This window comes from Bos indicus x Bos taurus, chromosome 5 (genome assembly GCF_003369695.1).
Source record: "Bos indicus x Bos taurus breed Angus x Brahman F1 hybrid chromosome 5, Bos_hybrid_MaternalHap_v2.0, whole genome shotgun sequence".
NCBI classification, from domain to species: Eukaryota; Metazoa; Chordata; class Mammalia; order Artiodactyla; family Bovidae; genus Bos; species Bos indicus x Bos taurus.
This window is the reverse complement of record NC_040080.1, coordinates 8,027,943-8,604,658: the sequence shown is the minus strand read 5'-3', so window position 1 is coordinate 8,604,658 and position 576,716 is coordinate 8,027,943. Positions and strand designations below refer to the sequence as shown.

Genomic DNA, 576,716 nt, shown 5'->3' with positions numbered 1-576,716 from the left:
TCTTATGTCTCCTGCATTGGCAGTCTGATTCTTTACCACTGAGCTACCAGGGAAGCCCAACTTTCCCTTTCATTGCGCATTGTTTTCTCCTTGATTGATAAGCGCTTCGACCATGGAGTCAAGGAGATTAGTATATTGGATGAGAATTAATGGGAAGGGAGATTGAACATAAGCAATGTAGCAGATTGTAGCATCACAAAGGAATGACACTTGAAGAGCAGGTTTGGAGAAGACCATTTCTTTTTGGATAGGTTAGGTTGGGGGTTGGAGGGACCTTGTGATAGAAATTCTTATTAGGTTCCCAAATTCTCTCCTCATCTTGGCCCATTCCTTTCTCTCTGTTTCTTTCCAAACCACTAATTCTCAAAAATTTAGCCTCCATCAGAATCACATGGAGGGCTCTTTAAAAAGCACAGATTGCTGGCCCTGCCTACAGAGTTTCTGATTCAATAGGTCTGAGTAAAGCCTTAGAAATTACATTTCTGTCCATTCCCTGGTGATGCTGCTGCTGCTGCTGAACTGGGGGACTTTACTTTGAGAACTACTGCTTAAGACCGAGCCCTCTTCCTTTCCATCTAGATTATTCTAAACAGCCTCTAGTTTTGGCTTCTTTTCCCAATTTTCCTGTCCTTTGACACCTCCTGATACAAATTAGGATTATAGTGGAGGGAGTAGACATGGAAAGAAAGGAATTAACCTGAACCACATTGCAGAAGAAAGATGAATGGCCTTAGGGGACTGAATAGATATGAGAGACAAAGCAGCAGGAAGCACAAGAGACGTCTTCTAAACCTTGCTACCAGATTTACTCTTAAAAACCCTCTTTCATCTTGTTATTTCCCTATTCAAGAATCTGCAGCATGATACATCTAAAATGAGATTTAAATAAAGTACGACTTACACTTGACACCTAACCAGTGTGATTTCTCCTGTTGTGTCTAAGTCAGATCTCTTCATGACAAGTGACTTTGCGAGTAAATTTCTGTATTACCAAATACTTTCAGGCCCATGCCAGTGACCTACTTTAAGCAATATCCAATTTAATGATTCCAGTTCAGCAAACTAATTTGGATACATTTTAGGACTTGCATAGAATTCAGTCTGAAGTACACTTGTATAAAGACTATCGATTTCTAAGGGTTAGTTTATACCCTATTTAGAAATCCTATTTATTGTATGTATATTATTATTTTTATCTCATTATACACTGTGCTTTCCATATTTACCTTTTTCTTATGCTTGCTGTTTGGCCATTAAAAAAGGGGAGGCATTATGCCAAATATTTATATTTGCAATTATAAATGCAATTGAGGCCAGAGTGTGTGTTTGTATGTACAGGTGGGATGAAATAAATAAATGATAGTGAAAGCCTGTATATCAAGATCACTGTGTTGATCCTGGATTTGAAAATAAGTATAGAGATGATGCTTTAGGTTTTTAAGATATTTAGTACGTGAAATATTTTTATTTTTTAATTTTTAAAAGCTGACTTTTCTTGTTATTTCTCTGTTATTTCTCCCGTGTGTAGGTGAGATTTTAAATATGTGGGAATTCTGTTGTTTGTTGTTCAGTCGCTCTGTCGTGTCTGACTCTTTGGGACCCAGTGGACTGCAGCACTTGAGGCATCTCTGTCCTCCACTGTATCCTGGGGTTTGCTCACATTCATGGACATGAGTCGGTGATGCTATCTAACCATCTCATTCTCTGCCACCCCCTTCTCCTTTTGCCTTCGGTCTTTCCCAAAATGGGGTCTTTTCCAATGGGTTGGCTGTTTGCATCAGGTGGCCAGAGTGCTTGAGCTTCATTTTCAGTATTAGTCCTTCCAGTGGATATTCAGGGTTGATTTCCTTTAGGATTGACTGGTTTGAGGACTTCTGGAATGAGGATTCTGGCTAGCTGTAAAAGAATGTCAAATATTTGTGTGGTTTTTTTTTTTTAATCTTTATTGTGGCATAATTTACATAACTATAAATTCTCCCATTTTAGGTATAAAATTGAGACAGTGCTTCCAGTTTGTATTGTTCATACAGAGTAGAGGGGCACTGAAGGAGCACTCTTATGTGGATAGAGATGCATGTTTGGAGCCTTTGTAGCTTATTCATTCCACAGATTGAGCATCTACTACGTATCAGGCACTGTGCTATATATTGGGGAATGAAGCATGAACGACTTAGTTTCTGCTCTCAAGGAAGTAGTTAACCATAAGGGCTATATAAAGGAAAACAAGCTATAATCCTGGGCCATGGGAACCCAGAAGAAGAGTAGCTAATCTGGAGGGGCTTTGGGGGATGGGGCATTATCAGAGTATATTGATTTACTAGTAATTGTTGTTGTTCAGTTGCCAAGTCATGTCTGACTGTGCGACCCCATGGACTGCAGCATGCCAGGCTCCCCTGTCCTCCACTATCTCCTGGAATTTGCTCAGATTCATGTTCATTGAGTTGGTGTTGCTATCTAACCATCTGATCCTTTGCCGCCCCCTTCTCCTTTTGCCTTCAATCTTTCCCAGCATCAGGGTCTTTTCCAGTGAGTCGACTCACTCATCAGCTGGCCAAAGTATTGGAACTTCAGCTTCAGCATCAGTGCTTCTAAATATTCAGGGTTGATTTCCTTTAGAATTGACTGGTTTGATCTCCTTGCAGTCCAAGGGACTCTTGTCAAGAGTCTTCTCCAGTACCACAATTCAAAAGCATTAATTCTTCAGCACTCAGCCTGCTGCTGCTGCTGCTGCTGCTGCTAAGTCGCTTCACTTGTGTCCAACTCTGTGCGACCCCATAGACGGCAGCACACCAGGCTTCCCTGTCCCTGGGATTCTCCAGGCAAGAACACTGGAGTGGGTTGCCATTTCCTTCTCCAATGCATGAAAGTGAAAAGTGAAAGTGAAGTCGCTCAGCCATGTCCTACTCTAGCGACCCCATGGACTGCAGCCTACCAGGCTCCTCCATCCATGGGATTTTCCAGGCAAAAGTACTGGAGTGGGGTGCCATTGCCTTCTCCGACTCAGCCTGCTAATACCTAGTTAATAATAATACTTGATAATAATAGCTAGATAATAATAATAGCTAATACCCAGTGTTTGTTCTCTCCCAGGCCTGTTCCAGACGCTTTGCATATATTTACTCATTGAATCATTACAAAAACCTAGTGAGGCAGGTTGTATTTTCAACTCATTTTTATAGATGAAGAATCTACAAGATTATTGTTGATAAATTGACCAAGGTCACCCTGCCCAGTAAATGGCTGATCTGGAATTTGAACCAGTCGGTGTGGCCCTAGAATCTGTGTCTCCTGAAAAGCTTTCTCACTGGAGATGACATCCAGGCTGTGTCTTGAATGTTTGTACTTAGTCTGACAGAATGATGATTGGGTTTTGTCTCCATGGTCTTCTAGACAGATATCAGAAGTGAAGGTAAAGAAAGCTCAGGGTTGAGCACGAGTGTGACAGACTCCTTGTACTACCTGTGAAGAAGGTGGGTGGCAAGAGATGAGACTAGGAAGGCAGGACTGGATAATGAAGGGATGCCAGCTAAGGAATTTGGGTTCTGTCATCTAATTTGTAAAGTTATAGCAAAGATACCACTTTTTCCTTTGTATGTATTTGATCTTTGTTTTGCTTTCATTGTTTTTTATTGTGAAATATATCGCACAACCAGAGACGTGTGTAAAATACAAATGTAAAACTTAGTTATTTTAAAATAACCAGTTCTGAGATCAAAGAATAGGACATTACAGGAACCAGCAGCCCTTAGTGAGCTTTCTAGAGACACCCCGACTTCCACCTGCAGGTAACCACTCTTCTGATTTCTTTTCTTTCCTTTCTCCTTTTATCACCCACGCATGTCTAAACATTATAAGTTTGGCTGATTTTGAACAGAGTCACACACTATATATTCTTTTATTATGTGGTCATTATGTTTTTGAAATCCATCCATGTTCTGTGTGGTTGTTATTTCCTGATTTTAATTGCTGTATGGTATTCCATTTTATGAATATGCTATTCTACTGTTGAGAATATCTGGGTTGTTCCCAGCTGGGGGCTCTTATAATAGTGCTGCTTTGAAAATTTTTGTGTATCTTTCGGTGCCCCTGTGCATGAATTCTTTGGGGTATATACCTGGGAGTGGAATTGCTGGATCGTGAAGTATGTCTCTTTTCCACTTGAGAAGAATAATGCCAGACTATATTCCAAAGTGGATATAGCAGTTTGTTTATACATTCACACAAGTAGTACATGGTTATTCCCATTGTTCCATACCCTTGGCCACACTTGTTATTATCAGACTTTAAAAATTTTAATTGTTCTGGTATACAAAGTTATATCGCTGTGATTTTCTTTTTCTTTTTTTCCATCATGGTTTTGATGGAAGTATTTTTCTTACTTATTATTGAGGTTCGACAACTTTTTATTTGTTTTTGTGGTTTGTTTGTTTATTTGGTGATGTGCCTCACCTAGCCTCTTGCCCATTTTCCTATTGTTATCTTTCGTTTCTTGTCAGAACTCCTTTTTATTTTGAATATGAGTCCTTTATTGGTTTTATATGACCCACTTTTTCCTTTTTCTGAGGATGTCTTTTGGTGAACAAAAACTGAATTTTGGTATCATTATCTTTTATCTGTCTTTTGTCCATGGTTACTCTTGTTTTCTGTTTAAGAGCTCCTTCCCAGTGCCTCGGTGATGGTAACATCCCACATTGTTTTCCGGAAGCTTTACTACTTATCTTTCACATTTAGATACATAGTTCACTTGAAATTGATTTTTATGCATGGTAATTCTTAATTGACTTATTAGTGCCTTGAAGATTATTTTTAATATTTTGTCCAGATTTTCTAGGCTATTCTTAGCAGGATAAGCTTGTTGGTCTGAATTATCTAGTTTAGCATTCCCAGAAGCAGAAATCTCTTTTTAAAGTTTCAGTTTCACTTTGGCTTCAAAATGACCTATCCTCTTCTGTAAAGGGGCCTTAATAAATATGTTTACTAAAAAATAGCATAAAAAAGACTGAAAAACTATATAGATTCATGATTGCTTTTATTATATAATTTTTTTATTTAAAAGACTAAAAAAGAAGTTTCTGTTTCATCTGTGCTTCTCTCAGCTATAAAACAACTGTTAGGCAACTTAAAGCTTGCTGCATGAAAAGAACAACTGTACTTATTGCAGGATAATTTTAGAATGTTTCATTTCCATTTAGAATTTTGCCATAGCTATACACTATCCAACGTTGATTGATCAAACAGTTTAATGATGGTGATGGCCACCCCCTTTCTCCCATCTATCCATATATTTAAGCCTCTTTTTTGGCCAGAGATGGACTGTATGCAAACCACATCCAGCATGCTTTTAGTTTGTGCCACAAAATATGAAGAAAATGTTTTCAGTTTGTGGCAACTAGATCCATGACATATGATGCTCCGGGAACTGTTTTTACAGTCGCAAGATGCACGAGAACGGAATAGCAAACTCCCATGGTTATTGGCAAGGAAAAACTGGCTACGTGGCTGATGTTAAATGTGTTTCTTTAAGACAGCCAGATCAAGAAATGTCTGAAGAATCTGAGACTGTGGCAGAGAGATGATTTTGCAGTTAGTAAACACAGCCTTGGGAAGCCCCGGCAAGGCAGTTTCTTGTGAGCCATTTACAGCTTCTGGGAGGAGAGCGCAGTGGAGGTGCCAGCGAGCAAGGGCTGACGTGGCCTCCGGGGAATGTTACAGGGGCTGCAGAGCCTCCTCTGTGGGCACAGAGCACCACGGGGTTAGAGGAGGCTTCTGGTCCCCACTTTGCCTGGCCATTTCGGTCTCTCAGTCTCACGATGAAGGTGAGCCTGGTTGTAGCCAAGAGTTTACAGGGAAGCATTGCGTACTTAGAAATTATGGCTCTCCAGCCACATATTTCCTTCCTGCCCAGCCCTTGCATATAGCATTTTCTTTCTCTTTTAAAATTAACGATTCCCCAAAGTGTGGTCCACGGATCCCCCGCACTCCCCCAGGTCTAGATCCTTCCAGGGGGTCCATGAAATCACAACTCTTTAATAACATTAAGATGTTATATGCCTTTTAAACTCATTCCTGAGTGTACAGTGGAGTTTTCCAGAGGCTACATGGCATGCAATACTGCAAAAGATTGAATGCAAAAGCAGATATTAGGATATAGCTGTTGTCTGATACTTGCAAAATATCAAAGATACTTAGAAAAGTGTAAAAAAGTGGCACTGTTCTCTAAACTTTTAGCCTTTAAAATATTTTTAATTTAAAAATGTTAACGTGTAATCATTTATTACTTATATATTTAAATATTTATGAGTGAATATTTTAAATTTTTCATAGTTTTCATTTTTAATGTGTTTGTTGTGGTTTAGTTGTTAAGTCGTATCCAACTCTTTTGTGACTCCACAGATCATAGCCTGCCAGGCTCCTCTCTCCATGGGATTTCCCAGGCAAGAATACTGGAGTGAGTTGCCATATCCTTCTCTAGGGGATCCTTCCTGACTCGGGGATTGAACCCATGTCTCCTGCATTGGCAGGCGGATTCTTTACCACTGAGGCACCTGTAAATATTGTTAACTACAACCCACATAAACAAAAGCTTTTGCAGATCCTTAATAATTTTTAGGGACGTAAAGAGACCCTGCAATGAAAAAGTTTTACAATCACTGCTTTAGATCCCATCAGTTCCAGCCGGGATCTTGGTTTCTCCCTGAAGGCTGCACAGGTTGTCCAGCCCACCATTTTTTCTGCATCCTCGAAACTTCTGTGCCGCACAGCTTACTGCTTAGTTTTTGTGGAACTGCTTGGTGTGCTAATTTTCTTCTCCTTATCAATAATGTAAGACCTTTAAGGATAGGGAAAGTGTTTGTTGCTTAGTCATGTCCGACTCTTTGCAACCCCGTGGACTGTAGCCCACCAGGCTCCTCTGTCTGTTGGATTCTCCAGGCAAGAATACTGGAGTGGGTTGCCATTCCCTTCTCCAGGGATCTTCCTGACCTAGAGACTGAACCTGGGTCTTCGGCATTGCAGGCAGGTTCTTTACCATCTCAGCCACCAGGGAAGCTCTAAGGATAGGGATCATATCTTAAATGAGATGTCCATGATGTATATTGCTGAACACAGCATAAATAGTTTCATATTATTATCTTCAATATCAATATTAAATTTTCCCTTATTGTTTGAGTGGAGAACCAATATGCATTTGAAATTTTGTAGACAACCTTCATAGAAATACCTATTTGATTTTTTTTAACTACATAAATTGAATACACAACATGGAAAAAGAATACTTTTTGATTACAGATCATCAATATATTGAATGCAAAAGCTGAGCATCTTAGTCTGTTTAATTATTTTCCTTTTCTTTAATATTTCTTTATTTGCCTGCACGAGTCTTATTTGAAGCATGATAAATCTTCCATCTTTGTTGTGACATATGGGCTCTTTAGTTGTGGCAGGTTGAGCTCTTATTTATGGCATGTGGGATCTAGTTCCCTGACCAGGGATTGAACCCTGGCCCCCTGTGTTGGGAGCACGGAGTCTTAGCCACTGGACCACCAGGGAAGCCCCCTGCTACCGCTACTGCTGCTAAGTCACTTCAGTCGTATCCGACTCTGTGCGACCCCAAAGACGGCAGCCCACCAGGCTCCCCCATCCCTGGGATTCTCCAGGCAAGAATACTGGAGTGGGTTGCCATATCCTTCTCCAATGCATGAAAGTGAAAAGTGAAAGTGAAGTTGCTCAGTCGTGTCTGACTCTTCGCGACTGCATGGACTGCAGCCCACCAGGCTCCTCCATCCATGGGATTTTCCAGGCAAGAGTACTGGAGTGGGGTACCATTGCCTTCTCCAGGGAAGCCCCCTAATCTCTTTAATTCTTTGTGGCCAATGATTGCAGTTAAACCTAGTCAGAGGCCCTTGTTCTGAAACCAGCGAGCATAGTGCTAGGTGTTTCGTAAGCCTCAGGAAAGCTGGTTGAGTTGAATCTGCTGTTCAGTAGCTGCCTCTGCTGTTCTTATAGCTGGCAGTCATTATTCCCCACCGTCCCGCCCCCACCTTCATGTGACTGGCAGTTTGTGTAGGTCTTAGAGGGTAGCTTTACTTTCTGAAGCCCTTTGTGTTAAAGAATTGACAAGTTGTCCTGGACTAAGCCAGAGGGCATTAGTTCCATTTGACCAAACTGGATTAGTAGTTGAAGGTGAGGCATGTGCCTTTTTCTTCATCGCTGCTTCAGCTTATTTATTAGGCAACTCTTCCCTGACTTAAAAGTTACAAGAATAAATTTAACATCTTTATGCCAGGGTCCTGTTCTCAGTCCCAGAGTTTCTTCACAGCTTCTCCGTGGCAATCTGTGGGTTCATGCGGGTAGCACAGTGCCCTGAGAGCCTAGCATGACTTCAACATGGTATTTCTAGAACAGACATGAAACCTGGCAGGTGGCTCATTCACTGAGTGAATGATTGGAATCAGTACTGTGGCCCTGGATGTACTCTTATAAGCGATGAACAGCATCCTTATTTCAGTAAACAAAGAATATTATATTGAGTTGACTTTATAGTTCCCCCCTCCAAATGCATGTTTTTGTTTCAGGAGAATTTATTGGAATATCCTTTGCACTGGCACTGTTTTACGTGATGGTGATACAGTGATAAAAAGACTTAGCCCTTCCTGTCTTCAGAAAACTTACAACCTTGTAGTCTATACAGCATAAACAAGCCTAGTGGAAATATATACCGAGTATAGTTGCTAACCCAGAGGAAGGACCCATCCAGAGCACCTGGAGCAAAAGAGAAGAATCAAGACAAACTTGATAGGAAAGGTTTCCCTTTTCTTGCATCATCAAAATTGAAATTTGCCCTGTGAGAGAAGGAGTCCAGTTGACACAACATGTACAAAATCACAGACACGTGAAACCCTGTGGTGCTTAAGAGAAACTGAAAGCAGAGTGGTTTTGTGAGATGAAGGTGAGAGCTGAATGGATCCTGGGCCTTGTATACCACGCGGTGGAATTGGATTTCATCTTGAAGATGGATGAAAGGCATTGCAAAGGCCCTGTGGTTTTGCCCTTTATAACGGTAATTCTAATGGCAGTGGGGGTGGGGTGGGTCTTAAGGGTAAGAAAACCAGTTTAAAAAACAAGTGGATAAATCAGTGGAGATTATGCCAGAACTAAGGCAGAGATGATAGGAATAGGGAAGAAAGTACCTGTTGAAATATTGGAGGATTAGAGCTGACAGCAGAGAAAGCAATGGCACCCCACTCCAGTACTCTTGCCTGGAAAATCCCATGGATGGAGGAGCCTGGTAGGCTGCAGTCCATGGGGTCGCAAAGAGTTGGAGACGACTGAGCGACTTCACTTTCACTTTTCACTTTCATGCATTGGAGAAGGAAATGGCAACCCACTCCAGTGTTCTTGCCTGGAGAATCCCAGGGACGGGGGAGCCTGGTGGGCTGCCGTCTATGAGGTCGGTCACACAAGAGTCAGACACGACTGAAGCGACTTAGCAGCAGCAGCAGAGCTGACAGTTTGGTGAGAGGAAAATGGAGGTGATGGTTCCAGATTTTTGAGTGGGATGCTAGTATTCCCAAGACAGGCAGATTATTTTAAGGGGAGTGTTATTTTGTTTCATTATATTGTGTTTTAGGGACCTGCGGAACATGAGGTAGAGAAGTCTATTGACATTAGGAAGTTATACAGATGGCTTTGAAGGTTGTAAGAAAGGTCAGCCCTAGAGAGAGATCTGGGAGTCATTGAGATAATGTTGTTCAGTCACTCAGTTGTGTCCGACTCTTTGCCACCCCATGGACTGTAGCCTGCCAGACTCCTTTGTCCATGGGATTCTCCAAGCAAGAATATTGGAGTGGGTTGCCATGCCCTTCACCAGGGGATCTTCCCGACCCAGGGATTGAACCTGGGTCTGCTGCATTGCAGGCAGATTCTCTACTGTCTGAGCCACCAGGGAAACCCCTTCTGTGGGATAAAGGGACTAAATATGTTCCATGTCAGTTTGAGCATCAGAACTATGCTCAAATCCTTAAAACCAGGAGTTGAGTTGAATTTCTTCACCATGACCTTTGTTCCCCAGTCCTCCATGCGCAGAAGCAGCTGCTTCTCACCCAGCAACCCCCTGCCCATCATGGGAATCTGAAAACCAACAGTATTGACAAGGGCCTTGGACTGGCTGCAAGCCTAGGGCGACAGGGAGATCCAGACTCAGCCAAGGACCAGGAACTAAAGCAAAGTGCCCCTGGCCTAGTGATGAGATCTCACGTCCTTAACATCAGGATGGAAAGGGGCTTCCAAATGACACATATTTCAGATCCTTCTAATTTTTAGAAGCCAAAGAAAGGTTACAGCGAATAATTCAATGATAGCCATTGTATTTGACAACTGGGAGTGATAGGGAGAGAAACCAAATGTTGATGATGATTAAGTCCATGAGAGATTAGGACACTGAGACCACAAATAAAACTTCTTTTTAAAGAGCTTTGGACTTGCCTGGTGGTCCAGTGGCTAAGACTGGGCTCCCAATGCAGGGATCCTAGGTTCGATCCCTGGTCAGAAAACTAGATCCCACATGTCATGACTAAAGATCTTACATGCCACAACTAAGACCTGGTGCAGCCAAATAAATAAATATATATACATATTTAAGGGATATTCCCTAATGGCTCAGACAGGACATAATCCGCCTACAATGCAGGAGACCCAGGTTCGATCCCTCGGTAGGGAAGATCCCCTGGAAATAGAGCTTGACTAGAGGGGAGGAAGGGCACACCATCTGCAGGAGATTTTAGGATTAAAGGGGGTGATTTTAGGAATGGGCAGACTTGAACATTTTTACAGAATTTCCAAAGTGTTGAACTGAAGTAGACGTGACCTAAAACTGCAAGTAGCATTTCCAGATCTTGGAACAATGGTAACCCTTGGGTATTGGTAGCTAAATAAACCCATCTTCCTGTAGTAGTACTACCTTTATCTGCACCCCTTAGGCTCTGACTTTATTATTGGTGTTACTTAATTCAACAGGTTCCTTTTTGCCCTCTTGGGCTGTGTGCCCCGCATATAGAGCTGGATTCGTAGTCCCCTCCTGTCTGCCCCTAGTCTCCTGGTCTGTGCTCGCCTCCCAGGAAAACCTCCCTGGCCTCATTGCTGGTGTTTTGCTCCACCCCCATGTCTGCTGTTCTTCCAGACATCTTGCTTGAAGTTAGGCCAGTCGCCAACAATGTAGACAGTCTGGGTTTTCCGTGTTATTTATGACTCAGAAGTTTACAGTGTATTCTTAATAATCTGCATCTGGAGAATTATGCTGATTATCAAACATAGCAGTAGTGGTGAGTCCTGGGAGGACCAGGGCAGGGAGGGAGGGCAGTGGTCAAGGACTTTATCTATATTGCTTGAAGTTTTTGAAATGAGAATTAAAATTATATTTAGAAGAATCATGCTGAACAATCAAGTCTCAAAATTAAAATTCCATCATATCAGAGACATTATTAGTAAATATAGTTTATTGGATATGTACTTCTTTTCATATTCTTTGTAAAGGATTCAGTTCTAATTCCACCTGGTGAGTTTAGTTCTGTACTTGGCTGTGGAGAAACTCTTTAAGCCTACTTGAAGTTTTGTAGGGCCTGGATATTGATGTAGTCCAAGATCCACTGAACCTTCCCACCCCACTGTGTGAATTTCAAGACCAATTTGGTTACTCTGTGAGAGACTAGAGAAAACTAGAGCAGTTCAAGTAGCTTACTGCCATGGCTACGCATGATCAGATGGAAGGATTATAGGGCAGCTCTGAACATTTCAGATGGTGTTTGCGAGGAATTTGCCATTACTCATACCTTAGAAGGAAAACAGTGCTGTAGATAACTTCAATTAGATAATTTTCAGTGTTGATTTTAGAATTAAATTTTCTGTGTACCTTGAATAGGAGTGCATCTGATACGGAGGTTCACGGCCCTGCAGAGAAAGTAATGAAGCTGTTCTGTAAAAACTGGTTTCCAGAGTACTTGGAAAACTGCCCAGTTTCCCCCGCTGGCAACTCCTCTGCTTTAACTCCTTTTCCGTCACTGACCGCCAGCAAGTGTCTGGGACCAACTGCCAAACAGGCAAAGGACCGATCTGGCCACGGTGTCTTAAGCTTGTCTGTTAGCAAGATTTGTAATAATGGGCCCCTGTATGAAATTGGTACAGAATTTAGTGTTTACCCTGAGAAGGATGTTTAAGCCTGGGCAGAAACTAATCACAATAGAGAACCAAAAATTAAGTCTTTTACCTTGCTAGTCTGTGGTTGAGAAAAAGTTCAAGAATCCCATCTTTCTCTGAGGTGCTGAGCATCACACATAACCACAGAGTTTACATCCTTGTGAGGGCCAGGCTCATCTTGGAAGCTGTGCCTGGCTTCTTCAGCCTTCCCCGGTGCCATTTAATGGGGACGCTTCCACACTGCAGTACTGTTATTGGGGTCACATCAACATTCAGTTCAGTCTGTGTTTATTGAGCTCCATCTGATACCAAGTTCAAAGGTAATGTAAGACGTAGGTAGTCCTTGTTGTCAAGGAGTTCTGTTGCATGAATAAAACAGATCCATGGATATTACCGATATTGTATGGTCTCAGAAGAGGAACACTTCAGCCAAGAAGGGTACAGAAAACTGTGAGGAGCTAACGCCTGAGGCACATCTTAAAAGAGGAGTAGAAGGGAGTGAGGCAGCGGGCTCCCAGGGATGCAAGTGCACGTCATGAGCAAGGCTGCCCTGTGCCAACCATGCGACCAGGATGTGATATGATGACAGGACTGGAGGGATTTTGAATTTTACCCTAATGACAATGGGTAGTTACTGACTAGATTTTGCCAGTGATGTACCCAAAGGTCAAATTGGCTTTTTAGAAAGGAAGATTGTTGGGATAACAGTGTGTATAATAGGAGGGTAAAGCTAATAATTAAAATGTTACTGACACTCATCATATAGGACTTCCCAGGTGGCTTAGAGATAAGGAATCTGTTGCAATGCAGGAGATACAGGTTCGATCCCTGGGTCAGGAAGATCCTCTAGAGAAGGAAATGGCAACCCATTCCAGTATCCTTGCCTGGGAAATCCCAAGGACAGAGGAGCCTGGTGGGCTACAGTCTATGAGGTCACAAGAGTCAGACACGACTTAGCAACTAAATAGCAACAATAAATACTCATCATAGTACCATTCCATCTGAGATTTATTTTTTCAAACACTGAAAATAAGCTAAGGTGGAGATGATGGTAGATAAGAGGGCATTAAGATACCTTTGAGATTGAGTAAAACATCACCTCAAATGCTGTGACCTAAGGTAGTTCTGAACCTGTAATTTATAATCTGTAGCCATGGGAAGTGGAATGTGCTTTCTTGGACAGAAATGTTAACTTGATTGTGAAACTAGGTGGCCAACTTCCAAACAGTGACGGGCTTTCTGACAGCAGTGTTGATGCTAATCACAGATACATTTCTGCCGCATTTGTCCCCACGTTGAGCAGAATATCCTTCTGGCATTTGTTTCTGCCGTTGTAAAATGAAAGAACTGGCCTGGGATCTTTAACTATCTAATAATACATGGCTGTCATTTCATGTGTGTGTGTGTATATATATTTCACATATATATAAAGAGAGAAGACATTCCTTCACGAAATAACATTTTCACTGCACTTATTAGCAGCTTGCTGTCATTTGCTTTGATTCTTAAGAGGCCATTCCAGCAATTAATTAGAAATGGCTTGGGGAGGAGTGGGAGTAGGCCCAAGAAAACGAGCTAAGAGGCCTCCACAAGTAGGAAATGATGCTAGCAATGAAAATGAAGAATTATGGGTAGCTCTAAGATACGTATTTTGAAAGCAGGAATGATAGGGTTTGCTGACTGGCTGTAAGAGGACTGGGGTGGGGTGAGAAATCCAGGATGAATCTGAAGTTCTGACCCCAGAACCTGAGTGGAGGATGACACCCTTGATTGAGACAGTGGAGACTGGAGAATGGAGTCTGGGGGCGGGGCGGGGTGGGGGTGGGAGATGAAGAGTGCGGTTTGGGATGCATTAGTTCTAAAGTGATGATGAGACATCCTCATGTCAAATGGAGAAAATAAAGCAGTTTGGTATTTTTCTGGTAGAACAAACAAGGTTAAATAAATAATAAAGGTTTAATATCAGTTGTAATGTTTTTTTCCAGAAAATATTTCAGTTCACATTCTTAATATCCACTCACCTTTATCCAGCATGTGGCTGGTCCCCTGCCCTGTGCTAAAAGTGTTTTTACAAGTATTTCATCTAAACTTTCAGAGAACCCTATGAGGAAGACAGTGTTGTTGCTCCCGGTGTTGAATGAGGAAGCTGAGGCTTGAGCCGTTAGGCCACTGGCCTAAGAGTCAGTAGCTGGTAGACAGAGAAGCCCGGGTTTATACATGACTGCTGCTCACCACGGTGTCTTGCTGTGAGCATGAGGCTCATTGGGATTTTCTTCTCTTTTCAGGGTTTTGGTTTTTGCACTGAATGTAGTCTAGACTCATCCTCACGGGCTTGTGTTGCCCCAGGATACTGTCAAAGGTAAGTTTTAAAAATGAATATCCACCAGGTACGGGCAATGAAATGAGAGTGTCTTCACGTTTAAAAAAAAGAAAAGTACATTCTGATATTAATGCTTCTTTCCAGAGTTCTTACAGAAGGGAACTTAAAGTGGCCATCACTCCTGATCCTTTGAATTTCCACTTCACTAGGTCCCTTTAAAAACACCTGTATTTAGTTTGATACTGACACTTGGTGTCCCATCCTTTTATGGAACTAGATTTGTTATTAGATTTAGCAGTTTCGCAGTGTTACATGCGCATATCCTAGCTCCTCTGCCTCCGGTGCCTCCCCACTCCAGTGTGTCGTCCACACACTGCCTGACTCAGCGTCTAGCCATAGATTTGCTCACATTGCCCCTTTGCCTAAACAGCTCTTACGGCTCCCAGTCACTGCAGATGTCATCCTACAAACCCCTCCAAGACCTAATTCCAAACAACATTTCTGGCTTCTTTTGTAGTATACCCTTATCTGTAAGAGGCTTCTCTGGTGGCTCAGATGGTAAAGAACCCATCTGCCAATGCAGGAGATACAATAGATGCCTGGGTTCAATCCCTGGGTCAGGAAGATCCCCTGGCATAAGAAAATGGCACCCCACTCCAGTATTCTTGCCTGGAAAATTCCATGGGCAGAGGAGCCTGGCATGCTACAGTCCATGGAGCCACAAAGAGTCAGACACGACTGAGTGACTGAGCACCACTGAGTATCTGTAAACCTTACCAGACTGTGTGAAGTTATTTTTCACAACTTTATGCCTTGATGGATTCTTTTTTCTTTGCTTAGATTTTGGAAGAGGGGACAAGAATGCCACTATTTACTTTCCTGCTTATATCTTTCCTCTTGTCCCCTCATCCCAGGCTCTTCTGGCAGAATTTCCTTTTTATCTGTGTTCCAGGGGCACCTGTTGTTGATACAGCAATAAAACAACATTATTTATATTAAGAATTACTTATTTTTTTTGTCTGCTTTGCTGGTCTGTAAACCCTCCGAGACTTCTTGGGAAGGAACTAACTGTTTTTGTAGTGCCTGTTTGCTGCACCTGGACACCTTGCAGGAGTAATACCTCCCCCCGATCAGTTTTGTAGATGAAAATAATGCAGATTATAATGTTAGGTAAGTTGCTCAAGATTACACAGCTAAGAAATGACAAAGAATAATTGTTCCGCTCCTTCAAAGCCAAAGCTCATTCTCCTATACTAGTCAAGCACCATCTGGCATGTGGTGGGGACCCGGTGAACTGCAATTTTAAGTAAAAAAGACTTAGTTGGTTAATTCAGTCATTCTTACAATGGAATTTATTGGATACTTATTAAATGCCAGGTGCACAGTTTTAAGTAATCTGGGCATGCAGAGATTGAAAAACAATGTCTGGTATCAAAGCATTGATAATCTAATAGGTGAGGCATCAGTGTAAGAAAATAAATCCTATGCAGTGTTACAGATCCGCTAATAAGTTTCTCACAAGATCCCTTGCAGACACTGGGAAAGGAGTCATCAGTTCTGCCTAGAGATGGGACAGCAATTACTTTATAAAAGCTGAATGTTGAATGAGGAGCAGGGAAGAGAAAGGCAGAGGGAGTGATATGAACAAAAGCATGGAAACGGGAAACAATCTGGTGTATTTGGGAAGCTGTAAGTAGTTCACTGTTGGAGGAGGAAATGGCAACCCGCTCCAGTATTCTTGCCTGGGAAATCCCACGGACAGAGGAGTCTGGTGGGCTACAGCCATGGGGTCGCAGAGAGTCGGACACGACTGAGCGCGGCGCACAAGTAGTTCACTGTGGCTAGATAGGAGGGACCAAAGAGGCCTCGGCCGATGACACTGGAGAGGCAGGCGAGGTCTGGATCTTGGAGGGCTTTGAGATATGAGCGTGTTGGTCAACTTTTAGAGAAGACCCAGCACAGAGCCTGCAGGACATTCCTCATGTTTGCTCACTAACATCTGCTGAGGCCTGCAATGCACCAGGTAAAGACTATCAGTCACCTACTTTATTCCCCTGTCTTTTCCTCAGAAGGGCAGGAAAACTGACTTAGACCCTGAGGCACAGGTATGAGCCATGTCTTCAATAAGAATGGCATCGAGGCTTTCTCAAAAACTCGTTGAAAAACATTAAAAAGAGTAAAAAGTCACCCGCCCAACACAATGAAGGCTAATTAAATAAAGGACATCAACCTGACATTTAATGAGAAACCTCTCAATTGCCCTTCTCCCTTTGAATTGCCTATATAAACTTAGCAAAAAGAATTTAAACATAGAACTTCACTGGTTTGATGGTGCTTGTGCTGTTTGAAATTCAGCTGCCTTGTAGCTTATCCATAGCAAATAACTGTTGCCCTCACTAGGTATCTACAAGGCCTGTAGGAAGAATGTCTCTTTTCCCTAAAGCCTAATCATTGCCTCAGCTATGCCTGCTTAGGAAAAGCTGTGCCTGCATAATTCAAGGTCAGGCAGCAGCCTTCTGTACTCTGGAGCCACCCAAGCCTGCTAATGCCCTCTTCCCTTTGCTGAGGCCAGCACAGCTGGCATTTGCTTGCTAGGCCAGAGTGGCCATTGTATGCTGGGGCCACTTGCACAGCTGACATTAGGTGAGCTTTCAGGACCCCACCATCACTGCCACTGCCAACTGTGCCTTGTTGCTTCACTGAGGTCAGCAAAGCCCCCGAGCCTTGCTCAATCTTCTGTGCCCAGTGCCTACAACCTTGTCTCTATAGAAACAGCCACATACCTGAAGACAGAGTTGCACTAAGGTTAAAATGCAGGGTGGCCTATGCTTTATAAACTTCAGTTTGGCCTCAATAGTTAAAAGCTAGTATATAACTGTAAAAACTCATGTGGCCTAATGTAAACCTCTATAAGATCAAAGTGCTATGCCCCCTCACAAAAGAACCAAGGCCCAAAGTCCTGGCCCTAACAAAAGCCTCAGAAATTTGACATGTATCTTTCTCCTCAAATTTTCCTTGGTGTCTATTAATCAAGACACTGGTCTCAGGCATCAGATTTAAGTCTTTGAGAGACCTAATAAATAGTATTTTTTCTCTTGACTGAGTTCTCTACCAATTGAGAAATTTATTTCTCAAAGAGGAGGGGATTTGGGAGACCAAAAAACCATCTTTACACTAATAAAGCTGTGTTGGAGAGCTTCCCTGGTGGCCCAGTGGTTAAGAATCCGCCTTTTAATGCAAGGGACACTGATTCAATCTCTGGAGCAGGAAGATCCCATATGCCACAGAGCAAGACTCTCTAAGCCTGAGAGTCACAACTGCTGAGCCCACTGGCCCCAAAGACTGAAGCCCAAGCACCCTAGAGCCTACATTTTGCAGCAAAAGGAGCCACTGCAATGAGAAGCCTGTGCACCTCAATGGCTGTGAAGACCCAGCACAGCCATAAATAAATAAATTTTTTAAAAAAAGCTGTATTGGAGAATGCAGCTTACATCTACGGGAGGAAACAGAGTCTTAACAGTGAAGCTCAGAATTCAACAGTCTTACCTGTCACAGGTAGCCATGAGGGACCTGTGTTAATGGGTCTGAGAGCTGAGCACAGTGAGTGCTCCTGAGGGACAGGCAGCTTCAAAAGGGAGGAGACAGGAGGGGCCGAGCTCACATAGCTTGTTTCTCCTTCTCAACTCTCCATTCATATAAGATCCTGTCCCTCCACTAGGGTGGAGTGTGTGGATGGAGAGGAGCCAAGCGGGAAACCTCAGGAGAGGGAAGCTCGTTCAAATGGAAATGGCACAGAGATAATGGAGATGCCTTTCCTGGTCTGCTGTGGCTATAATGTATCATCTATGAAATACAATCTCTGTTCCAGTAAAGTAGAATGGGAACTTAAAAGACATTTGTGAAGCAGTTTGTATACCACATCTTTCTAGTTATGTTACCGAGTTTTTCCAGGGCTGTCAGTTTAGTCTTCATAGAAAGGGTAATTCTGCTTTGGCACAACTGTCACAAATAGGTGTGAGGTACAAAACCACCTAGAGAACGCCTGTTTCACTTTCTGCGTGTTTTGCAGAGGGAATGGATGGTGTTGGTTTGTGTGGAGTGAGTGAGTGGGGTGGGGGTGGTCAAGGGACTTCCAGTGTACCAATTTCACATTTTACGTTATATATATATATAAACACTGGTTCCCAACAGACGTTATTAGACGAGCACAGTGGGTGTTTTTATGTCCTTTCCCACCCACCAGGTGAAGAAACAGATTCTCAGAAATACCTTTTGGTCTCAGACCTTGTGAATGGTTATTGAGAAGCCTGTGCCAGAACCAGATTGGCACATCTCCTATCTGCTGTATTCGTAAAGATTTCTCTCATGCCAGAAAGGTACACTGTCAAGCATCATTTTAGCTTTCCTATTTTGTAGCTTTGAGCCCTTTGAAGAATTTGAAAAAAATATTCATACCTGTATTACAATGGAGATTTGTTTGTGTCAGTTTGAGTACTTCAGTCACTCAGTTGTGTCCAACTCTTTGCAAACCCCATGGACTGCAGCACGCCAGGCTTCCCTGTCCATCACCAACTCCCAGACTTGCTCAAACTCATGTCCATTAAGTCGGTGATGCCATCCAACCATCTCATCCTCTGTTGTCCCCTTCTTCTCCTGCCTTCAGTCTTTCCCAGCATCAGGGTCTTTTCCAATAAGTCAGTTCTTCGCATCAAGTGGCCAAAGTATTGGAGCTTCAGCTTTAGCATCAGTCCTTCCAGTGAATATTCAGGGTTGATTTCCTTTAGAATTGACTGGTTTGATTTCTGGCAGTCCAAGGGACTGTCAAGAGTCTTCTCCAAAAGCATCAGTTCTTCAGCACTCAGCTGTCTTTATGGTTCCTATTCCTTAATAATTACATATTTAATGAATTAATTTGAAGGTTGCATAAACTTTTAGTAGTTTCTTTTGGGTTCATTTTAATTCATAAAATTTTAATATACTTTTATTTGACTCATTTTATTCTTAGAAGAAAAATTGCTACTTTTTATTGTCTTGCCCTATAGGCCTGTTATCATAAAAAAATAAATAAACTGAAATTTATTGAGCAGGTTTTCTTAAAATAGAAAGGTAGGATCAACCATTAGAGTATACCTGAATTTCAGTTATAAAATACCATAAATATTGAACGTAAATTATAAACCTAAGAAACCCAGCCACTTGCAGTAGCCTAGCCTGATAGTTAGACTATATGCCCTGCTACAGCATAACAAGTGGCCCCCTACTTTTCTCAGGTGGGCCACTTTTCCAACAGGTCAGTGTTTGTACTGTATGAATCGCTAAAGATTTTTACTCTTAACCTCTGCCACAAGTCAAATAAAAAGAGGAAAGAAATCTAGAACAGTTTACTAATCCAGTGTCTTCAGCCTTTCCTAATTATGCTCTCATAAGGTGGGGAAAACTCTCTCCCTGCCTCTCTCCCTGGGATATTTGTGTATGTATGCTACACACACACACACACACACACACACACACACACACATGTGCATGTGTACACACACATTACTCAAGGTCATCGCTTCATACTATTTTTAGTCTTGGTGACAGAATTTCAATGTAATCTGAGAAAGCAAATATGCACACTGATTCCTTATGTGTGTTTTTTTTCTCTTCTTACCTCTTTTAGGCAGTATTTGTGTGTTTCTGCAGAGTTTTGCACAGAGTCTGTTCCCATGCAGACCAATGAGGGAGAAGTATCGGAAGAAAGCAGTTCCAAGGTCAGTGAATTACTAAAGGTGCAAACAGTCTGAGCAGAAATTAAACAACAGGGACAGTGAGTGAGGAGAGTGGGTGTTGTGTTTTAGGTGAATTTAGACATCTGATTGATTTAAATTAAACCTCACCTAAGATTGAAAGGATTTTTTTCCTTCTCAGTATCCACTTTTGTTACATTCCGTGACAAATTTAAAACAAATTTCACTGAGCTCATAGAAAAATTTATGATTCACTTGTAGACTACTAGCACTTTATCTTTTAAGGTTTTATTATGCAAGTTGTATGTACTTATTTTAAAAATTAAAGCAAATCAGAAGTGTATAAGGTAAAAAATAAAAAAGCCTATGCCTTATTCCTGCTACACAGAGGTATCACTGATCATTTTTAGACATTTTTGGTTATAAATTTATAAATGGCATTTGGTTTGGTTTTTCAGGCTAAAGCTTAAATGAATACTTCGTTGTCACCTGTGTAGAAGTGGTTACGTTTGTGTTGAGACCTGTCTATATCTAGCTCCATGTCCTGAGTCTCCTTGGCTTTTTCTCTTCTTGGTCATATAAAACCCTCAGTATCACCTTCACGTCCCTTTTTCTCCTGTCAAAATCACTTCTAATCCTTGCTGGGAGCTCCAAGCGTATCCCACACTGTGTTCTGAACAGTTCCCCGCACCTGTAGGGCTGTCTGCCCTGAACCGTCCTGAAGGAAGTCCTTTGCTGTTGCCACTGCTGCTTATACTCTCTTGGGAAGGTTTATTCTTTCTCCACATCCATGGGGTCAGACACCACTGAGCAACTGAACAACAACAACAAATTCTTTCCCCAGAGCAAAAGTGAAGAGGGGTCAGATGTCACCAGATGAAACTCCAAAACATCGTGCTAATTGGAAGAAGCCTGGCACAAAAGGTCACATATGATTCCATTTATATGTAATATGTAGAATAGATAATTACATAGAACACAGGCTGGTGGTTGCCAGAGATTGGTTGGGGGAAGCGGAATGAGGAATGACTACTTAATGGGTACGTGGGCTGGGCTACAGAGAAGCACAGTTTGTGCCCCGAGCCCCAGAGCTCCTTGTGAAAGATGCTCTTCAGCTTCTCTGAATCTCCCCTCATTACAGTCCATGTGTTAGGTAGAAGGACAGGTTCATCCTCTCCCCTTGTTTGTTTTTCCCCCCGTATCACCAGATCCCTTCCTTCTTTCTGCCAAAGTAGAATCCAATAGACTTTTATCAGACTCATCTAGATCCCGGCATCCCTGGTAATTCAGATGGAAAAGAATCTGCCTGTAATGCAGGAGACATTGGGAAGATCCCCTGGAGAAGGGAATGGCAACCCGCTCCAGTATTCTTGCCTGGAGAAGCCCATGGACAGAGGAGCATGGCAGGCTACAGTCCATGGGGTTGCAAAGAGTCAGACACGACTGAGCACTTTGATCTAGTTCCTAACATGTTCACTTTCATCTAGATCCCTAAACCTGGTTTAAGGAGAGTCAGAATAAGTGAGAGATGCACACACTCTAAGAATGTCCCCCAAATACTCACACACCGAGACATGTACACCGAGGCCAGCCACCAAAAATATACAGACCCCAGGATTTCTACAGTACACACAGACCCTTCCCCAAGACCCTAATTAATTAGTTTATAATAAACCACAATGTTAAGGAAGACTAGATTCTTGGATCCTCTGACTAGTACATTCTCTTCCTGGAAAGCTAGGTTGAAATTGGAAGATTGCTTGGCAAGTATGTAACTAGATCGACATAGAATGCTTAGTTGTACCAGAAGCTCAGTTTCCACCTCCTTTCTGGGGAAGGAAGGAGGACTGCATTTCTTGATTTTTCAATTATTGAATATTTCATCAGTTCAGAATCAATTAGGCTAAAGAGTAAAAGAATATTTTTTGGGGGGGGACTTCCTTAGTGGCCCAGTGGCTAAGACTCCACACTCCCAGTGCAGGGGGCTGGGGTCCAATCCCTGGTCAGGGAACTAGATCCCACGTGCTACAATTCAGAGTTTGCATGCCACAGCCAAAGATCCTGTGTGTCACAACTAAGACTTGGCACAGCCAAATAAATAACAGGTTTTAAAAAAAAAAGAATATTCTTTTTATACTTGCAATAAGTAGATGCTTCTGCTATTAAAATTAAATTATAACTTTGTTTTCACTAGTCTTCATTTACGTTACATTTTATGACTTTTTTCTTATGCTTCTCTTTGTTTAAAATCTTGAAATGATTTGATGTTAATGCAGGAATTTATCCTAGTACTATGGTAACATAATTTGTGGTTTTCTGTTAATAGAAATAAGTTAGGAAAGGTAAATGGTGTTGAGAAAAAGTGGGGACTTTTCTGCAAAACAATGACTTTGAATTAAATCATTAAAAAAAAATAATTCTTGAGCATATGTTATTAGTGGATACACTACAACAAAGAAAAAAGACATGGTTCTTACTCTCAAGGTGGTTACATTTTAGTGGGAGAAACAAACATAAATAAAGATAGTGATTCTGAATTATGATCAATACTATGAAGAAAATAAAATAATACAATACAGGGTGACCGGAAGGACAAGCTTAGGCTAGTCAAGCAAGCCCTCTGTGAACATGTGGCATTTCAGCTGAACAGTAAAGACTGTTGAGACTCTAAAAGAGTAAAGAACAGTAAAGACTCTTTACACAGTTGGAGGGAGCCAACTGTGTAAAGAGCTAGAAGAACAGTACACCAGACAGAAGAAACAACTTCAGAAGCCCTTGGCCTCTTCCAAGAACTGACAGAAGTCCTGTGCCACTGAGTGGTGATAGGAAGTTACAGAGAGAGACTGAGACCTTGCAAGAACTTGACAGTCCTGGCATAGAATGTGGTTTCTGTCAAGTGGGAAGAATTTCTGTCAACTGGGAAGCCATTAAAGGCAGTTAAAGTAGAGAGTCATGTGATATGATTCCGTTTTAAAAAAATTTATTATTTATTTGGCTGTACCAGGTCTTAGAATATGTGGGATCTATAATTTCAGCATGTAAACTCTTGGTTGCAGCATGAGGGCTCTAGTTCCCTGACCTGGGATCGAACCTCGGCCCTCTGCATTGAGCGTGCAGTCTTGGCCACTGGACCACCAGGAAAGTCCCCATGATTTCATTTTTTAAAAATCACTCTGGCTTCTATGTGAGGAATGGATTGGACTGCAGCAGGAGTGGGAGCAAGAAGACCGGTGAGAAAGAAGACAGTCCTAGTCAGTCACGTGGGTGAGAGAGAAAGTGGATTTGCATACTGCACTGAAGTGGAGGAAGACAGACTGGAAATATACTGGAGGTAAAGCCGACGTGGGCACCCCATTCCAGCACTCTTTCCTGGAAAATCCCATAGACGGAGGAGCCTGGTGGGCTGCAGTCCATGGGGTCGCTAAGAGTTGGAAACGACTGAGCGACTTCACTTTCACTTTTCACTTTCATGCATTGGAGAAGGAAATGGCAGCCCACTCCAGTGTTCTTGCCTGGAGAATCCCAGGGATAGGGGAGCCTGGTGAGTCTATGGCAGTTGCACAGAGTCGGACACAACTGAATCGACTTAGCAGCAGCAGCAGCAACAAAGCTGACGTGAGGATGAACTGGAATACTTTTGCTTCCTAGAAACCAAGAGGTACATTTCAAGAAAAAAGGTAGAATCAATACTGTCAGATGCTGCTGAGAAGCCAAGGAGGTTGGTAATTTAGAAAATGTAGCTGGATTTATTTTTTGAAGAATTAATTAAAGAAAAGGTACACAAAATTTTCTGGAGAGGTGGAGGTATTCTGTGTCCGAGAGGAGTATGGATCACACGGGTGTATATCCATTTGTTAAAAGTATACTTCTAGAATTTGCAATTAAAAAGTACAACTTTTCAGGTACACTTTACCTGTGAAAACTGTAAAATAATAGTAATTGAATAGGGATGGAGAACGGATGGAAGTATGGATGAAACAAGAATGACAGAATGTTCACAGCTATTGAAGCTTGGTGATGAATACATAAGGATTCATTTGTATTCACTTTGTATATGCTTGACATTTTCCATAATAATGCTTTTAAAAGAAATTTATTAGTGGTCTTCAAGACGAAGAGGATGAGAAACCAATTTTATGGGTTCAAAGGAAATGAAATGATAAAAACATAAAGAGTGGTGGCTGTAGTCTACTATCCAGTTGTGAAATCTACAAGTAAATGAAGAGAGCAGAGCGCCGAGTAGTGTGTGTGCTGTGTGCTCAGCCACGGCCAACTCTTTATGACCCCATGGACTGCAATCCACCAGTCTCCGTGGCCTGTGGGATTCTCCAAACAAGAATACTGGAGTGGATTGCCATTTCCTGCTCCAGGGGAGCTTTCCGACTCAGGGATCAAACCTGAGTCTGCTGCATCTCCTGCATTTGCAGGCAGATTATTTACCATTGAACCACCTAGTTCCCTGACCAGAAGGAGGTATTGGTTCAAGTGAAAGGAGTTTTTTAAGATTAAAAAAAAATTGTGTTTATTTATTTGGCTGTGTCGGTCTTAGTGGCAGCATGCAGGATCCTCGTTGCAGCATGCAGGATCTTTCACTGTGGCACACAGATTCTCTAGTTGTGGCACATGGACTCCAGAGCCCCTGGGCATAGTTGCTCCACAGCCTGTGGGATCTTAGTTGCCTGACCAGGGATAGAACCACATCTCCTTCATTGTAGGACGAATTCTTAACCACTGTACCACGAGGAAAGTCCTGTGAAAGATTTTTTTAAATGGAGGAGGCCCAGGCATGTTTGAGTAAAGAGTGAAGAAATGAGTGGAGGAAGGCTGAGTGTGTTTATGGAAGCGGTTCACCAGGTTTGTGAGTTTGAAGGAGCCTGGGGATCAGTGAGGCTGGCCCCTGCTGCTGTGGTGGTACCGGGGCTCAGGCCAGAACCCTGCTCTTCTGACTCTTGTCTGGTGGTGACTGATATTTGGAGGAGGAAAGAAAGAAAGTGGGGTCCAGCTTAATGTTCCCTCTGAAATAGAAATCATTGTTAAATTGAAGAGTTTAGCTTGCATGATTGAAATGACGAGTTTAGATTTCCTTTTAAGGAGGACAGTTTTGGAATGGCATTGGTAGAGAAGGTGCTAAGAATAGCTAATAAGTGAATGAAAGGGTCAGTGCAGTTTTTAAAAATACCCATGTACATATTGTACTGACAGAAATCAGGTATGCCTTATGGTTGGACAGGATTGACAAAGGACATCTTCTTGGAGACTGTTGATGTTCTTTTTGAAGAAATATTCCCTGAAATCATCGTGCAGTATCTTCCAGAGGCTTTTTTTTCTTTTTTTTGGAGAGATGTTTAAATTCAGAGATGGGATTATATATTCTTGAGAGTTAGGATGTGTACACTTCAGTCTGTTGAGTTTAGAAGACTCTGTCTCTGCTAGAAAGATAAAAAGCAGAGGATGGCTTCTAGAAGTTGGCTGTTGGGACTTCACTGGTGGTCCAGTGGCTGTGCTCTCAGTGCACGGGCATCAGCTTCGATCCCTGGTCAGGGAACTAGATCCTAACATTCCACAACTGAGTTTCCATGCTGCAACTTAAAGATCTTCCATGCCACAGCTAAAGATGGTGCATGCCACAATGAAGATCAAAGACCCTACGTGCCACAACTAGACCCGGCACAGCCAAATAAACAAGTAAATACTAAAATTCATTGATGTCTACACTGTCTACACTTAGTTCAGTTCAGTTCAGTCGCTCAGTCGTGTCCGACTCTTTGCGACCCCATGAACTGCAGCATGCCAGGCCTCCCTGTCCATCACCAACTCCCAGAGTTCACTCAGACTCACGTCCATTGAGTCAGTGATGCCATCCAGCCATCTCATCCTCTGTTGTCGCCCTCTCCTCCTGCCCTCAATCTGTCCCAGCATCAGAGTCTTTTCCAATGAATCAACTCTTCGCATGAGGTGGCCAAAGTACTGGAGTTTCAGCTTCAGCATCAGTCCTTCCAAAGAACACCCAGGACCAGTCTCCTTTAGAATGGACTGGTTGGATCTCCTTGCAGTCCAAGGGACTCTCAAGAGTCTTCTCCAACACCACAGTTCAAAAGCATCAATTCTTCAGTGCTTCGCTTTCTTCACAGTCCAACTCTCACATCCATACATGACCACTGGAAAAACCATAGCCTTGACTAGATGGACCTTTGATGGCAAAGTAATGTCTCTGCTTTTGAATATGTTATCCAGATTGGTCATGACTTTCCTTCCAAGGAGTAAGCGTCTTTTAATTTCATGGCTGCAGTCACCATCTGCAGTGATTTTGGAGCCCAAAAACATAAAGTCTAACACTGTTTCCACTGTTTCCCCATCTATTTGCCTTGAAGTGATGGGACCAGATGCCATGATCTTAGTTTTCTGAATGTTGAGCTTTAAGCCAACTTTTTCACTCTCCTCTTTCACTTTCATCAAGAGGCTTTTTAGGTTCTCTTCACTTTCTGCCATAAGGGTGGTGTCATCTGCATATCTGAGGTTATTGATATTTCTCCCGGCAATCTTGATTACAGCTTGTGTTTCTTCCAGCCCAGCGTTTCTCATGATGTACTCTGCATATAAGTTAAATAAACAGGGTGACAATATACAGGCTTGACGTACTCCTTTTCCTATTTGGAACTAGTCTGTTGTTCCATGTCCAGATCTAACTGTTGCTTCCTGACCTGCATATAGGTTTCTCAAGAGACAGGTCAGGTGGTCTGGTATTCCCATCTCTCCAGAATTTTCCACAGTTTATTGTGATCCACACAGTCAAAGGCTTTGGCATAGTCCATAAAACAGAAATAGATGTTTTTCTGGAACTCTCTTGCTTTTTTGATGATCCAGCGGATGTTGGCAATTTGATCTCTGGTTCCTCTGCCTTTTCTAAAACCAGCTTGAACATCTGGAAGTTCACGGTTCACATATTGCTGAAGCCTGGCTTGGAGAATTTTGAGCATTACTTTACTAGCGTATGAGATGAGTGCAATTGTGCGGTAGTTTAAGCATTCTTTGGCATTGCCTTTCTTTGAGATTGGAATGAAAACTGACCTTTTCCAGTCCTGTGGCCACTGCTGAGTTTTCCAAATTTGCTGGCATATTGAGTGCAGCACTTTCACAGCATCATCTTGCAGGATTTGAAATTGCTCAACTGGAATTCCATCACCTCCACTAGCTTTATTCATAGTGATGCTTTCTAAGGCCCACTTGACTTCACATTTCAGGATGTCTGGTTCTAGGTGAGTGATCACACCATCGTGATTATCTGGGTCATGAAGATCTTTTTTGTACAGTTCTTCTGTGTATTCTTACCACCTCTTCTTAATATCTTCTGCTTCTGTTAGGTCCATACCATTTCTGTCCTTTATCGAGCCCATCTTTGCATGAAATGTTCCCTTGGTATCTCTAATTTTCTTGAAGAGATCTCTAGTCTTTCCCATTCTGTTGTTTTCCTCTATTTCTTTGCATTGATCGGTGAGGAAGGCTTTCTTATCTTTTCTTGCTATTCTTTGGAATTCTGCATTCAGATGCTTATATCTTTCCTTTTCTCCTTTGCTTTTCATTTCTCTTCTTTTCACAGCTATTTGTAAGGCCTCCCCAGACAGCCATTTTGCTTTTTTGCATTTCTTTTTCATGGGGATGGTCTTGATCCCTGTCTCCTGTACAGTGTCACAAACCTCCGTCCATAGTTCATCAGGCACTTTATCAGATCTAGTCTCTTAAATCTATTTCTCACTTCCACTATATAATCATAAGGGATTTGATTTAGGTCATACCTGAATGGTCTAGTGGTTTTCCCTACTTTCTTCAATTTAAGTCTGAATTTGGCAATAAGGAGTTCATGATCTGAGCCACAGTCAGCTCCCGGTCTTGTTTTTGCTGACTGTATAGAGCTTCTCCATGTTTGACTGCAAAGAATATAATCAGTGTGATTTTGGTATTGACCATCTGGTGATGTCCATGTGTGGAGTCTTCTCTTGTGTTGTTGGAAGAGGGTGTTTGCTATGACCAGCGTGTTCTATTGGCAAAACTCTATTAGCCTTTGCCCTGTTTCATTCTGTATTCCAAGGCCAAATTTGCCTGTTACTCCAGGTGTTTCTTGACTTTCTTCTTTTGCATTCCAGTCCCGTATAATGAAAAGGACATCTTTTTTGGGTGTTAGTTCTACACTTAAGGTTTGTATATTTTTCTGTTAGTAAATGATGTTCAATAAGGACAAAAAACAATTTGGGAATTTCTGTCCTTTGGTTGGCTAAACTCATTTTGAATATTGATTCTGTTATGCAGAGTATTAGCTGTCCTTCTCAGCTTCTTATTTCAGCAAATATATATATTTCCTTTTTAAACCACTTATGGTACCTGGAATGGAGTGGGTGGTTAGAAAGGTGTAACATTTATAAAGTGGATGGAATTTAGCAATTGATGTGAGAGAAAAGGAAAAGGAGAAACCAAAAGTAATGTCAAGGTTTCAAGCAAAATGACTGGGAGGAAGGGGATGCCCTTGCCAAATAGGAAACATAATAAAGAAAACAGTTTTGGGAGGGAATGAGATTAATTCTGTATCAAACATACAGAGTTTGAGAGGCCGGCAAACTGTCAGCCAGGTGAAAATGCAGGACTGGAGGCAGGATATGTGGGGACTGGAAATACAGGATTGGGAATCACTCAAATTTAATAGTTGAGGGACTTTACTGGTGGTACAGTGGATAGGAATCCACCTGCCAACGCAAGGGACACAGGTTTGATCCATAGTTGAGGAAGATTCTACATATTGTGGTGCAGCTGAGTCCATGTGCCACAGCTGCTGAGCCCGAGTGCTGCAACTACTGAAGCCGGTGTGCTTGAGAGCCTGAGAGCCACAACTGCTGAGCCTGTGTCCTGCAGCTTCTGAAACCCATGTGCCCAGAGCCCGTGCTCCACAAGAGAAGCCATCTCAGTAAGCCCACACGCTGCAACTAGAGAGTAGTCCCCGCTCTGCACAAGCAGAGAAAGCCCATGCGCAGCAACAAAGACCCAGTGCAACCAAAAATAAAATTGATTAATTTTTAAAAATTTACTAGTTGCAACTGTGAGATTAGATGAAACTGCTGTGAAGAATGTGAAGAGAGAGGTCCAAGGACAGAAGCTGGAGAAATAAACGTTTAGAGAGTAGAAGAAGGAAAAGCAGAGATTAGCAGATTAGAGAGTCAGCAAGTTTATGATGAATAAGACATTGGTTTATGATAGTTTATGATGAATAAGACATTCATCATAAGGAGTTTGCATTCTTGCAGACAACAAAACACATAAATAGGTAATCCCTTCAGATAGTGACGTGCATTATGCTAGAGAGTGGCTGAGTGTGGAAGCTCTTTCAGTTGGGTGGTTAGGATTCATCCATCACTTCAAAGACATGGCACTTGAGCTGATGCCTAAATGATGAGGGGGAAGCTTCCATGTAACACTATGAGAGAAGAGCTTTGTAAGTCAAGAAATTCAGAGGCGAGATGGGCAAGATATGGAGTATCAGAAATAGGATTTACCCTCCCACTGGAAATAACAACTTTACAAATACACAAATGTGTTTGAAACAACAGTTTTTCAAGGCACTGGACATCAGATAGTGAAGGACAGTGATAAGTGAGAAATGGAAAACAAGATGAGTCCTCTGACAACCCCTGTGTCCTGGCTTGAGGGAACCTCCGGGCCACAGTGTGGGAAATGGGGAGCCCAGGCAAAGCCCAGTGGACCCTCTCAGTTGAGGAAACACTGCTGAGAGTCTGGGGAGAATGAGGGAGCCGAAGTTTGTAGGACAGAGTATTGGAGAGGAGAGAGCAGCTAAGAGGGAGAAGTCTGGAGATTTGTGGAGGGTTCCCCTAAGTATTGAGCAGAGTGCTTTTTGGCATATGTACGTGACTGGTCAAGACTGAGGCAGGAGGGGGTCCCCACCCCGGAGGATTGGAAGTAACAGTGTCTGTCTAGCACTCAAACACTGTCAGTAATGGTGCCTGTTTCTGTGGACTAGAAACTTTCATAATTCATGGATCATTATCAGCATACTGAGCATTAGTACTAGTAGAGTTCTTACCTCAGGAGTAGGGAATAATTAGCCCTACCTAATTATGAAGTCTGACTTGAGAATCCTAAAAGCAGAACCTGAAAGGAACAAACTATTTCAAAATAATTTAGCTGCATCTCAGAATGACGCTCAAAAATATTTATAGGAATTCGAAAGTATTCAGGATCCAGCAAAAATTCTGTGTCTGTTATTCAAAGTAGAGATTTTTCAGGCATGTAAAAACCAGAAAATACAAGCATAGTGAAGAGAAAAGTCAATTGAAACCAACTCATAGTTGACCAAGATGTTAGAATTAGCAGACAAGGATATTAAAACACCTATTATAACTATGTTTCAGATAGTTCAAAAGGTCAAGCAGAGACATGGAAAATATATATTTTTAAAAGCCCCAAGTCAGATTTCTAGAACTGAAAACTATAATGTTTGAGATGAAAAATATACTGGATGGAATTGTGGCAGATTCGATACTGTAGAATGAAAGATTAATTTAAAGAACAGAAGGCAATGGCACCCCACTCCAGTACTCTTGCCTGGAAAATCCCATGGATGGAGGAGCCTGGTGGGCTGCAGTCCATGGGGTCAATGAGGGTCGGAAATGACTGAGTGACTTCCCTTTCACTTTTCACTTTCATGCATTGGAGAAGGAAATGGCAGCCCACTCCAGTGTTCTTGCCTGGAGAATCCCAGGGACGGGGGAGCCTGGTGGGCTTCCGTCTATGGGTCGCACAGAGTCTGACACGACTGAAGCGACTTAGCAGCAGCAGCAGCAGAAACTATCCAATGTGAAACACAAAGAGAAAAAGAGTAAAAATCCAAAAAGTGAAGAGTATCAGTGTGTTGTGGACAACTTCAGTCACCCCCAATGTCCCTGTAATTGGAGTCTCTAAAGAAGGCACGTGCTGTTCTGTGCTTAGCTGCTCAGTCGTGTCCGACTCTTTGCGACCCCATGGACTCTAGCCTGCCAGGCTCCTCTGTCCATGGGATTCTCCAGGCAAGAATACTAGAGTGGGTTGCCATGACCTCCTCCAGGGGATCTTCCCAACCCAGGGATCGAACCCAGGAATCCCACATTGCAGGCGGATTCTTTACAGTCTGAGCCACCAGGGAATCCCAAAGAAGGCATGTTGGGGCAGAAAAAAATAGCTAAGAAATAATGGCCTCAAATTTTCCAAATTTGATAATAATTGTAGACCGATAAATCCAAAAAGCTCAGTGTGCTTGAAGCACAAGAAATGAAGAAAACCACATCAAAGCCCATCGTTAAACAAATTACTCAAAGCCAGTGGTCAAGAAAACCTTAAAACCAGAGGAAAGAAGACACACTACTAAGAGAGGAACAAAGAATTTCTCATTGGAAGCAATGCAAGCAAGAAGGCAGTAGAGCAACATCTTGAAAGCACTGAAAGAGAAATTAACCTTGAATTCTATAACCAGTGAAAATTTCCTTCAAAATTGAAGGCTAAATAAAGACTGTTTCAGATATACTAATACAAAAACTGAAATAATTTATCTGTATCTTACTATAAGTAATGTTAAGGGAGGAAAGAAAAAGATGCCAGATGGAAATATTAATCTACACAAAGGAATAAAGAGCTCAGAAAATGAAAACTACATAGGTTAAATATGTCAGACGTTTTTTCCTGTTACTCACATCTCTAAAAGAGAATTGATTGATTGAACAACAATAATACAGATGCATTATGGGTTTATAACATTTGTATCTGTGAACTGTACAATAAGGGTGGCGTAAAGACCTAAAGAGGGAAAATGGTAGAATACTGTTATAAGGTTCTTATATGTGAATTAGTATAATTTCACTTGAAGCAAAGAGAATACAGTTGACCCTTGAACAATGGAGGGATTAGGGTCACTGACCCTCTGGACAGTCGAAAATCCAAATATAACTTACATTCAGCTGTTCCTATACTCGGTTGTCATATCTGGGGTTCTTCCACACCCTCTTATTCAACCAACTGGAGATTGTGTGAGAGTACAGTATTTACAATTGAAGAAAAAAATCGACATATAAGTGTACTTGCACAGTTGAAGCCCATGTTGTTCAAGGGTCATCTGTACTCAACTCATTCTGTGAGGCCAGCATTACTCTGATAACAAAACTAGATAAAAACATTGCAAGAAAAGAAAATTACAGATCAGTATCTCTCATGAACATAAATGCAAAAATTCTAAGCCTGCTGCTGCTGCTCCTGCTAAGTCGCTTCAGTTGTGTCCAACTCCATGCTACCCCATAGACGGCAGCCCACCAGGCTCCCCCGTCCCTGGGATTCTCCAGGCAAGAACACTGGAGTAGGTGGCCATTTCCTTCTCCAATGCATGAAAGTGAAAAGTGGAAGTGAAGTCACTCAGTCATGTCCGACTCTTGGCGACCCCATGGACTGCAGCGCATCAGGCTCCTCCATCCATGGGATTTTCCAGGCAAGAGTACTGGAGTATGGTGCCATTGCCTTCTTCGATTCTAAGCCTAATTTTAGCATATTGAATCTAATAATCTGTAAATGGATCATATGTGAACAAGTAGGGTTTACCCAGGATGGTAGGGTTGGTTTAACATTAAAAATCAATGTAATACACCATATTAACAAAGTGAAAAAGAAAAATCCTATGATCAAGAGATGCAGACAAAGCATTTAACAGACGTCATATCTATTCCTGATGAAAACGCTCAGCAAAATAATAGAAAGGAACTATTCAACTTGATAAAGGACTTTTATGAAAATTTGACAGTTAACATTGAGCTCAATGTTGAATGACTGAATGCTTTACTCCTACAGTGAACAACAAAAACAACAAAAAAGAACAGGCTGTCTGGTACTACGTTTCTCTTCAACGCCGTACTGGAATTTCTAGCCAGGGCAAAAAGACATAAACGAGAGGAGAGAGAAGTGAGAGGAGAGGAGGAGAGGGAGCCAAAATAGTACATACTGTGTGATTCAGTGCCTGTGAACTCTGGAAGATGCAAACTAACTTATGCTGACAGAAAGCACGTTAGTGGTGGCATAGGGAGGGAGAGCAGGAGGGAAGGATTAAAACTGGGACAAGATGGGGGACTTCCCATCATGCAAGAATTCTCCGGGCAATGCAGGGGACTCAGGTTTGATCCCTGGTTGGATCTGTACCAGCTCACTAAATGAAAAAAGGACCATACTTAGTGGTTTGCATGTTTAGAAAGCTGTGACAAACCTGAAGAGTGTATTAAAAAGCAGAGACATCACTTTGCCAACAAAAGTCCCAAAGCTGTGGTTTTTCCACTAGTCATGTATGGATGTGAGAGTTGGACCATAAAGAAGGCTGAGTGCAGAAGAACTGCTCCTTTCAAATTGTGGTGCTGGAGAAGACTCTTGAGAGTCCCTTGAACAGCACGGAGATTAAACCAGTCAATCCTAAAGGAAATCAACCCTGAATATTCATTGAAAGGACTGACGTGAAGCTCCAGTACTTTGGCCACTTTATGCAAAGAGCCGACTCATTGGAAAAGACCCTGATGCTGGGAAAGATTGAACGCAGGAGGAGAAGGGGTCAGCAGAGGATGATATGGTTAGATAGCCTCACCGACTGAATGGCCACGAATTTGAGCAAGCTCCAGGAGACAGTGGAGGACAGAGGAGCCTTACTACAATCCATGAGCTTACAAAGAGTCAGACACAACTTAGTGACTGAACAACAACAACAAATTTTTAGAAAGCTGAGGAAAAAGAAAGGATCCTAAATGTTTCCAAAGAAGTATCAGGTCATATCCAAAACATTAGGATTTATAATATTGAATTTCTATATAGCAACTCTGGGGTGCTAGAAGACAATGGATCATGGCCTTCATATTTTTGGAAGAAAGGTTTACCAACTTGAACTTCTGTATCTGACTGTGTGTGTGGATAAAAATATTCCATATGTTAAATATATGGATAAAATTAGGACATTTCAGTCATTCAAAATGTCAAATTCACTTCCTGTATACCTCTTATTAGGAAATAACTGGAGTCTGTGCTCCAGGAATAAACCATAAAAGAGGAGCACAAAAGGTCTAGGAAACATGCTCCAGTGACGGGGAGAGAGTGAGGAATCCCAGAGATGAAGGGAGAGAGGCATCCCTGGCAAAGTGTCTGCTATTTAGTGGTCTGGAGAGCAGACAATCTCAGCTGGCACAGAAGAAAACCCCCAAGGGATGTATTCAAGACTGCAGTGAAATTGACAGATTACCTGAAGTGTTTGAACTTATTAAGAGGAGACTCACCACTCTGTTGGAGGGTTTGCGGGTGAATTAGTGAAAACACATAATAAATACCAAGTTAAAAAAATTTGATAGAAAGTATAAGACGAAGTAGTAATTTTTAGTTCCAGGGAAAAGAAAAAATATCCAAGAAAGGAAACTTATTCCTTATGATTCAGCTGTATATGTTATTTACTGAGTAATAGCATTGTTAGAACTGAATATTAATTTGAACAAAAATTGTGATTTATATTGGGAGGATGGGAGAAGGGAGGTACGTTTGTGTTGTGGGGTGGCAGCAGAAGAGCATGCTCAGTGGTGAGAACATGGAAGTGATGGGGTGTGGTTTATTCTTTTAAGAATTTGGATAGTAAAGGGAAGGGGAAAAATAGGAGGATATCTGGAGAGGTTATAAGGCCAAAAATAACTTTTTCAGAATAGAAGAGATTGGGCTTCCCTGGTGGCTCAGTGGTAAAGAATCCACCTGCCAGTGCCAGAGACACAGGTTCGATCCCTAATCTGGGGAGACCCCACATGCCAAGAAGCAGCTAAACCTGTGTGCCACAACTATTGAGCCTGTGCTCTATAGTCCAGGAATCACAACTACTGAGCCAATGTGCCGCAACTAGTGAAGTCCATGTGCCCTGGAGCGTCTGCTCCACAGCAAGAGAAGTCACCGCAATGAGAAGCCCACGTGCCTCAGCTAGAGAGTAGCCCCTGCTTGCTGCAGCTGGAGAAAAAGCCCACACAGCAATGAAGACCCAACAGAGCCACAAATAAATACATAAATAAAATTATAGATAGAGATTATGAAGTATTTGTAGGTTGAGGAGATGGGTTTACTAGAAAGGGAGAAAGAAGGGTTCCTTAGATAATAAGATCCCAGAGGAGGCAGTATGGTGTAGGTCATGAGTTTAGCAACAAGTGGTGAGGTTAACCTTGCAGAGCAGTCGAGGGAGGAAATGGGTGAAGATGCAGAGGTTTAAGGTATAATCCCCAGAGAAAAAATAAGGGGCTTTTGGAACTTTGTATTGGATAGGCTCACAAGATATTCGTAGGCATTGTCATCTTCAGAAAGGATGGACTTAGGGAGAATGCCTAGTGGGTGGATTTGATGTCTTTGAAGAGAGCAGAAAAGGTACAGGATAGATGAGTGAAGGATGTGGTACAGTAGGTCAGTCATTCAGCCCAGTCCTGGCACCTAGAAGGCATTGGGAAGTTTTGTTGAAAGAACGAATGATGGACCAGAAGGCCTGTGTTAGAGTCTGGGAAGGATCCACTGACAGAAGTTACATTGTTTCCCTCCTGGGCTCAACAGCAGGGGGCCAGCAGGTGAGCCAAGGATCACAGCTGCTTGCCAGGCCTTTCCGGAGCTACTGGGAAGGAGCACGGGGAAAGGGAGGAAGAGGAAGTGCTGGGAGATAGCAGAAAACACTTCCTAAAACAAGTAACTTTGCAACCAGGGTTTGAAGGTTAAGTGGAAGTTCACCAGAAAGACGGGATGAGGACAGGCTGTCCAGGCAGAGGTGCTGAATGTCAGCCCTGAGTGCAAGTTAATTGGTATGATTTGTAAAGGAACCAGTTTTGTAACTTCCTCCAGCTCTGCACTCCAGAAGCTGAAGGGGAAAAGGAGAAGGATTTGGCAAGACAGGGATGTCCTAAGGACAAGTTGGTGGTGAGCGAATTTAGGACATTGCCGAGAAAAGTCACCAAGATGCCTGTCGGCTAGAGCTCTGAATACACAGTGAGGGAAGAGGAAAACCACAGAACTAGATGGGACAATGAAGACTCCTTACAGATTCAAGTGGAGGGGAGGAGTGGAAGAGGTTCTTGTGGTCAGAGGCGGATCTCAGAGTTCATGGACCTCAGTGTGGAGAGGTCCGGATGGATGGCAAGACCCAGCCTCGAGTCCTGCCCACCTCCTCATTAAAGCAGGAAGGAGATGAAGCTGCCTAGGATGGGTCTAGAGTAATCTGATGCCTGTAGACTGAGTTTAGTGCCCTTCCTTCCTTAAGTTGTTCAATTGCATTCTCTGGCTGTTTTGTAATTGACTGGTTTGTCTTTCCCACCAATCTGCAAGTTTCAAGGGGGTGGGGCAAAAACTGTCTTCTTTACCACAGCACCTAGCATGTAATATGTACCCAACAAATACTTGTTAAACAGATGAATGGAAGTGAGAGAAAGGCGAGAATATGGTGTAAGTTTTCTTTTTGTTTTGTTTTGTTTTTTATTTATTTTTAACTGGGGCACAATTGCTTTACTATGTTATGTTGGTTTCTGCCATATATCAGCATGAATCAGCCATAAGTATACGTTTGTCCCTTCTCTCTTGAGTCTCCTTCCTATCTCCCACCCCATCCCACCCCTCTAGGTTGTCACAGAGCACAGAGTTCGAGCTCCGTGCATCATACAGCAAGTATCCACTGCCTGTCTAATTTTGCATATGGTAATGTGTATGTTTCAATGCTACTCTCTCAATTTGTCCCACCCTCTCCCTCCCCATGGTGTAAGTTTTATGAATGAAAATATTTAAGCTTCTGAAGATGAGGTCAAGGGAGAGGAATGGTGGAGATCATCAAATTAAGTCCCAAAGTGTTCAAGACATTTGTAGAAAAGAAATAAAGATGGGAAGAGACAAGAAATAAAGAGGTGGAAGAGAATAAAGAAGGAAATGGTCTTGAGAAAAACAGGAATTGGCAGTAAGGAGCAGTGATCTTTCTGGACCATTTTTGTTGCCTTCTGAGATGCTGGACAGTGAGAAAAGGTAAGAACCCTGGTGAAGGAGATACTGTCTTCTGGGGAAAAGCATTTTAATTGGTACTTGAAAGAATGAGCAGGAATGTGAAGTGAACGTGAGGCAGAAGACCAGGGCTTCTAGGCAAAAAGAGACATTATATGTAAAGGCACAAAGGGCCGAGAAGTTGGTGTGTGCTCCACCAGGCGTTCAGAATGGGTGAGTGAGGCAGGGGCGATAAAAAAGCTTACTTAGGCAAATGAACTGAACTTTTATCCCTCAAGAGAGGTGATAAGAGTGAAGAATTTCAAGGAGAGTGATGTGATCTTGTTTGCATTTTACAGTTTGCATTTGATGGAAGTGATTTGGAGGATGGATTGAAATAAGATGGGACCCGAAGGACAAAGACTAGTGAGAAGGCTTTTGTAGTAGTGAGATTTAGAGAAGCTGTCTTTACCTATGGCAGTTAAAGAGGATAAAGAACGGGTGATGAGTGTGTGTAAGAGATAGAAGCCACTGTACTTAGTGATTAATAAGGAAGTTAAGGGGTTAAGGAGGGGAGGTGGAGGGCCTGTAACCTCGATTATCAGTTTCCTGTTTGAGGATCTTGGTGAATGATAGTACCATTTACAGACATAGCAGATATAAAAAAGAGAGGAAATCTAAGGACAAAGATGGTGTTTCCTTTTGGACCTATTGGACCATCCAAGTGGAGACTAATAAAATATGGGGGCTTCCCTGGTGGCTCAGATGGTAAACAATCTGCCTGCAATGCAGAAGACATGGGTTGTCTCGGAGTCAGGAAGATCCTTTGGAGAAGGGAATGACAACCCACTCCAGTATTCTTGTCTGGAGAATTCCAGGGACCGAGGAGCCCAGCAGGCTACAATCCCTGGGGTCACAAAGAGTCAGACATGGCTGAGCAGCTTTCATGCACTTTATGGGGGCTGCAGTTAAAGATTTGAAAGTCATTATAGGGGAGCTTGTTGAAACTGTGGGCTTTTTGATTATTGCTTCTTGTCATTATTGTGGTTATTAAAAATTGGTTATAGATAAGCCTTTAAAAAACATCTAAGCAGAGGCCGAGTCCACAATGTAGCGGTCTTTAATTGGAAAGGATTTTTAGAGATGAAAGATTGAGAAAATTTCATAGTATATAGAAAATAGTCGTTCTTTGAGAAAATTATTGCAAGAAACTTTAAAGAGTTTGCCATCTGTTTTTCCTAATTGAGGCATAACATTTATTTGTAAAGTTCAGAAAATGCACAGTTCATTGATTTTTTTCACATATGTGTACTTTCATGTAACCAAGACCTAGACAAAGATCATCTCTACGTCCTCATAAAGTTCCCTTTGCAACATTGTAACCATGTTTTTTTCTTCTAGAGGTTTAGATCACTGTAAATTTAGAATGGGAGAATCCTGTCTCTCCATAGCAAAGCCTGGTGGGCTCCAGGATCAGGAAGTCCACAGAAAAGAATAGAAGTCGAAACCTGGTTTGAATTTCGCAGTGTGCGTCTTTTATTATTCTTACTTACAATTCCTCCAGTTTTTCCTTTTAATGGAAAGGAGATTTTTTCCATTAAAAATCTCAATTTTTCTGTTCTTTCTGAAACTTAGCCTCTTAATACTCTTCCATCTTCTCCAGTATTTCTGAGAAATGAAGGCTGCAGAGGGAGGGTTGCAGAACTGGAAAGCCTTTTGTTTTATTTGGGTGTCATTATGGTGTGTGTCTGTATTATTGTTGTCTATCTTCCAGATTACTAGTTTCTGTTAAAAGAAATAGCACAGGGAACTCTACTTAATGTGATGACCTGAATGGGAAGAAGGCCCAAAAGGGAGGAGATATAAGTACATGTATGGCTGATTCACTTTGCTGTGCAGTAGAAACTAACACATTGTAAAGCAACTATGCTCCAATAAAAATGAATTAACCTTGATTGCTGGGAAAGATTGAGGGCAGGAGGAGGAGAAGGGGGCGACAGAGAATGAAATGGTTGGATGGCATCACCGACTCAATGGACACGAGTTTGAGCAAGCTTCGGGAGATGGTGAAGGACCGGGAAGCCCAGCGTGCTGCCTTCCATTGGGTCGCAAAGATTCGGACACGACTGAACAACAGCAACAGTGGGTAGTATTTTTCTAAGTAGGGAATAATCCTTGAATACGTCTGTTGAGATCTCTCTCCTTGAATACTTTTGTTTGACTTTTTAAAAATTATGCCTTTGGGGGAAGTTTTCATAGGACTAATCGTCTCAGTTTGTGGAGGTAGCTCTGTCTTTGCCACTTAGTTTCCTTTATTGAGCAATAAACCATCTGGAATAATAGAATGCTTTGTTTCTTCTTTTGAAAATTGTATTCAGAAATAAACCATACTTATGAAAGAGAAAAGAAAAACACACAGTTACAAAAATAATTATAAAATAAACACCCATATACCTACTACATAGGCCAAGAAATAGAATCTATACCCTAGAAACCATGTGCCCCTTCCTGATTGAATCCTCCCGATTCCCTAAGATACTAATTAGCCTAAATTTTGTAATAGTTATTCCCTTTTCTTTATAGTTTTATAAACTATAAATATACATATGTGTCTTTATATATACATATGTGTGATTTTAAAATTTATATACTTGAATTTATGTTAATAGATTTATACTGGATTTGTATTCTTCTGTGACTTGCTTCTTTCACCTCGTATTGTGTTTTTTAACTCATCCAGGTTGAGGCGTGTTGCTGTAGTTCATTCATTTTCATGCAGTATTATATTTTATTGTCTTAAAACACCATTGCTTATTTGTCTACTTTTAGTGTTGATGAAAGTTTATTTTTTTCCTGTTAAAAATAGTGCTGCTAAAAATACTTTCGTATTTATGCACAAACGTTTCTTTAGGGTATATATCTAGAAGCGTGGTCACTGGTTTGTACAGTAAGCATGTAATCACGTGTAGTAGATAATGGCAGACTACTTAAAAACAGCGGCACCAGTTCCCCTCCCGCTGGAATGGGCGAGAGCTGCTGTTGCTCTGCACCCTTGGCAACACTTGGTATTGCCCAACTTTTACACTTCAGCCAGCCTGGTGGTGGTGAAATGGTATCTCTCTGTGGTTTTAATTTGCATTTTCCTGATTGACAGGAGACTGAACATCTTTTCATTTATTTAGGGCCATGTATGCATCCTCTTAAGTGAAATTCATACTCAGTTATTTTGTAGAGTTTTCTGGTAGGCTCTTTTTCTTACTGTTTCATAGCATTTTTTTTTTAAATTATATTCTGGATGCTGACCTTTTGTCACAGTTATGAATTGCAAATCAACATGCTTCCTTTTTTTATTCTGCAAATCTGGTCACGCAAGGAGAGATGCCATATACAAACATGGAGAAGGAAACCTTTGACTGGGGCTCATGTTCTAGTTAGGCATGTAGTGGAATGCCATGTGGTTCTGTAAGCACAGGCCCTGCACTTGGAAGTGACTGCATCTTGGTTCCTGACTGCTGCTGACCTGTGGTGCTTGACTTTGCAGGTGGAACAGGAGGATTTTGTAATGGAAGGGCATGGCAAGACTCCACCTCCTGGTGAAGAAAGCAAACAGTGAGTCACGGTTTATTTAAGAAGGGTCTTATTACAGATCTTCAGAAGTACTTTGGTTAAACCTGCTGAGAGCATGTTTGCAAGGGGTGTATATGTTGGGTACATGGTGAAACTCCTCCCCAGTTGCTTTGGTGGCTGTTAATGCATTGCTTCTGTTTATAGACAGACTAACTGGAGGGGCAAGAAAGTTGGCTTTGTAGTTTTTCACACTTGACTAATTAAAATTTATGTTACGCTTTAGCAAAGGCTTTAAGGCTTAGGATGTTTCAAATTGAACTAACTCAGTCTGGTTGATTTCCAAAGATAGTGTAAAATGGTATATCCTTTTCTTAGCATTGTCTTTATGAAGTGAACTGAATTAATAGACTGTTTCCCTGCATTCTAAGTGTGAATTTATTTAAATAGTACTTCCTGAAATTCTGTTCCATTTAGTTATTTATACTTCTGATCTTTGTTGAAATAACAAATTGTTTCCCCAGAGGAACAGGAATTATAAATAATATGACTTAGCCAACATTCTAAATAATTCAGGATCTCTCCTCTAACTTCTTAAGGAGTGATAAGTTCTAAATCTGAAATTGAGAGTCCTCTGGGTAGCTTTCTGGTGGCAGTGAGTAGATTTTTTCCTCCCTCTGTCACAGAACTTGAAAAATTATGTTGCAGAGCAGACTGGTGTTTCATATGCCCTTTTAAAGGAAAAACAGTTAAGACTGGCTTCAAGTACTGACATAACTACCATTTTTTATTCAGACAGTAGTCTTCTAAGTTATTGGGACAGTGACTTGTGGAATTCACTGAAAATCTGTAGAGAGAAACTCTTTTCTCTCATCTTTTTTTTTTTTTCCCTCGAAAATAGTTTTGGTCCGTCCTATGAAAATTTTGTCTCCGAAACCCTTTGGAATGAATTATGCAGAATATGCTATGCTGCCACAAGGCCAGGTTCATTAAAGGAGAATGCTTGTCTTGTATTTGTTGTGAATGGAAACCAGGATATTTTCACAGCTGGTTTAATTTGCTAACCAGGCAGTTTTAAAAATAGCTTACAATATAAATCCTAACTTTGCTGTATTCTGTCAAATGCACTTATATTCTGCATGGGTGGATGGAATCAATTCATCTTTAGCAAATTAGAAAGCCTAACATCTAGTCCCAGTAGAATTACAGGAGCACTTCAGGTGCCCTGCCCGCTATTCACTCTCCACTCCTACACTTAGGTCAAAGGTCTTATAATAGAAAAATCCTTGCTCCCATTTGACAAGAGTTTTCTGTGCACAAGAACTTTGCTTAGACACTGCCGGTGTTTTTTCCACCCTTCACAGCGTCTCCACTTCAGATACTGGAGTGGGTAACTTGCCTGCGATAATGCACCTTGAAACAGAAGTTAGGATCTGAATTGAATCTTTCTGACTTTAAAGTGTTTTATGATATCTCTTGAACTCAGATTCTTTGCCAACGTCGGGAACTATGTTCCTGAAAAGTATTGTGGCCAGCAAAACTGCAGTTGTCAAGATCAAAGTCTCATGGCTAAGAGTGAGTTGGGGGAAACAAGGAAAATGGCACAAAGCCTATTTTTAAAACACAGGTGAAGTTCCTATTCTCTGAAGGGTATCCATTTCCCAAACAAACCAGTCTTTATCTTCAAAAACCTGCTCCAGTAACCCCTATCCTGAATCAGCCCCTTTAGGTATTCAGGAAACATTGCTGGGGCAGATTCTCCCACAAGTTTTACATTATACAAACTATACTTCTTTTAGAGAGCTTCAGATGGCTCCAGCAGACTGAAACATCATGGGTTGTATACTTAACCATTCTCCCTTGATAGTTTTGTTTTCACAAGTCTCTGCCTTTTCACAGATCAATCTTGTTTAATTTTGTTTTGTGAGTTTTTTTTTCCTGGGCTTGGTCAGCTATCATATATTGAAATGATAAAGCAGAAATGAATATTCTTGCTGGGTCTTCCTCCCATACACCTGCCCACTTCTTTTGTGGGAGTTGGGAGCAAAGTGGCTGTGTTGTTTTGTTTGAGGCAACAGAAATAAACAGATTGAAAAATTTTATTTTTTGTGTCTCAGAACTGCAGTTAGCAAAGGATCATTCCATCCGGATAGTAGGATCTAGGAACTGAATACTACATTCTGGATGCTGTGAGTGACATATTGCTGAATGACTTACGAAATTCCCATCTGTTCTTTTATTTTTTTAATTATAAAAGTAATATTTGGTCATCATAAAACATTCAAACAGTAAGCGTGAATTTAGAATTATTCGCTTCTTCTACCCTACCTTTCTTCTTCATCTTCTGAAACTTTTTCTGTGTATTTAGAAAAACAACTAAACAGATTTTTTTTCTAACATTCTTTGAGACTTACTTTTTTCATTTGACATCTTTTGCAGTCTATTTCATTCCTTTAAACATCTGCAGAAGTACATTCTGTTATAATCATTCTCTAATAAATATTTTGGTGACTTGCACTTCTTTGATTATTAAAAATATTAATACTTTTTTTAACATCTTTATTATTATATCTTTATACACAAATGTATTTCTGTAGAATAAATTTCTAGATATGGAGCTGTTTGGCTCATGGGCTGTGTTTTTTTACAAGGAGGTAGCTGCTATCAAATTACTGTTCAAAAGAACTCGATCAATGTTCATTTCCATCTGCAGTGAGAGTACCCGTTCCTCCACACTGTTAATGACAGTAAAATTATTTATCTCCGAATTTTTGCCACTCTAATATTTTATGGCTTTAATTTGCACTTTTATTCTTACTAATAAGATGGAATATCTTGTTAGTCTCTTGGCTGTTGATTTTTATATCTTATACCACCTGTTTACATATGATTCCCACTTTTCTTTTGGAATGTTTGTTTTGATAGCTTTGTAGGAACCCTTTACAAAGTGTAGATATTAACCTTTGTCTTTTAAGATGTTTAAATATTTTCTCCCAGGCCTTATTGTTCAACATTGAGGCATCTTTCATACTAATAGACCACTTAAATTTTTATGTAGTAAAATCAGCCTTTATGGTTTCTGTGTTTCATGCTTGTCTAGAGAAGTCCCTTCTACTCTAACATGATAAAATGTCCTGAGTATTTCTACTGTATTTTTCACATTTAGACCTTTAACTGAACTGGTACTCGTTTTTGTCTTTGGTGAGAGGCAGAGATCTAACTTAATTTTTTTCTAAATGGGTTTTCCAAATGGCTGCCATTCATTGGTATTAGCGTGTATAGATAGCCTGTTTCACGTATGGAGGCAGGTGGAGCACAGGGATTATATAACTCGCAGGTCACAGAGTAAATTCTAGTAAGGATTAGGTCTCAAATTATTTGTTAGCTGATCTGTGCCACTTTCCTTCTTCATCTAACATTTTTACCATAGGTTCTGGAAGTCTTGAAGAAATTTTATTTCTGTGACGTTTATTTCAATGGTATAAGTTCTGTCAACAGGCAGTGTAAGGCAGCTAAGCATGTAGAAAGCTTTCTTGAAAAAATAATTGACTTCTGATATTGAAAATGTTTGTGCTAAATTGTTAACGTTTGGATCAGTTGTGCTGATTGCTGGTGTACATGTGAATAAGATTTAGCAGAGTATACAACTTTAAACATTTGTTTATTTATATAGTCTGAATATATTTGCTTTTTAATGAGGTTTATTTACTATTAATGTTATCTATAATCATTTTTTTGAGTATATTCACTTATGAGCTATTGGAGAAAATCAGACAAACCGAGTTTATTGCCACATAATATTGATCACATGACATGTTTAACACTGGGTTAAATATAAAACTAGACAGCATATTAAAAAGCAGAGACATTACTTTGCCAACAAAGGTCCATCTAGTCAAGGCTGTAGTTTTTCCAGTGGTCATGTATGGATGTGAGAGTTGGACTATAAAGAAAGCTGAGGGCAGAAGAATTGATGCTTTTGAAGTGTGGTGTTGAAGAAGACTCTTGAGAGTCCCTTGGACTGCAAGGAGATCCAAAAGGAGATCAGTCCTGGGTGTTCATCAGAGGGACTGATATTGAAACTGAAACTCCAATACTTTGGCCACCTGATGCAGAGAGCTGACTCATTTGAAAAGACCCTGATGCTGGGAAAGATTGAGGACAGGAGGAGAAGGGGACGACAGAGGATGAGATGGTTGGATGGCATCACCGACTCAATGGACATGGTTTGGGTGGACTCCGGAAGTTGGTGATGGACAGGGAGGCCTGGCGTGCTACAGTTCATGGGGTCACAAAGAGTTGGACACGACTGAGAGACTGAACTGAACTGAACTGAAATATAAAACTATTACAACTTTTTAAAACTCAGCACGAGCAGATACTTGTTTATAGGTTGTGTCTGATCATCCTTATTTAAAAGCTATTTCAGATAAAATAGCAGGGCTTCCCTGGTAGCTCAGAGGGTAAAGCATCTGCCTGCAGTGCAGGAGACCCAGGGTCAATCCCTGGGTCGGGAAGAGTCCCTGGAGAAGGAAGTGGCAACCCACTCCAGTATTCTTGCCTGGGGAATCCCGTGGACGGAGGAGCCTGGTGGGCTACAGTCCACAGTGTCGCAAAGAGTAGGACATGACTGAGCGACTTCACTTTCCTTTCTCAGATAAAATATTTCTACACAGGCAGGATTTTGATTTGGTTTTACTTCTGATACAAGTAATGATCTAGATATCTGTGGGTATATCATTTCTTATAAATTATTTTGGAGTTAGATGTTAGTTTTGATGTATTAATGAGTTTGTTCTCTTTTTCATTTCTTCCTTAAAATTTTAATATAACTTAAAAACAAATCTAAGCTTTAAATCTCCATGTTGAAATTCAGTCATATTCTCAAGAGATACTTGTCTTTCACCTACTAAAAAAACTCAATTTTTCTAGTAAATTTTTATTGATTTAATTTTCTTAATTATTTTGGTTCGTTTTATGAAAGGTTATTGTTTAAAAACAAATCTCTCAGAGATATTTACACATTCATATTTATTGCAGCATTATTCATAATAGTCAAAAGGTGTAACAACCCAGATTCCATTAACAGGTGCATGGATAAAGAAAATGTGGTATATACATAGAGTGGACTATTATGAAGCCTTAAAAAGAAGGAAATCTTGTCACATGCTACAATGTGCATGAACTTTAAGGATGTTGTGCCAAGCAAAACAAGCCAGTCACAAAGGACCGGTACTGTATGCCACCCATACGGGGTGTCTAACGTAGTCATAGAAACAGAAGGTAGAAGGTGGTAGTTGTCAAGTCCTAGGGGGAGAAAGGAGAAAGAATTAGTATTTAATGGGTATAGAGTTCAAAATGAGAAAGTTCTAGTGATCTGTTGCAAAACAAAGCAGATACACTTAACACCACTGAACTTTACACTTAAAAATAGTGAAGATGTAAAATTTATTTTTTTTAACCACAATAAAGAAAATTAGCGACCAGATTGAGAAGTTTAAATGTAAAATGTAGCCTGGATTTCAAAGACTTAGTACAAAAAAAGAATGCGAAATTAATGACTTTTATATTGTTTTATTTATTCATAGTACTCAAAAGCAATTAGGCCATTTGTTGGTATTTAGGAGAGCATTCCTTTAAATAAGAGAAAGGACTCTGAACAGAAAAATCTCATCCTTTTATGAAAACATGAGACCAAATTCTCAATCATCTGTATTCTGCTTAATCATGAAAAAGAGCAAGAATTCAAGTTATAAAATAAATTAAACCAAACTGCCTTGTTACAAAAGAAATGAAGCTCAGGTTGCCCTTGGCTCCAAAGTCCTTATTTTCACACTACAGTGTTTTGAGTGAAAGTGAAAAGGTGTTAAAGTTGCTCAGTCCGTCAGTTCAGTCGCTCAGTCATGTCCAGTTCTTTGCTACCCCATGGACTGCAGCACACCAGGCCTCTGTCCCTCACCATCTCCTAAAGTTTGCTTAAGTTCACGTCCATTGCATCTGTGACACCATCCAGCCTTCTCATCCTCTGACGCCCTCTTCTTCTTCTGCCCTCAATCTTTCCCAGCATCAGGTACATTTCCAGTTAGTCAGCTGTTCATATCAGGTGACTAAAATACTGGAGCTTCAGCTTCAGCATCAGTCCTTCCAGCGAGTATACAGGGTTGATTTCCCTTAAGATTGACTGGTTTGATCTTGCTGTCCAAGGGACTTTCAGGAGTCATCTCTAGTTAAAAGGCATCAATTCTTTGGTGTTCTGCCTTCTTTATGGTCCAGCTCTCACAATTATATGTGACCACTGGGAAGACCATAGCTTTGACTATACGGACCTTTGTCGGCAGAGTAATTTCTCTGTTTTCAACACACTGTTTAGGTCTGTCATAGCTTTCCTGCCAAGAGGCAATCGTCTTCTGATTTCATGGCTGCAGTCACCATTTGCAGTGATTTTAGAGCCCAAGAAGAGGAAATCTGTCCCTACTTCCACGTTTCCCTTCTATTTGCCATGAAGTAATGGGGCCAGATGCCATGGTCTTAGATTTTTAATACTTAGTTTTAAGCTGGTTCTTTCATTCTCCTCCTTCACCCTCAAGAGGCTCTTTAGTTCATGTTCACTTTCAGCCATTAGAGTGGTATCATCCGTATATCTGAGGTTGTTGATGTTTCTCCCACCTATCTTGATTCCAGCTTGAAACTTATCCTGCCTGGCATTTCTCATGATGTGCTCAGCGTATAGGTTAAACGAACAGGGTGACAGCAGACAGCCCTGTTGTACTCCTTTCTCAATCTTGAACCAACAAGTTGTTCTATACAGTGTTCTAACTGTTGCTTCTTGATCCGCATACATGTTTCTCAGGAGTCAGGTAAGACGGTCTGGTATTCCCATCTCTTTAAGAACTTTCCACAGTTTATTTTGATCCACACAGTCAAAGGCTTTAATGTAGTCAATGAAACAGAGGTAGATGTTTTCTGAAATTCCCTAGCTTTCTCTATGATCCAGCAAATATTGGCAATTTGATCTCTGGTTCCTCTTCCTTTTTTAAACCCAGCTTGGGTATCTGGAAGTTCTTGGTTTGCATGATGCTGAAGCCTAGCATGCAAAATTTTATGCATGACCTTGCTATCGTGGGAGATAAGTGCAATTGTCCAACGGTTAGCACATTCTTTAGTACTGCCCTTCTTGGGAATTAGGATGAGGATTGACCTTTTCCAGTCCTGTGGCCATGGCTGAGTCTTCCGTATTTGCAGATATATTGAGTGCAACACTTTGATGGCATCATCCTTTAAGGTTTTGAATAGTTCTACTGGAATTCCATCACATCCACTAGCTTTATTAACAGCAGTGCTTCCTAAGGCCCATTTGACCTTGCTCTCCAGAATGTCTGGTTCTGGGTGACTGACCACACCATCATGGTAATCTGGTTCATGAAAATCTTTTTTGTATAGTTCTTCTGGGTATTCTTTCCATCTCTTACTGATCTCTTCCGCGTCTACTAGGTCTCTACTGTTTCTGTCCTATATTGTGCCCACCTTTGGGTGAAATGTTCCCTTGATATCTCCAATTTTCCTGAAGAGATCTCTAGTATTTCCCCTTCTATTGTGTTTTCTTGTAGTTTTAGGCACTGTTCGTTGAAGAAGGCCTCCTTACCCCTCTCTGTGCTGTTCTTTGGCACTCTGCATTTAGTTGGATATAACTTTCCCTTTCTCTCTTGCTTTTTGCTTTCTCTTCTTTCTTTCAGTTCAGTTCAGTTCAGTCACTCAGTCGTGTCTGACTCTTTGCAACCCCATGAATCGCAGCACACCAGGCCTCCCTGTCTATCACCAACTCCTGGAGTTCACTCAAACTCGCGTCCATCGAGTCGGTGATACCATAGCTATTTGTAAAGCCTCCTCAGATAACCACTTTACCTTCTTGCTTTTCTTTTTCTTTGGGATGATTTTGTTTGCTGCCTCCTATACAATATTACAGACTTCTGTCCATAGTTCTTCAGGCACGCTGTTTTCTGGGTGTAATCCCTTGATTCTATTCATTACCTCCTCTGCATATTCATAGGGAATTTAAGTCATACCTGGCTGGCCTACTGGTTTCCCCCGATTTCTTTAGTTTTAAGCCTGAATTTTGCTATGAGAAGCTGATGATCTGAGCCACAGTCAGCTCCAAGTCTTGTTTTTGCTGACTTTACAGCTTGTCTATCTTTGACTACAAAAGTGAAAGTAAAAGTCACTCAGTTGGACAATTTTATTTTTGATATTGGCCATTTGGTGATGTCCATGTGTAAAGTCATCTCTTGTGTTGTTGAAAAAGGGTATTGCTATGATCAGTGCATTCTTTTGGCAGAATTCAGTTAGCCTTTGCCCAGCTTCATTTTGTTATTCAAAGCCAAACTTGCCTGATACTCCAGGTATCGCTTGACTTCCTACTTTTGCATTAAAATCCCCAGTGATGAATAGAACATCTTTTTTTGGTGTTAGTTCTAGGAGGTCTTTTAGGTCTTCATAGAACTGATCAACTTCAGCTTCTTCAGCATCGGTGGTAGGGGCATAGACTTGGATTACTGTGATGTTGAATGGCTTGCCTTGGAAATGAACTGAGATCATTTTGTCGTTTGCATTTTGGACTCTTTTTGTTTATTGTGAGCACTACTCCATTTTTTCTGTGGGATTCTTGCCCACAGTAGTCGATACAATGATCATCCGAATTAAATTCACCCATTCTGGTCCATTTAATCGGTCCATTTCTGGTTCACTGATTCCTAAGATGTCAATATTTATTTTTATCGTCTCCTGCTTGACCATGTCCAATTTACCTTGATTCACGGACCTAACGTTCCAGGTTCCTACACAATACTGCTCTTGGCAGGATTGGATTTTACTTTCATCACCAGACACATCCACAACTGAGCATCGTTTACACTTGGCCTAGACACTTCATTCTTTCTGGGGCTATTACTAGTTCTCCTCCACTGTTCCTCAGTAGCATATTGGACACCTTCAGACCTGGGGGACTCATCTTTCAGTGTCATATCTTTTTGTCCTTTTATGCAGTTCGTGAGATTCTCATGGCAAGTACACTGGGGTGGGTTACCGTCCCCTCCTCCAGTGGACCACATTTTGTCAGAACTCTCTGATAACCCATCTGTCTTGGGTGGCCCTGCACGGCATGGCTCATAGCTTCATTGAGTTATACAAGCCCCTTCACCACAACAAGGCAGTGATCTGTGATGGGACAATGCAGGAGACCCAGGTTCAATCCCTGGGTTGGGAAGATCCCCTCTAAGGAAGTGGCAACCCACTCCAGTATTCTTGCCTGGAGAATCCTATGGACAGAGGAGCCTGGTGGGCTATAGTCCACTGGGTCACAAAGAGTTGGACACAACTGAGTAACTTAAACACTTGCACTTTTTTTATCCCCTTTTTATGTGTTGGTGATATGATTAATTATATCAGTTTGTGTATTTCAACTCTTCTTAGGGTACTATCTTTTTTGTCTCTTTCTAAGAGAGAATCTATTCTTGCAAGGAAGACCTGTAAGGAAATTAAATGTTGAAGACAGTTTTATGTTGATTGAGAGAGAGGAATGTAATTTGGAGAGTCAACACTACCTTTTATGCCCCAGTGTGATATAGTATCCTTTCTGCTTGAGGTTCTGTTTTTTAAATGTCTTAACTCCAGTGTCTTGATTAGATTCTCTTCTAACTAATTACATTCTTTGCAACTTAAATGTCTAGTTATAAAATGTCCTTTTAATTTTTCTGAATTATTATTAGACCTTTTATGAATTCTGATAGCTAGTCCTTACCTTTATTTCTGCTCGTACTCTTAACTCCTCCTTCTACAGTTCTCTCTTCACATTCATCTTATGCTGCGGTGCAGCTTTTAAAAGTTTAGTTTTTGCAGATCTCTACAGTTGATAGTCCTTGTTTTATATCTGACTACCAAATTTAACACTGAACTCTTAGAGAACCGTTTGTTTGGAGCTTACTTAAAGGCTTTAGAAGTACTTCTCTGTTGGTCCAGTGCTTAAGAATTCACCTGCCAATGCAGGCAGTGCAGGTTTGATCCCTGTTTGGGGAAGAAGGCCCGCATACCACGCAAAGACCCAGCATAGCCAAAAATAAATAATAAAGGCTTTGGGAAGCTTTGTAGCATTTCCTAAATACAGAGGAAATGAAAGTATTTCCACATTACTCACTTTATAGATAATTATCTTCAAAACGCAGACCTTGGTATTTGGCCGTAGGAAAGGGTTTTTTGGCGGTTTAATGTTTTATTTTCTGTTTTCTACCATCAGTTTTCATTAGCTTTCCCCCTGCCTTTGGACCATTAAAATATGTACATGGTGAAATAAACTTACTAAGAACAAATTGAAACCTTCTGTAATTTCAGTCATAAATTGGGCATCAGAGAAATGGTTGGGTTTCTCTCTTCATATTGTTTTTGGGAGAAAAGAAGTGAGTGTTATTTTCAAGTTGATTGGTATTTTGAAAATGCCACAAAGAGGTTCAATAGATAGTTATTTATGCTCATGGAATTTTTGCTGCTGAAAGTTTTAGTATAACCATAAACATTTTGTACTAGGTCTTTGGGAAACTTTCACTTGCTAATAAATTTTCTAGTTTGCACAGAAGTCACTTAAATTAATTGTTTGAAAATGTCTTTAAGTTCTAAGCTGTATTTTATGAGGTTTTCCCTGTGTTTCCTAATTGCAAATGACTGTACACTGTGTGGATTGCTGGTCTTTATAGGCAAAGGTGCCGACTTTAAACACAGTGAATAGGGTAGCACATGTGTCTCTCAGAAAACTACAATTCACTTACTAAAAGTCTTATTTATTTAGCTTATATTTTACTTATGGACAGATAATATGCCTTTATGGAAAAGCATTACTTGAAAGGCAAGATGTATTTGCCCAATTCCTTGAAATTGGTGTTTTAAGGCTGCCTTTTTCGAGATGTTACTCTTATCATGTAGTTGTGAAATGTTTTGAACATAGGATTATGTAAGTATAGACAAAAGAAGCGCATGTTCAGTTGCAGGAATTTTCAGTGGTATCATGAAGAGAGGGTAATGTTTGTTTCCCGAAAGTTTTATGTTCGCTAGAGGGTCTGGACACACGTTCTTCCCTAAGCACCACACCTTTCCCCTTTCCGCCGGAGTCTCTGTGAGCTGCGGTTTGGGCAGAAGTACTGGGGCAGCAGTGGGTGGAGGCTGGGGGGTGATGAGGGAGAGATTGTAGTAAAGAGGAGGCACAGCGTGAAGGCAGGTGGCGGAAGGTGAAAGGTCAGGCTAGGGGTTTATGCTCTGTCTTCAGCTCTACAAGAACAGACTTTTGCCAACATGGTCACTGCTGTTGGCACCAGAAAGCATCAATAAATGTATATTAAATAAATGAGGACATCAGTAAGTTTCCACAGACTAGTAAGAATCCCTGTTCTATACACTCACTTTGAAAATCTGAGGTGGGGTGACTAAAAATCCTAACTCCAGAATACTGTATTCATTATCAGCAGAAGAAAAGTAAAGCGATAACCTGCCATGTTTGACTTTATATTCAGTACTTTCTTAAGTATATCCCAACAGACCCAATTTTGTCACAGTTCTCTCTTAAGTGTCCCTACCTGTAAAACAGTTGATTGTGCTTATTTTGAAATGAAAAAAAAAAAGAAAAGATTTTCTATCCAAGCCTGAAGTCTTTCTTTGCTTCTGAGGGCCTCCATAGGATGCCTTTAGCCTACTTATACATATTTCTTCTACTGTTTAAAAGATCTTCCTGCTCCTGCCCAGTGTCTCTCCATAAGATCTTCCATGTATATCTGGTTTCCTTACCCCTTACATGCCTTTGTTCAAGCAAAGAGACCCTTCTGTCTGACCAGGAACAAATCTAGGTTTTGTGGGAATGCTCTTTAAGAAAAAGAAAATTAGATAACCAACAGGGACCTATAGTTCGAGAGTGGGAACTCTACTCAGTGTTCTGTTGTAATGTGTATGAGAAAAGAATCTAAAAAGGAATGAACATATGTATATGTATATGTATAACTGAATCACTTTGCCGTATACCTGAAACTAACACATTGTAAATTAACTATACTCCCGATAAAATTTTTAAAAAAGAAAAAAATTAATTTCATTTACATAATTAGAGGTGCATGTGTGCTAAGTCGCTTCAGTTGTGTCTGACTCTTTGTGGGACTATGGACTGTAGCTTGCCAGGCTCCTCTGTCCATGGGATTCCCTGGGCAAGAGTACAGGAGTGAGTTGCCATGCCCTCCTCCGGGGATCTTCCTGACCCGGCGATCGAACCTGTGTCTCAGGGATTGAACCTGCATCTCTTATGTCTCCTGCATTGGCAGGCGGATTCTTTACCACTAATGCCACCTGGGAAGTCCTAATTAGAGGTACAGAAGTGAATATTTATTTACAATGAGGAAAGAAATCACAAAAATGGCAACTCAAGAATTGACAAATACAAAATTCAGAAAATAACATAATTTTATATTCATTTGTATTAATATTTCCCTAACATGTTGCTGTGAAATTTTTTTCCAACATTTTTTGGCTGCTTCCACTTTGATTACCTCTTCATATTACAATTCTGTGACATTTTCTAAAAAGAGATAAAAAGATAATTCAATGTCTTCTATAACATGGTTGACCAAAGTATGCTTTTTGTTATTGATAGATTTTAAACGTTCCTTTCAGCTTCACAACTACTGCTGCTATTGTTCAGTTGCCCAGTTGTGTCTGACTCTTTGTGACCCCATGGACTGCAGCACTCCAGTCTTCGCTGTCCTTCACCGTCTCCCAGAGTTTGCTCAAACTCATGTTCATTGAGTTGTTGATGCCATCTAACCATCTCATCCTCTGTTGCCCTCTTCTCCTCTTGCCTTCAGTCTTTCCCAGCATCAGGGTCTTCTATAATGAATTAGCTCTTTGCATCAGGGGGCCAAAGTATTGGAGTTTCAGCATCAGTCCTTTGAATGAATATTCATGATTAATTTCCTCAAGTATTGACTGGTTTGATCTCCTTGCAGTCCAAGGGACTCTCAAGAGTCTTCTCTAACACCACAGTTCAAAAGCATCAATTCTTCGATGCTCAGCCTTCTTTATGGTCCAACTCTCACATCCATACGTGACTACTGGAAAAACCATAACTTTGACTATGCGGACCTTGTTCAGCAAAGTAAGGTTGACAGCTGCTATTGGTGACATGATATAAACTTGTAAGATTGTTATCAACTTTGGGAGAACTCTAGCAAATATTGTTCATATATGGCCTGTAGGATTGCAAGGCTACATTTTTTCTTGTGTACTGACTACCCTGAAATACTCTTTGAATTGACACATTTATATCATGGTATGATCTACCCTGCACATTTCTGTCAGCATGCTCAGTGGTCCAGCAACATCTTTGTACACAGGACAGTTAATTTAACTCAGCCACACATGGAAGTGACTGAGGACCACATAAATATTTACCATTAAACCTAAAATCAATATATCATCAGTTTGGCTTTCCATTTAGGAATCCCCCAAGTGCCTACAGCTACTAATTCGACCGACAGGGGGAGATCATGGTGAAAAGAGGTAAAATGAAAAGAAGTTGTGGTTAACGATCTATGTTAAGTTTGTGAGGAAAAACATATTGTCTTTGCACATTTTATAAAAATAATTGGTTATTAGTAACAGAGTTGGAGAATTCACATTCCTAATTTCAAAATATATTACAAAGCTACAGTAATCAAAAAGAGTGTGGTACTGGCATTAAGACAGACAAATAGACCAATGGAATAGATAGAAACCCCAGAAATAAACCCTTTTATATAATGTTGAATAATCTTTGACATGAGTGCCAAGATCATTCAATGGGGGAAACAGACAGTCTTTTCAACATATGGTGTTGGGGATTTTGGGTATCTATTTGCAAAAGGATCAAGTTAGACCCTTATCTTACACCATATACAAAAAATTGTCATAGTGGATTAAAGATGTAAGCTTAAGACCTAAGACTTTGAAACTCCTGAAAGAAAACACGATAAAAGCTTCATGACATTGGCCTTGCAATGGTTTTTTGGATAGGACACCAAAAACATAGGCAAAAAAGCAAAAATAGACAAATGGAACCACATCAAACTTAAAAATTTTTGAAAATTGTGTGCATCAAAGAACAATCATAGAGTGAAAAGGTGTCCTACAGAATGGGAGAAAGTATTTGCAAATCATGTATCTAATAAGAGATTAATATCCAGAATATGTAAAGAACTACAACTCAACAACAACAAGAATCAAATAACATACTTTAAAAATATCCAAAGGGCTTGAATAGACATTTCTCCAAGATGCTAACATAAGTGGCCAGTAAGCACATGTAAAGACACTCAGCACCACTAGTCAGCAAGGAAGTATAAATCAGAACCACAGTGAGGCGTCACTTCACACCCGTCAGGAGACAACTATCAAAAAAAATCAAAACCAAATAACATGCTGGCAAGGATGTGGATAAATTGGAACCTTTGTGCTCTATTGGTGGGATTATAAGATGGCATAACTTCTTTGGAGAACAGTATTAAGTTTCTCCAAAACTATGTTTTCTACATGACAAATTCCAACTCATTCTTTGAGACTCAGTTTAAAATCTTACCTCCTCTATGAAACCTTTTCTGACTTAACAGCAGTTCTTTGTATTCCTAGAGCATAACTCTCTTATATCTTTATTTGTATTTTAATTATGGCACTCATTATGCCATATTTTAATTATGAATTTGAACATCTCTGTCCTTCAGGGTGTTAAAATCCTCTTTGTACCCTCCTGGGCTTGGTTCTAGTATAGTACCTAAAACATAGTACATCCTAAAAAATGGTTCTTGACTGTATGAATGAATGGTGACTTCAGAGTTTGGAGATTTTTTTGTCTTTGTTTTTGTCTCTGCCATCTGGCTTACAGGATCTTAGTTCCCCAACCAGAGATTGAATCTGGGGCCACAGCAGTGAAAGCGCTGGGTCCTAACCCTGGACTTGGAGGCGAGAACCTGGACTCTTATTTTTAAAAGGGTTAATTGGCCTTATTATACTTTGTGGTCACAGATTGCATTCTTATTAACAGCAGTAGCCAGTTACTTTATGATAGAAGCTCTTCTACTTTTTAATACGTTGCATGTTCTTTGTACCTCTACTACCTCCATCTGATCCAGGCTATCTTCCCTCACCTAGAAGGCCATGGTTGCCTTCCAACTTGTCTCTACTTCTCCTCATGGTCCTCAGTAGCATATTTTCTATAGGGAAGCCAGGATCAGCTTTTGAACATGTAACTCTGATCTGTCTAGAGTGGTTGTAAGACCGGCGTGGGTCCTTGGAATGCTTACTTTGGGAAGTTTTACAGACTTTTGTCCCACTTTATAGGAAACAATTTAAAAGCTATCCACATCCCGTATTAAATATGTGGTTTTATTTATTTATGTGGTTTTATTTATTTATTTTTCTATCATAGATTAAAAGAATTTTAATTGTTTTGCTTCTGACATTCTCTGGCTACAAATAACTGACTTAATTTGTAATTACCCTAAGATTTTTTAGTGATTAACATAGCATTTTTTGCAAAGTGAGAATTGTTTTCAAATGTAGTGAAAACTTAAGGAATGCTTACCGTAATGAATTGTGTTGCTTGGTGTTATAGTCTGAGGACACTTAAGCATTTATTAATTTTTATGATTATAATTTTCTTTCTGTATTTTGGACTTGTAAATATATTTTTTCAGATCCCAAACATTTGCCTAGACCCTTGAAATTTTCAGCTTGTAGATCCTAGGTATTAAGTGGAGAGTGAATAATGGATAAAATGGCACCGTTCACTCTCCTTTAATATTCTTCTGTGACTTTCCATTCTTCTTAAAATAAAATCCTTTCCTTTCTGTGACCTTCAAGACCCAGTTTGATCTACCTTCTCCTACCTTCATCTCTCACCTCTCTCCCCTGGGCACCTGGCCTAGCCTCCTTCCTGATCATCCTTCTTGTTCTTTAAATACTCAAGCAGTTGCTTTTCTTTTTCTAACATTTATTATTTTTTTTAATTTCCTTTTGGCTCTGCTGGGTCTTTGCTGTTGCACAGGCTTTTCTCTAGTTGTGGTGCATGAGCTTCTCATTGTGGTGGCTTCTCTTGTTTTGGAGCACAGGCTTTAAAGTTGTGGCTTGTGGACTCAGTAGTCGTGGCTCGCAGGCTCTGGAGCACAAGCTTAGTAGTTGTGGTGCACAAGCTTAGTTGCCCCACGGCATGTGGGATCTTCCCGGATCAGGGATCGAACACGTGTCTTCCTCATTGGCAGGCAGATTCTTTACCACTGAGTCACTATGGAAGTCCAAGCAGTTGCTTTTCAACTCAGCTTAAATGCCCCTTCTGAGAAAAGCCTTCCTTAGCTACCTGATCTAAAGTGAGTCTCCCTTGGTTTTACCATAGTCTCCCAGGTAGCTCAAGTGGTAAAGAATCCACCTGCAATGAGGGAGACCTGGGTTCAGTCTCTGGGTTGGGAAGATCCTCTGGAGAAGGGAATGGCAACCCACTCCAGTATTCTTTCCTGGAGAATTCCATGGACAGAGGAGCCCAGTGGGCTACAGTTCATGGGGTTGCAAAGAGTTGGACATCACTGACCGACTTTCACTTTCACCAACTCTTTAATTCCTTCTGAGTGAGTTTCTTTCTCCCATGAGGATATTGCTCCATGGGGGAATGAACCTACCTTATTTGGTACTGCTGTATCCCCAGCACCTAGCATAGAGTCAGACACATATAAGGCAGTTAGAATATACTTGTTGAACAAATAAAGAGTTATGTTAATAAATTTTGTAGTTTAACAGTTCTTGTATTGTTGGTGTAAACTTTTCATGGTCATAATAAATTATGCTCTAATCCGCTAAGTTCTATTTACTGATACTTTACTTGGGATTTTTGTGTCCATCTTCACAGGTGAAGATTGATCTATAGTTTTATTTTTTTGTATCATGTCTTAGTTCAGATGGGTATTAAGAATATGCTAGCTTCATAGAATGAATTAAGAAAGATTTCTTTCTATTCTGTAAATTTGAGAACAGTATGGATAATGTAGAGATTATCTGTTTAGTAGAAGAAAACCACTTGTGCCTGATATTTCAGTGGCTAGTTCTTTGAATATCTTACACATTTCTGCTATGGGTTTTTGTTATTTTCATAACTTTCTTGAGCTGCCCTTCAGTTCAGTTCAGTCACTCAGTCGTATCCAACTCTTTGCGACCCCATGAACTGCAGCACACCAGGCTTCCTTGTCCATCACCAACTCCCAGAACTTACTCAAATTCACGTCCATCAAGTCAGTGATGCCATCCAGCTATCTCATCCTCTGTCATCCCCTTCTTCTCCTGCCTTCAATCTTTCCCAGCATCAGGGTCTTTTCCAGTGAGTCAGTTCTTTGTGTCAGGTGGCCAAAGTATTGGAGCTTCAGCTTCAGCATCAGTCTTTCCAGTGAATATTCAGGGTTGATTTCCTTTAGGATTGACTGGTTTGATCTCCTTGCAATCCAAGGGACTCTCAAAAGTCTTCTCCAACACCACAGTTCAAAAGCAGTAATTCTTTGATGCTCAGTTTTCTTTATGATTCAGCTCTCCATACATGACATACAATATCAATACATGACTACTGGAAAAACCAAAGCTTTGACTATACAGACCTTTGTCAGTAGAGTAATGTCTGCTTTTTATTATGCTGTCTAGGTTTGTCATAACTTTTCTTCCAAGGAACAAGCATCTTTTAATTTCATGGCTGCAGTCACCATCTGCAGCAATTTTGGAGCCCAAGAAAATAAAGTCTGTCACTGTTTCCATTGTTTCCCCATCTGTTTGCCATGAAGTGATGGGACTGAATGCCATGATCTTAGTTTTCTGAATGTTGAATTTTAAGCCAGCTTTTTTACTCTCATCTTTCACTTTTATCTAGAGGCTCTTTAGTTCCTCTTCACTTTCTGCCATAAGGGTGATGTCATCTGCACATATCTGAGGTTATTGATATTTCTCCCTACAATCTTGATTCCAGCTTGTGTTTCATTCAGTCCAGCATTTCGCATGATGTACTCTGCATATAAGTTAAATAAACAAGGTGACAATATTCAGCCTTGACATACTCCTTTCCCAATTTGGAACCAGTCCATTGTTCCAGTTCTAACTGTTGCTTCTTGACCTGCATATAGATTTCTCAGGAGGCAGGTAAGGTAGTCTGGTGTTACCATCTCTTCAAGCATTTTCAACAGTTTGTTGTGATCCACACAGTCAAAGGCTTTAGCATAGTCAATGAAGCAAATGTAGATGTTTTTATGAAATTCTCTTGCTTTTTTGTGAGCCAGTGGATGTTGGCAATTCTATCTCTGGTTCCTCTGCCTTTTCTAAATCTAACTTGAACATCTGGAAGTTCGTGGTTCACATATTGTTGAAGCCTCGCTTGGAGAATTTTGAGCATTACCTTGCTAGCGTGTGAGATGAGTACAATTGTGCATTAGTTTGAACATTCTTTGGCATTGCCTTTCTTTGTGATTGGAATGAAAGCTGACCTTTTCCAGTCCTGTGGCCAGGGGACCTTCCCAACCCAGGGATCGAGCCCAGGTATCCTACATTGCAGGTGAATTCTTTACCATCTGAGCCAGCTGGAAAGCCCAAGAATACTGGAGTGGGTAGCCTATCCCTTTTCCAGGGGATCTTCCCAATCCAGGAATCAAATCAGGGTCTCCTGCATTGCAGATGGATTCCTTATCAGCTGAGCTATCAGGGAAGCCCTTTGAGTTGACGTTGAAATTCCTATTTTCTTTGACTATAATCCATTTTATTTAATCTTCAGGTTTATTGACATTAAGTTATATGTAATTCTCTCATAATTAAAAATAAATCTCTCCAGATCTATAGTTATAATGTGTCTGTTCTTAGCCCTAATGTTAATCATAACTTTTATCTTATTTTTAGTTGATGAGACCTTCCAAAGGATTATCCGCTTTTGTTAGTTTTTATTTTTTATTAATCTTTAAAACTTAATTTAAAAATGTATTGTTTTTTATTGAAGTATAGCTAATTTATCATATTGTGTTAGTTTCAGGTGTGCAGCATAATGATTCAGTTTTACATATATTTTATATATTCAGTTATATATATATATATATTTATAGGCTTCCTATAGGCTTCCCAAGTGGCTCACTGGTAAAGAATCCACCTGGCAATGCAGGAGACATGGGCTCAATCCCTGGGTCAGGAAGATCCCCTGGGGGAAGAAATGGCAGTCCACTTTCAGTATTCTTGTGGGAATAATCCCATGAACATAACAGCCTGGCGGTGACTGAGCACATACATTATATGTATATCCAGTAATATATACGTGTGTGTGTGTGTATACAGATATAGATATTCCTTTTCAGATTCTTTTCTCCATATAGGTTATTACAAAATATTGAGTATAGTTCCCTGTGCTATACAGTAGATCCTTATTGGTTATCTATTTTATATATAGTATTTTATATGGAGAAGGCAATGGCAACCCACTCCAGTACTCTTGCCTGGAAAATCCCGTGGACGGAGGAGCTTGGTAGGCTGCAGTCCATGGGGTCGCTAAGAGTCAGACACGACTGAGCGACTTCACTTTCACTTTTCACTTTCATGCATTGGAGAAGGAAATGGCAACCCACTCCAGTGTTCTTGCCTTGAGAATCCCAGGGACGGGGGAGCCTGGTGGGCTGCTGTCTGTGGGGTCACACAGAGTCTGACACGACTGAATCGACTTAGCAGCAGCAGCAGTATATTATATATGTGTGTATCTGCTAATCCCAACCTCCTAATTTACCCGCACCCCCCCTCCTCAATCCCCTTTCACCTTTGGTACAAATAGCTGTGAAAAGAAGAGAAGCGAAAAGCGAAGGAGAAAGGAAAGATATAAACATCTGAATGCAGAGTTCCGAAGAATAGCAAGGAGAGATGAGAAAGCCTTCTTCAGTGATCAGTGCAAAGAAATAGAGAAAAACAACAGAATGGGAAAGACTAGGGATCTCTTCAAGAAAATCAGAGATACAAAGGAACATTTCATGCAAAGATGAGCTCGATAAAGGACAGAAATGGTATGGACCTAACAGAAGCAGAAGATATTAAGAAGAGATGGCAAGAATACACAGAAGAACTGTACAAAAAAGATCTTCACAACCCAGATAATCACAATGGTGTGATCACTGACCTAGAGCCAGACGTCCTGGAGTGTGAAGTCAAGTGGGCCTTAGAAGGCATCACTATGAACAAAGCTAGTGGAGGTGATGGAATTCCAGTTGAACTATTCCAAATCCTGCAAGATGATGCTGTGAAAGTGCTGCACTCAATATGCCAGCAAATTTGGAAAACTCAGCAGTGGCCACAGGACTGGAAAAGGTCAGTTTTCATTCCAGTCCCAAAGAAAGGCAATGCCAAAGAATGCTCAAACTACCGCACAATTGCACTCATCTCACACGCTAGTAAAGTAATGCTCAAAATTCTCCAAGCCAGGCTTCAGCAATATGTGAACCGTGAACTTCCAGATGTTCAAGCTGGTTTTAGAAAAGGCAGAGGAACCAGAGATCAAATTGCCAACATCCGCTGGATCATGGAAAAAGCAAGAGAGTTCCAGAAAAGCATCTATTTCTGCTTTATTGACTATGCCAAAGCCTTTGACTGTGTGGATCACAATAAACTGTGGAAAATTCTGAGAGAGATGGGAATACCAGACCACCTGATCCGCCTCTTGAGAAATTTGTATGCAGGTCAGGAAGCAACAGTTAGAACTGGATATGGAACAACAGACTGGTTCCAAATAGGAAAAGGAGTTCGTCAAGGCTGTATATTGTCACCCTGTTTATTTAACTTATATGCAGAGTACATCATGAGAAACGCTGGACTGGAAGAAACACAAGTTGGAATCAAGATTGCCGGGAGAAATATCAATAACCTCAGATATGCAGATGACACCACCCTTATGGCAGAAAGTGAAGAGGAACTCAAAAGCCTCTTGATGAAAGTGAAAGAGGAGAGTGAAAAAGTTGGCTTAAAGCTCAACATTCAGAAAACGAAGATCATGGCATCCGGTCCCACCACTTCATGGGAAATAGATGGGGAAACAGTGGAAACAGTGTCAGACTTTATTTTTCTAGGCTCCAAAATCACTGCAGATTGTGACTGCAGCCATGAAATTAAAAGACGCTTACTCCTTGGAAGGAAAGTTATGACCAACTTACATAGCATATTCAAAAGCAGAGACATTACTTTGCCAACAAAGGTCCGTCTAGTCAAGGCTATGGTTTTTCCTGTGGTCATGTATGGATGTGAGAGTTGGACTGTGAAGAAGGCTGAGCGCCGAAGAATTGATGCTTTTGAAGTGTGGTGTTGGAGAAGACTCTTGAGAGTCCCTTGGACTGCAAGGAGATCCAACCAGTCCATTCTGAAGGAGATCAGCCCTGGGATTTCTTTGGAAGGAATGATGCTAGAGCTGAAACTCCAGTACTTTGGCCACCTCATGCGAAGAGTTGATTCACTGGAAAAGACTCTGATGCTGCGAGGGATTGAGGGCAGGAGGAGAAGGGGATGACAGAGGATGAGATGGCTGGATGGCATCGCTGACTTGATGGATGTGAGTCTGAGTGAACTCCGGGAGTTGGTGATGGACAGGGAGGCCTGGCGTGCTGTGATTCATGGGGTTGCAAAGAGTCGGACACGACTGAGCGACTGATCTGATCTGAACCATAAATTTGTTTTCTGTGTCTGTGTCTTTCTGTTTCATTAATAAGTTCATTTATATCATTTTTTTAGATCCCAAATATAAACAATATCACATTACAGGTGACTTCCTCTATATGGCTTACTCCAGTTAGTATGATCATCTCTAGGTCCATCCATGTTGCTGCCAATGGCATTATTTCACTTTTGTGGCTGAGTAACATTCTTACATATATATATGCCAGTTCTCATTTTCAGAAAGGGTGCTGTACTTCTGGAACAATGAATATATTCTTAGTTTGAGGAGAATATTGATAAAATTCTGCCAATTATGTTTGGCAGTTTTTACAAAATCTCCAAAGAACACTGGAATCCGTAAGTGTCTTTTATGATGATTGTGTCATTTTTCTTTTTCTAACGTCTTTGTCATTTGATCTCATAACCCATACATAGGAAACCTATACAGATTTGAAACTCCCAAGATTAACATCACATGGTTCTATTCTGCAGTGAGTTTTATGAAGTTGTACATATATGTGGGTCTGTGTGTTTGTTTGTTTGTTTGTAGCAGAGAAAGGTTTATTGCAGGGCCAAATGAAAAGAATGGGGTGGCTTATCCTTAAAAACTCTGAACTCCTGCATGTTCTTAATTTCAGTTTAGAATTGCAAATCTAGGGATTGTCTGGTATGACATTCTGCCAGTATCCAGGCTCACATCTCAGCTGGCTTAGCCCAGGGAGAAGCGTCAGTGCTCAGGGTCATGTCAGTGATGTTTAGATTGCGTATGTTCTAAATTCTGTAACATCCTTATCCTGTTGTCTACTTTTCTTCTTACAAGTCATAGTAATTGCATCTTTTTCAGCTGCTTTTAATGCTGTTATTCAGGATTTGTGATAGTAGACTCTAGAGTAGTCCCTGTGTTCCCTCATAGCTCAGTTGGTAAAGAATCTGCCTGCAGTGCAGGAGACCTACATTCGATTCCTGGGTCGGGAAGATTCCCTGGAGAAGGAAATGGCAACCCACTCCAGTACTCTTGCCTGGAGAATCCCATGGACAGAGGAGCCTGGCAGGCTACAGTCCATGGGGTCGCAAGAGTCGGACACGACCTGGTGACTAAATCGTCATCATCATATATGCCACATGTTCTTTACCTCATTCATCTATTGATGGACATTAGGTTGCTTCCATGTCTTGACTGTTGTAAATAGTGCTTAAGTTGAATATTGGGGTGCATATCTCTTGGTTTTCTCTGGGTATATGCCCAGTTATTTATTTTTTTAAGACAAAGTTTTTAACACAAAGTTTTTAACTTAGGTATAGTTGATCTACTACTACTACTAAGTCACTTCAGTCGTGTCTGACTCTGTGTGACCCCATCGACCACAGCCCACGAGGCTCCCCCGTCCCTGGGATTCTCCAGGCAAGAACACTGGAGTTGGTTGCCATTTCCTTCTCCAATGCATGAAAGTGAAAAGTGAAAGTGAAGTCGCTCAGTCGTGTCCGACTCTTTTCGACCCCATGGACTGCAGCCCACCAGGCTCCTCCGTCCATGGGATTTTCCAGGCAAGAGTGCTGGAGTGGAGTGCCATAGTTGATCTACAGTAGGTTAATTTCTGCTGTATGGCAAAGTGATTCAGTTATACACACATTTTTTTACATGCTTTTTCATTATGGATTATCTTAGGATATGGAATATAGTTCCCTGTTATATAGTTGGACTTGTTTTTTATCCATTCTATATATAATAGTTTGCATCTGGTAACCCTGAATTCCCAGTCCATCACCCCCATATCTCCTTCCCCCTTGGCAACCACAAGTCTGTTCTCCGTGAGTCTTTTTGTTTCATAGATAGATTCATTTTAAAACAAACAAAAATTTTTTGAGTCAATAAAGATTCAGTCTACTCTTCTTTTGACTTTTACTATATGTTTATAATTTGGTCTTTATTTTCTTTTTTGAGTTTGTTATTCATTTTCTAGATTTTGGGGTTAAATGTTCAGTTTGTCATTTTCAATCCTGTTTCCTCATAGAAATATTTTAGTAGTTGTTACATAATCACCAAAGATGGCAACATTGAAAGAGAACACTCATTTGAGTATGTAAATTGTAAAAGTAAGCTCATTTTTTGTTATATTGTATCCTCACCTTGTAATATAATTTAAAAACACTTATTGCTGATATAAAAAAGTAAAATAAATATAAATAGGAAGTCCAAAATGTCTGGAAATATAGGAAAAATATGCCTTTATTACACTTCTTTCTTTTAGTGAACAATTGAATTAATTGCTTTAAGCTTAGCGATAACTCACCAACAGAAAAATTCCCTGGAGGTTGGAGAAAATTAGCAATCATATTATATGAAAATAGAACTAATACTTTGCTTTAAAATTTGTCTCTGTTTCTGGACTTCTTGTGCAGCGTGTTATTTAATAGAAAGGAATACATATACATTTTTATACAATAATATCTGCATTGAGGAGTGGAGACTTAGCAATATTCAGTCTTCTAAAGAAATTCTGTCCATCACAAATTAAACCAAGGCAGCCATACAGTCTCCATGCATTCTAACGTGTTGAGTATGCTCCACATAAGTAAGCTTTCCGTAACTCATCTGGAAGGTATTGGAAGGATAAAAATAGACTAAATGTTCAAAATTTCCATCCTAGGAGTTTCCTGCTTTTGCCTACATCTCAATTGTCAGTCCAGGTCCTGGCTCCTACTCCACTCTGGTCTGTGCAAAGACAGTGGAAGCGTTTACGCCATAAATATTCAGGCTGCCAGATTGTCTGGGCATTGGCCTCTGCCTGCCCTGAAACAGCTCCTTTCCTGCTCTTCTGTCAGAGTGGAAAAAGTGAAGGAGGGAGACTGTACAAAGACCCAGAAGCCAGGATGACAAGCATGTGGGATTTAAAAGGGTTCATAGGTTTGTTTTCAAGGAATATGGAGCTTACAGAATCCATCCGTTCTCTGCTGGCTGGCATGTCAGATTACGCTCTGTCAGCCCAGTTTGTTTAGGGGAGTCCCACTGTGGAATCCGACCCTTTCTGGTTCATAGAGATAGATGGAGTCTGATGGTCACAGGGCACTTTTGCCCGCTTTCTGTCATTTTAGTTATTTTGCTTCCTTAAGCAGTTCTTAGATAGATAGAGATGAGTTTCTGAAAACTAGAGAAGGCAGTGGCACCCCACTCCAGTACTTTTGCCTGGAAAATCCCATGGATGGAGGAGCCTGGTAGGCTGCAGTCCATGGGGTCGCTAAGAGTCAGACACGACTGAGCGACTTCGCTTTCACTTTTCACTTTCATGCATTGGAGAAGGAAATGGCAACCCTCTCCAGTGTTCTTGCCTGGAGAATCCCAGGGATGGGGGAGCCTGGTGGCTGCCATCTATGGGATCACACAGAGTCGGACACGACTGAAGCGACTTAGCATAGCATAGCATAGCATGTGACTTTTATTCCTTGTCTTTGGATGGCACATTTCCTCAGATCAGCCCAGCACTTCTGAATGGAAGTCTAAGTCATTCGTTCATTCATTTCCCTACTATGCAGGCTAGGTAGGTGTCAGGCCCCACACAGCAGTGAAGGAAGATGTAGTGTGTCCTTATACATACTGGGAATGACCAGCTGCAAGCAAGTGCTTTGACAATTAATAAATTGCAGTTACGACCAGTGCTATGAAGAAGTAGTAAAGGAATTATGGGAGTGTTAAACCGGAAGGCCTGGTCTAGACGGGAAGGGTCAAGAAAAACTTTCCTGGGGTAATGACTTGAGATGGCAAGGATAAGATGAAACAGAACTGCTAAAAAGAAAGAAACAGAGAGTACGGTTTTTAGGGCTGCAAGGAACCAAAGATACCATCTACTGATGGCCGATCCTTACATTCCACAAATGGGAAAACTGAGGCCCAGGAGGTGAAGGGAGTTGCCTGACTACAGTTACACAGCTTGTTAGCCCCAGGGCTAGAGATGCAAACCCAGCGTGGTTTTCTTAGGTGGGTAGAAAGCAAGATGCACTGAGTCGGAAGGGACTTAGGCTTGGGGGAAGCCAGGTAGGTTTTAAATTTAACGCTGCCTCCAGGTCAGCTGAAGAGCTACTTCTTCAGGTTGGGGAGGGCATTAAAAGTGACTCATCTGACAGTTTGCTGTAGCATAGTTTGGGGTGGGGGGAGGAGATACCAAACATACATACACCTGAAACAGTAAATATGGTGATCCAGTAGTTAAGACTCTGTGCTTCCAGTGCAGGGGGCACAGGTTCGATCCCTGGTCAGGGAACTTGAGATCCTGCATGCCGTGCAGCATGGCCAAAAAATAAATAAATAAATAAATAAAACAATTAAAATAATAAAATGATTTTTAAAGTATAAATGTGGAGTTCAGTTGGGAGACTACTCACTGGTCTACAGCTGTCTAGCTGTGTGGAGAGAAGTCACATAACCTCTCTGAATTGGCATACAGAGCTTATACTTTGGTATATTTCCTTTCAGTCTTTTCCTGTGCATTTTAGGAGCTTGTTAGAGATCAGTTGTGTCCTATATTTCACCTCAGTCTTTGAAGACTAAAGTCTCCTGTTTGGGTAAAATATTGTTTAAGTCCCCCTTTAAAGAGCAGTTTGCCAGCCTGTGCTTGCCCAAGCATCCAGAGAATAACTGTAGCAAGTGAGCCAAGCTCCAGGATCTGTAAGAATCGTTAGCAACTGAGCATATTTCTGTAAAGCAATAAAGGTTTCTCTGTTTTGTTCATCTGTTACCCTTCTGCTGTTGCCACTTCCACATTCAGTGTGTGTAGGTGGAGAGTATGAGATAACACCGTTTCACAAATGAAAGTGAGTGGAAAAGGGCCGCTTTCCCTTTAAGGCAGTTTCAGCCCAAGCTCCCGCCCCTTTCCTGATTGACAAACCTGCCCAAAGTCACATGATCCGCCTCTATTTGAAGGTCACAAAAAGCTGCTTCCTTTAGAGACAGAGGGGGAGAGAGAGAGCAAGAGGGAGAGTGAGTGTGAGAGTTAGTTCAAGCCAAAATGGCCGACAGAGTCTCTGCTGGTTTCTGAATATTTAAAATACAAAAAAACAGATAGACAAAAAGAAATCATTTTTTGGACCTTTTTTCATTTCCATTTCTACCTTGTATGCCTCAATTTGCTGGATTTAAGCACTGCTGCACTTTATGAGGTTGGTAAATATTTTCAATTTTTTAAAACCAATTGATTTATATGGATCTTGTCTAACCGTTTTCACTAGTGGTGTTGCAAATCGACATTTGTCTAGCATGGAGACTGGCTTCAGACATTTCGTGAATCTGTAAATCAGACCCGTGATGTACTTTTGGTTCGGCATTTTAGAAATGGAAAAGCCTTGGTAAAATATTTAATTTTGAAGTGATTTAATTGCACTTTTAATTTATATGCAGATTTTCATCCTCGTCTGTGTCTTGCAAATAAATGAAGCTGTGAGTAATTGAAAATTTGATATTTAGAAAGAGGTTTTTTAAAAAAAAAAAAAACAACACAGACCTCTCCCTACCCCCTTAAATCTGCTGCAAAAATTTGCATAAATATAAATGGGTTTGCATTCTTTCGGCTGCTAAGGCCGACAAAGGATCTGGGAGGGCAAGCACTACCACGGGAAAGCCTTTTTCTTTTTTTCTTAAAGCTTGGCCATCCTTCCTAGAGAGATGTAAAACCTAAAATAAGACCTGATACATTTTAAACATCAGGCTGGGGGCGAGTGAACACCAGGAGGTTTGGGGTTTGTAGATTCCCCGGCTTGAAAACCTCCCAAGCAGTGTGTGGATCACCCCTCTCCTCTCGGCGCGCGCTCATTTGCGCTGGGTCTCTGTGTGTGTGCTCAAATGTGCAGCCAGATGCGCTTTTATTTTGATCGTGGTTTGAACCAAATGGTGGGAGTATCTTGTAAACATGGTGTTCGAAAGATAGAACAGCTCATCACCCCGATTAGGAATTATTTTTCTCTCAGTTTCTCCCTGTGGGTTGGCCTTCTCTGTTTCTCATGGCTTACAGTTTCTGTTTAATTTTATATGGATGAACTGGGCTTTTCAGCACAAATTCAGCTTCTGTATATCTAGTTGTCTGTTTCAGCCACGTATCCATTGTGAAATGGTCGTATTTGGTCACCTAAATAAGTAGGTGTACCTGTATGTCTGTTGGTTACCCTCGAAACTGTGCAGTGAGTGCCCTGAAGTTAAATTCCATTACTCCTAATGCAGGATTCTAGAAAGCCTGGGGATGGGGAGGGAAGAGGACTGAAAACTTGCCTTCTCAGAGCCACCTCCCCCGATCGTTGTGAGAGTGTGATGTAATGCTCTCGGTCTGGTGGGCTGAAAGGATTGTAGTTTGTGATGTGGCGGGGAAATATCCCCCACCCCTGGGGAAACTACCCCACCCCCCTCAGCATATCCCTGGCTCGCAGAGGCCTTGTTTTCTTTTCTTTTCTTTTTTTTCCTCCTAATTTGTATCCTCCTGATTTATGCCTTAGCATATTGGCATGAGAAAGAGACTGTTCTAAAGCTGTTACAAAGTATAGTTTAGAAAGGCCATTTAAAATATGCAAATTGAATTGTCATATCCCCATCATTAAATATGTAGACTTGGATTAAAGGTAATTAAGCATAAATGGAATAATTTTGATCAGAAGGGAGCAGTGGGGCTTTTTTTTGTTTGTTTCCTTTTTAATCTAATTATAAGATGCTTGCTGGGCCTGAGAGTGTTAAAAAAAAATGGAAAAAATGCTGGACCATTTTGAAAATTTGACAGTCTGCAAGAGGGTGTGTAATGCTTTCAAAAGCTTTATTCACTGTTAAAATGGATTGGCCTCTTGTGCTGAAAATGGCCTGTTTCTTTGGGCCAATTGTTTGTAGATGAAGGGACTTTCACGCTAATTTAACAAAAAGACGTTCCATTTGAATTCATAAAGATAATTAAAGTCCTCTGTCTCTAAAGAGCAAGTATTTTATTATTTTTCTAAAATTAATGTTGTTAGTAGCAGTGGAAATGAGTGGGGAAGTGACGGTTTAAATTCAGTGTAAATTTTTTTGGTGGTAGAAGTTCAGCTTTTGTGTAAGATTGGAAACATTACATTCAAAAGGTAATCTGGAACAAATTTGTCTCTTAGAAAATTTTTTTACAGCTTGAATTTGAAGGAAAAGACGTAGAAGTTACCATAGTAATAGAGAGTGTTGCTTTGTGGTAGACCTGAGGAAAATTAGAGTTCTGATTTTTGTTGTTGTTTTTTTCTGAAAATGAAAGCGCTTATTTGGGGCTTTACTTGTTAGATGATTCATTTTGTGCCCATTTCCTAAATTGGCCTTACAGAAGAAGAATGAGATGAACCTCAGCTTTCCACATTTTGTCATTAGCTTGTTTTTCTGGACTGTGTAAACATGTGAATAGCAGGTTAATTCAGTTTGCAGAGCGGAGGGACCAGAAGCAGGGTGCCTGCTTTCTTAGGCAAGAAGAAGAATGATATAATGAACATTTAACAGAACGCCATCTGATTCTTTGAAATGTTTTGGTAAATATTCTTCTCTCTAGACAGGTTGAGAAGTGTGATAAATAAGACCTGGTTTCACGTATGTTAAGCGTTATGGCTCTGGTGAGTTTCAGAAGCTCAGCTGCCATTTTGGATCTAAGTTCCTGCAGAGCCCATCCTTATGGCACACCAAACTCTGGTAATTCAGGAGCAAATAAAAATGAGTTATACATCAAGCGTGCAGGTGGATAGTCCTTAATTTGTGCCTTTTGTTGAAGTTTTCTTTCTGTTGGCAGTGTGAAATGAATCTTTAAAAACTTGAGAGATGTGGCTGATGTTATGAAGAGCAAAACGCAGAAATACTAGAACTTGCACGTTGTGGTTTTTAAAAATGAGGCAGTGTATGCAGAGGAAGTTTCTATCTGGAGAAAAAATAATATAATCGTCACTAAAGTCTCCCCACCCCCAATGCCTATTTCCTTTTGCTGGGTCTACTTGTGATATTATAGTAATGTTACTATTTACAATGCTACTGTGTTGCAGAAAGAAATGTCACAGATTCATTATTAAGATTTTACTGAAACCTCACAAAAATTGATAGCACCGTTTAATCAGAAGTGGTATCTTATTTTTAAATTGTTTTTCAGTCCTTTTATCTGCATACCAGAAAGAAAGTGTTGGCATCTTTGGTATACAGCGCAAACTCAACTCCGTTGTTCAGCTTTGAATGGCCATTTGTTATTCTTTTTCGCCACTGGGACAAGTCATTTAGAAATCAGCTTCTAAAAATTGAAGCAGAGACTTGTAAGGCTTTTCCAGCTCTTAATCCTATAAGAGACACGGAAGGAATGATCTGTGATGATGAGACCTTCAGGTTCTGCAGAGTAGGCCCCAGCAAGTAACAGTAGTAAGGGGTTAGGCCTCACCCTACCCAGCTGCCCCAGGACTGAAAAGTTTGCAAGAGATTTAATTTTTACAGCTCAGTATATTCATTGACCTGTCGGTTAAACTGGACAAGACCCTGAGACAACACAGATGAATGTACTTTGTCCCAACCCTAAGGAGTACCACACTGGCGAGGGAGATGCTCCGTGAAAGGACCAGAGGCCTTACCTTGGTGCTCTGTGAGAGATAGAGCAAGTCCCTGGCGCATAAGTAGCCTGAGTATCTGTGTGAGGAGAACCTTTGTTTAAAGAAGCCAAATAATTACTCCTCATTAATTTCTGGTTGTCATTTGGCTGTTAGATTTTCTTTAAGTGGACCTTGTGATTTAAAGGTGGGGTTTCTGACCATTGGCTGGGGAGTAGGGCAGCCTAGGCTAATTGTTTCCTAGTACAGTATTGTTCAAGGATTTATACTAATCCGACTTCCCTCACCTGCTTCTTACGATTAGAACTGGGGGTGGGGTGGGGTGGGGTGAGGTGGGGTGAATTGAAGCCACTTGGCCTGAAAAGGGATTTAACCCATAATGGTGACATTTTAACATGTTTTCCTTTCTTCCTTCAAATACTCAGCCATCATTTATGGCAGATGCTGGTGTTGTAGGTGCTTTGAGAGCTAAGAATTAATTTGGTCTGCGCAGGGCCCCCAGGAACCACTGGTTCATGTGGAAATGTTTGCCATCTGATGACCATCTAACCTACTGCTTTGGGTTACAATTAGGGTAATTCTATAATTCCTTTCACCTGATGGTCGCCTCACTGATAATCAGGGAATGAATGGTAATTTTTGCTTCTGGTTGTGCTGCTGCTGCTAAGTCGCTTCAGTCATGTCCGACTCTGTGCGACCCCAGAGATGGCAGCTCACCAGGCTCCCCCGTCCCTGGGAATCTCCAGGCAAGAATACTGGAGTGGGTTGCCATTTCCTTCTCCAATGCATGGTTGTGCTAGAGACTTCCATTTAAGGTTTGACGAGGTAGTCATTTTATCCATTATTGTTTTCTTTAGCTGTGCGAAATTACCTTTTAAATTATTTGAGAACCCTGTGTGATCAGTTGCCTCCCTAGTTACTCTAGCACATCCCTCAGTTTTCCTCTTTTAATACCCTTCAGTTGTATCACTTGGTCTTCCCTGGTGGCTCAGTGCAGGAGACCCAGGTTCGATCCCTGGGTCAGGAAGATCCCCTGGAGAAGGAAATGGCAACCCACTCCAGTGTGCTTGCCTGGGAAATCCCATGGACAGAGGAGCCTGGCGGGCTACAGTCCACGGGGTCGCAAGAGTCAGACACAACTGAGCGACTAAACCACCACCAGTTGTATCAGTGTCTGAAATCACATTATTTGTGTGTGGCACCTCACTCCCCACTACCCAGAGCAGACTTGAGTGTTGTGCATGTTGCTCAGTCTTCAGTGTCTAGAATAGGGTTTAGCACAAGTGAGTACTCATAGAAATGTTTTTGAAGTAGACCTGAGTATAAGGTCACCAGGACCAAAATTAGCCCCTGTTTCTTCATCGGTAAAATGGGCACAGTGCTTTGTTGTGAAGCATAAAGGAAATGCTGGAACGAAAAGACCAGCACCTAGTCTTGTTGCTTAGTAAGTGTTTCCTTCCCCTTTGCTCTCCCTCTTTCTGTCTTTGTTCAATAAACCAGAAAGGCTGTAATGGCCCCACAGAAGCCTCGGTCCTCTGATGGCTCCCAGGATCAGGACGCCGGGGCACTGATTGCGCGGAGCCTCCGCCTGGATGAGGACAGGAGCCGCTCTGAGCCCTTTCTTTTATTCAAGTCCCTACATTCCTATGGTCTGATGTCGTCTCTTCATGCGCTCCAGTTTCCTTCATGCTCTGCCCCTGTGGTGTATCCACATTTGCTTGGCTGCTTTTCATACATTCTGTGTTTTGCATCAAAAGGTTCTCAGCAATTTCAAATGAATTGGTCTTAGAGTTTACAAGGAAAAGGAGAACAGAAAATGCAGTGGTTTTTTCCTTCATTTTTATTATTCTGAGCCTGCACATATAAACTCTTATTTATTTAACCAAACTGCTAATAGTTTTGACTCAGAAGACAGATAAAATTAAAATTTAGGTCAATTACCCACTTGATACAATGCTTTTGAATTAATAAAGATGACACATAACATTCATTCATTGACCTTGGATTGGAATTTATTTCAAAGAAAGCCATTTTTATCTGTTAATTCATTTCAGCAAATAATTATTGAATACCTATTACCTGCCAGGCATTGGAATAAGTGCTAGCATAGGAGTTTTATAGTAGGGAGATTTTTTTCCAGGTACCATTATGAAGTTATATAAATGCAGGGAGCCTGGTCAGTCCTCAGGGTGTTGGACGATTACGAAAGAGGGACACGCAACCCACATAGAAGGACCAGCTTATGCAAGGGCCCTGAGGCAAGAGAGGACTTCAGCATATTTGGAGACCTGTATGTAGAGTACTTGGACATGGTTGGAGCGTGATGTGTGTAAGAGAAAAGATAATCTGGGAAATGAAAGGTGAATCTGGAAAGGTAAACACTGGTGAGATGTGGGAGAGTCTATCAGTCATGTTTGGAAGTCTTTATCTTGAGAACAGTTAAAGAGTTCTCAGCAGGAATTTCACCTGTTCAAGTTGAGTTGTTGAAAGATATGCTCTAGTCACCCTGTAGAAAGTGGCTGGAGGATTGAGTCTAAGACCGGATCGTATTGCAGTAACCCTAGGTAGTGGTGGCCTGGACTGACAGCGAGTTGGGAAGAAATGGATAAATCCAGAGACGTTTAGGAAGAAGATGTCACAGAACCTGATCATTGAGGGTCAGGATTGGGGAGATAAAAGATCACACCTCTGTCTCTGGCCTGGGCTGCTGATGAGATGGTTGTACCATTCACGGATTTAGGGTCCCTTTAGACAAGAGACAGATGTGGGATCGAGAAAATGAGTTCAGTTTTGGAGTAATTGGATCTTGGGACATCTAAGTGAAGGTCAGGGCTTCACACGTGGTGCTAGTGGTAAAGAACCGGCCTGCCAGTGCAAGAGTCGTAAGAGACACAGGTTCAGTCCCTGGGTCGGGAAGATCCCTGGAGGAGTAATTAGACACCTGGCTGGAGATAAAAATTTGAGAATCATCAGTGGTCCCAACTTTACCAAGATTTTCCTTTTTAAGTTGATTTCTTTGGTAAAATGTCCACAAATGGCAGTGTGTTGTGCAAGTGCTGTTAGGTACTGTCGGAAGGACTCTTTCATAAAGAGAATAAGGCCGCAGATGCACTCCCGTTACTACTGTGGTTGCCGTTAGAAGTACGGAAGGAGTTTCAGGGAGGAGAAAGGCTAATTTCAGCTCGGTTAATGAGAGAAGGCTTTATAAGGACCTTTTATTTGAGCTGAACTTTAAAGATCGGGCTTCCCTTGTGGCTCAGCTGGTAAAGAATCTGCCTGCAATGCAGGAGACCTGGGTTCAGTCGCTGGGTTGGAAAGACACACTGGTGAAGGGAAAGGCTACCCACTCCAGTATTCCGGCTTAGAGAATTCTATGGACTGGAAAGTCCATGGAGTCATGAAGAGTTGGACACGACTGCTCAACTTTCACTTTCTTTAAAGATTGGGCAGAAGAGCAGACTTGAGGGCAGAGCATTGCAGCTGGAGAAGGGCTGATTGTGTTCAGAGGGGACTGAAGGGTGGTTGGTTGTCTGTAGGAGAGCTGGGATGCCCGCCGAGTAGTTTGGATTGCTGCGGCAGATAGTGGGGATCTGTTGAAAGTCTGATAGCAATGTGATCTAAGTGGTATTTTGAGAAAACTAGTATGGCAGTGGGGCAGAGGAGGACGAGTGTGGTGGGGTTGGAAGCGGGGAGGGCTGAGGGGATAATTGAGACAGGCAGGCCAGGTAGGAGGCTGTGGCGAAGAGGACTGTTCGTTCCGAAAGGGCCTGCTGTAAGACTGTGGGGCTAGAGGAGCTACCAGGGACCCCACGTGTTCAAGGTGAATGATGAGAATCTCCAGCAAAAGATGCGGCATTCCAGGTCAGACATACCAAGTTTAAGAAGTTGATAGGCCTTCCAGATGGACCTGGTTGGCAGGCAGCTGACAATGTGGAACTGTTGCTTGAGAAAGAGTTCATAAGCAGAGACAAAGAATTGGAAGTCCTCCATGTAGAAGTGATAATTGAAGCTGAGAGGGGATGAGGTCACCATGGAAGTGCAGAGAATGGAAAAGAGAACTGAGAATGGGGCCTTGGGGACAGGAAGAGAAAGTAGACCTGGGAGAGGATTAAAGAAAGGTGCTTGTGCAGGACAGTCAGTCAGAGTCAGAGAGGAGAAGGGAAGGATGTCAGATGTGGTCAGCAGGTTTTGGGGTCACACAGGAAGAACAGTGTTTGGTTATGGCAGCCTCCCAGAACCTACTCATGGAAGGCATTCTTGGTGAGAAAGGGTTGGGAATCATTAGGTTATGCCAGCACCATTCAGTGGAAATAGAATGTGAGTCATGTGTTATTTTACATTTTCCAAGAGTCGCATTAAAAAAAAAGGCAGGAATTCCCTGGCAGTCCAGTGGTTAGGCCTCTGTGCTTTCACTGCCAAGGGCCCAGGTTCTATCCCTGGTTGGGGAACTAAGATCCTGCAAGCCACGTGGTCAAAAGAGACACAGGTGAGATTAATTTTAATAATATCTACTTTATTTAGATATTTAGATGTGCAAAATAATGTCAGTTCAACATGTAATATATTTAAAAATATTAATGGGGTATTTGATATTCTTTTTTTAATATTCAGTTTTTCCAAATCTGGTGTTTGTTTTGTCCTTACAGTGCATTTCAGTTTGAACATAAAATTTTATTAGAAATGCTTGATCTGTATTTAGATTTGATAAAACTTGTAGTTGAAAAAGTCGGGGCTTCTCAGGTGGCGCAGCAATAAAGAATCTGCTTATCAATACAGGAGACGCAGGTTTGATCCCAGTGTCGGGAAGATCCCCTGGGGTAGGGAATGGCAACCCACTCCAGTGTTCTTGCCTGGAAAATCCTGTGGACAGAAGAGCCTGACAGGCTATAGTCCATGGGGTCACAGATTTGGATACAGCTGAGCACAGACACATACATAGTTGAAAAAGTATATTCACATACCCAGGTTTTTCCAAACATTTAAAAGTTTCGTAATAATGGAAGTAAATTACCAATTAAAAAAAAATCTTTTTTTTTTTTTTTTGGCTGTTGCAATGCAGTTTATGAGATCTCAGTTTCCTAAAAAGGGATTGAACCCAGGCCATGGATGTAAAATCCTAGAATTCTAACCACCAGGCAACTAGGGAACACCCTTAAAATTTAAGTTAAAATTCACTTGAAAATTCAGTTTCTCTGTCACAGTTCAGTTCAGTTCAGTCTCTCAGTCGTGTCTGACTCTTTGCAACCCCATGAATCACAGCACGCCAGGCCTCCTTGTCCATCACCAACTCCTGGAGTTCACCCAGACTCTCGTCCATCGAGTCAGTGATGCCATCCAGCCATCTCATCCTCTGTCATCCCCTTCTCCTCCTGCCCCCAATCCCTCCCAGCATCAGAGTCTTTTCCAGTGAATCAACTCTTTGCATGAGGTGGCCAAAGTACTGGAGTTTCAGCTTCAGCATCATTCCCTCCAAAGAAATCCCAGGGCTGATCTCCTTCAGAATGGACTGGTTGGATCTCCTTGCAGTCCAAGGGACTCTCAAGAGTCTTCTCCAACACCACACTTCAAAAGCATCAATTCTTCAGTGCTCAGCTTTCTTCACAGTCCAACTCTCACATCCATACATGACCACTGGAAAAACCATAGCCTTGACTAGACGAACCTTTGTTGGCAAAGTAATGAGTGCACATTAGCTGTGTGTGGCTACGAATTTAGACAGGGAGCATTTATGCAAAGTAAGACAGGTACTTGCAGGTAATGTGCATTTTTGGAAATAGCCAGATCATCACTAAACATTCTTCCCATGGCAAAGCATTTCATAGGATTGATGTTACTTGGAACACATGTGGGCTTACGCTTATGAAATTTTTAGGATTGGAGGGGTCAAATCCTAAGTTTACTTGTGAGAAGATGAACTTTTTTTTTTTAATGTGTAGGTTCTAAAATTTAAAACAAGGAATTGAAAAAAACTGTTCAGGTCTGCAGGATGGTACATCCGTAAAAGTTTTAAAATATAACCAATTTGTGTCCTGTTAGAAATGATAGGTACAGAGGTTTACATCTAAGGAAGGGATAGGGAGATTAGGATGGACATGTACACACTGCTGTATTTCAAATCGATAACCAACAAAGACCTACTGTGCAGCACAGGGAACTGTGCTCAGTGTTATGTGGCAGCGTGGGTGGGAGGGGAGTTCGGGGGACACTGGATACATACGTACATATGGCTGAGTCCCTTCGCTGTTCACCTGAGACTTTCACAGCATTGTTCATTGGTTATACCCTAAGACAAAGTGAAAAGCTTTTAAAAAGTAATTAAAAGCAGGTTTAGCTGGAGGGGTAGAAGCACTGCTGCCCCCTTTTTCAACTGTGGAGCCAGTGAGATGAGTGGTTTAGGTGGGAGGTGACATCAGGATTCCACGGTTCTCAGAAGCTTTCAGTCCTCTGTCCCAGTCTTCCAGTGTGCATAGAGGTGCATGAGGGGGAAGGTGCCAAAGGCTAATTATCTTGGGCTTGAATCTCACTTCTCTTTGGCAGGCTGTTTGGCCATAGACTATTACATTCATTTTGTATTTCTTGACATCTGGGCCAGTATAATATTTACTAGATATGAGTGGTTTATAAAAAAGCAGGCTCAGAGATTTTTATTATATTTAGTGATCTCACTGATTTATACTGCTAGGTAGTCGCTAACTAGAACTTCTAAATAATAACCTGTAAAGATTAGGAAATGAACCCTAAATTCATTTCCAATTCAGAAATGATCCTGAATTGTGCTTGTAACCAAACCTTGTTCACACTGGAAAGTCAGGCGTTGGTTTTGGGTTGGTGCACAATTCCATCTTGGTGGGCATAGAGGACCTTATTTTTCCGTGAAATTTTCTTAAATTTCATATTTCCATGAAATTTAAGAATTTGAAGTGTCAGCTATTCTGTGAAGTCCTGTTTTTAAAATCAATATGAAAATTAATTCCTTACCTTTTTGTTTTCCTTTAGAAGTACATTTTGGTTATCCATGCCTTGGTTAAAAACAACTATACTGTGTAGTAGTGGGCTTACGTGATGTCCTTCATTTATTTTTTGATATTTGGGTGTGCTGGGACCTAGTTCTGGCACTGGGGATCCTCAGTGTACCTTGCAGCATTTAAGGTCTTTAGTTGGGGCATGTGGGATCTATTTTTCAAACCTGGGGCCCCTGCATTGAGAGCTTGAAGTCTTAGCCACTGGACTACCAGGGAAGGTCCTGCATGTGGTCATTTAATGGCTTAATAAGACCATAGTCCTAGGACAGGATCTCTTGTCCCCTTCTCAGGAACCCAAAGCAGTGAGTCTTGTACCTCTAGATGCCATTGTTTGTGGGGTTTTTTTACCCTTTGCTTGCAGAAAATAATTGCCGCTCTTTTATGCCAAGAAGTTGCTATTTTTAAGCTGAAGTTAGATAGCTAATTGGGTAGTTTAGAACAGTGGCTTCCAAACTTTTTGATTGGGTCAACACTGAGAAATATAATTTGCATTGAGATAAAGTATTGTTGTTTAGTCGCTAAATCGTCTCCAACTCTTATTGTGACCTCATGGATTATAGCCCTCCAGGCTCCTCTGTCCATGGGATTTCCCAGGCAAGAATGCTAGGGTGGATGACCAGTTCCTTCTCCAGGGGATCTTCCCAAACCAGGGATGGAACCCCAGTCTCCTGAGTCTCCTGCACTGGCAGCTTGAAGATTCTTTGCCATTGTACAACCTGGGAAGTGAAGTGAAGTTGCTCAGTCATGTCCGACTCTTTGCGACCCCATGGACTGTATCCTCGGTCCGTGGGATTTTCCAGGCAAGAGTACTGGAGTGGGGTGCCATTTCGAAGCCCCATACGTAAAGTATGCACTAAAGCAAAAATATTTTCTACGTGATCTATTCTATCCTGATACGTTCCACTCAAGTCCATTTTTTAAAACAAAACCCCAAATAAGCTGATCTCAACCACTGAAATGGCTTAATGACCCACTCTGTGTTGTCTCACTGAAGTTTAAAGAAATTTTAAGGAACCACTCAGGAGTTGGCCATATTCCCAGACATGGTCCCCACTTTGGTTGGTTTTGAGAATCAGATTTGTCAGTCTGCTCAGTTGTCACACCAACCAGATTCATAAGTGATTTTTAGAAGTGTTCATTTGCTACTTGAGCATGTAGAAGATAGGTATTTTTGATGACCAGAATGTTGTCCTTCCTATCCAGAGCATTCTGTCTGGATCACGAGGAGTTGACCATCCATATTGAGGAATGGAGAGATTTACATATGTCCCCCCTCCCCAAATTTTAGAGAAGCTTAAGTAGAAAAACCAGACTACCAGATAATATATTTTCTCTTGAAAAAGCCCCACAGAAAACAATCATACTCTGTTTTGGGAGGGGTGATTCCCGGCCCTCTTTCCAGGTTTCAGGAAGACACATTTCCACTAATTAACACATTCTGTTTTCAGATACACTTCAGTAGGTTTGATTAGTTCAGCATTTCCCACTGTCAGGGTACTAATAGGTTTGTCTGGGAAAAAAAGAGAAAAAAAAGGTTCCTTTCCTGAATTAAACTGATCTTGCTTACTACAAGGACTTAGAGTCTTTACGATGCTAATATGTATTGAGAATCTTAAAAGTGTTGTGTATATATAAAATCGTACCAGATTTTTATTTTTGTTTTTAGGCACAGTTTGGAGTAATGCATGGTGTGCTTTCCATTTTGATTACTCCTTTCTAAAGCTACATTCTAGGCAAGCAAGCCAGGCTTGGCTGTTGCCCAAGCCTCTTCAGACACTTTAACGTGGTGGTCCCAGATGTAGTCTCAGGGACTGTAGCGCTGCACAAGCAACATTAGGGCCCACGTGAGTTAACTGGTTTTAAATTTGCCATGTAACAGCATTTAGGGAAAAAAAAAGGCAACCCTATTTATTACCACTATTTCAAAGAAAAGGCATTTTGACAAAAGAGTAGAATGGACAGTCTCAGAATAAGAAACATTTTACTAAGTTGAATGTAGCTTTATGAAGACTATTACATGGGGAATGCAGATCAGCACAGATACAGGAGTTCAGCGTTAGGGAACCACCCTAATTATAGACCATCTCTTAGCATGTATTACAATTAACTATGTGCTCGCTGGTTTTATTAGCCTCACTCATAGAAATACAAGTTCTGAGACTGCCTTCCTTCATTCTTATTTATTGACTGATGATGGTTACTGTGTCACAGGAACTCACACTTAAAAAAAAAAATTACTCCCTCTGAATATACTGTAACCAGATGACCATTCTACTTTAACATAAGAAGAAAAAAAAGCCAAGTCCATTAGGTGCTAAGCAGTTGTAGAATCTAGAAGATTCTATTCTAGTTGTAGAATTTAGAACATTCTGTTCTATTCAGAGCCTGTTCCAAAGTTGATCTAATTTAATGAGGTATACAGCTGACCCTTGAACAATGCTGGGGTTAGGGACGACAGTCCCCTCTGGTTGAAAACCCGCATGTGAATTTACAGTCAGCCCTTCGTATCCGCAGTCCTGCATCTACGGATTCAACTGTCAAGTGTTTACTCTTGAAAAAAAATCCACGTGTTAGTGCACACGCACAGTACAAACACTGGTTGTTCAAGGGTCAGCTGTATAGTCTTGGTGATTTTGTGAAAGAGGCCATTAGATCACGAAACTAAATAATATTATGTACATTTCTGCCAGTCTGTTGGCTCTTGTTGACTTGTAAATAATGTCCATAGCTGATTTTCTGTCATACTACATATTATTTTTATGTCCACCCTCCCACTCTCACATCTTAAACGACAGAGACATTAAATCTGGCAGCCACACATCAAATGTCCCCTCTGTCCATCTTCAGCGAGAGAAAGTGCTTTTCCAATGCACTTTACTCCTGTAATCAAGGGGCGCATGGCCAGCGGCTCACTGGTCTGCCCTGCTGTGATAATGCTATCAGCTGGCTGTGGGAGTGGCCGTCCCCATGAGGGCTTTGACTTCTCCTCATCAGAGTCCTCTGGCCAACAGAGGAAGAGGGGAGAGTTTGGGGTTAGCAGTGTAGGTAGGGTGTTTAGAAGCAGTATCGTGCTGGTAGACGGGTGAGCAGGGTATACTCTGCGTCCTGTGTACTTGAAAAAAATTACTACCTAAGTATTTGTTCATCAGGCACTGTAGGTTGATGGGAATAGTATAAAGATAAAGACCTGGTTTTTCTTTTTGGAACACAACCAGTAATATGAGCCTGCCTGTAATAAAAACAGGCATGATGCCAAGAGATCCTGGAGGTTGGAGGCAGAGCCTAGGGCGCTTAGGGAAGATTCCACCAAAGAGGAAGCATTTGACCTGAGTCATCATTGGTGTTTATTTTTTTTTAATATTTATTTAGCTGTGCTGGGTCTTAGTTGCAGCATGCAGACTCTTCGATCTTTGTTGCGGAACTTGTACTCTTAGTTACAGCATGTGAGCTTTAGTTCCCTGACCAGGAATCAGATCCGGGTCCCCTGCATTGGGAGTGCCGAGTCTTAGCCTCTGGACTACCAGTGAAGTCCTTGAACTGAGTCTTTAAGGGAAGTTAGGAGTTGCTTGAGGAAGGCTAAGAACTGAGGTTCTGAAGTCAGGACTGATGTATGGTTAGGTCAACCCACTGTTGGGCAAGTAATATCTGTGTGCCTCAGCTTTTTCACTTGTGAAATGGGAGGTAATAGCAGTACCTGGAGTCAGTGTTAGCTACTGTTCTCATACATTCTATTGCTAGGCAGAGGAAGTGGCTTGAAGAGAGGCGAGGACTTGGGGGTGGGGGGAGTATGAGAAATGGTGAGATGTTCGAGTAGGCTGCCTGGAGGAGAGGGGAAGAAGGGTTGGTTGGATTTTGTGTTCTAAGGAATCTGAATTTTATCCCATAGAAAGCAGTTTTAAAACCTCAACTTGCCAGGGCTTCCCTGGTGGCCCAGTGGTTAAGAATCCACCTGTCAATTCAGGGGACACAGGTTTGATCGCTGGTCCAGGAAATTTCCACACGCCTAGGAGCAGCTAAGCCCGTGGGCCACAGCTGCTTAGCCGGTGCCCTAGAGCTCGTGCTCCGCAAGAAAAGAAGCGCTCTTAGTTAGAGCCACCGCGATGAGAAGCCCGCACACTGCAACTAGAGAAATTTCTCACACATTAGCAAAGACCCAGCGCAGCCAAAAATAAACAAACAAACAACTGTTCTCAATGTAAAAAAAAATCTCAACTTGCTTCTGTTGATCTCTGTGTTGGGATCTGATACAGGAGGAAGCATTGGGGGCAGTCAAAGCAAGAGGAGAGATTGGAAAATGTAAATTAAGTGAGTGACGGTACAGATGGCAAGAACTAGATTTTAGAAACAATTTGGTATTTCTAAATGGTGAAGTCCACTGGATGTGAGAAAGAGGGAGGAATTGTGCACAGGCCCCAGGCAGAGTGGAATGGGTGATGCCAGGAGTGGGAATGGGCATTCATTGGGTGGGGCAGAGGTGTTGAATTTGTAAAAGGGTGACGGTGGGGCTGACAGGCTTGTGTGTGCTTTGGACATGTTTGAGATCTTTGCTGGACATTTAGTATAACTTGCCTGGCATGCTGCGGTCCATGAGGTCGCAAAGAGTCGGACACGAGTGAGCGACAACTGAACTGAACTGACAAGTGAAAAGAACCATCTGGAGCTCGAGAGAAGTTGGGAGCCATCCATTTACATCTGGAGATGGTCTTCTAGGTCATGGTTGTGACAGCACTCTCTTAGCAGATGATCAGAGGAGTGGGATGAAAACAGGAAAAAGGTGGTGCAAGAGGAGCCCAGGCAGGAAGGCGTTTAGGGAAGTAAAGGAGAGTTATCAGGGCTGGGACCTCGGGTCAGCCGAGATAAACCCTAGATGTGGGGGCAGTTAGGTTTGGCCTTTAGGAGCTCGGTGCAACAGGTTCAGGGCTCCATTGAGGTCCAGCATTCATTCTGCTTGCCGCTGTCTGTCACATTGGGAAGTCTGCCTGTGGGTTTTCGGTTTCTCTGTCACTACGGTGAGCAGCTCTAGGACAGGAGCCAGTTATGCTCACTTCTGTAACCCTAGCACCACACACACAACACACACACACCCCTTGGTGGTGTTATTACTGTTGTGTCAGTTGCTCAGTTGTGTTTGACTGTGCAGCCGCATGGACTGTAGCCCACCAGGCTCCTCTGCCCACGGGGTTTTCCAGGCAAGAACGCTGGAGTGGGTTGCCATTTCCTACTCCAGAAGATATTCCCGACCCAAGGATTGAAGCCGCCTCCCTTTTGTCTCCTTCATTGTCAGGGGAATTCTTTACCGCTAGCGCCACCTGGGAAGCCCTCTCCAGAGATAAAGCTGGGAGAAAAGAGATGAGAATCCTTATCTTTGTAGGGCTTATGTTCTAAAGCATGAAGCTGAAGGCTCAGTGGAAAGAACAAGTCCAGAGGTAACCAGTGAAGATACTGGGATGAACTCTAACTTCATCATCCATGAACTGAGCCTGGTAACCAGGATGAATTTGCTACAGCTAGTAGGCTAGAACAGAGGAGAGGGTCTGAAAAGACAACAGAGCTGTGGGAAGAGATTTGCTGCATAGATGACAGGCTAGTCTTGGAGAGGGAAAAGTAAATTTGGAAATGGACAGAAGGATATTTGAGGGAGTTCCCCCTGAGGGACATTCACCTCTGAATAGGAGGCATTCCTCGCTGTTAAACACGAGATGGAATCTGAGTGGAGAAGGGCTACAGGAAGAGCCGTCTACCAGCTCTGTGGGCTTATAGCTGAGAAGACGTCCTTTATTTGTAATTGCAGCGCTCTGCAGCCATGCAGGCTCCTTCCAGCAAGGCAAGGTGAAGAACACAGAGAGTTGGGGTTCGTCTGAGGCTGAGTGAGGACTGACTTGGGTCGGTAGTGTGGAGTAGCCAGGGCACGAAGTCTTCAGGGAATCCTGGTGAATGTTCATGAGAGTTCGGGCTGGGCTGTGAATCAGATAGGACCAGGGTCAGGCAAATGACCTGAAAAGGAAAGAAAGGTCTGGGTTGGAGGAGGTGAGAAAATTATGCTGTAGAAGGGAAAGATAATACTTTCTTTGTGCTTTGAAGTGCTTTATATACATTAGCATTTAATTTTCATGACCATGCTAGAGCTAACTACAGAGATGTTAAGTATCGTGCCCAAAGCTGCACAGGTGGGAAGGGATCCTGACAGCCTTGGCTGCTGAGTTTGTGTGCTTGAGCGCTAACCCTGACTGCCTTGGGGGGAAACCAGACGTGACCACTTCTCCCAGGCCAAATGGCTTCACGGAAGTTTCCTGAAGTTGCTGAACCATCCTGCCTGGCCTTCTAGCAGGATTCTTTTGAAGTGGCATGAAAGGGACCTATGAACTGTTCCCTGCCTTTTAAGTACCTTTTACCCAACATTATATTTTATATAGAACTCTATATTTTTCCCACCTGCCTTGCTCATGCCTAAACATCTTTGAATAGGAAAAAAAAGACTATTTCACTGAGAAGACTTTAAATGCAGATCAGTCTCGAGTTCTTTGGGCTGTAGCACCTTCTCGATTTACCTGTCCTCCCCCCACCAAACTGAGAAGAAGAGCCCGAGCAGCTGGCACTTCCACCCATTTGAAGGGCGGAGAGACTGAAGTGAAGCTTGGCTGAAAGGAGGGGGATCTGGCTGTATTGCCTGTTGCAGCTTTTACAGTGGTTGGGGGGGGATCATATTTCCGAGTTTGACAAACGAGAATGCGTTCTCTTCCTGGGGCGAGTCCCCGTGTGTTTTCAGTGACATGGGTTCTTCTGGAGAGCGAGTTGGACTTCTGTTGGGTAAGGAGTTAGGCCCCTGGCCCTGTGCCCTCTGCCTGTGTCTGAGGCTGTGACAGGTGACTCAGAGTTAGGCTCTCTGCAGACCTGGGGTTGGGAGAGACATTTTGACCTTTGCTTGGAAGCCATTTGGAAGCAGAGAAGCTTTGCAAATGAAACCTGTAGATAACTTTATCCTCTTGTATGAAGAATCATTTGTAGAGATAGCAGTGTATATTCATGGTACCTTAGCATTTTGTTTGCATTTTTTTAACATCTTGGTTAAAAGATGTTAACTTTGTTCTCAAAGCAGTTTGGAAGGAAGGTCACTATATCCTCCATCCCTTCATGGTAAACAAATTTTCATGATTAAAAAACAAAAACAAAACACCAAAACCACAACTCTTACATGCCAGAAAAGCTTCAGTTCAGTTCAGTCGCTCAGTCATGTCTGACTCTTCGCGACCCCATGAATCGCAGCACGCCAGGCCTCCCTGTCCATCACCAACTCCCGGAATTCACTCCGACTCACGTCCATCGAGTCAGTGATGCCATCCAGCCATCTCATCCTCTGTCATCCCCTTCTCCTCCTGCCCCCAATCCCTCCCAGTATCAGAGTCTTTTCCAATGAGTCAACTCTTCACATGAGGTGGCCAAAGTACTGGAGTTTCAGCTTCAGCATCATTCCCTCCAAAGAAATCCCAGGGCTGATCTCTTTCAGAATGGACTGGTTGGATCTCCTTGCAGTCCAAGGGACTCTCAAGAGTCTTCTCCAACACCACACTTCAAAAGCATCAGTTCTTCGGCGCTCAGCCTTCTTCACAGTCCAACTCTCACATCCATACATGACCACAGGAAAAACCATAGCCTTGACTAGACGGACCTTTGTTGGCAAAGTAATGTCTCTGCTTTTCAACATGCTATCTAGGTTGGTCATAACTTTCCTTCCAAGGAGTAAGCGTCTTTTAATTTCATGGCTGATATTTTAAATATCAAATGCATAGGACAGATACATCTGGCACTGTTAGCTGACAGTATTCAGTTCAGTCGCTCAGTCGTGTCCGACTCTTTGTGACCCCAGACAATATTTAGGTTCACTCCTTATCTTGGTATTTTCTACGGAGGTCATGTGTTAACTTGCAGGGACTTCTGTACTTCTGCTCGGTTCACTGTTTGAGGCAAGCATTTTTGTCCTTTTTTTTCCCCCCCAACACTGCTAGAATGCCCATACTGCATCACATTATTAACACCTTTGGTTTTTAAAACTGCTTACTTCTGTACTTCCCTGGTAGTCCAGTGGTTAAGAACCTACCTGTCAGTGCAAGGGACACAGGTTCAGTCCCTGATCTGGGAAGATCCAACATTCTGCGGAGCAACTGAGCCCATATGTGCCACAGCTTCTAAGCTTGTGTTCTAGAGCCCATGCTCCGCGACAAGAGAAGCCAACCCAATGAGAAGCCCAAGCGCCGCAACTAGAGTAGCCCCCGCACACAGCAGTGAAGACCCAGTGTGCTGCTAAATCGCTTCAGTCGTGTCCAACCCTGTGCGACCCCATAGGTGGAAGCCCACCAGGCTCCCCCGTCCCTGGGATTCTCCAGGCAAGAACACTGGAGTGGGTTGCCATTTCCTTCTCCAATGCGTGAAAGTGAAAAGTGAAAGGGAAGTCGCTCAGTCGTGTCCGACTCTTTGCGACCCCATGGACTGCAGCCTACCAGGCTCCTCCATCCATGGGACTTTCCAGGCAAGAGTACTGGAGTGGGGTGCCATTGCCTTGTCCGAAGACCCAGTGTAGGCAAACATAAAAATAGATACATAAAATTAAAAAAGAGAACCAAACTGCTTACCTCCACTTCATTTTAGTGATGTAATCTTCTCTCATCAGATGTTAAATTCTAATATTTAGTCACTGGTACTTGGCAGAGCTGGTTAGGCAGAACAAACAAATAAATAAATAACCTATCCCTGAGATAGTGGCCCCAGTGCCCTCAGGCCAGGATTAGTTGGGGTTTCTAAGACTAATTGGCAGCTTTATTTGGAAGTCAAAAGTAGAAAACATAGCCTATTTATTTCTCATGTCTTCTCCCTCTGAATATTGATACTATTCTCATGGGTGAAGGATAGGTCATTGCTTGTTTTTAAATCATGGAATTCTTGCTGTTTTTTTCATGTTTCTTTATTTTGGTCAGGGGCAGTGATAGGCAGACACACGGTAAACCAGTGCTTGGGACCCGTGTTGTTTTGTAGATTCTCTCTGAGGTTTGTGTGACCAAACTGGAAAACACTGGTCTGAATCATACTGAGTTTTTCCAGGAGTCTCTTGTGGGGTCCTCACATTCAATAAGTACCTATTATATAGCAAGCACTTCTCATGATCCCATTGAGTCCTCAGCACAACCTGAAGAAGTGGAGTTCGATCTTCATAAGAAAGATGTGGGCACGAAGCTTAGTGTCTGATCTGAGACTGCTAAACAAGGAAGTGGAGGAGCTAGGGCTCTGATTCAGAATGTACTCTCTCCCCAAGCCTTCTCAGTAGCAGCACAGAATAATTTGTTAATTGATGGTAAACCTCGGTTTTATAAAGCGAAGTATCTTAAAATACGAACTCAAATGATGGAAACTGGTGGCTTTATGAGAATCCTCAGCACTGCATTGATAAATAATGACGAGGACAGAGAGGCCAGTACTGATGGCATGCGAGGCAGGAGGTCTTCGGGGGACCAGTCCCGGATGGCCACTGAAAGGCATTTTTCTGTTTGAGCAGCGTGATACATTAACTGGAAAGAGAAATTACTGAGTAGTTAAAAACTTTATCTCAAATGATTAATTGAAAAGCCAAATTGATTAATAAAGAGACATTTTTAAAAGGATCTTAACTGTATTGAACTTAAGTAGTAATTCTTAAAGTGTAATCAAATAGAGGACTTATCAAAGCTATAATGAAGAAAATAGAAATCATTTGTAATTAGACAGTAATTAAAAGCAAGTACATGCCCAGTGATTTTAGAGTGCTTGAAAACAATTACTTTTCTTAAGTAGGTTAAACATCTGGGTTACAAGCTTGTTTACACTATTAATTTACTTAACAAACCTGTTCTTCAGAGATGATGTAAAAGTGAACTTGAACTTGCCCGTCTGAATTATTATAAGTACCAACTCAATGGGTACTTTTTTTAAGAAATATTTTTTTACACTGAATTTTTAAAAGTATTTTTCTTCTTATCCTTCTTGAACAATTCAGTCCTAAAGCCTCTTAGGTAAACAGAGAAGATAGCTGACCTGGTCAGGGTGTCAGAGCCCAAGTAGGATGCAGAGGCTTTCACAAGCAGGGAGGGTCTGGTGTGGTGTGTTGGACCTGAAGAGAGGTGAGAAGGGCATGCAGTGAGGTTGGGGTGGCAGCACTGGGAGACTGGTTAAATATACGGGGGGAGGATGGATCAGCTGCAGATGTATGTTAAGTATAATGGGAGCTAGCAACTCTGTTGGAGAAGGGAGTTACAAATATTGAAAGGGAGAAAACTGGAATGAATCTTGTGAAGTTAAGATTGGAAGTATTAATGTGAACTCATGAATTTTAAAAAATATTGATACATATATAGAGAGAGATATTACAGGTGTAAAATTCATGCATGTGTATTTATATGCATACTTATGTGCCTACGTTTCTTTGTCCATAAAGAGGGTGAGGGTGCCTGGGAGCAGCAATACCTCAGAGGCAATGAATTCATCACAGGCTTAGATCTTGGCTTCTTAATACGATTTTCAACTACAAGAAACCCCAGCTTCTTGGACAAATGGCTGATTATAGGATTAGAGCAGAGAAGTTTGAAATGAACCTGGAATATCTTGTGCAAAGAAGTCTTCAAGGATGCTGCAGGTATTTCAGTAGGACACGAATGCCAGTTTGAAGGAGCTCCCACTGGCCAAATGTGGGGTAAATTTATCATCAGAATTTCTGAAGTGATAGTTATTAGTTAAAACCTATTGAATAAAAGAGAGAACTGAAGGTTCTTACAATTTCGCATACTTTGCAATAAAACCTGTGTATGGACTAATGAATAAATTCAAAATGGCTCATTTAAATTTTAAAGTGCCTCCCCTCAAAATACTGAAAACAAAGGGGAGAAAAGAGTAACTTTACAGTGAAGAAGCATGGCAGATATTGCCTTAACCAAGTGACCTGAGTGAACATGACCAGCAGTAGGACAAATAGAGATTGTGTCGCCTGATAGGATGCGATATTGCATTGGTGATACTTGTGCCAAGATGGATAGCCTGAATCTAATCATGAGGAAACATTGGATAGGCCCAGTTTGAGAGACAGTCCATAAAATGAGTGGACTGTGATCATCTTTAAAAGTTCAAGGTCCATGAAAGTCAAAGCAAGGTGACAAGGAACTATTTCAAACTGAAGGAGACTAAAAAGCTGATTTGAACCTTTTATTTTAAAAGATCGTTGCTGGGATAAAGCATTAATTTCCTGATTGATAGCTGTATTTTAGTTACATAAGAGATTTTATTTTATTAAGAAAAACACATGAAGTATTAGAAGTGAGGAAGCATGAGATTGACAACTTACTCTCAATGGTTCTGGGAGAATGAGCTCTTTGTACGATACATGCAACTTTTCTGTCCATTTGACATTGTTTTAAAATTTTAAAAGAACTTTAAAAATAATATTCTTAGAAGTATGTAATTTTATGTATTTCTCTCTTAAATTGTTAGAAGTACATAGAATTAGAAGTCCCCCATTTCTCATTTTAAACACTGCTGCTCCCCAGTCGGGCTTCCCAGGTGGTAAAGAACCTTCCTGCCAATGCAAAAGACAGAGACCTGGGTTCAATCCCTGGGTCCAGAAGATCCCCTGGAGGAGGGCATGGTAACCCACTCCAGTATTCTTGCCTGGAGAATCCCATGGACAGAGGAGCCTGGCAGGCTACAGTCCATGGGGTCACAAGGAGTTGGACATGACTGAAACGACTTAGCTCCCATGTACCCACCTCCCCAATCCAATTCCCTGGAGATACCACTGTTAACAACTAATGCATATTCTTCCAGGCATTTTATTTATGTATGAATGAATGTATTTATCATACATAGTAGATTATATTGAATGTATATATGGTATGCTGGCCACATTGCATTCCTAGCAATCAAAAGGCATAGTCCTTGCCCCGCCTGTAGTAGCTGTGTGGTGTTATAGATGAGGTTTTGAAAACTTTGCCTTATGAATTTTGAAAGTCAGAGAATTGCTGTTTGCTCTAGTTAAAGTAGTTTAATCTGATGTTTATATTTCTCTATACTCTGCTTCAAGCGATGCTTTAAAAACTAGAATAGGCTTTTAAAACTTACTAAATGACTCCCTCCACCCTTTTTTTGTTTTTGTTTTTCTTTTTGCCTCTGGCAGACGTATTTGCAAATGACCAACTTTCTGTTACGAGTTTTAACAAGAATGTTTTCGCTTGTCACTTTTCGCGTTTGAAAGAATCAAATAATTTATTTTTAGGATATTATAATTGTGAATAGATTGCGATTTTCCTCTACTCCATGAAGGAATGTAAGTAAACCATTGCTCCTGATGAGTATTCATAAACTCATATAGGATGGGAGATATGCTTGAAAACTGAAACAGAAGAGAGTGTGTCTTTCAAAAGGAGACAAACCCATTTCTTAAAGATGAATCTGATTTATGTAGTGCTTCAATAGCAAATGACTTATTTCTCAGTTTGGAGATGCAGAGCCCACAGGGCCAGATAGTCACCCTGTTAGCTTTGCAAAGACCAAAATCTTTCCTCTGTGTCACTGGCCCATACAGATCTCAAGTTCTCGCAGATGTGTTAAAGGGGCCCGTATGCAGAATGCCTGCTGGAATCAGAACAGGAGTGGACTCACTGAGTAGAGGGGATAATTGCAGGGCCAGGGGACCGGGGGGAGGAGGACATCCTGTCTTTCCTCACACTCTTACTGTCTTTTCTTACTAACCTCTCCTTGCCCAGGTTTTCACTGATATTTTGATCTAAAATACTTCTGAATTTAGTGAGGAGGACATCAGAGCCTATTGCCTTGGACTTTGATGAGGCCAAGGTCTGTGTTGAATGGGTTTCAGTTTTGAAGGTTCATGTTAGCTTAGCAACAGGTTCCCCAAAATGCTGACCACTGATTATCAACCTGTCTTGTTGAATGTTTTCAGTTCAGTTCAGTCACTCAGTTGTGTCTGACTCTTTGCGATCCCATGGACTGCAGCACACCAGGCTTCCCTGTCCATCACCAGCTCCCGGAGCATGCTCAAACTCAACGTCCATCGAGTCAGTGATGCCATCCAACCATCTCATCCTCTGTCGTCCACTTCTCCTCCTGTCTTTTCTAAGGAGTCAGTTTAGAGAGAACTGATTCATGGTGTTCACAGTGTTACTGAGCACACTTCACAGATAGTTCAAACAAAACACATTCATGGTCCTAAGCATTGGTATTTCCCAGCCCCATGTCAAGACACTTTAGTGCATCACAAAGACCTCACATGTCACAACATGCTAAGTTTTCCCCACTGCCCAGGGTCTGACTCGCCCCCTTACTGGATTCCCATCAGCCTTGCTTCTGACTGTATGCCCCACCTTCCTCTTTCCATTGATCCAAGTCCCACCACTTGGCTTCCATAGCAGAAGTCAGCTACATGAGAGTACTCTTTGCTTCTACTTTAACCTCTTCAGGTACGTCATAAGGATGCAAAAATGTAATAGAACAGACTTGGGGAAATCACCCAGTAAACTCTTTTTTTCCTCAGTATTTTTTTATCGAAGTACAGTTGATCTACAGTGTTGTGTTAATCTTTGCTGTACAGCAGCGTGATTTGGTTATACAGGTATATAACATTTTTGTTTTCTATTCTTTTCCATTCTGGTTTATCATAGGGTATTGAATACAGTTATCTGTGCTGTAGAGTAGGATCTTGTTGTTTACCCGTTCTGTGTATAAAAGCTTACATCCGCCAGCCCCAGCCTCCCACCCCAAGCCCTGCCTCTGGGCAGGCCCCTCCCGTTTGGCCGCCACCAGTCTGTTCTCTGTGCCCGTGATTCTGTTTCATAGATAGGTTCATTTGTTGCTGCAGGTGGCGTTATTTCGTTCCTTTTTATGGTTGAGTAATATTCTGCTGTGATACCACATCTCTATCCATTCATCTTTATCCATCTGTTGATGGACATTCAGTTGTTTCCATGTCTTGACTGTTGTGAATAGTGCTGCTATGAACATAGGGGTACTTGTGTCTTTTTGAATTCTAGTCTTGTCTGGATATATGTCCAGGAGTGGGATCGCTGGATTGTACTGTTTTGAGTAACTTTCATACTGTTTTCCACAGTCCAAGAAACTCTTTAATAATTACTTTGATAAATGCCACTTATGGAAGAGCTTAAAATTACAAAAAATTCTACATTTAAGATGAAAATCTGAGAGCTTATATCCTCTTCCTTTCTTGATACAAGTCTTGAGTTTAGTCATCAGGACAGTCTCGTGCAGTTGAGGCCTTCAGCTTTTGCAGCTTTATCTTTTGTTTCCATTTCTTCAGAGCCCATTGCCATGTGCAGCTGAGAAGTACCTTCAGAAATCACTGAAAATTCTGCCCCCATCATTCTGCAGGGTGCCATGACCTAGAATCCAGAAGAGCTGTTAGTTGCAGGGTTGGAAGTCTAGTGGCCAGCCTCGACTTGGACCTGTATCTTGTCTCTTCTTAAAGTGTCTGTCTCATGTTTCCTTCCCTTCCCCACTTTTCCTTCTTGTCCTCCTTCCATCCAACTAGCATCGCCTTCTTTAGCCTTTTATTTCTCACGCCTACCAGCCCCTCAATAAATGAAAGAGAATCGAGAAAGAAAAGAGAAGAAAGGAAGAGTCATTATAATGCAAAGTTTTGAGCAAAATACTTAACCCTGTATCTTTATGTTTGTCACATCTCTTTAAAGTTTTAGAGGATATAAATATTTTGTCTTTCTTATTTCCTTACAGAGCATCTATACTCTATTTAGAGTCTGTGAGTTCTTTATTGTTTCATTATAAGAGAAGAAGTTACGGGGCAGGACCTTTTTCATGAGCTTGCAAATTTCAATCAATCCTGTATTTAGTCATGAGTCGGAAGGTAAACTTGGCATGCAGGTTCAATTCTTTTCCTCTTTGTGGGTTTGCTATGCCCAGTGTCCGGGGCCAGTCATTCCAGGTTCGCCTACTACCACTTTGGATTCCCCTGGACAAGCAGAGCTGAAGCAGTGTATGTTTTTCCTGGCTGTTGACCTGCCCTTCTGCTGCTTCTGCCCCACTGCATTCAGAAAACTACCAAGTTACTAAGTAGATTACTTCTAGGTGTTGCAAAGCAGTTCCTGGAGCTTGGGTTTTAATGCCTGCACCATTGTTTGGAAGCAGGTTAAATCTCTGAATGGTAACATGTGTAACTGACCAGGGGGCTGCTGGGCCTCATGGATGCTCTTCTGTGAGAGAAATTGACTCTGGTAACTGCCCAGCTGCCTGCGGCTCTCAGGGAGCTCTGCTATATTTGTACCACCTGCTATTGTTCTCGGCAGCCACTGCTGCTGCTTTTTTTCTATTTTTAATAAGTTGCCAGTTGTTTTTGTCGGGATACCAATAATTCACCGAAATGGGCATAGCAAAAATGTAATTGCTTTCTAATTTTTATTTTCATTTATCCAGTGAAATTATTGATATTAGGAAGACTCTTGGCAGTTGTTATTTTGAAAATATGGGTGCATTTCTGTCTTTTTTTTTTTTTTTTCTCCCTCCCCCTGCCCCTTCCCCCCACCACCTCCCCCATTTCTGTCTTAAAAAGCAGCACTGTTCAGTTTTTCCATTCTGAAAATGGTGGACAAGCAGGTAGCAGAGGGCACTTTCCCCAGCACAGGTTAATTTTGACGATGATATTAATTTCAGGTGTATCCCACAGATGTGATTTAGTAGTCTGATTAGCTGTTCCTAGCCACTCCTGAGCCACAGGGGAGTGTGCTAAGCCCAGTTCTGTTGGTTGGCTTGTTCGCACAGGGGAAATTGTCAGTATTTCTTGTCTGTTTTGTTCAATGATGGTCCCAAGTGCTTGATAGAATAATGAATAATATTTGTAGCATTATAGTAGGCAGACAAGTGTAAATAAATAGGTACCATTCACAGATTATTTGTTAATATTGGGTGAGATCATGTTTTTACGCACCAGTACTGCCTAGGATTCTTTGGTGTCGACTAGAGGCCAGAAGTTTACTGGTACTCTAGATATGCTGATTCTGTGACGTATATATTAAGAGAGCATTTACACACACTGTATTAACGGGATTGCTAAAATCGCAAGATTAGTTGTGTTGGTTTGCCCACAGTAATGGTCACCAGCCTAGAAGCTTGAGGATCCTAGTGAGGTTCATTACTGAATCTTTATAGTGACTCATTAGTGTGACAATTGACATTAAAGCATTGAGAATTGTTTTTAAAGTAATTGAATAATTATTTGAAACTTACCATTGTTAACAAACAGAAATACTAGCTTTTGTGACAGTCTCAGTTTACCAATTATCTATTTGTTTTTTAAATATAATTATCTTAAATGGTTAGAAATGTATCCTCTATAGGATTTTCTTCTAAATCAGAAAAGTGGTTTTGAACCTATAATAGTGTCAACACTGTTCTGATTTAGAGAGCTCATCAAGTGAATTTGGGCAGCCTCATGGGACTTTGATTATTAGGAAGTAATAATTCCTTTTGTATTCTGACATTAAGTTGGATTTTATTCTTCTCATCTATTACAATACATAGGGACAGTACAGTAGTATTTAAGAGATTTTGCAGTGGAACCAAATACTGGTTTCTGGTTACAAAGTACCTCCTTGGGTCCTTGCCACTTTAAACCAGTTTCGTCAAGTGTAGGATGAGGTTAACAGAATTTACCTCAGAGGTGTGATGGTTACATATTTAGGGCAGTGTCAACACATACTGAGCACTGAAATATTAGATATTACTGTGGTAATCAAGGGGCTCCCAGGTGGCACAGTGGTAAAGAACCCACCTGCCAATACAGGAGATACAGGTTCCATCCCTGGGTCATGAAGATTCCTTGGAGTAGGAAGTGGCAACCTGCTTCGGGATTCTTGCCTGGAAAGTTCCATGGACAGAGGAGCCTGGAGGGTTACAGTTCATGGGGTCACAGAGAGTTAGACACGACTGAGTGACTGAGTACACACACATGGTTATTAAAATGTCCGACTTTGGTATGAGATGCTCATTCAAGAAGTTACTGGGCATTAGAACCATTTTGAAAGATGAGCAGTTTTATCTCTTTTAAGTGACTCCTTGTTTGAGAATATAATCCTTGAAAGTATTACTACAATAGCAACAGAAAATATAAGAAATTTGGAGCTAAACTTCACAAGATCTCTATGCAAGAAAATGTATATTTGTATTAGATATGAAGATATAAATAAGCACAGAGCTCTGTCATGATCATTGGGTGAGAAGGCTCAGTAATTTAAAGATGTCATTTCTCTGCAAATTAGCATTTAAATCCAAAGCAATTCCAATAAAAATCCCAGTAATTTTTCTAAAAGTCGATAAACCAATTTTGAAATTTATATGGGAGAAAGGACAGGAATAACATGTAGAAAGTGAAAGTGAAAGGCGCTTAGTCGTGTCCAGGTCTTTGTGATGATGAAGTCCATGGAATTTTCCAGACCAGAATATTGGAGTGGGTAGCCTTTCTCTTCTCCAGGGGATCTTCCCAACCCAGGGATCAAACCCAGGTGTCCCGCATTGCAGGCAGATTCTTTGCCAACTGATCTATCAGGGGAGCCCCAACATGTAGAAAGACTCCCCCAATTAGATAGCAGGACTTCCAGTGAGCCTGTAGTAATGAATGCAGCCTTGAAGAGATGCAGGGTTAGAGATGGATCAGTGGATCAGAGTGGAAATGGAAAGCCTAGACTCAGACCGCCATGCGTGTGTGGAATCTATGATAGAACTGGCCTCACCAGTCGGGGGAGAGGTGACATTAACACGGCACATTAGCAGGAAAGGATGGACTTTTCAACAAATGGTGCTAGGACGCTCTATGTGATTATTAGTCTCCGAGGCTGCCTTAACAACATACCACAATCTGTGTGATTTATAACATCAGAAATTTATACTCCTACAGCCCTAGAAGCTAGAAACCCAAAGCCAAGGTTTTGGCAGGGCCAGGCTTACTCTAGGCTCTGTGTGTGTGTTCAGTTGTATCCAACAGAACTGTGGAATTCCACAGTCTTCTTTGCCTGTGGAAATTTCCATTCAAGAATATTGGGGTGGGATGCCATTTCGTACTCTAGGGAATCTTCCCAACTTAGGGATCGAATCCTCATCTCCTGCATTGGCAGATGGATTCTTTACCACCACCACAACCACCTGGGAAGCCTGTACTAGGCTCTGAAAAGTGACAGTGTTAGTTGCTCAGTCGTGTCTGACTCTATGCGACCCCATGGACTGTATGTAGCCTGCCAGGCTCTGTCCATGGAATTTTTCAGGCAAGAATACTAGAGTGGGTTACCATGCCCTTCTCCAGAGGATCTTCCCAACCCAGAGATTGAACATGGGATCCCCTGCATTGCAGGCGGATTCTTTACCATTTGAGCCACCAAGGAAGCTCGCTCTAGGCTCCCTGTAAAAGGCACTTGGGACAAGTCTTTTCTGAGCTTCTGGTATTGCCTGGCAATCCTTGGCATTTCTAGGCTTATAGGTGCGTCATTCCCATCACTCCGTCCACCTTCACATCACCCTCTTCCCCGTGTGTTTAAGAATCAAGTCAGACACTATATACAAAAATAAATACCAAATGGATTCAGTTAAATATAAAAAGATTTGATACATCTAGAAACAAATATTTCTGACCTTAGGACCAGGGATGTTTTAATCACAATGCTAAAAGCAAAAATTATGAATGAAAAAAGTTGATACATTCATGTTAATCGTAATTAAGACCTTACATTCATCAAATGACATTATAGTGAAAGTAAGAGACAAACTAGGAGAAAATATCTTCAGCACATATGATCAGCAAAGGATTGAGTCCAGAATACATAAAGAACTTCTACAAACCAATAAGACCTAGTAGAAAAAAAAGAATTTCACAATAGAGAACAATGCAAATGTACCATAGATATAGGGGAAAGTTCAACTTAGTAATCAAGGAAATGGAAGTTAAACCACAAGGTGATAAGATTTTGTACTTATCCAATTAGCAAAAATTAAGATTTTAAAACCCCACAACTGGTGAGGATGTGGGACAATGACAGTTTTTTATATTGTCCTGGTATGAGTATAAGTTTCAGTAACTACTTTGGAAGCAGTGTAGCAGTATCCAGTGAAGATGGAAAACCTGGACGCCCTGTGAGCCCGCACTGCAGTGTGTGGACAGGAACCTCTGCCCACTGAAGAACTCTTGCATATGCTTGTATAGGAGGCATGTTGCAGCAGGATGTTTATGGCAGCATTGTGTGCAATAGTGAAAGCTGGAAAACTGAAATGTCAGAAGGGGAACAGATAATACATTAAAAAAAACAAACCACATTGTGGTGTATTAACAGGGGAATTCTGTACAACACTTACATGAATGAACTGTAACACAGTGTAACAAATATATTAGTGTATTTCAGGAATATAGTGTTGAATGGGAAAAGCAAGTCCCCAAAAGAATAAAGTGGTACGATTCCACTTATAAAATTGACAGTGTATATAGTGCAGAGTACATCGTGAGAAACGCTGGGCTGGAGGAAGCACAAGCTGGAATCAAGATTGCTGGGAGAAATATCAATAACCTCAGATGTGCAGATGACACCACCCTTATGGCAGAAAGTGAAGAACAACTAAAGATCCTCTTGATGAAAGTGAAAGAGGAGAGTGAAAAAGTTGGCTTAGAGCTCAACATTCAGAAAACGAAGACCATGGCATCTGGTCCCATCACTTCATGGCAAATAGATGGGGAAACAGTGGGTGAGTTTCTGGCCTCCAAAATCAATGCAGATGGTGATTGCAGCCATGAAATTAAAAGACGCTTACTCCTCGCAAGGAAAGTTATGACCAACATAGACCGCATATTAAAAAGCAGAGACGTTACTTTGTCAACAAGGTCCGTCTAGTCAAGGCTCTGGTTTTTCCAGTGGTCATGTATGGATGTGAGAGTTGGACTATAAAGAAAGCTGAGCGCCGAAGAATTGATGCTTTTGAACTGTGGTGTTGGAGAAGACTCTTGAGAGTCCCTTGGACTGCAAGGAGATCCAACCAGTCCATCCTAAAGGAGATCAGTCCTGGGTGTTCATTGGAAGGACTGATGCTGAAACTGAAGATTCGAAGAGCTGACTCATTTGAAAAGACCCTGATGCTGGGAAAGATTGAGGGCAGGAGGAGAAGGGGACGACAGAGGATGAGATGGTTGGATGGCATCACTGACTCGATGGACATGGGTTTGGGTGGACTCCAGGAGTTGGTGATGGACAGGGAGGCCTGGAGTGCTGCGATTCATGGGATTGCAAAGAATCGGACATGACTGAGTGACTGAACTGAACTGAAATTCAAATATATTTATTAGGTTATTGTTTAGGCATTATGTGGTATAGGAAGGGGGTGGTAAACATCCACTGAGGGATAGTTACCTCTTAGGATGGGAAAAGGTGAGGTCACAGAGGGTACCAGGGACTCTAGTCTTCAGCTAAGTACTGGGTATGTAGATATTCTTTTGTGTGTACTAAATGTTTAATAGTAAAAAATTTAAAAACTTTTAAAAAGTTACTCTCAGAAGTTTTCTCGTTTTTAAGAGTAGAAAAAGATGTCAAGTCTCTATCCAAAAAGTAACTCAAGCACCAAATACTTATTTTTGCACGTTTTGAATTCTTTGTAGCTTAGAGATGCTGGAAACGGAGAAGGGAAAGGCAGGCCCAGTGATCCTTGTCTGTCTTATGTCTCTGGCAGTGAGGAGGCTCCTGCCACTGCAGACGTGACATTGTGTCTCAAGACTCTGCTGAAGGGGTTTTTATGGGCATGTGAAAGCATATTCACATTTTTAACAAAGTAACAGTATGCCCATCTCCTTCATTTCATTTTTTCCTGGCATGTGAGTAACTGAGCCAGATGGAAAATGTTTCCCACATTAGGTTCTCTTTCAACATGTCAGCCATTTAATTTTATTGTCCCTAATCTCCTGTTGATAAGACTTCAGAATGTGAGTGGTTGACTAGGAGAGTCCGATTTATTCTAGTCAAGGTTGATGGCAGCCTGTTCTTGGGGCAGCCTTCCTTCGGAACATTTACTTCCCCACCAAGTTCTCCGGCACAGAAGCTTTTAAAGAGCTTGCACCTGCCCCTTTCCATTCAAACCATATACTGAACAGAGAGTAAGCACACTAAAGAAAACCAGCTTTCGTTCCTCCAGCCCCTCAGGACATGTAGTCATCTGTCTGGCAAGAAAAACCCAGATCTTCGTCTCACCAAAGTAATAGGGAAAATTCAGTATTTAGCAAAAGAAAAAGTTTAAGAACGAGGGCTTGGCATCAGGCCTCAGATCTGCCTCTTGTGTGTAAAAACTTTGTCATTTACTTAAAGTCGCTGAGTTTCAGTTTTCTCACATAGCTCCAATCCCATAGTTTTAAGGGTTAAAGGACTGATAGATGTTAAACACGTGGTTTTGGACCAGCCCTGACTTTCATACAAAAAGCAGACACAGGTTGGGGCCTTTGGTCAGACATCTCTCCTGCCTCCCGCCCCTCAGGTTTCACAGGACACGTCATCTCTCCTTGCCATTTAACTAGTTGTTTGAGCCTGGGCTGGTCACATAAAATCTTTGAAAAGGCTTCTTCGACTATAAAACAGAGATTGCAATATCTGTGTCACGTTTTTGTGGCTCAGATCAAATCAAGTGAGATGAGACAGCAGACATGGAAATGCTATGTCCTCTGTGAGTATGGACAGTGTGGGAACCTGTCCATCTCACCCCCACCCCCTTCCAGGCGAGCAGGTTAATGTTTGTTGAATGTACAGCGTTTTATCTTTGTAAAATAGCTTTGAAGGTACATGGCTTGGACAGGCTTTGCTTAAAATTGATAAGGGAGTTTGTGAATCGATTTCTGCTTGCAGACTCATTCAGAACTATTTGATACTTTGGTCAAAATTATTTTCTCCCATTTTTTATGCTGTGCTTTCGGTGGTTAAAATGAATAGGTGAGTCTAGAGTCTGACCACTTCTTAAATATTCCTCTTCATTGCAGGGAAGGCAGTGTTAGAATCTTAAATAAAGGCGAGGATAGAAACTATAATTGAACACACTCTTGGTAACATTCTTCGATTACTCATCTTTCCTAGACCTTAAATCAATTAAATAGTAAAGAAGAGAAAGTATTGGGGTGGCCAGAAAGGTCATTTGGGTTTTCCCATAAGATGTCATGAGAAACCTGAACAACCTTCTTGGCCAAGCTAATAGTTTTCTAATAAGCCCTGGTTTGCGAAGACTTCAATGGTCATTAGGTTTGTTTCTTGCCATCCTCTCTTCCCGCTCACTGGAGAGACTCATGACTCCCGGGACTCAGGCTCCTGTGCCCTGTAAAACTCCTGTTCCTTGTCACCAGCTCCGCTGTCGCTCTGATAAGTTTCCAAGCCCTAGCTCAACATCTTTATCTGGATGCGCCTGGGCTGCCATATCCAAAACTGGACTCGTTATCTCTTGCCTCCCGCCCCCAGCCCAACATCCACAGTCTTCCTCCTGCGTGTTCTCTCTTGATTGATAGCCCATTTTCTACCAGTTACCCTAGTCTAGGAATCTGAAAATTTCCCTCAACCAGAGTTCCTAAACCTCAAAACTCTTTGGGTGGGGGGTCTGTCCTGTGCATTGTAGAGTGTTTAGCAGTGTTTGCGGCCTCAACTCACTCGATGCCACTAGGGCCCTGGCCCCCTTAGTGATGACAGTCAAATGTGTCTCTACACACCGCCATATGTTGCCAGGGGAGCAAAATCAGCCTTGTTGGAAATGACTGTCTTGCACTTTTTTTCTTACCTCCCACATTGAGTCGGCTACCAAACCCTGTTGATACTGTGTCCTGAGTATCTTTCTGAGACTTTTAGTTCAGGTTCTTTTCTTCTGCCTGAACTATTTCAGTCGTCCTAAGAACACCACCTGTGTTGGGCACCTCACATGCTTTACGTGGATTTACATGTAATCCTCACCGCAAAACTTGCTGTCGGTCTCTGAGTTTGCAAACAACCTAAATCTAGCTCAGACCTTTAAACCAAAAGGGGAACTTCAGGGCCTGTGTCACTAGGAAGCCCAGGACTGCACCCTCCTCTGGGCCGCTGGGCTGTGTTGCCTGTGCCGTGCCTCAGTGTGACAGGCTGTCCCCGTGGGGCAGCCCGAGACCCTAGCAGCTCCTCACCTGCGCGGTCCTGACCGCCCCCCACCCAGAGAGGACAGCGGAACAGGGTCACCAGAACTCCGGCAGCAGTGCGCAGAGGCCAGTTCCTCGCCTGCCATAAAACACTGTAGGGAGATGTCTCCTCTCCCCAGCCCACCTTCCCACTCGCCGCCAGCTGAGATGTAAGGAAGCTGAGGCTTTGGGAGGGGCACCCTGTTGGGGGTGGCGCTGTGTGGGGTTTGACCCCCGCAGCCTTACTCTCCATCCTAACTCATCTGTCCTTTGGTCTGTCTCTTCCCCTTCCTTCTTTTCAAAGGTCAGCTTTCTAAAACAACAATTTGGTTATTTAAAACTCCATTTACTTTGCTTAGTAGACTCCAGTGGTCCCTCAACAAGTGCAAATTTAGCCTGAAAGACGAAGGCCTTTGTACTGGCCCCTGTTGACCCTAGAACTAGCTCCTGTCCTTTCCCTGGGTGCTTAAGGCCCCAGCCACCCACGGCTTTGAAGTTGCCTGCCTCTGCAGTTCCTGCAGTCTCACAGAGTAGTCAAGCTCACTGGGAAATATACAGACCTGTGTTGGAATTGTGATACCGCCCCAGTACCTGTGACCTTGAGCCCTGGCTGGACTGCCCTGCCCACCGTGTCCCCGAGCTGAGGTCTGTCTGTAGGACTGTGAACGTGGCCCTTGCTGAAGAGGCCTGGGCGGCCCCTCAGTACCTCTCCTCGCTTCACCTTCCGTTCTCGGCCTCTGCACCTACTGCTGTTAGCACTTTCATTAGTATCCTTATTGCCAGCATTGGTTATTTTTTAAAAGCGCACCTTTGGGAACAGATTAGCTTGGAGTTTTTGTGGCCTTTGAGTGTGGACACAGGCCAGGCTTGTGGCCTCTGTGTACTGGGTTTCTGCATGCTTCCCGCATGTGTCAGCTTTCCTTGTAGCTGCGGCTTTGCTCCTTCCTGGGTGCCTTGCCTTTCCAGTGGGGTGTTTCTGATTTCTTTTTCAAGTTGTATGAAGCAGTACTGTCCAGGAGAACTTCCCGTGATGATAGAAGTGTACTTACACTTAAGCTATCCATCAGGTAGCCAGGAGCCACACGTAGCTCTTGAACATTTGAGATGGGACTGAGGAACGAATTTTAAAATGGTATTTTAATTTTCGTTAATTTATTGTGTCTCGTAGCCACAATATGGGACAACTCTGGTCTTGACTTTTAGTAATTACTTAACCCTTACTATTACATGAGACTTTACGTCTTCTCATAATTTGTAACTTCTGATCTCCTTCTGCTCTTTGTTGGAAAATTGTTATATACTTCAGTGCCTGATGCGCCTAGAGTAGTAAATTTGCATTAAAATTGAATAAAGTACTTAATGTCTCTGAACTGTGTACCTCAAAATGGTGAATTTTATGTTATGTGTGTTTTACTACCAAAAAAAAAAGATTGCCCACATGGTGAAGGGTTGTAAAATCTATAGTGAAGAGCCATCAGCGAGGTTTTTGCCGAGGAGAGACCACCCAGAGTGGCTCAGAGAAGAGTGGCGACAAGTGGCTTCCTGCCCTGGGCCTGGAGAGGCTGGTTAGCAAGTGTGTACCAGGCCTTGAAGAGCCCTGAGTGGCAGGCTAAGGAGATGAGGCCCGGTCCCGAAAGCCATGGAGGGATTGTGAGCAAGCAGATGACATGTCTGCATTTATTTTTATAGGGATCACTCTGGCTGCTCTATGGGAAATGTTTCAGAGGGTGGCGAAACTGGACCATGGGAGACATAATCAGGCCGCTGACGATCACAGTGATAGTAACAGAAGCTAGCATTCGACTCTGCGGTGATTCAGGAGATGATGAGAGCCTGAGAGTGTGTGACCGGATCAGGAAAGATCTCTTATTTGAAAAACAAGATGTCCATAATTGAAGATTTCTTTATCTACTTTGCATTGTACTGCTGCATAGGAAGAGCTCATCCAAACCATCGTGTTCTTTAATCACTCTTGAAAAATGGAAAAAAACTCTCAATTAATATGACAAATGATAGAATAACTTATAAGGTCTTTTTCTTTCAAAATAATGTAAATAGGTGTTGGTCGGGGCAGGAGATGGCTGTGCCTGTAAAAGGGTAACCCAAGGGATTCCTGTAATGGAACTGTTCTATTATCTTGACTATGATGTGTTGATGGTGGTTCGAATTCACACATGACAGATTGCACAGAACACACACAAATGAGTACATTATAAAGCTGGTGAAATCTTAATAAGGTAGGTGGGTCTTAACAGTGTCAGTTTCCTGGTTGTGATATTGTGCCACAGTTACCTAAGATTTACCTTCGGAGGAGACTGAGAGAAGCGTATACAGGATCTGTGTTATTTCTTACTGCATGTGAATCTCCCAATTACCTCAAAATAAAAAGTTAGACACAAAAGAACTGAAAAGGCAGATTCCTTTGAAAGCTGCTGGTTTTCTATATTTTCCTTTTATTTGGATGTTTCTTCAGTAATAATTTTCTGGAGAAGTGACTTGTTTTGATTACATTTGACACATTGCTGAAGAATATTTAGCTGTTTTGTCAATTCTGATAGGCATTTTTTCTTTACCTTTTAACGTCTTTGAAATATGGATGCATCTTACAATTCATGGAGATTTGGCATCGTCAGTTTCACCAGAGTGGTACCTACAGCATTGGTGTGTCTTACAATCACTGGTGTCCTAGGTTTGATATTTGATTCCTGAGTCATTTGGCCATGTTGGAAAAGAACAGAAGCTGGTGAAAGTTTTGCTTGACCCTTGTGTGTGTGTGTGTAATTTTTTTTTTAATATTAAGATTCTGTTTCTCAGCTCCAGGCCCACTCTTCTGTATTCTGTTTTGTGATGTAAAAGCTGGGATTCTACCAGCCTCATGTCTGCTTGCCACATTGGCCTTTGGGAGGCTGTGCCAACAGGAGTGTGAGAGGCTGCCTACAGGGCCAGAGGCGGAAGGAGGAACTTGATTCTTCCTGTCTGCTTCCTCTTCCCAGGAGGCTCACTTGAGCTCTGCCCCAGCGATGGCAGCAGGGCCTTCCTGTAGCAGCAGCTGAATCCACTCTCCAGTTTTTCCAACAATTGCAGGACCAGCTTCCTTGCACTGCCCCCCTCCCCGCCAGGCCTTGGCATGCACTCAGAGCCCCCTGCCCAGAGCCTCTTCCCTTCTTCCCCAGCCCCAGGGCCATTGCTGTCTCTGTGATAGCGCTCACTCTCTCTCTCTCCGTTTCACTTTTCAGTGACTAGTTAATATCTCTGTACCTAGTTAATGATTCTTTTCATTAAAGCCTGTCTGTGTCCTGCGGGGACTGTGACCCATCCTGGGGAGGCCGGCAGAACCAGCAGGATGTGCGGGGCCTGTGTCCTAGCTCCTCTCACGCACACATGCTTCCTCCCCTGTAGCCAGGGCCTGCTGTGAAACAGAAATCTGATCTCAGCAGTGGATTCCCATGCTCCCAGGGAAAAAGAAAATCGTTCACTTGGCCTGCAGGGCCTGTGGACCAGCTCAGTCTCACCTCACACTCCACTTCCTCTACCTTCATGACCCGGCCACACTGGTCTTATTTCAGTTCCTCAACAGCCAGGTTTCTTCTTCCTGCGCAGCCGTGGCCGGGGCTACGCCCTCTGCTTGGACACCTCTTTTATCCCCAGTTTGCTCTTTCTTCCATTACTCTCAGGTTGTTTTTTTTAAATAGATGCTTCATGTTTTTTTGAGTTTTAAAAAACACTTATTTGACTGCGCCAGATCTGAGTTCTAGCACCTGCGATCTTTAGTTGCAGGATGTGGGATCCAGTTCCCCGACTGGGGATCAAACCCAGGCCCCCTGTGTTGGGAGTGCAGAGGCCTAGCCACTGGACCACCAGAGAGGCCCCTCGTCTCAGTTTAATTGTAACTTCCTAGGGAGCGTCCTCCTCCCCTGGTCTCCCCGCCCCTCATTTGCGCCCATTCCAGGTGCGCTCATGGTATCTGAGTCCCTTTCGGCGCTTATCGCAGCCTCAGTGGACATTTATGTGTCTCTTTTAATGGTCGTGTCTTTCCCCAGCTGCACCGTTAGCGTCTCATGAAGGGCAGGACTAAGTCAGTGTTTTTTGTTTGTTTCTTTTTTTTATTGCTGTACCACCAGTGCCTGACACGTTTATGTGCTCAAATATTTGTTGAATGAACAGGGATATTGTAAGATAAATATTTATTAAAACTAGGAAGGGACCATTTGGTGATATCTTGATAGTAGATTAATTTTTATTATAAGCTAAAAAAAATTTGGGGAAGAAAGTCTCTCATGCTGTGAGTTAAAATACTTCAGTAAAAATACAGACAAGGAGCCAAACCACAAGAAAAAATCACTTATTAAACTGGAGTTCTTGGTGTATTATTAGATTGCTGCCTTCTGAGATACTCAGATGAAAAGACAGTATGAAAACCTGCGTACCCCGCTGAAGCCTAGCTGTGCATTACCACCTCCTCCTCAAAAGACTGAAGTACAAGTTATCCTGCTTGCTTTCTTTGAGTTGCTGTTAGTCTCAAGTTGGAGATTCTGGCACAACATGAACCCACACTGTATGGATTTCTGCACTTCTAAAACTACTTCTCCTAATTCAGTTTGGTGCCCAGTGTTTAACCTTGCCTCCTTTCCTCTGACGTCTCAAGGTCTTGGTCACATGGGCGAAGCCTTGCAAGCTGGGTATGTCCTACACATACCCCTTCTGAGCCCATTACCATACTCTGGAAACTCCTTCTGACATCGGAAGCACTTCCTTCACTGTTTTTTGTCTTCCATCATAGCATTATTGGCATCAGCCTTTCAGTAACAATGAAAAGGTAGAAGCTGTTTCTTCATACCTGTCCCCCATAGTCATTCCCAGATTATTTGATTGAAATTGGATTTTTACTAATTCTCTCTAAAAGCACCATAAAATATTAGGGCTGAAAGGAGCCTTTCATCATCCCGCCCAGATTCCTTCTCTCATCTGTGTGACCCAGAGTTGGTGAGTGTTGGAGGCAGAGCCAGAGCTCCAGACCCCCTGCCTCATGTGTTCAGTGACAGAGCTGCAGACCTGCTGTGTGCAAGGCAGTGTCAGGAAAGAACCTACAGTGTGACTTTGTAGTTTTTTTCTAAGCCAGTCCTCTAGAATTCACACATCCAGGTTAGCATTGCTTTCAGAAAGTTGGCAGTGCAGATATTGAAAACAGTGCCTTAGCACTGGTACAGTCTGAAAGAGAAGTTCCCAAACTATTTGAGCCAAGAAAGTGTTAGTGGAATAAGCATGCGTGCATGCTTGGGCTTCCCAGGTGGCTCAGCGGTAAAGAATCCGCCTGCCAATGCAGGAGACACAGGTTCGATCCTTGGGTCTGGAAGAGGCCCTGGGTAATGGCAACCCACTCCAGTACTTTTGCCTGGGAAATCCCATGGACAGAGGAACCTGGTGGGCTATAGTCCATGGGGTCACAAGAGAGTTGGATACCACTGAGCTGCTGAGTGTGCGTGCAAACTATTTGAGCCAAGAAAATTGTTACTGGAATAAGCACATAACCCTTCAAGATAACTGCTTTGAAGAAGACAAAAGTTATTTGTCACAGTAAATCCTGGTTTATGATTGTTACATTCTCTGACTTATTTCTTTATAATAGTTTATAGAGTTAGGGCTACTATTTTCAGGGTGCTTATATTCTTGGGGTTCCTCTTGTGGCTCAAACGGTAAAGAATCTGCTTGTAGTGTGGGAAACTCGGGTTTGATCCCTGGGTCAGGAAGATCCCCTGGAGAAGGGCATGGCAACCCACTCCAGTATTCTTGCCTGGAGAATCCCATGGACAGAGGGAGCCTGATGAGGGAGTCCATGGGGTCACAAAGAGTCAGACATGACTGAGCTTCTAATACTTTGTTTATAATATTCTTAAAAACAATGACTTAACTTCATAATACTAAAAATAACTGTGAAATCCTATAACGTGGTAGCGTATTGATGACTAGTTGATAATGAAGACTAGGACTTCTGGGCAGGGTGGGAAAGTGCAGTCTGAATGGCTTCTGTAGGAGAGAGACTCCAGCCAGCCCAGGGATAGTTGGACATCCTCTTTTATTTCTTTGTATTCACAGTCATTTATAAAGGGCCTTTCATGTACCAGAGAAAAGACAGGAGGTGACAGTGGGTTCTGGTAACAGGAAGTGAAGGTTTGAGGAGGCATGGTAGAGGAGATGGAGAAGTAAATTGAAGCCCCGGGCAGGGCAGGCTCTAAGAGCCAGGCTCAGAAGTGGAGGTTTGATCCTGATGGGTAGGATGAGTTTAGTGTCCAAATCAGGACGCTTTTGAGGAGCAACAGACTTAAACCAAACTTCCTGGGTATTCTGGGAAGCAAGGTCACTGGGCTCTTGTGTTTTCAGGCTGATCTGGACAGATGACATCACCCACAAAAGACTCAAATTGTTGTCAGAGGCAGTTATCAAAGTCATATGAACCTTTATTATCCCGTTACCCGATTGTGTATAAACTGTTGACCAGTTCCTCCCCCAGGAGACCAGGTAGACCAGTGTCTGGTTCAGCCTCTGTATCCCGGGGCCAGAATAATACTGGGCACTTAGAAGGTGGACTGTCAGTATTTGCTTAGAAAAGTGAGTAAGTGCTCCAGGCTGATAGGAATCCCTGCGTTGGATCTAACAGGAAGACAGGGAGGTGGTGAGCCCCAAGTGGGGGGCTTCAGCTAGATGGAAGGCACACACTGCGGGCCCTCCATGTCCGCGGGTTCCCTGTCCCAGGTTGGTTGAGTTCACGGGTGCGGAACCCGCGGATACGGAGGGCCGACTGGACTCCATCGTTTTGTATAAAGGAATTGAACTTCAAAAGGTTTGAACTTTCAAAAGGTTTGGTATCCATGGGTGGGGGGCCAGGGGCACGTCCTGGAACCAGTCATCTGCAGATAAGGAGGGCCAGCTGTTTGAAGGAGCAAGAGTCATTTCTGGAGGCGGATGTCACCTTAGCCAGGGTCCAGGCTTGGGAATGTGGTCTGGAAGAGGCCGGGCAGGAGTCTGGAGGTCCTTTGATTGCAGCAGGAGGACAAGTCGTTCCTGCACGTGATGGCTGGTGCTGTTGGGTGTTCACCTTGAACCCTGCTCCCCGCCCCCATGCCAGCCTCTGACTGCCATTTACCCTGTAGACTTCGGTTAAGTGCTTTGGTGTCAACAGTGGCCACACAGGTCTTACTGTGCCTTTCACATAACAAGGTGGTTTCCCCCGTTCCTTTTAGACTGGTTCTTCCCTCTCTCTAGAATATTCTATCCCCACGTGGTTCTTTTTCAACAGTCAGTGCTCAAATATTGCCTCCTTTCCTTGGAAGCCTTGCTCATCTTCTGTGGAAGAACCCATTCTCCGATGTCTCTGTTGCCATTACCCTACCTGGTTTATTTTCTTCACTGGTCACTAAAATCATGTTACTCGTTTCTTAGTTGGCTTACTACCTGTTTTACTGGAATGTAAGCACCGTTTCTGTCTTTCTCTCCTCTATCCTGAATACCTACCCGGCACAAGGCGTGGCCTGTAGGGGGCACTAAATGATTGTGTGGGGGAAGAAAACGTTACACAGGATTACACAGGAAAGCCCTTCGTTCTGGGGGAAAAAAAATCATTAGAAAACACAGGAACTTTATTAGCAACAGATTATGATAGAGCTCACAGCTGGTCTTGCTGAGTACTGCTCTTATTGTAGGGTAGGGGTGGAGCTTGGAGCATTTTAGCACATCCTAGCCTGGATGCTCTGGCCTCCTGAACCCTGGGTTTGGTAAGTGTAGTGGGGAAGTCTTGCTGAAGGATTCTCTTTTTTTTTTTAAACCTGTTTTTTCGGACACCACGCAGCATGTGGAATCTTAATTCCCCAGCCTGGGATTGAACCTATGCCCCCTGAAGTGGAAGCATGTTATCTTAACCACTGGACCACCAGGAAGTCCCAAGGATCCCCAGGTTCTTTTTGTTTTTCCTTCCGGTTCTGTTGAGATGTAACTGACATATGGCACTACTTAAGTTTAAAAGTGAAGTTGCTCAGTCGTGTCCAACTCTTTGCGACCCCATGGATGGAGTAGCCCGCACCAGGCTACTCCATCCATGGGATTTTCTAGGCAAGAGTACTGGAGTGGGTTGCCATTTCCTTCTCCAGGGAATCTTCCCGACCCAGGGATCAAACCCAAGTCTCCCGCATTGTAGACAGACGCTTTACCATCTGAGCCACCAGGGAAGCCTACTTAAGTTTAAGGTGTACAGTATGATGATTTAACTTACATTATGAAGTGATTACCACAATAGGTTTAGTGACGATCCATCACCTCATGGACACATTTTTTTATTTTTTAAAGAAAAAAAATACGTTTTTCTTGTGTTTAGAACTCTTAGGATTTACTATCTCAAGAACTTTCGTATATAACATACAGCAGTGTTAATTATATTAATCCCCAGATTCTTGTTGACCATGGACAAGCCACCGTGTTCCTGGAGCCGGAACCCCCAGGACGACCAGGCGCGGGATGGAGGGCAGGGTGGTGTGAGTGCCCAGGTGCAGTCTCCTCTCCCTTGGAGAGGGGTGGTGGTTGAGCCCCCTTCCCTCCCAGCTTCCGGGGAACCTTTGTCCCTCTGTCCAAGTTAGAGTGGCTCAGAAGAGGGAGGGGCTGTTTAAATCCTCCCTGTTGGAGGCAGCAAACAGTCTGCATGTGTGCTCACTGTTGTTCAAGTGTTTGCTTAAATCATTTTATCTTCTAGGAAATATTTCTGCCTTTTGGTTAGCACCTCTGTGGTTCAGTTTTGGTACATAGTGTTTCATTTCCCTTCTTGTTTCATCCTTTTTTTTTTTTTTTAAAAGCAAAAGCTGTACATACAAGAGTGGAAAGCTTAACTGGAAACCCCAACTTGGCCAGAAAAATTGGCAGGAACGCATTCTCTTTCTTCACTTTCCTTTCCCTTTTAAAGCCTTTGTTTTAGAAAAAAGGAAATTGGTGTGTTTGGAAAGCAGTTGTTAGCTTTTCAAGACTGGGCTCGTTGATCTAATTTGGTAAGGGCCCAGAGCATGTCAGATAAAATGAGTGAAAAAAGTAAAGCTAAAGCGGGCATGTAAGGGGAAAGCACACAACTATAGATTTTAACCCCAGAGCCCCACCTAACACGCTTTTAGTGAGAAGGCTTGGCTGTTTTGGGGAAGCGTCGGGTTTCCTGATGGTGATGGAATCCCTGTGAGGCAGCCCATCTCTCGCCCGTCCCAGCTCGCTCTCCCTTCCCTCCCCACCCCAAGCCAATTCTGTCGATACCTGTAGTGGTCTGTCTTCTGTCTAGACACTTAGGCCCCGCCAGCATGTTGCAGGTTCCAGTTCTTCCACTGCAACACAGCACAGCGTGCATTTGCTTTTTGTTGGGACAATGGCTTCCTTCTTTTAGGTGAATGAATTGTTCACAGTAGTGCTTACCTGTTGTGTTCCTAAGACAGCTCTGGGTGTCCAGCTGATGTTTCACGGGCCATGGTCTTACACCAGTTGAGTGCTCAGGAAAGATGGAAAGGCGGATTTGTTTGGATGCTAGTTTTCTGTTACTGCTTACTTACTACTTAAGTAGTCACTCAGTCGTGTCCGACTCTGTGCGACCCCATGGACTGTAGCCTACCAGGCTCCTCTGTTAATGGGATTTTCCAGGCAAGAGTACTGGAATGGGTTGCCATTTCCTTCTCCCTTTCTCTTAGGTGAAGATTATAGGCTCCCTTCTCACCCCCTTTATTGACTCCTGTCTCCCTTCTTGCTGCCCTGGCTCCAGGGCTCCCACTGGACATTCTGTCCCAGCCTGTCCTTGTTCCAGGTGACCTGTGTTTTAGAGTTCGACGGTTGCTTGGTGAGCCTGGAGTCTATATAAGGGCGATCTAACTGAAGGAGTATAATGGCTGCTATCCTGAAGGTAAGGTGTCCTGGCCCATCCATCTCTTTTTCCATTTTAAGGTGTAGCCAGGAAGCAGGATGATGACTCATATGTAATAATGGGGGCACTTTCAACTCAAGGCACAGTGGAGACAACAGCAAATTCTTGTTCTTTGGAGTCTCCCCTGACCTCCTCTCTCTTCACAACATCTCATGGAGGTAAAAGTCGGAAGTCCCTGAAAGTTTTTAATTGTCCGTTTGCAGCTTATTGCTTGAGGAAGTTTTTGTTCTCTCATGGCTGATCCGGGCAGCCCGTAGCTTCATGTTTGTGGCCTGCACAGTTCCCTCTGTGAACCACTGTACAAAATGCTGAGGGGATGGGGAGAAGACCAAGGGGAAATGTCTTGGCTATTGGAAGGCCTTAGGTGCATGTGTGCTAAGTCGCTTCAGTCGTGTCCAACTCTTTGCAACCCTATGGACTGTAGTCTGCCAGGATCCTCTGTCCATGGGATTCTCCAGGCAAGAATATACTGGAGTGGGTTGCCATTCCCTTCTCCAGAAGATCTTCCTGACCCAGGGATCGAATTGGAGTCTCCTGCGGCTCCTGCATCTCAGGTGGATTCTTTACCGCTGAGCCACTTGGGGAGGATTGGAAGGCCTTAATTGGAACCAAAAGTTTGCATTCCAAGAGCATGGACCCGACAGGAATGGGGTTTGTCTGGGGAATGGAGGGTGCTCTTAGTGGAATCCAGACTCCTGTGCGAGAGCTCAACAGTGATCTTTCTTCTGTACTCAGGATAGCATCACTGCTTTGGTTGCCCATTAGACTTCCAGACCCATGATATATTGCTTACTCAAATAAAACAAAAAATTTTTTTAATTTAAACTTTATTTTGAGATAATTATAGATTCACCTGCAGTTGTAAGAAATAACAGTGGTTTTTTTAAAAATATATTTTTTTAGGAAATAATCTTTACCTAGAATAGTCAAACTCATAGAATCAGAAAATACATTGGTAGATACCCTGAACTGGGGGTTGGTGGGGTAGGGAGGGGGGATGGAGAATCAGTGTTTAATGGGGCCAAGTTTCAGATTAGGAAGCTGGAGCATTCGGGAGATGGATGATGGTGAGGGCTGTACAACAGTGGGAATGCACTTAGTGCCACTGAACTGTACAGTTACGGTTAAAATAGTATGTTTTAAGACTTAACCACAAATTAAAAATTATTAAAAAAAAAAAAGAATCTTGTGTACTCTCTACTGTTTCCCTCAGTGGTAGCATCTTGCTATTTTTTTTTTTTTTTAATGACTCTATATCTCCTATGCTGTGCATTTGATCCCATGACTCATTTATGTTGTAACTGGAAGTTTATGTTTCTTAATCCTTTACGTGTTTCACTCATCTCCCACCCACCCCCTCCCTTCTCTGGCAACCACCTGTTTGTTCTCTGTGAGTCTGTTCTGTTTTCTATTTGTTCTGTTTTTGTTTTTTGGTGGGTTTTTTTTTTGTTTTTTTTTTTTTTTTTTAGATTTCACATGTAAGTGAAATTGTACGATATTTGTCTTTGACTTAGCATAATATGGAGGTTTCTTTCTTTTTTATGGTCAAGTAATATTCCTATATATAGATAGATACACACATACATATATACACATACGGAATCTTCTTTATCCATTTATCTGTCAGTGGACACTTAGGTGGCTTCCATATCTTGGCTGTTGTAAACAGTGCTGCAGTGAACATAGAGGTACATGTATCTTTTCCAATTAGTGTTTTTGTTTTCTTCAGAAAAATACCCAGAAGTTGAATTGCTGGATTGTATGGCAACTATTTCTCATTTTTTGAAAAACTTCCATACTGTTTCCCATAGTTACTACATCAGTTTACATTCCCACCAACAGTGTTCCAGGGTTTCATTTTCTCCACTTCCTTACCAACATTTACTTGTTCTTTTGATAATAGCCATTCTGATAAATATGGGCTGATACGTGTCATTGTACTTTTGATTTTCATTTCCCTGGTGACTACTGATGTTGACCATCTTTTCAGGTGCCTATTGGCCATCTATATGTCTTTGGGAAAATGTCTAATCAGGTCCTCTGCCCATTTTTTTAAGTTTTTGGGTTTTTTTTTTTGATGTTGAGTTATATGAGTTCTTTGTATACTTTGGATATTAACCCCTTATCAGATATATCATTTGCAAGTATCTTCTTTAAAACTGAATTTATTTGGTTGAAAAAAGTACACAGTTGTCTAACCACCACCCAGCTTTTCCTTTTCAATGCAATAGTATTACTGGTTTTTTTAAATGTTTTCTTCCAAGGAGTCTCTATTCATATATAAAGAGCTACACATAAGCCCTCTTTTTCTTATGTACCTGATAATTAAAGTACACTTGTTTGCATCTTGCTTTTAAATTTAACAATATATCTTGAAGATCTATTTTCATTAGTACGTAAAGAGCTTCCTTTCATAATTACATAGTATTTCCTTGTGTGGATAAGCTATAATTTCTATAAGCAGCTTCCTACTTGATGGACTGTTTCCAGTCTTCTGCCATTATAAACATGATGCGGTCATGTTCTTTAGGTCTGTCATCTCCCACGTGTATAATTATTTTCCTGCGATAATGTTCCTAAAAGTGAGATAGCTAAGTCCAAGACTGTGTACACTTTAACTTTGGTAGAAAACGTTTAAATTGTCCTCTATAGAGATTTTACTAGTTTATATTCTCACCAGCAACATATATGAATGCCTTTCCCCTGGCACCTTTGACAGCATTGTAGTTTTACAAATTTTGTCCTTGACAGTTTGGTAAGTGAGAAGTGGTATTCCAGGACAGTTTTAATAATGCTATTCTCTTACAGGGAATGCAGTAGATTATCTTCTCAGATGTTTTAGATGTGAACTATGAACAATGAGTTCATTTCCTTCACCTACTTTTCTATTGGATTGTTGACCTTTTCCTTACTGATTTGTGGGAGCTCTTTATGTATCACGGAACCCAACTCTTTGTGATGTGAATTGCTAATATATTTTTCCCAGCAAACACTGGTTGTGTTCCTGGTGGGTTTTATCATAATAATGGTTTTAAAGTTTATAAATATCTGTATTTTATATAGATACAGCAATCATTTGTTTATGAGATCTGAGTTTGTATCATAGTTAGAAATTAGAAAGTCTTTGTTTACTCTGTAATTATGAAAAGAGAAATCAGCCAGCTTCTTCAGTGCTTTAGTGAAGAATATGCACTTCCTTCTTTCCTTTATATTGAACTTTTCCCTTCATCTAGAGTTTATTTTCACGTGAGGTGTGCGGTATGGGTCTAATTGAGTAGAGTCATGGTGGCTCTTCAGTATGTCTCAGAAATGTTGTGTCTCATACCTCCTTGTGTCTTACCCAAGCCCTTCCTCTGGGGTTTATGCATCATAGATGCTTGATAGGGAGGAGAAGGCTGAGGGAACTGCTGCCAGAAGAGAAGCAGAAGCTGCAGCCCATGGACTGGCTATTGTAAGATGCTTTGATTCACTGTCTCCAGTCAGCACAGCCACTCTTCATGACAACCAGCATAATCCGCATTTTATAGATGCAGAAACTGAAACCTAGAAGCCAGATAATTTGCCCAAGTTCCTGCCATGAGTAGAAACTGAGGCTGGAGATGCAGGTAATTTGGTCTTAAAACTGTCAGACTTCAAAGCTTGTGTTTTCTCTTTGCCTGACCTTGGTAGAGGGCTCTGTTTGTTGTAATTGATTGTACTTGGATATGGGGTTGTGGGAGATGGAATCAAAAAAACTTTGAAGATGTTGGAAACTGAGTCCTGAAACACACACACAAAAATAGAGAAACACTGCAGGCGTTTGTTGCGAATCTCTAGACTCAGAGATTATACAGATTTTATACAGGAAGCAAGATTCTTAACTACCAGGGGAAAAAAAGACCTTGATCTCTTGTTTAAGAGAAACTTAAGTGTTCTTTCAGAAAACCATGATATTTACACTTGGCTATTACTGAGATTGTTAAAAGCATACATTTGCAATTCCCTAGATTTGAATAATGTTATTAAAGGTTACAATGGTAGATTACTCTCTAAAAATTTTCCTCAGATGACCTAAGTAGAAATTAGGTACAAAATTGTGTATATAGAGCCATAAAATATAATCTAGAATTAGGCATCCTGTATGTGGTCTTGAAGCATCAAACACAGTTACATGTTGGCTTAGTTGTTACCAAAAGGCTGTGTATAAATGGCATTTTAAATTTTGAGTCATCTTCCCACCTGTGTATAATTTTAGATGAACAACTGGGTCATGTAAGTTCAGGAGTTATCCATACTCTGTAGCTGGTTACTTATTAACATCAAACATGCTTATCTTTTAGAAATGTACATTTCCCTCAAGGTAATTCAATTTTTATCATTCAACTTGCTAAATTTAAACGACAACTGGCATACAAAAACAGGACTTTGCATTTTTACTATTCTGAAAATAGAGCACAAATTAAAAGCATTGAGAAGTAGGGTGCGACTGTCAACCTGTGGATCCTGAATTCAGAGTTGATTTCCTTCTCTGCTCATTTTTCAATACCAAGATAAGTGTCACAAATAGCACCCTTTCTCAGAGGATTTCCAGAATTAGAATAACAGGCATAGACTTAGTACAGTGGTAGTGGTGCCTATAACCAGGAAGCTGCACCCTGCCTGTCTCACTCACTGTTGGCAGTAAGGTCCTATGTGATCTCTGAGGTAAGGCCCCAAGTCTCCTCCTCTTAATTTCTGAGTAAAATGCTTGGCTTTCTCTTAAGGCACAGATCTAGAAAGACGTGCAAAAGTCACTTTCCCTGGTGGCCTGTGATAGGACAAGACCCTTCCCACCTTGGTCAGAGGAGAACCATGATTCGTTGTTTGAATTCCATTCTTTTCTCCCCTTTAGATCTGAGTCATGCTTTTAAAGGTTTTCATGCCCACTATTTAGCTCTGTTTCTTATGTGTGCCCGGGCAGCCCTGAGAAAGTGGCTTGGTCAGTGAAAGAGGAGACTCCAGAGCCTGAGTGAGGATAATGGCCCACACTCCCTTCTCCTGTGTAGGGAGGCAACAGACCACTAAGAATCTCTCCAACCTTCCGGACACCCCACCACCCCCCCCAACCCCGGCCCCTGGGAGTGCACTCACAGGAGTCTGAACTCAGCCCAAGCCTGCTGAGTGAGCATCTGAAGAGACCAGGCCCTGCTGGGGTAGACATGTGCACTTGAAGCATTTTGATGTCCTAGCCACCAAGTCCTCCTGGATGAACGTGGAGAGTACATAATCTTAAGAGTTGTTTGTTGTGCTTTTATTGCTTTAAAATTGCCTTCTAAAGGGGTTTTTAACTTACTGTGATTGAGTTGCAAACAGTCTATTGGATTTCTAAGGTCAGTTGTTGTTATTACGTCTCTTGATGTATAATTGTGTTGGCCCATACATGGAAGCAGGCAAAGAAGGGTGGGAAAACAGTATAAAAACAAAAGCTTCTAAGTGTTTCGTGAAAGCAGCCCCACTGTCTACTGGTCTTAGTTGTTGATTGCTCTCTAAATGACATGTGCCTCACACTTTGGGTTCTCATTGATAAGCTGTTTTCTTTTCTGCTGAGAAACCATACTTTGCTATTCTGTTGTGGCTTCCAGAACCCTGGCCTGGACTCCTATAGCTTGTTTCTTTTCGCTTTCTCTACTGTTGAATACTAAGGGTAGAGTGCTTCTCTGGCTTTGTGTGTTTGGCCCTTAGGGTTTAAACATAGTCTTTAGTGGTTCCAGGATATACATATTAAAAGCCCTCCTCAGGATGTTGCTTCTTAGTCTATTGAGTATTTGTAAACTACTCCTAGTTTCAGGCTGTCTTTTGGAGCCTTAGCAAGTACTTTCAGGAGTAAAATGTAAGATGGTGTTAACAAAGATTTATTCACCAGATCTTAGGTCTTGAAAACCTCAGGGATCTTTTGAGCTTGAAGAACCTTAGTTTGAGGCAAGCAAAACCAAAAGAATAGTTGAAAAATTAGAAGATTTGATTCAGAGTTGCACTATAAACACATCATAAAGGTATGAGGCTTCCCTAGTGGCTCAGTTGTAGTGAATCTGCCTGCCAGTGCAGGACATGTGGGTTCAGTCCCTGAGTTGGGTAGATTCCCCGGAGAAGGAAATAGCTACCCACTCCAGTATTTTTGCCTGGGAAATCCCATGGACAGAGGAGCCTGGCGTGCTACAGTCCGTGGGGTTGAAAAGAGTCAGACTCGGCTTAGCAACTAAACAACAACAACAGTATAGGTGTTACCAGCTGAAAGGAAACATCAGGAGAAAATCCCAGTAAACAGGCTGGCAATTTATAGCAATCTAGAGAGTTAAAGCTCTTGCCTGGAAAATCCCACGGACAGAGGAGCCTGGTGGGCTGCAGTCCGTGGGGTCGCTAAGAGTCGGACATGACTGAGTGACTTCACTTTCACTTTTCAGTTTCATGCATTGGAGGAGGAAATGGCAACCCACTCCAGTGTTCTTGCCTGGAGAATCCCAGGGACGGGGGAGCCTGGTGGGCTGCCATCTCTGGAGTCGCACAGAGTCAGACACGACTGAAGTGACTTAGCAGCAGCAGCAGCAGAGAGTTAAAGCAGTGAAATGTAATGGTTTAAAAGTTCAGACATTTACCTTATTAAGATTTCTTTTACAGGAGGCTTCATTGCATTTAAAAATGGTACTTTACACTCACAGGAATGTTATCAATGCAGAAGCTCCGATTTAAAGATTTGGCATCTTAGACTGTCCAACCTGGATGAAATTTCAACTGTTAGAGCTCACAGGTACCAGTGCACAGTCAGGGTTCTGCCAGGAAAATAGAGGCCATTCCAGGTATTCCATGGAGGAAAGAGTTGCTTCTCTTTTTCATTTTTATTTTCAGCCCCTTTTTGAGGTGTAACTGAAATACTAAATTAGAATTGAAGTGCTTAGATTTGAAGTGTTCAGAATACATGCAGTTTTGAACTGTGTATGCTTACAATGAAAAGTATATCCGTTATCTCCCAAAGTCTCCATCTGTGTATGTGTGTATGTCTGTTTGGCTGAGCTGGGGCTTAGTTGTGGCATGTGAACTCTTAGTTGTGGCATGGGATCTGGTTCCCTATCTAGAGATTGAACCTGGCCCCCTGCATTGGGAGTGTAGCGTCTTCGCCACTGGACCACCAGGGAAGTCCCCACAGTCTCTTAGTGCCCACTTGTCCGTCTTCCTTTTGGCCCTGCCCTGTCCCTTCCCAGCCCCCAGGTAACTGCTGATCTGCTTTCTGCCCTTACAGATTAGTTTGTGTTTTCTAGAATATTATACAAATGGACCATACAGTTCTCTTCTGGCTTCTTTCATTCAACATAATTACTTTGAGTTTTATCCATGCTTTGTGTTACCGTTCCCTTATTGCTGAGAACTGTTTGATTGTATGCCCTACCACAATTTGTTGATCCATTTACCAACTGATGCACAATTGAGTCGTTTACAGTTTTCAGCTCTTAAAATCAAGCTGCTACAAAGTTTGCCCATTTGAAAAATAGGGTTTTTAAAATATATTATTAGATTTCCAGGGTTCTTTATCTATCTGGAGATGCATTCTTTATCAGATAGGTGATTTGCGAATATTTTCTCCCAGTCTGCTGCTCTTTTTCTCTTAACGGCATCTTTTGGACAGTAGAGGTTCTTAATTCTGAAGAATCAAATGTATTGTGTTTTTTTTTTTTTTTTTTTTTTTTCTTTTGTGGATCATCCTTTTGTCGTTAGGGCTAAGAAATAATCTTCCTAACCCAAGTTCACAAAGATTTTCTTTTCCTTATTTTCTTTTAGTTTTATGTTCAGGTCTGTGGTCCATTTGAGTTGATTTTTGTATGTAGTGTAAGGTCTGGGTTGAGGGTTTTTTTTTTTAAACATATGGCTGTTCAGCTGCTTCCCCACCGTTTGTAGAGAACAGACTATTCTTTCTCTGCTGAATTACCTTTGTACCTTTTTGAAAATCAGTTGTCCATTTCTGTATTGATCTACCTCTGGAATCTGATTCATCCTACTGAACTTTTTGTCTTTGTCGATGGCAATACTGCACTGCCTTGATTACTATATCTTTATAATAAGTCTGCGTGTCAGGTGCTGTGAGCCCTCCAGCTGTTCTTTTTGAAACTTGTTGCCTATTCTGGGTCCTTAGGAATTTTTAAAAGAGCTTGTCAGTTTCTACTTAAAAGTCCTGCCAAGATTTTGATAGGGATTGTGTCAAATCTGTAAATCAATTTTGGGAGAACTGACATATAAACAGTGCTGTCTTCCAGTCTGTGAACACAGTGTATCTCTCCACTTCTTTAGGTTTAAAAATTTTTCTCTTATCAGCATTTTACAGTTTTCAGTGTACAAGGATAGGACTTTATCATCAGGTTTACCTCTAAATACTTCGTAGGTTTCAATGCTACTATAAGTAGGATTTCTAAAAATTTCAGTTTTTGATTGTTGTTAGTATACAGAAATAGAATTGGTTTTATGTATTGATCTTATATCCTGTAACCTTGCTAAAGTCATTTATTAATTCTGGTAACTTTTGGGGGTAGAATCGATTGTATTTTCCAAAAAGAAAAGGCTTTTCTATAGGGAATTAAAAGCTCACACAACCATTAGAGAGTCGGGGGTGGGCGGGAGTAGAATGCACGAGACCATTGTTGTTGATGAAATTAGAATGCCAGGTTCCTAGGGAAGCATGGTCTCAGCGGTCGTCTGCAGCTCCAGTATGGCTCCAGTTCATCTGGAAGCTGCTGTGAAAGTGGAAAGTCCTGTCTGCCGCTGCCTGTGTGTCTGCTTCCAGCTATTTTCAGAGAATACTGACTTCTGTCTATACTAGAGCAGGAGCTTCTCATTGGCCATATCTAACTTAAAACAGACAGAGAATGGGATTCTGGGAAATGTTGTGCCAGGCTTCCCCTGCCAGCTGTAGGGGGTGGCAATGCTAGGCTGACAGTCAGGCACAGAAGGCATTGGGAGAGATACATGTAAGACCCTCTACTCAATCACGGAGCAGTAACTTAGCAACACTGTGAAAAATAGGGGTGAGAAGTGGCTGTAACTCAGAAAGATGTGATTGCTGGGGAAGGCAGATGGGCTCTGCGACCGAACTGACAGTGGGGTATTATCTGTATGAGGAAGTGGCAGGCCTGCTCTGTTTGGTCCTGCCTTACCCAGCAATTGGATGCTCGTCGACACAGTGAATATGCCTAGGGGATGGTGGTGAGGGGCTAGAAAACCAGGTCACAGGTGAACTGTTTGAAGACTGTGAGGAAGCCTCTGGGATACATGATGGGTGGCTACAAATAGGGATTTAGAAGACTTCTGTGCAGTCTGGAAAGGAAAGCTTAGGACCGGTGGGCGGAAGCTATAAGGAGATAATTCCCAAAGCAATATAAGGAACTTCCTACACAGCTGCACTAGGACTGAATAAAGATCTTTGTTAGATCTTTGTTAGAGACTGCTGGGCTGCGAGGCAAGAGTATATAAAGTATAAGAAGAGTCATTTCAAATGAGCTGTTTCTCAATCACCATTCTAACCCTGAAGGGTTTTGCAAGGGAAAACCTCCCCTATCACTCGTTATAACTTTTGCCACGTGGAATTTTTGAAAGTGAAAACAAGTTCTTGTAAATGTTTTTTCTTCCTTTTTCTGATTTGAGTAATTCCAAATAAACCTATTCCTTGTGTGTACCTTAGTTGTGGGATGTGGAGAGATTTGTGAGACACTTGGAGTCAGAGGTTATGTTCACAGAAGTATTGTTGCCGTATTTCACTGATTCTGAAATGCAGATTCTTTTTGTGCTTGACATACTTGAAATCTGCATTCCCCTACAGCTGATGGCCCCCTTTGACTATTGATACCTACATTTGCTGTCATCATGGTTTGTTTGCCTGCACAGATGTGGTCCTAGCTATTCCTCATGTCATTTCAATTAAATTTCATGCGTATTTGATATTACACAAGTTGTCTAATTGACTTTTAATATATCTTTATAAAGATTACACTGTCATTTGGCACTGAAACACAGATAGGAATAACGGGGCATAAGCTTGATGTTAATGAGGTTAATATTTATCCTTGAAGAAATAGTACAATTTCATATTTTCCTAGAAAGAACAGCCAAGTGCATTGTTTCTGTACTATTCAAAGTAAGGTCCAGGGACCAGCAGCTTGTTAGAAAAGGAGAATTGTAGGTCCCCATCAAACCTACTAAATAAGAGTCTGCATTTTAACAAGATTCCCATTAAAGATTGAGAAGCATCGCTTTACACAACCACACGTAGGAAGGTAACTCATATGTAGAAGGAGCAGTGTTAATTTTGTTGTTATTGTACCGTCGCAAAATCTTGTCCAACTCTTTGCGACCCCACGGACTGCAGCATGACAGGCCCCCGCGTCCTTCACTATCTCCAGAAGTTTGCTCACGTTCCATCCTCTGTCTCCCACTTCTCCTTTTGCCTTCAGTCTTCCCCAGCACGAGGGTCTTTTCCAAAGAGTCAGCTCTTCGCATCAGGTGGCCAAAGTATTGGAGCTTCAGTATCAGTCCTTCCTATGAATATTCAAGGTTGATTTCCTTCAGGATTGACTGGTTTGATCTCCTTGCAGCCAGAGAAACTCTCAAGCCGCCGTACAAAAGAATTGCCTGTCACGTATTACATGATGCAACTCAGGGCAGGAGAAATTTCTGCATCCCTCTAAATTAATAAAAAATGTATTTACCTTTATTTTGCTTAGTTTAATGTTACTATTTTCTTCCCATGAGCCACTCAATGTTAAAATGATTTTGATGCTTCAGTGTTGTTTGGCCTTGACTACTAATTTAATATCATGTGCAAATTACATTAGCATCCCATTAAATTCCCTCAGTCAGATCCAGCAAATGAAAAAACGTTAAGAATAAATCCAACACAGATCTTTGGAGTACCCTACTATGTAATTTCCTCTGCCGAAATGGATTTATTCCAGCATGCTCTCTTTCTGTGTGCATTTTTAATTAAAAACACTCTAAATGGATACTTCGAGCACTTTGCTTAACTCTTGTCATTGCACTCCTTTTGTTAATTGTCCTCACTCCAAATATGTGTGTGGTATCATTAATCCTTAATTGGTTATGACTGTTAATGGTTTTGTGTCTAGTTATTTTCTTACATTTTATAAATTGCCAGGATTACCATTTGTCTTTTAAGGAAGTAACTGTCTGTACAAGTCACGTATATTAGCTGTGCTTTAGTAAGCTTATGTAAATCTGTGTTGGACAGAGTTCTTAGTGTCAGACAGTGGAACTTTGACTGCTGCCAACGGTTTATTAAGTGTGATGCTGTCTCATAGATCCTTGGGAATCACACCACTGGGGGCCCCACGGGAACTTTTTCCTCTTCCTGTACATTCAGGAAACCGCTGTTAGAGGTTTCGGCTCCAGGACCACATCATGTCTGCTCCCTGAGAAGAGGGGTGCCCTGCACCCTGTCAGTTCCCTAGTAAAGTCACGCACACGTGCAACTTATTGGCAGAACATAAGTCACATTTCAATCTCTAGTTAAAAGGAGTTCTGGGAAATAGGCCAGAAGGGGCTTGGAGTTGATGTTGGCTTAGTTGACGTACTCTTCCACCGCAAAGTGAAATAATAGCTTTTATTACTGGTACAGTACTAACATCCTCAGTAAAAGGATGATGCTGTGGATCACGTGGTAGAGGAACATTTTAAACACCCTGTGGTGTCATATTTACCACATACCTAATGTATGGAAGACAAAGGAACCTCGACTGATAAAACTGTAACAGTTAATTTGGACATATTGGGGAGAAGTGTAGATTTTAGCCTATTTGGGGGAATACATTTTTTGAACGTCAGGACCACAGTGATTTCTAAAGTTCTTTTTGACTGTTCTGTGACTTTCATAAAGAGCTGTTAAAATATTTGTTTGAAATAGAAGTCCTTAAACGCTTTAAGAAGATAACTAAAAGATGAATCAGTATTTGAGGCTCTTTTTTTTTTTTCCCCATTAAAATTGTTATTGAGATAATTGTAGATTCACATGTGGTTGTAAGAAATAACATATTGAGATTCCAGGCACCTTTTACCCAGTTTGTGCCAGTGGTTTCTTCTGGTGGAACTATAGTATAGTATCACAGCCAAGAGACTGATTGATACAACTCACTGATCTTGTTTAATTTCCCCACTTTTACTTGTGTTTATTTGTGTGTGTGTATGTGTTTAGTTTTATAGTTGTATTACATGTAGCTTCCCTTATCTACCACCACTGTCATCAACAGGCAGAAGTCTCATCACCTTTAGGACCACTGGTGTCACCCTTTTTTTATAATCACCCTGCCTCAGCCCCTAGCAACCCCTGACAACTGCTTGTCATTTCAGAGTGTTCTATAAATAGATTCATACAGTATGTAACCTTTGGGATTGGCTTTTGTCACTTACCATAATCCCTGGTGATTCATCGACGTCGTTGATAGCTTGTTCTTTTACAGTGTTGGTTTGCTTCTGGCACATTTCATCTGTTGGGTGGATCTGTTGTATCCATTTGGATCTGCCTGCCTTAATTATTGGAGAAGGGAATGGCACCCCACTCCAGTACTCTTGCCTGGAAAATCCCATGGACGGAGGAGCCTGGTAGGCTGCAGTCCATGGGGTCGCTAAGAGTCGGACAAGACAGAGCGACTTCACTCTCACTTTTCACTTTCACGCATTGGAGAAGGAAATGGCAACCCACTCCAGTATTCTTGCCTGGAGAATCCCAGTGATGGGGGAGCCTGGTGGGCTGCCATCTATGGGGTCGCACAGAGTTGGACACGACTGCAGCGACTTGGAGGCAGCGGCGGCCTTGATTATATTATATATGGTTATGATCTGGAACCAGAGGTGCTGCGATACGTACCGACCAGAAAGTCGTCAGATGTTGACGGTGTTGTAGCCGGTTATTCATACCTGGCAGATACTCTTTTCTCTTGGGTCAGTATATTGGTGACTGCTGCTTTCAAAGTATGAAGTTGTCAGCCCTGCCTCTGCTTGATACTTGAGGCTCAGTGGGCTTGAGCACATTAATTCAGGAACCATTTGCTGTGATTCCAGTTTTTGGAAAGAGGTTGATATCTTAACCTGGCTTATCACAAGCCGTGAATTCACCTGTCCAAGGTTCTGGTACTTTCAAAACACCAAAGGCACCCCAGTGTCCTGGAAATCACCGACTCAATGGACATGAGTTTGAACAAACTCGGGGAGATAGCAAACAACAGAGAAACCTGGCGTACTGCAGTCTGTGAGGTCGTAAAGAGTCAGATATGTCTTAGGAACTGAACAACAGCAACAACAGCAAAATACTGGTAAAGAACAGCAAAATACTGGTAAAGACGGAGGGCAGAGTTGTGAGGCGAGATACAGCTGTTCAGAAATTTAAGCTGAGGGGCACTTCTTGGTGGGCCAGTGGCCAAGACTTCACACTCCCAATGTGGGAGGCCTGGGTTCCATCCCTGGTCAGGGAACTGGATCCCACATGCCACAAGTAAGACCAGGCGCAGCCGCAATAAAATCTGAACGGAGAGCGCCAGGAAGGCAAGCAGCACTGCGTGTGGAGTTGTTGGCCTCCAGCACAGAGCTTGGCAAGTAGGCACTGAAATAGGAAGAAGGAAAGAGGAAAGGAACAGAATGGGGGAAGCTCTTAAGAAATGGAACGCCTAGTTTTTTTTGGTGTGAGTGAGGACTGTTAGAAAATAAGCACAGAAAACTCTGACGCCTGTGTGTGAGTTTTTGCTGTGGGGGAGGGGGCGGTGGGAGGAGGGAGGAAGAATATCCCTCCCCCCAAAAAATAAAAGCCCAAATTCATACCGAGCACCCTCCCATCCCAGGATCTTTGAACTTACTGTTCTCTCTGCCTGGTCGGTCACTCTTCTCCCAGGTAATTTCCTTCATTCCAATCTCTCACAGTCTCAGAGAGGCCTTCCATGAATGCACATCTTGTGTAAAGTACCCTGTCATCTTCCCTGCCCCTTCCCTCTTGGTCGCACTCTAGCTCCTTTCTCAGCTTTATTTTCTTGGTGATGTTGTGTGTGTACATTTGTCTGTCTGTCTCGGTCTAGACCATCAGCCCCCAAGGCCACTGTTACATCCCTAATGCCTAGATCAGTGCCTGGCACATACTAGTAACTCAGTGTCTGTCTGCTGAGTGATTTAACTAGTTAAATTTAATTGAGGCTTTTTCTTTCGAACCATGTCCCATTGAAAAGATAGAAAAGCGTCTCTCGCTCTATCATCATGCAGTTGGTAACATCCAGTGGAGGACCTCGTGTGTCCTAGGATTTGTGCTGGGTGGTAAGAAGAGGAAGGGCAGCAGTGGACTTCACTGTAGCAAACGCAGGCCTACTCAGCTTCCCCTTCTGCCCTGAGCGGGGCGGGCCAGCTCCTGTGAAGACAGGAGCAGCAGCTCTGAAAGCGGGAGGGGGAAAATGGGCTTTTCATGACAGAATTAGAGGTGGAGGAAGTGTCGGTTTGTGTGTGTACACCAGTCCCAGTTTGATCCCTTATTCAGTTCCCAGATGTGTCCCCTTGAATTTGAGAAGTGCGGTGACGTTCAGCAGGGCCCGGCTACCCCTCTGATCTCATCCACCGCCTTCTCCCTTATTCGCTTGACTCCAGCCTCCTTGCCAAACACACCAGTGTCATTCCTTTCTGCTGCTGTCCCTCTGCCTGGAATCCGCTGGCGCAGACAGCCGCATCTCCCTCACCTCAGTGGGTCTCCATGCTTCGGCCCCCTTATCAGAAAGGCCTTTTCTAACCATGTGTAAGGTGGAACCCTCTTCCCTGCCTGTCCTTCTCAGGGCCAGACAAGAGGCAGGGCAGAGATGGTGAGATGTACAGAGGAGGGTGAGTTTCTTATGGGTTGAAGTTGTCAGGGAAGGCTTCACTGAAGCAGACAGCTACTGAGCCAGGACTTGACAACACGGTAAGGTGTGACTGAGCACCAAAAAGGAGGACGGTTTTTGCATCAGGTATGCACAGTAGGTGAGGGTAGTGTAGAAATAGGACCTGCACTGTGACTGGCCTTCGATGTCAGCTCTAGGGAATTGGCATCTAGATATCCAGCTCTGGACCTCCCCACGTGGTCTTGGAGGTTTTGGATGTGTGAAACAGCCAGTTTCTAGGAATGCCAGCATTGTCACTCTTTAATGTCCTGAACTTGCAGACAGAAGTCTTGCTCTGCTTCAGCTCTGATGAGTATTGAGAGTCTCCCCTTTTATTCAAATACGGCCTTTCTCAAAAACAAGTCCCTTGCACATACTTCTTGAAACCAGTAGTTGTTTATTTAAAAAAAAAAAGAAAAGGAGAAAGAAAACACTCGTATTTTCTTCACCTTAGACATTTTAAGAGTAGTTTTGGCTTTTTACCATTCTTGATTTATTCTAGATTACGGTGTTTACACTTGCATCTGGCTAATGGTAAGCTTAACACGAGAATTTAGAGTAGTCATTTTCAATTCCAACTACATGTTAGAACCACTTGGGGTGGGGGCTTTGGAAAAAAACCCATAGATTCCTATGTGATTGATCTGGAATGTTGCCTCTGGGAGTGGTTTACTACCATTTACTCTGGCCCCTACCTCAGTGTGACCTTTGTAACAGAAGGATCACACTTTGCTTTTGGTGGTTGTATCCCTTTAGTCCCCTTCCATTTGGAACAGTTCCCCCATCTTCCCTTGGTGTTCGTGACCTAGAAATTTTTGAAGATTTTAAACCCATGATATTCTAAAATGTCTCCCAATTTGGGACTGTTTTGATGTTTCTTTATGATGATATTCAGGCTATGCATATCGTAGGATTATTGCTGTGTTCTCAGAGTCTCCTGTCAGGTTACTCAAAATTTCAGTGTGTCCCATCATTGATGATCTTCATGTGGATTACTTAACTAAGGTGCTAGCCACCCGGCTTCTCCTCTGTATAATTATTGTTTTCTCCTTTGTAGTTAATAAGTGTTTCGTGATGTGGTGCTTTAAAATTATGTGAATATTACATTCCTTGGTGTTTCAAGGTATTCACTGATTTCTTTCTGTATGGACTCACGTTTTCCTATCTTATACAATGGCTTATAATCTGTTGCTATCATTACTTATTTTGAGTGTCATATTGTCCCAGATTTAGCTTGTAAGACCCTCTTCAGGCTTCTGTGACCATTTGACATGTCCCTTCATTTGTCAAAGATTTTCTTGCTTGTTGGAAAACAAGCATTTCAGCTCATTTTGTGCTTTTCATCATCAAGCTCCCAAATTAGTTCTTTCTCAAAAAAAAAAAACAACTGTGATTCTCTTAGTGAAGGATGGTATTTAGAAGCCATAATCTGGGTTCGAAGTATGTTCATAGCTACTATATTTGGATGTTGCTTGTTCCCAAGTCCTCTCAGTGATAGAGCTAGGGAATAAGTATGTGTATTTGCATACATGAAGGAATATAAAATTGCATCTACTTTTTTTTGTTATGTCTGGCCCTGTGTATTAAAAATCATGAGTTCATGCCAATAACTAATACTGATCCAACTCCATGGGGTTCATTTGAGTTTTCTTTTTCCATTTTGGTAACTCCTTTTTTCAATACTGAGAAACGTGACTGTTGTCATCCTTAATGTTATTATTGGTCAGTCCCCCACGTAACTGATCTCCCATCACTACCACCATAGATGGGTGGATGCTCTCTTCACCCCTGCTGGGCTCTGGCACAGCATAGAGATATTTCAGAGTTCTGCAAATGGTTCTAAGGTGCAGCCAGCATACGGCACAACTGAAACAGAAGAAGGTGAGCCCCACACTTTCTAATTGATTATTAAGTGAATGATGAGGTGAAGTCAGGTTTGGTTTGGGAAAATGAATTCTTCCTAAGAAAGTGAGATTTAAAGAGAAGACTCGATTCTACCAACACACAGTAAAAGATCAGGGTGAAAGCACAGTCTGTCTCCTGGAAAGCTTCAAAAAATATTTGTTTTGGAAATAAATCTGCTTGTAGTGAACATAAGTTTCAATCCCTTCCCCTGAATTACCTGTTTATAGGAAAAAATATTTGAAAAGGTTAGTTGTTTTTTTGAGAATGTGTCTCATTAATGACTAACTGCTTTTCTTTGTTTTACCTTGCCTTTTAAAAATAAACTTTAACAACATTATGCTTTTTAGAGCATTGAATATTCAAACAGATACTCATTCAGGCTATGGTTGCTCTTTTTCTGTAGTCAGTTGTACTTTAAAATATGGAAATCAAGTTACAGTAACTGGGTCACGAGGAACCCCATCTTCTCCTTCCATTTGCAGCCAGAGGAAGCAAGAGGTTCTAAGAGCCAAATATAACAGGATCTGCAGCCAGCCTCCCTTAGATGGTCAGCATCTATCTTGCCAATTTTCATAAATCCATTTTCTTAAAGTAGTACACGACTGCAAGTAGATTTTCACCAGGAACTTCACACTTAGGCTGATGTACACCATAATCCAGCTCCAAAGAAAACAGCCTTAAGCCTAAGGAAATTATAATAAAATCTCTTCTTTGGTTGTAGTTTTTAAGTTGTCATGGATGTTCGGCTTCCCGGTTGACTCAGTGGTAAAGAATCCGCCTGCAATTCAGGAGTTGCAGGTTCGATCCTTGGGTTGGGAAGATCCCCAGGAGCAGGAAATGGCAACCCACTCCAGTATTCTTGCCTGGGAAACCCCATGGACAAGAGGAGTCTGGTGGGCTACAGTCCATCGGGCTGCAAAACAGCTGGACACGACTTAGCAACTAAACAAGGTGGACAGCAACAACATGGCGTTGTGTTGGAATGTGAATTGTGCACTTTAGGCTTTTGTGTATTTATGCCCAGAAGTATAGGAGACAGGGCAGCATCTGTGAATGTAGAAAGAGCCACTGAAAACGTGACGTATAGGTAAAACACTTCGTTTGCGTGTTCAGTTCTTACTTTCTGTAAATGAAGTGTCACTGCCTGTTCATGGGAGTGTGCCTCAGTGCTGGCCCTTGGTTCCTTCTGGGTAGGTTGAGGGAGTTTCAGTCCCCAAACTTGAGTCCTTCAGGAACCATCATTGGGGTTTTTGCCATGTCTGCAGACATTTAACGCTTTTCTTTGTTTGACTTTCAACTTAGCCTTTATCTAAGTGATAATCTATGAAACCATGGATTTGCTGTCGGACCCCCTAAAACCACAAGTATTGCAGATGGCATCTCGTCAGTTGTTGGGAACTGAGAGCTTGATTTCTAACTCTCTTTTCCAGCTCTGAAATTCAATAAGCTTGGCATCTGGGGTTTCCAGCTGTGAGTTTTGAAGTAAGCGCCAGTGGTTGTTTATGTGTTTTTCCCAGTTGATACATAGAAGTAGAAGTCGTCAACTTTCTACATATATTAGAATATTAGATTGTATGTAAGAATATTTTAGGTAATACGGTAAGTATGGCATTTTGCAGTTATTTTTCAAATGTGAGGGATAAATTACATGATCTTAGTTTCTTGTACATATTTCTCCAACTAGAATGCTTATTTTTATTTTTAATTGAGGAGAGCAAAACCTGGTGATCCTAACTGTGAAATCACCCAATAGGGAATACATGGATTTAAAGGACCTTCAATACAGCCTTAAAAACACAAGTAGAAAACATGTAAAACATACAGTGTTAATAATGTAGAAGAAAAATACAGAATTTAGAACATAGGGTTTTATATTCACTGCTCTGAAGATGTCATGGGAAAATACCTAAATTATGATAAATACCTGTATACTGTAACTGAAGTCATATATTCTGCATTATTTGTGAGGAGTATTGTCAGAAGCCAACACAATGTTGTCATATATTCAAATTAGGTTCTTTGCTGAGTGGAAATACAATAACCATGTGTGTGTGTTTAGAAAGATATTATAAAAACTCACTTTACTGGACTTCTTTAAAACCAAACTTAATATCATGTTGCAAAAGGGGTTACAGACCAAAATAAGGAGGATAAGTAAATACGCTAGGTTTTATGTATCCTGCTAGCTTAAACGGAGTACTGTGCTCTGCTCGGTCAGAGATGAAATGTTTGTCGCCTTGCACACCATCTGTAAGCATTTAATTTGCTACACAAACAGACTGTGGGTATAGGTGTATAACCTTGTGGCATGGCATTACTTTAACAGAGAGAAGGAGCACGAAAGGGAAGAACAGTTAATGGAAGACAAGAAAAGGAAGAAAGAGGATAAAAAGAAAAAAGAAGCCACTCAGAAGGTGGGTTTAATCAGTTATGTCTGTCTTTACATCCGCCGAAAATCTAGAATGAGTTGCCTTGTCTTGGATGCCTGACATCTTAATAATGCTACTTGAGGGATTAGTTTCCTTGAGAGCTTTAAGATTTGAAAGTGGGAGAAAGTTAAAGACCTGCACTGGTTATCGTGAAGTAGATGTTAAATTAATGCTGCAGCCGATTTTATTGAAAACAACAGTGAGTAATATCAAGAAAAGCAGGAGAGTTACCAACAGTTAAATGCTTGTTGTGTTTCCTTGTCTGTATCGTAATTAATCTCCATTTTCTTAAGCAAGTTTATGGAATGATTTTTCAAAGCTTGCTAGAGTTTGCCTTGATATTGTCCTTCTGGTCCACCTACATTGTCATTTTATATGAGTCTGCTTTTTTGATAATTCCATTAAAAAAAATCTCCCTCAAAATCCATAAAGAATCCTCCCTCAAAGAGGATCTGGTGGGGGAGGGGGAGCGCAACTTCCCTGGTGGTTCAGTGGCTAAGACTCTGTGCTTCGAATGCAAAGGCCTGGGTTCGATCCCTGGTCAGGGAACTCGGTCCCACATGCCACAAACAGGAGTTTGCATGCCACAACTAAAAATCCCACCTATTGCAGCTAAGACCTGGCACAGCCAAAGAAATAAATAAATATATATGATTTTTAATTAAAAGACGGTCTGGTGGGCCTGCTTAGTGCTCTGAAGGAGATAGTATTTCATGGCTTTGAGGCATTTGCTTAGGGAAAAAGAGATGCTAAAAGGAAAAAAGACATAGAACCGACCGATGTCAGCTGTCAGGGCTGTGGGGAACAGAGAGTGGCTAGACCTCCCTGCCCTGTCCCCTCTGCCCTGGCCACAGTCTGAGCTGACTGCCCGCCCTCACTGCTCTTTTAGCTTCAAGAGCTTCACCTGATGGGCTCTGGTTCGGCAGCGGTGCTTTGCCGCCTTTGCAAAGTGCCTGGCAGAGTTGCTCTGCCTCCAGTTCTTGTTACCACTGTCTGACACACTTGGGAAGCAGACCCTCACCATGAGGCAGGTTTGAGGGTCCCTGCTATGGAGCCAGGTTATTGAAGCTAGGTTTAGGGAGGGGGGCAACTGTTAACAGGGTTCAGAGGGAACTCTAGATTTAGAACAGACTCAAGGCATTCAAACTCAAGGGACACTGCAAGTTTGCCCTGCGTCGTTAGATAGCATTTCCCTTAATTCTGTTCTCTGAATTATTGAAATCACGTAGGAGTGCCAGCATAAGACACAATACTGGAAATATTTTCTGGCTTAGATTGCATGTGACCCTGCTGCATTAAACATGTGAAATGTAATTTATCTTCAAGGCTTAATTAAAAGGAATATTCATTATTGTTTGGTGCCGTAGTAGACTACTTTACTCTTTAAGGTTTTGTCTGCTTTTAATTGTGTTTCTGGCTTTATTAATAGTGGCGGGCTCACCATCGCATCTTCATGCTGTTAGGATACCTGCTTCTAATCTGAGCTTGTTGAAACTGTCTAAAATGACGGGACAGATTCTGAATTAAAATGTCAGATGACAACCCAGAGGCTTGTTTTATACTTGGTGGACACAGCCACCTTCCATGTCACTGAAGTTGTTACCTGTGGGGCCACCATCTCTGGGTTGTCAGAGGCGCTGCCCCTGTAGCCACACATACTGACTGTCCTATGGGAGTGATGGGAGAGTGAAGCTCAGTGAGGCTTTCTTTCCTTAGGGCATTCCCATTTCATCCACTAAATTGGTACAAGAAATGGATTTTGCAGTCTGTGGGACTGCATGGTTATAAGCTCTCCACTGGGGAACTTGAACAAAGGCTGATAACAGGAAAATGCCAAATAGAGTGAGTGTTTTGGGCCTTGTGGACAGTTCATCTTTGTTTTTCACATAGGTAACAGTGTCTTTTAACCTGAAATATCAATGCTAGAAGTGATTACTAATAATGTGCATCTGTAAACTTTTGTTGTGGATCCCCCTAATAGAAAAATGATTTAAAATAAAAGATGGTGTGGGTTCCTTCAAGAGTGAATGGGGATTATTTGTGCAGAGAATTTCGTATGTACAGCTGGACTGTCTACCCTGTGTGCTTGGTCTGCATTAAGAACTGGTTTAAAAATTATGGCCAAGAGAAGTATCACTGTAAATGAATTTTCACATGGTTAATTAAGAACAATAAAAATTTGGTCACGTTTGTTCAAAAATGTTCTAAATTGACTGGGACAGGGTCTAAGCTTGACACATGGTCTTTGATATTGTTTTACCATCCTGAACCATTGTATAATTTCAGAATTAGATTCTGATTTAGCACTTTAAGGAGCAAGCACAAAGCTCAGCATGTGACTGTCTTAGTGGTTTTTAACCTCACTGTAGAGACAGCATCTCAACTAAGAGGCTTAAAATGTGCTATGATGCAAAGAATTGTAGAGAATGTGCCAGTGGCCCTGTAATGGGGTCACACACTCGTTCAGTCAGAGTGTGTGGTGCCTCTTCTTAGTGCTTCCACATCTTGCTCGCGGCCTACCCCATTGCTTTATAATCATCTCTTCGTGTCTGTCTTCCCCATTAGCCTGGCTGTAAGTTTCTCGAGGTTTTATTCATATTTATATTTCCAGTAACTAGGACAGTGCCCAGGACAAAAGCATTACTCAAAAAAATGTTTGTTTAGTAAGTAAATGGTCAAGAATGAATGCTAGCAACACAGTGTTCATGAAGAACTGACTTTTATTTAGCTAAATTAAATTATTTATACATAGAAATTAAATTTATACATAGAAATTAAAATGAGCTGCTTTCCCATTGTTCTCAGTGGTTATGGCGGTTTGCTCTTTCTAAAACCATCCCTGAGTAAACGGTGTTAGATTTCCAGTTATGAGGGAGGTGTCTGAGAAGTATTCGCCTCGCATTCATTAGGCTGATGCTGCTCAAGGATCATTGTTTAGTGTTAGCAGAACCCATGCTTTAATTATCCAGCTTTTCACCGTCTTGGGGGACAACACTTTTAAAAGAACCCACATTTTAAGACACATTTGACATTAGTTGGATTTGTTGCTTACAGCTAGGGAAGACATTGACTTCCTGTAATAACTGATCTTCCAGATGGCATTCTAAGAAGTATTTATTTACTGTGGTATAAATTGCCGTAAGGAATTGATATGTGGTTGCAAATCAGTTCATTCTTGGATAGGTGGGGTTACAGAAAAATTATACAGTAGAACTGAGCTGTGTAACAGTTAGTACTGGGAAACATTCATTTTAAGAGGCTGCTTAGCACAAATTCAGTACAGCTGAATTAGCTTGCTTTTAATGGAAGAATGTAAGAAATACTCCAGGAGGTCGTCCAAATGGATTGTTTAATTCAGTGGTGTGCTGGAATCCATTTTGAAGCGGGCTGGTTAGCCACAGGACAGACCTTCCGAAGATGAGCATGTTTTCATGAACGTCCAGAGCGGTAACTTAGTATGATTACCAGCCACAAATAATCAGAGCTCTTCTTTTCTATAGGAATATTTTGGTTACAGAAGTTGGAGGACCAATACAAAAAAATTTTTTTGAAGATTAGCAATTGGGAACAAGGGGTCAAAATAACCCATGATCTCAATAATGTGATTTAACCCCTGTTGGAATTCTGGTACATTTCCTTTGGAATGTTTTCTTATTCATGACCTTTTGTGGTTTTGTTTAAATATTACAGGGCATGGATAATTAGATGCCCTCCTTTATTTTCCCCTCTTAATAGCAGAAGAGTTTTCCATGTGGCTCCTAGTCATCATTTCCAAACTCTCAAAACCCATTATTATATTTAGGATGGCCAACCTTTTAGGCTAATCACTTCCAGAAATGTATTAGTTACTATATAAAGAAATACTTTCAACAAAGTAGTCTGTATTTGTTCAAATTTATGTTTGTCTGTATGCTCAGTCACTCAGTCATGTCCGACCCTTTGCAACCCCATGGACTGTAGCCCGCCAGGCTCCTCTGACCCTGGGATTTCCCAGTCAGGAAAACTGGAGTGGGTTACCACTTCCTTCTCCAGGGGCTCTTCCCATTCTAGGGATCAAACCCACGTCTTTTATGTCTCCTGCATTGGCAGGCGGGTTCGTTATCACTGCTCTACCTGGGAAGCCACATTATGATTTCAATCTTATTTCACATTAAATTTTCTATAAACTTTGATAATTATAATAGCAAACAGTTATTGAGCATTGCTATAGGTTATCTGGCTTAATCTTTACAGCAGTCCTTTGCAGAGAGATAACTGTTATTATCTTCATTCAACAGATAAACAGAAAACTGAGATCACACAGACAGGAGGTGGCAGAGCTTGGTTTTGAATCCAACTTTCCTACTGTGATCTCTGATGCCTCTGAGCGTGGGCCCTTAAACTTTGCTTTCTAGATTTGAAGTCAGGTGTCTGGGTCCATACTCACAGGGAAATCTTTTTGTATCTGTGGTTAATTTTGTTCCTGGGCCTTACATCCATTTCCTTTTCTGGATGTCAGAATGGGAAACATTATCCCCAGTGCAGGGACCTCATTATTTATCAAGAGTGAATGCTTTTTGTCTTAATTTTTGGACTCTTTCATAATGACGGTCATGTAAGTTACAGCCAGACATATGGCCATTGTCTTTAGAGGGATGTCTGAGCTGACTTTTTCTGAATTTTAGCTCTGCCTATGTATCTGACAGCTTGAATTATTTGAGGTTTCAGAATTACAGTAATCTTATATGCTGGTTTAGAAAGCAAGTCTCATTTACCTGTATCTGTTTATTTTGTAGGTCACGGAACAAAAAACCAAAGGTAAGATTTTCTTTTTCTTTCTTTTTCGATTTGTGCTCTTTTGTGTTTAGATTTACACTTGCTGACTCAGCCTCCAATCCACTTGATGCGTGAGGGTGGGTGTAGAGTACGGTTGGTTGTCTGCAGTCACTGAAGAGCAGTAATGACAGACTAAAAGTACTTATACTAGTGTTTCTAGTTGGCCTTATGTTTCTTCAGGAGGCAGGAGAGTAGATAGAGTAATTCCCCATTTTAAAAGTAAGGAGGTCATGATTTTGAACAGAACCTTTTCAGAATTTTTCTTAGAACGATAACAAAAGCAGCACACTTGCCCCTACTTTACAGATCGCAGCTGCAGAGAGTTGTTAGCCATCTTGATCCGTGACAGGCATTGAGTATGAAAACGAGTGTTATATTTAGGATGGTCCCACTGTCTTCTGAGCTAGAGCCTGGAATATGCTTTTTGAAAAGATAATGTACTTTACCTCTTACAAAATACTGATATGTGGTAAACAGAAGCAGATATCCCTGAGGTCATTCTTAACCTCTAATGGTCTGTGTGTTTTCACTTCTTTCTCCTCTGTTACTTTTGACTATGCGGTCTTGTCTGGTGATGGTCCTGCTTTTGGTGAATCCCGTTAAGGACGGGAGACATCATTCCTTGAGACCAGTGTTGTAGCCTCTATCCTCGCCCATTTGAATATGATGTTCTCTCCTAGCATATGCACTCGAATTATCTGCATAGAGCTGTCAAAACACCCAAGCCTGTTCTCTTCCCACACCTTCATGGTCCCAAGCCACAGCCATAACAGGTGTACTTAGGGAAGTTCTGTAGATGACCACAGTGTGTCCCAGATTGAGAACCACTGTCCTAGATGAAGGGAATTGTGATAACCTGGGGGAAGATAGGGTCATAGAGAAGCCACGGCTTGATGAGAGCTTCACTGAGGACTGGTTTCTTCATTGTTCTGTTTTGTTGGACTAAGCATGTCACACAGTGACGGAAGACTAATAAAGGCAGTACTAGTTTCTTACGAAACTTAGTTCAGGAAAACAGATTCTCAGATGAGTAGACATTACTGCCATATATTTCTAATCGAAAGGCATTTCAGGGAATTCCCTGGTGGTCCAGTGGTTAGGACTCCATGCTTCCACTGTAGGGGACAGAGGTTTGATCCCTGGTCGGAGAACTAAGATTATGCATACCTCATGGTGCTGCCAAAAAAAGAAAAAAGGGAAAGAAAGGCATTTCAAAGGAGAAAACAGTCTAGAATTTTGTACTGATTTATAAAATGAGCAAAACTTACTAGTTGTAATTATTTTAATTAGTTAAATAGCGTTCTCCCTTTGTACTTTGTCAATTCCTAACCTGGAAATAGGCATTATTTTGAAAGTATCTCTGTAAATTACTTGTTTGAAATATAAATTATACTTTACTAGAGAAATAGAGTTATTGATCATGAAACAGTGTCCATAGTTTCTAAACCAACATACTATCTAGGAAAGGACTTTGGCATTTAAGTGTTTTTATAGGACTTTTTGATGACTTATGGGGACAACAGATGAGAAAATTGGCATTTTCCTAAAAAAATCCAGACTCTGTGGTTACTGGAACACAGTGGTTGGGTTCCTGGGCCTGGCCACAATTTTTAATACTTGTGAAGCCAAGGACCAGTTGAGCTGTTGAAACAAGCTGCTCTGTATGTTAAGTGGTGTTTCTATTGGAAAACTGAAAATCCGCTAGATTTTTCTTTCTTTTTTTATTTGTACCAGGTCTGTTCTTAGAATCACATTCCTCTTTCCTCTGCCAAAGCCTTAAAAGTTAAATTTTCTTTTTTACTTCTACCAAAGTTTCCCTCTGTTTAGGGTTTTTCTTATACCTACCATAAAATGGAGTACAGTTTCACAGTTTCCATATTCCCTTCAAAAATTAAAGTAAAATAATTCTGAAGTGAGCCGAGAGCCTGTTTTGAGTCTCACAATGGATTTAATTGTTAAAACCAGAGAATAAAAATAAAAATTATCCCTGAGATATGTTAGACCATAAGAAAACGGAGGCCCTGATCTTTTTACCTTTTTTTATCCTATTTTACAGCCATATCTTCATCTTTGTTCCCAGGAGTCTGCCCGAATCCCACTCCTCTTCCCTCAGCTGATGTTTCTGGGTCCTGTTCCTCTTCCCAAAGATGATGCCTGCCTTGGGCAGCCTCCCCTGAATTCTGAATCCACCTCTCTTTCCCCAGCAGATCCTATGAGAAAAAAAGAAAAGACTGTGTTGGTGTCAAGGCTCTGGTTGTACAGAGAGAACTGAAGTAAGATTTGTCCATATTTTGGAGGAAAAGTAGATTCAGTGTATACTTTTTATCCTCCATCATTTTTTTTTAAAGGGTGAGGATTTTTGGAGAGAACAGAACGGGGCTTTCAAGTGGGGGTGATGGGCATGGGCTGGAACTGGGCCTGCTACTCAGGTAACAGATGCTGAAAGGTACTTAGGTAGCAACTGATCTTGTTTGTTGGGTGTTGGTCTTGGAATTGGACACGTTTGTAGGATTGATGTAATAGACCAGATTTAACAGGGATGAAGGATACAATTAGGATTAAAGAGGTAGACTGTGTAATGGAAGGGTTTGGACTTAACCATCTAGTGTTGTTGCGAAGGTACTAGGTTTTAGGGTGACAGTTGGCTTAATGGAAGTTACTAATATGAAATAATTGATTTATAGAAACACAACTTTAAGCTACATTACTAGAAATACAGTATCTTGGCAGGGATTTGCAGTTCCTATACTGGGCACCACTCTATGGAAAGAAACAGAGATCAACCTCTATTGGATGGACCTTGAGAAGTTTGGGTCAGACCAATCAAGGAATTGAAACTTTTGTCCCCTCTGGGAGGACTAGACACTGGAAGGGGGGAGGGAATGTTTAACCCCCAAGGAAAGGCTTCTCACATGGGGAGGCTCTGATAACTTCAAAGATCTGAAGGACTTTGGTGCCTGACACTTAGCATTCCCTTGGTAAATGTCTGTTGGTGAGTCAAACAGGGAAAAACTTCTGGCTCAGTATAAATTAAAATTTTTAGATATTGTTGTCCAAAGCAAATTCATAATCTTTACCCACCTGGGACACAACGAAAAAACAATGTTTTCCCATCATCATGTCTGGGATGATGGACCATTTTATTCCACTGGCCAAAACGCTTATCTTTGAGTCTATTCCAGAAATCCTATTACAGCCACTACATGGTGCTCATCGTAATAACCTTCAGTTCAGTTCAGTCACATCCGACTCTTGGCAGCCCCATGAACCACAGCACGCCAGGCTTCCCTGTCCATCACCAACTCCTGGAGCTTACTCAGATTCATGTCTATCAAGTCACTTATGCCATCCAACCATCTCATCCTCTGTCGTCCCCTTCTCCTCCTGCCTTCAATCTTTCTCAGCATCACGGTCTTTTCCAGTGAGTCAGTTTTTCGCATCAGATGGCCAGACTATTGGAGTTTCCGCTTCAGCATCAGTCCTTCCAATGAATATTCAGGACTGATTTCCTTTAAAATGGATTGGTTGGATATCCTTGCAGTCCAAGGGCCTCTCAAGAGTCCTCTCCAACACCACAGTTCAAAAGCATCGATTCTTCGGCACTCAGCTTTCTTTATGATCCAACTCTCACATCCATACATGACCACTGGAAAAACCATAGCTTTGACTAGACGGACCTTTATTGGCAAAGTAATATCTCTGGTTTTGAATATGCTGTCTAGGTTGGTCATAGCTTTTCTTCCAAGGAGCAAGAGTCTTTTAATTTCATGGCTGCATGTACTAACCTTGGGTCTACTCTAATTTGAGCTTCCCTGGTGGCTCAGTGGTAAAGAATCTGCTTGCCAGTGCAGGAGATGGGGGTTCAGTCTTTGGGTCGGAAAGACCTCCTAGAGAAGGAATTGGCAACCCAGCCCAGTATTTTTGCCTGGGAAATTCCATGGACAGAGGAGTTGGACATGACTTAGCGACTAAAACAACAAACAACAACTAGTCTAATTTATTAATATTTAAGGCAGGCTCCACCCCCACCCCCGAGGTTCAACCAGTTCCCATTAAACTGGGAACAAAATCACTAATGATTTAATGAGGAGAGAAGCTTCCAGTGAGATGATTTGGGGGAAAGCCAGTGTGCATTGAGTTTGGGGAATGAGTGGAAGGTAAAGAAACAGAGACAGTGCTTAGAGGTTGCTGAACAGTGTTGAGCTTGCATCGGCCACTCTATGTGTCATCAGTCTTTAAGATTTTTTTGTATTGCACTAATTATTATTCACCAAGAAATTCTTCAGTCTAAAATAATGTCTTTTGTAGAACATGTTTGTATTTTAACTATTACTTTTAAAAGATTACTGGAAGATTTTTTTTTTGGTTTTGTTTTTTAATGTTTGATACCATCAAGGTATTTAAAGAAAATAGTTTATTGGTCCTGCCCATCTCAGAATTTTCTTAAGAAAACTCTTATCTGAAAAAGCATCTTATTGAAGTTTTTCAGAAGTAGAGGCAATTAGAAGTTCAGACTATAAGATGAGATGAGATTGGTATAAAATAATGGCAACAGAGAAGGGGAGAAGATTGAATCATTAGAGGAAGTAAATGGTTTTTGGAAGTAAATGAATGGAAATTAGAAAGTAGGATACCCAGTTTTTTCCACACTGTCTTTATTCCCCCTTTGAAGCAGAGATCAGGTTTAAGCCACAGACCTTTTCTCTGGAAAATAAGAAACTATGCCTTTATTTTGAGCAGCTCATCTTCAGAAATATTTGTACCACAAGCTGCAAACCATTAAGATTCAGAGAGAAAAGAGACGACCTGAAGAGTAATTCAGACTTAATCATAGTTTCCCTCTCCTCAGTTATCCCTGATGTTCTGGAGTATGACATGATACCTGCAGGGATTCTGATGTCTCTAGTTGGACTTCAGGATGCAGGTTGGCTTGGACATCCTGCCTAACTTCTGCATTGCTCTCCAGTTAGTGCTTAGAGTGTAAAAACTCATTCAAGCTCTGAAACAGTTCGCTCTTAACATGTACTGCAGGCAGGCTTTTTCTGACAGTATCCTAGAGTTTTGAATGATTGATCTCCTAGGAGGGAGCACTGTGTTGGAAGGATAGTCAAGGGGTAGCCCCGTTTTAATATGACTTTATTGCTTATGGACCATTGTTCCTCTAATGTGATGGTGGGGAAATGCCCTGGGAGCTTTGCAGGGAATCTTATACAGTGTAGGATGTCTACCAGATTTCTTCCACTGTGCTATGAGTGATTCAGAGTTGGGGCAACTGATGTTCAGATCTCAGCTCTATAGGCTCTTCTTACCATGTCTGATTCTATTCTAGGGAAATGAGTGACAAACCTGGTTACTTTAAAGTGGAGATTCTAGTCTTTTTATAGAAGGGTGGCCCTGTAGAAACATAATTCCTTCTGGCCTAAAAGCTAGTTGGGAAGAATTTTCCCCAGCCTTCATCAGCTTCTTGTTTATTCTCATAGTAAGAGGAGAGGAGATTGGGAATGCCGTGTGCTATGGAATCTTCCAGACACAGATAGAAAATGAATCATTAAATAATTCATCTGTATTCATCCATTTGTCAGTCATTTATACATTGGTCTTTATAAGTCATGCAAAGTCCACTACATTAATAATACTGGGTTAGCCAGAAGTTAGTTCAGGTTTTTCTGTAAGATGTTATGGAAAAACCCAAATGAACTTTTGGGTCAACACAATATTAGGCAATGGCCTATTTATTTTCTTGAGAAATATATTTATTTATTTATCCATTCATCCTCTCACCTCCCTTCCTTCCTGGGAGGCACAGTACTGCTTCATGGTTGGCTAAGGTTAGACCAGGGGTTTAAGCCTTGAAGTTATTTCAGGCTCTTACTCTTTTTTCTTCTTGTTACTCATAATGTTCCCCAGTGTTCAGCGGGTGTAGATTGGGCCCCCTGATTTCTGATGATGTATCTCTCTCATAACGGAGCCAGTTCAGTGAACAACCTGCTGACCCAGCATCATTTTAGCAGTCAGAACAATACTGCCACCACGGCTGGCCCTCGCATGACTCTGGGGGTCAGGGATTCTGGCCTCAGAGTCGTTGGAATTACCAGGCTGATGGTTTCTGTATTGCTGCCAGAGTGTGCTGCCAGGTAGATTTTCCTGGAAAGGGTGGAGTCTTTTGGTAGGATGAAGTGAGGGATTTGCCAGTCCAGAAGAACTTTCTCCACTGGGTGAAAGGGAAGCCAGAGGGTCCAGCAGAGCTTCATAGTCATCTCACATATTCCTCCCATCCTTCTTGTTTGCCATTTTACAAGGGAGGGAAACCTTAAATATTTAAACAGGAAAAATATCTACATTTTGAAATTTTTCGTTTAAATGAATAGTTGAAAAAAATACACATAAGGTCCACTTAATTTTTTTTTTAATAAAAGCAAAGAGATTTATAACATTTCTAATATTTACACAGAATGCCAAGCAAGTGTCTTTAAGTTCAGCTGGCTGTAGAAACCAAAACCACGTTGATCTTGAGATTCTGTAAGCCTGGTTTCCCCTTAGGGGATATATTTTGTGCCGGGCCCTAAGGAAAAAAGGTGAAAGATGGGTTCTTGGCCATTGAGGATCTTCTGACCTGGTGAGGAGAAGGATCTACAAATGGATAATCTCCATATAAACAGTTTTTTCAGTGGCACAGAGATGGACAACATGGTCCAGGAATACACATGAAGGGGGCTGAGCATACCTAGTCCAGGGACTTTGGGTAAAGTTTCTTTAAGGATGTGGATGGAGAGAAAGGGCTGTTGGGCTGAGAGCCTTGAACCTTTCCCCAGGGATTTTGCCTGGGGTCTGTGTGCACCTGACCTGCTAGGCAGCCCTTCAGAGGGCTCCACTATTGATTTAGGGGAGTGAATGGTGCTTCTTTCCTTCTCCTCCTTAGTTAACGGAATGTCATTCTGTGATAGCGCAGTGTTTGAATCCTTGTCACCGTCACTCTCCACCCTTAGCTCTCTCCAGTAAACTGAAGGTGCTGAAGGATCTGGAAACATCATGTCCCTCAGAGTAGGATGAAAGGAGCATTGTCTTATTGGAACCTATCTCATGGACACTTTCTTGAAAAAATAATCTTCATAAAAATACACTGGATTTCAAAGGCTGTTTCCTCATCTCTCTCTTTCAGTGCCCGAAGTGACGAAACCAAGTTTAAGCCAACCAGCGGCCGCCAGCCCAATTGGCAGCTCTCCATCGCCACCAGTCAATGGTGGCAACAATGCCAAAAGGGTGGCAGTGCCGAACGGACAACCGCCAAGCGCCGCCCGCTACATGCCTCGGGAGGTGCCGCCGCGATTCCGTTGCCAGCAGGACCACAAAGTGTTACTAAAACGTGGGCAGCCCCCTCCACCGTCCTGCATGCTCCTCGGGGGCGGGGCAGGGCCTCCTCCCTCGGCGCCCGGAGCAAACCCCAACAACGCACAAGTGACAGGAGCGCTGCTGCAGAGCGAGGGTGGGACCGCGCCAGGTGAGCGCGCCTCGGCAGGCGGACGGGGCGAGGGGGCCCGGGGCGGCTGCAGGGGGCCAGCACGCCACTCTGTGTTGCCTGTCTACTGTCCACAAGAAGCGTTGATTATGCAGACTTAGTTAGTGTTAGACACTGGGTCATGTCCGACTCTTTGCGACCCCATGGGCTGTAACCTGTCAGGATCCTCTGTCCGTGGGATTCCCTAGGCAAGAACACTGGAGTGGGTGACTATTCCTGTAGACTCTTGGGGTTATTCAGAAGATGGAGGAGGAGCCCAGTGTGAGATGTGTACCAGCATTTCTCTCCTGAAACTGGATTTCAGGGTCTGGTGAGTGTGCTCTTGGCCTGCTGCTCTTTGTCCACATTCTTTGGCTCCTTTTTTCCCTTCTTAGACGAGAGCATTACAATTCAAGCCCCCATAGCTCCAGGTGCCTCTTCAGGTGTGAACTGGGGCGACTAGAAATGAGACTAGTGTAGAGGCTGGTTCTGAATCTCAAGACGTGCATGTTTATGTTCCTGGAGCTCTGAGAACAGAGAGAGAATGGTCTCTTAGATTATAATGGAGAACTTAGGGGGAATTCCACATAATGCCATCCTTTTACCAGATTTCTAAGATCAATGTTTCTTTATAGAGAGCCCTGGATTTTGAGCTCTGTTAAAAACGGTATGTAGGTATAAGGAATCTTTACCTGAAGGGCTCTGCTGGAAGTTTTGAGAGTTTTTTAATAGATGAATACTTAACAGCCAACAGCCAAGAACTTCCAAATATCATCCCCCATTTTTTAAAAAATTGTCAAAAGATTTCCACTTATTCTTACAAATGTTTTTTTGAGACTACATTAAAATTCAGAGCTTGAAGACCATCAAGCATTGGCAAGGACAATGAATTGGTGGTTGTTAATGGTAGGATGCTTTATTCTAGTTCTAATTTGGACATACAATTGCCTAGAGAATTTTCTTTTACCAGCTTATGTGCAAAGTAAAGATGGAGAGAAAGCTGGCAGTGACACAGGCCTTCATATAGAGACAAGCCCTGTTCATGAGGCTTCCTTTGGTAGCCGTCAGGACAGGCCCAGCCCAGACAGAGAAAGGCCTCCTGGCCCTTCCTTCCTGGCCCCTCGTCACCAGCTGCAAAGGGAAGTGTGAGGGGGTGTTTGTGTCGGGCACTTCAGCAGCTGAGTCTCGCCAGGCCTGGACGTAGACGTGGGTCCAGCATGAGTCACTCTTCTGTTTACATTCTTAAAACCGAGGAGGCCCCTGATCTCAGGAGTTTGAGATTCCCCGCTTCCTTCCTTTATATGGCGCTTTTTTTTTTTTTTGAACTTCATATTGATTTAAAGCTGTTTGGTTAAAAAGAACTGAAATAAGTTTAGAGGAAATTATTGGTCTTAAAAACAGGTCATTCCCCCTCCCTCCCGCACCAATCAAATATGCTCTGAGCCAGACTCTTTTTATCAAGTTCCTTGGGCATACAGACTGATTCATGCTTGTCTGCCCCGGCATCTAGCTGGGTGGGCATTCATCATTCAGCAGCTGCTTACTGAGCAGCAGTGCCCTGGCTGCCACATGGAATTCAAACGTTAGCAAGATAGGTCTCTGCCTGGAGGGCATTCATGTGAGGGAAGGAAGAGGTAAATGCAATACACGGAGCAAAACAGCTCCAGACAGAGAGAGGCTGTTTTCAGGTGGCGAGCTCAAAAAAACTTCATAGAGGTGGCACTTGAACTAGGCCCAGAAAGATGGATAGATTTCAGTATGTGAATTCCCAAGGAAAGACAATAGAGGCCCATGGGGAATGGAGCCGGGGTGAGAAGGTGCAGTTTGTAGAGTGTGGGCATCATCAGAGAAAGCAGGGAAAGAGGAAAATGGAAAAGTCAGTGGGTCCCAGGTTGTGGAGCATCTAGGTCAGACCTCAGGCCCAAGAGTTTAGCTTTATTCTTACGCACTACGAAACTCTCCAGTGTTCTCCATAGAGCAGTGATTTAATCAAAGGTGTGCTTTATTAATACTAGGGGTGTTTAGAGTGGGTTGTAGCTGTAAAGCAAGGATAGGCTATTTACTGCATTGTCTCAAGATACGGGAAGCTCCTTCTCTGTCCCTGGAAGTAGCACGAGGGTAGCTTTGAGAGGCCCTGGGGGTTGGAGTTAGCAAATACACCAGCCAGGCAAGACAGAAGCGTCTTCTCAGACAGGCATGACACGGTTAAGCAAGGCAGGCAGTGGGCAGAGAACTAGTTTGTGGGGAAGTGACGAGCTCACTTTTGGGGCAGTTTGAGCTCGAGGTGTTGAGATGATGCACGTGCCACTGTGATTAATGACACCATCTCTTTCTCAGAGTCAACCCTTGGAGGTGCTGCTGCTTCAAATTATGCAAATTCCACTTGGGGCCCGGGAGCCTCCTCCAACAGCGGCGCCTCCCCCAACCCCATTCACATCTGGGACAAGGTGATTGTAGACGGGTCTGACATGGAAGAGTGGCCTTGCATTGCCAGCAAAGACACTGAGTCTTCTTCCGAAAACACCACCGATAACAACAGTGCCTCAAACCCTGGCTCTGAGAAGAGCACTCTGCCAGGAAGCACCACTAGTAACAAAGGAAAAGGGAGCCAGTGCCAGTCTGCAAGTTCCGGGAACGAATGTAATCTGGGGGTCTGGAAATCTGACCCTAAGGCTAAATCTGTTCAATCTTCCAACTCTACCACGGAGAGCAACAGTGGACTAGGAAACTGGAGGAATGTGAGTGGTCAGGAGAGGATTGGACCTGGCTCTGGCTTCAGCAACTTTAACCCAAATAGCAACCCATCTGCCTGGCCAGCGCTGGTCCAAGAAGGAAATTCTAGGAAGGGGGCATTGGAAACGGAGACGAGTAATTCCAGTGCACAGGTTAGCACAGTGGGTCAGGCATCCAGGGAACAGCAGTCAAAGATGGAAAATGCGGGTGTTAATTTTGTTGTCTCTGGCAGAGAGCAGGCTCAAATTCATAACACTGATGGACCAAAAAATGGAAACACTAACTCCTTGAACTCAAGTTCACCAAACCCCATGGAGAATAAGGGAATGCCCTTTGGGATGGGCTTGGGGAACGCCTCCAGGAGCACTGATGCCCCTTCACAAAGCACTGGAGATCGAAAGACTGGGAGTGTTGGATCTTGGGGTGCAGCTAGGGGGCCTTCTGGAACTGACACAGCCTCTGGACAAAGCAATTCTGGAAACAATGGGAACAATGGAAAGGAGAGAGAGGACTCCTGGAAAGGAGCTCCTGTTCAGAAATCAACTGGGTCAAAAAGTGACTCTTGGGACAACAATAACAGGTCTACGGGTGGGTCCTGGAACTTTGGCCCTCAGGACTCTAATGACAACAAATGGGGTGAAGGGAACAAAATGACATCCGGGGTCTCTCAGGGAGAATGGAAACAGCCGACTGGGTCTGACGAGTTGAAAATTGGAGAATGGAGTGGTCCAAACCAACCAAATTCTAGCACTGGAGCATGGGACAATCAGAAGGGCCACCCCCTCCCTGAAAACCAAGGCAATGCCCAGGCTCCCTGTTGGGGAAGATCTTCCAGCTCCACGGGAAGTGAAGTTGGAGGTCAAAGCACTGGAAGCAACCACAAAGCAGGAAGTAGTGACAGTCACAATTCTGGCCGTCGGTCGTACCGGCCCACACATCCTGATTGTCAGGCTGTCTTGCAGACTCTTTTGAGCCGAACTGATTTGGACCCCAGGGTGCTCTCAAACACTGGCTGGGGCCAAACTCAAATTAAGCAGGACACAGTGTGGGACGTTGAAGAGGTGCCAAGGCCCGAGGGGAAATCTGACAAAGGAACTGAGGGGTGGGAGAGCGCTGCCACACAGACCAAGAGCTCAGGGGGCTGGGGAGACGCACCCAGCCAAAGCAATCAAATGAAGTCTGGATGGGGAGAGCTCTCAGCCTCTACAGAGTGGAAAGACCCCAAGAACACAGGAGGCTGGAATGACTATAAGAACAACAACTCTTCCAACTGGGGAGGAGGACGACCGGACGAGAAGACATCTTCCTCTTGGAATGAGAATTCCAGCAAGGATCAGGGGTGGGGAGGTGGACGCCAGCCCAACCAAGGATGGACTTCTGGAAAGAATGGTTGGGGAGAGGAGGTAGATCAGGCGAAAACCAGCAATTGGGAAAATGCTGCAAGTAAACCTGTGTCCGGGTGGGGCGAAGGTGGGCAGAGTGAAATCGGGACTTGGGGGAGTGGTGGGAACGCGAGCCTGGCTTCCAAAGGCGGGTGGGAAGACTGCAAAAGGTCTCCGGCATGGACGGAGACAGGCAGACAGCCCAGTTCCTGGAACAAACAGCACCAACAGCAGCCGCCGCCACAGCAGCTACCACCACCACAACCCGAGGCCTCTGGCTCCTGGGGAGGCCCAGCCCCACCACCTCCAGGCAACGGACGACCTTCCAATTCCAACTGGAGCAGCGGGCCGCAGCCAGTAACCCCCAAGGATGAGGAACCCAGCGGTTGGGAAGAGCCATCCCCACAGTCGATCAGTCGGAAGATGGACATTGACGATGGCACTTCCGCGTGGGGAGACCCCAACAGTTATAACTACAAGAATGTGAATCTGTGGGATAAGAATTCCCAAGGGGGCCCAGCACCTCGAGAAGCAAACCTGCCTACCCCGATGACCGGCAAATCAGCATCAGGTAGGCGATGGCTTTTTCTTACAGGTTTTGTTGAAGAAAATCAATCCTAAACCAAGGCATTTTTATTAAGAGGTATTTATTGAACTTAGCTTCATTCTGAGACTCTTTCCTGCTTTAACTGTAGGCTGTTGTCAACAAAAGCTCTCTTTACATCAAACGTTGGTGACGACAGATGCTGGTGGTACATGGTAATGCTCTTTCTTGGCAGAAGGGAAAGGTGGCTTCCCTGGGTTAGTCTCCCCCCTATTTTATTTTTTATTTTTTTGGTAATTGTATCGGTCTGCAGAATCGAAAACATTTAGATTTTGCCAAACAAACTCTGCTCTAGATTTAAAAATAAAGAATTAAAATAGGAGCAGAAATAGACCTCATTTCCGTTCCTGTTCTGCCTGTGGACATATCCTCTGTGCTGCTCTTTCCCCAGCACTGGGAAGCCGTCTGTGTCTCTTCTTGCAGAGGCCATCAGAAAACAGAGCCAAGCTGCGATCTGGAAGGTTTCCATCACTTTCCAGATGATTTGTAACAGTTAACCTCTGGAAGTGGCAAACTTTGTTATGTGGAGATTGTTGTTGTTGTTCAGTCACTTTTGTCTGACTCTTTGCGACCCCATGGACCTCAGCACGCCAGGCTTCCCTGTCTTTCACTCTCTCTCGAAGTCTGCTCAGATTCATGTCCATGAGTCAGTGATGCTATCCAGCCATTTCATCCTCTGTCGCCCCCTTCTCCTTTTGCCCTCAGTCTTTCCCGGCATCAGGGTCTTTTCCAGTGAGTCAGCTCTTCACATCAGGTGGCCAAAGTATTCCATCACTTTCCAGATGATTTCTAACAGTTAACCTTTGGAAGTGAAACACTTAGTCATGTGGAGATTATCTCATGATAATCAGTTGTTCAGAATTAAACTTTCTTCCCTCCTTCTTTGGATAAGAAACTGCTGCTGCTGCTGGTCGCTTCAGTCGTGTCCGACTCTGTGCGACCCCATAGACGGCAGCCCACCAGGATCCCCCGTCCCTGGGATTCTCCAGGCAAGAACACTGGATTGGGTTGCCATTTCCATCTCCAATGCATGAAAGTGAAAAGTGAAAGTGAAGTTGCTCAGTCGTGTCCGACTCAGCGACTCCATGGACTGCAGCCAACCAGGCTCCTCCATCCATGGGATTTTCCAAGCAAGAGTACTGGAGTGGGATGCCATTGCCTTCTCCGTAAGAAACATCATGCCTAGTAAATTAAAAGTAGTGTTGATAAAAACTTATAAAGGGAGGCGATTTTAAACAGTTTTTAAAAATATAGTGCCCGGTGATGGTTCTTAGTTTGGCATTGGCAACTTGAATGCCCTCATGTAAATCAGCAAATTAAAGGGATGCACCTTGCAGCCATGAAATTAAAAGACGCTTACTCCTTGGAAGGAAAGTTATGACCAACCTAGATAGCATATTCAAAAGCAGAGACATTACTTTGCCAACAAAGGTCCATCTAGTCAAAGCTATGGTTTTTCCAGTGGTCATGTATGGATGTGAGAGTTGGACTGTAAAGAAAGCTGAGTGCCGAAGAATTGATGCTTTTGAACTGTGGTGTTGGAAAAGACTCTTGAGAGTCCCTTGGAGTGCAAGGAGGTCCAACCAGTCCATCCTAAAGGAGATCAGTCCTGGGTGTTCTTTGGAAGGACTGATGCTGAAGCTGAAACTCCAATACTTTGGCCACATGATGTGAAGAGCTGACTCATTAGAAAAGACTCTGATGCTGGGAGGGATTGGGGGCAGGAGGAGAAGGGGACGACAGAGGATGAGATGGCTGAATGGCATCACCGACTCCATGGACATGAGTTTGAGTAGACTCCATGAGTTGGTGATGGACAGGGAGGCCTGGCGTGCTGCGATTCATGGGGTCACAAAGAGTCGGACACGACTGAGCGACTGAACTGAACCCTTAATTTGTTTGCATTATTTGAGTTAAAATTAATCATAATACTTAATTTTCCACTCTCCAAAGTAAGTCTAATGTTCAGTGAATCCAATTATGAAATGATTACTTTTAACTAGTTCTGGATTTTTAATATATATTGAAAAGAAAACAAAAGGAAATGAACATTTGCTCATTAATTCCCTATCTAGAACATGTAAAAAAATTTCTTCATATAGTAAAAACCTTCAAACTATAGAGAAAAGCAAAAAGTAATAAATAAAAGAATCTTAACCTTTAGGGTCTCTCCTTGCAGGTTTTAGAACTTTGTGTGCCAATCAGAAATTCTGTTCATACCTATAGCAAAATAGGTATATTTTGGGACAGTAGGGGAAATTGTGCTATATACACTGTTCTTCACCACGCTGTTGTCATTATTCTTCAAAACTTTTCATGTTAACACATTTCTGTCTTTTCAGTGCTTCGTTCGTATATAGTATTCACTTGATGGGCAATTCACGATTGGTCTGACTGGTCCCCGTTTCATAGATATTTAGGTTGCTTCCAAATATTTTCTGACAGTGATGCCATGAGCATTGTTGTACATGTAATTTCATCTACTTTTGCAAGTACATGTATGGTATAATATCCTGGCGCTGGAGTTACTAGACCAGAAGTTGAAGTGCCAGTGCCAGGTGTCCTCCATGTAGGTGGTGTCCACATTTCTATTTCCACCCATAGAATTCAGGAGGTCCTGTTCCTCCTCCCTTCACCCCTGCTGGATACTGCAGCGTTCATAAATCATTCTTTGAGATGCATCTCCTTTCTTTACAGTCTGGAGCAAAAGCACACCATCTGCTCCAGATAATGGTACTTCAGCTTGGGGTGAGCCAAACGAAAGCAGTCCTGGGTGGGGCGAGATGGATGACACGGGAGCGTCGACAACAGGCTGGGGGACTGCACCCTCCAATGCTCCAAATGCCATGAAACCTAGTAAGTACACGGCATTCTTTTTGAGGGAGTCTCTGTTAATTAGGAGAGTCACACATTTGGGGGAGGGCTGTTGTTACATTATCAGTTCAACGAGGTTCAGGGCCTTGCATCTTTAGTAAATGGTTAGCAGCAAATGATGGAGACTTGGCTTGGCATATGTAAAAATGCTTACAGTGAACTGAAAGTCATAAGTTAGTATTATTGATTTCATTTTTAAAAAATATTTACTCTCTCAGCTATGGTGGGTCTTAGTTGTGGCACGAATGCTCTTCCTTGTGGCACGTGGAATCTTAGTTACCCAGCCAGGGATCAAACCAGAGCCCCCCTGTATTGGGAGCATGGAGTCTTAGCCACTGGACCACCAGGGAAATCCCTCCTTTTAACTTAAGTTTAATGTCTGGCCAGAACTGAAATTTTGATGTGCCTTTTCTCCCATAGTAAGTTAAACATTGCTCACTATATCTATTTTGCATTTCTACTCTCATGTTGGTATAAGTTAAAAAAAATAATAATTCCTGGCATTTAACATGGAACAAGGTCTCTGCTGCCCAGTGACTTCATCCTTCTGCTCCTTTCTTTCCCCTTTGTCTCTCTTCTCATAGTCCCACCCACACAGGGACATTTAAGGTTTCTTGAACCCAAAAAAGATTTCTTCATTTCAATTTTTTAAACAAAGCACGTCACACTTATTCATATTCACTGACAATCTAAGCTATACTTGATCCAGCTGGCAATGTGTACTCAGAGTAATTTGCAAAACTTCGTAAATGGATGCTGCAGGACTTCCCACTGGATGATCCTCAGTTGAAAAATTTAATTTCAAGTGCCTGTTGTCACTTTTTTGTAGTTTTCTTAAGAAGTATTCCAACGTCTCTTTTCTACCGTATTGCAGAGTTACAGGATTGTCTTTTGATTAAAAAAAGTGGTCAGACTGAATTCTCTGAATTGGAACAAGAATAAATTCCATTGTCAAGTTTATTTTATAATGTTTATGATTCTGACCATACCACAGAATGGAGTATCATCTTAGCTCTCTGTATTCTGGAAACTCACTCTTGTGCCTGTGTAACTTGACTGCATTTTGAAAATGACAAATCTCCTTCACTTCATAGAAACAGCTTGATAAAGAATTTGATCTTGTCTTGAATTTCATTGTAAAATTGGTTCTATCATCATGGGAAATACCATTCTGTAGACTTGGAATAGATCCACAATGCTGTGGAAAGGCATAAACCAGACCCTTGGCACAAGGAGGCGCTTTAACAATACTTTGAAGATTTTTATGTGTCTTTCCCAACTTCGGGATCATCTTTCTTCCATCACAGAAATCACTTTTCTCCAGATTAAAAAAGGCTTCTACTCACTGGGATCATCTATATCTATAGCTAAAGCTGTAGTTACCTTTCCCCCTCCTCTGGGTAATTTGAACGTGTAATAGTCAGGGGAAGGGGCTAGATAGTCACAGCCTACTAATCAGTGCTTATGGTAATTTAACCTGTGATCTTGTCTAGACTATAGATGTCTTAAATCTGGTGTGGACTCCATGACTTCAGTATTGGAGCTCTCTATTTTTTTAATCTGTCTACAAGAAATTGTTTGTTAAAAGTGCAGCTCCTTTTTCTCGAAGAAGGGTTACATGGATGTCTTTCTTCTTTAAAAGGGTCAATATGTCACTTATGTTAGGTCTTTAATTCCTGTTGCTTGTCAGAGGATGTATAAAACCTATGCTTACGTAATAGTGGGTAACCTCCTGTGCAGGAGAAATGGTCCTTGTTATCCAGAAGCGGGGAGAACAGCCCTCAGGCCCTGCCTCTTGCCGCTCAGTCACAGAGCCCCTGCAAAGGGGGACACTTAGTGAACCCCATAGAGGGTTCATCCCAAGGTTCACTTGGGCGTTGCTGGGAGATGATGCCACCGTCTGAGGAAATTGACTACCTAGCTGTCTGCCTACTTGATTGATGCCTGGATGGCATCATAGGCCTGGTCCCAGAGCCTGGCAGCAGAAAGACCTGGTAAAGCCACTTTTCTGGCTCTAGATTCTTCGTGTGAAGCCATCTGAATCAAATAACTCCCTCCATAAACGTCTTGTCATTTTGTTAATTGAAGGTGTGGATGGAGCTTCTGGGCTTCTCAGAATCTGGCAAAGAATCTGCCTGTAGTGTGGGAGACCTAGGTTCAATCCCTGTGTTGGGAAGATCCCCTGGAGAAGGGAATGGCTACCCACTCCAGTAATCTTGCCTGGAGAATCCCATGGAGAGTGGAGCCCAGCCTATTACAGTCCATGGGGTTGCACACGGACTGAGTGACTAACGCTTTCATACCTTTTCATGGAGCTTCTAGGTGGGATAGTTTATTTCCTTTCTTCTGTCATTACCAGAAAGTGTATCCATACAGAATTTTCAGAAGGAGATTAAGGATCTATCCCAATCTCCAAATTCAAGATCTTTGTTTAAGGGGAAATGTTGGTGGAATTGACTGTGGAGCCTGATGATGACCTAGTTCCTTGAACAGTTGAGCACTGGTTTCCCTGTCTTTGTTCTCCCTTCCATGTTCTGTCTCCTACATTTCCTCCTCCTGTCTTTTATTTTATTTATTTATTGACTATTTATTTATTTAGCTGGACCAGGTCTTAGTTACAGAATGTGAACTCTTATTTGTGGCATGTGGGATTTAATTCCCCAATCAGGGATCAAACCCAAGCCCCCTCCATTGGAAGCATGGAGTCTAGCCACTGAACCACCAAGGAAATCCCTCCTCTGCCCGTCTTTAAAAGCCATTGCTTATACATTGTCTTTGCCTAGGATCTTTTTAGTATCCGGTACATTTCAAGTGTGTAAATCTAGTAACTTTCAAATTTTCATGGCTATTTCTGAATTTCTCTTCTTTCACTGTAATTTTGATATTCAAAATCTAGTACAGTTTTCTTTTTTCTGTCCATCTTTCGTGTTCTTTTCTTTACCCCAAATAAGGTTGACAGTTGTTTTTTATCCTGCCTCATATTTGTAAAATCCGTTACAAAGTACACCATGTATTTCCTTTCAGGAGGGTAAAACTAAGAAGTGCAGTACAACATTCTCATTAAGAGTAACAGATTTCTTTTAATTTAAGTGTGAAATTTCTTGTAAGTAGTGATAGGTTCTTTTCGGTTGGGGGATTTCTGTCAACACTGTGTAAGGGGAAAAATCATTGAACTAGAAGCCAGGAAATCTTGATTTGTGGTTTATGAACTTACTGTGTATGTTTGACCCTTTTGGAGTTTCCATTCTGCTCTCTCAAGTTGGGAGAATATTTGCCTCGCCATACAGACAGATACTGGATACAATTACAAATACACTAAAATGCTGCATTTATAAGGAATGATCATTGTGGGTTTTGTTATATATAGCCATTGCATACAGTTGGCTCTTTCTTTTCTTAAAGATTCCAAATCTATGCAAGATGGCTGGGGGGAGAATGACGGGCCAGTGGCAGGAACTCGCCATCCCAGCTGGGAAGAGGAGGATGATGGAGGAGTCTGGAACACTGCCGGCTCTCAGGGAAGCGCTTCCTCCCACAACTCAGCAAGCTGGGGACAAGGAGGAAAGAAACAAATGAAGGTAGGCCACGTTAGAGGTGCCTGAACTTGTGTATTCATTCTTAGAAGGCAGAACTGAGAGTGTTTTAGTGGAAGAAGCCACGGAGCTGAAGACCTTGCCGTCCTCAGTGATGGAGAAAATACTTCAGAACACGTAACTGCTTCCTCTTTACCCCTCATCTTCCCTACCTTGACGTCTCTAACTACAAAATCCTCGCTGTGGATAAAATGGAATTTTCAGAGAAACAAGATTTGTCTTCTTACTTCATTTTCCAGACTTTCAGGACACCCTTTATAAATGTTTTACGCTTTTGTGTTCTAAAGCCTGATCAGTCCTTAGAGTAGGTCTCCCTGAATATGTAGAAGGGAAACCACAGTAATACAGTTCCTCCAGCAACAATCAGCGTGACTCATTTTTGTCTGATTTGGGAAATTCCAAGGCCCAAAATCCTTTCTTAACAAAATGAGGTGCCAGTGCATAACCCTGCATTAGCAGCTAGGTGACTTATCTCCATCCTGTACCAGTTGTGTCCTACACTTTTTATTTTCTGGATTGTAGAGCGACTTAGTTTCTCTTTTGATTTTCATAGTTTAATGACTTTGGTTTTCAATCTAGAACCTGAATGACTCTCAGTAGAAGCCCTCTTTTTTCATTCCAGCTTCTCATTCTACAAATACATTAAGGGGAAAAAAGTTGGGCAGCCACGTATGTTATTTCAGCACGGGAGCCTTGCTGCTCTAAGAAACACTTCTTAACTAAAACTCCTGGTTTTCAGGTACTGGACGCCATTTTAGAAGGTCCTCAGTTGACCAGGGGCTGTACCTTCATCCCCTTCACTTATGGGATTTTGTTCTGAATACAATTACTTTCTTTTATAGCCTGAGAATGCAGGTTGTTTCTGTTAGAAACATTTTGTTTAAGCTGTCATTTACAGTTTTCCCCCATAAAGGACTTTTATTTTCTTACTTCAGTCACAAAAGAAATTATTCCGTGAACTTTCTAACATTTTTAGTACATTTGCATTGTCTAGTCTACTGTGGCTTTCTTTTTATTATTTACAAATTAATAAAGAGACCAGATCCTAGGAAGACTGCTGAGGAAGCAACCAAGTGAAAGGTACTAGCCCCTCAGGGAACGGCCAAGATTCAGGGAGTCTAACTAGGAATTAACTGTTTCTGTTCCATGACTGATGATTCTGACGTTTCTTATTGTGTGTGTGTGTGCATGGGCACCTGCGTATATTCCAGTACAGCTGACGTAAAACTGACTATCTTAACCAATCATAAGTGTACAGTTCAGCAGCATTAAGTGCATTCACATGGTGGTGCTGTCATCACTGACATCTGTCCACAAAGCCCTTCTCATCTTGCCAGCTGAAACTTTGTACCCATTAAACAGTAACTACCACTCCTCCCTCCAGGGAGGGCTTTTTTGACCTTTAAACCTATAGAGGTACCTTAACACTTTTAAAAATAAAATTGACATGAGCCGTAGCATCAGAACACACAGAGAATTTTTACCTGGAGAATGCACACGTGCACAAAGCCCCATCATCTCCAGCCCCTACCAGGTCCCCATCATAGTTCCACTCACCTTCTCCATAGAAATAAAACTGGAGCTGATGTTCAGCAGAGAAATTAGTTTGTCCCCTGAAGAAACAAACAAAAACCCGCCCCTGCCTGCCTTTGCCGTAAACTTGGTGATGGTGTCTTCTGCTGACTTCTTTCCACTTTCCACAGAACCCCGTGTCGTTAACACTCTGAAACAAGCAGATGAAAGTGCAGTGTGGATGAGCTCCTCCTTGTATCCACACAGAGAGTAATGACCAGTTTAATAGGCTCCTTTCCAAATAACATGCACTGGCATCAAACTTTTTCTTGACTCCTAATAGAAACCAGCTTGGGTTACAAGGAGAAACTGAGAGGGAAAGTACTAGCTTGCAAGCGTTATATTTTACAAAATCTGATGTTGATCCTTTATAGGGTGAAAGCCCTAGCTGACCATTTATTTTTCTAGTTACTTCTAAATCAGTGCAGTGAATAATAGAACAAGAATGAAAACATTAATGTAACTAAGGCCTATTACTTTTTTATACTAACAGATCTATCAAAATAACTATAGTTAAAGAGAAATAGTTATGGTTGAAGAAGGTAAACTCTTGGTTTTACATTTTTAGTCATTACTTTTGCAACCCAGGAAGTTGAAATCAATTATTTGATTCTGAGGTTACATATTTCATTTCTGTAGTGCTCACTCAAAGGAGGAAACAGTGATTCATGGATGAATCCTCTTGCCAAACAGTTTTCAAATATGGGATTGCTGGTAAGTTTTATTTTTTCATAGGTGTACTATATCCCAGCTTTTACATTTAGTACAAATTTTAAGACCACTGCCATACATAGGACAAAATTACAGATTTAGAAACTGGTTATGCAACATTCCTGATCTGGATGAGGCAATGTTTCTTCTCTGTTCCTTTTTTCTTAATGAAGTGCTCCAGTATTTAAAGGTTACAGCTTTTAAACGTGTAGCCTTTGTATTCTTTCCTTAGAAGGTTAGGGAAGAAAGAGCCAAGGACTTAAAATGTGTATAACTTTTGCTGACTACTGTACCATCTTTAATATTTTATTTAAAAAAAAACTAGCCATAGTAGAATGACTAGGGAAACTATTTGTGATTAATTATATAGACAGTTTTTGTAGAGCTTCTAGTTTTTTGGTCTTCGGGGAGTAATATGGGTCACCGTGTCCCTGGTTGCCAAAAGACAGATGACTTGGCTGCACATTGCAAGATTTGATGACTTGACAAGTCACGAGAAGAAGTTGTCATCATTTGGCTGCCACTCATGAAATTTGATCCCGAGCCGGCTGGAACTTGAGGACAGGGGTGTATTTCTCCAAGCAGCTGTTTAGCTATCACTCTGTCCATAGATTTACTGAAGCTAATCTGATGTGAAAACTGAATTTAGGAATAGAGGCACTGCTGCTGCTACTAAGTCATGTCAGTCGTGTCCGACTCTGTGTGACCCCATAGACAGCAGCCCACCAGGCTCCGCCATCCCTGGGATTCTCCAGGCTAGAACACTGGAGTGGGTGGCCATTTCCTTCTCCAGTGCGTGAAAGTGAAAAGTGAAAGTGAAGTCGCTCAGTCTTGGCTGAATCTTAGAGACCCCATGGACTGCAGCCTACCAGGCTCCTCTGTCCATGGGATTTTATAGGCAAGAGTACTGGAGTGGGGTGCCATCGCCTTCTCCATAGAGGCACTAGCAGCAGTGAAAATTACTCATATGAAAAATGTTACTGTCTTCGTTCCAGTTGAAGATACATTTCCAAGGACCTGGTATAGTCCTAGATGTAAAGTAAGAGTAAGCTGTGGTTCGTTCATGAATAATGCTGTTTCTTCTCTGATTTAAGTGTTTAATTCCAGACTTTAATCTTCCCTCCCTGTTTGTTTTTTTTTTCAGAGTCAAACTGAAGATAACCCAAGTAGCAAAATGGATTTGTCTGTAGGTGTGTATCCTTCCACTAAACGAGTGAAATATGTTGTTATTTGTGATCCTTTGTTGGGATCCCTGCTCACTTTGAGTTGGGATGGGTGCAGTTCCTAGACTCATATTCCAACTTGCTCTACGGAAGGTACCATGCTCGACACTAGGTAGGGATTGAAAACTAATGACGACAAGAACCAAGAAGTGTAAATGAGTGTAAATGAGCGGTGTGTGCCAGGTGTGAACAGTTGAAAAGCCACTGGTTCACCGTGGAGAGCCTGTGTACCACATAAAGGAGTCAGCCTTTGCTCGGCCATTGGCACTTGTTGGCATGGACGAGTGTGTGCTCAGCTTTGCCAGATCCTCCATGTTCTCAAGAGAGGCCAGAAATTCTTCTATGGTTTTAGTTTTAAATATTGAGAACTAATCCAGATTTAAAAATAAAAAACAAAATGTTGTGGCCAAACACAAGCTGTCTGTGACCCTGCCAGAGTCATTCTCAGGTGGCCAGGCCTGTCTGCACCGAGGTGTCATCAGTTCAGTCACTTCAGCTCAGTCATGTCCGACTCTGTGACCCCATGGACTGCAGCACGCCAGGCTTCCCTGGCCATCACCAACTCCCAGAGTTTACTCAAACTCAGGTCCATCAAGTCAGTGATGCCATCCAACCATCTCATTCTCTGTCGTCCCCTTCTCCTCCTACCTTCAGTCTTTCTCAGCATCAGTGTCTTTTCCATTGAATCAGTTCTTCACATCAAGTGGCCAAAGTATTGGAGTTTCTGCTTCAGCATCAGTCCTTCCAATGAATATTCAGGACTGATTTCCTTTAGGATGGACTGGTTGGATCTTCTTGCAGTCCAAGGGACTCTCCAAGAGTCTTCTCCAACACCACAATTCAAAAGCATCAGTTCTTTGGCACTCAGCTTTCTTTATAGTCCAACTCTCACATCCATACGTGACTACTGAAAAAACCATAGCTTTGACTAGATGGACCTTTGCTGGCAAAGTAATGTCTCTGCTTTTTAATATACTATCTAGGTTGGTCATTACTTTTCTTCCAAGGATCCAGAGTCTTTTAATTTCATGGCTGCAGTCACCATCAGCACTGATTCTGGAGCCCCAAAATAGAAAGTCTGCACTGTTTGCATTGTTTCCCCATCTATTTGCCGTGGCGTGATGGGACCTGACACCATGATGTTAGTTTTCTGAACGTTGAGTTTTAAACCAACTTCTTCACTCTCCTCTTTCACTTTCATCAAGAGGCTCTTCAGTTCTTTTTCGCTTTCTTCCATAAAGGTGGTGTCATCTGCATATCTGAGGTTGTTGATATTTCTCTCAGCAATCTTGATTCCAGCTTGTGCTTCATCTAGCCCAGCGTTTCTCATGATGTACTCTGCATATAAGTTAAATAAGCAAGGTGACACTATACAGCCATGACATAATCCTTTCCCGATTTGGAACCAGTCTGTTCCATGTCCAGTTCTAACTGGTACTTCTTGACCTGCATACAGATTTCTCAGGAGGCAGGTCAGGTCGTCTGGTATTCCCATCTCTTTAACAATGTTCCACACTCTGTTGTGATCCACACAGTCAGAGGCTTTGGTGTAGTCAGTAAAGCAGAAGTAGATGTTTTTCTGGAACTCTCTTGCTTTTTCAGTGATCCAGCGGATGTTGGCAATTCTGCCTTTTCTAAATCTAGCTTGAACATCTGAAAGTTCACGGTTCATGTATTGTTGAAGCCTGGCTTGAAGAAATTTGAGCATTACTTTGCTAGCATGTGAAAATGAAAGTTACTCAATTGTGTCCGACTCTTTGCAACCCTGTGGACTGTACCGTCCATGGAATTCTCCAGGCTAGAATACTGGAGTGGGTAGCCTTTCCCTTCACCAGGGGATCTTCCCAACCCAGGGATTGGACCCAGGTGTCCCACATTGCAGGCAGTTTCTTTACCAGCTGAGCCACAAGGGAAGCCTTTGCTAGCGTGTGAGATGAGTGCAATTGTGCCGTAGTTTGAACATTTTTTGACATTGCCTTTCTTTGGGATTAGAATGAAAACGGACCTTTTCCAGTCCTGTGGTCACTGATGAGTTTTCTAAATTTGCTGGCATATTGAGTCATATTAGGGACCAACTGCCCTTTGCAGGTAGAGCAGGTGCAGCATCAGCCCTTCAACTGGGGGCTCTTCACAGTGATGCTGTTGCTCACCTGGAGGAACTTAAGAAAGAATCAAATCTGGAAGAAAAGAAAACAGTCCTGGGAGATAAAAGAAACAGCCTGTGATCTGTGATACTCTTAAATAGGAGAATAACTTAAAAACGAGTTTCATGACAGTGTACAACAGCAAATTCATAGACGTGGAAGAAAGTGGAATAGTCATTGCATCTGGGAGATGGCATTGTACCAGTAACCATCACCCGTGTTCAACCCAAGAGTTATCAATTTTAGGGCAACAACCATGCCTCTTTGCTGTTTGTAGTCCTAATAATTTCATTTCACAACTGGAACTATTTGTCTTGCAGATGCTAAAAAAGGAGCAAGATGCACATCTTCTCACTGAGGACATTTGAATATAAAAGCAAGATATAGTCATCAAACATGTCAATAACTAGTTTAAGTATTTTTTTAGTTAGATTTTGACTAGATTAGCCCTAAGATTCTTTCAGTCTTCCACAGAAAACCAGCTTCAGCTGATATATGTTGAAGGTTTTAGAGAGATTGTTTTGTTTTGTTTTTAAAGCATCCATGTATGCTTCCATGGGCTTCCCTGGTGGCTCAGAGGGTAAAACAACTGCCTACAATGTGGGAGACCTGGGTTCGATCCCTGGGTCAGGAAGATCCCTGGAGAAGGAAATGGCAACGCACTCCAGTACTCTTGCCTAAAAAATTCCATGGATGGAGAAGCCTGGTAGGCTATAGTCCATAGGGTAGCAAAGAGTTGGACACGACTGAGCAACTTCACTTTATGTTTCAGGGAGGACCACAGCAGCCTGAACAGTGAGAACTCTTCTGGTCTATACCTGCACGCCACAGAGGTTGTTGGGACAGGTCACTCTTGGTCATGAGGGAGACATTGAGGGTTAACATGTTCATTCTTTCTGTGTTACTTTTCAGGGAGCCTTCCAGATAAAAAATTTGATGTGGACAAGCGAGCAATGAATCTCGGGGATTTTAATGATATCATGAGGAAGGATCGATCTGGGTTCCGTCCACCTAATTCCAAAGACATGGGAACCACAGATAGTGGGCCTTATTTTGAGAAGGTGAGTTGACTCCTTGGTTTAAGATAATAATTCATGAGAACCACTTTGGTTCCCATTTGTCTTTTGATAGTTCATTCCAGAAGGAAGCATAGAATTACTGAACCAAATGGGAAAAAAAAACTCAAGCATCACCTGCATTTGAACGGTGACATGAAAACAGTTGATGTTGATGGGTGATTAGGCAGCAGCTAGAACCACCTGTCTTTAGAATGCGAGCATTGTGAACAAGGTCTAAGTTTTGGGGAATTTATGAAGTTTGAGGGGGGTGTGGTCTGATATAGTGGGGGAGATGCACGCTGGGAACATACAGAAGAAATTCTAGAGACAGAGTTATCCTGAATTCTTTTTTCTGCTACTGTTTAATTACAAATTAAATTTTGAATCTTGTGCAGAAACTCTATGTCTCCTAAGGCCTTGCCTTTTAGCTTTGTCAAGATGACCCAAAACTTTCTCCGTTGCTATTCCTAAAAAAAAACTCTGTTGTCTTCTTTCTCCATTTCCTTAATGACCTGTTTTTAGTTATGATGATATCCTGTTCAAATTCTCAACTACCTGCTTTAAACAAGTCATTTATACCTATCTGTTGGAATTTTTAACATTTCTATTGGAGGAGGTTGTTACTTGTTTCAGAATACCAACTTGGAATATTCCTGGTCTTCAGAAGGCAGTTAAAACCGAAGTTTGTAGATTTGGCACGTTTTTGACACCACTGATGCTGGTCCAGACAGCAAACATATTCACAAGAAGATGACTTTGGCTTCTGTTTCAGCAGCCACATAGTTAGAGTCATCAATATTAGATCCCTGAAACTAAAGTGTCTGGTAATTTTTATCATAGTGCAATGGACAGAATGTGTTACTTAGAGGATACGAATCTATAGCAGAGAGGATGACAGATGGTGTCTTTTGGGCAAAGTATGATGGTGATGATCAGATCCAAATTCTATCCTCGTTTACTGCTAATACACTCTAACTTTTTTTGTTCCTGGTGTCTCTCTTTTCCCTTCTTGCATTCTGTTGCTTCACTAACCAACACTCATTGCGATTGGCTAACTGCTACTACTTTTCAGCTGACTTTGCCTTTCTCCAATCAAGATGGGTGCCTTGGGGATGAGGCTCCCTGCTCTCCTTTCTCCCCTTCTCCCAGCTACAAGCTGTCTCCCTCTGGTTCCACACTACCCAACGTCAGCCTTGGAGCAATCGGCACAGGGCTCAACCCCCAAAACTTCGCTGCTAGACAAGTAAGGAGGCCTCTCAAATTTATAACTGCTTGGCTGTGGCCTCGCCTTGGCCCTGGTCTGCAGTTTATTGCATCATTTGTCTGTCTTGGGAAATTTGTTGATTACTGAATGCACAGAATGATATTAAGTCTAGGCTTTTTATTTAGCTCTTTCAGCCCATAGAACCCATCTCTCTTCATGTTTCTCAACATGGATTTTATTTTAAATCTGTTTCTTTTGTCTTCCCATTTTTGGTCATAAGTTTACGCTTCATAAGTTAGTGAGTTGCTGGCTTAGGAAGATGTTAAAGAGGCTGTACAGGTACCTTCTATCTAATTTAGTGACATATTTGCCATTTTGAACATTAGATTGAATGGCAAGTACTACCTTTGATGTCTTTTCAATCTAATGTAATTGCTAATTAAAAAATAGCACCAAAACTAATAAGATTAAATATTTGAGGGTTATGGCAGCTTAGAAATCTAATGTCTTCAGGTATAAAATTGCTCAGGCAAAGGTAATTTATATCTCACATAATGAAGCTTTAAGAAGCCCACATGCTGCCCAGCATTTGATTCAGGCTAGAGTAGCACCTTTCCTAGAGATGGATCTGCCAGTCCTCCAAGGAAGGGCTGTGCGGTAGAAACAGGCCTGTCGGGGCCGGCGTAGTAATGCCTCTTTGCTTTTGCAGGCTTGAGCGGATGCAGCCAGCCTCTCTCTGTCACCTTGCAGTAGCTCTGTTGTAGTTTTTGTGGAGAAAACCAGAAATCTGGGGACAATTCTTTTGCGACAGTGGCTCCAGCAGTGTTTTCCTAGCCTTATTTCCATGACTACTTACTTGCCCTTCTGGCCTTCACCTCTGGATATCATGGAAAGACATTTAATTATCAGTTGTAGCCATTCTGTTTTCCCATGATGACTTTCATATATAGATGAAAAGTTGGTATAAAACACTTCTTATTCCATAGTCCTCAGACTGCATGTAGATCTTTCATACGCTGATTGCTGCCTTAGCACATTTTAAAAAATGGATCATACTATGTCCATGTGTACAAATTGGTTAACTCTGGGTTGGGAGTTACAGGTAATTTTTGTTTTCTTCCTTTATATTTCACTCTTTTTCTTAACATTTCCACAGAGGACGTGGTGGTTCTGTATTGCTTATCTAAACAGAGAGGAACAGTTGGCATCAGTTTTGGTGGGGAGGAGGGCTCTTTGGGTTGAGTTATAGAAAATATAACATAGTCTTCACACTCTTGGTGAATGGTGATAATAAATACACTCCCAGGACCACCTGATTATCAGATACTTTTAGTATATAAACTTTAATGTAAGTGACCAAACTCGCTGTGCACTGGACTCTTAAAAAAAGTCGTTCCTCTTCAGTTTTTTATCTGTGGATTGCTACAAAGTCCATTGTAAACCAAGTTGACATACACATGTTCTATCCAAATAAGGTTATGTTTTTTTCATACTCTTTTCATGAAGAGTTAATATACTGCATAATTTGAAATTTAAGAGTTTTGTTCAAATCACAGAAGATTTTGATCAGCTTAATAACCTTGTTTTTAATTTATATACCTTTCTAAGTTAAACACTGTAGTTGGGGCAAATATCACCAATAATTATTAGGTTCAGGTCATCATAAAAGTCTCACACACAGCAGTGAAATTTTATAAATATATATATATAAAGCTTTTGGTGCCAGTTTTCCTAATCTCAAAATATAGTTTTTAAAAAGATTAAATTTGTATGATTACCATTCTGTACATTACTGTGCAGAATAGCTACTTCTGAGCCAAGAAGATGACCAACTTATGATGCCAAGGTTCCATATTAAAAAATGGTCCCCGTACTTCACTTTGTGCAGAAACATGGGCCTCATGTTGCCAGACTTTGTTTCTTTTCAAGAGGTACTGGAAATAAATAACATTAAAAAGAGAGAGAGGGTGGGAGTTTCCTGGTTGCCTAGTGGTTAGAATTCAGGGCTTTCACGATCGAGGCCCAGGTTCAATCCCTGATTAGGGAACTGAGATCACACAAGCCGTGTGGCAGCCCTCCCCCCAAAAAGGAAGATTTAACAGTTAATAATGAATAAAAATGATCTAAAAAGGGTTTTGTTTTTAAAAAGAGAGAGAAAGTATTTTTTTGTATAAACTTAAGTTGACTCACCTTCATTATTATCCATCAGAGTGCTTGGTGTGGTTTATGAGACACTTGATCATGAAAACCTAAAACCTTCGGTGGGAGTAGAATGGGCTCTTTCTACTAGGAATAGGAAAGTAGGAATTGATTTTACAAAAACTAAAAAAAATTTTTTAACTAATACCTCTTACCAGAAAGAGAGGTTGAGATTTCAAATGACCCCTACAAAGCAGGTTGGGAGCCTTACAAAACATAGGTCTAGGGTTTAGCTGTCAGAAACCCCACCATCCAAAGACCCTCCCCTCCATGAATAATTGACATCTATTAACTAGGTCATTATTTGATAGTAAAGTGTAAGAACTATCTTAGCAGAATAGTCTTAGCAAAATAAGTGTTTCCTATTTTCATTATAGGAGCTAAGCTCCTGACTACTAGGGTCTCAGAAAAGTTAGAGCTGAGCCATTTCACCTCAGAGTGACAAATTTGATTGGTAAGACAGGAGAGGTGCAGATATTGAAGTTTCTAGAACTAAAGGTCTTTTCATGTTTAAACAGTCCTTTGGGAGATTAAATATTCATGGTGAATCTTCAAATTTCTTTTATGAGATATACATAGATTTTAATTGCCATTTCTACTTTATGTTCACAGTCATTTTTATTTTCAATGCTTTTAAGTTCATTAATTTCCCTGAAGCAATCCCTTAATCTGTTTTGAATCATTAAGCCATCAATGATGCCATTATAAAATTCTTCTGTAAAATTACCTAAATCCCCACAAGTCCAGGGATAAGAATGGTGGTGGCAACCTCAGCCCAGAGCCCGCAGACTGGGTATAAGCAGTGGTGTAGCCGTCTTCACCAGTGGTGTTCAGTGGGATGTTCGTTTTCAAGTGTGTAAAATTGGTGGGTCGTGGATGTTTGCAAATGATGCGCTCATCCTACAGACCAGGGCTTGATTGAGTTTCTGGGAATACAAAGAGGGAAATTTGAAGCTGGTGGTGGAAAGACAGGGTGGAAGATAACTGTAATATGATTTGATGGTGGAGCCTGTCAAAGAGATTTCAAGTGTTTTGAAAACATAGAGGTAGGCTCAATGAACTTGAATGTAAAATGAGGGAAAAGGTCAGGGGGAAGGTATCCTTGATGAGGATGACCTCTGAGCTGGCACTTGCAGAGGCCGAGTGAAGATAGTGTAGAAAACTACATCATACGGGGCAACACAGCATCAAGTCTAATTGAATATGATTTCAAGGGCCATCGTATATAGCCCCGCTTTCTATAGCTCTCTGATGGGAACAGTCTTAGAAGTGCCTCATCAAGTTGATCCTCCAGAAATCAGGGAACTAAGCTTGTTTTTTTGTTTTTGTTTTTTACGGGGTTAAAACATTTTTTATATACCCCTTCTTGTTTTCTTTAATGTTAGCTTTCAGAGATCAGGAAACTAAATATACTTCTGTCCCATTATTTCAATAGCCACATAATAGTCCATCTAATGAATGGCTGTTATTTTTGACTAGACTGATAGTTATACATTTGAATGAGAAGTTACAGGTGAGTAATGCTTTGTGTGTCCCTGGAATGATTTTTCACTTTTCCCCTTTCTTCCTCGTTTATCTCACTCTTGGATTAATTTACATTTCCTCCTTTAGCAAAGAAGGGACCAAGGAGACCCAAGATAGGGAAGGGCGTTCAGATTGGGAGTAGGGTCCTCAGGGAGCCAGGCTCACAGTTGAGTGGCACTGATTCTGTGATCAAATCAGCCAATTTAGAGAAGTTATATCATGGTTTTACAGCTGATATTATTCACAGTCCTGCATTTTTTACTCAAGTGCCTTTCAAAATGGGTCTCAGATTATATAGTTTGAGAATAAATTCTGTAAACCCAGTCTTAAAGAAGTAGTTGTATAAATGTTACACTGCCTTTACCTTTCAATAACAACAAATTAGTGCTTTTTCTAACATTTGACTAAGTTTAACCCTTTTGGTTTGTATCAGACTGCAGGGTGGTGATGATATGCCCATGATTGAATTTGAATACGTATTCCAAGGTCAGGAACTTTTTTCAGTTACAATGCTCTGTGATTCCATGGAACACAGGATGCTTCTTCTGAGGGATAGGAAACCTGAACTGTTTCTTACATGCATTTCCTCGTGTTAACAAAGGCCTCACTGTCACTGTTCTGTTCACAGGGTGGCAATCATGGTTTGTTTGGAAATAGCACAGCACAATCGAGAGGCGTGCACACCCCCGTGCAGCCACTGAACTCTTCTCCTAATCTCCGGGCGCAAGTGCCTCCCCAGTTCATTTCCCCCCAGGTAAGTAACTTCATGGATCCACAATTCAGAAGTAAAGTCCGATGGTTACCAGTTGTCAGCTGACTGGTTTTGTGGCATAAAAAGAATAACAGTTACCCGTCTAAAGTGAAAAATCTAGATGCCAAGGATCAAGATTTTTAAAACAGGATGGCATATCTTGTTTTTTGTCGTTGTTTTATCATGCATACAAAGTAGATGTTTTTGCATGAAAAACATTATAATTATAATGCCTTTTAGATCACCTGTATGTTTTTCCAATACTATATTGATTTTTTAAATTGTATATAATTAAAACTACTCTATAAATTCTAATGCCTCAATACTCAAAATTTGGTTGCCCTCAAGGATTCAGGGAAGCTCCAGGTTCTGGGTTATTCTTAAAATTTTTGAGGAGATACATACTAAAATACTAACTGGGTGATCTTGGGGGGTTTAGAACTGGTGAGGTGGCAGAAACTCATTCACAGAGCAACTTTGCATAGGACAGAGTCCTTTGGGTACCATGGGAACCCTTTAGGGCCCTCCATTAGCAAGAGATGGTCATTGAGTTGTTTGGGGGTTTATAGATGAGAGAATTGTGCCAGTCTACCACATACTGCCCCTCATACCCTTTGTGAGAAAAATAAAAGCTGAGAAGCTGGAGTAAGGATTTAGTATGTGAATCAAGATTTAGAGCTTTGGGTCTGTCCCCTCGTATAAAAGGGGTTAAGGTACTTACTAGATCCAGCCAACACATTGTGAAGGATAAGGTTCTGTTTGGGGTTTTTTTTTTTTTTTGATACATCTTTTGAGAAAGAAGTTAAAAATATTTATTTGGAACCATAATTTGTAGATTTCAGATGTTGCTTGTAATATTGAGTCTCTGTCCATCTTAGTAGAGAAGGAATGTTGATTGTGCCCCCTGTTCCTGTCTGGGAGTCCATTTAGGTCCCTCTTCTTCCCCTTCCCTCTCTCTGAGTTCCATCCATCCTTCAAGTCCCCAGTAGACAGAGCTGTTTTTGAGTTTCCCAGCACTTTACAGCAGCAGCATCTTGACTCTTAGAGCACTTGCCAGCGTGCCTGGGTGTCAGGCCAGCAGTCGTCCATGGTGATCCGATGTCAGTTGCCTGTTGGCAGCGCCGAGATGAAGAAGAGGCCATCTGTACCATGGCAGCCTCCTGGAGTTGGTGGCGATGGTGGCAGAATAGTTGGCAGATGATGTGCTAATGTTGTATGGAAATGCTTAACAGGGTCGGGGAGCTGGGTGGGGCCTCACGCTGGTAGTGGCGTTGAAGCATGAGTCAGTTCCCTGGGCACAGCTGGAGAAAAGGTGCCTTCCAGGAGACAGGAGTAGTCTATGTAGGGATAGTAACATCTGAAAGAACACGGCCGGTGTGGGGAAGCACGGTTATTAGTTTGAGCTTGTGTAAGCAGAGGTGTGCTGCCTAGAGGGGAACAGGAAGGAGCTTGTCAGAAAGTTTGGGACTACATTTGGAAGTTTTGTTTGCCTTGCTAAGGAGTTTGGACTTTGTCCTTTGGTCACCATGGTTGGTAACCATTATCTTGGCTGCTGTTTAAAAATACAGTTTCTGGGTCTTCCTCCATCTACTGAGACACTGTGTCTTGGGACCTCATTACCCCCAGGTGATTTTTACCTGTTCTCTAGAGTTCGGCTGCTCTTGCCAAAGACGATAAAGTATTAGGCAGGATAGCACGGTGGTACAGAAGACATGTGTGAAGGACAGAATCACTAACGCAGAGGAGCTCAGTCACGAAGCTAGTACAGGAACCCAGGCACGACTGTGGCTGTGGGGATCCAAACCTTCTTGTGAAGGTCACCGGTGATCTCTGTGTTGTGGATTCCGGTGGTCTCTTCCCCAGGCTTTTTACTCATGTATCAGCATTTCACCCAGTTGATCACGTCCTCCTTTTTGAGACTCTTCATTTGGCTTTCAGACACCCTCTGTATTAGTTCTCCATCTACCTTTTCTTCTCTGTCTGCTTTACAAGTTCTTCCCCACTTCCCCCATATTTAAACATCAGAGTACCCCAGTCTCAATATTTGAACCTCTTCTCACCACCTACAGCTACTGCTAGGTGATCTCACCCAGTGGAATGATTTTAGAATACTGACAGTTCCAAAATTGTGGCTTCAGCCTGGTTCTATCTTCACAACTCCACAGACTTCTGGCATCTTCACTAGGATGCCTATAGGCATCTGAAGTGAACATGCCTGAAACAGAACTTCAGCTTCATCCCACTCTCCCCTCAAGACATCCTCTTCTTCCAGGAACATGGCACTCTCATCTTCAGGTGCTCTGGCCAAAGACCTCACAGCCCACAACCAGTCCAGCAACAAATCTTCCCTTCAAAACGTCATCCAGCGTCCAACCATTCCCTCCCATGGCCACAGTCTCCTGACTGGTCCCACCCTGCTTCATCCCCCACTTGGTGCCTCGAGTCTGTTTTCCACCCAGAGTTCAGACTGATGCTCTAAAACTGCACTGTCCAGGGTAGCCATTAGCCATGTGAGAGCTTGAAATGCAACTCATGGAATGGAAGAACTGAATTTTTAGTTTTAATAGATATAAATTTAAATAGGCACACCAGGTTAACAACTACTGTATGGACAGTGCAGATGTAGAACATTTCTGTTAGCACAGAAGGTTAAGGTCACTGCTCTCCTGGCTCCCTCTCTCAGAGATTACAAAGCCAACTCTTCACTGTGATCTTTGAGGCTCTTGGTTACCTCCCTGCCTCCCACACCTGCTCTCCTGTTGGTTCAGGCCTCTCCAGCCAACTGGCCCCTAGTGTAGTACATGCTTCTAGAATGCTCTTCTCCCAGACTGCCACATGGCTCCTTCTCTATTTCCTTCAGAGTTCTGCCTCAGCCCCACCTTATCAGGCAGGCTATCCCAGGCTGTGTACATTACATGACCACTGTTAACCCCTCACCTCCCACCCCGACCCCAGGAGTGAAGTAAGCTTCAGAGTAGCAGGATCTGTGTCTGCTCTGTTCACTACTGCATCCTAAAGATCCTGCAGAGTGTGTATTTTGAGTTCAGTAAGCATATGCCTGTTGGGCTGCCGTCTATGGGGTCGCACAGAGTCGGACACGACTGAAGAGACTTAGCAGCAGTAGCAGCAGTAAGCATATATCAAGTCACGGGAAGATGCATTTCAGAATGATCTAGAAAGTGGAATTGTTAGACAAGCACAGTTAACTTAGTCTAAAAGACTTGGGGGCTGCAAATCTCTTGATGACCAAAGTTATCTGCTCTATTTGGAAAAGAAAAGTACTTGTGTTCTCCTACATTTTTGAAATGTGTTTATTTAGCAAAACGTGGTTAGCTTTTATTTAATGCATAAGAAGGGCAAAATATTAAACAATGGAATCTTCAGGTTTTTTCCTGACATTTACATATTTTAAAAGACAAAACAGTTGGGTAGGTTTAAAAAAAAAATTCAAGTAAAGAGAATATAATAACCACACTGAAAGTTTGGATTATGCAGAAAAAATTCTTCCCGCAACTACCCTCCCACCCCACTGGAAGCAATGACAAGAGTTATATTTACACAATCCCCAGATCAGACTTTGTTCATATTCAGGCGCACTTTTCACATAGTTGTATTCATGGTCACGATAGCCTGTTATTTTTGTTAACATTGAGTCATAATATTTTCTCATCCCTAAGACAATCTTTGGGTCGATCATTCTTAATGAAGAAGGCAAATGTTCTTTCAGGTAAGCTTGCTTTGGTTTGCCTTTCCCCGCTATTGGGTGTTAAATTATTTCTAATTTTTTCACTGTTGTAAGTTAATGCTATGGAAAAATCCTTATACATTATCTTTGCCCACATTATTTTTAAATTTAGTTGCCCAGAATGAAATTCTGGGTCAAAGCACACAAACATTTAAAATTGATGAATATTATCAAATTTCACATCCATTCTAACCGATTTCTAGGGACAGTCAATAAATAATGTAGATGTGGGAAGCAAACATCGAAACTCATCTTTGAGATTTTTTACAAGTGTTCCAGACCATAGATTTTTCTCCCTTGTCTTATTCTTTCCCCTTTTCAAATGTTCTGAAAGTAACCTGTTCTAGAGGTTTTTACCTTGCTGTCTTTTTGCACCTGTAATTCTTTGTTTAATGCCATATTGACTCCAACTCAAGCTTCACTTTCTCCAACCCAGCTGGAGATTGAAGGGCTTTTAAGCCAGAATAATTAATTCCCTGCTATGGAAATGTGCAGACCTGCACTTTAATTACTCTGCAACCCAGGCATGAATAGCCACTTGCCCAGGAACCAGTTAAGCATCTGTCTAGTCCTTTTATATTCACTGGAGGAGGACAGTACTGTGAATCTGAAGAGAGAAGCTGAGCAAGGCTAGACAGGAAGTCCTCGAAGGGCAACCTTGATAGTCTTTTCTTAAAAATTACAAATGAAAAGAAAAAATTATGAACAATGTATCTTTTACTTTTTAAATTTTTATTTATTGTTTTATTTTTTGTTTATAAATTTTATTTTAATTTATTAAAATAATTCATTAATAAATTTAAGTTTATTTATAATTTTTACTTATTTATTATTATGTTGCTTTGTTGTCGCGCGTGGGCGCTCTCTAGTTGTGGTGAGCAGCAGGCTTCTCACTGCAGTGGCTTCTCTCTCTCTGGAGCACGAGCTCTAGGGTGCGAGGTTTCAGTACTTGTGGCACATGGGCTCAGTAGTTGCCCTGCAGCATATGGAGCCTTCCTGGACCAGGGATCAAACCTGTGTCCCCCACATTGGCAGGCGGATTCCTAACCACTGGATCACTGGGGAAGTCCCTTGATAGTCTTTATGACTGTCAACGTGTAGAACATATGAGATGCTAGCATTTAAAGTACAGTATAAAAATGCTTTGCGTTAGCATTTCTTTACTTTTCTTTATAGTCTTTTTGTGCCTGTCTTTATATTGTTTCATGTTCCCTTTTTTGAACTTTATGTAATAAACTTATACAGAATGTAACCTCTGATTTTTTAACTTCATATTGCTTCTAAGATTTTGATTTGGGCAATTGCGGTTCATATTGCATTCTACTGTATGAATACCATCGTTCATTTACCTATCGAGTGGTTTCCAGATTTTTGCTATTTTGAGCATTGCTTCTGCAAGTATTCCTCTGTTTATCTCCTCAGATGAGTTTCTCTGGGGTATTTATGGGTCATGGGCATGTTTTACTTTGAGTGGTGGTTTCTTTAGCTAATTGTGAGTAGTAGGAATGGTAAGATGGCTGGGGGAATCATAGGCTCCTGGTTAGGGATGTCAGCTATTCTCAAGACTGAAGAGAGATGGTGATCAAGAGACCAGCCAATTTATCCGATAGATCTTTTAAAACTGAAAGAAGGGAGGAGAAATGACAATTCAGACAATGGCTCTTTATTTTGGAAGCCAGTAGGTTGGGAAACAAAATAAGCAAAGGAGATTTCCCCATGAATCATAGAGGAAAGCTTTGAAAAGGAAGTTAGAAACAATGGTCATCAGTGCAGACAGCCTGGAGCAGCACATCCAGTGGAAATGTAACAGGAGCCACATAATGGAATTTAAAGCTACATTTAAAAAATAAGAAACTGGTAACATTAATTTAACAATATATATTCTTTAGTCCAGTATATCTAAATTATTATCATTTCAACCTGTAATGAACACTTTACATTAAAATTTTTACTTTCTTTTTTTAAAGCCTTTAGACTTTCAAAGTTGCATCTTTGAAATCTGGTATGTATCTTATACCTAAAACACATCTTGGGAATTCCCTGGCAGCCCAGTGGTTAGGACTGTGTACTTTCACTGCCAGGGCCTGAGTTTGATCCCTGGTCAGGGAACTAGGATCCCACAAGTCATGCTATGCAGCCAAATGTTTTTAAAAAATTTACAAAGTCTAAAACATATCTCAACTTAGGTAAGCCATGTTTTTCAAGTGCTCAAATAGCTACACAAGACAAATGGTTAACTTACCAAATGGCACGGGCCTACCAGCAGAATTACTGTATTCATTTCTTTCCTAGAAACTGCTGCAGCAAATGCCTGGGTGGCTTAAAACAACACACATTTATTCTGTCCCAAGTTCAGGAGGCTAGGCATCTGAAGTCAGGGTGTCATCAGATGATGATGGCTACTGGTGGCTCCAGAGGAGAGTCTATTCCATGCCCTCGGCTGCTGGTGGCTGCTGGCAGGGCTTGGTGTTTTTGACTTGTAAATGGATTGCTCCCATCTCTGCCTCGTTCATGTGGCATTCTTCCCTATGTGTCTCTAGACTTTCTCTTCTCCATCTCTGTCTTTTCCTCTTCTTCTAAGGACACCAGTCATTGGGTTAGGGCCTCTTGCAATCCAGTATGTCATCACCTGAAACGTGATTTTGTCTACAAAGATTCTACTTCTGAATAAGGCCACATTCTCAGATCACAATTGCACGTGAATTTTAGGGGAACATGATTCAGCCCAATATATTTGCTAAACCAAATGAATTTAAGATAAACACTGAAGGTAGTAAATACGATTTCATGAGTCACAGAGGTATAGTAGTCTAAGACTCTGGTTTAGAATATGGTATAGTAGTGTAGGCCATATCTCCACTCATAGTCTCCTTACCTGCCCCTGACCTCCCCCTCCCCCTGAGAGAAGGAAAAACCCTATTAATACAGTAAGCTTAGAGCCACTGTATCAGAGACAGTAAGTTAAGTCACACTAGTGCCCATTTGCCATGGCACCCCACTCCAATACTCTTGCCTGGAAAATCCCATGGACGGAGGAGCCTGGTAGGCTGCAGTCCATGGGGTCGAGAAGAGTCGGGCACGACTGAGCGACTTCACTTTCACTTTTCACTTTCATGCATTGGAGAAGGAAATGGCAACCCACTCCAGTGTTCTTGCCTGGAGAATCCCAGGGACGGGGGAGCCTGGTGGGCTGCCGTCTGTGGGGCCGCACAGTCAGACACGACTGAAGCGACTTAGCAGCAGCAGCAGCAGTGCCCATTTAGGTGAACTCAAAGGAGAGATGAAGAAGAATTATTACTTGAGGGGAGTTGTGGAGGATCCCTCATGTTGGCCGTTAAGCTGGTGCTGAGGCAGAGTGCACAGTCATGGTATGCTTGCTTTGAGCTCCTATCTGCCAGGGATCTAACTGTTAAAATAGAAAATCAAATAAAGAGTTTCCCCCCCCTCCCCAGTCTTTTTTTAATTGAAATATTGTTTATTTACACTGTTGTGTTAGTTTCAGATAATATAGCAAAGTGGTTCTGTTTTCTATATCTACATACCTGTCCTGTTCTCAGATTTTTTTTCCACTATAGATTATTACAAAGTATTGAAGGTAGTTCCCCCTGCTATACAGTAGGTCCTTGTTGTTTATCTTCTTTTACATATAGTAGTGTCAAGGTTTTGGTAACACTCAGCATCTCATAGAGAATGGAGAGGAAGCATCTGGGAGAACCATTACTTTAAATCAAAATACTTTCCAAAGTGAGAGAATTGATAGTTGAAGTGAAAGTGCTGAGATCTTGGAAGGAAAACAAGTTGGTGAGCCAAGTATAGAAAATTTGAACTTGGATGTTTTTAGACTGGAAAGTGTCAAAGAAAAGATACGCAGGTATTCTTGAGAATGTAGCAGAGACCAGTGACTCAAAAGTATTAGGAAGCAGAAGAATTTGGATCTGACTGTGATGCTAAAGAAAGATAAGATGGGAACACCCCATGGGTCTTCTGATGACTCCGTTTTTATAGGGGCATTTTTAAAAGACAGAAAGTAAGGGTGTGCAAGCAGGGGTGAATGTGTGTGAGTGTCACGCTGGGGGGTTAAAACACAAAATAAGCTGAGGCTTGCAAAAAAGTAGGCAGGTCGAAAGTGTCTCAGAGCTTGGTTTGGTGCAATGTGATGACTGGGAAAGGAATCATTGCTTTGGACTCTTTGTATAAGGCTGACTAAGTGGGAATAAAAATTTTACTGCTTATGTCTTTTCTATTAAGAATAAGGGTTAAGATGAATTAAATCCTTCAACGGAGAAAGAATTTGTGAAAAGAATTGCAAAACCCTGTCTGTGATCTTTGAAGAATGCTGGGGGTCTTCAAGGAGGCGGGTTTAAATAATGACACCTCCCTCTTTTCTGCCCAAATTCTGAATTTTGTGTGTGTGTGTGTGTGTGTGTAATAAAGTTTTATTAAACTATAATGGAGACAGAGAAAGCTTCTGACATAGGCCTCAGAAGGGGGCAGAAAGAGTACCCCCCTGGCTAGTCTTCAGCTGGATGTTATATGGTCACTGCTGCTGCTAAGTCGCTTCAGTTGTGTCCGACTCTGTGCGACCCCAGAGACTGCAGCCCAACAGGCTCCCCCATCCCTGGGATTCTCCAAGCAAGAACACTGGAGTGGGTTGCCATTTCCTTCTCCCAAATTCTGAATTTTTAAGACAAAAGGGGAAAGGCCTCCAGGGGCCTGAATGTCCACTATGCTGCCGAGAAAGCTGATATTAGAGAATACGAGCTTCCTAATACTGAATTCCATACATACCCCTTAGTAACTGAAATAGGGCAGTCCTCCTTGGGGGCTTCCTACCAAGAAGTAAGGGAAAGAGGCCCCAGAGTGCTGTGATAAAGGTGGATGCCCCTTTGTTTGGAGTTTCAGATCAGAAACAGGAAAGAACTATCCCTCCCCTGCAAGGAAGGAAGAAGAATGGAGCAATTTCTTTGTAATTTTTTTTTTGAAAGAACAAGGAAAGTGGCTTAAAGACTGATGAACTTGGTGCCGATTCTGAGCAAGATTCTAGACAAAATGATAAAAAATGTGATTTCTGAGCACATGTACTAAATCAAGAGTCATAGTTTGCTAACATGTTTGAACATAACCCACTTTCTTCACTGGTCAAAAAACGTTGGATTATAGGGATGATAAAGTTGTTGTGTCTCTGTTTTGACAAGTCACTTGACAAGCTGTCTCTTTGTTTTAGATAAGATGAAAAAATATAGGCTAAGTGCTAAAACATGTGTGTTGATTAGAAATGATTGACTGTTCCTGGACTGATCAGTTTCAGATTGGAAGGACGTTTTTAGTAGCATGCTACTAGATTATCTTCAGCTCTGTTCAGCGTTCCCATCAGTGACCAGATGGGAAACACAAACTGACAATAAGCAAAATAACAGGTAGAAAATAACTTGATGAAGTGACCATTAATAAGTTAAAATATAAGAGAGGTTCATTCATCTCGTAGGTTTTATCAAGCATCTACTATGTTCCAGGCATATAAAGATAAATGTAAGGTCCTAAGGCTGAGACATAATAGTTTATAAACCCAGCTGCTTAAAAATTACACGGGAGAGTAAAACATATTTTAATATTGTAGATTTTAATGGACTGTGTGAATTGGGAGATAATTCGATACGATCAGAGAAGCTGAGATCTTAGGAACTGTTGAGAGCGTGGCTTTTAAAAGATGAGTTAGTGATGGCGAGATCTACCCAGTATTAGAAAACTTCAGAAAATGGCTTCTCTGTAAATGAGAAATGAATGGGTTGAGAAATTGAACGATATACAGGTGAGAGAACTGACCCCAGTTAGCCTGGAGATGAGATGAAGGGGTAGGTGTAATCATTGTTTGTGGACACCTGAAGAACCACACTGTGGAATAATAGCAACATGTATGGAGTGCATTTCTATGCATTTGACATGAACTAACTCATAAAATCCTCAGACAGCCACTGAAGTTAGTTTTATTCTTACTCAGATTTTGCAGATAAGGAAAGTAAGGCTCAGAAAAGTTAAATAAGTCTCTTGCTCTGAGTCATACTGCTTAGAAATGGCAGGCCCATGCAGTCTGCCTGTAGGACTAAATTTTTGACCAGAATGCTATTGATATTAAGGGACTAAGTTTGTTCTCCATGGCACTCACTGATTCATTGGGTTCAGTGAATGTTTTGGGGGTTTGTTTGTTTGTTTTATTTTTATTTTAATTGGAGGCTAATTACTTTACAATATTGTGGTGCATTTTGCCAAACATTCACATGAATCAGCCATGGGTGTGCATGTGTTCCCCATCCTGAACCCACCTCCCTCCTCAGTGGATTTTTTTATAGCACATTTCCAATAATAACCTCTAAGACGAAAGTTATGTTGTCATTCATTTTTTTCATGCAGATATTTTCCTGATTGTAAAATTCATAATTTTCATTGTAGAAAAGTTGAAATGCCTAAAAAGAGAATGCAAAAGCTCCTATAACCTTCACCACTCAAAAGATAACCACTGTTAATGCTTTGGTATATTTCTCCTAATTGTTTAATGTTTTTCATAAATATTTTTCAAGGAAAATGTTGATAGTGCTTGCTTTAGCTTTATTGAGATTCTTTTCACACAACACACAAACTTTTTTTATTTTGATAAATTCTCAAGTTCCTTTTCTTGGCTAGGTTTCTGCCTCAATGCTTAAGCAGTTTCCCAACAGTGGCCTGAATCCAGGTCTTTTCAACGTGGGGCCCCAGTTATCTCCTCAACAAATTGCCATGCTGAGCCAGCTTCCACAGATTCCCCAGTTTCAGTTGGTAAGTAGCAGATTTTCCTCCTATAGCCAAAAGGTTTTATTATTATTATTATTTTTTATTATTACTACTACTGCTTGCTTCATTTCATGTGTTTAAGGGTTGATACGTCAGCTCAAGTCTTAAGCACACTCAGTTTGACTGGTAGGCCAGGATCTTGGTGGTACTTGCCTCATGGACACTGATTCGGCTCACAAACCCTTGCAGTTTTCCTAGTAAATCCGCCTTAGGAAACTTGGGTCCTCTCTTTCTCCCTTATTTTGTAGGCATGTCAGCTTCTCCTGCAGCAGCAGCAACAGCAGCAGTTGTTACAAAACCAGAGGAAGCTTTCTCAAGCTGTTCGCCAGCAGCAGGAGCAGCAGGTATGTGGCCTTGGAAGGGCCCCCTAGTGCTGCATGTGGGAATACGTCTCTGCTTAACCTCTGATGGCGGAAATGGATGTTGGCTTATCATGTGTTTGTTTTCCCTTGGGCCTCCTCACCTCCAGCTGGCTCGGATGGTGAGCGCCCTCCAGCAGCAGCAGCAGCAACAGCAGCAGCAGCAGCAGAGGCAGCCCAGCATGAAGCATTCGCCATCTCACCCCGTTGGGCCCAAGCCACATCTGGACAACATGGTACCCAACGCTCTGAATGTGGGGCTCCCAGACCTTCAAACCAAAGGGCCAATACCTGGATATGGTTCTGGTAAGCTGTTAGTATGCAAACTGCTTGTTGAAAAATCTGCCAGTCACACTCTCAGCCTAAGGGTTAGACCTCCATTACACTATTTTCACAGTAGCCATGCTGGGTCAGTAAATATTCTTATTCCTCTCTTGCAAGTGAGATACCTGATTTGCTGATATGTTTCCTGAAGCTCATCACACAATTAGCAGACAGCAGAGACAAGCTTCCACTTTCTCTGGGTCCAAAAGAAGTCTTTTATTACTTGTGAGTGGCAATCAGCTCTCCTACCACCAGGAACTTTTTAAAGCCCATTTGTACCTGCTGTGAGTGCTGCACTAGTCTGACGTTATAATCGAGCAAATTACGTACAAGTTGAGAGGCATTTAGCTCTATGGATAAAATTACCTTGAAAAAAAATGAGGAATTAAAATTATCAGGCAAACCAATAAAATTCTGATGTTAGTTTTTCATCTGATTTAAATAGAATTAGCACAAGTAAGGTTATACCTTTGACATTCATCAGGAATTTGTTGGCAGGCGAGTTGTAGCTCTTTCAGAACTGGGGAACATGTTGTAAGCAGAATCCAACCAGCGAGGCAACGGTGATTTAAAAATAAAATACAAAAGTTAAAAAAGTACCACCCACCACAGTGGGTCTCCTCTCAGATTGACAACATTTAGATTTTCTTTTGGTAAGGACTTTACTGTTCTCTGCCATCTCAAAAACAAGGGTTAAGGGAGACTTGAAAGCTGCACTCAAGTGACAAAGTGACCTTGGACAAATGGCCTTGGTGTCTGTGCTCTGTGAGGTGCCTGCTGGGGTGAGATGTCCACTGCCCACCGGGGAGGCCAGGACCTGATCCTGGATAGTTTTAAGGGAATTAATTTCTAGATCCTTAAGTTCTACAAACTGTACTTTTTCTTTAAAGAAAAGAAAATTGCACATTTATTTATTTGTTTTGTTTTTTACTGTGGGGGGTCTTCACTGCTGCTGCGTGGGCTTTCTCTAGTTGCAGCGAGCGGGGGCTACTCTCTGTCGCAGTGTGTGGGCCTCTGATTGCAGTGGCTTCTCGTTGCAGAGCAAGGCCTCTAGGGCTTCAGTAGTTGTGGCTCGTGGGCTCTAGAGCGGACTCAATAGTTGTGGCACACAGGCTTAGTTGCTCTGTGTCATGTGGGATCTTCCTGGAACAGAGATCAAACCAGTGTCCCTTGCATTGTAAGGTGGATTCTTAACCCCCTGGACCACCAGGGTAGCCTCTGTACTTTTTCTTAAAAATGATTTGCATGAGAACTGACTTTTAAATTCCATTTGACATAAAAGAAAGTCAGACGCTCCACCATCCCGCTCCACCATCCCGTATCCTATCAGAGCATGGTTCTCTGGAGCTCCAGACAAAGAGGAAGCCTCCGTGATGACTATCAATGGTGCCCTTATCCCTGGGTTTCCAGTCCTCACCTGCCGAATCATGTGTCCTCTTAGGGATGAAGCCTGACATAAGAGCCCGCATGTGCTGGTGTGTGTTCAGTTGTTCTGAATTTAGACAGTGTGCATGAGTGACGTGGGGGCAGCAGTGCTTCTCTTCATCCCCTTTTGTCAAAGGATGTGTAGTTCTTGAAGTGGAATCCAGTCGTATAGAGCGAAGAGAACATCAGGAAGCCACAAGTGGCTTTTCCACGTATTTCAGGAACACAGTTCTTTTCAGACCTTCTCATTGCTCACCCTGAGGGCTTGTCTTAGCTGGAAAGAAAAGCACCTAGGATCAGCCCAAGCAGTATAGGTTAGTGAGACTGACTCTTTGAAACAGGTGTTTTCATGGCAAATAGGTAAAACCTGTGGATTTCCTTTAGAACGGGGTATGTACCAGTCAGTCAGTTGTTAAAAACCTAGAATCATAATGTATTTATTTCACTGACAGTCTTTATAACATCTTTACTATTTTCTACCCACCTATTAAAAAGTAAAATTATGTGTTGGCTGTAAATCTGTTCATTTTTAGCAGTGTATGTATACTTCTCTTGTTTATTGAATATATAGAAAAATTTTATCATGATGTCTTATTAGATTAATCATATTGTTTGTGATTATTATACTTAACTATTCCTAATGACTAAAGGATCAGAGTTCAGTATTTATACATATGTACATTTACTGGATACATTTCATGGTTTTTTAATATCATATTCCTGTTTCATAAGTAACTTAAAAATTTAGTTATGCTTTATTATCCAAATTAAGGAAAAAGAACATACTGACTTACTAACATTTTCATGTGATAACTTAGTAAACAATGGATACATTAGTTTTATTAGGTCTATATTAATTGTGATATGACCACTTATAATCACGATGCATTTTGCAGTTTATTTCAATTACAATTTTCCTTAATTCATATTATCAATTTATTGGAATTGAAAAACTGAGACTGAAAACAAGTCTGATTTGGCTGCCTATTTTGAATAAACTAAACCTATAGCTGTAAGGTTTTGATGAAAATATAGGTAAAGCATTTATACAGATTAAAGTTTTTTCGAAAAAGATGTAATACAATGAATGTATATATTATGAATATAAATAGTGCCTAGTATAGCAGAGTAAAAAAGAAAAAAGATAACCTGTAGGCTAAAGACTAGCAAGAATAATTAAAAATTTCATAGTATGTTTTTTTCTTAGTACATTTTGATAAAGCCTCTACTGATATATTTTCTCAGAATTAAAGAGTTGAATGACTTTCATGACTGCTTAACTAACCCTTAGCTGATTGTTTTTTGTAAAATATTTTCTGCTTTTAACAAAATGGAAAATATACCTAATTGAATTGTCAAGTGATAATGACCTATCTAAAAATTATGTTTTAGTAATAAATACTAAAACATAATTTTTAGATATCTTATTGAGCTGGGAGAAGGAAATATATCCAAAAAGTAATATAAAGAAATAACTGATGTGATTACAAGGCTCCTACTTTTCTCATCTACTTATTTGTGTAAACTTTCTTAGTGCTTTAAAAAGTCTATAAAAATTTTAAAAATAGGAATAGAATAGTGTGAACTAGATCAAGTCATAATCACTAATATCTGAATAATCTAGATACAAAGTCATTCATCTTGTTAGAAAGTGTACTTCCAATAAAATTTTACATTTTATCTTTAAACTTTATCAAAATATGTAATATTTCTGTGTGTGGTATATCCAGTGAAAAGTAGAGATATGAATAATAGAGATTATTAAAATAGCAGAAGAATAACCGTATCCTTCCTGGGATTATGATGTGTCAGTAACACATGGGCATGTGGACATGGATTAGAACAGCTGTGTTAAAGAGGTGACTGTGGATGATTTCTTTTATAATTTATTGCTTATTATAATGATTATGAAACCAGGAATTTGTTTTTCATCTACAACAAAAAAAGTAGTGGAAAATATAGAACTGTAGACAAAGAGAGCATAGGAGTGATAAATTAAGGACAAGTTAATTTGAGAGTTTCCTCAGGGAGGTTAAGCCAAGCCCTGAGCCAAGTGGTAGTGATGAATAGACAACAAATTAGTGTGTGTGGCCAAAAAAGTCATTCTGACAAGGACAGATAAGGTGGTCAAGGGCTTGTATATGTAGCAATGATGAGGTAGATAAAAGGCATGTCCTGGTGAAATGAGGCCCTGGGAAAGCCAGGGGCATGTCTTATCTCTGATTGTACCTCAGCTCCTGACACAGAGCCTGGCACAAATTAGGCTCTCCATAAATACTTATTGGACTGAATGAAATGGCTTGTTTAATTAGAAGTTCTGTGTCGGGGAGCTGGTACATGGAGGCCACTTGATGAACTGAGAAAGTATGTGCTTAGTTGCTCAGTCATGTCTGACTCTTTGTGACCCCATGGACTGTAGCCCACCAGGCTCCTCTGTCCATGAGGATCTCTAGGCAAGAATACTAGAGTGGGTTGCCATGCCCTCCTCCAGGGGATCTTCCCAACCCACAAATTGAACCCAGGTCTCCCACATTGCAGGCGGATTCTTTACTGTCTGAGCCACCAGGGAAGTCCATTGATGAAATAGCAAGGTCAAGTCTGTATCTTCCTGGATCTGGAGGTGTGATAGCTCATGAGCCACACAAAGGTCACGAGTGGAGTGCTATCTACAATAGCCTCTAGAGCCCAGAATTCCGTTCATCCAGATTTGTTGAGCACATTTCCATCCTCATGTGAGGCCAGTCACTATGTGACATCGAAGAGAGACACAGAGTTACATAAAACCTTGTATTGATTTTCCTCTCATAGTTTTGGGTTTGTAGATTGAATCTTTCAAGGTACTTTTATCTCCTTTTTGCCTTCTTTATCTTTAATTCCTTTTCCCTTGCCAGACCTTATTGTTTAATTGTGGTGCTGCCATGTCTGGGTGGCATCAGATCTCCAAGTTTCTAATGAGAAAAATGCCCGCTTTATCCAGGGTTCCAACAAGACAGCCTCAGACGGTACGAGAGTTAAAGTGGGTGCCATGTGGAGTCTGGGCTGGTTGGAGCCACATGTCCGCTAGGGAGAGGGAACTTCCACAGGACACCTCTGCTGAGGCATGGTGGGAGCCCTGCTGATCTTCTTGGGTGCCAGTGCTTGCCTGTTATTGCTACACTAACTGTGGCTCATTCTCCTTTTTCTTTCTTTTTAAAATGCATTTATTTATTTATTTGGCTATGCCAGGTTTTAGTTGTAGCATATGGAATCTTTTGGTTGCAGTGTGTGGGATCTGGTTCCCTGACGGGGGACCAAACCTAGGCCCCCTGCATTGGGAACATGGAGTTCTCCACGTTCCCAATGGACCACCAGGGAAGTCCCCCACTTTTCTGTTTTTGATTAATTATTCTTCCCCTCTCAGTTTCAGCTGTTTATTTTAGTCCTTTATTTTACTTTTTTGAGCATAAGTTTAAAAAATATTTAATACATTCTAACCTAAAACCAGTGGTGCACCTTGTGAGGCTCCATCAACAAGCCTCTCCGGTGTGGCTTTAACCTGTCCAGCCCTCTGCAGTGGGAAAATCTTAACTGCCAGAGCCCTTGCTAACAGCCTAACACTTGAGGGCACACTCTGAATCTCTCACCAGTTGCTTGTTCAAGCTTTGGGGTCTTCGCCATTGTATAAAAACTTTCAAATTGATCTCCTGTAGTCTATCCCATTCTCAGACTGTCAGTTCTCTTTGTAAAATATAAACTTAGTTCTGTCTCTCACTTGCTAAAAATTCTTTTTATCTCCTATCTTTGGGGGGCAAAAAAGTTCTAGACTTCTCGGCCTGACATATGTGAGACCCTACAAGCTATGACTCTTCATCTCTCCCCATCTCACTGCATCCATAGTCAGCCAGGCGTTGGAGTTACATTGGGCTCCTCGTCATTCCCTAAGCACCTGTGATTGTCACCAGTTAGAGCTTCACACTTGGTTTTCTTGACTTACTCACCCTCCTGCCCTAGGCCCTAGATCAGCTGTCCTTCTGCAAAGCCTTTCCTCCCATAGAGACCTTACCATAACTTCAGGGCTGCTGTTGCATCGTGTTGGTTTGTAGTGTGGACATCTATCTCAGCTGGAGAACTGCTGGTCCCACATTCTGTTTGACACAAACCTGAGCTAAATAGATAACGTGAGTGCACATGTGCCATGAGATGTTCATCAGATGACATCATACGTGTTTTCATACCTGAACAGAGTCGTCCCTTTTGTAGCAGGCAGGAGCCCAGACCAACATTTTGAATCAAAACACTTGTTTCTGAGTGAAGAAAACTTCATGTGAATTAGTCTTTTAGGGACAAATGAAGCCATTTGTGGATTCTGCCTCAGACCTCTTGGTTATTGATACTAGAAACTGATTAAAAAAAAAAAAAAAAGACCTAAAATGTGCTTCTCCATTTCAGGCTTCAGCTCCGGCGGCATGGACTACGGCATGGTTGGTGGGAAGGAGGCTGGAACAGAGTCTCGCTTTAAACAGTGGACCTCCATGATGGAGGTGCCCTCTGTAGCCACACAGGAAGCCAATATGCACAAAAATGGTAAGACACACAGAGCCTCATGACCTGAAGCTCTTTTGATCCTCAGAGGCCTTTACACAGGGTCCTATAAGCTTGTTCTGAAGCACAGACCTTCAGCTTTTTCTTAAACAGTCTTGATTCCATCCCCCACCCCCACCCCTGCCATGATCACCTATGAGAGCAAGATTGGGGTTTTGTGTATTTCAAACTGTAAGAAACTTAAAGTGCTAGTTGTACTTAAGGAAATCAAAATTTCCCACCTGTGGTTGGATCAAGAGCAGTAGCAGTGAACTTGAGCTCCCCTTAGGGTAAAACCCTAATAAATTGCTTGAGAGAACAGAATCTGTTTTGGGAGCTGCGAGAGAGATCACAGTAAATATGTATCATGTTGACTGTTTCAACTCTTTGATCTCTAGAAGATGACTAATCGATCAGCACATGAGGTCTGGACTTTGCACCAAGCTTTCGTGTTCTTTATGAATTACAGTGTCTGCAAGAAAGCAGTCGAAGGTCTTGCAGGCTTTGGTCATGAAAGTGGGTCAGCTCTTCATCTCTCTCAGTTCTCTGTAAGAGCATCTCCATTTCCCTGTGAAACGGATGAAAGGTCTTGGGACCTTCCTTCAGCCATTGCGTCAGTGTTTGTTTCACTTGTCAGTAATTTACTTGGACTCGCCTGTTTCCATGAGAACCAAGTGTAAATAGGTGTCGGAGTGGCTCCTGCAGCAGCTTCGTGGAGCCTTAGCCCCATTAGCCTGGAGCCTTTCAGGGTTCTTTCTAAACCTGCTCTTTCACGTGCACTTCTGGAGGCTGGTGAAGTGGCCCCGTGGAGCTGTCCGCCTGCTATCTCTAAGTATCGTCATTTGATTTCATATTACAGAACCAGGAATGGTTTATTGAAATGTCCAGTCTGTTTCTGAACTGAATAATCCAAGCTCTGCATCTCTAGCGTTGGGCCCTCTGGCTGCTTCCTTAGGCTTACGATTCATCAGGACCCTTGTCCCTGAAGACATGATAGGTGTGTGATTATAAATGCACGTGAGAAGTGGTCTTGAAGGTAAAATACTCGCTTGCCATTTGAGAACTTACAGGTCACGTTTTCCCTATTTCCTGAGCCAGTCCCCAAGGTAACTGAGTTTTTCATTTTCTGCTTCTTCACTGTAATGTGCCTTTGAGTCAGATTCCTACCAGTGGCTTCAGAAAAGCAGATGAGTTCTTAGTGGAGCATGGAGATGGTTTTGAGAATACTTGTGCTAGGCCAAACCAAGCAGATTACTTTAATCAATAGCAAACACAGAAAAAGACTTTTGTTTTTTGTTTTTGGCCATGCCATGTAGAGTTCAGGATCTCAGTTCCCCAACCAGGGATTGAACTCATGCCCCCTGCAGTGGAAGCATAGGGTCTTAACCACTGAACCTTTTAATACCTTACCCTGGAAGTAATTTTATCTGTTCATAAGCTGCATCCTTAGAGTACATCAGGCAACACAATATGGCATGTAAAATTCATTCGAGAAATAAGTAGAATATTAGAGGCTACAATTTTCATTTAAAGCTCATTTATTATTAGTTTAAGGGAATTGCTAAGCTTTTAATTATTTTTTCTTGCCTCCCAGCACATAAGATGCATAGAGGGGACACCAGCAAAACCCCTGAAACGCTCTGAGGAGAGCAGTTTTACAAAGGATTTGCTGTTCTTCATGTGTGGAGCCCAGGAGCTCAGCGCTGCAGAGTTCACGGCTGGTCTTGTGCTGGCAGAGACCGTCGGCAGGAACGCCGGCTCACTGCTCTGGAATTTAAAGCAATTGCAGATGCTTTTCTCTCCAGCAATCTCCCTCTGTTTACTCTGCTTCTCCCACTAAGCTAGGCCTCGTCGTCACTTAAGGACTTGAGTGGGTTGGTGTCAGTAGAAATGTAGTTAAAAACCCTTTCATGTGCCGCAGATTGTTTAGTGTTTTTCCCATTCCTCATTCTTGAGTCATTAGTGTAAAGATGGTGGGGATGATGGTATGATTCATAGTTTATGGAAGTTTCTCAAGTTAATTTCATAAGACCATGAAGTTTTAAACTGAAAGGGGCATTCAGAAATGAGAACAGTGCTGTGTGCAGAAGTGCAGACTGAGAAGCTCGAAAGGTGAGATGAATTGTCATGGTCATCCTACTTCCTAATTATGCACTGCCTCTCAAGTGTGAACACCTCATTCCAGAACCAGATCCTGGAGACTGAGTTCCTCTGAATGAAAGCTCAGCAAGTTCTGTTCATAGGAGTCCTTTCTGCTGTGAGCTCATCACCTCTCTTTTTTCTCAGGCGCTATTGTGGCCCCTGGTAAGACCCGAGGAGGGTCACCATACAACCAGTTTGACATCATCCCAGGTGACACACTGGGTGGCCATACGGGTCCTGCTGGTGATAGCTGGTTACCTGCCAAATCTCCACCAACAAATAAAATCGGAAGTAAATCTAGCAATGCCAGTTGGCCTCCAGGTATTACCGTCCAGAAGATGGTGGTTTTGTTTCTGGGGTATCATTTTGTTTTGTAATCGTTAATTTCAGGTTCTGAACAGATTGCCTTTTGCCACCCCCTTTGGTTTTTTTCATCTAGTTAATTTTTTCTGCTTTTCTTTGGAAAAATAGCAGATTTTCATGGGGTTGTGGGAGGTGGTCTTCGCTCTGTAGGGTTCAGTCAGGAAGACAAGGTGGATGCTGATCACCTGCAAAACAAGTTACTGAGTGGTAAATACAGCATGGGCACAGATGGGTCAAAGAAGTTAGCGGAGTACAGTCTGAGGATGAAAGAAGGTGACTTTGGAGCCAGGACTTGGCATTCATCTGTGCAAAGGATGCCTTGTAACCTGGCTTCTTCTGAAATGTCCAGTGAATTGATTTGTTTTTCATTCACCAAGTATTTATTGCCAGGTTCTAGGGATGTGTAGTAGACTAGTAGAGCAGTGAGAGTATTTGCTGTTTTTCCTCTTATATTCTGATACATGTAATCTGTTTTCATTGTAGAAAAGTCTAAAATTTTTACTAAAGCAAAAATAAAAATGAGTTTTAGTCTGTGTCCTAAACCTTTTTCTATATAGTATATTTGTGCTACGAATACATATAGTCTCTATTAATGCATATTATCCATATATACTACCATTGTATATATGTATGTAGTATATATATATACCATTCATATATATACACCATTCTTCCTCCTCATGATTTGGAACATAAAAGTTTATTAATTCTGTCATATGATTTAAATATGATATAAAGGTATATATGATATATAAAATATCATATAAAGCTTTAAATATGATATAAAGAAATTGTGAACACATATATTCTAGGCCTTCTGATGATAAGCCAAACGATTCCTGTCGGTTTTCCCTGGTCCTTCCAGGAGCAGTGATCATCTGTGTCTTCTTTTGTGCATCTGAGCCAATTTCCCAGTGAGATAAAGCAGAAGTATCTCCTCTCCAGCTCAGATGTTCTCCCAGTTTTCACCTTGATGTCCCCCCAGTTGTCCTGAGCACCACACTACTCAGTCCTGCCTCCCTGCCTTCGGGCCTGCGTTGGCCTGGGAGCCAGAAGGGCAGGAGCAGGGTCTGCCACTGTCTCTGGCATCAAGTTCACAGGCACAGAGAGGAAGTGGGTGAACATGTGGTGACAGCACAGGAGAGCTGCTGGCAAAGCATGTGTTCAGGCTGACTTTTTTTTTTATGATGAAAATCTGAGCTAAAATACCTTCAGAATTTAGACTTTTCATAGACTGATTTCTTGTATCAAAAAATTACTTGACCATATTTTGAACAATTTCCTACCTCAATCTAATATTTGTTCTCCTTGTCTCAGAATTCCAACCAGGAGTGCCATGGAAAGGTATCCAAAACATTGACCCTGAATCTGACCCCTATGTCACCCCAGGAAGTGTGCTGGGGGGTACAGCCACATCTCCCATTGTAGATACTGACCACCAACTTCTGCGGGATAACACCACAGGTAAATAAGTGAAACCCCTCATGTTTATCCAGCACCCAATATTTTCCTGTTTGGCAGTCTCTGGCTTCATTTGCATTCTCTGGTGTCTAGTAATTACACCAGGAAATGCAGGACTAGGTAGCTTTGTTTTTCACGCTTATTTTTTAGATTGTCCTTCCTTTTATCAAAGGTCAAATAAAATACTTCAAGATTTGACTAGTTTCACTGATACTTACCTGCAGTTTTTTCATCTCGTTCTTCATTTGTCATCCAAAGGGTCTAATTCTTCCCTCAACACCTCGCTGCCTTCACCTGGTGCCTGGCCCTACAGTGCCTCTGACAACTCCTTTACCAACGTTCATAGCACTTCAGGTAGGTGTGTGACCCATTTCTTCCCCTCTGGCTAGCACTTTCCTATCAGGTTGCATTGTACAAAGGAAATTGGCATTTATTTCTTAAGGAATAAATTATAGCAGCTGAACAACACAGGTCAGCATGGATGGAGAGACACCTCTCATATAGGCCGCGTCCCTGGGGAACTTGCAGGCTCACAGAGGCAGGATGAGACAAATACCATTTAGGACCGAGGCAGATGGTGACATCATTGCAAGGAGCTGTGGGTGTTGTGAGGACAGAGGTTATATCCTGATGACACAAGTGCTTTTCTTTTAACCGGTCTGCCAAGAAAATCAGGGGCCATGGGAAGAACCAGTTAAGTTTAGCTTGTTATTTCTAAGGCAGCCAATTAGAGCTTGCTTTTCTCTAAAAATTCTTCCACTTACAGACAAAGGCTAAGGGCAGATGGCCAAGGGGGAAAAAAGAGGACCTTGGTTAATTCTACAACATTTGCTGAGTTCCTTGTGTGTGTGTTTGTGTGTGTGTTTTGTTTTGTTTTTAAAGACAGTTGGGAATGGAAAACTTAATGGATATAAAAAAGCCTTTGAAGTCACTTACTTAGCACAACACCTTACAGGTTCGTAAACCAGTCATTAGTAATTGGCGCGTTGGTCTTGCAAAAGTTGGACCTTAAGCCATTGAAGTCATTAAGGCTTCTGCTCTTTGTCCAAGTAAATGCAAGTAAAACAAATTCTTAGCTACCTACCAAGACACTGCAGGTTAATGACCTTACAGATCACCTTCTTTTTGTTTCCACTTCTGCGTCGTGCCGACAGTACAGTAGCCTCATTTATCGAATGCTCCTGCAGACCATGCAGCATGCTAAGCCTTGAGCATAAATTCTTATCTTACCTTCACCAAAATCTGTGGGGAAGTTCCTGCTATTATCCCATTTTGTAGATGAAGAAACTGAGACTCAAAGAGCTGATAGAGTTTGTTGCAGGTCTGAGTGAGTGTGTAAAGGAGCCAGCTCCATGTTCCATGTTTCTGCACACCACCCTCCATCATTCTTTCATAGGACTTCGACCAGAGTGGTGCATTTGTCACAGTTGATGAACCTACAGTGACACCTTATTCACCCAGAGTTCATAGTTTTGTTTTTGCATTTTTCTTTTTGACTGTACCATGTGGCTTGAGAGATCTTAGTTCCCTTAAGTGAAAGCTCAGTGTCTTAACCACTGGACTGCCAGGGAAGCCCCCTGTGTCCGATTTTTAAGAGGTACCAATGTAGGACTGAAGGCCTAGGACTTCTGCCTTTACATGTAAAAATTCGTTTTCACCTCTTATTCCTGTAACTGCCCATACCCCTTTTTTACAAGCAGATGATCCCCTGAGAGGTAACCCCACGCATCACCTGGACTTGTTTAAAACTGAACATATACCTCCTCCCCACCCCCAAATTGTCTTTCTTTCATAACTAAACTCTAACTGCTTAGTGGTGCTGTCGTGCATCCCTTAGTTGCAGCATCTCTTCCCTTTAGCCTCCTCCTTACTCTTTCCCATCTCCCCTGCTCGCAGGACTCAGGCACTGATAACGCCTCCCAAGTGCTTTCTTCTCTCTCACATCCATTTCTGCTCTTCCATTCTTTGTGCTGTCGCCCAGGTTCTGACCCTCGTTTGAATACTACCTACTAAATCTGCTGCAAAACAGATGGTATCTAAAACTTGGGTCAGCCCCCGGTTGTCCTGTATGGCCTCCTGTACCTCTCTGCCCCGGGAATTGTTCGGCCACAATTGCAGGGAAATGTATTTGGTCCAGAGAGAGTTCAAGTTGAACCTTGGTTTGTATTTTCCTGTTTTGCTGAGCCCATCCATTTATATCAATCCTTCAAGACTTATCTTGGCACAGTCTTTGCTGAGAGCCCAGCATTGTTTTTCTCCTCCACGTATTGAGCAGATATGTTCCCTGGGGTTACAACTCTGTGTTCATCTGTTCCATCTTCCCATCTGAACTTGAAGTTCTTGAGAATAACTGTTTATATTACCCATAGCACTGATTTAGGGCCTTAAAGTAAACTAAGCGCTTAGTGAATATTTGTTGATTGTAATTTTAAAATCCATTTGAATGTTGCTGTCTACTATTCTGGATCAAGAAAAGTATAATTTTTAGTGTAGTTTCCAATCAATAAGTATTTATAGGATAAATACTTTAGTTCTTCCAGGGTTCACATTCTTTGATATCTGTAAGACTAATGGCTTTAAGGGTGATATCCTTGAATTTATCTTCCTTTTCAGATTGTATTTAGTTAAGAAGCGGTAGAGAGTTCGGAGAAGGCAATGGCAACCCACTCCAGTACTCTTGCCTGGAAAATCCCGTGGGCGGAGGAGCCTGGTAGGCTGCAGTCCATGGAGTCGTGAAGAGTCAGACACGACTGAGCGACTTCACTTTCACTTTGCACTTTCACGCATTGGAGAAGGAAATGGCAACCCACTCCAGTGTTCTTGCCTGGAGAATCCCAGGGACAGGGGAGCCTGGTGGGCTGCTGTCTGTGGGGTCGAAGAGTCGGACATGACTGAAGCGGCTTAGCAGCAGTAGCAGTTAGTTATCTTATTAACTCTTTGGGCTTCCCTGGTGGCTCAGACAGTAAGGAGTCTGCCTGCAATGCAGGAGACCCAGGTTCGATCCCTGGGTTGGGAAGATCCCCCTGGAGGAGGAAGGAAATGGCAACCCACTCCAGTATATTTGCCAGGAAAATCCCATGGACAGAGGAGCCTAGCAATCCATGGGGTCGCAAAGAGTCGGACAAGACTAAGTGTCTGAGAGTTAATTCTTTAGTTCATGTGTTAATATGTCAATTCAGAGTAATAGTCACTGAGAATTTATGTTAGATAAACTCAGAGAACAATGTTATTTTGTTATTCTTCAAACATCTACTTAGACTGTAAAACTGTATTTATCTGTGTGTATATGTAAAATATACACGTGTTTGTTGGCAAAACGGATGTATCTAACCTTATTTCCTCCTTCTTTTTCTCTTCTTTCAGCAAAGTTTCCTGATTACAAATCAACATGGTCCCCAGATCCCATAGGACACAACCCCACTCATCTCTCCAACAAGATGTGGAAAAACCATATTTCCTCAAGGAACACTACAGCGCTGCCCCGCCCGCCTCCCGGTCTGACCAACCCCAAACCATCATCTCCCTGGAGCAGCACAGCACCCCGCTCAGTCAGGGGGTGGGGGACACAGGACTCACGGCTCGCCTCCGGTGAGGAGCTGCCCGAGGGAGCATCATTGTTCCAACACAAGAGACTCATGCTCACACACAGTTGAAGACATGACGTCTTCACAGGAGAGGAAATCATGGTTGTTGGGTAGAGGAAAAAGTACCTCTTGAGTAGAAAATTGAAGTCAGCCTATAAAGGCACAGGGACCTGAGAACTCCCAAGGTCTTGATGGAGTAAAGATGAGAACCTTGGGAGCCAAATGTTGTCTTGCAAATAAGGCATAAGAGTGTGTAGGATCACAGTCTAGGAGAAGAGAACTGGCTGTTGAGTGACAGGATAAAGAAGGTCAGAGTGAAGCAGAAAGGAGAAGATTTTAAAAAAATATATATTTACTTTTTTGGCTGCATCAGGTCTTAGTTGCGTCATTCGGGGTCTTTCCTTGCGGTGTATGGGCTCATGTAGTAGTTGGACATGCGGGCTTTTTCTAGTTGTAGCACAAGGGCGTAGTTGCCCCAGGACATGTGGTGTCTTAGTTCCCATACCAGGGATCAAACCCTGCGTGGATTCTTAACCACTGAACCGCCAGGGAAGTTCCAGAAGATGATTTATAAAAGGAGGGAAGAAACGTGTGTGGGCTCTGTGAAAATGTTTCTCACATGTGGCCGCCTTAATTTTTTTGTTCGTTCTTCCTGATCCTTCTTTCTGGTTGCTTCCAGCCTCTACCTGGAGTGATGGTGGTTCAGTTCGTCCTAGTTACTGGCTGGTTCTTCACAATCTCACTCCACAGGTAATCATGCTTTCTTGGGATTTTCTGGCTGGGACTTGATTGTATTAAGAGAGAGACACTCAGAGATGTGGGGGTTTAGCAGATGGGAGAGTTCATTTACTTCCTGGTGAGTCTCCCCAACCAATGCCCAAAGCCTACTTCTGAGCCGGGGTGGGGAAGAGACGGTGTTGGCCACTCGGCTTCACGCCTGCCTCCATGGGATGTTAACACATCTAATTTATAAATAGTGAGTGTAGGGTGGTATTATCTGATGAGTTCTGCTTAGCAGAGATAACTTGCTTTGTGGATCTGCCTTGTCAGAATCTGGAACCAAGCAAAAAAAGTTACCTGTTTCTGTGTTGCTCATTCAACAGGACTTCAGGCTCCCTGTCAACCATTTCTGTGCTTCATTCATACACGACTCACCATAAAGCTCTGCATAGGAGTGTGTGGATTTCGTGACTGAAATGCCACACGTGTGCTCTTGTTCTTCCATCCATTGTCCTCTTCTGTGTAGATGGCATTACTGATTCTCTCTCACCAGGATATGCTCTCTGGGTTGTTGTCACAGTGGTGGGGTTTCATTTGCACCAGATCACCCTCTCTTTCACTTGAGTTGCCTGATAACTGACACGTTTGTAGCAACAGATGTTGAGTACTCAGTGAAGTGAAGTGAACCCATGGAAATTGAGCCCGTGGTCTTCATTTGGACTTGACAGCACAACCTTTTAACAGCACCTTGTTAAAAAGAAGTCAATTAGACCTCCCTCCCCTTGACACATTGAGTGAATTGTCTGACATTTAATTCATAAATGGATTCATTCACACCTTACTAAGCCAGCATTTTCCAGACTGTTCCCATAGGATAATAATAGGTCTCTGGCCTAATATGTTTGAAATATATACTTGATTAGACAAAATGAAGCAGATACCTTCACTGTAAGACTTCTTAGACCCTTTAATATGCTAACATGCATTATGACCCTCTGTGGGGAAATGCAGATTCTCCTCTGTGTTTGCCCAGTGCACCTATTTGTGGGGAGTAAGTCCAGGGCTCGTATTTTAAGATTCACATTGAGATAGACAGTTTTCTAAATACAGTTAACATGAGAAACTGTCTGGATTAATTTCCATATCTAATCAGCTCAGCTGAAGTTCCTGGGTTATTTATTTAGCTAAGAGTTGACTGAAGTATGAACATTTTATATAACCATCTCAGAGCTATATATGCCTCATTATTTCTAAGTCGTCACAGTGTGGTGGGTGTGATATGGTTAGGATGATAGAAGCAGTGTTGAAAGGAGCCTGTATTATGAAAAATAGTAAGTACAGACTACTATGTATAAAAGAAATAAGCTGCAGGGATATATTGTACAACACAGGGAATATAGCCAATATTTTATAAGTGGAGGGTGATCTATAAAAATTGTGAATCACTATTATACACTTAAAACTAATATAATACTGTAAATCAACTAGACCAATTGATTAAAATAATTAAAATTAAATTTTAATTTAAAAATAAAATTTGAAAAGAAGAATGGTACTTAATATTTGTATATAAATGAATATAGGGTTTGACTGAGTTTGTATTAGAATTGAGTCATTTTAAAAATCAGAAAGACCTAATAGCACATTAATCTCAACCATAGCTTAAAAGAAAGTTACAGGGTCACATCTTTGGGGACCAGGATAAATTTACTTGTCATCACCTACAGTTTATTGAGAGGACATCTATCCTGAGAAATCACTTGTGACACATACTGACATGCTGATATAGTCAATTGTCATTTTTAAATGCTGAGAGCTTTTCTTAATTATTTTCTATTAAGAATTATGGTGAGACTGGCAGTTTTCATCCTGCAGGATTTCCATGGTAAAACCACAGAATGTTTCCACCACTGCTGCCAGGAACACAACTTTTTAAGGCTGTTTTGGTAGTAATTTGTTTCCCTTCCCCCAAAATGAACCAAAAGGTTGGACTGAGCATCTCAAGTAAACCTAGTGAAGATCTGAATACAAATGCATCGACCAGAGTGAATCAACAATTTTGTTCTCTTAAGTCATAGATGAGGAAGGGCAGTTGTCCCAAATCGCTGAACATCCTCATGCTGAGTCTGATAGGGTGAGTGCCTGTAACCTTTGGTCACCTTGGCCATGGGCAGCAGAGAGCACAGAGAAGTAGGCAGAAGTGGAGTCTGTCCTTGGGATGGCCAGAGTAGGAAGAAGGAAGGCATCAGAGTTGTCTGAGTGAGGGCATCCATCAGCATTCTGTGTCGTCAGATGGTTAGCAGTGCCTTCCTTGTTTGTGTCTTTCTCTTCAGCTTTTTGTGAGATTGGAGGAAGAATACTACATTAATAATGTTGCTCAGAACCTTGCATGTTTTCTTAAATTCTTATTTGGTTAACCATTTTATTTCTGTGTTTTAAGGCTCTACCAAACAACACAGGTTCACTCATTTACCTCTTAAGGAAAATAGACTACAGGTTGAATGAATCGTATGCTTTTTGTTTTGAGCTGTATTTATACAGACATTTTTTATCTGCAAAATGGGCACAGGAGATCTGAACCCAGTGCTTTGACTGTCTTGAGATTTGCTTTGAAGACCCTGTATTCAGCGCACTGTATTCAGGGGAGTCCAGTGCAACTCCCCTGTCTCCAGTTCTTCAGTCATCTCTCCAAAACTGATTTAGTACTGAGGCTGTTAGTTACGAACCGGAACCCCTCCTCACTCACAAAAATACAAGAAAGGTCCCCTGACTTCCTTTCCCACCCCACTCCAGTTTTTATCTCATGACTGTCATTACTCTTTAGATTGATGGGTCAACCTTGAGAACCATCTGCATGCAGCATGGCCCACTGCTGACATTCCATCTGAACCTAACCCAGGGCACTGCCCTGATCCGATACAGCACCAAACAGGAGGCGGCCAAGGCCCAAACTGCACTGCACATGTGAGTACCCATCCTGCCTTCCCTGAGACAGACACGCATGAGGAGGCTCACGTGAGTACCCAGGCATGTGCTTGATGAAACAGGGATGCACAGGACGTGCACACAGGCAGCGTCATCACGTGACCAGCTGCCTGCATACTGAGGTGGCTGATCTCATCTGCCTACGTAAGCGTGGGTGTCATATGTACCCGAGAATCAGAATTCCAAAAGTAACGGATTTGTACATTTTAATACCGTAAAACTAAGCCACTATTTAGAAATGAGACACTGTAAGTGCTGTCCCTTTTCATAATAGAATCTCGCTGCTTGCTTTGGCCTCTTCGTGAGTGGTGATGAAATATTGTGGTCTTAGTTCTGCCTACAGTAGGTGGGGCTGGATCAGACTCTGACCATCCTCCTTCCCGCCGCCGTCAAGGTGGTGAACAGGGAGGAGCTGACTCCCCGTGGCTGCAAGTGCCACGATAGAAAGGTCACACAGAACAAGCGAGCGATGGCAGGCTTAGACAGTGAGCCCACCCTGCGGTGAAGCAGCGCCTCCGATTTCTGGAGCTGGGTCACCTTGATGCTTTGGGCTGTGATCTTTTACCTCCAAGGGAAAAAAGAGGCCCAATATTCACTTGACAAGCAGATTCTCTATCCCGAGGGATATTGCTACGTCGTGTCATCCAGTAGTCTTTGGGTATCTTGAGATCGAGTGATACTTCATTGCTCTAAATCAGTACTTCTCAGTCACCTGGTGGTCTGGTTAAAAGACACGCTCCAACGCTGGGGATGTGGAAGCTGCCGGTGACAGACGCGTTTCTTTGAGTAGCGAGGACTCGGGATACTCCGTCTCCGTGCCTGCTTCAAGACCTTCCTCAGATGCATAGCTTTCTTCCTCCCCTTTCTTCCAGGTGTGTGTTGGGAAACACTACCATCCTGGCTGAGTTTGCCACTGATGACGAAGTCAGCCGCTTTCTGGCACAAGCTCAGCCCCCTACACCTGCGGCAACCCCGAGCGCGCCCGCCGCGGGCTGGCAGTCCCTGGAGACCGGCCAGACCCAGTCAGAGCCCGTCGGACCTGCTCTGAATCTTTTCGGTGGGTCCACGGGGCTCGGGCAGTGGAGCAGCAGTGCTGGTGGCAGCAGCGGGGCCGATCTTGCCGGCGCTTCATTGTGGGGCCCCCCCAACTACTCTTCTAGCTTGTGGGGAGTCCCGACCGTGGAAGACCCTCATAGGATGGGCAGCCCTGCTCCTTTACTACCTGGTGACCTTCTGGGAGGAGGGTCGGATTCAATCTGAACTTAGAACTTTCAACTCTGACCTCGTGACCTTTTTTGGAACAGCAGCAGCACTAACTTGACCTTTTCGTTTTTTTTTTCAACTTGCAATAAATACATTTTTAAAAGGAAAAAAGAAAACGGAGAGAGAAAAAAAAAGGTGGGTCATCGACAGACTGTCTGAGCACATAGTTGCCTCCCTCTGACTTCAGTTTTTCGTTTGGAATATGAATCCAAAAAGAGAACATATCACTCTTGAAATACTTGAATCATGAACGCCAACCTAGAAAGACAATGTGAAGCGAGTACACATACCATTTAAATCTAAACACAAAAAATTAAAAAAATTAGTTTCTAGTTTTTCACTTTTTTCATGTTATATGGAAGTTGTTGCTAAGAAACATATATACTGAAAAAAAAATAGCTTTTTAACTTTGTTTGCACTGGGTGTGTTTCCGTCCTTAGGTCTACCATGTTTGGGAGGGAGGGGAATTCAAAAGCATTGTTGGGGTGGGGGAGGGAAGACTTGACGGAGCCTCACTTTAAAAACAAAAACATAAAAAACCTAAAAAAAAAAAAAAAAAGGAAAAAATTTGTGATTGGCTGGTTGATAAATACCAGTGTGTTCTGGCACATGTAACTGCCCAGGCATGCTCGTTCTGGTATGTGTGTGCACGTGTGTTCATGTGCATTCGCGTGCATCCTTCTTTCTGTCTCTGTGTGTGTGTTGTGTGCCTGTGTCCTCCTCTTCCTCCTCACCCCCGATTTCTCAGAAAGCTGCATTGCTGACAGTCCGCAGGCTGGCTGGCCGGCCATCTGCTTTTTATTTTTATTTTATTTTGTTTTTTAACTATGAGAACACAGGAGCACGAGCACCTCGGGGATCCGCTGCTGCTGAAGCCACCCCGTTGGGCTGTATTGAGATGAACAGAGTGCTTTTTTAATGAAGAAAGCAGGGAGTTCCTTTACATCTGCGAAGTAGCCCGAGTGAGTTTTCTGTAGCTTTTCTTTTGACCTAGCAGTAGAGTGGAGCACTGCCAAGTCCCCAAAGCCAGGAGAACAGGAGGTACCTCTTGGAGCAACTGTGTGTTTATTTCTGTTTTGGGAAGTAAGTGGCCATTGGGCACATCTGAATATCCATTCAATTTCATGCTGCCTTTTTGTTAGTCTGAATGGGAACAGAAGATAAGACAGTTTTTAGTGCTGTGATGTCTCAAATGCAAAAAAAAAAAACTTATTTCCCCTTTCTTGTGTAATCAGGAATGAGAAGTTGGTTGGAAAGTCAGGTAATGCTGAATTTAAAATTTCTCTTGGTTCTCTATTATTTTATGAAAACAAACAAACAAAAGGTTGTGAGCAGCCTCCTGCAAGCATCTGCAGCTCCTCCTCTCTGCTCCCTTCTTGCTGAGCGTTACCTGTGCCAGGCCGCGGCGTGTTACAGCACCGGGCCATCACTGACAGAAACGTTTACTTAAACGAATGTTCTTAAACCAGTGTGTACTTCAAGCGTTTCCTTTTGTTTCTCTGTGTTGTGTATTTCCTGTGTATGTGGTTTTGCTTAGGCAGGTATAACTTAGCAAAGACTTTTTAAGTATTGCACCTTTTTTTGGTTTTGACCTCTTTTTTTTTTTTTTTTTCCTTGTAATGTTGCTTTTTTTATTTCGGTATTTAAAGACTTTTTTTTTTTTTTAAGCATCAATGTAGTAGTACTCTGGGCTGAATAGGGGGCAACTTTTAATCCACAGTTATCACCAACATGTATGTACTTATGTTGGAATCAAAATGTATCAAACTGCTTTTTGTGAAGAGTTACAGCAGACCTGAAGGGGTACCCCTTTATACAAAGCAGATGGCTGGCGGGGCGGGGGGAGGGGGACGTGTGCCGGTGACGTGCTAGCACTTGTGTGGACACCCCAGTCTGCATTATACTGTTTAACATAAAGTGCCGACATTCTGTACCAGCAAATACCTGCCCATTCCAACCCTTGGTGGGAGCAGACCTCTACTGTCCTCCATAACTTGCTGCTAGTGAGGACAAGGGAGTTTTTCTTTCTTTAGCATCTTTAGTGAAGGATACAACAATGCCTAATAATGTATTTGACTTATAGCTTGGGTCTGTGGGTGGGTGGGTGGGTGGGTGTGTATAGGAAAAGGCAAAAGCTAATTATTTGCATTTAAGTGGTTTTGTGAGACAAAGAATGGGAATTCTGTAGTCCTCTCGGCTTACTCTGTTGATAAACCTAGCCTCGAAAGAGATTGACACACGTAACTCAAGTGAGCGTTGGCTCACTCAAGTCTTTCTGAGCCCTTCGTGGGTGGGTGGTCAGACTCGAGTTCCCAGTGTTGGTTTGGTCCCATTGGATGCCTTGTAGAAAACTAACTGTGCCCTCCGGTTCCATCGCCACCACGCCCCTTCCACTCTGCCCACGCACAAAACGTCTCCTTCCAGCCCCCGCCGACCGCTCTCTTCGTGGGGGAGGGCAAAACCCTGCCATGCGTGGTGACCTCCAGCTGAAGAGCAGCTGTGTTCAGACATCCGCAGAAGGCTAGCTCTGAATGTCCCTGGCCGGCTGTGTGTCTTGGGCTCACACGAGCTTGTGGTGACTGTCCACTGCTGCTCGTGGCCCCTGCCGTGTCCTGCCCCACCCTCCTCTCTTCCTGCCTGTTGGTTCCTTGACCTGCACTATGGGTTAGTTGAGTTCCTTACGATACTACGGTGAAAGCCGGGTGCTAGAGCCCCTCTTGTTTACAAGACATAATGAGGGATTTGAAATATGTAAAAAAAAATAAAATAAACATGAGAAGCTAAAATGTTCTTCCATCATAAGCTTAAAGGGAAAAAAACTAAAAACTTAAAAAAAGACCAAAAAGTGCGTATATATATACATATAAATATATATTTTAGATGAAGACTAACTCTGGGAGCATTTAACAGTGTTTTTTGTTTTTGTTTTTAACATTTATTTTCCTGCTTTAAAATTTGCAAGCATTCTCAGGAATTCTAGGGTAGGAAGCCAGTTTTTGGAAGATGGTTTATTTAACCGTATCTTATCCTAGATAGACGGCCGTTTCTTTCCTGTTAATAAACTTTTACAAGTTCCTGAAACTTCAGAAAGTTTAAACAATTTTTACTTAAAAAAATGTAAAAAGTAAAGATTCCAAAAGTTATTGTCATACTGGGTGATCATACATTTTAAAACACATAGAAAGAAATATTTTTTAAAAATTATCAATTTAGCAGCAACAAGTAAATTGACTATCTTAAAAAATATGGGAGAAGGATTAAACTTTATAAGAGCTCTATCATGGATTCATTTCAAATTATGTATAATTTAAGGGGAGAGTGTTTGGTGTATATAAATGGGACTGCCATCACTTTATTTCTTTCCATTTAAGACTGAGCTAAAGTCTCCCCGAGGAATTTTTATTTTTATTCAAAGGAACCTTTCTCCCTGTCTCCCCAACCCCAGCAACAAAAGAAAGGAAGAAAGAAACAACAGCTTAAAAAAAAAAAATAGTAGCTCTAATCTGTAAAATATTACGGTTGGATTGCTGAGAATCTATGTAAAGAGTTAGGAAATATAGGTTAATAATTTTTGGAACAAATTTTAAATGTAGGCATTACTAGAAGAAAAATATCTATGGACTGTTCTATTAATGAAGAATGTGTGTCTTACCTCCGTTTGCTATGGGAGGAGGAGAAAATAGTAGAAGAATCTAATAAGGAACAAGTGATTTTACTTTTTTTAGCTCCCAGCTACTGTTATGCTCATTTTAATTGCTGTTTTGAAGATCTGCTGCTTAATTATCCCCATCCCTCAGCCGGAGATGTGGAGTATTTCCTGTCAGTTTTTGGTGATGTTGAATTCTCCTTTTGTATTCCCTCCTGGGGCCAGGGGTTAGAATTCCCAAGCATGACCACAGCTGCTTTTAAACATCTAAGCTTCCCGGTGGGGAAAGAAACTCCAGCTCAACAGGTAAAGGGAGTGGGTGGGGTTGCTGCCTGCAATTTCTCTAAAACCGCTTTAGTGCCTTCGTACATACACTCAGACATCCTGAGCAGGGGGAACGCGTGTGTATGTGCATGTGGTCTCGTCCCTCCAGACGGTGAGATGCCCACCCGTTACAGAAATCGGAGTGGTTCTGGACAGGCCCCAGAGGCAGTGGGCTAAATGCAAAGTCATTAAACAAATCAAGGAAATGAAAAGTACGCTTTTATGTCTCGATTATGTGGGATGCCAAGGGCCTTCCTGGCTCTGTGCATCAGCTTCTCGAGTGACAGCTGCAGTGACTTGGAACGTCTCTTTGTGTCAGGCCAGTAGGAAGGGGTTCCTATTTTTCTGCTCTTGTCCTGTGTCTCTTCCCTTTCCCGTCAAGCCCCCTTTTCCTTATCACGTTGCTGGAAGCTTTGTTTTACTGGTTGGCAGTGACCTAAGAACAGGATATTGTGAGGATACAATGGAAGAGAAAAACTTTTCTTTTCCACCATATTCCTTGGCAAGAGCCATCTCTGCTGGGAGGTCAGATGGCTTCAGGACACTTAGATATGCGATGGAAGCATCTTTTCTTCCACCACATTCTGGCATGGGTTCAGGGGCTTGCTGGTCACCTCACATTACACAGATTTACTTTATGAACATTTTGATCATGTACATTTGTGCTTTCCAGTTTTTACCAGGTTCCTGTCATTTTTTAAGACACTTGATTACTAGTGGCCAGAGGTGTCCAGCTCTCAAATATCATGAACTTGGTTTCTGTTGACCACATGAGTGGCCAAAAGGAAGGAAGCACTAGAAGGGGAAGGGAAGTCTTCCGTCAGACTCGGGACCTCCCCAGGCAATTGAGATCCAGTGCCATGACCTAATTTTAGGTGTTTAAGAAAAAAAAAAGTACAGATCTCCGAGATACTGTGATGAAATGGATGGTCCATGTGGCATCTCAGATTCTCCAGTCCCCAGCCCTCGATCTCTCTCATTTACAGCATTCACAGATGTTAACTTAGCAGTGCTGCAAGTTAAAGTTCCAAAGCACAGTCTTCCATCAGTGTCCCCCAGTCAGTCAACATTACGCCTCAGTTGCCATTCAGTCTGTTTTAGCATCTTGATTTGTGATTGCTATGACTCCTTTTCTAAGAACTTACCCACCTCTTCTGACGTGAATGTAGCATAAGTTAGCAATGGGTTCTTCCAAGTTCCTGTGGGTTGAATGTGGTGTGTAAGGATATGCAGAAAGAAAAAAAAGAGAAATCTCTTTAAGAATTTGGAAGAGAGCTGTTGTTAATATAGCTAGCAGAAGCTAAAATTCCACAGACTATTAACTAATGACAAGGATTCACTCACCACTTTTGTGGGGGGAGGGGGCAGTTTTTGTAAGGTTAACAGCCAGATTCCATATTGACCTCTGATGCTGTGTACTTTTTCATTCTGTTTTTTCCTCTCTTCTGCCATCTTGACTCTTAAACAGAATGAATATGTCGTGTGTGCTGAGCAGAACGTTTAGGCCTAGCCTTTTCTCTGCCATGTAAACAGGATGTTTTCAGCAGATTTGGCTATAATAGTCATCTCTCAGATTCGGGAACAATTGAGTCTTTATGCAGAAAAGGTCCCCTTCGCCCCCATCCTCAGAGTTCAAATGCAACATGCAACACTCTAGGTCATTGTTCTGAGTTTGGGTTTTTTTCTCTGCTTTTACTTATCTATTACATCTTTAGGAATAGAGATCCATTTTTAGCTGGTATAAAAAAAAAAACCTTTCTTCCAGTGTTTTGCCATACTTCATGTATATGCATTAACTACACTTCTTAGTGTTACTACAGAGAGAAATCTTGGTTCCCCCCCCTCCTCGAGTGTACAAATAAGGTTATGTGCGATAGTGCAGATGTAAATAGCCTCGCCCATGTGTATAAATGAACTGTCAATCTCTAGACCTCAGCAGTTAATCAGAAAACGGGCTGCCCTCCCCCTGGGCTGCAGACTGTGCCACAGCCTCTCTGCTTTCTTATCCCCAAGTACAGGGTATCCACACAGTCTAGAAACAGGCAAGTATATAAGCTGTCATCAAGGTCATCATCAGTCTGTTACAAAACATAGAATATTACCTCTATTTCCAGAGTTTGTGCACACCGTGTGATAAGGCCTGTAGGTTTATGGCCAGTGCCAAAGGTGTGTGTATTTTCAGAGATGGTCCCCGTTTGTTAATGATGGCATTGTTTTCTTGACCTGAAATTTGACAAAGGAGGTACTGGCAACACATTCTTTATTTGGAGTAATTATTGACTTCACGAATCTCTGAACATAGTAGTAACATAATTAAAATAGAACAGTGAAATGACCCTGCTCGCTCCAGCAGAAGAAGAGGCCTTGGACACCCACAGGATGGTAAAGGGAACACCGGTCAGGAAACAGCCCTACTCCCCACCAACTGGGTCTCCATGCCATTCTCATATATACGGTCACTTGGTCTAGATCTGGAGTAATTCCCAAGTATTTGATCCTTTGAGTGGTTTTTAAACTGGCAATCTCTTGTAATAACCTCCAGCCACCACCAAAATAGCAAAAGCGATAGAAATTGCCAGTGTTTGCCTCACAGAGTTTAAATAGTTTCCTCTTCAGCTAGCTGGGCATCTGAATTTAACAACTCTGCACGCCAGGAAAAATGGTACTGCCCTGAGCAAAAAGTCTCTACAGAATTCAGCTGTTGTTTCTTCTTTGTGACAAATGCTTGACTTGTTCACAGAAGGAGAAAGGTCAGAAAGAGGCAAGTGTTCTGTTTTAAATTGAAAAGAAAAAGTGTTTCCCTAAAGTACTTTGTGTCTCCCTTTCATTTTCAAACTATAAATCATTGCTTGGAAAGTAAATTCCCAATTGGAATTGATCCCTTTTGAGCCAATATTAACAAGCTGGGATTGTGTCGTCGTCGTCCCCCCCCCCCCCGCCCCCAAAAGTAGAATTCCTTCACTGCTGCTGGTGAGCAGCTAAAGAGTAACTGTGGAGCGGCTTCTAGTGTGATTGTGGAGCCGAGTGCCTGCCTTCCCTTTCAGCCCCCCACTTCCCTGGACCTCTTACTGCATCTGGAGGGCCTTCTCCTTGGGCTCCCTAAAGGCATGCACAGTCCTGGGTGTGGGCGGCGGCAGCTGGCTCGTGGGAGGTGATGGGAGGCAAGCCGCCACCTCGCTGCAGGACCAGCTTGACAGCTGAGCTTTAAGGAGAGGAAGACAATGTATCTTGTGTGTGTCCACCAAAAATGCAAAAGGAGGGTAGGGTATTTATATAAAACAGCAAAAAAACCTTTGGAACCCTTAAAGAAATCACATACCTTTTAAAGGTAGCAGAGTTTTCACCAAGTGATGCATTCAGCTATGGCACGTCTCGCCAGAAATCTTGGGCTGAGTTAAAAGATAATGTGTTTAAAACACCACCTCCTTTTAAAATTTTGCCCAAGGAGTTAATTTCCTAAGTGTAGTATTTCTGAATGTGCCTTTGTGAGTTCAGAGACCGTCTGTTTTAGGAAGAACCTACCCATCGGGATAAAACAGACGGTCCCCTTAGTCTGTAGGAAAGTCAGCATTTCTCTGGGCCGCTGCCATGGCAGCCGTGGGTTTTCAGTTGCCTCAGTGTTGCATACTGCAGTCACGGGGAAGAAGTTCGGGGACTTGGGACAGGGAACGAGGAGGTGATGGTGCACAGATGACAGACACTGGCTTAGTCCAGGAGTGCAAGTTGAACGTCTCTCAGCATTGCCTAGTCTTCTCCGTGTATATGTGCGTGCGTGGCTGTGGCTGTCTTAGTTTTTGTTTTTCTGTAAGCACTGGAGAATTGAAATCTGGTAACACGGATTTGTGACACATCTGTGCACGTCGAGCAGGCATTTTCTTGCTCCTGCCGCGCACAGAGCAGGCAGTGCGTGGCCACCCTTTGAGTCTGTGTCCTGAGAAGGCAATTCTTTTCCCAAATGGAAGTCACATAATGTTGCTGTTTGTGCGAACAGGGTATATTACACACAAGGAAAAGGCTTTTGAAAGGATGAGTTGGACATGTTTGAGAAAGAAAAGCGAAAAATCAGAAACCATGTTTTATTTCTTCAGAACCATTGTAGTTCAACATTAGAAATCCGCAGTGTCTCCTCCTTTGTTTCACGTTTGTTTTAAACGATTCCGCCTCTTCTCCCCACTCCCTCCTAAAGAGATATCAAGTGAATGCTAAGGGCCATTTCCATAATTCCTCAGAACTCCCCAAAGGGGAAAGCAATCCCTCGCAAGATTCCTCCAGCTTCATTCAGGAAGACCTGGGGCGATGCTTCTGTGCTAGCTCCGTCCTCTCTCATGGCCTTGAAATGTATTATTATGCAAATGTGAATTTTGATACTGAATTTAAGAAGAGGTTGTTGGATTTTTTTTTTCTTTTCAAAAAAAAGAAGGGGGTCCGATATGTGGTCATCATTGCTTATTTTGTAACGTGAATTGTAACTATGCATTCTGCAAAGGGAGGGTGGGGGAGAGGGCAGAAAGGGGACGGAAGTAGCTTTGCATCCTTGTTCTACGGTTTCTGTGTCCATGGTGTGCCCCCCATGCTGGCAGGGAAGGGGAGTGAGAGCGAGAAGCCAAGCCGTAAGGTCCGCACAGTGAGGTATACAGAGCCCTGTGAGCCTCGGCCCGGCACTTCCTGGGGTTGGGAGTTGGGGGGCGCCATTCCTACCAACCGTTGTGGTCCAGGATCTCCATCCTAGCTGTGCAGTGTTAGTTAGCCTGGTGCAGCATGAGGCCCCTGAAGGCCCCCCCACCCTGCCCCACTGCTCTTTTCTCTGGAAAAAAGTTCTCACCCTTTGCTGAATTCAGAACCCTTGCAAGCTCAGGAAACCATGCCTCACTTGTGCTGACCTTAATCTTTATGTCAATTTCAGAAACCTCCTCCTCCTCGCTCCGTTTTAATTTTTCTTCTTTGATGTTTTTAAGTGAATTTAATTGTAAGGCAACTCTCTGGAGAAGAGGACGGTTGCTTGACAGGCCAACGGGGCTTCTCTTTCCCACCCCTCCTGCTCCGCCATATTGACATTTCTGCCGCCCTTGCAGTTGTTATACTGTGTGTAGCTAGTGAGCAGGGAGGTGTTTGAAAGCCTGCAGCCTCCTTTTGGTCCTGACAGCATCCCTCCGTCGATCTTGCCTGCAGTGAGTCGTGGCCTCTGCATTGCTCTGGTGTAGGCATTTTTGGCAACACACAGTGTCCTAATAAAGCAAGCAACAGTGTTTCCATGCAGCGCTTTTGCTGTCAACATTCACAGTACTGTAACAAGTAACAGACTTGATCAGTCTCCTCGTGCCCCTGCGAGCCTGCACAGGCACGGTCTTATCAGGGTTCCAATCTATTAGATTGCCTTTAGACAAAAAAACAAACACACACAAAAAGCAGAATTCTGATGTTTCAGCTAACACAAAACAATACCTCCAGGTCCACTTCCCCTGCAGCGTAGACCTTTTAACTCCCCTTCTTTTCTGGCCACCAATGGGTTATCCTTGGAAAAATATGAACGTGTAAATAGGAGGATAACTTTTGCAATGTTTTCTTTGCTGTGAAAGTAACCCTAAAATATGATATTTTCCACATTTTTTTTTTAAGCCATAGGAAGTTTCAGCTCTTTTTCTTTCACGTTTAAGAAGAGCAGAACAGGTCAGGGGAGTGGACTTGGCGTTTGTGGGGTGGTGGTCTCTCTATCACCTTCCACACACAATGACGGCAGACCAGTGTTTAAACCCTGTTTGAAATAGAGGCCATCTATTTCAGCTCTGGGTCCAGGGTGGGGAGTGTCTGGATTGCTCTCTTCTGGAAGATCTGTCACCTCCAGGGACTCCAGAACATTTTCTCCCTGAGACCTTGAGCTCTCAACCTTCCTTGGTTCAAACACACACATACACACTTTGAGTAACTGTAGATCATAAAGAGAATCAGTCCCTGGCATTTCAGTTTTGTGCTGTAGAATTCATAGCCTTGTCACTGTGATGCTCTGGAAATTAGTTGATTTCTTATTTGGAAAGAAACTCCTCTGAGACATGCGGACAGCCTTCCTGAAAGGCGCTCGCACCCTCAGATTGTTCTCTCTCCACAAGGCTTGAAGCTGATATTAGGTGGAGGGAAACAAGTTTAAACAAGGGCTGCTTTTAAGGATCTGTCAGCTACTGCGCTTCTAGATTTGGCCGCTCACGAGGCAGGATCAGAATAGATCGTTAGAGATAGCTTCTTCACAGCCTCCCTAGCTTCCCCCATCTTAAACATAAACCCTGTATCTGTCAAGAAGCCCGTTGTAGGTTGGGCTCCCTGATCTTTGTCTAGTGACGACTTCCTTTGAGGGGAAGAAACTTGATAATAAATGCACACATATTCACCACCCACCTTCTGATTTGGGCGCTGTCAACTTGCGGATTTTATTTCTCTGTGTGATGGCCCCTTTTCTGTTTCCTCTTCTGGTCCCTCCTGAGGTTTTCCTGCCCTTATGTCCCTAGGGGGCGCTCCTGAAGGGCTCTGCTGATCGCTGCACTTCTATCCTGGGACACATCCCCCACCACCCTTTGCACACACAACAGTGACCAAAGTGTGTCCAGTGATCTCACAGAAGACATCAAAAATGGTGCATGCACCGTGAATGTGCTCACAGAGACACGTGCACAAGATTCTGCACCCTTGGCCTTAACCTTAGTATGACTTTAGGTGCAGGAACATTTTTAACAGGTTTAAAAAAAAAAAAAAAACCTTTCTGGGAGGAAAAAAAAAAGAAACAGCTCAACTGTGCCCACTCCTAAGTCTCCCATCATTTGCTTACAACTTACTCCGTGCCCACCCCACCCCCTCCCTGTTTCGAGTAACTAAAACCAGACAAAGAGAAGCAACCTGAGGAGAGGTTTCTGGACTATTTTATCTTTCTCCATGTGGATGGAGAGATACATGCTGCTTTTGGGTTCCATAATCCTAGGGGGCTATGTTTACATAGTAAAATACATCCTACCAAATCAGGAAACTGAAGAATGGGAATCTCTGCAGTGAGAGGTCACTGATGGTGAACCAGAGAAGGGAGGGCTGGGGTGGGGGCAGAGGAGAGGTGGGAAAGCACCACCTGGTGACTCGGGTGGTGCTGCCCCTCAGTGCCCCCTCCTCCCCCGCTTCTCTCCTTGCCCCCTTTCACAGATGGTGCAGAGAAGGGCATCAGAAAGAGGCTGGATCTTTAAAAGGCAGCTTTCCAACTTTGCACACAAACAGGTAACAGGAAGGTACAGCAAAAACCCTCTCATCTGAAACACTGTCCACAGAAACAAAACCTGTAAACGTGACTAAATGGCTGCACAATTTTGATGCTCTCTGCAAGTTACCTAGAAGTGTTTTGTTTTTTTCTTATACTTGAAATAGCTTTTACAATATTATTTTGATGGCTTTCTTTTCTCTCTTCTGGTGGGCGGTAGAGAAAGTGGATGATGGGATTTAAGCAAGTTTGAGGGGAGAAAAGGGAGGATATGGCATTGTCTTTTTTTTTTCCCTTAAATATAGAGGTTTAATCAGACTCCCATCTGTTGAAATTGCTCCTCATATGACTGGTTTTACATGGACACAGAAACTAGGCACTTTAGAGGTGCACTTGCATGGCAGGCTGGGCCCCCCTTTTCTATATTTTATTTTACTTTTTTAGTATAGTGGTACTTAAAATCACTGGTTCACTTAAAAAACAAACAATAAAATGTTAAACTCTACTAATGTACAAATAAGCTGAAAAGTTGCATTTTATGTGTATTTTTTGCCATAGCAGGTACTGTATTTCTCATGCTGGATTTCAAAAAAAAAAAAAAGTCAAAAACAAAAAAAACTAAAGGGTGGTCTTTTATTGGATTGTGACAGGTTGAGTAATAAGGAATTAAGTCGTCGTCATTTCATTAAAACTGAGAGATGATGTAATGCATATATAAGAGTTTTCTGAAGGGTTTTTTTTTTTTGGGCTTTTAAACAGCTTATTTTTGTTTTTGTTTAGTTTTTTATTTTATTTTATTTTGGAAAGATATGATTGTATTATGTGCAACTCAGTTGCTTACATTATAACTACAAAATATTTTTGGGTTCCTGGAAAAAAAAAAAAAGAAAAAAGACTAATAAATGTGTTTGGCTGCTAAGCATTTATTGTGGTTTCCTGTTTTCTTGTGCCCATTTAGTTTGCTCATTTGTTGAATATTTATATTTTTTTTCCACTCTTCTCCGTCACTCTAGTCCACACACAAAAGCTGACTGACATTCAGCATCTGAACAGGACCTCCACTTGATCCATCTCACCTTGTTGTGGCTTGTGTTGCTGGGGTTCTCGGGTTGACAGTCGGTGGTGGGCTCAGGCTCCTTGCCACCTGCTGCGCTGCTGGGTTTAGACAGTCTGAGAGCAGCTCGAGTTCTCCTGCTGCCTTTTTGTCGCCTTGTTTTCGCCCCATGTGCCTTTGGGAGGGAAGACACTTGAAGGGAGCTGAAGGAAAGACAAGGCGTGCTTGGGGCTCTGCCACCGCCTGGGAGGGCAGCCGCGTGCCACCTCTGAACAGGAAGCCACCTTGCCTGCGCCTGCGCCCTGCTTGCTGTGCTCACCACTGAGGACGGGAGAGCCTTACGCTAAAGGCCAGCTTGTTCCCATCTGAACAGTCTCTTACTTATTGTTCACTGCTGGAGACTTGTTAGACCTGTGATCACGCAACACCGCTAGAATAGCAGAGGGGAAGAATGGAAGGAGATGAATACACTGTCTCATTCCCAGGTAGTGTGTCTGATTGACTTCTCAGAATGCTGAGTGAAACGGATAGTACTATAGCAAAGCCTGTTTCATGAGGAAACAGCAACTCAGCAGAATTCAATCAGGTCAAACTAGGTAGCACAGACTAATTGCTTCCTATTAGCTGGGCACTGCCCTGAGGACACCATGTGACTTAATCATTTAATCGAAACCTGTCTCAGTCACCATACTAAGGAACCAAGGTTGGATTCCAAAATTACCATGCCAAAATGCCTTGTTTCCAGACACCTGGAATTCTGAAAAGGTGGTCAGTCTTAAGCAAGTCTGCTGTACAGAGGGTTAGGTCATTTAGCACTCAATTCTTACCATAAAATATGTGAACACCTGGAAATGTGAGGGGAGGAGAGGTGAACTAGATGTCAGAAACACCTTTCGGGCCTGCCTATACCAAGTCAGTATTGTTTTTGTGGAATTGAGAGGGTCATTGCAAAACCTATGAAGACCTGTATCACTAACGACTCTACTCTAAATTTTGGTTATTTTTAAATGCATAAATTGCTAAGTGTAGGGGGCGGGTTGTAGAATTGAAGATGGCTGTCAAGACTTTAGCCTCTGACTCAGCCCTCCTCACTGCTCTGGGCTCTGCTGTCACCTAAGGTGACTTTAGCATCCCCTTGGGAAATCCATCCTAGTGGCCAGGTTTCTGCACTCCCCCAGTCACTCTGGCCACATGCTCCCCTTGTTGTTTACTCCACGAGTTGTGTCCAACTCTTGATGAACCCGTGGACTGTAGCCCCCCAGGCTTCTCTGTCCACAGCATTTCCCTGGGCAAGAACACTGGAGTGGGTTGCCATTCCTTTCAAGGGGTCTTCCTGACTCAGGGACTGAACCCAGGTCTCCTGCATTGGCAGGTGGATTCTTTACCACTGAGCCACCTGGGAAGCCCCCTACTCACCCCCAAGTTGCTCCCCTCCTGAGTCACTAATTTCGGCATCTTTGACCTTGACCTCCTGTCTTCCGAACTGGTCCCTGCTGCTCTTTGGCTTTGTTTGGCCTCATCAGCTATTCCAGGATGGTGGCCTATTTACTTCCTTCAAGTCCATCATCCCTTTCCTTTTCCCACATCCTTCCTAAACCAGTTTAAATATAATAGCCTATATTTTTAATAATAAGGGTGCTAAAATCCCTACTTTGGAAAAACCCTATTTTCTGTTTTCTACCAGCAACCAAAAGCAGCATCTCTGGGTGGGGGGAAAAATCACTGCAGAGCAAACAAGGACTCCTGTCAACCTACTGTAGCCAACCAGCAATGAGACCCTGATACTGCCAGCAAGCATCCAGTGTCCACTTGATACGTGGAGAAGATCAGAGGTATTGGAAGAATTTCTCACAAATTCCTGCTTCCAAACGAATCAGAGAGGTGCTCCCGTCAAGTGTTTGTTCCACCAGTGCTTGAGATCCTTTCCCTTCCTCATCCCTACCTTGGCTTTTTCTTTTTTTAACCATTTTTTTTAAACTTGAGAAGGGGACGACAGAGGATGAGATGGCTGGATGGCATCACTGACTCGATGGACGTGAGTCTCAGTGAACTCTGGGAGTTGGTGATAGACAGGGAGGCCTGGCGTGCTGCGATTCACGGGGTCGCAGAGAGTCGGACACGACTGAGCGACTGAACTGAACCGATTGCTGATTAACAATGTTGTGACGGTTCCAGGTGAACATCGAAGGGACTTCGCCATACATACACATGCACCCATTCTCCCCTTCCCATCCAAGCTGCCTCCTTGGCTACCTTTAACTCTGTATTCTCCATTCTGTATTCACATGATCAGCTGTCACCCCCACCCCTACCCTAAGCTACTCGATGCTGTTTTCTTCACAAAATTTAAGCACTTTCTAAATGATCTTGTTTAGACTTTATTATGCATCTTCTTCACTGGAATGGAAGCACCAAAAAAGGCAGAGTTCTTTGCTGTGGTGTTCTCCAGCTTGAGCATCTAAAACACCGATGGCTTTAGTTACCATCTATGTGCTAAAGACTGCTAAATTTATATTTCTAACCCTTACCATTGGGGTCCAGACTTGTGTATATATAATTGTCTACTTATCATTTTGAGACACCTGGGTATATTAATGACTTTGCAAACTTGGTAAACCCAAAAGAGAAGTCCAGCCTGCCTGCTTGGCCCTTCTCCCACCCCAGGATAAATGGCACTGCTATCCTTTCAGCGATAAAACCTAGAAACCTAGGCACATCACTGAGTCCACTCCCTTCCTTACTCCCCATAACTAACCCATCTCTTCCTTTCCTTCATTTCCTCTGCTGATTACTTCCTGTGCCCAAGCTAGATCACCCACACCTAGGTCTTACCTAGTCCACTGCATTAGCTCAGCCTGTTTCTCACATGGCATTCACTCCAGGTCCCTGCCCCCAGTCCATTCTACACATAACACCTGAGATGATGTTTTTCAGCACATAAATCTAATGAAGTCATTCTCCAGCCTAAAACCTTTTAGTGGTTTTCCAGTGCTGAGAAGAAAATCCCAGATACCCTTCTTTCCTACAAGGTTCCCATGTTTGCCTTCCATCTACTCCCCTAAAGGTATCTCCCTCCCTCTTTCCACTCTTGTCCTCTCCACTCAAGCCTCCTCAGCCGACCACTGAATCCCAGTGCCTAGTACAATGCTTGGTGCACACTCGGCACCACTGAAATGAACGATCCTCATGAGTAACAGAATTTAAGAAACTAGGTATTTTAAAAGCCTGAAATAAAAATAAAAGGATAGATGTAAAATTCCCGATTTTAGAGATGCTGCTTTAGATATAGTGACAACCAGCTGCAAGTGTCTAGGTGGCCTTTGAAGTTTAAGAACCAAAACTCTGAAGAAACCTGTGGGCTCAGAAGGTAAGACTTGCAGACGTGTGAACAGCTTCCAAGGGGAGGAAAGGTGGGTGAAATCTTGAAATTCCCACCACTTCCTTTTTCAGAAGTGAGAGAAGGTTGGATCGTCAGAGAAAGAGCAGTCAGAAAGAGGAGAATCAGTACAGTTTAGTTTTCAAAACAGGAGAGAGGGGTTGTCTAAAAGGTTAAGTATTTCAGTCAGCCACAGGGGATGACTTAATACAGGAAAATGGAAAACTGTTCAACTCGGAAATCAAAATGATTTAAAGATGTACATTGGGAAGCCTGTTCCCAGTTCTTACGTGGTCTACCCTGTTCCATGCATGTCCACCCCAACCCCCACCGCCACATCGACTTCATTAGTGATTTTCTATGCAAATAGGCAAACATTATGGCAAAAGGCCTTTTGATTTCTTTATTAGAGAAGAGACTGATGATCAGTGAAGGTAGTTGAGAGGATATGAGAGAGCAGAAGCTGCATCAGCACTAAGGAGTCAAGCAGAGAGGACAACAAATGTGTTGAATACAGGAGCCCCAGACACTGAGCCAGGTAGGAAGTCAGCATCTGTGTCACCTGCCTTTGCTCCTCACTGTACACCTGGGGATCATGAGCATATTTTACAGGTAAGAAGACCCAAGTGCCAAAAGATGATCACCCAAGTCACAGAGCTAGTAACTGGGCAGTTCTGGAACGGTGGGTGAAGAGGCAGCCAGTAAGAGAGATTTTCATAAAAGAGCATGTGAAGATGATTCTGTAGTGGAAGAGATCTGTGCATTTCACACACACACAAAAGGGAGGCAGAACTGGAGAGATTCAAGATAAAATAACAAAGAGCAAGTTCTTTCCTGAATGAAGACAGAGGCTGGAAACAAACTCTTATAGGAGGAGGCAACAGCAGAGTGAGGCTGGACAACCGAGGAGACTGAGGTTGGCAGGAGGCACCATGGAAGGCCACCATGGGGGGTAGTAAACTCAGCCCAGCCCAGCAGCGACAGCCCTGAAACACTCCACAGAGTGGGGAGTTGCAGGGAGTGGTCTTCATCTTTCCAGAACTGTCCTCACCCCCAAAAAACCAATCCTCTGCAGCTCCAGAGGGGAGATAGGTGAAGAAGATGTGGGTGATAAGCCCAGGTAACTGATGAGCTTCTCTGATGGCCAAGGCATTCCAGGATTGCTATTGCGGTCCACTCTGACAATTCTGAAGCCCAGGTGGAGACACGAAGGATCTACGGCATGAAGACACTGAAGGAACGTGAGAGACTGGGGGAAGAGGAAGGGCGATGTCAGGATCTAACTTGTATCTTGGTAACTGTAGGCCTTGTTTCTCTTTTGGGCTAGGCGCCTCTGGACAGCATTCATTCACCCAGCAAACACTCTGAGCATCTACGCTATGTAAGGTCCTGTGCTGGATCCACCTGCCAGAGACACCAGGGACCAAGGCAGGCATGATCCCCACCCACACCAAGTTTGCCATCGATGGAAAAGGCCAACAGCACTGAACTCTGGTGAGAGTTACAAGAGGCCTATATGAAATCTGAGGTGGGAAGGGAGAACACTACAGGGGTGGGCCGTCCGTTTTTTAGTAAATAATGAAAAAAACAGCAGAAATGGAAAGGTGACAGAAGTTATTGTCAAAGATGAGATCTTGCAAATCTTGAGATTTAATCAGAACTTTTAATATCCCTTAAGTCTTATGGTTACTGGGAAAGTGGCGACCTCAACCAACAAGCTGAGAATTCAAAATGGACGTCCCCATATAGTGAGACACTCAAAAAAAGGTAATTTCAAAGCAATATAGTAGCTTCTGCTGCTGCTAAGTCACTTCAGTCGTGTCTGACTCTGTGCGACCCCAGAGACAGCAGCCCACCAGGCTCCCCCTCCCTGGGATTCTCCAGGCAAGAACACTGGAGTGGGTTGCCATTTCCTTCTCCAATGCATGAAAGTGAAAAGTGAAAGCGAAGTCGTTCAGTCGTGTCCGACTCTTTGCGACCCCATGGACTGCAGCCTACCAGGTTCCTGCATCTGTAGCACAAAGGAAAGAATACATTTGAATCTGGTAAGAACTGGGAGCCTGGAGCCTGTCCCCTACACTTAACTCCTAGCTCTTGCCCTAACTCCTAGCTCGTGCCCTTCTATCCACACGAGCTATCTCAAGACGGTCAACCTCCCCATGCCTGAAAAATGGGGATTAGAATAATGGCGGGCATTTATTGAGCACTTACTCCGCACTGGAGAGTAGTGTATTATTTAACAATACCTGAACAATTCAGGACCCTCACATGGATTTAATGAGATTACGTGGAGAAGGCAATGGCACCCCACTCCAGTACTCTTGCCTGGAAAATCCCATGGATGGAGGAGCCTGGTGGGCTGTAGTCCATGGGGTCGCAAAGAGTCGGACACGACTGAGCGACTTCACTTTCAATTTTCACTTTCATGCATTGGAGAAGGCAATGGCAACCCACTCCAGTGTTCTTGCCTGGAGAATCCCAGGGACGGGGGAGCCTCGTGGGCTGCCGTCTATGGGGTCGCACAGAGTCAGACATGACTGAGGCGACAGCGGCGACAGCGGCAGCAGCAGCAAAGAGCCTAACCCCAGCAGCCTTGAAGGCTCGGGTCTCCCGGAAACCCCAGGGGTGGAACCAAGTGGAGGAAGTCCCGCCCTCAGACTTCCCCTTCCGCCCTCGCTGACCCTGTCAGCTTCGGCGGGGTCTAGAGCCCGGGATGGCCGCGGCGGGTGACCGTGGCGGGCGGGAGGCGGCCTGCGGGCATGACAGCTACCGTTCGCCGCTTGCTTCCCGTTATGCTAGCCCGGAGATGTGCTTCCTGTTTAGCGACAAGTACAAATTCCGGACCTGGCGGCAGCTCTGGCTGTGGCTGGCGGAGGCCGAGCAGGTAACGCACGTGCCAGGCTGGGACTTACAGCGCGGGCTGAGCCTCCCCCGGCAGCTGCCCCGCTATTTTCGGCCAGGTGTTCCCTTTCCGGAGGAACGGCCCCAGGAAGGCCAGGGCAGGAGGCCCAGCAGTCGCTCCCTGTTATCTCACATGTTTTAATGGTGGAGGGTTGGAGGCGGACGGTGGGCGGCGAGAAGTCCATTTACCGTTTCCGGGAGTAAGTTTTGGCGGTTCCTGTAGGAGTGCACCGCTGAGTACTCCTTCCGTGCAGTTGTGCTGGCTTCTGTACACTGCTGGGGACCAGCCCCAGCTGATCCAGGGTATTCGAAGGAGAGACGGCCTAGGCGACTATTTATATGCTAATTAGAGATATAAAGAATGATAGAATGAGGATAGCTCAGTAGGAAAATTCAGTGGAGAAAAGAAGCTGAGTAGCTTGGTTTACGCGGGAGACCAATAAAACTTCAAGACAAGAAGTTTGCACCACTTACGTAGGCCGCAGGCGCCCTCTCGAATAGCGGAAGGTGCCTCACCCTAGACACCTTCTCCAGTGGGTCTTAGAAGCCCAGGCATAATTAGTAAGCGTGGTGGGTTCCGCGCTCCAGATGGAGACTCAGCTGGAAGTTAAAGGGAAGAATGACATGGGGAGACCAAGCGTTGGTGAGCAAGGCCCGTAGCTTTATTTTCAACAGGGGCTTTTATACCCTAAGTTACACATAGAGGATAATAGGGGATGCAAAGTCAGCAGTCTTTGATTCTTATCAAAAATCAACGTTTCTTTCCTGCAAATTTATCGTATACAAATGGTTTAGGTGATTTACATCATCTTCTGGCCAGAAGGCCTACTAACATTTTATGACTCTTGACAAGGACTTATCGACAAAGACTTATTTTCTCTAAGAGTAATTATTTTAAGGTTTGGCGCCATCTTCCAAAGATAAAATTGCATTCCTATAGGGCGGATGTGTAATGGGCTTACAACAAAGAAAAGAATTTATTACCTTAAGGGTCTAAAGTTACTAACACCAAGGCCACTACTTATTTTTTCTATATACCAACTATTAATTAATACACATTCAAGGATACAATTCAGGGGATGTGAAAACTTGGCAACAAGCATTGACTCATCAATGAAATCCTTTACTAGTTTATTCTGACAGTTTTTAACTCTCTGAGAGGCTCTAAGCTATTTGAATATCTTAAGCTTCCCGTGCCTCTGGAGGCTAGGAGACTGTAAACAATCGTATGCATAGCTGCAGGAGTCCGGGTAAACTTGTCAGGCGAGTTAGAGAGCCATCTGAGGGGTTTGGATTTAAACACTCCTAATTGCCCAGGAACTTTATTAATTGGAGCTGTAAGTTAACTCTTTGACAGAGAGAGAGCGAGATGGTGGTAGGGGACAGCCCCCAGTAAAGTCAGAGGTGAGAGCACAAAGCAATAAAGTAGGCAGACTCTGGTTTTTTGGGGGAAAATGCTCGAGAATATCCGGGCGGACTCCTGAGGCTCGATCCCGCCTTTGCGTATGCCGAGCCTCCTTCCTCATGACCTTTGTCACGAGTGGAATGCCTCACCGGCTCCCGGCATCACACGTCTTTACCCGGTTAACCCAGAAAGACTTTGCAAACTAGGGGGAGGTTTCCCACGTTATAGAAGAGAAGACCAAGCCCCGATGATGTGCCATTGAGATATTTGCTTCTAACCATTATGACAGCCCACTCCAGTATTCTTGCCTAGAGAATCCGATGGAGAGAGCGGGCTATACAGTCCATGGAGTCGCCAAGAGTCGGAAATGACTGAAGCGAGTTATCACTCTCGTATAAATAAAGGAACCCGGGTGTGAACCCGTGACCATGCAAAGCCTGACTGAACGCCCAGCCACCTCGCCCTCCACATGCCTCTGTGTAATCAGAGAGCTGTCACTGCAAAATACACATTTCCTGGGCCATTGTTTCCTCTTCACTAGACTGCCTTTTTTTGTCTCTGGGGAGAGAGAATCAGGGTAGGGGGTTATTAGATGCGAGTTATGGGTTCTGAGAGCTTCATGTAGAGGTATTCTGCCGAGCGGTTTCAGAAATAGCCCCAGAAGGATCTTCACAGAAGCGCTGAAGGAAGCTGAGAGTGATCCAGAGAGCTATAAAGTTTCCGAGGAAAATGCCACAACAAGCAAGATGGCAGTCCTCTCCGAAATGACATTTAGTAACCTCAGAAACAATCTGAGTACCTACCTAGGACCAAGGTATAGGGTCCCCGAACAGAAAACTTTCTTCCTAAATTTTACCCCCTTCCTATCACCTTGCTCAAGAAATAAAGTAGTACATGACACTAGCAGACACGATACTCTGTAATGGCTTATCTAGGAAAAGAATCTAAAAAAGTGGATGGATATATGATAACTGATTGATTTTGCTTTTCACCTGAAACTAACACATTCTTTTAAATCAACCATACTCCAATAAAAAAATTTTTAAATGCTAGCAGACATTTCTACAGTGCCTGCTATGTGTGCTAAGCAGTTTGAAGACCTTAAAAAATAATTTACTAATTCTCAAAACAATTCTTTATAAGTATGTGATTCCTATTTTACAGAGGATAAAATGAAGGCACAGATTTCATAAACACAGAGCTCGGATAACAATAATAGATCAGGACATGAAGTGTGTTGTGGTTTGTTACCTTATGGGGTCGTACAGAGTCAGACACGACTGAAGCGACTTAGCAGCAGCAGCATCTACTCTGTTTTCTGTTTTACTTGGTACTCCGTGTAGATGAGGCTGATGCCAGTCACCATAGCTTGTAAGAACTTAAAGCTGGAATTGAAATGTAGAGTCGGTATGTATCCTTTCCTCTGCCCAGTCTACACATTGCCTGAAATGCATGCAATTTTGATATCTCCTGAGTCTGTATTATCTATTAGCTAGGGTGTCAAAATGAACAGCATGAAGTACATAATAATTTAATAGTTTAAAAAAAAATACTTGAGGAATAAGAGACTAGGGCAAGCGCAGAAAGTTCGTCCGCCTTGGATTTTGAGAAGATGCGTTGCTTGGGGAGGAAGCAATTTGACCACACTGCCCCCTGCTGTTCTGTTTTAGGAGGAGCCCTACGATGTCTCCGCTCAAAGATCCAAGGCAGCCTGGCCAGATGTAATGTGACCGAGGAATTGAATTTTTACTAGTTTAAATGTAAATAGCCACATCTGACTAGATAAGTCTTAAGATGTGAGCTCCTTCTCAGGACCAGGCCTTGGGACTTTGAAGTGAGGTTTGGGTAAAATTCACCAATGTACATATTCAGCACTTGGCTCCAGGGTTCCGAGCTGCCTGTGGGCTGCCAGCTATTTTTTGTCAGCCTGATTTTATTCAGTGATGGATGAATGTAAGATGTTGATGTGTTTATTTTCTCATTAATATCTCCTGGAATTGCTTTCAGTTGCACTGAATTCGCAGCACATAATTTGTTGGCAGAGCTACTAACAGTGTTGCTAATTTTGGTTTCTCTGACTAAATCCATCTAGATCGGATATAAAGCTGTGGCCGGGATCCCACACTCTGGGCATTTAAGAACCGAGCACTAAAGAGCCTAAGCAATAAATACCACAAAGCTCTCCTTTCAGGGAGTCTATACATTCTAGAGAGGAGAGACAGGCTAAAAGATGTATAAAAATGTCATATGGCAGTAAGTGCTCTAAATAAAACCAGGTTAAAGGGATAGCGAGTGACACCGAAGAAGGGTGTTTCACACTGATGTCAGGAAAGCCTCTCTGAGGCGATGGCATTTGAGCCCAGAGACCAGAACCTGTGAGGGAGTGAGCAGAGGTGTCGGGGCAGAAGGAACAGAAATCAGGACTACGTTGTTGTGTATATTGGAGTTTACTTAGAATATAACTGCCATGATTCATTTAGAAAGTTTCCTGGGGACTTCCCTGGCGGTCCAGTGGGTAAGAATCCACCTTCCATTGCAGGAGATGCAGGTTCGATCCGTGGTCAGGGAGGTAAGATCCCACACGCAGCAGGGCAACTAAGCTTGAGCACTGCAACTACTGAGCCCGTGCCCTCAAAAAGAGCCCCCGTGCCACAACAAAAGCCCAGCGCAGCCAGAATTTTAAAAAGATAGTTGTCTCTTCCTCCCCATGTCCTTTTAGTTTAATTGCTCCAAATTTTAGTTTAAGAATTGGAAGGTAGGGCATAAACACTAACATGAATCAGTTTTCTTTTTTACTGTCATTTCCGTTCAAATGATGTGACATAAGAAGTAACTTCATTTTATTTTGCCTGTTCTGCAGACACTGGGTTTGCCTATCACAGATGAACAAATCCAGGAGATGAAATCAAACCTGGACAACATTGACTTCAGGATGGCAGCTGAAGAGGAGAAGCAGTTGCGACATGATGTGATGGCCCACGTGCACACGTTTGCCCACTGCTGCCCCAAAGCCGCCAGCATTATCCATCTTGGCGCCACCTCCTGCTATGTGGGAGACAATACGGTAGGAGCCCATGCTGTTCTGTGTCCCCTAGGACTCAGGCTTTATAATATCTTTATACATTTTAATTGATTTTGTCCATTTTAGGAAGTGAGTCCATAGGTCTTAGGATCTCAGCGCTCAGGATTTTTCTGCTTTTGGTATCCTTCCAGTCTAAACTGTAAACCCCTAATGACCTCCATAAAATGATGTACAGATACTGCCTATATACATCAGTATGCTGGACATAGCTGAAAGCTTAGCATTTTAGTGGCCAAAGTACTTTTCCAAAGGGGTTTTCTTTCCAAAGTCCTTTATAACTCTTAACTTTGACTTCTGAAAAGAAAAGGTAATTGCATTATAATTCTTAAATCCTTTAATTAGCAAAAGTGTCTCATAGTCAAACATGAAAAAGTAACAAGCAGGCATTTTCCTAAAAGTTTACTAGGTGAGCACTTCATATGTATTCATTTTTTCATCACAACAGGCATAATAGATGCTGTTGTCTCCATTTTTAAATAACTTTATTAAGGTATAATTTAATACCATAAATTCATCCATTTTAGATGGATAGTTCAGTGAGCTTTAATAAATTTATGCAACATTCAGCCTCACCACATGCTAGTTTTAGAACACACCCCTCATCCCAAGACGGTCTGTCTGTCTTGTTTGCCATCAGTCCCCACTCCTGCTTCCAGACCCAAACAACTGAGACCTGCTTTTTGTGTCCATAGTTGTGTCTTCTCGAAATTTCACGTAAATGGATGCAGAATATATAGTCTTTGGCTCTGGCTTTATAATCCCCACCTCCACAGATGAGGAAACTTAAAGAGGTTGAAGAACTTGCCCAACCTGGAAAGTATACAGCCCTGGGTAGAATGACTCCAAACCTCTGCCCTAGTCACAGTGCACCCGTGGGACTAGAAGTTAGAATCCAGATACACTTCCAGTTCAGAAAGAAGCCAGTAGTTTTTAAGTTGCCCCCATATAACTTTTTTTGTCTAAAGTGGTACATAATTAAAGGCATCTGTGTATAATTAGTGAGTCAGATAATGGGAGAAGAGCAGTCCTCTAACTTGGAGTAGGCTTTTTAAAAGTATCCAGCGTGTAGTTGGGCTCAACAGTTACCGTCTCAAGCATGTGTTGGAGTTGCTTGCAACACTTACATCATCTCACTCCCCCAAGAACAGCGTTAAATTTCCTGAACCTAGATCCTTTAGTTCATGCCTTTTTTGTTGTTAGCAATGACAGACATGGAAAGAGAAGGGAGCAGAGACTAATGGAATGTGCCCTGTGGAGTCTTCTCAGAAACTCAAATGCTATTGTCCGGGAAGATATAAACCCTGTTGACCTGGACATCTTTGTCATATTCATGACAGGGCTGCCCCTTACCATTTTCCAGTTAAGTTAGATACCCCATAAATAGAGCTTTATAAGTATAAAGGCTTTGTGCTTATAGATCCTAGCAGTACTGCGCTCCCAGTTGGTAGGCTTTTAAGGCAATAATCAGAAGAGTTCTGTTAGCAGCTTCTGACTTGCACAGTGTATTGCTGAAAGTAAGTTAGGCAACTAGCTAAGAAACCCAGATGTGACGGCCGTAACGTGTTAGGTCATAACATTTGGGCAAAGCTGATTAATGTCAGACCACTGCATTTTCCCTTGCAGGACCTGATTATTCTCAGAAATGCATTTGACCTGCTTTTGCCAAAGGTAAGAAGTTGACGAATTTCCTGCCAGTCCTAAGATTCCCTGTGACAGGAGATGGGCACCACCTTGAATAAATCAGCACAGTATAGATCTAAATAAGTTACTGTGTACTCAGATGAATGATCCTAGATCACATCTCTAGAACTAATTGTCTCTTCTTGAATTAAAACACTGTATGAGTTTGTGCTTTTAAAGCATAGCCTTTTAAGTGAGGGAAGTGTAACCAGCAGCATGTTGCTGGAATGTGTGGGTCAGATTATGATTTTGTTTTTCTTTATGAGCATGCCAGTGGTGTTAAAACTATGCAGAAATAATTTGTGGCATTTTAGGTAGTCAACTCAGTTTTTGAATACTGTTTGGTACTTTAAGATACAAAGATGGAAAAATGTGGCCTCTGCCTTCTGTGAGCTGGAAGTGTAATTGTAGATGAATTTGTCTCCAGGTTTAGTTCCTGTTTATGCAGTGCTCAGCCTGAATTCACCTTTCTCCCACACCGTCTCGTTGCAGCTTGCCAGGGTGATCTCTCGGCTTGCCGACTTTGCCAAGGAACAAGCCGATCTCCCCACCTTAGGTTTCACACATTTCCAGTAAGTGAGAGGGTTATCTCTTGGGGGTTGGGCTTATTTATGGGCATTCAGCTTCCATTTATTCCTTCAGTTCTCCCTTCTCCATGGTAACCTTGAGTTAAGAAAACTCAAAATATAAGCACTTGGGATGCCTATGAGGAATGAAGCTTATACCTACCTTAGAAGCTGTACTGCTGAGAGAGTAAACCTAATGGTTCGTCTCACTGAAAACTATGTATACAGTTATGTATTCAGAAAGTGTTCTCTTTTTGTTGTTGCTGTTACTACTCTAACACTTCTGGTATCCCCTTTGCCTACAGGGAAATCTTTTAGTGGTAGGGAGGAGGTTGGAAAGCAGATCCTATTTAGGTCACAGGGCCTGACCCTTCCTTTCCCACTCCGGAATCAGTGCTGGTTGGTAGAATCAGCCCCGGTGGTTCTCCAGGTCAGGATAACAGATGGCTAGTTGGGGTCACTATGAAGGACCAGAGTTCAGGTGGGCATCTTCCTGTGGCGTGAGTGGGAAGGAGAGGGGCTCTCCCAGCCTTGTGCCCCAGGAAGGGGACACTCTTGATTGCTCCCTTCTTAGATCTGTTTCCACTCTGCCTCTCAAGAAGGTGCTCTTGATTCAGTGATTCCATTCTTGAGTATTTAATGCAAGTAATCCAAATTATGGAAAAAGCTGTATGTACAAAGATCATTGTTATAATATTATTTATGATGGTAGCCTTGGAAACAATCTATAAATGTCTAAGGATAAGGGAATACTTAAATACGACTGTAGTATATACATAGGTTAGAATAATACACAGCCAGGAAAATGATGCTTGTTAGATTAATAAGACATGGGAATGCATGTGTAAAAGCATGGGAATGCAGCATGTAAATTGTACAGAGATTGGAAGGTGCACCAAGATGTAAATACTGATTACTCTGGCCTTTTTTTTTTAATGTGCAAGCATTTTTATGATTACCAAGTAAAACCCTTTTTTAAAGCCGATGATGTCATTTGTGGATTGCTAGTGGCAGGTTTCAGGTGATGATATTTGAGTCGTGGTGTATTGGCATCTGCCTTATGTTTTGACGGGGTAGGTATTGCTATGGCAACAAGGATATCATCTCCTGTAGCTTAGGAAAGCCTATTGAGTTGAATTTAACCTTCCTTAAAATTAGGGCCTACATTATTGGTTGCAGAAACCAGAAGGATTTGTTCATGTGAGGGGGTTGTTGCTCCGTGTTTGTGGCTGAGCCATGACAAAGGTTGCCCTCTGTGCTGGCTCCCTCCACACCTGGCATCATCTGTGTTGCAACCCTTCTTCGGCATCTGCTAGAGAGTATTCAGGGAATACAGCCATTCCAGTATTCCTTTGGGGATGGTGGAATGAGAGGTGTCTGCTGCCACAGTTGGCAGGTGTTAGGAACTCAGAAAATGGTACTGATGCATAGATCTCACCACAGAATGGATCAGTCCCTGCAATTAAAAAGAAACAGCTTTATTGAGATACAACTGATGTACCATAAAATTCACCCATTTTTTTGTATATTTACAGAGTTTATGCAGTCATTACCAGTGTGTAATTTCAGAATATTTCCATCACCTCCCCCTCAAAAGACCTGTACCCTTTAGGAGTCCCTCCCATCTCCCCATTCCCTATCTCTTGGCAACCACAAATCTGTTTTCTGTTTGTGGATTTGTCTCTTGAACACTTCAATCAAGTAGAATCGTGCAGTACTCATCTCCTTGTGACTGGCTTCATTTCACTTAACATGGCATTTTCAGTGTTCATCCATGTTGTAGCATGTGTCATTACTTAATGTGTTTTACAGCCAAATAACATACCATTATGTGGATACGCTACCTTTTATCTGTTCACCAGTTGCTGGACATTTGGATTGTTCCCACTCTGCTGCTGTTGCGTGTAAGGCTGCTATGAATAGGTCCACGCAAATTTCTTTTCTTTATTATACCAATAATCTATTTAAGGAAAACTATCTAAAGATTAATTGGGGATTATGTGTCTGCTTTGGACATTCTTAGTGGGGTGCCTTCCTGTCGCCAGCTGTCAGTATCATTCGCCTAATAGAGAAGGTTAGGTAATCTATTAGAACTCTGGCTTTATTATAGTTTATTCATAATCACGTTTTATGTTATAAACAGACCTACTGTTGGCTGGCATTGATTTAGACTGAAGACAAAGCCATTAGCTGTTCAGTTAGAGTCCTCTGATTGTGCGTGTGTCCAGGTGGTTCTCTGCGGCTCAGCTCGGTCTTCATCAGGTCTTGACTCTTTCCAAAGTCCTTTCTTTCCTGCCGGTCTAGAGTCACGGTCTCCAGTGTCCTTGTTTTACTTTTTGATAGCATTTTAAAAATGAGCAGTTATCTTGCTTGTTTACTTTTTTACACTACAGTCTGAGCTCCACTGGACAGGGACTTGGTCTGTTCTGTTCTTTGTTGTATTTCCAATACCAGCAACACATTAGATGCTTGGCAAGCGTTTGTTATGTGTGTATTTCTTGCCAAGATCTAGGGACAAACAAAGCAGACATTGTCTCTGCCCTTATAGTGCCTCTTGATGATGAAGCAAGAGCTATGCTAGTGGCCCTTTGGTTTTATAACCTTTGAATACTTATAAATGACATTGAATCTGCTTAACTAGTATTTGCTTAAGCTTTTTAGCTCTTGTTTTGTCTTCACTTTAATTCTTTCCCTTCCCATGGGTAACAGTGATTATTAGAAGAAGCAACGAAGGTTTTATGAAACAAGTCATTGGTTTGAGACTTCTGTGTGTTCTCTTTGGGTTGTGTTCAGGCCTGCTCAGCTGACCACAGTTGGGAAACGTTGCTGTCTCTGGATTCAGGATCTGTGCATGGATCTCCAGAACCTGAAGCGTGTCCAGGATGAGCTGCGCTTCCGAGGCGTGAAGGGTACCACTGGCACCCAGGCCAGCTTCCTGCAGCTCTTCGAAGGAGATGAACAAAAGGTATGCTTTGAGAGTGACCTGGATGAGGCAGACCCAACTGTGGGAGTGCCAGAAACAAAGCTGACCCCCAGGATGGTGGGAGCGATGGATCTTGGGGTGGGTACAGTCTCGACTGGAAGGGTACTGAAAGCATAAATCTGGGCAGGATGACGTGTCACAATGTTTTCCTACTAGACATGCCTGGATTTCTATGGGGATGTCTTTTTTTCCCAAGGTAGAACAGCTTGACAAGATGGTGACAGAAAAGGCAGGATTCAAGAGGTAGGTGAGTGGGGAAAGTGTCGGCCTCCCTGTTAGGTAATAAAAGGCAATATCCCTCCAGATTTGGCCTTAGCTGTTTGTTTCTTTTCTGTGTCTTTCCGCCCATTTCCTTCTATCTCTGGTGTGGTTTTGTTTCCTGGATTCTATTATATTCCTTATAATTTTTAAGAAAAAAGGGAGCTGTTTAGCTGTGAGTTCAGGAGAATAGCCTTACCTGTGTTGTTTTGGCTTTGTTTTTACTAAAGGCCTCTGACAGGTTGGTCTCAGTCTGTCTATTTGCTTCAAGGGCCCCCAGGCTCCCCTGTGGTTCCTTGTTTTTGTTGTTTTTATGTAAAATATTTCTTTCTTTCTTTATTTGGTTGCAATGGGTCTTACTTGAGTCATGTGAACTCTTAATTGTGGTATGTGGGATCTGGTTCCCTGACCAGGGATCGAACCCGGGCCCCCTGGATTGGGAGCACAGAGTCTTAGCCAGTGGACCACGAGGGAAGTTGTCCCTCACCCCTGACCCCTCCCCCCCAACCCACCACGTTGGCTCCTTGTTTCAGGCACTTCACTGGGCTGCAGCAGAACAGAGGCTTGCTGGACTGTGTCCTCCTTGGGTCAGGGCGGCCACCTAGGTTTAGTAAAAAGTGGGGTGGGGAAGTGCAGTTTCTTCCTGGAGCCACTAATCAGCGCAGTCCTGGACTCAGTGCAACTTAACACCTCAGTGAGACCAGCCTTTGCTTAGGCTCTGCGTTGGCTCCCTTGTCTGACAGTTACATTTTGAAATATTTTCACTTAAAGCTCTTTCTATTTATTTCTAGGGCTTTTATCATCACAGGGCAGACCTATACACGAAAAGTAGATATTGAGGTGCTCTCTGTGCTGGCTAGCTTGGGGGCATCGGTGCACAAGGTAAGTGGAGGCAGCGGTGGGTAGTCGGCACACAGACTGACCCCCAGCCTCAGGCTCCGACTTCATCGTGCTCTCAAGAGATGTCAGATAGCGCTGTTCGTAATTTGGGTCTGTCAGGGGAGCCTCTTAAGTGAAGGTGTGTGAAAAACAAGGGTTGGGTCCTGCATTGCCCTTAAGTTCATCTCGCCACCGTCTGCCCGTGATGTCCTAGTGGTGTCTCCCCAGAGCGTTACCGTGCTGACGGTCAGCTCGGTGGCAGCACCCGAAGCGCTCACCTCCTCCGTCAGTCTAGCCCCTGCCTGGGCCCCGAGCACTGAGAATGGGGGTGACGCCTGGCCCCTGCTTCCCTCAGATTTGTACCGACATACGACTCCTGGCAAACCTCAAGGAGATGGAGGAGCCCTTTGAAAAACAGCAGATCGGTGAGTGTCGCGTGGAGACCTGGGAACACCGCGAGATGCGGCGGGTTTGTGGGCGCGTGTGAGCAGTTCAGCCGGCAGCCTGCTCGGCCTCCCACTGTTCCCTGAGGTCTTCCTGCCTTTGCTTCTTGTCCTTTACACGGGTAGGCTCAAGTGCAATGCCATACAAGCGGAACCCTATGCGCTCAGAGCGGTGCTGCAGCCTGGCCCGGCACCTGATGGCCCTTGTCATGGACCCCCTGCAGACGGCATCTGTGCAGTGGTTTGAACGCACACTCGATGACAGTGCCAACCGGTCAGTGAAAGGGGCATCACACACGGCAAGCTGTAGGAGGGCACAGAGGGCCTGGGAGCAACAGGACTACAGAGCATCCCTGTGTTCCCTCCTCGTCCATAGGAGCCTGGAGTCTTAACTGGGAGGCAGGAACGCGGTACAGTGTGATGCGTGTTAGAATCTGTACAGGGTATCCTTGCGGGGGCAAAGACGGGGTTGGGAGGCGTCGAGGGAAGCTTGACAAGGAGGCGGTGCTGTAGACTGAAGAAGTCTAGATGGTTAACAAGCGAGGCGAAATCAGAAGCGTGGATAAAGCAGAGGCAGGAGAAAGAACGGTTTGGAGAGTTAGTTACTGGTAGTCAGGTAGCCCTGGAGAATGAAGTCCGTGGCAAGAAATGAGGTGGCAAGGAATGCTCGTGGAAAGTAGCCAGTTTATGAAGGGCCTTCTGGGCCCTGAAAACGAGGGTAGTAGATGTTGTTCTGATGGCGGGTGGTGTCAGCTGTGGTATCTTGGCACAGTGACCTCTTGATTAGGTCCAAGATGGGCCAGGAGTAATTAGTAGTTACTAATAAGGTACCAGCATGCACGTGACTTTCTACTTTATGTATATACTTATTTGAAAGCAGATTCACTGTCATTTGCTTGTATTCTGCTGGAATTTCTTGAGAGGAAATGATCAGTAGTTAAAGCCAACTCTCTGGATTGTGTTCATAATCCAGGATTTATGGAAATAAAACATGTGAACTCATTCGGAAGTCAGACATTGACTGTATTTTAGCAAATTGTGACCCAGTCATCTGTGCCCACTAAAACACCCTGCAACAGTTTGGAGAATCAGGTATAAGACAGGATGCTGGTCAGAACAAGTTAGGAGGCTGCTTTAAAAACCCACGCCCACGCTGGCATGGCGGCAGTGTGACTGGAGAGGATGTGGATATAAATTGATGTCACGGGGACTGGCCTGGGCAGTTGGCTGGAGTGGGGGTTTAGATGGTGATGGTGTGCTGGTGCCATTTCCTGAGGCAGGAGCTACAGGAGAGGAAGAGTAGGGTGAGGAGCTGAGCAGGAGGCAGTGGAGAAGCATCTGCATTCAGTCCTGGGCTTGCGGAACCTACCGATGAGCCGGGTGGAACTCTCCAAATAGGTGTATGGCCTGGCGCCTGGGCAGGTGGTCTGGGCAAGAGGTGGTAGATTCAAGGGTCATCAGGATATTGAGGCTGTTGAAGGGAATTGTCCAAGTGGCACATCTGGCATGAGACGTCAGTAGGGCAGCTCCTTGAGGCACACCCTGCATTTCACGGAAATTGTTATTTGTTTTAAGTTATAACTGAATTGGCTGTTTGTTTTTCTAGACGTATCTGTTTGGCGGAGGCGTTTCTCACTGCAGATACTGTACTGAATACGTTGCAGAACATTTCTGAAGGATTGGTGGTATACCCCAAAGTAAGAGGCCTCGCTGAAAAGCGCAGTATTCAGGAGGGGTTGGAGTGTGGCAGGGAGTGGGGCCTTGTGCTCTGGAGTGAGCGTGTTGGAGGAGCACTTCCCAGCCAGAGCTCACTCTCCACATTGTGACACGAGCTCTCAGGAACAAGTCTGTGGAATTCGTAGACCGGTTTATAGACCAGGAAAGAGGCAGCACTTTGAATTGGCTGAAAACTGTCTGCCACCCTGAGTCATCGGCTTTGCTGTGGCTGGCGCGGTAGACTGTTCCACTGGCCCGTTTGTAGGTGCCTGAGGCGGATGGGTTTGTTTCCATTCTGTACTCAGCTCCTGAAGTCAGGCCCCGAACTGGAGCAAACTTGAGGTTTGAGGAATTTTTCTGATGAAGTCAGTATCCCTTTTTAAAATCAGAATAATACTCTGGAGTATGAGAAGACTTAAAAATACAGTATAGAATAAGACAAATTCCTCTACCCTCTTTCTTCGTGGACATGGGAGAACACGTCCCCACTGTGCATGATTTCGGTCGTAGTTTATGTCTTACTGTGCGTACGACTTTGTAACCTGAGGCATCCTTCTTGGCGCTTCACTCTTCCAGGTCATTGAGCGGCGCGTTCAGCAGGAGCTGCCTTTCATGGCCACAGAGAACATCATCATGGCCATGGTGAAAGCCGGGGGTAACCGCCAGGTGTGTAGCCCTCGTGCTCCTGCATAAATTGAAAGCACTGCACCTTTGGTCCTGCTCTCCTCCCTGAAGAAGGGTGGACGAAGGTGTTTCTGTCCTTCCCTTCAGTCATGGCGTTGGTGCAGAACAGTGACAACAGGCTGTCACAGAACAGGCTTATCTTTGGAGGGTGATGGTGGTGAAATCAGTTAATTAAAAAGTGACTTGCTTAATCACTTGTAGAAAAAGTCTGCTTTCAGTGAAGAAATTAGGTTTTAGATTCCATGGGAAATGCCAGGAACTGGGCAGGACATAAGAGCAGATGGTTCATGAAACTTTAGAAGAGGCCTTTGTAGCACCAGCCATAAACAGCGTCAACGTTCAAATGCCTGCTGTTAGTGAGACCCCAGTGCCTCCTGTCTTCCCAGGATTGCCATGAGAAAATCAGAGTGCTCTCGCAGCAGGCAGCTGCCGTGGTCAAGCAGGAAGGGGGTGACAATGACCTCATCGAGCGCATCCAGGCCGATGCCTACTTCAGTCCAATCCACTCCCAGCTGGACCATTTGCTGGATCCTTCTTCTTTCACCGGCCGTGCGTCGCAGCAGGTAGGCCTCAGAGCGTTTCTGGGGGCTGCAGTCCTCCCCAGACACGCTCTGTTTACACTGCTGGGCTGCAGAGCCTAGAATACAATCTGTGTTTCTGCTTCATAGGAGGTATGATGAGAACGGGGCTAGTTAGAATTCAGGGCAGGTTGCCGCCTAAAACTTAAAGTGAAAGTCACTCATTTATGTCCGATTCTTTACAACCCCATGGACGAAACAGTCCATGGAGTTTTCCAGGCCAAAATACTGGAGGGGGGTATCCTTTCCCTTCTCCAGGGGATCTTCCCAACCTAGGGATGGAACCCAGGTCTCCTGCATAGCAGGCGGATTCTTTACCAGCTAAGCCACAGGGCAATCTAAAACTTAAAATGTGGTTATTTTGGGAATGCCTTACGTTCGTTTCTCCCTGAGGATTTCTCTGAACTCTGCTTTGGTCTGCAGCCTGTGGTGTAACGGACAAAGACTGGGTTTTACTGTCAGGTGGCTCCGGGTCTGGGCTTCCTGGGTAACTCAGTTGGTAAAGAATTCGCCTGCAATGAAGGAGACCCTGGTTGGATTCCTGGGTCAGGAAGTTCCCCTGGAGAAGGGATAGGCTACCCACTCCAGTATTCTTGGGTTCCCTGGTGGCTCAGATAGTAAAAAATTCACTTGCAATGCGGGAGACCTGGGTTCCATCCCTGGGTTGGGAAGGTCCCCTGGAGGAAGGCCTACAAACCCACTCCAGTATTCTTGCCTGGAAAATCCCCATGGACAGAGGAGCCTGGCGGGCTACAGTCACAAAGAGTTGGACATGACTGAGCAACTAAGCGCAGCACAGTAGCAGCTCCGGGCTCAGTCTTGACTTCCTGCTTTTACTGGCTGATGGGATAGAGGTACATATCTCAGAGTGTGGACTGAAGGGCCTCGCTTGGTGCGTAGTAAGTATTCAGTAAACATTTGTCACTTTTCCTCATGGCCTTTTGAAGATTACAAGGGCTAATTCAAAAATATTCATTGAGTGCAGACTAGGTGCTCAGATTGTGTTTGGGTGCTGTGTTTAATTCTGGTGCTTTAAAGATGACTAGATAATCCTTATCTTCAGGGAACTCAAAACTTAACGGTAAAGGCTTGTAAGTAGGTCAGTGTGATATCAAGTACATGCAAGAATTGAGGGAAGCACACCTTTTTTAGGATCACTAAAGACACAACCCTAGGGTAGTAGAAGTTGGAAAAGACTTCTCAGAAGACATGATACCTGAGCTGAATCTTAAGGACAAGTAGGAGTTACTTGTAGGGAACACCAGGATGTGAAGAGATGACAGATGCATGGATGTCCAACATGGGAGAGAGTTGCCAGATTGTCAGGTGCCCCCAGAGTAGCTAGGATTAATGTAGAAGACAGATGGGAACCTGTCATTTATATCTGAGACACTGATGGACTGGATTTGAAGGACTTAAACTGGAGGTGAGAAGACCAATAAGGAGGCTGCTGCAACGGGTGAGCAGCTGGTGACGAGGGCTCCGAGCCAAGGCTGGGGTAGACAGACGCACATAGGGCGCAGGTCCGAGGGCTGTTAACGGTAGGTTAGTCACTTGGAAGCTGGGTGAAGGGGAGGAAGGAAGAAGCATGACGATTTTAGCTTTGGTGATGGGTGGGGAGTGGTGAGACCAATGGAAAGGGTACAGCTGGCTGGTTTGGGTGGGCAGCAGCCTGGTGGGGCAAGCTGCCTGTGTTTAGGGAGAGATTTCTGCAGGGAGTTGAGAAAAATAGAAGCTCAGTGGTTTGTCATCCATGACATCCATACATCTGTCGTCTCTTCACATCCTGGTGTTCCCTACAAGTAACTCCTACTTGTCCTTAAGATTCAGCTCAGATATCATGTCTTCTGAGAAGTCTTTTCCAACTCCTACTACCCTAGGGTTGTCTCTTTAGTGATCCTAAAAAAGGTGTGCTTCCCTCAAACATAAAAGTAGCATAAAAGTTTGTCCAGGTAAGTCTCTGTGTTATGAAGTGGCATTGAAAAAAGGATTCTCAGATTTCTCAAATTTTAACATTTTCTTCTGTCTTGCATTTGCTTTCCTCTTTGACAGGTACAGAGATTCTTAGAAGAGGAGGTGTGTCCCCTGTTAAAACCGTATGAAAGTGTGATGAAGGTGAAGGCAGAATTACGTCTGTAGAGTTGGAAGAGAATTAAACAAAAACCATTGTTGGCTCTGTTAACTTTTATTGCCGAGTCATAAAAACTATTACCCTAGTGCCATATTTTATTTCAGGAACTGTTACCGTAAATTAATACGGCACTTTTTTTTCTTTCCATGGTGCTTTCACATTTCTTACATTTGCAATGCAGAAATAAATTGCACTGTAGTTGGACTCTGTTTTTCACAGCAACACAAGTTTGCATAATAAATGTAGCTCATAGTTTGCACTCTACTCTTTGAAGGCACATTTTCCAGCTAGTCTAATCCTTTTTACATGTTCACTTGATTGCAACATGGTGAACAAATTCTTGGTCCTCTCTTCTGAAAGTGAGTTTTATCTGGGCCTTGCAAAATAATCTGGATTCAGTGATTCATTATGGCCACATACCTACATTTCAGTTGTATTTGATGAGAATAAGTAGTGAAATTTAGAGCTGTGATAAATTGTCAAAGAAACTGATGTGATCTTCAGGTTGACTCAGCTGAAGTTGTGCCCAGCTTCATTTGCTCTTTGGAGAGGGCTGTCTGTCAAGGAGATGCTAACTGGATGTATTGATCTCATTGAGGCATTTGACAGTCTCTGATCCTGACAGCTGACTGAACCAGCTGCTGTCAGAGGTGAAAGGGAGTGGACGATCACCCCCCTGGAAGGAAAGCACTATTGTTACGCCATAGGCTTCTGTCCTGGGCCCTGCCTCATTCTGCATATTTTTCCAGCAGAGATGAAAAGGAAGAAAGCTTATTTCTCAGTTTTGCAGATGACACAAAACTAGGACAGTTAACCAAGGCGTTTATTTGGTAAGATAATTAAGATGTCATCCAAAGAAAATAGATTAACCAGAAGTGGTTGCCAGTGAGATCAGAGTTTTAGGATATGTTGATGGTAGTGGTATCGGGCGAAGCCATTAGTCTCCATATTCCAGGCTCATGGCGTTGTGATGAGACACTCATGGGGTGTCTCAGTTTCAGACACCCCATCTGAGGAACAGAGATAAACACGAGATCCAGCCTCCAAGAACATAGGAGTGGTGAAGCAGTGTTAAGGCTCAGACCTTGTAAGAGAAAACTTGGCATTGCTTCAAATATTGTCATGAGGAAGAGAGACACAGTTGAGACCCGTCCATACCTGTGGTTGAGAGTCTAAAGCAGGTTTGGGCCCAGACATCGGAACTGCTCGGAGTTAGTGCTTCTCCCCGCTCTTCCCCCTCAGATCACCTAGTAATCAGGAGTGGGGGTGTTGTGAGGGTGGAGCGGCTGAATCCTCCCCAGGTGTATCAAATCAAAGGCAGCCCAAGGTGAAGAGCTCGACCTATTGGGAAGAAGAGCAGGACGTGATCCTTAAAGTCAAATCTAAAGTACAGTTCAGGGCGACCGGCAGGCATGGACCACCATGTGGCATTTCAATTCCTCCAGAAACAATTTGATTTCTCTGTTAGTCCTCTCGTGAGAGTCTGGGAGGGATGTTTGAAACTACTAGATCTGTGACCCAAGTGATTAATCACAGAGTGCTGTTCAGACACACATCTACTTCCTTCTCCAGTACGGGCTGCCAGAGAGGAAGCAGGTGCTACCAGAGCATCTGCAATCTGAGAGCTGCTAGTACACACACGGGGCGGGGGGTGGGGGGTGGGCAGGATATTGGACACCATGGGTTTTAGTTAATTTCCTCATAGCAAATAAGGAAATAGAATGCCAGTCTTGTTTGACAATTCTGATTGCTAGTGATCTGTGGTTTGGCTGGTTTTCCTTTCTGGGCTATTGGAGTGGGCGGATTTCCTTTTTTTCATTTGGTTTTATTTTTATATACTTGTGATATATTCTTAAGTGCAGTTTGTTATTTTAACATTTTTATTAAAGACATTTGGGTGGGTGGCAGGTTGGCTGAGGAGAGAACATGGCATCTCGAAAATTAGATTGAATTCAGTTAACCAGTGATGCAAGAAACCCTAGGATCTGAACCACCAGAAATTAGAATCTGAACCATCCAGAAATCAGGGTCTGGGCAGGCTGTGGGGCCAGCTGCAGTCAGATACCTGGGCAGTCACTGCCCTCTTTCCCTGCTACTGCTGTCACTTCAGTCCTGTCTGACTGTTCGACCCCATAGACAGCAGCCCACCAGGCTCCCCTGTCCCTGAGATTCTCCAGGCAAGAACACTGGAGTGGGTTGCCATTTCCTGCTCTGATGCATGAAAGTGGAAAGTAAAGTGAAGTCGCTCAGTCGTGTCCGACTCTTAGCGACCCCATGGACTGCATGCAGCCCACCAGGCTCCTCCGTCCATGGGATTTTCCAGGCAAGAGTACTGGAGTGGGGTGCCATATGATAGCCAGGAGAGCCTGGTGTCCTGCAGTGGAAGCACAGAGGTTAGGTGCCTCCAGAAGAGTGATGTAAACCCAGGGTCTGACGTGAAGAAAGTACTCAGAGAAGGTCATTTTCCTTTCCAAGCCCAGGAGAGCTTGCCAGCCTTCTTGATGGTTAGTTGGGGAACAGGCTGAGACCTGATGCTGCTGTTGGTTTGGTCCGCCTACCAGGGCTGAGTGCATCCTAAACTTGAACCAACCAGAGAATGGAGGACATGTCAACATCAAAAATGAATAGTAAAAAGTTTAAAAAAAAAGACTAGAAAGCTACATAATGAAACTGTGGTTTCTTGGATAATGAGTTTAAGGGGATTTTCTTCCAGTTTCATTGAGGTATAATTGACATACAGCTCTGTATAATTTTAAGGTGTACAGCATAATGACCTCACAATAAGCCTAGTAAACATAAATTTTTTTAATTAAAAATATTTTCTAATGAGAACGCTTGGGATTTACTCTCCTAACAACTTCCATATGTAACATACAGCAGTGCTAATCACGGCCTCCCGGCTGGTGCAGTGGCAAAGAATTCACCCGCTAGTGCAGGAGACGAAGTAAACTCTCTTTCGATTCCTGGGTCAGAAAGATCCCGTGGAGAAGAAAATGGCAACCCGCTCCAGTATTCTTGCCTGGGAAATCCCATGGACAGAGGAGTCTGTTGGGCCACAGTCTGTGGGTTTACAAAGAGTCAGACATGACTAAGTGCACACATAAACACTGTTAATTGTATTTATCATGTTGTACAATATACCCCTGCTGCTGCTGCTGCTAAGTCCCTGCAGTTGTGTCTGACTCTGTGACCCCACAGATGGCAGCCCACCAGGCTCCCCAGTCCCTGGGATTCTCCAGACAAGAATACTGGAGTGGGTTGCCATTTCTTTCTCCAATGTACCCCTAGATCTTCTTTATAAGTGGAAGTTTATACATTTTGGGGGGCAGGGGCAGGGGTGAACTGGTCGCATGTAGAACTTCCCAGACCAGGGGTTGAACTTGTGCCCCATGCAGTGGAAGTGCAGTCTTCACCACTGGACCACCAGGGAAGTCCAAAGACGTTTGTACCTTTTGACTGCCTTCAACCAGGTCTCCTTGCTCCCACTCCTTACATCTGGTAACCGAAAGTCTGATGTTTTTCCTATGAGTTTGTTTTTGAGATAGTCCTACAACACTATGTTAGTGTTTATGTTGGTTTGGTCCGCCTACCAGAGGTGAGTGCATCCTAAACTTGAACCAACCAGAGAATGGAGGACATGTCAACATCAAAAATGAATAGTAAAAAGTTTAAAAAAAAAGACTAGAAAGCTACATGATGAAACTGTGGTTTCTTGGATAATGAGTTTAAGGGGATTTTCTTCCAGTTTCATTGAGGTATAATTGACATACAGCTCTGTATTAATTTCCTGTTAATCAACATTGATTTAATATTTTTATGCATTTCAAAGTGATCGCCACAATGTCTGGTTACAATTTATCACCATAAAAGATATTACACATTTACTAACTATATTCCTCACACTGTACATTTCATACCCATGACTCATTTATTTTGCAACTGGAAGTTTGTACTTCTTAACTTCTCTCTCCTAACCCCCTCCCTCCTGGCAACCACCTGATTGTTCTCTGTGACTCTATTTCTATTATTATGTTCTTTTGTTTTTAGATTCCAAATACAAGTGAAACCCTACAAACTTGTCTGCTGACTTACTTCACTTAGTATAGTAATCTCCAAATCCATCCATGTTGTTGCAAATGGCAAGATTTCATTCTGAGTAATATCCCATTGTGTCTTTACCAAATCATCATTACCCACCTATTGATGGGCACTTGGGTTGCTTCCATATTTTGGCTATTATACATAATACTGCAATGGGCATAGGGGTGCATATATCTTTTCTAATTAGGGGTGGAATTGCTAGATCATATGGTAGTTCTATTTTTAATTTTTCGAGGAAACTCCATACTGTTTTCGATAGTGACTGCCCCAATTTACGTTCCCCATAACAGTGCAAATTTTTTTGCATGTAGCTATCCAGTTTTCCCAACACTATTGAAGAGGCTGTCTTTTCCCCATTTGTATTCTTGCCTCCTTTGTTGTAGATTAATTGTCCACATGAGTGGACAGTTCCTGGGCTCTCTGTTCTGTCCATTGGCCTACGGCTCTGGTTTTGGGTCAGTACTATACTGTCTTGATGACTGTAGCTGCGCAGTATAGTTTGAAATTAGGCAGCATGATACTTCCAGTTTAGTTCTTTCCTAGGATTGTTTTGGCTATTTGGGATGTTTTGTTTTATTTTTCCATGCAAATTGTTCTAGTTCTGTGAAAAATGTCACTGGTATTTTGATAGGGATTGCATTGAATCTGTAAATTCCCTTGGGTAAATATGGTCATTTTAACAATATTCTTCCAATCCATGAACATGGTATATCTTTCCATCTGTTTGTTTCATCTTCCGTTTCTTTCAGCAGCATCATAGTTTTGCAAGAACAGGTCTTTTACCTCCTTAATCAGACTTATTCCTAGGTGTTTTATATTGTCTTTTTGCTTCTGTGCATTTTTTTCAAGGTTTGATGCAATTTTTATTTAAATATTAGAAAAGTTTTAGATTTACAGGAAAACTGCATATAAAATAGAGTTTCCATATATACTGATTGGTTTCCCTTATTATTAATATCATATAACCATTTCACAGTTATTAACCAATTTTGATATGTTAAAGTCCTTAATTTTTAGCTAATAACCTTTTTCTGTTCCAGGACTCTATCTGGAGCAGAAATTATATTTAGTCATGATACATTTTAAAAATACTGAAATTCATAATTCCCTAGTGGTCCACAGGTTAGGACTCTGTGCTCTCACTGCTAAGGGTCCAGGTTCAATCCCTGGTTGGGGAACTACGATCCCACATGTCACATGGCGTAACCAAAAGAAAAAAGATGAAAAATACTGGAATTCATATACATTACTTACAAGGTATGTTCTTTATTAGAGATAAAGACACAAAATTTAGCTATTTCTGAATGTGTGTATGTGCTAAGTCACTTCAGTTGTGTCCAACTCTTGGTGACACCATGGACTATAGCCCACCAGGCTCCTCTGTCCATAAAATTCTTCAGGCATGAATACTGGAGTGGGTTGCCATTTCCTCCTCCAGGGGATCTTCCCAACCCAGGGATCGAACCCTAATCTCTTACGTCTCCTGCATTGGCAGGTGGGTTCTTAACCACTAGCACCACCATAACTAGAAGTAAAAGCAAAATTTGGATTTTCACTTCTGGATCTGGTGTGACCCTATGCTTACCTCATTAAGTGCTGTGTACTGTACAGAAAGATTCTTAGAGGCCAAATTTTTGGAGAGGGTTGCAGGGGGGATGGTTTAAGTGGTAAGTATGGGTGGTGATTTGCCCTGGTGAAAAGTACAATCATGAAATGTACAAACTCAAGAAGGAATTGAGTTGGATTTCTGGCCCCAATTTCAACGTGAGCACTTCAGAGGATGAGATGATGTGTTGGTGACTATTGGACAAAAGGTCAAATGAGACCTTTGGGTGGCACGAAACAGGAGGCCCTCTATATCTTCTTGTGTAACAAGATCCTCTGGCCTTAGAAAAGTCAGTCAGAGCTGCCCTTTCAGATTCTAATGCCCTATTTTGTACTGAAAGTTCTCTTATATCATGGTGGTAGTCGGCCTTCCTCCTCCATAGTGGGCCAGAAGTTGTGGCCAGGCGAATGACTCCCAGAGCAAGCTGGTGTGGCAGGAGGGGCTCAAAGGAGTACTTGGAAGCTACTGCAGACCCCTCTTGTAAGGACAGGACTTTCCCCATGGGAGTTTCCTAGGAAATAATAAGTTCCTATCAAAGGAGACCCAGATGAGGTTGAGAGGGAGCCTGGAGCCAAGAAGGCTTCAAAAGTAAAGTTCCCATCCACACATGATGTAGCCTTTCATTGATATGGCTCTAGGGCACTGAGAGGTTTAAAACTACAGGAAAGTGTTACACCTCAGACAGGGCTTCATAAAGCTGTAACGAGGATAGTGCCAGGGCCAAGGCCAGTTGACCCTTGAACCACATGGGGCACTGACCTCTGTGTGGTTGAAAATCCACACGTAACTTGAAAGTTGACCCTCTGTTTCTGCAGTTCTTCAGCCACTTATCAGTTCTCATGATTTTGGCCAAGTTCTCTGTAAAACTGTAAGCATAAAATTTGCCCCGCTTTTACCACAGGAGTGTTGTGAATAGCATGAAAGTGCTTTGTAAAGTGAGCATAATTCGATGAGGTCATGACTGAGAATGCCTTGTGTTTTGTAGATTTCATCTGTGGTTCCCATTAATTCACTGCATCATTCCCACCTTGGAATACCCTTAGGAATTTGAGCTTAGGTTAATAAGCAGCTCTCAAGCTAAATTGTAGTCTTTCTTTTCCAAATAAGGGTGAAATTTCTAGAAAAATATTCCTGTAATTCTGTTGTAGCTTTTGGTGACCTTTCTAAAACATGGGAAGTGTTTTATTTTTTTTTAAACTACAGCCTGATGTCAACTGGGACCTAGATATCAGATGGAGATGGGCCCGGCTAACTTCATGGACTGTTCAGTCATACTGTACTTTAACATTTTCTCAAATAGCAAGTAGTTCTCACAACAACCATAGGTTCATGTTCTCATTTTATGGCTGAGCCAAAAGTTACCGTGGTTGATAGACTGAAATGCAGACCTCTGACTACACCCTCACTGTATTTGCCCAAAAGACCTCAACCAACTTGTGAATTATGTAAGAGTGGGTCAGACTGGTCTAGGACTGGTTTCAGTTCAGTTGCTCAGTTGTGTCCAGCTCTGTGACCCCATGAACTGCAGCATGCCAGACCTCCCTGTCCATCGCCAACTCCCAGAGTCCACCCAAACCCATGTCCATTGAGTTGGTGATGCCATCTAGCCATCTCTTCCTCTGTCGTCCCCTTCTCCTCCTGCCCTCACTCTTTCCCAGCATCAGGGTCTTTTCAAAGGAGTCAGCTCTTTGTATCAGGTGGCCAAAGTATTGGAGTTTCAGCTTCAACATCAGTCCCTCCAATGTACACCCAGGACTGATCTCCTTTAGGATGGACTGGTTGGATCTCCTTGCAGTTCAAGGGACTCTCAAGAGTCTTCTCCAACACCACAGTTCAAAAGCATCAATTCTTCGGTGCTCAGCTTTCTTTATAGTCCAACTCACATCCATACATGACTACTGGAAAAACCATAGCCTTGACTAGACGGACCTTTGTTGACAAAGTAATGTCTCTGCTTTTTAATATGCAATCTAGGTTGGTCATAACTTTCCTTCCAAGGAGTAAGTGTCTTTTAATTTCATGGCTGCAATCACCATCTGCAGTAATTTTGGAGCCCAGAAAAATTAAGTCAGCCACGGTTTCCACTGTTTCCCCATCTATTTGCCATGAAGTGATGGGACCAGTGCATTTTCTTGGCAAAACTGTTAGCTTTTGCCCTGCTTCATTCCGTATTCCAAGACCAAATTTGCCTGTTACTCCAGGTGTTTCTTGACTTCCTACTTTTGCATTCCAGTCCCCTATAATGAAAAGGACATCTTTTGGGGGTGTTAGTTCTAAAAGGTCTTGTAGGTCTTCATAGAACCGTTCAACTTCAGCTTCTTCAGCGTTACTGGTTGGGGCATAGACTTGGATTACTGTGATATTGAATGGTTTGCCTTGGAAATGAACAGAGATCATTCTGTCGTTTTTGAGATTGCATCCAAGTACTGCATTTCGGACTCTTTTGTTGACCATGATGGCCACTCCATTTCTTCTGAGGGATTCCTGCCTGCAGTAGTAGATATAATGGTCATCTGAGTTAAATTCACCCATTCCAGTCCATTTCAGTTCGCTGATTCCTAGAATGTCGACATTCACTCTTGCCATCTCTTGTTTGACCACTTCCAATTTGCCTTGATTCATGGACCTGATATTCCAGGTTCCTATGCAATATTGCTCTTTACAGCATCGGACCTTGCTTCTATCACCAGTCACATCCACAGCTGGGTATTTTTGCTTTGGCTCCATCCCTTCATTCTTTCTGGGGTTATTTCTCCCCTGATCTCCAGTAGCATATTGGGCACCTACTGACCTGGGGAATTTCTCTTTCAGTATCCTTTCATTTTGCCTTTTCATACTGTTCATGGGGTTCTCAAGGCAAGAATACTGAAGTGGTTTGCCATTCCCTTCTCCAGTGGACCATATTCTGTCAAATCTCTCCACCATGACCCGCCCGTCTTGAGTTGCCCCACGGGCATGGCTTAGTTTCATTGAGTTAGACAAGGCTGTGGTCCTAGTGTGATTAGATTGACTAGTTTTCTGCGAGTATGGTTTCAGTGTGTTTGCCCTCTGATGCCCTCTTGCAACACCTACCGTCTTATTTGGGTTTCTCTTACCTTGGGCGTGGGGTATCTCTTCACGGCTGCTCCAGCAAAGCACAGCCATTGCTCCTTACCTTGGACGAGGGGTATCTCCTCACCGCCACCCTTCCTGACCTTCAACGTGGGATAGCTCCTCTAGGCCCTCCTGTGCCCGCGCAACCACAGCTCCTTGGACGTGGGGTTGGTCCTCCGGGCCACCGCCCCTGGCCTCGGTTGTGGGGTAGCTCCTCCCGCCCGCCGCCCCTGGCCTCGGGCTTGGGGCGTGGGGTAGCTCCTCCCAGCCATCGCCCCTGACCTCGGAGGCGGGGTAACTCCTCTCGTTGCCGCCAGTGACCTCGAACGCTGGGTATCTCCTCTCGGCCGCCCCCCCTGACCTCGGACGTGGGGTAGCTCCTCTCGGTCATTCCTGCGCCATCGCAGTCTGGTACTCTGGGCCACTGCCCCTGACCTCGGACGTGGGGTAACTCCTCTTGGCCGCTGCCCTTCGGGCATGGGGTCCTCCCGGCTTCTGCCTCTGACCTCGGATGTGGGGTGGCTCCTCTCGGCCGTGCTTGGCGCGCCTGGCTGTCACAGCCGCCTGCGCTTTGGCGCGCCCTTCGGCAGGGCAAAGACTAATAGAGTTTTGCCAAGAAAATGCACTGGTCATAAGAAACACCCTCTTCCAACAACACAAGAGAAGACTCTATACATGGACATCACCAGATGGTCAACACCAAAATCAGATTGATTATATTCATTGCAGCCAAAGATGGAGAAGCTCTATACAGTCAACAAAAACAAGACCAGGAGCTGACTGTGGCTCAGACCATGAACTCCTTATTGCCAAATTCAGACTTAAATTGAAGAAAGTGGGGAAAACCACTAGACCATTCAGGTATGACCTAAATCAAATCCCTTATGATTATACAGTGGAAGTGAGAAATAGTTTTAAGGGCCTAGATCTGATAGATAGAGTGCCTGATGAGCTATGAAATGAGGTTCCTGACATTGTACAGGAGACAGGGATCAAGACCATCCCCATAGAAAAGAAATGCAAAAAAGCAAAATGGCTGTCTGGGGAGGCCTTACAAATAGCTGTGAAAAGAAGAGAAGCGAAAAGCAAAGGAGAAAAGGAAAGATATAAACATCTGAATGCAGAGTTCCTGCCGGGAGCCGGCATATTGCATATTGAGTGCATATTGCATATTGAGTGCAGCACTTTCCACAGCATCATCTTTCAGGATCTGGAATAGCTCAACTGGAATTCTATCACTGCTGGGAGCCAGCGTGAGGAACTCCGCCCATGACAAAGGTCATGAGGAAGGAGGCTCGACATACGCAAAGGCAGGATCGAGCTTCAGGAGTCCCCCTGGAAATTCTCGAGCATTTACACCCAAAACCAGAGTCTGCCTACTTTCTGCCTTGTGCCTTCACCTACACCTCTGACTTTACGGGGGGCTGTCCCCCACTACCTCTCTGAAAAAAGAGTTAGCTTACAGCTCCAGTTAATAATTCCTGGGTGTGACAGTGTTTAACCTACAAACTCCTTTGGAAATCCTCTAGCCTGCCTGAATAGGTTTTTCCAGCCACATGTGATTGTTCAGAGCCTCCCAACTGTGAGAGGCAGGAGATGTTCTAAACTGTCTAAACACAGATTCCTTTGAGTAGTTAGAAGATTGATTAGAAATTGTATTGGTGAAGGGATTTTCACTTGTTGGGCCAATGTTTGCTGCTAAGTTTCCATATCCCTTACCTGCTGTGTCCCTGGCAGTGTATTGATTAATAGAATTGGTGTAAGTAGTAGCTTTAATGTTTGTAACCTGGGACCCTTGAGTTAATTCTTTTTCTTGTTATAGCCCACCACACCTTTGCTCTGTAGGAATGCAACTTTATCTAATGCTTTTGGAGGGTGGCTCCTGACCAATCACCTTTAGAGGAAAATAAGTTTTCTGAAGAAAAGGTCTTAAAATGTTAACAGGCCTCCGAGCCAGAAGATGATGCAAATCACCTAAGCTTTTGCATATGATAAGTTTGCAGGAAGAAAGCCTGGCTTGCTGCATGACTCTACCCCTTCCCCCATTATCCTCTATGCATAACTTAAGGTATAAAAACTACTTTGGAAAATAAAGTGTGGGCCTTGTTCACCGAAACTTGGTCTCACCATGTCGTTCTTTCTCTTACCTTCTGGCTGAATTATTCAGCCTCTTTTCTCCACTGAATTTCCTCACTGAGCTATCCTTATTCTATTACTCTTTATATCCTTAATTAACGTTTAATTAAGCAATTGTTTCCTGATCTTCGCCTACGCCGTCTCTCCTTCGAATACCCTGGATCAGCCGGGGCTAGACTTCGGCAAGTTCCGAAGAATAGCAAGAAGAGATAAGAAAGCCTTCTTCAGCGATCAATGCAAAGAAATAGAGGAAAACAACAGAATGGGAAAGACTAGAGATCTCTTCAAGAAAATCAGAGATACCAAAGGAACATTTCATGCAGAGATGGGCTCGATAAAGGACAGAAATGGTATGGACCTAACAGAAGCAGAAGATATTAAGAAGAGATGGCAAGAATACCCAGAAGAACTGTACAAAAAAGATCTTCACAACCCAGATAATCACGATGGTGTGATCACTGACCTAGAGCCAGACATCCTGGAATGTGAAGTCAAATGGGCCTTAGAAAGCATCACTACGAATAAAGCTAGTGGAGGTGATGGAATTCCAGTTGAGCTATTTCAAATCCTGAAAGATGATGCTGTGAAAGTGCTGCACTCAATATGCCAGCAAATTTGGAAAACTCAGCAGTGGCCACAGGACTGGAAGAGGTCAGTGTTCATTCCAATCCCAAAGAAAGGCAATGCCAAAGAATGCTCAAACTACCGCACAATTGCACTCCTCTCACACACTAGTAAAGTAATGCTCAAAATTCTCCAAGCCAGGCTTCAGCAATATGTGAACCGTGAACTTCCTGATGTTCAAGCTGGTTTTAGAAAAGGCAGAGGAACCAGAGATCAAATTGCCAACATCCGCTGGATCATCGAAAAAGCAAGAGAGTTCCAGAAAAACATCTATTTCTGCTTTATTGACTATGCCAAAGCCTTTGACTATGTGGATCACAAGAAACTGTGGAAAATTCTGAAAGAGATGGGAATACCAGACCACCTGACCTGCCTCTTGAGAAATTTGTATGCAAGTCAGGAAGCAACAGTTAGAACTGGACATGGAACAACAGACTGGTTCCAAATAGGAAAAGGAGTTCGTCAAGGCTGTATATTGTCACCCTGTTTATTTAACTTATATGCAGAGTACATCATGAGAAATGCTGGACTGGAAGAAACAAAAGCTGGAATCAAGATTGCCGGGAGAAATATCAATAACCTCAGATATGCAGATGACACCACCCTTATGGCAGAAAGTGAAGAGGAACTAAAAAGCCTCTTGATGAAAGTGAAAGAGGAGAGTGAAAAAGTTGGCTTAAAGCTCAACATTCAGAAAACGAAGATCATGGCATCCAGTCCCACCACTTCATGGGAAATAGATGGGGAAAGAGTGGAAACAGTGTCAGACTATTTTTCTGGGCTCCAAAATCACTGCAGATGGTGACTGCAGCCATGAAATTAAAAGACGCTTACTCCTTGGAAGGAAAGTTATGACCGACCTAGATAGCATATTCAAAAGCAGAGACATTACTTTGCCAACAAAGGTTTGTCTAGTCAAGGCTATGGTTTTTCCTGTGGTCATGTATGGATGTGAGAGTTGGACTGTGAAGAAGGCTGAGCGCTGAAGACTGGATGCTTTTGAACTGTGGTGTTGGAGAAGACTCTTGAGAGTCCCTTGGACTGCAAGGAGATCCAACCAGTCCATTCTGAAGGAGATCAGCCCTGGGATTTCTTTGGAGGGAATGATGCTAAAGCTGAAACTCCAGTACTTTGGCCACCTGATGCGAAGAGTTGACTCATTGGAAAAGACTGATGCTGGGAGGGATTGGGGTCAGGAGGAGAAGGGGACGACAGACGATGAGATGGCTGGATGGCATCACTGATTCGATGGACGTGAGTCGGAGTGAACTCCGGGAGTTGGTGATGGACAGGGAGGCCTGGCGTGCTGCGATTCATGGGGTCGCAAAGAGTTGGGCATGACTGAGCTACTGATCTGATCTGATCTGATCTGATGGGACCAGATCCCATGATCTTAGTTTTCTGAATGTTGAGCTTTAAGCCAACTTTTTCACTCTCCTCTTTCACTTTCCTCAAGAGGCTCTTAAGTTCTTCTTCACTTTCTGCCATAAGGGTGGTGTCATCTGCATATCTGAGGTTATTGATATTTCTCCCAGCAATCTTGATTTCAGCTTGTGCTTCCTCCAGCCTAGCATTTATCATGATGTACTACTCTGCATATAAGTTAAATAAGCAGGGTGTTTGTACACCCATAAAGAAGGCGCTTAAATATTTAGAAAATGAATATCAAGTAAGCCGCTCCTTCCCACAGCCCTGGAGCGTCTGTCCCACAGCCTGACCACAGACCCACCCCAATATTCCCCTAAATCCTCGGGCTGCAGTGCAGACGGGAGGCCAAGTGGGCCTCGCCAAGCCAAAACTGGGCTTTGAAGGTCACACCTCCCACCCCTGCCGCCCGCTGGAAGACGCAGGGTCGGCTTCGAAAAGAGCTTGGTGTGCCGGGTCCAGAGGCTCGCAGACCCCGCCGCCGCTCCCGCCGGCGGACCCAAAAGACTACAGCCCCCAGAATGCCCCGCGACCGTCCGCTCGGCCCCGCGCGCGTGCGTGGTGGCGCAGCCAAGCGCTGACAGGGGTCGAGCCGCGCTAGCCAGTGCAGGGTTGGCACCTTGGAGGCGACGGCGCGCGGCGGTGAGGCAGCTGGACAACCCCCGCCGGGCAGGTGAGTGCCGAGCGAGAGGCTGGTGGCGACCCTCTGGGTCTGCGAGGCCCGGAGCCCACACATGCACCCCCGGTGGAGACGCGGGGAATATGGAGAGACCGACTGACGCACGGACTGGCAGACTGACGGGCAGAGAAGCCGGGAGGCGCTGCCGCGGGCCGGCCGGGCCCTCGCTCGTCAGGCGCACGGGGTGGGGGTCTAGGCCGGCGGTCTCCAGTCGCGGGCTTGGTGAGGTCGGGTGCGGGGCCTGCGAGGCGAGGGCGGTGCTCGGGGCGGGGGTGGCCTCCCAGGGTCGGGAACCCCCGACCTCAGCCGGCTCAGCGAGAGGTGGGGGTCCCCGGCGTCCGAGCTGAAGCGCCCTGGGGGCTCGAGGCCGAATACATCCCCTCCCGCCGCTGGGAGCAGTTTACAGAAACCGCACCTCACGCCGGGGCCCTTTTCTTTGAAGGAACGGCAGCCTCGGATACATTTACCGCAGCAAAGTCTTCCTCAGGTGTGACTTGGAACTTGACGATTCAGGTCTGGGGTCAGAACACAGGCTTAGATTCTGGTCAGACTCAGAACTCACTGTATTTATTATGTGTTGGGAGTTGGTGATGGACAGGGAGGCCTGGCGTGCTGCGATTCATGGGGTCGCAAAGAGTCGGACACGACTGAGCAACTGATCTGATCTGATCTGAACTCTGGAGAAACTGAGGCGCGTATTATCCAGGATCAGCCTGTGTGGTTAGGATTGGAGTTCTGAAAATTATTCTCATGGAATAATGATTCAAGATGCTTTTTATATGGGGGGAAGGATGATTTGAAGTTTCTTTTCCGTGACGAATGACTGTTACCTTGTTTTCCAGTCTTGTGCTGCCTATGTGATTTGTGGTGGGTTTCTGGCCTTTTTTTTTTTTTTTTTTTTTTGCTTTCTGGTGAGATGTTTAGAGCTGTCTGGAATATTCTTTACCCTTCTTTCTTATTCATCCGTGGTAAATTCAAGTTCCTAATCAGACCCTGTTTCACAAAAACTGAATTTTCAGCCTCCGCTTGGTTACTTGAAGCTTTTGTGAGTGTTTGTGATTAAGTTTGTAGATAACACATGTATTTCCTGCTGTTTTTCCTCCTCATCTCTTTTCCATCTTTCAGTTGTCTTGGAACTCTAAATGATAGTTGTATTTTCTTGTTTTACATGTTTATTTCTGTAGTCCTTGATTAGCTGGTAATTGATTGTAATAAAAGACATCTTTCCTGTATTTTGATAATCCCGGGTGCCTGTAGCCTTTTCCTCATTACTTATTACATTAACCTGGGCTTTGGCCCACTTCCATATACCTTGTTAAGCAGGGGGATGTGGGATCTGGGAGAGAGGGCTGAGGTAGGGTGCTGCTCTTGGCCAGATATAGGTAACAGGTGAACACAATCCATGAGCATTAACTTTAAATGGCTGTAGGGACTTCTCTGGCCATCCAGTGGTTAGGACTCCACTCTCTCGTTGCTGAGGGCTGGAGTTCAGTCCCTGGTGAAGGAACTAAAATCCCCCAAACTGCGTGGCATGACAAAATAAATAAATGACTGTGAACAAAAATTGTTTAAATACTAATCTTGTGATTTGGGGAACTTATAATGAATCTGACATCAGAGTAAAATGCTGAGAAAGGACCTCAGGGATGATGTTTTATCATACTGCCTTCTCTCTGTGCCCAGAGTGGATGCTGGGGACACCTTGATGGCTTTGAAACTTAAACAATGTTCTGTGTGCTTGTGTTTTTGGTTTCTCTTTTCCCAGTTCTCAATGAATGTTTTGGCAGGAGCTCAAAATCTGGTACATTTGATAATTTAAAGCCAGTGTCATCTGCTTATTCTGCAATTTGTCTCTCTTCCTTAGCTGGTGACATCACTAATTTCCCCCAGCAGCCATTCAGGAGCTCATGCAGTCTGTCACGAGGAAGTGGAATAGCATGGAGGGTGGCTCACAGGAGAAATAAGGACCCTGTTTCTTTGCCTTCGCATATTACACGTAGAGTGAGACAGGAAATCTGGGCGAAAGCACAGACTACGTGGGAGGTTTAGAACACCAGAGTCCAGGCTTCCACATAGGGTCATAGTGATTAGCACCACTTATTGAATGTCTCCTGTTTGCTTAGTGCTGTGACCGTCACAGTGAGGTGCGGGTGTTACCACTGTCATTTTGTATGTGTGTAAATACAGAGCTTAAGTAGTCTACAGATGTAGTGACAGGGCCAGATGCAAATTCAGGTCTCTAATGCTGACACCTTGCTCTTTGTACTGCGTTGTACTACCCTACCAACACATTCATTCAAATCTTTCTCATTCTTAAAAAACAAAAAAAGCCACCTTAACTGGGCCACGTTACTTCTTCACAGTGCTGTCTTTCTCCATCTGTTTCCTTTCTACATTTGTTCTTAAAAACAAACAAACAAACAAACTCTATGTCCTTCTCTTCCCTTTAGTCCTTAGTTCCTTGCAGGCTGGCCTCCACTGTTGACTCTATTGAAATTGTTCTCATGAACTCCACTCTGCCCTTGATTGAATGCCTATTGTATGGACCATCTTCTAGACTTAAAAAGAGGCTGAGATATAGTTCTTGTCCTGAGAGAGTTTAGGAGTTAATGAGGGAGAAAAAGAATTTCATACATGTCAATATATGTTAACCCTTGACCAAGCAGTCTTTGCTTTTGGGAGTGGGGGAGGAACAGCTCACTGAGAAGGTGACACCGGACTGCCAACAGAGAGGAAGCCTAAGCTGCAGACAGTGGTGTCAGGACTGCATGGTCAGGTGTGGATTTTTAGGAGAAGGTGCATCTCGCCAGTGTGAGATGATACAGTTGAAACATGCGGTGTAGGCTTTAGAGTCTGACAGGTCTGGCAACTGAGCCTTAATTTCTTCCTTATACCTGCGTACAGTGTCAGCGCTGTGAAAGCAGGGCTTTGTGTTTTTCACCACCTCCTCTCTTCTGGAACAGTGGTCATTAAATGTTTGTGGTGTGACTACCTCATAGGATGTTGTTCAGCACGTGGGAGTTGTTCATACTCCCAGCAGCACAGTGAGACTGAAGTAGTGAGTGGCCATCAGTGTGGTTTAAGAACTGATTTTTGAAGACACCATTGTTTGAAATAGTACACGCATAATCACCTCCCCTTTTTGAACATTTAGGCTTGTAATTTATGCTCACAGTTTAGAAGAGAGACATTCACCTCTTTTCCGTAGGTACAGTTAGGTGATAACTGTGTTTTCACTTCTAATATTATGCTTCTTTTCCAGTTATAAACACATCTCTGCTTTTTCTAATTGTAATGTGTTTTTTTTTTATGCTAATGTTGTAAATTGGTTTTGGAAGTTAATGTCTTTGGAATCATTACGTACATTTACCAGTAAGAGTAACATGAAAAATGAGATTGAAAGCACCAACCCAGTTATCAGCAGGCTTATTCTTAATAGATTTTTTTTTTCCTTAACAAAATCATACAACTCTTCTGGCCTTCTCGATATCTAGTTAGCCTCCCAGCTAATATTCTAAAGACATGCAGCAACAGATGATTTCCCTCTTCTTGTGTTTGAGTTTCATTTGTAAATATCCTTAATTTGTGTGACTTGAGGTTATAGGGTTAAAGTCCAAATACCACCTTTTGTTCCACTTTTGAAGTTAGTAGGATGTAGTAATTAATTAGCACCTACAATAAAGTTCAAATTCTGGCTCTACCACTTTAAACTTTGAAAACTTAACACAAGTAATATAACTTCCCAATGCCTCATTTTGCTCATCTCTAAAATTAGGGTGGTTACTCCTACTGTCACCACTCAATAATAGCTAGTGTTTATTGGCTGTTTACCATAGACTTGGCATAGTTCTAAGAATTTTATATATATTAACTCAGTCTTCACAACCATCCTGTATATTAGTATTATGCCCACTTAAGGTGAGGAAGCTGTGACAAGATGGATACCTGAGAGATGTAATAAAGGTGTTTAATAATCTAATGGGTAGTTGTACTAAATGATCTGTAAAGTTCTCCTCAACTCTGAGATAATGATTCTGTGATTGAAATCTAAGTCTCCAGACTCTGGGCCCTAGAGATTGCTCTAGAACAGACTCGTCTTGCCTTTCCCCACAGTGCCAGCCTGGTTTCCTATTGTCTCCGCCCCACACCCCTGCTTCACCCAGCGCCTTCCGTTCTTCACGTCACCTTCTCATTGAGCCTTCCCTGAACACCTGCTTCAAAGTAGCAACTTCTTGAAATTGCCTGGTCCCTTTCCTGATTCATTTTCCTCTGTAGTGATGCTCATCACCTGGCATTCAGTGTGGTTTCTTTTTTTTTTTAATTATTTATTTTTGGTTTCACTGGCTCTTGTTTGCTGTGCAGGCTTTCTCTAGTTAAAGCGAGTGGGAGCTGTCTTCGTAGTGGTATGCAGGCTTCTCATGGCTGTGGCTTCTCTTTTGGGGAACACAGGCTCTAAGGTGCGGGGGCTTCAATAGATGTGCCGCATGGGCTTAGTTGCTCTGAGGCTTGTAGAATCTTCTCGGGCCAGGGATTGAACCCATGTGCCTTGCATTGGCAGGCGAATTCTCAACCACTGTACCACCAGGGAAGTCCAGTGGTTTCTTATTTTTTTAATCACCTGTTTCCCCTCTAGAATGCCAGACCCTGAAAAAAAGAGACTTTCATTGGTTTTGATCATTGCTCATCACTTAGAACACTGCCTGGCACATAGTCGGCACTCAGTAAATGTATGTTGAATGAATGAATAGTTCCTCAACACAAAACATAAATGTTGAGAGAAAGGACTAGGGAAAGTTTCACAGGAGTGTCATTTAAGCTGAGCACTGTAAGACTGGTAGACTGTGGACATTTGGAAATGGGAGGTGGCTTTCTAAGCAGAGGAAGCACTATGGATACCAGCAGGGAGGGTATGTGAAGGGAAAACAAGAGCCGAGCCAACAGGTGGATTGGGGAGCACTGAAGAATATGAGGAGAGAACCAGATAATTGGGGCTGTGCTTCAGGAAATATTAGTCTAGTGTTTGTTTAACATGAATGGATGGAGAGAGAGTCTGGAGGCGCAGAAACCTGTTAGGAGACTTTTACAGTGGCTCTGAAAAGTGGCCAGGTCTTGGTCATGGCAGTGGAAAGAGATGCCTAGAAATATTTTAAAGATAAAATCAATAGACTTTGCAACTCAGTCAGTGTTGGGAACAAAAGAAACATAGGAGCCAGAAATTACCCTAAAGTTAGAATATGAGTGTCCTGAAGAAGAAATAGAGAAAATCGAAAGAATCATCTGGGATGGAATAAAAATAGATTTGTGTGAGAAGTACAGATTTGATGTGTTATGGGATAAGTCAACTGAAGTCATCCAACAGCAGAAAGTTGGAGATAGCAGGACTCGTCATGACTACAGATAGAGATTTATAGCTTATCTATATGGCAGTGAGAGCTGAATCCCCAAAAGGGACAGAAATGGATTCCCCAGTAGTAATCCATTAGGAGTGGATTAAAAAAGAGAAGACCAATTTGGGGAATGTTTTGGGGGAGTCTGGAGGAAGAAGAGGAGCCTGCCTAGGAGCAAGTAGAGAAGAAGAACCCGTGTAGTCAGTGTCCTAGGAGAGCAGCTTCAAGGAACCCATGTAAGTCAGCAGATTCAAATCCTGCAGGGAGTTTAAGGAAATGAGGCCAAAGGAAGAGGATTCCATATGGTGACAAGGAAACCACTGGAAACCTTAGAAAGTCTAGGCGGTATGAGGAGAAGCTTCAAGTATGGGCTGACTGGTGAGGGAGCAGAATTCTAGTCTGCCTTTGAAACTATGGCAGTGAGGCAGGGAAAAAGAGAGAAGTAGGAGACTTGAGTGGGTCCAGGGAGAGCGGCTTTGTTGTGGTTTGTTCTACTTAAGGATACAGGAGATCTGAGTACTGTGTGCACCAGACGTGAAGCCAGTGGAGAGGAGGAAGAGATTGAAGATGCTGTCAAGGAGGTGGACTGAAAGGTCTTGTGGGTGGAGGAGTTAACCCGGGAAGAGAGGGAAGCTACTTCTTCCCCCAAGAGGAGAGGACGAGTGAAAGAGGAAAAGGTGAAAAGACGGAGCAGTGTTGACTGCGTGAAGGAGGACGCTGAGGAGCTAAGCCTAGTGACCACAGCTCTGTGAAGCTGGCAGCCAGGCCATGAGCTGGGAACGCTGGCAGCAGGGAGAGTTGGTGGGCCTGGAGAAACATGGGAAAGGCTTGAAAGCTCTGAGGAAGCATCCGCCAGGTCAGCTGGAGAGGAATGAAGCTGCTGAGCAACAGGGAAGATAAGTAACTCGCGTAGCTCGTTTCCTGGTCATGACAAGAGGAGCGTGGGCAGAGCCTGAGGAGGACTTGCCTAGAGCTGGACAAGGCCAGTGTCATGTCAGTTTCAGTTTCAGTGTCGGCTCAACATGGTCGTGTCACTTCCTATGATGTAGGAGTTAGTATGTGGACCTGGTGGATGAAATCGGCACTGTTAAGTATGCGATATAAAGAGCTGCCCAAAACATTGCAAATTATTTAATGGAAGGCAGGCCATTAAAGGCAGGACAGGTATGGTCTGCCTAACTCTGATGTTTTACAACAGCAGGATGACAGCTTCCTCTGACATCTTTCCCAGAATTTCCGATGATGCTGCTGCTGATCTGAGTGTAATCCATTTTGCCTGTTCCTAAGTTGTTCCCAAGTTTTTTATTCAGTTTGAGGTGGGGTAGCAGAAATAGAAGATTTAGCTTCTGGTCCAGCTGTGTCTCTACTGTATAGCTTTAAATTAGTCTTTTGGCCTCTTTGGCCGCAGTTTCTTTCTTTTGAAAAAAGAGGGAGATGAACGCAAAGGATTCTTCTAACTGCATCTTCTGTGACCCTGTTTTAAGAGTGTTTGTCCCACACCCGGTACTAAAGAAGCTAATGATCTCTAAATGTAGGTGCAGATTGTAGTATGGGGATTCTCTCCTAATTTGTATTGAATTTGGAATTGTCACAAAAATTTCTCTTTCTCAGGGCTCCCCTGTGGTTCACTGATTAAGACTCCATGCTTCCCCTGTAGGGGTTATGGATTCGATTCCTGGTCGGGGAACTAGATCCCACAGGCTGCATGGTGCAACCAAAACAAAAAAAGCTTTGAAAAAAGAACTTTATGTTTCTTAGTACAGTTCAGCAAATGTCATGTTTTGACCCTGCCTGGGCTTCCCCTGGGCTCCATGCCCAAGTCAAGGTGCACGTTCTTACACGCACACAAGTGGCTTCAAGGTCTTCCCAGAACAAGAACTGACGACTCGGCTGTGCTAGTCGGTGTGGTAGAGAGGGACCACTTAGGAGTCACTTCTGACTCACTGGTGATTGATGCAAGATGCTTAACCTCTCAGAGCCCCGCTTTCCTCAAGTTTAAAATGAAGAGTGCTTAGCTAGTTTGGGTAAATGCTAACAAATGTTATTTTTCTTTCTTTCATTCTCTCTCCCCTCTAATGACCTCCATCTGCTGACTGCCACAAAGTACCTAGGACTGGATTACCGTACTTTAAAGTTAGTAGGGAGGTATTTTCATCTCTGCAAATGAAAAATTCCCAGTAATGATATAGGTGGTATGGCTAAATAAGTGACTTAGTTATTTGAATTCTGTGGTTTGATTATATGAGGAATAGAGATTTCGTTAACTATATTTATGATTTGTTCCTTTTAAGTGCCCTAAGCTTCTATGTTAATATAAAGCTTAAAATTTTTTTGTGTCCCCCTCTTTTTTTTTGCCAGTCAGCCCTCAAGGAGCTTTATTTTTCTCAAAAACTCTTGTCTACATATTTCTAGAGCTACCTGAATGTTGAGTTAAGGTTAGCTACCCGTTAATTTACTTCATTTTACTTCTAAGGCAGGTGTTGCTCCCCAGCCCTGGTGGTGGGACTGACAAGATCCATGCACTACCTTGCTTCTCTTTTCCTTGCCACAGTCCAGGTGCTTCCAGGCCGTAAGTCTTAGGGGAATGATCCTGGGAGGTACCCAGGGAAGTGCCCAGATAACCTGGGTGGTTAGTTTACAGGAGGACCTGGAGAGAGTGGGCCTGCTGTGGCGTCAGCACAGGAGAGCCTCAGGTACCTGGTGCTGCTGTGCAGGAAAGGGACGGTGTGCCTAGGCTTGCGGAGTTCTGGAGGGAGGATCCTGCTTCCCTCTTCTGTGTCAGTCTGATCTCTACCTTGCGCAGTCAGGCCTGAATCTTGCCTAAAGGAACACTAACTGTGGTCACAAAGAAAATATTGACTCAGGGATGAGGAAGCAGCCCAGCTGTAAGCCTGTGGGAGTGGAGCGCAGAATGGGGTTGGTTCCTACGTCGTTTTGCTCTTTTGCTAATGCCAGTTTGGGAGGAGGCAGCTGAGAAGTTTGGATGTCTTTATTCACTAGGCAGATGAAGAATAGTGTGAATAGTAAATGTGTTTTCAACAAGCATGATTGGGGTGACTTAGAAGGGGGGAGCCAGTTCTAGATTAGTGCCACAAGCCACTTTACTATGATGTTCGATGGGGCTCAAGTCTTGTGGCTTTCTTTCCGTATTTTGGTACTTGCTTCATTTAGCAGCCTGCCCTAGGAGAAAGTGGTGGGTTCTGAGGTCTGAAAGAAGGGTGCTGTGGCCAGAGCATCACACGAGTGTCAAGGGCTGAGAGCTGAGGCTGGAATGGTCAGCGGGGACCACTAGGTCATGCAGTCTCATAAGCCAGTTAACAAATGTGGGGTTTTCCCCAAAAATTCGAGGGAAGAAAGAGTTTTAAAGGAGAGAAGGAAATTGTTGCATTTAAAAGGATTTCTGTGCAAGGTAGAGAGTAGATGGGGTGTGGAGGGCAGGGGGCAAGACTAGAGAGAGATCCTGTGGGAGTCTTACAGTAACTGTGACAGGGAGAAATGACCACAGCCCCAAGTGAAAAGCAGCAGCAGGTTGAAGAGAAAAAGGAAGCTTCAGAAAACATCAGGAAAGGCCTCAGAGGTGGAGGTGGGGAGACCGGGACTCCATGGACCTCGATGCCCAGGTCCAGCTGGAGAAAGGAGTGGTGGCTATGCAGTGATGCCAGCTTCCTGAGGCAGGGTTTCCAAGGGAGCTGACAACTTAGTTCTGGAGTGTAGTAAATTTGAAGGATGTGGAGGACTGACCCAGTGGGCAGCTGGACATGCCAGCCTGAAGTTCAGAGAGAAGGTGTCCTGGGGATATAAATTGGCATCATCTGTCTGTAGATGTTAAATGAAGCCAAGAGTAAACCAGGGTGCAGGGAACCAGGGAGGGTTTAGGACCAACCATTAAGGCACCTTAAGAAGTAGCAGAGGAGGTGAAACTGGGGAAGGAGACTTAAGAAGGAGAGCTGGAAGGACCAGAGGAAGCCCTGAGGTTATGACACTGACCCTGGAAAGTGAGTGCTTCAGGAAGAAGGAAGAGGTTACTGCAAGGCATGCTACTGCTACTAAGAGATCACATGTGGTAAGAACTGAAATGTCTTTGTGGAACTAATGCCCAGCAGCAGTGTTGGGGTGACCCTTTAGTACACCAGGCCTAAGCTGAGCACTAATAAAGCAGAGACAAAACAGAGAAAATGGAAAGAACTTGACCCTGGGCATTTCATTTACTATAGCAAAAGTCATCTTGGAAAAGATTGTGAGTATTATTGAACTTCCTCATACTCATTTTTTGTGTTGAATTAAATAGGGAGCACCCCAGTCTTTTTTATTCTATGGCTATCTGAAGGTCTTTTTTTTTTTTTTTATGTTTAGCCCTATTTGTTTAAATAGGTAACACATTAAAATGGTTCAGAATTCAAAAGTACAAAAGATTACTAAGTAAAAAAAATCTGCTACTTAGTTCCTCTCACAGCCTTGTATTTATGTGAAAATTTCCTCCCTTTTTCTGCACAACTATTTACCATTCCTCTCACTGTTTTCTGCTTGATTTATTCATTTTGCAATGTATCTCAGAGATCATTCCCTATCATTGCACAGATAGCTAACCCATCCTTTTTCATAGCTGCACACTATTTCATTATATAGATGTATTAGTTTATTTAACTATTTAATTGATCCCCTGCTGATGGAAATTTAGGTTTTCTAATATTTTACCACCTAAAGTTTTGTTGCCACAAACCGTGCTATAGGGAGTTACCTTGTATAAGTCACGTTTCTTAAGTATAGGATAAATTCCCAGAAGTGGGAATTGCTGGACCTAAGAGCCTCTAAAGGTTTTAATCCAACCTTGATTATTGGATTAGAAAGCTTGCAGTGAATGGTGGCTATTATTAAGATAAATATGATATAGATAGGTTACATTAGAGAAAAATAGGGGCATCTGACACAGACCAGAAGCAAGGTGGGTGGTGGAAGCTTCCTGGAGGAGGAAATGCCTGAGCAGAGCCTGAGTAATGAAAAGTCAGATGAAGTGGAGGCGTTACAAGCAGCAGGAGCAGAAAGGGCCAAGCCCAAGAACTTAAAAAGGAACTTGTTTGTGGGGAATCTTCCTGGAGTTTAGTGTCGCCTCCATTCATCGAACAGTCCACTCCCTGCCACAGGTCAGGCGCTGGGCTCTGTCCTACATCAGATGGGCAGTACATCCAGAAGTCACAACGCACCTGCAGTATGAAATAAGAGGCAGTAGGCTGGGGGCCTCCCAGGTGGCTCAGTGGTGAAGGGTCCGCCTGCCACTGTAGGGGACTCGGGTTCCATCCCTGTGTGGGGAAGACCCCCTGGAGAAGGAAATGGGAACCCACTCCAGTATTCTTGCCTGGGAAATCCCGTGGACAGAGGAGCCTGCTGGGTTACACAGTCCATGGGATCCCGAAAAGAGTCCAATTTGACTTAGTGACTGAAACAACAACAACAGTAGTATATACAGTGATTAATTCTGTCGGAGAAAGAAGGAAGGGGGCATGGAAGGTGGAAGGGAACACATTAGAGGAGGCACATCTGAACTAAAATTCAAAAAAACTGTAACAGGTGGACTTCAGCGATTCTCACAGTGTATTTCCTGGACCAGCAGCATCAGTATCACCCAGCAGCTTCTCAAGCCCTACCCAGATCTGCAGAATCAAAGTTCTGGGAGTTGGCCTCAGCGACCTGGGTCGTAAGAAGCCTTCTGAAGTGATAGTCAGTCGTGTCCAACTCTCTGTGACCCCATGGACTGTAGCCCACCAGGCTCCTCTTTCCATGGAATTCTCCAGGCAAGAACACTGGAATGGGTTGCCATGCCCTCCTCCAGGGGATCTTCCTGACCCTGGGATTGAACCTGGGTCTCCCACACTGCAGGAAGCCCTCCAGGTGACCCCAGTATGCTCTGCAGTTCGAGAACCACTGATGGCGCTCATTTACGGTGAGGTCACAATACTGTAGAGTCAGGGAACTAAACTCTGTAGTATTGCTGAAGTGTCGCTTGTGTTTTTACAGAAATAAAAGTTATATAAAAGTAGTTACTTTATATGCCAAAGAAATAAGCCAATAAAACTTGCATTACGTACATTATCAGTCTAAATCACTTATCTTGAAGTGTCAATAAAATGGACGTAAGTCCTGTATCCCTTGTTATGTGAGAAGGCCAGCACCCTTCACCAGGTTTTCATTATTGTCCCTACTTCCAGACCTTTCTTTGATTTCCCGCACAGTTAAGGATCTTATGAGTAGAGCAGGCTTTACTGAAGGTATGGAACACAAAGGGACAATACCTTGCAATTAAGACCTAACTGAAATTGGATTTTGGATTGCCCTTTCCTTAAGAGGCGTTTGGTCCACCCCAGGGCTGCGCTGCTTCCAGACGTGCCGCGTGCTGCCGCCCTGTGGGCCGCTCTGTCCTGAAGGAGGCAGCTCCTACCCATTCCTGGACTCTGTCCCTTCCCCTCTGTAACCCCTGTTTTCTCTTCTCCCCTACCTCCAAATTTCCATTAATTTTCTTTGCTAGGCAGTTGATAGATCTCTCCTTTTCTAATCTGCATCTTCAGGGTTTACCTTCCACCTTTAAGGAGCTTATCAGAATATTTTCCCAAACAGAGGTAAACCTTGTCTCTGGGAAGCATTCTGGAGCCAACTATTAAAATAGTAATTTTCCACTGTGCTGTTATTATAATGTTATACAATTTTAGGTTCACTTTAGGGGTCATTAGGTTAATTACCTTGCTTCAAGTGGCATCATGTTAAACTCTAGCCAATAATTCTTAATCTAGTCCTTATTTTTGTTTTACAAAACTGACACTATAAAGTAGAAAAGACACATTTTTTTAGGGCATGGCAACCCACTCCAGTTTTCTTGCCTTGAGAATCCCCATGGACAGAGAAGCTTGGGGGGCTACAGTCCATGGGATCACAGAGAGTCAGACAGGACTGAGCGACTAAGCACAACACATACATTTTATTATTTTATTTTTATTTTTAATTGGAGAATAACAGATGCATTAACTTCATTTAAAAAAATCTTTGAAGGTCAAGTTTCTCACAACACTGTTATTAGTACAAAAATTGCTGTTGGGTGCCTAAATATTGTATCAAAAGATGACTACATTAGTAAATTACAGAACAAAGACTGCATAATTACTGGGGAAATGATAATTTAATGTTCAGTAGAGAAAAATATTTCAAAATCTAAAATATAAGAGGACTGTGTATGTGTAGAAAAAAAACAGAAGTGAGGAGAGGAAGGAAGAAAATGTGACTTATTGAATTGGCAAACTTGTGGCAGAATTTTTTAAATTTTGATTTCCGTTAATGTCATTGTGTTGGTATAATTACAAAGCTCAGAGGAGAGCTAACCCTAACCCTAACCCAAACTTCCCTTCCCAGAATATAAACCAGTGACTGTGTTTATGCTCCGAGATTGTCTTCTGACCTGTGGCTTACATTTGTCCCGCTACCACTTAAGTCTGTCCTTCATGTTCTCAGTGGAAAAGAGCGAAGTGCCCAGAGTGTTGGGAAGAAGCGCACCTGAGCTGCTGGCCCTGACAGCCCCTGTCCTCCCTGACCTTAGCTCAAGTGTCGCAGGAGACCAAGTAAACGTCCAGGCTGTGGAGAAAACAGGGGACAGGGGGCATTTCTGTACAACTAGATTCAGAAATAGCGTTCTTCCCCCTTAGAGCCTGTCTTGCAAATTGATGTACTTTTCTGGTCTCCTGGTTTATAAGCTTCTCTTTTCCTTTAAACTGCTTTTAGTAGCTTTTGCTTTAGGGAAAGTGTTTCACATCACTGTAGTGGATGTGAAGGCAGATACCTGGGGATTCTGTTTAGCCTTAAAAAACAAAAATAAAATAACCTTGAAAATCTGGTTTCTAAGTGTTGTCAGTTCTTTTTCCAGTGATTACTTAGACCTTTGAGGGAAGTCTTGTTACAGTAACTTGAAAAATGACGGACTTTACCTTTTAGCAGCTCAGGGAGTTCCTGACTTCACACCTGCTGCTAAGAAGTGAGATTCATGCTGAGCAGTTTTAGTGAAGTGTTAGTTATAATTGGGATTCCCTGGTGGCTCAGACAGTAAATCTTCTGCCCACAATGCAGGAGACCCGGGTTCGATCCCTGGGTTGGGAAGATCCCCTGGAGAAGGAAATGGCAACCCACTCCAGTATTCTTGCCTAGAAAATTCCATGGATGGAGGAGCCCAGTGGGCCACAGTCCATGGGGTCACAAAGAGTCGGACACGACTGAGTGACTTCACTTTCACTTTAGTTATAAATGAGAAAGAAAAGGATTCTTTTCATGGTTACAGATAAACTATGTCTAATAGTTTGCACCTTTTTTTCACATTTGCTTTCTTTGGTTTTGTATTAGCATTGGAGATGGATACTTGAGGTGATAAGTAATATCGAGAGGGAAGGCGGAGGAGGAAGGCAAGATAAGAAACTGCATAGCTGGTGTAAGTTCAGGCTTCATTTGCGGACCTCAGGAAACACAAGGAGAACACATTCTTATTCCTCAGTGTTCTGTACTTAAACTGTAGTCTTTTCAAATTGAGATATAATTCATGTACCATGGAAGTTACCCTTTTAAAGTATACAATTTAGAGGTTTTCAGTGTATTCACTGTTGTGTGACCGTTACTAATTCCAGAATACTTTATCACCCCAAAAGAAACTGCATATCCGCTAGCAGTAATTTCCTGTTTCCCCCTCCCTCCAGCCCCTGCAGCCACTAATCTACCTTCTGTCTCTGGGTTTGCCTCTTCTGAGCAGTTTATATAAATAGAATTACATGCTGTGTGGTCCTTTGTGACCGACTGCTCTCACTGAGCATGTTTTCAAGGCTCAGCCATGTTGGCACATGTGTCAATACGTGATTCGTTTTTAGGAAGAGTAATGTATTCCAATGCATAGATATATCAGGGCTTCCCAGGTGGCTCACAGGAGACCCAGATTCAATCCCTGAATCAGAAGGAGCGCCTGGAGGAGGACATGGCCGCCCACTCTAGTGTTCTTCTCTGGGAAATCCCAGGGACAGAGGAGCCTGGCGAGCTCCTCCACGTCAGCACATGTCAGTGCTTGATTCCAGTGTACTGGTATACCACATTTTGTTCATCCATTCATCACTTGATGGGCGTTTGAATTGTTTCCACTTCTGGACTATTATAAATAATGCTGTTGTAAACATTTGTGTACAAATGTTCAAATGTACAAATGTTTGTGTACAAACATTGTGTACAGATGTTTTGATGTGGTGTAATTATTTTTAAACACAATACCTCTGTACTTTTTCCAAAAAGAGAACATTTAAAATCAAAATGAGTAAGTCCCATACTCCTACCACTTAACCCAGGCATATTCTTTTTATGTTACCTTCGATGTGTATGTGTTAAATACATTTTAAATGGCTGAAATCACATCTTCGTGATCTACTCCATTTTTCTTCTGTTCCCAGTTAGACTTCCACCCTCACCATTAAAAATTAAAGCTCTCTAATAAATTGTACCAATGTTTTATTAGCTCCCGAGGCAAAAGAAATAAAAGTAAAAATGAACAAATGGGACCTCATGAAACTTACAAGCTTTTGCGCAGTAAAGGACATCCTAAATAAAATGAAAAGACAACCTACGGAATGGGAGAAAATATTTGCAAATGGTGTGACTGAAAAGAGCTTAATTTTTTCTTTTTTTTTTTTTTTTAATTTTTTCCAAAATATGCAAACAGCTCATACAACTCCATAACAACAACAACAACAAAAACCCAGTCAAAAATGTGCAAAATACCTAAATAGATATTTCTCCAAAGAAGACAGACAGATGATCAGTAGGCACCTGAAAAGATGCTCAACATCACTAATTATTAGAGAAATGCAAATCAAAACTACAATGAGGTATCACTTCACACCAGTCAGAATTGTTCAGTCGCTAAGTTGTGTCTCTCTGCACCCCCATGAACTGCAGCACACCAGGCTTGCCTGTCCTTCACTCTCTCCTGGAGTTTGCTCAAGTTCACGTCCATTGAGTCAGTGATGCCACTGAACTGGAGCTGGTCCTTTCCCAGCACCTGCCCCAGGCTTCTGCTTCCAGTGAACCTGTTCAGTTCAGTCGCTCAGTCATGTCCGATTCTTTGTGACTCCATGAACCACAGCACGCCAGGCTTCCCTGTCCTTCACCAACTCCCAGAGTTTGCTCAAACTCCTGTCCATCGACTCAGTGGTGCCATCCAACCATCTCATCCTCTGTCATTCCCTTCTCCTCCTGCCGTCAATCTTCCCAGCATCAGGGTCTTTTCCAAAGAGTCAGCTCTTAGCATCTGGTGGCCAAAGTATTGAAGCTTCAGTTTCAGCATCAGTCCTTCCAATGAATATTTAGGACTGATCTCCTTTAGGATGGACTGGTTGGATCTCCTTGCAGTCTAAGGGACTCTCAAGAGTTCAAAAGCATCGATTCTTCAGTGCTCAGCCTTCTTTATAGTACAACTCTCACCTCTGTGCATGACCACTGGATACCCGGGCGGCATGTTGGCCAACACCTGGTGAAGGTTGCATCCTCAACGAGAACCAGCAGTGGGGCAACCAGGGCACCGGCATGTCGTCTGGCTGCCTGGAGTGGCTGAAGGATATGTCCCTTCTAGTCAGAGCCTGACAAAACATGGTCCACTGGAGAAAGGAATGGCACACCACTTCAGTATTCTTGCCTTTAGAATCCCATGAATACAATGAGAAGGAAAAAAGATATGACCAGTCATAATGGCCATCATTAAAAAGGCTGCGAGTGATAAATGCTGGAGAGGGTGTGGTGAAAAGGGAAACCTCCTGCGCTGTTGGTGGGAATGTAAATTGATGCAGCCTCTATGGAAAAACAGTATTGAGGTTCCTTAAAAAACTCAATATAGTTACTTCATGATCTAGCAATCCCACTCCTGAAGCATATACCTGAGGAAAACCTTAATTTGAAAAGATACGAGCACCCCAGTGTTCATAGCAGCACTATTTACAGTAGCCAAGACATAGAAGCAACCTAAATGTCCATTGAAAGACGAATGGATAGAGCCATGGTTTATATACACAATGGAATACTCCTCAGCCGTAAAAAGAATGAAATAATGCCATTTGCAGCAACCCGGGTGGACCTGGAGATAATACTACTAAGTAAAGTAGGTCAGATGGGGAAAGACAAATACATGATATTGCTTATGTGCAGAATCTTAAAAAAAAATGATAAAATGAACTTATTTACAAAACATACAGACTTGTAGATTTAGAGAATGAGGGAGACTGGAGGATAGGGATAGATTGGGAGTTTCAGGTTAATGGGTACACACTGCTATATTTAAACTAGGTAATCAACAAGGGCCTACTGTAAAAATTAAAAAATTCATCTGTGTTGAGTGTTCATTAGTTTTTTATTTACATAGATGTACCACAATTCTTTATCCATCCATTCATCAGTTAAAGGATATTTGCGTTTTCAGATTCTGGCAGTTGCAGCTGCCACAAACCTTTTCACACAGGTTTTTTTGTAAACAAAAGTTTCATTTCCCTTAGATAAACATACCTAGGAATGGGTTTGTTGGGTTATATGGTTAAGTATATGTCTAACTTTATAAGAATCTGCCAAACACTCTTCCAAAATTTTGCATTCCCACCAGCAATGAGTGAGAACACTGGTTGTTCTGAATCCTCATCAGCACTTGATGTTGTCAGGTGGTGGTGGCGGTTTGCTTTTTAATTTAGCTATGTAATGTGTGTGTGGTATAATCTCATTGTGGTTTTAATTTGCCTTCCTTAATGACTCGTGGGTGTTGTGTATCTTTCTGGATGTTTGTCATCTTTGTATCTTTGGTAATGCTCCTGTTCAAATCTTTTGCCCATTTTCTTTTTTAAATTGGATTGTTTGTTTCTAGCTTACTGAGTTTTGAGAATTCCTTATACTCTGGTTACATGTTCTTTATCAAATGTGTGATATGGACATAGTTTCTACCATGTGTGGCTTCTGATAATCTAATTTAATCAAATGTTTTCTTTTATATATCATGCTTTTAGTGTAATAGCTAAGAAATCTTTGCATAACCAAGATCACAAACATTTTCTCCTGTTCTAGAAATTTTTTGGCTGCACTGAGTCTTCGTAGCTGTGTGTGGACTTTCTGTAGTTGCGGCACACAGGCGTCTCTTGTTGCGGACCGTGGGCTCTGGGTGCACAGGCTTCAACAGCTGTGGCGCACAAGATTAATTGCTCCATGACATGTGGGATCATCTCCGACCAGGGGTTGATGTGTCTCTTGCATTGGCAGGCGGATTCTCAACTGCCGGACTGCTTAGGGAAGTCCATTCTTTTAGAAGTTTTGTAGTGATTTTTCTAGGCCCATTTGTTGACAAGACTGTCCTTTCCCCATTGAATTGCATTTGTATTTTTGTTGAAAAGTAATTACTTTCCTAGGGCTGCCATAATAAAGTATCACAACCTGAGTGACTTAGAACAACTGTAATATTGTCTCAGTTTTGGAGGCCAGGAATCTGAAATCAAGGTGTCAGCAAGGCCATGCTCACTCTGAAACCTGTAGGGCAGGATCCTTCCTTGTTTCTTCCAGCTTCTAGTAACCCCAGGTGTCCTTTGGCTTATTGCACCATAATTCCAGTCTGTGCTCCACATGGTGTTCTTCCATCTCTTCATATCATCTCTCTCATATCTGTGCCCAAATTCCCCCTTTTTAAAAGACATCAGATATAATGGATTAGGACTCACCTTAATGAGGTCATCTTAAGTTGGTTAAATCAGCAAAGACCCATTCTCCAAATAAGGTCATATTCTGAGGTACCGAGGAATGGAACTTCAACATACCTTTTTATGGGGGACACAAATCAATTCAAAGCTTTAATTGACCACGTGTATGGGTCTGCTGCTGGATCACCTCTTCTGTTCCATTGATCTGTGTGTCTTTCCTTTTGCCAGTGTCACCCAGTACTGCATGTGTTGGGTTGGCCAAAAAGTTCATTCAGGTTTTTCCATGATGTAGTATGGACAAATTTGAATGAACTTTCTGATCAACCCAATAGTTTTATGGTAAGTATTGAAATCAGGCAGTGTGAATTCTCCAACTTTCTGCTTTTCCAAATTATTGATATTTTGAGTATTTTTATTCTTTTACCTATCCATTTAGCTTTTAAAATCAGTTTGTCGGTTTTAGCAAAATATCCTACTGGGACTTTGATTGGCATTACGTTGAATCTTTTCGTTGTTCACAATCGTAGGGGGACAGCATTCAGGCATTTATCTTTAAGTATGATATTAACTGTAGGATTTTTGTAGATGCCTTTTATTAGGATAAGAAAGTTTCCTCTATTTCTAGATCGCTGAGAGTTTTTATCATGAATGGATGTTGACTTCTGTGAAATGTTTCTTCTGCATCTATTGAGATAATCATATAGTTTTTCTTCTTCAGTCTGTTGATATACTGAATTACATTGATTTTTAAATATTAAACAACTTATCTTGCATTCCCAAGATAAAGTCTACTTGGTCATGATAGTATTAATTTTATGCATTGTAGAACTTACTGGCAGAAGTTGTTCAGGATATTCTCTTATTACCCTGTTAATGCCTACAGGGCCTATAGTAGTGTATCTTCTTCCATTCCTGATAATACTGGTAATCTGTGTCTTGTTTTCCTGTTCAGTCTGATCAGTTTGATTTTATTGATGTCAGAGGAACAGATTTTGGTTTCATTGATTTTTCTCTCTCTTTTTGGTTTTCTATTGTACTGATTTTTGTGGTTATCTTTATTGTTTGTCTTTTTCTTCTGCATACTTTGGACTCAAGTTACCAATAAATTCAACAACTTGGATAATAGTCAAATTCCTTGAAAGTACACAAACCATCAAAGCTCACTCAAGAGAAATAGATAATCGGAATAGCCTTATCCCTATTAAAAAATTGTAATTGAAAATTTTTCCATGAAGGAAACTCCAGGCACCAGAGACTTGATTGGTGATTTTATTTCAACATTTGAGGAAGAAATAATGCCAGTTTCTACACAATCTTTTCCTTAAAATGGAGGAGGAGAGACTAATTCCGAATCATTCTGTAAAGCAGATACCATCCTGATAGCAAACCCAAGAAAGGTGTTACTAGGAAAGAAAACTACAATCAAGCCTTCTTTATGAACATAGATGAAAAGTTCTTAAAATTTAAGTGAATTTCTGAAAAGGAAAATATAATCACAATGACTCAGTAGGGTGAGCTTCAGGTATTATTCCTCACATTCCTTGCAGGTGGCTCTCTTTCCAACCTTGGGTAGCTCACGCGCACACGCACGCACACACACACCCACACACCCACACCCACACACACACCCACACCCACCCACCCACCCCCCGCCCCCGCCACTGAAGATTTGAGGGTGTTGTCCGCAGATTTCTGGAGTTCTCTCTGCAGGTCTCTGGTCTACATATTCAGGCTGCTTTGGTGGCTTTTAGCTCTCAGCAGCTCCTCGGCCCTCCTGGGTGCCCAGTCCTGACTGCAGACTCTCTCCAGGTGGTCACAGGGCTCAGCTCAATTGTTCTCTCTCTCTCCGGCTTCACTGTCCTGTGCGGCCTGTCGTCCAGTGTTTAGAAGCCATAGTTTCGTGTATCTTTCTGGCTTTTTAGCTGTTCAGGTTGGGAAAGTAAATCCAATTCCTTATAGCTCCATCTCGGCCAGAAGCAGAAGTCCGTAACTGGAATATGAAATGATTATATCACATTTTACAGTGTCAATATACCCAGATCTTATTAATTCCTATAATATTTGACATATAAATTGTTCTCATGTTTTTGTTGTATAGATGATGCTGAAGTAGACCTTTTCATGCACATACTTTTTCGCTTCTATTGAATTATTTCCTTAAGATAAGTTTCCAGGAGAATATTACTGGATCAAAAGGTAATTTTAAGAATTGCATTTACGTGTTTTAATCTGCTTCCATTATATTCTTTACTATTCAAAAGTTTCTGCCTCTTAGTACCCCTGTGACAACAGCAGGGCCACCAGTGACCTGGCTGCTTCAGCCAGCTCCCAGATGGCTGCTTTCTGGAAGGTTCCCATAGCAACCGGAAGCTGGAAAAACCTGCCTGCCCAGATTAGTGATGTCACTTCCAGCTCCTGTTGGGAACTCAGGGATTCGGGGGCAGTTAGTGAGAGAAATGGCCTATATATATAATTTTCAGAGAGTCTTTAAAATATATCCAGAGTCTGGCCTGTTCTCACTGTTCCCACAATAGCAAAGCCAACATCATTCCTACCACGTCACCACCCCCTGCCCTGCAGTCTTCTCTGCACAGCAGCCAGAGAGAACTTTTAAGTCCTGAGTCAGATTGGGGCTCACCGCTGCTTAGAGCCGGTAGGAGAATGAGACCCGGCTGTCTGTGCGCTGAAGGCCCCCTGAGCCGGCTGCACCTGCAGCTGCCGCCACCTGCCACGCCCCTCCCTGCTGCGCCTGCCGCCTGGACCCTCCTGCCACAGGAGCCACAGGACTTGGTCTCCCACTGCCTTTTGTTTGGGTCTTTGCTTGGATGTCACCTAATCCTCAGAGAACTTTTCCTGATCACGTTAGCTACATGGCCCCTTTCTCCTGACACTTCTGTACCTTTTCCCTCAGAGGACTGTAGGTAGCACCGTCTGACAGCTGTTTCTGTGTTCGCTGAGTCTCTGTTGGGATGTAATTGTGGGGACTTGCGTTTTTCATTTTTGCATCTCGGCCCTGATAGCCATGCTTGTCTCTTGGCGGCGCTCAGTAACTGCTGAGTGACTGAACCAACAAGGGGCAAGCCAAGGTCGGGAAAGGGAGCTGCATGCTGAGAACAGCCTTCCCAGCCCGCTCCATCCTCCACAGCAGCACCCGCTTCCTCCGCACGTCCTCGGCCCTTCTGGAGGAAACAGCCAGGTCACTGCCTCTGAGGTGCTGGTGAGGTGCCGGGAGCCGGCATATTGCATACTGAGTGCACATTGCATATTGAGTGCAGCACTTTCCACAGCATCATCTTTCAGGATCTGGAATAGCTCAACTGAAATTCTATCACTGCTGGGAGCCAGTGTGAGGAACTCTGCCCATGACAAAGGTCATGAGGAAGGAGGCTCGGCATACGCAAAGGTGGGATCGAGCTTCAGGGGTCCCCCTGGAAATTCTCGAGCATTTACACCCAAAACCAGAGTCTGCCTACTTTCTGCTTTGTGCTTTCACCTACACCTCTGACTTTACGGGGGGGCTGTCCCCCACTACCTCTCTGAAAAAAGAGTTAGCTTACAGCTCCAGTTAATAATTCCTGGGTGTGACAGTGTTTCAACCTACAAACTCCTTTGGAAATCCTCTAGCCTGCCTGAATAGGTTTTTCCAGCCACATGTGATTGTTCAGAGCCTCCCAACTGTGAGAGGCAGGAGATGTTCTAAACTGTCTAAACACAGATTCCTTTGAGTAGTTAGAAGATTGATTAGAAATTGTATTGGTGAAGGGATTTTCACTTGTTGAGCCAATGTTTGCTGCTAGTTTCCATATCCCTTACCTGCTGTGTCCCTGGCAGTGTATTGATTAATATAGTTGGTGTAAGTAGTAGCTTTAATGTTTGTAACCTGGGACCCTTGAGTTAATTCTTTTTCTTGTTATAGCCCACCACACCTTTGCTCTGTAGGAATGCAACTTTATCTAATGCTTTTGGAGGGTGGCTCCTGACCAATCACCTTTAGAGAAAAATAAGTTTTCTGAAGAAAGGGTCTTAAAATGTTAACAGGCCTCCGGGCCAGAAGATGATGCAAATCACCTAAGCTTTTGCATATGATAAGTTTGTAGGAAGAAAGCCTGGCTTGCTGCATGACTCTACCCCTTCCCCCATTATCCTCTATGCATAACTTAAGGTATAAAAACTACTTTGGAAAATAAAGTGTGGGCCTTGTTCACCGAAACTTGGTCTCACCATGTCGTTCTTTCTCTTACCTTCTGGCTGAATTATTCAGCCTCTTTTCTCCACTGAATTTCCTCACTGAGCTATCCTTATTCTATTACTCTTTATATCCTTAATTAACGTTTAATTAAGCAATTGTTTGCTGATCTTCGCCTACGCCGTCCCCGCTTCGAATTCCCTGGATCCACCGGGTCTGGACCCCGGCAGTGAGGAGTGTTTCTGATGATCTCAACTGGCATGTGTTACACTGAACCATAGGAAGTTGTTGTTTTTTGAGGTTGTAATGGATGGTTTTCAGCAGTTGCCATACGGCCTTTAGTAACCTCAGTGTCGAGGGTCCAGTAATTAACAGTAACCTTTCGGAAGTTAGGAGAAGGACTGCTTATCGCCCGATGCTTCCTGAGCATTCGCTGTGTGTCAGGGCAGTAGGGCCCTTTGTGTTCTCAGGCCATCCTCATAACCACTTTAGGACGTAGGTAGGTACTGTTATTCTATCCAGTCTGTGGAGAAGAAAACTGAGATTCGAACAAGTGATGTGAATGTGCCCAAGCTTATAAGCGGGGAGCCGCAGAGCTGGGGTGTGAATGCACACCTGTCTGACCAGAGAGGTCTTCACTTGATCCGCAGCACCGTCTGGCCCTGCACGAAGGTGGCAGAGGATGAGCTGGAAAGCCGCACTCTCCTAAGGCTGATGCCACAGCAGCGTGCTCGCCCAGGGCTCCGGGCCGCAGCGGCATGGCCGAGCTCGGGGGTTCTTCCCCAGCACTGCCGAGCTGGTGGCTGACCGACAGCCTCTCCGCAGGTGCCATGCTGGGGACGGTTATCAGGGTCCGTTTGGGAGACTGCACGTGGGTCTCCTCTCAGCTTGTTTCTCATGTGTGAGGACTGGAGATAATCTGCATCAAAATATGCTCTGAGGATGCATGCTGACATGATTTTAAGAATTTCTTGCTTTAATGTAAAAATACTTGCTCCATCCATCACAGAATTCTGATTCAAACCAGGCCCCGCATACCTGTCACACTGAAGGAAGACATTACGTCTTCCTCTTGCAAAGCAGACAGACAGGTCTAGGGCGGCTGGCCCATTAGGGAAGTGGGTTCTGCCATCTGTTTCTCAGCAGGACTTGTCTGGAAGCAGGAGGGCTGCCTCCCAGGTGGGCCGTCATGATGAGCATTTAGTTCATACATGGCCCAGTTAGGTTGTGTCTGGGCAGGAGGAGAGGCTGGTGACCCAGCTGAACTGCCCTTGGGACAAGCTGATTAGTTTTGGCCCCAGATTTGCAAGTGTGTCTTTAAAGAGAGCTAAGATGTTTTTCACGTGCCTAATTTTCAACGTATGCTGGAGTAAAGGGTCCATAGGCTGATGTTTTCTCAGAGCGCCCTCGATGGTTCTCTGACTTTCCTTTTTGTTTCTTTCTCACTCAGCTGACCCTTCACGTGTACCCAGAACCCTGTGCAGACAGCAGGGAGGAGGTGGAGCCAGCAGCTGTCACCTTCACGCGCCTGTCACCTGAGAATGGCGGAAGGGTGTTTAGGGCTGGGCGGGTGTGGTTCCAAAACCCAGAGGGCACTTGTCCTAAAAGATTTCAGCCACGGCCCCATGGTTATCTTCCGTTTATGTTACCTTCCATTCGTTTCATGGTTAGAAGTGAAAGGCTTCATTCAGAAAAAGGCTGAGAAGCTGCATTTCTGTTGAGGCTGAAGTAGGTGATGACAGGTTCTTTCTAGTTCTAAAGGGAGCAGGTTAGAAAGTGAGAGGAAGCCCTGAGTGCTGATGCCTCGATTGATTATTTATTGTTTTAAAATTGAGATACAAATCACATGCTACAAAGTTTACTACTTTTAAAGTGGATAATTTAGTGGTTTGAATATTTCTTGCTGTTTTGTGGCTAATCACCACTCTCCAATTCCAGACCAGTTTTCACCTCCACAGATAGATATCCCGCACGCATCCTTCCCCTGCCTTCTGCCTTCCCCTCTCCTCCAGCCCCTGGCAGTCACTAATCTACTTTCTGTAACTGGGGATTTGCTTCTGCTGGACATTTCTTTTAAATAGAATCATACCAATATTCATCCTCTTGTGACTGGCTTCTTTAACTGAGCATACTGTTTTGAAGATTCCCCTATGGTATAGCATCATTAGCACTTCATTCCTTTTTACAGCTGAATGATATTCCGTTGTATGGATATTCTGTGCGTTCCATATACCCCTGCACCAGTTCTTGGACACACGGGTTGTTTCTGCATTTTGGCTCGAATGCGTCATTCTGCTGTAAACCTCCGTGTACAGTTGTCTGTGTGGATACTTGTTTTAACTTCTGTGGGTAAATAACTAGGAGTGGAATTCTGGGGTCATATGGTAACCCTACATCTCACCTTTTGAGGAGCGTCAGAGTGCTTTCCACAGCAGCTCCGCCATCTGACGTTCCCACCAGCAGCAGATGAGGCTTCTAGTTTCGCCACATCCTCACCAGCACTAATCATTGCCTTTTTGATTACAGCCGTCCTCGTGGCTGTGACGTGGTCTCTCACTGTGGTTCTGATGTGCATTTTCCTGGTGACTAATGATGTTGAACATCTTTGTACATGCTCACTGGCTACTTAACATCTGTTCTTTGGAGAAATGTCTTTTCAGATCTTAAGCCTGTTTTTAAAAATTGGGCTATTTGTCTTTTTAATGTTGGGTCACTTTTTTACGAGGACAAAAAGAGAAAGGCAAGGGTTTAAACAATAACAGGAGATTTAGTGAGATTGCAACTTCATAGTTTTCCAGCCGTGAGGTGCTGGAAAGTGTGGTGGATGAAGTGGAAACGCCAGAGTCAGGTGAGTGGAGGTACTGACTCAGACGTGTTCTAAGTGATTCCTCAAAAATTCTGGCTCGGAGGAACCTATTCACGGAAGTTTCGGCGGTGTCTGGTTTTTGTTTTCTGTTTTAGGAATGTTTGCTTGAGCGTAGAGCATCAGGACGTCTGTCTGTGTGGTCCTCTCCAGCCTTAGGAGTGCAGGGACTGAGCAGGCTCTCCTCTTGGCCCGCAGAGCTGTTGAGAACAAGTTTCATAGCTTCTTCACAGTGTTTTCCTCTTGGACGAAATGTTGAGAACAGTAGACTTTTTCTTTCAAGTGAGACTTTTCTTTCCCTGTCAAACATTTACCTTGCCACCGCCCTGGACCAGTGTATCAGCCTACGCACAGAAAGGACCCCCTGCAGAGGGGCTGCGGTGGATGACTTTCCCCTTTGCACTCCTGCCCAAGCAGATGTTTCTGGACCAGATGACACTTGAGGAGCCTCCCAGCTCTGAGACACTAGGCTAGGAAACCCTAGTCTGGATCTGCAGAAGATTCTCCTGTCCTCTCTGCACAATGTCAGGTGGGAGGCAGGGGCCTGGCTTGGAAATGGGGTGACAGGCCCTCCAGAGGGAAGGGAGTCTTACCCAAGAGGATCTTCCTGGTGGGAGGGAAGCCGGCTTGTTTCCCATGGACCTTTGAGGGTCACGTGGACTGTCCAGGTCAGAGGTGGAGGAAGGAGGAAGTCTTCTGACAGGTCTCTGGGAGGGTTACTGCCACTGTCTCCTCAGTTTCCCCGAGTCCCTGTCCCCCTCTCCCTGCAGTCCTCATACGCAGGTGGGAGGAGAGCCGGGGAGGGGGTCCGGTTCCGTCTGGAGCACACCGCTGGTCTCCTGTAACTGCCTCCAAAAGTTGCACGTTGCTAGCTTTCTCCCCTCCCCCGTCCATCCCACTCTGGATGGTCCAGTCCTTTAATGGTGGGGGGTGGGGGTAGAGGAGGGATGTCTCAACTTGAATTTCCCCCCTGAATACTCTGCATTATGTTTATCTCCTATTCCTGGTCTTCCCTGCTTTTAGGAAGTCACGTACCTTCTGCCAATGGCCCCTTCTCAGCCCTGACTCCGAGTATGTGGCCCCAGGAGATCCTGGCCAAGTACGCGCAGGTACAGCAGGCTCAGCAGCTCTGCCCCACGCTGGGGCGCCCGGGGGGCCACCACCTGCTGCAGGTGTCCTGGGAGGGGAGCCGCTCCCCTGTATTCACATGGGGCCCCCGAGACAGCTTCTTAGCTCCACATCCTCTGTGAATCAACCATTAGGTTGGAGAAAAAGTATGACCTCTGCTCTCGGTATTATGGGGACACGAAAACACATAAAATGTGTTTCTTGACCTTATTATCTTTGACCTCTGAGGAAAATGCGGGGAGAATTCGAGAGGGTCGTTGGCCCCGTAGCTGAGAGATGACCACAGGAGGCTTCAGGGGAGGCTGGGAGGAGCGCAGCGGTGCTGACCTTCCCGCCCCCGGCTCTAGGAGGAGGCCACCGTGGAGCAGCCAGAGTTCCGCTATGATGAGTTCGGGTTCCGCGTGGACAAGGAAGGTGAGACTGAGCCCCTCGGGGGTAACCTGCCCCCGTCCTTGTTGGGGAGCACCAGCTCTGTGGCCGATGACACTATGGTGGCCTCGGGCTCTGGATGTTTCGCCCCGATGTTCTAGAATCATGGACAAAGCCACATCTGATGCTGATGCTATTACAAGTATATGGAGTTCTCCAGGATATTTTTGGTTTTGGAGGGGGGTGAGGTTCCCTTTTTTCTTTTCTTTGCTACTCTGCACAGCTTGTGGATTCTTAGTTCCCCAACCAGGGATTGAACTCAGGCCCTTGGCAATGAAAGTGCTCAGTCCTAGCCACTGGACCACCAGGAATTCCCCGTTTTTGTTTTTAAGATTAATTTTATTGATCGTAATATGATAATAAAAGCAATAATGTTCATTATAAAGAATTTTAAAAATACATCAATATGTAAAGATTAAAACAATCCGTAATCCTACAACCTGCAGATAACTGCTGACATTTCAGTGTGTTTTTCTCCTGGCTTTGTGAGTATCCGTCTGTACCTTTCATAACTAAGATGGTATCATATACATGTTTTTATATTGTTCTTATATCTCTTCACCTTATTCCATGAGCATTTTGTCTGTCAGTTAAGATATTCTTTAAAGAATATTTTCTGTGACTGTGTACTGACCCATCGCAACGGGCTGGTCATTGTGTATCTGTGACCGGTCTTCTGTAAGTGAACCCCAGGCTATCCCCACTGCTTGCTGCTGTCGGTCGCCACATGGGCGCTTGGGAGGCCGTCTGCCAGAACCCAGGGTGGCCTGCCACCAACCAGATAACTGACTGAGACCCAGCCGTCTGCAGGTCACGCACATTTCCAGTTCTGACGAGTCTTCGTTGTTGTCTGGTTCATAGGCAGGTATTTGTGAGTTAAAAGCTGCGCCTGAGAGGAACACGGAACTTTCTAGTATGATGGGAGTATTCTGTATCCTGACGGGGACAGTGTTTAGATGTTTATTGATCCTCGACAAAGACAAGGCCAGCAGGATTTTCAGGCCAGAAGGGTGAACACCTAGGGAGCAGGGACAGTGGGCTCATGGGTCTGGTTTGGGGGAGACAGTGAAGAGTGCAGATTTGCTGTTCAGGGTGCCAGGGAAGTGCCAGGGAAGTGACTGGAAAGAGTACCCTGGGTTTCAGCAGCGAGCTCTTGGCAGTGGACCCCGAGCCTGGCCCTCTGCGCTCAGAGCACAGACAGTGAGGTCGCTGTCCCCCTCCCCACAGACGCAGATGGCATCCCCTATTCCGGCCAGCTGCTGGAGGACCCGCCCCAGAGGCTGCGCTGGCAGGCCCACCTGGAGTTCACCCACAACCACGACGTGGGGGACCTCACCTGGGACAAGATTGCTGTCTCCCTGCCACGCTCGGAGAAGCTCCGCTCCCTGGTGCTGGCCGGGGTCCCCCACAGCATGAGGCCACAGGTGAGGCGGGGGCCCACGGAGGCCATGGGCACTGGGGCCCCACGGGGACTGAGTGCCGTGCCCCCTCCTCAGCTGTGGATGCGGCTGTCTGGGGCCCTGCAGAAGAAGAGGAACTCCGAACTGTCCTACCGAGAGATTGTGAAGAACAGCTCCAATGATGAGACCATTGCTGCCAAGCAGGTGAGGCCCTGTGGTGGGGGGCAAAGAGTCGGGGGAGGCCCCTCAGGGTTGGCCCAGGAGAGCTCGGCGGCCAGGAGGCAGCCCTGGGTAGTCCTTTCACCCCGACACCTGTGCCTGGAGCCAGCTTCTCCCGTGGTTGCTCTAGGGGTTGAGGGAATAGTCAGAAAGGTCACCATACCTGGTGCATATTAGGGTCCCCTGGAGACTTTAAATGTAGGTTTCCAGGCTTCTTTCCAGAGATTCTCATTCCATAGCTCTGGCTCAAGCCCCAGGCTTCTGTAGTTTTGTTGAGAAGATCCCCGTGAACCACGTGGCCTCAGCTGCACACCAGCTGGGCTCTCATCCCCAAGGGAGGAGGGTTAACTTTGACCCAGAGCCTGAGGACCCCCTCTTCCTGGGAGAGAAGCCAACCTGAGGTTTGCCCCACACAGGGGTCCCTGGCCTCCTCCCCGGGGGTCTCGGTGTCGGGGGTGTGGAGGCTGTGCCGCTGCAGCTGCGCCTCATGGGCTCTTGTTGTGGGCGGGCTGCCGGCAGATCGAGAAGGACCTGCTCCGCACCATGCCCAGCAATGCCTGCTTCGCCCACGTGAACGGCGTCGGGGTGCCCCGCCTGCGCAGGGTGCTCCGAGCGCTGGCCTGGCTCTACCCGGAGATCGGCTACTGCCAGGGCACGGGCATGGTGAGCACAGCCCGGGGTGACCCACCTCATCACTGGGGTGGGAGGCAGGAAGGAGAGAGTGGCGGGGGCGTTGGGAGGAGGGAGAGGGCCACCAGGTGCCTGAGGCGGGCACATGGTCTGTGGCGTGACGCCCACAGAGGCCACCTTACTCTGATGGGTCCCCCCGACAGTGTGTGGAGACCCGGGTAGATGCCCCTCGTCCCCCTGCCCTGCCAGGTGGCTGCCTGCCTCCTGCTCTTCCTGGAGGAGGATGACGCCTTCTGGATGATGTGCGCCATCATCGAGGACCTGCTCCCCGCCTCCTACTTCAGCACCACCCTGCTGGGCGTGCAGACGGACCAGCGTGTCCTGCGGCACCTCATCGTCCAGTACTTGCCTCGCCTGGACAGGCTGCTCCAGGAGCACGACATTGGTGAGGGCCCGACCCGCCTCTGCTCTGGATCCCGGGGTCCCAGCTTGGGCTTAGGTTCTGCAGGTCTGAGGCCTTGGGACGTGGCCGAGCACGGCACCTGGCAGCTCGGGAGGGAGAAGGGGGCGTGCCCCCCTGCGCAGCTCTCTTGCTCTCTGCCACCCCGCCTCCTCCACGGCTCGCGGGCCTGGGGACACCCCGTTCTGGCGGCCGTGCGCCCACCACCCCTGCCCCGCCATGTGTCCGCAGAGCTGTCGCTCATCACGCTGCACTGGTTCCTCACGGCCTTCGCCAGCGTGGTGCACATCCGCCTGCTGCTGCGACTCTGGGACCTGTTTTTCTACGAGGGCTCCCTGGTGCTGTTCCAGGCCACGTTGGGCATGCTGCGCCTCAAGGTGACAGCCCAGCCCCGGCGTCAGAGGTGGCTTCTTGGCAGCCCCGCAGGGCTGGCCCTCCACCTCCCCGGTCCAGGTCGCGGCCTCCTGCGGCCTGTGCACCGGCCCATCCGGGGAGCGGGGGTGTCTCTCAGGGGCAGGGCCTCCTTGTGCTCAGCTTGACCGTGCAGGGAAGTCTCCCTGGTGGCTCGGGTCCACCAGGCGGTGACGCCCGCCCTTTGCCCGGCCCAGGAGGACGAGCTGATCCAGTCGGAGAACTCGGCCTCCATCTTCAACACGCTGTCAGACATCCCGTCACAGCTGGAGGACGCGGACCTGCTGCTGGCGGAGGCCATGCGGCTGGCGGGCTCGCTCACTGCCGTGGCCGTGGAGACCCAGCGCCGCAAGCACCTGGCCTACCTCCTGGCCGACCAGGGCCAGCTCCTGGGCGCCCCTGCCACCACCGGCCTCTCTCAGGTGGGCGTGGGAGGGAGGAGGCCACGCTCACCTCTGCCCCTCAGCTCCCAGGGCCCAGCCTGGCCGGACCACCGCTGTGGAGGGACCACCGCTTTGGCCTTGGCACGTCTCTGCCAAGAGCTACCCTCTTTGGGCATAGGATAGACCCAGGCTTGATCTGACCCTCAGAGCTGGCGTCAGAGGCCACGTCAGAGAAGGCAGCGTGAGTGAGATGCTGGCCGGGCCTCCTCCTGTGCTGGGGTGCCATCTGGGTGCTGGGTGCCCAGCCCCGCTGACCTGACTTCATGCCCACAGGTGGTCTGGGTGCTGGATGCCCAGCCCTGCTGACCTGACTTCGTGCCCACAGGTGGTCTGGGTGCTGGGTGCCCGGTGCCCAGCCTCGCTGACCTGACTTCGTGCCCACAGGTGGTCCGCCGCAGGACTCAGCGGAGGAAGTCTGGCATCACATCACTGCTCTTCGGTGAGAGCTCCATGCTTGTGGCCAGGTGCTGGGCTGGGCTCTGAAAGTGGGGTGATGGGGGTGATCAGACTCACACCCCACGTGGACTCTGCGCTTCCCTGGAGTCGGGATGGGGCACGGCCACGGCTGCCATTGGTCTCTGGGCCTCGCAGGGGAGGATGACCTAGAGGCAATGAAGGCCAAGAACATCAAGCAGACGGAGCTGGTGGCTGACCTTCGGGAAGCCATCTTGCGTGTGGCCCGCCACTTCCAGTGCACGGACCCCAAGAACTGCAATGTGGTGAGTCTTGGGGCCCAGCCCTGGGTGCAGGGCTTGACCGGGGCCTCGCTGCCCTGGCCCTGGCCTGAGCAGTGGCCTTTCTGCCGCCCTGGCAGGAGCTGACCCCGGACTACAGCATGGAGAGCCACCAGCGGGACCACGAGAGCTACGTGGCCTGCTCTCGCGGCCACCCGCGCCGAGCCAAGGCCCTGCTGGACTTCGAGCGCCATGACGACGACGAGCTGGGCTTCCGCAAGAACGACATCATCACGGTGAGTGGGGAGTGGGCGCCTTCCCTTGGCAGCGGGTGGGGTGGCCAAGCCCTCGCCTGGCCAGAGCTCTGACCCAGGACAAAGCCGGGCAGCCGGAGCCGAGCTTCCCACACTTTTCCTTGGCAGATCGTCTCTCAGAAGGACGAGCACTGCTGGGTGGGCGAGCTGAACGGCCTGAGAGGTGAGGCCTCCGTCTGGTCCGTGTTGTGCCGGGCCGGCGGGAGGGCGGGCCAGGCCGTGAAGCTGCGGCGGCTTTGGGTTTGCTCAGTGTCTCTGTCGCCTGTGTCCTCAGCCCCGTGGCGGGTGGGAGACCTCAGGATGCAGAGCTGCACGCCTCACAGGCTCTGCTTCTCCCCCAGGCTGGTTTCCAGCCAAGTTCGTGGAAGTCCTGGATGAGCGGAGCAAGGAGGTGAGCGCGCACGCGAGGTGGGCCTGTCCCCGGGGGCCGTGCCCCTTCTACCCCAAGGCTGGCACCCTCCTGGCCCCAGGCTGTCCCCCTGGGCGTGTGGAGCGCTTGTGAGGATGAGGAGGGGCTGGCTGGGGCCCTCAGACCCCGTCCTCCCCCCTCAGTACTCCATCGCCGGGGACGATGCTGTGACGGAGGGGGTCACAGACCTCGTGCGAGGGACCCTCTGCCCGGCCCTCAAGGCCCTGTTTGAACACGGACTGAAGAAGCCTTCACTGCTCGGGGGTGCCTGCCACCCCTGGCTGTTCATCGAGGAGGTGAGTGTCCGGACCCCGTGGAGCTGGTGGGGAGGTGACCTGCTCAGCTGGACTCTGTGGCTCTGACCTGGTATCTACCCTCGGGTCGCTGACACTCACTGTGCCCCCAGGCAGCGGGCCGGGAGGTCGAGAGAGACTTCGACTCCGTGTACTCGCGCCTGGTGCTGTGCAAGACGTACAGGTAACCTGGCTCCTGCGTCCTCCTGCAGGTCGCCCTCCCAGCAGCCTGGGGCCGGGATGGAGGGAGGGCGTGGCCCGAGCCCACCAGGGCGGTGTGGGCAGCTCTGGTCCCCCCTCAGGTTGGATGAAGATGGCAAAGTCCTGACCCCAGAGGAGCTGCTCTACCGGGTAAGGGGGCCGCGGGCGGACCGGCCTCTAGGGTGGGCAGCTGGGGACACCTGAGTGACCGCTGTGCCCCCCAGGCTGTGCAGTCTGTTAACGTGACCCACGACGCTGCTCACGCACAAATGGACGTGAAGCTCCGCTCCCTCATCTGCGTGGGGCTCAAGTGAGTGTGTGCGCCCCCGTGAGCGGGGGCTGTGTGTGTGCGTGCCCTCACGGGGGGCGGGGCTGAGCTGGGCGGACGGAGGTGGGTGGCGGCCAGGGTGGCTCCCGAAGATCGTCCTCCAGTGTGAGACCAGCAACCGCTTGGCAGGGAGGGGCACTGGGGCTGGTGAAGCACTGGTTCCAGTGAGGTGAGCGGTCAGGGCTCACCAGGGACCTGGCTGCAGGCTGAGGGATGCCGGCCTCGGGTGGGCCAGGCTGAGCGTGGGGTTTCTGGACTTGCCACCAGGCAGAGGGGCGGCGTCCAGGCTGCGCTGACCTGGGGGCGGGAGCCCCTCCGCGATGAGCTCAGAGCATGCCGTGGGGCTGCTGGCCAGCGAGCAGGCGTGTCACAGGCTGAGCGACCATCAGGGCTGAGGGAGGTGGTGATGGAGCCTCAGACGCAGGAGGGGCGGCGAGGGGTCGGGGGCGCGGGCCTCTGAGCAGGTGCCCTCCCTGCCCCTAGCGAGCAGGTGCTGCACCTGTGGCTGGAGGTGCTCTGCTCCAGCCTGCCCACCGTGGAGAAGTGGTACCAGCCCTGGTCCTTCCTGCGCAGCCCCGGCTGGGTCCAGATCAAGTGCGAGCTGCGGTGAGGAGACCCTGGGCTCCTGCAGGCCCAGCCCGGGGGTGAGGGTGGGCGGGGGGGGCTGAGCCTTGCCAGCGTCTGACAGCCCCCCTTTGCTCTCCAGGGTCCTCTGCTGCTTCGCTTTCAGCCTCTCCCAGGACTGGGAGCTTCCTGCAAAGAGAGAGGTGGGTAGTGGGGCCTGCCTCCCAGGGGACTGTAGCGGGTGGGGCAGGCTGGCATCAGTGCCGGGGGCCGCCTCCCCGAAGCATTTCTGGGTGGCTGAGGCCTCGGGGGGGCCCTGAGTGCTGGCGCCACCTGCAACGACCACCCTGGCCCTGCCACCTGGCTTCCTCGCCGTGTGCCCAGCAGCTATGACAGGAGGGCTGTCTCGTGCAGGAGGAGAAGAAGCCCTTGAAGGAGGGCGTCCAGGACATGCTGGTGAAGCACCACCTCTTCAGCTGGGACATCGACGGGTGACGTGCTCCTCCAGGGGCCCCGTCTCACCCAGGCGCCGCCCACCGCGCCCCCCGCCCCCCTCCCCCCCCCCGCAAAGCGAGGAGAGAACGGCCAGCCCCGAGCTGCAGGGTCGAGGGGAGGACAGGTTCCAGAGTTCTGACTGGGCACCGTGGTGGGGGGGGTCAGAGTGGCAGAGGAGGGCAGAGGGTGGCAGGAACAGGCGGGGGTGCCCAGCTTTGCCAGGTCCCCCCAGGGCTGGAGCAGGGCCCTGTCCTGCCAGCGTCTTTACAGAGGCCCTGGGCCCAGCTCCATGGTGCCAACCAAAAACTTCGTGACGGGGTGGCACGCCAACTCTGGGCTGTCAGGTTTTGCTCAGGAAGAGGGTGGGGTGGCTGAAGGCTCCTGGGCCTCTGTGATTTATAAATAAACTCTTGTCTTTGAGAAAGCACCTCCCCGTCTCCCATCCAGGCAGGGCTGGGAAGTGGTGTCAGGGTTACAGTGTGGACACCTGGGCCCAGCCCTACCACCCATGTCTCGTCTAACGTGGATTGAACGAGATGGACCAGCAAGAGGTGTTTTTGTTTTTATTTTAAAAAGTTCACACAGCTGTCCCACCTCCGGTTTTGGTGACGCCACCCCTCGTCCCGTGGATGACCGTGAGGGGCAGGAGGCGGTGGCCAGAGCCTGAGGGCCGCCCCGGGCTCCCCCGCCAGGGCCGTGGTGGCTGCAGTGAGGCAGCAGACGGAATGTGGGCAGGAAGCACCCCGCCCTCGTGGCACTGATAAGGAGCAGGAAGCAGGAGGGTGGGGCTCAGGCTGTGGCGAGGTGGCTACACGTCAAACACAAGTGATGGGCGGGACCGCGGTGAGCCCCGCCCGGCCCTGGGAGCGGTGGTCTCCAGGCGGGGGTGGATGCAGCCGCCCCCGCCGAGATATGTGTATACGTATGGCGATATATAACAGAGGTATGTACACCTGTACAGAAACTGCCACCAACCACACATGGCTGCACTACACCAAGACACTAAGATGCAGGGAGCCCCTCCCGGGAAGCCTGGGACGCTGGTGTTGGCGCCGCGAGGATGGTGAGGTAGAGGCCTAGCTCGTGCCCCCTCGGGGGAAGAGGACACGCGGGCCCTGGCTCTGCCTCAGCCCCGGGCCTCGCCTCCTGAGCAGACCGCAGCCAGCAAGTGCACCCGGACCTCACAGAAGGAGGTCAAATAGGAGCCCGGCCCGTGCAGGCCTCCCGGAGCCCGGGGTGGGTCCCAGCACCGCCTCCCTGGAGCGGGCAGGGCCTGTGATTGTCAGGACTTCCGGCCTCACGGAGGGGCAGGATGGGGCTGGAAAGTGCCGGGCGCCCCAGAGTTCTCGGGGCCTCTAGCCCTCCCACCCCCCGGAACTACAAGCAGGAGTCCCAGTGCAGCTGCAAGTCGTGGCCGTCGAGGAAGTCCGTGGAGAAGAGGCTGGGGGCCGTGGTGCTGAGCGGGGCCAGGCTGAGCACCGGCCCGCCCGAGGACAGCTCCAGCCAGTCCATGCTGTCCAGGTGCCCGTCGGCCAAGTCCAGGCCCACACCACTGGGCTCAGGCGCAAAGTGCAATTCCGAGGTGTCCATGGGGGATGGGGGGTGGTCCAGGATGGCGGAGCTGCTCAGCATCTGGCTGTGGAGGTCGTCAATGAGGGAGAGGGGCTCCGGCCCCTCGTGCCCGCCAGTCAGCAGCGGCAGCCCTGTGCTGCTCTCCAGGAAGTCCTCCAGGCGCCCAGGCAGGGCCGGCGAGCCCGAAGGCGGCGGGGCGGCCTGAGGGAGCTCGGCCGCGGGCGAGGGCTGGGCGGCCAGGGGCGAGCTGCAGGCTGCTGTCGGGGGCGCCTTCTCTTTCCCTGGCTCCTTGAAATCCGCTGAGATCTCTGCCAATCGAGAAAGCAAAGGGGCGTCAGAAGCCAGCCTGAGTGTGACCTGCAATTGGAGCTTCCCCTTATAGCATGTACAAATATTAATTCAAAATGGGGCAAAGATCTAGATTTAGGAGCCAAAACTATAAAAGAAGAAAAGGGAACATCTTTGTGACACTGAAGTCAGTAGTGATTTCTTGGTTGTAACACCAAAGGCATAGGCAAAGAAAAAATAAACTGGCCTCCATAAAAACTTAAAACTTTGTACATCAAAGATCACTATTGAGAATGAAAAGACCATACAGCAACTATACTTCAAAAAAGTTAAGTGAAAAGACAAGCCCTGGAATGGGAGAAAAATCCGCAAACCGTGTATCTGGGTAGGTGATTGATATCCAGAATAACTCCTAGAACGCAACAAAACCCAACTGGAAAATGGACCAAGAAATCAAGACATTTCTCCAGCATATAACAGGCGGCTGTAAGCACATGAAAAAGTGAAAAGTGAAGTGACTCAGTCGTGTCCGACTCTTTGTGACCCCATGGACTGTAGCCCACCAGGCTCCTCCCTCCATGGGATTCTCCAGGCAAGAATACTGGAGTGGGCTGCCAATTCCTTCTCCAGGGAATTTTCCCAGGGATTGAACCCCGGTCTCCCACATTCCAGGCAGGCGCTTTAACCGCTGAGCCACCAGGGAAGCCAAGATGCTCAACACTAGTAATCATCAGGGAAAGACAAAAATTTGAAAGTGAGTGTTGGCAAGGATGTGGACCAGCGGGAACCCTTGTGAGTGGCTGGTGTGAATGAAAATAGTGCAGCTGTGTGGAAAGCAGTCCTGCAGTCCCTCAAACGTGAAAAGCACGGAATGATCCGGCAGCCCCACCTCTAGGTGCGCACCCCAAAGAACGGAAACACGGACTCAGATACCAGCACTCGTGACAGCATTGTACACAACAGCCAAAAGGCAGAAATAGCCAAAAGTGGATGAAGGGATAGGAAACGACCCACATGTCCAGTGGATGAAGGGATAAACACATTGGTACTGACACCATGGAACACTATTCAGCACAAAAAATTCTGGTAAAAGCTGTGACAGGGAAGAACCTTGAGGATATTATGCTAAGTGAAGCCAGCCAGAAACAAAAGGAGAAATAGTGTATGACTGCACTCACACACAGGTTTAGAACAGTCAATTCAGAGACAGGAAGCAGAAAAGGGCGGGAAACAAGGAGTTAGTGTGTGAAGGTGACTGTCAGCACGGGATGATGCAAGAGTCCTAGAAACAGAGCAGTGATGGCTGCACAACGATGAAAATGAACTTCATGCTGCTGAGTTTGCACCTTTCAAAGATGATTATGATGGAAAACCATGTTACATATGTTTTATCTCAATAAAAAAAAATTAATGCAGAAACCAGGCTTGCTCCTTGGCCCTCTAGGTCCTGTCCCAGCTGAGCGCCAGACGCCCAGCCCCACTCCCCGCCTCCCTCTCCCTCAGCTTGCCTGCGCGCCCCTGCTGCTGACGCCCTCCTCCACGGCCCTGTGGCCCTCTGGGGGCAAACAGCCCCAGCTTCCTCCTCTGCTGTCTCTTCTCGGCTTCCCACAGCCCCTCTTCTGGCAGCCCTGCCCTCCTGGAACCTCAGCGCCACCCGCCTTTATTAGAAACGCACCCCAGGCCCCTACTGCAGACCCTGCAATCCAGGGAGTCTCCCCGAGATCAAAACCAGTGACCTCGATTTTTTTGTAATTGAGGTAAAATCCACCACTTTAAACTGTCCAAGCTGATAAGCTGTTGCTCTTCCTACTGACACAATTAAATCCCTCAGGAGAGAAGCTGCCTCTTTCTCTGCCCACGCAGACACGCCCCTGGGGTCTCCTTCACCTCCAGACCACCAGCTCGTCCCACCAGCAGGCAAACACGCCTCCTTTCCATACCCACCCCTTTGCGGGGGACCCCCTGCAGAGAGCAGTCTAGACCCGCTGTCTCCCACAGCCCAGCCTCTCCAACCGGCTTCAGGCAGGCTCTGGCTACCAACCCACTGTCCAGGCTGAGGTCACTGGCGGCCGCCACCACGGCCTGGGGCCAGGTCTCGGTCCCCAGCTTTCCTGAGCAGCACTCAGCGGCCCTGGACCTTGATCCTCATGAGGGTGCAGCTCCCCTTCTGCCCCCTGGTCAGCCTCAGCAGCTTGAACCACCACCCCCCACCCCCCGCCACTTCCTCCTCTCTGCACACCCAGCCTCACCGCTCTGAATGCTGTCGGGACACCAGCAACCCCCTGACTCCTGCCTTCAGCCCAGACCTCCCCTGGCCTGGCCCTGTGGCCCCTCCATTCAGTCTAGGGACTGAGGCGCCCACGCTCCCGGGCACTCACGCTGCTGCTAACACCGCGCCCCCGGCTGCCGTGTCCCCTGGCCACACACCTAACTAAGCCACAGGAAACTGAACTGGCGCTCTGCGGACACTCCTGGACTCAGCCCTCCTGTGGCCCCCCTCACACCCCGCTCTCCTGGATCACCAGCCTCCCAGTCTGCCCTTCCAGAGGAGCCACCCTTCACGCGAAGCTGTGCTATGGCTCCCAGCATCACCCAGGGTCCCCGTGTCTCAGCCTGGCGCCCCCAGGTGTCTGGACCACCCACACCTGCTCCAGTCTGCCCTGCAGCGATGAACAGCACCTGCCCAGCAACCCTGACCCCGACCACCCCTCGCACCTGGGACCCTTGCCTCCCCTGCTTTTTTTGACGCTCCGAAGGACAGTTTGTTTTATTCCTCCATCACTTCCCCACAATAGGCTGCAAGCCCCGCTGAGGTGGGCATCTCTCTCACTGCTTCACCCTGGGCTGCGGGCACAGCACCGGGCACGTGGTGCAGCGGCTCAGGATACAACAAACGTGTGCTGAAGATGCACCCCCAGGGGGGCCCTGCCCAGCTTCTGGGACGCGTCTCACACGCTGCTGCCTCCTAAGTACTCACCAAGCCCCCCAGGCACTGTGTCAAGAACCAAACCAAACCAAACCCAATCAGCCAAGCCCAGGCTAGAGACACGAGGCAGGCAGGAGGGTGGGGAGAAGCAGCGTGGGGCCTCAACTTTACCTCCACTCTGAATCAGAATGTCAAACAGGTCATCCATCTGCTGGCTCGAGGAGCCATTTTCCTGTGGGCCAAAGACCAGAAAAAGATGAGGACCTACAACAGGGAGCCCCAGCCGGACTCAGAGCACAGACCCTCCCGGCCCTAAGCCAGCAGTCAGGCCCCAGCGGGCTGCGCCCAGGCTCCTGCAGCCCACCCTCTCTCCTGGCCCGACACCCCCTCTCCAAGGCCTCTTGGACCCAGAAGGCTGGCTCCAGCCAGCCAGCCCCACTCCCACAAGACCCGGGGGACTGTAACCACCCACTCCGCGGGCCCCCGGCCACCCTCTTTACCTGCCGCCTGGGCTGCTGGCTCACGGCTTCCTCGTAGCCAGGCGGCTCCTTCTTCGGCTGAGAAGCAGGGGTCCCAAACAGGGGCTGGGGTGGGGGCTCCAGGTCCATGTGGCCTGGGGGGCCGGGAGCTGGAGACTCAGGCTGGGACAGGGGCTGAAGAGGACAGAGAACCATGGCCGGCTGAGGGCGGCAGCCCGGGGCCCGTGCCAGGCAGGCAAGGCGGGGAGCGTCCACCTCCGCCCAGGCCAGCGGTCGGTGCGGATGCATGCGCTCTCGGGGAGTTTCGTGGACACCCCTGGGGAAGAAGCCATACAGGATGGGGGTGGCCCTGACCTCTGACCCTGCGAGGACGAGTGGCTCCCTGGGGTCCCAGGGCACAGGCAGGGGCGCCAAGCTGACCGCCCCTCCCCTCCCCAGAGCTTCTGCTCAGGGCCCAGGTCCCTTTTCGAGTCCCCAGGACCTGTCACCGGCCCCACCCCCCAAGCCCTGCCGGGCAAGGCCACACAAAGCCTAAAGCAGGCTTACCTTTGGACCAGGCTGAGTGGACGGTCTGGGCTGTGAGGGCGGCGGCAGCAGGGAGCCAGAGGCCAGCGTCACCTTGCTGGGGGACGACTGGCCTCGCTGAGGGGAGGAGGGGCGGGGCTCCCGTCAGGCCCCGCCCCCCCTCCCGGGTGCACGCCACCCTGCAGCAGGGGTAGGAGTGGCCCGCCTGGGGGGGCCACAAACAAGCTCTGACACTAAGGGCCGCAGCCGGGGACAGGCCCTCACAGCTCCACCTGCAAGGCTGGGGGTCTCACACAGGGGCCCCAACCTCCCCAACTTCCACGCAGTCTCAGCCCTGCGTGGGTGACCTCGAGTGGGCAGCCCTCATTTGGGAGGGCTGAAGGGGACGATCCAAGGACGTGAGCACAACCTGCTCCCCTGGGAGCACCTGTGGACCGGCCACTGTCACTGAACGCCCTCTCGCCCTCCTGCGGATTCTGCACCCCCCTGCCCCAGGTACCTGCTGGGGGCTCCCGCTGGCCAGGCCAGGGCTGTCTGTGTTCTTGGTCACGGTGAGGACAAGATGGGTCCCTGCGGAGTCAGTGAGGAGTGGGGGCGGTGTGACCCCCTTGACGAGGCTGGGGCCCTGTGGGCCCAGCAGCAGCTGCGGGGCCGGGGCTGCTTCAGGCTCGGGCGGCACGGCTTCCTGCTTCACCACCACGACCGGGGGCGCAAGGGCACACGCCTCTGCGTGGGGGGCGGCGGGGGCCGCGAGGCTGGGGCCGAAGGGGAGCTCGGGGCCTAGGGGCTGCCGGCTCAGCTGGCAGCTGGTGAAGCTGTTCTCCTGCTTCACTGTGGGGCCCAGAGTGACCAGGGCCGGGGCCGGCTCAGGCTCGGACCCCACAGCCTCCTGCTTCACCACCACAGCTGGGGACACCAGGGCGCGGGCGTCTGCGTGGGGGGCGGCAGGGGCCGCGAGGCTGGGGCTGAAGGGGAGCTCGGGGCCCGGGGGCCGCCGGCTGAGCTGGCAGCTAGCCAGGTTGCTCTCCTGTTTCACCGCGGGGCCCAGGGCGAGCGGGGCGGGGGCCGGGGTCGGGGTAGGCTGCTGGGCCCGCTTCTCCTGCTCCAGCTGCAGCCTGAGCCACTCCACCAGCTGCTGCTTCTGCCGGAGCATGCGCGTCAGCTCCTCTATCTGCTTGTCCTTTTCCTGCAGCATCTGGTCCTTATCCCGGCCCTCCAGCTCGGCCCGCGCCCCCGGGCTCCGGCAGCAGGCCCCGGGGCGGGGGCCCTCCTCCTTCACAAGGACCTGCAGCGGCGAGGCCTGCAGCGTGAGCTGGGTCACTGGGGACGTCACCATCTCGCCAAAGCTGTCCCCCGGTGTGGAGTTCTCGTCGCCTGTGCTGAGCAGCGACCGCTCTGAGGGGGTGGGAGACACAGGCGGCGTGGAGCCCGTGCTGCCGAACTTCACCACACCGTTGCTGGTCACCGTGGCCACCACCACCTCGGCCGGGGCCAGGCCCGCTGCCACCAGGGCGGGCCCCGTGCTGAGCCGGGCGGTGGGGAAGGCGACCACCACCTCGCCCGCCTTGGGCAGGAGGGAGGTGGCGGGGGCCTTGGGCGCTCCGGGGCTGGCAGGGGTGACCTGCTCCTGGTAGGCACGCAGGCGTTCAATCAGGTCTGTCTTGGTGCCCGAGACGGGCAGTGACCGCAACTTCAGCTCCTGCTTCAGCTCTGCCACCTGCAAGGGCACGGGAGTCAGGGCTGCCGGGGGCGGGGAGCAAGACCAGCTCCCAGCCACTGGGCCTCGTCCGTCTGGGCCCCACTGGCCACTTCAGACACACCAAGCCCCAGCCCTCCCACACCCTGGAGAAAGAGGCCTGCTTCTGCTGCCCCTCCTCCCCGTCCTCGCCCCTCGGCTGGGCAGGACATGTCCTCAGTTGTCTCCAGCCCCAGCCTGTGCTCAACCAACACTTGAGTGAACTCACTGCATCTTACAGATGAGAAAGTTGAGCTCAGGACAGTGAAATGACTCCCTGGGGGTCATACTGGTGATGTCATGGTGGGCAGAGCTAGGAGTGAGGGCCGGGTCTCGAGGACACCAAGGCCCATGTTCAGGTCCCCGCCCAAGGGCTGTGTCTTGCTGGGACCCGGGTCACGACTAGGAGGGAGCAGGCTAGTCCAGGGCACAAACTTTCAAGGGAGAATGTGATCCATCCCCCTTCTGACCAAGGCAGAGAGCGCGGGCCAGGCCTGGGCATCTCCCACCCCCAAGGCCCAGGACACAGTGGGGTCAGTGCCCCAAGTGCGGCCGCTCTCTCCTAGGTGGATGCAGCACTCACAGAGCAGGTTCAGCGAGATGTCAGGAGCCATGAGGAAAGGGCAGTGCTGCAGAGGAGCCCTGACCTGAGCCCTGGCTCGACCACCATCTGGGCCTGTGACCTCGGGCAAGCCTGTCCACCCCCTCCCCCAGGCCTCGGCCTGCTCACCCTGAATCCAGGGTGACACCCCCGTTCCTCACACTGCATGGGAGGCTGGGAAATCAGAGGCACACAAGTGCTCAGTGAGCCCACGCCCGGGATGAACACCAGCTGGCATCTTTAATGACAACGACCATGATGAGCAGAGCCAGGCGAGCCTCCAGGAAGGCTCCAGGTGCCTCCACTGCAGGAGACCAGAGTCCGGAGCCCTGCTCTGCCTTCCATGGCCGTAGTCCCCAGCCGGCCACCTTCCCTGCATGACGCCAAGCACCTGACGGCCCCACGAGAGGCCAGGCTGGCAGCAGCCAAGGCCACCAGGGCACAACCACCTACCTTCATGTCATCCAGGTTGGCGGGCAGGGCCCCCGGCTTGCCTGCCAGCGAGGTGCTGTTCTGTCGGACCAGCCCACTGGGTCCAGGGGCGCCCGAGCCAGAGCTGCTGCCGGTAGCGGAAAGGCTGCGCGTCGGGGCGCCCCCAGCGCTGCCCAGAGCCTCCCCTGCCGGCCTGAGAGGAAGAGAGCACAGGAATGAGCCCACGCCAGGCGTCGCCCTTGGCCTCTGCTGGGCCGGCTGGAGAGGGGCACAAGGAAGGGCCCTGCTCCCAGACCACTCTGATGGGACAGGGACCAAAGGGTCCCTGCCAGTCCAGGGTCACCCACACATCACCGGTCACCAGGCCTGTGGGCGGGTGGGGTGGCACCTATTTGGGTGGGGCCTTGAGTGGGCGGGGTAGCACCTACTTGGGCGGGGCCTGTAAGCAGCAGGGTGGAACCTACTTGGGTGAGGCCTGTGGGCAGTTGGGGTAGCACCTACTTGGGCGGAGCCTATGGGCGGTGGGGGGGGGGGGCATGGGCAGGGCCCGTGAGCGGCAAGATGGCACCTACGTGGGCGGGGCCTATGAGTGGGTGGGGCGACACCTACTTGGGCGGGGCCTGTGGGCAGGCGGGGCCCGTGGGTGGCAGGGCGGCACCTACTTGGGCGGTGCGGGCAGGATGGTCTGGTAGTTGTAGTGCTGCTGCTGCTGCTGCTGCTGCTGCTGGTTGAGGATCTGCAGCTGCAGGAAGAGCTGCTGCTGCTGCAGGATCTTGGCATAGGAGGAGTCCATGGGAGGAGCCCCCTTGTCCTGCTTTTGGTCCGGGGGGATATACTGGTGGTACTTGAGCTTCTTCACCTTTGGCTTCAGCTCCTTGGCCTTCTTGCTGCGCTGTGACTTCTCACTGGCAGACTTGGGTTGGCTTTGCTGGGGGCGTGAGACAGAGGGCACCGTTAGGGGCCTGGGCGGCTCCCGTGAGGGCTGTGCATCCACCCTGCCCTGCCAGATAACACCCCTCCCAAAGAAGCGGCCTCCTTGGTGCCCCGGAGTGTGCCCGGGAGGGGGCGAGAGCTGATGGGGGCGCGGTGCTGTGACATGCCCTGCTCCTCACAGAGCTTCCAGCGGGAACAGGACATGGGGTGAAAGAGACTGGCGAGAACCCTGCCTTGCCAGGAGCCGGCGTGTCTACTGGAAGATGAAGAAGCGGCTCAGCGCAGTCAGTGGCTTGAGGTCACACAGTGGCTGTGATCTCGCCCACGAAGGAGCCGAGATCCAAGCCCAAGACTCCAAAAGCTCCTGTTCGTGCACCCACAGCTGGCACACAGGGCGGCCTCCTGCTGGGCCTCGAGGGTCCTCTGGGGTGAGGGCGGGTGGAGCTGAGTGGGGCGCGTGAGCAGGGAACGGGCCGGGCAGGACCAAGAAGGCCTCGCAGCATCTGCGCAGAGACCAGCAGAGGGAAGGGCGGAGACTCCGTGCGGGGTCAGTGGGGGTCTGGTTAGGGGGCTGTGGGGACTGACAGGATGAGGAAAGAGGTGACCAACTAGGGGAAGAAGGGGCAGCAGAGCTGCGGCAGCCGAGCAGCTACACGGTTCAGGGTTCTGCGCTCTGACGGCAGCCCCTCCATGGTGGTGGGGAAGAGGGTTGGGTGGCCTGGGTGTGGAGAGAGGGGGAGAAAGCGAGGGGCCGCTGGGGCCAGAGCGCACCCGAGAGTATGGACGGGGCCCACGGAGAGGGCCCAGCCAGGCCGAGGGTGCGAGAAAGAGGCCGAGAATGGCCCAGGAGCACCTCACTGAAAGGGACGCAGACAGGGAGTCCAGGAAAGCCACCCAGAGAGGAGAGCGACCCAAGCGGTCAAAGGCAGCTGGGGCTCCTCTGCAGGAGCGTTCACAGCGGGGCTGTGGAGCCAGGGGCCGAGGTGCTTCCAGAAAAGAGGAAGTTAGATAAAGACACACACACGGTTCTCACAGAGGGGAGGTGGGCAGAGGCAGGCACGAGACCTGTGACAAGGGGTATGTCTAGGGGAGGAAATCTGGGGGAAAACCTCAGATGTCTGGGCCAGTCGGGAACGGACCACGGAGACAAGGAAGGTGCGGCTGGCTGCCCAGGGAGCGGCTGGGAGCCACGGGGCACGCGAGCTCTGCAGGCCGGGAGGAGCAGGACCAGGGTGGGGCGCCAGCCCAAAGGGACTAGGAGCACCTGGAGACACAGAGAGGGCTCAGCCAAGGCTGTGAGCAGCGGGAGAAGAACGTGGGTGGCCTGAGACTCCAGGCCAGGGCCTACGCGGAGGGACTTCAGAAATCAGTCAAGCGCAGAAGCAAGTGGGGCTGGAAGGAAGGGCCCCTGCCCAGCAGGCGCGAAGCACAGGCTGGAGGGGGCAGGCAGGGCCAAGGCCCCAGAGGCTGAGGCAGGAGGCCCAGACGCTGGCTCATGGTGCTGCTGAACTCAACCTCAGGGTCCAGCACCAAGCCCAGCACAGTGCCCGTGGGTGTCTCGTGGGCTGAGGCTAACTGGGGCCCCTCAGGTATTTCACGTCAGGACTCGGAGAAAGAGAATGAAGACGAACTCCCAGCACAGCTGGCCAGTGACCGTGGGCCACCACCTCGCTACTCGATCCCCTTAAGGTCTCACGAGGCCGTGCACGGGGCGGGCAGGAGTGACAGCCTGCCCTGCGCTCAGTACACTGGGGCCGTGACTGCAGCCCCTGTCCACGGAGGAAGTGGGCAGGCCGCTTGTAGCCCCGTGGTGACCTCTGCTGGTCCCTGACCAGGAGGAGAGGGTGAGGACCCCCACTGCCAACACTGTCCCCACACTGGAGTCAGCGAGGCATCAGGGGTGCGGGGCAGTGGGCTGGGGGTCTGTCTGTACCTTGATGAGGGTGGGGAGGGGCTTGGCGGCAGGGACCGTGGTTCCGTTGGTGAGGCTGGGAGGCAGAGGAGGCTGCTCTGCCAGGAAGAGCGTTTCTCCGGACTCTGGGCCCACGGGGAGCTGAGACACGACCTGGGAGAGAGATGGGGATGTGAGGACACCCCAGAAGCTGCACCACCTCCAGGCTCCAGCTGGTGCTGCAACCCTGCCTGGTCCGCCCGGAGGTTGGGCGGCCGTCACCCCCTCTGACGGTCGCTGTTGAGGGCAGAGGAAGGAAAGCTGAGAAGAGCAGCCTCCAGGGTGGCAGTGGGAGGGGGGACTAGAAAAGGGGGAGCAGAATGTGGAGAATGTGTCACAGACCTGCACACACTCAGGAAAGGCAGCTGTTCTGCACGAGGGGACACAGGGCGGCAGGGAGGCCTCCAAATGTAACTCCAAAGGCCCGCTGCCGACACCCTCCACCCGAGCTAGCGGGGCAGCACCTCCCGGCTTCCCTGCCCCACCTGGTCCCAAGGAGAGACCTCGCAGGGGCTGCTCCAGCAGGTCTGGGCCCCTGGGGAGTGGAGGAGGAAGCTCACCTGAGTGGGGGACACAGAGGTGGCACTGGGCGGCGGCTCGCTGACTCGGGCTTCCAGGGGCGACGGCACCGAGCCCTGGGACTCGTGGCTGGCAGGCTGCTCGGGGGATAAGGCATCGCTGCTGTCCTCGTCGAAGGACGAGCTGTCTGCTACCTTCGGGTAGTTCACCTGGCCCACTGAAAGCCAAGGCCCGGGTGAGACTCCTTCGGCTGAGGGCCCTGTTCCCCAGCCAGAGGCTGTCCTCTCGCCCCGTGGGCAGCAGGAGGAGGCAACTGGCAGCCGCCCTGCCTCTTGTACCCAAACAAGCTGGAGGAAAGCTCATCCTCACGGCCCCGAAGCGAAGGCCAGGAGAGCCAGTCCTACCGGCCCTCACAGCGCTGCCTCGGCAGGAGAGGCCTGATTGCTGGCCCACTAGGCCCCCTTGCACCGCCACCCTGGAGGGTGCTCCTCTCAGCCCTCCCGTCTTCGCCCGTCCTCTGCCCTCTAAGACAAGACGCACCCGTGTTCGTTCTTCACGGTGAATGTCTGCCCTCCCTCCCAAGCCTGTCGCCGCCTCCACCTCCTGTTTCCTGGCTGTTGCAGGCACTATACTTCCACCCCGGGGACCCTGTGAGGAGGGCTGAAGGAGTCGCGAACAGCTATGGGGGTGCAGCTCCTCCCCTGGGCTGCCTGACTCCCTGAAGACCAGGAACAGACCACTCTAGCTTCTGGCAGTTGTGCAGGTGGAGGGCAGGGCAGGGCAGAGGAGGGGAGGAGCGCCGCCTGCTCACCCAGGTGAAGCAGGGCCAGTGGCTCTCAAAGCTCCGGGGCAGCGAAGCCACCGCCCGCCCTCCCCGCTGTGAGGGAGCAGGGCCTGGAGGCCTGTGCGCCCGGGTTGGGGGGCCTGGCGTGGGAATCCCAGACGCAGAGGGAGGGGACAAAGGGGACGGACAAGCAGGGTGTTTCAGGACTCCTGTCACGACCCCGCGGCCAGCACGGTCAGAAAAGAAGCGCGGCACGAGCCGCCGTCCACACAGAGGAACCAGGTGCAGGGGAGTGGGGGCCACACCACAGACGAGGAAGAGGAACAACCTGGAGCGCTCCCCCTCCAGGGCCGTGACCCGAGGACACGGGAACCTGGACAGGATGCCCCTGAGCTTACACCCCCCCCTCGCCGCAACCTGCCAGGGTGACCCTCCTGGCCCCCCTCACCTGCCCTCGACTGGAGCTCCGAGGGGGCACAGCCTCCTGACCACTGTGTGCCTCCTGCCAGCCGCTCGAGGCCCAGGTTCCTCCCCCGGCCTCCCACTCCCAGAGAGGCGACCACCAGGACCAGGGAGTGGACAGAGGAGCCTCAGGTCCACCCCAATTCAGTCCAGGGGTCACTGCAGGGTCCTGCCCTGAGGGAGTTCACGGTCCAGGCTGTGGGGCACAGCCAATGCTTTGCTAGACAGAAGCCTGGATGCTGAGGGAGCCAGGCTCGGGGAAGACTTCTGGGGCTTTTACACAACTCTTCCAGGTCAACTGGAAGTAGGTGTGTGAGTGTTAAGCAGCTGAGTGTGTGGGGGAATCTGCGGTGACAGGGACCACCTGCAAGGCCCCTCCCGGGCCCCCACCCTCAGCAGGCTCCCCAACCTCTGCCTCCTCCTCCCATCTTCCCACCTCTGCAACCTGCCCGTGACGCATCCTCTCAGCCCTAAACCTGCCTGCTTCTCAGCCTAAATATCCTTCCTGACCACCCTACCCGCTCCTCTTGAACAACGGACGACATCTGCCCCTCCCACCCCTCCAGCTCGTGACCACTGCTGGAGAACAGCCCTTTCTCTCCAGCCACCAGTGACGATCTCGCCACCAAACGCACCGGCTTCCCAGGCCTCCAGGCCACTGCTCACACTGCCCCTCCGCCTGGAATGGCCCTCAGTACCTGCTCTACTCGGTGCACGGACTCAACCTCCAGGCTGACCCCAATCATGCGCATCAGCCGTGCAACCTCCCCGCCCCACGGCCCTCCCCGTCTGGCTCGGACGAGCCCCGGCTGCCTGGCCACGTGCCCACTGTCCTGCGCTGTCCACGACAGCAGGGCCAGCTGCTCTATCATGAACGTCACTGCCAATGGCACAGCCCTTTCCCGAGCCTCCCCAGGCAGCTAGGACTGCGCCAGGCGGAGCCTGTGAGCTCCCGGAAGGCAGGTGACTCGGATCCCAAGTCACAGGGCCCGGGCCTTTCTCAGCAGGCAGCACCACCTGTGCCCGGGAGCAAGATGCGGAAGTCACTGGTGCACACCACAGCCTTCTCCCGTCAGGCCGAGCCCGTGCAGGGCAGCAGGAGTGTGTTCTGTGTCTGTGTTCTGTGTCTGTGATGGCCAGGCTCGCGCAGGCCTGGCACCCGGCCAACTCTTGGCAAACATTTATCAGATCTGGGATGGCGGGAGAGTCCAGACTGACCTCGGCCCAAACACTGGCCGTAACTAGGAGCTGCTGTAGAATGTGCTGGAGATTTGAGGGGGAGCACACTAACATGAGAGGCTGGATGGCTTCACTGACTCAACAGACCTGGGTTTGGGTGGACTCTGGGAGTTGGTGATGGACAGGGAAGCCTGGCGTGCTGCTGTCCATGGGGTCACAGAGTCGGACACGACTAAGCGACTGAACACTGACACAGGCGAGACGAACACCTGGGCGAGGTGGGGAATGCAAGGAAGAGGGTACTGAGACCCCCAGCTCAGCCCACCTCTGCACTGGTGCAGGTGAGGCCCAGACCTGCCTCTGCTGACCCGGGCCCCGGGCCCCGGGCCCCGGGCCCCACCCGGCCTGCCTTGAGCCAACCCGTGCCTACTCTGCCCAGAGACCCAGCTCACACTTATGGTGGGAGCACTCCAGCTGCCTCCTAGGCCAGATCTCAGGCCCATAGCAGCTACAGAAGCACGTCTGTCCCCTCACCGCGGCAGTGAGGGGATCAGGGGCGCACGCCTGACCGTGGCCACAGGGCCCTGCAGCGCCCCCTGCCCCTTCCTGACACCCCCATTCGAGGTCAACGTGCAGGTGTTCCTCCTCCCCCGCAGACGCTTCAATTCCTGCTTGGCCTGCACCCCCACCTTGGCCTCACCTCCTCTGACGCCAACCCCCACCGTCAGGGCCGGGCCGGGTGGCCCTCGGTCCACTGGGGCCTACTTCCCTGCGTGGGTCTGCACTTGGGCTTGAGCTCTGTAAGGACCAGGGCCGTGGTCCGTGCACCTAGCCCGCCGCTCGGGTCTGTCGGCCTTTGTAAGCGAACTATCTGGGCAAAGGGTCAGGCTCCAAGAGGGGGCTTCACAAGTGAAAAGGAGCAGCAGGCATGGTTTCTAGTTCTCGGCATCTTCACGTGCTCGTGCACACCAACCCTGACACCTACCCACTTTCTCTGAGAAAGAGGGGCGACCCCTGGGTTTTGAGATGGGGAGCGGATGGAGGCCTCGGTTACTGGCTTAGCTGTTCCGGCACGGCGCTGATCCATGGGGCCATGGGCACTGACCCTGGCTCGCATGACCCGTTTGTCAGGCTCTGGTTCTCCACGCCTCGGCTCCCCCGCCCCACGCTAAGCAGGAAGTTAGGGAGCAAGCAGCCTGGTGGCCCTCCCCCCGCGCCGGCTCGTGAGTCCACGCAGGGAGGCCTGGCTCCTCACCAATGATGGCCTCCTTCAGGCTGGACTCCACGGGCAGGATATTCTTCTCCACCAGCTCCATGGGGCCAGGTCTCTGCGCAATCTTCTCATTGAGGTCATCTGCCAGCCTGGCTCTCTTCAGCTTCAGCTGCTTGGCCTGGAGGGAGGGCTCAGCCGAGGTCTCTGCATGTGGGAGAGGGTGGAGGAGGATACAGGGGTGAGCAGGCTCTGCCCTGAAACCCCAGGGCACCTCCCCTTCCTGCCAGGGAAGGAGCAGAGACCAGCAGAACCAGGCAGAGTGGGGGACCCGGTGTGAAGTTTCACGAGGACAGAGGGAGGGGGCCCCACTGAGGACAGTGTGTGGTCACACCCAGCCGTGGTCACTAGGCACAGCAGGCCCAGACGACGGGGCTTGCTGCGGGGGACGATCTGCCTCCCTGCTCTGGGCCTCGGTGTCTTCCCCCTCAGTGGCTTCCTGCCACATGCAGGGTTCAGACTAGGAAAGTCTTCTTCCAACTCCAAAGTGGGTTCTAAACCAAACAAAAAATGGATAGACTCAAGCCCAAGCCTTTCCTTCCCTAGAACAAGGAAAGAAGTGTGTGGGCGGGGCACGCAGAGTTTGTCTGGGATGACCTCGCTTGTACTGCACAGGTGCTGGAGTAAATACCGAGTAAATGCACGAACGAGTGGAAGTAAATCACGCTAGAGACAGATCTGGGGGAGAGGACTGCACACCCCGTTTTTGTGAGGAATGGGGGCAACGAGGAAGAGTGAAGCAGCAGCGTGGGTGGCACAGGGTGGAAACAGTGGGCAAGAGGGCCTGCATGAAGAGGCACTTCCGGCCTAACACACCTTCCAAAATGTGCATTCTGACCAGCTCCGATCTCTCTGGCCGGGAACGGATCTTCCGTTTCAGGTAGTCCTCTGTCTGCGGAAAAAACACACCAAGCAGCTCTCAGACGCAGGTCACAAGCTTAAGGCCTGGACAAGACCAAAAGGCAGCCGTGGCTTCAGTGGGTGACCTCAGCCGCCCCAGGAGCCCAGCCTGGACACTGCTGGGCCCCGAGGCCTGGGGAGGGTGCACCCACCCTCAGTGCACCTGCTGAGGGCTTCGCCCACCGGTGAGGACCGTCTGTCTCTCTGAGGCTGAACTACTAACATACGTTCTAATCTTTCACTTTTATTATCACAAAAGTAATATGAGTTCATTAAAGAAAACTTAAAAATTAGACAACAATGAAAAAAACATGTAATTATCCCGTTAGTACTTAGGGATATTTGTTTCTAGTCATTCTTCCATGCAGAAGATAGGTTTAATTTTGCAGAGCTCTAATCATACTGAATATAACTTTGCATCTTATTTCAAAATCTTTGGCACTGCCCAACACCACAAGCATTTTCTGTTCACTCTGAACTAATTTTGATACGTGGTGTCACAGTTCTAGTTCCTTAAAGTCTAATGTCCTCATTTCTGCACTTATGAGACTCCAGGCAAATTAAACCATTTCCCCGACAGTCCTGGAGCCAGCCCACTACCCAGCGCTCCTGGTATAATGTGTATGTGACCCTGGATCTGTCTCACTCTAGAGCCTGTGTTCTTAAGCTTTGCACCAGAATTTTTCAAACCATCAGCCAAGACCATCACCTCTCCTACCCAGCACATGTTAGGAGAGGACAGGGCACGACGAGACAGAGCAGAGGCAGGTAGAGTAGAACAGGGTGGAGAATAAAGTGGCAGAGCAGACATCACGCCTGCAGCAAGGTCAAGACTTGCTCCCTGGCCTGGCTATGGCCCTAGCCCTGTGGTGCTGAGCTCCCAGGAGACGGCTTATGGTGGCCGTGGGCTCAGGGCCTGTCACCCATCTGTGGTGGGCAGAAGTGCTGCCCTGGCTGCTGGAGAAGAAAGCACAGCAGACTCTGGCCGGAGCCGGTCTTCACGGACAGCAGCGGGAGGAGGCCCAGGTACTGAGGAAGAAACACCTGGAGTCCACAGACCAAGGTTTCACCCTGGCCGCCACTGACTAGCTGGACAAGTTAGCTAACCTCTCTTAGCTGCATCTATTAAGGTGAAGATAGATGCCTAATTCATAAGAGCTGCTGCTGCCGCTAAGTCACTTCAGTCGTGTCCAACTCTGTGCGACCCTATAGACGGCAGCCCACCAGGCTCCGCCATCCCTGGGATTCTCCAGGCAAGAACACTGGAGTGGGTTGCCATTTCCTTCTCCAATGCATGAAAGTGAAAAGTGAAAGCGAAGTCGCTCAGTCGTGTCCGACTCTTAGCGACCCCATGGACTGTAGCCCACCAGGCTCCTCCATCCATGGGATTTTCCAGGCAAGAGTACTGCAGTGGGGTGCCATTGCCTTCTCCGCATAAGAGCTGCCGTGAACCTAAACACGAAAAGGACAGAATTGCACCTGTCAACTAGCACCTTTTCTAATCAGGTCACATTTACTCCTTGCCTTGGAGAAGCAGGCCAAGAAGTGGCACCAAGTCTTAAGACTGGGTGGAAGGCGCGGGCAAGGCCATTCCTCGTACTCCCTCATCCTCCGGCCAGTGCAACAGTGCACCCAGCCACTCCTTTCGTTCCCAGCACCCAGGCCCTCATTCTTCCTGCTCACTCTAAGAATTCATCATCATTTTCCTTAGAAATTGGTTAAAAATAAGATAAAAACAGAAGACCGTAAGGAGAGCCCTGGAGGTAAACGATTCAGTCTCTGACAGAGCTGTGGGTCCCGGGCAGCCTGTGAGCCTCCATCAGGGGAGGTTCTCCTCCCTTGTCTTTTACATAAAAGAAAAAGTGCCGGGCCAAGATGGGGAAGCACGCTCTGGCCACTTCCCCATCTCCACCCACGCCAGGCAGCAGACTACCCCCCGAGGCCCCTGGGGGAACTGAAACCGAGGGGGACAGAGCAGCAAGCCAGGTGCGGCAGCGTGAGCCGGCGCCCAGGGGCCCAGCTTCTGCTTCCACAGCCTCCAGTGGACCCTGGCTGCTCAGGCAACAGGGAGGTCTCCAGGCCCACCTGGAGACATGCAAGCAGTGCAGCCACAGACACGGAGGGACCACCACTCAGCAAGCTTTCCCGTGGCCGGTGTTCATGTCCTAACAGCTACCAAAGGCCAAGTGGAATTCAAGTTTGGAAAATACCAGCGGTCTCCAAACCCAGAGGAGGCTGGCGCCCATGACACACCCTTGGATGTACCAGAGGAGGACACTCATTCTGATCACGGTCCAAACCTTCATGCTGGCAGACGCTGGGGTGGGATGAAGTGGAAAGGCAGAGCTTTCTGTTTAGGACTGTGAGGCTGGGGCTGACCCTGGGGCCGCGCCAGGCCAGACGGAAGATGGCAGCAGCACAGTGGGCTCTGACAGGGCTGGGGGGTCCCTGGGAAGAAAGACGCCTTACCCTGGCCCGCTCCAAGCTCCTTCTCTGCTCATGAAACGCAGCTGGACTTTTCAAAGCTGTTGGGAGAAGAAGCGTACAATAATTACATCAGAGTGAAGCACCGCGTCTACTGCTGCAGTTTACAGTGGAGAAGGCATCTTGAATTCAAGTTCACTTGAGCAGCACTATTCACATCGGCTGATGGGAAGGGCAAGGGGGCGCCTGAGTAAGTACACGTCTGTACGGCTCAGAGGCCCCATCACTACAATCCTGGTGATTTCATTCTCATGGGGAATAGTTACTGCTAAGGTGCACCCACGGAACGTAACCCTAACACAACCCTTACGGAGCCACCAACCCTGGAAGACGGGGACACAGAGTACCCCTGCAAGCCAGGCGCCCCCACTGTCCTCCTTTAACCTCATCAGGAATCACCACATGATCAGACGGTGTGACTGAGGCAGCTCAACCAAAAGGACGAAGGTCTACTTGGTGCCGTTTCCTTCTTCGGTTCAGCTGGTGTTAACAGTGCTGCTAAAATTAACCTGCATTTCATCTTGAAGGACTAAAACCTTCAGTGGGCTTGTATGGCTGACTGCGGTGCACACAACCAGCGGCTGACCAGAAGGCCCCTCTGGAGCCCCGTCAGGGACTCGGCACTATTCTGGGGCAACCACCCCACGGGCCACAGCTCGCCACTCGGCAAAGCATGCTGGGGGCAGGGAGACCAGAGTCGGACCCTCTACAAAGCAGCACTGCGAAGCCAGTTCAGCAAATGATGAGTGGGGATACCCTGAGCTTGAACAGGGAACGGCTGGCCTGGCTCACTTCAAGAAATTCACCAGACGGGGGTCAGTTTCAGTTCTGCCGCCCCACGGTTTCAGAGCAGCTGTGAGACGGTGTGGAAGGGGCTGCAGGCTGTGGTGGGAGAGCAGGGTGAGGAGACGCTAAAAGTAGCCAGAGCACAGACTTGACCCCATCCTGCTGGGGCCCCTGCCCCCCGCCGCCCCACCCCACCCCGGGCTGGGCCTCAACAGCAGCCAAACCAGAAGGAAGTGCCAAATGTCCCCGTAGTAATTTTTTAAAAGTTTTTAAATCTTAGGATAAAAAAGAAACCATCATTTTTGAAAGGTCAGCTGACAGCACCCTACCTCCTAAACAGCAGGGGGAGCTCTAGACTTAACAAATGATCTCTAAGGAAAACCAGCACACAGCCTCCCTCACCAAGCTCCCAGAGCCCACCCAGCTCTGGTCTGAAGGTCTGGGCATCTCTGCAGGCCAGCAGGCCAGCCTGCATCTGCTTCTGCTGAGTACAGCTGGCGCAAGTCCAGCATCAGCCTCCGAGAGCACTGCTGGGCGCGGGGTGACGGACAGCAGGGCACACACACAGCCCTTGCGGAGGACGGTAAGGACCGAGAAGCAGAGGGAAACTCAGTGTCCGCTGCCCCGCCCCCGCCTGTCCTTCTGCCTTCTCCTTCTCCACAGCTCATCGCCGTCTGACACTCCAGAGAGTCGCACCAGTATCTTTCTAATTTACTGCCAGCCAGCTCCCTCGGGCACGGCAGGGGCCCGTGTCCTCCTTTCCTCTCTGACGGTAACCCCAGCGCCGCCGAGGGCACCCAGCGCGTGGCTCATTTGGTGATCTACTGGCTATTCCACGTGGAATGGACATACAGTTGTACCCTGGTGACAGAAAACCGGAGGACTCTGTGAACTCTGAACTTTCCCTTGAGCAGCCAGGATTAAGCTCTCATCTGGGTTCAAAACCTCAGGGGTCCCCGACAGAAAATGAGGACGTCTGTGTTCCCGTCGCTGCTGGTTTGACGGGGGGATGACCTGCTCTCTGGGTCTCATCTTCTTCTGCAGAGTGGACTCCGCCCACTTCTGAGAGTGACGGCGCTCTGGGGCCGGGGGCACCCCCACCGCCGCAGGTAGGGTGCTGCTGGCACCCTGCATGGTGATCTGGCTGAGCCCTGGGTTAGATCCCCACAGGGGCTAGTGAGTTTCTGCAGCAGTCTTGGTGCCGGACGCGCAAGAGCCTACTCTGCTGCCCACGGGGGCAGGCACACACCCAGTCTCTGGGCACCAGCTCACGCTGCACAGACCTTCCCGATGGGAAAGGCCCGTGTCACCCTCCGGCCCACCAGCACGTGTGGTCGGGAGTAGGGATGCACGTCAGGTGCAGCTGACTTCCTGCGTGGCTCCATCTTCGTGCTAGCGAGGTGCTGTGGTGGACACCATTCTGGACACTTTGAAGTGCTGTCCAGTCGAATGTTCCTAGTGACTCCATGTGGTGTGCAGTGTTGTTTTACAGCCGTGGGCAGGCTCAGAAACGGGAGGAAAGGCAGTGAGCGGCAGAGTAAGGTTCTCAACCCCATCCTCTCTCACCCTCAGGTTGGCGTTCTCTCTCCTCTGGGCTGGCTTCTTAATTTCTTCAGAAGGTGGAGAAGGATGACCCCGCTGGATGTGGAGGCAGGAAGGCTGAGAAGCAGGGCAGAGGGCAGGCGGTGTGGCAAGGCTGGCTTGACCACCGTGCTGAGCACAAATGCTGGGAGGGAGGCTCAGAGGAGGGGTGCAGTGACTGCAGGTCCCAGAGCCACGGTCAGAAAGATGAGCCCACATGAGGCTGAAAGCGCAGCCTCCAGCACCGATTCCAGGAGATAAGCCAGGAGGGGAACAAGAAGACCAGAGGAGCTCAGTAGTTGCTCAGAGCTTGAGCAAAAGAACCAGAAGTGAAGACCCCCGCAAAAAATTCAACACAGTGATCACTGATCCCCAAAGACGGCTTCATTTTATGACATTATAATCTCACTGAATCTTAACCACCACGAGGCAGGTGCCACTCTTCCAGTTCTACACGTGAGGAAACCAACACTGCGGTGACCCGTGAGGCCGTTCACCGGGTACTGGACCCCAACCCGGATGACAAGCGAGGACTGTCAGCCCCTGAAGAGCCCATTCTGCGCTCCCCATGTCTAATTCTGCTCTCTGAGAGCAAGTTCAGCGAATTCGAGCGCCACTTCCAGGAAGGCAAAGGAGGAGGCGATGGCCCCTCTCGTCGGGACTCCTAGAAGGCGCTTCTGAGGCCCGTTTGGGGATGCCTGGAGCTGAGTAGCCAGTGCTCTTGGAAGACTGGGGTACGTGGTGGAGAGGCCATCCCTGAACATGTCCGGCCAGCTTTGCTAGAAGCTGTGGCTGTGGAGGGTCGCCTAGTGAGGGGTAGGGGTGATAACGCAAAGCCCTGGCCTTTCTTGATATGGGAGCAGGTGGCAGTGTCAAGCCATGATCACCACACGCTTGTCCATTAAGGAACGAGACACCAAGAAGCAGAGCAACACAGAAAATACATTACAAAGTTCAGGCCTCTACGAGTTGTGGAAAATCGCCAAAGACTCAAAAGTTAACCCGTAAGTGTGTGTCTGAGTCCGAGGGCGGTGTTCACCTTAGACTCGCGTCTTCCTGTGCCAGACTGCCTTAGTGGCTTTGCCCGAGGAGCCCAGGCACTGCTCACTTGGAACTTTTATTTTCCCAGAAACTCCAAGAAGGCAGTCTCTGAAAGAGACGTTCCACTCCCGAAACCAACGCAAGCCCAAGAACCGCGCACGGCTGTCCACAAGAACACACGTGCGTGGTGTCACTGGGCAGTGAAACGGGATTCTTCATTTCCATCTTCTCGAAACTGGTTTCCTGGGACGCTTGCACAGCTTTGTGTGGACACAGGGAGGACTGCAAACATGCACTGAAAGGAAACAGCAGCAAGGAAATCAAACGCGCGCAAGTGGCTAAGCGGTGCGGTGCTCCTGACCCCAGTTTTCGGCCCCAGCTGGCTCTAAGCACCAGCCATATACTGTGTTCCTTCTCTTCAGCGCCCATCTTCCTTCTCCCTGAACAGATCTGCTGCCTTAACTGAGGTCATTTGTGACCTAATAAGAGAAGAAACTGCTTCAATTCCTTTCTCAAAGGAAAGGAGATTTCTGCTTCCCAGGGCCAGCTGGGTGCTGTGCTGGGAGCAGTTCTCAGGACACGGACCGAGTGCACAGAGGCGTGAGTGCAAGCAGCCTTCAGGACCTCCCCAGCAGGGGGCGCAGTGCTCTCCCACCACCAGCCCCAGACGCAGACAACGCAACGCCTCCTGCAAGCCACAGGGCACTTCTGGAAAAGCTTTTCAGCAAGAACGACAGCAACGAACGACCAAGACTCATTTCCTCACCACTGTCATTAAGGAATATTTATTAGGTGCCTGGGTCTGAATGTCACTTTATTAGGTGCTGACATAATAAACACAAAAATGATCGTTCCCATTCTCAGGAAGATACCATGCTAGAACTAAAGCTCACCACCGATGCTGTGTGCAGAGGAACTCAAAGGCTGCGATCACAGGACACCTCAGCGAGGTCAACAGAGTGTGACGGGCCAGGCAAGCCTGGGGGCTCTCTGTCCACGGCAGAAGCAGCAGCCCTGTGCACAGGCCATCAGTGGGGGCTGGTGTGTGTGGCAGTGGGGTGAGGGAATGGGGAGCAAACGTATTTAACACCTCAGGTGGGAAACGAGAGCCAGATCCATCCATCCATCTAATAAAGCATTCTTAAGCAGCTACTGTGCTAGTTACTAAGGACAAGGATGGACAGGATGGAGTCCCAGCCCTCTAAGGCAACTCACAGTCTGGTCAGAAAAAGACAAATAATGACACCATAAGAGAGAAGTATAGGTGCAGAAGTAACTGAAACGACATGAGACAGAAGAGGCAAAATTCTGCCTGAGGAAAGAAGTGTTTCAACTGTCCGGGTAGATTTACAGAGAAAACCCAAATGAAGGGAATAGAAATACCACATGCAGACAAGGAAGGGAGTGGGCCGGTCACCCGAGAGCACAGCAGCTTCACGGGACTACAAGTGGTCTGATGTGGCGGGTCGGGGGTGTTCATGTGGCGACCACAAGGCTTGGGGGGCCGGGGAGGGCCCAGCCCTTGAAGAACTCTAATGAGCCGTCGCAGGGCTGCATCAGGGGAGCTGAGAAGACATACTTTCCTGTACTCCTCCCACTGACTACAAATGAACACTCCAGACCTTATACAGTAGGTTCTCAAAGGTGGAGAGAAGGTGACAGACTGGCCAGGGACTTTGGAACCTGAAGGACACAGTGGTGGGTCCCTCATACATCCCAGACTTGGAGCTGACGAAGCCAGCAACCTGGAGATGCTGATGGAAGCGGACAAAAAAGCCCCAACAAAACCTACCCTCGCTAGCCACAGGACCAGGAAAAGGGCATCCCAGCAAGAGAGAGCTTAGACAATAATCAATCACTGTGAAAGCCCCACCCCTACCAGGAAAGGCCAAGGGGGAGTCCAGACTTCCAGCCCTCCACGGCTGTGATGAAGCATCCCAGTCCTCCTGCCACGGGGCATCGAAGGAGGCCGAGGAGGAAGCTGCCCCAACCCAAGGAGTAAGTGCAGACCATGTAGGGAGAACATCCCCGCTAGCAGTAAGGAGACCCCGTCCCCGCCGAGGGGACTGTCAGGGGAGGGCTGGTGAAGAGTCAGGACTTCCACCATTACAAGCTCACCTCCAACCCACAAAAACGTCTAACATCGTGTCATCCAAGCTTTGGAAGGGGAGGAAAAAGATGGATAGGAAAGGTACTTAAATAAATGGCTGAAAACTTCCCAAATTTGGCAAGAGACGTAAGCCTACACATTCAAGAAGCTGAGTAAATCCCAAACGAGTTAAAGTCAAAGAAATACATGCCAGGCAGTGGAAACAGTGTCAGACTTTATTTTTCTGGGCTCCAAAATCACTACAGATGGTGACTGCAGCCATGAAATTAAAAGACGCTTACTCCCTGGAAGGAAAGTTATGACCAACCTAGATAGCATATTCAAAAGCAGAGACATTACTTTGCCAACAAAGGTTCGTCTAGTCAAGGCTATGGTTTTTCCTGTGGTCATGTATGGATGTGAAAGTTGGACTGTGAAGAAGGCTGAGCGCCGAAGAATGGATGCTTTTGAACTGTGGTGTTGGAGAAGACTCTTGAGAGTCCCTTGGACTGCAAGGAGATCCAACCAGTCCATTCTGAAGGAGATCAGCCCTGGGATTTCTTTGGAGGGAATGACGCTAAAGCTGAAACTCCAGTACTCTGGCCACCTCATGCGAAGAGTTGACTCATTGGAAAAGACTCTGATGCTGGGAGGGATTGGGGGCAAGAGGAGAAGGGGACGACAGAGGATGAGATGGCTGGATGGCATCACTGACTCGATACACTTAAGTCTGAGTGAACTCCGGGAGTTGGTGATGGACAGGGAGGCCTGGCGTGCTGCGATTCATGGGGTCACAAAGAGTCGGACACAACTGAGCGACTGATCTGATACATCACAACTAAACTTCTGAAAGCTAAAACACAGGCAAAACCGTGAAAGCAGACAGAGGAGAGACAATCTGAATGAGAGCAGTTCTCTGCCTCATCAGAGGCCATGGAGGCCATCCCATCAACCATCCCACCACCCAGGCGAGGGGCGTGACCCAGTACACGAGGGGTGTGGACTTATTTCCAACTTGATGTTTTGTGTCAAAAATTAAGTGGACAAAAAAAGCTAAGTGAGGAGAAACACACCTAGTAACTGGTGGTGTATTCATTTCACCGTGCACGTCTGCACTCACAGGCTCCTCACTCTTCCCTGCACTAGCTGCTTTTAATTCTCAACTTTTCAAACTTACAGATCACTGAAAGGGCAAGGAATAACCAATCTTACAACTCTGACCCAGACTCGCCAGGCACGTTTCAGCCATATTTGTGTTCCTCTCCTGTGCACACGTGCACACACACACGGTTTTGCTGGTTTGTTGATGAAATCACTTGAAACTGAGCTGCAGTCAGTCGTCCCTTGGCATCTGCAGGTGACTGGCTCCGGGATCCCCCGTGGACACCAAAGCCCACGGACGCTCAAGCCCCTTACACAAAATGCACGTAACCTACGCACATCCCCATGTACTTTTTTATTACTTTTTAAAATTATTATGCTTTTACATGGTGAAAACTTTTATATCTGGAATTAGCCAGCTGGACTCAGTTTAGATGATGCCAATTCTGTTGGCAACATCCAAAGCATCACAGTCAGGAGCCAGTCGAACGTACGCCTTCTTCTCGCCATCAGGCCTGAGCAGAGTGTTGACCTCAGCCACGTCAGTGTCACAGAGCTTCTCCACAGCCTGTTTAACCTGGTGCTTGTTGGCCTTGACATCCACAGTGGATACCAGGGTGTTGTTGTCTTTTAATTTCTCCGTGGCTGACCCGGTGGTGAGGGGAGTTTGATGATGGCATGGTGGTCAGCTTTGTCTCTCCTGGGGCGCTCCTCCGGGGATATTTGGGCTGCCTCCCGAACTGCAGTGTTTTGGGCCGCTGGAAGGTGGGCAACTTCCGGATCTTCTTTTTTTTTTGCAGCTGTGGACACCTTTCAACGCTGCTTTCTTGACCTTCAAAGCCTTTGCTTTGGCTTCAGCTTTAGGAGGGGCAGGGGCTTCCTCCTTCACCTTCGGCGCCATCTTCATGAAGAGCCCCCATGTACTTTAAATCATCTCCACTTATGACCCCTAATACAAAGCGACTGCTATGCAAATAGTTTCCAGTGTATGGCCAATTCAAGTTTTGGTTTGGGGAACTTTCTGGGATTTTTTTCCCCAAATATTTTCAATCTGTGGTTGGTTGAATCCACCACCTGTAGATACAGAGTGATGGCTGCCAATCATAATATTTTATACCTAAATTCTACATATGCATTTCTTAAGAATAAAGACATTCTCCTTTGTAACTAAAATATCTTTAGCACACCTCAGAAAATGAACATTATTCAATCATATAGTCTAAAGTACAGTCGGTGTCTGAATTTCAACTGCCCCTCACATGTCTTCTACAGCTGTTTGGATTTTCCCCCCGAATCCACCAAGATATAATCAAGAATCATGCACTACATTTAACTGTTTGCTACTCAGTCTCAATCTGAAACAGGACTCTTGCCTTTTTCACTTTTCCTGATGCTGACTTAAGTGTGTCTAAACCAGCTTGTCCTGTGGAAAGAATGTCATATAATCTGAATTTGGCTGCTTCCCCATGATTAGATTTAGGTTAAATGTTTTTGGCAGGAGGAGCACAGAGCTGAGTGTACTTTTCAGCATCAGCGACACACGCGATGCCGTGCTGCCCAACTGATGGCGGTGCTGAGTGTGAAAGGTGACCCCAGCTCTCTTCATTCCGAAGCAAGCATTCCCCCTCTGTAATTAATACGTAATCTATGGGGTAACACTTGGAGGCCTTGCGAAAATCCTGTTCCCTAAGCACTTCATGCTTTTAGCATCTATTGACAATACCTACCTGGAATCAGTTATTACGTTGAGAATCGCAAAATATTGAGAATTGCATTTTTACACGATCACTCTAGTAGAGATCAAGAGGCCATTTTTCAGGAGAAAAATATGGGGTGACCAAGTACATGGTCATGCCATCAATATTCCCAGAGAAAGGATACAGGGAGAATAAGCCTGGGGCATTACATAAGAGACTATGCTTACTGGGGGCCATGCTGGATGTGAGCTGATTGTGAGACATCCTCTCAAGAGATGTGCAAGTGGTGTGTGTGTGTGTGTGTGCATGCACACGTGTGTACATGTGTGTGTGTGCATGCATACGGCATCATCTAGGGATGATGTGATATATGTCATGGAGAGACGGAAGAAAACACTTCCCAGGATGAATCTTAAGAAAATCTTGGCATTTAAGCAGAAGTGATAAACAGAGCCCAGCAAAAGAACCTGAGAAGGCTCACAGGGGTGGGAGAAAGCAATGCAAAGCGGATACAGACACTAAGCTTCAAGAAAAAGAGATGCCGACAGTGGGCAGGTCAGACAAAACAAGGCTAGCCAAGTTTCCAGAGGATCATGATACTTAGGACAAGGCCAGCAGTCTCAGAGTGATGCCAGTGAGGTGTAGGGGCAGAAAGCCATTTTAACACATGGAGGAGGAGGAGAGGAGGACGTGGATTCCAGAGGTGTTGTCCTCCCAGACGTCACGACGTGCTAACACTCCCCATGCATGTTAACTGAGAGCCCGTGTGTCAGCTGGCGCTGGGATGTCCATGTTCTCATGGAGCTTACACTCCACTGAAGAACGAGGTGTCAGACATATAAACACCTACCACAGGAGGAAGCAATACAGGCTCTGAGGAATACAGAGCTGGGTATGGGTGACAGAGAGTGATGGGGCAGGGTTTATACACTGTGGTCAGGGATTCCTGGTGTGATGCTGCTGTGATGCCAGGGCTGAGACCCAGAGGAGGGGAATGAGCCCTGCAGGCAGGAGAGCAGCAAGCAGAGTGGCCTGGGGCAGAACCCACCGGGTGGCCAGGCTGGCAGAGCAGAGTGACCTGGAAGAGTGGGAGGAGATGCAGGAAAAGGGGAGCTGCACAGGGCCTTGGAGGACTCAGGACTTTGCTCTCTTCTCCAGGGGTACTAGAAAAAATGAAATGGAGAGAAGAAATAAAGCGGGATTGTGCCCGTCAACCTTGCCATGGATAAAGTGGCTCCCAGGATCTGCTGCGAACAGTTTCTGTGTGTTTTCCCTGAGGTTTTCAAGATGGAAATGGCCTGATGTGAGCTCCTGAGTACCTGCTGTTTCCACACTTTATAAAGAAGAACTGACTTGAGTGGGGTCACATCCTAATCGGCTACAGAACGAAGACCAGGCTCTAGTTCTCCTGATGTCCAAATCCAGATCTTTTCGTGTGTGTCTATTTCCACATAAGCCAGGTAGGAGGAGGGTGGGAGTGGGTCAGAGGAAACATACTTCTCTGATTTTTTTTTTTTTTAAGTTACCAAAAAGTAACCACCACCAGAGATTTTAATCTGCTCTTCTACATTTTGCTTTCCTGTCCTGGCTCTTCCTCTTGAGACAAACACCGCCTCGTCATTCACTCAAATACTGGCAACGGGACAGAAAGGAGGACTTCAGACGCGACCTCGGGCCATGTCAAGGGGCACACAGTTCCCCACCCCTCTCCCCATCAGACCTCTCTCAGAGGGCTCAACAGAGCAGAGGGAGTCACTATATAATCAGATTTCCTCCAAAGTGAACTCTGCCATGTCCCATGGCCCCAGCACGGAAGTCTGTCACATGGGTCTGGGCAGCGCAGGAACTGCCCAACTCACCCCAGCCGTGGTGCAAGGCCACTCGGGCGGCAGCGAGGTGGGCTTTTCCCAGCACTGGAGACGAGGGGCACCAGCTGCCTGCGCTCAGGCACACTGCAACAACCTCAACTGTCTTGGGAGATCCATCACTGACTCCTGACTCAGGTGGACGGGGCTACCCTCCACTCCAGGACTCCTGCGGAGAGGTGAACAGCAGCATTCTATGCCATCAAGGGGAGCGAGGCCCTCGACCCTTGTCCAGTGTTTCCCCAAGTGGGGTTCCAGAAGTCTAGGAGGGTACTTGCTTAGGAAGTCTTGGAGGGTAAGAATCTAACGCAGATTTCTGAGCTTCAAGAATTTTAATCTTTAATAAAAGCTCTTCGAGGAGGCTGGTGCCAGTAAAATGTGAAAACCCCTGTCTCCCTAGTCCAGAAGGCAGGAGAGGTGACACTGCAGATGAGAAAAAAAGAGTTTTACTTGCTCACTCCCCACCACCGGGGGCTACGTGACTACGCAGCATGCCGAGTCAGGTCTGGGTAACTTTTCTAAACAGCTAACTCAGAACTGCGTCTCTGCTGGCGGTGCAGGTACCCACAGACTGGCGGAGGTGAATCTCCTGAGCCCTTTCAGGTCAGTGTTTCAACCTGCAAAGTACGTATTTCTGAGAGTCAACGCATCGGGGGCTGTTTGCCCGTTTGCCGTTTTCCTCACACCCTGATGAGGGCCTGCTTCAGCCAGGATGGACTCCATATGCTGCTGCTGGGACTGGCCTGGCAATCCCACTCCATGGAAGGCAGCTCCAGAAACGCGGCCCTTGCTCTAGAGCGAGTGGGTGGGGAGCTCGGAGGCTGCTGTGTCACTGGGTTCACAACACCATTAGGGCAACAGTTTTCCCTGGGACTCCATATCCAGGCAGAGCAGGGGCTCTTAACCTGGGGCACGCTGTACTACTTTGGATCATCTGTGAATCCCTGGAAATTGTGTGCTGAGGTCTGGGTTACTTGCCTGGGAAACCGTCTAGTGAGAGGACATGCAAGATTTCCCAAGGAGCATCAATGGCACCAAAAAAAAAAAAATCCAGAACCTCTGATTTAACTAAGAGTTGTTGAGACAGAGAAGAGACGCCCACGGCCTCCAAGCCAGCATACAGGAGCAGCAACTTGGAAGCAACTTTAATAGATGGCTTAAAAATGATGGAGTTACTTTCACATATACCCTCCCCACTAAATTTCACTTTCCCCGCCAACCCTGGTTCTTGATCTGACACTGTTTTCAATTTTTAATATTTACAAATTTGACATTTTGGTGAGCTTACATCAGGCCATCACCATTAGATTCCACTATCAGTAAGAATCATTAGACTGTGACCTTCAGGAATCAGCCTGGGGTTTGGAGCCAGAAGACCCGGACTGGATTCACCTCTGTCTTCCACTGGTGCTGTGACCTCAGGCAAGGCCTCTGATCCTCTGCTCTTTGGTATCCTCATCCACAAAATGGCAACTACACAAACCCCTGCGGCAGTGGTTCTCAGCATCACAGTGAAAGTGCTCCACCACCTGCTGGAAGCTCTGCTTAATAAGCTTCTGGCATTGTTACTGTTTTAAACTTTTTTTTTTTTTCCTGTGCCATTCTACTTCTGAAGAGAACGTGTGGGTGTGGAGTCAAATGCTGAGAGCTAACTGGGGCTGACTTCCATTTTTTGTCTTTCTGTTTTTATCTGTCATGCCAAAGTGCCTACAAAAATAACCAGCAATAATGATATTAACCAAAGAGCTGGGTCGACAGTCCAGGGACTGGCCATGACAATGAAAACCAGAACTAAGTCCAGGAGAGTCAAAGAAAAAGCTTTGGTGATGGGCTATGGGGAAAGATCACACACTCCAGGGCAAGCAAGGATCCCCACTAACAGGCAGAAAACGTGCTCCGCACACATCCTGTTTTGGTAGCAGGCTGGCCAACCACCCCTGTTTCGGCACTTGGGCTGTCACCCCACCCAAACCATCAGGGGAGCCAACTACCAAGAACGAAGGTTAAAAACGGAGGCTCAAGGATGCGCAGCTTTTCCTTTTCAGAAGTGCAAGCTGCTCCCGGGTCTTCAACCTTGACCCCACTGACGGGCAAAAGACTTGAGACTGGGAGGTAAAAGGCATCACACAATTCTGCATGGCATGAATACCAACAGGTACAGTGAATTTCAAAAGCTTAAAATGTGAGGGGTCAAACATTCTGAACTTGGCCTTCCAAGTCTGTCTTTGGCCTACAGGCCAGGCCTGTTTGTATCCAGCCTTCACACCACAGCCCAGCCTAGCGCTCCAGATCAGTCCGTCATTCCAGTACACAGTCCATGCTGCAGCACACACAGACATACCTTTTTGAAGCCCCATAACCAAAATGTCTAGGTCACCTGTTAAATACAAGCTCTGAATCACCTCCACTCCTCTGCAAATAACCTCCCATTAGGCTGAAGGATTTTAAATCACCACCATCATCAGATATCCATCAGGGCTCCCCTGAATGCATAATTCTTTAGGATTTCATTGTTTAAGAAAAGTTAGTACGTAGCTTCAACAAGTGACTTAAACTCCTTCACTATCTTGAAAAGATATGGCAAAGTATCTCAGATACTATCTTTAAAAGCATCTCAGATACTTCCGGGAGAAGGCAATGGCACCCCACTCCAGTATTCTTGCCTGGAAAATCCCATGGATGGAGGAGCCTGGTAGGCTGTAGTCCATGGGGTTGCTAAGAGTCGGACATGACTGAGCAACTTCACTTTCACTTTTCACTTTCATGCATTGGAGAAGGAAATGGCAACCCACTCCAGTGTTCTTGCCTGGAGAATCCCAGGGATGGGGGAGCCTGGGGGCTTCCGTCTATAGGGTCGCACAGAGTCGGACACGACTGAAGCGACTTAGCAGCAGCAGCAGCCGAAGCAGATACTTCCAGAACTATTAAATGAAAGTGAATACCTATTATACATTTTAGGTATTAAAGTGTATCAAGAACCTGTATCAGGAAGACTACTTCTGACGGTCTGTCCAAGACAGCTCCCTGTTGGATTCCTCCTCAGATTCAACAAGGAAAATGCATGGAACATACAACTCATTCTAGAGCTATTTTAGGATTTGATAGCAACTGGACAAGGAGGCAGTTCCGTGCTAGTCACTGACCCCTGACGTAGGAACACACACTGCTGGTGACCTACAGCAGCAGGAAGAGAGATGAGAAGGCTGCTACCTCTCAGAAAGTGAAGTCGCTCAGTCGTGTCCGACTCTTTGCGACCCCATGGACGGTAGCCTACCAGGCTCCGCCATCCATGGGATTTTCCAGGCAAGAATACTGGAGTGGGCTCCCATTTCCTTCTCCAGGACCTCTCAGAAAAGCAACATCAAATGGCAGGGAGCGACATGCCCAGCTGGTCTTCTCCTGAGATGAAAGAGAAGATTCCTGAGCCCATATGGTAACACAGTCTTCCCTCAGCTTCAAATCCAGGGATCAGGTTAGCCCCGATCCTGGAACACACGCTTGACCGTGGCGTTTCTCAAATGTCCTGTAAACCTAGGATCCAACTAGAGTTAAATGGTCTCACTCCTGAGCTGAGGATACAGCATCTCAGATAGGCAGAGTTCTCTGCTTTAAAAAAAAAAAAGTAATGTTGTACATCTGAAACAAACATCACGTATACCAGCCATATCTCAATTAAAAAGAAAAGGCAGAAATAAACTAGCTCTTTCACTCAAAGATACCTATGTATCTGAAAGAGCCAACGGGACCACACTAAAAGCTGTGAGAGTGAGCCCCTGAGAAGCACAGGCCCGGGGTCCCCACCTGGGCTGGAGCCGGGTGCAAACTGCAGGCTTTGGAGGAGGTCTTTTTCTGAGCTCTTACTGGAAAGGGGTGCAGGTCAATCCTGTCCAGACTTTTCTGGCTCACAGGGAGAGCTATTCTGAGATGACCACACAGAGCTTCTGTGACTCCCAAGTGGACTGGAGCACACAGGCAAGGGCCGAGGCCCAGGGGAGAGCCCGCTCTCACCCAAACGCATCAGCTACGCAAGATCCTCTCAGAAAGAATGCCTCGAACACACTAACACTTCACTTCAAATCAAAACAAACAACATTTCCTTTCAGCCTACAATTCTGTCATCTTCCATCTTTATAATTTTTTAAAAAGCGAGCAATTTGTCTGCAAACTAGACCCTCATCTGCACTGGAATCACCACTGGGTCCCCGCTGGTGAACATTTCAGTCTCTTGGCAAGCTGCCCAGAAATTAAAAATATATACATTATTTCCAACCTATCCACTTACATGTTTTAAGAGAGATTAAAAAAAAAAAATTACCATGAAGAGGGCACGCTAATAAAAAGAGTCGTCCTGTTAATATTCAACCAAAAAGGGAGCAACCTTAACAGAGTACCATGTGTGGCTAGTGGTTCTCTGACTCTCAACGATTTTCAGCAAATTGCTCTTATTTTATTGGCTGTGCCTCAAGGCACATGGGATCTTACTTCCCCAAACAGGGATCAAATCCAGGCCCCTACAGTGGAACTGCAGAGTCTTCCTCTAGGGAAGTCCCTCAGCAAATGTTTTTTAATCCAAAAGTAGAGAGGAAAGTGAAATTAAGGAGAATTTTGTTTACTGAAGGACAGTTCCTGTGTCCAAACACTGGTTTTCACAGAAGTTAATGAGCTATATATATTAAAAGCTACTTTCAGATACCCAAATGGCAGATCCAAGCGAAAGCTCCACTCACTGCAAATAACACGGCCCGTATCTCAAAAGTAGGAACAACACATCATCTCATTTATCTCCAAAATTAACTGTGGGGTAGAGAAGCATTTTATTTTTTTCACGTATCTTATTGAAGTATAGTTGATTGACAATGTTGTGTTGTCTGGTGTGGAGCAAAGTGAATCAGTTATACACATATATATAATAGCTTACATCTGCCAATCCCAAACTCCCAGTCCATCTGTCCCTCGCCTCCCCGCTCCTTGGCAACCACAGGCCGTTGTCTACATCTGTGAGTCTGTTTGTTTCATTTGTGTCATGCTTCAGATTCCACAGAAAGTGACATCATATGGTATTTGCCTTTCTCTTTCTGACTTATTCTACTTAGTACGATAATCTCTAGGTTCATTAGTGTTGCTACAAAAGGCATCACTTCGTTCTTTTTTGTGGCTGAGTAGTATTCCAGGGTGTGTGCAGAATATCTTCTTTATCCATGTATCTGTTGATGGACATTTAAGGTTTTTTCCATGTTCAGATAAGAATTTTACAAAAGTAGAATTTGAATTCAGAAAAGTGAAATGAGTTGTCCAAAGTCACCTTGTTTCTAAGTGGCCGAATAAAGCCTAAAATCCTATTGTCTAATACTACAGCCACCACCCACATGTGACCATTTAAATTAATTAAAATTACATTAAAAAATTCAGTTCTTCACTCAAGCTAGCCACATTTAAGTGCTCAGGAGTACCTGTGGGTAGCGGCTAGTGTCACAGAATACTTCTACCAACACTGAAAGTGCCACTGGACAGGGCTGGTTTTGGGGGGGCTAGTTCTTTAGAATTCATGGAAACTTGGGGAAAAGATGCCATGGATCTCAGTATTTAATAAAGATGGACTGAGAGTTACAAAGTTAAATCACAGCTCCTTTCTTATTACAAGAAATTTTGAGGCCTGAGGTTGGTTTATCTTCTCAGGGGTTATGAACACCAAGAGTTATTTTTAAAAGAGCTTCACCAAAATGGATTTTATCCATATGTACTCAGGAAAGAAAATCTTGAAACAAGGTTTATATACCTTTGATGAAGAATAATATAAGGAATAATTCCCAAGTTACAAATAACAAAAATATTATTATTAAGAAGAAATTCAGCTACAGAGGAAAAGAGATCATAATAATTAACCCTGACACTTTCAGCCATTAAATAATCTTTTGTCAGAGTTTAGAAGAAATTTCTTCCTGGTACAGAGACTGCTATAGTCAGATGAACAGGAGATTTTCAGCTGACGTGGGACCCAGTAAAATGCCAGCTTAAGCAACTGGGTCTCTGTGCAGCACTTGGCCAACGCCAACAAGCTGAAGCTTGTCAAAGGGGTCGAACTACAGAACTGAAGGGTCAGGAGTCAAGATGTGGTAAAGCTTATTAAAAACAGCTGCAGGAACTCCATCACACGAGACCATTTTTTTTCCAGTTTCAATGTGAGAACATGGGGCCTACCAGCAGAGCCACAAACCAATCAAACGCACTGACCACTGGTTCACTTTCTCACCCAGCAGCAAGGCTGAGTGCCTCTCAGGGCCCAGGCTGATTGAGAGGCTTCTGGATCAACCCCGGCTGCCCTGAGTTGTGATGCCTTCACACTGTGTGTGTTTTCTCCCAACAATTCAGAAGAAAGTGTCACCAGGGGCAGTGGCTAGGTGCGCAGAAACACCATTTAAAATGAAAAACAAAACAAAACAAACAAACAAAAAAAACTCACCCAAGAAATACAGAGGGAAGTCCCTAACCTATTGGATATACAGACGATTTCCTCACGGGTTTGCCGAGGTACCGAGGCTTTGCTCCCATATGCATACGGGGCAATAATGAACTGGTGGGGGAACCGAGGCATCAGAAAAGTGACCTTTGCTTTTCTTCAAGGGCTCACAGGACAGTAACAGGAGGCTGAGAGGGAAGGACAAATGAGGCTCTTCTCTCATATCTAGGAAGATTACAGGAAATTTATCTGTCATTTGTTTGGGTCAGGAGAACGTCCATGTTCTCCTTTAAAAGGTTGTTCCTCTGCAGCAGCCCTGACTGCCAGAATATTTTTCTTAGTTTTCACCTTAACTTTCTGGCTTGTACAACTTCAAATGTCAGAGAGAAAGGCTGTGGGGAAAACTCTGTTTGGAAACAAAGTGAACCACACAGGACCCACCTCTTCTATGACTTTTCATCTGAAATACAGAGGCATTCCTTAATTTCTGGACTTGAACACCAGCTTCCTATCTGTGCCATTTCTCCTGTTCCCTCAAGATATGCAGAGCTTCAGACATCAGGAAAGAAAGCATAGGACCTAGAATATGTAATTCTTTGCTATCTGGCACTCTGCACTTGGTACGGTTTAAGTAGTGTTAAATTTGAGACACAGGTTTACATGATGAGAATGAGGGATTCTGAGAAATGACCCTATTTAAAAACACATTAGAAACCACAAACTTCTAGACCCCATAGTTCAGATGCCATGAGCAGAGCATATCAAGCAGTAGAAAGAGGTGTATGGGAATTGAGAGGCTCTTAGTGAAGTTGCTCAGTCGTGTCTGACTCTTTGCGACCCCATAGACTGTAGCCTACCAGGCTCCTCTGTCCATGGGATTTTCCAGGCAACAGTACTGGAGTGGGTTGCCATTTCCTTCTCCAAGAGATCTTCCCAACCCATGGCTCGAATCTGGGTCTCCCGCATTGTAGACAGACGCTTTACCGTCTGGGCCACCAGGGAAGTCCTTAAATCCCCTGAAATCTATGGGAAGGCCACTGCCCAACTTTGAACAATACGCAAAACTACCAACAACCCTGAAGGCAGGGCAGCCACTGAAAACATTGTGCCTTGCAGACATGATGTCCAGACTGGAAGCCAGAGACCCCTGTGGGAGCTGTGGGAATGCTCTGTGAAACAAGGTGGGTGGGTTTTTCTTCCCAGAGCTACAGAAGATCGGGACGAGATGAATTGGATAAAAGACATAAACAGAAACTGATGAGGCAGAACACGGCCATGACTACACTGCTCCTTTCCCCTGGTGTGAGGGTCTTTAACGACTTTCATAAGTTGTACAGGTAACTTAAACATAAAGGCACTTTTCAGAAACTCCTCAGGCCAGCGAGATGGAAGTGAAACAGGCACTTCAAACCAGACGCTATCTTTCCAGATCGCCCAGTCTTCAATAACCAACAAATTGCTGATCAGTTACGATTTGCCCCCAGCACTACTCACATTTTCTTTTGAAAGACGTGAGCAAAGGATGACCATGGAATTGGTGGGGGTGTCAGGGAGGCAGAGAATGTCCCAGATTATAACAGGAGTTACGGTAGTGGCGAGGGGCTGGGGTGAGGAAGTGGGGTTACTCAGAGGGTGAGGGGCTGGGAACCTCATCTTTGGGAACTCTGGGCCCCGTCTGCACCTCAGTTGGTAAGCTGAGGAGCAGGGCACTTCACACCTGGAGCTTTTCCTAGGCCTCAACACTCCCTCTCTCACAATCTGAGAGTTTGCTACCTACTTTCTTCACTGGAAAAGCTGAAAAACAAGCTGTGCCCATCGTTGAAGGTGGCTTGTGTTACAAGGGAAAACGCAATATTCTCACAGAAGCAGGGCGTTTCTATTCCTATAGGAAGGGCAGTTACTCTCACTTCACAGATGCAGAGAACCACCACTTAGAATATTTTCGAATCTGAGCTCCTGGGAGAACAGGAGTGTTGTTTCAAATTCCATGCCCAGAATTCCAACAAGTTTGCAGTTAAGTAGTATCTGTTTCTGTCTGTCTTTCATTCTCTCTTTCTCTCTCATACACATACCATTTTACAATTGGCTGTCTTCATTCATTCATTCATTCAGTGCCAGGTACTGGGGGCAGAAATATAAATAAGATATCTCCTCAAGGAGCTCACAGTCTAACTGGAGAGACAAACATCTAAGCAGATAACTGCAATATTCAAGCATCGTTTGTCTTAACAGCACAGAATACTGTAAGAAATGCGACACAATAAATCCTACTAAGCAGTTATCTCCAGTAGTCCCTGGTATCAAATGAAAGGCTGCAAAAAAAATGTAAGGCCCTCATCCTCTGAGTGGTTTTTAGATCCTGAACATACTACAGATTCTGAGAAGCAGCACTATGTTCCCAGAACTAGTACTGTAATCAGAGTCAGCACCCCACAGATCAGCACTGAACTGCTCTTTATGTTGTGTATGGGCAAATCCTACCACCCAGATAAACTGTTAAGTGTCTTAAGGGCAGGTCCCATGCTGAATATTTCTTTAATCTCTAGAGCACCTAGAATTATCACAAGCAAAAAGCAGACCCTAAACACAGGATGTCCTTGGCGAAAGGGACAATGAGACTGACACGGGGTGACTTGTTCCTCTACAAGGTTTGGAGACTGGCAGATTTGGAGTGTTTTATAAAAGCACACCACCACTCTACCTGAGCACATTAACAGACCCACACTTTAAGGACAAGAGTCCTTCACTGCAAGGTCAGAGGAGACAGCATGTGGGCAAATGGTTTGGTAGTTAACTGTAATTTTAAAAAAAATAAACTTGAGACTTGAATCTCCTGGCTGATGCTTAGGACAGAAACAGACCTCAGGATCTTTATACGTGCTATGAAGTTCCAGCTCTTAGAAATGGATCTGACATCCCCACGAGGTCAATCAGATCCTGTCTTCACTTACTTGAAAGTCTTCAATGGCTTCCCATTGCAGTCAGAGTAGAATCTACCTCCTCCGTGCGGTTGACAGGGCTCCAGTTCTGGCCCCGCCCAGCCTGCCTATCTTAGCTGGCCCTCACTCTGCCCTCACTCAGTAGGCCCAGCAACCATGGCTTCCTTGATGTGTTCAAACATGCCAGGCTCTTAACTGCGCTGGGCCCTCAGACTTGCTTTCCCTTCTTCCTGGGCCCTCTTCCTGCTTCTGAATGACTGACCCCAACTAACCCTTCAGATCTCAGCTCAGATATTTCCTTCTCGAGGAGGCCTTTCTTGACCAACTTCTTCAAAGTGATCCCCTCTCATCCCTGTTATCTGTTACTATGCCAACCGGTTACATTCACTTCAGAGCACTTACCATGTTCTGAAGCAACGGTGTTAGTGTACTTGTCTCCCTGTTTGTTATGTTATCAGTCTACTTAGTAAGTGCAAAACTCCTGAGAGCAGGAGCTGGGTTTATCTTGCTGCATCAGCAGGCACATACCAGTTAGCCAGATACTGTGAATGAATGAGTGAGTGAGAACTAGCAAGATACAGCGGCAGCAAGTTAGCAGGCACTGAGTTAAGGTTTAAAAAATTAAAACATCAGTCCTTCCACTATGAAGCTGGAAGTGGTAAATGATATATAAATTTTTATTTCATTCAGCTGTGCCCAAGTAGCAGGAACACACAAAGATAAAAAAACGAAGAGGGAGAGCCTAAGCTCTCCACAGATGACTCAAAAAGAAATGTCAAAAAGAGCAAAACCCTGCTGGTGTCAGCTTCCGCTTGTTTTATAAGGCTGCTGGTATTAAAGGCAAATTTTCTTACTTTGAATAGATTCCAAGATGGGTTTTATTTCTCCCGAGTGATGCGGTTCTGCACCGACCGAGCCCCGCCCTACAATACCCCATCAATGACTCCAGTTACACCAGGCTAGGGTATGTGAGGCTCTCACTCTAAACAAAACTGGGGCTGACTTGGAATACTAGGTGGGAAAGGGCCATCCCTCCCCAAGCACCCCAACATTCAGGCTAAACACACGAGGGGAGAGCGCTCCCTCACAGAACCCCAGCTCACGATCTGTTCCTCCTACAAAGGGAAGTGGCACAGGGCGGAGAAACCCTTTTAAAGGTGCAGCTCACAAGCTAAGGGTGATTCAATGGCACCCATAAGCCGAATGCTGTTTTTCTGAACTTGATCAATGAGCACAGGTCTCTTAACCATGGCCAAGTGAGAGGCCCTGAACTTGGGAAAGTGTGACAAAGAAAGGAGCGAAAAACGAGCCCGGTGGCCCTGTTTTCTGTTAGGTGCTTCCCGTGGCACACTGGGTACACACACCGAGTCCCCAGAGCACCTCCGTCAGAGGCTGAGAGGCAGGGGGTACTTACGCGGCATGATCCCTTGGCTCACCAGCTCCTCCCGAGTCCGGCGCTGCTGGAGCTTCAACTGCAGCACTGCAGGGCAGCAGAGAGAGAGGGGAGATGAAGGCTCAGGCAGCTGTTCCACCACAAAAGACACATTTTCAAATGCACAGAAAGCCTCGACACACAAGGGTGTAGTGTGAAACAAGGATCCCTGGTAACTGTGGCTGTAATTGCAGAAGTGGCCTGATACAGCAGGGCTTCCGTATTCTGCTGTGGGCGGCGAGAGGAAGTTGCGAAGGGTCTTGCAGGGCGATAACAATCCACAAAGTACCAGAGTCTTGCCTATTGCTCAAAACCTCCTACAACAAACACTGTGTCCTCCTCCAGGACTGAAAAAACACAAATTCTTAACTCAAAGAAAACATAATGAGGACCACTGCCCAGCAGAAAAGGCTTTTTCTAGCTGCTCTACGCCTTCCTCCTGGTGGTAAATGTTTATCACAGTTAAGTGTAGTGAGTTACAGATCAGGGAGTATTGGTTATTTGTAAAATCTTCTTTTTTGGATCTAAAAATTATACCTGTTTTCACCAAGCAATGCACTTCCCTCGGCCAGAAACTATTTTCCCATTAAGACAACTCTTCTCTGCCTCTTCCTCTGCACTTTGAGCCTTCTGTTGACGTGAAACACAAAGCTAGGTGATTCAAAGCACATCCGGGCCAGGGGAGGGTGATGAGGGGGTTTTCTCCTATTTCTACTCTGGCAACACCACCTGATGTAACAAGTTAATAGGAATTTTTTAGAGTTAAAAGCCAATTATCTTTATTTCAAATGTGAGTGAAACCTAAAGGTATTATTACCACTGCACACCATGCGGAATGACAAAGGCCTCCAATCAGAAGCGAAGTGAGAACATGTTCGGAAAAGGAAGATTGAGAGGATCTCACTGGCCAAGGGAAGTTCCTTTCTGTGATAAGTCTTCATTCTAAGGTCCTGCAAGTCCCATCTGAGGGCGACCTGTATCTATGTGGAATTGCATTACCCTAACGTCTGTCTTCCCCATCCACAAAGCAGTTTTAAGACGGCCTCCCCAGATGGCAGACCTGTAACCAGTCTCCTGACCACCTTCAAACCCAGCAGGTCCAAAACCTACTGCTTGTGCCTAGTCGCTCAGTCCTATCCGACTCTTTGTGACTCACTGGACTGCAGCCCGCCAGGCTCCTCTGTCCATGGGATTTTTCAGGCAAGAATACTGGAGTGGGTTGCCGTTTCTTTCTCCAGGGGATCTTCCCAGACCCTGGGATGGAACCTGTATCTCCAGTGTCTTCTGCATTGCAGGTAGATTCTTTACCTGCTGAGCCATCTCTTCCCCACCCAACTCCTCAAATCTAATCAACATTCCATCCTTTTTCTCTTTAATGGTATCACCATCCTCCTCCCCAGTACTAACACTAAAATTTTTAAGCCAACTTCAACTCTGCTACCTCCTTACACTCCTATTTTATCAAGTTTACTGCATCTTCTCATGCTGCAGTGATAGCACTGGATCTTCCCAACCCAGGGATTGAACCCCAGTCTCCTGCATTATAGACAGATTCTTACCATCTGAGCCACCAGGGAAGCCCTCACCCATTCTAAGTCACCACAATCCGGATTGTCCAATTACTCACAATTCACTTCACCTGGAAATGCCCACCTCATCACTTCTTCACCTGACCTTCCCAACTGAGAATTACTCCAGGCCTCCGATGAACTACCTTGTATCTGTTATAAAAAGTATAGAGATATTTTGCCCTGTGTAATACTTACCCCCAAATAATGTAAACTCCTGGAGGACAGGGAATGTATCTTATTAATCTATGATGCTCTCCCAACCAATAGTACTCAATACACAGTAGGTATTTGACAATTTGTTTCTTAAATTGAACTGCATCTCTAAATGATGATACATACAGTCAGAGAAATCTAAATAGGAGGGTATTATTATCATTTACAAATTAACACTGTTAAAATTAAGAAAGCCTTGCAGAATAAAAGATAAAAGTGGCAACAGTCACACTAATAGCTAACACTGATAGAACCAATGGACAGAACAGGTATTATTATCCTACTTTACAGGCAAGGAAAATGAGGCCCAGAGAGATTAAGTAATTTCCCTAAGGTTATCCACTAATAGAGGTACAACAGGTTCGGAACTCAAGCATTCTGATTCCAGAACCTGGGCTCCCCACTTCTCTGTTTCTCCAGGGTCTCCTGAAAGCCTGTGCTGCTAAGATAACAGGCTCGGAATGTGATTGCCTGGGTTCATTCTGTGCCAAGACAGACAAAGGGGCTGAGGGACATAGATGATTCAGGCCAGGGACAAAGAAGTCTAGGAGATCAGCTTCAGTAAAATAAATTTAAATTAAGAACTTGATTTCAGAATAAATTATAGATCAGCAGCAACAGTAATAATAAAATTGTAAGAGGAATCATTGAGTGTTGCTACGTGTCAGTCCTATATTAAATGACTGACATACTTAAAAAAAAAAAAAAAAAGCCCTGTGGGGATATTACAATTATTATCTCCATTTTACAGATGGAAAAACTAAGGACCAAACCTTTAAACTTTTGCCTTAGGTCAAATGGCTCAAAAGTGCAGGAACTAGGATTCACATCAGGTCTCTGTGATTCTAAAGTGAAGGGAAATACTTAATACTGTGCCATATGTTTCCTTGGAAGAAAGAGGAGGGCCAGGCAGAATAAAGTAAGAGGGGAAAGGGGAATCTGTTAGCTTTTACAGTGTTTCTAAGGCCCAGTGTAAGATGAGTTACTGGAAAATGATTAAATGTATCAAACTTGTTTCATTTCAGAGAACAGGGAAACCTAATGCAGTAAGTCTGAACACTTCAAAAAAACAATAATGAATGAAAAATACGTCTATTATCCAAGAATAGTTCTGAAATAGCAATGCGCGCCTTTCCAAAAACCCATATACAGATAGGGCCATAAGGAATCCATTATGCAAACTTCTTGACTGAAAAACTTCTTGCTTCATGAAAGCAAAAGGTTAAGTCTATGATTCATGGAGTTTAGTTGCTTTTTTTTTAAATGGCTCTAGTTCAAAGGGGAAGATTCATCTAATAAACCTTTTCTATCTCAAACTAAGTGAAATTAAAGTTCAGTTATCTGAAAATTCCATTTGTGCCTCTCAGCAGTTAATACCAAACTCTAGTCTAATCTGCAATCTGACCAAGTTTCCCATTCATGTAACAGAATTAACCCTGTGTCAGTATGCCCTGGGTACTGCTACAACCTGATAGCAGGTATGTATTATTTCATACATTGCATAATCCCTGCTCACTCTAACAATGTTTGTAAGGAGGAAAATAAGCAGCAAATTCAGAATTATGGTGTACGGTATCTGTTTGGCTGTGTATATATACAACAATCCTTCTTCTGAGATGTCTGACCACAAAGAAACAGTATTTACATGAATTTCCCCTTTCCTTAGTCTATCTTAATTCCTCTTAATTCTAAGCAGTCTAAATAAAACGCCTTTATGTTTCTAGGCCTTGGGATTATTCATTTTAGAAGAAATCATTCAATAATTTAAATACCATAAGAGTCATATATTATGTATTCACTGCAAAAGATACTCAGATCAGGAGCACATTTAAGAGACCATAATTTAATACACAACCACCCTCACCAAGATAAAGCTAACACTAGTTCAAGTGATTATTTTCAAACACAGTGCTAGATCAAGGCAATTTTTAAAAGTAGGAATGCGATAAATTCTATGTTAGTGTATATCACCATTTAGATTTCCTCTCCAGTCCCCAAGTCAATAAAAAACTAAACAAAAATACCTATTTATGTACAAGCACGAGTCTTTATACTTTCACTGTTACCGAATTCCACAAATTTAATATAGCATCTGGTTTTAAATGCATCTGTGCAAGCAGCCTATTATCTACAGATGAACAGATGTCTTTGAAGCTGATGCCTGGTGAATCAGCTGAGCTGCCTGCCAGTAAAGGGTTCAAAGAAAAGAAACAAACCAGAAAGTGGGAACCTGAGCTTCTCCATCCCCATGAAAAGAACCAAGTTTTCAACCTATTTCAAATAAAGGTGATCAACTGCTATTTGAACAACTGGCTACTCAGGAAATTAGAGCAAGGGGAGGAACCTGACGTTCTTCTGCCCGGTAAGACCATAAAGGTATGCCAATGGTATTCAAGGGCTGATGCCCAAGGACTGAATGTATCAAACAATTGAATCTATCAGGTGGTATACTCCCAAGTCTGGCTCTGTGGCTCCCACTGGTCAGAAGTTCTGTATTTTACTGGGAAGGGAGATGTGCAGCTCAGCAGGTTGCTCCTACCTCATTTGTATTCACCCATTACTGGTTTCCCCAAGACTTCTAGAATAGGGAGGGGAAGTGTGAGTTATGAGGGAAATAGAAGAGAAGAGCAAAGAATTAGTACAGGAATAACTGGGAAAGAGCAAAACCCCTCCCCGTGTACCATCCTTGCTCAGGACAAAGACCTCTTCAACGAAGAATCTGACTGCAGGAACGTCCCATTACCTCGGCTCTGTCACAAACACCGATAAATCTTTTTCTCCCTTCTTTAAATCTGGATATGAAACTTTAAACATAATCAAAAGACCATGAATTTGACTGCAGCTTTTCAGAATATTTATGTTACGAAAAGGCTCCAAAATAAACTTGTTGATTTTGGGAATAAAGGAAATGCTCCTTGACTAGATATTACAAGTTAGCCCAAAAAGTCACTGCTGTATTAGAAATTCAGTGAGGTTTATATGCTTGAAGAGAGCAAAAGGCAAACAAGCCTTCTCAAAAATCTTTTCTCCCCACCCCAAAACCCCACTAAGATATCTGACTCTAAGCCATGGAGGTTCTCATAGTTCCAAGGAGGATACAGAAACCCAGAAATGACCAACTGACAGACTGGCCTGGTTGGAGTTGAGTCTGAAATTATGAGTTTTCATGAGGATGAAAAGTGATCGCCATAGTAAGATACTAAAATAAAAAGGACGAATACACTAGAAAATAAATTAGATGTCATTCCTGGTATTCCTAAGATACAACTAATACTAGAAGATTTCTCCATTTTAATTCAACTTCATGATACTTACATGATTTAGAATAAAGAATGTTTGATTTATCTACTCATGAATTACAATCAACCTCGTTCTTGATAATGAACAAATATGCAGAAAATCTACAAGAACGTCAAGACTCGAACAATACACTCCACCCAACAACCACAGAACACAGATTCTTCTCAAGCATACATGGAACGGGCTCTAGGACAGATCATATACTAGGCCATAAAACGACTTTCAATACGGTTAAATGAATTTAAATGATACAAAGTACATTCTTTGACTACAATGAAATTAAATTAGAAACTAACAATAGAAGAAAATCCGAGAAATTCAAAAATATAGAGAAATTAAATAACACACTCTTAAATCAGATTGATTATATTCTTTGCAGCCAAAGATAGACAAGCTCTAAACGGTCAGCAAAAACAAGATCGGGAGCTGACTGTGGCTCAGATCATGAACTCCTTATTGCCAAATTCAGACTTAAATTGAAGAAAGTAGGGAAAACCACTAGACCATTCAGGTATGACCTACATCAAATCCCTTACGATTATACAGTGGAAGTGGGAAATAGATTTAAGGGACTAGATCTGATAGAGTGCTTGATGAACTATGGATGGAGGTTGGTGACAATGTACAGGAGACAGGGATCAAGACCATCCCCAGGAAAAAGAAATGCAAAAAAACAAAATGGCTGTCTGAGGAGGCCTTACAAATAGCTGTGAAAAGAAGAGAAGTGAAAAGCAAAGAAGAAAAGGAAAGATATACCCATTTGAATGCAGTTCCAAAGAACAGCAAGGAGAGATAAGAAAGCCTTCCTCAGCGATCAATGCAAAGAAATAGAGGAAAACAATAGAATGGGAAAGACTAGAGATCTCTTCAAGAAAATTAGAGATATCAAGGGAACATTTCATGCAAAGATGGGCTCAATAAAGGACAGAAATGGTATGGACCTAACAGAAGCAGAAGATATTAAGAAGAGGTGGCAAGAATACACAGAAGAACTGTACAAAAAAGATCTTCACAACCCAGATAATAACGATGGTGTGATCACTCACACTCACCTAGAGCCAGACATCCTGGACTGTGAGGTCAAGTGGGCCTTAGGAAGCATCACTATGAACAAAGCTAGTGGAGGTCATAGAATTCCAGTTGAGCTATTTCAAATCCTGAAAGATGATGCTGTGAAAGTGCTGCACTCAGTATGCCAGCAAATTTGGAAAACTCAGCAACGGCCACAAGACTGGAAAAGGTCAGAGTTCATCCCAATCCCAAAGAAAGGCAATGCCAAAGAACGCTCAAACTACTGCAAAATTGCACTCGTCTCACACACTAAAGTAATACTCAAAATTCTCCAAGCCAGGTTTCAGCAATACGTGAACTGTGAACCTCCAGATGTTCAAGCTGGTTTTAGAAAAGGCAGAGGAACCAGAGATCAAATTGCCAACATCTGTTGGATCATCGAAAAAGCATGAGAGTTTCAGAAAAACATCTATTTCTGATTTATTGACTATGCCAAAGCCTTTGACTGTGTGGATCACAATAAACTGTGGAAAATTCTCAAAGAGATGGGAATACCAGACCACCTGACCTGCCTCTTGAGAACTCTGTATGCAGGTCAGGAAGCAACAGTTAGAACTGGACATGGAACAACAGACTGGTTCCAAATTGGAAAAGGAGTACGTCAAGGCTGTATACTGTTGCCCTGCTTATTTAACTTATATGCAGAGTACATCATGAGAAACGCTGGGCTGGAGGAAGCACAAGCTGGAATCAAGATTGCAGGGGGAAATATCAATAACCTCAGATATGCGGATGACACCACCCTATGGCAGAAAGCAAAGAACTAAAGAGCCTCTTGATGAAAGTGAAAGTGGAGAGTGAAAAAGTTGGCTTAAAGCTCAACATTCAGAAAACTAAGATCATGGCGTTTGGTTCCATGACTTCATGGCAAATAGATGGGGAAACAGTGGAAACAGAGATTTTATTTTGGGGGGCTCCAAAATCACTGCAGATGGTGACTGCAGCTATGGAATTAAAACATGCTTGCTCCTTGGAAGAAAAGCTATGAACAACCTAATCAGCATATTAAAAAGCAGAGACATTACTTTGCCAACAAAGATCCGTCTAGGCAAAGCTGTGGTTCTTCCAGTAGTCATGTATGGATGTGAGAGTTGGACTATAAAGAAAGCTGAGTGCCGAAGAATTGATGCTTTCAAATTATGATGTTGGAGAAGACTTTTGTGAGTCCCTTGGACTCCAAGGAGATCCAACCAGTCCATCCTAAAGGAGATCAGTCCTGGGTGTTCATTGGAAGGACTGACGTTGAAGCTGAAACTCCAATATTTTGGCCACCTGATGTGAAGAACTGACTCCTTGAAAAAGACCCTGTTGCTGGGAATGATTGAAGGCAGCAGGAGAAGAGGAGAAGAGAGGATGAGATTGTTGGATGGCATCACCAACTCAATGGAGATGAGTTTGGGTAAACTCGGAGTTGGTGATGGACAGGGAGGGCTGGCGTGCTGCAGTCCATGGCATCGCAAAGAGTCAGACACGACTGAGCAACTGAAATCATGAAATAGCCAATGGGTCAAAGGAAAAATAATAGAGACATTAGAAAGTATTTTGAACTGAACATATAAAAATTTATGGGCTATATATCTAAACTAATGCTTAGAGGGAAATTCATAGATTTAAATGTTTGTATGAAAATAGAAGGAAGACTTCAAACTCATGCTATAAAGAAAAACTTCACTATCAGAAGCTAGAAAAGAAGTGCAACTAAACCCAAGTAAGCAGAAGAATGAAAGTTAAATGAAAGTTAAATGGAAGTTGGACACGCAAAAGTTGTGTCCGACTCTTTGCAACGCCGTGGACTGCAGCACGCCAGCCCTCCCTGTCCATCACCAACTCCCAGAGTTTACCCAAACTCATCTCCATTGAGTCGGTGATGCCACTGCTTTAAATTATAAAGCAATTGTGTAGAAAATAGAGAAAACCAATAGAACCAAAAATTTGCTGTTTACAAAGATTAACAAAATTGATAAATGTTTAGTTAGAACAACCAAGAAAAGAGAGAGAAAATCAGGAATGTAGGAGGAGACATTATCACCAACTATAGAAATTAACAAAGTTAACAGAGATACCATGAAGAACCACATGTCAACAAATTAGATAACTCAGATAAAGTGGACCAGTTCCTAGACTGGCACAGACTATTGACATTGATAAAAAAAAAAAAAAAAAAAAAAAAAACCCAAAAAACAGAATATCCAGACAGACGTATAAAAAGCAGAGATTGACTTGTTAATTTAAAATCTTCCTCAAAAGAAAATTCAGGCTCAGATGGCTTCACTGGCAAATTTTACCAAAAATTTAACAGAAGAATTAGTAATAATCCTTTAAGAACTCTTTCAGAAAACAGAGAAAGGAACACTTTCCAACTAACTCTATTAGTTACTCTGATACCAAAGCCAGAAAGAGACCACAACAAAACTACAGAACAACACAGCTTATAAATACTGACACAAAAATTCTCAACAAAATATTAGAAAGCAGAAGCCAGGACTAGAACCAAATATGCTGAATTTTTATCCTTGCATTATTTCCCCATTCCAGTGATTCGCAACACTTACTTCACAAATAAAATTATCTGAGAATTTTTAAAATTTACTTATTTTTTACAGTAGGTCCTTGTGTTATCTATTTTAAATTCAGCAGTGTGTATCTGTCAATCGCAAACTCCCAACCTATCCCTCCTCCCCACCCTTCCCCACCCCTCAACCATAAGTTCATGGATAACGTTTTTAATTGGTCTGGAGTGAGGCTTGGGAATCAGGGTTTTTCAAAAACTTGCCACGTGATTCTAATGCAGCGTCAGGTTAAGAACTGCTGCCCCATTTAATGATAGTTTGGTCTAACTTAAATTCACTTTACTCTGGAAAATTAAACATGCTGCATCCATGTTCATGATGCCAATCATAAATCAGGTTGAGTATCTAGTACTTGAGCTGGGTGAGCTGACGTGTGTGTTCAGTCGTGTCTGACTCTGTGACCCCATGGACTGTAGCCCAGGGATCAAACCCGAGTCTTTTATGTCTCCTGCACTGGGAGGTGGATTCTTTACCACTGCGACACCTGGAAAACCCAAGTAACTAGTATTAAGCAGATTTAATTCACCTTTCTTTTGACAGTCCCAATTAAGTGCTTTTAAAGCACATCATGGGCTTCCTAGGTAGCTTAGTAGTAAAGAGTATGGTCACCAACGCAGTCCATGGGGTTGCCAAAGTCGATACAATGACTTAGCGACTGAACGACAACAAAGTACATCATCTTTTGTTGTGCACTGAACAATGTTCAGTGTTTTTAAGTTAAAAATTTTGTTTCAGATTTATTTAAAAGTTTGTAACAGGAGAGGACTCCCATTTTCTAACACATTTCTTCTGGAAAAATTATTTGTCATTTTTAAAAATTGTATTTCATTATTATTTATGACATTGGTTTGTTTTCTGTCATACATCAACATGAATTAACCATAGGTGTACATATGTCCCCTCCTCCCTGAACCTCCCTTCCACCTCCCCACCCTTTCCCACTCCTCCAGGTTGTTACAGAGCCCCAGTTTAAGTTCCCTGAGTCATTCGGCAAACTTCCATTGGCCATCTGTTTTACACATGTAGTGATTATGCTTGCATGCTGCTCTCTCCATTCATTTCACCTTCTCTTTCCGCGTCCCTGCCCTTCTCCACAAGTCTGTTCTCCATGTCTGCGTCACCACGGCTTCCCTGTTAAGTTCATCAGTATCATTTTTCTAGATTCCATATTTATGCTTTAATATACAATATTTGTTTTTATCTGACTTATTTCACTCTGTATAACTGGCTCTAGGTTCATCCACCCCATCGGAACTGACTCAAATGCGTTCCTTTTATGGCTGAGTAGTATTCCATTGTACATATGTACTACAGCTTCTTTATCCATTCATCTGTCGATGGATATCTAGGTTGCTTCCATGTCCTAGCTACTGTAAACAGCGCTGCAACGAACACTGGGGTACATGTGTTCTCTACTATTGAAGGTTTGTCAAAGGGAAAAGAATGGTGAAAGAACCACCTCAGAGAGAGAAAATCTGGTCTCTCTCGACTCGTTTCTGTGAGTCTTTGATCTAAATCTAATGCACTTGATATGATGTAATATCTCCTAAGTTCTATTCTGAACACAGCCTAGCACGTTTAGAATATTGTTACAACTAATTTTAGATAGTATATATTCTTACTCCAAATTCTGTTCCTTCTATAAATCCCCAAAGTCTGATTTCATAATAACTGGTACATTTTTTTCTCCTCATTAACGTTCAGATATCAATCCCAGAAGAAATACACAAATACAATTCAGTTCAGCAATAGATAACACCACCCCTAGCTTCAAACTGGAGAATGTGTTTTACTGGGAAGACGAGAGAAGGAACAATGTAGGTTTTATGAGCAAGCTTAGCATGCTCATAATTAGAAAATTCATCTCTGCAGCAGTGAATTATACTGATGCTATTGGTGTATTTTTGTTTGTTTTTGTAAATTATTTATTTTAATTGGAGGCTAATTACAATACTGTAGTGGTTTTTACCATACATTCACATGAATCAGCCATGGGTGTACATGTGTCCCCCACTGGTGTATTTTTATACTTCAGTTTATTCTATAAATTGCAAAATCACCCAAATAGTAAAAACACATCACCCATCACTGAAAACCAGACTATTCTCTGTATGCTCACTCGTTTCATTATTAGAATATATGAGTAAAGGTAGGTGAAGGTGTTTATGTCAATTACATCTCAATTTTTAAATTATTTTTAAAAGTAAGTGAAGGTACCCCCCAAGGAGGGTATTTATTCCTCATTTCTGCTGCCTGGGTTATTTTACAGCATCACCTCCAAAATAGTGATTGGGGGTCAGGATGAGCAAAGAGTTCTCCTCCATGCATTCTCTCATGCACTTACCTAACATATTTACTAAATAAATATGTTAGGGTCTGGGCTAGTAGGCTGGATACAACTATGGTCTCTGCTCACATAAAGCTTTCAGTCCAGTGGGAAACAAGACATCAAACTGCACATACGTAAGTACAAGTTGTAATTAACGTTTTATAAGAAAGAATAAAGAATGAAGGATTCAGACTCTGGAATCCACAGTTACTTCTTTAATATTCTGCGATAACTAACGTTCCACCTCTCCTCTTCACTGTGACAGTCAATTATCTAAGATACTAACACTCCGTGAGAAACAGAGACCTCAGGGTAAGCTGTCTTAAAATAAGTTAAGACATAGTTTCATTTATTCACTTTACATATATTTGCTTAGCTGCTTGAGGGCTCACACATTTGTTGGTGAGCATGCCTATGTACTTCATATTCGTGCCTTATTCAGTTATTCCTCAGCTCCTTGTCAAAACTTTCCTTGGCGTTCACTCAAAAAATCTGAGGATCTACTGCCTGTGCCAGACACTGAGCTTGCTGGGGGGATAAAGTAGCCACTAGACAGAGTCTCTGCCTTCAGTGGCTGTTTGAGGGCAATAACCATCAAATAGGTGTGCATAAGAGTGAAGAGTATTTTCAAATAAAACATCACTCAGACACCACATCCCAACCAAGTGGTTTGATGGGGCCCACAATTCAATTCATGCGTTCAAACATTATTCTGTACTCTCAAAGCTAGGGCTGGGTGCTAGAAATACAGACATGGTTCTCATGCTCGAGGAATCTTAAGTCTAATGAGGGAAAAATGGTCTCAAAAGTGAATAATTACGATGCAATGAGAAAGATATTGATGTAATATAGATTTTTACTTAAGTCACAGGAAAATGCAACTTTAGCTAGCACACATGCCCTACTACTGGGGCCCCTGACAATTTCCAAGTCATTTGGCCTCATGTGTGATACACGTGTGCATAAATAATAAAAAAGGAAGTGCTGGTTTCTTAAAAACTCAAATAGTTATGTATTTGTAGGTGCCAAGGGAATACAAAGGTGACGCTACCCGACGCTGGAAGTCACGGAGAAAGAGAAACAAGAGGCTTTCTACGTGGGGTAGGACAAGTGTGGACTGACGTTTCAAGTAATTTTCTGATATCATTCCCAAAAGTACCATTCCTGTGGGCCCCTATTTACTGCAGCCTCTTCTAAGTCCTTCCTGCAGACGCTACAGAGATGTGACAGACAGGGGGAGGCCTCTGCGCCCCACTGCTCTCCCCTGCCTCTCTGCGTCCTGGCTCTCAACTTCTGCCCCGTCCTACAGCATCCCTGCAATGTTTTCTTCTCCTGCTCCTTATACAGAGTTTTTCAAGCTTTCTAGACCATTTCATGATTTTCTTCCTTCAACTTGGAATATCAGCCTGAACAGTTAGCACAGTGTGAGTGAAGTCGCTCAGTTGCGTCTGACTCTTTGAGACCCCATGGACTGTAGCATACAAGGCTCTTCCATCCATGGGATTTTCCAGGCAAGGGTACTGGAGTGGGTTGCCATTTCCATCTCCAGAGGATCTTCCCGACCCAGGGATCGAACCCGGGTCTCCCACATTGCAGGCAGATGCTTTACCATCTGAGCCACCAGGGAAGCCTAGCATAGTGTACGTGGCACTAAAAATGTATTTCTGGCCTGTGCTTTTAATGTAAACAACAGTATTTTAAACAGTACTAACCTTTAAGGGTAGACCCAAAACATGGAAGAATGGGAAGGCAGGGGTTCCAGTACTGGCTCTGCTGCTACCTAATCAAGTCACTGGATTTCTTTTTAGCCTCAATTTTTCTCACTGTAATACAATTTGGTAAAATAACTCCTGCCCTTTGAAGCTCCAAAAAACCTCATGTATGTGAAAAGTGGAACACATGTATACCTGTGGTGGATTCATTTTGATATTTGGCAAAACTAATACAATTATGTAAAGTTTAAAAATAAAATAAAATTAAAAAAAAAAAAAAACCATATCACAGACTATAAATGTCTCACTAGAGGTCTTTACATCAGATAGCTTTTCTCTTGGACAGGAGCAAGAACTGCTAGGAGTGTAACCTAGTACCATACCCCCAAAGAGAAACTCTATTTTGCAGAGTAAAAGGGCCTTATATAAAAACCTCCTTGTTTAAAACCACACCCCAAGTTGTGTGGGGCAGGAGGGAGGGGGAGAGGGAAGAGGAGGGGAGAACTGCTTCCTTCTGGAAGGCTTCTGGAAGGCAGTTCTGGGACACGCAGTGAGTGAAGCAGCACGCTCTGTTCCCGGACTCCAGACGACCTGGTACGCATAAGGAGTGAGAGACAGAGAAAGGCAGAAGAATCAGCACTCATTCATTAATAAAATTAAATGTACAGTAAGTGTTCAAAGCACGTGCCTGAAATTCTGAGCTGTCAATACCAAGACAGTGGTTAACGGACCCAGAAGGGTCCCTTTATTTGTTGCCAGAGAAAGAAGGACCTGCTAAAAGTCAGATACGGAGTAAAGACAAAAAGGAGGAGGTAGAGGTGAGAGAAGGAAAAGTTGATTTTCTCTGAGATCCTACTGATCCACCATCTAAAAATCATATGGCCAAATGCACTGCGGTATTCCAGACTGGATCTTGGAACAGAAAAAGGAGATGAGTGGGAAAACAAATGAGATCTAAATAAAGCGTGGAGTTTACTTAGCAGTGTAACCAATGTTAATCTTAGTTTTGACAAATGCACCACAGGTATGCAAGATGCTAACATTTGGGGCAGCCAGTGAACGGTATACGAGAGCTCCCTGTTCCATCTGTGCAACCTTTCTGTAAGTGCAAAATTATTCTGAAACAAAAAGCTTACTTCAGAAACCCATGACTTTGACTCTCCTTTCAGAGAGATGTATGAATCAGTTATGAAAACATATTCAGGGTCAGGGTTTTCAAACTGAAATGCTACCATGTGTTGGACAGAAAGAAATGACTAATTCCTATAAACGATTGGTTGTAACAAATAACAGTCTAATAAATTCAAATTATAAAATGATTTGTGGCATAAACAAATACAATAAACAATGGAACGTTGAAGACTTGAAGACAGGAATACCTAATTCTTTAAAAACTACACATACCAAAATCACTATTTTAGCGATATGCTCATTCAACCCTTTCAAAATCCCACAAATGTCTCATCTCTCTAAACAGTGTGTAAATATGACTTAATATGTAATGTTGATGAAATATGTAAATATGATCTCTCAAATAATCTGCTTTAGAAATCAGAAATAATATTATCAAAAAAAGATAAATATCTTCTATTTAATCTGAATACCAGCAGAGAGACAGGCAGTGATGAGGTATTCTCCTGGGCTGGTAAATCTGGTAATTTACAAAAGATAAGCTTGTGAAAATTTAACTTGAACTACTGAAGTATGAAAAATAAAAGGGCTCTGTATTGTGTAATAATACTTATAAAATGGTGGAAACACGCATGCATCATCTTATTTAATTCTTGAAACAAAGCTATGTGGAAGATGTTATAATTATACTATTTGTAGATGAGAAAATTGAACCTTAGGGAAATTAAGCAATTACTCAAGGTCATAGGGTAGGTAAAGGGTAGAGAGCAGGAACTGGAGCCCAGCTCTATCTCAACCGACAAGCTGAGCTTGTGACCACTACTACATATTGTGCTTCTCTTCTTCCACAACACACACCAGTTCCACACTTTTAAAAATGACACTGTATTAGTAATGTTATCTGCATGAGTGACTGGAAAAAAATGATCTATATTCTTATGAACCAGGGGAAAGTCCAGGTGATTTCAGCTAATAGCATATGGCATTCCAGAACTCCAGAATTGAAAAGGCTCCCTCTATTCAAATTCCAACAGAAACAGAGACTATAGATAACAGTGGTCACTTGTAAAGCTCATTCAAAGGGGCTCCTCCCAGAGGTGGGAGGCAGTCGGGTAGGATCCCAGAGAACTCCACAGGCCCACTTTCCACTTGGAGCTCAAATGTGGGAACATCCATGCTGAACAGGCAGAGAGTACCTGCTTCCTGGTACAATTACCTCTCTGCAACCTGCCAGGGGCTCTTTCCTGGTACTAGGGAGGTTCTGGGTTGACTCATTCATTCATTAATCAAACTAATATTTATCAGGCACCTACTATGCGCTAGGCACTGTGTCAGGTGATATAGCAGTAACATGGACAGATGGCATCCCTGCCCTCACACAGTGTATGTTCTACTGTGGAAAACATAGTAAATAAGTTATATAACTTACAGTGGACATTATATGAAGAAAAATACAGTAGAATAAAAGGAAAGAGAGAGAGGTTGGGTGGTCATTTTATACTGAGTTCACAGGCAAGGCCCTTCTGAGGAGACAGATGCAGAAATCTAAATAATATGAGAAACCATGAAAAGATCTGGAGAAAAGAGTATTCCAGGCAACAAAAATAGCAAATGCAAAGGTACCAAAGTTAGAAAAGACTTGTCTTGAGAAAGAAACTGAGACTTAAGAAATGAATTGAACACACTGAACTTTACTATGCAGTCACTGAGTTGGGTACCCTACTACAAGGACTCATTCAATCTCGGCAGCTACTTAAGGTACGTACTGCCTCTATTTTATAGATGAAGAAGAAGAGGTTCAAAGAGGTTAATTACTGTTTGCACAGCTAGTAAGAGGTAGAGCCAGAGTTCAAACACAAGTTGGTCTGATCCCAAAGTCTGTGCTTTTTCTATTACATCATATTTAATGCCAGAGTCATGGCAAAAATACTAATAATTACATATAAGTAAGCAAATAAATTAAACTCCCACGTCCTCAAAAACCTGAGGCTCACCATTTCATTTTGGGTAGCTGCTCATCACACCCCTGAAGTGATCTTTTCTAACTGCAGCAGACAGATTGCAAACTGCCAGCCACTTCAATGTCTCCAGTCTCTTGCCGGAGGATCAACAAGGCAGTGCTCAAACGACCCACCACAGAAGACCTGAGAATAACGTGTACTTGCACCACACGTCTGAAAGATGGAGATAAACTGGGAATGTGCTTCCTTTAGACTGGCAGAGCCATCTGAACAAGCCCTTCCAGCTTTAAAGGCACCAGGAACAGCACTTTTCCTGTCACGTTAGTTCTGCACGTTCACCCAGAAAACATGGGCTGCTTCAAATTTCACTTGCTATTTCCCTGCCGTATAACTGGTGGGGGCTTCCCAGGCGGCTCAGTGGTAAGGAACCTGCCTATAATGCAGGAGATGCAGGAGACGTGGGTTCGATCCCTGGGTCGGGAAGATTCCCCTGGAGGAGGAGGGCTTGGCAACCTACTCCAGTATCCTTGCCTGGAGACTCCCATGGACAGAGGAGCCTGGCGGGCTACAGTCCATAGGGTCACAAAGAGTTGGATGTGACTGAAGTGACCGAGCATGCATGCCCTGTGTAACTGGTGCTGACATGTGCACCCAACTTTGCTGTGGGCAGGCGAACAGATTCAAAACTTGGAACAGGGTAGTTCTTCCACAGCAAGCCAGAAGTGAGCCCAAAAAGTTTTCTCTTAAAACTATATGAGAGCATTTATTCCTTCTGTATCTTTATAATACGGATTTGAAAACACACAACATGGTGGGATAATCATGACTGTGATAAAGGAGGCCATCAATCTTAAGGGAAATCAACCCTGGATATTCACTGGAAGGACTGACGCTGAAGCTGAAGCTCAAGTATTCTGGTCACCTGAGGCAAATAGCCAACTCACTGGAAAAGTCCTGATGTGGGAAAGATTGAGGGCAGAAGGAGAAAAGGGTGTTAGAGGATGAGATGGCTGGATGGCGTCACTGATGCAATGGACATGGAGCTGGGCAAACTTTGGGAGATGGTGAGGGGCAGGTAGGCCCCTCATGGCGTGCTGCAGTCCCTGGGGTCACAAAGAGTAGGACACAACTGGGCAACTGAACAACAGCAGCAAAATTCTTTTCTGCAGAAGAACGAGATCCATAAAATTAAATTTCATGTAGTATATGAGGTGTGAAAGCTACAACTCTATCAGCTAAAATCGTTGGAAGAGTTAAAATTCTCAAGATCAGAAAAGTCAGTCTATTAAAATACAGTAGCCCATCTAACTACTGTAGGATTTTCCCATGCCCCATCCCCCCAGGCTTACTTAGTAAAGACATCACAAAAGTAAATGTGTAAGTAACTCTAAGGGCGGTCTAAGGGTTGTTAGGAGAACTACAACTCTGTATTTCCTGAAGTTTCTGTGGTCAGGTTTGCAAGTGGAGCATTTCATTACTGCAGGTTTTACACAGAATTTTACGAAACAAACCTGCATTAAGTTAAAGCAGAACTGAAATCCATGCCTTCTGGCCACTTCAGGAATGATTTCTCTCTGTTTTCCCATCACAGAAACCTCCTTTTAATTTAGATGTTTGGCTCTTCAACATATACAATGGGTCAGAGGGGACAGTGCAGCTCCAAAGCTAAAATGGAAGTAGAATGCAAAGGGACCAACCGATTACCCAGTGACCACACACCGCACCTTCTAGCATGATTCTGAGTGACGGCAGAGGGTGCCACGCCTTTTAGCAGAATGCTTATTTTTAAATTATCCCGGATACCAGCTTATAGCTTCCTTCCTCCTGCACTTTCGAATCGTCCCAGCATGAATAACATCCCTCCCTAAGAAGTCTCCTTGTAGTTGTTTCAGAAAAGTGCATTCGACGTGTTTGACACACTGTGTGATACACAAGCAAGACCCCTCTGTCTCTGGCTTTTCTGCCTCTCTGGGGCATGAAAGCAACCAGAACTACAGCAACAGCTGGGGATCATTAAACCAACAGAAATAGCTTCGGAGACTCCACTGGTGAGTGACTGGGGGGAGGAGAGGCTCAGTATCAGATTAAAACAAATCAAAAGGGCAACAGGAAAAGGGCGGGGAGAGGGGTAAGGTGAAGCCCAAGTTGTGTATCACACCCCAATTTCCTTTACACAGTCCAAGGGATGCACCAAAGCAAAATAAAGGGACGGGGGGCTGCAGCCTCATTGAGCCCCACCTATTCTCGGATGGAAGGTTGAGTCAAACCTAAAAATGCGGGTCAATGACGACAGGCTGGGGGAGGGCCAGGGGGAGCTGCAGCATCACAAAGGCTAACCTGGGTCACCCCCAATCTGCAGGAACCACTAGAGGATGTGAGACAGTTCTGGGGCTGTGCAGACAATGAAAATCAACTCCACGATGGAGCAGGGGCAAGGGGATGAGTGTATGTGCCAACCCCTAGGTAGACTCGGAGACCAAACCAAGTCCCAGGGCATCCCCTCAAGCGGGGAGGACCAGACGCTGGATGAAACGCAGGCCCGCAGGCTGTCCGCTCCAGAGCACAGCCACGCCTCCAATGCTAGCTCTGGAGCCTGGCCGGCCTCCGAAGGTCGGTGCAGGAATGTGCCATCTGCCTGGCCCCGTGCCCGAGTGTGCTCAGCACATATCTGAATGCCCCAGAAGAGCTTTCAGTAGGTGGCCCCACGGGAGTGCACTTGCATATCCTGATCCATACCTCAAAGTCTGGTTAGTCCCGGGATCCGCGGGGTAGCCTCTGCAGCTCCCCACTTGCTAGCCTACACTTTTATCACTAAGGCCGCTCTCACCAAGGCATGCTCTTTATAACTAATCTTACAGGACTGCAGCTTCAGACAGTTTCCCCCACCTGCAAGCCTGAACAGGAAGTGATTCGATTGCAGATATTAGGACTGCAACTCTCTTTGGCAAGAGCATTTAGTAACTGTGAGATTGCGTGAACTTCGGCTGAACATTTTATTTGATGCAGCTAATGATTTACTAGAGAAGGCTCCAGGCTGATGGCTGTTCTCAGCAAAAAGCAACCAGTACCCTATCCTCCTTCAAGAATGGACTGCTCCTTTTCTAACCCATAAACCTTGTAAGAACATATCCTAATACATATTTCCAAAACCTGGTTTTCTATAATGAGTTAAAAAAAAAAAAAAACTCAGAATAGTTGACTCATTCTGAATATTTTAAGTATTAAGAAGGGTAGAAGATACACAAAGATAAATCCATTACAGAGGAGACTGAGAAAGAATCTCTATATATAACTATATATACATAGTTTACACACCCATACATCTGCTGCTGCTAAGTCACTTCAGTCGTGTCCGACTCTGTGCAACCCCATAGATGGCAGCCCACCAGGTTCCCCCATCCCTGGGATTCTCCAGGCAAGAACACTGGAGTGGGTTGCAATTTACATACATCACATATAATTAATTTTAAGGCTTGTGGTTGCTACTGTTTAGTTGCTAAGTCCTGTCTGACTCTTCTGACCCCATGGATTGAAGCCTGCCGGGCTCCTCTATTCATGGGATTTCCCACACAAGAATACCAGAATGGGTTGCTATTTTTTTTCTCCAGGGGATCTTCCTCAGCCAGGGATTGAACTACGTCTCCTGCATTGGCAGGCGGATTCTTTACAGCTGAGCCACCCGCGAAGCCCAATTTTAAAGCTGCATAACATCAAAAGACAGGATATATTTTAACCAAACTATTGTGACAATAATCACTTCTCAGTGTATGCATTCTAGGTGGGAGTAATTGCATCAATATCTCTCTCAGCCACCTTTAACAGAGTAAATGGTTTACATAAAATGTAAAAAATTAACGTCATAAATATAATCAATCACTTACTATGTACATGTCTTGGTAAAAGGTAGGAATTAAGAAGGAAAATAACCCGATACGTTTATATAATACTTTTCAAAGCTACTTTCACACATACAATCTTATCAGTTGGGAGAGCAGATATTATACTCACTACACAATGAAAGAAACTGGTCTGCTCAGCTTAGAATCATTTAGCCAAGCTCCTCACTGGCAAGATCAAACCAAGAACTTCAGGTTCCTGACCACTGGCTCAGTGTCGAGCGCTAGCTGTCTACCATAAAAAGGCTTCTGCCCTCAAGGAAGTCATCTCTGACACCTAAAGCCTTGGCCAGTGTTTCCTAGATGCACTACGCTTCTTTCCAGTGAGAATCTCACCAGTCTCCGGTTCCAACATCATTGTTGCTGTTGTTTAGTCATGAAGTCATATCCGACTCTTTTGTGACCCCATGGACTGTAGCCCACCAGGCTCCTCAGTTCATGGGATTTCCCAGGCAAGAATACTGGAGTGGGTTGCCATTTCCTTCTCCAGGGGATCTTCCTGACATCGTATTTTGAATCTAATTCAAGACAATTATGTGAAAAGGTTATTAATATCACTGACAATTAAAAGATGTGAGTTCCTTCTGAAGGCTATAATTATTAATATGAGATTGAATAAAACTGAATTAGGACAGAGTGCTCCAAACCTATCACTGTGGGACACACACCGCATTTTGCTTATGGGCATGATACTGCCCTCTAGCGCACAATAACCTTAACAGACTCAGCTAATGCACAGCAACCGCCTTCTATGAATAGACGCTGGGCTTCCCAGGTGGCTCAGTGGTGTACAGTCTGCCTGCAGATGCAGGAGACACAGGGCCGATGAAGATCCCTGGAGTAGGAAATGGCAACCCACTCCAGTATTCTTGCCTGGAAAATTCCATGGACAGAGAAGCCTGGTGTGCCACAGTTCATGGGGTCGCAATGAATTAGACACAACTGAACACAAATACACATGTGTATAAATGCACTTTGCTAAGCATTCTGGAGGAGAAAAAGGAGAATAGGCTGTCTGTCACATATGTACAATCACAGCAACCATATAAGGCCCCCAGGGAATATATAAATATAATGGAGAAGACAGGAAATGTAAAACAAAATCACTGTAATCAAACACCGTATTATAAGTGCTTTAAGAGACTGCAGATGATAAATCAATTGAGTACAAAAAGAATTAGGTACGCTTCACTGGAGCAGTAGCATGCACACCATCATTAAAGGACCACAAAAAACTAAAGTAAAAGCATGAGCCAAGACCTGGCCTACAAAACACTGTAAGGGTAAACACACGATCAACACGCTGCGGTCTAGCTGGAGCATTAAGTCCATTAAAAGGAGTGGTAGAAGGTAGCTAGAAAGCAGGCTAAGGTCAGAATGTGAAGGGTCTACAACTGTGCTATTCAATGCGGTAGCTACTTGCCACATATGCTATTTGAAATTAAATAAAATTAAAAAGTCATTTTCTGAGTCACTCCAACCACATTTCAAGTCTCCAAAGCTATGTGTGTCTAGTGGTTACCACAGTGGACAGAACAGCGGTGGTACTGGGCAACACTGCAACAGAAGGTTGTATTCAACTACAAAACGTCAATCTTTCAAGGCTGATCAATCCTTCAAGCTCACTCCTCCCACAAAATGCAGATCTGATCCTTGCCAAAGTCTGTTAATAAAGAAAACCACAGGTCCTAATGCCATAAAAGGTAAATAAAAAAGGTTGGTCTCTATCCTTCTAGCCATTTCCAACTGTCAGCTAAAGCAATGAGAAAAGTGTTACACATGGCCTCCTATAAACAATTATCTCTAAAAACATGTGCCAGCTTTTAGAATCTACTTTTTTATTAAGAAAAAAAAAGACAATTAAGAAACTATGAAAGAAGAAAAAATATTATTCAAGATTCATTGATAATAATAAAGCACAAGAATAGGAAGTTACTTCCACTGAGTTTCTTTTGAGTATTTAAAGGAAGAACTATCTTTACTCTTCAGACACCTGCTTCACCTCGAAAGAAGTAACATCAAGCATCTATCTAATGCACAGCCTATTTCTTTTCTGCAGTTTACAAAATGATAATATTAAAAAAAACAATGTTTATATATATTTGTAGAAAGTAAAATATGAGTCTACTTGAGATCAGGAAGACATACAGAATTCTAAATACAGGGTTCTAAGTGTGGTTTAAAGCCAGAAAAACATACAGTCAATTGCTTAGGACAGTTGTCTAAAACTACCATTCTGACCCTACTTATGAAAAGAACTCTGCATTTCTATTTCCTATATACTCCTGCATTTAAAGATGCTCGTAATGATCAGACTGGGAATCTAAAACACCACAGTTCCCTGGAATATAAAAAGTCAACACAGCAGCACAAAGTCTTAAGTCCTGAGTCATATTTTCTCTGCCGCTCAGTCTTCCCACTAATGTTGCCATGGTGTTCCCTTGACATTAGTCCAGAACACATCTAGATATTCAAAGAAAAATCAACTGCCTCTCGACCAGTTTTTTAAAGTATTCTCTTTGCAAACCGGGCACCAATAAACACTCATGACCTATTCAATGAACTCATTCATTGTGATGCCACATGCTCAACTCATCCTGTCAAATGTTAGTAAAGTCCCAAAGAAATCTCAAAAATTCAAAAGTTATATCCAAGTTTTTAGAGAAGCAGAATTTATGTGACCAATAGTAGAGACTGTATTTAAATTCTGATCATGGATAATAGAAGATTTCCAAGCTAGGAGAAGGTAAATGTTAATAATTCTTTTCCATCTACATTTGATAGAATTTGGATCAAGTCTGTATCCTCCTATTTTTCATAACCCAGAAACCCTCTGAAAGACTTTTTTTCCAGCAGTTTCAATATTCCCCCCCCACCCCCAGAACTCCAAGAGATGGTCTCAAGGAAAACTCCTCATGGGTGTTCCCTTATAAATAGTTTCCTGCTGTCTTCCATAGACTTGGATATGATTCTAATTCTGCAATTACACAAAAGACTGCAAGGCTACTTCAAACTGTCCACCCTAACCAAAACTAACATGCAATATAAAGAAAAACCTTTCAAGTGGTATTTTATTTTAAATTATGGTGTCTTAGTGTTACAAGCTCTTAGAGGTTATCTATCTGCTTTCAGTACTTAATAGAAGAAACTGAAGTCATCATCAACAGCTCCTACTGATTAGTATAGTACTCATGGCCAGTGTATGTTTTACTAATAAAAACACTGTGTTTGATCTACATACATGGGAAGAATCCCACCTTACTAAAGAAAAGACTTTTCTTTCTTCTTCCATAATCTCAATTTGATACATGAGCTCTGCACGGGTGAAAGGAAAGGAGTAATAAAGTGAAACATCCTAGACACTGTCCCATCAGGTCATGAAATACACCCTACAGGTCCCTGCTCAGTTATCTATCTGCTTAGTGCTCAATAAGCTTCAATAAAAACCATCCAAAGGATAAACCATCCAAAGTCAAAGCGTGCATGGCTATAGAGAAACAGGGAGGGGATAAAAAAGACAGCAGTAAACAGAGGCGAAGACAAAAAAATACATGCAAATCCCCAAGGGACAAATATGCCAACCTTCCCGTAAACTGTGATAAGGGGCCAGGCACATGGCTGAGCGGCTGTCCTTCCCCGGCTTCAGGACAATCCATGGGAGCGGCAGGATCCTGCAGGTGGGCTGATAAATCCTGGCCCTCTCCTCCAGCACGCTGGGGGAGAGGTGAGACTCCAAAGGCCAGTGTTGCAACAAACTCATCCTCCTGCCCTCGCTCTTTAAAGAGTCCATTTATTATGTGCAGTAAATCTGATCAGCATGGCTCTTTTAGTTAAAGTGGGTACTTCATTTCAGCAGCCCTCGGACCTGCAAGAACAGCCAGACCCCAAGTTTACTTAGGGAGTGTGGCATTAAAGGCAGTGACAGCAGAAGGTCAGAATCAGTAAGTCTCCTGGAAAACATTTCTTCCTGTCAGCACTGGGCCTCGACACAGACACCTCCCTCCTCTGCCCAAATGCCAAAAAGCAGCACTGGGATGATTTCGACGTGTAGAGCTGGAAGACAGGAGGGTTCCCTGAGAGAAAATGCTCGTAGCAACCAACCAACCTCATTCACCCAAAATAGTAAACAGTTGGTTTCTCTGCTCAGAACCAAAAGGCTTCTGCCAGACAAGCAGCATCACATGACCCAGCTCTCTTCTCTCCTCCTCCTCCCTCCTTTCTTGTGCAAAGTCGGCACCAAAGTGGAACAAGGAGCTATAATACTATTTTATTTCACTTGACATTTGCTTTTAAAATGTTTATAGATCAAAGATATCAAACTGGGAGGAGGGGAAGATACTAAGAGAAAAACTCAAAGAATTTACTTTGAAACAAGCCGTATCACAACACTAAGAAGGGAACCACAAACAGTGGTTAGCTAGTAAAGGTGCCCAATGAATGAACGAAACGAGTGAAGAGACACATTTCTTAGCAAAGTATTTTGCTGATAAAAATCTCCAAAAAAAGATACAGCTCGAGACATACTTGACTTGCTCTTTTAGAAAGAAAACAAAGGCTCTTAAGAAGCTGACTGACGTCAGAGACAGTGCATTGCAGCAACAGTGGCAGCCCCGAACCTGAGATCCACAGGTAAGACCCACACTCCCACCTCGTTGGCCGCACTTTCTCTCACCATCTGATTCTGCTCCTTAGACGTCACAGTCCCACCATGCAAGTCACTGAGGCGGCGACTGGGGCGACTACACTAACAGAGTGAGCTGAAAACCCTACCCAGCTCATTATAGCAACAGCTGCCACCATGATACTCCCTGGCATTTCCACCTGAAGCAGGTGGTGGTGAAAGGCTGGCGGCACAGCTGGTGCCCGATGTGGCACCATATTCCTCTCCTCACAAGGCTCATACGCACTTGAAAGCTGTGCAAGGCATACAGGGCAGAGACACAGAAGCAAAAACCTCCATGCAGAGCAATTTGTTCCAACAGGAAAACAGGTGAAGTCTAAGAGTCATTTAATAATCTACGGCATCACCATCACATGCATAGCCTCCACTCCAGGGACCAACTGGAGGGCTCCGAGTAGACTCACTCATCCTCATCCACCCCCCTGCATTGCAGGATGATCAATAAACATTTGTAAAATGGAAAGGAAAGCAAATGGGAAATGAAAAAGAAAAAATATCAGAAAATTTAAGCAACAACTTTTCCCAACAAGACTGTGCGAAGAGATTTATTTGGCTAATGAAAAAGTGAAAGTGTTAAGTTGCTCAATCATGTCTGACTCTTTGCGACCCCATCGATGTAGCCCACATCAGAATACAAATACTACTGATGAAATAATTTGCTGGCGAGGATGGGGAACAACTGGGACTTTCAGACACTGGGCAGAATGCAAAATGATAATGCCACTTTGGAAAGTTAAACTTATACAATCCCGTAATCTCATTCCTGAGTATTCAAACAAAGGGAAATGAAAACAAATGACCACATAAAGAGCTGTACATGAATATTCAGAGCAGTTTTATTGCCAAAAACTAGGGAGGGGGGAAATCCAAATGTCCTTTACCTTGTGAACAGAATAAAAATTGTGGTGTATCCATACAATGAAATATTATTCAGTGATTTTTAAAAAATCCCTGAACTGCAGGTATAGACATCAGTACATATGAACCTGAGAAGCACTGTGCTAAGTGAAACAAGACAAACACGAAAGGCCACACGTTAAATGACCACACATTTATATGAAATTCAAGAAGAGGCAAACTGTAAGGGCAGAAATAAGATCAGTGGCTGCCAGAAGCTGGGAGTGTTTCTGATGGAAATAGTCTCTCTCGGTTGTGGCTGTTGCTTGCCTTTTACCAAGATGTACTAAGCTGTACTCCTAGAAAGGGTGCCCATTACTGTATATACACTGATCTCAATTAAAAAGATTATGAAATAATATGCATAGAGACAGAATGGAATCATAGTTAAGAATGTAAGAGTTAAGAATATAAACTCTAGAGCTAGACTGCCTGGGTTTAAATCTTGTCTCTCTCTACCACTTTCCAGCTGTATGACCTTAAGATAACATCTGTATGCCTTCATTTCCTCATCTGGAAAATGCGGATAACAGTATTCATCCCACAGGGGTGCTATCATAAATGATGAAATACCTACAAAGCACTTATGACAGTGCCTGTCCTAAACATGGGATTCAGTAAATGCACGCTGTGGTCATCACACAGTCATAGAACACACAGATAAACATGTCTGGATGGTGGTGGGAATAGGATGTTTTTATTTTCTACTTTTCCCTTTTGTTTATCTGTATCTTCCAAATTTTCTACATTAAACAACTACTGCCTTTATAATAAGCAAAAAAATCCTTTTAAAAAAAAAAAACAGTGAAAGAAAGGACACTGGGCTAGAACTCGGGAGCTCTGTTTTTCAGCTGTGCAGCTAATTATTAATTACTTAGTTGTAGGACTGCAGAGCGTCATCCTCATCTCTAAATGGGAGGAGGGGCTAGAGCTGAGAGGTTCCATTTCTAAAATGGAATGGTTCTGTGAGATGTATGGTGGAACTGTGCAAGCTACACCGTTTACTTATTTTTCATTCCACATTTACTGCCTGCCTACCATGAACCAGGCACCACGACACACACATAAAAACATTCTATTCACTCCCCTCATGGAGCTTACAATACAGGCTGTGCAAAGAAACAGACAGACGTGTACCCAATTATACAATCATCAGCATGACAAGTACTCTGAGAGGAACATAAAGAGGGGAACTAATTAGGTTGGAAGGAGTCAGAGAAGACACGCAAGCCAAGACCTGAATGTTTTGTTTTGTTTTAAAAGTCAAACCAAAAAGATGGGGAAAGGAATTGCAATCAAAGGGAGAGGAAGCTACAAAAGCAAAGATGTGACAATAATTTCTTGGGCAATGGAGGAGAGAGAGAAGGAAAGGACAATCTAACAGCAGTGTGAAATAAAGAGAATCAAGACTCTCTCAGTGGGGAGGCTGGTTAGGAGGAGGGAAATGAGAGGTCAGGCTGTTGATAATCTCCAGAAATCATATAGAACTGTAAATGTTTTATTCTTATTCAAATATCTATATGTGCCATGAATAAACCTGAGAAATATTAGTCTAAGATGTACTTTACTATACTTACAAATACAGCATATAGTTGCAAAAATTTTACAAAAATGTCCTTTCACTTCCATTTTCCGTGGTTAATTGTTCTTTCAGTAAATATTTATTGAGTGTGCGTCATGCACATGCTAGGTGCTGGGGAAGAAGGGGAGACACAGAGAGTAAGCAAATGAACCACCAAAGAACCAGACTGCTTTTTCGTCTGTCCGAGATCTACCGAGATTCTCTACCCTCTGAAGCACGATAGCGGCAATGTGACAGGAGGCTGAGCGCTTTGCACTTGGAACCAGACAGATCTTTGTTCCAACTCTGCCTTTTACCACCTACCACCAGTCTGGCTTTGAGTAAGTCTCTTAACGTCTCTGAGCTTTCGTCCCTCCTGAAAATGGGGGTAACATCACCAAATTCATGTGGTTTTAGGGTGACTTTAGTGAGACAATCAATCAACAATCAGTATGCCACAGGTACAGAAAATGTTCAGCAAATGGTTCTTTTCACTGTTGTTCAACTTCAGTCTTCCACTTTTAGGGCAGCCCACGATCTCCCATTAAACAGACAAAATTACTCTGAGCAGAAAATAGGGAGAACAAGGTATAAAAATCTGTTTAACTAAGTTCACATTTTAGTGAATTCACAACTGTTTTCTTATAAAGATGTTGTGCTTGGAACTGACATTCCTTTAGGATTTCTCAAACTGTTAATATCTGCCTACATTACATGACCGAGTAAATTAAATAAAAGCTATCACCCAAAAAAGGGAGCCAGTCACAATCTCCCCTGGGATTTCTTCGTTTGGCCTCTGACTAACACTGAGTCATGCAAAGACCAGAGACAACAAAGAGCACGGATAAGCAGTCAGCACACCATGGGGAGCAGGCTGACCAGGTCCCGCGAGCACCGCTTTCTGAAACAGAAAGGCCGAGACAGAGCGTTTTCTAACTGGATGTGCCTTTCTTGAGCAATGATGCCTTGAGGAGAAAGAGGCATACCGATTAACATGCTTCTTGAGGAAAAAAATTAGAGGCTGCAACCTTCCTAAAATTACATACTCAAAAATGTTTTAACCATCTTTTTAAAATGTTTAGTTTTTACAAATGACTTTGTACAACACGAAAAGAAACTGTCTTCCTTGGGACCCCAGACTGTAAAGGCCAAAAGGATTGTATTTAAACCTTCCTCCTTAAATTTCCCTCTACAGTGAAACGAGGCAGTGATACTTCAGCCCAAACAGAAGAATTTCAAGTACAGTTTACATTTTTTTTTTAAACTGAAGTAAAAGTCTACATTTACAAACAGAAAGAGTACCGCACTTTTATGGCTCTTTCTCTCTTTAGTGGTTTAGTCTTCTTTATACAGACAGTGCTCTGGAAGTAACTGTCATCCTTCCAGGGAACCCCAGGATCTTTCTGCCCACCTCATGCTAAAGGGCCCCCTTTTGGAGCTAGTTTCCTCCAGTCTCCTCCTGTCATTAGTGCACAGGGAAGGCAGCAGCTAGAGAAGCTTCTGAACGACTGACATACCCGCCGTGCTCCGTTTTTCTTCAAGGTCTCCAGGCTGCACTGTGTATCAGCAAGACGAGCCTAAAGCAACCACAAAGGCAGGTTCTTCCCTTTAGGTAGTGGGGTGCTGAGCCAATGAGGCAAGGAATCCAAGAGTCTGTGCTAGCCTCTCGCATACCACCATCTGCTCTTCCTCAGCAGCCCAGATGCCACCAGCCAAACAAGCTGCCCATATTATAAACCAGCAACCAAGTTATCAGTGCACAGTTCCAGGGAAAAACCTATTAGCCGATGTCAAACTACATTTCTGCTGGCTCTTTCTCATTACTTCATTGTCTTTGATTCTTATCCTATGTCTTTGATTCTTCATATTTTTCAAAGTCAAAAGCTGCTAGAACTCCTCCAGCACAAAGTTACCTCCCTTCACTTTTCTCCACTGAAGCAAGAGTATACTGCATGTTAATTCTTCTGCAAATCCAGACATTTTCCCTGGAATTCAGGGTGCTCAGTGGAGACTCACTCACCAGGGTTACATGTTTCCTGTCACAGACATCAATTCTCTAGTCCATACAGACACACACAAGACCCAGTCTGCGGACAGTACACACAGGACAGCCACTGAACTACATGGTGTCTGTAACGTGCCAGCTGGAAGAAGCTTTGGCCCTTTAAGATACTGAGTTTATTTATTTCTTTATTTTTTGCCATTGCCTGTAACATGCAGGATCTTAGTCCCCTGACTAGGGATCAAACTCATGCCCTCTGCATTGTGATCTCAGAGTCTAAACCACTCGATTACCAGGAAGAACCCTAAGATAGTGAGTTTATTGAACTCCTTATACTCAGAGAGTCAATTCCAATTTGCAATGCTTCATAATTTTAAAAAGACTAGAGTCCATCAAACATCTTAACCTGAGATTGGTATTATTCAATAACAAAAAAAATTTTTATCAAGACTGTACTGCAAAGAAAGTATCAACACTTCCTAGGATATTTAAAAAGAAATAAACTAAGGTTGCAGAGACCCACTGAAAAGATTCAGTTAAATTTCGATAAGAACAATTAATAATGTGATGGAATTCCAGTTGAGCTATTTCAAATCCTAAATGATGATGCTGTTAAAGTGCTGCACTCAACACGGCAGCAAATTTGGAAAACTCAGGCATGGCCACAGGACCGGAAAAGGTCAGTTTTCATTCCAATGCCAAAGAAGGGCGATGCCAAAGAATGCTCAAACTACCACACAATTGCACTCATCTCACACGCTAGCAAAGTAATGTTCAAAATTCTCCAAGCCAGGCTTCAACAGTACCTGAGCCAAGAACTTCCAGATGTTCAAGCTGGATTTAGAAAAGGCAAAGGAACCAGAGATCAAATTGCCAATATCTTGTTCGATCACAGAAAAAGCAAGCAAATTCCAGAAAAACATCTGCTTTATTGATTACACCAAAGCCTTTGACTCTATGGATCACAACAAACTGTGGAAAATTCTTAGAGAGATGGGAAAACCAGACCACCTTACTTGCCTCCTGGGAAATCTGTATACAGGTCAAGAAGCAACAGTTAGAACTGGACATGGAACAACAGACTGGTTCCAAATCGGGAAAGGAGTACGTCAAGGTTGTATATTGCCACCCTGCTTATTTAACTTATATGCAGAGTACATCATGTGAAATGCTGGGCTGGATGAAGCACAAGCTGGAATCAAGATTGCCAGGAGAAATATCAATAACCTCAGATACCCAGATGACACCACCCTTATGGCAGAAAGTGAAGAGGAACTGAAGAGCCTCTTGATGAAAGTGAGAGGAGAATGAAAAGCTGGCTTAAAACTCAACATTCAAAAAATGAAGATCAATGGCAAACAGATGGGGAAACAATGGAAATAGTGACAGACGTTATTTTCTTGAGCTCCAAAATCGCTGCAGGTGGTGGCTGCAGCCAAAGACGCTTGCTCCTTGGAAGAAAAGCTATGACCAAACTAGATAGCATATTCAAAAGCAGAGACATTACTTTGCCAACAAAGGTCCATCTAGTCAAGGCTATGGTTTTTCCAGTAGTCATGTATGGATGTGAGAGTTGGACTATAAAGGAAGCTGAGCACAGAGGAATTGATGCTTTTGAACTGTGGTGTTGGACAAGACTCTTGAGAGTCCCTTAGACTGCAAGGAGATCCAACCAGTTCATCCTAAAGGAAATAAGTCCTGAATATTTATTGGAAGGACTGATGCTGAAGCTGAAACTCCAATACATTGGCTACCTGATGCGAAGAACTGACTCCTTGGAAAAGACCCTGATGCTGGGAAAGATTGAAGGCGGGAGGAGAAGGGGACAACAGAGGATGAGATAGTTGGATGGCATCACAAACTTGATGGACATGAGTTTGAGCAAGCTCCAGGAGTTGGTGATGGACAGGGAAGCCTGGAGTGCTGCAGTCCATGGGGTCACAAAGAGTTGGAAACAATTGAGCAACTGAACTAACTAATTAATAAAGAACCCGCCTGCCAATGCAGAGACAAAAGAGATGCAGGTTCAGTCCCTGGGTCTGGAAGATTCCCTAGAGAAGGAAACGGCAACCCACTCCAGTATTCTTGCCTAGAGAATCCCATGGACAAAGGAGCCTGGAGGGCTACAGTCTGTGGGGTAGCAGAGTCAGACCCGACTGAAGTGACTCAGCACGTAGATGCATGCAATTAATTTCATAGCTTTAAAGATAAATGGTTAAGAAAGTTCAAAGCTGGATTGGGGCTTCTCTGTACAACTTTGTTATTTTAAGGAAACAAATATTATACTGTTCTATAATTGAAAATTAATTTTAAAGATTAAAAATTGACCACCACTTGCTTTGTAATTAAAAAAAAAAATTTACCTAGATTCCTCAAATTTCTTAGGTCTCAAATTCTCAGATAATTTCAGGATAAATGCTGCATCTGGTCAGAAGTCAGGCCAATGTATCAATACATCAGCCTTTTAGAAAACAGTAACTTTCTCCTGTTGTTGTTGTTAAAAGAATGTATTTGCTAAAGAGTGCTCTTAAATACTTTTAGGAGGGCTTCACTTTTTTGGTTTGCATACATAGGGACATGCGCTTCCCAGGTGGCTCAGTGGTAAAGAATCCACTTGCCAACAAAGCAGATTCAGGTTGACCCCTGGGTTGGAAAGACTCCCTGGAGAAGGAAACAGCAACCCACTTCTGTATTCTTGCCTGAGAAATCCCACGGACATAGGAGCCTGGTGAGCTACAGTCCACAGGATCCCAAAGAGTCAGATGCGACTTAGCAACTAAATGACAACAAAGGAACATATAATATTATTCATATGTGTGACTAATTAAGAAACAGGTCTTTTAAAATTAGACTTAAAAAAGGAAATAGTAACTTTTCTGAGTAGTAAAACTAGGTGAATGGTAAAGAAAAATTAAATTACCTCTAAACCTTACATTTTTATGAAAAGCAACACAGAACTAAAAAATTATTTTCTGAATCCAAGTCTTATAATAAACTTCATTCCCACAAATTCAAGCAATCAAAATGACAAACAGAGGCATAGCAAATTAGTCACTTAACTAAGTGAGAACCTAGCAAAGGGTTTGATCAAACAGAATCCTCAATTTAGAATCTCAAGATATGTGATAAGGGACACTTTAAAATTATGAAATATTCCAAGTTGAAGTTGACTCTTGAGTATATAATCTTCTAGGAAACTCAGATATGCCAACTATTCACGTGCATTGTCTTAAAACCCTGGCTCCAAAAGAAAAAAAACCACCCTGGCTCAAAACTTACCTATTGCAAGAAACCTTCCTTAATTATCCTCTGAAAGCTCTGGTCACTCCACCTGCTGTACGTTCTTATAAGGATAAGCATAATATTTTCTCTTATTTTGTAGTATAATGACCAAGTCTATCTTGAGCTGAATGTTAAACTCTTTGTTGAGAAGGATTAGCATCTTGATTATTTTATTTTGCCATAAAATAAAACAGGGCTCTATCCAAGAGATACTCAGTTCAGTTCAGTCGCTCAGTCATGTCCGACTCTGCGACCCCATGAACCGCAGCACACCAGGCCTCCCTATCCATCACCAACTGCTGGAGTCCACCCAAACCCATGTCCATTGAATCAGTGATGCCATCCAACAATCTCATCATCTGTCATCCCCTTCTCCTCCTGCCCTCTATCTTTCCCAGCATCAGGGTCTTTTCAAATGAGTCAGTTCTTCGCATCAGGTGGCCAAAGTATTGGAGTTTTTTTTTTTACTTGAAATACTGTCAGTTCTTTTTTTTTTAACTTTACAATATTGTATTGGTTTTGGCATATATCAACATGAATCCACCACAGGTATACACATGTTCCCCGTCAGTCCTTCCAAAGAACACCCAGGACTGATCTCCTTTAGGATGGACTGGTTGGATCTCCTTGCAGTCCAAGGGATTCTCAAGAGTCTTCTCGAACACCACAGTTCAAAAGCATCAATTCTTCGGCACTCAGCTTTCTTTAGAGTACCAACTCTCACATCCATACATGACCACTGGAAAAACCACAAGCCTTGACTAGACGGACCTTTGTTGACAAAGTAATGTCTCTGCTTTTCAATATGCTATCTAGGTTGGTCATAACCTTCCTTCCAAGGAGTAAGCATCTTCTAATTTCATGGCTGCAATCACCATCTGTAGTGATTTTGGAGCCCCCAAAAATAAAGTCTGACACTGTTTCCCCATCTATTTGCCATGAAGTGATGGGATCGGATGCCATGATCTTAGTTTTCTGAATGTTGCACTTTAAGCCAACATTTTCACTCTTCTCTTTCACTTTCATCAAGAGGCTCTTTAGTTCTTCTTCACTTTCTGCCATAAGGGTGGTGTCACCTGCATATCTGAGGTTATTGATATTTCTCCCGGCAATCTTGATTCCAGCTTGTGTTTCTTCCAGTCCAGCGTTTCTCATGATGTACTCTGCATAGAAGTTAAATAAGCAGGGTGACAATATACAGCCTTGATGTACTCCTTTTCCTATTTGGAACCAGTCTGTTGTTCCATGTCTAGTTCTAACTGTTCCTTCCTGATCTGCATACAGGTTTCTCAAGAGGCAGGTCAGGTGGGTGGTCTGGTATTCCCATCTCCTTCAGAATTTTCCACAGTTTATTGTGATCCACACAGTCAAAGGCTTTGGCATAGTCAATAAAGCAGAAATAGATGTTTTTCTGGAACTCTCTTGCTTTTACCACGATCCAGCAGACATTGGCAATTTGATCTCTGGTTCCTCTGCCTTTCCTAAAACCAGCTTGAACATCTGGAAGTTCACAGTTCACTTATTGCTGAAGCCTGACTTGGAGAATTTTGAGCATTAGTTTACTAGCGTGTGAGATGAGTGTAATTGTGTGGTAGTTTGAGCATTCTTTGGCATTGCCTTTCTTTGGGATTGGAAGGAAAACTGACCTTTTCCAGTCCTGTGGCCACTGCTGAGTTTTCCAAATTTGCTGGCATATTGAGTGTAGCACTTTGACAGCATCATCTTTTAGGATCTGAAGTAGCTCAACTGGAATTCCATTACCACCACTAGCTTTGTTCGTAGTAATGCTTCCTAAGGCCCACTTGACTTCACATTCCAGGATGTCTGGCTCTAGGTGAGTGTGAGTGATCACACCATCATTATTATCTGGGTTGTGAAGATCTTTTTTGTACAGTTCTTCTGGGTATTCTTGCCACCTCTTCTTATATCTCCTGCTTCTGTTAGGTCCATACCATTTCTGTCCTTTATTGAGCCCATCTTTGCATGAAATGTTCCCTTGGTATCTCTAATTTTCTTGAAGAGATCTCTAGTCTTTCCTATTCTACTGTCTTCCTCTATTTCTTTGCATTGATCGCTGAGGAAGGCTTTCTTATCTCTACTTGCTATTTTTTGGAACTCTGCATTCAGATGGGAATATCTTTCCTTTTCTTCTTTGCTTTTTGCTTCTCTTATTTTCACAGCTATTTGTAAGGCCTCCTCAGACAGCCACTTTGCTTTTTTGCATTTCTTTTTCCTGGGGATGGTCTTGATTTCTGTCTCCTGTAAAATGTCACAAACCTCCATCCACAGTTCATCAGGCACTCTGTCTATCACATCTAGTCCCTTAAATCTATTTCTCACTTCCACTGTATAGTCATAAGGGATTTGATTTAGGTCATACCTGAATGGTCTAGTAGTTTTCCCTACTTTCTTCAATTTAAGTCTGAATTTGGCAATAAGGAATTCATGATCTGAGCCACAGTCAGCTCCTGATCTTGTTTTTGCTAACTACAGAGCTTCTCCATACTCAGTAAACATTATCAAATACCCACAGAATCTAACCCACTATCTTTCAACCAGATGCTCACTAATTACTGAACCCTTAGCAATGTTGTCATTGCTGCCAGATCCCAGACAAAGGCAAGTGGTAAAAGGTCAAACTCAAATTAGCCCCTGGAAGTGATAAGGTCTAGACTGTGGTGGTCTGTGTTTATGTTAAAATAGAGTTTAAAAAATTATTCATGAGTCTTACCCAAGCTCTTTCACACTGTATCTAATCAAGAGACTGCATGGTTTTCATAGTTAGGAGCTCTTAAGTTGAAGGTACAGCCCTGAGCTCTAGCACTTATCAGTTAGGTTCCAGTTTAGTTTCTAGCTAGGTTCCAGTTTAACTCAAGGCAAAATTTTACTTAACTTGAAGGACTGCTGTTGGAGCTAAATGAGATGACTATTTAAAGTGCCTACTACAAGGGAGGCAGTCAACACATGGTACTTATCATTACTGTCAACACAATTAATTATAAAGCTAAAAAAATTATTCACAATATAAATTTTACTATACTATGACATTAATTCCCTGATAAAATATGGTACATAAAATACAGTCCCTTCTCAAATGTGACCTGCTTACCACTATGCTAAACTTCCCTAGAAAAACGATCTCTGCTGCGAGGTAGTTTGTCAGGGATCTCGGGAAGAAGGTTTTGTACTCACATAAAGACATATATCCCAGCAAAACCCAGTGTTATGCAACATATTCACATTAACACATCTTAGAATCCAAAAGCCCAACTTTCTACTGTTAGCAAACTACTGTATTCATCCCCTGGTCCCTCACAATCCACATGTCACTTGCATCTCAAGATGTGGCTGCAGTGTCCAAAGAAGGTGGGCTTTCACATGGCTTACTCAGCAAACTTGTTAAGAATCCTAACCAAAATCCTGACTGGAGAGAGATTAAATTAACACCAATGGTTTCCAAGATGGTGCAGTGGTAAAGAACCCACCTGCCAATACAGGAGATGTAAGAGATGTGGGTTTGATTCCTGGGTCAAGAAGATCCCCTGGAGGAGGGCATGGCAACCCACTTCAGTATTCTTGCCTGGAGAATTCCAAAGACAGAGAAGCCTGGCAGGCTACAATCCATGGGGTTGCAAAGAGTCGGACACACACATTTGTGTGTGACTTAGCATGCACACACAAATGAACAACAAACTATCACATCATAACCATTAGACGAGTCAAAAATGTTTAAGGGTTTATAATACCTATGTCGAACAGAGAGGTAGGGAAAATGGTACTCTCATACAGGACCAGTGGAATGGGAAGCATTATAGTCTAAAAAACAATTTGAATACTGCATTTATGGAGCTTAAAAATACATATTCTCTTTAACTCATCAGTCCCACTCCTAAAAATAGGCACCAGAGAAATAAAAACAAAACATATGTAAAAAGGACATTTACTGCAACAAGCTTGTAATAGCAAAAGAAAAAGAAACAAAACAAATACAATATCCTCTGATATGGGAAATGTCTGACTATGTTAAAGTACTGGATTGGCCAAAAGGTTCCTTCAGTTTTTAAGTAAAAACAAAAGATACATTTGTCATTTTTACGAAGAACTTTACTGGACAAGATATTCACCACTTTGTTCCACTACCTTCTGCCATTTTTCAGGCAACTTCATAATTCCATATCCCCAAAACTTTTCATCTGTTTGAGCAAAGAACTGTTCCTGGTGCCTTTTACCGTCTTTCCGGGAACTGAAAGCTTTTCCATACAAGAATTTTGTAAAGATGGAAACAAATGGAAATCTGAAGGTGCAATGTCTGGTGAATAAGACAGATGAATCATAACCCCTCAGCCAAGCTGCAACAGTTTCTGCCTGGTCATCAAAGAAACGTGCAGTCTTGTATTATCCGATGAAGATCAGGGGTTTTCTGTTGACTAATTCTGGATGCTTTTCATCAAATACTGCCTTCAGTTGGTCTAACTGGGAGCAGTACGTGTTAGAATTAATTGTCCCCTTTTCCAAAAGGAGCTCATCATAGAGGACTCCCTTCCAGTCCCACCATATACATGACAGCACTTTCCCTGGATGAAGACTGACTTTGGGTGTGGTTCATTTCATTTGCTCCATGATCTCTTCCGTCCCACACTATTATGCAGTATCTACTTTTCCTTGCCCATCAAAATATGTTTTAAAACCAGAACATTTTCATTACGCTTCAGTAGAAAATTGCATGCATAGTCAAGGTCTTTCTTGCTTAACTTACATGGAACCCAAACACCAAAATGATTACCATAACCAAGTGGGTGCAGATGATTTTCAAAACCTGATTTGGGTATTTGGAGCAGGTCATGTTGAAATGCTGACTGTTCTCAATTAATGTCTTGATTTGATCGCTATCAACTTCAACTGGCCTACATGATTGATGGTGAAGCATTGTCCAGCAAGGTATCTCTAGCATGAAACTTCGCAAGCCACTTTGACATGTTCAGTCAGTCACAGTACCTTCTCCATACACTTTTTTTTTTTTGGTTCCAGTTGCATTTTTACCTTTTCAGTTTCGTTTTTAACCTTACCTTTTACTCCAAACTTTTTTGTGTTTCAGTTGTGTTTTTACCTTTCTTGAAATAATAAAGCCTAATATGCCAAAAGCGTTGCTTTTTTTCTTACATCTTCAATACTGAAATGGCTACACAAAAACTCATCCATTTTGGTAAGTTCCCAGAAACAGTATCCGAGGATTCCCTTTTTCCCACATCCCCATCAATATGCCATTTGTGTTCTTTTTGATGACAGCCATTCTGGCCGGCGTGAGGTGACACCTCCCGTGGTTTTGATTTGCACTTCCCTGATGATTAACAATGTTGAGCATCTTTTCATGAACCTGTTGGCCATCTGCATCTTTGGGAAAATGTCTATTCAGGTCTCCTGCCCATTTTATTTATTTATTTTTTCTTTTTAATTTTATTTTTAAACTTTACAAATTGTATTAGTTTTGCCAAATATCAAAATGAATCCACCACAGGTATACCTGTGCTCCCCATCCTGAACCCTTCTCCCTCCTCCCTCCCCATACCATCCCTCTGGGTCGTCCCAGTGCACTAGCCCCAAGCATCCAGTATCGTGCATCGAACCTGGACTGGTGACTCGTTTCATACATGATATTCTACATGTTTCAATGCCATTCTCCCAAATCTTCCCACCCTCTCCCTCTGCAACAGAGTCCATAAGACTGTTCTATACATCAGTGTCTCTTTTGCTGTCTCGTACACAGGGTTATTGTTAGCATCTTTCTAAATTCCATATATATGCGTTAGTATACTGTATTGGTGTTTTTCTTTCTGGCTTACTTCACTCTGTATAATAGGCTCCAATTTCATCCACCTCATTAGAACTGATTCAAATGTATTCTTTTTAATGGCTGAGTAATACTTCGTTGTGTATATGTACCATAGCTTTCTTATCCATTCATCTGCTGATGGACATCTAGGTTGCTTCCATGTCCTGGCTATTATAAATAGTGCTGCAATGAACATTGGGGTACACGTGTCTCTTTCCCTTCTGGTTTCCTCAGTGTGTATGCCCAGCAGTGGGATTGCTGGATCATAAGGCAGTTCTATTTCCAGTTTTTTAAGGAATCTCCACACTATTCTCCATAGTGGATTTACTAGTTTGCATTCCCACCAACAGTGTAAGAGGGTTCCCTCTTCTCCACACCCTCTCCAGCATTTATTGCTTATAGACTTTTGGATCGCAGCCATTCTGACTGGTGTGAAATGGTACCTCATAGTGGTTTTGATTTGCATTTCTCTGATAATGAGTGATGTTGAGCATCTTTTCATATGTTTGTTAGCCATCTGTATGTCTTCTTTGGAGAAATGTCTATTTAGTTCTTTGGCCCATTTTTTGATTGGGTCATTTATTTTTCTGGAGTTGAGCTGTAGGAGTTGCTTGTATATTTTTGAGATTAGTTGTTTGTCAGTTGCTTCATTTGCTATTATTTTCTCCCATTCTGAAGGCTGCCTTTTCACCTTGCTAATAGTTTCCTTTGATGTGCAGAAGCTTTTAAATTTAATTAGGTCCCATTTGTTTATTTTTGCTTTTATTTCCAATATTCTGGGAGGTGGGTCATACAGGATCCTGCTGTGATGTATATCGGAGAGTGTTTTGCCTATGTTCTCCTCTAGGAGTTTTATAGTTTCTGGTCTTATGTTGAGATCTTTAATCCATTTTGAGTTTATTTTTGTGTATGGTGTTAGAAAGTGTTCTAGTTTCATTCTTTTACAAGTGGTTGACCAGATTTCCCAGCACCACTTGTTGAAGAGATTGTCTTTAATCCATTGTATATTCTTGCTTCCTTTGTCAAAGATAAGGTGTCCATATGTGTGTGGATTTATCTCTGGGCTTTCTATTGTGTTCCATTGATCTATATTTCTGTCTTTGTGCCAGTACCATACTGTCTTGATAACTGTGGCTTTGTAGTACAGCCTGAAGTCAGGTAGGTTGATTCCTCCAGTTCCATCCTTCTTTCTCAAGATAGCTTTGGCTATTCGAGGTTTTTCGTATTTCCATACAAATTGTGAAATTATTTGTTCTAGCTCTGTGAAGAATACCGTTGGTAGCCTGATAGGGATTGCATTGAATCTATAAATTGCTTTGGGTAGTATACTCATTTTCACTATATTGATTCTTCCAATCCATGAACATGGTATATTTCTCCATCTATTAGTGTCCTCTTTGATTTCTTTCACCAGTGTTTTATAGTTTTCTATGTATAGGTCTTTAGTTTCTCTAGGCAGATATATTCCTAAGTATTTTATTCTTTCTGTTGCAATGGTGAATGGAATTGTTTCCTTAATCTCTCTTTCTGTTTTCTCATTATTAGTGTATAGGAATCCAAGGGATTTCTGTGTGTTGATTTTATATCCTGCAACTTTACTATAATCATTGATTAGTTCTAGTAATTTTCTGGTGGAGTCTTTAGGGTTTTCCATGTAGAGGATCATGTCATCTGCAAATAGTGAGAGTTTTACTTCTTCTTTTCCAATTTGGATTCCTTTTATTTCTTTTTCTGCTCTGATTGCTGTGGCCAAAACTTCCAAAACTATGTTGAATAGTAATGGTGAAAGTGGGCACCCTTGTCTTGTTCCTGACTTTAGAGGGAATGCTTTCAATTTTTCACCATGGAGGATAATGTTTGCTGTGGGTTTGTCATATATAGCTTTTATTATGTTGAGGTATGTTCCTTTTATTCATGCTTTCTGGAGAGTTTTTATCATAAATGGATGTTGAATTTTGTCAAAGGCTTTCTCTGCATCTATTGAGATAATCATATGGTTTTTATTTTTCAATTTGTTAATGTGGTGTATAACACTGATTGATTTGTGGATATTGAAGAATCCTTGCATCCCTGGGATAAAGCCCACTTGGTCATGGTGTATGATCTTTTTAATGTGTTGTTGGATTCTAATTGCTAGAATTTTGTTAAGGATTTTTGCATCTATGTTCATCAGTGATATTGGCCTGCAGTTTTCTTTTTTTGTGGGATCTTTGTCAGGTTTTGGTATTAGGGTGATGGTGGCCTCATAGAATGAGTTTGGAAGTTTACCTTCCTCTGCAATTTTCTGGAAGAGTTTGAGTAGGATAGGTGTTAGCTCTTCTCTAAATTTTTGGTAGAATTCAGCTGTGAAGCCGTCCGGACCTGGGCTTTTGTTTGCTGGAAGATTTTTGATTACAGTTTCAATTTCCGTGCTTATGATGGGTCTGTTAAGATTTTCTATTTCTTCCTGGTCCAGTTTTGGAAAGTTGTACTTTTCTAAGAATTCGTCCATTTCTTCCACATTGTCCATTTTATTGGCATATAATTGTTGATAGTAGTCTCTTATGATCCTTTGTATTTCTGTGTTGTCTGTTGTGATCTCTCCATTTTCATTTCTAATTTTATTGATTTGATTTTTCTCCCTTTGTTTCTTGATGAGTCTGGCTAATGGCTTGTCAATTTTATTTATCCTTTCAAAGAACCAGCTTTTGGCTTTGTTGATTTTTGCTATGGTCTCTTTTGTTTCTTTTGCATTTATTTCTGCCCTAATTTTTAAGATTTCTTTCCTTCTACTAACCCTGGGGTTCTTCATTTCTTCCTTTTCTAGTTGCTTTAAGATTTCTTTCCTTCTACTAACCCTGGGGTTCTTCATTTCTTCCTTTTCTAGTTGCTTTAGGTGTAGAGTTAGGTTATATGACTTTTTTCTTGTTTCTTGAGGTATGCCTGTATTGCTATGAACTTTCCCCTTAGGACTGCTTTTACAGTGTCCCATAGGTTTTGGGTTGTTGTGTTTTCATTTTCATTCGTTTCTATGCAAATTTTGATTTCTTTTTTGATTTCTTCTGTGATTTGTTGGTTATTCAGCAGCGTGTTATTCAGCCTCCATATGTTGGAATTTTTAATAGTTTTTCTCCTGTAATTGAGATCTAATCTTACTGCATTGTGGTCAGAAAAGATGCTTGGAATGATTTCTGTTTTTTTTAATTTACCAAGGCCAGATTTATGGCCCAGGATGTGATCTATCCTGGAGACTGTTCCATGTGCGCCTGAGAAAAAGGTGAAATTCATTGTTTTGGGATGAAATGTCCTATAGATATCAAGTAGGTCTAACTGGTCTATTGTATCATTTAAAGTTTGTGTTTCCTTGTTAATTTTCTGTTTAGTTGATCTATCCATAGGTGTGAGTGGGGTATTAAAGTCTCCCACTATTATTGTGTTATTGTTAATTTCTCCTTTCATACTTGTTAGCATTTGTCTTACATACTGTGGTGCTCCCATGTTGCGTGCATATATATTTATAATTGTTGTATCTTCTTCTTGGATTGATCCTTTAATCATTATGTAGTGACCTTCTTTGTCTCTTTTCACAGCCTTTGTTTTAAAGTCTATTTTATCTGATATGAGTATTGCTATTCCTGCTTTCTTTTGGTCCCTATTTGCATGGAAAATCTTTTTCCAGCCCTTCACTTTCAGTCTGTATGTGTCCCCTGTTTTGAGGTGGGTCTCTTGTAGACAACATATGTAGGGGTCTTGTTTTTGTATCCATTCAGCCAGTCTTTGTCTTTTGGTTGGGGCATTCAACCCATTTACGTTTAAGGTAATTACTGATAAGTATGATCCCGTTGCCATTTACTTTATTGTTTTGGATTCGAATTTATACACCGTTTTTATGTTTCCTGTCCAGAGAATATCCTTTAGTATTTATTGGAGAGCTGGTTTGGTGGTGCAGAATTCTCTCAGCTTTTGCTTTTCTGAAAAGCTTTTGATTTCTCCCTTCATACTTGAATGAGATCCTTGCTGGGTACAATAATCTGGGCTGTAGGTTATTTTCTTTCATCATTTTAAGTATGTCTTGCCATTCCCTCCTGGCTTGAAGAGTTTCTATTGAAAGATCAGCTGTTATCTTTATGGGAATTCCTTTGTGTGTTATTTGTTGTTTTCCCCTTGCTGCTTTTAATATTTGTTCTTTGTGTTTGATCTTTGTTAATTTGATTAATATGTGTCTTGGGGTGTTTCGCCTTGGGTTTATCCTGTTTGGGACTCTCTGGGTTTCTTGGACTTGGGTGATTATTTCCTTCCCCATTTTAGGGAAGTTTTCAACTATTATCTCCTCAAGTATTTTCTCATGGTCTTCCTTTTTGTCCTCTTCTTCTGGGACACCTATGATTCGAATGTTGTACTGTTTAATATTGTCCTGGAGGTCTCTGAGATTGTCCTCATTTCTTTTAATTCGTTTTTCTTTTATCCTCTCTGATTCATTTATTTCTGCCATTCTATCTTCTAATTCACTAATCCTATCTTCTGCCTCTGTTATTCTACTATTTGTTGCCTCCAGAGTGTTTTTAATTGCATTTATTGCATTATTCATTATATATTGACTTTTTTATTTCTTCTAGGTCCTCGTTAAACCTTTCTTGCATCTTCTCAATCCTTGTCTCCAGGCTATTTATCTGTGATTCCATTTTGATTTCAAGATTTTGGATCAATTTCACTATCATTATTTGGAATTCTTTACCAGGTAGATTCCCTATCTCTTCCTCTTTTGTTTGGTTTGGTGGGCATTTATCCTCTTCCTTTATCTGCTGGGTATTCCTCTGTCTCTTCATCTTGTTTAAATTGCTGGTTTGGGGGTGTCCTTTCTGTATTCTGGCAGTTTGTGGAGTTCTCTTTATTGTGGCGTTTCCTCACTGTGTGTGGGTTTGTACAGGTGGCTTGTCAAGGTTTCCTGGTTAGGGAAGCTTGTGTTGGTGTTCTGGTGGGTGGACCTCTATTTCTTCTCTCTGGAGTGCAATGACGTGTCCAGTAATGAGTTATGAGATGTCTATGGTTTTGGGGTGACTTTGGGCAGCCTGTATCTTGAAGCTCAGGGCTGTGTTCCTTTGTTGCTAGAGAATTTGCTTGGTATGTCTTGCCCTGGAACTTGTTGGCTCTTGTGTGGTGCTTGGTTTCAGTGTTGGTATGGAGGCATTTGATGAGCTCCTGTCAATTAATGTTCCTTGGAGTCAGAAGTTCCCTGGAGTCAGGGTTTGGATTTAAGCCTCCTGCTTCCAGTTATTGGTCTTATTTTTTTACAGTACTTTCAAAACTTCTCCTTCTATACAGCACTAATGATCTTCTGAAAGGCATTTATTTTAAACCCTCCACCTGATAGCATCTTCGTCTCTCAGTGCTCCACACAGGAAAGGCAGGGCCTAAACCCGACCCAGGAACCAGAGGGAAGCTGTGGAAGCTCACGGACCTGAGAACCACGTGACAGCGCCTCCTGCCCATTTTAAAGTTGGGTTGTTTACTTTTTTTTTTTTTTTATGTTCAGTTGTATTAACTTTTTATAGAATTTGGATACTAACCTCTTATCAGTCACATCATTTGCAAATATTCTCTCCCATTCAGCCAGTTGTCTTTTCGTTTTGCAAATGGTTCCTTTTGCTCTGCAAAAGCTTTTAAGTTTAATTAGGTCCTATCTGTTTATTTTTGCTTTTATTTCCTTTGCTTGAGGAGACAGATTCAAAATATATTGCTATGATTTATGTCAGAGTGGTCTACCTATGTTTTCTTCTAGGAGTTCTAAGGTTTTCAGTCTTACCTTTATGTCTTTAATCTACTGAGTTTATTTTTGTTTATGATGTTAGGGAACATTCTAATTTCACTCTTTTACATGAAACTATCCAGTTCTCTCAACACCACATACATTCTTGCCTCCTCTGTCATAGACTAATCAACCAGAAGCGCACGTGTGTATTTCTGGGCTTTATATTCTGTCCCACTGATCCACGTGTCTGTTTTGTGTACTGTAGCTTTGTAGTCTAGTCTGAAGCCAAGGAATATGATTGTGATTCCTCCAGCTCTGTTATTTCCCAGGACTGTTTTGCTATTTAGGGTCTTTTGTGTTTCCATATAAATTTTTAAACTATGCATTCTAGTTCAGTGAAAAATGCCACTGATAATTTGGCAGGGATTGCACTGAAACTATGCGTTGGTAGTATGGTCATTTTAACAATAGTAATTCTTCCAATCCAAGAACATGGTATATCTTTCCATGTGTTCATGTCGTCTTCAATTTCTTTCAACAGTATCTTATAGTTTTCTGAGGACAGGTCTTTTACCACCTTAGGCAGGTTCATTCCTTGGTATTTCATTCTTTTTGATGTGATGGTAAAAATAATTGTTTCCTTCACTTCTGATAGTTCACTGTTAGTGTATATCTTGTATATAAGATTTCTGTATATTAATTTTATATCTAAAACCTTTACCAAATTCACTGATGAGCTTCAATAGTTTTCTGATGGCATCTTTAGGATTTTCTACGTATAGTATCATGTCATTTGCAAACAGTGACAGTTTTACTTCTTCCTTTCCAATTCAGATTCCTTTTATTTCTTTTTCTTGTCTGATTACTGTGGCTAAGATTGCCAATACTGTGTTGAATAAAGTGCCAAGTGGGAGCATCCCTGTCCTGTTCCTGATTTTATGACTTTAAAAGGTTTATTCAATTATCTCATTCTGACTGCCACATTCATGTTGATGTTTTTCTATATACCATGTTTCTAAAACAACAACATCCTCCTCAATTTATCACCACTTTCACAGCGTAAGCAGAGTTAAGATATACAGAAGGTAAACACTACTTACAAAAGTTAACCCATGCACCAGCTACCAGCAAGCACAGATGAAACACACAAAAACGGACTCTATAAAATATAACCATGACTATAACAGGATAACTATAGTCAACAGCACTATATGAAATACAGGGGAGTTGTTAAGAGAGTAAATCCTAAGAGTTCTCATCACAACAAGAATTTTTTTTCCTTTTTTCTTTTCATCTTACTTTTTATTGTACCATATGAGAAGATATCCGGATGTTTGCTCAAGCTATTTTGGTAATCATCTCAGAATATATGTAAACCAAACCATCATGCTGTTTGCTTTAAATTTACACAGTGGTATATGTCAATTGTTTCCCAATGAAACTGGAAAAAAATTTAAAACCACAAAATGTTCTTGAACACACTATTATTTCAATTCTTCAACAGCCAAATACAATAAATACTGATCATGCTGATTATGGCTGGTGAGTTGACTAGGACAGATGATGGTTTCCATTAACAGCTGTTGAAAACCACTGTGTACCCAAATAAAAGTGCATGTTAATATTAGAAACCAAATTCTTACATTATAAAAAAGTGGCCCCAAATTACAGTTTCTATGGCAAGAACCTATTGTTAACATTCCTCCACTTTAAAGAAACTTCCAATTGAGATACTTTTTGTATCTAAAGGTAGGGCCAGAGGTTCCTGAATGAAGAGAACGAGTTCAACCCACAGAAAGTGATAGTATGTATAAATAAATTTAATTGGAGACAGACAAATCCATTTTCAAATACTCCATCAGCATCTGTGCTTTAAAGTTTTTGTCATTTACTTAATCAAATGGGAAACTAAACTGTCTAGGAGAAACACTTATTCTTCCCTAGAAACCACTATGCTAATTTTAGTAACAGCTCACTTGCCAGGTACTGTTCTAGATGCTCTACACAGATCAACTCCTTTAATCCTCACACAAACCCAGGGTTCTCACTCAGGGTGACTTTGCCCAGGAGACAAATGGAAGTATGTGGGGACATGTTTGCTTGTCACACTGGAGGGTGCTATTGGCATCTAGTAGGTACAGCGGCCAGGTGAACTGCTGAACACGCTACAGAGCACAGGACTGCCTCCACGACTCCCCCACATGGATGACCCAGCCCCCAACGTCGACGATGCTGAGGCTGAGAAACTCTGCAATGATGCTATGAGGAAGGCACTACTGTTGTTCCCATTTTTCAGATGAAGCAACTGAGGCACCAAGAAGATAAGTAATTTGCCTAAGGTCATACATCTAGCAGATGGCAAAGCCAGGATCTGAGGTCTAGCTCCAGAGCCCTTTCTCTTAACCTGTCCTAAGAAAAAAGCACTAGTTGGGAAGCTTACCTACAACTTTCTCCCCCTCTTCCTGGCTTCCAGGCTTATTTGGGAGAATGTATCATTTATTTGCTCATTCATTTGAAATCCAATCTATCTGCCCATCCATTCATTCAACAAGTATTTGTTGAGGGTACATGCCAGGTCTGCTCAAGGCAATTCTAGATGAACAGGATCTCTGTTCTTGTGGCACATGCGTTCCTCACTAATATTCCCCTACAGTCCTTGCTAGCGAACATGCTAAGCATGATCACACTTGTGCCTGGCAAGTGTTTCCCCAGGAAAAACCCTCACTTTGTTCACATCTCTGCGTAAATGTCACTTCCTCAGAAAGGCCCTCCTTGACCACCATTTTTTTTCTTTTTTTTCTTAGGCCTCACCCCACAGTTTGTAGGATCTTAGTTCCTAAATTAGGGACTGAACCCACACCCTGGGGAGTGAAAGCGCGGAGTCTTAAACCACTGGACTGCCAGGGAATTCCCATGACCACCATTTCTGAATTAGTTACAAGCTCTTATCATCCGTCCCCTTTCTCTACTTTTCGAAACAGCACTTATCATTCCTAATAGTGTGTTATGTATTTTCTCATTGTCACTACCTCCCTTTTAGGCCTCCCTCTTACCAACAGAACCTAAACTCCATGAGAGATCCACCTCCAGAACTGGGAAGTCTACATGGCCTCTTCAACCAAACCATTTCTTCAAGACTATGGCCCCTCACCTGGATCCTGAGACTGCTCCTTACTTAGTCTCCCTGCCATCTTTCTTCGGTGTGTGCGCAGCTGCTTCCGTTGTGTCCAACTCTACACAACCCTAAGGACTGGCACCTGCCAGGCTCCTCTGTCCATGGGTTTCTCCAGGCAAGAACACTGGAGTGGGTTACCATTTCCTACTGCAGGGGATCTTCCCCACCCAGGGATCAAACCTGTGTCTCCTCCATTGGCAGGTGGGTTCTTTCTTAGGCCCCTTCAATTCATCTTCTCCACTGAAACCAGAAGAATTTTTCTAAAGTGCAAGTCTGATGTCATGTCTCTACTGAAATCCCTTTAGTGACTTCCCACTGCTCTTAGGATAACGTCTAAACTCCTAACATGACTTTTAAAACGCCCTCGTATCTGTGAGCTACTCTTACCATTTATCATTTTATGTTTTATAGCTGTAGTCACAGCGACAGCAGTACTAGCTAATATGCGCTGAGCACTTGCTATGTGCCATGCACTAATCTAGGGGCATTACATGTCTGAGATCATTCAGCCCTAATCTGTGGGGTAGGAATTACTGTTATGCTTGTTTTCAGATGGGGAAACTGAGGCACAACTAAATAACTGTCCAAGGGCAATCAGTAAGCAGTAGGGCCAGGATGTAAATCCGAGCAGTTAGGTTCTAGAGCCCACCCTCAAATCTATGATATTCCACCATCTCTACACACAGCTGTAACACAAGTCCATGAGCTCCTTGAAGGTGCTATTTTACTTCCCACCGTCAGATCTTCACATTGTTCTTTCTGCTGGACCATCCCTCAGATCACCGCTTAAACATCCCTCTAAGAGGCCTTCCTGCAACATACCCTGGCTTTGTTGGGATCCCTCTGCCCTGCTCTCCCATGGCACTCTGAATTTCCCATTATGACTCCCATTCTCTGTTACTGTAATTACTGGTCCGCCTTCACCAATAAACTTCAGGCTGCACGAGGACAAGAGCCATGTCTGCGTTGTTCACCACTGTACCCTGGCATGGCCCTGGGATATGCCAGGGGCTGAGAGAATCATTTCACATGGCACTGGCACCATGCAGCCTTCCTCAAACGCCAGCCCAAAGCAATTCATTGCATCTCTAAGAGCCCTGCCCCCAGGACACACATTATACGCTTCATATTTTGCTATACAGTATCTACTAAAAATGATGTATATATGTGTCCTTTTCCTGTATGCTGGTGAAAAGCAGCCACATCTTTTCAGGTTTATGTGAGCTTTCAAGTGACGCTTACAAATTCTGCTCTTAAAAAAAAAAGTAATTATTGTGTACAAGGGATCTCTCTGTATTATATCTTACAACTGCCTATGAATCTATGATTAACAAAAACTTTAAAAGATAATTACTGAAAGAAATGGATTGATAAATAATTACTCAAGAGTTTAAAATGACTCCCCACTATCTGTTTAAGGCCAAATTGTCCAATTTAACATTCAGGATCTTCAATTATCCAGCTCCTTATTACCTTTTCAACCCAGTCTTCTCTTCCAGCTCTCCTGTACCTCCTATTCTGATCAAGGCGAAAGCCTTATTCTTCCTTACATACCAGCCTCGTCTAGTTTCCAAAGCTTCGCTTAGGATACTCCATCTGCCTGATCAGCATGGGATTCAAACCTTCCCGCCTTTGACTCCTCATCTACTCTACCAGCACTTTTCCTCTAAGGTCCAGCTCTAATCTTATCTCCACTGTGAAGTTTTCCTAACCTCATTTCCTTCTTTTTTCTTAGGATTTTATAATCCTCAATAACCACAGTATCTCCAACAAGAATGCAAATTTCTTGAGTCTCAGAATCATTCCTTTACACTTCTCAGGAATCCTAGCAGAGTGTTACGTGCATATATATACGTGTGTGTGTGTGTGTGTGTATAAAATCAGTAATAAATAAATACTTGCTGATTAAGAGATCTCATTAGCCCATACACATTATCAACCCTCAATCACCCAGAATAACAGAAAAGCCAGCGCACAGAGAGACAACCTGCTGGTCTGGCCACACCTACACTCATATTAAATACTGGTTGTTGCCAGTTGCACAGGTAGTCACAAGGTTGCCACAAATGGTCTAGCTGCACAAGTCTTCCCTTGTCAGGGTCTAAGGCTTTCCCAGCTTATCATTCCATACTGACAAACAACTGTATAACTTTTCCTCATCAGTGACACAAAGATAAAAATAAGCAGAGGTAGTCATATTCTAAACCTTTGCTGGTTCACACCTTCTCCTAATAGGGAGATCATTGTTTGGGCACAAAAGATCAGCTATTTGAACTCTCTCACTGGGCAAATACCTTGTTTGTATCAACAAAGTGCTTTTGTAAATAGAACAGAGTGACAACATCAGTAAGAATTTCAAAGAGAGGCTTGCCAAAGAAAATCCCTGGGATGATCGACTCTTGGGCTAATCCAGAATTGATAAAGAGCCAAATTCTTCCCACAGTCCACAGAGATCTGCCTCGGCCTACCACTACTCTCCCTAGGTCAAAGTTTCTAACTCCTCAGACTCTCTGCTTAGCTTCTCGTTCTCATTCAATTAGTCAAAGTTTTCTTATCACAACACACCACATACCTGAAAAGCTGTTTTTCATCCTGAATTTTTATTTTTACCTGGTAGAAACTACAGCTTGCTCCCAGAGGGATTTCAAAATGCCTAAGCATCTCTCCGAAATATACTCCTCAAATACTTTGCTATTAAAAAAAATTTCCCAACATCTTTCTGTCTTGGCAGGCCCTGCTGAAATCCCCCCACCCCCCTCATAAGGAGGAATCTGAGTAAAAACACTACCAGTTCAAGTTCCCTTAGGCAGATTTCCAGCCCCAATGCAAGGCCACGAGGTTAAACATTTCTCAATGACGCAGGCTCCCTCAGAGGGAGGAACAAGAAAAAATAAATAAATAAAAACTTATTCTTCCCAGTGCAATAAATCAAGAAACAACAGCCAAGCTCTAAAAAATAAAGGGTGAGTGAAATTCAACTATAGACTGTTTGCTCTGCCAAGGCCACAAGTAGGAGCACAGAACTGGGACGAGAGCTGCGGGGTGGGAGAGAAGGCAGCTGCAGAAGCAGCAGTCCAGCCAAATGGACAGACGTTCTTGAGGTCCTTGAGAGAAGCTCCAGAATACTAATACTGTGTACATTTCCAGCCACTACATAACTTATGGTAACTAGAGCAACTAAAGCTAAGTAGTCAAACTGGTGGCGGTGGGGTAAAGAAATGGAGTCACATGTGAAGCAAATCATTATTTAGGGTCAAAATATGTATCAAGGTGGAAGGCTGGGAAAAACCAAAGTGAAGGATGTTTAATCAACTTCTCAGGGAAAGAGGATCAGGCTGATCACAGAGAAGGCAAACTCATCTGAGGGGCTGGGAGGGCTCCTGGACCTCTGGTCACTTGCAGACAGAGAGAAGCATGAAACAAAACCAGAATGGTACCCTCAGACCTGATCTACAGATCACAGAAATTCAGAGTCAGGAAAGGCCTAATGCGTACAGGAAAATGCAACTGTTAAAAATACGGTTACATTTGTACAGCACTTCACTTTCAAAATGCTTTCATTCATTTAGTCCTTAAATAAAAATGACTATGACAGGTATGCTGTATGATAGGAACTGAGGACAGAGAAATAAGACGCCACCCCTACACTCAAGGAGCTTACTGCTGAGATCTTCTAGGAACAATGACATAAGAAAATTAACCTTCCGGTGTGTTAGTCACTCAGTCGTGTCCGACTCTTTGTGACCCCATGGACTGCAGCCCACCACTCCTCTGTCCATGGGATTTTCCAAGCAAGACTACTGGGGTGGGTTGCTCTTCCCTTCTCCAAGGCATCTTCCCAACTCAGGGGTTGAAACCAGGTCTCCTGCACTGCAGGTGGTCTGTCCCAAGCAGAGGGAGAGCACAAGAGGAGGAGCACTAACCCCATCTGGAGTCAAAGACAGCATGCATCTCGGAAGAGGGAGCCCTGGAGCTGGGACTTAAAAGCAGAAGTCAGTAGGCTGACAAATGGAGAGAGGAATGGTCAAGGCAGAGGGAAGATTGTATGCAAAGGAACAGAAAATTAGAAGAGCACAGAATGTTCTGGAAACTAAAAGCAGTTCATCATTGCTGGAGACTGTGAAGTTACAAATGACAGGAGATGACCAAATCAGAGGCCAAATAAACAATATAATAGCTTGAGTATCATAGTCTGAATTTTACCCTATTAGAAACTGAAGCATTCTGAGGAAAATAAAACGATTAGAATTGACTGTCAGAAAAAGTATACTGGCAGCTGTATGAAGGTCAAATTAGAGAAGAGCCAGATTTCAGGCAGAGACCAAAAAAAGGTTCCCTGAAAACTATAGTGAGAAACCGTGACAGTCGGATCTAGGGCAGTGGGACAAGATATGAGAAGTCAAAGTAAAGGTAGAGCCTACAGAGCTCAGAGTCCAAACAGATGTGAGGAATCTCAGCAAACAGGAACCGAGAATGACTCCCGATTTTCTGGTGAGACCAATGCTCCACGGTAGGGAATAAAGGGTCATCACAGGGACAGGTAACAGCAACTTTAAACCTGTACAAGTCTGAAATGCATGTGGCCACCTAGATGTCCAGTGGGAAGACGTAACAGATTAAACGAAGCTCAGGAAATACGGTGGGGCTAGAGATACAGGTGTGGACATCCTGAAGAAGCAGGAGCTGAAGCCATGAGTTGGGATGACGTTGCTAGAGTGAACGTGAAAACTGAGAAGAAAATGGGTCAAGGATTATCCCTGGGAAAACCTGACATTTAAAGGACAGGAAGAAGAGAAGACTGAAGAAGAGACTGAATAGTGGACAGAGAAGTAGAAGGCAAGCTAAAGAGAGAATGGTGTCTATAGTTTAGTTGCCCAGATCTGAATACCTTTCCTATTTGGGGTAAATTCCTAGATAGGGGAAGGCAGGCCTCTCTTCCTACTACAGAAGCTGCAGAGGAACACAGAGTCCCCGTCTCAGCCCCTGGCATCTGGCTCACAGATACAGCCCACATCCAGCCAATCAGATCCTCCCATTTAGAGTACTGAAAAATTGGGGAAAATGACACAAAGATGGGAAATACACTCAGAAATTACCCACAGCACTGTGGCAAGTATCTCCTGGTGACACTGCCAAAGGCTGCAGGCGCTCACTGGAGACCACGCCAGCAGCAGTGCCAGTCAGAGTTCTCAGCAGACAAGTTCTGGGACTTGGTCTTCGCTACGTCTCACCTCGCTCACTTTCTGACCTTTGATAACCAGCCTCCTTATTAAGTCCTTCCCTGGTGGCTCAGATGGTGAAGAATCTGCCTGCAATGTGGGAGACCCAAGTTTGATGCCTGGGTCAGGAAAATCCTTTGGAGAAAGGAATGGCAACCCACTCCAGTATTCATGCCTGAGAAATCCCATGAACAGAGGATTCGGTGGGCTACAGTCCAATCTTTGTGGTCACAAAGATTCAGACACGACTGAGAGACTAACACTTTCACTTTCACGTCTTATTAAGGCTGTGCACTATCCAATAATAATAACTATCCAGTTCAATTCAGTTCAGTCGCTCGGTCATGTCCGACTCTGCAACCCCATGGACTGCAGCATGCCAGGCTTCCCTGTCCATCGCTAACTCCCGGAGCTTGCTCAAAATCATGTCCATCAAGTCGGTGATGCCATCCAACCATCTCATCCTCTGTCGTCCCTTTCTCCTCCCGCCTTCAATCTTTCCCAGCACCAGGGTCTTTTCAAATGAGTCAGTTCTTCACATCAGGTGGCCAAAGTATTGGAGTTTCAGCTTCACCTTCCAATGAATATTCAGGACTGATTTCCTTTAGGGGGACTGGTTGGATCTCCTTGCAGTCCAAGGGACTCTCAAGAGTCTTCTCCAACACCACAGTTCAAAAGCATCAATTCTTCAGTGCTCAGCTTTCTCTATAGTCCAACTCTCACATCCATACATGACTACTGGAAGAACCATAGCTTTGACTAGATAGACCTTCTCTGCTTTTTAATATGCTGTCTAGGTTTGTTATAGCTTTTCTTCCAAGGAGCAAGTGTCTTTTAATTTCATGGCTGCAGTCACCATCTGCAGTGATTCTGGAGCCCAAAAAAATAAAGTCTCTCACTGTTTCCATTGTTTCCCCATCTATTTGCCATGAAGTGATGGGACCAGATGCCATGATCTTAGTTTTCTGAATGTTGTATTTTAAGCCAACTTTTTCACTCTCCTCTTTCTTCATCAAGAGGCTCTTCAGTTCCTCTTCATTTTCTGTCATAAGTGTGGTGTCATCTGCATATCTGAGGTTATTGATATTTCTTCTGGCACTCTTGATTCCAGCTTGTGCTTCATCCAGACCAGCATTTCTCATGATGTACTCTGCATACAAGTTAAATAAGCAGGGTAACAATATATAGCCTTGACATACTCCTTTCCCAATTTGGAACCAGTCTTTTGTTCCATGTCCAGTTTTAACTGTTGCTTCTTGACCTGCATACAGATTTCTCAAGAGGCAGGTAAGGTGGTCTGGTATTCCCATCTTTCCACAGTCTGTTTTGATCCACACAGTCAAAGGCTTTGGCACAGTCAATAAAGCAGGAGTAGATATTTTTCTGGAACTCTCTTGCTTTTTTGATGATCCAACGGATGTAACTATCCAAGACTCCTCCAAAAACCCGGTTTTATGCTTAGGTTAACCGAGACTACAGAAAAGAACCCTGAGCAGTACAGAATAGGAAGAGAGCACTGAATAGGGTCAAATGGTGAAGAAAGGTCAAGTAAGGGGAAACCTAAATGGGTCCCCTGCACAGGGTGCGGAGTAGGTCAGTGGCGATCTTGGTGACATGTTTCACGTGTGCGATCTCATTCCACCCTTATGACATCTTCTGGGGAAAATGACGCAAGTACTGCATCTTTATTTTATGGTGAAAATATTGAGACTAAAGGAGATTAAGATTATTGCTTAAGATCATACAGTTCTTTCAACTACCCACAGCTACTCTCAAGAAAGTTACTTTATAGATGCTCATTAAAGGAGGTGTTAAATGTCTACACTAATTCTTACACAGAATGTCAACTGACACAGATGATAATCACATACAGTTCCCAAGCCAGGACTTCTAGCTTCTTCGACTTCGGTAATATAAAGAAGATCCCAACCAAAGCACTAGGATCCTTGTAGACAGCCACCCAGAAACATTTCTCAAGAGATGCAAGGCTCCTTGTCATCACTCTTCCATGGCTCATTCAGGGTGCTTTGGCCACTACATGAAGTCTATATCATCAGCTACGAGGACTCCTCAAGCGGAAGAAGGGACCTTCTATCCCTGACCATGAGAACTACTGTGGGAATGAGAGGCTGAGAGCTTTCAGAAGAAGATGGTTATTTCTCAACCTCATTCCTTTGGGATATGTCACAGCCAGGAAGGGAGAAATTGGAAATAGCAGCTTTCACAAGCTGCCAAATCCATGTTCTAGTCCCAGGGGATAATTAGCCAATGAGGTTTTGCAGAGCTGATGTAATGTTGGCAGAAGCTAATGCTTTATGATTGAACATGTAGCCTCTTGATATGTAGCTACAGGGCTAAAAGGGATGACACTCTGGAAAGCAAAGAACGCATAACACCACCACTTAGCAATCTGCATCTTAAAAGTAATTTGTAAACTTTAACTAATCTGTCTTTATTAAGAATAGTTTACAAGAACATTTGTTAAACTATAAATTTTCTAAATCTTATTTTGTGTAACCCCTTTACTAGGAAAAGAAATTTCCAAACATCTCCAAAGAAAACAGAAGATTTAGAAACCCTAAAGTAACAAAAGAAAGAAATTAGAAGAAAGGAAAGTTTTTCAAGGAAAGAAGTCTTTTGTGGTACTTTAGTCCCACTACAAATACATCAAGTTTAAAGCTGTCTAATGTCCTTATGAATTTTTGAAACTGAGTCCACTGAGACAAGAGCTTTCAGCAGCACCTTGTATCTCACAAAACTTGTCAACCTTCACCTTCAAAAGCACTCTGAGAAGCAGGAGGTAAGAAATCAATGGGCAAGCAGCAGAAGCAGTCAAACACTGAACTCTTGGTTTGAGCCCGAGCTTTTAAATTTCAAAATGAATCCTTGCCACTTACTAAAAATAGTTAAGTCCTTTGACTTAAATATACCATAATGATCTCACAAGGCCTGAGATAAAACTAAGTATATTAAAAATAAAAAAAATTAAATCCTCTAATCAATTAGCCAAAACATAATGCTCCCAAATATGTACTAGCTCCTCACTTGAAGCAAGAGATAACTTCTGGTCCAATCTGGGGCCGAAGTGTATCTAGTGATAGAGATACAAATACTCTGTAGTTTATATATCTTGACAATTTCACAAAAGCCGAGAATGACTTTTCTCAAAGTGAATGATGGAGAGGGAAAGATGGTACAAAAATCCTTGACCCTCTACATCTTATAAAGGAACTGGAGAGTCATCCTTAGCGGGTTACTAAGGATGTGCTTGCTCTTCGAGAAATACTTGGGTTGGAGAACCTAATACCAAATGTTCCAAGAGTGGCTTTCATCTTCCCAATGTCTCCAATATTTCATGTTAACTTCATTCACTCATTAATGTACATTTATGCAGCAGCTACTACCCAGCAAACTAGGTAGATGCTAGATATAAAACAAAATTAACAATAACAGGTAAAATAAAATTAAAATTAAGATAAAATTAAAAGAAACAGGTGAGGCCTTCATAGAGTTGATGAAGTACTGAGGGAACCACACATTAATCAAACAGTCACATAAGTAAAGACATAATCTCCAAGTATAAATCAAGAAGAGAGAATGAGAAAGAATGAAAATAACCAGAGGTGAGGGGCACAGTAGAGGGGCAGTCTCTGAAACACTAAGGAAGGAGAGGTGTGGATGGAACCTAGAAAGCAAAAAAAGGAAAATGAGCAGGAGGTGCCACTGGAGAAGTAGACAGGGACAGATAAAATGAACCACACACACTGAGAAACTCGCCTACTATTTCATGAATACAAATAGGGAATTCAGAACTAGGTATCTAAGCTCTTCTTCTAAACCATCTAAGCTAGCATATGACCCTATGCAGGGGATCACATGGTTTTCTAGATTCTCAGACACTTTTCATGTACCGCCTAGGAAATTCTAAGAGTACATCAAAAAATACACTTTTTCCTTCAAATTTATCAAGACTTTTCTAAAAACATTTGTACTACCACCTTAGCTGAGAATCAATATAATAAATTTAGTCACTGAGTCAGCTGACTAAAAGCCAAGCTGCAAGAGGATCTTTAGCATAAAACTAATGGAAGATTATTTGCAAATACCTCATGGACTGACTTAGCAGATATAAAACCCAGCTGTCAAGACGTTCTGAAAGCTCTGTACTGTAGAGTTCAGAAGAAAAGGGGGAAAGACGCAAGGGACCTTTTTTCTTACCAGAGTTAGCAAGGACCTTCACATGGAAAATGTTTCTACTCTAAAGATATACAGGTTTAAATTTATTTCCTACTCACAGAAACCATTTGCTACATCGGAAAAAATTTCTAATGCACGTTTATGGCAAGACATTCAAGAGGTTTTGCTTAGTTTCAAACATATGACGCTGGTTTTGGCCATGGGTGCAGAGTTTGAAATCTTGCTACATTGCAATTCAAAATAGCATCCTTTCTAATCCTCGTGAACAGGTACAAGAATCACTGTTAAAAAGAGGGAAGCTTCAAGGCAAAGGCTAGGGCTTGTATGAAGGGTTAAATGTAGGGGGAAAAGGTCATCCCGATGTAGAGAGGAGATTTAGGACAAGAGCATTTAATTCAGATATTGAAAAAGAGGAAAAGCTCAGAAAAGCGTTTACCAATTAGGTCACACTGTGCTTAGGGTGGGGGAGTGGAGGATAAAGAGGGAGGGAAGACGGTAAAAAAGACTGTCTGCGTAATGGAAGAACAACACAAGGAACCAAGACAAGCCGGACAGCCTGTCAAGAGGTACCATAGAACCGGAGCATAAAAGTTCACATGGAAACAATATAATGCAGTGGTAAAGAGCATGGATTCTGAAGCCAGGCCACCTACCAGGTGTGTGGACAGATTCCTTATCTACTTTAACCCGCAATTTCATCATCTGTAAAGTGGGATAATAAGAGATCCCATCTCACACAGTTGTTGCAAGAGTTATTTAATACACGCAAGGAGCTTGGAACACTGTCTGGCATGTGGTAAATCCCATGCAAGTGTTAGGTACTATTATTTTATTTTAAATATATGTCTATATTTTTGCTGGAGTTTTTTTACAAAATATATTTAGAATTCCATACTCTATAAATGTGTTTCTTATATTCTGTGGTTTGTTGTATTTTCCTATGTGGTCTCTAGTATTTTTTTTTTTCCTTTCTTCTATCAAGCCACATATTAAGGATGTTTGCAAAAATGTAAAACAATGACATTATCTTACTAATTTTTATTTTAGAAAATATAGCTATTTTTCTTAAAACATGTTATTTATGTTAACATATTAATAGGTTTCTTACTGAAGTATAGTTGATTTACAATATGGTGTTAGTTTCAGGTCTACAGCAAAGAGATTCAGGTTTACATATACATTTTCAGATTATTTTCCACTACAGGTTATTATAAGATACTGAATATAATTTCTGATCTCTACTAGTTTTTAATGATTTGTTTTTAAAATATAAGGCTGTCTTGCCTATGCGTAAGGGAAAAAGTAATTTAAAAATCCCTTCACCTGTGGAGAATTTTAAATGGGGAAATACTCTAGCACTGGGTTTAGGCGCGGTCAGGCCCAAGAAGAGAGTGAGGGTGAGGGAAGAAAACCTCAGGGAGAAAGCTCAGGAACCACGTACAGAGATGCTTTTGCTAACTTAGAGACGGTCTTCCACAGCCGTTCTCACACCTTGGAGGTTTTTGTGTGATAAGGCACACTTGCTGACAAGAGATCAGCGAGACAGAGGTGATGGGGGTGTGAAAGAAGTTCACACACTTGGGGTTTTGCTGTGTTTCATTTGTTTTAACCACTACCTAGCAGTGCTACCCTTTTCTCCTTTTGGCTTACTTCCTTTAAGAGGAGTTTTAACTCCAACCTCCTGGTGCCCAAATTAGCCTGGGGTAGTCCAGAGTGTATGAAGGTGAAAGGCAATCAACCTGATTTGTTATATCCAATGGAACATTTTTCTGTTGTACATAAAAGGAAAAAGGCAACAATAGCCAATACAATGTTCCATAAACTTAAATTTTTTTAGAATAATCACACCCACTCATTGGTTTTGAAAAGCAGAGCAACAGAATCATGCAAGTTCAAAAGCACAAGAGCACAGCCTGAATGAAAATGATCAATCTAATTTCACTGTGTAAACTGACTAGATGGAAAAGGGAGATAGACCTTAGCAACAGAAGTCAGAGTCCCCAAGTTAATTTTTTTTAACAGCTGTTAGCCTGTATTAAAAAGAGTTTTAACATAAATATGACTTTAAGCTTAAAACAATCAGAGATAATGTTACAAGTTTCGGAAATCAATTTTACTGAAGTTTAATCTAGATACAATAGGCTCCCGAATTTTAAGCACAGAAGTTCAATGCCTTTTGACAAATGTATCCACCTGCATAACCACTATGACAATCAAGAAATTTGACATCTCCCCTTGCCGCGCCCCAAAGTGCTCCTATGTCCTTTTGTAGTTATCTTCTCTTCCTGGTCCCAGGCAACAACTGATAGGCTATCTGTCACTCTAGTTGCTGTTCAGTCACCAAGTCCTGTCCAACTCTTTTTTGCTTAGTTTCAAACACAGGACACTGGTTTCCGCCATGGTGTAGAGTCTGAAATCTTGCTACACTGCAATTCAAAATAGCATCCTTTCTAATCCTTGTGAACAAATACAAGAATCACTATTAAAAAGAGAGAAGCTTCTAGGCAAAAGTTAGGGCTTGTATGAAGGATTAAATGTGGAGGAACGATCATCCTAATATCAGTTCAGTTCAGTTGCTCAGTCGTGTCCAACTCTTTGTGACCCCATGGACTGCAGCACGCCAGGCTTCCCTGTCCATCACTAACTCCCAGAGCTTGCTCAAACTCATGTCCATCCAGTCGGTGATGCCATCCAACCATCTCATCCTCTGTCGTCCCCTTCTCCTGCCTCCAATCTTTCTCAGCATCGGGGTCTTTTCCAATGAGTCAATTCTTCACATCAGGTAGCCAAAGTATTGAAGTTTCAGCTTCAGCAACAGTCCTTCCAATGAATATTCAGGACTGATTTCCTTTAGGACTGACTGGTTGGATCTCCTTGCAGTCCAAGGGACTCTCAAGAGTCTTCGCCAGCACACAGTTCAAAACATCAATTCTTCAAACTTTAGCTTTCTTTCTAGTCCAACTCTCATATCCACACATGACTACTGGAAAAACCATAGCTTTGACTATGACATCCCAATATAGAAAGGAAATTTAGGACAAGAGCATTTAATTCAGATATTCTAAAATAGGAAAAGGTCAGAAATGTGTTTAACCATTACATCACTCTAGAGAAATCTGCAATTTGTTCTCAGACTTATTTTTTAATTGTGATATAATTCACATACTATTCAATTCACTCAGAGAGTAAAATTCAGCAGTTTTTCATATATTCCTATAGTTGTACAACCATCACCACCCCTAAGAAATCCACATCTCTTACCAGTCATTCCTCATCACTGTCCCATCCCCCACCACCAAGCCCTGGCAACGACTATACTATCCCTATGGATTTGCCTATTCTGGACATTTCACATAAATGGATTTATATAATATGTGGCCTTCTGTGCTTGTCTTCTTTCACTTGGAATGTTTTCAAGGTTCATCCATTAGTATTTCATTCCTTTTCATTGTAAGGATATACTACATTTTGTTCATCCATTCATTAAGTGACAGACATTTGAGTTGTTTCCACTTGGGGCTACTTTTTTTTTAATTTACACTTTTTATTTTGTATTGGGTACAGCTGATTAACAATGCTGTGATAGTTTCAGGGGAACAGTGGAGGGACTCAATCATACATACACATGCATCCACTCTCCTCCAGACTCACTTTGGGCTAAGGTTGCTATGAATGCTTATGGATGAGTTTTTGTGTGAAGCAGTGTTTTCAATTTTCTCAGGTATATACCTATGAGGAGAATTTCTAGGTTATATGGTAACTCTGATCAATGTTTTAAAAAGATGCCAAACTGAGTTTTCTTAAATTTTTATTTTAAGATGATTATACATTCCTACCCATTTGTAAGAAATAATTTAGAGATCAGCTTATCTTTCACCCAGTTCCCCTTAATGTTAACAGCTTGCAAAACTATACTGCAACATTACAACCAGGATACTGACACTGATACAGTCAAGATACAGAAAATTCCATCTATATCAGGATCCTCCATGGTGACTTTTGATAGCCACAATTACTTTCCTCCCAACATCACCCCCGCTTCCCTGGGGGCTCAGTCTGTAAAGAATCTACCTTCAATGCAGGAGACACAGGTTCAATCTCTGGGTGGGGAAGATTCCCTGGAGAAGGAAATGGCAACCTACTCCAGTATCCATGCCTGAAAAGTTCCAGGGACAGAGGAGTCTGGCAGGCTATATAGTCCATGGGGTCACAAGAAATGGACAAAACTTAGCGACTAAACCACACCAGCATCAGCCCATCTTAGCTCCTGACAGCCATCAATCTGTTCTCTATAATTCTGCCATTTCAAGAGTGTTATACAGATGGAATCACGTATGTAACCTTTTGGGATTAGGTTTTTCACTTTCCATGATTCTCTGGAGAGCTGTTTTATGTATCAACAGTTTACTTCTTAAAAAACAAAAAAACAAACACCAACAGATTGTTTTTCTCTTTCACCTGTTCACCTCCAAAACAAAGTCAATAAAAATAAAGTATCTGTTGGAACAACACTCCTCAACTTTAATATGCACCTGAGGATCCTGTGAAAATAAAAACTCTGAATACCCGTCTGAGGTGGAGCCTGAGACTGTATTCCTAACAAGTTCCCAGATGATACAGATGATGCTGGTCCTTGGAACACACTTTGAGTAGCAGGGTGTTAGAAGTGCTAGCAAGGTTACAGCATCTGTTTGTATAGCCTAATTAATGTTCACACCATAAATTTTCAATACTCTACACGGCCAAATATTTTGTCAAGTAGTCTTATGGCACTGATTTGAGGAATATAATCTAAATGTTTCTCCTAAGAAAATCAAGGTCAATTTAATTAACACTCAATTCTTCAGCATAAGTACTTCAGTTCCTATCTACAAAGCAAAGATGAGGCAGTATGAGTTTAGGCTTTCTGACAAGGAGTAGACGGATTGTTAAAAGGATCCCCACACCTACCCTAAAGTCAAAGAAAATATATTACAGAAATGTACTTTCAAATGGTTAAAACGTTTTATATCACCACCATTATTTTATGGCTAAGAGAACTCAGTTTTCTTACCCATCAAAAACAAACAGAAAAAAATTAGTCTATTTTGTAGGTCATCAAAACCTCGGAAAGGTTCAGCGAATTGTGACTAAGTTCGTATGCAGAGAATCTACAGTTCTGGCAAGAATATGACCTAATACAAACACCGAAGATAAATTTCAATAAATCTTACAAAGCAGAAACAAAGGCAAAAGATATAAAAGAAATTTATACAAACTAGACCAGTCAGAAGGAACAGCCTAGTGGGATGGAGTGCCTCTTTAACACTGTTTGGGAGGTGGAGTGCTTTGAAGACAGAGGTCCCGAATCAACAATTCAAGCTCCTGATCCAAGACACTATACACCCAGCCATTTTCTGCCTCCCTCTACTACCTACGTGCTCATGCTATTTAATATGAGTTTTATTTTAATACACAACAGAAACATATGCTTAAGATATAGGAAAACAAAGAAGAAAGAAATCCCAGTTAACCAGGGACAGCTATTAATATTCTGAGGTATATCATCCCTATAGCCATTTCTTTAGGGTTATATGGATATATGGCAAACATTTTCTCACATCTTTAAAAAAACCTATGTGTACTAGTACCAATTATGTTACTATATGGTAAGTTATTTAACCAATACTCTACTGCTGAAGTATAGGCTGTTTCCGTTTTTGTTTTTTCTATTATAAAGAATACTGCTATGAGCATCCTTATATATAAATCTTACATATCTTTTAAAATATGTTTAGAACAAATTTCCTGAAGTACTTCAAGGTTAAAGAAGGTTTTTTATTATTTTTTTTTAATTTGTGAGTTGTCAAATATCAAGTGAGTTGTGACAAGTTGTCAGAATATCCAGGAAGAAATAAAAAACTACCTGCATCTATAGTATTCAAAATCCCAACAAAAGAAAAACAACCACAATAACATCAAAAAACATATAGCATTTATTATATACCAAGAGTCGTTAGAAGTATTTTACACACATTCAATCATTTAATACTTACAACAACTTCCTGGGGTTGGTACTAATACTATTAGCATTTAAAAAAAAAAAAAAACAGATGCAGCAATAGGCACAGAGAGGTTAAGCAATTTGCCCAAGGTCACACAGCTAGCAGAGCTTAAAAAAAGAGACAACTTGGATTCCAAAGTCTATGCTCTTAAAAACTATACTATTCTTCTCAACCTTTTTGACATCAGGACTCTTTTACTCTCTTACAGTTACTGACAATTTTGAAGAGCTTTTGTGTATATGAGTTACATCTATTATTACTTATCATACAATAAGTCAAAACTGAAAACATTTAAAATATTTATTCTTTAAAAATAGCAATAAACCCACTACATGTTAACATTTTTATGAAAAAATACTTTCCAAAATAAAAAATAATAGTAAAAATATCATTTTATCATTTATTTTTGCAAATCTCTTTAACATACAACTCAGACAGCTGAATGCTCATCCCTGATACTGCATTCAAGCTGCTGGGATATCATCATACCATCACGTACATCTGGAAAACCACACAGCACACTCACGAGACACCAAGAGTGAAAAAGGCAAATAACACGTAAGTATAAACATATAAGCTATTCCAAATCCTGCAAGATGATGCTGTGAAAGTGCTGCACTCAACATGCCAGCAAATTTGGAAAACTCAGCAGTGGCCACAGGACTGGAAAAGGTCAGTTTTCATTCCAATCCCAAAGAAAGGCAATGCCAAAGAATGCTCAAACTACCACACAATTGCACTCATCTCACACGCTAGTAAAGTAATGCTCAAAATTCTCCAAGCCAGGCTTCAGCAATATGTGAACCGTGAACTTCCTGATGTTCAAGCTGGTTTTAGAAAAGGCAGAGGAACCAGAGATCAAATTGCCAACATCCCCTGGATCATAGAAAAAGCAAGAGAGTTTCAGAAAAACATCTATTTCTGCTTTATTGACTATGCCAAAGCCTTTGACTGTGTGGATCACAATAAACTGTGGAAAATTCTGAAAGAGATGGGAATACCAGACCACCTGATCTGCCTCTTGAGAAATTTGTATGCAGGTCAGGAAGCAACAGTTAGAACTGGACATGGAACAACAGACTGGTTCCAAATAGGAAAAGGAGTTCGTCAAGGCTGTATATTGTCACCCTGCTTATTTAACTTCTATGCAGAGTACATCATGAGAAACGCTGGACTGGAAGAAACACAAGCTGGAATCAAGATTGCCAGGAGAAATATCAATAACTTCAGATATGCAGATGACACCACCCTTATGGCAGAAAGTGAAGAGGAACTCAAAAGACTCTTGATGAAAGTGAAAGTGGAGAGTGAAAAAGTTGGCTTAAAGCTCAACATTCAGAAAACGAAGATCATGGCATCCGGTCCCACCACTTCATGGGAAATAGATGGGGAAACAATGGAAACAGTATCAGACTTTATTTTTCTGGGCTCCAAAATCACTGCAGATGGTGACTGCAGCCATGAAATTAAAAGACGCTTACTCCCTGGAAGAAAAGTTATGACCAACCTAGATAGCATATTCAAAAGCAGAGACATTACTTTGCCAACAAAGGTTCATCTAGTCAAGGCTATGGTTTTTCCTGTGGTCATGTATGGATGTGAGAGCTGGACCGTGAAGAAGGCTGAGCGCCGAAGAATGGATGCTTTTGAACTGTGGTGTTGGAGAAGACTCTTGAGAGTCCCTTGGACTGCAAGGAGATCCAACCAGTCCATTCTGAAGGAGATCAGCCCTGGGATTTCTTTGGAAGGAATGATGCTAAAGACGAAACTCCAGTACTTTGGCCACCTCATGGGAAGAGTTGACTCATTGGAAAAGACTCTGATGCTGGGAGGGATTGGGGGCAGGAGGAGAAGGGGACGACAGAGGATGAGATGGCTGGATGGCATCACTGACTCGATGGATGTGAGTCTGGGTGAACTCCAGGAGTTGGTGATGGACAGGGAGGCCTGGCGTGCTGCGATTCATGGGGTCACAAAGAGTCGGACACGACTGACGACTGATCTGATCTGATCTGATAAACATATAAGAGCTGCCCCAGTGGCTCAGCGGTAAAGAATCTATCTCAAGTGCAGGAAGTTCAGGAGACTCAGGTTCAATCCCTGGGTCAGGAAGACTCCCTGGAGGAGGGCATGGCAACCCACTCCAGGACTCTTGCCTGGGAAATTTCATGGACAGAGGAGCTTGGCGGACTACGGTCAATGGGATCACAAAGAGCTGGACGTGACTGAAGCGACTGGGCACTCACACGGAAGTATGTAAAGAGCTTCCAGCTCACGTCCACTGAAAAGGTCTCAGGGGTGCCCAGAGGTCCCGAGACCATGTTCTGAAAACCCACACTAGCTACTGCAGTGCATGCTACACAGGATACTTGAAAGACATGTTTTCAGGAACATACTTGCCTAAAACATATTCCAAACTTTTTGGTAAATCATTTATTCAAGAATTATGAAGTGCATACTGTGCAATGGGTACCTTTATAGATACTGGAAACACAGTAGAAAACAAGACAGAAAAATCTCCTACTTTGAGTTATTTATTTTATAGTAGGGAAAGACAGCAGTATCCAATAAACAAATAAACAAATCACATTAGTCAGGCCTCCATATCCACAGGCTCCGCATCCACAGATTCAACTGCACACAGAACAAAAATATTCGGGGAAAAAAAATTCAGAAAGTCCCCAAAACCAAAACTTTAATTTGCGGCGCAGGCAACTCTTTCTACAACGTTAACCTTGCATTAGGTATTGTAAGTAATCTAGACATGATTCGAAATGTGTATAGGTTACATGCAAATACCCTACCATTTTATAGAAGGGACTTGCGCATCCATGAATTTTAGTACTGGAGGTGGGGGTGGGCTGGAATCAATCCCCTTCAAGGGATGACTGTATTCTATCAGATGGCAAGCAGTATGAAGACAAATAAATGCAGAATTTTTAAAAACAGGGTGGTCAGGGAAGGCCTAACTAAGAAAGTGACATGGAAAAAAGTTATGAAGGAGGTGAGGGAACAGACCATGAGGCTACCCAGCAGACAGTGTTCCAAGCAGAAAGAACAGCCAGCCAGCAGGCAAGCCCTGAAACAGGAGCACTGCCCAAGGTCTGCAGGGACAAGTGAGGCTGGCACGGCTGGGCCAGCAGCGGCAAGGGAAGAGGAGGGGAGTGCAGTCTGAGAGGAACAGGCTGGGGCCTTGAAGGCACTGTAAGGACAGGGGCCGCGTCTGTGACTGAGAACCCGGGGCAGGTTCTCAGTGAGCAGGGACACAATCTGACTTTCATTTTACATGGAACACATAAGCGAGCAGTGTTTCAAGTAAAACACCTAAATTTAAACATATTTTCCATCTCTTACTATGTGCCCTGAAGCCTCTCTGAACCTCAGTGCTCTACCCTACAAACGAGAAGATACAGATACCTCAAAGTTGTTGAGACGATCAAGTAAGATATTATATATAAAACACTTTAAAATTATGACACACTATAAAAATTTCACTGCTGAGTTTATTTTCACTATGTAACTGCCACAGACACCTCTTTTCAAGGCCCTCTGTACTCACCAGACTGCTGCCGCCACCCCACTTACGTGCCTGCCCTGAGATTAAGTGTGCCCCAGCCCCCTAACATCATGAGCTCAGCCTGACACTGCCCTTTGGCTTGGTGAGAGCAAGGCAGAGAATGTTGTTTTTTGTTGTTGATGGCAGACCGGGAGGTTTTTAATTTTTTCCCCCTTGTTAGTATAAAGAAAATCCTTTCAAAAATAATGCATGTAGTAATCATAAAAGTGAAGTTCCAAAAAAAACAAGACTGTACGAGACTCATCTTTATTTAATTTGGCACGGCTGTAATAAAGCTAAAACTGTGGTTCATGGTCCTGACAGCCTGCCTCATCCAAAAGGAAACAAAAGGGAAGAAGAAAAGATAGAGACAGACAGATGAATTCAAATTCCTTTGATCTAGGCCCTAACTCTAAGGGGACCTTGGATACATTAACAGCCAGAGAAAGGGCAGTAAGATGTAGTCCAGAATGCTGATGACAGCGTCGGTCCGTCTGCCTACCTGTCTTCTGATATCACCATCAAGGTATGAGATCATCAGCCAGGCCAGAGACGGCAAGACAAGAGGGAGGTCCACCAGGGACCACAGAGCCTGCAGCATCTGCCTCACTTCCCAGGGGCAAGAGGTGGACCCCAGGCACTGGATTTTATCTCCACCTCTTAAGATGTGAGTTAATCTGAGAAGTGATGGAAACCCACGATGGAAAAACCCAAAGAAAACCAAGATCTCTGGAGAAAATTATAAACAATCTCATGCATTAAAGGTCTCTGATGGTTTCTCTGTGAGTATGTTTTAGAAAGAGCACCGACATGGCAGTAGGTAAATGAATTCTCCTTCTGTGTTGGCCACTAGTTAATCATGTGACTACAGGAAATAATCTCAACCAGCCAATTTCCTCATCTTAGTTCAGTTCAGTTGCTCAGTCATGTCTGACTCTTTGCGACCTCATGGATTGCAGCACACCAGGCCTCCCAGTGCATCACCAACTTCCAGAGTTTACTCAAACTCATGTCCATTGAGTCAGTGATGCCAGCCAACCATCTCATCCTCTGTCTTTCCCTTCTCCTCCCGCCTTCAATCTTTCCCAGCATGAGGGTCTTTTCAAATGAGTCACTTCTTCGCATCAAGTGGCCAAAGTATTGGAGTATTCCTCATCTTAAGGAGAGGACAAAAAAATGCCTAACGTTTCCTTCAAGCTCTAAAATTTCTTAAATATAAACAAATATATATATATATATATATATATATATTTAAAAGCCTGCACTAATATTTAAAGTATTAGTAGAGTCAAAAGGTAATTATTGCTGGAGGTTCTGGAGTTTTTTACTCCAGAGTGATGTGAACCCAAACAGATGGTTCCTTTAAGCACTAACGTATCATCAAAAAGGGCACAAGTTGTCTGCCCACCGTTTTCCTTTAACTTTATTTTTATGAATTACTATTCCTCTCACTCTAACCCATACTATTATAATATACAGGTCAGAGACAAACTGTAATGATCAGGGAACTAGAAGTTAAGTGAATATACAGGAATTAAGTGTACAGACATCAAGGAAAGAGAGAGTAAAGAGACCTAGGAAACACTTCTGTACGGTAGCATGTATGCTTCCCTGGTGACTCAGACAGTAAAGAATCCGCCTGCACTGCGGGAAACCTGGGTTCAATCCCTGGGTTGGGAGGATCCCCTGGAGAAGGGCATGGCAACCCACTCCAGGATTCTTGCCTGGAGAATCCCATGGACAGAGGAGCCCGGCGGGCTTCAGTCCATGGGGTTGCAAAGAGTGAGAGAGAAGAGTCAGACACAAGCAAGCAACTAAAGCACATGTACACGATACACACACAAAAATTTTTAAAGGTACGTAAAGTTAAAAGCAAACTAACAAAAGTTTCCTAAGGGACAAATTGAAGAGGGTTCTTAGGGGACTTCAGTGTATATTGTGCTGCATTTCTCAGGCTGGATACTGTGTCCATGGGCCTATGTGTTCTATATACCCTTGTAATATGTCCTCTGTGTATTCCTTCACAATTACAGGGTATCCCAAAAGGAGAAGGGGGCGGCAGAGGATGAGACGGTTAGATAGCAATGCTGACTCAATGGATATGAACCTGAGCAAACTCCAGGAGATAGCGGAGGGCAGAGAAACCTGACGTGCTACAGTCCATGGGGTTGCAAAGAGTCAGACACGACTTAGCAACCGAACAACATAATCATAATGAACTTAAATGAGGACTCCACTGTTTTGTGGAGCAAGAAGTCTCTGCCGTCCCAACCTCCCAGCTTCCATCCCTTTTCCCTGAGGCAGTAACTGTTACCAGCTCCTTACAGTCCTTCCAGAAACAGCTCATGTGCAGACAGATAGATCCTTCCAGAGACATCCTGTACAGAGACAAGAGAGGGGAGGCGGGTGTAGGGTGTGGATGGAGTGTGTTGTCTGTGTGTGCGTGAGTGGGTGGGGATGCGCAGATATACCCACAAGAGATATGGAAACAACAGACTGGCTCCCTAACTGGGCTGCATCACGATCAGGTGTATGTCATGTGATCACACATACCTAAGAAACCGCTTCAGTCCTCTTCTCTACACAGAAAGCCACCCCCTGCTACAGAGTTACAAACTAATAAGGCGACTGCATCGGCTGTATGCAGGCACGGGGTGTGCCTGATCAAAGCCTCGCACAGTAGCTATCAACAACCAAGCCCCAGCACTCCTTGGTTCTAAAACATACCAGAGTCAACGCTGTACCCCAATATCCCCTTAGTCTTAGCTCCAGAAATCCCAAATGTCCCTCTCAGATCATTAGCTTTCTAATCACACTGATGCAGATAGGGTGCCACAGCGGTGACAGGTGCTTTAATCCTCTCACTGTGTCTTGATGAGAACACCTGGGTTCACCAGCACACATCACAGGCTGACAGATGGGCACACTGCACATCCTGAGATGCGAGAACTTCAGTTTTGAGAGCTGCGCTTTCACGTGCTGTGGGCAAGGGCTGGCTAAGATACAGATGGCGGTTAGAGGCTTCATGTCTTAATATGAAAACAGATCTTAAAATACTTGGGTAAAATCTTGATTTAAAAGGCTTACACCTATTTATTAGGGGAGGTATGTCAAACCAGATTTCTTCACTTAAAATTTAAAAAATACATGTCAGGAGCCAACACACAGATGAATATACTGTATTGCTTTTGAGAAGCTAATAATCTAATTAGGCAGACAGGAAAATGATAATCTACAGTCTACAGTCTACATTGTAAAGGCAGTGCTGCAGAAAGAGAAGGAAGGGCTGATTCTATTGAGAGAGGCGTCACAAAAACGCTGCAGTTAAACTGGATCTCAAAGAGTTAGAAGGAGACCACCAGCAGTGAGGAGGATCAAAGTCTATATGTAAGTATGCCTCACCCAAATCTCCAAGCTCCAAATACCAAACGAAAGTTGATATAAACACACAGTGTACCCTGGAACTTGGCTCTAACATTCAGTATCTTAAAGTTTAACTTAGGGTAAAAATCTTATATCGTGAAATCTTGTCTAAATTGCTTTCATTACCTTGAGCATTTCATTAAACAGTAATTTCACCTATAAAGCCTATATTCATGGAGATCCAAATACTTTATTCCTGTGAAACTCACTCACGGCTCACATAGATAGTCTAAATTTTGTCTTTAGTTTTTTAGAAAAAAAAATGACAGGCCTTTTTTTTTTTTAATTAAAACTTCATAAGAGATGTTTTTTCATTTCCTATCATAGATATGCCTGTCATTTACTATTACAATCCAATATAATGGCGAGAGCATAAGAAGAAAACAGTAACAATTTCACAAAACAACACAGTGCTAAGGTTTTTTGCACATTTAGGAACCACAAGTACTAGAGATATCAGTTTGCTATTACTTCTTTCTATATCCAGTTTCTCTACTTTTAAGAACATACACAAAAGAAAGAGGTTCGCATACATGCTAGTCTCTGCAGATCTTTCGTTTTACCTGTATCCAACACCCTTGTCAGTTTCACCCACCCTTGTCTAACGTACTACTATCCTTTGAAAGTTTTATGAAGTAGCTGGTCCAACAGATGGGTGGCTAGCCCTACCCAACATATGTCATTAGAAAAATGGCTCTTGGGCAAGACAAGAAAATACTAAGTAAGCCCCTTTCCCTTACTCGGCAAGAACAGTGAGACCCCAGCTCAGAGGAAAGCAAACAGTCTTTTATCTTACTAAGAAGTTACTGGACTGAGACAATCTGTAGGTAACAAGATGAATAAAGAAGGGAGAGAGAGTCCAAAGGCTCACTTGTACTCCCTAAAATAAAATATGCCCTTGCCCACATACAGCAGAGAACGAAGATACAGAGCAGTGGTAAGAAAATCTGAGTCACTTTAACTGGGAACTATTTCATCAAAGACAGATGGGAAACGTTCAGATAAGCACACAATCTTGTTTAGAACACAAAGCTCAACAGATCTGTGGGAGGAAAAGGAAAGGGACTTGGAATGCACAGCATATATGAACAGAAAGACAACTAATACATGACTCAGTCAAGGTCATCCATAAAACAAGAACAGGACAGTGGCGGTCTTTCCTTTTTGTCCACACTCTGTCCTAAAGCGTAACCTGACAGCACCTGACTCGGTCTTCAGATGGAGATCTGTGTCTGGCAGCGTAACACCTAAGTGCTCCCCGAGGAGAGCAGTGAGACCAGTTCTGCCAGAGACAGCGTCTGCCAGCACCAAGGAGGCTCATCTTCCTTTGAGTAAAGGCCAGTGGATGGGAAGAGGTCCCCAAATGCCACTTGTATGAATCTTTCGAGATAGTCTCTGAAACAGGAAAACACTACAGGCTACATTTTAGTAGAAGTCTAAAAATAACCAAAGAACATTCTCTATTTTTAGATATCTAACTTACAAATTTAAGGGCACTGAAAGTAAAAGAAATTATTAAAAACAAACTGGAATTTTTTTTAATGTTTTAAAAGACACTTTTGAATTGGGAAAACTGTTCAAGACAAAGAACCTCGGAAATCCTGCATTCCTTCTGTTGACTGCCTCCTTGCTCCAACTTCCCTCATCTTCAAAACTTAAAAGATTCCCAACCCTACATGTTAACAAGAGCATCCCACAAAGAACCAAAAGACGATACAGATAGAAGGTTTAACACAAAAGAGAAATTACAGCTAAGGAAAAATGTTAAGACAAGCTTTCACAGAGTCATTTAAAAAAAAGTATAGATTAGTGATTAAACACAGTACTGTTCAAAACAGCAAAAACAATTTAATTATATTAAAAGCAGCACCACTACAATCACAAAATACCTAATTAAAGAAGACAAGTAGCTTTCCCTTACATGTCTCCTCACTGAGCAGTCTTAAGATTGATAAGCATCTAATTCAAAGCGATGTCTGAATATCCAGAATTTGCAATCAAGAGAAAATTATTATGTTTTACAATAAAAATCTGAAAATGCAGTACATTTACTGGACAATTTAGATTTACCCTCCCTCTGCCTTCCTCCTCATCTCCATCCAGTCCTAGTGCCAAAGTGCCCAGTGTTTTTTAAGAAAGCTAAGGCAAAAAGGATTTGCAGGAAATATGGGAATTACCGGACTGTACAGCCATCATTAACATCTCAGGTTCCAGTAGCGTCATGACAGATTCTTCTCAGAAACAACAGCCCACAGATATCATGAAAAAAAAAAAAAACAAAGTCACAGAAAAGGTTGTCTTCAGAGGCTACCGAAGCTTTCATAAATTCAGTCTCACACCTTATGTTCAAATCAGACTGTGAGAACTCACTCCTCTTCTGAGTGCAGTTACCAATTCATCCACCCTTCACGCAAGTCAAGATGGCACAGAGCTGATTTACTGCCGACAGGAAACCAAACAGCACTCAAGTTAAGACATATGAAGTGTGGCTAGAGCAGTAAGAAGCTCCTCCCCTTGCTGTGCAGCTCTGGGGGTGGTGGGAAGAGAGGTACAGAAAGAGACCTTCAGAAAACACATCAACTGCTTTTTTTGTCTTCCTCTCTTTTCAACGAGAGAAGATGAGGTTTTGTTGAAAACCTTAGTGTAAGGGACTCTGCTGCTAATGCAGTTTAGAACAGATTAAACATAATCCGAACAACTCAATCTTATGAAAGGCACAGCCTGATTACTGACCCATGAATGGAGAATGGATGGGGATAAGGCACATATAAACACATACACACAAATAAATATGTACTGTGAGTTATTTTCTGAAAAAGCGTTCCAACGGCTTTCTCATCTGTGATATTTATAGATAACAGGCTAAGGAAGTTGAGTATTTAACTACAGAAGCACAAATATTTCTCCACCCCCTCTCCAATTAAAATATCTGTTTCAAAAAGTCATCTGAATACATTCCAGAGCTATAATCTGTCTTTTCGATCCGCCAACCCCGTAAAAGAGCTCCTTACTTGTGGCTGTGTAGGACATGGGCTGTGTGAACAGACAACTTACTCATGTTATTTGACTCTTCTAAAATGCTTTACGATCTGACTGGATGTTTGAAACACACACGAAGACAGTTACAGAAATAAGAATTTCCCTTTCCTCATAAAGAAATGTCAAGTCATTTTCCACTAGCAGAGAGCAAGATCTGAATAAAAACGAATGTGGACATTTTAACCTTTCATCACAAAAACAGAAACTAAAATCCTGTCAAGTTATAGCAATTTTTATTTATCCAAAATTAAAAACATTCATTCCCTTCACAGCACATTTTACTGATAGTCTTAATAAGGATAGTAAGATGTCTTTTACCTTATCTGATTAACTTTAAAATAGCTGAAAACTAGAAATCCATTTTTGGTATGGTTAACCAGAAGGCCTCCGTTTTTCTGGTTAAGTGACATCTTGAAAGCCTACTGGGGGAACCAAGCCCAGCAAATGCCTTAATGCTCACATAGTCACACAATGATAAATGAAAGTGCTGAGAGGCCTGAAAAGAGAAAACAGTCTCAGAACGACTGAGGGCAATACTGTTACTAGAAGAGAGTGAGCAACGCAGATTTGGGGTGGGGGAGTCTGTGGAGGAGAAAAAAAACTTCCTTTCTTTCCCACTCCAAGAACATCATGTTTAAAAGAAAAGCCAGAAAAGCTCTATATAGAGCTGTGGGAATGACTCAACAGGCAACGGAGCGGCAGCCACGCTCTGGGAAGAGAAGCATTCTCACTGGCCCCTTCTCTCCACCAAGCTCTCAAACTGTCTTATGAAAAATGGGTAAATTCTCTGGTCAGAGGTTACCAACAAAAGGAAAAGAATCCCGAACAGCTTGAGTCATCCCTGTGTCCCTATGTGGGCTGGACAATTTGCTACGTGAGGGTTTTTCAAACAAGTTCTCACAATTCTGTACTTACAGGAAAATAAATACAAACTTTAAGATTCCAGCAGAGAAGATGGTAGGAGGGGCACAGGGCTATTTCCCTCCTGCCAACACTTTTCTCAGAATGCAACAACTGTCCATATTCCAGCCCCACAGAGATACAGTGCTGATGGTCATGTGCTGGTAGTAACATAAACAATCACAGTTCAACCGATCTGTTAACTTTTCACAGCAACTCCACGGTCATTTATTTCATCTGTACTTTGGGATAAAAAGAGCTAAACAAAAAGTTTTTAAAACAGAAATCCAAAAAATTAATCTTAAAAAAAAAGAAAAGAAAAGAAACCGGTAAGCAACACCATCTTTGCCTACCACTAGGATTTTGCATTCACCCTGAAGAGTAACAGCACAGCATGAGACTCACTGGGAAAACTGCATTTAAAACAGGTGTCACAATTCCTAAACTCTGAACCCAGCTTCTGATCCACTAATTTTGGGGCAATTTAGCAAAATTTCACAGAAAGGGAGCTAGAGTAAACTTGGAAAAGGTCTCTGCACAAGTGAACATGATTTTCAAGTGGATGACACCAAGGGAATGAAGGGTAATGATCTTAATTCCCAATAAAATAAAAGCTCTTCCGCTTTTAATCATAACGTTCTAGCTAATTAGCACAAATTTCATATGGTCTACAATCTCTATTAATCCACTCTAAAGGGACTAACAACTGCAGGATAGTAAATATAGTTTACTCATAAAGCTGTCCCACCCACCACCAGCTCCCCAAAGGCCTTTAATGTTCATAAGCAAGAGGAACTAGACAAGCTCTTATCCTACTTGACTTTCCTCCTGGATCTGTCACAGTTTCCACACTCTTCCTAAAACTTCCTATTTCCTTGACTTCCTTTAAAAATCCTCTCTCTCAGACTTTTCCTCTCGGAATTCTAACTGGCTCCTCTCTCTCTACCCCTCTGCACCCCTTCCTTTCCTCTTGCACACATTCTCCCAGGGCAACCTCAGCCTTTCTTAAGGTTTACCACCACCTACATACTCATCTGTATCTTGCTTTGTCTTTACTTGTAAGCTACCAACCATGCACTGCTCCCTGGCTTGGCTGTCCTAAACTCAGTATGTACAAAAGCAAACTTGCAATACCACTGCTCCGCACCAAGTCCTCAAGATACGTGGCTTCCATGTGCCACAATTTAGGGAACAGTGCTCAGGCTTTAAACCATCAACTTAGACCCCCTCCTTCCCTCCAGCCCCAAACATTCAACTTTAACTAATTACCTTATAACTTATTCCTCAAATCCATCTTTTTATCTTATAACTTATTCCTTTTGTTCCACCTCTACAACCAGTGCTTTACTTTAGGTCCCTAATAGTTCTTGCCTGGAGCACAGTAACAGCTTTTTAAAAACATTACTGAATAGTGCGAACAAACACAAAGCAAGAAAGAAAGGCAAAATAAGGAGCTTATGTAGCTCATCACTCAGCTTCAAAATGTATCAGTACATGCTTGTTCCCCCTGGCACCCAGCCAATTCTGGATCACTCTGGGACACGTGGGCTTCCCAGATGGCACTAGGGGTAAAGAACCTGCCTGCCAATGCAGGAGACCCGGGTTTGATCCCTGGGTCAGGAAGACCCCCTGGAGAAGGAAATGGCAACCCACTCCAGTGTTCTTGCCTGGAGAACCCCATGGACAGAGGAGCCTGATGGGCTATATAGTCCATGGAGACGCAAAGAGTCAGACATGACTGAAGCGACTTAGCACAGCACACACATTCCAGGCATCATGTAATTTCATCTTTATTCTATACCTTGAAGAGAAGAACTATTTCCTTAAATAATTATACTACCATTACAACACCTAAATTTTTAAAAATTGTTCAATATTATCCAACTATTCAGTAAATGTTCAAACGTTCCCTCCTGTCTCATAAATTCTTTAGAGATGATTTATTCAAATCAGCGTCCAACAGGGCAACATACGGCATTTCATTAATGTTTCTTAAATCTCTTTTTTTTGCCACACCACCCGGCCTGTGGGATTTTAGTTCCTTGACACGAGATCAAACTTGGGCCCCAGGCATTCCGAGTCCTAACCACTAGACTGCCAGGGAATTCCCTCTTAAAGCTCTTTTAATCTACAGATTACTACTTCCTCTTTTTCTGTACTTTATTTGTTGAAAATAACCAGATAGCTTCCCCAAGTTTGGGCTTTGCTAACTGTATCCCTAAGATGTCATTTAACATGCTGCGCAATCCCTTTATAGCCAGTAAGTTAGGAGTTAGAGAGAGTCGTGATCCAATTCAGGTTCAAGTTTCTCACCAGATATCTCACAGGTGGCAGCGTGTGCTTCAGCAACAGCTTCTTAACACACTCCTTCTCCCCAGCCTTGCCTCAATTAAGACACATCCTTGCTACCAACTGACTCTTATTCATCCTTCAAAACCCAGTTTAACTGCTGCCTTCGCCAGAAAGCCTCTGGGATCACACCCTCCACAGATGTGCTAAATACCTCTCACTGATGCTTCCTAAGAACCTGTGCCCCACTCTATTACTGCTCCTTACCATGTGGTTTAATGTCTCTGTGTGAACAGAGCTCACACAGCGCCTAACGTGTGACAGCATTCATAAATGTAAGCCAAATGGAATGACAAGCCCTATTTATCTCAGCAAATTCTAACAGCATGGGAGAAGTTCGTAACAAAAGAATCCCTACCTACCCAGAAAAGGCAGGTGGTCTGCTCCAATTTTCATTAGAACACATGCTGAAGTGCCATTAACTAGAAACCTTAGATGAGGAAGACTGAAATTATCCACAGTACTGAGGTACAGGGTTAACATAAAAAAGGACATTCACAATAAAAACCTCAGGAATGTTAACTGCTAATGGCAAGGAAAATGCTCAAACTGGAGGCCATGAGTAGGAGAAACCGGAGCGGCAGAGAGCCTGGCTCACCTAACAAACCAAGCAGTCCTTTAAGCACTGAGAGCGTGCAGATTCTCTAACAACTGACAGCAGTTTCTATGAGGGAATGGAGTATACACAGGTATACACAAAATTAAGAATGCCTTTCTGTGATCTCTGTGGCATTTCAGAACACAGAAATGTAATCTTGTTCCCGTGTCCATTTCTCCCATCCAAGTACCAACCAGGCCCAACCCTACTCAGCTTTGAAGATCAGATGAGATCCCACGTCCATTTCTGATTTGGGTTCTCACAAGTATTTGCAGGAGTTTACTGAGGTTCAGCTCTACAAAGATCGTCATCACAATGAATTTTTACAGGTTCCAACCAGTTAGGTCTCTCCCCCAGACACCTGGTGTTGGGCAAAGTGAAAACACCCCAAAGATAACAAAACCCAACACCCAGACAAGTTGTTACAGGTCCTGGGCAGCTTCCACTTCCTGTGAACACAACGGACCACTGATGAAAACCCAGCCAAGACGTGTCAACCTGGGAGGCTGACACATTACCACGGGCATGCTATTCCTCAGCCCCAGAGCAGACAAAGGCTGTTCCTCCAGCTAAGTTTTCAAAGGACAGTCAACGTTAAGGAGTATGATAGCCACAAATACAAACAGCCAGCTAGCTTATTTACATGGCATGTTGGAAATATCATCATTATGTATGGTGTCAACACCAGTGAAGGCAGAAACACAAGGATGAACCGCACGCCACCGCCTCTGCCTTTGAGGAGCTCATCATGAAGGTAGAAAATCTCTAACGAACAAACAAAAGAAGAAACCAAGAGTCGAATTAAATAAGAGTACAAACAAAACGCTAAAGAAACATAAAAGCAGCAGCAACTGGTTCTGGTTACCACAGACCTGGATTGCTCCTTAAAGAAAGATGATGTGAGCTGGCTCTTAAAAGTCACCAGAGTTTTATCAGTTTCTTTTCCAGTTCCCAACTCGACACACTTGTATACCCATGAATCATAAAATAATACAGCCATAAGAAACGCAGTTTTGACCAAATCCAGCCCCTTATTCAGAGAACTAAGAGTGAGAGATGCAAGAAACTCTTCTTTCAATTCCTAACAAGTGGTTCCCAGTCTGTCACCTGAGTACTTGTGGGAGAACCTTAAAAATGACATTTTAGTGAGAAAGGAATGGTCCATTTAGTAACAGATGGAACGGTCCAAAATGATGACAAACATTTGGGGAAAGATTACTCTTCAATAATTACCAAAGAAATACAAACTGAAATGAAAACATTTCAACAATCACATCAGCAAAGTCCTTCACAAATAAGACTATCAATGCTATTAAATGAGCCAGGCACTTAAACAGGGTTGACAGGCGTGTACACTGGTGGGTCGTTTTGGAATGGAACAACACAATGTATTTCTCAAGAACTTCAACTGTTAATACGACCTAGAAAGGCCCCTTACTACCTCTTATTTCACATCTCTCTCCTTCTCTCTCTCCACTGACAGAAGGATATTTGTTCAGTTCTTCTGTTCCAAGTTTTCCCCAAAACCCTTGTCCCAGACCCCTTTCCCCACCTCCCCCTCTCCCCCAGTCTTAACACAGGCTATGCCCTCTTTCCTTAGATGGGCCAATCACACACTACTTGTGCTTTGGTTATCAGTCTAAATGTCCCTTCCGCAAAGAGGCCTTTCCTGACCACTCCCACCATCCCCCTCCCAAATTAGAACCATCACCACTGATTTGCTCTTCTATACGACATCTTGTGCTTTCTTCCCCAAGCACTTCCCAAAATTTCTAACTATGAATTGGCTTGCATAATTGTTTAATCTTTCTCTTTCACTAAACTCCATGACAATGAAAACCTTATCTGTCTTGTTCCTTATTTGCTGTCCAATACTGAGCATACAGGTGATCTCACTAGTCACTTAATAAATTCTTTCAGTGTTAAAATGGTCAAATTCTTTAAGCCAGTATTTCACTTCTAAGGAAATAACTCAAAATGCAGAAAGACTTTAAAAATGTTCATCCAAACATCAGTGTAAGTGCAAAAAAAAAAGAATGATTCAAAAGTCCAATCAGTGGGGAAATTAACTCAATGATGATACAGAACATAAGTTTTACACATAATGAAAGGCTGTTTATAAAAAAATATTTCAGTGACTGAAAATCTTGAGTTACAATGCTAAATTTAAAAAAATGACAGTTGAATCTATAGTACTGCTGCTGCTGCTGCTAAGTCGCTTCAGTCGTGTCTGACTCTGTACGACCCCATAGACGGCAGCCCACCAGGCTCCCTCGTCCCTGGGATTCTCCAGGCAAGAACACTGGAGTGGGTTGCCATTTCCTTCTCCAATGCATGAAAGTGAAAGTGAAAGTGAAGTCGCTCAGTTATATCCCACTTTTTGCAACCCCATGGACTGCAGCCTACCAGGCTCCTCCATCCATGGGATTTTCCAGGCAAGAGTACTGGAGTGGGGTGCCATTGCCTTCTCTGGTCTATAGTACTAGCTCAGTTATTTTTCAAACATACATTTAGAAGAAGACTACAGGGAAATAAATCATGTGCTAAGAGGAATTTTCTCTGGGAGACAGGAGTTAATCTCATGTGTGCTTGTTTGTTTTGAGGGAGATTCTACCTAGTATGTTTTCCAGGTGCCTAGCACAACATGCTCTGGAGACGGCAATGGCACCCCACTCCAGTACTCTTGCCTGGAAAATCCCATGGACGGAGGGGCCTGGTGGGCTGCAATCCATGGGGTCTCGAAGAGTCCAACACGACTGAGCGACTTCACTTTCACTTTTCCCTTTCCTACATTGGAGAAGGAAATGGCAACCCACTCCAGTGTTCTTGCCTGGAGAATCCCAGGGACGGAGGAGCCTGGTGGGCTGCCGTCTATGGGGTCGCACAGAGTCAGAAGCGACTTAGCAGTAGTAGTAGCACAACATGTGATGAATACTCAGGAACGGGAAACTGATTATCTCTTAGTACTGAGATGAAATAGGTTATGAAATTCTCTAAATCACATTACAAAGAGAAGTGCTTAATGAACTAACGTGCTTAAGATCTGGGCATTTTTCACATTGGCTAATCTAAAAAACCCTTAACAACCAGGCTTCCTGAGGAACCTAAGTAACAAAACTCCTTTCTCCAAGAAAATAATATAATTTGGATCAGAAACTGCCCACTCAAAACTTTTTACTTTTCCCAGCAGTTAATTAGTACCTCCTGTACAACACTAAAGCATGAAAGGGCACAGTGTACCCTCGAAGGAAAAAAACATTACCCGCCCTTTCTCCCACAGGCTACACCTATGGAAAACAAATGAGTATTTCCTAAGTTTTACACAAAGGAGAAAAATCTATGAAAGGGGAACAAATGTGCCCTTTACGAACGTGTCCTTTTCACTCCCATTCTATTCTGTTCATTTCTTTTTATATAACTCTTCTCATTCCACCCAGCAGAGCCTATAAAAACACATACAAACTTACACCTGTTATTTCTTCCAGAAAAATACTTGGGATCAGCAACAGAACTTAAAAAGTTAAAAAAAAAAAAATTAAATGATACCACAACAGTATTAAAACATACGAAACTTTAAAAAATAAATCTAACAAAAGATGTGTAAAACCACCACACAGAAAATTATAAAAACCTCATTAGGAGATTCGGAAAATCTAAATAAATGGAGAGGGAATTCCCTGAAGGTACAGTGGTTAAGACTGCGTGGCCACAGGATTGGAAAAGGTAAGCTTTCATCCCAGTCTCAAAGAAAGGCAATGCCAAAGAATGTTCAAACTATCACACAATTGCATTCATTTCATACGCTAGCAAGGTAATGCTTTCAAAACCCTTCAAGCTAGGTTTCATCAGTTCGTGATTCAAGAACTTCCAGATGCACAAGCTGGATTTAGAAAAGGCAGAGGAATCAGAGGTAAAATTGCCAACATCCACTGGATCATAGAAAAAGCAAGGGAATTCCAGAAAAACATCTATTTCTGCTTCATTGACTATGCTAAAAACCTCTGACTGTGTGGATCACAACAAACTGTGGAAAATTCTTAAAGAGATGGGAATACCAGATCACTTTACCTGTCTCCTGAAAAACCTGTATGCATGTCAAGAAGTAACAGTTATAACCGAACATGGATCAACGGACTGGTTCCAAACTGGGAAAGGAGTATATTAAGGCTGCATATTGTCACCCTGCTTATTTATATGCAGAGTATATCATGTGAAATGCCAAACTGGATAAATCACAAGCTGGAATCAAGATTGCTGGGAGAAATACCAACAACCTCAGATATGCAGATGATACCACTGTTGGCAGAAAGTGAAGAGGAACTAAAGAGCCTCTTGATGAGGGTGAAAATGAGAGTGAAAAAGCTGGCTTAAAATTCAACATTCAAGAAACTAAGATCATGGAATCCAGTCCCATCATTTCATGGCAAATAGAAGGGGGAAAGTGGAAACAATGACAGACTTTATTTTCTTGAGCTCCAAAATCACTGCAGTGACTGCAGCCATGAAATTAAAAGATGCTTCCTCCTTGGAAGAAAAGCTATGACCAACCTAGATAGCATATTAAGCAGAGACATCACTTTACTGACTAAGGTCCATATAGTCAAAGCTATGGTTTTTCCAATAGTCATGTATGGATGTGAGAATTGGACCATAAAGAAAGCTGAGCGCCAAAGAACCGATGCTTTCAAACTTTGGTGCTGGGGAAGACTCTGGAGAGTCCCTTTGATAGCAAAGAGATCAAACCAGTCAATCCTAAAGGAAATCAACCCTGAATATTCTTTGGAAGGATTGATGCTGAAGCTGAAGCTCCAATATTTTGACCACCTGATGTGAAGAGCCAACTCATTGGAAAAGACCCTGATGCTGGGAAAGATTGAGGGGAGGAGGAGAAGAAGGAGACAGAGGATGAGATGGTTGGATAACATCACTGACACAACAGACATGAGTTTGAGCAAACTCTGGGAGACAGTGAAGGACAGGGAAGCCTGGTGCACTGCAGTCCCTGGGGTTGCAAAGAGTTGGACCAACTTAGCAACTGAACAACACCACTGAGTGAAAGAAGATATAATCATGCCATTCACATAAACTTCAACTAAACTACACTGCTTAGAAATATATTTATAGTGGGTAAAACAAATTATTTTCAAGGAGTCAGAATAGTGGTTCCTCCTAGGAAGAAGAGATGGTGTTGTAATCAGAGAAGAGCATATGGGAGGCTTCTGCGGGACTCACAATGAGCTACTATTGAACTACATAGTGGTTACACAGCTCTTTGTTTTATGGTTATTCTGTAAACTACCGTGATTTATGTACTTTTCTGTGTATATGTTATCGCCTTCTCCAAAAAAAAAAGAGAAAAAGACATGAATGGTAAAATACACGCGAAGTCGCTTCGGTTGTGTCCAACTCTGTGTGACCCTATGAACTGCAGCCAGCCAGGCTCCTCTGTTCATGGGCTTCTCCAGGCAAGAATACTAGAGTGGATTGCCATGTCCTCCTCCAGCGGATCTTTCTGACCCAGGGATTGAACCTGTGTCTCTCTGTGTCTCCTGCATTGGCAGGCTGGTTTTTACCACTAGCTCCACCTGGTAAAATACATACCACCAATCTAATTCTAAGGGGAGTGATTAGTGTAAGAAGACTTTTCAGCTATGCAGATTTAACTTCAGATCTTCTGTCCTGTTATTCTCTAAGTATATTCATAACTGCTGGATCGTGAACAATCTGTGATTCAGAAATAAAGGTTCCTACAGGTACAGATAAAAATAATTTCTTGTGGGTGATATTTCAAGTTTTTATTTACTCAATCCTCGGTGGGTTGGAGAAAAGTATTTTCTCAATAATGAGAATGCAAAATATAAAACTTCAAGTCATATGACATTCTCAACAGCTTTAATAACCAAACATGGATCTGTTACCTAGCACATAAGAAGTTCAGGAGAGCAACCGAGGGAATGCTAGGGGGACCAAGCAGGAACAGGGAAAGGTTAATCTTACCATTGTCAAAATTGTGCCTGGTATTCAACCTCTGTGGCCCCCAAAACTATCCCCCATAAACAGACTAGCCTATTATTTAGTATGTGGTGGTGGCGGTTGGTGGTTTAGTCGCTAAGTTGTTTTCTACTCTTGTGATCCCGTGGACTGTAGCCTGCCAGGCTCCTCCGTCCATGGGATTCGCCAAGCATGAATACTGAAGTAGGTTGCCATTTCCTTCTCCAGGGGATCTTCCCTACCCAGGGATCGAACCCAGGCCTCCTACATTGCAGGCAGATTCTTTACCAACTGAGCTATAAGCAAAGTCCAAAATATAGAGGATAGTGGTGGTGGTGATTTAGTCTGTAGCACCTAACATGGGAAAGAAAAACAGAAATTTGGTATTGGTTAGCTCTGATAAAACAGCTAATGGTTTGCTCATTAAAGTACAGGAGACGGGGCTTCCCTGGTGGTCCAGTGGTCAAGAATCTGCCTTGCAATGCAGGGGACAGGAGTTCAACCCTAGGTTGGAAAACTAAGATCCCAAGTGCTGCGGAGCAAGTAAGCCCAAGCCACAGCTGCTGAGCCACAACTACAGAGTCCGTGTGCCGCAACTACCGAGCCCGCGTGGTGGAACTACCACCTAATGCGGCCAAATGAATGAATTTAAATTAAACTTAGAAATAAAGGAAAAACTAGTAGCTGAGGTCCAAGTTATTCTTCTGTATACAACATCTTCCTTGGGCACTTTATAAATATCTGTTGAATAATCATTTCCATACTGGTCATAGTAGTGAAAAGGAGCAGGATTGTAGGAAGGTACTAATGACTGTCCTGAAATAAAATCTAAAGAGTCAAGGTAAAATAAAAGGTCAAGATACAATCTCCAAAATACCAGCTTTCTCTTAGAAACATTTATGAACTTGTCATCCATTAAATTATCTAACTATTTGTCTGTAATGCCTTCCCAGTAAACCATTCCATGTAACTACTATTTATTGTGTCTTAAATCTGTAACACCCAACTTCAAGAGGCACACCTCTTAGGGTATAAGCAAGTCCCCAGCATATAAATGGATTATATTCCAAAACTTCATTTGTAATTTGATCATTTGGAATATGGAATGTACTTTCCCACAAAGGCCATGAAAGATGAAATATGGCAAAATTCCCAGGGTTCCCCACAAAACCTATAAGGTAACTAAAATGTAATATACTTTCAATGAGAAAAGGGGCAAATAGTATTTCAGCTCTCATCCTAGAGGCTCTTGAAAGCAGGCTTTATGCAGTCTCAGCCAGTTCTGAAACTCATTCATACTTGAAAGACTGTTATCAGTATAAAGAAGGGGTGGATACGTAAGGAAGAGACAGCCAAAGAGTACTGCGCCATTAAAGGAAGAAGCAAAGTAAAACTTAAATTTTCCATCATGACACATTCATTCAATGTATGCCAGAACTCCTGTAGCTGGAGCCAAAGGGGACGGTGTTAGATCATTAGAGAGTTTTTTCCAGGCTTCTCCAAGCCCAGGCTGGAGAGAATCTACAGGTACGTCAAACTTATCTTTTAGAAGACGACAGAGGACTAAAATACACCTTGAATCACTCTCCCAACTTTTTCCAATTAGGTCAGTAAAGGTCGGGTTAACCAAAGGCACCTCCTCGCAACAGAATTCCAATTTCCCCTGTTAAGGAAACTGAAGTATCAGGACTTTGCCTGCCTGCTCCATAAGAATCCTTGCTCAACCAGTGAGTTTCCATGTAAGATAGGCTTCTAAAAGAAAGATCTGAGAAGAAGCAAAATTTCACTCCACCTTTTCAACATAGAATACATCATCCATGGAAAAGTACCTCCTCTAAACCCCAGAAATTATTTTGCTCTAGAAAATCACACTTCCCAGTTTCATAATCCCCTCAGGGATTTTCCATTTCTGCTCTTACCTTTACCTCCCTACCAATAACCGTGCAAAACAGACCTAGTGCAAAATATAATAATTTCCCCCTTTTGACAGAAAGAAGCACCACTAAGATGAACGAACAGAACACCCAATTATGGCCAGGAAAGCAACACAACCAGATCCTAACACCACCACCCCGGTCCAGATATTCACCTGCTGGCTCCTGGATGGAATAAAAAAGAAACTAGTCAGATCTTTCACCATGGACACAGCTCTTCTGCAACTTTCTAGTTTTCTTAACTTGATTAATAACTCCTATTTCCCCCCTATAATAACAGAATCTGATTTTGATAATCATTTTAACAATTTCTGCCAAGCACTTAGTATTCCTGGCCACTGCTGTACATTCCCTAAGGTATTTTTCTGTAGTCAAACTTCTTATAGATTATTTCTTTATTAAGCCTGTCCCCTCTTCTTCAGCATTATTCTAATACCAATATTTCACCACTGTTTCCTTTCTAATGTTGAACACAATTTCAATTTGGGGGGTTTATTTTCTCCTGCCAAAATGACAATTATGCTGTACAAACCATTGTGTTTGTCAATTGTAAGTATCCAGATTCTCCTATAAACAAGATCACAATGAATAAATATGGCGCTCCTGGCAGTTAGGAGACCATTCTAGCAACTGAAGAGGTTGGCTTAGACACAGCTCAAACTAACAGAGACAGATGACCTAGATCAGAAGTTTTCAACTTGTGCCCTTTCAAGAGCAGCCTGAAGGGCAGGGTGCCAAGCAAGCAGGGCTCTGGCTCCTTCATACAGATTTCTGCCAACCCAAGCAGCTGTTGTACACACTGGACTTATATATGTAATTTCAAACTTACAGAGATCTTCAACTTAAAAAAAGTAGTTAAGACTTCTGGTCTAAATGTTTTATCACTAATTAAGACAATAAAAGAATGACTCCACAAAATACTTCACCTGTAAAGACATGGACTCAGTCTTTCTTTCAAATAGTCTAAACCATAAATTAAACAAGTTATTTTTTTCTGTCCAGTAAGAGTCAATAATCACTTTATTAATTGCTCAGATCTAATAAATCAGTGTTTCAGTGACTTAATAGTTTGTTTCACCACTCATTCATTTGCTCACACATTCCACAAACATTTATCAAACACCTTGATACTCAGATTAACAGCACTAGCATCGCCAATGGATGCTAGTTAGAAATGCAGAATCTCTGTGGATAAACAACAAGGTCCTTACTATAGGATAGGAAACTATATTCAATATGCTGTGATAAACCATGATGAAAAAGAATATGTACATAAATTTATATCTGAATTACTTTGCTGTACAGTAGAAATTAACACAACATTGTATATTGACTACACTTCAATAAAAATTTTTTTTTCAAATTTTTTCAGAATCTTGGGCCTCACCCAGATTACAGAATCAGAATCTGCATTTAACAAGCACCCTTCTTGATTCCCTGACAGCTCAGTTGGTAAAGAATCTACCTGCAATGCAGGAGACCCCAATTTGATTCCTGGGTTGGGAAGATCCGCTGGAGAAGGGACAGGCTACCCACTCCAGTATTCTTGGGCTTCCCTGGTGGTTCAGCTGGCAATGAGGGAGACCTGGGTTCATTTCCTTGGTTGGGAAGATCCCCTGGAGAAGGGAAAGACAACCCACTCCAGTATTCTGGCCTGGAGAATTCCATGGACTGTACAGTTCATGGGGTCACAAAGAGTCAGACACAACTGAACAACTTTCACTTCTTGATTCATAAGTACATTAGAGTTTTTGGCTAGGCACTAAAGATACCACTCATCTCACTCGCAACTGCACTCATCTCACACGCTAGTAAAGTACTGCTCAAAATTCTCCAAGCCAGGCTTCAACAGTACATGAACCATGAACTTCCAGATGTTCAAGCTGGTTTTAGAAAAGGCAAAGAGACCAGAAATGAAGTTGCCAACACCCGTTGGATCATCGAAAAAGCAAGCGAGTTTCAGAAAAACATCTATTTCTGCTTTATTGACTATGCCAAAGCCTTTGACTGTGTGGATCACAATAAACTGTTGAAAATTCTCAAAGATGGGAATACCAGACCACCTGACCTGCCTCCTGAGAAATCTGTATGCAGGTCAGGAAGCAACAGTTAGAACTGGACATGGAACAACAGGTTGGTTCCAAATAGGAAAACCAGTACGTCAAGGCTGCGTATTGTCACCCTGCTTATTTAACTTATATGCAGAGTACATCATGATAAACGCTGGGCTGGAGGAAGCACAAGCTGGAATCAAGACTGCCAGGAGAAATATCAATAACCTCAGATATGCAGATGACACCACCCTTATGGCAGAAAGTGGAGAACTGAAGAGCCTCTTGATGAAAGTGAAAGAGAAGAGTGAAAAAGTTGGCTTAAAGCTCAACATTTACAAAACTTAAATCATGGCATCCAGTCCCATCACTTCATGGGAAACAGATGGGGAAACAGTGGAAACAGTGTCAGACTTTATTTTTTGGGGCTCCAAAATCCCTGCAGATGGTGACTGCAACCATGAAATTAAAAGACGTTTATTGCTTGGAAGGAAAGTTATTACCAACCTAGATCAGATCAGATCAGATCAGTCGCTCAGTCGTGTCCGACTCTTTTCGACCCCATGAATCGCAGCACGCTAGGCCCCCCAGTCCATCACCAACTCCCGGAGTTCACTCCGACTCACGTCCATCGAGTCAGTGACACCATCCAGCCATCTCATCCTCTGTCATCCCCTTCTCCTCTTGCCCCCAATCCCTCCCAGCATCAGAGTCTTTTCCAGTGAGTCAACTCTTCGCATGAGGTGGCCAAAGTACTGGAGTTTCAGCTTTAGCATCATTCCTTCCAAAGAAATCCCAGGGCTGATCTCCTTCAGAATGGACTGGTTGGAGCTCCTTGCAGTCCAAGGGACTCTCAAGAGTCTTCTCCAATATCACAGTTCAAAAGCATCCATTCTTCGGTGCTCAGCCTTCTTCACAGTCCAGCTCTCACATCCATACATGACCACAGGAAAAACCATAGCCTTGACTAGACGAACCTTTGTTGGCAAAGTAATGTCTCTGCTTTTGAATATGCTCTCTAGGTCGGTCATAACTTTCCTTCCAAGGAGTAAGCGTCTTTTAATTTCATGGCAACCTAGATAGCATATTAAAAAGCAGAGACATTACTTTGCCAACAAAGGTCCATCTAGTCAAGGCTATGGTTTTTCCAGTAGTCATGTATGGATGTGAGAATTGGACTATAGAGAAAGCTGAGCACTGAAGCATTGATGCTTTTGAACTGTGGTGTTGGAGAAGACTCTTCAGAGTCCCTTGGACTGCAGAGAGATCCAACCAGTTCACCCTAAAGGAAATCAGTCCTGAATATTCATGGCAAGGACTGATGCTGAAGCTGAAACTCCAATACTTTGACCACCTGATGCAAAGAACTGACTCATTTGAAAAGACCCTGATGCTGGGAAAGATTGAAGGCAGGAGGAGAAGGGGACGACAGAGGATGAGATGGTTGGATGGCATCACCAACTCCATGGACATGAGTTTGGGTAAACTCCGGGAGCTGGTGATGGACAAGGAGGCCTTGCGTGCTGCAGTCCATGGGGTCGCAAAGAGTCAGACAAGACTGAGCAACTGAACTGAAAGATACCACAATAAATAAAACATAATCCTTCCTTTCACAAAGTTTCTCATCTAGTCAAATATGATAACAAATAAGTAGGTAATTATGCACAGGGTTCTTCTGAAGAACACAAAGGGCAAGCCCCTAACCTGAGAGTCTGAGGAAGAAGTCCTAAGGAAGCAGCACCTTCCCCTGGTTCCACACTTGAAAGAAACAAGAGTCAGAAGAGGAGGAGGAGGAAGGTTCTTCCAGGAAGGAAAAAGAGGACATGAAGTGGAACTGAGCTGCGGAAGTGTCTCTTACGGGAAAACCTAAATATTTTATTGTGAGCAGGAAAAGATGAGGGGCGGGGCAGAAGCTGGCTGTGAAGGTCTGCCAGGATGAGAACAAGGGGAGGAACTGGGATCCGCTAAGGGACTTGATGGACATGAGTTTGGGTAAACTCCGAGAGTTGGTGATGGACAGGAAGGCCTGGAGTGCTGCGATTCATGGGGTCGCAAAGAGTTGGACACAACTGAACTGAACTGAAGGAATTTCATGAAGGAGAGCATCAACCTCATTTATGTCTTAGAAAGATCATCCCAGGGCCCCAGGGACAAGATCTAAAACAAGGAGACATGAGTTAGAAGGCCATTCTTGGAGTAATCCAAATGTGACATTATTAAGAGTTTGAACTAAGTGTCAGCCATAGGGACTGCAAGAAAAGAATGAATTCAGTAGAAATGAGCATTGTGAAATTTACAAGAATCGGTGACTGGGAGGAAAGAGGAGAAAGAAGATGGAATAAAAAATTACTTCTGGAGGACAATTTGGAAATAATGACTTTAAAATTAAAAACTTCATACCCAAACATGCCACGTTTGCCATCAGAAGGACAGTGTCCTTTACGTCCTTATCTTTTCATCCTGCAAGTCTGTCCTGCAGTTACTTACACCAAGACTTACACCAAGATTTTACTGCAGTTTTATTTATAACAGAAAAAAATAAAACCAAGGCAAGAGTTTCAAAGGAGACTGGCTAAATGCCGTATACGCACACAATTCAAATATCAAGCAAAGAAAAATGTTTTCTAAGACAGCTGAATGTTATAGCAAAATCTCATAAAATAATACTACACGAAACTAATTTATGCAGAGTATGTATGTGTAAGAGTAAACAAATGAACAAACAGAAAATGACAGAAAATATACTAACTGCTCCTACTGGCTATCACTGAACTGCACAGTTACGAGGGAATTTTTCTTTTCTTTTTTCCTATACTTTATCTGATTATGAAACAAATGAAGCTCTTTAAGATTTCATTCAGAAAGAAAACAAAACAACTCCCTGTTCTGAACATCTGGGTAAAAGGTGGTCCCAATTCCTACAATGAAGAATTCAGGAGTAACAGCAATAAGATGATGAGTTTTGCTCTGAGCATATTCAGTCTGTAGCACATCCAGTGAAGACACAAGGCAGCCAAGCGTAAGAGTCTGGACTCAGGGCAGAGACATGGCCTGGAGAGAGAATATGGAGTCAATGGCATATAATGGTGGTTAAAGCCAGAATTCTGGGGAATACCATTCAGGGTAAAGATACCAAGTAAGAAGCAAGGAAACTCCACAGCTGAACACTGGAGAGTAATAAAATTTAAGAGGTGAGTAGTCGTCGCTGTTGTTGTTCAGTCAATAAGTCACGTCTGACTCTTTGCGACCCCATGGACTGCAGCACTCCAGGCTCTTCTGTCCTTCACTATCTCCCAGGGTTTGCTCAATTCATGTCCATTGAGTCGGTGATGCTATCTACCCATCTACCACATCCAATTCACCTCGATTCATGGACCTAACACTCCAGGTTCCTATGCAATATTGTTCTTTACAGCATCAGACTTTTACTTTCACCACCAGACACACCCACAACTGAGCATCATTTCCACTCTGGCCCAGCCACATCATTCTTTCTGGAACTATTAGTAACTGCCCTCTGCACTCCCCCAGTAGCATACTGGACACCTTCCAACCTGCGGGGCTCATCTTCCAGTGTCATATACCTTGTGCCTTTTCATACTGTCCATGGGGTTCTTGCGGCAAGAATACTGGAGTGGCTTGCCATTCCCTCCTCCAGTGGACCATGTTTTGTCAGAACTCTCCACTCTGACCTGTACACCTTGTGTGGCCTTGCATGGCATGGCTCATAGCTTCACTGACTTACGCAAGCCACTTCACCACGACAAGGCTGTGATCCATGAAAGGGAGAGGTGAGCAGAGAAAGACAGTAAAAAGATCTGTGCAGAGGAGTGACTAGCAAGATCAAGTTTTTAAAACCAGTGAAGAGCAGTGTCACAGACAACACTGGAGAAAGAGTTTCGGGGTTGGGGGTGGGGGGCGGTGGCCAACCCAATGCTGCACTGAGGTCAAACAGAATAGAGTCCCTATCTGACCCACAACAAAAAGACACTAATGATTTTGGCAATGGCAGCTTCTGAAGAGAGGCAGGGACAGAGGCCAGAAGGCAGGAAAGAAGAGACAGTAACCATAAATTCCTCTTTTAGGAGCTTGACTATAAAGGGAAGGGAATTGCTGTTATTCAAAATGGCGGGGGGAGGGTGGGGATTGGCTGATTTATATGACAAAGAACTGAGAGAGAAAGGCTGAAGACACACCAACGCCTCCGCCTCAACAGCGACCGCTGCCTCCTACTCCCTGAGACCATCGCAGCTGTCTGCACCAATTTCACCCCTTCCTGCCCAAGAGACGAGAGCTTTGCTGTCTGCCCCTGTCGTCCCCTGCGCTGCCGTTCCTCCCATCCCAGAGGAATGCCGGTCCCCACTCACGCTCAAGGCAGAGCCAGTATCTTTTGGATCCCGTCCTTTCACATCTCCCAAGAACTTTGTTCCATCAGTCACCCTTTCTCTTTTTCTGTCTCCAGCTTTTCCCTCTGGACTAACTCTTTCCCCTTAGCATATAAATAAGCTGAACTTTCTGCCATCTTGGGGAAATAAGTAGAAATTAGAAATGGGAAAAGAACACAAACAATTGCTCGAGCGTCCACTATTTCCCAAAATAAAAAATGCTTGAGTTTCCACTACATTTCCCACTATGGATGTAAAACAGAGTTCTTGCCACAAACATGTAAACCATTCACCTATTTATTCAACAAATATTTATTGGGTGCCCACTATGAACTAAGAGTAGAATATATACCGTAAACAAAAAAGTTTCTAGCCTCATGAAATATAAATACTATCACAGATGGGGAATACGGATAATAAAGATATATCCACACACGTACAAATCCACACATAGAAGTCATAGTAAGTGCTTAGAGAAAAGCAAAGCAGGACACAGAGTCACAGGAGGTGCTATCTTAGATAAGATAGGTGGGAAAGGCCTCCCAAAAAAATGACATTTGTGCAGGAACTTCAGTAACGAGATAAGTATCAAGGCCCTGGGGCGGAAGCATACTTGACCCGTTCAAGAAACAGCAGGGAAGTAACCGTGGCTGGAACAGAATGAGCTGGGGAACAGAGGTGAGCAATCAGGTCAGAGGTGATACCAGGACCACCTCATAAGAACTATGATTCATCCTAAGTCTCATGGCAAGTCACTGAAGGGTTCTGAGAGGAGTGTAACAATGACTGACTTCAGACTCAGCTGAGTGGAGAACGCCAATTACCACACAGGGAGATGAAGAAGTACGACGGAGGGCAACTGGGCAAACACAAAGAGCGACACCTACCACTGGATACGAGTGGCGGCAGCTTCTCAGAGGGAGTGATGTCCGAAGAGAATACTGAAGGACAAGTAAGAGTTAGCAAGAAAGCAGCAGAGGGTAGAAGGGGTGGAAGTGGAGGCCATGGATGTGGAAAAGTCAGAGGAGTTCTGAAAAGGTTTGGTGTTCAGTACACCATGAAATTAAAAGACACTTACTCCTTGGAAGGAAAGTTATGACCAACCTAGAGAGCATATTCAAAAGCAGAGACATTACTTTGCCAACAAAGGTTCGTCTAGTCAAGGCTATGATTTTTCCTGTGGTCATGTATGGATGTGAGAGCTGGACTGTGAAGAAGGCTGAGCACCGAAGAATGGATGCTTTTGAACTGTGGTATTGGAGAAGACTCTTGAGAGTCCCTTGGACTGCAAGGAGCTCCAACCAGTCCATTCTGAAGGAGATCAGCCCTGGGATTTCTTTGGAAGGAATGATGCTAAAGCTGAAATTCCAGTACTTTGACCACCTCATGGGAAGAGCTGACTCATTGGAAAAGACTCTGATGCTGGGAGGGATTGGGGGCAGGAGAAGGGGATGACAGAGGATGAGATGGCTGGATGGCATCACTGACTCGATGGACGTGAGTCTGGGTGAACTCCGGGAGTTGGTGATGGACAGGGAGGCCTGGCGTGCTGCGATTCATGGGGTCGAAAAGAGTCGGACACGACTGAACGACTGATCTGATCTGATCAAACAGTCAAAACGTATTTTATAAAAATATACCACTTATAATGTCTGCCCAAGAAAAAGACATCAGGGAACAAACCTAATAAAATATTTGCATGACCTCTGTGGAAAAAAATTATAAAACCAGTGCGTAAGTATTAAAGAAGGCCTATTTAACCAGAGATATAAAGCTAACTAAATGGACAGGAAGACCCAATATTTACAATGTATATTTCCCCCCCCTTAAAATCAAAATCCCAACAAGTACACCCAAAGACATGTACAAGAACTCCACAGCAGCATGATTCGTAATAGCCTCAAACTAAAACAAACCAAATATCCATCAAAAGTAAAAATGGACAAATTACAATCATGAAATGGTTTATACAGCAATGAAAATAAACTACAGCCACACACAATTCAACAAAAAAATTTCAAAAACATAAAAGAAGCCACCAAAGGAACGCCGATTCCGTTCACAGCAAGTTTGCGTGTGTGCTGTCGCTCAGTTGTGTCCAACTCTTTGTGACCCCATGGACTGCAGCCGGCAGGCTTCTCTGTTCATGGGGTTCTCCAGCAAGAATACTGGGGCGGATATCCATTCCCTTCTCCAGGGGATCGTCCTGACCCAGGGATTGAACCCAGGTCTCCTACACTGCAGGCGGATTCCTTAGCGTCTGAGCCACCAGGGAAGCCCCAAGTTTAGAGACAAACAATGCTAACCTATTAGCTAACCTATTATGTTAAAAGTCAGGATGATAGTTTTCCCTGGGCAGGAAGAGAGAATACTGATTAGGAAGAAGCACAAGGGGTGGTTCTGGGGTGCTGGAAATGTTGTATTTCTTCCTTAAGTAGTAATTATGCATGTATATTCACTTTATGATAATTCAACAACCACAATGCTTACAATTTGTGTTATTCTGTATCAATGTTATACTTTGATAAAATGGAAATGTACTAATGTCTGCAATTTACTTTGAAATGCATCCAAAAAATAAGGTGGATTGATGCACTGAGGGATAGATAGATCTATTATAAAGAAAATACTATAAAATGGTAATGGTAGAATCTGAGTGATGGATATAAAGGTGTGCATTGCAAAACTCTCTACTTCATCATATGTTTGAAATTTTTCATTTGGAGGAAAAAAATCTCAATGAGTTTTCTTGTAGAACTTCACAAGCTGATTCTAAAATTGTGTAAAATTAAAAGGGCAAGATTAGCCAAAACAGTTTGGCTCCCCAATTAATATAAGTATTACATAAATGTGTATATGGGTTTACAAAGTGAGAAATATTACTACATAAGGAGAAGCAAAGAAGTAGGAAAAAAAAAATAGAACATAATTATGGTAATCCAGGCAGGAAATGCTGGGCTTACAGTGATCATCTAAACTTATTATTTCTCCATTTTATAAGAAATAGTAAAATTATAAGAAACTCCCAAGAGACATAAAGTAAGGATCTATGACATTATAAACATGAAGACCTTCGTTCAAATCATGCAATTCAATAATTCCATATCTACTCACCATTCTTCCGCTCACTAAGTGGAGGCAAATTGGGATTCCTGCCAGGGTGGAGGCCGAGGGTCAGCTCGGGCTGCAAGGAGAGCTCCTGCAGTTCATTGGCAACAGCCTCGCTCTGGGGGCTGGGAGCCGCGGACAGGGACACCAGAACGGGTTCATCGTCATTCTCGCCGGCCCCTCCTCCGTCCAGCCCATTCACAGCAATGACGGAAGGGGGCAGGCACACTACACTGGAGAAATCCACCTTGGCTTTCGTGATGGCAACCTGGAAACGGAGAAGGAAACGCAAAGTTCAGATGTGGAAAAGAGACAATTCCACTGAGTACAGAATGCTGAATACTAATATTATATCACTGGTACGCTACCACTATTCTTTTTTTTTTTTTTTTTGCTACCACTATTCTTAAAAAGCTTTTTGTAACGTAAGCTAGCATTATTATTAAATTAATATTTACTATGCTCACAGAGTGCATGAGATTTCAAGTCTGGCAACTGTCCTCAACTGTATCACTCAGGAGGACAGTGTACAATTGAAATAAAACCAATGCACAAACATGTCGATATATGGCAAAAAACATCACAATATTCTAAAGTAATTATCCTCCAATTAAAATAAATTTTTAAATAAATAAAATACTATAGAAATAAGAAAAACCAACGCACACACATGTCTCATAGGATAAAAAGAAACAGTAGCAAGGAGAAAGAGGTGTGAGATCATGGTTACCTTCCAACTACTAAGGAAAAATATCTTGAGAAATAACACTTCATGAGTACAAGATATTAAAGTATATTGTACCAACTTAATCTGGGGGAGAAAATTTCTTATAGAAAAGAATTCCTTAACCACTAGATTCCACATGGAAATATGGAGATGTTTGTTTGATAATGGATAATTGCTCAAATTTTTTAAAATTTTTATACAACTTTTAAAGGTTACTTTCCATCTAAATACTGGCTATATTCCCCGTTTTGTACACTACATCCTTGATCGTATCGGACACCCAACAGTCTGTACCTCCCATTCCTCTTCCATCCATATTGCCTCTCCACCCCCACCAGCCCCCACTGGAAACCACTAGCTTATTCCCTGTATCTGTGCGTCTGCTTCTTTTTTGTTATATTCACTAGTTGATGGCACATTTTTAGATTCCACACGTAAGTGATATCAGACAATACCTGTCTTTCTATGACTTATTTTACTAACAAAATGCCCTCCAAGTCCATCCATGTTGCTGCAAACGGCAAAAACTCTGTTCTTTTTCATGGCTGAATAGTGTTCCGCTGTGTGTATATGTGTGTGTGTACACACACATATATATACATACGTGTGTGTATATATATGTGTGTATCATGTCTTCCTTATCCACTCATCTGTTGATAGGCACTTAGGTTGTTTCCATGTCTTGCCAAGTGTAAATAATGCTGTTATGAACACTGAGGTGCATATTATCTTTTCAAAGCAGTGGTTTTGGTTTTTAGCTCAAATATTTTAACCTACCTGAATATTTAATCATAGTACCCAGGAATGGGATACTAAAATGCAAAACACACGGCAACATAAGAAAAAGATCTTTAAAAATGAAAAAGAATACGAATAACATGAAAGTCTTTTCAAAAACATGAGAATTAATGGTTAAGGGAATTAAGACTATATTCACCCACCAAATCCTGTGGAATTATGAAGAAGGTTTTTTTCAAATCATTTAAAATGCAGAAAATGTTTATTTAAAGTTTTAAAAAGTAAGATATAAAAATACATACTCATATAAAAATATTACACAGGGGAAAAAAGACCATAAAGAGTTACTCAGTCATGTCCAACTCTTTGTGACTTCATGGACTATAGCCCACCAGGCTCCTCTGTCCATGGGCTTTCCAGGCAAGAATACTGGAGTGGGTTGCCATTTCCTTCTCCAGGGGATCTTCCCGACACAGAGATCAAACCAGGGTCTCCTGCACCGCAGGCAGATTCTTTACCAACTGAAGCCATGAGGAAGTTTACCAAAACACAAAATGGGTTCTGTTTGTTGGACTATGAAAATTTTTAGTTTCCAAATTTTCTCTAAAACATGTATTGCTTTTTATAATGAAAAGGCTATAATTCTTAATCTAAAAAGAGGACTTAGGGGCTCCCTGAAGACTTTAATGAGGACTTGCATCTAATATGCTTCAGATGAAGAAATCACCAAAATATTGGAAAGCCATGAAATGAAGAAAGACATTGAAAACGAAAAGGACCATCACATCCACCTTCATGTAAAGCTTTCCCTGTGCCCAAAGCTAACTGTAGTTCTGGTTGATCCTCATAAAATACAAAGGAAAGGAAATGATCCAGGTAAGAGCAATTAAAGGGGGAGGGGTTTGACATTAAGAAGAACAGGGATATTAAGAAGGACTCTCTACTCCAAAAAGGATGAAAGAGAGTGAGTGAGGGATGTTCAAAAGAAAAAATATATACTAGGAACTCAATAGTCCAAGAGACAGTGCGGGCAAACACTGGAAACAACTGTTAAAGGGTTGGAAAATTTTAGGAATTATATAATAACAAATGCCTACCAAGAAAATCCAGAATCTGACCTTCAAAGAATTTTGCCCATCTCGTCTATGATTACCATCATTTAAGCCATGTCTCTATGTGTACCGGGAGAAAACAATTATTATACATGATTAATCCATCTGGCTTGTTTGCTAATAGCATGTTTGCTTTCCTTAACAGGAGCCTTTTCAGACTAAAAAATTCAATTTTATGTTATTCAAAAATCCTTTGAGGGGAGAAGAGCTCTGTGTGGGGGGCTGTGGGCCGGCTCTCCATGTACCACATGGAGGAGCTGCAGCCTGGCTCCAGGAAGCCTGAGTGCCCAGCCTCTCCCTGAGCCCCGTCTGCCCCTGCCCTCCGCCACCCCTGCATCTGCAGCCCTTCCCCAAACTCTGTGGGACAGACCCTGTGCTCTCCATCCCCAGACAGGCTCCGGGCAGTGGGGTGTGGGCTTAGGGTCTGCCAAAAGTCACTCGAGTTCACGACTGAGCCACATCTTTCCTTTTCCCCTGCAGGAGAGAGAAACCAACCAGAAGGCCCAGAGCCTAAGTGTTTCTCAGACGTGCTGTGTGGCCTCAGGTCCCATCTTTGGGTTCCAGTCTATTTTGTCAAGTGAAGAGGCCAATTTCGATTCCTAGCAATGAGGCAGGGACCAGGTAGTCTGAATGTTTCTTAGCTATAAAACACCTAGAAATGCTGGATAAAATTGAACAAGCGTTTTAAATGCATAGCTGAACTAACAAGAAAGTAGAGAAACCCCTGGCTCCAGGAATGAGGCAGGAACTAGGAATCACAGAGATGACACGAAAGTAGTCAAGATGCTGTGCAGCACACGGTTGGCTCTGGGAAAGCTGCTGGTCTTGGTGGCCATACAGCTTAGGTTTTAATATCCACAGAGGACAGAAAAGGAGGTTTTGAGTCTGACAGGCTAGGGAGCTGGACTGAAATTTCTCTGTAAAGTTGGATTCAATTTCACTGAAGTATAAATCAGTGAAATTTTAGATTTAAAAAAAAAAAAAAAAAAAACCAGGGTTGGGGGGTAATCCTTTGAGACTCAAACTCCTTAGGATAGAATCCTCAATCACCCTGAAACATATGAGCATGCTCACACAGACACACAAACGCACATAGATGATGGCACTGAGAAGTGAGTTTAAACACACACACACACTCTCTCTCTCTCTCTCTCCTCCCAACCCCCCCAAATGAGTCCTAAGGAAAGCAGGAGCAGGATAGTACCAAAACTTCAACTTTAGGGTTGTGAAGATACACTGGAACATTACTCAGCCACAAAAAAGAAGGAAATACTGCTATTTGCAAAAATACGGAGAGACCTTGAGCACATCAAGCTAAGTTAAATAAATCAGACAGAAAAAGACAAATATATGAAATCTAAAAAACAAAACAAAAATAAAAACTCACACACAAAAAAGATCACACTTGTAGTTACCAGAAGTGGGGGTAGGAGGTGGAGGAATTGGATGAAGGTTGTCAAAAATACAAACTTCTAATCATAAGTAGAGCTAACACTGTTATATGGCATATTTGAAAGTTTTTAAAGAAGTATATCCTAAGAGCTCTCATCACAAAGAAGAAAACATTTTTCATTTATATGAGATGATGAATGTTAACAAAACTGACTGTGGTAAACATTTCACAGTATATGTAAGTCAAGTCATTACGTACACCTTACACCTTAAACTTACACAGTGCTATGTTATCCATTATATCTCAATAAAACTGGGAAAAGACATTTGCTAAGTCATTATAGACTGTATGAGTTTATACCTCTCATTAGAAAAGGAGAAGTTTAACTGAGATGGTAACAGCTGTGTGTGTACACAGCAGACAGACCCTGCAAATAGTATTTGCACATTTAACATCCACTTGATAAAACACTTGTGCATAAGACAAAAGCAAATGAAAGACACTTAAAAGATAATCTGGGGACCAAGACAGGCAGGTCTCGAGGAAAATCTGAATGATATAAGAAGATTGGACAGGAATCAGCAAACCTCATTCAAGTACTCCAGGTAAGCTGCTGGGGCAGAATCATACTTTCATATAAAAAGTTCTTAACAAAACAGCAAAATCTCCTTATTTCAGACTTCACTGATATCAGTAAGTCTCCAACCAAGTATGAGATTAAGAAAAATTTTATGCTACTTGAAGGAGGGGTAGGATAAAAGAATGTCAGTAATTTTATAGTGTTTACCAGATTAAGAGAAAAACTAAAATACTGCCTCATAATGTGTAATTGTTAACACAATTACAAAAGAGACTAACACATAACACAATGTTAATATGTCAATGTTAACATTTCTCATTTCAAATGAGAATACATTTCAAATGTATTTCTCATTTCAAATGAGCTATTTTTGCATTTAAAATGGCCTGGCAATAGTATTTCTCAATGTGGAGTTTCAGCTTTGTAAGATGCAAAAATTCTAGAGATCTGTTGGACAATAATGTGAATATACTTATTTTGAACTGTGGTGTTGGAGAAGACTCTTGAGAGTCCCTTGGACTGCAAGGAGATCCAACCAGTCCATTCTAAAGGAGATCAACCCTGGGTGTTCTTTGGAAGGAATGATGCTAAAGCTGAAACTCCAATACTTTGGCCACCTCGTGTGAAGAGTTGACTCATTGGAAAAGACTCTGATGCTGAAAGGACTGCGGGCAGGAGGAAAAGGGGACAACAGAGGATGAGATGGCTGGATGGCATCACCGACTCGATGGACGTGAGTTTGAGTGAACTCCGGGAGTTGGTGATGGACAGGGAGACCTGGCGTGCTGCGATTCATGGGGTCGCAGAGAGTCGGACACGACTGAGCGACTGAACTGAGCTATCCACTTAAAAATGATTAAGATGGTAACTTTAATAGCATGTGTTTTTTACCACAATAATTTTGAAATAGCTTGGCAAGATCTCTGCTTAAGAAATAATTTACTAAACTAACCCATATTAGTCACTGAGTTTGAAAGAATAAATTGTCTATTCTTTAAAGTGCCCTTGAATTTATTTTTCAGTAATTCAGAACAAGCTTTCTCCTATTACTTTGAATTAGAAAATTATTATTGCTAAGATGCAGAGATCTGACATTCACATGTGTTACTGCTCCCAAAAGACAATCAAGATCCACCCATCACATGATATCATGATTTTTTTAATGAAGCAAATGAAGTTAAACTGCATAAGTCTGTAATTCTGGTATGTACTTAATACACATAACCGATACTTCTTTAAAAAAAAAAAAAAATTTTTTTTCTCTTTAAAAGAAACCAGAATATGGCCCCTCAAAGAAAGTCAAACCAAGTCCAGGCATGAAGAAAAATGAGGTTAAAAAGTGATGGTTTTTACTCGTGCATTTTTAGTAGATTACAGAAAGGAATATCAAATTCTGTAATGACCTGGACCATGACTGCCTGCCACTATCTTGAATGAAAGAAAATGCAGTTTGAAAAACTTTTATTCAGTGTTCCATTCAGAATTTATTTTAATAGTTTAGCACCTGATTGTGAAAGTTGCTCAGTCATGTCCTGCTCTTTGCAACCCCATGAACTGTACAGTCCATGGAATTCATACTGGAGTGGGTAGCCTTTCCCTTCTCCAGGGGATCTTCCCAACCCAGGGATTGAACCCAGGTCTCCCACAGTGCATGCAGATTCTTTACCAGCTGAACTGGTAAAGGGATTAAGTTCCATATTTATAATATTATTAAGGGCTTGAAGAAGTCACATGAAAATCTTACATACCTATATAGATAGTTTACCACACATTTTACCAGGCAAGTTACATGCTATAGTAGTCTTTAATTGAAAGATTTCAAGTTAATTGATTTCAATTTAATTGAAATATTTCTTTTAAAATGCTAACATTAAATGGTATTACAATAAAATTCTTCCATAAAAAATCATTAGGGGCAGGCGGAACAGATGAAACGAGAGTGGCCCAACACTGGTAACTGCTGAAGCTCTATATTGGGCATATGGAGACTCATTACACTATTGTTCTCTCTATACTGACGTATGTTGGCTAACATTCTTATAATTTAAAAAAAAATTTTTTAAACAAGAGTCTTCCATAGAACAAAGTAAAGACCTGGTAAGACATAAAGCAAGGTTTCCTTAATCTTCTCCTTAGAAAATAAGCCAAACAAAAGTCTATTGCAAGCACTGACAAAAGACAAGAGAGAATATTTAGCATGAAATATATACACTGCGAAGATTTATTTCTCCAGCAAACATACCTATTTTCTACTCACTTTTAAACAGCCCACAGGAGAAAGTCCTAGTCAACTGGGAATCCAGAGACAAGAACCAAAAATGCTGAGGCATTGCCATCATAGATTAAGTCTACCAGTTCTTGAATACTCCTAAAATTTTATTTATTGTACAATTTGCATGAAAAAGAAAAGCTGAAAGAGTAATATTTATCTCAGATTATATGTATAATGCTATTTAGAAAAATTTTAAAGTTATGTCTCAAAATACCTTCCGAAATATCTCAAAGGAAAGGTAATTAAAATAACCAAGAGAAAAATATCTGCATCACGTTTTAGTGGTGTGAATTTACACTTCTACTGAGTCCAAAGCCAAACTTTCTTTTTCATCATGGAATCACCAACTTCCATTTCTTGACTGCTGATTCACATTCGATCAGTAGCAGCCAGAACCAAAACAGCGTGGGGGCAGGGTCATCTCCCACAACCCATCTGTTTCCCTCTCCTGCTGGCCCGGTTCCGCCTCATCTTTTCTCCTCCCCACCCCCTTTGTGGGCCGCCTGCCTTCTGCTGGTGCCGAGCGGCATATGTAACCAGAAGCAACGGCACAAAATGTGTCAGAGAAATGGAAGAGCTCAGGCAGACAGCTGATAAATCTGAAAAAGTATACACTATCATGATTTTGTATTATGACCCGTGATAAGAGAGTTTCACACAACCAAATGATATGGTTCTTCAAAAAAAAAAGTTTCTCTGTATAAAAAGTGGTTTTTAAAATCAATTAATGAAACTTTTTTTAGCTGTACAGATTTTTACTTTTATTCCCCTCGATTTACTTTAACAGATAAACCAAATCTTTAAAACTCTTACTGTGTAAGCCTTGCACTCCCAGAAGTTCAACTATTCTGATGGACAGGCCATAAAAAGAGGTCTCAAGACTACACTGAAAAGAAAAGGGACCTAGCTAAGACTAGCCTTCCAGATACCCCCACCAAAGTGGCAGGCAGGTACTCTCCTGGACCCACTAGGCAGGCCCAGTCACTTGCTGAATGACACCATGTGGACCAAGTTAACACCACGTGGAACAGAACACCACCCAAGCTATGCCCCGCCCAAATGCCTTACCTACATTGGGAGACACAATAAATGACATCGGATTTCTTAACATCAGCACTGGAAACCGAGATAGAATATGCTTTCAAAGTCTCAGAAAAAAATTATTTTCAAACTGGAATTGCTTATATAGCCTATCACTCAAGTAGGAAGGCATTTCAAGTAACAAACTTTACCACCCAAGTAATTTTTTTTCAGAAAACTTCCCTGGATCTTCAGCTTTTGCTCACTTCAAGTTTTCAGCTCCTTCCAATCATTCTACAGGGAATCAGCCATCAAAGTCTTTCCTCTTATTCCAACAAAACATGTAAAAGCTAACAATAGAGAACTGCCTCTTCAGTAACAGCAGTGCAGCGCCCTTCAGAGCACCTGCTTCACTTCTCATTTCTCCCCTCTAAGCAGCTACTGCGGCTTTCCACTTGTGACCGCCTAGAATCGCCTCTTCTTCTGCAACCCACCTTCTTCTCCCTATTATCACTTGCCAACAGGCTATGTTTCCATAATATCCTGGGCTTGCTTCTCATTGCTTGCTTTTACTACTATTAAAACAGACTGACCCTCCACTAGGCAGTCAAGTGCACTGAGGAAAGAGATTCTGTCCTACTGTCTTTTTGACTCAAGTACCTGGATATTATACTTGACACGGAATAAGAACTCAATGAACATTTGCTCATCTACTGATTATATTAACGTCGTGGAAACCACATGACATATAAACAGTCAGCACTGATACAAAAAAAAAAAAAGAGAAGAAGGTCTGCGGGGAGCGAGCTCCGCCCCTGGCAAAGGTCATGAGGAAGGAGGCTTGGCATACGCAAAGGCGGGATCAAGCCTCAGGAGTCTCCCTGGAAATTCTCGAGCAATCTACCCCCAAAACCAGAGTCTGCCTACTTTCTGCTTTGTGCTTTCACCTACACCTCTGACTTTACGGGGGGGGCTGTCCCCCACTACCTCTCTGAAAAAAGTTAGCTTACAGCTCCAGTTAATAATTCCTGGGTGTGACAGTGTTTCAACCTACAAACTCCCTTGGAAGTCCTCTAGCCTGCCTGAATAGGTTTTTCTGGCCACATGTGATTGCTCAGAGCCTCCAAACTGAGAGGCATGAGATGTTCTAAACTGTCTAAATACAGATTCCTTTGAGCAGTTAAAAGATTGATTAGAAATTGTATTGGTGAAGGGATTTTCACTTGTTGGGCCAATGTTTGCTGCTAAGTTTCCATATCCCTTATCTGCTGTGTCCCTGGCAGTGTATTGATTAATATAATTGGTGTAAGTAGTAGCTTTAATGTTTGTAACCTGGGACCCTTGAGTTAATTCTTTTTCTTGTTATAGCCCACCACACCTTTGCTCTGTAGGAATGCAACTTTATCTAATGCTTTTTGGAGGCTGGCGCCTGACTTTAGAATAATCACCTTTAGAGAAAAAGGCCTCCGGGCCAGAAGATGATGCAAATCACCTAAACTTTTGCATATGATAAGTTTGCAGGAAGAAAGCCTGGCTTACTGCATGACTCTACCCCTTCCCCCATTATCCTCTATGCATAACTTAAGGTATAAAACCTACTTTGGAAAAAAGTGCGGGCCTTGTTCACCGAAACTTGGTCTCACCATGTCGTTCTTTCTCTTACCTTCTGGCTGAATTATTCAGCCTCTTTTCTCCACTGAATTTCCTCACTGAGCTATCCTTATTTCAGCCTCTTTTCTCCACTGAATTTCCTCACTGAGCTATCCTCATTCTATTACTCTTTATATCCTTAATTAACGTTTAATTAAGCAATTGTTTCCTGATCCTCGCCGACGCCGTCCCCGCTTCGAATTCCCTGGATCCACCGGGGCTGGACCCCGGCAAAGGTCTGTCACAGGTAGGTATTTATGTTTAAATAAAAATACACACAAGATCAGAAAAGGTTCCTAAGACACTGAAGTTTGAGAACAGTCATAAAAAATGGACAGTGTTACAGAACAGAATGGGGCTTCCCAGGTGGTAAAGAATCCATCTGCCAAGGCAGGAGATGAAAGAGACATGGGTTCAATCCCTGGGTGGGGAAGATCCCCTGGAGGAGGGCATGGCAACGCACGCCAGTATTCTTACCTGGAGAATCCCATGGACAGAGGAGCCTGGCAGGCTACAGGCCATGGGGTTGCCGTGAGTCAGACACGACTGAGCGACTTAGCACACATGCACGCACAAAACAGAAATAGGCTCACACACATGCAGAAGAGACTCGAGTTGTCAAAGGGAGGGAGGCACGGGGGAGGGAAGCACTGGGCGTCTGGGATTATACAGAGACTGGACGAACAACAAGGTCCTGCTGTATACCACAGGGAGCTATATTCGGTATCCTGTGATAAACCAGAATGGAAAAATATTTGGAAAAGTATATATATATTAACTGAGTCACTTTGCTGTACAGCAGAAATTAACAGTATAAATCGACTATACGTCAATAAACACTTTTAAACGGGTACTACTGACAAGATTCACTTATTTTTTTATTCATTCTCTCAATAAATATCTACTGAGTACCTACTCCATGCCAGGTATTCTTCTGGGTGCTGAGGGATGCTACAATGAATAAAACAAATTCCTGCCCTCAGGGAGCTTATATTCTTCCAGGAAAAAGAAGAGCCTAAACAAAAACATGGGTGTGAAAAGGTGTGGAAGATTTCTAAAAAGGCAATCGCATACAAGCTACATGAGATGTGCCCTGAATAGCAAGCTGAGCTTCACTCTAGGAAACAGGAATAAATCAACTACAGTTCAATATAAAGTAAAATAAAAATTTAAAGTAGGGAACAGCATGATCAAACCATGTTTTGGAGGATTAATCTGGCAGTGGAATAAATACTGGATTGGCAAAAAGGACTATGAGGTTGGGAAAAAAGTTACAAAGCTACTTTCATTAGGCGAAGAATAACTTACTGAAATCCTGAATTGCAGTAGTCAATGCAGAAAGACAGGAACTGTCACACACAACATGGAGCCATACCTGGCACAGAGCAGAAAGTCAAATCTCTGCTGAGTTAATGAATAAGAGAGAATTTTTAAGTGATACAGTTGGTTTGTAGTTGGTTATGGGGGAGTGAAGAAAAGGAGGTATCAAAGATGATACCGTGGTTTTAAGCCAGAATGACTGCAGAACACTAATTCTGCTAATAGAAACAGGGAAGAGAGGAGGACGACCTCTACCTGAGGGGATAATGAATGTGATTTTGGGTACTGGATGCAGGAGCCAAAGTGAGACAATAGAAACATCATTTCAGTTCCCTGGTGGTTCAGACAGTAAAGAATCTGCCTGCAATGAGGGAGACCCAGGTTCAATTCCTGTGTCAGTAAGATACCCCGGAGAAGGGCATGGCAATCCATGCCAGTATTTTTTTTTTTTTTTTTTTTTACTTTTTTTAAATTTATTTTTTAATTGAAGGATAATTGCTTTTCAGAATTTTGTTGCTTTCTGTCAAGCCTCAACATGAATCAGACATAGGTATACATATATCCCCTCCCTTTTGATCCTCCCTCCCATCTTCCTTCCCTTCCCACCCATCTAGGTTGACACAGAGCCCGTTTGAGTTTCCTAAGCCATACAGCAAATTCCTGTTGGCTATCTATTTTATATATGGCAATGTAGGTTTCCATGCTACTCTTTCCATGCATCTCACCCTCTCCTGCCCTCTCCCCATGTCCATAAGTCTATTCTCTATGTCTGTTTCTCCACTGCTGCCCTGTAAATACACTCAATACCATTTTTCTAGATTCCGTATATACGTGTTAGAATACGATATTTATCTTTCTCTTTCTGACTTACTTCACTCTGCATAAATAGGTTCTCGGTTCATCCACTTCATCAGAACTGACTCAAATGTGTTCCTTTCTATGGCTGAGTAATATTCCATTGTGTCTATGTACCACAACTTCCTTATCCATGCATCTGTTGATGGACATCTAGGTTGCTTCCATGTTCTAGCTACTGTAAATAGTGCTGCAATGAATGTTGGAGTCCATGTGTCTTTTTCAATTTTGGTTTCCTCAGGGTATATGCCTAGGAGTGGGATTGCTGGGTCAATGGTGGTTTATTCCTAGTTTTTTAAGGAATCTCCATACCATCTTCCATCGTGGCTGTATCAATTTACATTCCCACCAACAGTGCAAGAACATTCCCTTTTCTCCACACCCTCTCCAGCATTAATCATTTGTAGACTTTTTGACGATGGCCATTCTGATTGGTGTCAGGAGATACCTCATCGTAGTTTGATTTTAATTTCTCTAATAATAAGCAACGTTGAGCATCTCTTCATGTGTTTGTTAGCCATCTGTATGTCTTCTTTGGAGAAATGTCTGTTTAGGTCTTTCCCCCACTTTTTAACTGGGTTGTTTGTTTTTCTGGTATTGAGTTGTAGGAGCTGCTTATATATTTTGGAAATTAATCCTTTGTCAGTTGTTTCATTTGCTATTACACTCCAGTATTCTTGCCAAGAGAATTCCACAGACAGAAGAGCCTGGAGAGCTACATAGTCCACAGGGTCACAAAGCGTTGGACACGACTGAGTGACTAACATTTTCACTCATATACATATGGAAAACATGGACATGAGTAGAAGGACAGAAACAAAAAGGAATATAAGAATAGGAAGAAAACAGGAAAAAAAAAAAAAGACAGTAAGAGGAAAAGGCAGAGGCACAGATACAAGGGAACGGTAAATTGTTATCATACCTGACTCTGGTGGTAACTCAGGAAGGCCCAGTCTCACATTGCCTACTTTGAGGTTTAGACCATCCCTCTGATTCCTAAAATTATCATATACAGCTGAGTATCTAATTACATATCGGTACTTTCTACTCACACTATTTTAGAAGAAGCTCAATAAAGCTGTAACTGTATAATGCTGAGGGGCAACCAGCTGTCCCCAAACTTAAAGACACAAGTAAGCTCAAGGGCTTATAAAAAGGACATGAACTTACCAGCTGGAAGCAGGAGAAATAAATAAAAACATTTAGAATCAAGAAAAGTAGAATATGTGTTTTATCTGCAGGTTCAACTCTTTTTCCTTGTATTACCTCTCCACACCATTCTCTACCAGCCCCTGCCAGATACCCACAGCCGAGACCGCAACCTAAAGGTGCTGGGCACACATGGGAACACGCTGCACTGAGGGACGCTAACTGCCTTCAGTCCCAGTGTCACTAAGAGGGCCTTCTGGGATGGATCTGACCTCCATTAATTCTCCCAACAAATATATATTGAATATCAGGCATTGTTCTAGGCACTGGGAGTGCAAGAGAAAATATTCCTTCTTTCAAGGAGCTCTACATTACAATGAAAGAGACACAGACACAAAAATAAATACACAGTAAAATAATTTCAGGTAACCATAACTTTTATGGGGGGTGTGGGATGGCTGATTTAAATTAAATGCTCAAGAAAGGTCTCACTGAGGAGATAAGATCTGACCTGAGACTTGAATAACAGCCAACACTTAATGAGCACCTATGTGTGTGAGACACGTCATATGTGTGTATTCAACCTTCACAACATTAAGAGGTATTTACTCATATTATCCAATTTTTCACAGTTCAGGAAATGAAGGCACCGAGAGGTTAAACAGTAACTTGAACGCAGGCAATCAGGTTTCAGAACCCATGCTTCCAACCACTACACAATCCGACGCTACCTGAATTTGACAAGCAGCAGTCTACCATGCAGAGGAAACAGCATGTACAAGTTCAAAGGCCATGAGGCGGGAATGAGCTTGACATCTTCAAGGAATTAAAGACCAGCCTGGGCAGGGAGCAGAGGAAAAGGGTAGAGAAGTACATTCTATGAAACACCATATGCCCCATGAGGTTTTAAGCAATGGAGTGATATGATCTGATGTATGTTTTTGAAAGATCACTTTGACAGCTGCACAGAGAACAGATTGTAGGGGGAACTGTTCACCTTAGTCTGCTGCCTGATTTTCGAGTTTGGTATGTTCTGCCTGGCCCCCTAGAGACAACTGCAATAACACTGTTTCAGGGAAAAGTTATAATATGTGACCTGTATCTTAATACCTTGTATCACTGAGTTTGGTGATATGACCTTGGGCAAGTCACTCTGAATAAAAATTCTTAGCAATGGCACACCACTCCAGTACTCTTGCCTGGAAAATCCCATGGACGGAGGAGCCTGGTAGGCTGCAGTCCATGGGGTTGCTGAGGGTCGGACATGACTGAGCAACTTCACTTTCACTTTTCACTTTCATGCATTGGAGAAGGAAATGGCAACCCACTCCAGTACTCTTGCCTGGAGAATCCCAGGGATGGGGGAGCCTGGTGGGCTGCCGTCTATGGGGTCGCACAGAGTCGGACACGACTGAAGTGACTTAGCAGCAGCAGTCCTGTTCTCTTAAAGGATATTATGAGAAGTTATCCTTGAGAAGTACAGAGTTTAACTACCAGGTAGCCTTTTTTTTTTTTTTTTTGCATGCGAATATTTAATAGAAATTTGACAATTTGCCTTAACCCATCTCCAATTCCATCTCCCCCCACCCCCAAGAAAAGGCTGCCTGAGATTTAAAGCACTATTCTGGCAAGATGACTTCATTACATTCCTTGAACTATACTCATGCCCACAAACACTACAGATATGCTTTCCTTATGATTCCTAATCCCTCTTCTGCGGTACTCAAATGCGTTCTGATTTTTAACTGTGGAATTCTATTTGTCTTTTAGAAGTTTCTTCTCTAAGAGAAAGAATGATGGATGTTTAGAAGTCCACACGCTATGTATAAAATATCTGAATAAACTTAAATATGATCTGAACATACGTGTAATTTCACCTACGAAACTGCATAATCCGTCATGAGACAGTTTTCAAGGTTAAGAGTTCTTCTGTCACCTCCTCTTTGACACTAAAACCTTACACTCCAATAAGTCAAGACAACCTGAAATGCTGCCAGGCCACAGTATAGAAAATCTGCCCTAGCGATGCTGTTCAGGTATGAATAATATGAAAAAAATTAGTTATTTTTGAACATACTGACTTTGGAATGAGAAACTTGTTGAGACAAACCTCATCGAGGGTGAAGACAAGCAGCAGTTGGGGGGAGAGGGAGGCGTGTACAGAACCGCGCTTTGTCTCCACACTACAATGGAGTGTTTGAGGAGAAGCACTGTTTCCAGGGCCAGAGGCTCACGTCCTTAGGTTCCCCAAAGAGCTCTCTCCCCATAACTTAAGAGATGTTCCCTTCCTTATAAAACGAGCTCTGGATATTTCCTAAATCCTTGATCAAACATTTCAAAAGACTGAGAACGAAATATCTGGCCATAAAAAGAAGAAAAAAATCCAGAAACTGTCACAATTTTATAGGACTCCAGCAAACTCAAATCCAAATACAGGAACACACTCTCAGAGAAGTACACTGAAGACTCGAGTGTCTGTGGGTCAAGGAGAAGAGGCCAGACTACGGCTCCTAGGCACCCGCTGGTGCTACAACGAGGGACCCTCAGGACAATGTACATCTACGACAGCACTTGCTGCATTTGCAATGAAACACCAAGGTATGTCACCAGCACGCGTGCAGGCATGCATGCTTAGTCGCTAAGTCACGTCCAACTCTTTACAACCCCATGGACTGCAGCGCGCCAGACTCATCTGTCCACGGGATTTCCCAGGCAAGAATACTGGAATGGGTTGCCATTTCCTTCTCCAGGGAATCTTTCGACCCAGGGGTTGAACCCACATCTCCTGCACTGCAGGCGGATTCTTTATCACTGTGCCACCTGAGAAGCCTATGTCACCATCATACTCATCCATTACTCTTCTGATTACACTTTAATTATAAAAGCTACCCTATTAATTAAATGAATCTATTCTGACAAGATCAGTTACCATCTTTGGTATGGTATGGTATACCATATCAGAGCACTGGCTCTTCACATTACCTTCACAGTAAACAGTGCAGAATTTGTGTTTAAAAATATATTCTCAGTTGCTCATGGTCATCAATGGCTTCAATCAAGGCAGAATCTCTGGAAATATAATAAATCTCAAATAAAAACAGCTAAGTTATGGTCCATTATTCTTCCCTTCTGACAGCCTCTTGCTTCAAATAGTATTACTCTCAGCCAACTAATATTTTGAAAAAGGTGCTGAGAAGTTCTGTTGGGATAAAATGTAACAGACGTCAGGAAATATGTTAACTTCGGTACGATTATATTTAAAGTTCTGAAATAAAGAGGGAAAAAAGACTACAGGCAAAGAAATCCATGTCCCAAACAAAGAACACAATGAAAGTGTTCTCCAAAGCACTGTGGGACTCTCCACCTTACAACTACATCTAAGAGCAGATGCTGTAGAATTTGTAAAACTTTAAGACACACAGCAGCAGCCAGCAGTTAACACAGTGCATTTTGAAGGTGTCTGTGCAGGCAACATGATGTGGATATAGAAGAAGAAAAGGTAAGTGTACAGCAGCATGGAAAGCTTCTATTGTCTTCCTAGCATGTCCTGGGTTACCCATATCTGGACTTCTTTTACATGCTACTGCTACTGCTAAGTCGATTCAGTCGTGTCCGACTCTGTGCGACCCCATAGACGGCAGCCCACCAGGCTCCTCCGTCCCTGGGATTCTCCAGGCAAGAACACTGGAGTGGGTTGCCATTTTCTTATCCAATGCATGAAAGTGAAAAGTGAAAGTGAAGTCACTCAGTCGTGCCCGACTCCTAGCGACCCCATGGACTGCAGCCTACCAGGCTCCTCTGTCCATGGGATTTTCCAGGCAAGAGTACTGGAGTGGGGTGCCATTGCCGTCTCCATCTTTTACATAAGATGACAGTAAACTTATATCATATTTAAAGTCACTATTATTTTACTTTTGAAAAAAAGTGAAGTGGTAGTTGCTCAGTCGTGTCCAACTCTTTGCGACCCCGTGGACTGAAACACACCCGCCTCCTCCGTCCCTGGGATTCTCCAGGCAAGAATACTGCAGTGGGTAGCCATTCTCTTCTCCAGGGGATCTTCCCGACTGGGGATCAAACCCACATCTCCTGCACTGCAGGCAGATTCTTCACCATCTGAGCCAGGGGGTTGCAAATGGTTGAACATAATGCTAATACATAATCTGGTGTCAGGAAGAGAATGCTTCACGCAAAAGAACATAACATTTGCAGTGAGCCTTCAGATACTGAAGACTGAAAAGCTAGTGATGACTGTTATGCAGTGAGAAAACACCTCATTAAAGCACTGCCTGATTATACTGGAATGCTTCAAGGGAAACAGGAAAGATTCAGAATGTTGTATGTGTTGGCTGCTTCTTGCCACTTTCAACAATTTATATGAGAGGAGGGGTAAAAGACAATAAGGACCTACTGAATAGCACATGGAACTCCAGTGAATGTTATTAATACACATGGCAACCCGGGTGGGAGGAGAGCCTGGGGGAGAATGGATACATGAGCATGTGTGGCTGAATCCCTTCTGCTGTTCACCTGAAACTACCACAACATTCTTAGTTGGTTAGACCCCGATACAAAACGAAAAGCTTAAAAAAAAGAAAAGAAAAAATGAGAGGTAAACAACTAGAGCAAGTTAGTTAATAAGAAGAGATATAAAGGAACGTATCATTGCTAAGGAAGGTGTTCTCTTCCCTGTGGCCTGCAATCTCAATTGACTAAAAGCCTCTCACTTTGGAGCCTTATAGGGTAGAAAGAGGAAACCACTCCACACTCCAAAATGGTACAGTTAAAAGAGGTGACTGCCAAATGGAGATAAGACTGGACCTCTGCCACATAAAGGCTATGAACCCAACTGCCAAAACAAAATGGGGGTAGGGGGACCAGTGGGGAGCCAATTGGTTCAGACAGCCTCACCGTGACTGCCATTAAGCTAAGATGGGATGGAGACAGGCAAAGCACAAAGCTGAGTAAGGAAAAGACCAGAGTTATCAAACTTGAAAACCACGTTTCATCCAGAAATTTGTTCCTCTGTCCGGACAGAAAGTCTTCAAATATACTACTACACAGTAGCACTTAATAATTGCTATAAACCAGAGAATTTTATGTTACCAATCCTCCCCTTTTCTGAAACCATGTCAAAAAAACTAAAGGAAGCATGACAACCATGTCTAACCAAATAAAGAATATCAATAAAAAGACAAATTTTCCAAATGGTAGTTTTTTTTTTACTGCTATTATAATTCTATTACACCTATTGTACACTACTTATTTGGGGCACAGTTACCTTGTCTTTTAGTTTATAAGCCCTGAACCATACCAACCAAAGAAGACCATACATTACTCAGACATCCTGGGCTTTGAACTGAATGCCATAACTGAATAAAACATTGGGGGAGTTTCTCTTAGGATGAGGTGAATGTGTTGCACATATGAAAAGAAGGGTAGGCATATATATTAAAAAAACAAAAGGGGCAGACTATGATTTAAAAAACAAAAAATCCTAATTACACCCCCAAATCAATTCTCCTCTTCTTAGTAATAAAAGACTCAGGCAAATGGCAATGCAGATTAGTGACTACAATTCCCAGCCTCCCTTGAAATCAGGTATAACATTCTGGCCAATGGTTTCTAAGTGAAAGTACCATGTAGAACTTCTAGGAAGTATAAAGGGAATAAGCACATGTTTGGGGCTTCACTGGTGGCTCAGTGGTAAAGAATCTGCCTGCAATGTGGGAGACCCAGGTTCAGTCCCTGGGTTGGGAAGATCCCCTGGAGAAGGAAAGGGCAAACCAATCCAGTATTCTTGCCTGGAGAATCACACGGACGGAGGAGCCTGGTGGGCTACAGTCCATGGGGTCACAAAGAGCTGGACATGACTGAGTGACTAACATTTTCACTTTCACTTTTCAAGCAAGTCTTCAGCCCTTCCCCCTTCCTGACAGCTAGAATACAGATTGTATGGCTGGAGCCCGAGCACTTCAGATTATAAAGTAGAAAATGCATGCTGAAGATGCTGAGGAAGCCCAAAGCTTGAATTTATACCTATTACAGAGATCAAATTGTCAACATTCATTGGATCATAGAGAAAGTAAGGGAATTCTAGAAAAACATCTACCCTGACTATGCTAAAGCCTTTGACTGTGTGGATTGTAACAGACCATGGAAAACTCTTAAAGAGACAGGAATACCAGACCATCTTACCTGTCTCCTGAGAAACCTATTTGTGGGTCAAGAAGCAATACTTAGAACACTGTATGGAACAACTGACTGGTTCAGGACTTAGAAAGGAGTATGACAAGGCTGTTTATTGTCACCCTGTTTATTTAACTTATACACAGAGCATATCACGTGAAATGCTGGGCTGGATGAGTCGCAAGCTGCAATCAAGACTGCCAGGAGAAATACCAACAGCCTCAGATACGTGGATGATACCACTCTAAAAGCAGAAAGCAAAGAGGAACTAAAGAGCCTCTTAATGAGGGTGGAGGAGGAGAGTGAAAAAGACAGCTTAAAACTCAATATTAAAAAACTAAGATCATGGCATCCAGTCCCATCACTTCATGGCAAACAGAAGAGGAAAAGGTGGAAGCAGTAACAGATTTCCTCTTCTTGGGCTCTAAAATCACTTTGGATGGTGACTGCAGCCATGAAATAAAAAGACAATTGCTTCTTGGCAAGAAAGCTATGACAAACCTGTGTTAAAAAGCAAAGACATCACTTTGCCGACATTCTGAAGATGCTGAGGTCCATATAGTCAAGGCTATGGTCTTTTCCAGTAGTCATGTATGGATGTGAGAGCTGGACAGTAAAGAAGGCAGAGTGCTGAAGAATTGGTGCTTTCAAACTGTGATGATGAAGAAGATCTTGAGAGTCCCTTGGAAAGCAAGGAGATCAAACCCATCAATCTTAAAGGAAATTAACCCTGACTATCTTTGGGAGAACTGACACGAAGCTTCAATACTTTGGCCACCTGATGTGAAGAGCCGACTCATTAGAAAAGATTCTGATGCTGGGAAAGATTGAAGGCAGGAGGAGAAGGGAATGACAGATGACGAGATGGTTGGATGGCATCACTGACTCAATGGACGTGAGTTTCAGCAAGCTCTGGGAGATGGTGAAGGGCGGGGAAGCCTGGCGTGCTGCAGTCCATGGGGTTGGGAAGAGTCAGACACGACTTGGTTAATAAACAAGAAAAAGGTCTTAAACCAGCTGTTTCAGATATGTTCAAAGAGCTAAAAAGGAAACCATGCCTTAACAACAACAACAAAAAACCTAAAGCAGGAGAATAACGTCTCACTATTAAGAGGTTAGAAATTATAAAAAAGAACCAAACTGAAATTTTGAAAAAAAAAAAAAAATAGAATAACCAAGGTGAAATATTCATTGCAGGAAACAGTTGAGCAAGGCAAAAGAAAAAAAAAAAAAAGTCAATGAACTTGAAAATCAATTAACTGAAGTAATACAATCTGAGGAATGAATAAAGAAAAATGATAATGTCCCCGGAGACTTATGAAACACCAAGTCCAACATATGTATAATGGGAATCCCAGAAGAGGGGGAAAAGGGACGGAAAGAATATGAAGAAATAACGGATGCAAATTTCTCACATATGATGAAAAATGTTAACCCACACATTCAAGAAGGTCAATGAACTCTAAGTAGGGTAAACTGAAAAAGATCCACACCCAGACACATCATATTCAAATTATAAAAAGACAAAAAATCTTGAGAGCAGAAAGAAAAAGTGAGTCTTCATGTACAAGATACTCAATACAAATAACAGATGACTTCTCAACAGAAACCCAAGAAGCCAGAAGGCAGTGGGATGGCATATTCAAATTCTGAAAGAAAAAAAGCCTGTAAACTAAGGATTCTATATTAAGCAACACTACCCTTCAAAAATGAAGGAAAAATTAAAGACATTCTGAGGGGGAAAAAAATTGAGGAAATTTGTTGCCAGCAGACTTGCCTCACGATACTAAAAGGAATCCTTCAGTGTGAAATGAAAAGACACTAGAGAATAATTCAAATCCACACAAAGAAATAAAAAATATCTATAAAGACACTATATAGGTAAACATTAAAGAGAATATAAATGCATTTTGCTTCTCTTGTCTCTGAAAAGACAACTGTATAAAGTAAGAATTATAAATCTGGGTTGTAATTTGTGACATTAACAGCAAAAGGGAAAGGGGAGCAGAGCTATACAGGAGCAAAATGATACTACTGAAATCAAGTTGATATTAACCCCAACCAGAGTGTAAATTACAGATTTCAACTTCTGGGATCTTAGTATGAGGGGCCCCAAGAGCAAACGCCCCTGGAAAATAAGCACAGCTAGTGAAAATTACTAAAAAGAAAAATTAAGTCTCTGGAAATGGTCCTAGAGGCAAACAGCAAATAAAGAAGTAGTTATTCAAGAGAATCGACTAACGTTTGCTAACAGAGTACATCTGTGGCATTTGAGCTTTTATATACTACTCCAGAGTCAGTGTGATGGAGCTTCACTCCAGTTGGGTGTGACTAAGCAGAAGGTACTCCTCTTCTCCTTAGCTCCCAGCCACTCACTAGAAGGAGACGACCACAGGATTTCTCATCTTTCACAACTCCAACCTGAAGAGGCTAAATTCCTCTTCAGGAATTTAGGGACCAGGAGATAATGGGGTCTCTTCCTCCACCCAGCCCTATCCGTAGGACAGAGGCTCTCCCCAAGATGCAGCAGTCCAAGAATCCTGTGGCCTGGGCTGTATTCTCCCCAGCTCATAGGGCAACAGCTCCATGCCAGGACAGACAAGCCAATCAAGCAAAAAGCTATCAGGTTTGCCAAGAAGTTCATTTGGGTTTTTATGAAAAAACCCTAACCCTAACCCAATACAATCCTGGCCAACATCCAGAGTAATGACTCAGAGATTCTGTCCAAGGGGAGAAGTAGTCCATAAGATAAGAAAGCTCCAAAGCTCTCCCAAAGAAACTGGCTTTATTTGAAACAGACTGTAGGAAATTCAGGCCTAAGGAAGTTCTTGAAAAATAGCTCCTCTTAATCAGGAGCAACAAATTAAACCATAGGTCAGGTAACTCACTAGTAAGGGACCAGAGAAAGAGACAGCTAAGAAGAGCCTCTTCTGGACTAGGACAAGCCACAAAGACTGGACCTAAAAAATCACCCCAGCCCCGAATTTACTGGGTCAGACCGATGAACAATTAATGCCACGTCAGCTCAATGAGGGGAAGAACAATCTTTTCAACAAATGGTGCTGGGACAAGTGGATATTCACATGAGAATGAAGCTGAACTGCTACTTCACACCATATATAAACATTAACTCAAAACGAATCAAAGATCTGAATGTAAGTTTAAAAATATACATTTCTGACAAAAAAACATAGGTGTAAATCTTCATACTTTCAATTAAATGATTTCTTAGCTATGATACCTAAACCACAACCAAAGAAAAAAATTAACTGGATGATCAAAATGTTTAAATTCTGTGCATCAAGTGATACAATCAAGAAGTGATTTCTCCTACAAGAATGGGAGAAAATACAAATTATATATCTAATAAGGCATTAATATCCAGAATATATAAAGAACTCTTAATTTGATAATAAAAGAGCAAATAAATCAATCTTTAAATGGGCAACGGTTTTGAATATACACTTCTCCAAAGAAAGCATATAAATAGCCAATAAACACATAAAAAGATGCTGGGCATCATTAGTCATTTGGGAGTATGAAATAAAACCAAAACCACGATGAGATACCACATCACACCCATTAGGATTGCTGGAACCAAAAAATCAGATTAAAACAAATCTTGGTGAGGATGTGGAGAAAATGGAAAGATTATGAAATCGTACTACATGATTCTGTTCATATGAAAGTCTAGAACAAGGAAATCTAGGGAGGCAGTAAACTAGTGGTTCTTTATTTGGAAAGGAGCAGGGAGACTGCGAGACAGTGATAACCAAGTGGTACAGGTTTCTTTTGAGGTGATAAAAAGATTCTAAAATCAACTGTGGTAATGGTTTCAGAGATCTGTGAATATACTGAAAAACACTGGACTGTACCCTTTAAATGGGTGAATTGTGTAGGATTTGAATTGTATCTCATTAAAGCTGTTTAGAAAAAGAATGAAGCAGTAGCTACTACACAGATGAACTTTGAAAACACTGTTCAGTGAAAGAAGCCAGACATAAAAAACAACATATATTCCATACAAATGGAATAATATAGCATAGGAAAATCCATACAGACAGAAAGTAGATTAGCAGTTGCTTGGTGCTGGGGGTCAGGGAAGAATGGTAACTGCCAATAGGTATTGGGTTTCTTTGGGGGTAATGAAGATGTTCTGGAATTGGACAGTGGGTAATAATTATACAACCTTGTTAACATACTGAAAAATAAGGAATTGTACACTTTTAAAAAGTGAATTTTATGTGTGATCTATATCTCAATTTTTTATTTAAAAAAAGGTATATACACTACACTACCGGGTCCAAATAAGTAAAAACTCGCACTGCTGTATCAAGGACATTTGTAAGTGAAACCACTTTTTTTTTCCCTGTAAGTGCACAGTGGTTAAATTAAAAAAAAAAAAAAAAAAAAACCCACAACTCTGAGCACAGTTGGGGCCACTCCCTCAATTCATGCTAAGGTGCCAGCAGTCTTACCCATCACTGCTTCTGCATCATCAATGTAACTAGCAACACAGTGAAATGAGAGAGAACATCTTAGTATCAGCACAAACAGTTCTGAAAGTAAATCAGGAACCCCCAGCAGTCCACCTGAAGGCTCCACTTTGCAAACTCCTGGACTAGATTCTAAGCAGCTCTTAGAAAAAGGGGACACATTCACACACAAGACAGCTCAGCGAGTCAGAAAAGGAGCATGGACTGTTCTGTCAGGCAGACTTCGATTCCAATTTCAGAGCTGTTATTTAGGTTACAAAAGCTTAAATTCTCTATGCCTCAAGTCTCCTGTACTATAAAATGAGGATAAGACCTATATAACAGGGTTATTATAAGGATTAATGAGATGAAGACCTAAAGACCAACTGGAATACAAGTGTACAATAAATGTTAACTCCCTCCCCAGTTTGTTCCCAACCAGCTAGTACAGGGCCTTGTAAAGAAGATGCTCAACTGCTCAATAAATATTGGTGGAATGGTTTAATTAACTACCTCATACAGACCCATGAAGTCAAAGTTCTAGATTTAGATATAAAATATTGAGATGTGTTCAGATACTTTTCACAAAAATACACTCACTTTAGGGTAAATTTTAAACTGAAAAATAGTACTATTTAAAAATAGTCCTTTTTGTGTTTTTTTTTTTTAAGAATTTGCTCTCCAGATAAGTAGTAGTAAGAAGTAAAATGATTTGTTAAATGCTAGACACAGTTTCACACCTCTGATTCAAAACGTGTTTGTGGCCTGCATATGCAAGGAGACCAAACCAGTTAATCGTAAAGGAAATCAACCCTGGTATTAATTGAAAGGACAGATGCTGAAACTGAAATTCCACTACTTTGGCCACCTGATGCGAAGAATCAACTCACTGGAAAAGACCCTGATGCTGGGAAAAATAAAAGGAAAATAGGCCGACAGAGGATGAGACAGTTAGACAGCATCACAGACGCAATGGACATAAACTTGAGCAAACTTCAGGAGACAGTGAAGGACAGGGAAGCCTAGAGTGCTGCAGTCCACAGGGTTGCAAAGTCAGTCACAAATTTTCAACTGAACAACAACATATAGCTCACTCTATAGCTCACCTACTTGACATTCAGTTGATATAAATAATCCATAGTGACTTTATCAAGCCAATATGGTGATGAAGAACATGAGTATTTTAGTCAAAGAGCCTGACTTCACATGCCTACACTACCACTTACTAGGCTGTGCGACCTTAGGCTAAGCACTAACGCTTATGGAGATACTAAGGATGTTCAGTTACCCCGAGGACTAAATGAGATAATACATGAGAAGCACCTAAAGCAATGCTGACAGAGTAAGAATTCAACAAATACTATTTTTACGCATTTCTCTCATTTAAATATATTATATTCCATTCTTTGGTAGCATTCTTATGCAGCATTCTGACAACAAATACAGATGCAGTTTTTCTTTTTAAAAAAGGTGCTTTTTATTGATCTCAGTAACTTGTGAATGAATGCTGATAAACTTTTAATGGCATAAAAGTTTTCCACTTCTACCATAAACCTTACTTTTCCCACCTTTTTATGGGATAATCCAAGAGATTCTAAATCATGATAGAAATCTGAAATCCCCTAGAGAAACTATGTTTCCAAGTCAGGTTTTGGCTTAAACTTCCACTTTTCCCACAAATGGAGTTTGGGGAGATTACACAAATTTTCTTTGCACACTGGCAGATCCCTACCTTCAATGAGTTAAATGCATCTTTAAAAAACACAAAAATGTCTACCGAGAAAAAAATCCAATATAACATTTAACTGAAGTAGTTTGTTTCCTGTCACCATTAAGATAATTAATGAAACAAGATTACAGCTGAGAAGCCCAAACATTCCTGACATGAGTGTGCTTCTAGCTTGAAGGACCTCATTTTGCAGTGGGGGAGAGGACGTCCTTAAAGAATGTTGTATATATAGAAGACATTAACCATTTTAAGTTGATAATGACCAAATGCAGCAAAATAAACAAATACCACCGTTGGCCCCAAACATGGCATATTTACGTAAACACTTCTAAATGTCTCTAGAGTACTGACATGCCTTCAAAAGCTAGGCAGAAAAGCAAAGAGCAGAGACAGAGAAAACCATCCTTATTGAATTTAAATCTGATCTCTTTAAATTACCGTCCTGAAAAATGCCTCAAGAGTTCATGATCTTTTCAACAGCACTGCTCTCCCCCAAGCACATATCCCAGCTCAAAGCACACTGCCCTAAAGGAGCCAAGAATGTGCAATGGGGAAAGGACAGTCTCTTAAGGAAATGCTGTTGGGAAAACTGAACAGCACATGCAAAAGAATAAAACTGAGCCACTACCTTACACCACACACAAAACCAACTCAAAACGATTGAAGACTTGAATGGAAGACCTGAAACCGTAGAACTCCTACAGGATAACACAGGTGGTAAATTTCTTGACACTGGCCTTGGCAATTACTTTTTTCCACCAAAAGAAAAGATAGCAAAAGCAAAAACTGATCCATGGGACTACACTAAATCTAAAAAGCATCCAAAAAGGAAACCACCAGCAAATTAAAAAGACAACCAACTGAACGGGAGAAAATCACCGCAAATCAAATATCTGATAAGGAGTTAATACTCAAAATATATGAAGAACTCATTCAACTCAACAGTTAAAAAAACCTTGATAAAAAAAGGAGGGGGGCATTACAAGAACAGACATTATTCCAAAGAAGACATACAGATGGAGAATAGGTACATGAAAAGATGCTCAGTTATCACTAATTATCACAGAAATGCAAATCAAAACCACAGTGTGATACTATCTCACATCTATTAAAATAGCTATCATCAAAAAATTAAGAAATAACAAGTACTGGGGAAAATGTGGGGAAAAGGGAACCCTCGTGCTCTGCTGCTGACAATGAAAACTGGTGCAGCCACTGTGGAAAACAGTATGGAAGGTTCTCCTAAAAATTAAAAACAGAACGAATAACATGATCACGCAATTCCACTTCTGGGTATTTATCGCAAGAAAACAGAAAAACTTGAAAAGATATATGCACCTTCATGTTCAATGAAGCATGATTTGCAACAGCCAAGACGCGGAAACACCTACGTGTCCATCGAGGGATGAATGGACAAAGAAAACACAGTTTTAAAAATAAACAATGGAATATTACTCAGCCACGAAAAAGAATGAAATCCTGACATTTGTGACAACATGGATGAACCCTAAGGGCATTATGCTAAGTGAAATAAGTCAGACAGAGAAAGACAGATATCAGATGATCTCATTCATACCTGGAGTTAAAGATTCAAACAAAGAAACAAACAGCTCATAGATACAGAGACCATATTGGTGAGTGCCAGAGCTGGGTGAAAGGGTGGGCAAAATGAGTAAAGGAGGTTGGAAAAAGTACAAACTTCCTGTTATAAGAGAAATAAGTCATGGGATATAATGTACAGCATGGTGACTGCAGTTAATAATACTGTACTGCCTATTTGAAAGGTACTAAGACTGTAAAAAAAAGTTCACATCACAAGACAAAAAAACTGTAACTATGTATGGTGGCAGATGTTAACTACACTTACTGAGGTATTCATTTCACAATAGATACAGATACCGAATCACTATGCTGTATACCTGAAACTCATATAATGTTACATGTCAAATATACTGCAATTTTAAAAAAATAATGATACTTCTCTAGGGGAAAGTCTAACTTGAAAACTCAATCTAAAATATAAAAACTCAAATCATTTCTTGGAAAAAAGGGAAACTAGGAAGAGAATATTCTCTACACTAAACAGAAAAGATCCTAGTCACATCCTTACCTCTAACAGTGACAGAAAGGAAACTGGGATTATTAGGGAGAATATCCAGAGCCAAGCCTGTTACTTAAAAGATAAATACTGGGACTTCCCTGTCAGTCCAATGGTTAAGATTCTGTGCTTCCAATGTAGGGGATATGGGTTCATTCCCTGGTCAGGGGAACTAAGATCCCACATGCCATGAGGCATGGCCAAATTAACACATAAATAAATGTTTTAGAAAGATAAATACTGAGGAATTCCTGAGTCTTATAAAGGCACACATATCTTGTGCTATCGGAGAAGGCAATGGCACCCCACTCCAGCACTCTTGCCTGGAAAATCCCATGGACGGAGGAGCCTGGTGGGCTGCAGTCCATGGGGTCGCTGAAGGTTGGACACAACTGACCGACTTCACTTTCACTTTTCGCTTTCATGCATTGGAGAAGGAAATGGCAACCCACTCTAGTGTTCTTGCCTGGAGAATCCCAGGGACGGTGGAGCCTGGTGGGCTGCCGTCTATGGGGTCGCACAGAGTCGGACACGACTGAAGTGACTTAGCAGCAGCAGCATCTTGTGCTATTTCTCTAAGGTTTGTTTAAGCTGAGTAGCTAAAATAATTAATCATCATCTATTCCTCACTCCATTGTTCAGATGCAAGAAGTTCTATCCCTAGGAGCTCTTCAAAAGTACACTTCCATCTGGTGATTCACACTTTCTCATTATATACAGTAAGGGTTTATTAAAAACAATATTATCAATATATCAACTTTTAAGTCAAACAATGACATTGGTGCCTGCCAGTATCACAGTAGTTGACAGTCTTCCTCAAACTGTGTGAAAGAGCACGTGAAAGGAGCTCTGTGCCCCTTCCCAGGCAGCATTCCCACACGAAGACCGGAAAACACAGGTGCTCTCACAGAGGAAAAGCCAAGTTCTAACTATAAAACATAAAAACTCGTGCACCTTTCTTAAGAACTCAGACTAGTAACTAATGTGCTGTGTAACACTATGTTGATAAAGCATTTTTCAATCAAGAAAAAATATTCAAATATGGATATGAGTATTTTTAAATGAAAATATGACATAACTCACAGCACATACACTTTTTGCACTTCTCTAAAATTTATGACCATTAGCAATGGATCATTTCTTTGACTGTAATTATGAACACATTGAGGAAAAATGTGTAGGCCAACTGATTTTTTTAAACTTATGCTATACAATTTTCTTTCACTTATTTGATTTTTATTTTTAGTTATGAGAGATTTTAAAATACAGTAAAGTGTAATATAGCAAACTCAAATACAACAATTATAACACATGGTCATATTTGCTTCTGACTTTTTTTTTTATTGAAACAGAAAACTCAGGTAACTTGGTCTTCCTGCTCATTCTACCATACTCTCTGCCTTGCTGTTATCGTTGTTGAGTTGCTCAGTCAAGTCCAAGTCTTTACAACCCCATGGACTGCAGCAAGCCAGGTTTCTCCACCCTTGACTATCTCCAGGAGCTTGCTCAAACTCCTGTCCATTGAGTCAATGCCATCCAACCATCTCATCCTCTGCCATCCCCTTCTCCCGCCCTCAATCCTTCCAGTATCAGGGTCTTTTCCAATGAGTCAGCTCTTCGCATCAGGTGGCCAAAGTACTGGACCTTTGGCTTCAGCATCAGTCCTTCCAACGAATATTCAGGACTGATTTCCTTTAGGATGGACTGGCTGGATCTCCTTGCTGTTCAAGGGATTCTCAAGAGTCTTCACCAGCACCACAGTTCAAAAGCATCAATTCTTTGATCCCCAGCTTTTCTTTATGATCCAACTCTCACATCCATACATGACTACTGGAAAAACCATAGCTTTGACTACAGGGACCTTTGTTGGCAAAGTGATGTCTCTGCTTTTTAATATGTTGTCTAGGTTGGTCACAGCTTTTCTTTTAATTTCATGGCTGCAGTCATCATCTGCAGAGATTCTGGAGCCCAAGAAAATAAAGTCTGTCACTGTTTCCATTTTTTCCCCATCTGTCTTCCATGAAGTCATGGGACCAGATGCCATGATCTTAGTGTTTTGAATGTTGAGTTTTAAGCCAGCCTTTTCACTCTCCTTCTTCACCTTCATCAAGAGCCTCTTTAGTTCTTCTTCACTTTCTGCCATAAGGGTGGTGTCATTCGTATATCTGAGGTTACTGATATTTCTCCCAGCAATCTTGATTCCAGCTTGCGATTCATCCAGCCTGGCATTTCGCATCATGTAGTCTGTATATAAGTTAAATAAGCAGGGTGACAATATACAGCCTTGACGTACTCCTTTCCCAATTTAGAACCAGTCTGTTGTTCCATGTCTGGTTCTAACTGTTGCTTCTTTACCTGCATACAGATTTCTCAGGAGGCAGGTAAGGTGGTCTGGTATTCCCATCTCTTGAAGAATTTTCCACAGTTTGTTGTGATCCACACAGTCAAAGGCTGTAGTCAATGAAGCAGATGTTTTTCTGGAATTCCCTTGCTTTTTCTATGATCCAACAGAGGTTGGCAATTTGATCTCTGGTTCTTCTGCCTTTTCTAAATCCACCTTGAACATATGGAATTTCTTGGGTCATGTACCATTGAAGCCTAGCTTGAAGGGTCTGGAGTTCTACCTTGCCAGTATGTGAAATGAGTGCAACTGTGCAGTAGTTTGTATATTCTTTGGCATTACCTTTCTTTGGGATTGGAATGAAAACTGACCTTTTCCAGTCCTGTGGCCACTGCTGAATTTTCCAAATTTGCTGGCATACTGAGTGCAGCACTTTCACAACATCATCTTTTAGGATATGAAATAGCTCAACTGGAACTCCATCACCTCCACTAGCTTTGTTCATAGTGATGCTTCCTAAGGCCCACTTGACTTCACACTCCAGGATGTCTGGCTCTAGGTGAATGATCACACCATCGAAAGTTATCCAGGTCATTAAGACCTTTTTGGTACAGTTCTTCTGTGTATTCTTGCCACCTCTTCTTAATATCTCTGCTTCTGTTAGGTCCATACCATTTCTGTCCTTTATTGTGCTCATCTTTGCATAAAGTGTTCCATTAATATCTCTGATTTTCTTGAAGTGATCTCCAGTCATTTCCATTCTATTGTTTTTCTCTATTCCTCCACATTGTTCACTTAGGAAGGCTTTCTTATCTCTCCTTGCTGTTCTTTGGAACTCGGCATTCAGATGAGTATATCTTTCCTTTTTTCCTTTGCTTTTCACTTTTCTTCTGTCAGGTATCTGTAAGGCCTCCTCAGACAACTATTTTGCCTTCTGACCATAGTTCTTCAGGCACTCTGTCTGTTCAGAAGTAAAAGCCCTGCTAAAATTCATGTATCTTCTTCTAAACCATGTTTTTAAAAACATAAATTTTCAGAATATATGTTGATCCACAGACAACACAGATTATTTTATTTTGTTTTTAACATTTGTAAGTAGTATCACGTTTAACTTTTTGTAACTTGCTTTCCTTTTTCTGAACAAAATGTTTCCAGGAGTTGCCTATGTGGACACAGGCAGACCTGGTTTGTCCATTTTGCCTGTATAACAGTAATAAATTGCACTGAAATACCACTGCACAATTTATTATCCATTCCTCTGTAGTCTGATCATTTGTTTCTAAATTTTTCCTATTACAAATTTAACTGAAATAAAAATGATTGTACATGTATCCTTTTGCATAAGTGCAAGGTTCACTTTGCAGAGTTATATATCCCTTTAATTGCTGTTCTTAGGATTTGTTCATTTCCAACTTCACAAAATCTTGCCAAAAACTACACATCCCTCTACAGCGTATTAGGGTTTCTCTTCCCCACAGCCGTGTCAAACTTTAGATATACTTGCACAATTCAAGCGTGTGAAACAGCATCTCATTATCTGAGAATGAGCCGATTTTTACCGTTTTGTTAGACGAGCATGCCTTCTCTTCTGTCATGTTCCTATTTCTAGGTCACTATATAAATCTGTCCTTTGCCATGCTCACCCACGGAGCCATGCACTACAGAATTTTGAATTTCACATTCAGTCTTTAAATAAAACAAAATCTCCTCTATAATTTGATTTTCAAGTTGGCATAAGCCTTTAGAAAAATGATATACAGTATCTTTAATAAAAGCATCCAATGTGCTAAAATTTCACATAGCTTTATCCAGCAAAAAGGGCAGACATCTTACCCATAGACAGATAATTTGGTCCTTTTTAAAAAAAAAAAAAACAACACTTTTACTGGGCTATAACTCACATACCATACCATAAAATTTGCCCTTTTAAAATGGACAATTAATTGGTCTTTCGTACATTCACAAAACTGTGTGTCCATCACCACTATCTAATTGCAGAATGTTTTCATCACCTTAAAAAGGAACTCCGTAGCCATCAGTAGTTATTACACACGCGCGCCCTTCTCTGATGGCGAAGGCAGTCTAGTCCAACTTCAGCGCCCTTGGAAAGTCACGGTTTCGCACAAATCAGAGCAGTCCTACCTAACAACATGTGAATACTCTAAGTTTGAGACACTGTCATACAGACACACAGTGTGCAGTTCACTGCTCTTTCTCTTCAAAAAAAGCCGATGGTGATCTGGCTGCGAGTACTTAGGGGTGAGCTGGATACGGTGCCCTTCATTAGGCACTGCAATGGTAAGTGCCTCACTGGAATGAAACAGATGATAGATTTTAGGGCACATGTTCTGTCTCTTCTACCAAATGAGGTAAACAGCCTTTAACAAATAGGGCTGTGAAAGAGCCTAAAGAGCCTAAGTGCCAGCAATCTACTGGTTAAAACACAAGAATTTTGTTTTGCAACCATTTTCACAGGACGTTAATGGATGTCCACCAATCTTTCAGATAACCTGAAAGCAAATACAGTCACTGGACAGCTCACTAGTACCTCAGAGAAAGCTATACTGTTTAATGGAAAACAAAAGGTGTAATAAGGAAACCTGAGCTCCGTATGTGACACTAGGGGCCCAGCTTACAAACAGGGCTGTCATAACTTTGGTATCCTTAGCTTTTCTGGTGCCAAATTCTCCTGCAAAACTGCCTCAGGATGTAAGTGGAGTGTTTCCAACTCTCTAAGCAATGAATTCTCCAGCTTTACCTCTGGCTTAATTACATGCGCTCCAGGCACAAACATAATACAAAGAGAACGGCGTAAGAAATCAGCCTTGCGACTCAAGTAAAACACCGTCAAGCAGAACCCAACAGGCTCTTTAAAGAGGATCATACAATGATGACCACAGAGCATCTCACACAAAGTGCACAGGAAGCAACTGCTTATCCACATTTTTCACCCCCACGGTGGTAAAAAATACAGTATATAATTATTGGTTATCTGTTGTATTTTACAAGTTCATACTATTTTATAACCACAATTTTGGAAATATTCCATCATAATAATAGAGTGTGATAGACTAAAACTTAACTTTCCTTCTTTGAGGCATTCAGATTCAGGATGGCTGAGTAGATAAAGAGACTATCTCAAAACCTTGTCAAAAGGTGGTAGAATTGCTGAATTTTAGGGTATGAAGAAAGCTTCAGGATTCAATGATTTCAGATGATGAAGAAACTAAAGCTCAGAAGAGTTATTAGCAATTTGCTCAATGTCACCAGATGAATTAATGGCAAAGACAGGAGGAGAACCCAAACCTCCTGACTCCCAACTCTGCATTTCCATACATCCATGTTCCTTTCCTGCAAACAAATGATGAAATAGGTATGGAAGATTCTGGGCTATTTGATTCAGCACACTATCTTGCCTTCTAAAATGCCAAATCTCCTCTCACATTAGCTTACCACCCACCTCCAAACAACGTTACAGCAAAATGCAGAGCAGCTACCATTTCTGCCAATCTGAAAGAAAGAGTAGATCAAAAAAGGGGGTCAAGGGGTACACTGGAAATGAGGTGAGCATAGCAGGGTTGTGCGAATAGCAAATGAACAAACAAGGATGGGAAGACTCTGTTTAGGCCTCAACATTACTGAACAAGAGGGCTCCATGAGGTAACTTGTTCTAGATACCTGAAAATGGTGATTACCTTAACTTTTAATTTTTCAAGTTTTATTAAAACGCACAGACTAGAAGTATAAAAAAAAAAAAGCAATAGTCAGTGGGATAGTATGACCAGAATAATATTTTTAAATCATCTTCAGGGAATTCCCTGGTGGTCCAGGGGTTAGGACTCTACACTGGTCGGTGAACTAAAATCCCAGGGGCTGTGTCGCATGGCAAAAAAAAAAAAAAAAAAATTAAACCATCATTCATATAGTGGAAAGGAGAACAGAGTTGAATGGCGGTAGAACATGAGAGGAAACAGGGAGTGCAATTAGGAGGCTACTGGAGAAGTCTAAGAGAAATGAAGGTGGCTTAGCCAAGGTCAGTAGTGGAGTAAATAGATATTTCTGGGATGCAAGAATAGCTTATTTAACTTATAGGCAGAGTACATCATAAGAAATGCCAGGCTGGATGAAGCACAAGCTGGAATCAAGATTGCTGGGAGAAATATCAATAACCTTGGATATGCAGATGACACCACCCTTACGGCAGAAAGTGAAGAGGAACTAAAAAGCCTCTTGATGAAAGTGAAAGAGAGTAAAAAAGTTGGCTTAAAACCCAACATTCAGAAAACTAAGATCATGGCAACTGGTCCCATCACTTCATGGCAAATAGATGGGGAAACAGTGGACACAGTGACAGACTTTATTTTTGGGAGGCTCCAAAATCACTGCAGATGGTGACTGCAGCCATGAAATTAAAAGACGCTTACTCCTTGGAAGGAAAGTTACGACCAACCTAGACAGCATATTCAAAAGCAGAGACATTACTTTGCCAACAAAGGTCCATCTAGCCAAGGCTATGGTTTTTCCAGTGGTCGTGTATGGATGTGCGAGTTGGACTATAAAGAAAGCTGAGCACCGAAGAATTGATGCTTTTGAATTGTGGTGTTGGAGAAGACTCTTGAGAGTCCCTTGGTCTGCAAGGAGATCCAACCAGTCCATCCTAAAGGAAATAAGTCCTGAATATTCACTGTAAGGACTGATGCTGAAGCTGAAACTCCAATACTCTGGCCACCTGATGTGAAGAACTGACTCATTTGAAAAGACCCTGATGCTGGGAAAGATTGAGGGCAGGAGGAGAAGGGGATGACAAAGAATGAGATGGTTGGATGGCATCACCGACTCAAAGGACATGAGTTTGAGTAAACTCTGGGAGTTGGCGATGGACAGGGAGGCCTGACGTGCTGCAGTTCATGGGGTCGCAAAGAGTCGGACACGACTGAGCAACTGAACTGAAGGATAGTTCCACATACACAAATCAATTAATACGATACATAGCATTTTTTAAAAATTAATAAAAACCACATGATCCTCTCAACAGATGCAGAAAAAGCATCTGATAAAATTCAACACTCTTTCATGATTAAAAAAAAAGTTCAACAAACTAGGAATAAATGGAAATTACTTTAACATAAGGAAAGCCATACAGAAAAGGCCCACAGCTAACATCATACTCAACAGTGAAAACCTGAAACTGGATACTAAGATCAGGAACAAGGCAGGGATGCCCACTCTCACCATTTCTACTTGACAGAGTACCACAAGTCCCAGGCAAAGCAACTGGGCAAGAAAAAAAATAAAAGGCATCCAAGTCAGAAAGTAAGAAGTAAAACTGGACCTGTTTGCAGATAACATGTTTTTATATACAGACAACCCTATGGACTCCACCAAAACCCCAAACTATTAGAACTAATAAATATAGTAAAGCTGCAGGGTACAAAATTAATGTACATTAATAAACAAAATACCTAAAAAGGAAATTAAGAATCCCATTTACAACAGCATCAGAAAGAATAAAACACTAAGAAACAAAACTGAGGACGTGAAAGACTATAAAACACTGACAACAGAAATTAAAGACACAAACAAATGGAAAGACATCTCATGTTCATGAATTGGAAGACTTAATATTGTTTAAATGTCAATACTACCCAAAGAGATCACATATTCAATGCAATCCCTATTAAAGTCTCAATGGCATTTTTTGTAGAAAGAGAAAAAACAATTCTAAAATTCATACTGAACCACAAAAAACAACAAATAGCCAGTTTTTAATATCAATTAAAAGGTGATATATACATACAATGTGATATGATTCAAGCTTAAAAAAGAAAGAAACTCCCTGTAATACGCAGCAACACAGATGAACCCTGAAGACACTTTCCTAAGTGTAATAAGCCAGCCACAGAAGCACAGAGAACACATGACCCCACTCATATGTGGGACGAAGACTGTCAACCTCACAGAACAGAAAGGTGCCTACTAGAGGCTAGGGAGACCCTTAAAGTGAAAGATGCCCATCAAAATTTAGTCCTGTGTGCAAGATGAATAAGTTCTAAAGATGTGCATACAACACTGTGCATATAGATAACACTGTCCTGTACACTTTAAAAATCTGTTACAGGATATATCTCATTTTAAGTGTTCTTACATAATAATGTAAAAAAACATTTTAAGACATAGACATAATTGGGAAATATTTTAAACCTTGGGCTACAATCTCATGACTTTATATCCTACAGCAGTATTTTTCATATTGCAATTTGTAATACAAAGGTCACAAAATCAACTTAATAGACCAAGGTCAGCATTTTAAACTAAATAAGATAGATACTATCAGACTGTACCACATGTAGTAAGAGTATTATTCCATGAAACTTTGGTTTCAGATATCCGTATACTAATTGTATAACTGGATTCTAATATAAAATATGTCTCCAACTATGAGTCACAGTCCAAAAACATTTTGTGTAACATTCCTTAGGAAATTGAGAATACTTATCTTCCCTAAAATCTTTGTCAAAGTTCTACATTAGGCTCAAGTGAAACAAGCTACAACAAGTTCAAGTAGATACCTAATATAAACATATTCATCTGCCAAAAAAATACATCATTTGGTCTTTTTTTTAAAAAAGAACAGCACAAGCAATATTCAAGCATCACTGGAATGTTAGGCACAAATTATGTTGTTTCTACTAACCATGGAGATACACAGATTACTAAAGGAACATAATGCTAATCTTCTTTAGCCACTAAACCATTCTAACCATTCAACTGCTCCTAACTTTAGGGATTAAACACCACCAATGCACATTCACAATGGCAACGCTTTCAGATTTTTCAGGAAAATACCTTACTCTCCCAAATAATACGCCTACTTCTCCTTGAAGAATTCAGAGATCATATACTACAGTTCTGAAAAGTTCTTTTCAGAAAACTTCCTGCCTTAAGCAATAACCGTTTGTAAATAACTGAGGGTAAAAGTAAAACATTATCTGCCAATTCGACAAGTCTTCTAGGTTCAATTAGCTCACTTTCTCAACAGCACCACTATTGCCGCTGTGGATGGGAATTCCCCGTTTTGGACTGTTATCCTGAACCCTGACCGAATCCCAGTGCTGCGTCTCCTGCTCCCCGCAACAGGCACTGTGACAACCAAGCGCGCCCATACTCTTCCACATGCCCTCTGCAGACACGATGCCTTTCCAACTGAGAACCGCCAAAAAACACCAATGATTCTCCTTAGTTAAGTGTGACGGACACACAATGAACTGCTGCCTCCAACTCAGGGCAGAAACGCTGGGCAGTTATCAGTGCCTTGAATTTAAACGTTTCCATGGAAGTATTAAGATCATGTGGTCTGAAGTAGAAAGAATATCTACCACTTTTCTTCTAGTGCTGGGCAGTTCCTGGCTGTTATTTTCAAAGTGGGATACAGCAAATGTAGACATTTTAGGGAGGGGAGGGAAGAAGGTTAACATATGGATTCTATAAGTATTCTAACTTAAAAGTATCTATTCAATACAAAAGGATGAGACAGAATTCCAAAGAAACGTCTAAGATTATTTGCTTGGACCAAGTCTACAGGGGGTGTGGGTGGGTGGGTGGGTGGGTGTGGGTGTGGGTGTGGGTGTGTGTGGGTGTGGGTGTGGGTGTGTGTAGTGCACGGACTTAAGAGAAAGGTCACTGAGTAATATGTGACAAGTGAGTAATATGTGACAAGTCTTGATTATCAGATTGAGACGAATATATAACACTTCCTAAACACCTGTGTCCAGAAACCATGCCAAATGCTCATTTAACACCTGCAGCAAGCTTATAGGAGGGGAAACTGAGGTACAGGAAGGTTAAATAACTTGTTCATGACCATGTAGTGATTAAGTGGTTGAGACAGGATTCAGATCCAGATCAACTCCAGGGCCCTCACTGAGAGCTGTATCATTTCAAGGCACTAATAACACTGGAGGAAAGGATTTTTAAGAGCAGGAAAGAATTTATCTGAAAACTATGAAAAATGTTGAATACACTAAAGTTAACTATGAAAAGGTTATCAGCAAAAATGCCTATGACCCAAGAAAAATTAGATTTTCATCCCAAGGCTCTTAAGGAATCATATTTAAACTCTGCACTTAAAAGTTCACATTACAAAGAAGCTCAAATTAAATGAACTCTGAACTCCATTTTGCACATGCTGCCTTGCACATAATACTGTTTTTAAACATTGTTAGTCTGTTTGGTGTGGCTTAGAGGCATTTTGTTCCAAAAAAAAATCTTTACTTATTTGGCTGCACCAGGTCCCAGTTGCAGCTCATGGGATCTTTCAGCTGCAGCATGTGGGATCTAGTTCCCTGACCAGGGATCGAACCAGGGATGCCTGCATTGGGAGCTCAGAGTCTTAGCCACTGGACAAGCAGGGAAGGCCCAAGAGGCATTTCTATTTTAACAACCACGTGATACTTCATTACTTCAAGATATATAAAAGGGAATTACTATTATTACCCTAATAGATTATACACTGCAAAGGGGAAAAGGCAAATTTATAATGGATAAACCTGGCACATGAAAACTTAACCAAGAGTGAGATTTAACATCACTGATAATGAAACTAACATCGTGGGCCTCCTGATGTTAAGCACTGAGAAAGACAAAACATCCTGCCTACAATATCTACCCTGACGTTATTCAAGAAGGAACAGATAAATTCAAATAAGGGATATTATGCAAAATAACTGGGTTCCCAAAATGCTGTTGTCATGGAAGACACCTCCCCCTTCCTAAAAGAGAGCTAAGGGACTAGTATGGAGTACGATATATGACGCCAACTCTTTGGAAAAGACCCTGACGCTGGGAAAGATTGAAGGCAATGGAGAAAGAGAAGAGGGTGGCAGAGGATGACATGGTTAGATAGCATCACCGACACAATGGACATGAATCTAAGCAAACTGGGAAACAGTGGAGGACAGAGGAGTGTGCTACAGTCCATGGGGTCACAAAGAGTCAGACACGACAGTGACTAAACAACAAATATGACATCTAAATGCAATACATTTCTTGACTAAATTCTAGATTTCAAAATTTTTAAAGTAATCTATAAAGAACAGTATTAGAACAACTGGGGAAATACACAATGTGGACTGTAAGTTAGATAGTGATAATACGTCAATACTGTTTACTTAATGTGGACATTACCTAAAGGATTAAGACAGAATAACAGAACCATTCTTCATGGAAAAAGGAAGGAGCAATGAATCAAGAAGCGGAAGTCAGAGAGTAAGATAGGAATTCAGGCCGCTGCAACTTAAACCCCTGTCTTCCTTTTCGTATAACCTCAAGCACAAGCGTGCTGCTGACAGAACTTCAACACCGCATCTCTAAAGTAAAAGCCCAGTGTGCAGAAAAGGTGAGTGTTCACTCATTCACCAGTATTTATTAAATATATGTGTGTGTCAGACTCCATGGCCGCAACACACAATAAAAATCAGACTCTGGAATCAGTGCCCAGGTTTGAATCCTAGCTTTACGAGATCCCAACTCCACCACGTGCTATCGGTGTAACTTTCGGCCAATTACTAAATGTCTTAGTGCTTTGATATCCTCATTTTTAAAGGGAAGATAATAACAGTACTTACTTTAAAGAGCTGCTGTGAAGATTAAATGACACAATACATGTAAAATGCTAGAATACTGCCTGGCATATACTAAACAACCCAGTAGAGAATAGCTAGCTGCTTTTTTTTTTATTATTATTAGGCACTGGAAATACAAAGTCAAAGAAGATATATATATAAAAGATTTGTGTGTGTGTGTGTGTGTGTGTGTGTGTGTGTGTGTGTGTGTATGTGTGTATAAAAGTGTCAAATGCCTCAGACGGGTCCTTCCCCAACACAGTGCCTGGCACACAGAAGGGGCTCAACAAATACCTGATGAACCAATTAATATAAAGAAAGAAATATTCACTGATTTGGGACTTCCCTGGTGGCCCAGTGGCTGAGACTCTGCACTTCCAAGGCAAGGGTTTGATCCCTGGTCAGGAAACTAGATCCCACAAGCCATAACTAAGAGTTTGTATGCTGCAATTAAAGATCCTGCCTGCCGCAACTAAGACCCATCGCAGCCAAATATTTTTTAATTAAAAAAATAAAGGATTCACTGATTTGGCAATATGGAAAAAACAGTGACTGGTGACTTCAGTGAGACCACAGGGTACCTAAATGCAAATTCAAAAAAGACATATTCTTTGGGTGGGCACGCAGATTGATAAGCAGGGCTCAGGCTGGACTTCAGCACCCCTCTCCACTAAAACACACACAACATCCTCAGGGCTGGCACAATGTGCGGTGAACAACTGCAGATGGTTAAAAAGTGAGCAGAGATATGGAAGTGACAGCAGCAAGTACAGACGCTACTCCTTCATAACCTGTCCGAGAAGGGAAACGCACAGGCCTCTGGTAAGGGGAAATTTCTCCAATTTTAAAAGTGGTGAGAGAATGGACTTAAAATGACAAAAAGATGGTTAAATTTGATGTACAATAAGAAACTAATATAAAAATAAAAGGGGGAAAGAACACATGCGATAGAATGCTAGGAAACTTTACAGGAAGATTAAATTTGGTGCAGAACTTAACAAAATTTATGGATGACTTTAAAGGAAGTTAAAAAGTGGTGTTTACAAGAGATCTTTTTGGGGTGCTGGAAAAGTACCACTGTCATGCAATAATTACGCAACTCTACAAATCTGCTAAAAATCACTGAATTGTACACTTCAGAAAGACAAATTTTGCAGTATATAAATTAGGCCTCAATAAGGCTGTTGTTTTTTTTTAAGTGGTATCTGTTTGCTGAAGTATGGAGAGAAAATTACACTATTAAGAGTTTCTCTGACTAAAGAAAGGAAGTAGCCAAGAGGAAAAGTATAGTAATTCATTTGACAGGAAAATAAAAGGAAATTTTTCATAGATTAAGAAATACTAATGTTTTCACTTCAGCCCAATGAAGAATAGTATTGCATCTCTGGGTAACTACAGACCTGGCAAAGACCACAAAATCTTCCTATCTTAAGAGTATAAAGACAATAGATTTGGAAATCTTAAACGTGGCATTAAGGAGAAGGAACACTTCAGCTTACTTTCCTATCCTCCTCACTTTCCTATCCTCCTCACTTTCCTTTCCCCAGAAGAGAATAACCATTTATTCTAATCTCACATTACTGCATGTGCTGAGATACAGAGATGGTAGCCCCTCTGAGAAGAATTTTTAAACATTTGAAAGCAGGAAATCAAACTGTTTTAAAAGAACCTATGGTAATTTCTTTACCTGTCTGATGACAATCAGTCAATTCCCTTAGTCAGTCAAAACATCTACATGGGGTATTTTTTGGTATTTTTGGAGAATATTAATTTGCATTGGTTCAGGGACTTTTGCGGAAGTTTCCCAAAACAGCAATACTGTATTTTAAAATATTTACCCTATTTGTAACTACAAAGATCAAGCAAAAATGCACCTACAAACGACCATAATTCACATTTGCTTTGAGCTATGAAAATATTAACCTACTCTGACCTCCCCCGGCACCAACTCCAGCAAATCCTGGGTCAAGTCTCAGCTTCCAAAACAGCACAGGTGTCTCTAATTTCAGACCTGTGTGTCTCCTCTCTGACTTTGGCTAAATCAGTAGCAAGCCCAGAAAATAAAAACAAAAAGCCATGGCATGTAGGTATTTTCTCTCTTCCTCCATAAAAGAATGTTCCAGCAGATACAAATGAAATAACCTATTAATGTATAATTCTATCTCCTCTGTGTATAGTAAGAGTCAAAACAGTTCAAGATAGTGATATTCATGGTGTTAATCCATCTAGACTTGAAAAATTGTAATATTGATGAACTTTAAAGTTTACAGTACCATGCCTAACCTTCAGTAGGCAGTCAATAAATGTTTCTTTCCTTTCCATTAATTCTTAAGAGTATTTCCATAAAATAGTTCCTGTTCATTATACCCCAATAAAAAGCAGGCGAATAAAAAAAGATAGTTTCCTGACTGCACACCTGGATCAGATTCTGAAAATTCAGGCCACCAGATGATGATGAAGGCTGTTCTGCAAAAGTTAAATTTTACTCTCTCTGCCTCCCTCCCTTCTGCTACAGGAAATGGCTCGCCTGTTTTCCCCGCAGCAAGGCACCAGCCGTCCCCATTCTTTGGGACTGGAAGCCGGTCTCGAGAACCTGTTCTGTTCTAAGTGCAGGTGCAGCAAGAGCCCAGATCACTGTCGTCAGCCCACAGAGCCCCACGGTCAAGCTCCCAGGGTTCCTGGCTGGAAGATTGCGGGGAGTACTGCCATTGGTTTTTTGGTGACCAATTTCACCCTCCAAATGATCCAAGTTTCCTGCCCCGAGGAAAGGGGTCTCCACACACCTAAGAATATGGAAAACTAAAACTACATGCAACGGCACTCATCTCTGCTTTGACAGGAAATGTTCTGCCAGAAATAGGCTTGCAGAGCTGCACGAAGCTGCCGTCTATAACTCTTTTTGTGGGCATCTGATACAAGACAGATAAATAAGTCAAAGTCATAACTGGTGTACTTTTGTTCAGGCTCCAGAGCTTAAGATAGGAACACAAGCATGCTGTGTCAAATCAACTCTAGTGGTTACAGACGGACAGACGATTCTGTCATCAGTAACAAAATTTATAGTTGTCAGCAATAACTGGCTGGAGTTACAGTTGTCAGCATGGCCTGGCCACTGTCACGATAAGCCCTTTGATTGCATCTAGTCACCATTCAGACAGGCTACTGAATTTTAGTGACCAGAACAATTAGCTGGCCTGTCATCTCCCACTACCTCGAGCTAGTTTCTACAATGGCTCCAATACAAGAGCTTGTGGCTCCTCAGGAGTGGGTCATGGGGAATGGGGCGGTGGGGTGTGTGCGGCTGTGTGGGGGTTGGTGGGGGAGGGGGGGATGGTGGGGTGTGTGTGGCTGTGTGTGGGGGGGGGCTGTGGGGGTGTGTGTGTGGGGGGTGTGTTTGTGTGTGTTTTCATGGTTCAGTTCTATGACGACCAGAATTTTAACTTGGTTGTGCTGCTTACTGGCATTCAGTACCCTCTGACAAGACCCTAGATGTAGTCCACAATACTAGACAAACTATCATAGGGCCATTACGGGGCCACGATGAGTACTTCCCTAAATAATAACCAAATTCAATCAATCCAAGTTCAGTAGAACTGAAAACACGAACAAACACCTTAGAGAAGAAGGCAGGAAAGTGTAAATAAACCTGGGACCTACCTTGTTTACAACTCCCACAGACAGATGAAATTCAATTCCATGCCAATCATACCCCTTCGATCACTAAAACACAAACAGAAAAATAAAAGTTCATGCCATATAAGCAGTTCTTCCAGTTCCTACAAGGTGCTTGGTTTCAGAGGTGACCAGCTATTTATCTGCTTCCTATTCTCTCCACTCCCACAACAGCAGCTGAGTGTCACTGGCAAAAAGGCCCAGATATTGGGGGCAGGAGGAGAAGGGGACGACAGAGGATGAGACGGCTGGATGGCATCACCGACTCGATGGACGTGAGTCTCAGTGAACTCCGGGAGTTGGTAATGGACAGGGAGGCCTGGCGTGCGGCAATTCATTGGGTCACAATGAGTCGGACACGACTGAGCCACTGAACTGAACTGAATGTGGAGTTAGATACAGGTAACACTGATTGAACACTAATTATATGCTAGGCACTATTCTAAGTGCTTAAATGTACTAATTAATTTAATTCTCACAACCCTATGAGATATTGATCAACTCGTTTTACATACAAATGACAACTGACCTGTACCTCTGAAAATTGCTCTTTCAGTTCAGTTCAGTCGCTCAGTCGTGTCCGACTCTTTGTGACGAGAAGCGAAAAGTAAAGGAGAAAAGGAAAGATATACCCATCTGAATGCAGAGTTCCAAAGAATAGCAAGAGGAGATAAGAAAGCCTTCCTCAGCAATCAATGCAAAGAAATAGAGGAAAACAAAAGAATGGGAAAATTGCTCTTATTAGTGTAAAGAAATGCCTCTTAAAAATGCAGGCAATCTCAAAAAGTTTTTAAAATGTAGGCAATCTCAACCACTGTTGCTGGGCTGTCTCAATGGTTGATGTTTATAAAATGTTCCATATTCACCCATTCATTTTATATTTCTTAAGTCCCCATGGTGAGCTGAGCACTACACTAGGTGTTAAACAGGATTCAGTCTCTGTCCTACAGAGTTGAGAAACTAGTTGGGGAGATCATACTAAATCCAAGAAACAGTCCAAGAAATGGAATGTCCTATTATAATGTACACTCTCTCTGTGCAATCATTCAGTTAAAAAAAAAAAATCAGTAACCTTTGGGAAAAGCAAAGGAAAGCTTCACAGAAGAAGTGCCCTAAAGTTGGACATTTAAAAAAAAAAAAAGGCAGACAGGAGAAACGCCCTACGGGCACGGAAACAAGAACAAAACCCTGAGGCAGAGACAGTCATCCGGGTCCTTCATCATCTGATCCCATCCAGTCTCACCAGCCTTTGCCCTTGTCCACTGGCCTCTCTCCCCCTCCTCATTAATCACGTCCAACTTCTTCCTTCTAGAATACACAATCTTTGATAGCTCTGTTGTTTCTCCTATTGCCTTGAAAGTTCCCCCACTCCCCAACCCCAGACTTTTTCCCTGGTAGGTAACATTAACTAATCCTAATACAGAGTAGGTACTCAATAAAATATAACCTCTGTTATAAATACTATTATTCAAGATTCCACTGAAACATTTTTCTATAACCTTTTCCAATTCTCCAGAGTTAATCTACTGGCCTCTCTGCCACACCTGCGTGGAACGGCATTTGTCCATTTCTCCACCAGGACGATAAAACATTCTCCTGTCCTCAGGTTTCTTTCTTGCTCATCTCTTACTTGAACAGGTAACATCTTTTATATGACCCTATATCCCCCAAGACCTAGTGTCTGGCACGTAATAGGTGCCAATTATGCACTTGTTGACTGAAGGTCCGACAGACTCAAATTTACAAAATGAATAACGACAGGATTCCTCTAAAAAATCAGGACTTCGGTGGTGGTCCAGTGGTTAAGACTCTGCACTTCCACTGCAGGGGGCACAGGTTCAACTCCTGGTCAGGGGAACTAAGATTCCACATGCCCCATGGAGCAGCTAAAAAATTAAAATATTAAAAAGACTAAAAAGTCAGTTATTTAGTACATTTAAACAATTCAGTTTGTCAGAAATTTAATGTACTTTAACATCTTCATGAATATGTATGCTACATAATCATACCAACAATTCATGCACAAAAAAGTCAAAGTGGATTCACCAAACACAACCAGCTGACTAGTTTTTGCTTGATAAAAAAATAAGGTCCTCATCCATGCCAATGGACAAAGGTAAAATTAAGTGAATTGACTATTTAGATATTGTGGATGGTGATCTTTCTCACTGAAATGATGCAACTCGAATGCAGGTGTTTAGTCTCTAAGTCAGGTCCAACTCTTTGTGACCCCATGGACTGCCGTCTGCCAGACTACTCTGTCCATGGGATTTTCCAGGCAGGAATACTGGAGCGAGCTGCCATTTCCTTCTCCAGGAAATCTTCCCGATCCAGGGATGGAACTCGTGTCTCTTGCTCAGCAGGAGGATTCTTTACTGCTGAGCCACCTGGGAAGACGTACGTATGTTTAAATAGGTATTTATACTGGCTTTAGTCACAGATGGTAGAGGTTACAAATTTAGAAGACCAATCATAAATTAAGGTTTATTTATAGAAACTTTCCATATGGTAAGAGTTTAAGAAGTAAGACAGCAGCCTTTTTCTCTGCCCAAAGCAGAGGGTAGCAGAGTGCCAGAGGACCAGACCCTCTCTTGACTCTGCTCCTGACACTGCTTCCAGCAGAGGAAGAAAAGTGCCGGCCACGCAGGAGCCTCACTGGCATCAGTCACCCACGGCAAGGCGCATTTTCAATGTCTGTGCTCTCCAAGGCTTAAGTATTCACTTCATACAGGTCTGTGTTCATTGAAAGCACAATCTGTGGCTTGGAACTTAAAAAATGTTCTAATGTGCTGGTCTGCCCACATACTAATTGAGCCCGCCAGGTTTGAACACGCCAGGCTTAAAATACTCCTTAGATAGTTGTGCAAAGGTATGAGCTCAATCCTTTATTCTCAGGAAAAGGAACTCAGTCAGGGAGAATGACTGTAGCAATAGTATTTCGATGAAAGCCATAGCAGAAAAAGTCAACCGAATAGTTTTGAGTTACTATTTTAAAATATCATAATAGAAATAAGATATGTGCTAATGACAGATTGCTTACAATGATTAATCTCACTTAAAATGAGATCCTGGTTTTTAAGTTCCAAGCTGTCAGAGAAAGTATTTTGAAACTGATTTCTACATGAGACCATCTCATAAAAAAGTTGTTTTAGTCATCCACTGACTAAACCCCTTCAGAATCCAGTCTAACTTACTTTATATTGAAACAAATTAAGTGCTTTATATGAACAGTATTATAAGCAGAACTTTTTTACTCTTTTATCAGCTTTAGAAAAATGCCAGTAAAATTGAAATGACTGAATTTTTATAAATAAACCTCACAAGCTCACACATCTGATCCCTTCCATCTCAGTTGGGGAACCAGAGCAGAAAGGGTTCAATGACCTGATAACAGGGAGACGGGGACCAGAATCTGATTACTAATCCAATTAATTTATTCTACTCCAAACTACCTAACACACTGTTTTATCAAGACAGAACATGTTTTGGAAATTACAATGAAAAAAAGTTTAAATACCTACACTTATTCACTAGCTGAAAAGAATTTAAAAACTAAATTTGCACCCTAAAGATGTGAAAATGCTGTCCCTTAAAAACTTGAGCAACAGAAAAATTACAGCAGTTATTTTCAATGCTTTTGGCTCAATACCTGCTTACATAGAATCTTTGCTAGGAGTTTAACTTTAAAAAGTTTTTCTCACATTCCCAAGGGTATGGGAATAATTTTTACAATCTAAGATGACATTATCCTTATCTTTTAAAACATAAACTTCCTGCCAAAAAAAAAAGTAATTTCACAGAATCCAGGGTCATCTTTCAAACAAACATTTCTTTTGAAAGAATGCTATTGTCTCACTTTAATTTGGGGGGAAAGAGATGCAAAAAACAGAAGAAAAGTAACAAAAATAAAATGGAAGGAAAACGAAAAAAGGAAGAAAAATCAGTATAAATGTTTGTCTGATATCAAAGAAGGAGGAGAAAAACAATTTTCAATTTAATAAATGAACGACAGTTTTTACACAAGCTCATCTACAAGGTATGGTTACATAGCTCCTCAAACTGAACACCTAGAAGAAAAATCTAAACCTGATTTTTGCCTGATTCCTCTATCTGTTCTTTCTTCCACTTCCAAAGATAAGAGCATTAAGTGGATTGGGCCTCCTGGAACAAGAAAGGAAGTGAGAAATGTCAGTCCATGCAAGCCCCCTCAAAGTGCTGGTACTGGCTGGGACTATTAATACTAGAGAGCCTCAAAGCGAGAGTCAAGAAAGACCACTGTTCCCAGACAAGTCTATAACCTCCTCTAGAAGAGACTAGAAACATGAGGAGCCATATACTCTGCAGCCTTTCACATGCACCAAAAGCCCTTCCTTTCCTATTATCAATTTAACTTGGACAGAAAATTTAAAAAACATTTAAGATAACATTTAATTAAGATAACAAAAGGAAAAAAGAAGCAAAACCATATGTACTATATATACATATATATGATGGGGGAAGGGATAATTAAGATCTATGTAGTCCGATTATCAACACAGCTGCAGCACTCAACCTAACACATGTCTGTGTGTACATGCTCAATCACTCAGTCCTGTCCAACTCTGCGACCCCCTGGACTGTAGCCCACCAGGCTCCTCTATCCATGGGATTCTCCAGGCAAGAATACTGCAGTGGGCTGCCATTTCCTACTCCAGGGGATCTTCCCAAGCCAGAGATAAAACCCACACCTCTTGAGTCTCCTGCATTGGCAGCTGGATTCTTTACACTGCGCTACCTAGGAATCCCTTGCTAAGGCACTAGAACACAGACATAACTTACAAATAAAAAACTAAAATCTCAAACCCTCCATGCAGATGGAGAGTTTCCAACTCTATTAAAGTTCCCAGTTTCACCTTCCCCTGCCAGCACTCCATAACAAGTCATGGAAGCGTTGCCCATCTCACTGTGTATGAAGACTGAAGTCGTAGCTCCAGATGGGCAGATACAGTGATCACTTTTTGAAACTGCAAAGCAAAACTCACTTTATAGTTTTCCAGGTGTCTGGACATCTACTGTCTTATGTGATTCTCCTAACACTGTAAGGTGGTACTGACAGAGATGATGGGTGGAGAGTAAATCGCAACAAAGCCCTATTACAAGTGGATTTGCAGAGGAGGAGTCCATTTGTCTCTGAGTTCTAATCATTTTTTAGATCTCAAACCTGACTCTAACACCTCTGCAGCAAGTTTTAATAAATGCATACGTTCCTATTTTCTTAAACAGAATAAAATGAATATTACTATTCCTTGCTTTTTCTCCGTAATAAATTATTTTAATTTTTCAAAATAGGTAATATACAAATATGGTTTTAAAAAACCTCGCAGTACAATGAACGCATCGTGAAACGTAGGTCTCTTTCCCACCCAGTCCCCCAGTACTTCTTTCAAGAAAGGATACCAAGGTTCTTGCCAGTTAACAATTTCTTAACAACTGGATCACTCTCCTGTGCTTACAAATACAGCTGCAGTAGAGTGACTTAATGGTTATCGCCCCACCAGAGACAGCACATCTCCACCACCACTGAATGTGGAGGCCGGGCCTCACTGTGGCACTGCACGTTTGTACCCTCCCCACACACACTTCCACTCAAGTGCACACACGAGACGAGAGGTTTCTTGTACATACGCATGGTAAAATACTGTTGCTATTGTTTAGTCACTAAGTTGTGTCCGACTGTGACCTCCAGGGACTGTAACCGGCCAGGCTCCTCTGTCCATAAGATTTCCCAGGCAAGAATACTAGAGTGGGTTGCCATTTCCTCCTTCACGGGATCTTCCCAAACCAGGGATCAAACCCACGTCTCCTGCATTGGCAGGTGGATTCTTTACCACTGAGCCGCCTGGGAAGCCCACGGTAAAACAAACAACACATAAAATTTACCATTCTAACCATGTTTAACTGTAAAATTCAGGGGCATTGGATTTACAATGTTGTGGGACCATCACCACTATTCACCTCCAAAACTTTTTCATCATCCCAAACAGTAACTCTGTACTCATTACACAGTAATTCCCCATTTCCCCTCCCTTGAGCCCCCACTAACACTAGTTTACTTTCTGTCTTTATGAATTTACCTATTCCAGGTACTTCGTGTGAGAGAAATCATACAATATGTGTCCTTTTGTGCCTGGCTTCTTTCACGCAGCGTAGTTATCCTCAAGCTTCCCACGTTGTACGTTGTTTCAGAATTTCCTTCTTTCTGAAGGCAGAACAATATTCCATTGTGTGTACATAGCACATTTTATTTATCCATTCACCAGCGGAGGGACATCTGGGTTGTTTCTATCTTGTAACTACTATGAATAATGCTGCTGTGAACACTGGTGTACAAGTGTTAAGTCCCTTCTTTCAATTCTTTTGGGTATTTGCTTAGAAGTAGAATTGCTGTACCTATGGCAGTTCTGTGCTTAACTTTTTGAAGAACCACAAAACTGTTTTCCGCAGTGGCTACACCGTGTTACAACTGGGATACCTAGGTTCCAGTTTTTCCTCCTCAGTTTTTTGGTAATAGTCATCCTAAAGGATGTGGTAACTCACTGTGGTTTTCATTTGCATTCAAAGGAGAGGATTCTTATATCTATGGCTTCAAAACACTTTGCATTTGAAGGTACTCCTATGGCACTGGTCCACCTCTGACCCACAAAGAAGTGTCTGATCTGGCTCTTCATGGAGGTTCTCAAGAGTCTACCACTCATTCTGCGTCCCAGTCACTTCAAACCTTGCCTATGCTGACTACCACCATTCTCCACTCTGCCTTCTCTGCATGTCTTAATATCCTTTCACCTAGGTTTTTTGGCCTTCTTCTCAAGAAATGCTGACCTATTTATAACTAGACATTGCCAGTTTAATCAACAAGCTCCCTCAATTTCTGGAAGAAGTGACTACTCACAGCACTTCTGGCATTCAAGTCTTCGCAGGAATTGTCAACATGCTCAAAAGGTCTTTCTTTCTTGACTATCTAAGGCACTTGCTTTTCTTTTTCTTAATTTTGGGTTCAGAACTCTTCTGGATGCTTGAAAATGACAGCAAATTGATCTCTGGATAACCAAAGTTTTATCAGAGGCATTTTCATGCCTATTTTTACCTGCATTTAAGCAGAGCTTGCAGATAAATGAAATAAACACATTAAACCTCTCATCGCTCATAAAGAATACAACGAAGATGACAAAATTTAAAAGACTTTGGTTAGTATCCCACAATAAACTGCTATTTGACTGCCTAAGGTGCCTAGAACCTGGTAGGAACTAGATAAATATTTACTGAATGAATGGTTTAAGAAGATATAATATGGCAGCAGAGAACGTAGGCTTTGGAGTCAGATCCGGATTTGTATGTCAGTTCCAACCTTCATTAGTCATATGATCTTGGAATAAATTGCTCAGCTTCTCTGAGGCTCAGAGATGCTTAAAAAAAAAAAGATAATACCACCTATCTTCCAGAATGACCATAAGGAGATGTTACTGCTGATATATTCAAATATATAAACCATTTTGTTGGTATAGGCTCTAGGTACTTCAAAAACATGGATTTAAGCAAAAGCAACAGTTCAGTAGCTCACAGTTCATTTATTTATTCAACAATCATTTAGTGAAGGCCTACTTCATGCAGGCACTGTAGCTGCAAAGACACATCAGTGATCGCGAAAGACGGAGACCCTTGTTCTCCCAGAGCTTATATTCTGACAGAGACATAAAAAATAATAATAAACATAATAAGTAAACTGCATAGATCTTAAAATGTAATGAGTGCTTTAGGGAAGAAAAAGAAAAGGTAGATGAGGATAAAGAGACTCAGAAGTGGTGGGAGCAGATCAAGAATGAAATCTATTCCACACCACAGTTACAGGTATGGGGTCAAATCACAGTAAATGAGGTAGAACGACAAATACAAGGAGCTCCTGGCATCTGAATTCTTCATCCAACACTGAGTTCTTCATCCAGATGGCAACTGGAAGAGCCCTAACATGATCGATCACCTCCAGTCTCACAGGCTCCCCTTGTTCCAAACTTTCCCTAGAAGGTCCCCAAAGGAGAGAACAGACCGGAGCCTGGGAACAAACGCACCCAGACTGAACAATGGAGAGAGGGGCCGACACAGGGCTAGCGTGACCCACATTCTGAGTCAAGGCCACAGGAGAAACTGAAAAATCACTTCATCTCGGGGCTGGAAACGGACCATCATGTGTCAACAAATATTTTCCAAGTGACCATGTGCTAGATGCTAAGGATACACAGATGATTATGACAAAATCCCTATTCAAGGCATTGTGTGCTACGTACTTTTTATTACAGGCATTAACTAATCGTTATGGGAGTTCAAAGGCAGGAATAAAAAAGCAAAACAAATTGCCAAAACATTCAAATAAATTGTGAAGAATCATCCCGGGATCACCACACTCACCATCTCCTACCAATGCTACAAACAGAAGACTCATCTGGTGCTTCCGGGCAAGGAGAAAGCAAGGCTGTGACCCTTGCAGGGACAGGCCTTGAAGCCTCTTAGAATCTTGTTCTCTCACGTGGTTTGTTAAAGCAAGCACTTGGGCTTCCAGGGGGCTCGGTGGTGATGAATCCACCTGCAGGAGGCCTTGGGTTCGATCTCAGGGTCAGGAAGATCCCCTGGAGAAGGAAATGGCAACCCACTCCAGTATTGTGGCCTGGGAAATCTCATGAACAGAGGAGCCTGGTGGGCTACAGTGCATGGGGTCGCAGAAAGTTGGACTTCACTCAGCAACTAAAACAGCACCTAAACACCAAAGTAGTTAAAGGCTGTTATGATCATTTACATCCCCCCTTCCATTTCTTTTCCACAAAACATTGGAATCACAGGAGAACACTGTTCCAGTCCAACCATTCACTCAATGCCAATCTCCAAATTTTTTAAAAATAGTACTTAATCCTTTAAAATATTTGCTGAAAGAAAACAGTGTCTTATTTTCCTGTCCTAAAGGAAATTTTATTTCACCTAGGCTATTTACAGAGATCTAAGAGATCTACAACTTTAACTTCTAGAATAAAACTAACCATAACCACTTCCGAGCCGTGTGTCTTTTCTGCTGGCCCAGGTTCCAACCCTTCCGCCTACCAAGGCTTAGGAGTCTTTCCAGGTCTAAGTCTGCCAGCACTCTTACTTTCCATTTTATGGCTAATTGTGACTCTCAGGAATCCAGCCACAAAGTACTGTGGGAAATTGTTAATCCACACACCATATTTCATCTTCATCTTCCAGACAGAATCTCAAAGGCCTGTAAAGCACCATGTCAAAAGTATCTGTCTTTATACCTCTCCAAAGGAAAAAACAGAAACATCACTTTGCCAACAAAGGTCCGTATAGTCAAAGCTATGGGCTTCCCTCGCAGCTCAGTCGGTAAAGAATCTGCCTGCAAGGCAGGAGAGCAGGGTTCAATTCCTGGGTCGGGAAGATCCCCTGGAGAAGGAAATGGCAACCCACTCCAGTATTCTTGCCTGGAGAATTCCATGGACAGAGGAGCCTAGCAGGCTACAGTCCATGGGGTTTATATAGAGCTGGACACGACTTAACCAACTAAACCACCACCACCATGGTTTTTCCAGTAGTCATGTATGGACGTGAGAGTTGGACCATAAGGAAAGCTGAGCACCAAAGTATTGATGCTTTCTAACTCTGGAGCTGGAAAATACTCATGAGAGTCCCTTGGACTGCAAGATCAAACCAGTCAATCCTAAAGGAAATCAACCCTGAATATTCATTGGAAACACTGATGCTAAAGCTGGATGGGCCACCTGATGTGAAAAGCTGACTCACTGGAAAAGACCCCGATGCTGGGAAAAATAGAAGGCAAAAGGAGAAGAGGGAAGCAAAGGGTTGGATGGTTAGACAGTCTCACCGACTCAACGGACATGAGTTTGAGCAAACTCCAGGAGATAGTGAGGGACAAGGGAGTCTGGCATACTGCAGTTCATAGGGCAGCAACTGAACGCTGAACAACAACTAAAGGAAAAAACTTATCTCCGACTTATTTTCACTTATTTCACTTGTTTTCACTTATTTGTAATCTCTCTACATCCAACAGAAACATACTTCACCAGGATAACATATCTCAGCAAACTGCCGCTATCTCAGCAATTACAATGCAGTATATGCTTTCGATAATGAGTCAGGCCTTGGGAGTGGTTTAGCACATGGAAATTCACCAGCTGGCATCTACAATTAGATTCAAGGAGGCAAATGGAATTTTTCTGTCAGGTTTTTCCAAAAGTTAGCTGGTTCTTAAATTGATTATACCCTTCTGAAGTATTTACAGATGAAATGATATAATGTCTGGGATTTGTTTTTAAATACTGAGGCGGAAGAGGGGAGTAAGGTTAAACAAGATTGGTCATGTGTTGATAACTGTTGAAGCTGGGTAGTAGATCCATGGTGGCGGTTGATTTTATTAGTCTCTTTACTTACACGTGTGTTTGAAATGTAGTCCATTAAAAAGATCTGATTTGATTTTTCTTAAAAGTACTTTACCTGACTGAGGAAATTCCCTTCTATTGTTGGTTTCCTGAGAGTTTTTGTCATGAATTGGTATTACATTCTCTCTAAAAAAAAAAAAAAAAAAATCTGATTTTTTTTTTTAACTTATGTCATGATCTGGAGAACCTGAGTAACAAAGAACAAAGTGATTCTTGGAACCAATGAGCCCCATAATCTACCAGAGTAAAAACTGTTCTTAATATATATATCTCAATTCTAACACTTAGTTTTCACTGAACAAATACTTACCAAGCACAGCTAGCAGGTGCCAGGCACTAAGCTGAGTTCTGAGGACACAATGATAAAATCCAGTGGTGACCTGTTTTATGAAAGGGGTGAGCACACCGTGCCACAGACCAAAGAAGAAGAGCTAATCCAACTCTGGCCAGGAAAAAGTTCCCAAGAACCATCTAAATTAATTTAACCAAAATGCAACCAGGGAAACAAAGCACCTAAAAAAGGCCGCACAGTGACCTTTATCGTCTTGTAGATTAAGGTCAGTAGGAAGATGTGCGCTCATCTAAAAACTAAAGCACCTGTTTCCCTGTAAAGCAGAAATTATCAAACTGCCATTCATTCAATGAATATTTATTTAAAGCCCACCACAAGCCAACACATGCTAGACAAAAATCATGGTCTCTGCCCTCATAGAGTTCATAATTTCAGAGCACAGAAAGACAAAAACAAGCAAGTAAGCAAGCCATCAAGAAGAAAACTAAGTACAAATCGTTACCAGGTTATAGAAGAGAACAAAGAAGGAATTCTGCGGCAGAAAGCACCTACTTTTTAAATACGGTGATAAGGAAAGCTGGACCACTGAAGAAAGACCAAGGGATGACTGCGTGGCTGACTGAGGGAAAGGGCCCATGCTGTGAGGCGAGTGCAGACAAGGCATGTGTGGGATGCGGGTCACAGGAAGAAACACCCATTCCACTCTAAGTGTGATGGGAGACGGCTGGAGGTGAGGGTTTCACAGACAGAAGTGACAGGATTCAATTTGTGTTTTTAAGATCATTCCTGCTACTCTGGAAAGAATGCATTCAAAAAGAACAATAATGTTTACCCAGAAGAATTTTAGATGAGTAAAACCAAAACACCAGAATTGATTTGGCCAGTGAAAATCACCTCTGCATCCCCACTATCAACCTGAAATCTTTTAAATTACCCTACCAAGTCCAGGCTCCACGGTACAGTTTTTGTTTTGTTTTGAGCACTTACTACCCATAGGTCGAGACCTCTGAGGAGCTCCCTGGGAAGCTGAAACAAGCCTAGATGCCCGGGGTTAGCATTTTTCTCATTCTCCAATTGCCAAAGTCAGATTCATTTTCATTTACTCATCTCCTAATCCACAATCAGCTTCTTGACGAAAAAGAAAGGAGGAGGGAACTTCCTCCAGTTTTTCAGGCAACAATAAACTTACTGAGCATCTGATAAGGCATGTGATTGCACAACCTTTCTTACCGCCAACTATGTTCCAGGTGGGAACTCCACTATGAACGCAATTCTAATTCTGTCCAAGTTGGCTAGATCTCAGAAGGATGTCTAAAGCAAGCTCACTTAATTCTGCTTTTAAGAAACTTTCCTCATTCCAAAGTCTGAACAAGAATAAATTTCTAATAGCATTTGTAATTGACAAGGAAAGAAAAATAAATTTCACTGTCAATCCCTGTGACATGTGAATAAGCAACTTTGACAAAGGCATTAACAAACCAAGTTATGCTCAAAGAGATTTTACTGTCATTTCAAAAACAGAATGGAAAGAGGAGCAATGGACAGTACCAACATCTGTGGGGCTTTCCCTATGTTACGTCACTCATCTTGACGTCACTCCTACAAGAGAATTATATCCCCCTCTAACGGATGAGGACACAGGCCGAGAGAAGGCGGTACTAGTTCAGGGTCACACAACTATCAAGTGGCTTCCATGGCCCCTACACTAAACAAATGTTTAAACAGAGATCTAAATCCCAGAAAGTCTTCCACATGACTACTGGACTAACAGATAAGGAAGTTTACACATACGCGTGTGTGTTTCATCTGGGGGTCTAATCACCAACTGTACTATTTCTTCAGCGAGGAAAGCGTTTAGGATTCCTACTTGCAGACCACCAGAAAGCACCTCTGAAGAGACCAGGGAGTTTGATGGCAAAAGTTATCCAAGTTATTTGCCTTTAATGAAATCAAAAGAGCTTCTCCTTGAAGGCAGTGTATACTGGTACTTTCTTGGGGTTGCAGCAGTGACTCCCTAAGAAAAGCTTATAGGGGCTCACATAAAACCATTGCAGGACTGTCTGTGAGTGATTTAGGGTGGTGACACTGAGCAACACTATTCCGTCAACAAACAAAACCAAATGAGACAGCAGACACGAAAGCACCCAACAGTGGCTAGCATAAAATACTCAATAAAGAACAAGCTTCTTCCATTATCTGCTCTGAATCATTGGCACAAAAAAAAAAAAAAAAAAAACTGCTGGATGGAGTCATACCATTTTACTTAGTTGGGAAAACTAATGAAATTCTCTTCCTCTCAAATCCAGCCAGACTGAGTTTAAATATCTGGGCCCATATTTGCTAAGAAAAACAGGGACACAGCCAGCAACATTTCAGAAGTCAAAAGTCTTCCCTTAAAAATGATTTTATTTATTCCATCAGTCAGCAGCAGAACAATGGACAAAACGGTATCTTTAACGCAAGTCTAAGAGTTGAGTGCAACACAACCCAGCAAAACCACCGAACTGTTGCTGCAATCGACATTACGATCTGCGTTCCTCCATTTCTATGATCCCGGAGCGGCCACACACAACCTGGCATATTAATTAGATCACTGCTAAACACCTCATGCAGGGCCAAATGAGTCTTCAACTATTTTAATGGTTTAACTTTTGAAGTGGGATGATCTTCTCTATAAAACATTCTTTGAAATTAATTCTATCATTTAGATGCTTCTGAGATTCAGACCGAGATTAACAACCTCCTACCCTAATTAAAGTTGAGACAGTGTGAAATGGTAATGACTGCTGGAATGAACATCGTGATAAATATAAGGATCAAATGAAATCACAGAAGGGCTTTTTAGGGGTCATCTAACTTAATGCTCTTACAGAGGGAAAAAATTAGATGTTAGAAAACTTGTTCAATATTACACAGCTTATTAGTGACAAAATGAGGTGTTTTTTTTTAAGTCCCAAGCCTACTGATGCCCCGTTGGCCAGCTGACCTCTCTCTACTAATAAAAGCCACCACTTTTCAGATAATCACAACGTGCCAGGTGCAGCACCAAGGGTTTTACATATGTGATCTCATTTAATCTCACCACAATCCTATGAGGAAGGCACTATCAAACCATTTTATAAATAAGGAAACCAGGATTCAAACCCAAGTCCGTCTGATGCCAAAGTCTTTGGTTTCAACCACTATACGATGCCTCTCTACTTTCCATTCATTCATTCATCAAATACTCGCTAAGCAACTATAAGTGATCAAGTTCTGTCTCAGCCCTAGAGACACTAGTGATGCAGACAGACAAGGTCCCTGCTCTTACGGTAACAACTAAAAAACAAAAAAAGCACTGCAGGTATAACTGATAAGTGCTGTGGAAGAACAATAATGTGATAATAACTACAGAGGCAACATTATGCCACCAATCATATATGAAAACACGAAATATATAAAAAGACTACCATCTCAGAGATACCATTAGGATATCTACTAAGAAAACAAAACAAAACAACAAGCACTGGTAAGGATGTAGAGAAACTGCAATGCTTCTGAAGTGTCAGTGGTAATCTACAAAGAAAGTACATTTAATCTTAGATAGTGAAGTAACTAAACAAGATGATGAGTCCTTCAAATATAATAGGGATTTGAAACAATATATTCTGAAAAGCAGAAACCACTGTCCTCTTTCTTCAGTATGATACTAATTATAGCACAGGCATAAGCAGAAAACAAGTATAACAGATCTTTCTAAATTAAAATGGTGGAGAGGTCTGACAGAATGTGGTCCACTGGAGAAGGGAATGGCAAACCACTTCAGTATTCTTGCCTTGAGAACCCCAGAAACAGTATGAAGGCAAAAAGACAGGACACTGAAAGATGATCTCCCCAGGTCAGTAGGTGCCAAATATGCTACTGGAGATAATGGAGAAATAACTCGAGAAGGAATGAAGGGATGGAAGCAAAGCAAAACCACCACCCAGTTGTGGATGGGACTGATAGAAGCAAGGTTGGACGCTGGAAAGAGCAATATTGCATAGGAACTTGGAACGTTAAGTCCATGAATCAAGGCAAATTGGAAGTGGTCAAACAGGAGATGGCAAGAGTGAACACTGACATTCTAGGAATCAGCGAACTAAGATGGACTGGAGTGAGGGAATTTAACTCAGATGACCATTATATCTACTACTGCGGGCAGGAATCCCTCAGAAGAAATGGAGTAATCATCACAGTCAACAAGCGAGTCCGAAATGCAGTACTTGGATGCAATCTCAAAAACAACAGAATGATTTCTGTTCATTTCCAAGGCAAACCATTCAATATCATGGTAATCCAAGTCTATGCTCCAACCAGTAATGCTGAAGAAGCTGAAGTTGAACGGTTCTATGAAGACCTACAAGACCTTCTAGAACTAACACCCAAAAAAGATGTCCTTTTCATTATAGGGGACTGGAATGCAAAAGTAGGAAGTCAAGAAACACCTGGAGTAACAGGCAAACTTGGCCTTGGAGTACAGAATGAAGCAAGGCAAAGGCTAATAGAGTTTTGCCAAGAGAACGCACTGGTCATAGCAAACACCTTCTTCCAACAACACAAGAGAAGACTCTACACATGGACATCACTGGATGGTCGACACTGAAATGAGATTGATTATATTCTTTGCAGTCAAAGATGGAGAAGCTCTATACAGTCAGCAAAAACAAGACCAGGAGCTGACTGTGGCTCAGATCGTGAACTCCTTATTGCCAAATTAAGACTTAAATTGAAGAAAGTGGAGAAAACCACTAGACCATTTAGGTATGACCTAAATCAAATCCCTTATGATTATACAGTGGAAGTGAGAAATTGATTTAAGGGACTAGATCTGATAGACAGAGTGCCTGATGAACTATGGACGGAGGTTCGTGACATTGTACAGGAGACAGGAATCAAGATCATCCCCAAGAAATGCAAAAAAGCAAAATGACTGTCTGGGGAGGCCTTACAAATAGCTGTGAAAAGAAGGGAAGTGAAAAGCAAAGGAGAAAAGTAAAGATAAACCCATTTGAATGCAGAGTTCCAAAGAATAGCAAGGAGAGATAAGAAAGCCTTCCTCAGCGATCAATGTAAAGAAATAGAGGAAAACAGTAGAATGGGAAAGACTAGAGATCTCTTCAAGAAAATTAGATACCAAGGGAACATTTCATGCAAGGATGGGCTCAATAAAGGATAGAAATAGTAGGGACCTAACAGAAGCAGAAGATATTAAGAAGAGGTGGCAAGAATACACAGAAGAACTGTACAAAAAAGATCTTCACAACCCAGATAATCATGATGGTGTGATCACTCACCTAGAGCCAGACATCCGGGAATGTGAAGTCAAGTGGGCTTTAGGAAGCATCACTACAAACAAAGCTAGTGGAGGTGATGGAATTCCAGCTGAGCTGTTTCAAATCCTGAAAGATATGCTGTGAAAGTGCTGCACTCAATATGCCAGCAAATTTGGAAAACTCAGCAGTGGCCACAGGACTGGAAAAGGTCAGTTTTCATTCTAATCCCAAAGAAAAGCAGCGCCAAAGAATGCTCAAACCACCGCAGAATTGCACTCATCTCACATGCTAGTAAAGTAATGCTTAAATTCTCCAAGCCAGGCTTTAGCAATACGTGAACCGTGAAATTCCAGATGTTCAAGCTGGTTTTAGAAAAGGCAGAGGAATCAGAGATCAAATTGCCAACATCCAATGGATCACTGAAAAAGCAAGAGGGTTCCAGAAAAACATTTATTTCTGCTTTATTGACTATGCCAAAGCCTTTGACTGTGTGGATCACAATAAACTGTGGAAAATTCTGAAAGAGATGGAAATACCAGACTACCTGACCTGCCTCTTGAGAAACCTGTATGCAGGTCAGGAAGCAGAACTGGACATGGAACAACAGACTGGTTCCAAATAGGAAAAGGAGTACATCAAGGCTGCATATTGTCACCCTGATTATTTAACTTATATGCAGAGTACATCATGGAAACACTGGGCTGGAGGAAGCACAAGCTGGAATCAAGATTGCTGGGAGAAATATTAATAATCTCAGATATGCAGGTGACACCACCCTTATGGAAGAAAGTGAAGAACTAAAGAGCCCCTCTTGATGAAGGTGAAAGAGGAGAGTGAAAAAGTTGGCTTAAAGCTCAACATTTAGAAAACGAAGATCATGGTATCTGGTCCCATCACTTCATGGCAAATAGATGGGGAAACAGTGGAAACAGTTGGCTGACTTTATTTTTCTGGGCTCCAAAATCATTGTAGTTGGTGACTGCAGCCATGAAATTAAAAGATGCTTACTCCTTGGAAGGAAAGTTATGACCAATCTAGACAGTATATTGAAAAGCAGAGACATTACTTTGTCAACAAAGGTCCGTCTAATCAAGGCTATGGTTTTTCCAGTGGTCATGTATGGATGTGAGAGTTGGACTATAAAGAAAGCTGAGTGCCGAAGAATTGATGCTTTTGAACTATGGTGTTGGAAAAGACCCTTGAGAGTCCCTTGGACTGCAAGGAGATCCAACCAGTCCATCCTAAAGGAAATCGGTCCTGAATATTCATTGGAAGGACTGACGTTGAAGCTGAAACTCCAATACTTTGGCCACCTGATGTGAAGAACTGACTCATTTGAAAAGACCCTGATGCTGGGAAAGATTGAGGGCAGGAGGAGAAGGGGATGACAGAGAATGAGATGGTTGGATGGCATCACTGACTCAAAGGACATGTGTTTGAGTGAACTCTGGGAGTTGGTGATGGACAGGGAGGCCTGGCATGCTGCGGTTCATGGGGTCGCAAAGAGTTGGACACGACTGAGCGACTGAACTAGAACTGGAACTATCAAGATTACACACTATGCAATTCCAATCCCCACTTCTTTTTTCCTCATTCTCATATTCCTATTAACTTTCTTTTCATCAGTTCCTCTGATACCTCAGCACAGAGACAAACTCTTATAATTGTACAGGTACAGGCAGTTCATTAAGCTGTCTTACTGGACTCAGATTGCTGCTGTGGGAACTGCCTCCTCTTAAATTTCTGGGCTATTATCAGATAGAGGCAACTCTTAATCTCCCTGGCTTCCTTTCCAGGGGCTTATGCCAAGAAAAGGTGGAGAAAAGACCTAGTCCAGTATCTAAAGTACCGTACTTCTAACCATTATGGGCTTTGAGTTGCACGTAATTTACCTTCACAGTAGAATGTACAGTCAATATGCTTTTAGTTATTAAACCCACTTGGCACAGATCTTAGATACACAGAGAAAACAGTACAGCTACCCCTCCCTACTCTCAGTGAACTACAATGTCAACAGGAAGAAAAGGTCTTGGTGAAAAAAAGAAATGTTAAGTTAAAAAAAAGAGAGAGAAATAAGAAATTCCCTGGAAGTCCAGAGGTAGGACTCGGCACAGGGAGCATGGGTTCGATCCCTGGTCAGGGAACTAGTATCCTGCACACCTCGTGACTTGGCCAAAAACACAGAAAGAGGAGTAATAAGAGAGCACTACAGGGAGAGGAGGGTGTGGGAACAAGTTTGAGGCTGTAGTGATCAAGGAAAGTTTTTCTGTGCAGTTAAGCCTCAGGCTAACTTTTAAAATGGCCAAGGACACAGTTCAGGGAAGGGCAGGAAGGTTACTTGGAGAATTCAGAGCAGCACTATCAAAGGAAGGTACCAAGTATCAGAACAGAATGATAACTAGTGCTTTTTAAAGTTCTGGTTGAAAAAAACATGTAATAATTCTGCTTTGTTGTTTAGTCACCAAGTCGTGTCCGACTTTTTTGCAACCTCATGGACTGTAGCTTGCCAGGCCCTCTGTCCATGGGATTTCCCAGGCAAGAACACTGGAGTGGGTTGCCATTTCCTTCTCCAGGGGATCTTCCCGACCCAGGGATCAAACCTGCATCTTCTGCACTGCAGGCAGAGTGTAAATGCTCAAGACAAAGAAATAGAAGCTGAAACAGATTCTAAGCAAGAAGAGCTTATCCAGTCTCTGCTTTTATGCCAAACATAATTTTCATATGTGTGTGTGTATATATATATACACACATATACATATATATATGATCTGTCCTCAAGGTACTTTGGCCAGGAGAGGCCACTTAACTTCATAATGACTGGAGTCAGAAAATTGCAGGAGGCTGAAGGATGGGATATTTTCTTACAATGGAGCTGCAACTCCTTAAACAGAAATTTGAAGGCCTATTATAGGCCAGGCACTCCTGCAGTGCATGTGTGGGTGGGGGTAGAGATCAGCTGTTAGAAACTGGCTGACCTCAACCAAATTTGGCAGGCAAACAACTTTTGTCTAGTCCAGAGTGTTGACCTGTACAGTATTTTTTAAATAAACTCTGAGGCATAATTTACTCACAATAAAATGCACACATTTGAAGTGTACATTTCCAAGAAGTTCAATGAGTTTTGACAAATGTAGACCATTGTGCTGTCACCATGCCTAAGCAAGAAAAAACATTCCCATCATCCCTCATGTCATTTTGCAGTCAGTCTCCACACTCATCACCAGGCCAACCACTGACCTAATTTTCGTTACTATAAATTAGTTTCACTTATTCTAAAACTTCAATATAAATGAAACCATACAGTAAGTTCTCTTTCATTTCTTACTTTCACTCAACATGTTTTTGAGATTCATTCACATTGTTGCATAAACTGATAATCCACTGTTTTATCTATTGGTTTATCTATTGACCTTCTGATGATGGTTATTTGGACTGTTTCCAGTTTTTCGGCTATTAGGTACTATGAAAATTAATGTGTCTTTCTGTGAATATGGTTTCATTTCTCTTTAATAAACACCAAAGTGCAGGATGGCTGGGTTGCATGGTAAGTACATGTTTAACTTTAGGAGAAACTGACCAGTTGTTTTCCAAAGTGGTTGTACCATTTCACGCTCCCACCAGCAACATAGATTAATTCTAGCTTTTCAAATCCTCACCAATACTTGGATTTTTTTTTTTTTTTTTTTTTAATTTTAGCTACCCTTGTGGGTATGAAGTGTTATCTCACTGTGTTTTTAATTTTTATTTCCCTGGTAACTAATGATGTTGGGCACCTATTCATATGCTTTCAGACATTCAAATATATTTTCTTCTGTAAAGGGTCTCTTCAAACTTCTGCTCATTTTTAACAGGGCCATTTGTTACATTACTGAATTTTAAAATGTTTTATATATTCTGGATTCAAGTCATAGGTGTGTGTGTACATATGCAGCATATGTGTGTGTGTAATATTTCCTTCCAGTCTGTGATTTACCTTTTCATTTTCTTACAATGTATTTTACAGAACAGAAAGTTTTACTTTTTATAAAGGTCTGACTTACCAATTTTTTTCTTCTATGGTTGGTTAGAGCTTTCTGGGTCCTAAAACAATCTTTGCCTATTTCAAGGCCACAAAGATTTTCTCTTTTAATTTTGCCTATACATTTTATGGCTTCAGTTTGTATATTTAGGTTTATGAGTCACTTCAAATTAATTCTTCTACATAGTGTCAGATAAGGATTAAGACATTTCTTTACATACAAATATCCATCCAACTGTTCTAGCAACATTTTTTGACAAGACTATCCTTCCCCCGCTGAATTATCTTTTGGCGTTTGCTGAAAAATCAACTGATCACATATGTCCCTTTCAAGACTCTATTGTGGTCAATGATCAACATGGTTTTTAATACCAATACCACAGCGTCTTGATTAGTCTAGTTATACAGTAAGTCCTAAAATCAGGTAATTTAAGTCATCTAAGTTTATTCTCCCACGTCTAAATAGTTTGGCTATCATAAGTTCTTCACAGGTTCACATATTCTAGATTCAGCATGTCAATTTCCACACACCCCCCCCAAAAATAGAAGCCTTCAGGAACTGAGTCTGTAAACACACTGCATCTTAATAGATTATTTGGGACTACTGGACTGTTCAACAGCACTGGGTCTTTCAAACCATTAACATGGTGCATCTCCACTTATTTGGGTCTTCTTTTTCTCAGCCATGTTTTGTGATTTTCAATGTAAAAGTTTTTTTACATTTTTCATTAAATGTATTCCTAAGTATAGAAAATTTTTCAATTCAAACTGGTTGTCAACGTTTTAATATAGAGAAAATTCACAATTAAAAAAAACCCAGACTTCTGGCTCCCCTGGGAAAAAAAATCAGATCAGCAACTCTGGATCTATATTTCCCAAATGCCAACAATAAATCAACACTGAGTACTGGCTGCCCTCTCTAGACAGGGCACGTTCTTCTCTCCAACTGCAGTAGTTCCTACCATTCCGTATAAAACCTCTGACCTATCCAATTCCATTCATATAAGTTATCTGCTTGGAACCTATAGACAGAGAAAGCCTAGGGAACAAGGACTGGTGATATGATTAGACCTGCATTTGGAACTTGGGGTTCGGTGTGGAGAAATGATTATGGTTAGAGGGAAGGATATAAGCAGGAAAATTAGCCAAGAATTTATTGAAGTGGTCCTGGAAAGGGCATGGCTTGGACTAGAGTGGCTTCAGTAGAAGAAATGAGAAGTTGACAAATGAGATAATATTTATAGAGTGATTATTAATAGAAATTGATGATGGAATGGATGAAAGGATACAAGAATATGTCAGAGATGACCCTCTGAATTCTGGCTTATGTAACTTATGTAGACAGAAGCACCATTCACAGAAATGGAGGAGAACACTGGACTAGGAACAACTCTGACAAGAGGCAAGGAAGGTTAAAAGTTTAGTTTGAAATGTAAATTTGAGATGTCTGTGAGACATCCAAGTAGAAGTGGCAAAGTGATTTGTATTAAAAAAGATAGACACATTTGGGAATCATCAGCATATAGTTGGTGTTTAAAGCTATGGAACTAGATAAGATCTCTTATAGAGAGAGTAAGAGGTTTGAGGGTTTGAGCCAGAGTCCTGAGAAAATCCCACACTTGGGTCAGGGTGAAGAAGAGCTAGCAAGAGGCTGAGAAACTACTGCAGGAGAGGTAGAAAGAAGGGACAAGGTACTAGGTGAAGAACTAGTGGCCCCCCAGGCTCCTCTGTCCATGGGCTTTCCCAGGCAAGAGTACTGGAGTGCGTTGCCATTTCCTTCTCCAGGGGATCTTAACCACCGAGGGATGGAACCAGGGTCTCTGGCACTGGCAGGCGGGTTCTTCACTGCTGAGCCCCAGCGAAGCCCGAATAATGTCATAGCAAGAACAGAAAATGGGTCAAGAAAGAAAGTGATCAACTATGTTCAATACCACATGAGAGGGAAAATATAAATGAAAATATCCATTCCTTCACTTTTTCATTCAAAAAATATTTATGAAGCACCTGCTGCTGCTGCTAAGTCCCTTCAGCCGCGTCCGACTCTGTGCGACCCCATAGACGGCAGCCCACCAGGCTCCCCCGTCCCTGGGATTCTCCAGGCAAGAGTACTGGAGTGGGTTGCCATTTCCTTCTCCAATGCAGGAAAGGGAAAAGTGAAAGTGAAGTCACTCACTCGTGTCCGACTCTTAGCGACCCCATGGACTGCAGCCGACCAGGCTCCTCCATCCATGGGATTCCCCAGGCAAGAGTACTGGAGTGGGGTGCCATTGCCTTCTCCAATGAAGCACCTACTATATGCCAAGTACTAATGGTACTTAGGAAACAACAATAAACAAAACAAGGTAGCTGCCCCTTGTAGAGACTATCGTCTAGTGGCAGGAGACAGACAACATACAGACAGACGCCACGGGTTGAATAGTTCTGTGGAGAAAGTGAGGCAGGGTAAGGAAAATCGGGAAAGCCTGGGATTTGGGAGTAAAGTGGCTTTTTTATACATGATGGTCTAAAAATGTGACATCTGAGCAAAGATCTGAAAAGAGTAAGGAAGTAAACCATGTGAAGATCCAGGGATCGGGATTTCAGGCAGAGGAAACAGCCAACACAAAGACCCGGCACAACCCAGTAACATCGAGGAATCCAGGGGGGTTGCTGTACAGTGAGCATAGGGCGGGGGCGATCATGAAACTGTCTCTGGAGAGCAAATCATAAAACCTAGGACGTATGTGGACAGCACAGCATAAGAAGTCAAGGGCAGAAGCAGCGAGTCAAGTTCAAAGGAAGCTACTGCAATAATCTAGGCAAGAGATAACAATAAGACAGTGATGGTCAGCTGTGTCTGAACGTCCCAGGTGACTCAGTGGTAAAGAATCTGCCTGCCAATGCAGGACATGAAGGAGATGCAGTTTCGATCCTTGGGCAGGGAAGATCCCCTGGAGAAGGAAATGGCAATCCATTCCAGTATTATTGCCTGGAAAATCCCATGGACAGAGGAGCCTACCAGGCTACAGTCCATAGGGTCGCAAAGAGTCAGACACAACTAAGCGTACATACACGCAGAGTTCTGTCTACTTGGTTAGGCTAAGGTCCCCAGTTATTCAAACACCAACCTAAGTGTTGCTTTTGAAGGTATTTTGCAAATGTGATTAACATTCATAATCAGGTGGCTTCAAGGAAAGGAGATTATTCTAGGTGATCCAGGTGGGCCTGAATCCATCAGATAAAAGGCCTTAAGAGTAGGTTTCTCAGAAGGAGAAATTTCGCGTTCAATACCAACTTTAGTTTCTGCTGAGAGTTCCAATCTGTCCTTCTTGACAGTCTAGTCTATGAAGTTCCAGTTGCCTAGCCAGCCACCACAACTATGTAAGGAATCAGTTCAGTCCAGTCGCTCTGTCGTGTCCGACTCTTTGCGACCCCGTGAACTGCAGCACACCGGGCCTCCCTGTCCATCACCAACTCCCGGAGTTCACTCAGACTCATGTCCATCGAGTTGGTGATGCCATCCAGCCATCTCATCCTCTGTCATCCCCTTCTCCTCCTGCCCCCAATCCCTCCCAGCATCAGAGTCTTTTCCAATGAGTCAACCCTTCGCATGAGGTGGCCAAAGTATTGGAGCTTCAGCTTTAGGATCAGTCCTTCCAATGAACACCCAGGGCTGATCTCCTTTAGGATGGACTGGTTGGATCTCCTTGCAGTCCAAGGGAACTCTCAAGAGTCTTCTCCAACACCACAGTTCAAAAGCATGAATTCTTCAGTGCTCAGCTTTCTCCATAGTCCAACTTTCACATCCATACATAACCACTGGAAAAACCATAGCCTTGACTAGATGGACCTTTGTTGACAAAGTAATGTCTCTGCTTTTCAATATGCTATCTAAGTTGGTCATAACTTGCCTTCCAAGGAGTAAGCGTCTTTTAATTTCATGGCTACAATCACCATCTGCAGTGATTTTGGAGCCCAAAAAAATAAAGTCTGACACTGTTTCCCAATCTATTTGCCATGAAGTGATGGGACCAGATGCCATGATCTTCGTGTCCTGAATGTTGAGCTTTAAGCCAACTTTCTCACCCTCCTCTTTCACTTTCATCAAGAAGCTTTTTAGTTCCTCTTCACTTTCTGCCATAAGGGTGGTGTCATCTGCATATCTGAGGTTATTGATATTTCTCCCGGCAATCTTGATTCCAGCTTGTGCTTCTTCCAGCCCAGCGTCTCTCATGATGTAACTCTGCATATAAGTTAAATAAGCAGGGTGACAATATACAGCCTTGACGTACTGGTTTTCCTATTTGGAACCAGTCTGTTGTTCCATGTCCAGTTCTAATGCAGGTTTCTCAATAAATCTTTACAAAAAACCCCCTAATCTCCTACTGGTTCTGTTTCTCTGGTTGAACATTGACTGATACAGATTTTGGTATCTTGAAGTAGGGTGCTGCTATAACAAATTCTTTAAAATATGGAATGGGACTTTGAAACTGAATACCGCATGGAAGCTGGAAAGATTCTGAGAAGCTAATTTAAAGACCTGCTGCTGCTGCTGCTAAGTCACTTCAGTCATGTCCAACTCTGTGCGACCCCAAAGACGGCAGGCCACCAAGCTCCTCCGTTCCTGGGATTCTCCAGGCAAGAACACTGGAGTGGGTTGCTATTTTCTTCTCCAAAGCATGAAAGTGAAAAGTCAAAGTGAAGTCGCTCAGTCATGTCCAACTCTTCGCAACCCCATGAACTGCAGCCTTCCAGGCTCCTCCGTCCATGGGAGTTTCCAAGCAAGAGTACTGGAGTGGGTTGCCACTGCCTTCTCCATTAGAGCCTAGATTGCCTTAAACAGACTGTTCGTAGAAATATGGATGTTGAAAACATTCCTGGTAAGAGCTCAGGAGGAAGTGAGAAGCACAACAAATAAAGTCTGTCTCATTTATTAGAATACATATGTCATCATAAACAGAAAGCTGGTAAAAAACAAACATTAAAGGTGCTTCTGGTGAGAGCTCAGAAGAAAATGAGGAACATTATTAAGAACCGAAGGAAAAATAATCCTTTTTAGATAGTGGCTAAAAAAAAAAACAAAAAAAAACTTATGTGAACTCTGTCCAGAAGTTGTGTGAAAAGGAAAAGTTGGATATTTAGCAAGGATAAGCAATGAACTTCAGTATTTAGCTAAAGAGATTTTCAAGCAACAAGTTGAAGATGTGACCTGGTTTTTCCTTGTTGCTTATGGCAAAATGCAAGAGGAAAGATAAACAGATGGGCGAAATGTTAAAAGAAACCAGGACATGATGATTTGGGAAATTCTCAGCTTGTCTAGATCACAAAAACGCTAAAATTAGGAGATACCCTATTAACAAAGCACTGCTATGGAGAAAAAGCCAAGAGTGTGTCTGGGCAACCTTTCATTAGTGCTGAAAGATTACACATGTGACTCAGGGACCCCTCACCCAACCACCTAAGCAGAAGCTAGGAAGCAATATGAGATTGGAGGACCTTCTTGTCTAATGACAAGAATCCCTGAGATACACACAGGAGACTCAAAAGGTTTCTGAGAATGTTTTATCAGCAGAAACACTGCCAGCTTGGCCTGAAAGGGGCAGAAAGAGAATAAAGTAAAAGAAAGACTGTCGGACTACCAAAATTCTACAGGCAATTTAACTACTAATAAAACCACTCAGTTGAAAACATGCACTACTTACCCTTCAAGAAAAAGTAAGGATAACTCTAAGAACTGAGACTTGGGCCCAGATGCCAGAGCCACAGGCCCAGAGGGCAGGGTCCCTGGCCACAGAAGATTACTTCCAGGCACTGCAACCTGAGAAATTCTCCCTGCTGAATTCTGAAACTGCCTGGGACCAGTGACACACTTATTCCTTGTATCTCCTCCTTTGTGGATTTGGGAACGTCCATGATGGTCATATTTTGCATGTCCCACCACTGTATTTTGGGAACACATAACTCGTTTTCTAGTTTTCCAGGCCCAGAGATAGAAATTTTTCCCCAAGATGGATCACACCCAGAGTCTCACCTCTACCTGATTTAGATGATGAGATTTTGGACTTTTGAGCTGATGATATTTAGATGAGATTCTGGACTTGATGCTGCAATGGGTTGAGACTCTGGAATGTCAGAATGGGATGAATGTATTTTGCTTGTGGGACAAATATGAATCTTTGAGGTTCAAAGGGCAGAATGCAGTAGACTGAAAATGGTACCATAAGAGATATCCACATCCTTCATATCCTAACACTGGAACTCATATGTTAGAAAAGAAGGGTGATCTTTGCAGCCGTGATTAAGCTAAGGATCTTGAGATGGAGCAATTATTCTGGATTATCTGGGTGAGCCTTAAATGCAATTTCTTTATAAAACAGGCAGGGAGAGATGGGACAAACAGAGGAGAAGACGTGCAGAGAGACATTTGAAAATGCTGGCCCTGAAGACTGAAGAGACACCACCTCAAGCCAAGGAATGCCAGCAGTCACCAGAAGCTGGAAGAGGTGAGGAACAGACTCCCCTAAGACTTCTAGAAGGACTGCAGCTCTGCGGCTGACACCTTGATTTCAGCCCAGTGAAACTGGTTTTAGACATCTGACCTTCAGAGCTGTGAGAGAATAAATATGCACTGTCTTTTTAAGACACCAAGTTTCTGGTAATTTGTTATAGCAGCCACAGGAAAGTAATAGAGATGGCTTAGACAAGGGAGGTGGTAAGAAGTGATCAGATCATGCATATGGAAGAAGCTAAGAGGATTTGTCAATGGAGTGAATGTGAAGTGGGAAAGAAAGAGAAAATGACTCCAAAGCTCTGACCTGATCAACCAGAAGAAACATTACCACTTTACTTTCATTCGTTCAACAAGCATTTACTGAGCATTTATCATATGCCCTGCCAATCACTACGCTGCATGCCAGGAATAGAGTCATGAAGAGACAGCCTCGTGAAGTTTACTAGAAGAAAAACATAAAATAACTACATAACGATTTAGCTGCAACTGGGACTTGTGCTACAAAAGAAAAATTTCGGGTGCTATGAAACTTAACAAGAATTAAATGCCTGCTGCTGCTGCTAAGTCGCTTCAGTCGTGTCCGACTCTGTGTGACCCCAGAGATGGCAGCCCACCAATCCTCCAGGCAAGAACACTGGAGTGGGTTGCCATTTCCTTCTCCAAATTAAATGCCTATTATGTGCTAAATGCTTTACACGTAACTTTATTTACCCCTTACATCTATCCTACGAAGAAACAAGAGATTGACAAAGATTAATTCCCTTGCCCAATATCACAAAGCCAATGAGCAGTAGAGCCACAGCTGAAAACAGGTGCATTCAACTCTAAAATTCATCACTACTATCTCCAAACAGGAGGGAAAATCTACTAGGCTTTAAAAAAAAAAAAAAAAAAAGAGTGGCCAGAAGGAGGAGGAACCGTCATGCAAATAAAGTTTTGAGAATTCCTGCTCTAGAAAGAGCTTTCTAAGCTCACTTGATGAAGGTGAATTTTGGAGGGTATTCAAAAATCCCTTAACACTCTCCAAATAGAACAAAAGGTTACACTATAATTAACTCAGTTTTATTTAGGCACCCAACAGGTTATTAAACTCGTTGAAAATAAAACCTCATGAATAGCTTGTCCAAATTCTACAAGTGATACCCAGTTTTCACACAGACTGTTTCTGCTAGGTTCACCTTCAGAATCAGCTTTCAGGTGAAGCCAAAAGAGGGGCGAGGGGGAGGTCAACTACGCTCCAGAGTGACTGAGTCAGGAACATGATTAAATAAATAACTGATTCAATGCATACAAAGATTCATGACAGATATCACACGTATGAACCACACCATCCTACAAACTTCTACTAAGTAAAGGAAATATTTTTAAATTTATTTAATTTCAAATTACTAGCCTATGATCTCATTATATTCTTGGCTCCCTATTATTCCTATTCCAGTACGACACACCCCACACACCTCCAGCCCAGGGAAAAAAAATCTGAAGAGAAAGGAAATATCAACAAGATGATGTGAAATGATTCGCTGAATCCATAAAATATAATTTAAAACACCACGACATCTTTGCCTTCACTGCATGACCTCAGGGCATTAAGCTGGTATGTAAGAATTAAAGAATGTAATGGTCCCTGAATGGAAGCTTTAGTTCAAGTGATTGTTCATTGAAAGTGATTATAACATGTATCAAGAATAAGTAAGAAAATAGCCCAAACTCTCCATTTCTCAATTCTTTCCCCATCTCTACCTAAAAAAAAAAAAAAAAAAAAGCCAAGACAACATATATGTGGCAAATTTTAAAAGACTTTAAAGATATCCATCATTTAATAAAATATAAAATCAACGATAAAGCCAACTACGATAACACCATTCTAATACCAACATGCAATATGGCATGTCCTAAAGTATGAGAGGGCAAATTTCCACATTCCTGTCAATTCTGTGGTAGTGAAAATATGTACAAATTAACCACGATTAAGAGACTCTGGCATAACTTACACCATTTACAGTTACAAAGATACTGAAACATTGACCAAAAAATTTTTATTTGGATATTCTGGTATGCCCTTATTTAGTAAGTATCTACTGTGCAACTGCAGTGAAGTCACTATTATAGCTTTCCACTTCAGGAATGGCAGTAAGATACTGCATGCATACAAGGAATATTCCAAAGAATATTTTGAGAGCTGTAACACTGTGATTACTACCATAAAAAATTCTCACTGTATAGACATTTTCACTAACCCTGCAAAAGAAAGTGAAAAGGAACAAACATTTACTGGAGGCGCAGGACTTGGGACTGAACAAAAGCATACAACGGTGGGGAGCCGCCGTCTCTAACTCACAGCCAGACCTGAGTTCCAGTCTCAACTGCGGTAACTTAGTTCATCTCTCCAAGCTTCTGTACCGTCATCTGCAAAATGGTGCTGTTACTTACTTCACAGAGCTGGTGGGAGGATTAATGAGGCAACACGATGACTAATAAAGCACACGTCACTGTTACTCGCCTTTACATTTCTCCATACTCATAACCACCTCATGTTTTAAGAATTATTAACTCCATGTTACAGATGAGGAAAGCGAGTCACAGACGGTTAGGTGATGAGTCTAGGGTTACACAACATAACTGTTAGTATCCAGCTCTGCTCCTACCCTTACACTTGACATGTTACCTCACTAATTATTTTACTCTCTCTGGATAGGAAGTTTAGAATTTTTTTTTTTTTTCAAATTATACCCGGGACACTTTTAATTTGACTTCCTTGGTGGCTCAGACAGTAAAGCGTCTGTCTACAATGCGGGAGACCCGGGTTCGATGCGGGAGATCCCTGGGTTGGGAAGATCCCCCGGAGAAGGAAATGGCAATCCACTCCAGTACTATTCCCTGGAAAATCCCATGGACAGAGGAGCCTGGTAGGCTACAGTCCATGGGATCGCAAAAGGTCGGACATGACTGAGTGACTTCACTTTCACTTTTAATTTTGATACCAAAACAAAGATTTTTCAGAAAACCAAACTGACCTTTAATTCTCACAATTTCAGAGGTCAAAAACCTGAAAATAGCCCACTTGTTTTCAAATTCAGTAACAAACAGAGGATACACTCCAGATTTTAAAATGAGCAACCCAAATTACTGATTACTTGTACTCATTTATACAGAGAATGATTTCTTAATGCTTATTAACAAGAGTAAGTGAAGAAGCAAATGAATCAAATATACCACAAAAGGAAAAATACAGTATCTGAAGAAACGAAAAAACATTTTTTTCACACCTCTGTCTTCCTAGGATTCTGTAGGCCTTTTGTTGCTACTGTGTGAGCCTGTCTTAAACAAAGGGTGAGGAACTGCTCCAGCGCAGCCACTAGACGGTGGTGGAACTTCACATCATTTAATTTCTCAGAGCCGCCCTTCAACTAAACAATGTGAGTTGGACTTGAGTCACTGAACCGCAGAACTGAAGGCAACTTAAGCAATTAGCTCCACCCAAGGCACCCTGGTGGCTCAGATGATAAAGAATCTGCCGGCAGTGCAGGAGACCCAGGTTGGATCTCTGGGTCAGGGAAGTTCCCTGGGGAGAGAGCATGGCAACCCACTCCAGTATTCTTGCCTGGAGAATTTCACGGACAGAGGAGCCTGACAGGCTCTAGTCCATGGACTTGCAAAGGGTAATACACAACTGAGCGGTGAACACTAGCAACTAACTAAGGCACCCTGGCAGGTCAACCAATTCCTACTTCAACACCTTTAGCAACACGGAGTTCACTTATCTTTCCTCTTCACAAAAGTGGTAAGTTAATAACTTTAAGAATTTTGCAGATTCTTCTGTGACTCAGTTTTGTGTGACTCACAAAAGTTCTCATTCTAGGTATTTTTACTTTGGGGCCTAGATCCACCTCTAAGCTCTCTTGAAGCCTGTGAAACTGTAAGAAGTGCTTCTGACTAAACCCATTCTGCAGACAAAGGGCCCAGGAATTTAGAGGGACAACAGGAGGGTATGAGATACCCTTAACACATTATTGACCAGAGACACATTAATACCACAGGCGTTAGTTTCTGCAAAAATATCCCGGTCAACAATGTGTTAGTGGGCAAATTGTGTACCTCCTGAGGTCCTGTTTAACTGTGGAGTTCAACTAGTAAAATCACTGCTTTCACTCTAAGTGGCGAAATAAAATCTATCAAGATGTAGGTATCTGAACTGGAAAAAGTGATGCTGAAGCAGCAATGATTGACATCTAAATGCCTCCTTCTGAATACATCATTTTATATTCATTCATCTCTGCCTCCAACCTCATTCAGTCATGTCAGTTCTGTGTTACTGCCGAAAAATAATCATGATGATGATGATGCATGTAAAGGTGTTCCAAGGACTTGGCATATTTAAGTTTTTCGATTCTCAGAGCAAAATATAAAGCAGGCATCATTATCACCACCGTTTTACAGTTAGTGAGTCACTGAGAAGATAAAGTAGCAGAAGTATCACAGTACCACACACAGAGCTGGCAAGTGGTGGATCCAGGACTCGAACCCGGAAGGTCTGGCTCTAGTATTTATCCTCTTAACTACTCACACTCTGTAACTGCTTGTCTATCTCTCTGATAAGTGACTGTTTTCTTCAACATCAGAAAAATGACTCCACCTTCACCTTATACATAAAGATCAAATATTTGTCCTTAGTGTCGATGCTGGTCTAGGCTACTTAAAAACATTCAGGTGGCCCCAATTCAGTGTCCACCTCCATAACTGAGCCTACCATGTGGAAGGCACACAGTAAGCGCACAATAAATATTTGCAACTATCTATTCAAACAATGAAAACTTTCCCAATGCCCTCATCATCCCAAAGGCAATCTCTCCCTCCTGTGTCCTCCCTCCCCTCCCCTCTTTCCCTCCCCCACCCCAGCACCCTGTGCTTTCTTCCAACACCTAGCTTTTGCTATGCTTCCCACTATGGCAGGCAGCCTCCAAGCTGACCCCTCACCTCCTGGTATTTACATCTCTGTGTAGTCGCTTCCTGCAATGAGTGGCCTACAGAATGCTGGAGAAAGGATGCTATGTGACTTCTGAAGCTAAGTCATAAAAGACGATGCGGTGTGGTCTACTGGATTACTCGCTCAGGGGGAAGCCAGTGGCCGTGCCGGGGGAGGGGGGTGGGGGGAGGCAGAAGTAGCTCTGTGGAGGGGCCAACGTGGAGAGAAACGGAGACCTCCCCCCATAGCTGGCATCAACTTGCCAGCCATATAGATTAGCTTCCCTGACAGAGGATCTGCCAGCCTCAGTCAAGCCTTTGGAGGACTGCAACCCAGCTGACATATTACTGCAATCTCTGGCGATCCCCTGAGCATGAAACCACTCAGCCCATCTGCTCCTGAACTCCTAACTCACAGAACCTGTGAGAGGTAATAAATGTTTATTGCCATCTTACGCCCTATCTTTGGGGATAACTGTTACACGGCAATTGACAGCAGTAGACAGCTAATACCAGACACTTACTCTCTAACACTGGAAGCTCCTTAAGAGCATAGACTGTTTTCTTAATTCTCAAAGCTCCCTGAAGCCTTAGAAATAAACAGTGCCCATATTTGTTGAACTGTGCCAGCAGACTATTCCCCTTTGTCCACTGTTCCTTTTCTTCCAAAACATATCCATTAACAAACTATTCCCTATGCCTAAAGTACTTCATCTGTACTCTATCAATGTCCTCCCTTTTCTGTCTCAAAGGCCTTCTGAAATAGACTTCTGAGCATCTGCTGTGTCCCAGAACCGCCCTTGAAGCTGACAACAAAACAAAGAAACATCCTTGCCCTTATGGAGCTTACAGTCCAGTGTATGCCCTTGCCACAGTGGTCTCTCTGAATATAATACAACAATCTTTGTTAACAGGACTTCAAAATTCTAGTTTCTCCTTTGTAAAATTTAAGTATTCAAAAATTATTTCACCCCTTTCATCATGTCTATTTAATTGGCTGTATGTCTGCATATGTTTTTCTTTTATATTTAAATAAATATTGAAGCTGCAGCCTCAAGAAAAGTCCATACCTATTTACTTCCTAAAGTGCCCCCACTTAAATCTGTCTCTATTCTCTGTTTTTACTGAATGTTTTCATGGGCCACGATTTTTAGCAAATATCACATTTATAAGTGTAAAATAAATACCATTTGATTTTTTTAATAGCCTATATTCATTATACAAGTCCAAGCAACTCAATCAAATATGAATTTGTTTCACAGAAAGCAATTTTTAACTGAAGTATATTGTATTATTTAGTACTTCTACAACAAAACAGAGTGTTAAAAGAAAAAAAAAGCTCACTACACTTTTAAATTAGGAATTCCAGTCCTGGCTCTGTCCCCCACTGTGTAACCTTAGACAAATTCTTTAACACCCTGAGCCTCAGTTTCCATATCCTGAAGTGGAAGTAAAATCTACCTCACAGAATCACTGTGAGGATTAAGCAATGCATTAAAAGCCTAGCTTGATGCCTGTTACGGAGTGAGCGTCGCAGAACGTCAGTTTTCTTACCCCTTACTTAGGGCTTGTACTTACGGTCCGAACAGCTGTCAGTTTTTAAGTTTAGTTATTCCTCTTTGGAATGATCTTCCTCTCCTTTATCTAATGAATAAAAGATTCAGCTCAAAGGCCATCCTCTCCCTGAAGTCCAAAGGAAACGTCCCCTCGACTCTCCCACACAGTTCTGGGTTTGTACCTGGCGTTTCTGTCAGTGTGTTACAGTTCCCTGTCACTTTCCGTCTCTCCCACTAGACCGTGAGTTCCTCATGAGGAGGGAACATACACCTCACTCATTTCATAGCCTCAGCTTTTAGAAAAACACCTGGCACGTTACAGGCATGAAACAAAAACTGAATGAATGAGTGAAGTCACTACTTGGGCAGTACCCGGGTCACTCCTGGGTGACCAAACTTTGTGTTTTTGCCCTTTATGGGCCGAGATGCTCCTCTGTGCTTCTGATCCCTTCCTCGTAACACTCGACATAGCACTAAGGACTCAGAAAGTCTGCATTAAATACTTTTGGCTTATGCAATACAGAATACTCTCACATGATTTCATTCTAAATAAAAAATGGTATCCTAATGGATGTGGCTTTTGGAAGCCTTTTTAAACAGGAGCTCTTCTTAAGAGTTACTGGCAAAGAACTGAAGCAAATGCTGGAACTATACTACAGCCGGTTTTCCTATGCATGTGCTTTTGAAAAAAGCAGTAATGGTTTGCTTCTTTCTAAAACACTTCATTAAGAAACTGAGGATCATAAAGCCCTTTGATTCGCTGTGAAAAATGTGAACACCACCAGGCAAAATTTAGCTTAGTAACTCTCAGCCAAAGGTTCCCCACCCTACAGTCATAGGGCTGTGGGCCAGCTGGCTGTCACCTCATCCCTGGGAGGTGGCTGCTTTTCAACAGTAAAACTGCATAAGTGAAATGTGGAATCTGGGGGGATCTTCCAAAGTAAGACACAGAAATTTAACTTCTTATTTTAAATAGAGATTCTGCTTCAGACCTTGGCTCCAGGTGGAAGACCCTGAAAAGAGCTCAAAAACTGGCAACTCGGTGGTGGGGGCGGCGGGCGGCACATTTCAGACATATTATGGATTTTAAAGTATGTAAACATGCAGGACACTAGGTGTAATTTCACTGCTAGAGTTAAGTGACGTATTTCACATTCCTGTCTACGCACACTTCATGCCAAGTATAGGCTGGTAAGCAGTTAACTGTCCACCAAACTGCCCTTTAGTTATGCTGCATAACAGAGAGAAAACAGAGAAACCCTGACAAAGCCAAGTTGGGCTGGTGCTTACACACACATGCTGGTCTATCGTGGTTCTCAATGTCACAAAAACAAACGCTGCTTGGGCCTTTACTAAGGTGGGCAAGCGCAGTGTCAAACATTTTAACTCCTACAACGACTCCATGATGGATATTATTATTACCCCCAATTTTCAGATGAGGAAACTGAGGCCCAAGATTACACAGCTGGCAAATGGCAGGTTTGAGAATCTGACTGGAAAACTTCAGCCCTAGCAACTACAGAGGATCAATGCTCCTGCATTCTCGCCAGGCTAGGGAATATACTAGAAGTGTCATGACAAACATTTTGTTGGAGGGGAAAGTTTCAGATCTGCCAGATCCCTTACACCTGGCAGCATTCAGGTAGCCAAACAGGCATCAACAAGTCCAGGTGAGACTTCCTTGCTTGGGAATCCTGGGAACTGCACATGGATCCTAAGGGTCTACACAAGATCCAGGAGAAAGCACCCGACAGACACCTGGTCCCTGCAGTCACGAAACGCCCGGGACGCCGCGGGGGCGGGAACCTCCGTGCCTCCACACCCCCGCGGCACGGCCCAGCCGCGCACAGGTGCACCGACCGCCCGCGCCCCCACGCCGCCCGTCTCGGCTCTACGACCCCAGCCTGGGGAAGCGGGTCGACGCTGGGGAAGGGGCCGAGGGGCGAGGCCGGCCCACAGCCGGAGCCCCGGAGGGCGCGCGTGGCGGGGTCGCCCGGAGAAAGGATGCTCGGGGCGGGGCCGCGGTGGGGGAGGGGTCCCCTGCCCGGACTCTCACTCACCGCCTGGCTCTCCTCCCGGGCAGGGCTCCGCGGCGGTCCCCGCTCCGGCTCTCAACCGCGCGTGTCTCCTCCCGAGGCTCAGCGTCCAGCCGGGACGCGCGGAGCTGTGGATAAGTCGGCGCGAGCGGAGGGCGTGCAGCGAGCGGAGCTGAGAGGGTGGGAAGGATGGGACGGTCGCGCTCACCGCTACCGCCGCGGGGACACCACAGACACGGCCTTGGCCGGCTCCTCTCAGGCACGGAAGCTGCGGGTCCTCCTACCACACCCGCCTCCCGCACCCCCCACCACGCCACGCCCGCTGAAGGAGTGACAGCAGTGCTGACCAATCTGAGGCCTCGTGGAGGCCGGGAACCACGGACTAAAAGGAGGTAGGGCACGGGAGGGATACAAGGGAGGCGAGCGTGGCGGCGGGACTTCCTGTGACTGACGGCCCAGCGCAGCCAATGGGCAGCGGGGAGATGACCTCATTGTCGAGGAAAGTCTGGAACTGGTGGAGTGGCGGCGCGGAGGTGGGAGGAGGTCGGAGACGAGCCGGAGGCGGGGCGCTGGGGCCTTAAAGAGGCCGCAACCCATTGGTCATCCAGTCAAGGCAAGGGTGGCGGACCCGGCCAGACCTGGCCAAGTTGCCAAGGGGTCAGTGCTGCCAGAGCTTAGTGCATTAATCCTCCAGCCCCCATCACAATCCTTCTAGGGGGCTGAAGGATCCCGCCCGGGGCTCATAAATCGATTACTTAATTTCACGCTTCCCAAAAGGAGACACAATAAATTCCGCACTGGCCCGGAGCCCTGAATTCCCGTTACAGCTCCCGCCCCACCGAAGCCCGTCGTCTCGTTTCTTTGAGTCAGTTTCCAGTACAGTAAACGGGAGGATACCGGCACTCACCTACCCCAACTTTACCTGCCCAGAATGTTGAGATCATTAACAGCAAAAGTGCTTTGGGCTTCAAGAAAAAAGACTGAATGAACCCAAAACCCTGTATCAGGACACTTCAGGAAGAGCATCTGTGAAAGGAAGGACTGCACTAGACGACTCTTGTAATTCTATAATTGTAAGATGCTGATTGATGTCCTCCTCTCTCCGGCATCCACTCTCGTAGCGAAGGGGTGTGGGGGGGTGGGGGGTGCGGGGTGTGTGTGTGTGTGTGTGTGTGTGCGCGCGCGCGCGCGTGCTGCGTTAGGCGCAAAGGCCACACAGGGACTTGGTCCATGACTTCAACAAGGAGAAAGAAAGCGGGCTAAAAGGGAGAGAGAAACAAGGAAAACCAGGTTCCCTGCGGTAAGTGCCTCGAGGGAAGCAAGCCATTTGCTTCCCCTCCCCCCAGCAATGGGCGGGAGCCCAGAAAAGGCTAAATAACTGCAACTTGGCGGGGTGGAAAGAGGGGGAAGTGCTTTCCCGAAAGCTTCCTGGGGATGGTGTCACCAGACAGAGTAAGGAGGGGGGAGTAACGGGCAGCTACAGGAAGAAGGGGCTAGAGCATTCTTGCAGGTTTAGGAAGGAGCGGCGTGATGGCACACAGACTGAAAAGAGGCAGATCGTTTTACATCCCAGAGAAATTCTTACTACACCCCCCTATTCTCCCCCAAAAGCCTCCCGAGGCTGCCCATTGGTGTCACTCTCAGAGGTAAGGCAGGAGAGGATGCCTCTCCCCCTCCAACTGCTGCAAAAGCCTAAGGGGCGCCCCGGGTCTTCCCAGTTATTCATCTATCTTGTCAATTTCAAGTTCAGTATCACCGCTGGTCATAGAATCTTGTAGTTCAGGCAAGAGCCCTGTGGCCCTTTAGTCACATACCTTCCTCCAAGGCAAGAATTCCTCCATGAAAGTCTTGATAAAATTATTTATTCAGCAAATATTTCTGGAGGGGGCAAGACAAACGAAGTCATCACTGCCCTGGGGGTGCTCTCTCACCGAACTGGGGGACATGAAGGCACATGCTGGGGTGACCATGCAGCCGATCCCCAGCAGCATGACTAACTAGAGGGCCCAGAGGTATGAGGCAAAAGTCCTGCTGGTGGAAATTACTGGCGTGGGGCAGGTTTCCCCAAAACAAGACCGGGCTGGCGCATTCCCGATGGTGTCTACCTACCCTCAGCCTTCAGGAAACAGCCGGGAGGAGAGGGAAACACAGCTGTGTGTTTTGTTTTGTTTTGTTTTGTTTTGACTTTTTGGCCACACCCCATGGCATGTGGGATCTTGGTTTCCCAACCAGGAATCGAACCCAGGCCACCAGCATTGGGGAGCAGTCTTAACCACTGGATGGCTGGGAAAGTCCCACAGCGTATGTTATTAGCCATGAACAGGGTAACATCCCACTCAGCTTCCCAGACATGGCAAACTCACCATCTCTCAAACAGGCCTCTCCTTTTCTTAAGACAAATTGTGTGTGTATATATATATATGTATATATAGTGTGTGTGTGTGAGTGTGTGTGTGAATATCATATATATGGTGTGCATATATATTTCTTATGGATGATCTGCCTGCCTCTAGTTTCTGACCGTAAATCCTAATGTCATCCCCTGAAGATAACACAGGGCACGTCTAATCCCAGTTTGTCATGACAACATTCCAAATATTTGAAGATGACCAGCAAGCTGCCTTTCCCACACCCTCTTACCAGTCCCCAAAACAACAGAGATTAAGTCTTCTCGTCACCATTCCTCAGACGATGGCTTCCATGCACCACACTCTCCCACGGACTTTGTGGGGACATCTTCAGTTTGTCAGGCTCTATTAGGGATACAGACATGAAGATAGAAATGGCTGGTGGTGGGTTTTATTTATTTTTTATTGGTAATGCAATGCAGGAAGATTTTCACAAAAGTAAAATAATTAATGAAACTTGTATCTAGAGCACTTAATGATCTCTGCTTTCAATTTGACTCTTGTTTTTTTCTCTGGATTATACTGTGGGGCTTCCCAGGTGGCGCTACTGATAAAGAACCCTGCCTGCCAATGCAGGAAACTCAAGAGACACGGGTTCGATCCCTGGGTCAGAAGGATCCCCTGGAATAGGAAATAGCACCCACTCCAGTATCCTTGCCTGGGGAATCCCATGCACAGAGGAGCCTGGCAGGCGACAGTCCAGTTGGACATGACTGCACACGAGCACGTCAGGGACATGTGCTATTTTTGTCCTTCCATCAGACATCTTCTCTTCTGGAAAGAGGACCCTAATTTTCCCCTGGGGACCCACTCCTCCCCACACTCGGCCAAGGAGCTGACTCCAACCCAGTCCTGATCAAAGCACTGCTCACCCCTCCCCACCTCCACCATCTGCAGAGACTGATTTAGAGAAAGGCAGGTAACCCAGGGCGGTACAATTGGAATTCCTGGATCCTTTGTTGAAACTATTAGGAAGGAGAAGTTCTTGCAATGAGGCTGCCGAACTGTCCAGCTCTGCACCTGGCACTGACCCGGAGACCACAGGAAATAACGTGCTTGAGAATAAAGTCCACGTGAGAACCTGCGAACTATCAGAGCTGAGACACCGTAAAGGCCCCAGCAGGTGATGACTGTTGGAGAGCCCGGGTCCAGCCATTTTCTGGCTGACTTCACAGATGTCTGGTCAGGGTCCTTAGAGCCTTGCCTATAAGGGAGATTCTATAAATGGAATTATTGAGGGAGGAAAAACCTATAAGGGAGGAAGTTGAGCAGGGAAAGGAAAAGAGCCAAGTAAGGCTCAAGTAATCTCTTGGCCTGATCCACCGCAGAGAGCTCTGGCGCATAAACCATGCCACGTGGTCATCCCCGCCACGGGGCCGCTTTGTGTTGCCCAACGTCACTCAGTCACTAGCCATGGGCTCCGAAGGGGTTAAGTTCCCCAACGCTAGTCCCTTCAGCTGAGGGCAATTCTCCAGAATTTGGGGCATCTGGGAACCCTTTGCTGCCAGTACAGCAGCTGGGGGATGGGTGAACTGGCCTGTTAAAGAAACTTGGAAGGGGCACCGTGTGGGTCTAACCCTGGGGGCCAGTTCATTCCCTTCCCACTTGGGTTTTCGTTCACTGAAGCCAACATGTGACTACTTTAAACACCCAGGTGTGATGAGACCAGCACAGAGCACAGTGAAACCTTGGCCTTCCTTGATCTGACCCCTCCATCCTTGAGCACACTGCAAGTTTCCATAACCAGGCTTAGTGGCTGCCCTGAACCTGTGGCTCAAACTGACTTTGTCACCAACGTTTTCCACCCTCTTTCCTTTACTCCTTCCCACCCACCCACCCCCCAATCTCCTACTAAGCCAAATTCACTCTTTTTTGTACACCTTTAATTATTTAACACAAATATGGGATTTTTAGCTTCACCCTCCTAGTAATTAGCAGTAGTTGTCATTTCGTGCATTTCCATCCTTTGCTGCAAATTGCTGTACAGGCCGATTTGATTCTGTTACCCATGTAACTTGCCACTTCTAATTTTGCTGCTGTTGCTGAAATGGGCAAATCCAATGACAGAAACCTTCAACAAACTGCGAGAGACCCATTTCCCCCTCCTTCCAATCTGCTAATCCATCACCCTGAAAGATTTACTCCACCTGTCCTTTTCCTTGCTGTCTCTCTTCTTGGGGAATCTCTTCAAAGGTATTTCCCAGGTCTTTTTTTGTTTGTTTGTTTTTTAGCCACGCCACATGGTTTGTGGGCTTACCTGGTGGCTCAGTTGGTAAAGAATCTGCCTGCAATACAGGAGACCTGGGTTTGATCCCTGGGTCAGGAAGATGCTCTAGAGAAGGGAATGGCTACCCATTCCAGTATTCTTGCCTGGAGAATTCCATGGACAGAGGAGCCTAGCAGGCCACAGTCATGAAGTCACAGAGAACCGGACACAACTGAGCAACTAACACTTTCATGGTTTGCAGGATATCCGTTTCTGACCAGGGATTGAACCTGGGCCACAGCACTGAAAGCAGGGAGTCCTAACCACTGGACCACCAGGACACTTCCATTTCCCAGGTCTTGATCAGCCCTATCCTGAGCTCTTCTTGCTTTTCCCTGTTTCTTCTTAAGTCTTTGTTCAGATTGGTCCCTCTCCCTAAATATCTTCTCTTGTATCTTTACGTATTTATATCCTAGCTCACATTCCACTTCCTCTAGGAAGCCCTCCAGTCTAAATGATCCTTCCCTTCTCTGATAATCCACGTCTCTAAAGTGCCAAGCACACTGCTAAGCATTCTGAGTGCATTATCTTCTTTCATTCTTGTGGTAACCCTGAGGTGAATGCTATTATGATCCTCATTGTTCGATGAGGAAACTGAGACAGAGAGGTTAATTAAGGAACTTGATTTGCTATCACACAACCAAAAACTACCAAAGCCAGGGTACAGATACTAAAATGAGAACTCTGGCTGAAATTCAATAAACATCCGTTGGCTACACAGAAGGAACTAGAGGAGATATTAAAAAGTGAAATAGACAATCCTGGTCTGCAATCAAGAATAGGGACAATCAGTTCAGTTCACTCAGTTGTGTCTGACTCTTGGCAACCCCATGGACTGCAGCACACCAGGCTTCCCTGTTCATCACCAACTCCCAGAGCTTGATCAAACTCATGTCCATAGAGTCAATGATGCCATCCAACCATCTCATCCTCTGTCATCCCCTTCTCCTCCAGCCTTCAACATTTCGCAGCATCAGGGTCTTTTCAAATGAGTCAGTTCTTCACACCAGGTGGCCAAAGTATTGGAGTTTCAGCTTCAGCATCAGTCCTTCCAATGAATAATCAGGACTGATTTCTCTTAGGACGGGCTGGTTGGATATCCTTGCAGTCCAAGGGACTCTCAAGAGTCTTCTCCAGCACCACAGTTCAAAAGCATCAGTACTTCAGTACTCAGCTTTCTTTATAGTCCAACTCTCACATCCATACATGATTACTGGAAAAACCATAGCTTTGACAAGACAGACCTTTGTTGGCAAAGTAACGTCTCTGCTTTTTACTATGCTGTCTAGGTTGGTCATAACTTTTCTTCCAAGGAGTAAGCGTCTTTTAATTTCATGGCTGCAGTCACCATCTGCAGTGATTTTGGAGCCCAAAAAAATAAAGTCTTTCACCATTTCCATTGTTTCCCCATCTATTTGCCATGAAGTGATGGACCGGATGCCATGTTCTTCATGTTCTGAATGTTGAGTTTTAAGCCAACTTTTTACTCTCCTCTTTCAGTCTCATCAAGAGGCTCTTTAGTTCCTCTTCGCTTTCTGCCATAAGGGTGGTGTCATCTGCATATCTGAGGTTATTGATATTTCTCCTGGCACTATAAATGGCACCAATCTGAATAATGCTGTAAGGATGGTAGAAATGAAATCAGAGAAGGGAGAGCTCGTGTCTGGTAGAACCCAGTAAGAGCACGTGAAGGAGTTTAGGTTTGAAAGGAGGGAGTGAGGCATGGCCCTCCATCTTAGGGAACACTGTGAGTAACAGCGTGGAGGAAGGACAATATGGGGCATATCTGAGCAAGGGAGTTGTCTGGCTTGTTTGAGAGAGAAGGCTTTCAACCCTTGGCAGAGGCCCTGTTGTAAAAAGGAAAGAATGCCAAGACCAGATGGGCATTGGACATTTGAAAACAGGATCCAAACTGTGTCTTAAGAGCGACCTGATAGTTGATTGGATTGGAGGGAGACTGAAATGGGGTTGAGGGGATAAGTTAGGAGACCACAACTGTTTTCCAGTCAAGAGTTAAGTTAGGATCCATGAGGGCGCTGGCAATGGCCTTGGATTATTTTTTCCCCTCTGCTCTGTAACCACTTTGTCTTTGCTTGTCCCCAGAGATCATAACATCCTTGAGAAGTGTCAAGCATTTGAAAAAATGTGCCCATAATTGCTAAACCACTAACAATTTCTTGATACTTAATAAGCACTCAGCAAATATTGTTGTAATTGAATTGAATGCATGAGCAGGGTGATAAAAACTCTGGGGCTCTGTTTAAATGGTTTCAAAGGAACTCAGGCCATGCCTGCAGCCCTCTGCAGTACTGTGTCTGTGCTCAGTTGCTCAGTTGTGTCTACCTCTTTGCGACCCCATGGACTGTCACCCGGAGATTCTCCAGGCAAGAATACTGGAGTGTGTTGCCATGCCTTCCTCCAGGGGATCTTCCTGACTCAGGAACTGAACCTATGTCTCCTGTGTCTCCGGCATTGCAGGCAGATTCTTTTATTCAGCACCTACTAGGTACATCATCCTCTCATTCAATTCACCCAATGAGGTCCTGACATCATGTCCCTCTTGTTTTTTAGTCGCTAAGTCGTGTCCAACTCTTTGTGACCCTATGGACTACAGGCTTCTCTGTCCGTGGGATTTCCTAGGCAAGAATACTGGAGTAGGTTGCCATTTGCTACCCCAGGGGATCTTCTGGACCCAGGGATCAAACCCAGGTCTCCTGCATTGGCAAGCGGGTTCTTTACCACTGAGCCACTAGGGAAGCTCATGTCGATCTTACAGATCAGAAAAACTGAGGGTCAAGCGAGTAGTTTGCAGGAACTGACAGACTGAGCTGCAGGACTTTCAGGCTTAGCTGCTTCAGTTGTGTCTGGCTCTTTGCAATCTCATGGACTGCAGCCCTACAGGCTCCTATGTCCATGGGGATTCTCCAGGCAAGAATACTGGAGTGGATTGCCATGCCTTCCTCCAGGGAATCTTCCCGACCCAGGGACTGAACCCGGGTCTCCTGCATTGCAGGCGAATTCTTTACCCACTGAGCCACCTGGGTAGCCCAAAACCAGGACAACCCCAGGCAAATCCAGAGGGTTCATCACCCTATCAAGATACCTTGCTCCACATTACACAAGCCAGGATTTAAACTCAAGTCTAACCAGCTCAAACCCCCATGGGACTTTATTCTGGCTTTCTGATCACTGCAGCCAATATAAATATTCTTACTTGGATATTCTGGGGACAGAATCCAAGCATACTCTTATATTGAATTTGGCTCATGTATTTGGAGCCTCCTGGAAACAGTCCCTTATAGAGAGACAGCGAATCACAAAATGGATGGGTTTTTGTCAGAGAAAAGGAATCCAGCCTGGGGAACGTCTCCCGGCTGACACCTTGAGAATTCGGCTTTATCAACGGTTCTTTGGCGCCTCCTGGTGGTGAAAAGTTGTTAGTAGCCCTTTTCTTACTCAGATGAAAGAACCCGTACTGTGGGTAAAGGATGAGAGTGGAACCCAACTGAAACTTCTTACAGCTTGGGGAACATGAAGATATTGCTTCAAAAATAAAAACTAGCAGAGATTTTTCTTTCTTTTTTCTTAAATGAAAGCTGACCAACCAGGCTGTCATAGTCTAAGGCGAGGAGACTCAGACACAACTTTAAGTGGATGCCAAAAGAAAACCCTCAATAATCAAGACAATAATTTAACAAAAAAAAAAGAAAGAAAATGAAATTAATGGCAAAAAATGATGAGCAAAATTTCAAGTACAGAACAGACAGGCTCTGACCATGCCTTTGCCCTGCCACGTCTCACTGGCCTCGCCCCAGTCCCGTGAGCACTGGCCCAGGAGCCTGGAACCCCAGCCCCTTCGAGAAGCTCTGGGTGAAGGGCTCCTGACGATGGCCCTCAAAACCTCACCATGGGAAATGGAAATGGTACCTTCAGATGTTCCCACCAAAGAAACTTCATAGAAAGGATTACAACCACTGCTAGGAGAAGCCAGAAGCCCTGCAGCAAGCATGGTTTCCCTAAGGCTCTTGTTTGGTCATATTTCAAATTTGATGTCATAATATATCCATATTTGATTTTGTTCTGTTTCCTTTTATCGACATATAGACACTTCAGAAGTGTACAGAGAAGGGATATTTGACCTTATAGCTCAAAGGATTTTCACAAGCCAACGCACGTTTAACCGGCACCCAGATCAAGAGAGAGAACAAGACCAGAGTTCCCGCCATGCCCCCTCTGTTCACTGCCACCCTGAGGTACCTCTGTCTTGATGTCCAACAGCATAGATTAGTTCTATTTTTGTTCCGTATATAAATGAAATGATACACTCCAAGGTATTTTAAGTCTGGTTTACTTTACTGTGAGCTATGTTAGTGAGGTTAGGCCATAAGCTTTGTGTGTGATTATAGTTTGTTCATTCTTATTATATGGTATAAATCTATTGAAATAAATTTATCCATTCAGCTGACATGAGTTGTTTCAGTGTGTTATTTCAGCACACTGTGCTGCTATGAATATTCATATCCGTGTCTTTTGTTTAACATGGACATGTCTACAATGGCCAGGTTCAGCAGAACTTTCTGCCTGACCTATAGACCTGCAAAGGCTTCCCTGGTAGCTCAGCTGGTAAAGAATCCGCCTGTAATGCAGGAGACCCTGGTTGGATTCCTGGGTCAGGAAGTTCCCCTGGAGAAGGGATAGGCTACCCACTCCAGTATTCTTGGGCTTCCCTGGTGGCTCAGATGGTAAAGAATCCACCTGCAGTGCAGGAGACCTGGGTTCCATCCCTGGATTGGGAAGATTCCCTGGAGGAGGGCATGGCAACCCCCTCCAGTTCTCTTGCCTGGAAAATCCCCATGGACAGAGGAGTCTGGTGGGCTACAGTCCATGGGATTGCAAAGAGTCGGACATGACTGAGCAATAAGCAGCAGCATAGACCTGTGAGCCAGTGAATTGTAGAGTGGCTTGGTTTGTAGAATTATTGTAGCAGTAACTAACTCATAGTATACCCTTTTAAAGTCATAAAAATTAATTATTAGCAAAACACATTAAAATGCAAAGATGATTCACCTTTATTGAAATAGAAAAAAGCACACACACGCCTATATTTCTGCTGAGAGTGCATTTGCTGGGTCATAGGGGAGGCAGCTTCAGCTTTAGTGTCTCCTACTGCTTAGCTTTCTAAAGTAATTGGAGCAACTGTCACTCAGAGAGTTCTTGTTCCTTCCCATCTTTGTCTAGACTTTATATTTTTTGTCCTTTTTACTCTCTCTGGTCAAGTGGAGTGGTGTTACACTGTAGTTTCTTTGCATTTCCCTAGAGAGTAATGAAGTCAAGACCCTTTCTGTGTTTGGCATTTGTATAGATTCTTTTCTGAAGTGTCTGTTCGAATCTTTGCCCATTTTTCTCTTGGGTTTTCTATCTTTTTCTTATTGATTTGTAGTTCTTTTAAAATTCTGACTTGGAGACCTTTATCAGATATATAGAGAGAGAATACTTGTGAGTTGTCTTTTTGCTCCCATAATGGTGTCTTTTGATGAACACCGTTTCTTAGTTTTCATAGAATTCATTAAAGGTTTTTTTCATTCATGATTGACAGTTTTTGTTTCCTGTTTGCAAAAGATGTGGCTATTCCAAAGTCAGAGATATTTTTATATGTTTTCTTTTAAAAACTTTACTTATTTATTTATTTTAGCTTCAGAACTGCACTCCTTCTAGAAATTATTTTCGGTATGGTGTGAGGTAGGAGTGATAAATATGCATTTTTCCGTATATGGGATGACTATATACATGTGTATCTGTTTTTGTTTACATATAAAAGTAAATAATTAAATTCCCTTTTAAATGTTATGACTTTTCCCTAATTGTTCGAGTAAAATTGATACAGAAACAGCTGTTTTGAGCACTAATTGAGGTACATTATCTGCACTTCCTCATTTAATTCTCTCTGTACTTGTATGAGGTAAGTACTCATATTTCAGTTTTATAGATGAAAAGAGTGAGGCTCAGGGAATTAAAGTGTGTTGAGGGTACAGAGCAAGTAAGTCCAGAGTCCTTTAACCAGTGTTCTAAACTACCTCGCACAGAAAAATTTCATTTGCAGGATAATTGTCTGTTAAGGTACCAGTATAACATGTTGATCTGTTCACAAGCTGATGGACATTTGCACTGCCGCTAGTTTGGGGCTGTTGTGAACAAAGCTGCTGTGAACATCTTCATTTCTCTTGGATAGATACCTAGGAGTAGTATTGCTTGGGTCATATGGTAAGTGTTGTATATGTTTATTTATTTAATTATCTATTTATTTGGGGGCTTCCCAGGTGGCACTAGTGGTACAGAACCTGCTTGCCAACACAGGAGACTTAAGAGACGTGGGTTCAATCCCTGGGTGGGGAAGATCCCCTGGAGAAGGCAATGGCAACCCACTCCAGTGTTCTTGCCTGGAGAACCCCATGGAGAGAGGAATCTGGCGGGCTGTGGTCCATAGGGTCACAAAGAGTCAGACACGACTAAAGTGACTTCGCAAGCACACACATCTATTTATTTATATTTTAAAAAATTTTGGCCACACCCCATAGCATGTGGGACCTTAGTCCCCTGACCAGGGATCGAGTCCATTACTTCTGGAGTGGAAAGTCCTAACCACTGAACTACCAGGGAATTTCCCTTTTGGCTAAATTTTTTATTTGTAAATATTCAGTTCTGTGGCTTGTCTTTTACTTTTTTAATGGTACCTTTTGAAAAAATAGTTTGCATGTTGATAAAGTCCCAATTTATAAGTTTTTTCTTATGCTCTTTTGGATGGTGCTTCTTAAAAATGTGTATGTATTTATTTGGCTGTGCCGGGTCTTAGGTACATCGTGCAGGATCTTTCCTTGTGGTGTGCAGGCTTAGTTAGTTGCCCTGCAGCATGTGGGATCTTAGTTCCCTGACCAGAGGTCGAACCTGCGTCCCCTGTATTGCAAGGTGGGTTCTTAGCCACTAGACTACCACAGAAGTCCCTTAGGCTGTGCTTTTGATGTCATATCGAAGAGATCTTTGCCTAAAATCAAGGTCATGAGGGTTTTCTCACATATTTTCTTCTAGAAGCTTTGTAGTTTTAGTTTTTACGTTCTCGTCCGTGGTCCATTTTGAGTCCGTTTCTGCGCGTGGCATGAGGTGACGGCTCACATTCATCCGTGTGTACATTCAGTTGTCCCAGCACCATTTGTTGAAATGACCATCGTTTCCCCCTCAATTAGCTTTATTGAGCAGCTGATTTTACCACCCCTGGAGGCTGATCTACCGCTGGACTTTCAGTTGTGTGACCTAATAAATACATTTCCTCGCTGTTTACACTCATTTGAGTTTTGCATTATCCTTTGAAGCCAGAAGCCATCTGGCTGAAACCTTCTGGGTGCCACCTCTGGGTGCCAGGAGGTGGCACCCAGAAGGTCAAGTGGATGCCAGCTCTGTAGACCTTCTACGGAATAACCCACGCCTAGGAAATGGCAACCCACTCCAGTATTCTGGCCTGGAGAATCCCAGGGACGGCAGAGCCTGGTAGGCTGCCGTCTATGGGGTCTCACAGAGTCAGACATGACTGACGTGACTTAGCAGCAGTTCCTTGAAATCTTTCTCAGTCTGTACTCTTTCAGTGGATTTGAGCATTGCTTCTTACCCCCAAAGAGCCTATACAATCAAATTCTGGCCAACCTACTGAATACCCCGGGAGAGGGAAGCAACCAAACCAGACCAGTCTGAATGCTCCTTGGCTGGGACTCTAGCCAGAAACATTAAGAAGAGATGCTGTCTTCTCCTCTAACTTCATAAGCCATGAGGACAAGGTAGGCTTAGAACTGCCAGTGGCCACCTTTTGGTCAGGTGGCAAGAAAAAACTTAGGAATAAAGGTATTCCCTGATGGCTCAGCAGGTAAAGAATCTGCCTGCAATGCAGGAGACACAGTAGACACTGGTTCGATCCCTGAGTCAGAAAGATCCCTTGGAGGAGAAAATGGCAATCCGCTCCAGTATTCTTGGCTGGAGAATCCCATGAAGACAGCAACCTGGCGGGGGATAGTCCAAAGGGTCACAAAGAGTCGGACATGACTGAGCAACCAAGCGACTTAGGAATAAAGCCCAGCAGTGACAAGCAGGACCAAAAGGCGAGGAGAGAGGCAAGGTTCTCAGGATATCATTCACGCCTCTGGGTGAGCCATGCCTGAAGCCCTCTGCTTCAGGGGGCAAATCGCAAACTGGGATTGGTGGGGAGGTAAGGACTCCAGCAACTAGTTAGGAGCTCTGTTTGTGCTCTGAATTGGAGACCCAGTTGTACTGGTTTCTCTCCCTAAGAAGTCCCACCTGACTCGGCCAGTGTTCTATGTTTTCCTTGCCTGTTCAGTTCAGTTCAGTCACTCAGTAGTATCCAACTTTTTGTGACCCCATGGACTGCAGCACGCCAGGCTTCCCTGTCCATCACCAACTCCCAGAGCTTGCTCAAGCTCATGTCCATCGTTGCCATCCGACCATCTCATCCTCTTCGCCCCCTCCTCCTCCTGCCTTCAATCTTCCCCAACATCAGGGTCTTTTCCAATGAGTCAGTTCTTCACATCAGGTGGCCAAAGTATTGGAGCCTCAGTTTCAGCATCAGTCCTTCCAATGAATATTTAGGACCAACCTCCATTAGAATTGACTGGTTTGATCTCCTTGCTGTCCAAGGGACTCTCAAGAGTCTTCTCCAACACCACAGTTCAAAAGCATCCATTCTTTGGCGCTCAGCTTTCTTTATGGTCCAACTCTTACATCCATACATGACTACTGGAAAAACCATAGCTTTGACTATATGGACCTTTGTTGGCAAAGTAATGTCTCTGCTTTTTAATATGCTGTCTAGGTTGGTCATAGGTTTTCTTCCAAGGAGCAAGCATCTTTTAATTTCACGGTTACAGTCACCATCTGCAGTGTTTTTCGAGCCCAAGAAAATAAAGTCTGTCATTGTTTCCCTATCTATTTGCCATGAAGTTATGGGACCGGATGTCATGATCTTAGTTTTTTGAATGTTGGGTTTTAAGCCAGATATTTCACTCTCCTCTTTCAATTTCATCAAGAGGCTCTTTAGTTCCTCTTCGCTTTCTGCCATAAGGGTGTGTCATCTGTATATCTGAGGTTATTGATACTTCTCCCGGCGATCTTGATTCCAGCTTGTGCTTCATCCAGCGCAGCATTTCGCATAATGTATTCTGCATATAAGTTAAGTAAGCAGGGTGACAGTATACAACCTTGATGTACTCCATGCCTGTAGGGGCTGCTATTCTACAAAGTTATGCTCAAGTGGTTATCTTGTCTTGCTTGAATGGACAGGGGTACTCAAGGTCTGGCTGCTTCCCAAGTCTCAGAAAACTGGAGTGCATTAAAAACCACCAGCAGCAAAAATGCTGATTAGAGTCACGCTAATCAATCATAGACACTCAAAGGTGCCAGCTCCCCACAGGTGAACCACATGCGCCTGGTGAGAGCGGTAGGAAACAGACACTTCGTCAGAAACTCAAGAGCAGAGAGGCAAAGGAGAGAGGCAAGTGTGGTTCCCAACCTGGCTCCGCCTTGCTGGCCAGGCAACCTCAGGTCATTTACCGAGTGTCCCTGGGGATCGGTCTTGTCCCGTGTAAGATGAGGGCTAAATACGCCTGTGGTAACAGCCTTCAGCCTCTGCTTCCTCTGACTCACACTGGGAGTGTGGACTTCCGCTCAGGCCTGCCCAGTCTTCACTGCATGTGTGGGTCCCTCACTCCCAGCACAGCTGGGGACCACCCTGCCCCTCCGTGTGAGTCAGAGTCTGGACTACCTGGGCCATGTCACCTTCTTCCCAAAGTCCCCAGGCCAGAGCTTCTTGCTTCTGCCTCTCACCTGTGTCTATCTCTCCACAACACAGTGTGTTCTGCCTTTTCTGAAGGGTTGGGATGATTAATGAGAATTAAAGAACTTAAAGCTGTGGTCTAGAGACTTCTCTGGTGGTCCAGTGGTTGACTCTGCACTCCTAAAGCAGGGAGCCATGTGTTTAATCCCTGGTCATGAAACTTGGATCCCACATGTTGTAGGGTGTACCCTAAAATTTTTTTAAATAAATATATATCTTTTAAAAGCTGTGATGTAAACCTGATGGTGATTAAATGGAGAAAATCATACTCACTGCCATTCCTTTCAGGAGAAGCACTGTTTATTTGTTCAGGAAGAAAATTCCTTGATAAACTCACATGGGAGAGAAGCGAGAACCCCCTCCCCCCGCCCTGCCCCAGAAGACCTGAGGACAGCTAGGATTCTCCCAAGTGCCTGGGTGTAAAGAATCTTCAGGTTACACTGCAACACGGTGGGGAGTAGGAAAGGTGGGGTCCTGGGGGGTCACCCCCCCTTAAATCTCCCGCATGCCGCAACTAAGACCCGACTCAGCCACGTAAGTAAATAAATAAATAAAATATTTTTTAAATGATGTCATCTTCTAAGGAGTTATATGGCTGGTGCCAGAAGAAGAAAAATAGATCTTTATGGTTTAACAGGTGTTTGCTGGGCTTCCCCAATGGATCAGCGGTGAAGAATCGCCTGCAATGCAGTAGATGCGGGTTCGATCCCTGGGTGGGGAAGGTCCCCTGGAGGAGGGCATGGCAGCCCACTCCAGTATTCTTGCCTGGAGAACCCATGGACAAGTGGCCTGGAGGGCTACAGCCCATGGGGTCACAAAGAGTTGACCACGACTGAACACCAGCCGCTGCCTTGGGGGAGGTCTGATTAGCACATAATGCCGATGCCTAGTGCACACTGGAGGGGAGGATGTCCAAAGGAGCAGAGAAAATTTTTGTTTAACATTTTCTTGTCTTGCCTTAAAATAAGAATTTTATTTCATCACCCAGATTCTGTCACCTCTCAAAAGGCCTGCTTTTCCCAACTGCCCTGCAGCAAGTCCCTACCCATCTTTTAGGAAGCTCTTGGGAGGCCCGTGCCCCTTCTCACCAGGAGTATACTTCTCCGAGTCTGAGTTGGTCCATAGTAGGTGCTCAGTAAATACCTATCCACTGGCTGAATAAAAAATGACAACGAGAAGACTTCCCTGGTGGTCCAATGGTTAAGAATCCACCTGCCAATGCAAGGGACTTGGGTTCAACCCCTGGTCTGGGAAGACTTCGCCTGCCATGGGGAAACTAAGCCATTGCTCCGCAACTACGGAAGCCCGAACTCTAGGGTCCGTGCTCTGCAACAAGAGAAGCCACCGCCGTGAAAGGTGCAGCACAACGAGAGAGTAGCCCCTGCTTGCTGCAACTAGAGAAAGCCCATGCACAGCAGTGAACACGCATACCCAGCACAGACAAAATAAAATGAATTTTACAAAATTTAAACACCTATTATAAGCCAAGCGCTGGTCTAGGTACTTGGGTTTCATCAGTGAACAAAGATAAAAGCCTCTGCCTCCTGGAACTCACATTTTATTTGGGGCAAAGTGGAGGATGGGGAAAGACAATAAATAATGAATGTTAACTTAAAACACAGGACAAAATATCTTCTTAAAAGCGTAAAAGAGCTAAGAAGGAAGTGAGGAACTACTGGGCCATGATGAGTCTAGGAGATGAGGTTCATACCTGACAGACAGGGACTTATCTAACCTACGTCAAGGCTGTATATTGTCACCCTGCTTATTTAACTTATATACAGAGTACATCATGAGAAACGCTGGGCTGGAGGAAGCACAAGCTGGAATCAAGACTGCCGGGAGAAATATCAATAACCTCAGATGTGCAGATGACATCACCCTTATAGCAGAAAGTGAAGAGGAACTAAAAAGCCTCTTGATGAAAGTGAAAGAGGAGAGTGAAAAAGTTGGCTTAAAGCTCAACATTCAGAAAACGAAGGTCATGGCATCTGGTCCCATCACTTCATGGGAAATAGATGGAGAAACAGTGGAAACAGTGTCAGACTTTATTTTGGGGGCTCTAAAATCACTGCAGATGGTGATTGAAGCCATGAAATTAAAAGATGCTTACTCCTTGGAAGGAAAGTTATGACCAACCTAGATAGCATATTCAAAAGCAGAGACATTACTTTGCCAACATCTAGTCAAGTCCATCTAGTCAAGGCTATGGTTTTTCCAGTGGTCATGTATGGATGTGAGAGTTGGACTATGAAGAAAGCTGAGCGCCGAAGAATGGATGCTTTTGAACGGTGGTGTTGGAGAAGACTCTTGAGAGTCCCTTGGACTGCAAGGAGATCCAACCAGTCCATTCTAAAGGAGATGAGCCCTGGGATTTCTTTGGAAGGAATGATGCTAAAGCTGAAACTCCAGTACTTTGGCCACCTCATGCAAAGAGTTGACTCATTGGAAAAGACTCTGACGCTGGGAAAGATTGAGGGCAGAAGGAGAAGGGGACGACAGAGGATGAGATGGCTGGATGGCATCACCGACTCAATGGATGTGAGTTTGAGTGAACTCTGGGAGTTGGTGATGGACAGGGAGGCCTGGTGTGCTGCGATTCATGGGGTCGCAAAGAGTTGGACACGGCTGAGTGACTGAACTGAACTGAACTGAATCCTTACAACCGTCCCCTGAATTATCCTGGGAAATCAGTAGTGCAGGTACATGGTCGGGGTTGCCTCAGGGTTGTGAAATAAATTAGTGTGCATGCTAGGCTCTGGGGCCTTATACACATGGTCCCATTTGAGCCTCACAGCATCTCTGTGAGATGGAAGCTATTGCTTACTGTTATTTTCCTAATTTTACAAATGAGAAAACAGAGCATTCAAGTGACCTGCCCAGGGTCACACAGCTAGTCAGTGGCAGAACAGGCTTTGAGCTCAAGTCTGCGTCCAGAGTCTGTAAATTGAACCATGGTCCATGCCACCTCTTGGTAAATATCATCTATTGTTTTTCTATTAGCTTTAGCAGAAAGATAACTCTAGTAGGAATGTCACTATTACCTTCTTTATGAAGAAGTGAGTATATTATCTTTATGGAAGTCTTGTTTTATGCAAAAATGTTAAAAAGTGCTTAGACAAGGAAAAACTACAATCCAAGCACAGCCTACTGGTGTTACTCAAAACTGTAGACACAGAAATTCATCAGGGAGCAGGAGAAAATTCTTAAGGCTGAGCTAGTGAACTCCAACTGAGAACAAATAGTGCTGAAGGCCAGGACAGGGACGCCACCTGATTCCACGTCCTCTCAGCCAGCCCAGGTCAGGACACACGACAGGTGAGGGATGGTAGGCGTGGCCTCCATTCTACACCCTCCTTGACTGCTGAGAACCTGGGCCCTCCCAGGTCGGGTGTGTGTGTGATGTAACACTCAGGTTCATGGTGTCAGATCTAGCCTGTGACACTGAGCAAGTGACGTGATTTACTTATTTTGCATTTTATTTTCAATTTATTAAATTAACTTTTTATTGGAGTCTAGTGGGTTTACAATGTTCTGTTAGTCTCTGCTGTACAGCAAAGTGAATCGGCCATACATATACATGTATCCACTCTCTTCGACTCCGTTCGCATATAGGTCATTACAGAGCACTGAATACAGTTCCCCGTGCTCTACAGAAGGTTCTTATAAGTTATCTTTTATAAAAGTAATGTGTACACGTCCATCCTAATCTCCCAGTTTATCCCCACCTCCTTCCCCCTTGGTAAGCGTGAGTCTGCTTTCAACTTTTGTCAATAGGGTTATTTGTATCATTTTTTATTTTTTTTTTAGATTCCACATATAAGTGATAACAGGCTTCTCTGATAGCTCAGTTGGTAAAGAATCCACCTGCAATGTAGGAGACCCTGGTTTGATTCCTGGGTCTGGAAGATCCGCAGGATAAGAGATAGGCTACCCACTCCAGCATTCTCGGCTTCCCTCGTGGCTCAGATGGTAAAGAATCTGTCTGCAATGCGGGAGACCTGGGTTTAATCCCTGGGTGGGGAAGATCCCGTAAAGGAGGGTATGGCAACCCACTCCAGTATTCTGGCTTGGAGAATTCCACAGACTGTATAGTCCACAGGGTTGCAAAGACCCTTTGCAACCAGTCAGACACAACTGAGTGACTTTCACTTTCATAAGTGATATCATATGATATGTGTCTTTCTCTGTCTGACCTACTTCTTTCAGTATGACAATCTCTAGGTCCATCCATTGGGCAAGTGACTTTAACAGCACTTTTGCAAAATGGGAGTGATAACACATAACTAAGATCATGGCATCCGGTCCCATCACCTCATGGCAAATTGATGGGGAAACAATGGAAACAGTGGCTGACTTTTTTGGGGGGCTCCAAAATCACTGCAGATGGTGATTGCAGCCATGAAATTAAAAGACACTTGCTCCTTGGAAGAAAAGTTACAACCAACCTAGACAGCATATTAAAAAGCAGAGACTATTTTGTCAACAAAGGTCCGTCTAGTCAAGACTATGGTTTTTCCAGTAGTCATGTATGGATGTGAGAGTTGGACTATAAAGAAAGCTGAGCACAGAAGAACTGATGCTTTTGAACTGTGATGTTGAAGAAGACTCTTGAGAGTCCCTTGGACTGCAAGGAAATCCAACCAGTCCTGGGTGTTCATTGGAAGGACTGATGTTGAAGCTGAAACTCCAATATTTTGGCCACCTGATATGAAGAGCTGACTCATTTGAAAAGACCCTGATGCTGAGAAAGATTGAGGGCGGGAGAAGGGGACGACAGAGGATGAGATGGTTGGATGGCATCATCAACTCAATGGACATGAGTTTGGGTAAACTCCAGGAGTTGGTAATGGACAGGGATGCCTGGCATGCTGCAGTTCATGGGGTCGCTGAGTCGGTCATGACTGAGCAACTGAACTGAACTGAATATATTCCAATGGTTATAAGATGTACCACTAAGAAACAAACAAAAAAACACCAACTGCATGGTGACAACATGTCTTAACGATAGTGCTGGACAAGTCATAAACCAGTCATGGCAATTCTCCTGGCTTGGAGATTTCTCTCATTTCTTCTGCAAGATTGGCAATTTCTCCCAATTAGGTTCCGTTGCTTGGTGTGTGGGCTTCCCTGGTGGCTCAGTGGTAAAGAATCTACCTGTAATGCAGGAGATGCGGGTTCAATCCCTGGGTTGGAAAGATCCCCTGGAGAAGGAAAAATGACAACCCACTCTAATATTCTTGCCTGGAGAATCCCATAGACAGAGGAGCCTGGCAGGCTACAGTCCATAGGGTCGTGAAGAGTCGGACACGACTGAAGTGACTGAGCACCGGCTCCCGTGTAGATTTTTTGCCCACATCTTAGGAGCAAAATGTAACACAACTCTTGTTTCTAGTTTGTCTTCTTGCCTTTGTCGTTCAGTCACTCAGTCATCTCCTACTCTTTGCACCCCCATGGGCTACAGCACAGCAGGCTTCCCTGTCCTGCACCATCTCCTGCCTGTCCCTCAGCTTCTTCCTATCTCAGGTTCTGCCAAGCACTTGCTGTTGTTTCATAAGAGAAGAGTAGTCCTCTCTCTAAAGAGAAAACTCTGTTTCATTTGGTATCAGTTTCCCACCCTGTTGCTCCATATCTGTGCCTTTCCCCGTCATCACTTTTATCTGAATGCTGAATCACACCATGATATTTTCAAAGACATTTTAAACAGTACCAAATTCAGTACGTGCCGTACCAACAGTGCATCCAACTCAGATGGAGGAAAGACAATATGGGCCGCTGTGCTCAATTTCTCACATTTGCAAACAATGATGTCCCCATCAGGACTTTGACATTTGATTCTAAGACACAATCCCAATGTCAGAGATGTTAAGTTATGCATGTCTTAGGCTTCCCTTGTGGCTCAGCTGGTAAAGAATCCGCCTGCAATGCAGGAGACCTGGGTTCGATCCCTGGGTTGGGAAGATCCCCTGGAGAAGGGAAAGGCTACCCACTCCAGTATTCTGGCCTACAGAATTCCATGGACTATGTAGTCCATGCAGTTGCAAAGTGTCGGACACGACTAAGCGACTTTCACTTTCACGCATGTCTTAGAATTGGGTAGATAGGGTAGCAAATACCTGTATTGATTAGAATTCTTTTGACAAGAAAGTGACAGAAAACTCAACCCAGATTGACTTAAGTGAAAGGAGTATACTGAGTTGTGCTGCTGTGCTGTCTTGTCTGACTCTTTGCGACCCACGTACTGCAGCCCACCAAGCTCTTCTGTCCATGGAATTTTCCAGGCAAGAATACTGAAGCAGGTTGCCATTTCCTCCTCCAGGGGATCTCCCCAACCCAGGGATCCAGCCCGCGTCTCCTATGTTTCCTGCATTGGCAGGCATCTTCTTTTACCAAGTCCCAAAGTCCTTATATTAACGCAGCTTCAGGTATGGCTAAACTCAGGACTCCAGGATAAAATCAAGACTCAGTTTCTCTTCACTTCTCTCTCTTTCTTCCATAGGGGTGGCTTCCGTCTCAGATTTCACTTGGTAGCAAGCTGGAGTCAGCAGCTCTAATCCTACTATCCTCTCTGGTTTCAAGTCCAGCTAAAAGGAGCGAGCACCTTTGTCCCAGAATTTTGAACCTGAGTCTCAGTATCACTCACTGGCTCTGACAGGTCACCTGTCTGGCTCTGGACCAGTCATCATAGTTATGGGGGAGCTGCTGAGTTACCTGCTGGAAGCCTAAGGGCTGCTGGGGCTGCAGAGGGAAATGACGAGGATGGACGTGGGGCCGCAAAAACAGCGCATGATTGACTGTGGGGAATTAGGTGAGAGAAGCCTCCCCGGAGCAAGCCCCCCTGGGTGGATTTGGTCCCTGCTCCTCCGCTCTGTGCAGCAGAAGGAGGCCTCCGCCGAGACCCACCCGCTCCATCTGAGTCAGCCTCGCGAGGCCTCCCTCGCGGGCTGCTGACACCGCACTGACTCAGCGGCTACATGAGCTGGTTGCTGCCTGGAAAGTTAATAAGCCTGGGAGCCAAGACATTCCTCCTGTGACGGGGTTGGTGTCGCGAGTGGGTGGAATGAATGAAAAAGAGTGGGAGCACCATGGCTCCTAAAGCGTTTATGAAGTCAAGAAGCTCGGAAAGCAAGGGAGGGGAAATCCGTGGCAGCAGTGGGAGCTGGTGACCCCCCCACACCAGCGCTGGTCCCTGGCGGGTGGGCGGGCGCTGTCTTCACCCTGGCCCCATCCACCCTCCAGCTCTGCCCGTCTCTTTCCTTCAAATCTAAGGGTCAAGGAGCAAGACTGGGGGATCTATCTATCCCTTGGAGGGTAGGGGAGGAAGAGAAGAGGGAGGCTCGGTTAGAAGGGGGTCCTGGAGGATAGGAAATAGGGGAGACAGAGAGGGAGTGCTTGCCACAACCGCTCAGAAACTGGATGGAGCACAAACACGGAGCACCTGCTCTCTGCCAGATCCCCAACTAGAGGGTGAGGCCCCCCAGTAAATAGGCTTTTGTCTCTGCCTTCAGGGAGCACAGAGTCTGGTCTGGACACAATAAGAAAATTGTTCATGGTAACGGAATGTGATGGCACAGGGACCTAGGGTTTATTAAAGGAAGGTACCCCGGGGGGAGAAGTGAAGGAGGTCATTGCCAATCAGGAGGCCTCAGGTCAGTCTAGCCTTGACTGAGACTAGAGGGGGTGTGTGTGTGTGTGTGCGCGTGTCTGTGTGTCTGTGTGTCTGTGTGTCTGCAGGAACGTGGGCTCTGGACACAGCTGTGGAACAGTTCTCCTCGAATCAAGGGGAACCTTTCCAACGTCTCTTTCAGGCTTTAGCTACTGGCTTTTGGGAGTGGCAACCTGCCTGGCAAGGAGGCTCCTGCCAGCCAAGGACAATCCTCCGCATGAGGGGACAGCTGGGGTAGCCACGAGGCCTTGGAGCCCTCACTCTCAGCAGCTGGAGGATGGGAGCACCAGCCTGGTGGAGCCACCTAGACGGGGTAGAGGGGAGGTGATGCCAATGGCCTCTGCTCTGATGTTCCTCACGCTGGATGTCTGGTGGAGGATGGGCTAGGGAGCAGAAGGGAGCTGGAGGGCAGGGGACTTCCTGGAGGAGAAGGTCCTTCTGGGGCATCTTGTAGAACAGCTCAGGAGGTGGACAAGCAAGGAACGACCTAAGGCGTCAATGTGTGCAACAGTTATAGGAGCACGTCGCACTTTCTGGGAAGGCTAAGCTGTTTAGGTAGGACACTGGGCTGTCACAGGGGTGGGCAGGGCCAAGTCATGAAGGTCCTGTGTGCCATACTAAAAGACCGGAGATTCAAGTTCTTTTGAAAAGAACCGGAATCTCATGCAAGTGTTGAGAATGGACGTGTAGACATGGTGGGGCCTGGGGATGGGAGGGGGGATGAACTGGGAGATTAGGCTTAATATAAATACACTGCCATGGGTAAAACAGAAAGCGAATATACCTGCTGCGTAGCACAGGGAGCTCGGCTCTGTGCTCTGCGATGACCCAGGAGGGTGGGGTGGGAAGGGGAGAGATGGGAGGGAAGCCAGGAGGGAGAGGGTATGTATGTTTGTATATATACTGTTGCTGTTGTTGTGTCCAACTCTTTTGCGACCCCATGGACTGTAGCCAGCCAGGCTCCTCTGTCTATGGGGTTCTCCAGGTAAGATATTGGAGTGGGTAGCCATTTCCTTCTCCAGGGACTCTTCTCTACCCAGGAATCAAACCCATGTCTTCTGCATTGGAAGGTGGATTCTTTATCACTAACCCATCAAGGAAGCCCAAGCATATGTGTACGTGTGTGCGTGTGCGTGTGTGTGTGTGTGTGTGTGTTAGTCAGTCATGTCTGACTCTTTGCAATCCCATGGACTATAGCCTGCTAGGCTCCTCTGTCCATGGGATTCTCCAGGCAAGAATACTAGAATGAGTTGCCATTCCCTTCTCCAAGGGATCTTCCTGACCCAAGGATTAAACCCAAGTCTCCTGCATTGCAGGCAGCTTCTTTACCATCAGAGCCACCAGGGAAGCCCTGTGTGTGTGTTGTGTGTGTGTGTGTGAGCGTGTGTGTGTGTGTGTGAGTGTGTGTGTGTGTGAGTGTGTGTGTGTGTGAGTGTGTGTGTGTGAGTGTGTGAGTGTGTGTGTGAGTGTGTGAGTGTGTGTGCGAGTGTTAGTGTGTGTGTGAGTGTGTGTGTGTGAGTGTGTGTGTGTGAGTGTGTGTGTGAGTGTGTGTGTGTGTGTGTGAGTGTGTAGGCCTCCCAGGCTTCCCAGGTGGTGCTAGTGGTAAAGAACCCACCTGCCAATGCAGGAGACCTGAGAGATGTGGCTTCAATCCCTGGGTGGGGAAGATCCCCTGGAGGATGAAATGGCAACCCACTCTAGTATTCTTGCCTGGAGAATGCCATGGACATAGGAGCCCGGCAGGCTGCAGTCCATAGGATCACAAGAGTTGGACATGACTGAAGTGACTTAGCACATACGCATGTATATATGTGTGTGTGTGTGTATATGTGTATATATATGTGTGTGTGAAAGTCGCTCAGTAGTGTCCGACTCTTTGTGACCCCATGAACTACACAGTTCATGGAATTCTCCAGGCCAGAATACTGGAGTGGGTAGCCTTTCCCTTCTCCAGGGGATCTTCCCAACCTAGGGATGAACCCAGGTCTCCCACATTGCCAGCTGAGCCACCAGGGAAGCCCAAGAATACTCGAGTGGGCAGTCTATCCCTTCTCCTGTGGATCTTCCCAACCCAGGAATCAAACTGGGCTCTCCTGCATTGCAGGCGGGTTCTTTACCAACTGAGCTATCAGGGAAGCCTGGATATATGTGTATATATAGCTGATTCACTTCATTGTTCGGCAGAAGCTAACAACACTATAAACCAATTATACTCCAAGAAAAAAAAAAGTAAAAAAGGAACTGGACTCTCCTTCCACCCCACTTCAGCCCTTTGTGCAGACATTCAGCACCGTCAGGGGGTGAGGCAGCCCGGCCCTGTCTGGGTGGGTGCAACCAAGGGCCCCGATGCTCTGCAGAACTGAAGTGGGCAAGAGGCCACCAGCAGGCAAATGGCAGAGAGTGATGGCCAGAGAAGGGCTGTCTCCAGGCGCTGAGGGAAATGCAGGAGTCGGGAGCGATTTGAAAGTTGTTTTCTTGACGTAGGCATTTTAGAAATAGAAAGAAATGTCGTCACAAGGGAGTCCCATGGAGAGGAATGAACGCAGGATTTGGAGTCAGCAAAGCCAAAGGCCTGGGCCTGGGGCCCAGCACCACTGTGCCAGCTGGACAACTCTGGGAAGGTCACTCGGCTCACCGAGGCCCTATTTCCACATCTGCACTGGGATCATATCTATTCCACAGGGTCAACTAAGATAACATCCGTGTGCAAAAAAGGCTGTGCAAATATTAAGTTACAGTCATTTTGCAAAAAAAAAAAAAAGAAGCCCACAGCAAGAATTCCTCAGGCTGTTTTGACCCCAGTTCCCACTTGGCACTGATTAGGTCGGGGACTTACTGGATGACATAGCAAGTCAGCAGCAGAGCTAAGGTGTCAACTCACCCGAGGACCGGCTCCAACATCGTCAGCAGAATCACCTGAGATCCAGCTTCACTCTGCAATTTAGATGGCCAAGGCATTCCCAGGAAGTCCCTTTCAGCACAGAGTGTTCACAGTGGTTCCCGTGGGCAGCCCCAATATCCTCCAAAAGGTTGGCGAGATGTAGCAATAGCTGGATGAGGTTCCCAAGAGGCAGGGCAGAGAGGGAGACAAAGAACAGACATTTGTCCTGAGAACAGAAGAGACTGCGTTTCTCCACCCTTCCTGTGGCCACAGCCCTCCAACTCCCACCAGTGCTTTCAAAATACTGGAGTAGGTTTCCATTCCCTTCTCCAAGGGATCTTCCAGACCCAGGGATTAAACCCAGGTCTCCTGCATTGCAGGCAGATTCCTTACCATCTGAGCCATTAGCTGCTACTGCTGCTGCTAAGTCGCTTCAGTCGTGTCGGACTCTGTGAGACCCCACAGACAGCAGCCCACCAGGCTCCGCCGTCCCTGGGATTTTCCAGGCAAGAACACTGGAGTGGGTTGCCATTTCCCTCTCCAATGCATGAAAGTGAAAAGGGGAAGTGAAGTTGCTCAGTCGTGCCCAACTCTTAGCGACCTATGACTGCAGCCCACCAGGCTCCTCCGTCCATGGGATTTTCCAGGCAAGAGTACTGGAGTGGGGTGCCTTTGCCTTCTCCACTGAGCCATTAGGGAAGCCCTCAAAACAGATTTATTGAGATATAGTTCACAGACCATAAAAGGATCCTCTTGAAGTGTACAATTCAATGTTGTTGTGTTTTGTTTTGTTTTTATTCACAGAGTGACACAAATATCACCACAGCAAATTGTGGAATATTTTCATCTCCCCATAGAAGATGCCATCCAGCCATCTCATCCTCTGTCATCCCCTTCTCCTCCTGCCCCTAATCGCTCCCAGCATCAGAGTCTTTTCCAATGAGTCAATTCTTCGAATGAGGTGGCCAAAGTACTGGAGTTTCAGCTTCAGCATCAGTCCTTCCAGCGAACATCCAGGACTGATCTCCTTCAAAATGGACTGGTTGGGTCTCCTTGCAGTCCAAGGGACTCTCAAGAGTCTTCTCCAACACCACAGTTCAAAAGCATCCATTCTTCGGCGCTCGGCTTTCTTCACAGTCCAACTCTCACATCCATACATGACCACTGGAAAAACTATAGCCTTGAGTAGATGGACCTTTGTTGGCAAAGTAATGTCTCTGCTTTTCAATATGCTATCTAGGTTGGTCATAACTTTTCTTCCAGGAGTGGGAGTGGGTAGCCATTCCCTTCTCCAGGGAATCTTCCCAACCTAGGGAATTGAATGCAGGTCCCCTGAATTGGCACCCGGATTCTTTATCGTCTGAGCTACCAGGGAAGAGAGGCCAAAAAAAAAACCAAACAACTCAGATTGAATAACACAGACTGGGTGCCCCCGGTCTCCAAGTGGCTTCATGTGTTGCAATCTCTGGGGCCCAGAGTGCTGTAGGTGTTTCAGTTTTTCCTTGTTTATCAAGAAAAGATATTTAACTGAACATGCGATGGAGCTGCAATTTATAAGAATATGACATATTTGAAAACTTTTGAAAGCTTTTTGAAATCTTATAAAAAAACTCTTGACTGAATTACTGTATGTGATACCATTCTTAAACTGTTTAACATACTTTTATTTTTTGAGGAACAAGAGCTCCATTTTTTAAATTTGATCATTTCTTGCATTTGAAGTACTCCTTGATGACATCCTTGGCTTGAAACTCTTTGCCATAACCCTAAAAAAAAAAGAAAAAACAATTTTACTAACATTCGGAAATTTGGCTAAGTAGTTAGCACTAGTTAAAGCAAAGCTTTAACAAAAATTAGCACATGTCTTTTGACAATGCTTTCCATCATTAAAATGTCTTATAGCTAATATTCAGTTCAGTTCAGTTGCTCAGTCGTGTCTGACTCTTTGCAACCCCATGAACTGCAACACGGCAGGCCTCCCTGTCCATCACCAACTCCCAGAGTTAACAATTACTCAGCTATTAAAAATAATGCATTTGAATCAGTTCTAATGAGGTGAATGAAACTGGAGCCTACTATACAGAGTGAAGTAAGTCAGAAAGAAAAACATCAGTACAGTATATTAACGCATGTATATGGAATTTAGAAAGATGGTCACGATGACCCTATACGTGAGACAGCAAAAGAGACACAGATGTAAAGAACAGACTTTTGGACTCAGTGGGAGAAGGCGAGGGTGGGATGATTTGTGAGAAAAGCACTGAAACATGTATATACCATATGTGAAATAGATTGCCAGTCCAGGGTCGATGCACGAGACAGGGTGCTCAGGGCTGGTGCATTGGGACAACCCTGAGGGATGGGATGGAGCGGCATGTGGGAGGGGGGTTCAGGATAGGGGAAACATGTACACCCATGGCTGATTCATGTCGATGTACGGCAAAACCAATACAATATTGTAAAGTAATTAGCCTCCAAGTAAAAGAAATAAATTTATTCAAAATAAATAAATAAATAAATTTTTAAAAAGAAAAAAAAAGTCTTATAGCCATTTTCAGGGACCTTAATGACTTTCAGTGTTTTTAAGGCTTATAACATGGCTTTCCTTTTACCAGCATTTTCCAAATTTCTGCAGAAACACATTCAGGTAAGCAGATTCATTGACTGGGTTTGTTGAACATATTTTTAAATTGTGATAAAATATACATAACAGGAAATTCACTCTGGGACTTCCCTGGTGGTCCCGTGGTTAAGACTCTGCACTTCCAACTGCAGGAAACATGGGTTCAATCCCTGGTTGGGAAACTAAGGTCCCACAGGCCACAAGGTGTGGCCAAAACAACATACAAAAATTGACTTTAACGATTTTTCAGCGTACGGTTCAGTGGCATCACGTTCACTCACACTGTTGTTCAACCATCTCCACCATCCATCTCCAGAACTTTTTCATCCTCCCACACTGAAGCTTTGTACCGCTTACATCCTAACTCCTCACGCCTCCTTCCCTCAGCCCCGGGAAACCACCGCTCTACTCCTTGTCTCTATGAGTTTGACGGCTCCAGGTGCCTCACATGAGTGGAATCATTCACGGCTTCGTTTGTTTCCTTGATCTGGCTTCTTTCCCTTGGTCATGTCTTCCGGGTTCAACCCTGCGGTCACACGTGTCAGAATTTCATGTAGCTGCTTTCCCATGCTTCCTTGGGATTTCCGTGAATCTCAGGATGAATCTCTACCCCTGAAGGTGATCTCGTTTGTTTTCCTCACAATCAGAGAGGGCCCGCGGTCTCTGGGTTGCCTTACAGCTGACTGGCACCCACTGCCTGCCCAGGGGCATGACAACCACTGCTGCCAGGCTGGTGGGAAGCACTGGGGTGGAGGCGAGCCTCGGGTCAGGGAGCACGGCCAGTATTGCTTGCATTCTGCTCCCTTCTGCCCACCTCTGCACCCGGGGCTTTCATGGAGATTCCTCTACTAGCCATTCATCCTCCCCACGTTGATTGAACGCCTGTTGGGTGCCCGGCACTGTATGAGGTGCAGGAGGTACAGTGAGATAGGGCAGACATGGGCTTTGCCTCCCTGGAAGTTATAACGTAGTGAGGGAAAGGAATTAAACCATCAACCACTCAATAAATAAATGTCTGCTTACAATTGTGATGACTGCTATGAAGTTAAAGTGAAGTTGTGCAGTGTCACAACTGTGTCAGTCGTGTCCGACACTGCGACCCCATAGGCTGTAGCCCACCAGGCACCTCCATCCATGGGATTTCCCAGGCAAGAATACCGGAGTGAGTTGCCATTTCCTCTTCCAGGGGATCTTCCTGACCCAGGGATTGAACCCTGCATCTCTTTTGTCTCTTGCTTTGGCAGGCAGATTCTTTACTACTGCACCACTTGGGAATCCCCATGAAGAAAAAGTGTAGGGTACAGTGCAAATGTCTAAAATGGGGTGCCAGGCTGCAGAGGGGACCAGGGCTATGCTAAGAACCCACTGACTGACACGGCAGTCATGACCTAACACCAGAATAAGGGTCACAGTCCCTGCATGCAAGGCATGCCAGGCTAACAGAGATGACTGGGTGGACTAGGCTCCCCTGGGTTTTGCATGTCCAGCACCCCCTCTGTTCTCTGCTCCTTTTAGGAATTGTTGCTCCTGTTTCCAGGGTCTCTGGGGGCCCCTCCTTTGTGGTAGGAGATGTCAGGTAAACTGTGCTTTACTTTTGGAGGGAAAACCGTGACACATTCAGAACACCGGACCCCAAACCTTTCCTGAGATGTCAGGCCTTCATATTTTCACGGCATTTGTCTCACACCTCTGGCATCTGCTCCCTTCCACTCTCCAGGCCCTAGCTCATGATGTCATCAACATAGCATACTGTCTCGTGTGACGATGAAGTGTTCAAAGTCTTGAGAGAGTCATTTCCTAGGCAGGTTGATAGGAAATCTAGGGGTCCCCAAGGAGAGAGGGGTCTGGAATTCTCAAGGAGGAAGAAAGGACAAATTTTTCACAGTCTTTGTAGACCAGGACGTGGGGACTGGAGTCGATGAAAATGAGAGGGTAACAGGCAGGAAGGCCAGGGGTCTCCAAATGGAGGAAATAGCCTGCAAGTGTCAGACATTTTTATCTCTCTTAAGCGGCAGGAGGAAACAAACTAGCAATATTTTTTCCTTCTCTATACAAATTTAAAGGGAGGTTTCTCTTAAAATACTGTGTTGCCTTAATGACACCTGGTTTATTCTTGAGCCTAGAGATATCCAATGCCTTTTTCTTAGGGAAATGTGTGTCTTAAGCTATGCTAATATGCTATGCCTTTACCCCAAACTCTGTCTCCAAGTCAGTTCCGCTGCCTCTTGGCCCAGAACCTACTTGACAAACCAGTATGTTATACTCAGATATTGTTCCCCTAATCTATGTAAATGAAACCATTTGTATGGTGGTCTGCCCTTCTTCAAGATTCAAGTTAATCATTTTATGGCCCAGGATAAACCATTTGGTGCCAAGATTATCCCAAAATGCATCTTATGGGTGAGGGGCCTGGTGCCATTCTGAATTTTAAGACATTCCTTTCTTTCATTAACAGACTGCTAGTGACTATATAACATCCAGCTGAAGACTAGCAGGGGGGTACTCTTTCTGCCCCCTTCTGATGCCTATGTCAGAAGCTTTCTCTATCTCCTTTATACTTTAATAAAACTTTATTACACAAAAGCTCTGAGCGATCAAGCCTCGTCTCTGGCCCCGGATTGAATTCTTCTCCTCCGGGGGCCAAGAATCCCAGTGGATTCGTGTATTCGCGTGATTCAACAACAACCTTTCAGTCTGAGAATTGAAGAACCATCAAAAGAGATAACGAAGTCCCGAGGAGAGATGGCAAAGGTGTGCCAATGACTCTGACAAATAAAAGCACAGTTTCTGATTTTTTCCTGCTTCTTGCAATACAGAAGATGGCATTTGCTAGATCAATAACTCCATCCCAGGTGTCAGGGACTGTATTTATTTTCCACGGCAACGATTCCACATTTGAAATAACAGCTGCAATTGGAGTCACCACATAATTACGTTTACAGTAACCCACTGGCATTCTCTGACACCCATCTGCCTTCTCCACTGGCCACACTGAGAGCAGGATGTGATAAAATCACCACCCAGCCTATTTAAAGGCCTTGATGACACCATTACTCTCTCCAGTCCCCCGGGGGTGCAATATTGCTTTTGGCTTATCACTTTAGTGAGGAGGGATCTCCATTTGACTTCTGTCCTCATCGAATCCCTTACTCTGCCAATCCAGGAGCCAATACAGTAGTTCTGTCAATGGCTGGGGATACCTATTCCAGCTACAGATGCAGGGGCAGGGAAACAGAAAGCTTTGGAGATCCATGGGGACTGTTTGGAAGTCAGTCTAATCAAACTCAATTTATTACCTGGAGAAGGATGTCCATATGCAGCATCCTATGCCAAAATAATAGAACTGAGTCATTGACATGCCCGTCACTAGGGAGGTGGCTAACTAAACTCTGATATATACATGTAATATTAATAGGATCCACTTAAAATATTTATTTATTTATTTGGCTGCACTGGGTCTCAGTTGGGGCGCATAGGATCTTCGATCTCTTGTGGTATGTGGGGCCTTTTTAGTTGTAGCTTGTGGAATCTTTTTTTTTTTTTTTTGATTGTGTCATGTGAACTCTTAGTTGTGACATGTGGAATCTAGGTCCCTGACTAGGGGTTGAACCCCTGGGCCCCTGCATTGGGAGAACATAGTCTTAGCCACTGGACCACCAGGGAAGTGGATCCACCCCCTTCAGTCCAGTCCCTCAGTCGTGTCCAACTCTTGGCGACCCCATGAATTGCAGCACGCCAGGCCCCCCTGTCCATCACCAACTCCCGGAGTCCACCCAAACCCATGTCCATTGAGTTGATGATGCCATCCAGCCATCTCATCCTCTGTCATCCCCTTCTCCTCCTGCCCTCAATCTTTCCCAGCATCAGGGTCCTTTCAAATGAGTCAGCTCTTCGCATGAGGTGGCCAAAGTATTGGAGTTTCAGCTTCAATGTCAGTCCTTCCAATGAACACCCAGGATCGATTTCCTTTAGGATGGACTGGTGGATCTCCTTGCATCTTCTCCAACACCACAGTTCAGTAGCATCAATTCTTCAGTGCTCAACTTTCTTCACAGTCCAACTCTCACATCCATACATGACCACTGGAAAAATCATAGCCTTGACTAGATGGACCTTTGTTGACAAAATAATGTCTCTGCTTTTTAATATGCTATCTAGGTTGGTCATAACTTTCCTTCCAAGGAGTAAGTGTCTTTTGATTTCATGGTTGCAATCACCATCTGCAGTGATTTTGGAGCCCCCAAAAATAAAGTCAGCCACTGTTTCCACTGTTTCCCAAATCTATTTGCCATGAAGTGATGGGACCGGATGCCATGATCTTCGTTTTCTGAATGTTGAGCTTTCAGCCAACTTTTTCACTCTTCTCTTTCACTTTCATCGAGAGGTTCTTTAGTTCTTCACTTTCTGCCATAAGGGTGGTGTCATCTGCATATCTGAGATTATTGATATTCCTCCTGGCAATCTTGATTCCAGCTTGTGCTTTATCCAGCCCAGCATGTCTCATGAGGTACCCTGCATATTAGTTAAATAAGCAGGGTGACAATATACAGCCTTGACATACTCCTTTTCTGATTTGGAACCAGTCTGTTGTTTCATGTCTAGTTCTAACTGTTGCTTCCTGACCTGCATACAGGTTTCTCAAGAGGCAGGTCAGGTGGTCTGGTATGCCCATCTCTTTAAGAATTTTCCACAGTTTATTGGGATCCACACAGTCAAAGGCTTTGCCATAGTCAATGAAGCAGAAATAGAAGTTTTTCTGGGACTCTCTTGCTTTTTCAATGATCCATCCGATGTTGGCAATTTGGTCTCTGGTTCCTCTGCCTTTTCTAAAACCAGCTTGAACATCTGAAAGTTCACGGTTCACGTATTGCTGAAGCCTGGCTTGGAGAATTTTGAGCATTACTTTACTAGCATGTGAGATGAGTACAATTGTGCAGTAGTTTGAGCATTCTTTGGCATTGCCTTTCTTTGGGATTAGAAGGAAAACTGACCTTTTCCAGTCCTGTAGCCACTGCTGAGTTTTCCAAATTTGCTGACCTATTGAGTATAGCACTTTCACAGCATCGTCTTTTAGGATTTGAAATAGCTCAACTGAAATTCCATCACCCCCACTAGCTTTGTTCGTAGTGATGCTTCCTAAGGCCCACTTGACTTCACATTCCAAGATGTCTGGCTCTACCCGCTAGGATCCATTTAAAACAATGAATGTAGTTTTTTTTTTTTTTTTTTTTAATGGATATATGGTATATGCTGATGTGGAGGGAGCTTCAAGAGAAAAAAGCCAGGTGCAAAATTTTATAGTATGACCGTTTTTTTTTTTTTTTTTTTAGTAAAAACAAAATAAAAGAAATTTGGCCATACTGGGGGGAAAAAAAACAAGACGTCCATTTACTACTTGATCCACTTTAACTCACACCCTGATCAGTAGAGCCAAGTGGGCTGAAGTCAGAGATCTGCTGACCAGACTTGAAGGGTTTTCTCAGATATACAAATCAAGTAGGAACTTAGTGGGCCAGCCCCTCATCTATTTATGATCAATCAGTTACATCAGCCTCTGCAGGGCAATCACCTGGAGAACTCCACTGGTGCCGTCTATTATGATAACCACTCTATTACAATACCCATGCTCACTTTCCTCTGGAAATAAGTGCTGCCACTTGCTTTCTCCCACCCCAGGGTCTCACATCCCCGCAGAAATAAGGACGCCTTTTTCCCACCAGCAGCTCCCACCAAGGGCTGCTTGGTGGTGCTGCTACTTCCAAAGGTTTTCTCAAGGCCGTGGTTTTTTGGGGGATCAAGTTCTGGGTACCAAAGAGTGTCGTGTCCATTACATTCCATTAGGGAGGGTGACTTTATTTTGAAAGCAACTGGGAGCCACTGAAGTGTTTTCAGCAGTATAGGGTGATGCAATTTCTTTCTTTCTTTTTTTTTTTGACTGCGCTGCACGGCTTGTGGGATCTTAGTTCACTGACTAGGGATCGAACCCGGGCCCAGGCAGCAAAAGCACCAAGTCCTAACCACTAGACTACCAGGGAAGTCCCCTGGAAATGTCTATCTTAACAAAACTACTCCTGCTATTCGGTGGGAGTAGAGTGGAAGGGGTGAGGCAGGAGAGAGGGGAGCAAGTGAGAATCGATGCCGCAACCCTAGTAAGACTTCGACACATGCAGACGGTGGTCAAGTCCTAGAAAGTACAGGGCAGGTGGGTGTCACCATGGGGGGAGATAAGGGGTCCCCTGAGTAAGGCATAGTAAGTAGGGGCACATGGATGGGAGGGGAAAGGTTCATTGCTATACTTAGGCTGAATCTACCTCCTGACTGCGCTAGGAGGGGCAGGTCAAGAGTCGGATGGCTTGGAGCAAAGTAGGTCAAAATTTCCATTCTCAGGAGGAGGTGATGCGCAGTATGGGCTCATCTGGGCTTCCCAGGTGGCGCTGGTGGTGAAGAACCCGCCTGCCAATGCAGGAGACATAAGAGGCGCAGGTTCGATCCCTCGGTCGGGAAGATCCCCTGGAGGAGGGCATGCAACCCACTCCAGTACTCTTGCCTGGAGAATGCCCAAGACAGAGGAGCCTGGTAGGTTACAGTCCACAGGGTTGCAAACAGTTGGACACAACTGAAGCGTCTCAGAACGCACACAGGCACACATGGGCTCATCCACCGCTACAAGTGACCAGATGCTACATTCCACGGGATCCCTGAGAAACCATATGAAATGTGTCTCAGGAAAAGGGGGAAACAGGAAAAGCATCTTTCCATGGCTTCCACACTTCATTGGCCAAGGGTTCACGCTAAGGAGTGAACTCTCCCTGTACTTCCAGGTCACTCCAGCGTGGGCATTCCCTGGGGTCCCCTAGTCTAAGTTGTGACAGCCACAGAGAGGACTGGGGTTGAGGGTAGATAGTACGTGGTGTGGGCCTGGGACACAGCACGGTCAGGTCTTACCCACACCTGTACCTGCAACTGGTCGGAGACTGCAGAGCAGGGTCATTGTAGCAATGGATGGAATAAAAATTAGATGTGGCCGAGAGGATTTGAAGAGGTACACGTCGGTATCCAGGAGGGATGCTCAGCTCTCAGTCACTAGCAGAAAGGAGATATGGTTTAAATTGATCATTTGTAATGGAATGGATGCTGAAGTTTCTACCTGAATGCTTCCTTAAAGAGGACATCCTTGACTCTCCTCTCTAAAGGACCCCAGTCACTCCCATCATCCCATTCATTCCCTACCACACGAATCATCTGCCATTGTGGACTGACTGACTCAGCGTTCACCCCCTCCACTCCACCCCACCCCCAGCATGACAGGCCAGGAAGCTAAAGCCTTCTGTTCCAGGTCCCTTGGCTGCTTGGTCATGGTTTAAATTTCTCCAGTCAGGCAGAGACATTTTCCCTGGCATGATTCCATAGCTATTCTTTCATAAGCACTTAAATCCCTTCATGATTAAGTTACCAGGACTCATCTGGATTGAAGCCTTGAGCAGGATATCTTGTTTACTTATTGGCTTGTGCATGCATGCTAAGTCGCTTCAGTCATGTCTGACTCTGTGTGATCCTATGAACTGTAGCCCGCCAGGTTCTTCTGTCCATGGGATTTCCAGGCAAGAATATTGGAGTGGGTTGCCATGGCCTCCTCTTGTTGTCTGACTTATTATTATCTGTCTCTCCCAACTCTGTCACTGAAGCTCCTGGATAAAAGTCACTCGTTTTTTTTGTTTTGTTTTGTTTTGTTTTCTCTACTGCATCCACAGAGCCTAACACAGTACTTGGTATAACAGAGGCTCAACCAGATTTCATCCAGATCTGCTGGATGAAAGGGTGGATGGATGGATAGATGGAGGTGGGTAGACTACGGCAGGTAAAAGAGGAGGAAACAGTAGGCTATAAGGCTCATTTCCGCAAACTGTAAACTCTGAAATGCTCCAGGGCTGAGTCCTCGAATCTCTTTTCCAGTCACCCTCACTTTAGGTAAGCTCCTTTGGTGTCATCAATTTAACTTCGTAGCTCCAGGCGTGACCTCTCCCTGGAACTTCTGACTCATATCCAAAACTACCCAACCTTTTCACGCAGATGTTAACAGACATCTCAAATGTAACATATCCAAACAGAATACTGCGTTTCTCCTCCAAATCATCTCCTCCTACAGCCTTCCCGATCTCCCCTCTGCCAGGCATTTGGGGTCATCCCTGATACTTCTTTCTCCTGTATGTTTCTGGTTCAAACTACAGCCAACCCTCAGGGCTCTACATAATGTACAAACACCCACCATTTCTCCTGACTCCCATCTCCCCAATCTAAGATACCATCCTATTTCAATTGGATTATTGCAGTAGTCTTCTTTAAAAAATAATAATAATTTCATTTGTTTATTTATTTTTAGCTGTGCTGGGTCTTTGTTGCTGCTCAGGCTTTTCTCTGGTTGCAGCGAGTGGGGACCACTCTTCGTTGCGTTGTGCAGGCTTCTCATTGTAGAGGCTTCTCTTGTTGCGGATCACAGGCTATCTGGGATCTTCCTGGGTCAGGAGTCAAACTCATGTCTCTTGCATTGGCAGGTGGATGCTTTACCCCAGGGAGAAGCCCCAGAGAAGCCCTGCAATAGTCTTCTATATCGGGTGCTTCTGTCCCCCCGTGTCACATCTCCCTCGGTCACCTCTGACTCCAGCTCCAGCTGCAGCACACAGGTGTGTGCAGGCTTAACTGGTCTGGAGCCGACATGTCTCACCTCCAGCACACACCTTGTGTCTGTCTGCTTTTCGCCCAGAAGCCTCTTGGCTCCCACACGAGATTCACCTTGCACTGACAGCCTCTCGCCTCAAGCGTGAGCTGCACATCTTTTCACTTTCTGCCGCATCTGATGCAGCAGGAGTCTGCTCCTCCCATGCTCCCAGGAGTGCAGTGTTAACACCCCAGCGGCAACACTCAACCACTGGGGGTCGAGGCAACTGGGAAAAGGCAGATGATTCTGGGAAACAGTCCATGCCCTTTTCAAGGATCCTGCTAAATGCAAGCTCCCCTTGTCCACAGCAGCGATGGTGATAAAGCACCTTCTCTGAGCTTTGTCCCTTTTCCTTTCCCATCGTCCTTGCTTCCTCACGCCTGCTCCTTGTGTCATCACTTGGAAAAGCTATGTACACATGAGTCCTTGTCCCAGGACGATGACTGAGGCCCGATAGGATTTCCCCTTCTGCACTTTCCACCTGCTACCCTCCCTTTTGGGCTTCCCTGGTGGCTCAGTAGCAAAGAATCCACCTGCCGATGCAGGAGACATGGTTCCATCCCTGGGTCAGGAAGATCCCCTGGAAAAGGAAATGGCAACTCACTCCAGCATTCTTGCCTGGAGAATCCCAGGGACGGAGGAGCCTGGTGGGCTACAGTCCATGGGGTCGCAAAAGAGTCGGACCTGATTGAGCGCCGAAGCGCCGACATGCACACAGCGTTTACTTAAACATTGTTTCTTCTTTGTTTCGCACTGGAGCCAAGAGTTTCATCAGGAGGAGGTGAGCTGATAGCTGGGTGGCCTTGCCCTCCTCCTGGTGGCCTAGCCAGAGACTGCCCTTTCTACTCTGTACTTCTACTTTGTCAGTAACCATCTCAAGCAGGTGGTTTTGAGAGCCTTTTAAAAATAGCTTAATAACTGTTATTATTTTCCAGTACAAAGCAAACCATGCTTTTAAAAAAAGGAATTTGAACATTACAGCAACTTTGGAAATGAAAGCCCTTCATAAACTGCTCTTCCAAGTGTTGTACCTGGTTTGGCATCTCCTGGGAACTTGTCTGAAATGCAGAGTCTCAGGCCCCTCTCCGCCTGACCTGCTGAATCAGAACCTGGCAGCAGCCTCTGCAGAGAATTCACTCAATGCTTTGCCCTCTTAGGCTGTTCCTCAGGATCTCTTTTGGGATTCCCGGGTGGCTCAGCAGTAAAGAATCTGCCTGCAATGCAGGAGCTGCAGGAGACTCGGGTTCGATCCCTGGGTGGGGCAGATCCCCTGGAGGAGGGCATGGCAACCAGGATAGAAGAGCCTGGTGGGCTAAGTCCATGGGGTCGCAAAGAGTTGGACACGACTGAAGTGACTGAGCAAGGATCTCTTTGGGGGTCTTTGCTCTGAAATTTGTCTCAAGGAGTTCCAGGTAAACCCTCAAGGACCTCAGAGCATTTAGAAAACTAAAACCTCTATAAGCCTGGTCCCTGCTGATCCCAGGGAAGAAAGGAGTTTGTCCTCTTCTGGTCCCAAGTCCCTGGGCATCACCAGCTCGGGGTGACCTGAATCACCTCTGCTGCTGCTGCTGCTAAGTCACTTCAGTCGTGTCCGACTCTGTGTGACCCCATAGATGGCAGCCCACCAGGCTCCCCCGTCCCTGGGATTCTCCAGGCAAGAACACTAGAGTGGGTTGCCATTTCCCTCTCCAATGCATGAAAGTGAAAAGTGAAAGTGAAGTCGCTCAGTTGTGTCCGACTCTTTGCGACCTCATGGACTGCAGCCTACCAGGCTCCTCCGTCCATGGGATTTTCCAGGCAAGAGTACTGGAGTGGGGTGCCATCGCCTTCTCCGAGTCACCTCTGAGCACCAGCCAAACGGCTCAACAACCAGCAACTCCACAGCTTGGAATCCATGGGGCGCTGGCAAGGGGCCTTGGGTGGCCTGGAGGCGGGCATGCCAGTGGTCCAAGCCTTCCCTTCTCAAGTTCCCAGCACAGCGACCCCAGCCCCTGCCCAGCGGCCCGGGAGGGGGGTGGGGGTGGGGAGGTGAGGGGCCGGGCCAGGCTCCCTTCCTCCTCCACAGGGAGGCAGCCCGTTGCCTCTGGAGAGACTGGAGCCTCGCGGGCAGCCAGCAGCACCCGCGGTGGCACAGGAGACACGGCCCCAAGTGCAGGAGGGAAGGAAGCCCGGTCCCCGATGGGGTTGACCGGCCGGCTGGGCTCTGCAGGCAGTCGGAAGCCAGAGCTGCGGCGCAGGACCGAAGAGGTTAACGCGCATCTGCCTCCGAATGTTAATGTGTCTAGGTGATGTCAGTGGGAGCCGGGGAAGGAGGGAGGGGAGAGCGGTGGGGATCGCAGGCGGCGGAGACTGCCGGGCAGCCCGAGGAAGATCCCCCTTCCGGACTGCGGGGCTCCTGGGGCCCGGGCTCGAGACCGGCGCGGGAGGCTGCGGCAGCCTGCGTGGGTGGACGGGCGAGCGGGCACCCCCGGCGCCGGCGGGATGGACCTGGAAGCCTCGCTGCTGCCCACCGGCCCCAATGCCAGCAACACCTCGGAAAGCCCGGATAACCTCACCTCGGCCGGTGAGATGCGCTGGAGGGCGGGCCTCCCTCCTCTGCGCCGCCGAGGGTGGGAAACAGGAAGGTTTCACCTCTGAGCTAAACTGCTTGCGAAACTTTATGCCAGTTCTTGGGAATGAGATGGGCAGTCTGCCCTCCCGGAGGGCCAGGGGAGAAGGGGACTACGGGGAGGAAGGGGCAGGGGCAGAGGCATGCTAGCCTCGGATGTTGGCCAGCCGCGAGGGAGGCAGGGGAGGGCTGCTGAGGAGTTCCGAAGATGCTTTGCCGGAAAAATTCCAGGCTACAAAAGCAAGAGAACCTGGAGGGCTGTATGTAGGGAGATGGCTGGAAGCCCGCTCATTCACCCATCCCCTTGGTTCTTTCACTTGAACTACGTGATCTGGTGGGGTCTGAAACACCCTTACTGTCTCCTTCCCGGAAGAGGTGTGGGAAGGAATAACTCCCAGAGATGTGAGGGGATTAACTTTGCTGGTGAAAGACTCTTCCTGACATTTCCAGCGCTGAGATGCCCTGGAATTCTAGCTTTGAAGGGGAAGAGAAGAAAACAGAGGAAAGGTTTGCATGGAGAAAATTCTTGGGTTGCTGGGCTGCGGCACACAGGTTCAGTCTAGTCACTCGGAAAGCCCAGGCTCAGAAGATAGGGACCCAGGAGAGGGGGGGCTGTGGGCCTAATGGCCAAAAGCCTCCATGAGACAGTTACCCACAGAGATCCCCAGGAATCAGCGCACGGCTTCCAACCAGCGACTCCTAAAATGAAATGAGCAGGGCTGCAAATAGGAAACGAGGAAACACATGCTCATGCCCACACATGCACACACGTTCGTGTCCTGCTGGCTATTTCGATAATGTTTCCTGGTGAAGCCCCAAGGCCCACAGAACCGTTCTCTGCAGACAGCTGTGGTTCGTGACGCTGTGCCTTCTGAGAAAACGCAGGAGGCAAAGGGACTGGTCCTTTAATGAACAGGTGGTGCAGGAGACTCTGGTGGGATTGAGCAGGGAGCTGGTGCAGGAGGGCATGGGGTTAGGTTTAGCAGCGGTGTGGGCAGAGAGGATGGCAGGGAAGATTCCAGATGAAAGATGGGCCCTGAACTGAAATGGCAGGTGGATAGAGAGGTGGGCAGGCGCATGGCTGGAGGCTGAGCATGCCAGTAGGAGTTCAGCCCTCAGAGAGCAGAGTCCATGTCGAATGGTCGACCCTTGCTCCTTCTGTCCCCAGGGCTGCCTCCTCGCACAGGGAGCATCTCCTACATCAACATCATCATGCCTTCGGTGTTTGGTACCATCTGCCTCCTGGGCATTGTCGGGAACTCCACGGTCATCTTCGCAGTGGTGAAGAAGTCCAAGCTGCACTGGTTCAGCAATGTCCCCGACATCTTCATCATCAACCTCTCGGTGGTGGACCTCCTCTTCCTCCTGGGCATGCCCTTCATGATCCACCAGCTCATGGGCAATGGAGTCTGGCACTTTGGCGAGACCATGTGCACCCTCATCACGGCCATGGACGCCAACAGTCAGTTCACCAGCACCTACATCCTGACCGCCATGGCCATTGACCGTTACCTGGCCACCGTCCACCCCATCTCCTCCACCAAGTTCCGGAAGCCCTCTGTGGCCACCCTGGTGATCTGCCTCCTGTGGGCCCTGTCCTTCATCAGTATCACCCCCGTGTGGCTCTATGCCAGGCTGATCCCCTTCCCCGGGGGCACCGTGGGCTGCGGCATCCGCCTGCCCAACCCAGACACTGACCTCTACTGGTTCACCCTGTACCAGTTTTTCCTGGCCTTTGCCCTGCCCTTCGTGGTCATCACGGCCGCCTACGTGAGGATCCTGCAGCGCATGACGTCCTCCGTGGCCCCCGCCTCTCAACGCAGCATCCGGCTGCGGACAAAGAGGGTGACCCGCACGGCCATCGCCATCTGCCTGGTCTTCTTCGTGTGCTGGGCGCCCTACTACGTGCTTCAGTTGACCCAGCTGTCTCTCAGCCGCCCGACGCTCACCTTTGTCTACCTGTACAACGCGGCTATCAGCTTGGGCTATGCCAACAGCTGCCTCAATCCCTTTGTGTACATCGTGCTCTGTGAGACGTTCCGGAAACGCCTGGTCCTGTCGGTGAAGCCAGCGGCCCAGGGGCAGCTCCGCGCCATCAGCAACGCCCAGACAGCTGATGAGGAGAGGACAGAAAGCAAAGGCGCCTGACGCTTCCCCCTGCCACCCTGGGCACCTCCACGTCAGGACTCCACAGCAGACCATGGGGAGAGACACTGAGAGCAACCCAAGACCGCTCTGGGAGGTTGTGGGGAGATGGGGTGGTGAGCGGTGGTCACAGACCACTGGGGACGCTTGGCGCCGGGTCTGGGGGCTCCAAGCATTAGAAATCTCCTTCTGAGAACTGGATGGACGTTCGGGTTGAACAGACACTGAGCAGGAAGACTGGTTTAAATGTTCACTGAGCCCTACACCTGCTAGCTCTCACATGTCTTTTTCCCAAGAGGAGAAGTAGAAGGCTTCTGGCCAAATTTGTTTAAAATCAGGCAGGGCTCGGGTGTGCGCAGTGGTACGGCACAGGGCCCTGGGGAGATGGGAAAGGTGCCAGAGCCTCAGTGCCCTTTCCTGTCTCCCATGGGTAGGATGGAAGGCAGCCTTTCTCCCAAGCTGGAGGATGATGAAGAATAAAGCATGCGGGCTCTCCAGGTTCAAGCATCCTGTGTCAATTTCCCTTTCTCTCTAAGCGATGCATGTTTCTTTGGGGGGTGGGGATGGGGCTCTGAGCCCACAGAGGTAAAAGCCCAATTTGCTGGGAGATCCACTACCCGGGAATGACAAGGCTATCGGGTGGGTGCGGGTGGGGGCTTTGAAATTAAGAAAAATGGGGAGGGGTGAGGGGGCTTTGCAGCTGTGAGGACATTGTCTCCATGGGGTGCATTTGTCAGTCACCAGATCCAGAGTGACACGCATCAGGGTCCTGCACGTTCAGGGTTCATTCTAAGGCCTGGAGCTTTGGACATCAGCTTTTTGCTCCAGCCCTTTCTCTCTGAAGTTAAAAAAAAAAAAAGAATAAAGGAAAATCTCCACCCACATCTCTCTGGATGCTCCTGTATAATTGCTTGGGCCTGGGGGTTGGGGGGAAGCGATGAGGGTGGGTGGCCAAATAGGGAAGGAGGGGTCTCTTGGCTGTGGAATCCAGACCTTGGTTCAGGCTGCATTGTAGGAAGCAAGAAGCCGGGGATCTGCACGTCTAAACCCACAGGGAAGATGACACAAATGGAATTACTGTGAATTCATTAAACGAAAAATTCGCTGCCAGGCTTGTTCTCGGACTCAGCTTCCCATCTTCTGCTCAAAAGCACTTGGTTGTTACCATTGCCGGCTGTAACGAGTCCCACCCACCACCTCCTCCGCTGAGTCACAAGTTGCAGGGCTGGCTTCTTGGGGCAGCCTGAACCTGAGCCTGCCTCTTGCTGCGGCTGCGAAGATCGTGAGCCACGTTGAGCAAGAAGATTACAGATGGGGCCGCTGGGCGGCAGCCAAGGATGCTGCGTCTCAGCTTCTTCAAGAGAAGCCCGGAGCCAGGCGTCCTGCATGAAGACGTGGATGAGACAGTGGGAGCAAACTGTGAGTCCTGATTCATCCAGACACATCCTCAAAGCAGGTGCATCAGCAGAGCCTCTTCTTGGTCCTCATTTTTCACTGCGGAGTTGCAGCAGGTAGCCTGTTTAGCAAACTTCTGGGCAGCTTCTTTGGGTCCTTTTGGGAGCTTTTTCTAATCATTAGTATTAGTATTTCCCTCTTGCATTCCATTCCACCCAGGGCATGGGGAATTGGGGTGGTAAGGGGTGGGGATAGTTAGTTTTCCTTACTCTCTAACAGTGGGGTCTTTAGCTGTCACAGGTAAGCTCCAAATCTACTTGAGATGTACAAAAGAAAAGCAACTCTTATGGGAGCCTTAAGGCAACCCCTACCCACTGGTTCTGCAAAAGGAGCTTTTCCTGTATCTGGTTTGCCTGTGGAAGGCTTCCCTGGGTCTGTCTTCCCCACCCCCTCCCCCTTCAAGGAGGAATCTAGGAGAGGAAATAGGTGAGATGGCCTCTCCTAGGAAATGCAGGTGACCAAGGCTACAGGTGGGTGAGTGGGCGGGTGAATGACCTGCTGAAGGCCCCAGAGACTCTCAATGCCATATTGAAAACTGAAGCTGAAGCAAAGTGGCTTGAGACGGGAACGTGAGTGGGTGGTGATGTAGACAGAACCGAGGGGAGAGGAATGGGGAGAGGTGAACTCATGGCTGGAGAGGGAAAAGAGGACAGAGAGGTTATCATGGGGGTGGGGGCAACTCTTCCAATATGTCTTTCCCCAGCCCAATCCAGCAGTCACCTGAACAGACTGGCGTATACAGCAGTGGTCCAGGCAATGGAAACATCCTGGATTAGAGCGGCGGCAGTGGAGATGGAGAAAGAAGCACATATGTGAGATACATTTGTAAAGCAGAAGCCACAGGGCCTGGGATGAGCTGGCTGTGGAGGATGAAGGAGAAATAGAAACTTGGAAGTCACTGGCCTCTAGGGAGATGGGATGATCTAAGGAAAGAGTGAGTGCAGAGGCAGAGAGAAAAAGGCTTGACATTTCCATGCAGAGGTTGAACAGAGAAGGAACAGTCAAGCCAGTAGAGACATCTGTAATACGTAAGTAAGAAATAGCCAGAGAAGTAGAAGGAAATCAGAAATTGTGGCATCATAGAAACAAAAGAAGAGTCATTTAAGGAGCAGTGGTTGGCTGGACCAAAGCTGTCCAGGAGGTCAGATGGATGAGACATGGAAGGGCCCATTGGATGTAAGATCATGGTGGTCACTGGGGACCACAGCTGGCTGGGGCTGAGCAGTGACCCCCTTTTTTAGAGAAAACAAATCCTCCCAAGTTTGCTGCAATCCCCGCCACCACTCCCTACTGTCTAAAGCTCGGTCTGAGTCACTTTTGTTTCCCCTGGTTCCTGAAAGTATTTATACTTGCAACACTTGTTCGGGAGCAATAAGTACTATATTGCAGCATACTTATTTATTTATTTACTTTTATTTTGTTGGCGGCACCGCACAGCTTGTAGGATCTCAGTTCCCCCACCAGTGATGGAATGTGTGACATTGGCAGAGAAAGCACCAGGTCCAAACCACTGGACTGCCAGGGAATTCCCTGCAACATAATTCTAAAAAGGTGATTTTTAAATTTCTACTAGACACAGAAAGCATACAATGTAACCATGTTCGTTGTTAATTATATTACTTTTCCTATCCTGTCCTCCATGAAGCTCCATGGGTTGCTCCAGGTTCTTTCCCTTCTCTGATTGATTGCAACTGACTTACAAGTCCTGCCTCTGTCCTGTGATTTGACCTCTCTGCCCCATGCCTGGGTTTCCCTGATGGCTCAGCAGTTAAGAATCCACCTGCCAATGCAGAAGATGAGAGTTCAGTCCCTGGGTCAGGAAGATCCCCTGGTGAAGGACAATAGCTACCCACTCCAGTATTCTTGCTCAGGAAATCCCATGGACAGAGGAACCACTCAGGCTACAGTTGAAAAGGTTGCAAAGAGTCAGACACAACTAAGCAACTGAGCATGCACACACCCCGGTGCCTGCCTGAATCCTACCCACCTTCTACTCCAGCTCAGTTCCCTACTTGCGCACAAAGCCTTCCCAGCCCTCTCCAGCCTGCAATGAGTCAGTCATTCTCTGGGCTCCTATAAAACTTCCAAGTTATGCCACTTATTAGGTGATTAATCTTGCTCTATGTCGACTTGAAATATTGTGCAATGTGACAGTTGCGAGTCACATTTTATTGGGGGGCAAAATGAGGACTGCAGCCTGAAGACAGCACTTGCGTTAGCTCTGAGGAACTGCTCCAGAGAGGCAGGGGGAGCGTTAGTGTGTATGTGATTTTGGTAAAGGGGGACTACATGCACAATGCAATCAAAGCACGTATATTTTGCAGAAGCTTTCTGCTGGTCATGAGGAGCAGTCATCATCATGAAGGATTTTAACGCTTTTCTAGATATGAGGAGGTACAAGATTTAGGCTCATAAAATCGGCTTCTGAACATATCCAACTCCCTGAAGACCCCCCATCAGCCCAACAGAGAGTGCCTCATTTCTGCTCTCCACTTTGAACTCCTTTCAGGGGTTGTTGAAAATCAGCAGCTGCAGCAGCACATGATTTAATCCTTGTAGAGGTGGATGGCAAGCGCCCATGACAAGTGCCAATTTGTAACTGACGTACTGAATTAAAATTTATTATAAAAGGGTAGCCTTATATATCCTTTTAAAAAATGAGAATTCCAAAGTCTTAGAGTTAAGCAATGAGTCTTCCACATTATAAAGCTATTTATAACAGTAATTAAAGTAGTGGTAACATTTTACCTTTATAAAAATGTCACAGAATTCAAATCACAGCTTGAATCCTCAATGATGCAAGTGTCTTACACAATGAAGGCTTGGTCAGTTTTAAGATAAAATTCTTCCATCTTCCAGAATGTCTCACAAAAGAGCTGAATATACCTCTATGAGGACAGAAGGCAAGGATGCTAGCTGTGTGAATTCTCTCTTCTCGTGTGAATCCTAAAACTGATCCTAATCAATCAATCCTAATCAATTAACAGCAAATCCTTATCAATCAATGGAAAGGAGCTTAATGAGAAGACCAATAAGGTCCACTTTCAATATGGAAAATGCAAAATTGTGTTTCCCTTCTATCTCTATGTTTCCTTAAGAAACAGGTTTTTAAAAAATCAAAACAAAAACAGGACCTAAGCAGAAGTCTGCTGTGGAGAATTCTAGAAAACATTTCGCTTCCCTGACTAAAGGAAACAGATCAGGTTGGTAGCATCTGGGCTCTTCCTCCTTTCTCCCTGCCTTGAATGCAGATGCATCAACCGGAGCTGCAGCCACTCTCTTGAGATCATGAAGTGACAAGTACGAGAATGCAAACCAATGCTCCAGGGCTGATGGGTCAGGAAGCCCAAGAGAACATGGGTCCCCAAGGGCATCAATGACTTGCTGAACCAACATCAACCTCCAGGCTTCTAGGTGTGCAAGAAAATAAATCCCTATTTGTTTAAGCAACTGTTCTGTTAACCCTCGTGATAATGTCCTAAGCTTCCAACCTAAATCTTCCTGGTTTAGGAAGTACAGACCCCACCCTAGCTCCACAGATGGGGCCCAACTGGCTTTAACCAGTTGCTATCCCATCTCCCTGTTCACAGTGGTTCATTCAGGGGAGGTGAGAACAACCAATGGGAAGTAAGAAGTCAGCCAGGACTTCTGGGAAGGAAAGTGTTGATTCTTCTCTGTTTAGAGCTACTGAACAGGGTACCTCCCAACCCCCGACTCTAGACCTGACCCAGGAAGCACACGGCTCCACGAGCTGCCAGCAGCCACCTTGGAGTAAAGCTAGGGTAAAACCTTCCTGAGAATGAAGCCAGTTCAGAAGTATCAGAGCTGAAAGAGAGAGGGTGAGAATCAGTTGACATTGTTTGGGCCTTGATCAGCCTTACCTGAAGCTAGGATGCTCTTGAACTGTTTCATTATAGGAGTCAATAAGTTCCCTATATTTTAACAGCTATTTCAGTTGGGCTTTCTATTATTTGCAATTAGGGAGTCCTGATGAGAAAGATATGAACATTTTAGTTGCAGCATCCGAACTCTTAGTTTCAGCATGTGGGATCTGATCCCTCCTGCTGCAACTAAGATCCAGCACAGCCAAATACAAATTTTTTTAATAAAAGAAAGATATGAACATTTTAAAGATTAGGTTGGTATTGTGGACTGACTTGTCTTTGCCCAAAATTCATATGTGGAGAGCCTAACCCATGTGATGGTATTTGTACATGGGCCCTCAGGAGGTAATTATTATTATTATTTTTGGCTGTGCTGGGTCTTATGCCGTGCAGGATCTTTCACTGCAGTGCACTGACTCTCCGGCTGTGGCTCTCGGACTCAGTAGTTGTGGCACACTGGCCTAGTTGCTCCAAGGCGTGTGGGATCTTAGTCCCTGACCAGGGATGGAACCTGAGTCCCCTACATTGCAAGGTGGATTCTTAACCACTGGACCACCAGAGAAGTCCTCGTGATTATGTTTAGATGAGGTCATGAGGGTGGGGTTTTCACGAGAGGATTAGTGCCCTGATAAGACTCTCTCTCTCCACTCACACACACCAAGGAGCGGCCACGTGAGGACGCAGTGGGAAGGCAGCCATTTACAAACCAGGAGAAGAGCTCTCACCAGGAAATAAATCAGCCAGCACTTTGATCTTCGACTTCCAGCCTCCAGAGCTGTGACAAATAAATTGTCTGTTGTTTAAGCCACCGCGTCTATGGTGTTTTATTTCAGCAGCCCAAGCTAAGACAATTGGTAAGAGCCTTTTTAGTTCTAAATGACAAATATCCAACTCAATTGATTTCAGCAAAAAATTCTGGCCTAGTTAGTGGAAAAGTTCAGAGCTTGCTAAGCTTTCAGTCATGAGTGGATCTAACAGCTCAAGCTCTGTCCTCAGGACAGACTCTCCCTTTCTGTCTTCCCCATGCCCTCTCTCTCTCCATTGCTTTGCTCAGTTTTCCTCTCTGTTGCCTCTTTCTCAAGTGATGGGGTCCCCAGTGTAGTAGCAAAGATGACCTCCAGCAGTTGTGTGAACTTGTATTGTCCTCACAGGCAGCAACTACAGGATATTAGCCGGGACTTCAGTCCTGCCACCTGACATGTTCTTGCCATCTTTCCCTCCAACATCTGTTTCAAAACCCAAAAAAGCTTCTGAATGATCCCCTGTGAGTTACCCACCTTCCCCTTCCACCCAACCACGCATAAGATCTAGGAACATGGAACACTCTTATTGGCTGGAGTAGGTCACACGTTCACCCGAGTGGGGTTACGTCACCGGCAGGCCCATTCTGTGTATATGTGTGTTTTGTAGTTCTGAAAAGAAAAAGAGAATCTATATCACCTTAAGTAGAAAGAAGTGTGATGGGCAAAAAGACAATAGACATCCCACCGGGAAGGGTCTCAATAATTAGAGAGGGTGGTGTGGAAAAGAGAATGGACAAAGGACAGGTAGGAGAATCAAAGAGATTGAGAGGCCAGCCAGGAAGCCAGGTGATTACTGTGGAGAATTCTGCACAGGAAAGAATCTTTAACCTTGAACCTGATGAAAACTCTGGATCCTTCCCCCTGAGTGCCCAGTGGCACATGCACATAAAACACAGCACATAAGTCTGGAAGGTTTATAATCTCCTCCCCAGTGCCCGAAGAGGAACCCTGGTAGTGCAGGAATCTGGGTATCTGACAGCCAAGTCAGACAGAAGACCCCAGACGGCTGTGAGGAGGCACAGTGCCCACTGTCAGAGTGAAAACAGGCAGGGCCTGCTAAGGACAGGACAGAATCTTAGGGACCTTCACCTTGCAGGGCTGGGCAGAAGAAGAGAAACCAGGAGAGGAACCTGGGGATCAGCTGGAGCAATAAGAGGACAACCTGGAGAGCTTGACAGCCTGGAAGTCAATGGAAAGGACAGTTTCCAAGACAAAGTGAGTCAGAGCGCCAGATGCTACAGAGAGGTCAAGTTGAGGGCTGAAAAGGATGTGTCATGGGTTGAATGTTGTCTTCCAGAAAGGTATGTCCAAGTCTTAAGCCTCAACACCTGAGACTTTAACCTGTTCTGGGTCTTTGCAGATATGCAGATATAATTAACCTAAGGATCTCAGGATGAGATGATCCTGAACTCAGGGTGGGTCCTAAACCCTGTGAGCGATGTCCTTGGGTTTTGTTTTGGTCTTTATGCTGTACTGGGTCTTCACTACTGCTTGTTGCCGTGAGTGGGGGATACTCTCTAGTTGCGGTGCATGGCCTGCTCACTGGGGTGGCTTCTCTTGCTCTGGAGCAAAGGCTTTAGCACAGGAGTGGGCAGGCTTTAGTAGTCGGGCTCTTGGGCTCGAGAACGAGGGCTCAGTAATTATGGCACATGGACTTGGTGGCCCCGAGGCGCGTGGAATCTTCCCACACCAGAGACTGAACCCAGGGAAGTCCTAAATTATGTTTTATAAAAATCTCATTTGTTCTACAGATTCAGTGCAATCCCTATTAAATTGTTGTTTTAGTCACTCAGTCGTGCCTGACTCTTTTGTGATTCCCTGGACTATATAGCCCGCCAGGCTCCTCTGTCCATGGGATTTCCCAGGTGAGAATACTGGAGCAGGTTGCCATTTCCTTCTCCATGACCTTGGGTTTTTATTAAAAGAGAAGGAGATTTTAGACACAGAGATACACGGAGGGCAAGCACGTGAAGCCTGAGGCAGAGACTAGAGTGATGTGTCATGAGCCAAGAGACAGAAAGAGTGGGAGAGAGGCGTGGGATGTCTTCTCCCTTGGAAGGTCCTGGAAGGAACGTATCCTGCCCAACAACTTGATTTTGAGTTTTGGGGCCTTCAGAACTGTAAAAGAATAAATTTCTCTCTCTTTTTTGTTGTTTTCAGCTATCCAGTTTGGTACCTTGTCCCAGCAGGCCTAGGAAATGAATTCAGGGCTTGGATTTAGAAGTAGAGAGGTTGTTGGTTGACCTTGGTGGGTTCTGAAGCATTAGGAACAACTCTCCCAGGATATTTTGACCATGGCAGGGAGGACAGCTATGGCAGAGCAAAAGCAATGTCATTTTAAAAAAGGTCTTTGAAAAAAACAAAACTGCTAATGAAAAAGTTGCTCCAGAATCAACGGTTGAAAGGACAGAACTCAGAACTTCAGGCGGGAGAAACTCATATAGGCCTCATTGTATAAGCAGGTGGACTGGGGAGATGCCAGTTGAAAGACATCCAGGTGCTTTCTCGGGTAATGTCCCTCCTCTTCTGCCTGAAGAGGCTTAGGAATGCAAAGAGGAAGAGGAAGTGCTAAGCTTTGAACATCCAAAAATATATTCCTGAGTGTAAAACAAGGGAATAACCTTGAAAGCCAATCTTTGCCAAGAAAGAAAAGGGTGTTCTAAACAATGGAAGCAGGCATTAAGATACTCAGACAGGCCTGGTGGGTGGCCTAGGTCACCCAGAGTTGTGTCCTGAGTCTGAAGAGAAGCAAGTCAGGGTATGATGCAGTGGGCATGGCCCCAGGAAAATCGTGCAGAAAGGCAGGGGCCACTGACGTAGGAGGTCTAACACGTGGTCTAGGTCCTCCTTCTAGCCAAAGCCAGGGGTTGAGGGGACAGATGAAAGTACTTGTTTCTTGACTCTTTTTCTATTTGAATCCCTGGGAGGAGATCCATATTGGGTGAGAGCTGAGTGCAGCAGGTCAGAGGGGAGAAGAGCTACATGGAGGAGGAAAAATGGCCAGATGAATGACCCACTCCCCACGGCTGCAGGCGTCCTGAGATAACTCGGGTCTGGCAAGAAGATTGGAGGGGCTGAAGGGCCTAGGGGCCCTTAAGGTCTCAGGGCTGGATCCCTCCTGGGATCTCCCTGCTGGTCCAGTGGTGAAGACTCTGTGCTTCCAATGCAGGGGGTTGGGGTTCGATCTCTGGTTGGGGAACTGGGACCCCACATACCAGATGATGTGGCCAATTTTTTAAATTTATACATGTATGAAAAAGAGAGCTATTACTCTTGTGGGGGCCCTCATGCACAGGGCAAGGTTCCAGCAGTGGGTGTCAGGGCACTCCAGAAGGCCCTCAGGTCATACTCTGTGGACCCAGCCACCACCATCACGGACAGTGACAGCAGAAAAAGAGGAGAAACTTAAAAGGACTGAGCATGTACCCTAAGAGAACTGAGTCATCCACTGGAGACAAATTAAGCTGAAAGACACTGTGGCACCATGAATCGGCAAATTAGGGCTCCTTCCTACTTCCCCGCAGGCGAGCAGGGGCTCATCAACTCAGTCACAGGCAACTGAGAAGCTACGTTTGTCAGGGCATTTTTTTCTTGAGTGTTAATCTGTGCTCCTGCTTCCCAGGCCACGGTCACCCTGGCAGGGCTCCAGAGGCTGGGAGCAACGACTCTACGATTCTACGGCTGCTGGAGGGGGTGGGGGCAGGGCTTGCGGCAGAGGGTTCTTGGGGGTCTGGAATTTGGAGATGAAACGTTAGTGTGAGTGGAGCACAATTCCCCAGGGACTCTCCGGGGATAGCTGCCTCGGGGGGAGGATGTAGGAAAATCAAATTCAAGAGTACAAATCAGTACTGTCACATACCCCGGAGGCTAAGGAGAAGCACCAGGTGAGAGAGAGACCTGGGCTGTTGGATTTTAAAAGTGACAGTCCGAGAGCCTGCCCCTCGGTTCACTTAAACCTCCCCAAAGCGCTGGGTGTTCATACAAAACACAAACAAAATCCAGAGGCACCATTTCCCCATGTTTGTGTTCTGAGGCTGGGGTTCACACCAGGTCAGGAGCCACAGCTGGTTTGGATCAGAAACTCCACATCCCGCATGTCCCCACTTAACCCGCTGCCTGATTAAAGGAAGAAGGGACCGGTGATGCTGGTAGGTCACGTCCCCATAGGCCCCTTTGCTTTGCTGTTGTTTAGTTGCTACGTTGTGTCTGACTCTTTTGCAACTCCATGGATTGTAGCCTGCCAGCCTCCTCTGTCCATGAGATTTTCCCAGGCAAGAATACTGGAGTGGGTTGCCATATCCTTCTCCAGGGGATCCTCCTGACCCAGGGGTCGAACCTGCATCTCCTGCATTGGCAGGTGGATTCTTTACCATCTGAGCCACCAGGCAAGCCCTGATCCCTTTGCTTAGGGGGAGATTTAAAGTCGGCTGCCATCTCGTCCTAGAGGAGCCAGCCTTCTGTTGCCTGGTTTGCGTCCCCAAATTGTCTCCTGGGATTGGGGGTGAGAATGTGAGCCTGAGACCCAGACAGAAGCCCGTTCATACTCCTGCATGGAGATCTTGGGCAAAGCATTTAAACTTTGGAGGCTTATGGGTACAATAATTCCCACCTTACTGAGCAGTTAAAAGGTTCAGAGGAGGGTGTGTACACCGTGTGTCTAGCACTGATGCAGGAACAGGTAAAAGTAGTTTAACTTGATTCTGCCATCCATCCTTCTGCCGCCCCCTCTCCCAGCTCTAACCCAATCAGCACGTTCAGGGTTAAATACCCTGCAGGAAGCGGAGCAAAGTGACTCAGAACCGGAAATTGGTTTAAGGGGCCAGCTCAAGCAAGCTTCCCCTGACCTTGACCTTTGGCAATCTTAAAGAAACAAAAATTTAGAAAACCTTTTCTTGTGAAGGGAAAAGAACAGTCTCCTTGGGGGCTCAGCCCCCCTGGCATCTCTGCAGGCCCCTTTACGTCAGGGTCTTGGGCGACATACCCAGGGCATCTGTCTGCTGTGGGAACGGGGGCCCGAGTGCCTTGCCTGTAGAGGACGGCTGAGAATCACAGCGGGTCAGTGATGGGGAGTCACTGTCAGAAACTGCGCACTGATCTCAATAAAAGGACACCCAACTCTGTCTTTCTTAAGTGATATTGAGGGAGAGGAGCTCCTGCCAGGTTCAGAGGAAAGAAACACACCCCACCCCCCCCCGCCCCCGCTCCTGGCAGCAGGGGAATGGGGTTGCCACAGCAACGAGCTGCTTCCCAAGTCCACTCATTATATGGTTTTTGAATTTGACTTCCTCCTGTGTATACATCTAGCAGCTCCATTCCCCCTCTTGCCACCAACTCACCCCCTTAGGCTTTTCCCCTCCCTTCAAGACCTGGCTCTGGGATGGGATGGTATTTACTTAGTTTTCCTCTGCTGCAGGAAGGGGGTCACCTTCCAGGGCCCAAGAGCGGGCTCTTGTCTAACACTTAGAAATGAATGGTCTGAGGAGACACACGCTGCCCAACCAAGAGACTTTACTGGGAAGGGGCACCGGGGCAGAGAGCAAGAGGGTAAGGGAACCCAGGAGGTCTGCTCTGCCACGTGTGGCTCACAGTCTTGGGGTTTTATGGTAATGGGATTAGTTTCCAGGTTGTATCTGGTCAATCATTCTGACTCGATGTCCTTCCTGGCGGCGCACACACCACTCAGTCAAGATGGAGTCCATTGATGAGGATTCTGGGAAGTTGGTAGGACATGTGGTGTCTCCTTTTGACCTTTCCCAAATTCTTCCGGTTGGTGGTGGCTTATTAATTCTGTTTCTTACCAGGACCTCCTGTTATAAAATAACTCATGCAAATGCTTACTGTGGTGTCTGGCCAGAGTGGACGGTTTCAGTCAGTGTTCCCCTAACACATTGGAAAGAGCCCCCTCTTCCTCTGTGGCCAACTGGTCAACTTCCTTGGGCAGCACTTTGGCAGACAGGAAGTACATACCCTTTGACTTTATAGCTTGGGGGGTTTAACCCTGGCATTGCAGCATTGTCTGTAGTCACTCCAAACAGGGAGCCACCTTTGTTTCACTGGTTAAATATCAGCTGTGGCTTGAGAGTGCTATGTGGGTTTAGGAACAGCAAGACAGATTCCATGGGCCCCCATGGCAAGATGCACTGTAGTCATTTAGTTTCTAAGTCACGTCCAACTCTCTGCAACCCCATGGACTGTAGCCCGCCAGGCTCCTCTGTCCAGGGGATTTCCCAGGCAAGAATACTGGAGTTGCCATTTCCTTCTCATGTTAAGTCACTTTAGTAGTGTCCGACTCTGTGCGACTCCACAGACGGCAGCCCACCAGGCTCCCCCGTCCCTGGGATTCTCCAGGCAAGAACACCGGAGTGGGTTGCCATTTCCTTCTCCAATGCATGAAAGTGAAAAGTGAAAGGGAAGTCGCTCAGTCGTGTCTGACTCTTCGAGAACCCGTGGACTGCAGCCTACCAGACTCATCCGTCCATGGGATTTTTCCAGGCAAGAGTACTGGAGTGGGTTGCCATTGCCTTCTCCGATTCCTTCTCATAGTTAAGTTCAAAAGGCCAGTTGTTCAAACTCATAAACACAGAGAGTAGAATGGTGATTTCAGGGACTTGGGGAGGGGTAAATGGGGAGATAGAGTTTCAGTTCTGGAGACCGGCTGCACATCAGCCTGAATGTACTTAACCCGACTGAACTGTCCACTTAAAAATGGTTAAGGTGGTAAATTTTATGGTAGGTGGGTTTTACCACAATTTTAAAGAAATGCAAGTTGCAGAATAGACTTAATAGTTACAGCATGATCTTGTTAGTGTGCCTTTCTAAAGGGTTCTGAAGTTATGGAAGGCGACAAAATAAGCTATCAGTGGTTACTTTCTTTTGGCTGCACCCGGTCTTTGTCATGGTGCACGGGCTCTAGAGCTCAAGGTTGTTGCCACACGTGGGCTTGGTTGCCCTGCAGCCTGTGGGATCTTAGTTCCTGGACTAGGGATCGAACCCACATCCTGTGCAATGGAAGGCTGATTCTCAACCACTGGACTGCCAGGGAAGTCCCTCATTGGTTACTTTTGCAGTTGGAAGGAATTGAGGGGGAAAAAGATGTTACTTTTCATTTATTCCTTTCTGCAGAGTTTCTGCAGAGTTTAAATATATATAAAATTAGGATCTATTATTTTTATAATTTCAACAAGTCAGTACAAACAAGGTGATGATTTTCAGATACCTGGTCTCTAGAAAGAAGGCATTAGTTCAATAGATGTTTATTAAGATGCTGTGCCAAGTACAAGGGTCCAAGGGAGAGCAGCAGACAGGATGGTCTCTGCCCTTGTGGGATTTACACTCCTCCAGAGAGAGAGTCCTGACCATGGCTGGTGACTGACATGAGCTGTGATAAAGAGCAAGGGCGTGCTTTCCCCATATGGTCATTTCACCTCACACCTCTGAGGAGGTGACATTTAAGCTGAGACATGAAGGATGAAAAGGAACCAGCCGAGAGGAAGGAGGAAAGGGCATCCATGCACAGAAGCGAGAGTGCAAAGATCCAGATGGCCCAAAAGAGAAGGTCAGCATGTCAGAAACAGGCAGCAGAGGGCGAGGACTGCGCTCCCATGGAAAGGCAGGGCAGGAGTCTAAGCGGGAGAGTGATGCGATCGGTTTATGTTTTAGAACCATCACCGTGACTGCTGGGGTTGGAGACGGGGCAAGAGGGCAGCTGACAGACAAGATAATGATGTCTTTATTAGCTTCCTGCTGAATGACATTGATGAGGATTTTGGTTTTAGACAAGGCCTGAAAATTGCAGGTAATGACTGGAAGAGGTTAGAAGAGTGCACATTTTAAATGGCTCTTAAGTGCACACACAACCGATGACATTATTATCTTCGCCGGGCTTGTGGACAGGAGGGTTGCAGCTGGCTCTTCTCGCTCTCAGGAGCCTGTGAGTCAGTGGGATTCAGTCAAATGCAGGTTCTCATTCGGCAGGTCATGCTGGAAGGGGCCTGAGACTCTGCATTTCTGGCCAGTTCCCAGGAGATACCAAACCACACTTGGAAGAGCAGTTTATGAAGGACTTTCATTTTCAAAGTTGCTGTAATGTTCAAATTCCTTTTTTAAAAGCATGCTTTGCGTTGTGCTGGAAAATAATAACAGTTATCAAGGCTCTCAATCAAGGCTCTTAATAACAGTCAAAAGGCTCTCAAAACCACCCGCTTGAGACGGTTACCGACAAAGCAGAAGAACAGATTAGAAAGGGCAGTCTCTGGCTAGGCCACCAGGAGGAGGGCAAGGCCACCCAGCCATCAGCTCACCTCCTCCCTGATGAAACTCTTGGCTCCAGTGCAAAACAAAGAAGAAGCAACATTTAAGTAAACATTGTGTGCATGTCCCTGCTCAGTCGTGTCCAACTCTTACGACCCCACAGACTGTACCCCACCAAGCTCCTCTGTCCATGGAATTTTCCAGGCAGGAATACTGGAGTGGGTTGCCATTTCCTTCTCCAGGGGATCTTCCGTGCCCAGGGATCGAAACTGAGTCTGTTACATCTCCTGAGTTGGCAGGCGGATTCTTTACCACCTCAGAAGCCCCTGGGGCCGGGTTACTTGGGTTAAAAATCTTAGCTCTGTCACTCTCTAGCTTTGTGAACTTGGACACATTGCTTAAGCTCCCCAGTCCTCAGTTTCCTCCTCTGAAAAATGGAGATAATAATAGCTAAGAGTGTTGTAAAGATTAAATGAGTTCTTGGGCTCAGTGTCTTTACCTGCAAAGTGGGTATTTAATATTCCTGGGCTCACAGAGTTGGGAAGATAAAATAATGATAGCTGGTGCTTTAATAGTCTCATTTAGAATGACCAGCATGTAATGAGACTATTAAAGCACCAGCTATTATTATTTGATCCTCCCAACAACTCTATGAGCCCAGGAATATTAAATACCCATTTTGCAGGTAAAGACACTGAAGTTGGCAAAGATGGCACTCGGCTCTGGGACAGGGACAGCTCGTGGCTTCTCTGCTTTTCGGATAGCTCTCCATCCCAGAGGAGGGACCCTGGGAGAGAGCAGCCATCCAGATGCAGCTGATGCCACCAGAATCCCATTTTCTGTAGCACCTCAGGGGCCCCATGCCATCCCAGGTATCGCAAGCAGACCTGGTCCTCCCTCTGACCTAAAACAGCCACCCTGTGCAGGAACTAGAGGCCACGGGGTAAAGGTTCAAGGCAGGTGGGTGCTCAGCCTGCAGCATTCCCAGCTGTTCACTTACTCGGCATCTCTAAGGCAGATGGATCACAAAACGAAACTCAGCCTGCAGGGGCCACATTAAAACAAGACAACTCTATCCGCCTTCTGCACAGCAGCCTCTGCAAGATGAAAAGGGTTTCTGAGATGAGAAGGCAGGCCGCCTCCATCTATCTTACTTAATCCCGCTGGTTGGATGCAAATTGCTTTCTCACACTGATGCAAAAGAATGCAGGTGGGTGGGATGCAGCGACTGGGGCTCGCAGCTGAAAGATGGCACGAGGGTGGGCAGCTGCCGTAAGAGGACCCTGGGGCCTCATGTAGGGCAGAGGGCAGCCACCAAGAGCCTCTCCTCTTCCTCCTCCCTGACTCCCCACCTCACCTTCCGCTCTACCCCTGCTCCCTGTGAGGACTTTGCAGAGTGTGGGAGTCGAGTCAGAAATTTCCTCAGCCTTTGTCTGGGGCAGGAACACCTGGAAGCATTTTGATGGACCAGAATATCTCCTGGAGTAAATGCAAAGCTGGCTCCTAGGCCACAGAGGGTCAGCTTCTGGGAGGGGATCTCACAAGAGGCTCAGGGACAGGGAGCCTGTGTTGACCCACCCTGAGTCGAGTGGGTTTAAGAGAGGTGAAGTCTGACTCTCGGTGTGTGCGTGCTAAGTCACTTCAGTTGTGTCTGACTCTTTGCAACCCTATGGACAATATAGCCTGGCAGACTCCTCTGTCCATGGGATTCTCCAAGCAAGAATACTGGAGTGGATTACCATGCCCTCCTTCAGGGGATCTTCCCGACCCAGAGATCGAACCAAGATCTCCTGTGTCTTCTGCATTCCAGGTGGAATCTTTACCGCTGAGCTGCTGCAAGCCCCTGATTCTGGGTGCTCAACTCAAATTTGTATTTTACTTGTGTTTATGTTTATGTATGTTTATGTGTTTATGTATGTGTATGTTTACTGGTACTTCTTCATTACCCAAAGAACTTGAGATGGCTTAGAAAAACGTGTGCGATGTCAAGGAATAAAAAAGATAGCTTTGGAAATTGAAGGGAAAGTAAAAAAATAAAAGGAAAGATGGACTTCCCTGGTGGTTGAGTGGCTAAGACTCTGCGCTCCCAGTGCAGAGGGCCCAGGTTTGATCCTTGGTCAGGGAACTAGATTCCATATGCTGCAACTACAAGCTCACACTCCACAATGAAGACCCAGTGCAGCCAGATAAATAAATATGAAAAAAAAGAAGAAAAGAAAAGAAAGGGAGGGAAAACAATGGAACTAGGAGTAAGATTTTCAGCTTAGCACTTTGAAGGATGTTAAAAAAAAAAAAACACGACAACCTCCCTGCCCCCACCAAGCAGACTACTATTGGCCACATGCACCCTAACATGAATGAAAGTGTGAGGGAGGCTGGGGAGCACGGAGAGGTGTGACTTCTAGTGTGGGCTGGTCCCCAACCAGGTCTTCGGGTCATCTGAGGCAAAGGCAGGGGGTAGGGAAGTGGAGGAGAATGCAGGAAGCCCTGTGGGGTGAGCAGAGAGGGAGAGACAAGAAGGGCCTCCTCGGGAGGTGTATGTGAGCAGGTGGCACCATGAGGGGGCAGGGGGCAGACTGTGCCAGCATGTCCAGCCTTGTCCTTATTTCCATTGCCAGCGACATGAGGACAGAAACTGGCTGGCCTCCCAGATCATGGAGGCAGCAGATAAACTGGGTGAGAGAAGGTGAATAAGCAGGGACCAAGGGCCCCAGGCCAGCCCCGAAGAAGCTCCGAAGTTGCACGGTCCCCAGAATCAAGCTCACCAAGGGAACGTCCTGCCTGTGATCAGAAGCGAGTCTCCTCTGCTGTTTCCCCACGCACCACCCTCCGGCCTCCCAACCCCACCAATCAAGCAAGGGCTTCATCCCTTGACTTTATCCTGGAATGTAGAACCAAGGAAGGCCTTGTTTCATTTTGTTTTGTCCTGTTTTGCTAGGTGTACGGATGGGGAAGGAGGAGGGCATTGCGTCACACACACATCAAGTGTGTTCTAAGCATCCCGGGATCCTCCCAACTTATAAGCAGCCTTGCACTCATTAACTGATCTAAATCTTTTTTCCTTAAGGTATTTTGACTTTTAGTCAAACTTCAGTTTAAGTAATGAGTTTCGGAGGAAGAAGAAGTCAAAGGTTGTGTTGTTGTTTTTGGAAAACTGACCATTAAATCGTGACGAAGTTGACCAGAACCCACTTTTTAAATTTTTTTTACTCCTACACTCCGTACTCCTCCAGAGTCACACCAGAAAGAAAAGACTTTGATTAACCTCTTGCTATTCCTTCTCCGCCCATATCCCATCCCCTCATTGTCCCATCTCCTCCTATGTCTAAGTGAGCAGTGCGCAGACAGGGACAGCCTGAGCACGGCCAATGGCCGGCAGAGCTGGGACTCGCCTGATGCCCACATCCCAGGGCCAAGCCGATGCTGCTGTTGTCCTGGGCGCCCCCATCCCCAGCGCTGCAGGTGTTGGCCGCTCACGGCTCACACCTTCGCGCTCCTCTAAAAGCTCGCTTTTGGCCGAGGCGTTGCTGGGAGGTTATAGCCACACTGAAACCCCTTGCCTTTTCAGGCAACCACCTGTGTGACAGTTTATGCTCCAGAGCTCCCCATGGGGTCAGGCTGAGGCTGGACTTCTTTTTTTTTAATTTTTATTTATTTATTCATTCATTTATTTTTGACTGTGCTGGGTCTTCGTTGCTACATGGGCTTTTCTCTAGTTGCAGTGAGTGGAGGCTCCTCTCTAGCTGCAGTGCGAGGGCCTCTCACTGCAGTGGCTTCTCTTGTGGAGCACGGGCTGTAGGTGCACAGGCTTCGGTATTTGTGGCACGTGGGCTGAGTTGCCCTGCAGCACGTGGAATCTTCCCGGAACAGGAATCAAACGCTTGTCTCCTGCATTGGCCGGCAGACATTCTACCACCAGACCACTAGGGAAGTCCGAGGCTGGACTGCTGTAAACCGCATGTTTCCCCAGCACCTTGCCCTTAAGCGTTTCTCTTGAGACCCCTTCCTTGGTAAATCCCTTGTATGAGCACCACAGCCTCAGGTCTTGCTTCTCTGGGGCTTAACTATGACACTTTGGTCTCCTTTGCTGTCTTTATAAAAGCATGGTGTTTACAATGATAGGGGCAAAGTAGGTGATTAAATAGTTAATCCTACGAAGGGATCGTAAGTAAAGAAGAAAGTATGGGAGACTCTGTAGTTAATGATCACTTAAAAAAACAGGTTTGCTTAACCACAAAACCAAACAGGCTGGCTTAGTGACAAAACCGTGCAACAGAAGCAAGAGACATGCCCCCAAACAAGAAAACAGTGCTGGCATGAAACCCACATCCAGCCCAGGGAGGTCGGAAAGTTAATGATTCCTAGGACATGCTCTTCTGTGAGCACCAAAAACAAAACTATAAGGAAAGGGTAACATTATCTTATGGACTCTGTGGGAGAGGGAGAGGGAGAGGGTGGGGAGATTTGGGAGAATGGCATTGAAACATGTATAATATCATGTATGAAACGAGTCGCCAGTCCAGGTTCGATGCACGATACTGGATGCTTGGGGCTGGTGCACTGGGACGACCCAGAGGGAGGGTATGGGGAGGGAGGAGGGAGGAGGGTTCAGGATGGGGAACACAGGTATACCGTGGCGGATTCATTTCGATATTTGGCAAAACTAATACAATATTGTAAAGTTTAAAAATAAAATAAAATTAAAAAAAAAAAGAGTGACATTATACATATTTGCTGTATTTTCGTGTATGTTACCACCTTTTTGCTTATTTCCTTTATGCCATGACAACCCCACTTTGACCATGTAGGGACAAGAAAACTCACCCACCTGACGTGGAGGATGAGCTGATGGGGAAAAAGGTGGTCTCCTCTTCCTCCCCACTTGTCTTTTGATTATAAAACTGTAACCCACCCACTCACCTGCCCTTGCAGAAAAGAAAAGAAAAAAAAAAAAAAACTATAGCCCACTAAGTTCTCAGGGTGGCATCCTTTTGCCCACAGGCTTGTGAGCCTCACAAACATCCTATTTTAATAAATCATTTCTTATCTATCACTGTGCGTCTCGCTGAATTCTTTCTGCAGTAAAACATAAAGAACCAGAGTGGCTCAGAGCACCCCCGAGGAGCATTTCTACAGTTTCAAAAGGGTCCCTCTGGGCAGGAGTTTGGCCTTCCTGCTTTTCAACTGAAGAGGGTCAACTATAAATTGGCACTTGCCACGAGCGCTTGCCATCTACCTCTATAAGGATTCAATCTTGCGCTGCTGTAGCTGCTGATTTTCAACACCCCTGAAAGTTCAGGATAGAGAAGAGAAGTGAGGCACCCATGCTTGGGGGAAAAGCTGGTAGGATAGGTCTTCAGACAGTTAGACACCCTCAGGAGCTGAGGATGAGCCCAACTCTTGTATCTCCTCATATCTAGAAGAGCACTAAAGTCGTTCATGGTGATCTGTTTCTCATGACTAGAAGGAACCTGGGGAAATATGTACTCGATTGTATGTACTGTCCCTTCATTAAAATCCATACATCCTCCCCTCCCGGCCCCGTCTCTTTGGAGCAGTTTCTCAGAGCTATCTGAGGTGTTGTCTGCTGGACTGCAGTCCTCATTTTGCCCCAAATAAAACAACTCACAACTCTTACTTTGTGCGTTTTTTTTTGTGTGTGTGTGCGTTTTTTTAAGCCGACCGTGTTGACCTTCTACCACAACCTCACGAGACGGGTCTGGAGTGGGCATGCAGGTGTGGATGTTACTGGTCTCCGCATCCCACATGGTTCCCTCTGTGTCCTGGTGGCGTCAATGGGAAAACCACGCTGCCATCTGCCTTGGTTTCCAGGGCTGGCGTAACAAAGGACCACAAACTGAGTCACTTAAAACAACAGAAATGTATCGCTTCATAAGTTCCGGAGGCTAGAAGTCCAAAGTCGAGGGGTGGACAGTGGCATGCTCCCTCTGAGAGCAGCAGGAAAGCATCCTTCCTTGCTCATCCAGCCCCTAGTGTTTGCCAGCGTTCCTTGGCCAGTAGATGCACCGGTCCAGCCTGCCTTCTTGTCACACAGCCATCTTCTCCTGTGCATCTCTCCTCATAAGCACACAGTTACGTTTGATTAAGGGTTCACCTTAATCCAGTATGACCTCATCTTAACTAATGACCTCTGCCACAAGCCAGTTTCCAAATAAGATCACATTCTGAGCTACTGTGGGTAGAACTTCAACACATCTTTTTCTGGGGGCCAGGGGGGATCACACTCCAACCCATAATACCATCTCTGCCATCCATTAGCTGTGGGGTGCCACAAGTCAGGTAACTTCTCTGATCTGGCTTCTTCCGCTGTCGGAATGGGAACACCAGGGAGCTGAGGCTGGAGATAGGGACCCTGGGGGTCATGTATGTCTCTCTTGGGTACCCATGGGCTGTTGTTACAGCCCTGTCCTAGCCCCATCCCCACCCCCTAGCAGCCCCTGCCTAGGAGAGCTTAGATCTGCCCTGGAGGTGTATTTTGTATCAATAAAAGATTATCGGAGTCTCAGGAAGTTGGGCTTCGTGGGCCATTGTTTAAGTGTCCCTGCCTGTGACTGCTTGATGAACAAGAGGGGAGCTAAGAATACAATTTAGGTGGGATGACCTGGGTGAGTCAAACACACACAAAAGCCTCCGCACAAAGCCCTTTCTGGTCTAATAATGGTGCTAAGCAAATCCATCTTCCCCAGGCAATTTCCTGCTGCCAGAACTGAGCTGTCTCTTGTCTCCTCAGCCTCCTGCTGCTCCACAGCCTTCCTGCGGGGCCCCAACAAAGGGCAGTTCTGTTCATCCTGACAGGTCCTTTTGCTGACAGATCTGTCTTCTTTATTCAGAGTAGTCCCATATCAATCTGAAATTGTCAGCTGCTTCCAGAATAATCTGTTCTTTCCCTGATCTAAGTCTCAAAGTTTGCAATGATCATGAAAGATGCAAATTGAGGACTCCCCCGGTGGTCCAGTGGTTAAAAATCCACCTGCCAATGCAGGTGACACGGGTTGGATCCCTGGTCTGGGAAGATCCCACGTGCCATGAAGCAACTGAGCCTCTGCGCCACACCTACTGAGTCGTGCTCTAGAGCCCGGGAGCTGCAACTACAGAGCCCATGTGCTGCACCTACCAAAGCTCGAGTGTCCTAGAGCTGGTGCTCCACAAGAAACGGCCCCGTGATGAGAAGCCTGCGCAGCTCGACGAAGAGTCACCCCTGCTCACCGCAACTAGAGAAAGCTTGAGTGCAGCAACAAAGACCCAGAGTGGCCAAAACTAAGTGAAGTAGTTGTTTTCTTTTTTTAAAATCTCCCAGTTTTAGGAAATCAGTTGTTACCTAAACCAGGGCTTTCAGCCATGCCAATGTGTATGCTGAAAGCCTCTTCAGTTTGCAAATATGGTAAAGAAATTGCTTTAAGAAACAGACATATCTGTCGTTCTCTCCTTTTCCATTTCTCTGAAGGAGAGAGTGAACGGAAAAGAACACAGCCCAGTCTTAAGATGAGCAGGCCCTGTAGATGGGCAGAGAATTGGGAACAGTCAGCTGCTAATGCAGGAGAAGGCAATGGCACCCCACTCCAGTACTCTTGCCTGGAAAATCCCATGGGCGGAGGAGCCTGGTGGGCTGCAGTCCATGGGGTCGCTAAGAATCGGACACGACTGAGCGACTTCCCTTTCACTTTTCACTTTCATGCATTGGAGAAGGAAATGGCAACCCACTCCAGTGTTCTTGCCTGGAGAATCCCAGGGACGGGGGAGCCTGGTGGGCTGCTGTCTGTGGAGTCGCACAGAGTAGGACACGACTGAAGCGACTTAACAGCAACAGCCGCTAATGCAACGTGGGAGGAGAGCTCTGAACGTCCAGCTGAACTAGTAAATTAAACACTTTCTGACATTGCCAGGGTCTGGATGAGGAACTGTCATAAAAGCTGCTGTGCTATTCTAAGCTAAGTGATTTTTAAGATAAGGCCTACTTTTACATTCCTTTGAAGCAAGGGAGGCAACAATTGCTTTAGAAACAAATGCTGACTTTAAATTTGGAAAATAGGATAGTCAGAAGTTTCCTTAAACCTTCCTTCTCCCAGCATCTACCCCCTCCACAAACCAAACAAACATAGCAACACCTGCCAAAAACAAGTCAGTTATTCTGAAAATCAATTAAATTATTTATGTCCTTTGAAATGCGTATTCAAAGGCAAGTGCAGAGAAAGAGAGAGAGCCAATTGGAGCTGCTGTATTGAACAGCTTTTTAGTTAAATCAGGTTCTTTGTCTCTCTGTTTTGCTAATGGTGTGGATTGTTGACCTTTCCAATCATTAAGTATGGCTGCTTAGTAAGATTCCCCCTGGGCTTGGTTTGTTCATAGTTTTCTGAGCGACAATTCCCCCATGTTGCTGGCCTAAAAGCATAATGAGGTGAATGAATCACAAGTAATAATAATTTTAAAAATCTAAGCACAAACAAAACTGGACTCATTACCATGAGAAGCAGCATTCTGATGAGGGGAGGAAATAAGTCTTAGGACAGGGGAGAATACATAATGACCACCACTTTCGTGTACTGGTCACTGCATGCCAGGCACGATTCTAAGCACCTACCCCTTTAGTTCTAGTAGAGACATTTTACAGAAGAGGAAACTGAGGCACAGAGAGGTGAAGTAGTTTGCTGAAAGTCACACAGCTAGGAAGTGACCAAGGCAGCCTGGCTCAAGGGTGACTATTTCAGCCCTTTTAAGGAAGGGGAATGGGAAAGGCATAAAAAGAAGTTAAATGTACGTAAAGAAAAGGACAGTAATATTTCTAAATGCACACTGATTAGTATATTTGTTTCTTGGGGTGAGTGAAGTTTAAGTCCCTCAGATCAGATCAGATCAGTCGCTCAGTCATGTCCGACTCTTTGCGACCCCATGAATCACAGCACGCCAGGCCTCCCTGTCCATCACCAACTCCCGGAGTTCACTCAGACTCATGTCCATCGAGTCAGTGATGCCATCCAGCCATCTCATCCTCTGTCGTCCCCTTCTCCTCCTGCCCCCAATCCCTCCCAGCATCAGAGTCTTTTCCAATGAGTCAACTCTTCACATGAGGTGGCCAAAGTACTGGAGTTTCAGCTTTAGCATCATTCCTTCCAAAGAAATCCCAGGGCTGATCTCCTTCAGAATGGACTGGTTGGATCTCCTTGCAGTCCAAGGGACTCTCAAGAGTCTTCTCCAACACCACAGTTCAAAAGCATCAATTGTCCAAATCTTCTGCGACCCCATGGACTGTAGCCCACCAGGCTTCTCTGTCCATGGGATTCTCCAGGCAAGAATACTGGAGTGGGTTGCCATTCCCTTCTCCATGGGATCTTCCCAACCCAGGGACTGAACCCAGGTCTCCAGCATGCAGGCAGGTTCTTTACCATCTGAGCCACCAGGGAAGCCATACTTGGTGGTTTAGAACAACAGACACGGGACTTCCCTGGTGGTCCAGTGGTTAAGACTTCACCTTCCAATGCAGAGAGTGTGGGTTTAATCCCTGGTGAGGGAGCTGAGATCTCATATGACCTGCTGCAAAAAAAACAAAACATAGAATTGAAGCAATACTGTAACAAATTCAATAGATTTTTAAAATGTGTGCATGTGTGCTAAGTCATGTCCAACTCTTTGCAACCCCATGGACTGTAGCCCTCCAGGTTCCTCTGTCCATGGGATTCTCCAGGCAAGAATACTGGAGTGGGTTGCCATTTCCTCCTTCAGAGGATCTTCCCAACCCAGGGATCAAACTCGAGTCTCTTATACCTCCTGCATTGGCAGGCAGGTTCTTTACCACTAGCGCCACCTGGGAAGCCCCAGACTTTAAAAATGGCCCATCTCAAAAAAAAAAAAAAAAAAAATCTTAAAAAAAATTTTAAATAATAAAACAAAAACAGACATTTATTCTCCTACAGTTCAATCCAGGATGCTTGGTTCAAGATCTTTAACTCAATTACATCTGCAAAGACCTTTTTTATTTTTTCAAATAAGGGACATTCATAGGTCCACGAGTTTAGATGTAAACGTATCATTTGGGGGACCACCATTCAACCCACGACCATCAATTAGGACCAGATGCTGTAGGAAACAAAACTCATCTCACACTGGCTGAAATAACAAAGTAGACGAATGGTCTAGGACAGCGAAGGCTTCAGGTGAGAGGAGTCTGGGAAGGGCTCCACTTCCAGGCAGCCTCTTCCCTGATGGTCTGAAGGGCTGTCAACTGCCCCTGGGGTCACAGGTTTCCTTGTTCAAGTCCACATGGATGAAAGAAGGTTTTCCTTCCAGAAACCCCCAGCCCATGTTCCTCGGTCTCCCCTCAGCTCTGACTAAGGTATGCGCCCAGCAGTAGCCCTCCTGCTGTGATTGCTGTGACTGGAGTGGTGGTATGTTGGTTCCTAGGGCTTCGAGGTGGCTTCAGTGGTAAAGAACCCACCTGCCAATGCAGAAGACAAAGGGGACTCGGGTTCAATCTCTGGGTTGGGAAGATCCCTGGAGCAGGGCACAGCAACCCACCCCAGTATTCTTGCTTAGAGATGCCCATGGACAGAGCAGCCTGGTGGGCTACAGTCCATGGGGTCACAAAGAGTCGGACATGACTGAGCGATTAAGCACACACACACATGTTGATCCTAAGCCAACCAGGAGCCACGACTGGAGGTCGACAGGGTGTTTCCTCCTTTAGGATACATGGCTAAGAGAAAATCAAGGTACTGCCAGGATGTACTGTACAACATAGGGAATATAACTAGTATTTTATAATAACTGTCAATGGAATATAACTTTTAGAAATTGTGTAAAGAATTAAAAATTTTAAAAAATCAAAAAGTACAACCTCAACCTTGATCAAACATCTTATAAACATAAATAGTTGCAGGCTAGAGGCAACCCACTCCAGTATTCTTGCCTGGGAAATCCCATGGACAGAGGAGCCTGATGGGCTACTGTCCATGGAATCGCAAAGAGTCGGACACGGCTTAGTGACTAACACACACACACAAAGAAAGCAAAATCAAGATATTGTTGGGAGACCCACCATGGGCTCTTGTTCAGTTACTAAGTTGTGTCTGACTCTTTGAGGCCTCATGGACTGCAGCACACCAGCCTCCTGTGTCCTCCTCTGTTTCCTGGAGTTTGCTCAAATCCATGTCCATTGATGCTATCCAAACATCTTATCCTCTGCTGCCCTCCTGTCCTTTTGCCTTCAATCTTTCCCAGCATCAGTGTCTTTTCCAATGAGTCAGCTCCGTGCATCAGGTGGCCAAAGTATTGGAGATTCAACTTTGGCATCAGTCCGTCCAGTGAACATTCAGGGTTGATTTCCTTTAAGATTGACTGGTTTGATCTCCTTGCAGTCCAAGGAACTCTCAGGCGTCTTCTCCAGGACCATAATTTGAAAGCATCAATTCTTTGGTGTTCTTGCTTTTAGTCCTTTCTTTAAACTTCCCAGGGGGCATGGCTTCTTTCATCTTACAGGTGTTGAAATGGAGGGTCAGAAATATGGAGTAACTTGGCCAAAATTCCTCACTCCTAACAGAGCAGAGCCAGGGCTGTGGACTCCACAGCCTTTCTTGGGCTCGTGACCAGGCCCAGGACCCTGTCTACTTTCTGTCCTGTAAGTGAGCTGCAATACTCTGCTAGGAGTTACGCCATCACAGATAAGTGCGCATCCACTGAAAATGAAATAAAAGATGTTTGAGTAAATTACAACCCGATTTCTCCAGAGAACTAATGAAAGAGTTGGAGATAAAGATAATCACACCACAAAAACGAAATGCTACCTCACTTTATATCACTTTAATGGCCACTGATACTTTCATTCCTATACTAAGAGTCTCCCAAAGTGCTGGCAAACTTGGTTGAAAAGTAATATTCATTATATCGATTTCTGCTTTCCCCGCTGTAAAAATCAGTAAAAAATTAATTCTCTTTAGGCCCTCTGGACCCTGGCTCCCTTGTCATTTGCCCTGACAAAAGCAAGTGAAAATTTTTGGTACTGCTGGGAGACAGAGGATTCAGTGATGGGGAGGGTGGAGCCTGCCGGCATCCAGAAGCTGTGATTTGGACTTCCCTGGTGGTCCAGCGGCCACCAGGGGCCCGGGTTGGATTCCTGCTCAGGGAACGGAACCCCACATGCTGCAATTCAGAGTTTGCTTACCGCAACTAAAGATCCTGCATGCTGCAACTAAGACCCAGAGCAATCAAATAAATTATTTCTAAAAATGCCTATTTTTATAAAAGGAGCTTTAAAGGTTTTTCAGTTTATCTCCTTACTTACTATAGGGACCCCCTTATTTCAGGGCTTTTGGGCTTCCTTGATGCTCAGGGGGTAAAGAATTCCCCTGCAATGCAGGAGACGTGGGTTCCATCCCTGGGTCAGGAAAATCTCCTGGAGGAGAACATGGCAATACCACACTCTAGTATTCTTGCCTGAAAAAATCCCAAGGGCAGAGGAGCCTGGGCATGCACACACACTGTTACCTCAGGACACAGGCTATATTATTCCTCTTTGTACTCTGAGCACCTCTTAGCATCTGGTCCTAATGCAGGTGCTCAATCAATGTCTATCAAAAAATGAACGAGTGAAGAAACAGACCTTTCCTGGTGCATACAAAATGGATCAGGTTTTTAGGGACTGAGTCATCTGCTTCACACTGATCAAACTCACACCTAAATTCATAAGGAATTTCTATATAAAGCAGAATGCAGAAAGTCTGTTTTCCTTTGCATCAGGCAAGGAAGTTCTCACATTTGCTACAACATGGATGAGCCCTGAGGACATTAGCACTAGTGAAATTAGCCAGTCACAGAAAGATAATATTGTGTGACCCCTCTCGTAGGAGGACTCTAGAGGAGTCAAATACATAGACAGAAAGTAGAATGGTAGTTGCCAGGGGCTGGGGAGAGGGAGGGATAGGGAGCTGGTGTTTAATGGGTACAGATTTTCAGTTTTACATAATGACGAGGGCTATGCTGATAAATGGTGCTGATGGCTGCACAACATTATGAGTGTATTTAATATCACTAAACTGTGCACTTAAAATGGTCAAAACGGTAAATTTTGTTGTATTTTACAAGTTTTTTAAATGGGAAAAACTTTTTTTTTTTTTTAATAACTCTTTCTGGGCCAAAGCCTGAAAGTTGCAAGGCTTCAGCAAGCTCAAGAGTTTTAAAATATCAGTTACATGAGACAGAGGTGCCCGTGCAGTTGTTGTCCAGGTAGGGAGAGATTCCTAGTGCTTCCTACTCCACTATCTCAACAAAATCCCCCCACAAGAATTTTATAAACCAGGATGTCACAACAATTTTGCCAGCCTCTTCCCCAAAACTGGCAAATTTCATCACGTGTCCAGGACAATACTTAACAAAGATGATTCAGCTTCTGATGAGTGAATTCCAAACATTAAAAAGAAAAACTGTGATATATACACACAACTATACATAAAACAGATAACTAATGAGGACCTACTTACAGTCCAAGGAATTCTACTCAACACTGTGTGATGACATGTATGGGAAAACAATCTGAAAAAGAGTGGGGACTTCCCTGGTGGCGCAGTGGATCAGAATCTGCCCGCCAGTGCAGGGGATGTGGGTTCAGTCTCTAGCCTGGGAAGATTTCACATGCCGGGGCTCTGTGTGCTACAACTACTGAGCCCACGATCTACAGCCTGTGAGCAGAACCTACTGAAGCCGGCACGCCTAGAGCTTCTGCTCTGAACACGAGAAGCTGACGCGATGAGAAGCCTACACACCGCAGTGAAGACCCAAAATAAATAAATACAAAAGAGTGGATATATGTATAAACAATTCACTTTGCTGGACAGCAGAAACTATCACAACATTTTAAATCGACTATACCCCGGTGGCTCAGACAGTAAAGACTCTGCCTGCAATTTGGGAGACCTGGGTTCGATCCCTGGGTCAGGAAGATCCCCTGGAGGAGGGAATGGCAACCCATTCCACTATTCTTGCCTGGAGAATCCCCATGAACAGAGGAGCCTGGAGGGCTACAGTCCATGGGGTCACAAAGCGTTGGACATGACTGAGTGACTAAGCACAACAACATACTCCAATAAAAATGAATTTTAAAAAAGAGTCTTCCTGATGTATTTCAAAATGTGGGATGGGGAAATTATAGAAGCAAGGAGATGGATTAACAAGTAAGTTTATAAAGTAAACTAGATTGTAAACTCCATTTAGTGACAGCTGCTTAAGGAAATCCTCAGACTCTCAAGGATGATGAGGTTTTTTTTGCCCCAACTAATTCTAAGAGAAGCACTTATTCCTACTCCTACTACTAAAACTAGGAAAGATCTTGGAGCCCCCTGATTTCAGCTACCCCTCTGTTATTCAACACTTTCCCACAGGGCAGGCAGCACACTTTTAAATTTTATTTTTATTTAATTTATTTGTTTATTTGGCTTCACCGGGTATTAGCTGTGGCATGCAAACTCTAGTTCCCCATGTGGGATGTGGGATTGCAGCATGTGGGATCTAGTTCCCCAACCAGGGATCAAACCCAGACCCCCTGTATTGGGAGAAAGGAGCCTTAGCCCCTGGACCACCAGGGAAGTCCCAAGCTCTACCCTTAGATGTGGTTAGTGACAGCCTATGAATTTTGAAAGACAGCAGGAAGACACCCCTTAGCAGTTACTCTACAGTGCCCCTTCCCATTTGTATTCTCTATAGTGGAAACAGAATGACTCTTTTACATGTAAATCAGATCCTGAAAGGATACTTATCGCTTGTGCCATCATAAAATCAAGGCACAGTATGATGACATTATATATTTCATTTTTCACTGATGTTCTTTTGAGAAAAAGTGAGATGTCAGAGGACCAGGTGCCAGCTCCATCTATTATAATTACTTCTCTGCTGGGTAACTTTGGTTAGGAAACTTGGCCTCTCTGAGCCTTGGTTTTCTCAATAACAAAATAAAACTGTAATTTTGATAACTTTTTAGAGTGCTTTCAAGTCTAAAAGCTTAAGATTTGATGACTTTAACTAAAAGTCCACAGCTTTCAGAGTACTAATTCTTGTGGATCTATCATAAGTTCCCATGTGAGACTGAAGGTTTTAGTCAAGGTTTCCAGAGAAACAGAACTGAAAAATCTATTTATAGAGAGAGATTTATTTTTAAAAATTGGCTTCTGTAGTGATGGGGGCTGACAAGTTGGAAGTCTGCAGTGAAGGTCGGCAGGCTGGGAATTCTGGCAGGAATTGGTGTTGCAGTCTTGAGTCCTAAGACAGCTGGAGGCAGAATTCCTTCCTTCTCTGGTAGCTCAGTCTTTTCTCTCTCTCTTTTTTAAAAAATATTTATTTGGGAACTTCCCTGGTGGTCCAGTGGCTAAGACTCTGAGCTCTCAGTGCAGGGGGCCCAGGTTCGATCCCTGGTCAGGGAGCTAGATCCCACATGCTACAACTAAGACCTGGAGCAGCCAAATAAATAAATAAAATTTTTAAAAATATATTTATTTGGCTGCTCCAGGTCTTAGTTTCGGCACACAGGATCATCAATCTTCACTGTGGCATGCGGGATCTTTAGTTTTAGTGTGTGAACTCTTAGTTGCGGATCAGTTCAGTTCAGTTGCTCAGTCGTGTCCAACTCTTTGCAACCCCATGGACTGCAGCACACCAGGCCTCCCTGTCCATCACCAATTCCCACAGTTTAATCAAATTCATGTTCTTTGAGTCAGTGATGCCATCCAACCATCTCATCCTCTGTCATCCCCTTCTCCTCCTGCCTTCAATCTTTCCCAGAATTTCCCAGGGTCTTTTCCAAGGAGTCAGTTCTTCACATCAGGTGGCCAAAGTATTGGAGTTTCAGCTTCGGCATCAGTCCTTCCAGTGAATATTCAGGATTGATTTCCTTTAGGATGGACTGGTTGGATCTCCTTGCAGTCCAAGGGACTCTCAAGAGTCTTCTCCAACACCATAGTTTAGTTGCGGTATGTGGGATCTAGTTCCCTGACCAGGAATGAACCCAGGCCCCCTGCCTTGGGAGTCTTAGCCACTGGACCACCAGGGAAGTCCCCAGTCTATTTTCTTAAGGGTTTCTACTGGCTGAATGAGGCCCACCCACATTATGGAGGGTAATCTGCTTTACTCAAAGTCTACAGATATAAATGTTCATCCTATCTGAAAAATGTCTTCACAGCAACATATAGACTGTTGTTTGACCCTACAACTGGTACTGTAGCCTAGCCATGTTGACATAAAATTAACTCCCATACCAATAAGCCGCCCGGGAGGATCCCTGTTCCCTCTTTCCATCCTCATCAAGCCCCTGCCCTTGCCCTCGGGGTTCTCAGAGTCCAGCTGGAAGAAGGCTCCCATGCTTCTGCCATGGGAGGTGTGCCACAGAGGTGTGCTTCAGACAGTAAAGGAGCCCCACGAGGGGGCTTGCCAAGTTTTGGCCTTCTCCTCTGCTCCCTGTTTCCTGTCCTCCCCACCCCCAGGAGATGAGGAAAATGACTCCCTGTTTAATAGGTTAGATCCCTGTGAGTTTGCTTTGTGTGAATCAGATGAGTCAGTCCTCAAGGGCCCAATTAATTTTGTGCTAAGCATGGTGCTAAACATAGCCTAGAGTCAAAAATGGTGAACTGGACAAGCAAACCAACAATTTAACGTAGGGCTCTGGGAAAACAGGTTTGAGGGTAGACTATCAGGAAAGCTTTCAAGAGAAGATGATCTTGGAATTGGATTGGAAGGTCAGCTGGGGAATCATCCAAGTGAAAAAGGTGAGGAATAGCATCTTCTGCATGATACCAGCAAGTGCAAAGGAAGGGGTGTGGAGACAGGCCCTGCAGGCACATTCCCCCAGCGCTCTGTCCCCCTGACTGAGCTCCTCATAGTCGTCACTCCACATCTGTGTTCCCCATTGAATCATGAACCACAGACAGAGGCCAGGTCCCATTTATTTTTGTTTTTCCGGCACTTAGCATACGCTTGGCATGTGGTTAGAATACCTAAAAAAGGCTGATCAAATAACACCAAGTTCAAGTTCAAATCTGGCCACGGTGTGGGTTCAGCCCTGACCCCTGCCAGCCTTTTGGCAAATCCTCACAGTTCTCGAGAAGGACTGGGCAAGAGAGAGGGAAACAGATCACCATGACCACTCTTACTGAGAAACTGAACTGTATTTCTACTCCTGGTGCAGAAGCAGTACCAGTAAAGAACAGGTTTGGTAGAGGTGAATGTTGCAGCATGTGGGATCTAGTTCTCTGAGCAGGGATTGAACCTGGGCCCCCTGCATTGGGAGTGCAGAGTCTAAGCCACTGGCCCACCAGGGAAGCCCCCTCAATCAATGTTTTTTGACCGATGAATAACCTAATCCTGATTCTTGCTGGGTGTGGGTATTGTGCTCAGTGCTGTAGATCATTTGGGCACAAGCATATTAAAACATGCAATTCTCGGTGTTCTCTCTTCTCTCATTTGACATCTAGTGCTATTAAAAGGGGGCTTCCCAAGTGGCATTAGTGGCAAAGAACCCACCTGTCAGTGTAGGAGACACAGGAGACCCAGGAGACCCAGGTTCAAACTCTGGGTCCGGAAGATCCCCTGGAGGAGGAAATGGCAACCCACTCCAGTATTCTTGCCTGGAGAATCCCAAGGACAGAGGAGCCTGGGGGGCTACAGTCCATAGGGTCACAAAGACTCAGACATGACTGAAGCAACCTAGCACGCATGCAGGCTATCAAAAGAACAAAAGACATAGCTGAGAGTCAAGGGAGTCAGCTCTCAGTAATCCCACCAACATCCCCAGGGGATTCAGAACTACAGTGAAGAAGAGAGAAATCAACAGTCAGCACTGCCCCTGCCTTATCCACAGACTATCCATGGGTCTGGACAAGGCTTCAGTTACCATAGCTACAAGCCTACCTCTTGGGGAGCACACCACACAGTAGGTGCCTGAAGAGGCTCACGCTAATCACATGAGATGTAGATCTTGGCTTAAATAGAAAAGTTTTCCTTTGGAACTTACAATTAATGAATGTGACAGAAGAAGATCTGATAAAAAATAATCAGCCTGCTTCCCTTGGATGGAAATTAACAGGCTGGTTCATTATGGGAGCCAGGAAAAAACACAAAGCTGGACACTGCAATTATCTGTTCATTGTGATGCATCTTCAGCTATTGGACACGGCATGTTTCCAGAAGGCACACACAGGAGACACGGTGGAGAATGAAAAAAACAAAACCCCTTTCAGATGGGGATCAGATTAGGAAGTTTATGTTATTCCACCTAATAATAAGAATGACACAGCCACATGATGCTTTTTAATTTCTACCACACTCTCTTGCATATTATTGTATTTAGTCTTCTAGCATCCTTCCAAGGCTGTTATGGACAATACCCATTCTCATTTATAGAAAAGAAAACCAAGCTTCAGTGATGTCTTGTGATTTGCCAAAAGCCACTCAGAATAATCAGCGAAAGAACTAAGAAAGCTACTAGGAGACTTCCTTGGTGGTCCAGTGGTTAAGAGTCTGTCTGCCAATGCAGGGGACAGGGGTTCAATCCCTGGTCCGGGAAGATCCCAGATGCCTCAGGTCAACAGCTTGTGTACCACAACTACTGAATCCAAGTGGCCTAAAGCCTTTGTTCTGCAACAAGAGAAGCCACAACAACGAGGAGGCCACACAGGGCAACGAGGAGTAGCCCCCGATCACCCCAACTAGAGAAAGCCTGAGCACATCAACGAAGACTCAGCGCAGCCAAAAAGGAACAAATAAAAATTAAAAAGAAAGAAAGCAGCTAGGATTTGAATCCAAGTCTCCTGACCCTACTTCGTCCAGTGAGCTTGCTATCATACTCAGGGATGATTTAGAAAACAACTCAATTTCCTGCCTGAGTTCTTGGAAAAGCAACTTAGATGAGATGACCTTCTAGAAGCAAATGTTGTGAGAGTGATCACAGAGCTCACGTAGAAGGCCATGTGAGAGGTTTTTACCAGCTGGTATAGCAGAGTTCTAGGAGAACTCTGTGGCATACTTACAGAGAGGAATCAGGCTTTTGGCATTTTTGAGAGAAAAAAATCATTAATGATATGCTAAGTTTATGAAAGATTTTTTCCCCCGGGAATCTGTTTCTTTTTCTTCTTAATTAAATTACATTCTAATATTCATACTGAAGCAACAACACATTTGTCCCTAAGTGAAATAGAAGACCTCATCTAAGGGCATAAAAGCTATTAAATCACAGGGTGTGTTAGTCACTCAGTCGTGTCCCACTCTTTGCAACCCCATGCCCTGTAGCTCGCCAGGCTACTCTGTCCATGGAATTCTCTAGGCAAAAATACTGGAGTGGGTTGCCATTCCTTTCTCCAGGGGATGTTCCTGACCCAGGGATCAAATTGGTGGGGTCTCTGAATTGCGGGCAGATTCTTTACTGTCTGAGCCATCAGGGAAGCTCCATTAAATCACAGAGGCATAGAAAATAAAAATATTGCCAGGCCCCCAATCTCACTCTAGGACCTCCAGCCACGACGAAGAAAAACAGCCAACACTTACATAACACTTAGGATTTGCCAGGCACTGTTCTATGCAGTTTGCATATATTAGCTCATTTAATCCTCCTGAAAACCCTAGGAGGAAGGAGCAGCAGCATCTTGATTTTGCAGATGGGAAAACTAAGGCAAAGCAGCTTGCTTGGGGTCACCCAGCCAGGTCTCCACTAAGCTGAGATTGGAGATTGAGCAGGCTTGGGGCCAGTCTGAGTCTCAACCACGAGATGGAGTCTGAGATGTCTCTGACTCTTCTTCCTGAGGGGAGCAGTTTGGACAGAAGAGTACTGAGTTTTCTCCCCACTCCCTCACTGGTTCCTAATTTGTGAGATGTGAATATCCTTAGCATCCATTGGTTTGCATAAAAAATGGGGTGGACTGTTAAAAATTATGTTTATCAAACCATGTCATAACAACGGAACTATAGGTATAATCTGATGTAGAGTGACAAAAATAGTAAGTATAACTTGCCTTTTACACTATGATTTACAACTGTAGCTATGGGGAACTGTATTCAGTATCCTGTGATGAACCAGAATAGAAAAGGGTATGTATATAACTGAGCTACTTTGCTGTACAGCAGAAATGAAGACAACCTTGTAAATCAACTTTGTGGTTCAGGCACTAAGTCGCGTCCGACTCTTTGCGACCCCATGGACTGCAGCACGTCAGGCTTCCCTGTCCTCACTATCTCCCAGAGCTCACTCAGATTCATGTGCATTGAGCTGGTAGTGCTATCTAACCAGCTCATCCTCTGCCACCCTCTTCTTCTTTTGCCTTCAATCTTTCCCAGTATCAGGGTCTTTTCCAACTATATGTCAATAACGTTTTTTTTAAAAACTAAAAAAACTGTAATTATGTCATCTAATCCTAGTTTTATAACTATACACACGGGAACATAAATGAGAAATACACTAAATGTTGGGCATTCCAGGTGGTCAGTCGTAAAGAATTTGCTACCCAGCAGGAGATGTGGATTTGATGCCTAGGTTAGAAAGATCCCCTGGAGAAGGACATGGCAACCTGCTCCAGTATTCTTGCCTGGAGAATCCCAGGGACAGAGGATCCTGACAGGCTACAGTCCATAGGTTCGCGAACAGTCAGACACGAATGAGTGACCGAACAACAACAACAACAACACTGAATATTAACAATGGTTGTTCTGGAGTGGTAGAACTCTAGGTGACTTTTTTTCTTCATCCATGTATCTAATTGGCCCAAGTTTTCTTCAGTGAGGAAATCTGTATAAATAAGGTAGGGAATTTTACATTACGTCACAATTGGGAGTAATTTAAATTGGTAAAACTTGCCGAGGTGTAAGGAGTATGGACTAGAAAACATGTCAAAGTTCACATTGCTGCAACAGGATTGGGTCTAGAACTAGGCATTAAAGGGGTGGGTTAGCTTGGGAAGAAAGCATAATCACGGGATATGATGGTTGCACACAACTCTGACTGTCATGCAGTGGGTGGTGTTGCCTGGTGTCACGTCACAATCCCACGTGAGCTGGGGAACCCCAGTCTTCTTTTCTGCTCAGAATTAAACGTGCCAGGAGAGAGTGGTTCACACAAGTCACTGACAGAGCACACCTGTGACTCTCACAGCTGAATCCATGTTTTCCTTTTCACCTTTCTGCCCACTTGGCTGGAGCCAGAGGGAAAGAAGAGGAGGAACATAAGACACCGTGTGTGCTCTACAGCCGATCCATGCCTGGACTTCATGCCTCCTGATGGCGCACAGACGCCCTACAGTAAACCTCTGGCGACTGATACTATCTCCTTTCCAGATAAGCCCATTGTTGATGGAAGAGACAGGCTTAAACTCGAGAACATTATCATCTGTATAACTCAGTATCTCCTTTAACCCACACCAGGAGCTTCCATGTTGGAATATGCAGTGGAACACAGGATACAATCTGTTTTCATGGAGTTCACAATCTAGCTGCACCAATGAGATATTTACATATGAAGAAATTACAATATAGGAAGATCATAGATACTACCCTTTTCTTTGGACAGTGCCATGCAGCTTGTAGGATCTTAGTTCCTGACCAGAGATTGAACCCAGGCCCTCAGCAGTGAGAGCCTCAAGTCCTAACCACTTGACCATTAGAGAACTGCCTACAGATAGTACTTAAAAAAAAAAAAAGGTTATTTATTTATTTGGCTGCACTGGGTCTTCATATGGTATGTATGGTATGGATCCAACAGAAGCAGAAGATATTAAGAAGAGGTGGCAAGAATACACAGAAGAACTGCACCAAAAAAAAAATCTTCATGACTCAGATAACCATGATGGTGTGATCACTCACCTAGAGCCAGACATCCTGGAATACAAAGTCAAGTGGGACTTAGGAAGCATCACTATGAACAAAGCTAGTGGAGGTGATGGAATTCCAATTGAGCTATTTCAAATCCTAACAGATAATGCTTTTAAAGTGCTGCACTCAACATGTCAGCAAATTTGGAAAACTCAACAGTGGCCACAGGATTGCAAAAGGTCAGTTTTCATTCCAATCCCAAAGAAAGGCAAAGTCAAAGAATGTTCAGACTACTGCACAATTGCACTCATCTCACACACTAGCAAAGTAATGCTCAAAATTCTCCATGCCAGGCTTCAATAGTACATGAACTGTGAACTTCCAGATATTCAAGCTGGATTTAGAAAAGGCAGAGGAACCAGAGATGAAATTGCCAACATCTGTTGGATTATAAAAAAAGCAAGAGAGTTCCAGAAAAATATCTACTTCTGCTTTATTGACTATGCCAAAGCCTTTGGCTGTGTGGATCACAACAAACTGTGGAAAATTCTGAAAGAGATGGGAATACCAGACCACCTGACCTGCCTCTTGTGAAATCTGTATGCAGGTCACGAAGCAACAGTTAGAACCGGACATAGAACAACAGGCTGGTTCCAAATTGAGAAAGGAGTACGTCAAGGCTGTATATTGTCACACTGCTTATTTAACTTATATGCAGAGTACATCATTCAAAATGCCAGGCTGGATGAAGCACAAGCTGGAATTAAGATTGCCAGGAGAAATATCAATAACCTCAGATATGCAGATGACACCACCCTTATGGCAGAAAGTGAAGAAAAACTAAAGAGCCTCTTGATGAAAGTGAAAGAGGAGAGGGAAAAGTTGGCTTAAAACTTAACATTCAAAAAAACGAAGATCACGACATCTGGTCCCATCACTTCATGGCAAATAGATGGGGAAACAATGGAAACAGTGACAGACTCAATTTTGGGGGGCTCCAAAATCACTGCAGATGGTGACTGCAGCCATGGAATTAAAAGACGCTTACTCCTTGGAAGAAAAGCTATGATAAACCTAGACAGCACATTAAAAAGCAGAGATACTACTTTGCCAACAAAAGTCCATCTAGTCAAAGCTGTGGTTTTCCCAGTAGTCATGTATATGGACTATACATGGACTGTAAAGAAAGCTGAGCGCCAAAGAATTGATGCTTTTGAAGAAAGGTGTTAGAGAAGACTCTGGAGAGTCCCTTGGACTGCAAGGAGATCAAACCAGTCCATACTAAAGGAAATCAGTCCTAAATATTCATTGGAAGGACTGATGCTGAAGCTGAAACTCCAATAGTTTGGCCACCTGATGCGAAGAACTGACTCCTTGGAAAAGACTCTGATGCTGGGAAAGATTGAAGGCAGGAGGAGAAGGGAATGACAGAGGATGAGATGGTTGGATGGCATCACTAACTCGATGGACATGAGTCTGAGCAAGCTCTGGGAGTTGGTGATGGACAGGGAAGCCTGGCATGCTGCAGTCCATGGGGTCGCAAAGAGTCGGACACGACTGAGTGACTGAACTGAGTCGCGGCATGTGGGATCTAGTTCCCTGACCAGGGACTGAACCCGGGGCCCCTGCATTGTGAGCATGGAGTCTTAGCTCCTGGACCACCAGGGAAGTCCCTATAGATACTAATTTTTATAGAAGACCAAACAATTTTGTATTTTTGGTGATCTTCCAAAATAAATTGCAAGCTTCTTGGGGGCTAGGATTGCCTCATATTTCTTCATACACCCCATAGTGTTTCTGCAATTCCTGCTTTTTTTGGCCACACTGCAGGGCATGTGGGATCTTAGTTCTCTGACCAGGGATTGAACTTGGGGCTCTTGTCAATGAAAGCACAGAACTCTAACCTCTGGACAACCGGAGCATTCCCTCTCCAGTGCCTTTACTGCAATAATGCTCTATATTTGGTAGATGTTTGGGACTAGAAATTATAGGTCAACCTGAGATCTTTAGGTCCGTTGTCTCCTTAGCCAGGTGCCTCTATCCTAAGTGCTTTCTCTCTGTATTATCATGACTGATAATACAGTCATGATGACCTCACTTTCATCTGGCTGCTAGAAGACCAAGGGAGAAAAACAGATTTTCACCATTCTTTGAAAAACAAGAACTCAAAATCAGGAGAGACATGATTGAAGGTGAAAGGGCAGTGCATCCCCAAAGGCTCTTCTAATCTAAATTTTCAGAATTTCTTTTCCTTAGAAAAAAACATATTTTTAAAAATATGCCTTGAAATTCCATAATTAAAAAAGGCTGGATGAACATGACTGAGGAAATAGGAGTCAAAAATGTTGGATGACTATGTAGAAAGCAAAATGATTTAAATTTACAGAAGGGTATTGTTAGGTTGTATATCAAACTGTTAGAGGCAATTACTTCCCGGTGGCAAGCAGGTCAAAGGTGTACATTTGTATTGTCTGAAGCCTGTATGACCAGAATGTATTCATGTATAACTTTTGCCAATTAAGAAGGAAAAGGAGAGGAGGGGAGGAGGGCATTGTCATCTGTACAAAAGGTTAGGAAATGTGTTATTTAACTATGAACATAGTCATGATTCAATAAAACGGGTTTTTGTCACTAGTGAAGAAAGAGAAGGTGGTACTAATAAGCACCTGAGCAGTCTGCTTCAGGGAAGAAAAAAACAAATGCAAAGAAAACGAGTCATAACCAGCATGGTGTAGCTGGAAGGCTAGATGACACAGGTGAGGTTTAGCTGTACTTTTAGTTCCTGGACCAGGGATCGACACTGCCCTCTGCAGTGGAAGGTGGAGTCTTAAACACACTGGACTGCCAGGAGGTCCCAAGAAATAGTATTTAGAAAGGCAGGAAGATGCTAAGTCTAGTCTTAACATCCAAGACTAGATGTTAAAGGGCTTTGGGTTTCTCACCCAGTGTACTAAGTCCCTTGTACCTGTTGACCAGCCACTTTAGACCTAAGCCTGTGTGCCTGCTAAGTCGCTTCAGTCATGTCCAACTCTGTGCGACCCTATGGACTGGAGCCTGCCAGGCTCCTCTGTCCAGGAAAGTCTCCAGGGAAGAATACTGGAGTGGGTTGCTATGCCCTCCTCCAGTGGGTCCTTCCAACTCAAGGATCGAACTTGGGTCTCTTATTCTCCTGCAATGGCAGGTAGGTTCATTACCATTAGCACCACCTTTGAACCTACAGGCCTCTGGTAGGGTTTAGGATTTGCTTTTTTTTTTTTTTAAGCTCTGCAGGTAAATCTGATTTACTGGGTGATTTACTGTTATTTTACAAAAATTTCTAGATACTTTGGTTTTCCGACAGACTGGTCTTCAGCATATTAGAAGTTGCCTAATAAGAGAATCCTAATTAGAGAATACTTTCAGAGGCAGTCATATTAAGGTCAGAAAAAGTGCCAATTAAGAACTAGGTACAGGAAAATCTGTATTTGTAAAAAGCAGATACAGAAATGCAAAATACATAGCAATTTGGAGTGATTTTCTTAAAAGGAAAAATTATTTGATAATCTCCCAAAGGTGTTACCACATTATTAACTAGCATGATAACATCACAATGATGTCCAAGTTTTACAATAATAGTTGATTATATATATTCTATTATCATTAAGGCAGCAAAGATGTATTAGTATTTTGTAAGATTTCTATACAGAAAAAAAATAATAGAAAAGTGACTGCTTAATTTACTTCAGATTTTAGTCTGTTGTTGTTGCTTATTTGCTAAGTCATGTCTGACTCTTTGCAACCCCCTTGGACTGCAACACACCAGGATCTCCGGTCCTTCACCATCTCCCAGAGTTTGCTCAGATTCAGGTCCATTGAGTCGGTGATGCCATCTAACCATCTCATCCTCTGCTGCCTCCTTCTCCTTCTGCCTTCAGTCTTTCCCAGCATCAGGGTCTTTTCCAGTGAGTTGGCTCTTTACATCAGGTGGCCAAAATATTGGAGCTTTAGTACCAGTCCATCCAGTGAATATTCAGGGTTGACTTTCTTTAGGATTGACTGGTTTTAGTTGGTCATGCCTAAATTCAGTTATGAACCAAGTTCTCATTTGGCAGAATTTGGGATTTCTTTGGAAGGAATGATGCTGAAGCTGAAACTCCAGTACTTTGGCCACCTCATGCGAAGAGTTGACTCATTGGAAAAGACTCTGATGCTGGGAGGGATTGGGGGCAGGAGGAGAAGGGGACGACAGAGGATGAGATGGCTGGATGGCATCACTGACTCGATGGACATGAGTCTGAGTGAACTCCGGGAGTTGGTGATGGACAGGGAGGCCTGGCGTGCTACGATTCATGGGGTTGCAAAGAGTCGGACACGACTGAGCGACTGAACTGAACTGATATAGGTGGGGAAAGGGCATGAAGTTCGTGAGCAGGAGTGGAATCATGGCAATCTGTAGACACTACCTGCTGGACCTAGAATCTGCCACATAGACAAATACAAAGACGCAAAGCTGAGGGAAAAGTCTCAATTATGATAACCATACATACATACACATTTAATATATAAAGTCCCTTAGCTGGTGACATGGTATTGTATTCTAGCCCTTTTCTATCTCTGCGTGGCTTCAGGTTCTCCTGCTCTGATACTCTCCTACCTTGCTCATATCAGCATTCGCACATACTGTTTGAATAATCTCTCTCACAAAGATGCTGGTAACTAAAATATCATTAGAGGACTTCCTTGGTGGTCCAGTGGTTAAGAATCTGCCTGCCAGACGAATAGATAAGAAAGTTGTGGTACATATACATAATGGAATATTACTCAGCTATTAAAAAAAGAGCATTTGAATCAGTTCTAATGAGATAGATGAAACTGGAGCCTATTATACAGAGTGAAGTAAGTCAGAAAAACACCAATACAGTATCAGTTCAGTTCAGTTTAGTCGCTCAGTCGTGTCCGACTCTTTGTGACCCCATGAATTGCAGCACACCAGGCCTCCCTGTCCATCACCAACTCCCGGAGTTCACTCAAACTCATGTCCATTTAGTCGGTGATGCCATCCAGCCATCTCATCCTCTGTCGTCCCCTTCTTCTCCTGCCCCCAGCCCCTCCCAGCATCAGAGTCTTTTCCAATGAGTCAACTCTTCGCACAAGATGGCCAAAGTATTGGAGTTTCAGCTTTAGCAACAATCCTTCCAAAGAACACCCAGGACTGATCTCCTTTAGAATGGACTGGTTGGATCTCCTTGCAGTCCAAGGGACTCTCAGGAGTCTTCTCCAACACCACAGTTCAAAAGCATCAATTCTTTGGCGCTCAGCTTTCTTCACATTCCAACTTTCACATCCATACATGACTACTGGAAAAACCATAGCCTTGACTAGATGGACCTTTGTTGGCAAAGTAATGTCTCTGCTTTTCAATATGCTATCTAGGTTGGTCATAACTTTCCTTCCAAGGAGTAAGTGTCTTTTCATTTCATGGCTGCAGTTACCATCTGCAGTGATTTTGGAGCCCCAGAAAATAAAGTCTGACACTGTTTCCACTGTTTCCCCCTCTATTTCCCATGAAGTGATGGGACCAAATGCCATGATCTTCGTTTTCTGAATGTTGAGCTTTAATCCAACTTTTTCACTCTCCTCTTTCACTTTTATCAAGAGGCTTTTTAGTTCCTCTTCACTTTCTGCCATAAGGGTGGTGTCATCTGCATATCTGAGGTTATTGATATTTCTCCCGGCAATCATGATTCCAGCTTGTGCTTCTTCCAGCCCAGCATTTCTCATGATGTACTCTGCATAGAAGTTAAATAAGCAGGGTGACAATATACAGCCTTGACATACTCCTTTTTCTATTTGGAACCAGTCTGTTGTTCCATGTCCAGATCTAACTGTTGCTTCCTGACCTGCATATAGGATTCTCAAGAGGCAGGTCAGGTGGTCTGGTATTCCCATCTCTTTCAGAATTTTCCAGTTTATCGTGATCCACACAGTCAAAGGCTTTGGCATAGTCAATAAAGCAGAAATAGATGTTTTTCTGGAACTCTCTTGCTTTTTCCACGATCCAGGGGATGTTGGCAATTTGATCTCGGGTTCCTCTGCCTTTTCTAAAACCAGCTTGAACAATACAGTATATTAATACCTATATACGGAATTTAGAAAGATGGCAATGATGGCCCTATACGCAAGACAGCAAAAGAGACACAGATGTATAGAACAGACTTTTGGACTCTGGGAGAAGGCGAGGGTTGGATGATTTGAGAGAATAGCACTGAAACATGTATATCACCATATGTGAAACAGATGACCAATCCAAGTTCGATGTGTGAAACAGGGCACTTAAAGCCAGTGTACTGGGACAACCCAGAGGGTTGGGATGGGAAGGGAGGTGGGAGGGGAGTTTGGGATGGGGGGTCACATGTACACCCGTGGCTGATTCATGTCAGTGTATGGCAAAAAAACCCACTGCAATACTGTAAAGTAATTAGCCTCCAATTTAAATTAATTAATTAATTAAAAAAAAAGAATCTCCCTGCCAGTGTAGAGAAAATGGGTTCAATCCCTGATCCAGGAAGATCCCACATGCCTCAGGGCAACAAATCCCATGTGCCACAATTACTGAAGCCCATGAGCCTTAGAGCCCGTGCTCTGCAACAAGAGAGGCCATTCCAAGGAGAAGCCCAGGTGCCAGAACTAGAGAGTAGTCCCTACTCGTGCGCGCGTAGCCCACGGGAGGCAACGAAGACCCATCAGTCCAAAAAAATCCATTAGAGTATGTCAGATGGATATGTTTCTATGTTATGTTGTTTCCAGCGCTTATCTGTGTCTAAAATCCCCTACTGGCCTGTACACTCATGCCTCCCTCCATCCCAACACAAGTCCCACAAGGACAGGGGCCTTGTCTATTCTCCTCACAGTGTATCCCCGTTACTAAGCAGAGAGCTGGCAGGTGGCACGCGCTCAAACATTCTTTGTTGACTTCTTGATTAACAGCATACCTTTGGCACAAGACAACAAGACTTATTAAGCACCTTTATTATTAAGTCTTCGCTTAGGTACTCGAGACACAAAGATGAAAACTGTGCTCCAGGACTCAGAGCAACAGATGAACAATAACACGTGGTAAGGTTGACGCCAGCATTCTTGTTTTAATTCCACAGTATTTTCTCTGCTTACACACTCCCGAGCTTATGCATTTATTCCGCAGCTCCCTTCTCTCTGGACACATCTCGCACTTCATTCAGTTCAGACTAAGGAGTACATATACCGTTGCATTTAGTGTGGGGAAACTACCAAGAAACTGAACTTTGGGGCAGCCATGTGTTACTTCTGTCAAAATACGCATTATCCCAGGGATTGCAACTTTAGGCACTCTAAATTCTACACTATACCCCAGCTCCCCCTCAATACATATACTCAGTGGACAAATCACACTTGGGACACAGTGATGGTGGTGAGGATTTTGAGCCCTTAATCTATCCATGGAGGTAGGTAAGTAAACAGAGAAATAGAACTTAATGCAGAAGTTACTTAATAGAGCTGTAGCCTGGGTTCTATGGTCCACAAATAACCAAAGGAAAAAAAAAGAGCACAGAGACCTTTGTGTTAGAGACAAAGCTTGACACTCAAATGATGAGCCTGTTCTTTTTTAACACAGGTATTACTGCATAAATCATACCTTAGGGAAAGATGCTAGGATTCATAAGACTTGAAAGCCTTAGTGAAAGTGTTAGCCATTCAGTTGTGTCTGACTCTGTGACCCCATGGACTGTAGCCCACCAGACTCCTCTGTCCATGGGATTCTCCAGGCAAGAATACTGGAGTGGGTTACCATTTCCTTCTCCAAGATGCCAGATTGTTCTATACACTGCAAAGCAATATATAAAGATTAATTATTATTCATATCTGTATGCCCCAGTCTTTATCAAATATACTGAAAAGTATTTGTGAAATAAATATCTCAAATGTTCCTAGGGGACAGAGCTCTAGTTGGCTATATCTTAGAAGCCTCAATATTTTGAAAATGTATTTCAAATTATATGGTAAGATGTACCTGTTTATAGGAAAAAAAAACAATAGTAAAGATTTAAACTAATTTTTAAATTCATGGATTATCAGAATGCCTTTGATCTCTTTTCCCTCCGGCTCTGCCTTTTAATCATTTCCCTGCCTATCAGCAATTCTATCAGATGGTGAACAGAAACAAGCGAATTACTCAGCTGTGGCTCAGTCCATTTTGCAAGTTTTTATTAGTGTTAATAGAGACCAGTAAAGCGGTGGACGCTCCTGGAGAAAAACTGTGTCCATTGGTTCTCTGCCTTCAATTCCTATTGAGACAGAGCAGCCGGCTTTAATATCTGGCCAAGAGAAGATTATAAATTGTGGATGATGAATTAAAAGTTTAGGCATAGGCCTGGGGAAAGGAAAAAGTAAAAGAATATAATTTCAGCAAATACTACGTACTCCATTCTTCACTTTTATAGATTAAAAAGGCTCTTCAAGGCAGCGCTCCACCAAGCGCAAGCCACGGGCCCTATGCTGATCGCTCATCATGCCTAAGAATTCTGCCTTCTTCAGTTTAATTGGGAACAAATTTCTCTCAGCATCTCTGACAGCAGTGCTTTGTTTGTTTATTTTTATTTATTTTTAATTGAAAGATAATTACAATATTGCATTGGTTTCTGGTATACATCAATATGGATCAGCCACAGTGACTGCAGGGATTTATGATGATGATAAAGGAGGCTGACTGCAATGCCCTCTGGTGGCATAAAGGTTTTCCATAGCTGCAGATGGTTAAAACAAAACCAAAACAGCCATCTTCCATCAAACAGCTTACTAATAAAGTAAAAAGTCAATAAAAGATAAATAGTAAAAGTAAGATCATCATCTTAAAGCATTTCTACAGTGGCACATGCCCAGAGTGACCCCATGTTCACGGGTGATCCAGGGAATGATTCAGAGTAAGTCCCTGCCCTCTAGAATTTGCCACCTAACAAAGACTCGGGAGCTGGGATGCAGATTTGGAACCAAAGCTCGAAGGCGAAAAACTGTGGAAAGTATGCCAGCTTTGGCACCTCGGTAGCAGGCTTAAATAAGACAGTTTATGTAAAGCACCTAGTATGGCAACTGGAGCATAGTAGGTGCTCAATAAATTATTACGCATCAGCATGTGCTGTTCAATGATCCCAGTCATCTGCCGGAAGAAATCTAATTTTCAGCAAATTGAAACTCCTGTAACAATTACTTCTGATACACCTAACTCGGAATTTCATAGGATTGT

The 576,716-nt window shown here is 44.0% G+C and overlaps 5 protein-coding genes, 2 long non-coding RNA genes, 1 other non-coding gene and 1 pseudogene across 19 annotated transcripts in view; 6 read left to right on the top strand and 3 right to left on the bottom strand.

Annotated features, from left to right (window-relative positions):
- The window catches only part of TNRC6B (trinucleotide repeat containing 6B), a 251,526-nt gene extending 54,379 nt beyond the window's left edge, over positions 1-197,147 (top strand). Inside the window, exons 2-26 of one of the 6 annotated variants that reach the window (XM_027540721.1) lie at positions 14,475-14,548; positions 20,172-20,262; positions 40,799-40,866; positions 130,388-130,475; positions 135,266-135,287; positions 142,465-142,803; positions 145,138-147,486; positions 150,217-150,375; positions 153,796-153,971; positions 156,198-156,272; positions 157,414-157,459; positions 160,549-160,697; positions 161,767-161,937; positions 166,250-166,375; positions 176,796-176,927; positions 177,191-177,286; positions 177,412-177,607; positions 183,479-183,613; positions 185,897-186,073; positions 187,433-187,579; positions 187,835-187,930; positions 190,940-191,164; positions 191,840-191,910; positions 194,705-194,844; positions 195,738-197,147. In XM_027540721.1, coding sequence (XP_027396522.1) covers positions 20,218-20,262; positions 40,799-40,866; positions 130,388-130,475; positions 135,266-135,287; positions 142,465-142,803; positions 145,138-147,486; positions 150,217-150,375; positions 153,796-153,971; positions 156,198-156,272; positions 157,414-157,459; positions 160,549-160,697; positions 161,767-161,937; positions 166,250-166,375; positions 176,796-176,927; positions 177,191-177,286; positions 177,412-177,607; positions 183,479-183,613; positions 185,897-186,073; positions 187,433-187,579; positions 187,835-187,930; positions 190,940-191,164; positions 191,840-191,910; positions 194,705-194,844; positions 195,738-196,125 — 5,616 coding nt within the window. In that variant the 5' untranslated portion in view covers positions 14,475-14,548; positions 20,172-20,217 and the 3' untranslated portion in view covers positions 196,126-197,147. Of the gene's footprint in view, positions 1-14,474; positions 14,549-20,171; positions 20,263-40,798; positions 40,867-67,259; positions 67,711-130,387; positions 130,476-135,265; positions 135,288-142,464; positions 142,804-145,137; positions 147,487-150,216; positions 150,376-153,795; positions 153,972-156,197; positions 156,273-157,413; positions 157,460-160,548; positions 160,698-161,766; positions 161,938-166,249; positions 166,376-176,795; positions 176,928-177,190; positions 177,287-177,411; positions 177,608-183,478; positions 183,614-185,896; positions 186,074-187,432; positions 187,580-187,834; positions 187,931-190,939; positions 191,165-191,839; positions 191,911-194,704; positions 194,845-195,737 lie in introns of those variants that run through there. The other 5 variants (XM_027540716.1, XM_027540719.1, XM_027540717.1 and 2 more) reach the window with 5 other exon arrangements.
- A 17,258-nt stretch (positions 197,148-214,405) lies between these two features.
- ADSL (adenylosuccinate lyase) lies at positions 214,406-231,266 on the top strand. The gene is made up of 13 exons (XM_027540715.1): positions 214,406-214,640; positions 218,923-219,126; positions 220,768-220,812; positions 221,317-221,396; positions 224,184-224,355; positions 224,570-224,616; positions 225,423-225,513; positions 225,866-225,935; positions 226,080-226,227; positions 227,560-227,650; positions 228,246-228,335; positions 228,740-228,916; positions 230,984-231,266. The coding sequence occupies exons 1-13, from the start codon at positions 214,470-214,472 to the stop codon at positions 231,068-231,070; spliced, it is 1,473 nt and encodes a 490-aa protein (XP_027396516.1). The 5' UTR covers positions 214,406-214,469; the 3' UTR covers positions 231,071-231,266.
- Positions 231,267-244,610: 13,344 nt separating this feature from the next.
- SGSM3 (small G protein signaling modulator 3) lies at positions 244,611-278,712 on the top strand. 3 transcript variants are annotated; one of them, XM_027540711.1, is made up of 22 exons: positions 244,611-244,720; positions 270,305-270,416; positions 270,911-270,996; positions 271,363-271,429; positions 272,672-272,868; positions 272,941-273,048; positions 273,583-273,726; positions 273,943-274,138; positions 274,385-274,530; positions 274,762-274,986; positions 275,392-275,446; positions 275,599-275,726; positions 275,822-275,977; positions 276,104-276,158; positions 276,337-276,386; positions 276,548-276,700; positions 276,811-276,881; positions 277,000-277,048; positions 277,123-277,208; positions 277,710-277,832; positions 277,933-277,993; positions 278,205-278,712. In XM_027540711.1, exons 2-22 carry the CDS (start codon positions 270,410-270,412, stop codon positions 278,283-278,285), a joined length of 2,244 nt encoding a protein of 747 aa, XP_027396512.1. In that variant the 5' UTR covers positions 244,611-244,720; positions 270,305-270,409; the 3' UTR covers positions 278,286-278,712. The 3 variants fall into 3 exon arrangements, with proteins under 3 accessions (XP_027396512.1, XP_027396513.1, XP_027396515.1); XM_027540712.1 differs by having other exon boundaries at positions 244,615-244,720; positions 278,178-278,270; XM_027540714.1 differs by having other exon boundaries at positions 244,615-244,720; positions 271,363-272,868; positions 273,480-273,726.
- A 119-nt stretch (positions 278,713-278,831) lies between these two features.
- On the bottom strand, positions 278,832-490,393 carry MRTFA (myocardin related transcription factor A). 4 transcript variants are annotated; one of them, XM_027540708.1, is made up of 16 exons: positions 490,108-490,393; positions 454,940-455,002; positions 412,024-412,285; positions 318,296-318,361; positions 297,311-297,366; positions 294,758-294,833; positions 293,927-294,088; positions 290,288-290,463; positions 289,710-289,841; positions 287,506-287,771; positions 286,865-287,036; positions 284,575-285,792; positions 284,097-284,192; positions 283,572-283,724; positions 283,243-283,303; positions 278,832-280,165 (listed from the first exon to the last, which is right to left on the bottom strand). In XM_027540708.1, the coding sequence occupies exons 4-16, from the start codon at positions 318,300-318,302 to the stop codon at positions 279,663-279,665; spliced, it is 3,078 nt and encodes a 1,025-aa protein (XP_027396509.1). In that variant the 5' UTR covers positions 318,303-318,361; positions 412,024-412,285; positions 454,940-455,002; positions 490,108-490,393; the 3' UTR covers positions 278,832-279,662. The 4 variants fall into 4 exon arrangements, with proteins under 4 accessions (XP_027396509.1, XP_027396511.1, XP_027396510.1 ...); XM_027540710.1 differs by lacking the exon at positions 490,108-490,393 and adding an exon at positions 389,840-389,893 and having other exon boundaries at positions 454,940-454,998; XM_027540709.1 differs by lacking the exon at positions 454,940-455,002.
- On the bottom strand, positions 304,313-310,149 carry LOC113892195 (annotated as a pseudogene). Its single transcript, XR_003510992.1, has one exon. The product of XR_003510992.1 is annotated as a 60S ribosomal protein L23a pseudogene (transcript).
- Positions 490,394-491,263: 870 nt separating the features above from the next.
- Positions 491,264-516,128, top strand: LOC113892192. Its single transcript, XR_003510991.1, has 3 exons — positions 491,264-491,383; positions 511,146-511,454; positions 515,998-516,128. It is a non-coding gene; the product is annotated as an uncharacterized LOC113892192 (long non-coding RNA).
- Positions 516,129-517,733: 1,605 nt separating this feature from the next.
- LOC113893854 lies at positions 517,734-517,864 on the bottom strand. The gene has a single exon (XR_003511377.1). It is a non-coding gene; the product is annotated as a small nucleolar RNA SNORA33 (small nucleolar RNA).
- Positions 517,865-528,570: 10,706 nt separating this feature from the next.
- On the top strand, positions 528,571-531,792 carry MCHR1 (melanin concentrating hormone receptor 1). Its single transcript, XM_027540706.1, is given in 3 exon segments — positions 528,571-528,894; positions 528,897-529,095; positions 530,309-531,792. Coding segments are annotated over 3 exon segments (1,272 nt in total). The 5' UTR covers positions 528,571-528,801; the 3' UTR covers positions 531,289-531,792.
- Positions 531,793-532,273: 481 nt separating this feature from the next.
- LOC113892191 lies at positions 532,274-537,428 on the top strand. Its single transcript, XR_003510990.1, has 3 exons — positions 532,274-532,704; positions 534,178-534,291; positions 537,287-537,428. It is a non-coding gene; the product is annotated as an uncharacterized LOC113892191 (long non-coding RNA).
- The last annotated feature ends 39,288 nt before the right edge of the window (positions 537,429-576,716 follow it).

Excerpts from the sequence above, each read along its gene's own strand:
- SGSM3 (XM_027540711.1), top strand. Across the intron at positions 272,869-272,940 it reads CCCACAGCATGAGGCCACAG|CTGTGGATGCGGCTGTCTGG; the intron begins GTGAGGCGGGGG and ends CCCCCTCCTCAG. Across the intron at positions 275,447-275,598 it reads CATCACATCACTGCTCTTCG|GGGAGGATGACCTAGAGGCA; the intron begins GTGAGAGCTCCA and ends TGGGCCTCGCAG.
- MRTFA (XM_027540707.1), bottom strand. The coding sequence starts at position 341,857 with ATGGACTCTTTAAAGAGCGAGGGCAGGAGGATGAGTTTGTTGCAACAC. Across the intron at positions 289,842-290,287 it reads CCTCTGTGTCCCCCACTCAG|GTCGTGTCTCAGCTCCCCGT; the intron begins GTGAGCTTCCTC and ends TCTCTCTCCCAG. Across the intron at positions 287,037-287,505 it reads ATCCTGCCCGCACCGCCCAA|GCCGGCAGGGGAGGCTCTGG; the intron begins GTAGGTGCCGCC and ends TCTTCCTCTCAG.
- ADSL (XM_027540715.1), top strand. The coding sequence starts at position 214,470 with ATGGCCGCGGCGGGTGACCGTGGCGGGCGGGAGGCGGCCTGCGGGCAT. Across the intron at positions 214,641-218,922 it reads GGCTGGCGGAGGCCGAGCAG|ACACTGGGTTTGCCTATCAC; the intron begins GTAACGCACGTG and ends CCTGTTCTGCAG. Across the intron at positions 228,917-230,983 it reads CCGGCCGTGCGTCGCAGCAG|GTACAGAGATTCTTAGAAGA; the intron begins GTAGGCCTCAGA and ends CCTCTTTGACAG.